This window comes from Cotesia typhae, unplaced genomic scaffold, assembly GCF_013202065.1.
Source record: "Cotesia typhae breed Kobodo isofemale line unplaced genomic scaffold, CoteBio_Ctyphae contig_48, whole genome shotgun sequence".
Classification (NCBI taxonomy): domain Eukaryota; kingdom Metazoa; phylum Arthropoda; class Insecta; order Hymenoptera; family Braconidae; genus Cotesia; species Cotesia typhae.
The window spans coordinates 10,581,047-11,101,058 of NW_027423756.1; the positions used below are offsets into that span (position 1 = coordinate 10,581,047).

At 31.7% G+C, this 520,012-nt stretch overlaps 30 protein-coding genes and 3 long non-coding RNA genes across 55 annotated transcripts; 16 read left to right on the plus strand and 17 right to left on the minus strand.

Annotated features, from left to right (window-relative positions):
- The first annotated feature begins 839 nt into the window (after positions 1-839).
- LOC141529871 (uncharacterized) lies at positions 840-1,988 on the plus strand. Its single transcript, XM_074246597.1, has 2 exons — positions 840-1,584; positions 1,935-1,988. Exon 1 carries the CDS (start codon positions 842-844, stop codon positions 1,580-1,582), a length of 741 nt encoding a protein of 246 aa, XP_074102698.1. The 5' UTR covers positions 840-841; the 3' UTR covers positions 1,583-1,584; positions 1,935-1,988.
- A 9,075-nt stretch (positions 1,989-11,063) lies between these two features.
- Positions 11,064-15,190, plus strand: LOC141529635 (sodium- and chloride-dependent glycine transporter 1-like). Its single transcript, XM_074246274.1, has 12 exons — positions 11,064-11,491; positions 12,144-12,275; positions 12,339-12,493; positions 12,773-12,855; positions 12,932-13,199; positions 13,290-13,393; positions 13,463-13,700; positions 13,782-13,910; positions 13,995-14,094; positions 14,206-14,306; positions 14,493-14,645; positions 14,862-15,190. Exons 1-12 carry the CDS (start codon positions 11,332-11,334, stop codon positions 15,027-15,029), a joined length of 1,791 nt encoding a protein of 596 aa, XP_074102375.1. The 5' UTR covers positions 11,064-11,331; the 3' UTR covers positions 15,030-15,190.
- A 2,182-nt stretch (positions 15,191-17,372) lies between these two features.
- Positions 17,373-26,118, plus strand: LOC141529846 (uncharacterized). Its single transcript, XM_074246564.1, has 6 exons — positions 17,373-17,602; positions 22,625-22,775; positions 24,789-24,929; positions 25,074-25,211; positions 25,343-25,489; positions 25,758-26,118. The coding sequence occupies exons 1-6, from the start codon at positions 17,373-17,375 to the stop codon at positions 25,923-25,925; spliced, it is 975 nt and encodes a 324-aa protein (XP_074102665.1). The 3' UTR covers positions 25,926-26,118.
- A 2,019-nt stretch (positions 26,119-28,137) lies between these two features.
- On the plus strand, positions 28,138-31,597 carry LOC141529639 (uncharacterized). The gene is made up of 4 exons (XM_074246280.1): positions 28,138-28,316; positions 29,392-29,680; positions 30,561-30,783; positions 30,855-31,597. The coding sequence occupies exons 2-4, from the start codon at positions 29,392-29,394 to the stop codon at positions 31,042-31,044; spliced, it is 702 nt and encodes a 233-aa protein (XP_074102381.1). The 5' UTR covers positions 28,138-28,316; the 3' UTR covers positions 31,045-31,597.
- A 140-nt stretch (positions 31,598-31,737) lies between these two features.
- LOC141529633 (uncharacterized) lies at positions 31,738-35,775 on the minus strand. The gene is made up of 2 exons (XM_074246272.1): positions 32,272-35,775; positions 31,738-32,023 (listed from the first exon to the last, which is right to left on the minus strand). Exons 1-2 carry the CDS (start codon positions 34,712-34,714, stop codon positions 31,908-31,910), a joined length of 2,559 nt encoding a protein of 852 aa, XP_074102373.1. The 5' UTR covers positions 34,715-35,775; the 3' UTR covers positions 31,738-31,907.
- A 114-nt stretch (positions 35,776-35,889) lies between these two features.
- LOC141529636 (uricase-like) lies at positions 35,890-38,369 on the minus strand. Its single transcript, XM_074246276.1, has 4 exons — positions 38,029-38,369; positions 37,042-37,457; positions 36,618-36,928; positions 35,890-36,375 (listed from the first exon to the last, which is right to left on the minus strand). Exons 1-4 carry the CDS (start codon positions 38,199-38,201, stop codon positions 36,205-36,207), a joined length of 1,071 nt encoding a protein of 356 aa, XP_074102377.1. The 5' UTR covers positions 38,202-38,369; the 3' UTR covers positions 35,890-36,204.
- A 1,820-nt stretch (positions 38,370-40,189) lies between these two features.
- On the plus strand, positions 40,190-44,029 carry Tfiib (transcription factor IIB). Its single transcript, XM_074246277.1, has 4 exons — positions 40,190-40,242; positions 41,195-41,305; positions 42,284-42,470; positions 42,578-44,029. Exons 1-4 carry the CDS (start codon positions 40,229-40,231, stop codon positions 43,208-43,210), a joined length of 945 nt encoding a protein of 314 aa, XP_074102378.1. The 5' UTR covers positions 40,190-40,228; the 3' UTR covers positions 43,211-44,029.
- LOC141529640 (uncharacterized) lies at positions 42,361-206,319 on the minus strand. 2 transcript variants are annotated; one of them, XR_012479628.1, is made up of 7 exons: positions 206,165-206,318; positions 205,614-206,023; positions 204,972-205,552; positions 164,708-164,885; positions 133,260-133,323; positions 89,359-89,461; positions 42,361-42,494 (listed from the first exon to the last, which is right to left on the minus strand). It is a non-coding gene; the product is annotated as an uncharacterized LOC141529640 (long non-coding RNA). The 2 variants fall into 2 exon arrangements; XR_012479629.1 differs by lacking the exon at positions 42,361-42,494 and adding an exon at positions 47,787-48,007 and having other exon boundaries at positions 206,165-206,319.
- On the plus strand, positions 44,228-46,891 carry LOC141529579 (uncharacterized). Its single transcript, XM_074246191.1, has 2 exons — positions 44,228-44,309; positions 44,535-46,891. The coding sequence occupies exon 2, from the start codon at positions 44,546-44,548 to the stop codon at positions 46,652-46,654; it is 2,109 nt and encodes a 702-aa protein (XP_074102292.1). The 5' UTR covers positions 44,228-44,309; positions 44,535-44,545; the 3' UTR covers positions 46,655-46,891.
- Positions 48,015-52,824, plus strand: Spz5 (spatzle 5 Toll-1 receptor). Of its 2 annotated transcripts, none has more exons than XM_074246279.1 (6): positions 48,015-48,242; positions 49,463-49,629; positions 50,546-50,761; positions 50,847-50,975; positions 51,043-51,273; positions 51,424-51,742. In XM_074246279.1, exons 1-6 carry the CDS (start codon positions 48,213-48,215, stop codon positions 51,458-51,460), a joined length of 810 nt encoding a protein of 269 aa, XP_074102380.1. In that variant the 5' UTR covers positions 48,015-48,212; the 3' UTR covers positions 51,461-51,742. The 2 variants fall into 2 exon arrangements, with proteins under 2 accessions (XP_074102380.1, XP_074102379.1); XM_074246278.1 differs by lacking the exon at positions 51,424-51,742 and adding an exon at positions 51,878-52,824 and having other exon boundaries at positions 48,017-48,242.
- Tet (tet methylcytosine dioxygenase-like) lies at positions 84,772-144,272 on the plus strand. 2 transcript variants are annotated; one of them, XM_074246267.1, is made up of 11 exons: positions 84,772-86,291; positions 117,715-117,792; positions 127,826-128,074; positions 135,012-135,249; positions 135,455-135,693; positions 136,062-138,618; positions 138,987-139,162; positions 139,350-139,703; positions 139,783-140,010; positions 140,128-140,282; positions 140,361-144,272. In XM_074246267.1, exons 1-11 carry the CDS (start codon positions 85,173-85,175, stop codon positions 142,894-142,896), a joined length of 7,929 nt encoding a protein of 2,642 aa, XP_074102368.1. In that variant the 5' UTR covers positions 84,772-85,172; the 3' UTR covers positions 142,897-144,272. The 2 variants fall into 2 exon arrangements, with proteins under 2 accessions (XP_074102368.1, XP_074102369.1); XM_074246268.1 differs by lacking the exons at positions 84,772-86,291; positions 117,715-117,792 and adding an exon at positions 123,162-123,437.
- LOC141529641 (uncharacterized) lies at positions 148,144-191,593 on the plus strand. 2 transcript variants are annotated; one of them, XR_012479631.1, is made up of 3 exons: positions 148,144-148,254; positions 171,333-171,558; positions 191,379-191,593. It is a non-coding gene; the product is annotated as an uncharacterized LOC141529641 (long non-coding RNA). The 2 variants fall into 2 exon arrangements; XR_012479630.1 differs by lacking the exon at positions 148,144-148,254 and adding an exon at positions 168,811-169,021.
- Positions 186,501-190,310, minus strand: LOC141529634 (transcription initiation factor TFIID subunit 4-like). The gene has a single exon (XM_074246273.1). It carries the CDS (start codon positions 189,133-189,135, stop codon positions 186,640-186,642), a length of 2,496 nt encoding a protein of 831 aa, XP_074102374.1. The 5' UTR covers positions 189,136-190,310; the 3' UTR covers positions 186,501-186,639.
- Positions 206,320-207,256: 937 nt separating the features above from the next.
- Positions 207,257-296,909, plus strand: Knockout (Stork-head domain-containing protein knockout). 3 transcript variants are annotated; one of them, XM_074246270.1, is made up of 9 exons: positions 207,257-207,380; positions 207,469-207,552; positions 244,495-244,746; positions 254,914-255,109; positions 289,765-290,217; positions 291,416-291,622; positions 291,898-292,082; positions 292,197-292,829; positions 293,515-296,909. In XM_074246270.1, exons 3-9 carry the CDS (start codon positions 244,546-244,548, stop codon positions 294,736-294,738), a joined length of 3,099 nt encoding a protein of 1,032 aa, XP_074102371.1. In that variant the 5' UTR covers positions 207,257-207,380; positions 207,469-207,552; positions 244,495-244,545; the 3' UTR covers positions 294,739-296,909. The 3 variants fall into 3 exon arrangements, with proteins under 3 accessions (XP_074102371.1, XP_074102370.1, XP_074102372.1); XM_074246269.1 differs by lacking the exons at positions 207,257-207,380; positions 207,469-207,552 and adding an exon at positions 213,069-213,908; XM_074246271.1 differs by lacking the exons at positions 207,257-207,380; positions 207,469-207,552 and adding an exon at positions 213,069-213,908 and having other exon boundaries at positions 291,919-292,082.
- A 13-nt stretch (positions 296,910-296,922) lies between these two features.
- On the minus strand, positions 296,923-311,802 carry LOC141529630 (putative chitinase 10). 2 transcript variants are annotated; one of them, XM_074246265.1, is made up of 20 exons: positions 311,655-311,802; positions 309,356-309,698; positions 308,966-309,222; positions 308,218-308,271; positions 306,884-308,137; positions 306,322-306,812; positions 305,544-305,961; positions 305,185-305,461; positions 304,575-304,831; positions 303,320-303,663; positions 302,552-303,122; positions 301,884-302,432; positions 301,393-301,797; positions 300,911-301,318; positions 300,503-300,714; positions 299,940-300,404; positions 299,576-299,861; positions 299,144-299,505; positions 297,820-298,752; positions 296,923-297,373 (listed from the first exon to the last, which is right to left on the minus strand). In XM_074246265.1, exons 2-20 carry the CDS (start codon positions 309,682-309,684, stop codon positions 297,095-297,097), a joined length of 8,151 nt encoding a protein of 2,716 aa, XP_074102366.1. In that variant the 5' UTR covers positions 309,685-309,698; positions 311,655-311,802; the 3' UTR covers positions 296,923-297,094. The 2 variants fall into 2 exon arrangements, with proteins under 2 accessions (XP_074102366.1, XP_074102365.1); XM_074246264.1 differs by having other exon boundaries at positions 306,884-308,150; positions 308,216-308,271.
- Positions 311,803-314,901: 3,099 nt separating this feature from the next.
- Positions 314,902-316,807, plus strand: Pdf (Pigment-dispersing factor). The gene is made up of 3 exons (XM_074245997.1): positions 314,902-314,946; positions 316,221-316,359; positions 316,493-316,807. Exons 2-3 carry the CDS (start codon positions 316,225-316,227, stop codon positions 316,622-316,624), a joined length of 267 nt encoding a protein of 88 aa, XP_074102098.1. The 5' UTR covers positions 314,902-314,946; positions 316,221-316,224; the 3' UTR covers positions 316,625-316,807.
- A 21-nt stretch (positions 316,808-316,828) lies between these two features.
- Positions 316,829-321,521, minus strand: Pitslre (cyclin dependent kinase 11B pitslre). 2 transcript variants are annotated; one of them, XM_074245999.1, is made up of 6 exons: positions 321,311-321,521; positions 320,799-321,176; positions 319,581-320,078; positions 319,318-319,506; positions 317,568-319,037; positions 316,829-317,300 (listed from the first exon to the last, which is right to left on the minus strand). In XM_074245999.1, coding segments are annotated over exons 1-6 (2,607 nt in total). In that variant the 5' UTR covers positions 321,382-321,521; the 3' UTR covers positions 316,829-317,299. The 2 variants fall into 2 exon arrangements, with proteins under 2 accessions (XP_074102100.1, XP_074102099.1); XM_074245998.1 differs by having other exon boundaries at positions 319,581-320,093; positions 321,311-321,520.
- Positions 321,522-321,720: 199 nt separating this feature from the next.
- Positions 321,721-326,367, minus strand: LOC141529467 (cyclin-dependent kinase 11B-like). Of its 3 annotated transcripts, none has more exons than XM_074246001.1 (6): positions 326,184-326,367; positions 325,362-325,742; positions 324,109-324,549; positions 323,841-324,017; positions 322,269-323,753; positions 321,721-322,205 (listed from the first exon to the last, which is right to left on the minus strand). In XM_074246001.1, coding segments are annotated over exons 1-6 (2,556 nt in total). In that variant the 5' UTR covers positions 326,255-326,367; the 3' UTR covers positions 321,721-322,204. The 3 variants fall into 3 exon arrangements, with proteins under 3 accessions (XP_074102102.1, XP_074102101.1, XP_074102103.1); XM_074246000.1 differs by having other exon boundaries at positions 324,109-324,564; XM_074246002.1 differs by lacking the exon at positions 326,184-326,367 and adding an exon at positions 325,102-325,182 and having other exon boundaries at positions 325,362-325,383.
- A 203-nt stretch (positions 326,368-326,570) lies between these two features.
- Positions 326,571-328,642, minus strand: LOC141529264 (uncharacterized). Its single transcript, XM_074245759.1, has 2 exons — positions 328,485-328,642; positions 326,571-328,395 (listed from the first exon to the last, which is right to left on the minus strand). The coding sequence occupies exon 2, from the start codon at positions 328,321-328,323 to the stop codon at positions 326,785-326,787; it is 1,539 nt and encodes a 512-aa protein (XP_074101860.1). The 5' UTR covers positions 328,324-328,395; positions 328,485-328,642; the 3' UTR covers positions 326,571-326,784.
- Positions 328,643-330,097: 1,455 nt separating this feature from the next.
- On the minus strand, positions 330,098-334,460 carry Pfrx (6-phosphofructo-2-kinase/fructose-2,6-biphosphatase). Of its 3 annotated transcripts, none has more exons than XM_074245993.1 (6): positions 333,808-334,460; positions 332,649-333,076; positions 331,958-332,431; positions 331,647-331,881; positions 331,422-331,549; positions 330,098-330,296 (listed from the first exon to the last, which is right to left on the minus strand). In XM_074245993.1, exons 1-6 carry the CDS (start codon positions 333,893-333,895, stop codon positions 330,240-330,242), a joined length of 1,410 nt encoding a protein of 469 aa, XP_074102094.1. In that variant the 5' UTR covers positions 333,896-334,460; the 3' UTR covers positions 330,098-330,239. The 3 variants fall into 3 exon arrangements, with proteins under 3 accessions (XP_074102094.1, XP_074102093.1, XP_074102095.1); XM_074245992.1 differs by having other exon boundaries at positions 331,422-331,567; XM_074245994.1 differs by having other exon boundaries at positions 331,422-331,567; positions 333,711-333,822.
- A 746-nt stretch (positions 334,461-335,206) lies between these two features.
- On the minus strand, positions 335,207-337,689 carry LOC141529462 (putative serine hydrolase). The gene is made up of 4 exons (XM_074245995.1): positions 337,553-337,689; positions 337,233-337,456; positions 336,865-337,009; positions 335,207-336,380 (listed from the first exon to the last, which is right to left on the minus strand). Exons 2-4 carry the CDS (start codon positions 337,233-337,235, stop codon positions 335,545-335,547), a joined length of 984 nt encoding a protein of 327 aa, XP_074102096.1. The 5' UTR covers positions 337,236-337,456; positions 337,553-337,689; the 3' UTR covers positions 335,207-335,544.
- A 1,704-nt stretch (positions 337,690-339,393) lies between these two features.
- Positions 339,394-340,306, plus strand: LOC141529560 (DNA-directed RNA polymerases I, II, and III subunit RPABC3-like). The gene has a single exon (XM_074246160.1). It carries the CDS (start codon positions 339,523-339,525, stop codon positions 339,976-339,978), a length of 456 nt encoding a protein of 151 aa, XP_074102261.1. The 5' UTR covers positions 339,394-339,522; the 3' UTR covers positions 339,979-340,306.
- Positions 340,307-340,486: 180 nt separating this feature from the next.
- On the plus strand, positions 340,487-343,547 carry Cdc16 (cell division cycle protein 16). Its single transcript, XM_074245763.1, has 10 exons — positions 340,487-340,708; positions 340,777-340,929; positions 341,163-341,327; positions 341,409-341,568; positions 341,650-341,896; positions 341,969-342,048; positions 342,152-342,241; positions 342,308-342,617; positions 342,690-343,045; positions 343,152-343,547. Exons 1-10 carry the CDS (start codon positions 340,598-340,600, stop codon positions 343,436-343,438), a joined length of 1,959 nt encoding a protein of 652 aa, XP_074101864.1. The 5' UTR covers positions 340,487-340,597; the 3' UTR covers positions 343,439-343,547.
- A 397-nt stretch (positions 343,548-343,944) lies between these two features.
- Orb (polyadenylation element binding protein orb) lies at positions 343,945-351,813 on the plus strand. Of its 3 annotated transcripts, none has more exons than XM_074245762.1 (6): positions 343,945-344,300; positions 346,008-346,482; positions 347,096-347,256; positions 348,587-349,763; positions 349,904-350,112; positions 350,186-351,813. In XM_074245762.1, the coding sequence occupies exons 1-6, from the start codon at positions 344,280-344,282 to the stop codon at positions 350,351-350,353; spliced, it is 2,211 nt and encodes a 736-aa protein (XP_074101863.1). In that variant the 5' UTR covers positions 343,945-344,279; the 3' UTR covers positions 350,354-351,813. The 3 variants fall into 3 exon arrangements, with proteins under 3 accessions (XP_074101863.1, XP_074101861.1, XP_074101862.1); XM_074245760.1 differs by lacking the exon at positions 343,945-344,300 and adding an exon at positions 345,733-345,847; XM_074245761.1 differs by lacking the exon at positions 343,945-344,300 and adding an exon at positions 345,733-345,847 and having other exon boundaries at positions 347,099-347,256.
- Pex11c (peroxisomal biogenesis factor 11c) lies at positions 351,471-353,987 on the minus strand. Its single transcript, XM_074245764.1, has 3 exons — positions 353,651-353,987; positions 353,344-353,522; positions 351,471-353,015 (listed from the first exon to the last, which is right to left on the minus strand). The coding sequence occupies exons 1-3, from the start codon at positions 353,873-353,875 to the stop codon at positions 352,742-352,744; spliced, it is 678 nt and encodes a 225-aa protein (XP_074101865.1). The 5' UTR covers positions 353,876-353,987; the 3' UTR covers positions 351,471-352,741.
- A 554-nt stretch (positions 353,988-354,541) lies between these two features.
- Positions 354,542-393,981, plus strand: Scrib (scribble planar cell polarity protein). 8 transcript variants are annotated; one of them, XM_074247110.1, is made up of 32 exons: positions 354,543-354,950; positions 355,566-355,683; positions 373,141-373,219; positions 373,312-373,401; positions 373,518-373,638; positions 374,142-374,680; positions 374,796-374,971; positions 375,087-375,247; positions 376,098-376,208; positions 376,348-376,581; positions 376,913-377,179; positions 378,628-378,712; positions 379,973-380,137; positions 380,352-380,527; positions 380,664-380,801; positions 380,955-381,107; positions 381,180-381,260; positions 381,631-382,503; positions 382,848-382,955; positions 383,036-383,215; positions 383,835-383,993; positions 384,126-384,506; positions 384,792-384,947; positions 388,131-388,682; positions 388,900-389,005; positions 389,079-389,250; positions 390,140-390,245; positions 390,321-390,434; positions 390,546-390,665; positions 390,960-391,160; positions 391,600-391,683; positions 391,989-392,129. In XM_074247110.1, the coding sequence occupies exons 1-31, from the start codon at positions 354,789-354,791 to the stop codon at positions 391,639-391,641; spliced, it is 6,126 nt and encodes a 2,041-aa protein (XP_074103211.1). In that variant the 5' UTR covers positions 354,543-354,788; the 3' UTR covers positions 391,642-391,683; positions 391,989-392,129. The 8 variants fall into 8 exon arrangements, with proteins under 8 accessions (XP_074103208.1, XP_074103209.1, XP_074103211.1 ...); XM_074247107.1 differs by lacking the exon at positions 391,600-391,683 and having other exon boundaries at positions 354,542-354,950; positions 391,989-393,981; XM_074247108.1 differs by lacking the exon at positions 391,600-391,683 and having other exon boundaries at positions 354,542-354,950; positions 390,143-390,245; positions 391,989-393,981.
- Positions 393,928-394,997, minus strand: Dnali1 (Putative inner dynein arm light chain, axonemal Dnali1). Its single transcript, XM_074247115.1, has 4 exons — positions 394,622-394,997; positions 394,408-394,553; positions 394,143-394,340; positions 393,928-394,067 (listed from the first exon to the last, which is right to left on the minus strand). Exons 1-4 carry the CDS (start codon positions 394,995-394,997, stop codon positions 394,032-394,034), a joined length of 756 nt encoding a protein of 251 aa, XP_074103216.1. The 3' UTR covers positions 393,928-394,031.
- Positions 394,998-396,852: 1,855 nt separating this feature from the next.
- LOC141530271 (alpha-2-macroglobulin receptor-associated protein) lies at positions 396,853-398,859 on the minus strand. Its single transcript, XM_074247309.1, has 6 exons — positions 398,573-398,859; positions 398,180-398,492; positions 397,721-397,831; positions 397,520-397,637; positions 397,282-397,438; positions 396,853-397,203 (listed from the first exon to the last, which is right to left on the minus strand). Exons 1-6 carry the CDS (start codon positions 398,792-398,794, stop codon positions 397,003-397,005), a joined length of 1,122 nt encoding a protein of 373 aa, XP_074103410.1. The 5' UTR covers positions 398,795-398,859; the 3' UTR covers positions 396,853-397,002.
- A 6,031-nt stretch (positions 398,860-404,890) lies between these two features.
- On the minus strand, positions 404,891-406,403 carry LOC141529981 (uncharacterized). Of its 2 annotated transcripts, XM_074246792.1 has the most exons (3): positions 405,182-406,403; positions 405,037-405,108; positions 404,891-404,952 (listed from the first exon to the last, which is right to left on the minus strand). In XM_074246792.1, the coding sequence occupies exons 1-2, from the start codon at positions 406,187-406,189 to the stop codon at positions 405,037-405,039; spliced, it is 1,080 nt and encodes a 359-aa protein (XP_074102893.1). In that variant the 5' UTR covers positions 406,190-406,403; the 3' UTR covers positions 404,891-404,952. The 2 variants fall into 2 exon arrangements, with proteins under 2 accessions (XP_074102893.1, XP_074102894.1); XM_074246793.1 differs by having other exon boundaries at positions 404,921-405,108.
- Positions 406,404-406,673: 270 nt separating this feature from the next.
- On the minus strand, positions 406,674-409,484 carry LOC141529781 (uncharacterized). The gene is made up of 3 exons (XM_074246476.1): positions 407,482-409,484; positions 407,313-407,384; positions 406,674-407,235 (listed from the first exon to the last, which is right to left on the minus strand). Exons 1-3 carry the CDS (start codon positions 408,535-408,537, stop codon positions 407,092-407,094), a joined length of 1,272 nt encoding a protein of 423 aa, XP_074102577.1. The 5' UTR covers positions 408,538-409,484; the 3' UTR covers positions 406,674-407,091.
- Positions 409,485-425,482: 15,998 nt separating this feature from the next.
- Vvl (ventral veins lacking) lies at positions 425,483-428,040 on the plus strand. Its single transcript, XM_074247308.1, has one exon. It carries the CDS (start codon positions 426,675-426,677, stop codon positions 428,028-428,030), a length of 1,356 nt encoding a protein of 451 aa, XP_074103409.1. The 5' UTR covers positions 425,483-426,674; the 3' UTR covers positions 428,031-428,040.
- A 48,936-nt stretch (positions 428,041-476,976) lies between these two features.
- On the minus strand, positions 476,977-479,342 carry LOC141529361 (uncharacterized). Its single transcript, XR_012479586.1, has 3 exons — positions 479,328-479,342; positions 478,156-478,363; positions 476,977-477,254 (listed from the first exon to the last, which is right to left on the minus strand). It is a non-coding gene; the product is annotated as an uncharacterized LOC141529361 (long non-coding RNA).
- Positions 479,343-480,221: 879 nt separating this feature from the next.
- On the minus strand, positions 480,222-481,173 carry LOC141529580 (uncharacterized). Its single transcript, XM_074246192.1, has 4 exons — positions 481,025-481,173; positions 480,870-480,966; positions 480,680-480,784; positions 480,222-480,593 (listed from the first exon to the last, which is right to left on the minus strand). Exons 1-4 carry the CDS (start codon positions 481,103-481,105, stop codon positions 480,499-480,501), a joined length of 378 nt encoding a protein of 125 aa, XP_074102293.1. The 5' UTR covers positions 481,106-481,173; the 3' UTR covers positions 480,222-480,498.
- Positions 481,174-520,012: the final 38,839 nt, after the last annotated feature.

Here is a 520,012-nt window from a genome sequence, read left to right on the forward strand (position 1 = left end):
TTGACCCATCTCATGGATATTGTATTTTGCAATTTTTATCAGTTTTTAGTGCAATTAGTAATTTAGTGGTGTGTAAAACCTGTCAAAAAAAAGTTACTTTCAATCAAGCAAGTTCAAGAGGTCTAGGGTTCAAAATTGCTATTATTTGTGAATGTGGCAATTCGTATATTAATTCTGGACCAATGATTAATAACGCATTTGAAATAAATAAACGTATTGTTGCTGTGATGCGTCTATTGGGCATCGGAATAAATGGGATAAATTTTTTCTGTGGATTAATGGATTTAGCATGCAAATTTTACGACCAAACTTTTGCGGGATGTTTTACGAATTTACAGATTGCAGCCGAAACTGTTTGTAAGCTCAGTATGCAGCAAGCTATAAATGAAGAAAAAGAGCTTACATTAAAGAAAGAAAATTCGGAGACAAATTTGACTGTTAGCGGCGATGGTACCTGGAAAAAACGTGGCCATACTTCCCGTTTCGGAGTAGTTACGCTGGCAGGAAAATACAGCAAAAAAATTCTTGATTCATGCGTAAAATCTACATATTGTCAGAGTTGTGTTTTTTGGAAGAAAAAAAAAGATAGCGAACCTGAAGATTATGAGGAATGGCTATCATTACACGATGAAGAATGTGATGCCAATCATAAAGGATCTGCCTCAAAAATGGAAGTGGATAGTGTAAAAGACATGTTTGGTCGTTCCATTAGTAAATATGGTGTCAAATATACCCGCTATATTGGTGATGGTGATAGCGTTACCCACAAAGGACTTATAGATTTGAATCCTTATGATATTCCTGTTGCTAAATTGGAATGCTATCTACATGTGAAAAAAGAATGGGAACACGTTGCCGAAGTGTAAAGAACATTAATAAGAAATTAGGAGGAAAAAGTAAAACATCACAAAAGTTAACTGTAAATTTTATAAATAAACTCCAAAAATATTATGGTTTAGCAATTATGAGGAATCAAGATAATGTAGATGAAATGTATAAAGCAATCTGGGCAACATTTTATCATTTCTGTTCAACTGACAAAAACCCAAATCATAAAAATTGTCCAGAAGGCGCTGAAAGTTGGTGCGCTTATCGCCGCGCGGAAGCTGAAGGAATCACTAGTACATTTAAACACGATTACCTCCCACTGGATCCAGAAGTACAAGAAGCTATAAAACCTATTTATGAAGACTTATCTCGATATGAATTGCTTGATAGATGTAAAGGTAACAATACTCAAAACAACAATGAAAGCTACAACGGTTTACTTTGGCACTTTTCACCCAAGCATCTTCATAATGGCTTCAAAACTATTGAATTGTCAAATAATTTTGCAACTGCAATATTTAATGACGGTTATTCGTCAATTTTGAAGATATTCAATGTAATGGGAGTGATAGTTGGACCTGCAGCAAGAGATTTTGCGGCTCTTAAGGACGACACGAGAATACGAATCGCTGATTATCGCCAAAGGGCTTCTTCAAAAGAAGGTCGATCATCTCGAAGAAAAGCTTCTTCAGCTGAACAAGCCCTTTTCGAAGAAGAAGAAGGTGTATTATATGGCCCTGGAATAGCAGATTAGCTGTAAATATGATTTTAAACCACTTATAACAGTGGAAACGATCATTTTATCTTTAAACGCGTTTTTCTCGAAACAGCATTTTCCGAATTTGCTGCAGTGATTACTCAAAAACAAATGATCCGATCACTATCGAATTTTTTTACATGTTCTATATATAGTTCTCCATACAATGACCTATCGATTTTTTGATCTGATCAAAAATCGAATTTTCGCAGGCCACAAACGACCAAAATTTTAGGTAAAATTCGACTATTTTTTTAAAACGCCGCCATATTGTCAATTTTTGATTTTTTTTTTTATCGTAGGTCATTGTACAGACAATATTATCTAGTTTAACGAGATATTTTTTTAGATTTCATCCACGGAGAAGGCCGGAATCACTGCAGCAGTGAAGGACCTTTTTTTTCGCGCCGTTAGAGATCGACGATAACTTAAAAATATTTAATTTTTTTCTTCAAAAATTTCATTATGTATTCTTAAAACATGTATAAATATATTCTTAAAATTTTAAAATAATTGATAAAGTATTTTTTTTAATAAAAATTCCCAAAAATCACGTTTTTTTTAGGCCGTTACACTAGGTGTGCCCCTTAAACAAAACAAAAAATGAATTTTATTTTTACAAAAAATATTGAAAAAAAAAAAAAAAACACTGAAATTATTTATCTTGTAAATTTTATCAAAAATTTATTGCAATTTTTTAAAATTGATAGAAATTTAAAAAAATTATAATTTTAAATTGACCAAAATAAAATTTCTGTCAGATGAATTGAAATGTTGAAACCGACATTTAAGAGATGAATTTAGTGATTAGTACAGGTGCTGACTAGGACTTTGAAACTTTTAAGAACAGATGACAGAATCTGATGTCGTCGACTCAATGTATGATAAAGACCAATGCGTTTAACGATGCATTGTTTGCCGTGATAGTACGTAGCTGACTGCGCGGTTCACCGACTACAGAGTGACAAGTGAGTCAGCATGCGATAGTTTAAGATGATTGTTGATTTGCTGATGAAATCTAGCCGTCTATTAGCTCGACATTGTTCGATTTGTCTAACCAGAATCTAAATCTCCATCTGAAACTCAAAGCTCCCGATTAATCGACAGATAAAGAATGTCAAGAAGTTTATTACGTGAGAACGATAGAGACTTAACTTTTATTTATGGTGAGTGGTTACAAATCTCAAGGAAAATTACCGGACAAATCTAGATCCTAATGCTCTTGTAATCCTGTGAGATCACTGACAAAAACACCTTCAACTTCTTTATCTTTTTATATAATATGTAATATGTAATAATAATAATAATAATAATAATAATAATAATAATAATAATAATAATAATAATAATAATAATAATAATAATAATAATAATAATAATAATAATAATAATAATAATAATAATAATAATAATAATAATAATAATAATAATAATAATAATAATAATAATAATAATAATAATAATAATAATAATAATAATAATAATAATAATAATAATAATAATAATAATAATAATAATAATAATAATAATAATAATAATAATAATAATAATAATAATAATAATAATAATAATAATAATAATAATAATAATAATAATAATAATAATAATAATAATAATAATAATAATAATAATAATAATAATAATAATAATAATAATAATAATAATAATAATAATAATAATAATAATAATAATAATAATAATAATAATAATAATAATAATAATAATAATAATAATAATAATATAAAATGAACTTAATAAGTAAATCTTCTTTCCTAACTTTATTTATTTATTTCTAAGGTAGTTTTTTTTTTTTTTTTATCAAGACACAAAAATTGTATCTACTAGCTGGCAGTAATTTTTAAAATAAATGGAGATTACAGAAGAGTATTCAATTTGAGCTTTTGAAATAAATTAAATAGACCAGAAAACGAAATGACCAGCGGCAATTCAAACATTTTAAAATTTGAAATTAAATTTACAATTGTACTTGGTATTGCGGGGTGTCTTGGAGAACTGAGTAAAGACACGAAAAAAACCCAATAAAGTGAAATGAAAATAGGGGTTTCCACGAGAGCGAGATCGAGAGAGAAGAAGAAGGTATGTAGTAGTTGTGCAGAGGCAGCCTCGCGGGAACGGTTTATTTAAGCGACCTACGGTTTAACAGGCCGTCGTTCACCCCATGGAGTGGCATAACAACATGCAGATTGGCTCAACGAAATTAGAAAGATAGATGCAAATTCGCAGGCCACCACCCGTTGAGCCGACACTCCCGAGGAGACATCACAATACGCATAAAGATAAATTAAGAATTTAGTCCACTTTCTTTATAGTTTTTTTTTTTTTTTTTTTTTTTAATAATACAAACGAACAATATACACTGCTAGAAAAATTTATTAATTTTTTATATTAAATAGATTATAACAGTCTTATGAAAGATAGCTCTCTGTAAAAATAAAATGGATAGAATAGTTAGTATTGTAATCTCGGTATAGGAAATCAAATTTTATCAAAGTGAACACACAACACTCAGGTTTACACGCGGGAAAAGAGATAGGCATAGAAAACTATTGTGCGAACTTCATGTCGACTGATAAACGAGTCTACTAAATTGAGTCATTCCAACGCCTACACTCTGCTTCGTACATACATCCGCTTTAGGTATTATATTATATAACTCTAGGTATTATATAGTATGCATACACGTATAGTCATGCATGTATGGAAGAATATAGACAGAGAGTGATGTTGGTTATTTTGTCTCGGCTTAATATTTGATTCACTCTTTCTATTTATTATTTTTGTTTTCATTGTTATTTCGTTTTTTTTTTTTTATTTCTATTTACTATTTGATTCATTAGATAGCGAATCATGGCTGGTGTGATTTTATTAAACAATAGAAATGTAAACTTGCTGTGGGAGTATTGGCAGAAAAGAGTTTATGAATGTTCGAACTGGATCGCGGTTGGATTACAGACTCAATATCTTTATCTCCAATTCATCTACGTTATTGAAAAAATTATATTACATTTATTTCAATTAACAGTTTCGTTAATTTATTTTATTGAAAATTGATTTTTATAATAGTGACGTATTCTACAAATATTTTAGACTAGCTAATTTAATTAAAATAATAATAATAATAATAATTTCTTTGATTTCAAAATTAAAACAAATGTTGGTTGATATTTATTTATTTTCTGAATTTATCAGTACTTTACTTTATTCATATTTTTTATGTGTTTATTCCTTGAGTCAGCTATAAAAGAGATACAAATCTCGTTTGCGATAGGCGGAGTATTCGATTGCAAACGGAAATAAGTTGAAAGAAGTGTACACGTTTTAATCCAAGTCTTGAATAACATTAGACGAGGACGAAGATAAAAACTAAAGAGAGAATTCGGTATAGAGATATAAACAACAGCGAAAATCTGGTGCAGCAATTTCAGCTCTGCTCTGTTCTATGTTTCTCTTGAGATAGAAAACGTAGTAAGGCACCGAACCAGTACAGAAGTAGTGAACTGAGCCAGTACAGAAGATCCAGAGGAAAAAGCGAATCCTGGCGTATTCTGTTCTATAGGCAGAGTAGGTTGAATGGAAAGGGGATTGAGAAATAGTCACTAACAATTCGCGAGGTTTATGCGGGACTGACGTTGGAATGAGATTTACAGAGAAGGACAGCCGAGTTGATAGGGGCCACCCTTATTTAGTGCCGAGTGTACACTTGGTGATAAATTACCCGAGCTTTACTCCAAGCCCTCAACCCTCTAGATGAGACTTAAATGGGCCAAGAGATATATATTTATACATAAATATACAACTACTTTTTCTACTTTTTTATTTTTTATTATTTATTGCAAGGACATCGCTCCTATCAAATTTTTACTCTAATTACCATAAGTACTTACTTATTATTTATTTATCTCTTCATTCTAATAATATATTTTATTACAGTGTTATATATTTTTAATATTTAATCTCAACTGTCATCACATTTTTTCTCTAAAATTGACGATAAAAGACAGAAAACAATTTTTATTTTAAATATTTAATTTAAAAAAAAAATAAATAAATAAATATTGAAATAAAAATAAATAAAACGCAATAATAAAAATTTTACCATTGAATTAAGCGAGATTTGCATTATCAGCGTTGGCAATAATAATAAAATAAAATGACATAGTCCAACATATCCATAGAGTAATCAGGGATAGTTTTAGTGTTTTTATTTTAAGGAGCTGCTACCCCTCTAACAGGAAAGCGTACACATATCGAATCCCCATTTGCCAGATGATCACAGCGCATTTATCCGGATAGGTGAAAGCTCCAAACGGGTAATTTTGTCTGTGGAGTAACGGCTCTTGACGTCAGCAAGTCGTCGGATCACGAAAAGTACCGTAAAGTAGTCGTAGTCCTCTTTGGTATCAGAGTAGCAGCAAAAAGTTCAGATATAGAAAGAGCACAGAGCTGAGGAGTAGAAGCACAGTAAGTGTATAAAAGGACCGTTAATACTCGAAATCCGGCGCAGAGAGAATAGAGTAGAGGAAACGCGTGGCACCGGAGCCATAAAAAGGGGTGGAATTTTTTATCTCACTCTCGTTATCTCTCCAATCATCATCACAATCTCTCTCGGCGAGTCGCATTATCCGAGGACTTTTGTTAGTCTTGTCGCGGTTTTTTGGCTTCTCGTTCCAGATAAAAAAAAAAAAATCCGATGTCCTACGCCCTACGTCCTGTGGGGCTGTTTTTTATTTTTTACGTTCACCAGAACGAACGTTTCTTGCAAACGGGCGCAGCGACCACGCCTGTCTTGTGTTCTCCGTCGATAGATTGTCTCATCGGATCATTCCAGATTCGATCTACCAAATCCAGCTAAAAAATACAGATCTTTCGCCCCCTGAGCAATCTACTTGGCTTTTCATTCTTCACTACCATCATTTACGTTGTACTCATGAGACAAATTCTAACCGCTGATTTTATCACTCCGTTTTTTTTCTCCATTCTATATATGAGTTTTATCCACCCCAAGGACTTATAAATGTCTGTCAACATTTTATCATCTATTTTATTTTTATTAAACCTTTGAGTAATCGATCACACTACACTGATACAACAATTTATTGACTCTTAATAAATCCATGTATTAACTCCATAACCTTGCATAATAAAAAATAATTAATATATCTGATCCGATGGAATTTTCTATTAAAGTTATAGGGTAGAGAAAAGTGTCAATTTAAAATTTTTATGTGCACTTTTTAAACAAGGATCGAAACAGATATTGATTAAAAAATGATAAATTATGTTTGATCAATATTTATTAAACTATTTTGAATGTTAAAAAATCACTTGTTGACACTTATTAATTTTTTTTTTTTTTTTTTAATTGGAATAAGTAATAAAATAAAAAAAAATCTTTTGCAAAAAAGTGTTGAAATTCCATAAAAACATAAAACGGTCAAACAAAAATTAGTTTATCAAAATTGATATCAGTATGGTTATTGACGAAAATAAAGCCCGGAAGCTTTGGTTGCCGAAGCTTGCACTGCACACTGAAATCGAATCTATGGCTCGTTGAAATTACGTTTAGAATTGACTTTGTTATACGAGAGTGGGAGGAGTGAGAGGCGCGGATGTGATATGTTTGAACGTGTGATTAACGAGGAAACCGCGATGAAAGCTTGGACAAAATACAGACATCAAAACTGCCGGCTAACGAGCGACAGACGATATCGTTCATCTTTCGCTGCGCTTTAATTATCTTGCACTAATTATTGCAGAGCACAGCCCAGTAATTATGCTTTCTGGGCTCGTGTTATCGGAGACTGTTGTCCTGGGAGATAACAATCATCTCTTGCCATCACAATACCCAGACTATACCGTGTGATATTTAAAACTATCGGAATACATTATTATCAGAGGTGTTAATAATCATCGTTCATTATTAATTACTCATTTTTTCTTTTACATGGTAAAAAATTTTCAAAGTGATCACTGCAGAAATATTTTATTTATATTAGTAATGAAAAAATATCACGAAATCAATGACACTATTTTTTGTAGAGATTTGAAATATCTGTTAAATAATTTCATATAATTTTTTTTTCTTCTCAATATCCCGTCAAAAATCATAGCGTTCAAAATTTATTAGCAAATCATTTATACCTCACCAATACCAAAAAGTTCTCCAATGCATCAGATAATTTTTATCTGGCGTCAGTAATTTGTTCGGGGAGGAGAAGGTTGTTTCAATCAATCAAGCCGGATTGAGGCAGCTTCTCCTCAAAAAGTATAAATGGGTAGTCGCGATCGAGGTAAATTTTTATAAATTTAACGATAAAAACCTGGCAATTAATTAGAACGGTCTTTGGATAATTGCTTTTTCTCCCTCAATATCCTCCGGTGGGGAAGCATCGGGGGAGTAATGCGGGTGTTGGTGATCGACTAGCTTCTGGGGTAAATCAGAGGTCTATGGCATTTCTACCGGGCGGGCATTGTGGGGAAGTCGTGTACGGATATATCAGTAGCGCAAAAAATAAAAAATATGCCCGGGTAAATTGAATGTTGGTTAAATGGATGTACTCCGACGCTAAAAAATCACATGACGAACCAAATTAATTTAGCTGCTGAGATAATAATAATTTTTTAAAATTTATAATTGAGTATAACTTGATTAAATAAAAAATAAAATCTGATTTCTTTTTTTTCTCAGATGTACAGTAAGAGGTTACATTTAAATATTCTATTAATTGATGTAACGAATGAACTCTGTGGCATTTAATTTATAAAATGAATTTATTTCAGTAAAGTAAATGGAGGCTGTGGTAAATCAAAGTTAATTTATAGTTGATTGAATGATATTCAGTAATAGTATTTTCATTGGGAATGATGGAAGTTCAGTTCTATTTATGAAAATAGATATCAATTTTTTATTTAAAGTTAATTTTGTCACGGTATTCTTGGAATTGCTATTATAGTACCAGAGCACTCGATCCACTCGAGTGGTTAAAAAAAATTTAAGCGCTTGCAATTTTAGATTTCATTAAACTTTCACAAGTTAATTCCATTTTTAATACTCAAATATCCGATCAAATCATTCTAGAATATTCAATCGTAAATTTCATTTATTTTTAAGTGATTGAGCTTTTAAACGTGAAATTTATTTTCGATTAATCATAAATATTTCAGCTTTCAAGAGCTAGGATTATAATTTATAAAGAAGAAATTTTTTTTTGTAAATTGTCCTATTAAATATTGTGAAAAATTTTAAATTGATTATTTTATTTTTCGCAAGCAAATGAGCGAATAAAAAATGCAATGAGTAAATTTATAAATAATGACGCGGGATTTTCCGATTAATATAAAATAGCGGAGCCAACGTTAATTGAAAAAGACACTGAAGAATGTCGCGACAGATGATATGTAGGACTCAAATGCATTTCATAATTATGATTCGTGGCCCAATGTGTACACTCATAACTGTAGTCTCTGTCCTACGCAACATGCTCTCGCTGATGTTGATGGATTGTGCTGCGTTAACGTCGTATTTTATCATTACTTATACCAGCATGCGTGACACAAAGCATTTGCTAAATAAATCATGTTCATTTATTACCGGCCACCAAAGTTATTCATTAATATATATATATATAATTATAATTATAATTATTTTTGCTTAGTATGAATTAAATCTCTGCAATGTTAATAATTTAAAATCATTGTTTAATCGTTTAATATTGAAAAATAATTAATAGGATTTGCTGGTAAAAGATTTTGAATTATTATTACTACAGTAATTCTCTATAATAATATTTTTATAAGCTTCAAATCCTTTAATTGCTTTTTAACAAGCTATTTCTAAAGTAATATCAACATAAAATTTTATTTATATATTTATTATAATACAATAAAATCAAGATCATTTTTAAAGTATGTCTTTATTTTTAATGAATACTTGAGAAATAATCAATTTTTTTACAGATGTAATTTTTTTTTTTTTTTTTAATTATTGAACATTGATAGTTTGTAGTTATTAGTATCAATACTTGAAGTTAAGTAGAATCTAATATTTTTAAGATAAATAAGATAAAACTTTATTTTGAAGTTTTTTTTAGAACAAGAAGAAATTTTATTTAAATAAATTTTTATTTAAAATTTTTGGATGGTTAAATTTCAGAAAAAATACTAAAGAATTTTTTATTTAAATTAAAATCGAAATTTTACAATATTTACTCCGAATTCTACTATCATTAATCAACAGATAATAGCTGAATAAATAACAACGTGAATATTAGAATTCTTAAGCTAAATCTCGAATGCGAGCTGTGTTTCAAACATAATCCGGGAATTTTCTGTAGCTGAGACGAAGAGCAGACGTAGTGTATTTCACCCTTACTGATGTTCGAGTGGAGATGCATTAGAGCAATTGCAGAGTGGTCCTGAGAGGATAGCCAATATTAGGTGGCAAAGAGAGAAAGAGATACAACATTAATACATCCCTTATACACTCACTATCCTAGTAAATAGCAGCCGACAGTAATAGTAATAGTAGTAGTAGTAGTCGTAGATAGTAGTGGTAGTACTCTTCTCTGCTTAGACCACTTTGCCATTCCACTTCTTTATTATGTATGTCCTTTTACGGATGAAAGGTCACCTTGCAGAATATTTTAGATTGCTTTTACCTTCCTCATGACAAATGGACAACGATTTATGTCCGCTGTTTCATACATCCAATACATTTTTAAAATATACGTTTTCTTATTTTCAAGTTTCCTATATAATAAACTTCGATTCATAAATATAAAATATGATCATAAGTATTAATAATAACTCGGTGTTATTTTTTTAGACAGAGCTACCATCTCTGACGAAAGTCCGTTCTCTACAATCGCCAAGTTAAATTGAAAATTTCCGAGTTGAGCCACCGTCGATAAGAGCGCAGCAGTCTTATCCAACACAATAAAGTTCCAGCGTCTGATATTCTGGGATTTCCAGGTTTACATTATATCTGCGGAGGATGTTGAAATATCGTATGCCGTCAGTTGTACAAAAGATTCTCTTACCATAGTCACATTTGTCAGTAAATCAAAAAGAGTACTAAGTGCTCAATCTTTGAATTTCCGACTAATTGTGAAATTGCTCTCGGAAGTTTATTTCAAGACTTAAGATTGACTGATTGTGGAAATGGTTAAAGATAAAATCAGAGCGAGTTGAGATTGAAATAAAGACATAAAACTAATCGCAGATTGTCCCCACGTAAAGTTTTTCACCAATTACACTAATCATATCGCATCAATTTATCCATATCAGAATATCTTTCAGCCAGCATAGCAGCAGTAGGGCCTATCAACATAATGACCGTTGTTATTACATCCTATTTGTCTGTTAATTCTCCATACTCTTTATTTAATACCATATACATGTAGTTTGCAGCGTAACGTAGTACGTAGTTGTAACTGGGGACGTGTTTGAGGAACTTACTGTTAGAGATTCATATTACAAAGAGCATTGTCAGTCGTGCCAGTTGACAAGATTCATTTAGCTATTTCTCTTTCGCAGTAATGTCTCAATCTATATTGGTCCTCTGAAAATTTATCTCAGTAATAAAATTACCTTTTTCTTGAAATTATTCGCAAGGATTTTGAAATGACTTCAGTGAATAACAACTTCTTCTTCGCCTTCGATTTCAAACAGTAGTGTAGTTGTATTTTGTAACATACTATTTTCTAAGTCATTGATTTTTAGTGAAAATGGTAAAAGATCACGTTCAAATGCGTGAAGACAACAAGAAGACCCCAAACCGCGGCACGTGGGCGAGTAAAACCGAATTTCTACTCTCGTGTGCTGGATACGCGATTGGTCTAGGAAATGTTTGGAGATTTCCGTATCTCTGTTATCGCAACGGTGGAGGTAAGTCATAATTTTTATTTACAAATAATTTAAACTTGAAATTTTTTCCCCGGGTAAAAAAAAAATTTTTTTTTTATATCTGTCATCGCTGAATTGCAATTATTTAAAATAAATGTTGGAATATTTATACGTTATTATTATGCGAATCATCAGAATTATCCCACACTGTATTTAAATTAATTTGATACTATTTTTAACGACATCAAATTTAATTTATTAAAATTTATTTCACATACAAGAAAATCAACAATAACGAAATTATTTAAATTAAACCATGTCAATTTTTCAATAGAGTCTATATTTATCTTGTCACGTCAAGCTAAATATTAAAATAACAACGTGGTGAAAGTAACGAGTTACCCATTCATAAGATGTATTTATTATTATTATCATTGTTTTCATTACTATTCCCAGAAAATGATTTCCTGTTCAATTGGGGAGATATTATTAGATGTGATTTATTTATTTTATTTAATAATCTACACTGTTTTATTTTTGGTCTCCACTTGAAGTGACAACTCATTGTTTTTTGCTCTACAATAATAACAATAAAAAATACTAGGCAATAATAAAGATAATGTCGTATAAGTATTTTTAGATTTAAAATAGCCCAATTGAGATCAAGGCTGTAATTGATTATAACTCCCCTTAGGTGCCTTTCTTGTGCCCTACTTATTGATGCTCTTTACATGCGGGATACCCCTGTTCTTCATGGAGTCGTCCTTAGGACAATTCGCGGGAACTGGTTGCATCACTGTTTTTCGTATCAGTCCGATTTTTAAAGGTAAAACCGCAACAAAAAAAAATTTATAAATTAATTTTATTAATTTATTTTTTAAAAATACAGGAGCAGGGTTTGCTGTTGTTATTGTTAATGTTATATGCACAATGTACTACAATGTTGTTATAGCCTACCCAATAATGTTTTTGATAATGTCTTTAAGGAGTAAACTGCCTTGGGAAGATTGTGATAATCCTTGGAACACGCCCAATTGCATAAAAGTATTCTTTTAATTTTTTTTATAGACAATAAAGTGATCCTTAAACGCTTCGCGTTTGAGTGAGCTTTGTTTTCTTACTCAATGACTCAAGGACTATAGATCTTTAAATAAAATTTATTTAAAATTTCTGCTTTTGATAAATATTTCAACTTTAAGGATCAAAAACGTGTTTCTTTTTTTTCACGAACAAGTTTTTGGAATATTTTAGTCAAAGATCTATAATCCTGATAAAATTTTTTTGTATTAATTAAACAATTAAATTATAGAAATTTATTTATAGATCAACGATGCTCAGTTTAGGAATACATCAAAAATTACGGGGATATTAAAAAAAGTCAAAACTCCAGCCGAAGAGTTTTTCAAGTAAATTTTTATAAGATTTTTTTCTTGTAATTTATTTTATATGTTAATAAAATATGTAATTTACATTTATTTTTAGCTTACACATACTTCAAATATCATCAGGAGTCCACGAAATGGGTGGAATAGTTTGGCCACTATTTACTGCCAACGCCGTATCTTGGATAATAGTATTCCTCTGCATCTGTAATGGTGTAAAAAGTGTCGGAAAGGTTGTCTATTTTACAGCAACATTTCCTTTTATAATTTTATTCATTCTGCTAGTAAGAGGTGTCACACTACCTGGAGCGATAGATGGAATACTTTTTTACATCATGCCTAAATGGTCGGAGCTGACAAACTTAAGAGTAAAATTAATTCTAATTACACATTTATCGTAAATATTGTCATTTTAAAATTTTAATTTATTGAATACAATAAAAAAAAATTTTTAACAGGTTTGGGCAGATGCTGCAATACAAATATTTTTTTCTCTTGGCCCAGGATGGGGCGGAATTGTCAATATGGCTAGTTACAACAAGTTCAAGAACGACAATCGTTAGTAAGTGAATAATCAACTATTTTCCCAAAAACTAAACGAATTTTCAAAAAAACATTATTGACATTCTAGCGATTCCGTTTGGATCCCGATTTTGAACTGTGGTACGAGTATTTTCGCCGGTTTTGTCGTATTTTCCGTGCTAGGGTTCATGTCTTACAGTACAGGTCTTCCGATCGAAGAAGTCGCTACAGGTGGTCCTTCTCTAGCATTCGAAACTTATCCAGAAGCTTTAACAATGCTGCCGATCCCGCAGTTTTGGTCGATATTGTTTTTCTCGATGTTGTATTTTCTCGGGATGGACAGTTGTGTAAGAAAATAAATTTTTAAAATAATAAATAATGTAATTTTTGTAGACAAAATTAGACTAATAATTTTTCTAAATTTTCAGTTTGTACAAATTGAAGCCATCATATCGAGTATCACAGACGCTTATCCAAAATTCCAAAAACACAAACTTTTAGTTACCATGACATCATTATTTATTTTGTTCCTCGGATCGATTATGTTTGTTACAAATGTAGATTTTTAATTTACATAAACCAAGAAAGTAATAAAATTATTTTATTACTAATTTTTTTTTTTTTACAAATCAATTTTCCAGGGTGGAATGTATCTGCTGCAAGTGTTTGACTGGTATGCAGCGTCAATTTCCGTAATATCTATTTGTCTCGCTGAAGTAATAATTGTCGGTTGGATTTACGGTAATATAAATATATAAATTGATATTTTTTTCCATTTCATAACTTTTTAACAAATGCCGTTTTTTATTACCTTAGTATAAAATAATAATTGAACTTTATTTCCTTTATCAGGCTGCGACAACTTCGTCCGAGATCTCGAATTTATGCTCGGTAAAAAAATACACCTCTGGTGGCCTTTCGCGTGGAAATATGTCACGCCAATAATTTTGTCTGTAAGTTAATATATAATAAAGAAGTATCAATATTAATTCTCCGATTCCCAACTCCAGGCATGTGATCCGACTTATAAGCAAAAATCAATTTAACTTAACCTAGTAATGAAATTTGAGTAATAAACCGAAACGTCACCTGAAACCCTCATTACAAAACAATATCACTGATTTTATTTTTGTTTCTAGTTTATCTTCGCAACGACGATAATATTCAACACCCGAATTACGTACCGCGGTGTCCCGTATCCAGAATGGGCAGTTTATATCGGATGGTGCTCTTGTATGGCCAGCATGCTCTGCATCCCAGGATACGCAATTTATCATTTCATCACCGCCAAGGTATCCATAACTTTTTTATTTATTAATTCACTAGTTTCCGCTAGATCAATTTTCGATGTATGATTTTGTAATTAGTTACAAAATTAGCTCAAACATGCATACATACATAGATTAAATCAATTAAAAAGTTATGAGTTATAAGTTAGTTCGGTACTAGCTTAGATCAAAGTGAATATTTCTGCCGAATGAAACTGGTTAATTATTTCCTGTAATTAGGGAACCTTCAAAGAAAGATTCGAGGCCGGCATAAGTCCGACTCCCGATTGGGGACCTCGAGAAAAGCTTGACTTCGACGAATGGAAAAAATTCATCTCCAGGAGCCAAGATAATCCCTCTCAGCTGGCGGACATCAATGTTAATGTCTATAAAGTCACGAATCTCTAATTTAATTTTTCACCACCCAAAATTTATTAATTTTTTGATCTGTTAATTAATTTAAGCTGCTTCTATTTAAAAAAAAAAAAAAAAAAAAAAAAAACATCTGACACGTCGATTTTTTTATTGTTTATTGTTTCGTTTATTTACAGACCGATCCCATTTTCCTCGGCAATTTATTTGTTTGTTTATTAGATAAATTTCTGTTTAATTAAAAACTTACTCGATATTTTTAAAATTTAAACTTGAAACTTATAACAGTCATTATTGCGTTTTTTACAAAATGTCAGAGCTTGAATTTACAGCGAAGAAAAAAAATAAATCTATATTCAGTTCGAGTGTTGATTTATACGACAGACCTCTGAGGTGGTGGGAGAAAAAACCTATTAAATATGCGTAAGTGAATGAAAAAATGAAAATTAAAAATTATTGTGAGTTACCTTAAAGTTGCATTTAAAGAAGTTATACTTTAAAAATTGAATTTACTTTATTAAGTGATGATGAAGTTAATTGAATTGAAGTATCACTAAAAGTTATGAAAATTATTACAGAGTATTAAAGTTTATCTGGGATTTAAAAATTTATTGTGATTAATTTTTGAACACGCCAATCAGTAGGCAGAAAATTGCTGAGATATCACGGTCACGGAAGGCTTTTATTTATGTATAAGATCTAGATATAGATATGCATGAGAGCTTAAGCTTCAAGTCATACTATTAACTATTAGGAGTTTAATTCTCTCGTGCTGTACTGTGCTACTGGCTGTATTCACGAGTTAAGTGTAAACGATAAATATAGAGTATGAGGCGACTACAACTACGACATCACAGACGAAAACGGAAAGTACGAGTGACGAGGCGCGAGTAGGAGTTAAGCTTGCACGGAATATTATTCATACCTCCACTCTGTGAATCGATGATATCCTACCTATACTCGGATTTTCCCGACATTATTATGTATATATTTATTAAATGCACATTTTTAAGTTTGTTGGCTTTAAATTAATCACGCGAACTTTTTTATTCCAAGGAACTCGCGTTCTTGAGTGCCTTAAGGACTTCCTTAAGTTCTTACGGTTGAGTAATTTAGACTATTTACGTTCATTTAATAAAACACTTGTATGTCAATCACTTTGATTTTATTTCGCATTAATTAATTAATTCGTTTTTTACTCAATAATAAAATTAATAAAAATTTATTTTTTTTTTTTTTACAGAATTTTTTAATCAAGAGACTTTTTTTTATTAAAAGTGGATGCAGCAACTTAATTTTAAATTCTTTCAGCTTCAAAATTTGTCGGAAAATTTTTTTCCTTGATAATATTATTTTATAAAGCTAATTCTTATTATATATTAACAAATTTTTTAATCAGTGCATATAAAAAACAATTACTTCAACGAGGATTCGAATCTTGGACCTCTGAAAATTTTTTATTAACTTAAATACCCAAATATTGAAATTCTAAATACGAAATTTATTAAAATTATTTTAAAATCCTTTTATCAATATGCACAATAATAATAAGTTTTTAATTTTAAGACAAAAAAAAAACAATAAAATATAGTGTATATTGTATTTTTTAAACACTGCTCTTCTATTCAAACTTTTAAAAGCAACCGTGATAAAGAAACATTTGTTATAAAAAAATATTGCTATGGCCCGTCTTGTGGTATCGAAATTTGAAATTTTGCCACGCGATTCTAAACCGACTCGGGTGTTATTTAACCACTTTTATACGAATATAAATCTACGTATATCGATTATACATCTAAATAAGAAAATAGTAATTCACAGCATAGATATATTTGAGCACGCAGAGATTGTGCAAAATGACAAGCAGAATCGCGTGCCGTGATCGGTTGTCATGTCGAGTCTTCTTTGTCTATATCGCATCTATACCATTAGTGATATAGTGACTATTATATCCACCCATCTTCTTATTTATCTACACGTATATGTGCGTGACAATAATAGTAGTAGCTGTAGTTGTAGTGGTAGTTTAGTGACTAGATTGTAGGCTCATTGCTGTGAATTGCCTGTCGAGGGAGTTACCTGTTTCTAAAGTCTCACTTCTGATTGCTTTGTTGTGGGTGTGATTATTTGTGAGTCAGGAGCTTGCTGTTGTAGTGGTAATAGTCGAACCAGTTCAACGAAATTTCAAAACTTGTTGTCTTACTCATAAGCTCACTCTCGTGCTTCTCATTCACTGTACTCGTTATTATTCCCTCTGGAATTGAATTTTAATTTAATTACTCTATTTCGGATCATTTTTATCAGTTCTATGATTATTATTATTGTTTAGTTTTTAAAATGTGATGAAAATTTGAGTGAAATAATGTTTTTGTCGGAAAAATGAATCAAACTTTCGGAGAGGGGTTTTGGGCGACTGTTGAATTACTCGTGAGCGATATAAAAGACAGTGGAACTGTTAGTCCATTTAATGATGACATTGAAGAGTGGTTGGACACGATGGCTCATAAAGTCAAGCAGCAGCGCGAACGCGCCAGAAGAAAACGGGAAAATAAATCGAATTTTAGTGATGATACTAGTAGTCTTGAGTACGGATCTTTGATTGAATGCAGGTAGTTTTTTTTTTTTGATAATAAATTTTTAATTTTTTTTTTAAGATTACAAAAAAATCTACTTTAAAATCAAATTTTTTTTTTTATTAATTTATTTGATGAAAAAAATGTGAAAATTTTTAAATAAATAATTGACAAATTAAATCATTTTTACATGATCAATAAATTAATTTTTTTTATTAAAAAAATTTCTTAATCAATTGTTTACTGATAAAATAATATAATTAATTTATGATAAATATCACAAAGTATCATTGAAGGTACAATAAAAATTTTGGCCGACGAAAAAAAATATTAAGTGGAAACATCGGCTGTTTAGTCAGATATCTACCGCGCAAAAATCTCCCTTACCGAATAGAACTTCCACAAAAAGAGGGCTTCCCTTTCCTTTAGTTATCTTGAGATGACAAATTTATTCAGCTAAATTTATCATTTCCTCTGTTCTGGTGAAACGAGTTGAGTGACTGAGGTCATTGTCTATCGGTGTAGCAAAAAGTAACTAAACACAACTCTGTCTCACGAAATTTTCCATATAAAAACCTTCCTCCGCAGTCAATGACTTTCAAATGAGTAACGATGCACGAAAAATATTCAAACGTACAATATTCATTCATGGAATATTCATACGGAGAATTTAACTCCCGGAAAATTTGTCTCTGTCCTTCCAGGTCATTCACTCTCTGATAATAATTGTAATAATAGAAATTTCATTACAGCTCGACAACCAAAGAAGGGTAAGTATTCGTTTTTGTGTTTTTAATTACGTAAATGAATCTAATCCCGAAATTGATCGATGGATAATTTTCTTTATTGACAAAAATATATCCATAATTTATTATTAATCAAAAATCAAACGTACAAAAAATTTTATGTTAGAAAATTTATTGAAAAAAAAGAAATAAAATAAAATCTGTGGGCTAAATTAAAAGTGACAATTTTCATGACATAAAAAGCATATAATCCAGGTTAATACTAGTAACATGGAAACATAAAATTTTCACGTCTAGTCCGTACAGTGAAAATCCAGTAAATGTCAGCTTGCTTTTTCGGTAAATCGACCTCCTACCCACTCAACTTCGCTTTACGTCTCAGCTTCTCTGGATAGGATCGCAGACGTAATATACATTATCCCCAACAGGCCTATTTTATTGATAAAAAAATACTTCCTTCAAACAGAGGCAATAAATAAATAAATAAATCTTAATTATAACGAGTTCGATAAATTTAGCGGTGAATATTAACATGAAAAGTTGAATTGCTTTTTCAAATCTTAGGATCTACTTTGTCACTTATTATTACTTCATTGATCTTTAATTATTCATAAATCACTGCGCTTCCTTCCTAACCCTAACGGTATTTTTTATGAAGATTACAGAGATAAAAAAAGATTCCTATAGACTTATAGTTAATGCCTTGCGGTATTTATAGTTTACTTTATTATTTTTTTCACCACTGACCATACCACATGCTGTAATATTTTATTTATAGATCAAATGATACAGGCGGGAAAGTTTTAGTTTGCGAGGGTGAATAACTTTGACACCAATGTGACATTTTATCGTGAAATTTTTGACAAATTTTTAACATCGCAATAATTTTATTCTCTCTCGTTTTACCTTTTTATAAAACACATTTTTGGTAAATCCAAATGTGCATGCCTTCCCCTTATATAAAAATAATAATAATGAAACAACTTAAAAGTTATCTCAGTAAATTTTCTTTAAAATTAACTTTTTAATGATGGCTTTAATTTTTCCGCGATATGGATGATTTTGCGAGTTGAACTGCCTCATGAATTGTAAGTTTATTACAAATTACATAAGAAAAAAATTACGCTGTTTAGAAAAAAATTTAATAGTATTGATCTTTAGATGTATATGAACTTGAATATAACAATGATAATAATATTTTCAATGGAATCATTAGAAATTCAAAGGCTAGTATATTTATTTCATATTAAAATAATGTATTTATATCCGTTGAGTGTTTCACTTGTTGAGTGTCATAATAATAATAATAATGTCAGGAATTATAATCTCGAAATATAAACTACGATTTATTCAAAATGTTCTCATTATCATCCATTAAGAGTAAATTTATTTTCGTATAATGTTAAACTGTTTTAAATTTTTTTATAAAAAAAGATAATTGCATCTTGACTTTACAAATCGAATATTCAGTGAACAAAAGTTAAAAAAAAATGTTTATACTTTTTACTTCATATTCAATCGATCTAAAAAAAATCACTTTAAAATTTTCGGATTATTAGGAAAAAAGTTTTGTATAATGATATATAAATATACAAAGTACACAATGCCTGTCGACTTTTCATTGTTCGCGAAGCAGGCAAGTTCTACTAGTCTAATATTTATAAAATAAAGAAAAAAAAAAAGAGAATTTTAACTTGGACTCCCACGTTTTGAAGTCATAAAGCGAACGTAAGGCATGCGAAGAAATGAAATTTGTGACGTACTTTACGAGGAAGATACATAGTACTATGCACATATTCCACAGGTGCCATTCCCTTCCTCATGTAATGTCACTAAATAAAAGTAACTATCGTCATTACTAGGATACGTAGGATACAGCACGTGAATCGATATTCAATTCCCCATGGCACTTACCCTTTATCATACCCCGCAGCTTGTGGCTCTACATCTACACCTATATCCACTTGCCATTTATAGTTTACGGCCGCTATGCACTTTTCACATAAACTAATTTATATAAATTAAGTGCATCCATTTAGTTATTTAGCTTTATAAAAACAACTGTATTTTTTGCATACTTTCTTAACTAATCATTAATCATTAATCGACAGTATCCTTTATTCTATTCAGATATATTTAAAATTTTTCAATCTTTCCAAATTGAATTAAATTTAATTACTTACTAAAATACTTCTCTGGTTATGAAACTTCAACCACTTCACTACAAGTTCAACTGTCTAGTTATCACGAATTTCAAGGAATTTAAATTACATAACTTTTTATATAACATGAACCTTGAATTTAATTTTATTAGTACGTCAAATTTTCAATAATTTGAATTATTATTGATTCAATGTTTTATTGTGTTTAAAAAAAACTTATCTCTCCAAAATGTTATTATACTGTTAGAAAAAAAAAACAATTTTGTAATTTATTGCAACCACTGTTTTAAAATTAATTTTATTTTCTCTATATTTTATGAGAAAATTATTAGTGCATTTGACCGAGTTTGAAGTTTCTATTGAAGTTATTGGGTTACAGAAAGTATTTCTCCAGAGAAGAGAAAATTGCTAATGAAAAGTAAAGAAGAAATAATTAGTTTGAAATTATTAAATTCAAAAATCTTATCAGCTTATATATTTTACAAGTAATCTTAATTTTGTGCGATATAGAAAGTATTAACGTAAAATTCTTACACTCCCTTTTCATTCAAGAATATTATCAAATAATTAGCAAATGATTTATTAAGTATTTCTAAATATTTAATGTCATCTAATATTAAAAAATAATTTATTAACAGTTTATAAGGTTTATTAAACAATGAAAAATTTGATTTTTTTATTAAATCTATTTAAAATAAAATAAATCGTGATCCCATGTCCCCAATTTGATCTTTCTACACAACAACTTGATATCTAAGATCGGTATACATATTTTTGTCTTTTGTGACACTCGCAAAGGAATGCAGTGAGAGACATCGTGCCTCTCCTCAGTTGGTTCCACCTAGTTTACCACCACCACCACCCTCACCCAAACTATTACTACAACTACATCAGAAATCCTACGAATTCTCCGTCTAGTTTTTTCAATTTTTTTTTATTACTTTTGTAAGCCCGATACGACTTTTTCCAGTGAGCATTGTTCTTGCTGCTGTTGTTACTATTGTCATTGCTGATATTTGTCGAGCGGTATTTTGTATGCGGTCTTACATGACTGTCGGGATAAACGCAAATAAAAAATTCAGTTTTACGTAGTTCACGTCAACGTCTGCATCATGGTCGATTTACACGACTTTCTATGTCTGACCTGGTGGTACGCTTTAAATTATCAGTAGTCTTTCTTCTATTTAAAAACAATTAAAATAATCCAATTACTCGATAAATAATTAATTAAAAATAATGGTATAATTTATCCGAAAAAAAAATTTAAAAAAATAAAAAATACGACTATCAAAATATTCCGCGACTCGTTAAAAAATCAATTATTTATTCAATTATAACGTTGAAAAAAAATGTTATTTATTAATTGACGTGAAAATTTATTTTTAAAATTTTTTAATTGAAAAAAATATATTAAGTCCTTGTCCACTCAAATAATTTCTGTCATCGACATGTGATAAATTTTTAACGTCAATTAAACAAACAACCCAGTTCACTATTTTATTGAACGATGAACTTCACCCGACATCCAATCACTAACTTTAATTATCTTTCATACTTGAAAGTTGTTAATCGAAAATTTAAAAAACATAAAACTAACGAATAAAAGTATCATACCCACATGTTTAATCTTATTTGACGTACCCGACGGGTAATTACTTCCTTTAACACAAGTTAATCTCAATAAATTGTTGTCGGAGCGTTTCATTCGCGACTTAAAGCGATTAAACTTTAAAATTAACACTACCGCGATTTATACGTACCACAAAATTTTTTTTTTTCATTAAAAATGTACATTTATTATTTATATTTAAAATTATAAATATAAATTATTGACTCTTGCTCGCTCCAGAAATCCCTTCAAGAAGTTGTGATGTCTTAGTATAAACTGTAACGTCAGTCACGAAACGATGTTTTCGGTGGATTTATATCCGACCCTTATACAATTCAGTCAAGCTCGGTAGTTCATCCGATCAAGACTATTGATAATATAAACATATTATACATAAAATACGTATAATACTCTAGTAATGTGCAGAAAAATGTGTGCTTTGTGTTTTTATATTAATTGTTAATGTTTATTTTTATTTTTATATTTAATTGTTAATCGATTGTTGGATTTTTTTAATTGTTGTTTATTATTTGTTTCATAGCTTCAGCAGCCCGCAAGTTAGGTCTCGCCTGGAGTTGTTGATGGGAAGCAATATTGTCCGTTTGACTGATCATAAGTATATGCTCAGGCTGATGGCTAAATTACGCCAGGATTTTGAAAGCAAACAACTCAATCGCATTGAAGAGAGAAAGGTAAATAAATCTGCTAAATCATTCACAAATAAAAGTTAAGCTTAAAATTTTTGTCTCTCTGACTTTCGTTTTAAAAGTTTTATTGTTATATCAATACTTTAAGAACTTCAATAAAGTTTGTATTTTAGAACAAAAAAATTAAAATAAAATAAGTGTATGAGAGAAATATTTCTTAAGAAAATTATTTTGTTACTGTATCATTGCTCAAAAAATTTTTTAATATTTTATTTTAATTCAGATTTTAAATTTATAAATATTTTTCAATAGCAAAATAAATTATTTAAAGTACTTATAATTTAGAAGAATTAATATTAATTTGAACAGAATTAATTTTTATTGTCAAAATAAAATTAAAAAATTATTGTTGACACTTTTTAGACAATAGATATTTTACAATTAAATCCAACAACTAATTTTCGTTTTGCCATATTTGTTTTTTTAAATTTTAACGTAAACATAATAATCCCTTGTAGTAACAAATATTTTAAAAATTTTTTCAGTTAAATTCAAGAAAAAATTTTCGGCTTTTCCTAAAAAAAAATTTCTGCAAAACGGAAACAGTCAAATATTTTCAAAGGTCAAATAGAAGAATAAATAAAATAAATTATTATTCCTATAAATCGATATCCGGTTATCTAAAAAATAAGCATGCATATAAGAAGCCACTGGATTTGTGGAGCAGTAAGATTTGAATTTAAAAAAAAAAAAAGTAAATAAAAATTTAAATCGCATGAGCTAAGGCCATTTTCTCGCGTTTTGTGCCCCATCAACAAGGCCTTGACTACAACCGTCATTTCGTTACATCGCACAATCTCGCGAGTATGTGGCCACTGCGATGTATATGCAAGCAAAATTGTTCGAAAGCTACTACAAGCACATAGATTAATGCTCTATAATACCGTACGAAGAGTACATAATGTACATAATACAGTACATAATAAACAATTCATTGGAATTAGCAATAAGGTATCTGAATAATCGCATGTCGTTATCAACACGAAGGTTGCGTGAATCGGTCGCGCGACCAAAAATCGACATTTAGCTTGTAGATTGTATTGGAACTCGCGGGTGCAGCTCAACTATCATCTCATGCTTATCAGTTATCAGAAACTCTGGTTTTGTTTATCTACCAATAAATAAATCAACCAACACACACAAGATATAATTCCGTCACCAATTTATCCTATTATCGAGGTACATGTACATGATTATTTTTTATGCACGAATATTACTCAGAACAGTAATAATCTACACGATTGTAATATAATATCTGATGATAGGCGATAATGTAATCACATAGTATCGTTACAAATTTGTTTTAGTGTTCAAACAATTTACGAATTTAATTTCAACATGCAACTGCTGCTTCTTCTAACTTTATACACAAATTTATACAAATGTGTTATATCACCAAATACAGATTTTTTTTTTTTTTTTTTTTTTTTTCAAGGATCTTTTATTTTTTTTTTATACAGTAACTTGACGAGCTGAGTCTCTTGTCTTTAGTATGAAGTAACAATTGATAAAAATAGCCGGTAAATTGCATGAGTAACGCTACTCATTGATCTACGAGTGGATGATTCGTGTTAGAGAAGACAAGTACTTCTTTTACTGTCATTTTATAAGGGATTTATTCAACGTCGCGTCTGACCGGCGCTATTTTTTTTTTAAATTAAAATTGTGACAGATACTATTTGTAGAATTGGCGAGTTAGAATGAAGAAGTACTATTTTTGTATAAAGAAGAGTCTATTGCACAAAAAAATATTGTTTTAGATTTAAAATTTGAATTTTTAAATGTTTAAATTACAGAAAAAAATATTATATCTAAATAAGTACAATTACTTGAAAAGAAAAAACTAATTGTAAGAGAGACAAAAATTTTTAATTTTGAAAAAATTATTCTAATCAAGAATTTCTATTTCTGTGTATTTATTTATTTATTTATTTATTTTTTTTCATTGAATTAAAAATTTTCATTAGCCTAATAAATAAATAAATTTTTTTTACTCAGAATAATGAACTGATGCGAACGAAGATGATGATTCTAAACCGTTTGATATCGGTGAATGAAGCTCCAGCTGAAATACGTCAATATCCACTATTTCAATTGTACCTCTACTGTGATGCTATTGTGGAGCAAAAACGGATCAAGGTATTAACTATTTATATCAAAGATACATTTATCATTTATCATCCGACTGATAAACAGCTAATAAAGATTCATAGCTAGTCTTTAAATACTTTATATATTCTAAATATACTAATAAAATTTCTCATTCCCTAAACCTATTTTCAGCATTCGTACAAAAAACGTAAAATAGCGTCATCCTTGTACCACATTCTCTATCCTGACGCGAAGACCGACAAGAAAACTAGCGATGATAATAAAGAAATCTACATGAAGCGGGTTTACGTTGACGGAGTTCCTGAATTAGTAAGACATTTTTTTATTCTTTCCATCGGGAAAATGTCTTCGCATTTAATTATTATTCCCTTACATAATTAATTGAAAATAATTTTTCTATGTTGAAATAGTTAGTTAAATTTCAATAATTAAATTACAAGGTACCAATGACTGAAGAAGAAATCATAGCAGCAAAACTCGAGTTGGAAACCATTAAAGATATTGAAGAGGGGTACGCACTAACGCAAAAAGAATACGACCGGCTTCATTACGAAACCGATGCAATAAAGGAGCTTCGAAAGACGCAGGTACATTTACGTCACTGCGTACAAAACTATTTGCTGCTTGTAATTCAAATAAATGAGTACTGGCCAGTAATTCAATTAATTAATTTACCACTTGCGTTGGTAGTACTATTAACATTTTGTATGCTTAGTATTGATTTTACAATTTCATATACTTCGTAGTGGTATTTTTTTATTTATATTACATAATTTTATGGATAAAATCAAAAGTTTTGGTCTGAATAAGTAAATATTAGAGTTATCGATATTAATAAAAATTTAATTCTCACAGAAAGTCGAAGAAATGTACGCGAAAGCCCACGATATCCTCGGTATTCTCTACTCGTATGTGGACGACGGTCGATATGATATAGAAGATCAAGTTAATAAGGTGTCAGACTCATCAGCAACGACAAACCAATTAGACGACCTACCAGATGAAGATAAACATCAAGATTAAATTCGCTATTTATTAAATCAAGAAAATGCCGGGAAATATTAGACAGCGCTTTAAAGGGATACATATTTTTTAATTAATTTTATACATGACTTTCTGAGGAACATCAAGCATCAGTTGAGCCAGAATCTCACTAATTTCTTTTTTTTTTTGTAAGAAATTTAGTTGATTAACCCGTCATTTAAATTGTTATTATTTACGTGTAAATAATTGGATTACATTTTTAATTTAAATTTATTAGAAATTTTTTTTAGCTTTTCTTTTAGATGATTTTGTCTTGTTTAGTTCATTTGATTTTCAAAATATAATAATTACACTTACAATAATTATTCTCTGAAAATCTTTGATAAAAAGATATTTATTTTTAAATAATTGATTTGTTTAGACAAAAATATTTGTATTTATTAAAATTTTGGTCTTTTAATTTAAAAAATTAAATTGATTAATCTAATGTACAAACTTATTTCAATAAACACTTAATGTTTGATTTAAAATATTAATTGAACTTATTTCTCAGTATGCTAAAATTTTTTATTCATTCATCAATTAATATTTGAATAAGTTATTTTTAGATCAAGAAAAAAAAAATTAAGTATTAATTTTTATATTTAATTAAAAAATTGCGAGATTGGAATAAATTTAAATGTAAATAAATTTTTTCTAAATAAACAAGATTCTTTGAGCTTGAAAAAATTTATTTATACCTTACAAAATTATAAAGAGAAAAAAAATTGTTACCAGCAAAAATTTTAATGAATAAATAATTTACATTAATTAAATAAAATTTAAAATTTATTCTTGAAGAAAAATGCAAGAGACAATATTATCATACACAATAGATACGAAATCATAATTATCGTAAATTAATTGAAATGTCACTGTTATTGTCGCAAATGGTAATCATACGCTAATTACCGTACAGCAGCGTTGAAATATAATAAGTGAAGTCTCGTAGGTGTAATTGATGTACAGTTTCAACAAATCATATTAACATTTTGTATTGCGTTTAATTTATTCCATGATAATTTTATATTTCATTTTAATTCTAAAAAAGTAACAAATAATTTATATGCAATTGTCATGTTAATTTTGTCGGCAATATATGTAGCCACAAAATAATACCAAATTTGGAATAAAAAAAATTTTTAAAACTTTTACTAATTTTATTTTTAAAAAAGTTATTCCTGATTGTCTAATTAATTATTAATGTTTATGAAATTCTTCACACATGAACTAATTATTTAAACTCGTGAATGATCCTGAAATTATTGTTGCATAACTTCATTGTTATTTGTAATATGTTACGTAAATTATTTAATGATTAATCAGATATTCCTCACAATCGAAAACTGTTGATTGGATAAAATTATTTTAATCCGCTTGGTTAACTTGTAACATAAAATTTCTCGAAAGTAGTTAGTTTGATTTCACAAAAATTTTGTATTGTATTAAATTTTTGTGGTATATTTAATCTTCAATAATTTGATTAATTAGGACGTCAGATTAGTTTAGTATTATTTATATTTACCTAGTATAATTAGCAGGACGATTCCGATGACGTCTTTGTGAGGTCAGCAAAATGCTGTAATTAATTATATTAACGATCGTGAGGTCATGTGATTAATAGATGAGATTTAATTTCAAAATTTCGAGTTTGAGGTATTATTTCTAAGTTTGTGGCCTTTAATTTAATTAATATTTCAAGTGGAAGTAGATTTTTTTTAGCTAAACTTTTTGAATTTTCGTGCAGTCAACTTCACACTATAATTTAAGGGATAAAAATGAAAATTAAAAATTGTAAAAATCTTATCAGCTAGACAGAGAAATTTCTCAAAACTATTTTTTAGTTCAAGATTTTTTTCTCATAAATCAAATTAATTTTTTTATCAATGTAAAAATTACAAATATCAATTTTTGTTTTAAAAAAAAACTTAGTAAGATTTTAATAACTTATCTGGAATTATTTTAATGATTATTTATTCATTTATTATTAGATTATATTTAGATGAAATATTAAAGGGTTGAAAAATGTAAATACAATTTAATGATATACTTCCCAATAATAAAAAAAGTTACATTACGCATGATTTAAGTTTACGTGTTAACCCATGGAATATCTACGGTCTTCTCCCCCAACCCCCACAGAGGGCTGTATAGATACGCTATATAAAGCGTTGCGACGCTGACAGAACGTCAGAAATTCAACATACCTCAACTGAGTCGGTTAATATTTGTGAACAGTCTCTATTTGTACGAAAAAATATCTAACAATTGCTTGCAAAAGTTATTTGATATAAAATATAGTTTCAAAATAATTTGGTGAACTATTTTATTTATAACCAATTTAGTGAGTGTTCCTCAACTATCACTTCTTTGGTTTGATTTTTATTCAAGGTAAATTTAAGTTTGGTATTTGATCACTAAAATTCACTTTCATTGCATATTATTAATATCACATTGCTAATAATCCGCTTAAAGATCGTAAATAACGTCCAGCGATAAATTATGAATGGATATTATATAGTTCTCGAGCAAAAAGTTTCCGATCAGTGTAATAGAAATCCGATAAACGTTTCTGCAAATTGTAGAAGAGTTTGCACTCAATTTATTTATTTTTTTTTTTTTTTAGTTTTCAAATGACATTTTTTTTCTATTTTTCATTATCACTACTTTTTTTCTGCAATTATTTTTATTGTTTGATGGAAAATTAAAACTTATTTTATTTAAATATAATTAAATTTAGGAAAAATTTTAAATTTAGATTTCAAGTGTGAAAAAATCATTGTGAAGATTAAAATTGTAATGACTATTTCCGTGGTTTCTTCAGTTAAAAAAATACAACATTATTTTTTTAATCTGAAATTTTTTTTTGTGTTAAAAATTTTCTATCAAAATTGTTTATTACATTTTAAAAATTTTAGACATTTTAATAATTTTTTAAACGATACTAGCATTTATGTTTATTACTTTTTTAATAATTTTTAATTTCAAAAAATTCTTGAGAAAGTAAAAAAAAAATCCATCGAATTATATTTAGGATTAAAAATTTTCGTTCAATTTTTGAGAAAAAAAAATCAATAAAATTAAATGTAATAATTCTATAAATTTTGCATTTTTCGTGCTAAAATAAAATGACATACATTAAAAAAATACGATCTTAATAAAGTGTAAAAATAATTCAATAAATAATCATACAAAAAAAAAAGCTAGCGACAGAAATTAAAAAACAGTAAACAATGAAATTACAATAGATAGGGAGATAAATCTGGATCAAGGTCTATCAATAGAATCAGATACAGAAGGACATTTGAGTTGGAACAATCAATGGACTATCTTCGCTACCCTCCTCTCGGCAATTGCCAGTCAATCCAGCCGTCGAATCCCACAATCTGACCCTCACACACAATAAATGTCACCAGAAAATTCTCGGAGTTAGTTAAATGTTCAGTAATAAAATTTTGTGTTTCAGATGTGGCTCAGTTTTCCTCTGCTCGCGACTCTTATAAACGTAGGAGTATCGTTAAGTGAATCTGCGGAGTACGAGCAAACCGAGCTGTTATCACCTTCGGTGAATAGAAATCAAAACAATGCGTTCATAAATAATAAAAATGAATTTCCTACAAAACTCAAACAAAGAGCTTTTGAAAACATGAAAGATCATTCAAACTGGGACAAATTTAATTATAAAGTTGATCAAAACCTACGGAGCATCCCTGCTAATACTGAACCACTCGATGACACAATATTTGATTATTTAGGTATGTAATAGTTTACCCCACTCTTGAAGAAAGTTATACTTGTACGAACATCCCACGGAGACTTTTTTTTTTTATTTATTTTTTATTTCCTGTAAAAATAAAGTTGAGGTTAAATGTCAAATATTTCAAAGAAAAATATATTGTGTATTAAACCCAAGCTGCGGGAAAAACGGTAAATCCTGCATCCGCATAATATATAATAACGAACGTCGGGTAGGAACGTTCATTCAAGAGACTTAAAAACACAATACGAGCTTCAAGCCTGATGGTAACCTCATTGACAGAGCTTTAATGGTCCCTTTGATGGGCTTCCATTGATGTAATCTAGAAATATCCTACTTCGCTCTAAATAGCTGAGTACGCACTATCAAAGATGTGTCCTTTATGATAATCAATTAAAATACTTAAATTGCTGGCGATGAATATTTTAATTAAGCCACGTTCTTTTAATGAGAGAAATCCTTTAAAAAAATTAATGAGAAAAAATATACCTTTTTGGTTTTAAGAAAAAAAATTGTGAAAGCCGAAAAGGCGTATATAAAAAAATGATATTTATATTTTTTGACTATCTGCTCAAAAAATTAAACTTCTGATTATAAACTTTTTGAACTTCTGGTTGTAAAATGATTTTCTTTTTTTTTTTTTTTTTAATTTAAATCGGCGTAGCTGAAAAAAATTTTGTTTTTCAAAAAATAAATCAATTTTTCAATCATAAAATCCAGAGATTTGATGTACAGAACAACAGATCTTTTTTTTATTCCTATATTTATTGATATTGAAGAAGTTTTATTTTTTATTTATCTAATTAATCGATTTAATAATATCCACAGAGAAATATTTATAGTACTAATGCATAATTATTTATTTTTCATTACTGCAGATGAATTACAAACAAACGAGCTGGATGAGGCGACATTAAATCAACTGTCAAACTATCTGTCATCACTTCTTTCCCAGCCGATATGGAACACTCCGTTAGTTATCGTTGAGGATCCACTGCTGCTTGACGAGACAGAAGACTCAAGTGAGTTTGACATGATGCCTTCTGTTAACAAGAGATCAAGATATTATCGCCGTTATCCGTGGAAGCGTCAACACTCGAGGTAATTTATTGTTATTACTGAACAAATAAAAAAAATACAATGTCAATGTAAAAAAAAAAAAATTATCATAGACCTGGAAATTCACTTGACTACGAATCATTGCACCTATGTACACCCTCCCGAAACGATGTCTATCAACTGTTGGTAGCTCTTCACCAAGTCCGCAACGGAGAAAAACAAGCGACTGTAAACTTCTGCAAGCGCCGTCGACCTGTTAGCAAAGTCTTCACCAGTATTCGATTCCTCGGACGAAGGAAGTAATTGGTTTATCTATTATCGATTAATTTAATCAGAAGAGTAAACTCTTTAAGCTCGATAATCGCAGCTCAAATTATCTGTTTATTTAACTTTAATGATTTTTTTATTTTTTTTTTTTTACATAAAAATATACCTAACAGCAGAGACAAATCAATTTTATTTATTTTTAATAGTTATTAATTAGTTTAATTTTTTTTTATTTATTATTATTATTATTATACTGTGCAATAACAAATATTTTTGTAAACTTCTACATTAAATTTTGCACTGGATTTTGTCATTGATAAATCTACAGTGTACGCCTGAAATAATTCTATCTAAAATAAAAAAATATCTTCACAGACAATGAAATAATCATTTAAAATGGTTATAATAAAATGATGATATTTAATATAAATAATCCATACCTCTGTAAATGTGCCAATAAATGTTAAGTAATGAAAATATGATAATTGATCGTAATAACTAATTGTTTATTTATATAAGTCTTAAAAAAATAATATAATTATTTAACTTTATGTAATTGAATAATAAATGTTAATGGCATTATTGAATTTTTGATTAGTTTCATTTATTTACTACAATTATAACAATAATTAAATATAAAATAAGTTAAAAAAAAATATGAACTCTTAATGAACTCTTAAAAGCACGGAAAAACGCTTAAAAAATTACAGTTTCAAATGATTTTGTAAGTTTAATTTAATTTTCAAAGTACTTTTTTATTGAAACTAAAACTATTAATTCATGGTTATTAACTTCACTAGGTACTATAATTTTCTCCGCATTTTCTATACTCAGGTTTAATAATATCAATAACGACAGAGTATATATTTAATTATCATGCCAATTAATTGACACATTGATTATCCAAGCGTGCATGAAACTTGTGAGAATGCGATGTTAAAACCTCTTGCTGTCCCATATGAATCCGTGAAGAATCTTACGTCAATTATGTTGTTGCGTGGAAAACTCAGGAGCGCTAAAAATACAATTTTATTAACCATTTTTACTATAATTATTTCGATTGAATTTAATATTAAGGTGGATCGGATATTACGACAATGTAAAAATGAAAAGCTGCATTTCTAATTCATTCGATATTAAATACGTGTGAAATAATTATTAAAAAAAAAAATTTGACGAAGAGTTTTTGAATAATTAATTATTGAAAATTGAACAAAACTGTATGTTGTATCCGAACTACCTTAATTTAATAATATTCCTTACTTTTGCTCCCAGCAACAGATCGTCCGCAATATCTAGTGAATTGGTTCCCAAAAATCACGAAATCTTTGACGCAATTGAGACTGTTCTCCAAATCAAAGTCTAAAATAGACATCTGGAGTCTACAGTGGTTTGGCGCGCGGACAAATCGGTAGCAAACGTTCAAATTATTTTGATAATCCGATGGGTACTGCGGTGACGAAATTATCCCCTCTTTCACACTAACTAGCTTGCAATTTCCAGAAGGGGCTCCTCCATTTCCTGAATTTGGATCATTTGGGACCACTGACACTGGCGGTACGTTGATATTTTCATTATTGTTCGAATAATTTGGTCCTGGGGGCAAATATCCTGGATTTGTCGGTGGATTTATGGGCCCAGGTAAATTGTTCGTCGGTAAACAGTTAATATTCGGGGGCAAACAATTATTTTGTGGCGAGCAATTGTTATTCGGTGGCAAACAATTGTTATTTTGAGGCAAACAATTGTTGTTCGGAGGCAAGCAACCATTATTTCCGTCACTTGAATATAATATCACCCCAGGAAGTCCATTCCCACTGTTCCAAAAACATCTAGCTCCTCGCGCATAAACTTCTTTGCTCGCTACCGTCCAGCTCGCGAAATTTAACGCTAAACAAGCTGCATGAGACACAAACCCGCGGACAACATTGCCTATTTCTCGGTGACTTGATACCCGTTCATTGAAAACAATGTTTGGCTTTGGATAAAAGTATCCTAACTCCCGCTTCGTCCTTCCTATGCTCAAAATTTCTGTTTTCGTCAAATTTTCTGCGGACTTTTTGTTACGTGACAAGTACGGATAGTTATTGTAAGGCCCTGAAGGAAATTCCTGCGTGACTTCAAGGACAAATCCACCAAATTTGGACCTTGGATACCCGCTGTAGCGCACGCGAATAAATTTGGGCAGATAATTAAAGACATTAACCACCAAAGAGAAGTCCGTTTTGCAGCCACAGTATTTTCTCCCGTCAATTTCGACGAATCCATTAGTGCAATAAGCTTCGTCGAGTCCATGGTTGAAATATTTGAAGTTAATTCGCAGTCTACATGCATTAGGTAGAGGGTTAATTGTGTAAATACAATCGTAGTAATTGGACGAGTAGAACAGTGAGGGAAAACCAGGGCTTGTTATCAGAAACTTTGGGGAATTGTACTGGTTGCTGCAGCATTGACGAACTTCTGGCGCGCCCACGATATTTGTTGACGGAATGAAATTGTTATTATTATTATTGATATTAACATTATCATTAAAGTTTGGTCGCGGAGTTATTAAAAATGGGTCACGGAAGCCGTTATCGTTATAATTAATGTCAGTGGGGTTGAACGGGACATTGGCAACCGGTGGTGGCGGAATTGGTGATCCAGGAGCGCCATAAGTTGTCGCGGGATACGAATTTATTCCTGGTGAAACAACATTAGGATAATTGTCATCAAATACGGGTGCATCAAATACTCCAATATTGGGAATATTTACTTTACCATCGCAATCAATATTATCTCTTTCTATTTCCCACACTTCACCCGTCTGAATTTGCGCTGGTGAGAAGCCCGGCAATGGCGCGTAAGGCCTTCCCGCTGGTACACCGTATGAATTGTATGGAACTATTAACTTTTCATTAATTTTTTTGTTATTATTAACACTGCTTTTTGACTTTGCCAACTTGGTTAAGTTCTGTATGTTTGTGTAAGACGCACTTTCTGGCTTTGGAAGCGACTCGAGGGTGGATGGTGTCAATTTTTTGCTCTTGTCAGCGGAATAAAATTCCGGGGCCTCGTAAAAGTAGGCGGTTACTTTTGGCGATGATCCTATATTATTGATTGATTTAACATCTTCCGTACTGAACACGTTGTTTGGTCGGTAAACTGGGTACACTTTTTCGTAATCGATGATTGGGTGGTTGGTAACTGATTCCATAGATTTTGTCGTCGGTTGTCTGGGCGTGACTTTGTGCAGAGAATTTGGAGGTGTTGAACATGGCAATGTCGTAATGAGGAGCTTGAATCCCTTTTCAGAGCCGTTGTCACTGTGGAATCGAAGTTGCAGGGTGTTATTTTTGCTGGAGAAACTTTTCACTCCAATGACACTCCCGCAAAAGATGCTGTGGTCGTCAATGCTGAGATAATCTTGCAGGCAATTTTTGGATGAACGCAGGGTGAAGTTCAAAAACTGCACGTGAAATATTTGATTGCACTTGGCGAAAGGGCTGCCGTGTAACTTGTAAACACAGTCTTGGTTCTCTGAGTAATTATTGGGGTAATTTGGACTTGTTATGGTGTACTGATACCCGTTAAACTCTCCTCCGCAAGTGTCAAAATTTTCTAGTCGTGACAGAATAACTTCGGATGCGTGGGTGTTATTGATTAAGAAAAATAATGAGAGGAATATCAATACTGATAGCTTCGATATTTTTTTCCTCGATAACATTTTTAAGAACACGGTCTGATCACGAGGAACGAAAAAACGGCACTGAACTCAAATGCAGCCGACGCGCTCTTATGTCTTATGCTTATGACATCTCAGTATTTGTGGCAGTCAAATATTTTCAAGTTTCACCTCGGCTTAGACGTGTGATGATGTTTGTAGAGTGATGAGTCGCCGTGTTAAAACGGGCGTGTCAAAGGATGTATGTAGAAATCGGGCATGGACAAAAAACAAATTCCATATGAATTGGGACATAAGGTATAGTATTATGAGTTATAGGTTTTTTTCATTAGGCTTAAGTGATTCATTTTTTTATTTTTCCTGCCGTTATTATTCTAAGCAGAGTATAAGTAACGTTTAATTTATTTGAGTTTACGTTTATCGAGGCTCACAAGTATTAAAATTATTTTTCAAATTACTATTATAGTTTTTATATTAGATAATTAAAATATAATTTTTTATCAAAAGTATTGGTACTCAAAATTTTGCTTTGTTAAAAAAATTCTGATTTATAAAGCTCAATTTTTGATGTAATATTATTAAATAAAGAATTATTGAAAGTAAATTTTATCAATGAAATAATTTTATAAATTAAGCTTCATAATTTATAATACCGGTCAACTTTTATTCTTTTCAGATAAATCGACTTGAATTTAATTGTGCCCAAATTTACCACAAAGTTCTTATCGGTGATTACCGTAATCAGATTTAAATTATCAGTAAAGATTTTTTCTTACTTTACATATGTGATTAATTTTTTTAGAACACAATAAGAAAGTAATAGTCGAGGCTTTATCATACTACCACTGTATTTACATTCTGCTATCTCTAAATAAAAAGTTGTGTTATCAGTAATGAAAATGAAAAAAAATGAAAAACGAAGTGAACAATGTATCTATTTAAATGATAGCGTAGAGATTTATTTACTCGGAAACAGAGATCTAAATAAATCCCAGACTAAAAAATAATCGAACAATCAAATTCATTGCAGATTAAGTTCAACAGATACAATTGTTGAAATGTAATGAGCATGATTTTGATAGTTCCTTGATCTTACATAACGATGTTTCGTAATCAAAGACCGGTCAAATCTCAAAAGGAAGTGATTAAAATATTACAGGCAAGTTATTAACACTAGCCCAATATTAATTATTATCATAAATATTTATTATCACACATAAGTTTAATAATTAAAGTATATTCACACATGATTCAGAAAATACTGCACTTACAACTAAAACAATTTCTATTTTACCACTCTGTCAATACCATAAAAGAGTGTTCAAATATCCGCTGTTACCCAAGAGGTATTTAAATAAAAAAAGTATCGTAGAAAAGTTATAACACTCTTCAAACAGGTATTTCCATGATATGATTCCTCTCTACTCCTTTTCGGAAACGTGGGCTCTCTCACATCTTCTCTTTGTGTTTTATTCTTTTGTTGAAAACTCGATTTTTAATGTTTTACATCACATAACATTAGACTTCACCGATTAGAGCCTTGAGGTAAGATCTTTTCTATTTAGTTGCGCATAAATAATTCCCGAGGGCTTGTCAACTGGCAGATACACTTCTTTGTTCTCTCCGTCCACTAGCTTCGGAAATTTGCTCATGTCAAGATCAAAATAATGCTTATTCGGCATTCGCATTTCAATGCTCTTAATCTGCAAGTATTCAAGTAATCACCTTATTAATAACAGTAGCTTATTAATTTAACAGTAATTAGTGTAAATTAATGCAACAATAGTAATTAATATAAAATAATTATTTAAATTAAAAAATTAACTTTTTTTTTAATTAATTAAAAATTTTATAATCGATTATAAAAAATTGACAGTTAAAACAAACGTATTAATTATTCGATTATATTTACAATTATTTTTAAATCTATTAAAAAAATAATTACCTGATGAACCTTGTCCAAAATAGATCTTTCGGCTAAATAGAGAGTGTTTTGCACACTGGGTGACGAAATTCCCGTCAAAGGAGGTCCAGCGAATTTTTCTAAAATAGAATCCTTAACAGTTGTCCAAACACTGTCAAAATTAACATCTGTAGCAGTCGAAAAATCCCAAGACGCCGTGACAACTGTGCTAAATATCCTGTCATTGGCGTCGGGTAGAGTTCGATAATCATCTTGTATGAAATCAATGAATGAACTCTGTGTTGTTTTCAACACTCGCATGTCTTTTAAGCCACCGCGGATTCTAGGTGACTCTAAATTAAATAATACCACGTTAAAAAGTGAAATCTCGGTCACGAACTATCTTACTATAAAGGAGGAAACAAGGAACCTCAAAAAAGTTACGTAAACAATAAAAGTGTTTTACCATTTCTGAGTTGTGTAACGTGACAATATCTCGTGGCTAAAGGATTGAAAATGAAAGCGTGGTTGTGGGGAACTCCATTAACAGCATGACGCATCCACGGATACTCTTCAATGTTTACGTGAACCTCCTCGACGTGCTTGTAAGTGTAAAGGTAATGGGCGCACAGTAAAATTCCAAACTCTTCTGGGGATTTTATTCCGTATTTTTTCGCGAGTATGTACACAGTATTTTTTTGGCTGTCTGTTGCTATTATGTCGCGATTGTCCCCCTCTAAATAGTCTTTTTGGCTTCCCAGTCGCAGGTGAGTGTCGACTTCATACTCGCGGATCTCATGGCGGTTGGCGTTTTCGCGTTTTACGTACAGTAATTTGACATTGTTTTTTCCGTAACCGTAAGCTCCGATTTCATATTTGTTTCTAAAAAATAAAATTATTCACTAACACTGCATTGATAGAAGGGTTAGTTAAAATTTAATAAGCTGTTATTCACTGTTAGTAAATAATTTTTTAACATTTGACGACTTCATAAATTTTTATTAAAAGTTAATTAGTATTCATTCAGACCGTTAAATGAAAAGTGAGCATAAAAATTTTAATTTAACACTTTTTATAGCCCCATAACTTCATTAGAAGATCAAGAACATTAATTATTTTTTTTTTTTAATGTAAAGAAAATAAAATTAATAATAAAATAATAGTTGTAATAAATTATAGAATTTTTTTATAGTGGAAATTATCAGTACATCATATCTTAAATATAAAAAATTATTTATTCATGAACGATCTTCACAACGCGCTGTAGATAAACAAGACTTATTTACTCCAAAAAAATATTGATTAAATTAAAAAAAAAATGTTATTTTTTGCTTGCTAAATAAATAAATTGTTTCAAGCACAACGAATTTATTAACAATTAATTTCTTTTATTAGTGTGTTAATTTTTATTTAACTTTAAAGAATTTTCAATAACTAAATTTAAAATACTCACAAATTGTCATCATGCTTGGAGACAGGATTCAATTGAACACCGGCCCAAGCATTTGAATTATTTTTAATTTTATTAGAATCGATAACTTTTTTTTTCGAAACAGGGTTACTATAAATCTTGATCCCGTCCATTATCGATAATGAATCGTCGGCTAAAGCTCCCAACTTGCTCATTGTTGTTTAGTTTAATTGACTGCCTATATATTAAACACTTAATATATAAATAATGAGAGAACTTTAATGCGGTACTTTAATTTTATTAGAGTATTTATTGGTATAACAAACGGAGCTCTAGCTGTTAGCTAATTACCTTATAGACAACAAGTTCTTTGGGTAAAACAAGAGGTTGGAATGTATATATAAACGTGTGATTATCCCTTCTTTATATAAATTAATGACCCCAAATAATGACGATAGATTCGATCGAGACGACATGTTGACCCCGGAATGTACTCTTCGTATCTATCGTTTTTATGTAAGAGTTTTTTTCTTACACTTTTTGTCTTATAAGATAGTATTCTCGCAAGTTGCGGCTTTCTGTTGGCTGTAAAAATAGACGATTGATTAGAATTAGATGCCGCAAAAATCTGTTATCAGTTTACTTATATATACTTTGTATAATTGTAACAATTCTAAGTGATAATTTATAATTCATTATTAATAATATATAATCAATAAATATTTTATAAATAATACACGAACAAAGTTCGCATACGCTCGGCACGCGCACACGATAAATTAATCATTGTTTAATAAAGTTAAAAATATGATAGTCTGAGAAATAACTGGTTATTACTTGTTTGTATTTATTTAAACATGCTGATTATTTAATTTAAGTCATATATTTTAAGGAAAGTTATAATAATGTTTACTAATTTTTTTTTTTCATATTTTTACTAACGGAAGTAATTTTATTGTACAATTTGTTTTTGAACAAACGTTGAAATAATTATCTTAAATATCCTGCGGAGTTTTTATTTTGATTAAAAATTTATTTAAAAATAATTATTGCTGTTAGATGAGCTTAGAGTTGTTGCGAAAATAATTAGTTTTGTAGAAAAATAATTTTTACTGTGATAACAAATTAATTTCTTCGAAGTTTATATATAAATAATTTCTCTGTAGATTCAACGTCATAAAAATACACTATTTTATGACGCGATTATTATGTATATAAAGCAAGTAAACAATTCTTGGATATAATTATTTTTATAAGTGACGCACAATTGTGTGTAATTCTTTGAGATAAAAATTTAAAAAATTGTCTAAGACGAAAATGACGTGCTATATGACAATAATAAAAACATTTATCTATCTGTCTATTGATGATAATAAATAATAATTAAGTTATCATGGAACTTTATTCAAATATTTCAATGAATGTTGAAATTTATTTGAGATGTGTGTAAATAAATATTTTTGTTTGTCAATAAATTTTTTTCTAATTAATTTTTTTGTGTTATTTGTTTTCAATACCCGAACAAAAATGGATTGATCAATTATTGATTACTACGTTTAATAATTATTAAATGTTTCATTTGTTTGAAAACGATTTATTAATTCCCATAAAAAAACTGTGAATTTCTAATGTATTGTGTTAAAAATTACTAATTTAAATTAAATTTAATGTCGGTAAAATCAATAAGCTTTTTGGTAGCTTTTAAAGTTAAGACTCTGAATAAATAGTTGTCTTTGTAAAAAAAAAAAAAAATTAAAAAACGATCAAGTGACTGCTAAAAATTCAGTGTCATTTTTAATGAAAATTAATGCAGCAGATATTCAATAATTTTAAGAATTTTTTTAACAAATAAATTATGACAGATAGAAATTATAAAAAAAAAAAAAAAAAATGACATGTAAAAATTAAAAACTTTTTTTTTTTTAATTATTTTTCAAAATAAATTTATTTGTTAGAAAAAAATTAAAAAGTGGTCAAGTGACTGTTAACTTTAAGGTAGTTGTTGCGTGATAAACATTTCAACAAAAATTATGGAATTTTTTAAAAATTTTGAAAATCCCGCTATTAAAACTTATTACCTTCAACAAGTGCGATTGGTACCGTAAATACCCACTGCCAACATTAGGGAGGTCAGTTATCGACCACCCTGAACATCTCAACATACCGTACATTATATACCTGTCTGTATTCACATAATACCACCATTTTCTTACCCAAACTAAAAGTGAATAGTTCGTGAAATATGGCTAGCTCAAGGTAAATAAATAAATGCATGTTTATATTATTATAAACTGTTTTCTCAAATTGAGTGATGATTGAAATAAATTTTCTGAGTGACTCCTCTATTAATTAACCTAAATTATCATACCTACCAATCAATTCAAGGTTCAAGTATTTCATCACTAACCCACTTTAATTAATTTGCCTTTGATACAATTTACTCTCTATAAAACTTGGATAATTTAATTTGTCAATAGAATTAATTTTTAAAAATTCATTATTTTATTTTCCACTTTAATGTCATCCAATTCTTTTAATATTTTTAAATAAATAAATATATCATGGCACATAATTCAATTAATAGGTTATGTTTTGTTTTTATTGTATCTTACACTTGAAATATTTTTTTATTATTTGTCATCTATTATTGATTTGAAACTATCATAATTAATAATAATAGAACGCTCAACAATTAAGTAATTGCTCAATTATTTTTTATTACTTGCAGCCAATGACACATTGTTGACTTCTAATATTTTTTATTTTAAAAATCGCTCAAGATTTTTCATTTCATAATTAATTTATAATTTACAAAAAAAAAAAAAAAACAGCTGTTTATAATTTTATACTTTACAATACTAAAATTAAGCAGACAGCTGATAATTTTTACATTTTATTCATTATCACTAATAAAATTATTTTAAAAGATTTGTATTCATAATTTTTTTGTTTTCAATTTTTTTCTATCAATTAGAAAAAAAACCTTTTTGTAATAATTTATTGATTCAAAAAGTTCTAAAATTTATCAGTCTCTTAATTTTAGTATTATGATATTTTTATTTATGAGCTGTTAAATTAGTAATAGAAATTATTTATTATTATTGTTAAAGAAAAAAAACTATTAAAATAAAAAAAAAAGCGTAATCAATAAAACTAAATTATTTTATTGCCACAATCATTGTGACTAACGGATATAATCTAATTAAAGGAACGAAGCTAATAAAGTTTGCTGCTACGAGCATCCAGATGATCCTCTGATAGAAGATTACCGCGCTGGTGATATGATATGTTCTAAATGCGGACTTGTAGTCGGCGACAGGTAAAAATAAATCCACCAAATTAAAATATATTTTCATATTTTCACAACTTTGAATCAAGACATCCATTCAGCTCTGGAAATACTTTTGGCGAGCATTAATATCCGCTTACTCGTACCCTAAATTCCAGTTTTCCAAAATTCTAGGCTTTAAAATGTCGCTTGTGTAAAGCCGAGTTATATTTTGCAAAGAAGAACGTCACAAACATGTATATTCCAATTATCTTTCACGTTAGGGAAATTATTTTATTTATTTTATTTCAAGTTCACATTCATTTTTTATGTTATTCAAAACCCGAAGTAAATTTACTTGGATCGGGTTTGATTTTAATTAATTAATAAAATATTCACTTACCAAAATGACGAAATTATTTTTACAGAAGCTGAAAATTGAAAAATGTCTTTTCTTAAATAATTACATTTTTTTTTAACAAATAAGTGTTGTAATATCGATATTTCCACAAGTCATAATACAACAATTATTTTTGTTTACTTATCAAAATATTAATTTTAGATGAAATTAATTTCTAAAAAAAAATAAATTTAATTTTTTTGTTTTGTATTATATTTTAAAAACAACATTAGAAATTATTCCGTGTGCCTAGTTTATCTAACAGGTAATTATTTTAAGTATACTGATAAGTAATTGTGATGACTTTAATCATTTATTATCTTAGCAATTGTTATCGCCATTTCATTTATTCAAATCTAAAATTAATTTTTAATAACTTGTAAATAAATGTAATTATTATCTAAAATTTTATAAATTTTATTATATTTTAATTATATTATAATTTAAATTATATTATATTATAATTATATTATAATTTAAATTATATTATAATTTAATAAATTATCTCTATAATTCATAGACATTACTCTAGAAATAGAGTTTGTCATGTAGATACACTGGCCACAAAATTTTGCTTATTCTCTTAATAGTATAGATAATAAATTCACAATATTTTTTATTTTTAATAGAGTAATTGATGTTGGTTCCGAATGGAGGACATTCAGTAACGAAAAATCGGGAGTAGATCCATCTCGTGTTGGTGGTCCCGAAAATCCTCTGCTCAGTGGTTCAGATTTGTCAACAATGATCGGACCTGGAACAGGTGCCGCTTCATTTGATGCGTTTGGATCTCCACGTTATCAAAACAGACGCTCCGTAAGTACAATTGCCTTTAAAATACTAAAAAAAAAAAAAAAAAAAAAAAAAAAAAAAAAAAAAAAGCGATAAAAAAAGTTTCACCGATTAATAAAAAAATTTTACAGATTAGCAGCTCTGATCGCGCACTAATAAACGCCTTCCGTGAGATAAACGGTATGGCGGACCGAATAAACCTGCAGAAGGTGATAGTGGACCGCGCGGAGACTCTCTTCAAGCAAGTCCACGACGGAAAGAACCTGAAAGGTCGCTCAAACGATGCGATCGCCTCTGCCTGCTTGTACATCGCGTGTCGGCAAGCCGGCGTGCCAAGAACCTTCAAAGAAATCTGCGCTGTGAGCAAAATAAGCAAGAAGGAAATCGGCAGATGCTTCAAGCTCATCCTCAAGGCGCTGGAGACCAGCGTCGATCTGATTACCACCGGGGACTTCATGTCGCGATTCTGCGCGAATCTCCAGTTGCCGAACTCGGTCCAGAAAGCCGCAACGTACATCGCTAAGAAAGCCGTCGAACTCGACATTGTTCCCGGGAGGTCTCCGATCTCAGTCGCTGCCGCAGCCATCTATATGGCTTCCCAAGCTTCGGAAGACAAGAAGTCCCAAAAGGAGATTGGCGATATCGCGGGAGTCGCTGATGTTACCATCAGACAATCTTACAAGCTAATGTATCCATACGCGGCAAAACTCTTCCCCGAAGATTTCAAATTTGTGACGCCTATCGATCAGTTACCCCAGATGTAGAGTTATTTACATTTTCAGATTTATCTTAATCATTTTTTTTTTTTTATATACTATTGTAATACTTATTATTATTATTATTCTTTTTATGAGTAAGTTATTCAATCTACTTATTTATTTTTATTTAATTTTAAGATATTCCTTTGAAAATAATTTTTATTTTTGATCACAAAATATTTTAGTCTGTTGAAAAAAAATTATGACACAATTAACCTTGATTTATAATTTTTTACAGAAAATTTTCAATTAAATTCGATTTAAAATTGAAATAAAATCATGTGGAGATGAAAAAAATTTTTTTCAAGGAATAGCTTTAGTATTCATTTTTAAACTGAAAAAATTAATTTAATTCAAGAAAAAAATTTTTAGTTCAAGAATTTTTTCCAGAGTCAAGTTAATTTCTTTTTCTTATTTTTTTTAGTGTATTATTATTTAGTATACGATAAATAACTAGTATTTTTGATTCGTCTCTTGAATAATTTGAAAACAGTAAATTTCATATTATCCAAGGAATAAATTTATTATCGAAATAAAATTCTAAAAAAAATTTTTTGAAGGGATGGATTGAAAAACAATCAATTTATTGTATCTAAATGAACATCAGAAAAAATTTAAGATTTCAATTATGATTAAAAATTATGATTAAAATTTAAGATTTCAACATTCCCGATCGTCATATGGCATTAAGATATAAAATTAATCTAAATTTATCGGGAACGATTTATTAGACTGATAATAAATTGACAGTAACATTACCAAAATTGGTAAAGTGTTACTTTTTAATTGTAACGAAATAAAATATAATTTTTAAATATTAATAAATATATTTATTTTCCCACCAATTTCATTTATTTTCTTCAGCTGGTATTTTATCAACTCAACAGTGAAACAAACAAGGTATTTAAATGTGCGAACAATTAAATCGGATTATATTGATAGACTATAATTAATTTTAAGTATATTTTGAGTCTTATTTTAGTTTACATTTTCAGTTACCTCAATGACGTCGTATTTTTACTTGTCAATATTAGTGAAAATATTTTTTTTGTTATATATTTATTTAAAAAATGTAGTGTTGATTGATTGATTAATTAATTAATACGTAGGTTGTTTAAAATCCATACTTATAGTCTTCAAGTTGTTAATTTTTTTGGCTATAGAATTTTTTACGGTCGAAAAATTAATTTATTTAAAAATTAGTTTTTTTTTACTTTTTTAGTGTATAAGAAATAATTGCTCAAAAAAATTTATTAAATTTTTTTTTTTTACATAAAAAAATACTAATTTTAATATTAAATATTCATTTTCTTCTTTTCAACTCAACAAGACCGAGCAATAATGCCTCCATGCCAAGATATCAAGCGTCAAGACTCTACACAAATTAAAAACTTATATAAAAACAACGATCTTGTGAAAAAAATTGTCACAGTTCCAGAAACTGGAAAATCAAAATGGCTAATCAACCTGACAAGCAAGCAAATCCCTGCAGAAGTCCTAGAACTGGCCAGCCTGGGAAAAAATTTCGGGCTTCCTCACAAAAATAGACAAATTCCACTGGAGCGTCTGATGACTACCCTGGAGCTGAGTATCTTAGACTTACCCCGTGAGGACGAGTTCGCGGTGCGAGCTGCTTATTTAGATGTAATAAATAACTACTTACGACAACCAGAGGCTCCGATTGAGCTGTTGAGAAAGATTCGCACGACCTCTAAATTTGTGAAGCAAAACCCCGACATTATATTTCTGAAAGCTGACAAAGGGAACGTTACTGTGATAGTCAGTCGGGACTTATACATTTCAAAAATGATGAATATACTCAGCGACCCTTACACATACTGCCCTATAAAGTACGACCCGACGAAGCACCTCCAGTGGCGCGTCAACAAGTTGGTAAAGACCTGGTGGGAAATGGAATTTATCCCCGGATGGATCAGAAGACACTTGCATTCAAGAAGCGGAACAATCGCCCGCGCTTATGGCCTTCCAAAAATCCACAAAAAGGACGTTCCTTTTCGCATAATCGTCTCTTTCGTCAATACTCCGACTTACAATTTAGCGAAATACTTGCAAGATATCTTGAAGACGGCTTTGAAACATCCTTCGCCCGGGCTTGACGCTCTTGAGAAGAAAAACTTTCGGAATGTTAAATTCAAGACAGTAAACAGTTTGGAACTGAAGAAAATACTGACGAGCGCGGAGTTACCCAAAGACTATTTGATGATTTCCATGGATGTGGTCTCGTTATTTACAAACGTACCCTTGGACTTGGTGAAACAAGGGATTAGAAAGCGATGGAACGTGATAAAACGCTACACTGACATAGATTTGGAGTCGTTCATCGAAGCGACTGAGCTGTGCTTCACTTCTTCTGCTTTTCTGTTCAACAAGTGTTTCTACCAACAAATATTTGGCGCGGCAATGGGCTCGCCGTTGTCGTCAGTAGCAGCCGACATCGTCATGGAAGATTTAGAGGACGAGTGTCTCGGTAAACTGGCTCCCGATATTTTCTTTTATCTAAGATACGTCGACGACATTTTGGCTTTTCTGCCGAAAAACAAAGTGGAGTCTGCGCTGAGAACTTTCAATAGCTACCACAACAGGCTACGGTTTACTGTAGAGTGTGAGGAAAATTCCCGGATTAATTTTTTGGAGCTTACTTTAATCCGCACTGACACTGGCAGGATTGAGTTTGACTGGTACAGAAAACCTACAGCCTCTGGGAGATACTTGAACTACGAGTCTCATCATCCCTTGGTGCAGAAAGTCAGCGTGATGCGCGGTTTAATTGACAAAGCTGTTTTGCTGGCTGAGGACAAGTTTCATTTAAAAAATTTGGCGTTCGTGAGACAGTCGCTGCTTAACAATAACTACCCGATAAAACTGATCAAGGATGTTATCAACAGGCGGGTCACACAATTGAGATTTCGGTCACGAAATTTGGGAGCTAAGGAAATCGACAATGTCGCTCTTGTCGAAAAAGGTAATTTTGTAAAAGTAGAGAAGAAATCCGTCTGCTTGCCATATGTTAAGTATTTGTCAGAGTCGCTAAAGATAGCGATGTGCAAATTCAATATTTGCCTCAGTTTTAAAAACTCTTATAATTTGTCCTGGCTTTTTAGAGGACACAAAGATTCGCTTCCGGTTTATGAAAAATCCTGCGTTATTTATGCAGTTCCTTGTTCTGAGTGCGATTATATGTTCGTGGGACACACGAAGTACAAGTTGAAAAGTGCTTTGAAGAAACACTGGCACGATTTGAACTATCCGATCGCAATTGTTGATGACGCACTCACTGAACACGCGTTCGGCTGCCAACACTATTTTGATCTGAAAGGAACTAAAATTTTGGACTCTGAGCCAATTTCTTGGGTGAGAGATTATCTAGCCGAGTTTTATCGGGTTAGATTGAACAATTATGATTTTTATGAGTCATACGATCTAAAATAAATGTTCAAAATTTTCTCCATATATTTTTATATTTTTTATAAAAATTTTTTGTTGAAATAATATTTATTATTTATTATTATGAAATAATATTATTTTGAAATTTTTATTTCAATATTTTTATAGCTTATGTTTAAATTTTTGTAAGCATATTTTTTTGATATATTGAAAATATCAATAGATTATAATGAAATTATGGTGTATTTAATTCTTTAAATAAATTAGTAATTTGAATTTCAGTAAATTTGAGTAATTTTTTTTGAAATAATGAAATTTTTATCCAACAAATCATATAAAGTTGAAAAGGTAACATACAATAAAAAAATATTTGCTTAACAAAAATGATTTATATAATATAAATAAATTCTTGCAAGTCGTTTATCAAAGCAAGGTCTATTCATTGCTTGAATGAAAATAAACTAAAGAGATCCGATGAAGATTAATCAGATAGCATTGTACAGTTGTCTTAGATTGCATTTAAATAAATCTGAATGTCAAAGCAACAAGTGACAAACTAAACAGTCCATTTTAACTTGGCTATAATTCCATTCAACTTCGTCTTTATACAAAATAAAAACAATAAATATTCATTAGCTATCATCACCATTATCGTCTACTATTACCGCATAATAATATATATGTAAAAAATATTTTAAAAAATTAAAATGTCACAGAAATTAGCTTCGAATAATTAGTAAAAAAATTGCTTCTTTTTTTTTTTTAACAGCGTACTCACATACAATATTAATAACCCAAACAAAATAAATAATAGCTCCAGGCTACTGGTATCTAGTACATCTGCAGTTGCATACACAGCTGTCATGTACAGATCTGTAATCTGTAACTTGATAATCTAATATTTCAATACATATGTCACTGGGTATTATTCACGTCTGAAATTAATGTTTTTTGTTAAATTTATTCCTTTATGTTTTATTCTTTAACCACTACTGCACATTTAAGTAGATTTTAAATTATATCGAGTTTTTGAAACTACAAACAATTAAATTGAAAATGAAACAAGGTCATGAATCACTTGAGATCTGTAGCGAATTTGAACACAAGGGCATCAATGACTAGTGACTCATTAAATATTTATTTGAGTAATATTGCTACATAATAATAAATAAAAAAATAAAAACATCTTATCTACATTGACCAGTGAAAGTAATATTGTATTATATTCTCGAGCCCCTCCTGGTGTTTATTAAATATATACATGCTCTCTCACACCTCTCGTGTAACTAAACGTTTTGTACATGTCTATGATAGACTCCAAATCGTCCAGTCTCGTCCTCCTCCTCTTAGGCGCGAGTCGAGTCAATCCACATTAAATTCAAACTTCAGACCACGTGTCTTAAATTCAAAAATTTTTAATAAATAATTAAAAGTGAACAATTAATAATAATTATCAAAAATAAATATGCTGATTAATTAATTAATTTTTCATCTCATTTATCTCCCTGTTAATAAAAGTGACAAGTTGCAAAATAATGTGCAATAAATTTATTTTTTCCTTTGTGTGATTTTATAAAATTCAATATTAATTCAAGAAATAACAATGAAAGTTTTGACATTTATATCGACGCTGGTAAGGATTAATTAATTATTACTGTGAGTGATTAGATGGAGAGGCTCTTGGGGTTTGTTGCAGATATAGAGGCAGCGGAGCAGAGCGTTATTACGCATTAGAATTGATGGTTATCAATGTATTTTTTGAAAGTACATGAAAGTCTACTTATGGCTTTGTATTTATCTTTATTTATTATTTTTTTTTTTTGTTATTAAGGCTGTTTATTTGTGAGACGGCTGTACGATAATAGAGCCAGTGATTGTGCTGACTTCTGACGAACGTGTTAATCATTCTATACGCGATTAGATGGATTGCGGGTTTTAAAAAGCCTGCGGTATATTATATATAATACGCAATTTTTTTTTATTTTATTTGGTAGAGAGAGTTTATTTAATTTTTTTTTATTTTAATATTACTCGAGTTTGATACCAATCTCTTGATGAAATTACATTTCAATTATTTCTACATCAATGGAGTTTAGATTTATAATTATGGTTGTAAAGTATGATTGGTGTTATTTATTAAGCAATATTTAATTTTAGTAATTGATATTTTTATAAGGGGATAATGAGTCCTGTTAGTATGAAATGAGAGTAGAAAATTAATTATTTGTGATAAATTAATCTCCTTTTTTATTTTTGTAAAAAAATTATGTGTGTGTGGGATCAATTTGTTGAAATATAATAATTTGAATTATGCAAAAAAATAATTATGAAGTTTGTATATTAAAAATATTTATCTAATTAAAAATAGTCTATTTATTTGAAAAATAACATTTTTCAGAGTAAAAAAAATTATATCTTCAAATTAAAAAAGAAAGACATTAATAAACAAGAAAAAAAAAAGAATCATAACTTCTTAAATTCAACAAATAAAAATTAATACCCAATTGTCTTACAAGCAATTACAATTACACTAATAATGAAAGGGTCCAGTAAGTAGTTGAAGTAATAACAGGTATTGATAATAAAATAGTGCGCTGATGAAACAATAAACATAATCCGATGTAATAGCAGTAATTTAATAGACAACAAACGAAAATAATTTAAACGTAAGTCTTTAATTTGTCGACGGTAATGATCTTAATTCCTCAGCGAAAATTTATGCTCAGCTGAGCACAATCACGCAACTTTTCTCCGGTACTACGTACTCGAACTACCTACTTGTTTTCTTGGATGACTGACTGCTGTATATTTAATAGTAAAGTACTGAACTATCCGTTACATTACGTGTTACAGATGCTGGTGACGAACGTCGCGAGGGGTAATTGGCGGCAACCCTGCGACTCCTACGGGTGTCCCTATCAGCCTCGTTACGAGCCCTTCGTGCCTGCACCGCCTGGGCATACGCCTCGATGCGCCAAGCCTGGACAAACCTTCTGCGAGTCGCTCGATCATTATCCTCAGTAATATAACTTCACTATTTTTATTTATTTTTTCCAACATCTTTATTGTAAAAAATCAGGAGTGAATTTTACTCCCATTTCTTGGAGTGTGAGTTGATGTGGATTTTAAGCAAAAAAAAAAATTCGATTACTCCGTCTGATAATTTTAATTTAACGCAATTAAAATTAAATAATATCCTTAAGTAGGTTAGTGCTAGCACCTGTTCTTCAATTGCCGAAAAAAGTTCTTTAATCGCTGCGAGATGATGTCACAGGTGATTAAGCTCTCAGTTCCCGGCATTTATTATCATTTTTTTTGATTCACTTATTACACTTGACTTATTTTCTTCTAAAAAATTTATATATTCGAGAAACGTAAATTTTATTCATTGTACCAAATGTAATGAGGTAAGCGCATGTATAATAAGAAGAAAGGTAGAATGTTGTGTGTTTTATTACATTTATGTGTTGCGAATAAATAAAAAAAAAACATTTAAATTGGAGGTCATGTCTATTTAGACTAGAAATATATTTACTTTATTTATGCTGATTTAAAAATAAAAGACAAAAACATACTACAGAAGTTGTTAAATGGTATGGTAATATATTAGACCAGTATAGCGGAAGATCTGTGTTTATAAATAACAGTTAACGCGAATTAGAAAACAGGCGTGGATTATGAATTAAACATGTGAATTACGACCTCTTGACGTGATTCTGTCTCCTGAGTGTCCAGAGAAAGTTTGTTTGTAAAGACAAACTCTGTTGCCACTTTTTTATTTTATTTATAAGCTTTTATTCACAATTGCAATGAGTAGTCGTCAGTCATTCAAATTTACCGTACCAATTACCAAGAATTTTTGTCTTAGTTTTTAATAATTCTTTTACAGTATTTTAAAATCAATTTTTCTGTTTTGTACGAAATTTTTTAATACAGGCAACTGATTAAATTTTTGGTCGAAAAATGCACCTACAACTTTGCAACGATACTCAGAGATGAAACGCAGACCGAATTAATTACTAACCAACTGAAGCTTAAGTACAGTGGATACAATTATCCAAAACCAGAAGTCCAACATTTTTACCAACCTGTCACTTTATTAGCACCTCAGTATCCGTTTCCTTCTCAGCCAATCAATTCTTCTGACAAGGGGTGAGTTTCACACTGATAAAAAATTTGATTTGATTAAAAAAAATTTTTTTCAACGTTTTAAACTTCAGGTACATCTTATTTCTAGGTACATATACCCTCGACCTGTACCTCAAACGAACCAATTTGCCGGAGATGCTACTGAGAAAGAGGAAACGGAAAACTCCAGACAACTAAATCCTTACGAATTCAATCAGGAGCCTTGGGTGCCAGTTGGGTAATTTTTGTAACCATTATAAATAATAATAATATTCATTTTATTTTTATTTATTGAATATTTTCAGACAAGATCACCCAAGTGGACGTTCAATTCGCGAAAATTCTTTTTTGGATATCGCTCAAAAAAATTTCAAGAAACGACAAGCGAACCCCAAAGACATAGATCTTTGTCCCACTGAGTCGAATTACATTACACCACGAGCTGGATTGAATAATAAAGGCAATTGGATGTACATCGTAAATCTTCCACATACACGTGACAATTATTCGCAATTGATTAAAAGCGAAATTTGCCGGTAAGTTTTTTATTTGACGATTCAAATTTTATTTGCGTTTTATAGAATATTTAGGAAATTTTGATTGAGATAAAAAAATTAAGTAATTAATCTTAATTCAATTTTTAGTACTTATTTTATAATTTCATTCGTTTTGTTAAATTTTTTCAGTGTAAACATAAATATAATGAAGCAGTTAAGTAACTAAAACCAATAATTAGACAATGACGATACATTATTTTTGTCGGCTCAAATATAATAATATTTGAACAGCAGTAATAGGACAGCTGTACCTAAAAAATTAATTGTATTCTTTTAATATAACGAAACCATAATAATACATGCGTTTAAAAAAGATTGCTAGTAATTATGTTAATAACTTAAAAAAAAAAAAAAAAAAAAAAATTAATTTGTGTTCAATTTTTGATAATTTACTAAAAATGAAGCTTGTGCATTATTTAGTATGAGAAGTTGACATTTTTTATTTAAAATAAAATTATTAACTATAATTAAGTATTAACTATAATTTTTAAAAGAATGCATTGATTAACCTTCCTGAATTCTGTTAAAAAAAATCTATTTTTGACAATCCTGCTACAAATTAACTGTATTTAAAAATTTCCAGAGCAACAATGTGCAATGGAATATGTAGCTTGCCATTAGGATACACCAGCAAGTGTGAGCAAAAGTACGTCCAAAAACGTCTAGTTGCTTTAGAAGGTTCCGGCGATCGCCTTTACACAGACGTCTTCTGGATTCCTCACGGCTGTTCCTGTCTAATTACTCCTAATTTTTAACAATAACTTCACGATTTATTATTACTATAATTGTAAATGTAAATGTAAATTTATTCCCGAAAAGTTGGCGCAGAAATTCCAGAGTCTACAGCCGAGACGCCAGAAAATTTATTCCGTCAAAAAAAAAAGTTAAATTACATAATGACCATTTTTATCGTTCCCTTTTTGTTTTGTTTTTTTAAATGCATTTCCGGCCGAACGTGTTCCTGCAAAGTGTGAGGCAGACAGTGCAATGACTCGCGGATATCTAGGCCCAGGAGAAAGGTGTTGAGCGGAAGATGAATAATACATGAGTGATGACACTGAACCGGTTGCTTTCTTGCAATAAGTCTGCTATTACTTGAATTATTTCAACGTTCGCTCTATTGTTAAAATTTATCTGAGTAATATTCATAATAATTGTTACTATTGTATAATAACAAAAATAGTAATAATAATTCTCGAGCATTAGGCTGACTCGACAATTTTTCGCCAACAAAAACAGTTATAATTTGTATTTATAATGAGTCACTCTACAAGTCAATATCCAAACTGATGTGTCATCAATCATTTTACTTTTATTTTATTCATTATTAATTTTTTTTATGTTTATATTTGTAAGTTAAGTGCTCTGCAAGCATAAATAAATTCAGATGTTACTTTCAGGTCTGAGCAAATAATAATTTTTAATATTGCCATTATAAAAAATGAAAGTTATTTTTTGTTACAGTTTTGTGAGCAAGCTTTTAAAAAATATAAATATTTTACAGTAATAATATTTTTTTTTTTTTGAATGTATAAAACAAATTTTTTGATGTAATAAAATCAATTATTAAGAAAATTTCATTCTTTTAATAATAAATTCCTACATTTTACAATTCTTAAAATTATGACGACTATAAGTCAACCGAAGAATTTTAATCATGTATTGTGTATTTAAAAAAAAAATTTCTGTTTTAAATAGGTAATCAACAATAGCGAATAATTGTAAAATTATACCATCAAAAATAAAAAATTAATTATTAAAATCATAATCTTAATGTTTGAAGTAGAATTTATTATTTATCGTAGTTAACTTTTTCCCGATGGAATTTAAATTCTAAATAATTTATGATCATAAAATATTATCAGATGAGTAATTTTTATTTTTTTATATTTGAGAAACTATATTTTTTTTTTTTTTTTTTTTTTTTAAATAAAAAAGCTCCGTTGAAATATATATATTACTTCTGTTTTATCATAAGCAAAACAAATTCGCATACATTTTTTAATTTAAACCCGACTTGGTAGCGCCATTTAGAACTATCTGATATTTTGCTGGATGGTAAAACTGATTCGGGTGATAGTGATCACAACCTACAGATGGAGTTGAAGTTCCCTTGTAATATTTTCCATCATCTCATTACATAAAATATTTTTTAAAATAATAAAAAAAAAATTTCTACAGCGCAAAAACTGTGACAAAAAACTATTAAAACTTTTTCATAATTACATATAAACATATTTATAAATTGTCTTTTATGTTAATTAACCAATAAATGAATGACTAATATGTGAAAATTTTTTATGCACTGAAATTAAAAATAGAATAGATAAAAAACCGGGTTAAGTTTTCTCGTACGGAAAAACTCGGTGAACGATAAAATTCACTTAGAAGATAGAAAAAGAGGAAACGAGTGACACATAACTTAAACTACATGTTGTTGTTATTATTATTGCTTTTATGGATGTATGTATGTATGTATGTGGCGAGGAAAATGGTGGTGGTGAAAGAACCCCAGCTTGCTTTTATTTATTACGCATCGGTCACCTCCGCGATTCCGTGGTAGAGCTTTACTTTGGCGACCCTCGCCGTTTTCCACTAGATGGGCGCCCGAGCTCGAGAGTCCGGGTCGCAATGATGCCACTTCACTCGCACAATCTTTTTTATCCCGACGTACACGCAACCAAGGACTCTGCATAGCACGTAGTAGAGCCTCTACTCTCTACTGAGTATGAGGCACTGCAGAGAACTGTACAGAATAACAGGGCAGGGGATCACCGCGGAGCTTTCAGAATGAGGTGAACAAACTAATGAGCACCATCATCAAAGGCTTGGAAAATAGGACGATTTATTCTTGAGTTAAAAATACTCAACTCGACTATTACTTTCTTTGTCTTTGCAAATCATTGTTTTTATTGTAATTAATGATAATAAACTTTTCTTCAATTTAATTGAAAATTACTCACTCTTAATTTTTCATACAATTTTTAGAAATTTATGATTTAAATAGTTCTTTTTTAAATTAAAAACAAATTAAAGTTATTTCAAAACATATTCACACATATTCACAATTTACATAATTAAAAAGCACTAAAAATAACAAAAAAAAAAAAGGCCGATAAAGTTTCATAAAATGAAATATTTATCATTAAAATATTTTATTAAAAGAAATAGCTAAAATTAATACGCCGGTAAAACTGTATCCTCATTAAAAAATCATTAATTCTTAGAAAAAGTCTATTTTAATTAAAAAAAAAGAAAAAAAAAAGCATCGAGGGTAGAAACTCGTAAAAAGCTATCGGTTGCAATTGAATGCGTTTTTCCATAAAAGTACTTCAATACTTATACCCGATTCATTTGCACACTTGCTCGTGCAACGTGGATATATTTATGCACTTTTGGTATTAATCAGAAAGCCCTCCCCTTGGTATCCCCCACCTGCCGAAGGGTGGATTCAGTGTGCGAGGGTAAGTACGCATACCGCAGTAAGTGAAAAAACTTGTGACGTACACTGATCATCGTTAGGACAGTGATAGTAATAGCTCGTAATGCACGTGCTCAGTACATATATGCAGTGTATCATGCATATAATATGAAATGTGTGAATATGTATATAGATTGATTTAACAGTGTGCATATGGGTGAATATACCCTAGACGAGGTAAAGGGGTTGGAGGGCAAGGATGCCGGAAGGGCTTCCTTTATATTATATGCGTTCGCGCACCCCTACGCAATACTCCAGAGCACTCTGTAGAGCGAGACCGAGCGAGTCCTGAGATATTTTCCGCTCTGCTCTATCGTGCTAATAGGCTCTACCGGGTTACGCACTTTGTGTACGTATATATTTGTATATATATGTATGTACAATTACGTCCTGCAAGTTCTGTTATGGAGTGTCCCCGCAAGTCGAGAGTAGGAATAAATATACAAATGTAGGATGTAGGACGTGATGTGAGAGGACTTTTGCTTGTTCTTACAGCGTAAGAGCGTATTTTTCGAGGACCCTTGAGCGTGAGCGCGTTCATTTCTACTTCAAGCTCTTGTTTTATAAGTTCCTGGAGCTTTCTCGGATACAAGAACTTTTTTCAGTGAGACTTTAAGTCGCTGCAAGCTCGAGCACTTGTTACAGGCACACCAACAAAGAGTAACTCACGTGAAATTAATTTCTTAAGAATTGTCGAGTTTTATTCTTACTATGGAGATCTGGCAACCTTAGCTTGATTCTTATCCTTTAGTCTTATTCTTACACTTAAAATAAAATTAACTTGACTCAAGATAAAAATTCTTGAATAAAAAAAATTCATCATTTTGATTTAAATAAAAAATTCAATAATTTTTTGTCTTAATTAACAATAAACTCTTCAAAATTATTTTCTTGGTTTAAGAATTTTTAATTTAAATCAAGTTCACTTTATTTTTCAGTGTGCTCATGGCTCACCAATTATTCAATGCTTTTAAATTACCAATTTGAATTGAAAATTTTCATGAATAAGTTATTTTACTACTCATTTATTATTAATTATTGATATAAAAAGAGAGAAGGGGGATGAAGAAAAACAAAGAGGAAAAAAAGATCGATAAATTTTTTAATATTTGTTGTTTCCAGAAGGAAAAATACCGGTAATAAATCCGACAAGTTGTAGGAGAGTGAAAAAGTAAATCGTCGGAGTTAGGAGCAAGATATACAGATGACATTGGCATGGGATGAGCGTTATATGTATTAGGTATATGTATTAGGTGGTTGAATATTTGGGTTAAGCCGTGAATGACAGTGAAACTGCGTCGATCTCTTCTCTCGGAATCCCCGTTCAAGGATATCACGAGAGGATAAGAGAAATGAGAATAGGAAAAAGGCTGTAGCGAGAAAAATTCAACTCAACATCGCGGGAGGGTCAGAAATAAAAGGGAGCATGATGAAATAATATATTGCACTGAATATATTTATTAGGGTGTGCCAAAATGTAACTTCCTTGATGGACCTTTTAAAATTGGAATTTTCAGTTCCGCTTTTGAAATCAGCTGTGTTTAGGCCTTTCCTAAGATATTTTGGGGTAAGACGATAGATTTTATTTTCATAGAATTTTTTAGCAGGAGGTTTAATTGGGCACTTCCGGCGAAAATTTGAATTTTCAGCGGAAGTGCCCTAACTAAGCTCCAGTTAAAAAATTCTATGAAAATCAAATTTATCGTCTTACCCCAAAATATCTTAGGAAAGGCCTAAACACAGCTGATTTCAAAAGCGGAACTGAAAATTCCAATTTTATAAAGTCCATCAAGGAAGTTACATTTTGGCACACCCTAATATTTATATACATTTTTTTACCTACGCAGTTGTTGTTTGTTTACTATTGCGTACTAATATAAATAGTGCTTACGATCGATTGTCTTTATTGAAAATAATTCGAAGTGATAAGGTGAATCATTTTTTGTCTATTTACTAAATTTAGTAACCTCTTGTTTGTTAGATATACTAAAGAGTCATCATGATACAAATAAGATCAATTTTATGAAATAATTAAAATCAACAAAAATTTCTTAGTTCTAGAATTCTTCTGGTTTGATCAGAATTCTTTCTCTTTAATCACGTTAATTCTATTCTGTAAAAATTTTCTCTTGACTTAAAACAATTTTTTGATCAAAAATGAATTCTACCAAAAGCTGAATTTTCGAGCATCTAATTGATACTGATCATCACCAGACCGCTGATTCTCCATCACGTCCAGCAGGCAGGAGTTAGTAAAAAGTTTATTTGTCTTTTGTCCATCATACCAAGCAAACGTCTGGGTTAAGCGTCGATCAGAGCATAATAGAATCGCAGCTTGTATTAACCGTCAGCGTCAGACAACACTAGCAGGGCAAAGGGTTATATTACTCGGGTGTAACTATACTAGTCCCTGTGCTGAGATTAAAAGGAAGTCATCTCCTGCCCCTCGCTCTTTGCCGCCCCTTCCTCTCCTTCCGTCTTTCCATCAATCACAATTATATCCTCTCTTTACCCTACCTACTATCGTTCATAATTACTGCTTGTGACTTTATCACAACTGATGCTGGTGTTTGTTGAGTAGAGAAGAGGAACCACCGATCTTCACCCGGCGCACCAACACGACTACATACTCTCGAGCTGCCCGTTTAAAAAAACCACCAGCAGCTTTACTTGTCGTCTATTAAAATACACCCGGTATTTATATATTAATCAATTGCGGTTGTCGATTGTAGCATGATAAAAATAAACAACCAATTTAGATTTATATTAATAAATTAGAAAACAAACAACTGTTTGTTGTTGACCGATGTTGACCGGAGCCAAAGACAAAAATACCCGAGTTATTTAATTTGATTCCATTTCTCCGAAATTGACACGGAAGCAGGATTAATAAAAGTATGGATTCAATCTATAAATTTTTATTGGCGTCCGTCGATTGTTTACTATCGAGCCCAGCGGCCACAAAATAAAAACACCCTACTGAAAGTCCACGTGGTCTTCTCGGAGTAGAAATTTGCGGAGCATCGATCGCCGTAGTATCAGCGAATTCGGTGCCCACGCGCCCTGTGTCGCCCATGACATTTGTTCTTGACATTCACTCTATTCCCGAAACTGATGCTTGCTCTTTCCTTGCTATATTGTATACTCTACACCCCAATGTCCATCACTAAATGTATACAACGTACATACATATTGCACTCGACAATTTATCAATAAATTCTGACGCACTAATTTTTGTTATATTTACGAAGAGATTCAGTCTATTATTAATTTCGTTCTAAAATAAATCTGCTCAATTTCTTTTTGGACTTAAGGTTAAGAATAGACAGTTTTTGTTGTTTTTGTTTCACAGAGCTTACAATTAAATTTATTTGATTGGACTCTATAACGGAAAATTTGTAAACAAAGTCCTGTATAAATTAAAATGTAAGAAACTGAATAAATTGCTCTTCGATCGATACCCTTTCTGGTTTCTGGTACAATACATTAAACGCATTGCGCCGTGATAATGTCCTGATCTTACTATTATTACGCTGTTCATTGGGAAATTTAGTGGGAAGATAGCTCCGAAATTTTATCTTGACATTAAAATTTAATTTTTGTTAATTTATTTTCTACAAAAAAGCTCTTGTTAATTTTGTGTTTTTTCATTAAAAATTTGTCGTAAGAATTATAGATAAAAAAAAAAATTCATAATATTTTTTTTTTCTGTACAAAATTAATCCCTTAAAAAAATATGATTTGTTGTAATTTTTTTCTCAAATATTGTATCTAAAATTCAAATTTTAAACTCTCAAAAAATAAATTGATTTTAATTAGCACTTAAAAAAATAAAAAATATCATGAGTAAAAATTTTTCTAACATTCACCCGAGTGTAAATCAGTTCTTTGGAAGTACATAGCCAGGACATAGAAATCCAGGGGGATGGTTTCGTGAACTTTGATCTTAAATTCCTGAAGTGCGCGCGCAAGCTTTTAAAACTTGCAATAAACTTAAAAATCCAAGGAACAGGAAGCGGTGGTACAAAGACCGTGCGTTTACTGAGTATTATATCAGAAATTATTCCTACACATATATAGTTCATACGACAAATAAAGCTACATAATATGATATGAAGAGAGACGGCGTGAAGTTTTAGTTGAGGTCGAGAGTAATGTATTTTTTTATTGCGTACACGCATGATGCTGTGCGAGCCGAAACCCGATAGGATATATACGATATAATACGAACGTTTTCTCTTAACTTGGCGCACGACGTTGCGTTACGCGCACGGTTGCCATGGAAACATCGTGGCTACGCATTGATCGCAGAATCCCAGCGCGTTCTGTGACGAACACTAGTAATAGAGAGAGAGAAAGAGGGAGAGAAGAGAGAGACGGAGAGACGAAGAGTGAGCGAAACTTGGCCGTGTATCTACACTACCACAGACTTTAACTGATGAACAGAGAGGAAAGCAACTAAGGGGAGGTATTTTATGTCTGTACATGTATATTTAATATAAGGGTGAAAGAGTACGCACACCAGTTGCAGACTTTCTTTACGCACGTACGATATAGTCAAAATGGCGTGTTCATATGTATGCGTTCAGTTCCGAGGATTTTTTTAAGTTTAAAAAGTTATGAGAGTATGTTATGATATGCAAGATGTGTGGCCTTATATGTATATATATTTTTTTTATGTATATGTATGGATGTTATATATATTTCAATGCGTTGAACGTGACTGACTCCTTTACTTCTTTCACCCCATCGAGAAATTTAGACGAAGATAGAGTAAGTGTTGCGGAGGACGGGGGTGGTTGTGCGGGTGTGCGTACGCCTCGGAAAAAAAAAAAATCATTATGAGTGACTTAGAACTACTTGATTTACTACGCAGTTGCGTCGTTTGCGGAATTTTTTTTTTTTCGACGTAAAATATTGAATGGTTTTTTTTACTTTATGTTTTATAGATACAGATATAGATATATAAAACTTTTTTTTAGAGAAGAAAAGTAAAGCCTGGGTTTCGAGTATTTTACGATATATACGATGGGAATATAATATTTCACGGAAGCTTTCCGTTTATACAGTATTTTCGAATTCATTTACTATCACGGGTATATTTATTATGTAATTTTGTATATGATAATGCCAGTATGTAGATACGGAGACTCAATATGAACCTAAAATATTGAGTGTAAAAGTTGGAAGGGTATAATAATAATAATAATAATAATAATAATAATAATAATAATAATAATAATAATAATAATAATAATAATAATAATAATAATACGAGGTTGCCAATTTCACAGCAGACGAGGACGACTTCCTGATGCAATTTGTTCATAGTCATGAAAATGCGCGGAAGGGGTCGTTCTTGTATAAGGCAGCAATCTACGCGGCAAATACCTTAGGTCTCGGAGAAATAAACGCTCTCATTGAACTCCCGAAAAAGGAGTTCAAGAGCGTCGTCAGGATAGCCGAGGAAAAAAAACTCCTCGGTGAACACATGGACAAGTCCATGCACAGCGTGTATTTCAAACACGTCCGTGACCATGGCTTGTCCACCCAGCTGACATTCTCCTTCTTGAAGTCAGCTGGCCTGATGTCCGAGACCGAAGGATTTATATTTGCCTGCCAAGATGGTGTTATCAACACTCTCGAATACCGTAGCAAGGTGCTCCAGGCGCAGCTTCCGGACACGTCCTGTCGGACGTGTAAACAACATCCGGAGACGCTGATGCACCTTTTGTCGGCATGTCCTGTGCTGGCAAGGGGTGCCTACATACAGCGTCACAATGCTGCCCTGCGAGTACTCTATTATCATCTCAGATATAGCTGCGGTATCGATGAGACACCAGTGCTGCCTTATCTGCCAGGAGATATTCCGCAGGTTGTTGAGAATGACAGTTCCAAAATTTATTGGAACATACCATTCGCAACAACCCGGCGGATTGACCACAACAAACCTGATATTGTGCTCTTTGACAAGGCTACTCGTGACATTTATGTCATTGAGTTTTCGGCCCCAGCCGAATACAATATCTCGGCCAAAGAAGAGCACAAACACCAGATATATCAGGATCTCCTGTTTGAAATTGGCAAACTGTACCCAGGTTACCGTGTCAAGCTCGTCGTTTTGGTTGTCGGCGTCCTTGGAGGGATGAAACAGTCTTTTGTGTCTTCACTTGCGAAGATACCGGCTTGCAGTTCAGCAGCCGTGTCTCTAGCAGTGCGGATGCAAAAGGCTGTCATTTTGGGATCCCTGCGTCTACTTAGGCAAATGAATTTGGCCTGCTGCACTCACTAACCGCCTTGTTGTGTGGAGTGGTGCAGCAGTAATGGATGGCGCTCAGGCTGGGCCCTCGGAGAGTCGGACTCCGGGGAAAACCCCCCTGAGCAATTAATAACAAATAATAATAATAATAATAATAATAATTTTTTGTTTTATTTTTCTGAAGACCGATCTGGGAATTTATTTGAATAATTTTACTCATGAATTTTCATGAGCGTTTTTTAATTTTTAAATTTGTTTACAAATCAGGGATTTTTATGGAAAACTAAGGTGGAATATATTTTTGAAAAGTTTTGTTGAAGAATTATTATCAGGCGTAGAAAAAATTTTAGTTTGAGATCAACAAAAATTATAAACTTTTTGGATTAAAAATCCATTCTTTACTTTGATAAAAAATTGCCAAGTTGAGTACGAAAATCAATTTTCTACTAAAGTATGTTTTATTTACAATTATAATTTAGTATTATTATATATATAATTGAGTAAATAAAAAATTTATAAAGCTTAAATTTTTTAATTCCTAATTTTCCGAATCAAAATTTAATTTTTTATTTTTTAATTTTTACAGCATCTATCTGCCTGAGCTTCAGGGTGTGAAAAACATGGATCGATAATATTTGTCCGTACTTATTATCAGGAGCGATCGATATAAGCCGACAATTCTTTTCAGTTGTACGGCCGCGTTGCAGGAGCGTACCGTAAATATCAAATCCTGGGGCTTTGGTTGCCAAAATAAAGCCTCCTGCGATCAGACATGTTTAAAAGACGAAAGAAGATTTTCGATACTCGATATAATGTTGCTACTAAGTACGAGTATTTACGATTTATACAAAGTAAAAGTAAAAGTCTGACGGATATAAATGAGTAAAAAGTATATGAGATCCTCGGATACCCAGCAGGATACCCCAGAAGTATTATTATATATGTTTACTTCTTACAATAGATATATTCATGCACTTTGGCAGGGATCAGTCTCGGGAAATGATGTCCATTTACTCTGGATGGATGAATCTCAGCATTTCCCAATTGTCAAGCATGAAATGACTCGGCAGCAGATCCCTGTGTCCTCGAGGATACGTTGACCTCCTATTTAAACGTCTAAGCGCTTTATTTCGTGAGAATTTGTAAAAGTGTAAACATTAAAGTCACAGCTGAAAATAATTTTTTCTCATCTCGTGATATTAGGCCTAGAGCAATTTTTTTTTTTTTTTTTTTTTTTTTTTTTCCCAATGAAAACTAGAGCCTGAATAAATATTTAATTTAAAAGATTAAGCATGAAAAAGATTTATTATGAAAATCATCGTAATTAAATGATAAAATTAAATTTTAGTAAATTATATAGAATTTATTATAATAATTAATAATTTCAACTTGAATGTTTATTATTTTTTCAATATTCAATATTGGCTTTAATACTTTTTCACATTATGTTTCTACCCCGGACTCTAAGATCCCATTTAAACACTAAAAAGTAATCAAAATCCGAATAAATTTTACGACTTTGTTTTTTCTGTGTAAAAATATATAATTTCTGTTTGTTTGTATTTACATTTATATAAATGGGTTAATTTCTGCGTAACATAGGTCACTTTCGACCCTCGCACTCTACCCGTACAGGGATCTTCTATGTAACACATACCATCGGCGAGTTGGGAGTTTAATTCCTGTTACCTCACTAAACCGCTAGCTACCGGTCGGTGTGTGCTTGAGTAAGGTAACCTTGAGGAAGAAAAATAGTTGGGTGGAAAGCTCGTGAAAATTCGGACAGCTTGCAAAGCACGGGAGAATAAGTATATAGGTGAGCGGTGTAGGTGGGGCCGTTCGCTGTATATTGCTGTATATAGTATAGATGTGCGGCACGAATAGAAGGAGGAAAACGGTGAGAGAGCAACGTGTGTCCTTGTTGGCGCGGAAAATACGGCACGTGGCACGTGGAACTCGATACCACACTACTATACCGTACTAGGAATTTTTGGCCTTCAGAGATAATTCGAGCTGTCACTGAGCCACCTACGCACTTTCTTCTTTCTTTTACTCATTCCCTTTTCCCGTATAGTGTCCTTTACACGGAGCTCTACGTCAACTGGATCATTTTTTTTTACTTTCTCTGGCAATTTGTTTGTTAGTACATCAGTTCATTTAGTTACACACATATATATTCATTCAATTATGATTGTAAGTAATGATGTAATAAATAACAAAAAAATTTTGTTATGCGGAAATTGTTTGGGATTAAAGCTTCACTACTTTTGGTTATGAAAAATTCAATCTTACTTCAAGCTATTAATGGATTTATAATAAATTTTGACCAAATTTTAAAATACATTTTTTAGATAAGAGAAATTTTGAAAATAATTTTTTTTGTCTTCACACAGAAAAAAATTTCTTGATTCAAAAAAATATTTATGAATTATTAAGAAAATAACTATTTTGGGTGTAATTAAATTTGTGTTCTAAGACTTTTTTGGTCTTCTTAATTTTTTTAGTTCAAGTAAAGACCGGAGTGTAAAATTTTCTAGTTTAAAAATTTAATTTACTTTTTTATATTGATTTATCAAATCACATTCTCAAAACTTTCAAAGACTAAGATTGTAAAAAAATAAAAAATTCTCCATGTCTTAATTTTTCGATGTATTTACTTCCAAAAATAGATTTGAAATTTTTTCTGATAAAAAATTTTGGATTAAATAAACATTAGGGTGGGTCAAAAAAATCGAATAATTTATTTTTGACTTTATACTCTGAAAAATAGGTTCGTAGACACCTAAAAAGAATTCTCTCCAAGTATAAGCTCTTAATTATAACGGGAAGGTCCTCCGCTTTGCGGGTTTCTATTTTTTTCGAATAATCAGATAAAAAAATTTATATCTCGCTTCCAACTGCTTGGAAAAATATTCCGTGGCATAGATTTTGTGAGAAATTGAATGCTTTACAAAAAAGGTCTCTTATGACTTTTTCAAAAACTCAACCGATTAAAAGATATTCATAGTTGAAGTTTGGCTATTTTAAGGAAAATATTCGTTTTTATTATGAATTTTATAAGTCGATGAAAAAAATTATTTCGGATTGCGGAACTCATGATTTTGTAGGAAATTTACTGCTCTACAAAAATGGTCTCTTATGATTTTTTGATTAAGTGAAGCCGTTACGAGATATTCATCGTCAAACATTAACGAATATCAATATTTCCAGTTTTTGATCAATAATTCGATAAATTTTAATTTAAACTATGAGTTTCAGGAAAATTTACATAAATTTGAGTTTCGATCGATAAAGAAATGTTATAAACAATTTTTTAATATTGTTTTCAGTCTTGAGCTTGTTTGATTGCATTAAAACAAGAAATTAGAGCATTTTTTTCGACATATAGCCAATGATAAGTTTAATTTGAAGTGAATGACATATTTATTTGTCAAATTTAATATGAAAAGTATTGAATCAAGTGAGAAACAACCAGTATTTAACTTTTTTATAGATAAATTTTTTATTGAATTATCAATTGCAATATAATTGTCTATATTTTTAACATAACAGTACGCTATTACTATAAATAATTTCTTTTATTACAATTTGGGAATGTTTTTTGATGTTCTTTGACAACTTGCAATAAGTACTGGAATTGTTCTTCATTTTTTGTCAAGCATTGATTATATTCACTGACTAATGCAACAGCTCGCTCTGCTGAATCATTGACAACTTTTAGTTGTTGAAAGTATTCTTTATTTTCGAGTCAAAAATAAATTATTCGATTTTTTTGACCCACCCTAATAAACATGTAACACTTAAAAGTAAATCAATATTACATAAGGTTACATATTTACAGAAAATAGAGCAATAATACGGTAGTTGTAAAGGCGGACAATGATAATGTTAAAGCCCTTAGCATCACCACACTATCCGTGTTACAGGGTGATCATCCCCTATTACCGTCCAGCGCCCTTGGCCTTTGCTTCGAATCAACACCCTCGCAAGACCCAGAGCGAGTGTCTGCTGTAACACACTTCGTCGACCGTCCATTCACAACATAACCCGCCAAGAAAGGACAGACCCAACCGACCCCGTGTCACTACTCTGTCTCCACTCCTGTTGTAGGATCCAAGTCCTTCTTGTCCGTATGTTATATCACGCTGTCCATCGCCCGCCACCGTAAAGGTCGGAGAATCGAACTTTAACTCCTTTCGTCCTCAATCTTAATTGCAATTACGCTGACCGCTGACCTTTTACGCTGCTTTCCCGCAATGGGGAGATCAAAGTCTCATATAAAGTAATTATTATCATTGATATTTTATTACTTCTGTTATGATCTTTATTTTTATTTTTATACACAGAAAAAAAAAATTAATTTCATTCCAAAAACCAAAAAAAAAATTTTTTTTCGGGTTAAATTAAAATTTAAACACTAGATGGCGCGTCAGTAAACAACAGCCGTATTTTTAATTAATTTTATTCGCCAATGTTTTTCGATTAACTGTAAGTCGTAAAATTTCCATCCAAAAGTTGTAATTTTCTTCAATTTAGAGATAAATATTTAGAAACAAGACTAAAATTTTTAAGAAAAATATTTTACTTGAACCAAGTTATTTTTTTTTTTCTATGTACAAATGAAACGGATAATTTTTCGTACTGCTGAGCCATGATAGAGATGGTGATGACGATGACGGTGTAGATGCGATCGATAATAAGAATAAATGAAATGAAATGAAATGAAATGAACGTGTTACAATGTAATGGTTGAAATTCTCGTAACGCTTGAATTTTACCCCCGAGAATACGGCAGATGTTCGGAACGAGCTTCGCCGATACCTTGGAGACTGTCAACAACTAACGTTATAACTATCGATCGCGATAAGTCGATCTTACAACACATAACACCGGTGTAATGTTTCCGAGTACGAGGCACCAGCTAAGTAAGAGAGAACACCCGGAGATGATAACTTCAATTGTGAAAATAAAATAAAAAGATGTCGCCTTTCATTACTTTTATCTTAGAATTTTTATCGAGGCTAACATTATCTCGCTGTTGTTTTCTGTTCTGGTGGTATATTATATTGTATTATGGGTAATGGTAAATCTTTTATATTATGTAATATATTAACGTTACGGAGTAAAAAAATGTAAAGGTGATAGCGTTTGGAGAACAATACATAATAAAAGAAAGTATAGCGCCCAACATGTGTTGAAGAAAAAAATTAAATACGGTCATCTCAGGTCAAAAACACGGAGGTAACAACGCCCTAATTATTTGGATTTTCTAAAAACCCGGCACACTTTATTACTGGTAACAAAAGACCCTGAATTATAGCTACAGATGTTACTTCGGCCCGAGTTTCAAATTTTTATTAAATAAATTATCCATCATCTCAAGTTGTTAAATTTATCTCGTCTGTACGAGTAGTCTGTAGCAGTAACTAACAAATTTATATAAAAGTCAAAATAATAATTATTTTTTAATTGATTTTAGTATTTTTAAGGATTTATAATTGTAAAGATTCTAAATATGTCTTTTTAAGTTAATTTTTTAAAAAATATAAGATACAGTGAATACTACAAAAAAATGTGAATCTTTGATTATTATAAAAAGGAGGGATCAATTTTTTTTTTTAAATATGACCATGTAATTTTTACGTGCCCGTTCCTATAATTTTGGACTAAGGATCGTCCCATCGACTATAATCCTTTTGGGTTTTATTACTTGCAGGAAAAACCAGACTGTAAAAAGACAGCTGTAGGGAAAGTCATGGGTTTGCGAAGTGTTCAAGGATTTTAGAGCAAAACTAATTATACACATGCATATTTTTTTAATTCAACTCGAAGATTTACTACTGGATAAAAGATATAATTTTTATAAAATGTATCTAATAATTAAAGATATCAATTATTAAGTGTATTTTTTTGGAATTATTAAAAAAAATATTAATACACTAATGGATGAATTTATCGACGATTAATAAATATTCATCAAATCATCTACTGTTAAAAAATAATTTATTAACAGTGAATAAAGCTTGTTAAATATTAATAAATCTTTTTATCATTGTATGAATTTATAAGCAAAGAAGAATATCAAGATGCAAAAGCAAAAAGTCAAGAGCCTTGTTCACAATTTAAAATTCTCTTTTTCTCAATTGACGTGTGTATAAAATAAAACATAAACGTCTGTGAGTAGTACAGAGGGTTCTAAAAAGACCAAGAAAAACGTTTTTCAGCACAACCATACCAATAGTAATTGTAATAATAACAATAATAATAGGGGTAATAACAACAGCAGCTCCAGGTGCAATTGAGTGTAGAGTGTAGAGTGCAGACTGAAGACTTCAGACGAATTTACGTGCGTGTGGGCTTTTGCGAATGTGTGCCGAATGAACGATGTACGTGGATGTGGAAGAGGTGAACGATTAGTAGACTAGTACAGTGACGAAATGAAAAGGGGTAACTGTAGTCCACATGGCACCTTGCTTCAGCTCTTGCGTAATCTACATGAGTATAAGGACTTACTATTACGGCATGTCGGTGGTTTAGTCTGTTGTGGGCTCTGGAAAAAGGGTGTGGCATGCTAGCAACAGGCTCGACACTATCTAGTGTAATGTGTAATGTGTATACGGGTCGTATTAGGTCTACTCAGGAGTCAGTGGAACCCTGCGAAGGACCCCTGGGCACGGCGAGGGTGACTCTCCGAGTATCGTGGTACACCGGAAACTCAGCTCCTGCTCTTGCTACTCTAGGTATTCAGACACTACTCTGCCCTGCTCTCAATCGGGGATCGCGCGGCCCCCAATTTTTACACGCGTGCCCTTTTCAATCGAGAGCGACTCAGTCTCTCAATGCCGACACTGTGCCCCATTTTTCTGAGGGGTTGCTCATTTTTATCCTTACTTTTTTTTTCTTTTCGGGCTAATATTTTGGCCACCCACATCTTTAAAAGGGTTTATTGCTCTTCTTTATTAAATTTCAATTTTTTTTATACGAAACTAGCAAACCTTGTCCATTTCGATTTTCATTGACAATTTAATTTTTTTTTAATTAGAAGCAAAATTTAAAAAAATTGGAATTAGACACAGTTTAAATATTTAATAATGTACTTGGATTTTTAAAGTACTATGCATGTCAACCAATTGACAAATTCTGACTAAAAAAAAAAAATTGACTTGATTCAAGAGAAAAATTCTTGAACTGAGAAATTTTTCTTCATTTAATTAAATTGTACTGGATCTTAAATTTTTTGTTTTGAATCAAGTTAATTTTTTTTTTAATACAGACATTATAATTGAAAATTTTTTTTAATTTTAAATCTCTGATTTTGGCTTTAGTGACTTGATACTTGTATTAAATTTCTAAAAAAAAATTGAAATTGACTCTCAATTTTCTGATAGTCGACCCTATTAATTATTTTATCGAAAATCTCCAATCTAATATAACAATAAAAAGAATCGATTAAAAAGAAATCTAATTTCCCCTTGGACAAAAAAAAACTTATATTTTCTCTACGAACTCCCAAACAATAAAAAGTATAAATAAAAAATTGATAGCCGAAGAGTGAGTTGACAAACGGAGAAGATCGATTATACAGGACCCAACAGCAGCCAAGGGGGTCTAATCTCAGGAGCTCTGCAGGCAGCCGCTTCTATTTTTTCATCTTCCCACTTCCAGTGTCCTTTTTGAATGAGCTTTACTTCAACGTATCCCAACTGAAAGCGTATTCGAAAGGACTACCGCCACTTTTTCATTTCCACTCTCCACTTCTATTATTAATTTAAAATCCAGAATGTGGAAACACAAACTCCTATCGATAGGAGCAAAGAACTGAGCATCTCCCAAGCAGTTACTGTTGGATCACTATATTACATACCGTATCTTCGGCAGTGGTACACCAGTACCAGGTGAACGTGCTGGACGATTTTTCATTCGGTTGCCATGAAACTTCGACAATGGACGCGTGTCACGAGACCGATGGTGTGCTACAACAGCAACAGCAGTACTAGTAGCTCCGCAGCTGCTTTATTTGCCACTACACTACGTTTACTTTTGTACACTCACACACATTAACATTGACATCAATATTTATAAATAAATATATAAGTATAGTGTTTGTCGCACACACATGCCGATTATTTTGTGCAAGATCTCGTCACAAGATCAGAGCCTTCCCCAATGCAATGTTAAATGTATGATGGACATACACGACGACGAACTTAAAAGTTGAATCCATTGCCAACACAATATTCACTGATAGATGGATTTAGTAATATTTAACAAGCCTTATTAATCGTGAATAAATATCTATTAACTTTTAATAAATTCTTCTCAGTGTGTGAACAGAAAAAAAAAATATATAAGCTCAAGAAAAATATTTGTTTTAAATTATCAAATCGAATTTTGGACGTTTAAATAAAAATGTCTTTTGGAAAAATTTTTAAATTAAAAAATTTTTAAAGACCAAAATGTTCTTGGTTTGAATTGACATTTTTTCTGTATATATTTAATGTATGTATATAATAATGTATGTTCAATTTATAACGCATACTATTTAATCTACAATAAAATGATTCTTCTTTGAACTAAACTTGCTTATAAAAAAAATTCACTATCTAAAATATCCATCCATACGTTTATGCATTGTTACAATGTTCATGACATATATAGAGTACAGTAACAATAATAAATACATTATTGTGCAAAATAAGGGAAAGAACGGAGGCAAAGGCTATTATAAATGAATAGGAACAGGTGATGGCGAACAGCGAATGGCGAATGGCGACGTGTAACGAGTTTCGCCGAATAATTATTTGCTATCTTCACTATCAATATTTTTTGGCATGTATAATTTAATCATGAAATTAAATGTTTAATGGATATGAAGCAGGTCGAGTTTTGGCCCGCTGTGATTTGCTCTCACTCTGTGTAAGAGTAAGTGAAGTAAAGTGAAGTTTTTTTGGTACGGTCTGAGTCGAGAATTAACGGATAGTATATGTAGATTGTAGATGTATGTGTATAGTAGTACTGGCTAAGTCTGAGAACATGAGATATAGAGCCTGATCCGGATCCTATCCTGTAATCCGCGGGCCAGGCTGTCGATAAATAAAATAGTCTGGGAGTTTTTTTTATAAAAATATTTTTTTCAGGCTGGCAGCTGCATTGTCAACTAGCGGGCCTTTATACACTTGTATTAAATAATCGATATTTCGAAAGGATCTTACGACAGATAAAAATCTCATGGGCTGCCGCCTAGCTATAGTATATATGCTATGATTGTTAGAACAGGCGAGATGTCAGGTATAAATGCCCAAATGTCCGAGAAGGTCAGTTTGTAAGGGACATTAAGGGTTTTTTTGTTAAATTTGAGATTTTTTTGGGATTATGCAATTTTTTGGTGGGTAAATTTGCAAAAAGTATTTTAGTTGTAAAAAAATTAATTTTATGGTTGAAATTTAGAATTCCGATAAAAAAATAATATCACTAATTGTTTAAATTAAAAATATAAATTTTCTAATTTTTTTCAACAAAATATAAAATTTTAAAGCAACAAATTTAAATTGTAATGAGAAAATTGTAGTTTTTGATTTTCTCATTTTTCAATATAAATTTATTCCGCCCCAGGTTTGTCTAAAGTATTTTCCTCAGCTGCACACCCAAATTTTTCGGTGTGCATTTATGATGCAATACATAAATTGCCGCTTAATATAAAAAAAGTTTCTCCAAAACTTTTGTCAGATTAACAATAAATTGTTTGTGAAGAAAGATAGTTTAAATTTAGATAGTTATCCCCAGAAATAGCTTAAGCGATAAGATCACTGTAAACTTTTTCAAGTAAAAGTCACGTACTTTTATCGATTTTATTTTTTCGTTGCAAATAAATATATATATATATGTACGCGTCTATATAAACAAGAGACACACATTTCAATTCAACCTGCAAGAAAGTAATCACCGTTGTGTTTTTTCTCTTTATTTCTATAGTTTACTACACACCACCCACAGTAGGGTAGAAAAGTTTTCTTAGACTCGGCCAATAATTCAATCTCCCTCGTATTTTCCTCTTTCTTTACTCATTTTTTCTCGATCTCCGACTACTTTATACTCCACTATTTCATAACTCGTAATTTCTAAAACAAAAAGTCTGTCCTGCAACTTTATATTCCGACTGTAAATAAAGAAAAAAATGATTTTTTATTTTTTCATATATATTTATTTCACTGCTCTGCCATCCAGTAATTTTTCTATCAGCCGAATTTATTAAATTCCGCAGGGATTTAATTTTTTTCGACAACTGTCTTGTTTGTTAGCTAATAATAATAACAATAATAATAACGTGTATGTTGGGAACCGCTGGTCCCGCGAGTATGTGATATACAATATATACAATAGCATCGAGACACTAGTGTACTGTGGACATAGGTTTCCTTTTTCCTACCTGGTCGCCTCGATAAACTGATTTATTTCAGCATCATTGTATTCCTCACATCTGTCCGGATTTTGCCAGTGAATTTCTATACAACATCAAGCGCAATAAACTCTCCAACGTTTTATATTCTCTCACACTATACATTATCAAAACTCTATACTGTATTTTGCCGAAACCTCGCCCATTAATTGCAACTTTATACCTTTGTACTTATATATTACCTCCATCTGAGGCAATAATTCTTGATATAATCCAGCAATTGACCCGTACAATTAGAAATTATGATTTAATTTGAATTTGAATTTCGTGGAAATGGAAACGAACTAATTGGAAATATTTAAACTTTCTTTCTTTATTTTATTTTATTTTTTTTTTTTTTTAAATTACACTTTCTCATTTATACTTTACTCGAGTATTAAATTTAAAACAACTCACCCTGACTGCGCGAATACATCCAAGTTTCAACCCCTCATTTTCTTATTGCCCTAACAAACTTTCCAAGTAGAGCCCAGTATATTCAACAATAGTCATTTAAAACTTGCGCTGGATTAACAGATTTTAGAGGAACAAATTTTTTTTATAAATTTATTGCTTTTTAAAAAATTTTATCGTTAAGACTAAATTGGACTTAACATTTATTATTTTTCGATAATAAATCTTACTAGACACAAATTATTCAAAATTTTTTTAAATTTATTAAAATCTTGCTCCGCTGGAAAACACCAAAATTTTCAAAAATATTGCAACGAAAAAAAAAAAAAAAACAAACCAAAAAAATTACATAAAAAAACTCAATAGCATTTATTAAATTTTTTATGTCAAATAAAATTTCAACTCCTAAAATTTTCAAACAATATTATTTACCAAAAAAATTAATAAATAAATATTAATCAAACAAAACTTAACAAATTACATCCTATTTCTCGAAAAGAAAATCAATAACATAATTTATATAACACAGCTGGCACAACAAAATAATATTAAATTCCTCAGTAAACACATACCCCCAATACAGGCGTACATGCTTTGAGGTAATATTTCAAAAAATCCTAAATTATTAATGCGTATCCCACAGATAGTTTACAACCGAACTAAGGGGTAACACAAGACACGCATAAGTATAAGTATTATAATGAGAAGATAATCTATAATTGCGATGCATAGGGTGTAAGCGTGACACAAACAGAGTGAGACGGCGTATTACCGACCGAATATCCTATTAATGTCCTGAGATGGCTCAAGGAGCCGGGTCTTATTAGCGTCCGTCGCCAATATTGGCTTGCGATCTCAATTGACAGTTCTCCTGGCAGGCATGTCGATCTGCGATCTCCGATCTCCGATGTGCATGTAGACACGTCGCTTCATTACATCCCGGTCTGCACATATGTATATGTGTGCATGACGACGACATTAACAGGTCTAACGTGATAATATTAATACCTCCTCGAATATTATCATTATCATTATCATCATCATCATTATTATTAGTCCATAAGCTCTAAGCTGTATTATCGCTTAATGCATAATTAAAATTACATAACTCTATTGCGTTAATTATTCTTCATATTAATTGCTAATTACTGTTATATATTAATATCTAATCTATATAGAGAAAAAAAAATTAATTAGATTCAAAAAAAATATTTTTGAACTAAGAATACTCTGATTTTATGATTAAACACGAAAAAAAATCATCTCTAGCTGTAGATAAATTTTAAGACAAAACATCTCTGCAACCAACTGCAGAAATGAATTTAAATATTCATTACTTGTCTTATTATATTATTCGTACTCGTTCTCAGAGCTCACGCGAGTGCTTAACAATTTTTATTTTCGAGATGCGGATCTTTGATCGTAGGATAAGTCGGGACAATTATAAGCATTCGGGCGCAATTAATCCTCAGTTACGTGTGAGCTTGATACAGATAAGCCCCGATACGAGCCCGAAGATGTGAAAGGCGATGGATGACAGAGTGAAAGAGTCCGACATTAAAGAATTACACTTGGACATAAAAAATATCTATATACACAAAGAGAGGATGAAAGACGAGTCTGATGCATCTCCTGTCACTCTCAACAGTGGCAGCAAAGCCGCAACGACGTACGTCAACCCCCTGTTCAAGAATACGTATTAATTTATATCTGCATACGCCGGCATTGTTATGATAATAACAACCAGGGTGTCCGACAACGACAACACACTCACACATGCACACTACAGTGGACCAGATATCTTTCTTTCCTTTATTTTATTTTTTTTTTATTAATTCCTCGTCTCGCTTTAACCTCCGCCGATGCTCATATGCTCATATCAAAAAAACAACTTTCGATGTATTTGTTTGCGTATGTGAATTTATATTATATATTGTATATATATTATATATTTTAAATAAAGATGTATATGCGTGTCTCCTCTCAGAGTGTGCATGCGTGACCGAATGTCGGCCGTTAAAAATATGCGGCCGGGAAAATCTACCTGGGAAAATCGGGCTTCGAGTTTAGCTTTTATTTCTGCCGAGGCGTCCGAGCGCATACATGTGTGCACTCGGTTTACCGAGCATCAACTGAACTACTGCATTGTACTCCAAGAGTCGAGGTTAAGCAATGGAATCTAATTTATATCACACGTAGTTTTTTTCATTTTTTTACTTAAACACTTTTTTTTTACTCTTTATTCCGCGCCAACACACACACACACACACTCTTTTATGTTAAAAACACGTCCGGATGCAAGGTATAATTTTTTTACTTAACGTCGCGTCGCTGTTAATTATTATTGCCAACATATACACGCTCTTTGTATTTATTTTTAAGCTCATTGTACCAAGTAAAAAGTTGTATTAAATAAATATTAATTACGGATATTTCTCCGATATTATTCATTCTATTTATAAATCCTTTCAATGTAAAGTATCATTTTTTTTTATAAAAATTATTATTATTATTTTTTGGAGTCAAATTATTTTTTTAATATAAAGAATTGTAGAAAATAATGGGCGGCAATGCAGAGAAAAAATTAATGAAGGAATTGTGAGATATATCAGGAATTGTCAGGAGCATATGGCGTTTACTAACAAAAATACGTGCATTAATATTTCAAACGTAATACAATAAAAAAAAAATGATGGGGGTATGTCTCTGGTTACAAAAAAATATACACTGTTGAATCTCCGTTGGTACGTCGGCACCTTCGATAATCATCTGTATATACCCTCATAATATAATAATAGTATCCAAAACTTATGTGATGTACCATCTTCACATATATATTTATATACATATGTATACTAAATGTTAAATGTGAACTATAGTATCTTGAATCTCCTGAGATCCAGCATCAGACTCTATCATCTAGTTTTTTTCCGACACATAAATCTCTTATCTAAATTTGTGCGTCAAAAAACAAATCTCAGTAGTTTTCTCATAACGATAAACTCCGTCATTACCATACATCATTAATAACTTTTGTGAATAAGTAAACAAATTTTTTGGCATAAAAAAATTACATCTGAAATTTAGACGGGAGAATTTTATTTTATCGTTGAGAATTTTCTAAGCTTGAGGGTGAATTTTTTTTTCTAATCAATAAATGGGAGATGGAAAGTCATCTGTTATTTATAATTGTTACCAAAAATCAATACATTGTTATCAAGTAAATAGTAAAGCAATAATTTATTATAAAAATTTTGAATAATTTTTGGCAGCAAAATTATTTAAATAAAAGTTGAAAAGTTTCAACTATGAATAAATGCTCAGTAGAAATAATTTAAAAGTGAGATAACGAAAAATAATATGTATCAATATTACACTAAAAAATTGATAAATTATCAGATATTTTTAAAGTTATAAATAGTTTGTAAGTAAAAATTTATCTACAAAAATTTTGTCGGTAAAAATAATTTCAAAATTATAACAATAAATAATAATTTTAACATATTTAAAATTGTTTTCAATTTTCTTTTGGTCATAATATAATTTTAATGAAAATCAAAAAATTAATTTATGAAATAACTGTCCAGAAGAACGAATTTCAAGTCAACAGAATGAAAAATGAAAGAATTTCTTCGAACAAAAAATATGATTATACTGATCAATTAAACCGATAAATGGTATCAAAAACTAAAATATTTTCACAGTAATAAAAAATAATAAAATAAATAGCATATAAAAAGTATATTTTAAAAGCAAGGGTTGCAACAATATGGCGCAGTGCGCTTTGCGCGCGCAGAACATCCCCTCTCAAAATTCATCCACATACACATGCCGTGAGACTATGCGTGTATGGCATAATACATCTATATACATATATGATAACTACCGCTGCGCCTAGGTTTTCATTCCAGCATAGCCATAATAATTTTACTAGCACTATCACCACCCACCACTCGAACCACCACCACTACAGAGCTCTATCCTGGCGTATCCTGGATTCCCGCCACGGTGGTATCGGGATGACACCCGAACCCCAACGAACACCTCCGGAGGTTGCCGAGGAATGAAACGCGGGCAGCTGCGACTCGTCGGACAAAGAATACATTTTGGAGCACACACAGTCACTGCGCGACGAGCACACACAACACGGGCCAGCCCGCACCAAAGGTACACAATTTTATACTCGTGTGTTCGGGCGCATATTTTATAATTATTATTAATTAATTATACATATTAAATATTTAAAAACGTATTAATATTAGTATAAATAATAAATATATTTTTTATCCACAAAATTTAAATTAAAACGAGTCGCCGAAAGTGTTGTAAAAAAACGACTCCGTTTATGTCGGCGACAACGCCGGGTTATATATTTTTTGTTTTTGAAAAATTAATAAAAGTGTGGACTACTGGAGTTAAGTGTGCATTTATTATGTAGTGACAATAGTGAAATTTATAAATATATTTTGACTTCTCGTATTTTAAAATCGTGCGTGTTTATGTATTTTTAATAATATTATTATTACCAATAAATAATAAAATATAATAATAAAAAAATAATACGGTGTAATATCGTGATGCGGGAGACACGCTCTTGTCATAACTGCTGTTACTCGCATGAATTAAACAAGATTATTAAATATGCGTGACAATTATTGCCCGATTATTATGATGATGGTGATTATAATTACGATGACGAGGGATCAATAAATTATTGATAACTAAAACAAGTACGGAGATTTTTACTCATTTACAATTAAATATAATTAATAATAATAATATTAATAATAAGTTTATTAAATTGAAATTATAAAACTTTATAATTCCACCAATTGAAGCTCCAAAATTCAGCAATTTTTTCCCTCCAATAATTCACTCGCAGTTTAATTTTGCACTTATTAATTTTATTTGGTGTTTTCGGTTTAATTTGGGAGCCCTGTGTATCAGTATGTGCTTTTGATCGTGTATTCCTTGTAAACGATTATAGCAAGCACGCGTAGATGCTCTTATTTTATTTTATTTTATTTATTGCTTTTTTTACAACCAATGTGTGCAGCAGTAGTTGTAGTTGTTGAGAATGAAAGTTGTATGGATGAAGAGAGAAAGAATGAGAGTGCACACTCACTCAGTAACTCATTCTCTGGCTCGCTCTCACTCTCGGTACTCTCGTTTTCATTCGCTTTATATTTACATCTTTACTTGGGCTGTATACATATTAAAATGAAATGAATATGCACTCATATATGTACGGTGCAGTCTTTCTCATTTCCATGTGTGTGTGTGTTTTTTCGACTCTTTATTCTCTCATACTTTTTTCAATTTAAATTCGTTCTCTTTATCCCGAGAACGAATATTAATGCCGGGTTACCGTACGTATTTATTTTATTTTTAATTATAACTTTTATTATAAGGGTATATCCGTCTCTTAGTTTAGTTTGTATAGTAAAAATAAAATTATACTGTAATTATAATTAAATAATTATTAAAGTAATACATGGTATTGTAATGCAGTGCAATGTAATGCGAACAGCGAATATTTTGAGTGCTCGAACGGACTTTTATTAACGATCTGGATAAATTTAAACAGTTAACCTGTGACTCACGAGTTGATAACCCCGTAAAACTCTATACTGGGGATTTTAAAAACGTGGAAACGATAAAGTTTGAGTAATTTTTTTTTTTCTCGGCTACGGAAGTTTTGTTTAAAGTTAAGTCAACCTCCGACTCGAAATTTAGCTCCTTGCTTCGGTTTTTATGATGCCTGTAATAAATTTGTTGTTTTTTAATGTAAAACAATGGGCTCGTGATAAAAAAAATCGTAAACCTGGTTTTAAAAAAGGGACACACGAGGAAACTATTAAGAGTGATGTAAAAGGAAAAAAATAAAGAGCGAAATAACGCTCGAGGTCGTATAAAACACGGCTTCCGTTTCGTTATACGACAATTTTTCTGAGAATGGTCCACAGCTAAAAAGCATCCAGAGAAACAGAACCAGCTCGAGAATAGTGTATGTACTGGGTTTTTGGGCACCGCGAAAGGACCGCCACGAGCGGAACTAAGTTTTTTAGTGAAATAAGAAATCGGCAAATTTTTTTTTTCTCCACTTCTAAGTTATTAATATTGTATTATATTTTATTATATTACAGTAAGAGGAAATACGAAGATGTGGATTTAGATCCTGGATCGGGATGTGGTACTCGTAGTGTATAATGTATGATACTATATGAGTATGAGGATGAGGAAACCAGCGCAGGCACCGAAGAGAGTAGAAAGAGAGTAGAGAAACACAAAACGCGAGAACAACGGGCGCCAGGGAGAGATTTACGGGCGCACCGGTCCCTCGAGGTTCCTTTTCGTTTTATATATATATATATATATATATATATATATATATATATATATATATATATATATATATATATTTTTTATTATCGTTTCTTTCTCCTTTTTTATTGCAGTTATCGCCCACCGAGAGGGAATCGGCACGCGGCGACGGGGAAACCGCACCGCGGTTTGCTGAAATCTCATGAGAGAATTCAAAAGCCGAGCCGCGTTCCGATTTTCGAGATCAGTTTTGTGTTTCATTTATTCGTGATTTAGCGTTTTTTGGTTTCGCTTTAACCCCAAATATATCAATTACACTTTTGACATTTATTACGTCTCAATTACATTTTTTTTTGGTCTTTTTTTATGAAAGCCTACTCGAATGATTTTTCTCAGAAGCTCTAGAAAAATTTATTCATTAATATTTTTGTAAATAAATCTCAAGTTTATAAAATTTATCTTCTTAATTAAAAAAAAAAAAAAAAATACTTGAATTAAAATTTAATAAATTATTAAAACACCGAAAGCTTTTACTCCAAAAAATTTTTCATCTATTATTCTGTCCCAAGAAAAACACTTACAGATAATAAACATAAAATTTTTTTTGGAACCCTCGTGTCAATTTAAACTGATTACCCGCGAGAAAAGTATATAAATATAAAAAATTTTCTCGATGAAAAATTAATAATAAAAATCTTAAAGCCGAATGTGTGCTTCGAGGCAACGAGGTAACGACCCTGAATTAACCTAAAGCATTTATTCTTCACACATATCTTTTTGGTATGGATACATAATCACACAAGCAACAGTAAGACTAAACAGAGTACATTAAATCGTCGAAGAGCCTAGAAAAAAAATTTATTTTGATCTATACCAGAAAATTCAAACGTTATATATGTTACATATGCGTTCTTATCGTTGTTTTTTAATCTCTAATACTGAAATAAAATGAAATAAAAAATGTAATGTAAAATTGTCTATGTGATGATTGTGCTAAAAAAAATTTACAATCAGCACACAAGGTAACTTATTTTAAACAAATCCACCCTACGTCAATGGACTATTTATGACACCGATTATATTGCTCTCATTTCCATGCAACGTTCATACATAATAATACAACATGGAAGTTATCTCGAGTATTTCCTAAAATTATCACACAATACCCATAGACTATTTAACTTAAAAGTTGATACCTAAAGTTAAAACGTAATACAAACAGAAATTATCAAATCTTTTTTGTTTATTTATGTTACTTTCCGTAAATCTTGTCAGCTTTTTTATCCAAAATAAATAAAATAAAATAAATAAAGAACAAAGTTGAGAATAAAGCAGCAATATTTTGTTATTTAAATTTTTTTTTTCGAAAACCAGTTATACAAGATAAAGAAGAATCACATGGAGCGATGCAAAGAGCAGAGGCTAATACAAGTTAAGGCAAAAGTACTCGCTGTAGTTCGGGTCCCATTAATCTGTGGTTTAGCGAACCAATTTAAATATCAGCGACGTAGTCAACGCAATTTTATATCATTTCCGATATCTCCAAGGTGTATTGGTGCCAGTTAAAGGGTTTTATACACACACATATACATATCACATATTATGTGAACAGAACGCAAGTACATTAGACGCATGCGCGACTTACGAAACATTATATATTGTGATTGTTCGGCAAACAAGAGGAACTCTTTTCCCCGCAGTCCATCCACTGACATACCAATTTTTCAATTTATTTATTTTACTGATATTTTATTTCCTCATCCCCGATCGAAACGAATAAAATTATAAATATAAATAATAATAATTGTCTGATCGATAAAAAAAATACCCGAAAAGTATCCGTAAATTTAAAACGTGCTTGTGGACCGTATGTACGCATAAATGGGATGATGGTTCATAGTCAGTACCGGCACCAAAACGCACATGTGTGCTTGTAATTTTACTCATAAATTTGTGGTAGTATTTATATTTGTATTTGTATTTGGATTTGATTCGTGTTTGTACGGGCACGGGATAAAGAAGAAGAGAATAAACGCATGCGTATAAGTTCTATCCCGAGTGTATGAACGTACAAAACACGATGTTGATAATGTGTGCGTGAGACCTTGAATCAAGCAGCCTTTGTCGCGAGACTCTACCGCGGCACATCTCACATCACGAGGTCGGCGAAAGTGTACCCAAGAGCTTTCTTGCTTCATCTTTAACCCGTAGTAGCAGTAGTTGTTGTAGTGGTACTTTTTTTAGGAGGATCTGTTTCGACTTTACTCACTCTTACTCTTTACTCTCTTTGCACTAAACTCCTCTACATACATAACATGCAATAAAGCGACCCGAATAGACAACCAAGCTAGCAAATGCATTCATCATGCTTTGTTATTATTTTTGTATGTGAAGATTTCTTGTTAATTTATTTTGACAAGTTCTTTGGATGGAAATCTTTTTTTTTTTTTTTTTTTTATAAATTGGTTCAATTTTTATTTTTTATATTTTTAATTTTAAGAAAAAAATTACAATTAATGATTGTGCTTTCAAAAAAATAAAAAAAAATAATTTTACCGTCTTTTACAAGAAAAAAAGGTTTTTTAACACATAAAACGCCATTTTCATGTACAGTTATAGTGGCAGAATGTTAGTGCTGCTATTTTTCGAAAGTATTTTTGTTTTTCATACAAAAGCAAAACATAATGTTAAAGTATTGATAAAAAAAACAAACAAAAACAACTTCTGAGTCGTAATTCAATAAAATGAAATAAAATAAACGTCAGAGTAGATAAATAATTATAACTCTTTGTTGTCTGGGTTTTATCGTCTAATTAAATTAAATTTTGTGAATAGTTGGGATGCTGAGCTGGGGATTTTACGAACCAGAGGATTTCGCTGGTGTATTGTAGTCAGTGTGTCACGAGGATGTGGAATAAATTCTTGGCGTTTTGTGGAGTAAGGCTGGATCATGTTTCCAGGAAACTCGTCGGACGTATTTGCCGCGGATACGAACATATGTAATGCAAGTTTGTGGATGCTTGCGAATACCGAGTAATATAGAGAGTAGAGAGATTTCTGCTTTGGTTGGTATTATTATTTTACGAGTTTCGACGCATTCGGTACCCTGAACTGAATCTACAAGTCTCGGTGTGCACTATGGTGTACTCTGGAGTATAGTCTGTATTTTGTATGGTACATAAAACATACTATGGGCTACACTATGGACGACTTCTTTCTCTTTTTCTCCTGTTTTTTTATCCTCTTTCTCTCTACTCTACTCCGTCTACTCGCGAGAGGCGGTATTGAATTTTTGTGCGTTCGCTACGGTCGATTCAGCGAAAGTGCAGCGTGGCCCGACTATACACCAAACCAGCTGCTGCTCTCACATCCTCGTACATATCACATATATTATGTCAAAAAAAAACTTGTATGGTTATAGATACCAAATGCTTTTAAATCTTCCTCATGCTTTTTAATTTTTTTATTCTCATCGTCAATTCTTTTCAAATTCGATAAATTATTTTTTCTTTCACCAAATGTCCAATTTTTATCATTAATTTTATTTTTTTTTTCTGAATATTTTATACTTGTCGTGTTATTCATAATTATTGATAGATAATTTTTATTCAGATTTTTTTTTTAACAAATTCTCATTCAAGAAAATAAAGGGTAAGAATTATTTTTTTTATTTATTAAAAACTCTAAGATTTTTTAATGAAGAAATAAAATTGATAATATAAATGAAAGATAACAAAACTGTGTAGTAAAAAAAAAAGTTAAATCTAAAAATAGCTAAAATTAAAATATAAAATTAATGAAGACTGATTATTTTTATTGGACATTTAGTAAATAAAATATATATTATTTTTATACTATCAAAGTCAAAGACTGGCACTTAGCGTATATCTCATCTCACTGGCAAGTTTCGCGACCTTTAAAGACTAAAGTTCGCGGTATTAAGTGTAGCAAAGAAACAATATTACGTAGATTGGTTAAGTTCAATACCCGAGACAGGTCCGTGATCTCGCTGCGTAGAACCGTAATAATTGTTTACGAAAAATGTAACTAAATAATAAATAATAAATAACAATAAGAACAATAAATGTATAAAGAAAATAAAACACGTGTCGTATTGTGTATTACAATATATGGTAATGGGACAGGAGTGAAAGCGACCCGGTGGTTAAATAATAGCAAAAGCTCGAGTTGTAAATTTCTATGGACGTCGGGAGGTGGATAGAGAGTGGGCGGTTATCTACAGCATTAACAATGGGTCGAGGACGAGGACCACAAGCAGAGATAAATTTGAAAGCTAGAGGGAATTATTAGACTATTTTCGCGCTCCTATCCGTAGACTGCAAGCACGGGCAATATTAATGCCTTCAATTGTCGCCTATGTGCGATTAACGTTCATCCCCTTCAGTTATGCCCATACATTTATTAACTATTACCTATTAAATAAATTATACTTGCTTCAGTTCTAATATTTATTTGTTTGTTTATCGAACCTAACTTTATCAATTAATTTTGTTATTTCGTACACTGAAAAAAAAATTAACTTAAATTAAACCAAGAAGAAAAATTTTTAAACTTAAGAATTTTTCTCGAAAATCAAATTGAATTTTTTTTTATATTTATTTTTTTTTTATGTAAATGGAAACAAATAGAAGGGGGTTCTAAAACTTTTGAACTGTCTAGTCATGCAGTTAGGTGTGTAGTATTATATACCAAGGGTTACCCGATCGATATTACGTGGTCCTTGTTACGTGACGCTTGAGCTTGAGTTATTATGGCGTTTCTAGTTTGATGCATTAATAAACTATTTTCATTAGTCAAACATTTCTAATGTACATTATACAATGCGCGTGATAATAAAATTTGGGGTGGATGGTTATAAATAAATATTGATGTTTATACATTATTTTTTTATTTGATAAAAAAACATAAATAAAACCTTTTTTGGAATAATTTTTCCAACTCAAGGTTTTTAAATTATTTTTATTATCGCCATAAAAAAAAAAATAGAAAAATTAATATGTAAGTCTAATGATCTGAAATTAATAAAAGAACTGGAACATTAAAGCAAATAATTTTACCGGGAAAATAAAAACTATTAAGTATTATTATCATTATTATTATTATGATTAATTGTTATGGTTAGTGAATATAAAAAAGCGAAATATTGTGTAGTAAGTAGCGTACGTACTGTATGTAGTAAAAATAATTACACCAGAAGAAGAAGTTGTTATCGTTCGTTGTGTGAATGACGGCAGTGGGATAGTCGTTTACGAATACTAAAGCGTGGGAATAGCTGAGGTGGGCGCGTGTGTAGGGGCAGTAGGACTCGTAATAGTAACCTTGGCAAGTAAAGAGAACGAGAGTAGAGCGCGTGGTCAACGAGCTTCGACTCCTATCCTCATGCCCGCCCGCCAGCTACAACTGAACATCTACATCCATTTCACTCCGGCACGCACTTACGCCGACACCATCTGCATATATGTATTATTAAATCTAAATAAATACAAAATATGTATGATGTACTTGTAATATATGAGGATAAATATAGTTTACTTTACTCCATACTGAGTAAATTTAAAACAATTTTAGCCACTGCATGCTCAACTGGCTTGTGTTTCCCTGCTAAGCAAGACTATTGCAGAAAAAAATCATCTATATAAATGTATATTTAGCTGCTCGAAATAATTGTTATTTTAATTTAAGTTTAAATAATATTAGACAATTAAAGAGAGAAGGATAAATTATTTTTCTATTATTATTATAGTGATTTTTATTTTTGTTATAATAATTATTTCGTATAAAAGCCTTCTCGATACTTTTAATTGACGTTACTTCTATTAATAATTTTTTTTAACGGCCAAGACAAGAATTAAACTTTTACATTAAAAAATATTGTTATAATTATTATTTATTGTTATTAATAAATATATTTTTATTTTTCTGTTTCAGAACGTACAAATCAACAGCCTTCTAAGCTATATTAACCTCAAGTGATTTATATTTTCTTACGAAGTGCGAATAATAAATTTTAGCCTCTATATTGTCTACGTAATTAATTCTCGAGCTTAGGAATAAAAGACTAACCCGTTTATGTATTTTGTTGGATAAATTTAAACAAACAAAACGACTAATTAAGTAACGGAGGAGCAATGTTAAATTTTAAAAATATCTGATACCTACAAAAAAAAAAAAAAAAAAACAAGTCCGCCAGTGCCAAATCCAAGGATTAAATTTTAAATTAAAGTGCATAGAAGTTATTGTTGACGAAAAAAAGTAATACTAATAATAATTAAAAAATTAATATTAATAATAATAGTAATAATAATAAGTAAAATAAATAGTGAGCGGGTGAAAACGGCGTAACGCAAACCGTAAACCAAAGAATCAACCATTTTTCACAAATCAACGAGGTACATAGCGCAAGTACATCAGTACTGACTTCCGTAGACCGTTGCTAAACGACTGGAGATAATAAATAAATAAGTAATTTTAATAATAATAAATTAAATAAAATAACGGAGTATATGAATAATAGTTAAACCTTTTAAGTATTTAACACAAAAATGAAATTTTCGCTCAGGAATCACGTAAATTAATAATTAAATAAATAAATAAAGTTTTAAACGATTACGGGAACCAATCTACTTCAGTTCGTAGCCTAAACCTGTCGAGTACAAAAATAAACGTTTTTAAAATTAATAAACCTTTAAAGACAAGTAAAGATAGCCAACGTTAAGCTCAACGAATGTATAGCGGAAGTTTTAAAACGTATTATTCAGACAAGCCTTGAGAACTCGTGATTACATCATCATCATTGCATCAAAGTACAATAATTTAATAAAATAAATAAAAAAATAAATTTAGTCAATTTTAGACTATTATCGACATTGAGTTTGTTATCATCACTGACAATTATTAAAAAAATAATAGGCGCGGATGAATAACCAAAAGATGCGTCGGAGAAGATGAGCGCAGAAGTCAAAAAGGAGGGTATCGCCCCGGAGAGGGTGAGCCCCCCGAGCGCACTGGCCGTTTCTCCGGGGAACATTGGCCCTGGTGAGCGGAATCATCTCCCGCCGTTCAGCAGCTTCACGGGAGACGTAAACATGGATAGCGGAACAACTCTTACGACTTTGCACAGCCAGGACATAAGCTTGGGCTTGATGTCACCCTGGGACTACTACGAGGGCCTGACGGGCCGGCTGATCGATTCAAGAGGCGAAGTGATCCTCGCGAGTAATTATCGGGAGCAATTATCGCGGCCCTGGGAGTCTAAGCACGGACTTATCGCGCCCAGCAACGAGGGACTGCCGAGTTTCGCGAGCCAATTCGCGCCTCCCAGTGAATCGGAGCCCCAGTTGACGGCTTTGACACCGTTGTCCCCGGCCTCGATTTCACATTCGCCGCCAGTGACTTCCGCGGTCGGGTTGCCGAGTTTTCACACCCTCGGATCGCCTCTACAGCCTGCTCCGCCGCATTCGCATCCGCATTCTAGAGGGACAGTCGGATATCCGTTGGTCCCCGCTCCGGTTCAGGCCAGAGAAGTCCCGGCTTTGCAGCAACAGCTGCTGGATGAGAGACACATTCAGTTATTGGGGTCAAGCCCGGTCCAGAGCTTCGCGGCTCCGCCTGGTCATCCTCATCACACTGTTCTTACGGTGGTGAAGCAGGAGTACCCGCAATTGCATCACACCAATTTCCAGAATCCGATGTCCACGGTACTCGACTCCTCGCCCACCTCTCGCGTGACGGGGGTCGATGGGAGGAAAAAGGAGAGGAGAAAAATAAGGGCCGGTTCTATGGAGAGCGAGGACGGCAGTGGAAATGTTGAGAGTTCCGGGCAAGTCGCGGCTGTTTCCTCCACTGGGAACCGCGGACCTCATGGGCATCTAGGGGGAGGAATCGGCGATACTGATGGAGATAATGGATTGGGGGATAAACCAGCCAAGAAAAAACGCAAGAGGTGTGGAGAGTGTATCGGGTGCCAGAGAAAGGACAATTGTGGAGACTGTGCGCCCTGCAGAAATGACAAGAGTCATCAGATATGCAAAATGAGACGCTGTGAAAAACTTACTGAGAAAAAGGTTTGTGGCATGTTTTTTTGTTATTATTTTTTATTACAAAAATATATAATCTGAATTTTATTTTCTTATTTAAAGAGTTGGTTTAACTGAGCACGAAAAAAATTAATAAACTTGGATAATTTATTTAAAAAAATTCTTATCTAAAAAATAAAGTTTTTTTTTTCTCTAGCTATCAGAAGCGAGTAATTTTGAACAGTATATAGTTAACTTTTAATAAAAAATTTCATGAATAATCAGGTAAAATAGAAACCATAACAAAAATCAATGACTTATTCATAAAGACGTTAAATATTAAAGGAATAAGATTTATAATTTCTCACGCATTTATAAATAAATGATCCACGTGACTTGGTAGCTCATTTAAAATGAAAATTTAACCCAGCGGAATTTTCACAATAGTAGATAGTAGTGTTGTTATCTTTTAGCGATGCATGTGGAGGATAAGAGCGTGTGAACGGGACATAATGTAACCACAGCAATACACTTAATGGAGTACAAGTGTACATACCCGGTAAATTATACTAGTGTAATGGAGGTGTTTATAAATATTTTATGCGGGGAAAACTTTAGCTACACATATATAAGTTTTAATCCAACTCTATCACTACTCGGTGACTTGGACGCTGGAATAGAGAATACAAAATACATAGAAATAGAGTCAGTAGCTTGGTATAGGAGCTAAAACGGTTGTAGAGCTGGAACCTCGACATTGGCCCCGTCGGATTGGACGGTCTACGCTATAGTATATATTCTAGCTATAGCTTGATATAAAATATATAACACGAACATGTGTATACATATATATATTTAGCGTGAACTTGGCCTCGATGTCGGCTGAATGTACCGTCGGGAATAAACAGAGGGAAGCTATGAGGATGTAAAGAAAGAGGTTGAGGTGAAAGAGGATTCCCGGAGGGAAATACAGAAACACAGATAACCGAGCTGGTTTATTATTGTACTGACGTTCAATACCGGGTTTTATTTTTTCAGACCTCGTTCCTCATCTATTGTTACTCCCTATCATAACATTTATTTGCTTTAAATGTTTTATAATTTTTTATTTTAATAATCACCGTGGCTGTCGAATCACCAGCAAATTATTCAACCAACTAAAGTTATCGTAGAGCGCAAGTTCAAGGCCCGACCCGGCTTTTTAATCATGTCAATTTTTTTTTAATTAAAATTTATTTTAATGAACCAATATATTTTTAAATTAAAGCTGTCAATGAAAAATTCTTAGAGAAAAACATTGAACTCTTTTAAAAAATTTGCTTCTAATATATTTTTTAATTAAAATGTGCTTTTATACATCAGTGATTTTTTTTATTCATTTAAAAAATTTTATCACAAGTTAAAAAATTATTCAGTCATAATTTTTTAAGACAAAAATTTTTCTACAATATTTAATTTAAAAAAATTTGGATTAAGTTTATCAAGTAATATTTTTGCATTAAAAATTCAATTAAAATGACATATTTTAAAAATTTAAAATCGAGTTATATATATTTACAAGCAAAGATATATTGAGAAGATTAATAATAAGAGAACTGTAATGTATAAAACGTATTCGGTAGCACACACACCGATAGTGAAAGATTTTCGCAAGCAAACAAATCAATTATATTTCTTGACGTTGTTATTGTTGTACGACGTTTGACTTATGAATCATATGGGCATTGAACGCTCACATACACACACACTTGGAGAGCGTTATTTAACATTGAATAAATCAAAATATTAATATCTCTATTATTTTTCGCTTTAACCGAGATAAATGTGTTATTTTTACAGCGTTCGATTGTCGGAAAATTTTGTTTGTGCTATTGATTCTTATTATACATTAAAATTGAACGCGTATTAATCTGACGACTTGCTCTCTACATCATTTTCAATACAATACAATACAATGTAATACAATATAATCTGAAATAGAAATTGAGAATTGAGACGGCCCTGGCTTTGAAGCCCGCGGACGTAGTCGATATCGAGATGGCTGCGACGAAAATGGAAGAGGTGAAAGGGCTCACCATACTGAGAAAGTTACGTTGTACATTACATTGTACCCTGTACTTGTTCTCTTACTCTGCTCCGAAGCGAGTAAACTTTAAGTTGAGTTTATGTACGACAGAAAATATATTGTCATCTTTCACTATCTCGGGCTTCCGATAATCGATAACGTCATCACTCGTTAACGTTTTTGTGCTTATTCTTAAGTATTATATAATAATATAATATGCACTTAATTACATTACCCAGTCGCCATAACCAGCGTCCTAGCCTTAGTTCGTCTTTACACGAGGTTCTTGTTCACAAGAATAAGTAACTAATCATACGTTAATCTTTCAAAGTAAGCTTCTATTCTTTGAAATTTCTTCACCTTAACTTGCGAAGTTTATAAATATAAAAAAAAAAAAATAATTATTTGCCTCCGGCATTTTTAGGTCAAAGATACAGTTTATTAAAATTAACCGAGTATATATGTATAATAGGGCGTATAAAAAAAAGCCGACTGTGTTTTTTTATTTTACATGAACATGAAATTTTGTCCGAACGTGTCAAAATAAAAATTAAAGCTTTTAATATTGATATTTAAAAGTCGCGAATCAAAATTTTCCACTTTCTATTTAAATAACAGAAAAAATTATTTTTAAACTTTGCAATTTTTTATCTTGTCATACAAGCAATTTCTGAGGTAGTGTGATACTTATTTTGTAGGAAATTAAACACTACAAAAACTGTCTCATTAATTTTTTGATAAATTTAGTGTTTCCAAAATTATTCGAGAAAACTGAAGAAAACGAATGACGATAAATTAACGAAACTATACATTTCATGTTTGTAATACTTCTATATTTACGTATATATAGATGTATGGATATATAGGCATTACAGGTTCACAGTCATAACAACTCACCCTCCGAGAAAAAAAACGCCCTTCATATCCTTGGGGGATAGCTCCCTCATCTTTTTATTTTTTACACTACTTAACTCTACGGACTTTCTCAAACTTGATTTCATGTCATTTATGTATGGATGTATATATGTATTTATATTTATATAGACATACCTGTCCGTGATCTTTTCCGATCACGCAACCTCAACCGACACGAATGCTGGAGATTTTTTCGCCATTTCATTCATAAATCTTGACGATCGATGTTTAGGAAATTCTGCAACAAAAATTAAATATTTTATCTTATAAATTCTTTGCGCTTGAAAGAAATTTTCCATTGAGTAGAAAACTTAAAGAGTAAATTTAACTTTCTGTCACACGCGTTAAAGACCTGACGCCGTTACACGTGTCTTAGGGAATCACCGCGATGCTTTTTAGCTTGACAGTGTTGCCAAATCTATTTTAAATGCGCAAAATATTTTATAAAATTTAAATTAATGATGAAAAACTATAAATCTAAAAAAGTTAAAAATTCCAAAAAATAAAAATAATTTTCTTTTGATCAGTGAATATAAATTAACAGTAAATAATTGAGATATAAATTTTGAAATATTGCAAATAATATATTTAAAAGAAATTAACGTTTTCGGTGAGGATAAAAAGTTTTATGAATATCCGATTATGCCGAAATGTCTCGGGGGGATAATATTTGATGATTTCAAAGGTTGATAATCGGTTAGAAGGATATCTGACAAGAGTTATGTATGAATACAGTAGTAGTATCTGTCCTGGTCGCTCTCTCAGCTATCAGTGTTGGTATAAATACGTAAAATACTGTACGTATTATACACCCATACTGTACATAACTAGGTCGATATAGGTATGTACGTACGTACACTCGAAAGCCCTCGAGTTTGCCGGCGATAAGGGAAATATCGGTAATCCACTTGAAGATTTGATTGTGAGAGGCTCGTTTATCATCGGGATGCCGCAATATAACGTTACTTAAATTATTCTTGGTGAAAAATAAAATATTATATCAGCTTCAATGAGGTACGGGGTAGAGCCGCAATAAATAAAAAAACACCATTTTGTTTACGAGTTTTTAGCTTTTGAGATCGCTCAGAGTTAATGGAAGACGCTTTTCTCATTTCTTGAGGCTCAGACTTGAAGTGATAATACTTTTTGGCTGGGGATAAATATTTAGGGGCTGATACTTACTCTTCCGTGAATTTTGACACTGTCGTGAATTCTCCAGGATTTTAAAATAAGAATTTTATTTATATATACTGCTGTCGCATTCTAATACACAGAAATAGTAAATTGGAAGCCTCTATTTTGGGGTAGGTTAAGAAGAAACCATTTTAGTTTTATTCAGGTTCTTTGGTAGCCCGGGGGAATCGAATTTTCGAAATTGCGAATCAATTTTTCCCCCGAATTTATTTTTATCACCTCAAATCTGCACGAATAAATCTCGGGATTAAGTTATATACATATTCGGAAATAAATTTTTGAGATGAATTTATCTCACTAAAAAAATTTTACTTTACGGAACAAAATATTTTAGGCGATAAATCTGTAGACTATATTGGATTTATTGAAGTAATCAAATCAGAAGAGAATAACTGTTGTATTTTTATATATTTTTCTATGTTATTAAATATTTTTCTTTTGTGTTGATCAGTGAAATAAAAGTTGGCCTTTGCGAGTTTGTTGCCCTGAAGCCAAGATAACCCTGAGGAACTCGGGAATACAACAACTTATCAACCACTTATCGCCTTTAACGGCTAAGACCCGTTGTTTCAGATATTCTAACTTTTGTCTACAGGTTTTATTTCTTTTATGTTATAAATTATTAATTAACACTTTTTATTACTAACAACAGTAACCAATAACTAATTATAATAACACAAAATAATACCGTAGTTGAATTCATGTTACACTTTTTTTTTAGTTGTGAATTTAAGAGCGACGAAAAATTACTAACTGTGTGTTAATTAATTTTATTAATTATTAATTACTAATTTAGATTGTAAGTTTTGTGTTAAACTAATTTGGCATTTACTAACAAAATTAATTAAATAATAAATATATTAACACAAAAAAAAAAATTAACAGTACTAACAAGAGTGATTAAATGACAAAAGGGTGTTGAGAAAATTGTGGAAAAATTACAGGAAATTTTGGACTTATTTGTGTCGATAAATTTGTTATCGAAGATTAACAATATTTTTATCAAAAGCTATATACTGAAATAAAATAGTATTACAAAATTTTTTCATGATAACTAAAAAAAAAAATTGTTTTTCTCATTTAAGTAAATATTAAAAATATTTTGTGTAATTTCACATAATATTTTTTCCATGTTCAAAAATGCTTCAGATTTAAATAATTTTTAATTGCATGAAAAATAAAAATTTAATAATTTAAAGCTGAAGTATTTTTGAATGGCCCCTAACTAACAAAAAATAAAATAACAATCGAGTGAAATAAAGACTAACAACAATTAGCAACAATAATTGAATTCAATTTCCCTGAAAAAATACAAATTATATAAAGCATAAAAAATAGTGTAGATAATAAAATAAGTCCTTTGGTAATTGAATACTCAGTATAGCCGGTAGTGAGGATGGTATCGCAGTGTAAATTTTCCCTTGTCACTTGTAGATCAGCATCGTCTGCCCTTTACGACGTACTACACAACGAGGATATCCTCTTTCTCGTTTTACCTTTCATAGGCTTCCTCGTTTCGATTTATCGAGGAAACCGAAACCGTAAGCCAATGCGATACAATTATTTGCGAAGCACAGTAGCTGAACCGTCGCTTCGATCAAGTCTCGTTAATTTTTATTTTACAACACCTAAACTTAAATACAAAAAAAAAAAAAAAAAAATAGAAACAAGGTAAATAAATAAATGAAAAAAAAAAAAATTATTAGATAAAAATGCATTCTCACATATTGATCTGAGTAAGTGGGGTTTTTGGTTACGGGGATGTTGAGGCAACGAGTAACGGGTGTGTGCCGATACACGATTGACAAAAGTTTTATCCACTAATTTTATACATAAAAAATATATAATTTTAATGAATAAATAGAAATATTATTGTAAAAATTAGTAAATCCAAATATTTATTAATAGCCGATATTTTTTTTTTCAACGTCAGTATTTTTGTATTCCACATGAACTTGTTATGATAAAACTTTTCCACAGTAAACTTTACTTTTGAGATACAGATACTCGATTCATACATGTATAAATAAATATATATCTCTATAAAAGTGAACATTTAAGATGATTTTATAAGAATCCACTTTCTTAAAGTTTCAAGTACGAAAGTCTTCTTTTCTTCCCGAGGGAACTACTCGATTATCTGTTCCCAATAAAATATATATTTATTTTTCTTCAACCCCGTCTTGGGTTTCGGCAACTCCTAAAACACTACCTACCACTTTCTTCACCGTTGAACACACTCATACACATATAAAATTTTTTTTTGCTAATACAGTTTTGGTCATAGGAAATCCAACACCTCTCAGAAAGTGAAAGGGCTTAGAAGTCGTATATAGACTTGATCGCACGTTAGTACCTACATATTTCAGGATTAACTCACCCCTTCTATTTCAAAAGGTTTTTTTGTCTGCGGCGGGCGAGCTAAAATGTGTGAAAACTAAGCTCGATCAATTCGGAATTATCGCCCCGATAAGTAATAAATAATAGCTCTTTAATAAATTGTATATTTTATGCAGCCCCAATAGCATTAATACCTTCTTAATAATTCCATTTAATTCGACATTATTATTCGATATTAATATAACAGTAAAATATAATAAAATACAATACAAGACCAGATGCGATATTAACATACGAGTAACACAAATAATTTAAAAGATTCGTTTATATTTTATAAATCACAATAGTATTGATCGGCAAGTAATTATTCCCTATTGAATTATTTGTGATATAATTAAATAAAGTATTGCTTAAATGAACTCATTAATAATTTATTAAGTAATCCATATCAAATATAACACATCCAACTACAACTAAATCTCATTTAAAATTAATATATCATAGAAAATCAATACTAACAAGGAACAACCGTGTTATTAGATTAAAATTTTAGGTAATATTTAAATAAATAATTTCTAAATTATTTTTGTCCTTATCTTACCAAGGGCAAAAGCGAGTGGATTTGTTAATGAATAAATAAATAAATAATAAATATGTGTGATATAAAAATGTGAAAGGGCTTTACTCGAGAAATGATGTTGGTAACGCGTGTCACGGAGCGTGCTACGCAGTTTCTGACGGTGGTAGGAGTGCTTCCTCGAGTCGATATATCGATCCCCACCCCCACCGTTGCTTCCTGGCCACGGGAATACAGGACTCTCTCCCATAGGATGAGTCACGCAGCCTCCCTAGCACTAATACTACCAAGCTCTTATATTACCACTACTGTGACTTCTACCACTACTTCTTCCAGCATTATGTAGGACCTATGTGTATGTGCAGCACCCCTATTTTGCTTCATCTTTTACATTTTTCTCTTTCACTCGCCACGTACTTGGACTTACACATATCTGAGCTGACATACGCAGAAATATTTATCCGATATGTGCTCCACGTGTGTACGTATGAGTAGAGGCATAAGGTGTATGATCGACTTGTCAAAAGAGTATGAAATGGTGATGGTGAATTTACACTACTTTTACTTTATTTTAGATTTTTTTACGCTTTTTCAGAAGCCCGCTGTTGTTGTTTGCTTTATATTTTTATTTGGAGCCTTCTCGGGCGTTTTTAGTTTTATTTTGCAACACGATAACACGGTACTCCACCACTGTACCTCTTTTAGCGGACTTATGTTGAGTGAAGGAAAATCCACAGTAAATTTTAAAGCTAGTTCTACATTATTCAGCACGTGCCGTATTTTTTTTTTTTCCTTTTTGCGAACAAAATATCCCATGGGGTTTTACCACACTTTTTGCTTAGGAAAGTTTATTTATTTACTTAGGTAATAGATTTTAATTTTGGGTAAATGCTGTTTTATATTCAAATTTCCGTAACTCGTAAATCGAATTTAAGGACTCGGGAATAAAATTGAGTTTTATTTTAAATTTTTAGTTTAGTAGATTTTATTGATAAATAAAATTAACCAATAAATTTTTTTTTTTTTACTTATTTTGTTAAGTTGAAAGATTTTCTTCAATAAGACTTAGGAAATAAAATTTTCAATTCTTTTTTCAAGATACTAAACGTAAAAAGTAATATCGAAAAATGTAGTTCCGTTCCGGGTGCTGGATGACTTTTTTTTTAATCCTGAAAAATCTTCTCTCTGTACTATATATGTAGAGGATGTAATTTGACAGCGATCAAAAAACTTTTGAATTGGATTTTTCGGAAAATTTTTTTAAGTAAAAAAATTTAAAACTAACCATTTATTATTTCTTATCAAAAATTGAGTTAATATTGTATATAAAAACGATTATAAAGTTTGTATATTTTTGTATCTTTTCTGTGAGATTGTACTCACACATAGCGTCACTAAGGATTTTTTATTTGATCTGTATAATACGGCATGGTATGTTTTTAAGTGTAAACCGAGCCTGTGTAAAGTCGAGTAAACTTCCATTGAAAAAAATCAACAGAATTATCTTGAGATAACAAAAATTTAAAAGTTTAGATACCGTATATACAAAACCAAAAAACATGTATATTACCCAAGATTTAAGGCATTTTTTATAATAAATTACGAAAATAAACAAAAAAGAAAAATAATAAAAATCGAGATTAAAAATTACTGGGTAAAAAGTACAGTATAGAATGAGGAATGGCGATGAGACGCAATTAACCCGCGGGCAAATTTCTTCCAGACTTTCGTCGACATTAAAAGTTATACGGCCTTTTCTCCCTAAAATTGATCTCTCTAGGGGCGCGGAATTTTTCGCTGCCACACCTAATCGTCGCTTCATTTTATAAGAAAAAAAAGTAAAAAGCCAACCAGAGGCAGTTCTGAGGGAATGTTAAGCGGAACGGGTTAAAAATCAATCCTTGTATTCCCTCCAAGAGGAATTAAAATTAAGTTGAACTAAAAAATCCAATTCTGAAGAATATAATGAAATATAATATAGCAAAAATACTTAGCATTTTAAATATTTAAGTTGTCATGCACACGTGTGTCCTTACTCACGTGCACCTAATAATATATCGGCAACGTGTCCTTAGCGTGCAATTACCGTTGAAAAATGCAAAAGCACCCCGTACACGTCAATGACATTGCCAGTACGGGTAAAAAAAAAAAAGTGAAACTAATATTTCCAATTCTCATCGACAGACCGAATCTTTTTAAACGCACCCGTGTAATATTTGTCATCGAATCCGAGGGTCAACGCATAAAATGTATAGTCAGAAAAATTATTTGATTCATTGATAAGTTACGGCGAATTTTTATATTTTTAAACCGATCCCCTCAACATAAAAAATAATTACTATTTTTTTTTTTTTAAATATGCTTTATCGCGAGTTAACTTGAACACAAAAGTTTTTTATGTTTATGATTTTTAAAAGTTACGACTCAAATAATTCATAATTGAATTTATTTTCTCCTCGGGAGATATTAAATTTTAAAATTAAATTTAGTCGTGTCTGGAGTTAAGTTGGTAGGAAAAAAATTAAATAAAAAAATTGTCATTTGCAAGTAGAAAGAGATGCCAAAATATTTTTATTCAACAGCTCATTCTATATATTAGCGATTGGATCTCTCCAACCCGTAACTTGCTCGCATAAAAATCAAAAATTACCGCTTGTAGTAGATTTTCTATATTTTTATGAACTGTTTTGAGAATCATCGACTTGGCAAGAAGTTGTGGAGAGCGTAGCATGGAGTCGATGGGGGAGAGCAAAGATGGGGTACACTAGGGGGTGGGAGGGCTACAGGGGATGCAAGCATCACGGGAAGCCTCGTAAGGATATAATCCGGCTAGATTCGCCGTATCGATTTTCGAGGTGCAGCGGGTACGACTGAGCTAAGTGTGCGTATGTGCGTGCTCTTGTGTGAGTAATAGCAATAGTATAGTGATACGTAATGTCTGTATACGTATGGATTAGATGTACATATGTGTGAATGTATACAACTCTGTCCGTATAAATGTGTGTATGTATGTAAGTGCGTGCGTGCGTGATGCTCGAGATATATCGCTCGGCTGCGCGCACGAGGCTCCGTGACTCACTACTTGTCGTTGTCGTTGACTGTATAGTAAACTATTATACATATATACATGTATATATGTACGGTTAAAAAATATACATTATTACTATTACAAATGCTCACTCAACCGATCCATTTAATTTTAACTCTTATTCAAATAATTTCCTTTTTTTAAATGAATTTAAGGCGGACTGAATTTAAAATTACGCTCTGCGTTAGTATAAAATTTTGACCATCTTACCCCACATTTTTAATTAATATCTTCTTGAGTATTTTTACACAGGCGAGTTTGTAAAATTACATGATAAAAAAAATTTTTTTTAAATAAATTTACTAACAGATAAATAGTATTAAAAAAGTACAATTATTGTCACGGAAAATTGTTTTCAATACAATTTAAAAAAAATTCTTCTTTTTTTAACAATATTCTTTTATTTTGCTCGAGACAATATTCACTCCTGAAGCAAAATTACGCCGTTAATTTCACCGTCGAAAATTAACTAGATGAAATTAGACTGAATTTCATCCTACCTGAAATAAAATAAGGGAATAAGGTGAAATAAGAGTACAGCAGGGTTGGTAGTGGAATAAAAATCCCCCAGTACAGTAGAGAGGCAGAAGCTCCCTCTTTAACATAAACAGAAAGTAAACAAATAAAAGTACGCGGTAACCCAAAGAAAAATTCCCTCAAAAAAGAATATTCAATCAATGCACTTGTTCAGACACGGGAGGGAGTCAAGAAGTTCCTTAGGAGCACGTGCTACATGTACACTTGGTATTTCGTCCTTATTCTCCCTTTCCTCACCCTCGAAAAACAAATTTAACCTTTTTACTCTTATATTCGTACATTTTAGTGTAGTCTGCATAGAATAACCCAGTATTATAAAATGTACGTGGTTACTGCGAGGACTACTTTTGTTTTGTGTTGTACATATATATATATATATATATATATATATATATATATATATATATATATATATATATATATATATATATATATATATATATATATATATATATATATATATATATATCCTATCGGATCCTTGTATGCATATGTGGGGATGAATAATCCACACGTACGCACACACTTGAGCACAACAGGTAAAAAAGGGCCTTACAGCTGTCGGACAGCTGCTCCCCTCTGTCCTACATACATAACATTGTCGATTAAGCCACTCGTAGTATATTTCATCCATATCCATCCATACATACATAAATTGATAGAGATAAAGAGTAAGACATGTGGAAAATACATTTATATATTGCAAATGCACGTGGCATTTACGTACACAGTAGAAGCCTTTCTGATACGCTTTTACCCAGTGTAATGTTGATAATTACGACGTGTCCTTTGCGTTAGATAGATTGTTTGCTAATTTTTTTAAGTTTATGATTGAATATGCTTGAAAAATTATGAAATTCATTAAAAATAAAATTACTATGACTGAAATTGTTTATCAATGTATTTAAAAATTCCCAGTAAAATATTTTCTGCCATTAGATTGCAACAATTTTTTAAATAAAACATTGAGTTTGTCATAAAATTAGACAAAAATGTATTATTAAAATTTTTCATCTCTGAATAAATTTAATTAAAAGTTTTACTTCGAAAACAATTCCAATTTTTAATGGAGAATTTTATGAACTTTTTATTAACAAGTGCATGTGGATCCAAACTGAATGCAGGGGATCGGATGTCAAAGAGCTCGATGTCGAGCATTAAGAATTTCAGTCGCCGTTTTTCAATGTCTGCTGTGTACAATATAGTAATGTATGAAACGACAACTGAGCTCGATTAATTCTATTAAATTTTCTTATTATCTTTATTTGTATTATTATGGACGCTCGGTGAGTACTCACGTACATATATATGTAGCGATAATAATAATATGTCTACATAAAATATGATGTGATTGTGGTATTTTATTTAAAGTACATACATATTAAAAATAAAAACTAAATTTGATAGATAAAAATTAGTTGTTTTAAAAAGGATGTGACTCATACAGTTTATTATGATTAATATATTTTAAAAATGTATTTTAGATTATTATATTGTTTAAAGGTATCTCGCGTGTTTTTTTAATTAAAAAAAATATAAAAAATTCCAATTTTAAATTTTATGTAATATAATTGTAGTATAGTACAGTAAAATAATTTTTCAAGCCCGAATTATAAACGTAATTATTGTAGTTAGGGAAACAATAGACCAATAAAGTGTAGGTCAAAGTAAAAGAAAGCTGTGGAGAATAATGTCGACAATCCCCGTTGATTGTGAGTTCATTATGACGTCATAAAAGTGAATCTAATATATTAGTGACACACATGTGTGTATATATATTATATATATATATATATTATATATAATATACGTAGACACACACGAAGATTTTTCTCGGGTATTTGATCTTCTTTTCTATTCAATCTCGAATAATAATTTAGACCTCGACTATTTATAAAACATCAAACGGGATTTGTCTAACGTTTAGACAAAAATACGGTATTTATTTTTGTTTGTAAAATATTAAAATAAATACTACCCGAGTGAGAGTTGAGACTGTTCCACGAATTTCGGGGATCAAGGTCAAGTATAAACGTCGCACGGAGATCTGGATTATCTGAATAATCGGGCATCATGACGGATATAAAAATAAAAGATAAATTGCCGGTGATAGAAATGGTCATTTTTGTCTTTGACTACGGATACGATATATTTATACATATACATGCTTTTATATTTGTCCGAGTTGGTCCTAGTCTAGAGTAAGAAGAGACAATTTATCATATATATTGGATGTATTTTATGGCAGCACATTCGAATAGTCTGCCCGTGTGAATAAAGGGCGAGTGCTATAGTTAACTTAATATATAATATATATAATAAGCTTGAGTGAACTAGAGTAGTATAGAAGCAGAGCATGATTTATTTGCGCCATGGGGCACCACCGTAACGCGTCATATTTCTTTCGGCTGCGCCCAAACGGCTTTCAACTTTAATCGATCTTAAACAATATGGCTCAGTTTTAAGCTACTTTATTTGATTATTATTTTTCATTTTAATTGTTGATAAAAAATTTCCGTCTGGCATTCATTAAAATATTCCTCATATTTACAAGCGAGATTTCAATCTAATTTAACCCAAAAAAAAATTTTATTTCAAATTTGAATTATTTGCTCAGTATCAAAATTTTATAAACATTTAATTAAATTCAAGATAAAAATTTTTTTGAATTTTTGAAATATCCAAAAAAAATCTAAGTGTCTAATTTTAAGGACATAAAAGTAAGCCTTCAAATATCAGAAAAATAAATTTTTTTATTTCCTATTGTAAAGGCAGTACAATATACTCAAAATTTTGTGAAGAAATCATAACTCAACAAATAAAAGAAAAGAAAACAAAAAAAAAAAAAAAAAAAAAGAGGGATGTAAATGAATTAAAAACAGATTTAGTAGGATTGTCATCCCGGGGAGCGAGATAATAAAATTTTTAATATCACGAGTCTTAGAGCGAACGAAACACACGCAATTCGGTTTGGAGTTCACGTACGCCGTCATATATTGTAGACACATGTGCGCACACACGTACCGCGGTTAATTCTAATCCTTATGGCTGACAGCGGCCCTGCTTCTGCTAATCCCAATTACGAGTGGCCATTAGTTTTATTCAGAAGCTAAATAAAAGGAAAATCGTTTCAGTTTGTCGTTTATCCATCTATCTATACACATCTATAAAATTCGCTGTATATAAATAGTCTTATTTGTGTTGGAGTCTTCGGCAGTGCGTGGCTCCCCTTGATCCCCTTCCTTCTACTCCCCCGACTCCGTGTTATGTCCCCTGATCGATCCAGCGAGCCACTACCTTGATTTATGTGCCACGCTAATTACGCTCATTTACATCCAGATAGATCAAGCCGCTCAGATCAATTAAACTCCTCATCCTCGTCCTATCCAGTAAGCACCCTCATATTCACTCGATTTATCCACTTTTATTTGTTTCATTCATTTTGCTGCCAACTTTCATTTTCAAAGTTACTGTTCTCTAGTCTTGCCACTATTTTAGCTCTAAAAATGCTTCGTCACTGATTCTTAGTTAAGTTCCTAGTTTTCATTGCTTGATAACAAGATTCGTTCGGGTGTAATCGTTCATTAACAAACACGATTTATTAAAGTAGATTAGTTAATGTTTACTGGTTGTCAACTAAATAGTACACTGTAAAAAATCGGAAGTAAATTATTACTAAAATTTTTTTTAGACTAAATTTTATTTTTGAAACATTAAAAAAAATATTTTAAGATTTGTTGATAAATCTTAACGAAAAAAATTGAACAATAATAAATTATTAAAATTAACAAATTTAATTAATCAAAATTAATTAAAATAAATAAAATTCTTCACGGAGTAATTTTCAGTTCAGATTTTAAATTAATTAAAAATCTACTCCGCAAATTTTTTACAGAGTAGGTATATTTATTAATATATATGTATATTAATATATATAATACACAGCGAGTATAGTACACGCAGAGGTGCCTATTAGAAACTAGATCCGCGCAACAGCTGCTTGACTCTCGAAACCGGAAGCTGTCAGCCATTTTGTTTGCACAGTTGTCATGGTAACTATGGGAGATTTTTTTGGACATCTAGGCACGTTCGAGAGTCCACTACAGCATAAACCAAAATCCATGTTTAATGTAATATAAATAAGCTTGAGAAAGTTTAAAGATCCTCCTTGCATGTATATGTAGTAGCTAGCAAACGCACAAAATGAAATGGATATGGAAGCAAAGAAAACTGAATGATAAATCGAGAAATCAGACATTGAACTGCTTAGCGGTCTATGTCGAATATTGTCCCGTCGCAAGAGGCTCTATCGGGGGGACTGTGACTAATAGGCTTCATTGTAGTTCGTAAGTTTAAACAGCATTAAATAAAACCAGAGAATTACCATCATTCATGTGCTGATGCCTAATATTCGATTTATAAATTTATCGTACTGCTTTGCGTTTCACGTACTTATGTTCGCTCGACAAACTCATATTCTTCTCGTGGCTCTCTAACGACAGATGGCTTTTTTTTATTAGTACTAATCCAATGTATACACTGAGAGGAGAAAAACGTTGTTCACTAAAGTTAAGTTAAGTTGAGGTATAATGTCTTAATCCAGGGGCTGATTCAATGATCAGCATCATCAATAATTATTTCACGAAGCATCAGTTTTTAAATTATTCATCCACACAATACAATAGACAAGTATGATTGTATACTAAACTGTGCCAAATAAAATTTTTTTTTTCTACGGTCCCACAGGACAATTACAATGTCGGTCACAAAAAAAAAATAATCGATTCATTAAGCACAGTCTTCTGTGTACTACAGTCAGAAATAAATCTTCATATTTAAGTAAATCGAGTAGAGATAGTGTCACAAAATTATTTTTAGATAGATAAATTCACTGCCCGATAGACAAAACTCTATCAGATTAAAACCGTTTACACATTTACACGTTTATCGGAGCTATTAATCTGCTGGAGCCGGAATGAGATATTTAGGAGCTTAAGAGACTTGTTTCCATCTACAATACATTACATTTTTTTTTCTCTTCAATAATAAAAGGAAGAAAAATGCTGCGGTCACTCGAAACGAAAGTTAGATTGTCATCTACACAGCAGAGCTCGTGGAACAAGTAGAAGACAAAACTACAATTGTTGAGACAAACATCTGCCGTCTTGTGCCCTGCCCTGCCCTCGTTAACCAGGTCTCTCCTACAAGAAAATGCACCTTCATTAAATGTTAAACCTGGCACACCAAAGCACACTAATGCTAAAGTAACATTCTGTTAAGTTCATCAGAAAAAAAAATGTGCCCGCCTTAATTTCAAACTCAAAATCGGGCATTTTTTATTTTTTAGGCTCAAATTCAGTTTTACTTCTCCATATCATATACATACTTATATTTATGACTTAAATTTACTTGATCTTGACGCTGCTCTCAAAGTTCGGGCAGATGTTTCAGTAGACTCTTCAGCAGACTCAAGCTATGCTCCAAATGAGGACCACGTGTGGAGGAAATCCATTTCCTTTTACGTTGTCTTTAGGCAACACTTATTCTTACTCTTATTCTCTTTTAGTACCAACTATCTTCTACGTAATGTAGGTACTATAATATAGAAGAGAATCCCGTTTAGTACGAGAAGGACCGACAGCTGCCATCAATATCGATTAGTGCACCTTTGACTTTCTCTTATTTATCTAAGACCAAGACTCTGGGATCTATTCAACAGAAGTGGTTAAAGAGCTTCTTTATTCCTCACATCAACCTTTCTTCAGATTAATCGTAACTGAAGGATCAAATCCACATTCACGTTCTCCCGGACTTCGTTCAAATAATTTAAAAAACTATCAAAGCCAACATTTTTAATTTAATATTTAAAAAAATTATTTGTAGCAGTTACAATATTGTAATCAACGACTCTCACTCTTAAATAGTATTTATTATAGTCCAGTTTTTTCCATGTAGTAATAGTTACATACGACGATACTATTGAAACTATGAAACTCAATTATTTCAATTCACACGCCTAAATTAAGCCTACGAAAATATGGATACCAAACAGCTGGCTGCAATTATCACAAAATCTATCATCGCCGTAATTTTGAGTTCTAAAAAGTTACCTAAACATATTTTGCTTTTTATACTACACGTTATTTTGCTTATTATATTGTATTTCATTATTCTTCCTTTCGCTCAAATACAGCGATTCGGATTTTGATTATCATTCTGATTCCTGATTTTGATTACCATCATCGAGAACCCGGGATTAAAATCGATGATGCGTGAACACAAGTTTTGTTATGTTAAGTACAAATACTTGGATTTATATTTTATATGTGGATACATGTATGTAGCGCTACTTTTATTATATAGGAGCTCATCATTCTTTTATTAAAAATTAGAATGCGTCTACTGGTTTTGAAAGCACAAATAGATTATTTAATGTACTTTTTTTTTTAAGATAGACTAAAAAAAGTCAAATAAATTTCTCATAATCTGTAAGCCTATTACAAATTACCTTGTATACTGTATTCTGTATAAATATATATCAGACATTGGTACAGTATGCGACCGTTACGAATACGCTTGTCGGTGCAACAATGGCCGATATTTTTATAGCGATTTGCTACGGCAGCTACATCAACACCGACCGGTTTTTCAGCGTGGACTGAAACATCTGCCGTTTATTCGTTTCTTCAACATCTCCATATGTCTGTTTCGTTTACAGTATATACTCGAATTTATATATATGTATAGATGTATTTGTATATATAAGGTCAGGAACATTGCACTCTTATTTCACACACACGTGATTATTCTGAAAGAAAAATAATTTTGTCATTGTCAAAAATAAATGACGAATTTTCCCAAGCGACGGATGATTAATTGAAGGCGGACATTGCATAATATATGTTCCTTTTTTTATCAATAAATTAAGTATTAAAAATGATTAATCGCTGGGTGGAGAATTAATAATATTTAGAGATAAATTTCGGGTTATGCGCGATATAGAATAAATAGTAAATGCAATCTGTGCTAGTATATACAGAGAAGGATTGACATGCTAGAGCGAATCATACTTGCGAATTAGTTAATCAATCAATTTCCCGACAAACTATTCTCGCAATGAGATCTCTGCGAATTGCATTAACCTACAGACATATATATGTGCCTGGGTCTGCTGTGAAGACGCGCGCGTGTTTGTGTGCGTGTGTGTGTGTGTGTGTGTGTGTGTGTGTGTGTATGTGTGTGGGTGTGTGTGGAGATATAAAATTACTCTGCTTGGTATGGAGTGTGTCTATCACAAAAGAACTTTGCTTAGGACGCAGTCACTCTCTGTATTACGGATCAGACTATTTGTAATCTTCAATTCTATTATAGTTAACTATTTAATTTTTATGTTAACCCTTATATTCATTTAATTCAATTTCATTATTTTTATAATTAAAATTGATATTAAAAAAATCAGTAATTATAATTTCAAATAAAAAAATGTATTATTTTATTATACAATGAAAAAACAAAGACAAAAAAAAATAAATTGTAAATGTACGTACGTGATATGATATAATCATAAATTAGAGAGTGTGAAATAAAAATTAATATTTATTATTAAAATTTATTTGAAGGCCATAATTTAAAACGTGTACAGTGTAGTGCGGATGTAGCATCTTTGTCAGCATCAGCGGGATTATTTTTCAAATTTCCCAAGAGACTTCCGGCGATGTAGTGATAGTGTACATACTCTCAAAATATCCATGTAAATGTACTAACATTTACAATGTACGTGTAACAGTATAGGCTACGAGACACTCGACACACAGTCACAGAGCTTGATCAAAGTGAGCATAATAACAACCGCGTTAATACTTACACACGTATCATATATTTATAAATCTGTACGTACGTGTACACGTGATTTATTCGTTCGTATATTAATATATAGCGTCCTCCAAAGTTGACAGCGTATGCGTGCTCTCTCAGGGCACTCAGTCTATTATGCAGTAGCACGTTTACAATCAACGTCACGCATACATTCACCAGATCACATACAAGTCAAATCTTGTACATATTACTTGAAATTAAAATATACGCGCATATATAATAATAATAATAATAATAATAATAATAATAATAACAAAAAATCCCTTGTTACCCGGTTTGGAGCAGCTCTACAGATCTAGTCTTGTCTAGAGAGATGCTGAATCTTGTGCAAAAAATTATTAAATTCATACCTTTAATTTACATCCCAACAATAGATATTAATTCTAAGAGCAAGACAAAACTTTGAATTTAAATTTTTGACACTGGAATTTAATGTATTTATAAAGTATAAAACAAAATTTTTTTCAACACCCGGAAGACAATTCAATCAACAAATGCGGGTGATACGGACCAAGTAGATCGTGGGAATAAATAACTAGTGTGTGGATTATACGAGAAAATTTTTCAAGCTAATGTACCCTTATGTACTATCATTAACCTTTTCTACCCTCATATACACATTACCTCCTCGTTTACTCTACGATAAAAACAAAATTTAACCGTTTATGGTTTTTTAGTTCTTTTTTACAAGTTTACTTGTCATTTATCACCTTATTGACACCTTAAATTAATTTATTTTTATTAAAAAACTACACATCGTTTAATTTTAATAAAAAATGTTATCTTTTTAGTTAAATAAAGATTTTCTTCATTTTAAAAAAAAATTAATTAATGTAAAAATGAAAATAATTAAAAAATGATATTCAAAAATTTTTTTACAACACAATGAAGTTCGCAAACTAAATTTAATGAAAAGACTCGAGAGTCAAAAGATTATATATTACCGGTAGGGCTTTTAAAGTCAAAAAATGTATTATTAAGCCTTGATAAAGCAGTCGGGCGACATTCTTAAAGTTATTCGCAATGAAAAGGAACGCAGATAGAAAAGGAAATGGGTTTTTAATTAAAATCCTCAAGATTCCCAGGAATAATATGTGAATAACTGCGCAAAGAATCTCTTTATAAAATCTCTCATCATTTAATTATCTCAGAAGGATATAATATTAAAAATAGACCCAAAAACCGGTGATTAAATTCAAAATTGATGCATCGCGATAATTGTTAATAACACAGAGTGGACAGGTGACTTAATTAAAAAGCTAAAGCTCACATACAATATACATACAATATTCAGATACTGTGAGCGATATAATAATAAATAATTGTCGGTATAATTGATACAGATAAAGCTAAAGAGTGAGAGAGTTGTTATCTTCAGTCGAAAGGGTGAGAACGAAAAAAATGATGAGCAGCTGGCTCTGAAACGCGATAGTGCCGGGACATGCACAATAATCGGTTAACAGGTTTTATGAACCTGTAACGGTGAAGTGTGGACACGATGGAAGCCTTACTCAACTCCATACTGAGCTAGAGCCGTCAGCACTTACACTATACCACCGGGAATTAGCTACTGTACAACCTCATCCAGCATCACTCGGTTAAGTCATCCTATCTCCTTCTCTTCACTCTCAGCTCTGTTCTACAATACACGCTGTGCAATATTTAATATAAATATATTTAGTAGACCGTCACGATAAATTTACTCCTCATTGCTTCAGTGATGATCACCAATTACAATGTTGGTGCGGTAGTATTCGCGGATAGAAAAATCTTGGGAACGAGTAACAGTCCCCGCATTCTCATCAGTGACAGTGTTGGTATTGACAATAAAATTACAGTACATGTTACATGTATGGTACATGTATGGTCGTTGAGTCTGTAGTATGACCAATAAAAATAAAAAAGGATGTCAGATTGCCGCGGCGTAGGAAGTTACGGATTAAGTTAGGAAGTCGACTGTTAGCATGGGATTAAAGAGCAAGGAGAATCAACGAGACGGGTATAAACAGATATTTAAAATTTATATTTAATCGACGGTCATTGTTGCAATAGAAAGTAATTGAAATAAAAAACAATTATTGGCTGAAGTCGAGTTACCATAATACCAGTTCAAAGAATTATGCTCGAAAAAATGGAGCACGTGTAAGGAAATCGCGTGTCCAAGTTTACGGTACGTGTTATCCGTGGTCATCGTACTATACGCTGGGTGGATTGAGTAGTATGTATATGTATATATGTATGTGTATGTCTATACATGAGTTTGCGACTCCGGAGGGTGTGGGTGGTGGATGAGACAGCGAGTATTAGAGTAGCGGGTGGAACCTTGACCTGAAGCTCAACTCAAGCCGGTTTGTTTGGGTTCCGCCTACATCAGACCAATAGCGGATCAAGCGCTGCTCGAAAACTTTTGCACGCGACAATTTATCAACTCCTAATATGTACGAGCGATATAAAGGTGCAATATTTTAATATTACTGAAATTAACAACGTATGGTAACTTTTAGGATTTTTTAACAAACAAATTATTAAATCAATTAAAAATCATCACCGCAAATTTTTTACAGTGTATTAATGACAGTGATATTATTTGTTGATGTATTATAAGAAGTACTGTCACAGTGATGGATCGTAGAGCTTACGAAATAAAATGGATATCAAATATATTCTACCGTAGGTTATATTAATGATTAATTAATGCATGAGAACGCTTGCGCTCGCAAATGCCCGCAACATCTGTTGGTTTTTTTCGAGATATTAGACTGGTTTGAGTGATATTTTGAGCAGGACAAATAAAAACTAACTATGTAATCATCAAAATTCATAAAAAACTGATGGATTAATATGTGAAAAAAATTAAATGAATAAAAACTATCATATCGGGGTGGTTTTTTTTTAAATAAATAAAAGTTCGAGTGAGGAACTTATCAGTTTTCAAAGCACACACGATCTACTAGAGTATCAATATTTCATGGAGTTCCCGAAGTTGGTTCAGCCAAGTTTTGAATCCGGAAAAGTTACTAACCGAACCCGTAACTAGATCTGAGTGGCAAACAGTATTTCAAGTTAAACGCGGTAGTAATGCTGGTGGTGCTCTGGCAGCGAATAGGCCCCACGGGCGTTAAATTCAAAGTTACGAGTGGCCTCCAGAGAGCCCATCTAATATCTGCCCGGTTCGAACCCTTAGGAATAGAAGGAACCTCAACTGCTCTCGCAGGCGGCCGGAGAAATAAACTAAGGAAAGACCCGCCGAATTCTGTTCAATTAAATTATGTGGATGTTGCCCTTTTTAAACGAACCGCGATATTACCGGGTCTCACCCCCAGGCACCCTTTCATTTTCCATTTATATCTTAATGACTTTCGCTAACTATTCCAGTGAATTTTATCATCATCCTCACACTTTATAATTATTATAAAAATTTATAAAAATGATCAATTATCTCGAGTTGAAGTTAAAAATTTTAATCTCATAAAATTTTCTTTATAATAGTTTATCCGTTAAGAAATTACGAAAATTGCCGTATGTCAGTAAAATGTTAATAATTTATAATTTTTTATTTTTCACATTAAAATTTAACGAAAAACAAAATCTCTAGACTTACTTCATACGCAGATTGTTTTATTTTTTTTTCTCTAGTACTTGAAGTAATAGTATTAAAAATACCGAATTTTCCCAGTTTAATGAACCAACTTAAGAGACAAGTATTCTGTGCAGAAAGATTGACGAAAAGACAAAGAGCACAATCATAAGGAAAAGTAAAAGGGTTCGTCATAAAACCTCTATACTCATGCTCATTGGAGGCAGCTGCTTTACGGCTTTAGAGTGCCTTCGCACTGAAAAAGACCCTCTTTAGCAGCGAGTGGAAGAGCATGGTTGTCTTTTTTCTCCTCTCTGTCTCGAAGTGACGACCAGGAGGACAGGAGGAAGCGGAGATGGAGTAAACGAATGAGAGTACAGCTAACCCGAGAACAGAGTGGAGGTATTACATAAACACCCGAATAGGAAACCCGGCGTATAGGTGATGCAAGGGCGTTGACGTTTGTGCCGTTATCGGGGTCAGGGTCGTCGGTCGTGCATACAAGGGTTGGGAAATCCACCAGTGGTTTTCCGACTCGTCACACCGCCCCGCTGGGAATTTGGGTCGTTGATTCTTCGTGTCCTTGGTACACAACAGAGCGATATAAACAGTAGTCCTGTTCTGTCCTCTCTTGACAATATTTGTCCCTAAACCTCAGCTTTACCTTTGCCTTTACCACATTCGTTTGCATTATGTTCGATTTGATTCAATTCCATTGTTTACACGTCTAGTCCATACAGCCCGGACTACCTGAGGCTTGGTACCCGGACTATCAGAGGAAATTCAAGCCAATACAAAGACCCTAATCCCCAATAGCTAATAACCCGTTGCTGGAAGCTGTGGAGCTCGAACGTTCGTCGAAGGAAAGAGCAAAAACCAGATGAAGTAGAAGAGCTCGGGGCGATTCGTGATATGAGAGACCAAGACAAACGTGCCGACAATGCGCGGCGCCTTGCCTCTTTTCACATGTAGTGGCTCGTGCCAAACTCACACATATAATACTCAATACGAGTCACATACAAGCTACCAGTCGGTTCTCGGCCAAATGGGGGAGTACTTTGGATATACAATATACAATATAAAATATAAATAATAAGACCGGGGTATCCCTCACTAGTTCGTAGTCCCTTGGCATTTCGGCAGTGGGTCCCTTCCTTCTTTTCCTGTTATTTACAGACGGTATTAGTTTATAGAGAGCACTGATTTTATAAGGTCAGGGAAAGTAAAGGTAGTTTTAGATGCCCCTGGATAATTATCTGTGGTGTTTGTGTATAAGTTATAAGTCAGTTTCTAGTGTGCGAACGGTTGGGTGTACACCCTCGCATGCTGAACAAAACCCCAGACATTACACCTGGCATGTCTAGACGTCTTCTTAAAGACCGGGTGCTCGTACTATTACGATATAATGAACTGATCTCTATTTTTCTTTTTCTTTTCACTTTATCGGCAGGGCAAGGCCTAGATTTTTAGTTTTATTTATAGGATCGATGATTTTTATTTAATGCCTGGGGTAGATAATGTATCGTAAATTTTGAAGGTTCGGACTAAAAGTGTGACTATTTTAAATTTAGCTATAGCTTTTTTGTTTTTGTCGAAGATTTTTAATATTAATTTTGGTGGAAAAATTATAAATGGACACATCGCCATATCAGGCCATGTATGAAGAGATTTTTACCGTCAATGATACTTTATAGAGTGAAAAAGTGGACATAAATAGAATGAGTTTAGATACATGACATTAGTTGCTGAGTAGATAAAAAAACTGACCTATGACATGGGAACGAGCGTGTGCTAAATAAAAAAGTGGAGGGTAATGGGCCCTCCTACCCCTTGCTATCGTCTTAAGATATCAAATGGCCGAATATCCGAGTAAAGTCCCCTCGGAGACATGTGCCACGACACGAGTTATAGGTCTCAGCGTGAGGCGAAAGACCACCATCACCAGCGTATCAGAAAGGAAAGTTGCTTAACCACCTAGCCACCCTTTTCTAGCGTACTATAGTGATGTAATGTATCGCTGCCCTCGCCCGAGGTAGAGGACCGAGAGTAGAGAATAGTAGTCGAACGAAAACGTGCTGGTACTGAGCGGGTCATGAATGAAATCCCTCCTTGGAGGGTCGAGTGCTGGCTGGATATGCTTGCCGCTGTGGCAGTATAGCTCTGTCGACCCTCTTTACCCATTCCACCTTTATATCTCTGTCGCTGTATACGTACATTTATATCTATATACGTTTATGTATATCGTATATACTATACGTATAACGTGTGCTATTCTCATGTGACTCCACTTTAGCGCTACTCACTCAGTCAGAGAAACGAGGAACAAGTAGTATAGAGGAAAATCCCGCACTCAACAATAACACGTCCACGTGGACATTCACGTGTGAGACACTGGTTGCATCTACTTTTTATTTGTTTTCATTTTTTTACTCACTCGTTTTTTTAAATTCAAACAGCTGAATGATTTTTATTGAATTTAAATCTTAATTTCAATTTTTATTTTAATTTAAACGAAAAATGTTTTACTGGTTTTATTTTCCACTGATAAAAATTTTTTGGTAAAATTTTATTTTGTTACTAAATTTTCAGTTATTTTGAAAATACAAAAATCTATTTGATAATTTTTATTTTTTAGCTAGCATATTCAAATTTTAAATTGTAATTTGTACAAAACAAAAATTTGAATTTTTGATATTTTTTATGATAATCATAAAAACTTTTATTATAGATTTTTTATCCAGCTGATACTTTTTAAAAAAGCCTTTGAATAATGCAATGAATAATAAAAAAAGTATTTTTTACTAAAGTTGGCATGTGTTTTCATTAAAGGATGCGAACTGTAATTTAAAATAAACGTAAAAATAAGGAAGATATTACATATATTAGCAGAAAAAGGCCATGTGGGAACATTTTTACCATCAAGGCTGGTAAATGTCTAATAGATTCAACATAAATGTGTAAACTGTCATCGTCCCTTTGACATTTAATCAACCTTGGTGGTCTACATATGCGTGTATCCAAAAATAACCCAGTATAGATGTAAAAAATTAAATTATTTCCTATCAATAAATACTCATAAACAATAACAAGTACAGTCAATCAAGTCCAATAAAATTTCACCGATATCCATAGCTTAAATAGTAATCTCAAGTTTGTCCATAACTAAAAATATACGAATAGAAATACATATATAAATGAAATAGTTGCGTAGGCCGATGAGAAAGACCGTGGAAAAAGGGAGAAATCCGAGAATGAAGGTCACGATATACATTCGCACTTGGTCTATTTCTGGCGACGAATGCGGAAGAATTTTCTGTTCTATTCGCGGGGGGTTAAACAAATCGCCGGACTTAACTAAATACCTAACTAACCCGGATTGCGTGCTCCGGGTTTCTCTCCCTGTTCACAACACACATTACACCTCCCCACTTGCTTAAACCACCGGCCCGAAGAGTTTAAAACACCAAAATATTTTTATCAATTACCCACATCGGCTTCTCAAACTCACCTCTTGTTAACTTTCTCGTAAACTATATAATTAGCTTCTATTTTTAACCAACCATTATAATTAAAACTTTATTTTCTCTGTTTCTCCTTATTGACTTTTTTTCTTTTTTTTTTTGTTTTATCCTTTACTCATTTATAATTGAAACTTAAATTATTGGGTATAAAGTTCGCAGGTGAAATTTTTTTTTGTAATTAATGTTTGTACTTTAAAAAGTTTTTTTCCTTTTTTAATGATTAACAATTACATCAAAAAGGGTAAAAAATGTTATCAATATTCGATCCTGGTATAAGGTCGGTTAAGCGTAAAAATACAACAAACTTCTATAAATATACATCGCGTAAACATTTAAGTTCCCTTGGTGTGGCGACCGCTCGAATTCAAGGGAAAAAGGCGTGCATCCTGTATATGCGTATATATGAAAATATTAATGTATATATATATATATATATATATATATATATATATATATATATATATATATATATATATATATATATATATATATGGTTTTAAGGGCGTAGCTACAGAACTTGCATACACAAACCCTTACATACATTCGTATGGTATAAATGTATATAGATTGGATGGCAAGCCGCGAATATTGCCGAGAAGGCCAGCTGCAAGGCGCTCGAGCGCGACCGTGCCAAGACTTTTGTATGTGTATGTATACTTGGAAACGTTGTAAAAATAATTATTTAAGTCGTTACCAAAGTATACTTACGCGTATACATGTCCATATATATATATACAAAAATAGTTGATTGGAGTTAGGGTTAAGGTAAAGGCCGCATCCGGGTCGTTCGCGACGTCTTTTGTTGTCTTAAGCCAATTATCAACTTTTGTTCATACGCGATAATCATTTTGGTTGGAGATAGTAATTATTCAATTATATCCGATTGTTACTTTTATTGTTGAGGTTTATGGAATGGTAGTTTTGGTAAAAATATAGATACATTTGATTTATGTATTGTTGAAATTTTTCTATTGTCAGAAGCCCAAAAATGAATGATTTTTTTTTTTGACAAATAAAAGATCTTGAGGACAATAGATTAAAATTGGATCAATTTTGAACTTAATGATTTATGGTTTAATGGTGGGAAGAATATTTTATGAATTGTGGTCGCTGATTAATGGACTGAAATGTTTTTTTTTGTAAATTGAATTTTTTTAGAGAGAGAGAAAGTTTATGGAGGCTATTATACTAGTTATTTGTCACTCTAGGATCGATATTGATTTAATAATAAATAAAAGGTATTAATTTTGTTTTTAGGAAAAAAAAAAATTGAATTTTACATTAAAAGCTAATGGAATATTTTTCGAGAAAATAGCAGAGTATATGTATTGGTTTTTGATCAATGAGTAATGTGATAACTTGATAACGAATGCTGCAGAAATTTGTTAGTGCAATTAGGAGTACACGTATCGGCTATTAACAGGTTTGTGATGATAGTTAATTTAGGTTTTAGTTTATAGTTTGGACGCAAAGTGGAAAGTGGAAAGTATTAGATTAGTTTCATGAGTTTGTACTCGAGAGAGACAGTAATTTTTGATGGGTATGTATGAGTCTGTACGAGACGGCTGTCAATATAAAATTATAATCGGGCTTAAAATGGGTTGGACGTATCATGTGTGTGACGAATTAAGTGAACGTCGTAAATTTAGCCAGGTGATGCGGACATAATGCTAAATTATTATTGTTAGTAAATCGAGCGTAGCGGTGAATTGATCTCGTGGCGAAAATTAAATCGATTCGTTGCAGACTTTATAGTTTTGCAAAAAATAGAAAATTTTTTTCCCTTTCATTTCTATTCGGCACACGACAATAGTCTATTTTCTGGAAATTAACTGTGACATTATAAAATTCTCCTGCTATCAAGAATTTTTTTTTTTTACAAATTCATTATTGTTCAACTTTTTTCCGTGCATACAAGAATCAAACATCAAGTTTTGCGACGAGTTACTCGAGTGGAAACAGTTAAACTTAAATACAAAAAATGGCTTATCTTTACTTGAAGTAAGACATTACGTTCCGATTTTAATAACAAAAATGTAAAAAAAAAAAAATCACCATGCGAGAATTCACGCGCTAATCTTCAAAATCTTGATCCCCAAAAGAACTTGTTAATTTCGTACGTCAAAAAGGAAAGATTAAGATATTTGGAAGCCGCTCTCGGAAGGGTACGGCCACGTCAGCAATCAAAAACGTATAATTTATAAATACTCATAAAAAACAATAAAAAAGTGAAATTTTTTGGTTCGTTGACCTGATTTGAGTGCGAGTTAACAAACTGGAGTCCTCTTCCGGCGAGCAGCGTGTAGCATGCAGCATGTAGCGGGCGGGCCACAACAACCTGTTCTAACCGTCCATCAAGGGTGTTCTAATGAAAGCAACGGCTCTTTCGGGCCGCCGGCCATCTGTCGTAGACACTCAAATGAAATGGTTTTGCCGGAATTAAAGTCAGCTGATAGGCATGCATGCACTCTTACATACTGCAGACTACACCCATACTATGTAATACTATACTACCACGAGCTGCTGCTCGGTGAATAAAACGGGCCAGTCTTAATTCAACTTCTCTTCTCTTATTTTCTTGGCCATTTAGTTTTTATCTCCTTACTTACATTATTACACTTTTTATTTTCACTTTCGCGATCGAAAGTCCAGTCAAGTAAGACTTATAGACCCGAACCGTCAGACAAACACACACTGATCCAACATGACGAATTATCCTTCATGTCTAGCAGCTGCAAACTATTACACACATACATACACACACTCGCATACTTAAAAATATTTTTTTTACTTCGAAATAACCATTGCAACGCTTAAATACTTCCGATCACCATTATTATTTTACTTAAACATATTTTTAAAGGTCAAATTATTATTTATTTTCTTGCCGCCTAAAAATTTTTAAAATAAATACTGATTAAAATCACCAGTCATTTATTTTTACTCACTAACTAAAAATGTCATTTATTTTTATTTTAGAGGAAATCCGGTTTATTTTAAATATAATTTATTACTTTTTGTATTTTTAATTACTCCCTTTGTCTTTTCCTAGTTCTGGTATTTGGAACTAAAACATTTTAAAATATATAAACATAACATACATATTAATATATGTACGACATATTGTAAATTTTTTACGGTAATTATTATTATAACATATGGAACAAATGGTCGGTATATATATTTAATAATAAACAACAAGATCCAACTGTCGTTTCCTACTTCATAATAAATATTTTTTATTGTTAACACATCTATCTAGCCATAGAGCTTTATCAAAATAAATTCCTTGGAGAAGATAATTAGCAACGAGATAGAGAAGACGATACCGGGTTAGGTGAAAAATATTACAGACATTTTTTTATCAATTAGCTTTCATCAGCCAGCAGCAGAATTCGCCGTCCGGCTACTGATGACTCTGATTGTTATTATTTCTTATTTTTATTATCATTATTATTTATTCGAAATATTTTAATTATCTTATCGTTAAATCGTTGACAGCTGCCGCGTGTACGCGCGTGCTTCTAATTGGCTCAGTGTCTTTCGCGTTAGTAATATATAATGCGAAATACGGTATTCATAATACACTTAAATTAAACTACAGTCTTTAAAAATTAAAATTAGCTCCAAATGAATATTTAACATTCTTTATGGACGTCGCGTTCAAAAATTACAATATAAATATGAAGGACAAATAAAATTATTTGAATAATAATTACTTCAGCAATTATTAACTACCTTTCATATTTACTTTTACAGATTAAAAGGTAACTGATAGCTTGAGATTAAAATCAACCAGAAAATAATTAAGGAGATGACCGTAGGCAAAGTGTCGCATGTCAATAAAAAATTGATATAATTAAAATAATATTTTAACTGTGTTTCACTGTATTTATTATATATTTGAGATTTTATTGAAGAGATACCGTCATAACTGACAGTTTTATTTTAAAATGTTCTGTTACTTTCTCAATTAATTTTTTTTTTTTTTTTTTTTTTTTTTTTTTTTTTTAATGATTCACTATACATAAATACATTTTTTAATTGCTGATTATATTTTTGTGTATATGTAATTCATATTTTTTGATAAATACTTTTGATTATACATGAAGACAAATTTCATATGTGAAATCACTAACAAATATACTTCAAAAAATTTATCTCAAATACAAGTTCATAAATATTAAATCTATTAAAAATCGTTCACCTCGCAAAATTTTTACAGTGTATGATTAATATCCAACTCATTAATATTTTTACAACAAAGAATTCAACACTCGACGGATTGATTTATTACAAAAAAATCTATTCTTACATGAAACCCAAAGTAATAATATAAATTTTCCCGCGAGCCCTTAATCCGCTTTATCTCATTAAAACTCGGGCGCACATTTAAAAATTGCTTACGTATTCATTCTTCCATAAGAGGAGACCGGTGGTAATCCCAGCGGGGAATGACCAAACGAGTAAAACCCCGAGGATCCCGTACGTGTAATAGGCGAGAAAATGTGATATCTTTTCCTCTATTAATTACGCTCTGATTCGCGCCCTTTCCGCATCACATCGCCATTGACCATTCCGATCCTTTTTTTTTCTTTCCTGAAAATTCGCCCGATGTAATATTGACATTTGCTGCGTACTGTACGTATGGAGGAAGGCCCTTTAATCCTCCCGTAACATGTGTATAATATACCTGCTGACATAACACCATGATATTGATGCTGCTGATCGTGTGGTGTTAGTGAGAGCCGGGAATGCTGGTGGGGTCTGTCGCATATAATACCAGGATTGCGAGGGAAATCCGTGACGATGGTCAAGGAGGGTGTTGCGTAATGTTATGCAAGGGAAACTAGTGTGTAATGGGTGAAGAAAAGGAAGTAACGATGAAAAAAACACATGAGGTAACCTCTGAGGCACCCCTGTCTTTCGAGCGTACGTTTATTTAACTTAATGGAACACGGATACTTTTGCGAGGTGTGAAAAGATTCTCCTGGGTTATTCCCTAAGTGAAAATATTAAAAAGGTACATTACGTTCATGTGTATCGATCCCGAGTAATTTACCCTTTGGCGATAAAAGTTCCGAGGACTAAGGAATCATTATTCTCGTTTTATTTCTTGCCTTTACTTTAGTTCTTTACTTTTGAATTCCTTTATTATTATTCACTTTAAAGGCAGTAATTACGCTCAGAATTCAATGAAATAGTCACTTCAATGCAGTCCAGTATAATGTAAGGCGTGGAATCGAAAGATTCATTTGCTTTAAAAATTTGAAATGAGATTTTTAATTTATTTTATAATTAGATATTTATTGAGTTTAATTGCAATTTCTGAGGGGATAAAAAGTGTCGGCTTGCTGAATTGGTAATTAAATTTTTAGTTGAGTACCTTTGAAAGGTAATTTAATTTCTTGTGCAATGGCCGAAAAAAATCAATTTTTCTTTGACCGTACAAACTTACGCATGCGTGACAGTAAGTTTAACGGTTTTTGGTTATATTACACATTTTTTCCTGCTGATACGTAACGTAGGTGCTGCAGACATCCTTTTTAGCCGCCGAAGACTTTCACCACCGATACACCAAGCGGTCGGTAAAATGCCTGAACAAAAATAGCAGATAGTGTAGATTTCTTTTGATATTTTTTTCTTTATGATCGCTACCTTATCTACGCTCTGTCAGTTTGTATCAACTGACAATTTTTTTCTGTTTTATAGTCAATATTAATTTGTTTTCTTCTTTTGAAAAAACATTTAAATTTAACAATTTTTTAACTTTTTGTTACAGCATTTATATCACTTGCAAACTGCAGACGGCACTTTTAGAGAACGAGGGAGAGGCCGAGGAAAAGGAGCTGGGACAAGAGTAAGTGATTTTTAAAATCATTATTTATAAATTTTTTATAACGATTTATAAGAAAAAAAAACTTTTAATCAGATAAAAACTTAATTAAAGTAATAAAAAATATTGTAATCTCGGGGAAGCAAACATAAAAGCTCAACGATCATAAGTAATCCCTTTTTATAAAAATTTTTTTAATGAAATATTATCCATGATTAAGCCCGTTTGTGTAAAAATATCAGCACCTTGATCTCATAGAGCTTTGCAGCAGCAAAAAAAGCTTGTATACAATCAAACCCATTTAAAAAGACCGGTGTATAAAAGCTGAAAAATATCCGCGCAAAGGATCCTCTTGTTGCTCAAGAGGGTGTGCCTTCCAGCTGTTTGCTAACAAAAACCAGCCCTGTAAAAAAGGTTAAAAAATCATCGCCTATTCAGCAACTTAAAATTTTTCCTCTGTCAGAGGTTTTTCCGTTTATCCGAAATGCGGGCCACTTTGAAGCCTAGAAGCTAATAACAAAATTCACCGTGCCTGCTATTAAACAAGCCAGATTATTGATCGATTGTGCCTCGGTACTATACGCCTGACTGAGGGAGAGGTACGGCCATGTTTAAAATTTTATCATTTCCAGCCTCTGGCGGTAGCAGCCGAAACTACTCCACACACTCTTATCTTGCACTACACACAACACAACTAACGCTTAACACATTGGAGGTTCAAACCACCATTTTATATACACACAAGCTTTCCTATTTCTTCTTCTTTCAATTTCGTCCTCTCCCACCCGCGGCCCTCTTGTCAACCTTCAACCTCATCTCACCGCTCAATATTTTTTATTGCATTTTCTTTTTTCTCCTTTATTCATTATTATTATCATTATTCTTTTTTTATTATTGCTATATGCCTTTTTTTGTTTTATACCCACGTCAGGCATTTTCAAACTTAAACTCTCGTATTTTCAGATAAATTTCTACTTCCTACGACAAAGGTATTAATTATTGTCAGGGTTACTATTTTTATTTCATTTATTTCTCTGTGCTCTGTAAATTTACACATACATTAAAACTCCAAAATAGAAGTCTCTTTAAATTTTAGCTTTAATTCAAGCTCTTTTTATTATCCTGCTATTTATAGAAAATCATAAAATTCATATTCGCTCAAATATATACATAGAGATCGGTAAAAAATACGACGCGATAAAATTTTAAAGTCCTCGAGCAAACACTTCTATGGGAGAAAATTTTATGAGAAGAAAATTGAGAAGATTGATTTTCTCTACTAAAATAGATACTTCAAAATTGAAGATAAATTTTATCTTCAAACATACTTTCTTTTATAAAAACGTTTACCGACATCAAAAGCTTTTTTAGTTTAATTTTTTCGTCTTCTTGAGTACTCTTAACCGTAAAATTTCTCCATATTAAATAAAATTTAAATAATGCCTATTTACATTTTTATAATAATTATAAATTTATTTAAAAAAAAAATTTATTCTTTACTCTACCGAATTTATTGCGTCTCACTTCACCTTCTCCCTCGCCAATAGCTCCGTACTATATACACACATAAATATGTACCGATGAGTAATGTTATGCTATATCAAATATTTGTACACAATTATTTATATTTACATTATTTAAATTACGCAAATACTCATCAGGTAATATTTACATTCGTAATGTTTATTAGCATTCGCCTGTTTTATAAATAATTCTTTTTTTTTATTTACTTGCAATAAATAAATTAAAAAAAATACCCCTTGAGTTAAACATTTAATTTATATTCTATAGTTTAATTAAAAAAATAATACCCCGAGAAAATATATTGCAAATAATAAAAGTAAAGATAAAATTTACATTTTTAATTATCAAACCAGAATTATTTTCACTGCGAAGGGGATTAGCTTAATAAAACTCGCTCGTAAATAACAAAATAAAAAGTATAGAAAAAAGTTCTATTGAAATAATAATATGCGCGTATATAATTTATTTTATTTATTAGATTAATATAAAAGTACAGATGACTCATTGAAAAGAATCCCTTGTATCAGTATCTTGGGAGAGTATGGACGCACAAAACTAGTTTCATACAATGAATCTGCATCACTAAGTTATGTTATTCGGTGGATGGTATATATAGCACAGTAGTATTATTTATTATATATATGTATATACAGTATATATCGTCACAGTGACTATAACTTAAGCGATGGAGAACAAAGGAAGCTGATACACGTCTGCCGATTCAGATTGCACGTGTCTATTTTAGTTCACGTGCATCGACGTATCATTTTATAAATATATATATCGGAGCATCGATAAGCTTCAATATTTCATCTATTGTTTTTTTATCTCCGACATTTTAATAACATTATAAGAATAAGATAAATAAATTCCTGATAGATAGAATGCATCGAAAAGTGAAATGATAAATGTTGATGGTGTTTAATACTTTTTAAATATTTTAGTTTTTTTTTGTTAATTCACGTTTTGTTTAATCAACGTCCAATTGGTTTTACCAATTTATAATCTCGTAGAGTTTAAATTAATTAAACGAAATGGGCGAAGAGCGTAATAGTATATACATTCATCACGGTTGGGTATAATTTCATTTTGGTGAAGCTCAAGCGAGAGACAGAGACGGTTATATACAAAAACGATCGATTTTTATGTGTACGTAAATCGTGCCCCAAGCTTCTCGGACTATTATTGCATTTGTGATACTCGAAATATATATATGTATTTATATATGAATCCTCCCTACGGCATTAATTTAATGAATGTTAAAACTCTAGGGATTACAATAGTGTAATATACTAAGGCTATTATTTTACTTTTTTTAATGCTTTTTTTTCTTTGACATAGACTAATTTATTTATTATTTTGTTAATTATTATTTAGATTACATTGTAATGTCAAACATTTTCACCGCAAAAAACGGATATTAATAATTTTGGAGACTACGTATTTTTATCTAAAAAATTGGTAAAAATAAATTTCTTTTTTTCTCGGTATAAATATATATCATGATTAATTATCAAAGGAATAATTTTTTTATTTAAAAATAATGAAATGAATTTTTTTAGATAAAAAATTAACTTCATTCTTCATAAATTTAAAAGTTAAAACAGAAAAATAAAATACAATTAGATAATAGTCGATATCGAAGAGATAAAAACCGGAAAAGCAGGGCAAGAAATCACAATAGTTTATAAGGGAAGGCAAAACTATGTAAAACACCCTCGGGATATCGTATCTCAGTGGAAACGCGAGGATCTTCAGACGGGCCATGTAGAGAGAGCTTTTGCGGTATATAGCGTAAGTTGGCGTGTTAACAGCGAGTCTGGTAAGAGTAAGAGTAAGAGTAAGAGTCGAGTCGAGTCGGCGTTTGAGTTTGAGTCGGAGTGGCTAACCGTAGGTCGGGTACACACAACACACAGCCAACCGTACTCGAGACTCGAGATTTCTTGTAGTAGCAGGGATGACGCGGATCGCTTTACACTTTACACCCGCAAGCTCCTACCCGCACCGTACCGGGTCTATCTGGCTCAACAGCTTTCCCGTGCACGGTAAATGCCAAAAGAGCTATCTGCTGGCGAACACCACGGGGATATATCGCTCCTCGTGTGCAATACGAGGGTGGTTATTCACTATTACTAACACGATCTGTGGTACTATACTCATCCACTCATCCACTCATCCACTCTCTCTTTTACTCTCGGGCAACTTGTTGCCGCAATACATATAATACTAAATTTGTTAATACACCGAATCCCTTTTAATTCATCCCGTTCATTCCTCATTACTTATACACCTCTTCATTATCATCATTGTAATTATAATTAAAATATTTCACGCTCATTCCACTATTGAGTAAACAAAATATTCAAAATTCACATACATTTTCGTTTATTGTTCAACTAAAGGTGTTAAATAATTAAATAATGGCGAATTAATACTTCTATTGTTTTTGACTTGAATTCTCAAGAACGTGGGCAACAAAGAAAAATGTTCATTATTTTCTATCAGCTAAAATTTTTTCTGTCAACACTCTGGTAAGATTTTTTTCATTTCCAATTATTGCAAGCTGTACTTCATCCTGCATCTTACGAAAATTTTTTAGAATGATTACACATGTATTTCGAGGAAATCCCTCATACAGAATATCCAGAACAGGATAAGTAAAGTACAAATTAAAGTATCATCTAGAACATCCCGGATGGAGCTTGCAAGGAAGGAATCGGGAATAGGAATAGGAAGAGAGCAACTGAAGCGAAAGAGAAGCATAAAGGAATTGCCGGAAAGACACGAACATTTCCGAGTGGCCGGGTGCGACGCTGTTCTCCTACGGGAGTTCCCGAAGACACGAAGAAACGCACAATTGACGCGCCGCGACTTACAAACCCGATGCAAGTGTAAGTGTGGTACGAGCAATACAAGTATTGCCGGTGAATTTCGTGGGGGTTCGCTGCGCGTACACTCTAAGCAGATGTGTGATAGGTAGACGGAATATTCGCGAGCTCGGGTAGGTGAGCATGTGTGTGTCTGCATGGGGCGCAGTATGGATGAGAGGGATAGGACGAAATAGTGAAAGAGAGAAGCCAGAAAGAGACAGAGAAAGTGGATTCGAGCGAGAGGGTACTTGCAGACGCGGACGGTGAAGTGAGATGTGCACGAGGTTCGGTGTAGAGAGACGGCACGCGCGGAGGATAGTCGCGGTTCCTCTGGCTCATGTACCAGACGCATTATCCCGTGTGCTCCGACAAGTCGCGCGTATTTTTTGAAAGTATTTATAAAATACCTTTTTAATGCTCATTACACGAGTCACTCGCTGATTTTATCATTTTTACTAACAGGTAGATATTTATTTATTTTTTCGTTAATTTTGTTTATTAAAATTTTTTTTTATCAAAGAAATGCATGAGTTTCTTGATAAGATGCACGGGTATTATTATTAAAAAATGTAAAAATTTAATATATTATAAATTATAGGTATATAAAATAATGAAACATAAAATTTAATTAAAAATTAAAGTGGAATGTATATTAATGTCAGTGAGTTGTGATAAGCGCAGGAGCATCGTGGTACGTATACGCCGGAATTTGCAATAGCGAGGAGGAGAGAGAGGCTGGGGGGAGGGAGAGAAAGAGAAAGAGGAGGAGAGAGTGTGTAAGTAGTAGTAGTAGAGTATAGAGAAACGAGTGGAGGACGCGAGTAGTATAGAGGACCCAGTACGAGGAGTCAAAGAGCGCAGAGACGGTAGAGCAAGAGAAAGACGGGGAAGAAGACTCCGAATAAGAAAGAGAGAAAGAGCTGAGTTAAGAGTAAACGGAGGAGAGCCGAGAGGCTCACGAAAAGAGGGAGTAACGAAAGAGACTGGCCAAGGGAGAACACAACCTCTAGCACGAGGGACCTCGAACGTGGACGACCAGTTTAAACTCCGATTTATCGTGATCAGTGATTTTATTATATTATTTCTCGCGGATTAAATTATTTATTTTGTTGCATAGATTCTAATTGCGATTAATTATTGTTAGTGTCTAAGGATAGTTGGTAGTTTTTATTTTTGAGGTGGTTCGAAGGAGTAATTAGAATTTTAATTAAAGTACCGGATTCGCGGACATTGAAGGTTTTTCAGGAAATCGATTCGCTGTTTTTAAAAAATAAGGTGAGCTTCCGTGGTTTATTTTTTTTTAAGAGTCAAATAAGCTTGTAAATTTATAATTTTAATGATAGTAAGTAGGATGTTTATTTAGGGAGAGTATGAATGACAAATGGCATTTTTTTGGTTGTTAAAATCTTAAGTATTTATAATTTACGAACTAATTTTTATTAACTGTCAGCCGGTAGGAGAAAAATAAAATAAATAAAAAAAGGAGAGACGGTTCAGTGAACGCGTCGAGGTCGAATTGTCTCTCTCGCTTAGTGATTTTGCAGCGCGGGAACGAGAGTGAGAGCGTAAGTCGGAAGAGAGTTGAACAAAATTAATTTTAATGATATATATGTATGTACAAGCATAAGTATATGTACAAGTATACGAATCTCCATATACATACATACATACAAGTATATAGATATTTATATTATGTGTATAAAAGTCTGAAAAATTTAATTTATCCGTGAGTTTGCAACTTTGATATTAAAATTAATTTCCTTTTATCTCTGGCTCCGTTGTACTTTTTTATGAAACTTTTGGTATCTATATTTGGATTTTAATTTTTAATTAATTATTTATTATCCCCCGAAGTGCCTCCATATTATATTTTCAACAATAGCCGAAAGTAAGTGGATAATTTTTTGACGTCTACTCGGGCTTTAAGAGCTGAAATTGCTGTTGAGTGCGACTAGTACTTGAAAAATAATTTTTTAAAGATCGCAGTTGTATTTTTTAATTACACTCAAACTAATAAGTCTGAGATTAAAAAAAATTTTTTTTTTTCAAAATTTCCATTTTTGTCATTTGAAATTTTTCGGATTTGACTTAAATAAAAAAAATTTTTTTGTACTGAGCAATTTTTTAGATGATAAAAAAAAAAAAATTCATACGTCTAAAATTTTTTGGTTATAAAATAAACAAATTACAGTTTTGATAAATATAAAATATAAAAGCACGTGGTGTATCCACGTGTTTCTCTATCTTGTCAGTGTCAAAGGGATAGCCCAGTAGTAGATAGAGTAGTCAAGTCAACATAGCTCAAAGCTTCCACTTCTATTCGCTCAGAGGACGAGATAAGTAGCCGTGTTATATGTTACTACCACTCTCGTATCTTTCCATCTCTTATATACTATTGCTCTATCTATCGCTTCACTCGGTATATACTCACACTCAGACAGCCTATAAGACCTGAATCTTAGAAAAGCGAACATCAAGATTCCGAAAAATTAATATCACGATTTACGAATTAATCTTCGGTACTGAGTGCCGAAAATACCTAAACATGAAACGAATAAAAAACATTAAAAAAAATCGAGTTCACAGTCCTCTATTCTCATCATTTTTTACAACCATTTATTCCTCTCGAAATTATGATTGACAGCCGAATGAATTCGTCCATTTATGACAGCTCAATAATTTTGGTCTTTTGTTGTTTTCAATTCTATTATCTTTTTAAAAAAATAATAATGACGGATAAAAAATTGAAAGCGTTTTTTTAAATTTCCGCTAAACGATAACGATTTTACTCATTATTTTTTATTGTAGAAAATTTATTAAAGCGAAAAATACAAGAGCGGTGTATTTATACATATATATATATGTATACGCAGTACAGTGTAGAGCGGATAGAGGATTTATCTTTTGAAATAGGTATAATATTTATATTGTTTGGAGTAGCTTTATTGCAGACATTGTTATTGGATAGCTTTGAGGATTATAAAAAAAAAATGAATTAAAAACTAGTAATAAAATAATAATGATGATTATTATTATAATGGATATAAAATTGATATAGGATTTAATGGGCATGGACACAATAGATTCAAATTGCTCGAGTAAGCCAGATTAACCGTTTGAATTATGATTAGTTTATATTAATAACTCGGTGAGAGAAGCTGTTTGAGCCTACTATGGGATATTCTAGCTTTAGTGGATCCTAATGCTGTAACCTATTGATAAGGTATTCAGATAATTTATTCTGCTGTAATTAAATAGTTGTATTTCAAGTTGTAATTGATAATATTCGAAACCCTTATGATTTGATATTTTAGAAGAATTATTTCAAAAACTTTTTATTCAAGTCTAACGCGTGGAAGAATTATGATTTAAGTTTTTTAATTTATAAATTGAAAAAAAATATACTTTGAAAAAGTTTAAAGTTTTAACTTTTGTTTATTTGCATCTCAATCTTATTTTGTAATGATTGATGATCGAAAATTTATAATTGAGTTTTATTAATATTACAAGAAATTGTAAGAAAATATTTTAAAAGTTTTTAATGAAATGGATAATAAGTAAAATTTATTCTCAACAAATATTATTTTAATGATTAAAAAATAGTCAAGTATTTTAGAAATAATAAAAAAACTTTTGCAATCAAATCAATATTTTTTTAGGCTATTTTAAAATCGTTTTCTTATTTTAAATTAATATAATTCTAAGAAAAATTTCTTCAATAACATTTAAAATACACTCGATAAAATATTCAAGAGAAATAGTTTTGACTAAAACAGCATTTAGTTTACTAACTAAAATGATAATTTTCCCATAATAATAAAATAAAAAACAATTAAGATTTAATTGGCATAAAAAAACATTTACACAGAATTCCGCTAATGGAAAATTTAATTGAAAGCTAAATAAAAATATTTATATTCCATTTAGTTATTTGTTATTTTTAATGCCTCACTTTATTTTCTATTATTTATACTTTTTATTTCACTGAGAACCCGTGAGTGGTTGCCGGATAACAAAAACATAAAGTAAATGTCTGGATTTTTTAATGCCTTTTTTGCAATGCAACCAATGCAACCCGAGCGAAGAAAGAGAACAAGTAAAGATAAGAGTATACTTCCCAACGTCGAGAATTCATTAAGTCAAGTACTTATCAAATGAAGGGACCGGTCTAGCTCTACACAATGCTCCAGCTAATTTACCTCAAAACTAAATTTCAAATAAAAATTCAATAAGCCCAAATTATATACTACCCTAAAAAAAAAATTTTTTTTTTAATCAAGACCAAAGCTTTTTATCAAAATTGCTTTTCTATTCATTTCTATATAATAAAAGATTTTTTTCAAATCTCTCATTTTTGTCTTGACAATTTAAAATTTTTGGTCAAAAAAAAAAATTTGTCCAACTTCTCTCTAAATTTGACAAATAAAAAATTTCTAATTTGATAATAATGAATAATATATTAATTATAAAATTCAAACCAAATTTTACAAACTCTTTTGAAAATATTTATAAATAAAAACTTACATTAAGATTGCCTAAAAAAAAAAGTCAAAATTTACAAGCAGGACTGGGACAAAGACAATAAATAATCCCGTGGAACAATAAATAACAATAGCATTAACAACGTACATAGATAGACCCAATAAATCAAATAATATAAATCAACATATATCTTGGACATATATAACCGAATTCCAGCGGAAGGTCTGATCGTTGGCTTCCGGTTCGGGCGAGCAGCCAAGAGACGAGCTCGCGAATCGTGTGCGAACAATCCGTGATAATACGCAAGATAGAAATATCTCCACTTCCGTCTAATCGATATATCTTTTATTGCCGCTAAAAAGTTGCTCCATTATTTTCCAAAAACTCTCGCGCTGTTGCGTATTTACGAAAATATTTTTGCAAAGACAATCGTCAGATACAAGCCAAGCGACGCAACAGTGACATGAAAACAGAGAGTAAGTTTTCATATAAATGATGTACAAATCATTTGAGTTGAAGTAGAGAAAATAAAACCGAGCGGGTATAACGGAAGTAAACAAACCCACTTTGAACGGGAACTTCAGTCTGGAATTTCTCCTGTTTTAAACTTTGCTTCAACTTCCCTTTTATTTTTCTTTGCTTGCATGTAAAGACTCGAGAGGAGGTCACGCTCTTGAGTATACGAACTGGAAAATACAAGAGTCTCTTTACTAAATTTCCTAGAGAAATAGATGAAATAACCTCCTCGACGAAAGCTCAGCTTAGTTATGTATTTTATATAAATTGTTGAAGTTTTGATCAAGTATACACAGCTCGACGTATTTATATGTCCGTAATATGTGGATATGTATAGTGTATAGTTGCGTACTTTATACGAAAATTTTAAACATATACGGTGCACCAAGAGTATGCTAAACTATGGGAAAACTATTCCGAGCTTTTACTTAGGTCTCATGTGTATAAATTATTTCAAGTTTGTGTAATTGGGTTACTTTGTTTAATATTACAAATTAAATTTTGTCTTTACTTTAATTTTATTTAAATGGTAATTAAATCTTAGTGACTTTAATTAAAACAAAAATCACCATACTTTCGTAAAAAAATTTTTTTTTTAAAATAGGAAAATTTTTAGATTAACGAATGAAATATTTACTTAAAAAAATTTTTTTTTATGATTACAGAGCTACAGAAAAAACATAGCTAGGCAAGTAAGCACTCCAGATAGCGTGCCAGCAGGCTTAAGTCCGCAAGGAGGCATAGGAGGTCTCCAGCAGCACCAGCCTCAGCAACAGCAGCAGCCACAGCAGCCGCCTCAGCAGCAGCCTTTGCATACAGACCCGATGCAGCAAACAAAGGACAATCTAAACTCCGCGAGTCAGCAAGCCGGAGCTCTCAGGAACGGGAACCCTCCACCGCCAGTTGTTTCCATGGTGAGTTTTATTAATTACTTACTCATTTGTTAATTTCATCGAGTACTGCTCGGAGAATTTTTTAATCAACAAAAAAATTCAAATAAACGACCGAACTTTGAACATTCAAACAATTCCGTAAACAAAGTTTAATAATTCTAAAAATCTAATAATTCAAAGATAAAGTTCCGGACTGGTATAGCAGTTGGTAGTATGTGAGGGAAATTAAAAGTTTAAATTTATTCCAGTATAAAATATATAAGTTTTGAGGAACTACGTAATTTAAAATTTAATATTATTCCTTTATTAATAGCATAAAAAAGTTAATTTGAAATATTTCTCAGCTATGCGCTGCTCTTAAAATATATTGCCGTGGATTAAATTAGCGTGAGATCAATAACTCTCACATTACCCTTATATACCCGTCTTCTACTACACACGTTTCCCTGTCCTGATAAAAAAATTTTTAAATATCCGCTTATGTTACTATTATCAGTAACCATTACTAAAAATTGCATTTTGCCTCTAAAGCATATATGTACTGCTTAAATAATATTTTAAAGTGCTCCTTAATCTAATTACGCTGGATAAAGAAATATTAGGAATAAACTATTTTTTCCCGAGCCAGCTAAAAATATCCTTTTAATTTTATCTAAAAATTAATTAAACAAAAAATTAATCTATCCATCCGTCTATCCAGCCATATATAGCAAATTTAATTATTTCCATAAACTTATCATGCATCAACGTCAGTAAGTAAACCCGAATAGAAACCGTATCAACAATATTCTGATAAATTTTCCTCAACTCGTGTATATTTATACCTCCATAAATAACGATATTGTATTTTGAGAGCAAGTTCGTGTTACTCATTTATTCTATATGTAAATTACATCGTGACAGTTCTCAAAACCGAATTGAACGAGTTAATATGGATGAGAGTCCCGAGATTTAATATTTAAATTTTATCAACTGAGAATAATAAATCTCGAAATTTCTCAATGTACCTAAAAACCCTTTAATTTAATTCCGCAAAGTATAAATAAAATTGAAAAGTCCAAATAATAAAAAATAAGATTCCCTGGAATAAATATTTCAGACAATTTCCTTTACTCGGCTCATAGAATAACCCAAACCCTTTTTCTCTTGATTACGTTTGGAATGCATGAACCTTCTAGAACTCTCAATTTCTCCCTACCAGACTCTAATACCTCTCTTTGCTCGTCTCCTCCACTCTGGTGTCGTCATTCCTGGCTTTACTCCTCCACTCTTGCACAGATCTGGTGTCTCGCTCCCTCCTTCGTCGCCTTGATGTTGGTCGTCATCGTCGTCGTCGTCGTCGTCGTCGTAGTAGTTGCCGTTGCTTGGCGGTTCCTGTTCCTGCGGGTATTGATTCGCGTTGGCGGTCGGTCACCGCCCCCACAGCTAGCAGCGTCTGCTGGTGGTCTGCACCCCTTCTTCTTCACTTTAACCCAACTCTACACCATACCACCGTACGACTATACCTATATTTCCTATATACATCCTATGTACATCCACATAAATATACATGCATGCATACATACATATTGCTGTTGTTTTTGCTGTATGTAGTAGCTTACTGTACGACAAACAACAAGGAAGATACCATTTCGCGAGCCGCGACAGTCGATCTGGCTCGTATTTCTAGAGCCCTCTTAAACCTGGTGACTCTTAACATAAAAGCACTCTTTTGCAAGCTCTTGATCACGATCGAGTGCTTGATTCACACTACTATTTGTCACCGTTTTACTTTACTTCTTTTCTATTCTCCAACCCGGAAAACTCACCACCGAGACTTTGTATTTTATTTTTAAGCCGATCGATTTTAAAGACCAAGAACCCCACCCAACTGTTGATTATTCATGGCTTGCTGGATTTTTAGGCAAAATAAAAATCCAGTCTTTCGTATTATATATGAATATAATATTATTCAGCGGTGCGAGAAAAAATTTGAATATTTAAAGACAAGAGTACGTTGTTATTGTAAAAAATAATTTTGAGGGTGCCCATTAATGGATAACTATTGCTATTAGATATGTAAATAGTACGGTGATGTACAGATAATTTTAGGAGTTGAATATAGGAATGGCAGATGGAAACAGAGTGACAATAATTGGGAATATCAAAGGATGAAGGGGGTGTTGTTTCAGGTGCATTCATCGAAACGAGCAATTATGCAGCAAATCGAGAACACGGAATTCCGGTAGTTCGTTGCATTGGTACATACACACGAATTGGCTCTAACCACGGTCGCGGTGGGTTATACGGAGCACATGTGGTTTTCACTTGGATATCCTCATTCGTACTCGGCGATCACTATATTACCGCTACTAACTTATATTTGTCCATGCATTTGTACGATTAGATATCTAGCCACACCTAAAAAGGTATTGTCATACTTTTATTGTCAAAGAGTATTCTGGTTAATTATTTTGATCAAAAACATTTATCGCGATCGAATATTTCGAATATGAATAGTTCGTTGCAATAAATTTTCAGTTGAACAGAATATAATTTTTTAAAACAAAGAAAATAAATTGAACGAAAAAAAAAAAAAAAAAAAAACCGATAATTACAAAATTTGAATACATTTCTGAGTATAAGAAAAAAAATAATAATTAAAACAAACGATTGCGCTTTATAGGGTTTCTAGGCAACGGCGCAACTCGGATGATGCCCTGGGGAGGCGTCAACTCTAGCCTACGACACGGGTCAAAGTAGATGCCTAGCTTACCCATCGGCAAATTTCGGTAGACCGTATGTAGGTGTGTCGAAAATGTACGTAGACTCTACTTGATGTGGATGTATTGGATGTAACGTATCTGTTGAGAGTCAGTTCACTGTTGAGGACAGAGAACAGAGGCGAGTGAAACAAGAGTAGCAACGAATAGGAAGATATAATAGGAAATAGTCCCTTGCGTGAACGTTTAATCGAATATAACCCGTAACCCGTGCAGAGTGGGCCACACGGTTGTTGTACTAGCAGCACGGATGATTGTCTGCGTTAATTTCCCGATAAATTCGTAACTGCGTGTCGAACACCATTTTCCCCTTGTGGCCTCCTGCGGTGGTACTTGTGTGTGCCCAATTGGAAAATGGACACGAGTGTCTGTCTCTGTATTTATCTGTATATCTATATCCACACATATAGAGTTACACATATGCATATATATATATATATATATATATATATATATATATATATATATATATATATATATATATATATAGACATAGACATAGATATCTGCGTATGGTTCGACAAAAGCTCGCGTTGACATTCCCGTCGTTATTTAAACCGCCAATGGCTCTCAATTCCACTCACTGGCCGGCCAACTGCTGCCGCGCCCACTCTATCACCAATCCGCGGGATAAAACACCGCTTATTATTATTGCACATGTGTCTTTCTATCACCAACAATCATATCCACTAGTTATCTTTTATCTTATAAATGATTTATTTCTTATAATCAACCGTCCAGATTAAAAATTTAATAAGCTTACACTTTTTATCCGCTTCCTGGATTTAAGGTAATGCAGTTAAGTTTAATTAAAAAAATAGCGTTAGCACTCGAAATGAAACATTTAATATTAAATATAAAATACCAACTACTAAATGAGAAATTTAAATGGTAAATTTAAATTTAAAACTATAAATTATTTAAAAGTTTTAAATAAAATATAACTTGTACTAAAATTACCACACAATTGAATTATATATTACCTCAGACTTTATCTTTATTTAACTTGAATCTACTCGTTAATATTTATGCTTTACTAAATTTATTACCATGTATTTTAAATTTTAATTCGATACCATTCTGCTATTTAAATTGTTCCGGTTCACTAAAATTATTCGATATATAATGACAAATAAAATAGTATTAAAAAAAAATTAAAAAATTGGGTCGAGGTCGAGTACAGATTCATATATATATAAATATATAAAATTATATATATATATATATATATATATATATATATATATATATATATATATATAAAATACACACATATAGATAGCAGTGAGTTGATCTCCAGGTTTAGCGTGGAGATGTCGTAGGTCATCCCATTTTATCGTCGACAAGTGTCCCGAACCGGGCGTTACTCTAGGTCATGATACCAAACCTACTATTCCTCGCGAATATATCTATATATGTATATATAAAGAGGAAGGAATAGCAAGACAGAGAGAGGAGCATAGAACACAAATGGAATGGATTTCCCACGGACTTTACCCTCTTACCCTTATCGCACGACAGTTCAAGAGGATGAGACGTCACGCGCACACAAGGGGTAGTACTACAGTTGCCAGTTGAGTGAGGCGGATGTTCGCGGCTCGGTTGACTGCACGCCTGTTTACTACCCTCCCAACACCTATCTACTTACTACTACCACTGCTTCTGGTTCTGCTTCTGAATCTGCTAGTACAAGTACAAGTACAAGTGCTACATACAACTCTCATCCTCTTTTGAGCTTTAGCTTCCGCTCCTTGGATGCTATCAGGCTTTACCGCAAACACACCGATCCACGACCACTTGTGGTCTCTCTTGGGTTTACACCGCTTCAAATCTCCGCTGGTGTGCTCTACTACACTTTGTTGTAACTACTGTACCTCCTACACACCGCACGGCATTAGTACTAATACCGGGCTTAAGTAATCGGCTTCCGGGACCTTGAAACCGCAGTACAACCTATCGAGTTTTCGCTTTCGTTGCTTTTTATTAGATTTGGTAAGACCAGAGTTGTCTAATTTATAGCCCCTCGACCGATGTTTTTTATCAGTTCACCGAAGAGACGTGTGCCACGGGCTTCCGGATAATTGACAATCGATTTAGTGTCAGACAAATGTAATATAATTGTTAATTTAAATCAGAAATCCAATTGAACTGGCTGATGAACCAGACGTCGACGTCAGTAAATAAACTCTCTAATTACTAATTAAATCTCTTTTGAGTTTTGTATATATGTATATCCTGAACAGCCGAGATAATATTTTATCCAAGTAACAAGAGTCACGTATTGTTTAATAGAATTCAATTATACAGGGCACCGATTTTAGAAAATAAATTGTTAATTTATTTAGTTTGTAGTAAAAAAAATTTTTTCTTTAAATATTTAAAAAAATTTCATGCTTTGATTGAGATTTTTGGCCAATATAAATGTTTTTTTTTTTTTCACTCACCCACTTTTTTCCATGTTCCGAAATGTCTTATTGCAGATGAAGAATTTTCTTGCTGGTCTGAGAACTGAAAAAAAAAAAAAATATTTTGTAGGAAACTTGAAAACAATATTCATGGGTTTTATTTTTATGAAGTTTTCCGGACAAAATGGTTATACATAGAATTTATTTAAAAAATTGCCAAGTTAAAGTTTAACTAAACCAAGAACGAAACAATGAAAATGCTCGCAGAATTTAAGTTAAAAATTCAGGAGCACAAATTCAATTCATCATTTATTCCATTCGTCTATTTTTGAAATTTATTATTAATATTTAATCAATAAATTTGAATATAAATTCTATTTTTAATAAAATCTAGATCAAAAGATCATTGAATATATTTGAATTTTAAATTCAAATATTTTATTGGTAAATTTTGGTGAATGTGTTCGTATCATTGATATGCATTGAATGTCACGACAGCACCATCCGAGTGGTGTAATCATAATGCAAAACGTGAAACCCGTCGTTATATAGTTATACGAACTAATAAGAAGACGTATATATACATATACAGTTTTACTGGTGCAGCTATATGTACATCATTCTATCGGACTAACTTTAAATCACCCCCAAATTATATCTTTCTTGATGTTTGATATCATATTATGTATCATATAACACTGTTTGATTACTCCAAGTTTCATCATTATTATAATAATTATTTTTATTGTTGTTGTTGTTAATATACTCTTACTCTATTTTCTCAACGAACTATCGGAAACAATTACTAATTAATTTTAAAATTACTATTTAATTCATCCCCATTGTTTACTTTTTGGTAACCACAAATTTCCGGAAACAATTCAGCTAGGATTTCCAGCTTGGTTAAGTGACCCGAGGAAATTTGTTTCCGGCTTTCAGCAGTGACGAGAACTTGATATTACATCCGTAACTTAATTCCGTATAATTTAATAATCTTCTGTTTGGATTGGAGACAAATTAAAATACCAAAAATAAATTTCTACAACAAATGTAGTTTTTATTTTGATAAAAATTTTATCGGAATATTTTTGATTGTAAAAATTAAAAATATGTTCGTAATAAAATATGTAAAAAACTTTAGGCAGTAAGTAAAAAGATAGAAAGACAGCGACGGTTTGTTGAATGCGACGCGAGTATTGTCGCGTTCTTGGCGGCCCTTTACCGCGACCATAAATTCAAGTCTTTCTCTCTCTTAGTCTCAGTGACGGTAAAAAAAATGAAATTGAAAAAAAGCAAAAATAAAGGGAAAAAAAAGCTCGAGCCGAGACTCGCGATATCAAAGCTTAGAAAAAGTTTTTAACGGGATAAACTACTCGAGTATATTCACTTTTTGTTTTTGTTTTATTGTTTTTCGTTTTTATTTCTTTTCGTTTTATTTTATTTAAACTTATTTTTTGTCCGCTTAAGAAAGCGAAAGTGGAAAGCACTCGTGAGGAGAATGGCTTTTCTGCTTTACGGGCTCGAAAGGTACTGAATAAAATATTCATCAAGAGCAAAAACGCCGTATAACTTGTTGAAAAAACTTCAAAGCTCCGAGGCTTATGCTGCTTAAGAAAAATACATAAATATTATAATTTTACGTCGTAAATAACAACTATTATATATTTATAATATCATGTATAATTTAAGTACTCTCCATTGAAATTATCTATCTATTTTTTTTTCTTATTATTAGGAATAAAATAATTTCAACAATAAAAAATAATAACAATTGTTATTTTATTTTTTTAGTCACCTGGAGTAATACCATTTTATGGTGACAGTAGCGCCGGATTCCGGCCAACTGCTGGTTTCAGTAATGCCGTATGGCATCAGGGTGTTACGCCTGTAGGCGCAGTCACCGTGGAAGCAACAACCGCGACATGGCCACCGCAACAATTTATTCAACAGATACCTGCGCCAAATCAACTTGATGAATTAAGGTATCACACACAATACAGCGCTGCGACTCCATACCATCCTCAACCAGGTAATAAACTTGTTCATGATGAAATTTTTTTTTTTTTTTTTCATATAAAATGCACTCAAACGGCTGGAATAAAAAAATTCTCGAGCCAAAAAAAAAAGAGTATTTTTAATAAAAAGCTAACGTATGGAAATAAATCGCGAGAATTTTATTAAATGAAAATGAAAGTGGAGAAAGAGGTAAACAATTGTTTAAATAAATATTCCAGTGGCGTATCAGCAGCAGGCATTCATCGCAACAGATCAATCGGCATTCCAGCGCGCGGGTAGCACGGGACAATATGGAATCCCGGGGCAGCCGTCGCCGCTGGCACCGGTTGCGCTCCAAACGGGGGCTGCTCCTCCCCAACGTGCACTCAACGGCCAATTCATGGATCCCGCGGCAACGCCGGGACAACCGATAGGCTTTGAGACCCGTCAGGAGTACGTCAACGGGTATCAGCAGCAGGTGAGCCATCATCAGTAGCTATCAGACACCGTTTGTATCATTTACACGCGTACGCTTTCACTCTTTTCATCCGTCTATCCACGTCAACTTTATAATAACAATAACTTGTGGTTTTGTTTTATTTTATTAATAAAAGCATGAATTTTCAATCAAGTGTTTTACAATATTTTCAATTCAAATAGATTCATGGTTTACAATAAAACTCTATTTTTTTGACTCTACTACGGTCGGTCGGTATAATTTAAAAAAAAAAAAAAAAAAAAAAAAAAAAAAAAATCGTTAAAATCGCCGTTTATCGACTCTAAACGCGACAATACTGAATACACACGATGGATTTTAAGTTACAGATCGAATGATCCTCTTTTCAGGATGTGACAATGGCTCCGCCGCCCTCGACGACGCCAACAAGTCGCAGTAGCTCTGTCCACATGGACTCTCAACAACAGCAACAGCAACAGCAGCAACAAGCGGCTCAACCTCAGCCGCCTTCAGACACACAAGTAAAGGGGTTTGCAACAATAGCCCCGACAAATGTGTCGGGAAACGAGATGCCTGGGTATCCACTTCAACCGGACCCACAGAGTTCACACAACTCTAACGGATATCCAGGCTACGTGGAAATGGGTCAACCGGCTCAACATGAGCCTGCTCAACAGCCTCAGCAACAAAACCAGTGGCAGCACATGCAGAATGTCCCGCGACAGCCTTCAGTCTCAGATGCGAGCCAAGCTCACTTATGGTCGGACACTAGTTCCAATGCCAAGATCAACAGTGTCAACGACATGACATGGTCAGACACTCGCATTCAGCAGCAACATATTAAAAACGAGCCCAATGTCAATCAAGATATGTCGAGACCCGCGAGTCACATGAGCTGGGACAGCACTCGCGAAGCTCCTCAAACTTGGAACGAAACTGAGAACCAGCAACAGTGGCCCCAGCAGAGCCCAAAGAACCCGAGACTGACGCCCTCTCAGCATCAGCCGCAGCAGTGGCCTCAGCACTCGCCCAAGATTGTCGAGCATCCTAGTCCCGCTCAGCAGAATCCGCGAATGACTCCCGTGTCGAATCAAAATTGGCAAACTAGTCCCGAGCTCCAAGCTCAGAACGGGCATCCCAATCCTCGGCTGACTCCGCAGCATCAACAGCAACAGACTCAGCAGTGGCAACAGCAGACCAAAATTGAAGCCAACCCGCGATTGACGCCGTCGAATCAAATGTCCTGGCCGGACACGCCTACTAGTCAGCCGAATTGGTCCCCGAGCAGCATGAAGAGCGACGGCAGTCAGCAGCAGCCTCAGCAAACTTGGCCCGACTCTCAGCCCAGTCCTAGACGAACTCCAAGTCATCAGCCAGCTTGGCCGAACACTAATCCCAACTCCAATTCTAATTCTAATCCTAATCCCAACTCTAATCAAAATACTAACTCCAATCCTAATCCAAGCTCAAATCAAAATCCACAGGAGAAAATGGACCGTCAAATCGCAAACTGGTCCCCAAACTCGGGCCCCGCTGAGAATCCTGCTTGGACCCAGCAGAACAAGCAAGACATCCAGAATTCTGGGGAGAGAGTCATGTGGAGCAATGACAGATCCAATGGGTTCAATGAAAATCAGGAGTCAAACAGGACTAACAAAGTGAGTGATCGGCTGAAATCGATGCTTTTACATAAGCAGCAACAGCAGATGCAACACCAGATGCATCCAATGGGTCCAAATGGGTCCAACGATTATTCCAGTGACAATCGCGTCAGGGAGTCCCACGAAAACGCGGGTGACACTAAGACACACGAGAAAAGATCTTCAGAATACTCGCAACAGTCTAACATGATTTCCATGCCCCAGAACAACGATGCCATGACCGGTAATTTTTTATTGCATAGCCACCACCACCGGGCCGATAGTTTGCCCGGCGGTGGTGGCTTATGGGAGTGGACTGGAGGAGGAATTCATCACAATATTAATAACAATAATGTTATTAACAGTAGTAACAGTTCTAGTAATAATAACAATATTAATAAAAATAGCGTTAATGATAGTAATAGTAATAACAGTAACAATAATAATAGTAATAATAATAATGATAATAATAATATTAATAATAACAATAATAATAGTAATGTTAATCCGGAGATATTACCAGAAACCGGAATAACAGCTATACAAAATTTTATAAAGTACAATGAGAAAAAAATTCAAGATAAGACGACTAGCGTATGGCACAGTACGATTGGTATCGATAAAAATAGTGATAATAAACTATTCCATCAAAGTCTTGGAATTATTAATGAGAATAGTAGTAAAAGTAACGAAGAAAGCAGAGTAAGTGACAAAAGTAAAAATAACGAGTTCTTTACTTCTTCGAGAAATGTTGAGATGGCTAAAAATTCGGGTAGTAGTGATGAAATTGTCACGGAAGTTAACAATGATAATAGGAACAATCGAATGGAAACAATGAGCAATGTTATGTACAATCCAAGTCAGATAAAACAGGAGATCGTTGATTACTGTCCAAGCGATAACGTAGAAGAGGATCGCAGAAAAGAGAGTCTTCCGATGGTAATAAAGTCTGAGCCGGACGAAGAATCAGTTGATAAGAATGATTACAAGGACTTACAGACCAAAGATGAGATCACCGAGGAGTCAGAGGAAGCCAATAAGGAGCAGAAAGAAGTTAAGGGTGAGGAAAACGGAAAATCTTGCAAAATTTCAACTGGAATCGGAAGTGGAGCTGAAACAACGGTAACCACAACTGAAAGTTTGAGCTCGGTAATAACTGTCACCACTGGAACCGCGACAGCCAGTGTCGGAACTTGCACCAGTGGAAGTGGAAGCGGAAATGGAAAACCGGCGCAAGATGTTGACAAGAGCAAGAACAATATGCGGAGCGAAGTACCTGACTGCGACTGTTTTCCGCCAGATAAATGTGAGTTGTCATTGTGTATTACGCATCACACTAACATAGAGAGAACACACTAACCATCAATATATATCTATATATCTATATCAGCGCGTACACTGTTATATTCTGTAAAATATGTGCGAAACATTTTTTTTAATGCTTAAATATCAATTTATATCCAAGTATACGTAGTAAATAAAGACAAACAAAAAATAAAAAATATTAAAAAGATAATTGGTGGAAACGGGGTTGGATTATTCTAATCGGCTATTATATTATTGGTATTGATTATTGATACATAAGTTACTAAGTAAATCCAACTCGAGTAATTGATATCGGGAGAGGGGTGAGACTGCTCGATTTATGTAAATAAAATCAAGTTCAACCACAAGGTCCACCGGAGCCTGGATCTTATTACACTCATCTGGGGGCCGCAGCCAGTCTTCCGGATCTGAGAAATGATCTCGAACGGAGAACCGGGCTTAAAGGCAATGCGATACGATTTGAGAAGGTAGTTTACACTGGAAAGGAGGGAAAAACTACTCAAGGATGTCCGATGGCTAAATGGGTAAGCTAATTTATTTTGTACTATACTATTTTGTTATAAAAATTAATTTTAATGAAATTTTTTTGATTGAAAAAAATTATTTGACAAATTAATTTATAAAAGCAATTTTCGGTTGGACAACAGCAAGCTATTAATTATTAATTAGGTGTTAAATGATAAAATGGATACTAACGTAAATATTTAACAGATACTGCGGCGGTCAGGGGTGGATGAGAAAATATTGTCAATCGTAAAGCACCGCCAGGGACACAAATGCGCTACAGCGTGGATCGTAGTTGTAATGGTCGCGTGGGAGGGTGTACCGACCCACGAGGCAGATCGCATTTACTCTCTACTCACCCACAAACTGAATCGATTCGGTCTTCCGACGACACGTAGATGCGGAACCAATGAACCGCGAACTTGCGCCTGTCAAGGTCTTGATCCGGACACCTGTGGGGCCAGCTATTCATTCGGGTGCTCCTGGTCTATGTATTACAACGGATGTAAATACGCTCGCAGCAAAACTGTTCGCAAGTTCCGGTTGTCCGTTAAAACTGAGGTAAATATCTTTCGGCAATTTTATATTTTACCTTCCGCCCTTAAACTTCGATAATTAAAACAACTTTTACTCTGCTCAGGAACAAGAAGTTGAAGAAAGAATGCATGTACTGGCGACTCTTTTGTCGCCATTGTATTTGAGCTTAGCGCCCGAGGCCTTTAATAATCAGACGCAGTTCGAACGTGAAGCCAGTGAGTGCCGTCTAGGGTTCAAACCTGGAAGACCTTTCTCTGGAGTCACCGCTTGCATTGATTTCTGCGCTCATTCCCATCGAGATCTTCATGATATGAACAATGGCTGCACTGTCGTACGTATTTTTACCTCACTTTTATTTAATTAAATAAATCTTTTACTTTTATTAATGAACTTCATCAATATGATTGCTAGAAGAGAAATTAATCATAATAACGTTATCGATGAACAGGTGGTTAGTTTGACAAAACATCGAAGCCTCTCAAAATCCGATGATGAACAACTGCACGTATTACCTCTCTACATCATGGATGAAACGGACGAGTTTGGATCCAAAGATGGACAGCAAGAAAAAATCAACTCCGGAGCTATTGAGAGACTTTCCAAGTAAATTTTTTTTTTTCACAATTTACAAAGATAAAAAAATTAAATTGAAACATTTTTTAATTAATAAAATACGTATAGGTACCCATGCGAAGTGCGAGTCCGATCAGTGCCCTTGCAGCCATGCAGACGACACGGAAAAAAGCGCAAGGAAGACGAGCCAGATGTAGCAAATGCAAAAAAAGATGCGGCGAAGGAAAAAGCTGCCGAACGACCGCCTTATCAGGATCCAGCGCGAACGATAAGAGACCCACAACTATCTCTAGAGATGACTCCGATGTTTGACGGCATGGATGCTCAACTCCAGAGTTCTCAAGTGTCGTCGACGGTCTTAGACAGTCCAGTGTCTATGTATCAAGGCTGGGGCTTTCAGGGTGACCAGCAGTGGGCGAGAAATAACTGGCTAGAGCAGCGGAAAAACAACTGGTTAAACCACTGGAGCGAGTATTCTTTCAGTGGAATGGAGCGTGATAACAAAGTAGATCCCGATAGTACCAGTCTGGATGACAATCGACCTCGCAGTACTTATTCACAAGAAGACCATCGTCCAAGATCGCGAAATCTGTCGGATTCGCCGATAAATCGCGGATACAATCAGTCACCTCGTCATCCGATGTCGCCAAGGAACTCCTTACCACCTACGCCTGGAGAAGTTAGTTACGCAAGCCACACACTTTCCCCGAGGGCTCTTTCAACTCCTCATGATCCGAAAATGATGTCACCCAGGAGTTCTGGGTATCCAGCACCGCCTACTCCGCATACCAATGACTCAAACTACAGTTTGCCGTCTCCGTCTTATAGCAAAAATTATCCAGGGTTCAATGATAATAATAATCGCCAGCCTAGTGTGTCACCGCGTGGATATTCAACTCCTCACCCTCAACACCATGACCAACGTTCATCACCAAGAGGACAGCAAACTCCTGGTCCGGAAATTCACAGCCATATTCAACGATTGCCATCTCCGCGAAATGACATTCGCTATCCAAGCAATAACAATAATAATAACAACAATAGTTACGTAGATCTACAACAAAGGCCTGGCTCACCGAAATCGCGCAACCAAGATTATTACGGGTGTTTAAATCAACCAACAAACCAGCCGCAAAATCCGACATACAGAAATGATTATCACGAATTGAATCCCGTTGGAGCAATGCATCAGGCGGCAATGTTTCCATACTCGCAACAGCAATACGATAATTACAATTACACGGAGCAAAAGAAAGAACAATTGCCGACTGCAAACAATTGGAACGCGGTCGATAAATCAGCTCCCGTGTGGCCAGACCAAGCATTGCACTCGGAACAACCGAAGAATCCGTGCATTGAAATGCCGGATCCATCGCCATTTCGCGTCCCAAAGGGCCGTCCGCCGTCCAGAACTACGCCTAATCAGAATCCGTCTGAAGCGAGCTATCAAAATACATTCAATCGAACCTTTCTTAAGCCTCAAATACCCCAGGAACAACCGATCAGAGCCGATTATCATCAAGATCCAAGTGCTCCGCGAACGCCGTCTTATTCGGCAGTTAATAAAGAGGGTTATGAACGTCCTGTTGCCAATCCGATGTGGGCTGAAGAAATGAAGATTCAGGAACTGCACGCGATGTCTAATTTGGGTCACTCGTTTCCCCAGTATCAGGGGTATCCTGGTTACACGGGCTTTGAGAAACCTTATGGCAATACTTGGGATGGCTACAATTATCACCAATATCCTCCGCAACATCCCGTGCATCCGCAACATCCTGTGCACCCTCAACATCCTGTGCACCCTCAACATCCTGTGCACTCTCAACATCCGAGCCATCCAGTTCCGCAACATCCAACGCACCCTGCTCATCCAGAACACCCAGCACATCAGAGTCATCCGACACCAGAGTATCAAGCACAAATTTATCCACCTAAACGGGAGCCTTATCCACCGCAGTATCCTTATCAAAACGTAACACCGCCTTATCAAGGATGGAACAGATGGGAAACTCCTCGCTGGGATATTTATCCTCCGCCGTCATACTTTCCGGTCTTGCCTGAACCGCCACCAAAATCAGAACCTCTTGGCGAAGTCGCGGACTACTCTGACAATGAAGAGTGCTTCAAGGACGCTCAACTAGGCGGCGTTGGCATCGCTCTAGGACACGGCAGTGTTCTGTTTGAGTGTGCGAAACACGAACTGCACTCTACTACTGCGCTGAAAAGGCCCAACAGACTCAACCCAACGCGGATTAGCTTAGTTTTCTATCAACATAGAAACCTAAACAGGCCGAAACACGGTTGGAGTGAGTGGGAGGAAAAGATGCGGCTTAGAAAATTGGGAGTCACGACCACAACTTCCAACACTTCCATGTCTAATAGTATTAATGATACGATTAATGCAGTCGCTGCTGCTGACGGACCTATAGTTGATACTCCACCGACCCCGACCCCGCCAAACACAGACTCCGGGCCCAGTGAGGCTCCTTCCGAGGCTTCCGACAAATCTCTCCATGTTAACACGACGAATTCACAGTTTATGATGCGCTCGCCGACTTATACTACGATGACTTGGACAACTTTGTTCCCGATGCATCCCTGCATGATCACTGGGCCCTACCAAGAGGGCGGTGCCATAGGATGAGTTAACAATAATATCGACTGCAAATTAACGGAAGCACAAATGCGCAATCAATTAAATTATTAAATAACCACGAGGTTTTACTCCACTGCCATGTTTATATTCTATCAAATAAATCGGGCTTTCAGTACAATTAAATTTTTTTTTTTTAATTATTAAAACTGTATGAAGCAGCTCAAATGTCAAGTATTTGATTGAATTGATTTTCAATTAAATGTTTGTTGCAATCAATTTGTTTCAATAATTTTGTTCGATCGAAAATATTTAATTGAAAGTTGATGAATTTTTTAGAGAGACGTAAAAAATTTTTGGAGGGTAAAGCGTGGCCATTATTACTGAATACTTTGATGGAATAAATAAGCAGATGTATAAGAATTATTATTCACTGATAAAAATGTACAATAATGCGTGTAAATCTGTATCTCATTAGCGAGTCGATACAGTAAAGAACTAACACGAATACATATCTCATTGTATATCTATTGCGAATTTTGAAGGTTCAATAATTATAACAATAGTGATTAATAAATAAATAAATTAAGAATAGAAGTGTGTATACAAATGTACCCTTAAGGTGTATGCGTATGCTCTTCCTCATAATAAATAATTAATATATAATAATAAATATTAATAAATAATCTATTGGCTATATATTATGAATATGAGTTATGATATATTTTACGTGTTGGCGTACTTGAAGAGTTAATAAAAATAAAAAAATAATAAAAATTGTAGCAACAAAAATAATGTTGTTGATTAGTTGTTACGGTCACTGCACAATTGATGACGCCCTTTTCATTTTAAATTAACGGGAAATATACATTAATTATTAATTAAAAATTTAATGATTATTATTATTATTGTTATTTTTATTATTATTATTATTATTATTATTATTATTATTATTATTATTATTATTATTATTATTATTATTATTATTATTATTATTATTACTATGATTAATATTACTATTATTGCTCTTATTATTATGAATGATTAATTAATTAAATATGGACACGAAGAAATAATGAAATGATCTCAAGTTTAAAATTAAAAAGTTATTCTTATTATTTAAAAGAAATCTTTGTACATTTTTGCGCTTCTTTGATATTTATTTAATGCACAAGTTTTGCACTTGCCACCGTACTGAGTCTTTATTAATTAATAAATTAATTTAAATTTAATTAACTCTTTTTGTTTTAAACATACTAACCACTCGCCCCGGGCGATTGAGTACAAATTTTATTATTTCTTTTCTAACCGACCTTTTATTTTAAATATTGGCTTTGTTAATTGTAAATTTTTTTTATTTTAATTTTAATTTTAATTTATTATTAACCAAATTTTTTTGTACATACTTTTATCTTTTTATTTTTCTATCCTCGTATATATATATATATATATATATATATATATATATATATATATATATATATATATATATATATATATATATATATATATATATTTTATATTAAATATATATATGTATTATTTCAAATATAAATATATTAATTTGTCATATTGGTGTTTACAGTAGAGTGGATCGACTTATATTTATTTAATAAAACAATTGCATCGATCCTCGATTTAAAAAAAAATTAGCATCATTTTCTTTAGATTAATATTATATTTGAATCATTTATTAATAAAATAATTAATTAATTTAATTAAATTGAATAAAAAAAGAAATAAAACACAAATGTGGCAAAACCGCCATTTTTTCTCCGCGGAGAATTAATTAGTAAGAATCATTAATATATTATTCATATATGATTAATAATTAATTAATTAGTTGATAATTGATGAATATAATCTAATTTAATTTAATTATTTATTAATTAAGTTTTGAATAAGTTAAATGTGTACCACAATTTATTATGATGAGTAATATTATTTAAAGCGGTTGGAGAACGTCGGTACTTTGGTTGATTAAGTAAATAATTGTAAGGTTCAAGTTTAGAAAGCATTGAGTACCGACGGGTGAACCTATTCCAAAATAACTTTTATTTTGAACTTTGTAAGCTAGCAACTTTATGTTTATTAAGATTTTTTCTTTATATTTAATTGTGAATTATGTAAGACGAACAAAGATCCTAGTGAAATACTCGAACAATTGTTTTATTTTTTTTTTTGTATGAAATTTTTTTTTTACTGTGAAATATTTAATAAATGAAATAAAAAAATGTCCAAGAGAATTGTAACGTATCAGTTGTTTTTTTTTTTATTTTTTTGAAAAGCGTAAAACGAATCGTTTCAAAGTCTCACAAATATTTGTAAAAGTAATTTAAAAAATATATTCATTACATTTCTTGATAAATTAACAAAGATATTTTTAGTTAAAAAAGTTAAATAATGGATTGAATTTTATAAAAATAATGAAACGATACGTTTTACCTTTATCTAAATTGTAACTCCTTTATTCCTTAAAAAAATAACATGTAATTTTTTATTATTAATACAATAAATTAATATTTGTTTTGAGTGTAATTTAAACAACAAACAAATGGTAAATAAATGCAGGAATGGAATGAACATTATTGTTAAAAACCAAAATGTATAAAATACTTCCACTGATCTAATAAACTTCTATATAAAAAGTAAAATATCTCAGAACTTTTTATAACAAAAATAAAATAAATTCAAACGATGCCAAAATAGTTGTAATATAAGAGTTAAATCTAATAAAAAGCTATCGAAATTGTTTATCAAAAGTTAATAAAAGAAATAATAAAGGCAATTGACTGTGGTTCAATTTAAAAATAGAAAAAATGAAGCTTATTGAGCGTATTTTTTCTCCAATGCCAAAAAGATGCCATTTTGTTTTATATAAAATATGAAAAAAAATATTTTAAAAAAATCTTCTAATGCAAGTTTATGTAGCGTAGGCTAAGATGTGTAACGATTATTATAAATGATTGATATTGAAGAAAAAAATTGAAAAAAGTAAAAAAAAATTTGTCTTGAAACTTGTCCGCCTTATAAAGCAGTTGAAAAAATGATTGAACGTTTGTAGTTTACAAAAGATAAAAAAAAAGAAACGTTTGAACAATAGTAATAAAACTGGTGTTACAATTGTCCAATTTATTAATATAAATTATAATTATCATTATTATGATTAATACAATTATTATAATTCAATATATAAAAATTTATATATATATAAAACAATAATAAATGAACTGTAATGTTACATGCATATTTAAATCGCATGTACGTATATTTTTTGACAGATACTCAGATGAAGTAAAAATTGATTATTAATTGCAATGAAATTAGTTATTAATGGCTTAATATAACTCAAATTTCATCACCTGTTTCAATAAATAATAAAATAAAAATATTTACAAATCGTTGATTCGAATATTGATAAATAAAAAAAGTTGAGATACCAAATTAAATATATTCATAATTAAATTAAATAGAGAAGAGAAAAATAATAAAAAATTAAAGCACGCGGCATTTCGATTGAGTGTTTTTAAATGATCGAAGCCATTGAACAAATAAGTTGAAGAAAGATAATTTTAATAAAGAAAATAGCGAGGAAATTGATGTTTCATATTAATTAAAAAAAATACTAAAAATAAAAACATTATGTATAGTACGGAGACATATTTCTGGTTGACTTAATGGCAGAACGTTTGTAGGTGTGTTTGTGAAATAAATAAATAATATTATTGATAAATGAAGTAAATAGATATAAAGTGTACGATTATTATCGCAAATAGTTTTTAATGTGTGTGAAATATTGTCTAAGGGATTATTGTAATTGAGTATGAGTTATATATAAATATATATAAATATATATATATATATATATATATATATATATATATATATATATATATATATAAATATTGAATATAATGAATAATGAATAATGATATTGTAATTGATATGTAAGATTAACTATGTTTAGATCACACGACAAATGCATACAAGAAAATTAATTGTGAATATACCAGATAATAGATGATGAAAAATACATTTAAAATCTTTTATGAATAATGTTGTTTTTTTTTTTTTACATCATTGCCTTTTGATTTTTCGAAATTTTTTTCAACCCAACGTGGAAATTCAACGTTAAGAGATTGCTTTGGACTTTTACATACAATTTAATTTATAAATTGTTTGCATTATCTAATTAATTATTTATATCAAAATTAAAATACAATTATGTTGGGAGAAAATGAGTTTTTAATATTGTGTTGTGTTAAAATGCTTCAAGATAAATTTTATGAGAGTAAACATATATTTCAAACGGATATGTGCATAAAAAATGTCAATTTAATAACCGGCAGTTTTACAACCAAGCTCGGTATCAAAAAAGAAGAAATTGTTAATAAATGACAAAGCTGCTACGAGTTACTGAAAAAAATTCCGAGTTGTCTTCAAATAAATTAAAATATTTTTACTCCTCCATAAATTTAAAAGCGTGCATTTTTAAATCTGTTAAAATGCACCTGATACGACGAGTTTTACAATCGCGTGTAGTATAACTTACACACCCGTCATTAGTAAAAAAAATATCAAAACGACGCAACATATCGACACTGTCGTCGTAAAGCTGACAAGACCAGCGTCAGACGATCCTTTGCTCAGTACAGACAGTTAACTTTAACACCAGAAGTTTACGACAGCCCAGAATTATCGCGCGGATTTTGAGTACCACTAAAACCTTGAACCTTAGTATTAGTAAAAATAACCCAGGTTTTTGCAACTAAAAAATTGCTCCCATCCACAAAAAATAAATAATATACTGGTACAGCTTAGCGTCATTTTAACGCTCACATAACTACCTAAACAATAATAATAAAACATGAGTGCTATCGTGAAACAATTTCGAGGAATTAAAATCAGGCACCTGTTTATACTTATAAGAAACCGTTGAATGCATTTTTCCTCAAATTGCACTTAAAATTAAATTTACAAGATTTTCGACCGATGAAAAGTTTTTGTTACGACAAAATTCTCGATAAAAATCTTTAAATCAATACTTGTGTGCGATTGAGGGGATATTTGGTGAATTGTTACCGTGAAATTGGTAAGAATCGGAGTTGGGACTTGTTAGACTTGACCAGACCCAGAACCAGAATTCCGCGGAAGCGATAAATAATGGATGCGCCGAGTGGACAAGAGTTTGCGATGCAATAGCTGCTGGCCTTGGAGCATGTCCATTCGTTTTTGCTTCTCTGTATCAATACACGCGTACACAATGTAGTCTCTCTTTTCGCATCTTTCCGGTCTGCTTTATAATCCAAGAGCACCATCTCGAACTCGCGGATTGCTAATATAATCCTAGTACGAGAGTGAAATCAATAAAATTGTTATTATACATTGAACAGAGGCTTAAATTTATGAGTATGATAAAAATTTTCTCGATTATAATATATTTTCAATAAGTTATGAGGTATTATAAAAAGTGTTAAAATATAATTTTCCTGCTCACTTTTTATTAAAGTGTTTAAAAAAATATTTATCAACAGTTAATATATTATTATTATTAATAAATGATTTAATAACTGTTAATAAATATTTATTAATTTATTCGATAGTAAAAAATTTATTAACAGTTAACAAGGTTCATTAATATTAACAAATCCTTCTATCGGTGCATCACATTAACGGAGCAGAGTTTGATGATAAATTTCGTCTATAAATATAAACTAGTTAAGAGTATAATCTAAAATTTCAATTAAAAATTAAAATATAAAAGTTATCATCAAACTCGGGTCTATTAAATATTAGGGATTATATTAGGGTACTATATTTATCCGTAATCGTGCTTGGGTAACTACGATCTTAAAGTAATTGTCTAACTGTTGGTATATTAGATATAGAGCTAGAGAGAGGCTTTCTTCCCGGTGGGCCTGTTACGTACTGTTCGATGCAGCAATACCGGTCCAGCTCATGCCGTATTATATCGCGGATCGTAGAAATAACTTAAACTGTAACTATAAGTATCACACGAGTAGAGGCATCCAGCTCTTATCTGTCCCCAGGAATCTTCATTGTGAAACTTACAATTAAGAATAATTATCAATTACATAAATCACCGCACTGCAATTGACTTTGCGCTCACAATATATCCCGCTTCACGTTATATTTCCTTTTATGTCTCATTGTCTTGATTAAAAACAATTTCCCGGAAAAAAAGTGTACATCTTATGTATGAGATATTATAAAATATCAATTACTTTCCTTGATTCAATTAAATTTTACCTTTTTACGTCCCCAAGGACAAATCCGAGTAATTCAAGTGTCATAGTCCTTTGATAAATATATACAGATATATATTTATACATTTATGTATATGTGTATAACGTCGGGGAATGTTGTCTGCACCGGTTCAGTTCCTGCAGGACCAGTCTGATCTGGAAGGAAATGGTCATTGGCAGAGGACACATAGAAACAGGTAGTATATCAAAAAATCGGGTTTCTTTTATTTTTATTATTTTAATCACCATTTACCCACAGTTTATGGTATTTATTACTCTAATTACGATCCACTGAAATATTATTTAAACTTTTTTAAATTACGGTTCAATTATCCGAAATTCCTCGGCTAAATTATTTACGTTTATTTGGTTCATTAATTTGCATGCTAATATGTAATTGTCCTGGACAGTATATTCGTGCATAAGCATCAAGAGTCTGGCCCACCATCTTGTAAGAGTAGCTACATAAGGATAATTAGCTGTCCCGAAAAAAATCATCTATCCTCAAAAACTTTCTTTTTCTTAATTACATATATTTTAAGTAATTTCTTTTCCAAGGTAATAAATTCATTACTTTGACTACATAAATGACCAAAAATTTATCATATTTAAATGAAAAACAACCCAAGAATTTATCAGAAGAAAAATATTAAAAAAGTTATATTTTTTCGTGATCAATATTTTTTAAATTATTAGATACGAAAAAAAAAATTTTAATAAAAAATTTCATACCACAAATTGACTAAAATAATCGCGTGAAATTTTTAAATATTATATTTACATTAACTATTATTTACAGAGTAATTTTATTGAATGACTCAGCAAAATTAAACTACTCTTCGAAGGTATTTATTTTAAATTAACACTTCATAAATATACCTTTCGAATAAAACCAATAATAATTATTTTTAAAAATTAATATCAAAGATTACGAGCGCAAGAATTTTTTTGCACTAAAAATTTATTTCTGGAAATAATTGGATGTAAATAAAAGCTGACTTATCAATGCACCATAAAACGGATTGTTACAGGTCACAGATTAAAAATCGTCACATTGTTCTCTTTAATTATCTAAATTACGATAACAATCAGCCATCGTAGCCAACGACTCGGAAGTTCTACTCCCGGCACTGAGAACATATAACAGTTATTACATCGTTCAAAAAAAAAAAAAAATAATAATAATAAAAATTAACAAATAAATAAAATCCGTACGATCCTTAGTGTCGTTAATTCAACCTGTATCATTAATTTGTCTGTAATTAAAATCCAAGCAATCTAATCCGATCTAACACACATATTAAGTGTCTGCGATAATTAAACATGGCATGCCTCTTATATTAAGGTTTGGAGGTGGATACGCCTACACATTTATCCCACGGTACACAGTATCTACCGATTTCGTTCGTTCATCTTAATCATCTTCTCTTTTTCCTTCTCGTTCACCCTCTTTCTCTAAATTACATACATTCATATGTATAATGATGACCTGCACGTCTCACGGCACCAACGTTCGATTGTAAGTTGACCGGCGCGGCACATTGACCGGTCCTAAATCTCACTTATATTCCTACTACTACTACTATATACCATAACCACTTGCACGATAAAATTTTACCTACATTACATCTCGTTTTATATCTGGCTCTCGAGCTCGCACGATACGATACGATATGACTCCCATCGAGCCCATGGGAATGAGTAAAAGCGTGCAAAGCCTGAGGCAGATCACCGAATTTCCATCCCACATACGTGCATATTTTTTCGATAATCGATGCCAATATAAATATCAATATTAATCTTAATTATGTCAACTGTTATTTTTTTAACACATAAGGCCTTAAAGTCAGGTCGATTGAATTAATTTGTCGGTCATTGATTTCTTTTTTTCATCTAATTCCACGGATATTTGAGTAAAAAAAAAAATTGTTCATTAATTCATGAAAAATGATACAATCGATCTGGAGTAGTTTTAAAAAATTAAAAAATATAATTTTCATATGGCTTTTGATAATAAAAAAAATAAAACAATCGGTGTATTTAAAAAAAAAAAATACATTTTCAACGTTTTATTTAGTTATCATTTTCCAATGTCTTTCATTTTAAATAAAAAATAGAAAAAGCACAATTTACATGTTCGATTGTGAGGTATTGAATAGAAGAAGATTAGATCCAATTTTTAAAAATGAATTGAAAGTTAACATCAAAATAATTGTAACCACGACAACAAAAATATAATGATAATTTTTACGTATTGTTTTTTTCATTGGAAACAATGCAGAACAATGGCTCGGCTCGGCTTAGTCTGCAGTGAAAAGAAATCCATAATGAAATTTATAAAAAAGCAATAGTGTATTGAGTAGCAGCCGGGGGGCAGAAGGGCCATACTCGTTTTGCGTAAGTATATAGCTACGTGACAAGCTAAACGGCGATTTAACTAATGCTTTATTATGCGACTGGATACTCAAACGTAAACATACTATTATACATACGTGGACTGCTAAATAACAACAATAATAATCTATTCTTTACCAAGAAAAATAATTGTCGGTAAGAAAAATTCAGTATCGTATCGGTTCCAGGTAGTTTACGATGACGTTTTAATAGACTCGTTTCATTTGCTAAATACCAGCCCTTTGTGCTTTTAAAGCCCACGTCAATCTCCGATCAGGTTCCACATAATGCATACAAATATAATATTGCATTTAAAAATAAATGAGAAATAAATAAAAGGGACAAATAATGATAATGATAAGATGATAAATAAAAATGGATATAAACTTTGATGTTACACTTGAAATATCTGGGGCTTGTAAAAGTGCTTGAAGCATTGCATCGGACACAACCGTTACACAAAATCTCATCTCGTCTGCATAAATATAACTTTGAGAAAAAAATAAAATAAAATGGCGAGGCGCTTTGCTTAACCAAGCAAAAAAAAAGCTCCAGTCAAGTTGGAGCGGGTTGACGTGCCCAGTCTCTGGTCTCTTGCTTTTGGGTCCGTAAGGTAATGTTTTTGCAGCACACATCCACAAAACGTATTTTCCCATGGGATCAATGTAAAGTAAGTTGCTGGCAGGAGGATTTTTTTAACTCTGTGCTCCTTAACCGACGGAATTGGGTCTATAGGTAACATACAAGGCTGGCATCGACCAGAGGTGTTTATACGGTCAGCGCCGAAATCTTAAACCCTGGTACCGGACTTGCTCTACCCGCGCATCTCCTTTGAACATATATTACATACTTGTACTGGGACTTATATATATTGCTCGGAAGAATAAAAGGAACAAGAACAAGGCGACAGAGATAATATCGACAGTAATTGCGGCCGGAATACTTTCCAAAGATTTTATAACAAAAAAACATTCAGCCACTCTTATCCTGGTGATATACTAATTTTTATTTTTGTTCACAGCTAAATTATTTTTCGACATTGTTTTGCTGTAGTTCGACGAGGGACTGACATGATACTTTTCTTTGAACTCTATCTAATCAAATGCTTTTATAATTTAAACATAGTTACTGGCTGAAATATAATGTAAGCAACTTTTCTCGAAGTCAAACGTTTACAAAAGGCCAATAAAACTCCCAATGGCTGTGTATAAACGGAATATATTTGTTTTAGGATGTTTGTGTGCCCGTATATATGAATTGTAAAGGATAGATTTATCTTCAAATATGTATGGCGGTCATGTGAGATTAATAATGATGGTAACTTTGATGATCATTAAAAAATAATTGACTTATTAAAAGGATAGTAAATATAAAACTTTCTCTGGATCCTTGTTACATAAGGTAGTCTTGAACGTGTTATGTGTGTTTTATTTAAATGATCGACGGAAAAAGCGAGCAGTAGTTAGGTTAGTTGAGTTAAATTAAAAAGGTAGTTCGCGATGCTTTCTTAAATTGATTTTATGAGATGCGGTTGCGTAAGTTTGTGTGGGTGTAGCTGAGTGGTAAAGTGAGATTAATGGTAATAACAATGGCAGTGTGACTTCCGCGAGTTTTAGGTGTCAAATGGCTTTTGTGTTTAATGCTGCTTTACGAGAGGATTACTGTTCTCGGTGCAGTATGTTCACTGTGTGAGTATTATCGTTTAGTGAACTTGACGTCGCGTACTAACAGTTTACGAGCTTAATGACCTCACGACTTACCAAGAGCAGAGTTCATTCATGCCAAGTTATTAAGTCTTTTAAAGCTCGTGTTTTAGTCACCACGGAGTTGTCATTTATTTTTATTTGTACGCGTACTTATTACCACTAGACTTGAAAGTATTATTGTATTGAAAGAACTTGTCAACCACAAATAATAGAGAAAAAAATTTTAATGGAATAAAATTTAACTTAATTATAATTTTTTTATCGTATAAAATTATTATATTGCAATCAATAAGCATTTGACAATTATAGACTGTAAATAAATTCCTTATAAAAATGTTTACTCAGATGTTTACATCACATTGAGCATAAGAAAATTTTTACAATGCAGGGAATTTTTTTTAACAAAAAAATTATTAATAAAGTATTTAAAAAATTTTTTTTTATTGCTAGAAAGCCTCATAATTGAAGTTCGTTTTTTTTCTTTGCTTTTCGCAATTGAAAAGCAGAAATTGAAACTCTTTGAGATCACCCCGGAATCAATAGATTTATATTCCCACTAAATTTAATTTAATAAAAAGCAAATAAAATAAAGCTGTTGGCATAAAATATTTATAGATAGAATATGATTGATTATTATGACACGTGGGAATACAAAGCTTCCATTTAGAGGTCATATATCTATTGGCAGATAATAAATACCCACATATTTACACTGACGCATACGTGTCATGTTTTCTGCGTATCACCATCGCGAATTGTGGAATTTGCTCAAAGAGATGGGGATAAGGACGAGGATAAAGATGAAATGATGATGGCTCCGAGGTTGTGGCTATCTCAGAAAACACGCGCGTGTGTATTAAGACGCCTCGTGTTACATTCAGTTATGTCATTACTAGTTATGCCACTTTTATTCCATAGACATATCCATTTATTTTTTATATCATGATGATTATTATGATTATGGCTACATCCACGATAGTATCTTCCACACGTTGCAATTATATAAAGTGTACTTTTTATTTGTTTAATTATTTTTATTTATAATCCCAATAAAAAGACGCAAGTCGCTAAGAAACTTGTAACACATTTGTTGCACAAATTATGTTCTATAAATTGAGATGATTCTCGGCTAGTACTACCGTATATATAATCCTATGTACCGTGTCATTAATATAAAAATTTCAATTAATCACTTTATTTCTTAATTAGCGGAACATTTTTCATCAGGTTCGCTATTTTTCTTCAACATTTAAATCAAGAAATTAAGCCATTAAAACTTTCAGAGTCTATGAGTTATTTTCTTTTTAATTTCATTACATCCATTATCATTTCTTACGATGTTAGATTTCAAAATTTTTCATATTTTAAAAATAATAAAAGTTTTTTTTATAAAATGACTTACTAACAATTACATTTGCGAAGACCAAAAATTAAAACATAAAAAATAATGAACTGAAATAAAAAATTATCCAACAAACTAAAAACCCAAATTTTTATGGTAGTTTTCAATTTTTATTTTACTGCCAATTAAATTTTTATTAAAATATTTGTTAAAAGATTTTTAAACTGTTTATTCTTCAGCAATTATAAAGTGATCATTACCTGACTATGGGAAGTAAATAATAATTCCAACCATGTATTAATACAGGATTTAAACTTTTTCCAATTAAATTATACACGACAAGTAATAAGGAACTGATCAATAGAAACAGCAGCATCTAAGTATTATAATCAAAGACATCGGCAAGCTAATGTTAATATTAATAATACTGACGGTAGATACAAGGATGAATTCCTGAATCTCAATCGACCAGATTCGCCGATTTAATATCATACACAATATACTACTCCTACGCTCGGATATCTCAAACACGACGGGGGACACCCTCTAGACATCATGTGCGTACTAAGTTTATTCACTGATTTAACACACACATTTACGAACTCGTGTACACCTATAACATAATATAAGGTATTATTTAATACCGTAGTTTATTATGGAGTGAGTAGTTAAAAGTCATATCGTGTCAAAGACCCAGACGAAATACCCAGTGCTCAGTTGCGAGTTATGACCATTAAAAATCCCTTTATTGCACTCTCGGCGTTTTAAAGAACCAAAAAATATACACTGCTGTACTGAGATTGTTTAGACGCAGTCATGGCTCTGCATAATACGTAAGAGCTTATTACGGATTGAGAACAAAAGATAAAAAACTATTTAATCTGTGACGAATACCAAAGCTTGAATGTATAATGTAATTCTGCATGGGTTTATTGCACGACAACTTTAATTACCTCTTATCTTAGCCAACGACTCAATTGCTCTTTACTTAATAACAATTATTATGAATTTATTTCTTTGTTTGGTTTGCAGCATTTTTTTATACGATATTGTTTTGATTTGATGTTGAATTTCAAAGCATCAATTTTTATCAAGCATGTGATGATTAATATTAACCACCAAATATTTATTTTCGTTATTGCAATATAATGACATTATCCGAGTCAATATGAAAAGAATATTATTTTTACCGAACGTAATTTATTAATTAATTTATTTATGCGTAAAAAAATATACGGTTTTAAAGTCAAGTGAATCAATGACCCAACTCATCAATGATCATGGACATAAATGTTGAATTGTCAACAAAGAGATGTTTGTTTTCACATAAGAATGAGGAAGAATAGTATATATTTAGCTTGGAACAGGTACATTTTGCTGTTAAGATGAGAAGTTTAGATGAAGGTGGAATTGAATAAGTGTATATGGGCTTAAATGTATGTACAAGATTCACCATTTGATCGAGCTACTGGCAAATACTGGAGACTACAGACTGCAGACTACATTCTACGGACTGCAGACTTACTCGGATCAAATGTCTTGACGATCGAGTCAGCTATAAGATCCTCCTACGACCAACAAGTCACTGTAGAAGAACAAGAAGCTTGAGCCTCCAGCTGAAGAAGCGGTTGAAAAACCTCCTGGTAGAAGAAACACAAGATCTATGACCTCATCTTCATCAGCTCGAACCTTTTTATAGTTTCGTATTTTATTTGCAATCATTTTTTGCTGTTAATAACTTTTAACTCGAGATGAGTTTAAAGCACTCTTTAAGCCCATTCACTCTAGACGAACGTTAAATCTTACATCACCACCTCGTTCTCGTTCAGGATTTAAATGAGGAGTTTACTCGTCCCAACTGAGCAGCAAAGACCACTCTAACTTTGGAGATGTGCCTTAAAGTAGCTTCGGTACCCACGTCATGTGATTCGTTTATGCTTTAAGTATTTGAATAATAGAAAGCATACTGTAATAGAATATTTATGAGTCTCTTGAATCTTGAAATTAGTCTTTTGTTCACGACTTGATTATTCTTTGTTCTAATCTTTTATAAGATACCGACATCATGATTTAAGAGCATATAGTTTAATTTTATTTTTTTATCGTACAATTATAATTGTTTTCACAGAATCCAAATGCGATATAATCACTTTTTAATCAACAAATTGAGTTCATATGATGTCAACATGTCTTAATTTTCATTAAAAAATAATTCAAATCGTTATTACACTTTTAAAAATAATTTAATAATTTTTCTTGGACAGATAAATTTATTTTTGGCTTCTAAGAAATGATTTTTTGTTTTATAACATTAAAATACGATCACAGAGGTCATAATATCGAAAAAAATTATTAAGATGACACTTAAGGGGACAGGTTTGAAGATCATCGAGGTTAATTGTTTTTTAAATATTTTTCAAAGAAGTGATACTAAACTTACGCATCAATTCCAAAAGAATGTTAATTGCAAGAAGATAAAAAATCACCTTTAATAATAATTCACGAGGACATTTAATGTGTTTGAAATGTTATAAAATTAGATCGCGCGATAAAAGTTTACAGACATTAAAAAACAGGTTTTCGGTGAATTAAAATCGAGAGGTCGGATATGTGATATGAGATTGAACTGATAAATAAAAAATAAAATAAATGATCCGAAGAGTTCGGCTTAGTTGGTTAATAGCAAGCCAACTTTAATACAAAGTAGCAATAGAAAGAGGCTGGGCCCTACACTGCGCTACTGAGCTGAAGCTGCTGGTGCATATAGGAGCCAATTAAGGCGCGTGCATGGCATTCCGCGTGAGTACAAGTGTGTCGCCAGGTTATATAAGGTTATACCGGGTTTTATTTAAAATTAAAGTCGACTCGGAGTTTTTAAACAATGTCTATCTCAATCTACGCACTGCACACTTAACTACAATCTGACTAATACAATTCAAAATCGAGCTGTGTTGGGCCTGGCTGGTTAGAGAGAACATTAAGATAATATTATGGGTAATGATTGTTGTTTACAGTAATCAGAGGTGATAATGCAATGAAGTAATTTACTTTTTGTATTTCTTGTACTTTTAAATTATCGAAGGAATAAAATTACCGATTCAGGACACGATTTCTATGGAAAGCTATCTCCAAGTCTTTATATTAGATTATTCTGGAGTATTGGATGTGGATGTGGATCTGAAGTTACTTAAAGATCCAGTCGATGGTTAGCTGCTTCCAGTTGCTACCAACGACTTCATCGCTTCTCACGGTCTCTTAAGGTATCTAATCTTTACGAGCAACTGTCGGTACATTGTATCCTAGTCAAATGACATTGAGGGTAATCCAATAAATTTTTAAAACTTTATGGCTCTATTTAAATTTATTTCGATATTATTAATTGAACATTTACTGTAATAATTTTTATGCATAGTTATTATTACACTGAGAGAAATCCCAACAGTTGCCACAACTACAAAGGGATAACTATTTTTATTTAGTTACAACGATAAAAATTTTCTCATTTAAAAAGTATCAATTGATAACTATCGAAAAATTTAAAATAAAAATAATTAAATAGAAAGTCGGAATAACAGGATTGTTACAATTTAGTTCTATAACAATTTTCCTAGAGCTTACTTAGCACTTTTGATAAATTTATGGGGATGCACTGCGAAACAGTAACATAAAATATATCAAAGACACAGACGCCTGCACTATTTTACCAATAGATATATTCTGCAAGGCAAGCAATCCTGAACTAAAACACTGTACTAGCTCGACTCGTCTGATGGCAATGCACTTTGTGCGTATATTATATATTTATGGTACAAGGATACAAGGCTTGGTGCTGACAGTTTATAATTCACCCTCACGACTGCTAAATAACATTGTCAGTTACAATTTTCTTTGATTTATACTCCTAATTATTTAAAACTCATTACAAGTTATCGATAAAAATTGTATTCAATCAGACTTTCGATATCCATAATAAGAACTACTATTTAAATTTCACGCTTGAGAATTCGAAATCGTTGGATGATAGATTGGATTATTGGCAGCGTTAATAATTATTCTGCAATTAACACTCACTTACAAGCGAAAAGGGCACGGGATCTGTTAGCAAGTCATAGACTGATCATTAGCACCAACTAACATCCAGGATATCGCAAGTTAGTACGGAAATTTTTAAGCTTTGAAGTTTATTACTGGATATTTTTTTCGATGTTTTATAACTTATAAATAACTGCGTTAAGCTGACTCTGATTCTCAATAACTCATCAAAAGTTAAAAAATTTGCGGGGCAATAAAACCGTCAATTTTTAAGAGGATTTTTCATTGGACTAAATATTTACAAGTAACGGTGATCGGCCATAGTTTGTTTGTAAAAACAAAAAACCCGGCAAGGTCGACGAGTATCCGAAAGCAGCATCCATAAACATGTAAGTCCGACTTTTAGTCATACATCTGAGTACGAACCTGCTAGAAAGTTGATCGCGGCTATTTCCGATCGAAACGTGTGTCAATCTACATCCACGTATCCATCCATCGCATGCCTACAATTTGATGCACAAATACGGAAACTCCTATAATTTAGTGTTTTACCAAGATATACATAAGATTTCAGTGACATCAGAAACCACGGATCATCATCATCATTATTATTATTATTATTATAACCCACATATGCAGTTGCAGGTTGCAGGAAGACGAATAGAAGTCTAAAGACCTATTTAGCGATTTTTAAGATTGTTATCTTATGCACAGAATAATCACTTAAATCCCGTCCGAATAGAACGGATTTGGTGGTGACGTGTGATGTGTGTTACCGTCTGTCTGATAAACGGCCGACTGATGCCTTCACCTTGACTTTTATGAGGCTTCTGATGCATCTCGGGTTTCATTGCTCGACATAAAGTCCCGGAAAAATATCTAACACGATTAAACCTCCTTAATTACTAGTGATATATTATTATCTATTTATCATTTGTTATTAATAACAGCTCCTGATAAAATTTATTACCCATAGAAAGCTTGCTATTACTGACGTATTCAATCGTTTGATCTGATAAACATATGTATTTAAATAATTTATTAAACCGTTAAGAAACATGGGGGGGGGGTAAAAATACTGAAATTAATCATGCAAAGTCTCACAAGTGATAAATAACCTAAATATTATTATTTTTAATCAAATTGCTTTAATGTTGATCTTATTGAAGGATTTATGGAAGTTTAATTAGATTTTGTTGATATGTGAGGTATATGGATTAGCTAAGTACAAACAGGCTTGAATAAATATTCATTGACAGTTGTTGATTCGTAAATATCGTACACTGAAAAAAAATTAACTTGACTCAAGCGAAAAATTCTTGAACACAGAAAATAATTTTGAAGAACTTCATCATGTTGATTTAATAAAATAAAATACTGGGAGTAAAAAAGTTTTCCTTGATTCAAGAATATTCTCTTTAATCAAAAAAAAAATTTTTTTTTTCATACTATGAACGTGTAAAGAGAAGCATAAACAATCCAGGGTTACATGTAATAGTTGTCTTGTTCCGATAAATAAAAGGTAAATAAAAGATGATGCGTTAATAGAGGGACATATAGGTGATCAACTTTCACAATTAGCCGCGGGGACAAAACTTGACGCAATTCTCGCCGTAAACAACGTGTTAGTGTCACCGGTTTGGTAATACCCGTTTACAGTTTACATTCGATGACTTTTCGCCGATTCCGTTAACTGATGATGGAGAAATATCCTCTGCGATTTAGTATCGGTAATAACACGCTATATTTATTCAGTAAATCCAATTCGATATCACCCGATCAAAAACAACGCCTTTATTAATATGCTGAATTTTAATGTGCTTTTAATTGTAAGCATGTGACTGTGCGTTATTGTGACAGCTGTTATGAATTGATTGTCACATTTAGGATGTAAGTATCAAACGTATAAAAGAGAATGTGTATCTGTTGTGTGTTATGTATTGATTGAGGATCGGTGATCGGTACGCCGATGTGTACCAACTTGATATGATTTGTGTGACAACCCAATGGAGGAAATTCAAATAGACATTATCGCCCACAGTGGGCGTTTATTCGTCCTTTTACTCGTACAAACTAGAAAGTCCTGTTAGGATTCTGACTCGAGCCGGTGCATCCCATGTATTATACATTTATATATATTACAAATCGATAAACATTTAAATATACCCCGTCATATATTTAGCAATCATGATATTTAGCAAAGTGATTTTATGACCTTTTTATTTAAAAAATTTTAATAAAAAAAAAAAAAATTAAGTTTGATGAAAGATTAAATTTTGCAAAACCTCGTACATAAAACTCAAAAGTTCAAATTTGTCTTGTAAAAATAATTAATTGTCTTTTTGCCACAAGTGGGTTCAATTCCTGAGCAAGATGTTTTTTTTTTTTTTTGTAAAAATTTTAAACATCAAATAAAATCACAATAATAAATAATCCATAAGAACTATAATTATAAAATAACGTAATAATTAATGAAAAAATAAAATACCACTCAACGTAATTTCCTAAAATAATCTTTCCCAGGATCATGTTACTATCAATAACATACTCTGCATGACAACTCCCTGAGGTGATTCTCACTAAACATATATATATATGTATACATGTATATATATAAAAATATAAATATATTTCAGGCCATAGATTAGCATCTGAGCATCACGACCTCAAGAGAGGACAATCGCGTGTCATCTCAATCATCTCGTAGTCATGAAGCCACTCTAATGTATAAGAAAGCACTGCATAGAGGATACTGTACTCAGCGATCTCTTTCACCCGCGTCTTCCTATTATATCTACATGTATACATAGCAATAATAATAACAATAATAAGAGTAAGAGTAAAAATGCAATGTAGTATGCATCCAACCACTTACTCCCAGGTCTTTTAACGAATAGAACGTCATTGGAACTTTGACCCACAGACAATTCTCCTACATACTGCACCGGTACGGTGTCTCATGTGGTTTATGAGTCGCTCGGACCTCGGCTAAAAAGTGTGGGCTCGTGGTGGTGGATAATACTCTATAGAGGATCTATAGAGGATAGATGTTAATGCAGAGGACTTGGCGATGATCATCAGGATGATTGGTGAGAGCCGGTGGTACGACAGGCGAGAATCCTCGCCACGACACAATGTGTGATGATGTACACCGCCGACCCACCGTTCCACACACAATCTAATGTCTTTTACATATATAATATAATATAATATAATACAATCCTGTCTATAGACTCTGGTCTAACGACAGTGTCTATAGACGTCCAAGAATACATTGAGTACATGAACGAGTAAAGGCGAGGAGAAATTTTACAAGCTGGCGTATACAAGTTCTGACCTTCGCGGAAGCAATTACCGACTACTGAGATCGACTATCGTCCAGTATAAGTATTCTTACTGCGGGAGAAGTGAATCCAATATCCAGTACCAGCAGAGGTGCTACTTTACTTTTGTTGTTGGACTCTCTATAGTGCATATCTTTATACTTGTACTTATACTGATGCTCGTTGGCACCCGCACAGTAATCAACTCGAGTATTAACACTTTGACGTCAACATTAACATTGACTGCTGGAACGTGAATCGCGGATTCATATCCAGAGTTTTTATTTTTCCTGAGTAGAAAGTTTTCAAGGATTCACATGTGTTGTATATCACTGCAATTATACTGTACTTGACGTTTATTTATTTAGTGGAATCATTGTTTTAAGCGAGCTTAGAGTTGTATTACAGCTGCTTTGAATGTAGAACTGGGTTTTATTTTTTTGAGTTGTCGTCGACATTGGGATGTCTTGATAAATTGAAGAGAATTTATTTGTCGTCTTGGATTGGGTTACAAATTTTTTAAAAATTTTGTAAATAAATTTTTAAGAAAATCATACTTTTTAAAAATATTCACGCAACATTGAAAAAAAAAAAATATTATCAAGACAATTTTTTGAGAAAAAAATATCAATGTTCTATCTAATATATGCAAAATAAATTAATCTTAAAAGATTATTTCTTTCAATAAATTAACTAAATAAAAAAATCAATGATTTTCACGAATAAATAAATATTATAATTAGCAAAACTAAAAAAAATCACTATTATTTCTATGTTAATAAGACTGTCTAAAAACTTCCTCGTTGGAATAGCCAAGCGTGAAAAAATGACAGACATAATAAGGACTCAATTGAAATTCTTTTCCTCCAAATGACTTATTAAGCATAAGCATAAGCACTTAACATTTAAGCCTGAGTAAATAGAATATAAAAAGTTATGAGACGAGGATTGAAATCCGCGGAATCCAAACTGATGGGACGTCGTGACGGCGAAATTTGCAGTTAAGATTGAACGATCGACGAAGGATATCTTTAAGACTAGAAAGTTTAAAATCTTACTTACTATGCATCTATATCTATTTATCTACATACAAATATATTCACGAGCCGAATAAACAAACTCACAACATTAAGGTAATAACCATTTGAGTCAGCAATGAATACGATAGGCCCAGTTTAGTTCTCCGGTCTTTGTATTATATTATATCGAGACCTCGCTTTTAACTTCGCTCGTTCCATGAATATCTATCAACTTTTATTGTCTCCACGAGAGACTATCAAGTCCGTTTCGTTTCTCAACATAACAGCCAGATTTTGTTTTCATTTTTTGGCCCCCGTATCTCAAGATCATCGCGAATACGTGACGAGGCTGCGTGACGTAACGTTACATATGATATATATATATATATATATATATATATATATATATATATATATATATATATATATATATATATATATATATATATATATATATATATATATATATATATATATATATATATATATATATATATTTTTTTTTTTCAATGTTTTGTGTTGTGTCTCAACTCACATCCGAGTTTTCTATTGTACACATGTTTCTGTGCTATACTATACCGAGAAACGAGGAATTATTTAAAAATGATTTATTGTTTAGTCCAACATATGTATATAGTAACAGTATATATAATTTAATATTAAGTGTAAAAGGCAGAGCTTTATGAGGATCAGGTTACACACAATAAATACTGGGATTGATAGCCTGTGATTTAATATCGTAGGCCGAAGAGTAATGCAAGTTAAATCGGTATGTCGTAGGAGCGAGGCCGCGGGTTAAATCTGTGCTAATTGCCTTAGGTATTATAGTGTTGTTGTCCTCGTACCGCAAGGAGGCTTAGCTAGTATTTTATAAATATCTCTGTATGTACAAATGTTATATTGCTTTATGCTATTAATAAGAACACGGTGATAAGAATAAATAGAATGTTGTTATAAATCAATATATTAGTTGTCTCAGTCTTATACCAGCCAAATCTTATTAAATGTTTTACATCTAATCTGGGTCTTGCAAATCCCAACCGGTTTATTGTATATTCATATATCCAATTTAATTCTTTAAATCTTTGAATACCGATCTTGTCTAGGTCCACGCTAGGCGATTATTACACTTGACGCTTAATATTTATTATTATGCACATTGCAAAGAAATCTAGTTTGAAAAAAAAATATTTTTTTCAATTCAAAAACTTTCTTTTGAAAAAAATTTTTTTTGTTAATTCAAAAGTATTATCGTCAGAATAAATAAATAACTTTTCGAACCTAATTATTGAAAAATTAACTTATTAAAAAAATTTTTGAGCTAAGAAAGTGTTGAAAATAATTATCTAAGTCAAGTTTTTATCTCTTGAACTATCTTAATTTTTTTAACAGTGTGTCTAAAAAAGTCATAAGTGAAAAGTATATTATATTCTAAAACGATTTTCAAAATAAAAATTTACTCAAATCAAATAATTCTCCTGAGCATAGTTGCAGTTAATACGACAATATAATAAAATATAATGATAATAATAATAATAATAAATAGAATCATGACTACATAAACAGATTTTTACATGCGTCTGACACCCGAGGAATGTGTCAGCTGGAATGTTGCAATGAAAAAATAATGTTTTATAAAAGATATTGGCAACGAAATTATTTATGTCAAAAAAATAATTGCGCAGTATTATTAGGTACATTTATCAAGAGAGACAAGTCGGAAATAAAGTGGTTACACAACAAATATATTTCTCCATGCTATATATTTAAATATTCTTACCTCGTTACAATGCATCGCGAAAGTGAGTGTCTTTCTTCTCGCTCTCTTAGGCTCGGGACTTGGACTGGGACAGCTAGAAGTTTTTAAGCCTGAAAATGAGTCTCATCTCAAATCGACTCAGAGTATTGTTCGCATTGTTGTCCAGCCTCCTCATGTCATGTGACCTTTAGAGATTTTTCTGTAACAAAAATTATTATCTAAGTCAACACATATCAATATATATGATACGATTGTGTTCACATATTTATTTCTGTGCAATACAATTGTATTTTTATTGCTCTAATAACATCCTGGAGGTTTTTTTTTCTTTGTAAATATTTTTATTTTTTTTAAACAGACAGAAGAATAAATTTATCCAAAATTAGTGAAAGTCATTGTAAATTTATGGTGCGTCAGAGAATAATTACGATAATGAATAAACCTATTTATAAATTTAAGGGGCGTGTTATTAATCTTATTTGTGTATACATATAGAGGGAGGTCAGTAAGGTCTTGCGGAGAAATGAAGGATGATTCTTGGTGTGCATGGATAGAAGGGCATCCGTAAAAGATCTCTGTAAAACTTGGTACCAGGTCAAACCGCGATCTCGTCCCTCCTATGTTACTTTTACCATAATAGTTGGATGCATGGCGACGCATTGACGGTTAACATAAATTGCAATATAGTAGGTAAGATGAGCAAGAAGAACAAGAAGAAGAAAGAAAAGGAGAAAAGGTGTAGCCGCTAACACCAGGAACTCTAAGAATGAATTTTTATGCCCCTGTGAAAACGGTACGTTTAAGAAGTAATAGTTGATAGACTTGCGTTATCGTACATTGCCACCATGTACTATATAACTCGCGGAATATAAGACGAAGGAAGGAACCTCGTTTATAATCTCGGCTAGTGTTGCTATGTTGCGGGGTTAAGCTCAGGTCCACGAGGAAAAAGATCCCTAATCCGCCCCAACCTGAAAGACGAGTTCATCCTGGATGGTACCGTTACACTTGCATACGTTCAGTAACCAGAGATCCTGGATGATACCCAACAAAGAAGCTTAGAGTGTATGTTATGTTTATATTTACTTATTTATATTATATATAGATATATATTTGCATTATATACTTATAACAACTTAGAACTGAGGAATAACAAGTATCATGAGAATGACCAATGCGAACGCTAATAGTCCTGACACTTTACTAATAGCTTTCCAACGGGCTATTTTGTTGTTGAAAGTTTCTATTATTTGATTATCAATTTGATAAATTTGAATAAACGCTGATGAAAAATGAACTTGAATCAAGAATAAAAATTGTGAACCAAAAAAATCATTTTGAATTTAATTATCTTTAGTAACATAAAATCTTTTACACTGTATCTTCAAATACTTTTTGTTCCGTATAAACTAGAAGGCCCGGTATTTGATACTTGATTAGATTCTCCACTTTGTTAAAAGATAAGTTCACTGTCAAAAATGCTAAAGATATTATAATGGTAGTTTGACGTGAATGTATTTGCTTTTAAGAATACTCGAACAATAAAAGAGTTACTAAAGATCCAGGAATGCATTTACCGTTTAACTTGCCCAGGTGCAATGAGCAATGAAACTTATACAAGTCGCACGTGTATTTGATCTATTGCTTCGTGGTTTTGCACGCGACTTTCCTGCTAGGAGTAAATCCTTTCCGAAGTCGAGGACTAATGGAAACTGTTCTGTTTCCGGAAGTACTATAAAATAATAGTTGAGAATTTGTAAATTTAAATAAACACGAAAACGAACTAAATCTTAGAGGCACTTTCGCACGCTCGAGGATGTTACTTTTCCCTAGAAATTCTTTAATAAGATAGAAAACTGGTCAGGTTATACATTATACTCATCAGCACTTGCTGCGGACGCCGGAATCGCCTGGTAAAAGGGTATCATAAAAAGACGCAAACCACTGGCTCTTTGTCGGTGGTAATGAGTTTTTACTGTCTCATTTTTCGCTCCATTACAATGATATAAGCTTAAAACTGTCTAATAATAACACTGAAAGAAAATAATTATTAGAGATCATGATATCCTAGTATTTAATAGTTAGACAAACAAACGCGGTTGGAATATAATATAATACTCTCGATATTTGACCTAATGTAAAGAATAATTAATTTTAAAAATTACTTGTTAATTTTTTTCTGGCCTTATTTCATCTCTCCAAACAGATTTCGATCCCGTACGAAAAGATTTTTATTGTGTGAAGCATTTTAATGGGATGAAAAATTAAATGTTAACCTAAAGCGGCTCAACCCCGTTTCCACAGAAGGCGGAGAAAATTTCTACCGCGATTAGATGAGAAGATTCACTCGGATGATGGACAAGTTTAATTTCAATCGCGGCTCTTAAAGGTATAAAGGCATAATACGATACGATCTAATGGTCGGTTGTTAAAATATTATATTCAATTAGGTGTTTACGTTTTATCCTCGTAATTGATCTTTTTTATTTTTAATCCTTTTTATAAATAAACATGCATTATTAATATTTATTTATTATCAAAAAGTGTAATTGCCGGTCAATTAAATGCTTCAGATGTTATTTTCTAATCACAATTTCAAATCACTCATTTATTTTAATTTATATTGCTTGTAATTCATTAGAAAACAAGTTTATATAAGGTATCAACTAATTATTTTTTATTTTTTACTAATTTAATCAGTACAGCAAAAACAAATTTTTTTTAATTCACATATTAAATTTAATGGGAGTCTATTTGTGCTCCAGATTTTTTGTTTCCTTCAATTTCGTCAATAAAAATGTATGAAATTGCTCGAATAGCCGCGTACGAGTATGACAAACTCTTAGATCGTCATTCGTCGGAAAAAAAAAAAAAAAAAAAAAAAAATTGCGCGTGCACCGCATTTTGATTCGCCGAGGGCCTTGACCCGAGGTCGAATTTTAAATTTATAAGCTCAGTTACACCACTTTACAATGTTTGTTAAATTTTTAAATTTCTGTAACAATAGCCACAAAATAAATAAAGTAATTCTGCATATCTAAATAGAAATTGCAAATTATTTCGAGTGCTGAGAAGATAACACAAGACACGTCACCCTTATTTGTCACCGCTTGTGATATTGATCCATCAGAAACCCTGTTTATTACCCTCCTCTATTTGCGGATGGTAAATAAAACCAAAGCAAGAGCTAAGAGATGAGCACAGACAAATACTAATAACAGCCATGTTTAATGTTTCAAATATTTTAATTCGAAAAATCTCTAACAAATAATGACGGACATTATCCATCAGCCTGGATAAACAGAGCTGTTTTTAATCAACCATCTGTGTTATGAAGTACCGAGTAATATGATAGTAAATTTCATTATTTAAACACCCATGATGTAAAGCGAGTCACGAATTATAAATATTGTTGCTAACTATTTCTACATTGTATTGAATTACACTTTCATTTTTTTTTAACAATGAATAAATTTGCTAATTAAATATTCAATTATAAACAATTTTATGTATTTCATTATTTTGGAGTAAAAAAAAAATAGAGCGAGATATTATATAATAATTATAAGAGTTTAATAACATTTCCAAAATAAAAATTTTTAATAATTTGTAATAACTATAATAATTTATTCAAAATCTCATTCAATGCAACACCTGCTGAATATTTGAATCTAATATATTCAGTATATCAGCATTAATATCAGTAATTTGTTGTCGAACATCTGCCGTAGTGACCTAGCCGTCTCTAAAGGTTACTAGATACATGCACTCAAAATTTTAGCATACAAAGCTCCGAGAGCAGATTTTATTGAGCGTGGGTTGATTTCATCTTCCATCTTTCATCTTTTATCCGTCCTCTATCCAGAAAAGTTTTATTCCCGCGGTTTTTTACAACAAAATCTCGTCTCTAAATGAATAAATCAAATTGAAAAGATAGTAACACTTTCTACATATTTACTCACAAAGAGTTAGTTGAGTGTTGGAGCTTGAATGGATTAAATCCAGTAGTTAAACTGATGAAGAGACTCGATAGAAGTTGCAGAAGCTCCGTTAATAATTAACGAGCTGAATCTGTCTTGAAAGTGATCGAAGCCGGTGCCGATTAGAATCGTGGCGCCTTCTTTACTTACGACTTACGACCCACGTTGATGTGATGCATCGTTAAATTACATACATTTACATGGTACCAAGCTGGTATAGACACTAGAGATATAGAGTAGAGTACAGAGCACAGAGTAGACTCGATACCTACCAACTATTGAGTGTAGTAGTGTATAGTCACACAATTTACATTAGCTGAGTAGAAAGAAAACAAATTACTCGACAGTGTAACTTGTAAGTACAAACTTGTCTGTTAATACTATTACCGCAAAATGTTTGAGTTTATATGGTAATGCAGTATGTTGTATTTTGTTCGTGGTATATAGAATACACGTGATGCGATAAGTGTATGAGCTGTACTGTAACGTGTTTTTAATCTGTCCTCAAGGAAATGTTTTCGAATGACACTTGACATGGTGTCAACTCGATAAATTTATTCGATCACGGAAATTGTTTCACTGCTGTACTCAATACTCAATACACTTTTATTTACTCCATTTGTTTTTTACAAATAACTTACATCAAATGTAAATGTTAAATAAATAAAAATACGTATTTCTTTGTTATATTACAAGATACTGTTACTTACTCTTATATATTTATAAATAATAAGAGTGTAAAAATTTTGATTAAACCAAGTCCAGTTAATAAATTTTGTTTGTCTTTTTGTTGTATAACCAGAGAAATTTAACTAGTTACGTCGATTTTATATGACGTTCGACACTTGTTATATGAAAAAGTTTGTAGGAAAGATTATAATTTATTATGAAAATGACTTTGATGAAATTTGAAAAATTGTGTAAGAAAAATGTCAATAATAGAAATAATATTAATGAAAACAATAGTAATATTGTAGTGATATGAATATCATTACTGTCACTATTACTATCTCAGACATTACATTTATATCCAGTAAGAATCCAGAAGATATTCGAGGCGAGGCTCATCCAATCCCAAGCTGATGGCTGATGGTATAGAAGCCCTGTACTCCCTATCCCGCGAAACGAGTTTCATTTAGTTTTGTGGTCTGCGCAGTACAGCGCAGGGTACTATTAGGTCTGATGAGCGCTGTGGTTACGTCATCCTCATCATCTGTGATCCTGTCGGCTCTTTCAACTCATCAGTACATAACAGCTCATGCACTAATTTTATTCGTAGACTTTTTCATGAAATCAGCCGGATCTTGGTTTAATTTAAATGCCAAGTTACGTAAAATTATTTCATTTTATTTAATTCGGAGTGGAGAACTGCCGAGTTTAAGAGTTTTAAAAGTAATTAATTAAATTGAAAGAAGTATTTATCTCCAGTATAATGAAATGAGAATAAGTACTGAGAGCGAAGAATTTTGAGGATAGGATTTAAAGCGGTTATCTAAGCCTTGAAGTTGTTCTAGATTTGCCTCCAAGGTCTTATTGGTATGAGTTCTCGCAAGCAATGACACCACGTCGGTGTGCATCGTCAAGCGATTTAATTGAGGCGTAACGAACGTGAAAGCAATCAACTAAGGCTATATATAGAATTATCCTAATTTTACATCAGGCAAACACACCAATTTCATTTACTTTTTAAACTTTAAGGGAATTCTTGCTGATCTGCTCTTGGGCAACAGTCACTCTAATGTTTTATGTACCGATCCATAGATATATACTTTTATATATATTTATATATAATATGTAATATATATGTAAGTCTGTGCTTGTGTTTTGTGCATAAAAGGTAGGTCAGCTGTAATTGTTGCACGACGATTGCTCACGATCAATCTTACTTTAATTCACATTTAATTACGTTCATCTTTTTTCAGTTATTTTTAATATAAATATACTTTTTAAAATATTTTTTTGTCCGCGAAGAGTTATTGTAAATGAGCACAAAAAATTATATTAACATTAAAAAGAAGCATCGTTTTTTTTATCATCTGATTTGGTTTTCGATTTGTCTGAGTTGATTGATTTTTTATCATTTCAATGTTATTAATAACTCTTTAAATTACATGATACTTAAATATTAAACATTTGAAAATTTTTGTGATTTTGTTACTCAAAAATAAATATAAAAGCTTTTCAAGTACTAATTTGTTTTGTTGTTTGTTTGATAATTTATATCTATATTATCAGAAAATAAATAAATAAATATTGATTAACAATTAAAATACAATTACCAATTAAAATTAATTGATAGAAATTATAATTGAATTGACAGTTAAATAACTTTTCACGTCAATGCAAATATATTATTCAATTGTCAATTAAAATGAAAAAATATTTCAATAACCTGTTTTAGATGAATTATTTATATTTTCTACCATAATTACACAAACTGTTTTATTATTAATGTAATAATTTCAAAATCATTAATTCAATTTAATTAATAACTCTAACGGGTTGTTATTATTAATTAAAATTACTCAATAATCAAAATATTATGTAACTGTCAGTAAGAAAATTAGATAATTAAAAACATGTTTCAATTACCGTTTATAACTTATTTCCTAATTTTTAATAAATTTATTAGTCAATTTAAATTTACCATGAGAAATTAATTACAGAGGAAGACGGCTCTTCTTCAAGGGCAAAAATTGAATGGATTCCATTGGAATGAGACAAAAAAGGTGATGCATTGCGGCTCCGGGCTCCAGTACTGAACCTACGCCCAAAAGATCTAACAGAATCGATAGGTGAGCACAGTCTACGGTCTACAGATACACGGAAAAATTTCTACCTATACCAGTCCAACGTGAGATGTGAAGGAAATAAATCTCTCGTAGAACTGAGGTACGTGTGTGCTATCTGCTGGCGATAGCCAAAGGGGCTTCCCGTTTTCTTGCAGACTGCATGTATATAGTACTCGAATAAAATTCAATCGCCGATATTCCTGTCTCCTGCCAGGTACTTGTTGTATGTAGCAATACAGCGTACTGCTGCATTAGTAGACGTTGTACGTTACCAACTATACTTATATTCTTCTTTTTTGCCCCCAATCCTCGATCAAATAAATGTTCCATCCATTTACAAACTCTGGTACAAATAACACAGTATCTTGCATTGCCGATTCTCATACCGATGAGTTACTTCCTCTCTACTGTATAACTGGAAGAAAAACTTTTTATTTCCTTAGAATTATATTTTTGTGGAAATAAAAGTTTATGTTTTTCTGATGTAACACAAACTTTTGGAGTCAATGCACTCTAACATTTATCACAAGCTCACTTCATATAACATTCTGCACTTATACTGTGTACTGTGACCTCTATTGATTTTTAAAGAAATTAATTTATTTTTAACAAATCAATTTAGAAGGTGCTTTGATATAAAGAGTTGAATTGCTTACTCAAGAATCATTATCATTATTGTTTTTACTATCATCATCGTAAACATATTTTTTGACATAGAAACTATAAAGAAAAATTCAAAGAATTTAGGCGATATCATCACATCAAGGAATTTGCTAAGTTGTCTTAAAAATTGCTTTCTCACTGCGTTTTTGATTATTGTTCGTGACACAATTTCTAAAGTTGGAATCGACTGACTAATTTATCGCCAACTCACGCTGCAATGAACAAGGTAAAATTTATTTACATCGATAATGTATTTAATAAAATGTGTTGACCGGGGTAAAACGGTCTGTGGAGAAAATTTTTAACTGATTTTTTTTTGTTTTACTTTTAATTATTAATCAAAAGTCTTTCGGTGGATTAATAGTGTTTTGATAAATTCTTGTCAAGTGTAATTGAAATAAATGATTAATTGCGCAATTACACTTTTTCCTACTCGGAAGACCGCCAAGAGGTCGTTCACCTACCATCTTAACATTTTCGTTTTTGTAGCCAAATTTAAATTTAAATCGTCAAAGCCTGACAAAATATAACTTTTTCCATTAATTTTTCAAAATTACAAGCGAATAAATATTTTATTAATTTTTTCAATTTTTAATTTACAAGGAAAAAAGTGTCATTACATAATCGTCTAAATGTTTCATATCTGTTGTATAATTAATTGCTCGTTCGTCGAAATTATACCACGAAATGAAAAAAATCGATTGCGACATCCATTGAAAAGTCAGTAATTGCCACTGCATATAAACTAATTGTCAGTAATCAAAGTTAATCAAATCACAGTGATCAGTATCCAGCAAAAATTATCATTCTGCAGTGTATTGCATACAAAATAACACTGCACCACAAATTGCGCTTGTACAATTTGATCGCTGATTAACCCAAGTGGCAACAAAGTCCCTCGAAAGCGTACACCGCGATTCGGCTGATGATTTAAGCGATCGTTAAGTACTATAAAAGACTACTACCTCTTATCTCGACGGACATATAATCTGAAAAAGACTGCGTATATTTTGTCTGAGATGTCAGGGTATGACGTACAAATAAAAGAACAGGAACCGTCGCTGCGAAAAATAATGTTCATTAACAACCCGACCGCCATATAGTATATTTATACCCGTATTTTTACAGTTGATCATAAAGTCTCTTTACGGACACAAGTTCGATTCGCAGAGTATCTGACACTGGTATCAAACTACTCGTTACTTGACGTCACCCTTTGAAAAATAAACAAGTTAAGTTAAGTTAAATAAATAAAAGACAGCATAGTGCTAACACGAGGAAGAATAAATAATGAATCGTGTTCTTTTTATTCTTTCTTCATCTTTATCGTCTCTTCTCTCCCTTGAGCCATGATAATATCTTCCGTCCTCGGCTGCTCGGACACTATTATCAAAGACACTCTGAAGATTTCTTTCGTCACCGCTGGCATCAAGGGCCACCCATACCCATCCAACGGTCATCTGCGAAATGGCGCCATACCTAACATGGTTTGACGTATCAAACAAGTTTTAAAAATACACTTGCCGTCTTGTTTCTATACTAGAGTTTACCCGAGTTTGTCTGAGCTTGATTATGAGTATTATTAATTTTATTTACTCATTTACTATTACTATTACTATTACGATCAGGTATTTTACAATTAAATAAAAAGTTACATTTCACTCTCCCTTATCGCGGTAATAACCATACTAATTTCCACGCCAATTCCCTCATTTGTCACCGTACCGATGTAGACGACGACGACGACGACGACTAAGGCCCCAGAAAACCACTTTCATTTAATATGTATCACGACGTTGTCATTTATGTTTCACAATTATCTATTTTTGTCGGAGACCGAGACTGAGATAACGTCATATCAGCTATCTACATTAAATTCGTAATTAGTTTATCAAATAATTAACTTACTTTTTCACATGATTGAATATTCAGAGCAATTACTGCCTACTCTAATTAATCGATAGATAACGAATTCTAACCACTTTGGCTAGTAGGAAATGACCGATTCTCAAAAGTTAGATTATATTATCATATCTATATTATATTATGGAACCATGTCAGTAATTTGTTATATAAAAAATAAACAATAATATTTTTAGAAGAAATGATTGTTAGCCCGACTGATCATATTCCGCGAACGAAGGACCTTAATATGGCAACGATTCTGAAACAAATTTTATAAATATCTTCCCAATGAACTCTCACACGCGATCAGACTGACCAATTGATATTTGGACTTATATATAGATATACCAGGAAGATTTTTTTAGTTTTGGGCGCCAGTCGCGAACGATCCGTGTTGGAGGACTCGATAGCGAACATATACGTGGTCATAATACTTGAATTGTTTTATTTGGCAAAGTTGGACCACAGCTTTATTGGAGCCCGCTGCCAAGAGCAATGAACTCCAAGACCGTTGTTCATTTCCGATAAATAAATAACTTCCACGCTGATACCGAAAAAAATTTTGCACTGTTGGAATTTATTGGGAAAATTTAAGGCTTGTAGAAATTAAATTAAGCAACGTGATTATATTTTAATTGTGAATGAAAAAAAAATGTTTTTGTTAGAAATTCAAGTTAAAATTTTTAATTAATTATTAAAAAAAAAAAAAAAAAGAAACTAGTTTATTAAAATGATTATTAAATTTTTAAGATTAAACTACTCGACTAATTTCTTGAGTTTCTCAATATTTTGCAACGATATCTCGCTCCCTGAAATTGCTCAATAATTTAAAAATAACGAATCTTCTCTAGTCGAGCAGATCTACTTCATTTATTCCTGAGAGTGTATTATCCTGGAGGTGGGATTAATGCTTGAACGAGATTAATGAAAATTATACAGGAGTATTCGCGGCATGTAGCCAAGTAATGCCGAGGATGTTTTGCGAGTACCGCAACTTGTCTTTTGTCTTGTCGCTTTATTATTTTTTACAGTCGCTACCTCGCCTTTGTTTATTATTTATTTTTATTTGCTCACTAAACTTTTTATTATTTTTATTTCAACTTTTATTAGAGTAGAGGGCATTAGCTCGTACTCGAGTCTCGACTGTACGTTGCTAAAAGTTTGTGCATACATGTACTCACCCGTGCGTGGACTTTTCGGCGAGATACCCGAGATTTTGCTCTTACGTATGCGCGACCGCGAGTGATCTCTCTACCCAGGCCGTACGAAGTTACGAGTCGCATTGCGACAAAAAACATTCTGGATAATAACCGTGTACCTAAATAGTATGATATAAATAACATGAAAAAATGACTAAAATAAAGTATAACGAGATAAAGCGTTAGATAAAAACACAAATGCAAAAATAAAAAATCTACGGAATTTTAAATTTATAATATTATTTTATTTCTCACGATTTATTTTTATTAAGAGTATGACCGAGTGTTTTTTGTATGACTTACGGCATTAAAATAACTATTGTGCAATGGATTATATATTTTTCAGAGATCAAACATACAATCTTTGTCGAAGATGAAAAAATGCAAGTCTGTTGATAAAAAATAGCGTGGAAGCAGATAAGGATAGAGTAAAAAATAGTAGACAGAGTAGAGTATCGCAGAAAATATAAAGAAATAAATACGTTGAATAGGATAGAACCGTGTATTCGGAACTCCGTCGTGACATTAGAGTTTTCGCCGACCTTCTAGCATCCGAGGCAACCACCACGGTGTAGTAAGCACACTTGAAGGTATTATTATTCTAAAGAAGCTTACATAAGTAGTTTTGAGTTGCATCTCGTTAGGCAAACCAGCTTGCCGGCTGACTTGAATTACTACCGGATTATTCACTGCCTCAAGCTCTGTCTTTCTTCCCTTTTAAACACTCCGCATTCTGGATTTTACTTATATCTTATATTATTCCATATTATGCTTATTCTTCATCTTTGTATTACTTACAACTAACAACTAACAACAGTTAGTTAAATACTGTACACACTATAAAACACGACACTGATGCTTACCGGAAATAATGTCTCTCAGATTTTACTATATTTGTCTTTGCTATGTGTATTATGCTCATAGTTTGCTCGTGTCCTTCATCTTCACCCTTCCGCGTCTAATATCCTACATACTTTACTTTTATGCTTTTCGATCGTTTTGTTTTTCGTATACTACTTATTTTCATTGCTAATATTAATAAAGAATATTAAAAATTTTCTGTAATCCAAGATATATAATTCACACCCTTAAAAAATAAATTGATCATTATCACCTTACCCAATAAAGTATCTAACAATAAAACGATTAAAAACAAAAACAGTGTAAATTCCATGGACGAGATAATCGTCAATTGTAAATTTAACAAACTTTCAATGATAAATATAGAGAGATATTGTTAAAATAAATTTCCCACGATATTTTATTAAGTATATTGTCACTTGGTCGTACGTTCTTTTATTTTTATTTGAACATAGTGCGTGTGCTTTCGCTGTACGCGTTGCCTTGTACCAGGAGTGCGGAAGAGTGTTTTGTTATATTATATTCTCGGTTAAATAAATATACTCAAAGATACAATACTGATATATTAAATAAAAAACTAAAAATAGCCGCAAATTTAATAGAATTAACCTATCAATGAATTTGCGTTATATTAAGTAATTTTGCTACAATTATTTATTAATATATTTTGGCTTGTATTCTATCTATAATATAAAATTAATAACAAAGTGAAGTTATGAATATATGTATGAAAAGACAGCACAGGTAATGTACACCATATACGAGTGTAGGAGGGTGTAATATTAAAATAGGTGAAGGCAGTTTACAATAGCTTCGAGTTGCAATACAAGTGTTACCTACGCTTGTTGCATTAAGCGTTAACTACTTTGTTGTTCAATAAAATATGTACAAATGTAAGCACGACAATGGACTAAGAATGCAGGTAGGGGTAATACTGATCCATGTTTCACATGGCACATGTCGGTACATAATTTAATTAAATATGATAAGCTAATGGAAGAATTTGTTTGAGTTATTTTTTTTTTTTCATTTTAATCAAATTTTCTGCAAGCTTAATTCACAAAAGCATTTTAATAAATGAAATGATAATCATGAAATTTAGCTACTGACCGCGGTGTCGCGATTCGCAGTCGCTGTTACACGGTGTGAATATTAAACGGCGATGCATTCGCTGAGGAATTGGCACGTCTGTCTATAAAATATAATATATAACTTTCTTTGAATAGTACAGGACCTATAAGGTAATTTAATATAAAATATGATATATTAGTAGTTTTATCGCGATGAAGAATTTGAACGAGTCGCGGTGTGCATGGTGTGGAAAGTGCACCTGAAAGTGCACCGGGGATCAAATGTCTATGGCATTCACTCGTTATATTGCGACTTTCCTTATATTATATTCGATGAAACTTCTCCTTTATGTTCGTACATGCTTATTTATATATATATATATATATATATATATATATATATATATATATATATATATAAACATAAATGAATGAATATATATTATATATGCATGCTTAGAGATAGATAGATGTAGGCAATCTATTATAAAACATACTCGGGAAAATAGTTTGTTATCATACCGAGGAATCCAATTGTAAGAAAAGTAGATGGGCTGGAGAAAGAATTTAGCTTGAGGTAAGGAGCTTAGTGCTCATTTAATATCATGCTTTAATATAATAGATGTGTATTTTCTCAGATAACTTTTAACGGGCAATTAATTTTATGGCCGATCAATTGTAACCTGTAATTTTCTTTGTTAGACGGTTCATCGGGTGTCATCTTGCTCTGCTGTAATTAATGTTTCTTCATCGGTGTTAGTTGAGGTTTTAGTTTTATTTTCATCCGCGATATTTATGATTTAGTAATTAATAATTATTTTTTAAGAATAATTACAGTCATATTAATACCCACGTAAATAAATTTTTAAAATGACGTTGAGTAACCTTTTATTTTATTAATATTTTTTGAGTAGAATTGTACGCCATCTATACACCTATCATTCGATTCGAACTAAAAATATTAGAAATTTTTGAAGGAACTTTTAAAATTATCATTTAAGAAATATGATATCAAGTATTTAAATTAAAAAAAAACATCATAGTCCTGCTGTCTAGCGGTAACCGAAATAGTGAAAACCAAAATCACTTACGATGACTTCAGCAAGATGATTAGTGTATTCTCGATTATCAGCTTTCATCTCCTCGGTCATAAATAAAATAAAAATTTTTTCAATAATCTCTACTTTGTTATATATGTGTGTAGAACTAACGTGTAAAATATATTTGAGTAGTGATATCGAATATCAAATTAATATTATAATATTTTCATTCTTATCCCACGGATGATCCTCAGTATATCCTCTCGCTTGATTACACTGCTGGGATATATTATTTGCTTATATCTTTCTCTATATATTTAATACTTAGTACTCAATATTTGTATGTACGCAGGTGAGTAAAGATGTAGTAGTTGCACGAGCCATACACTTACACCGGGAATAACACACGTCTATGAAATAATAGCCGAAGATAATGAGGAGTATCAACAAATAGGCATCATCTCAGTGTAGAGGAATGCATACAACTCTAGCAACAAACTATAAGAGCAATATAAGTAATGTTAATCAATAATCGTTTATCGTTAATGGGCATGACTGTTATCTCTCTGTAGTGTTTAGTTGTTGTGTACAAATAAAATATAAATATACAAAGTAATATAATATAATATAAAACTCAATGATATATTAATACATTTATGCTTGCGGCCAAGTGTCATGTTTATGATGCAAACGAGAGATGTCCATCATGTGACCTGAAAGCGTTTAGAGCGAGCTATAAGCAAAAAATAACAATCCGGACGCACGATCTCACAATGTTGTACATTGTAAATACAAGACTACGTGCAGCGAGCAATTGTGTCTCGAAAAAGACATAACAAACATTCGTGGGATCGTAATACAATGATTGGACCGTTGGACTGATTTTTATGTCTCTATAATTCTCTGTGCTCGGTTCTTTCTCCGTCCATACTATACTGGCCAGCTTCACTTAGCTCTCGACACTCGCAGTTTTCACTCTTCCTTATCAATTTAATGGCCATCGTCTGAGTCCCGAAACAAGCTCACATTCAACCGAGACCCAACATTTTATTCTTTCGATTGTTTGACACTATCTCAGACATTAAGTGATGGTTCTGTCTCTCTTTAAGTCTAGGGACGGTATATTTTATCACCTTATTAGTCATATTACGTGTAAATTATGAGTAATCGGTAAATTACACCTTTGCTAAAGCTATCTATTTGAATGATACAATACAATTTTCACAAATTATAATATTTGATAAATATCTGTACTCATACATAATAAATTTTTCTAAATAAAAATATTTAGAGATAGACAAAATAACTCATGGCTAAATTGAAGAAAATTTTTAAAATGAAAAAGACCATTCAGATTGCAAAAGTGAAACAAAACAATGAAATAACATATCGAGGCGAAGATTTAATGTAGATCATAAAAATAAATAATAGACGAGACGAGATCGAAGGTTGACCCTAACCGATCAAAAGTTTGTCACGGATTGACTGGTGGCTCGCGGATTCGTCCAGGGTCGGGGACAAAGAGGCTCTGAGATTGAGGACTCAGGGCTTGCGACAGACCTGAGAGTAACAAGTAACAAGCGACAAAGTAGTGCGGGCGATATAATGTAACGTAGTTGGGCCAGTAAACAAGACAACGGGACATTAATAACAACATCCTGCTGAAAAGGTAATTGTGGTGATACTCGAGCTGAACATAGTACATACAACGTGGACCGGGATAGACCGTATTGTAGTGGTGCATGTAATGTGCCAACTATTGACTAGTGATAGTAGTGCCTTTACTAGCCTCCGTTATACTAGACATAGACAGAGGATATAATACGACGACAACTCTAATATAATTTAATATAATAGTGAACCGATACGAGGAGAGGACGCGATGACTTGAATCGTACCGATTTGCCGCACGTTTCTCGATTGTCTTGAATGACTCGTGATTGCATTGATACCTCGATACCGGTGATCGAGCCACGATAGGCTAATAACGGAGCCAACAGATTTTTATTAACCGGTTATTGACGCTGACAACAGGGTGTTCCCTTTGATGCTAAAGACGTAAAACGTCCTCGATTTCCAGAGAGGAGACCGATGCTAATTTTATTTTATTTTAAAAACCTTTAAAGAGGTAATAGCGATAATGGATGAATAGATCGTTGGCAAGCCAACCGGGAAAAATAATAATGATAAGAAGCGAGAGACGGGATTGTTGTTATAAGTTATAACTAATAATAAATGAAAAGAGGTTGCGTCGCACAAAGTCGCGATAAGCCATCGGGGATCAGGGCGAGAGAAGAGCCAGCTCTTTACTCTTTCATGTCTCGATTATTCTTGTTATGTGAATAGCAAAGAGATGGAGCCTGGAAAAATGTAAGGCTCAACTCTGAAGAATGAGAAGATGAGGAGGCTCTCTGAGGGAGAAAGTTCTATTAATCGTATGCGCAGTATTGTAAATGGGAGCTGGGGTCGCAAAAATTTTCATTGCACGACCACGAGAGATAGATACATATATAAATGGCTATATATAATGCATATTCCTGAGAGAACTTCAGACTAGGATACTCTTAGTACGGGAAGACACCACCAACGACAATACACCCGGTACGGGCGAACACTACTAGTTGCTAGACTATTATTATACACGCTAAAAGGAGAATTTTGTAAGATTTGTTGATTAATACTTGACATATGGCTTTATAATAAATATTTATCAACAGTTAGTTGATCAGTTATTCAAAGAAAAAATTTTATTTTCATGTTTAAAGTCGATCAAGTTTTTTGAGTGATTCTCCAGATCTTGCGGACGAACATAATTTGACAATCAAAATTATATGTTTTAGTGTCTTGAAAATTTCTTTAATTGAATTCATAAATTTTCACTAATGAAATTTATAAATAAAAATTATTGATACAAAAACTCAAAAACTATAAATTAAAATTATTTTACGAGTGAAATAACGATAAAACTTTCCATCACTACCATTAATATAATTTTAGTAAAATGATAAAACACGACGATTAGAAATAAAAAATCAAAATAAAAAGATAGTATGAAACAGCGTGTTTCCACGAGGGAATTTTTTTGACACACGAACCACCATCTGCTTCTTGAACTTCATTTGCTTCAACTTCACGCTATCGTAACTCAACAGTTAACATTTTCATGACCCAGGAAGCCATTTCATTATTATACATATTTATTAATTTATCAATTTATTAATGATGATTATTATTATTTTTATTATTATTATAACTCATAACCATCGTTGAGGTTAAAAATAATTAAAAATTAAACTGCTAATTAGATGGATATAATTGAGGATTAAATAAAAAAGAGTGAGGTTTCTGAATGTTGACACGCGATTCCGCGAACTTTGTCCGGGGATTCCTGTGGTCTACTGTCTAACCTACGCGGGTGTTGGAGAACAAAGATTAATAACCTCCATTTCTAATGGCACATGATCAACTTGTATTATAATCCGAGTAACGGAGAGAGTAAACAGAGGAAGAGGTTGAAGCAAACACAAGAGATAATATAGTATAAGAGATGCTCCATGAGAACAAACAATTCAGCACACAGTACACGAGTCTGGTAAATTCACAGAATAAATAATAATGCCGTAGTATATCTCATTCGATGGCCTCGCGATTGGCTAAAATGCTGATAGCTCGGCAGTTATTAATCGACTTGTTTATAATGTCAGCCACTAAGATATAATCCCTACATATATACATAATATGATATTGTTACCAGATATTCCTCGAGTACATTTATCACTAAGTCGGAAGTCCGTTTGATTAATTCCCTATTGCGTCTATCTGTGTACTTAGCTCGAAAATTTAATTATCGGAGCTTTTTAAACGCAAGTGTACTTCCGTATGAGCCTGTAACTTTTATTTGTTATTTATTTATTTTTTTTTATCAATAAAATCACATTGACAAATTTAAAATTTATATATATTTAATAAATTACAAGTGAAAGTTGCTTTGGCTTCGGTGGTAAGTATAATGACTATACAGGGACATAAAGACAAATTTATGAATTCTAATTACTGTGTCAAACAGAGAACAGAGCACACAGTGTAGGCGCACATACATTGACGGTTATATTGTAACTTATTATTGGTTTTATTATTTTTTGGACTCCATTGTGCTTCGTAAAAATAAAGTCAAACAGCTGTGTCGCCCCGAGCAAATTCGTACTCATTAAATTAATACCAAGTACATACTTATATTATCTATACTATTTGTGTGTATAAATTCTGTCCACACTCATATCATATTATACTTAACCATATTGTACTACCATTACACCGCGATAGGTCGGTGTACTTGCACCGAGTGATCTCCTTTTTGTTTGTTATTTAGTGTGATCTTTATTAACACAAGAAGCCAGAGATTTTCACGTAAAAATATTTGCTGTCTTCCTATGATATATTATACATATTATCAAGGTTTGTCGAGTTTTTGTCATCGTGAATTTCTTTAATCTCATGCATGTGCAATATAAACGCCCGAGAATTAAATCCAAACGTCTCAGTACTAGTAGAGCCACATTGTGCAGCATGTACTCAAGTACTCTACCATGAAGATCGGTATTGTGATAATGTTACTATTATTATTATTGTTGTATATATACCGACTTATCGTAACACGGGAATGTGTAAAATAAAGAAAGAATGTTATTATGCTGGTTAATAAGGAAATTTTTTTTTTAAGTTATGTTTTTTTTTTTTTTTTTTTTTTTTTTTATTATTAATGCTCGCTCCATTACTTCCGGATTTTATTTTCTTTATCTGTATGATCAGTTCAATTATATTTGTTATTATGAATTATGATAATATGATACTTGTTATTAAAATAAATTAATTATGTGTGTTGTTAAAAGCTGATAGTTTACTGAGAAATTTATTCCTCAGGGCAACGCGTGAATGGAATTTTTAATATTTAAATTTCATTGTTTTGTTCACATGCTACACAAGCTGAGTGTCAGATGCGATAATTAATAAAATACTGACACGCCTTTTAGAATAGTAGGTAAGTTAAGTTAAAAATTAATTTTTAATTTATTAGTTTTCATCAATCACGATTACTTTCGATCAAAAACATTTTTAAAATTGATGAAATTTAGTTTTAGTCTTACATGATATATTCTTGCGCAGTACAAAGCAGAGCTTGTTAATGTAAACCTGTGATACGTGTGAAAAAGTTTTTGAGATATGATAGAAATTTGTCTTGTATAAAATTATTTCAACGAATTTGCACATTAAGATCGTCGATTAAGTTTCCGAAAACCTTTCTCCTGACTCCTGATGATACGTATCGGGAGAAAAAATGTTCAATAACTTTCAAAATAAGCGTCGAGTCATCGGAAATTAAAAGTCATCACATCGAAAAATTAATAACATATTTTTCAAGGTTATTAAGGTCGAGTTGAAAGTTCGCTAGATGATTTTTAATTAAGACAAATATCGTTTGTCTTATTTTTTGTCTTGGTGCTCATAAGAACGGACATAGAAAGTTTAGATTCTGTACACAGATTTTAGAGTATGGCGCATAGATTATTCGTCGTCGGATTTTTTGGCGTAGATGGTTCGAATAATTGAGATGTGATATGTTTTTTGTGGTACGTGTAAAGTAAACCGCAGCTTTCGTGACAACCGCTAAAAAAATATCATCATCAATCACCTTCCCTTTGTGTCTCGTCTTTACCAAAAAATAAAATACGCCTGTTAACTAAAATTACGAGCCACCACGCCCGTCTATCTTTCGTACGATATAATTTGCTTTTTTTTTTGTTTTTTTTTTTCGGTTTTTGTCTTATTAACTTTGAATTTCTCTTAATTCACGAACCAAATTTATTTTATCATACATTTGAATTTAACTTTTAAATTATGATTTTTATTTTTAATTTTTAACTTCAACCTCAAGTATAATTTTTGAAATGAAGAATGAATTTCTGAGTACTTAATTTTGCAACATGTTTTTTTTCTCTTTCAACTCATTAAAGTATGAAATTTTTTTAAATAATTTATAACTAAATCTTGTTTTAAAAATTAAAAGTTAATTTCAGTCAGTGAGTTGATCATAAAAATAAATATTCAATAGGAAATAATTATTAAATAAAAAGAGTGTAAAAATACTTTAATTCGCGAATAGATAATCTTAGTTAGATTTTAATTGAACTCAACTAAAAAAATTATCGACATAAAACGGAGTTTAATTCCAACATTCCCCAGTTCAACACTGCGACCGAGATAATATTCAAATCCGTCCGGACTAATTTAAAATAATCGTGAGAAATGGATTAAAGCATACTCTACATATCGCACACTATTTATATAAACTTTTAATTTCCAGTATTTTTGCCCCGACTTTTAACATCAAGCTCGCGTTGCGTGAAAACGCGATAGCTGTTTGCCATTTATTCAGAATAGAAGAACTCTGTGCTACTTTGCACCGCGACTTTCCGTTCTCATCGTTAGACCAAAAAAAAACAACTAAATATAAAATATACCCACATATCCATATCTATCTATCTATCTATAAATATGTATAATATAAGCTTATGGATGTGGATACTACACATTATGAACAAACATAAAAATCGAGAGCACTCAGTTGCATAAAACGGACAATTTCAGCAACCCGGCAATTTGTAAATGATAAAATAACACAATAATAACACAATTAAATATTTAAAAGAAAGAGTGAATCATGCTTTTGGTTGCAAAATTTTGTCGGCGATTCAGCGTACCCTCGTGTTATTTACGACTCTACTGCTTGCGATAGCCTGGCTCAAATAAATCTAAATAAAAATGAAAATATAAATAAAATCCAGATACCTTTACGTAAAGGACAAGCGTGTCGAACGACTTTCCCGCCCACGATTCCGGGTATTTGTATATATCTAGGCATATAATTCTCGGCAATAAAAACAGGTGAATATGTACACACCGCATACAAACAATTATTCAAGTATTTAGCTTACGGCTAAAATGTATGAGCACAATAATAAAACATTTAGAATACACATTGCAATAAATTAAAAACACGCTGCTGAGATAGCGAAAATGCTTTATGGAAATTGTTTGCTAGTGCTGCTGAAAGTCTAAAAACTAAAAAAATGAAAAAGTCAATCAACAAATATATAACATTGTGCTGAGATTGTAATAAGAGATAAGGACAATTGGATTTTGATATTATATTGAAATTATTATATGTGAAGCTGTGTTACATTGAGTATTAATATTTGCGAGTACAAGCTAAGTGTTGAAGTATTTAAAATGGATTTTAACAAGATACGAGAGTTATTTTACATGAGAATGTAATAACCGTGTGAGCTTACATTACTTTCTTTAGGAGATATGTATATATACGTACGGATTATAAGCTCAAAGAAAGTGTTGGTACGGGTTGTGTTAGTAAGTTTGTAAAGTAAGCAACGTCCTATCCATTATCGACAGTTAATTAGCGTACCATCTATTTCTCAGTTATTAAACATTAATTGGTCTGGCCTGAGAGTGTGTTTGTTTATAAATAGATCTAGCTTAAGTATAGAACGTACATTATTATAGATGGGGCTTATTATATGGGATGTCCTCATTCTGGTGGCCTACAACATTAAACTCGCGAATAATCCGAGTGCCCGCGATCTCTGATCGGTATTATATGGATAGGAGTAGAGGCGAAAGGTCGGAAAAGCGATCACGCCAGGGGATTCAGAACGTAACTGGTGTTGTTATTTTTTTGATAATAAACTCTGGATTAATTATTAGATTTGATTGCTTTCGATGTGTGAAGATCAGAACAAAGTCTTGTATTATGTTGGATCAGAGAGAAGTTATTATTCGAGATTCTAAATGTGATTAGTGTTGAGGATTAGCGTGTAGGAAAATATCTTTAACGTCTGCCTTTCAGAAGCAAGTCAACGTCGAATTTTTTTTTAGAGATCTTGATCCACTGATTGACTTATTAACCTACGAAAGTTTGTTATAAAATTTTTAGCTAATTGAGAAGTTTTATTTTATTTTAATTGCCTAGCATTATTCAATTAAAATAGTTTTTCTTTTTATGACATTGAAGTCAATAGACATCTGACTAGTTTTTTTTTTTTTTTAATATAAAACTGAAAAAAAAATTTTTTTAATAGTTTGTTCGTAAATTACTAACTTTAGAATTTTTTCATTTCGATTATTTTGCTCAAAAAATTAAAAAAAAATTATGTTAGATGTCTATTAATTTCAGCGCTATTTTTTCTTAGGTTATATTGTAGTAAAAAAAATTGTTCATGTATAATTAATTTTTTTTTATTGTACATAAGAGTAGATTATCAATTATTATTTACACATTTTCTAAACAGACTCGAAACAAATTAATAATTACCACAAAAATACAAGTTGACTATTTACAATTTTTGAAAAAACATTTAACTGCTTCTAACTATTTTTTAATAGATTTTAAATAAATTTTGTACAGAAACTGGCTCCGGCATGAATATTTTTCTTGCTGGAGAACAAATATCAAATCCCTTATGCAGACTCTCTTGATTCTGGGCCTCATAAACCTACGAGTCAACGCAGAATTATTTTCGAGCCTGGGCTTCTTCCTCTGAGGACCTAATGCTTGCAGCGCTGTCAAATTAGTAGCACGAGTCATCCTCTCTTCCATCTCAGCTTTTTGAATTGCCTTGGCCTGCTCCTTTAGCTTAACAAGCTCATCATTCTTCGATTTACTCTTGCTTGCTTTGAGAATTGCCTGACGTTCCTCAGCTTCTCGTTTCTCACGCTGAGCCTTATCAACTTCCTCAAGGAATCTCAGCTGAGCTCTAACATCTTGAGTCGCTTCATACTGTGGGTCAGCTCTGTTGAAATCCACGCGATGTTCAGCAACGACTGCCATTTTCTCCACCAAATCCTTAAGTCTTTGTTCAGTTGCATGAGACACCAAAGCAAGAACATCTTCGTTACATTCTTCAAGTCCGTGCTTCTGCAAAATTTTATTAATTTTTTCTTTCAGGAGTGACGAGATTAAAAACAATTTATCTTCACAGGATCGAATTTCTACACCAATTTTTTCATGCGAACTAAGAATAATTTCTGATTCTTTCTCTATATCAACACCTCCCACTTGCATAATATCTGTGAGATCAGCCACATTAGTCTCTAATGGCACTTCTCGTTCATTATCTTTTGCCAATGCTGAAGTTGTTAATCTTTTTTTATTAACTGGTTGAAGATTATCAATTTTAATTTCATAATTTAAAGATTTTTGAACAGTTGAGCTTGTTGAAACTGACAAATTTTTAACATTTCCATAAGACATAATTGGCAATGATATCCCACTTGCATTAGAAATTGTTGACATTAATGGTACAGTCGTAGTAGAAATTTTTGGAAATGATAATTTATTAATATTAGAAATTACTGTTGATAAGTTTTGATAAGTCTTCAAGCAAGTCACTGCCGGTGATTTTTTAATAATTCTCTTACCACTTACTGAAGTAAAAACTGGTTTGAATTTATCAAGAGCGTTAACTGCTTGAATTGGAGCTTTAGGAGAAATCAGCAAACTTCGACTATTCTTTACTTGAGTAGTATCAACCATAACCGTTGATGAAACCATGCTAGAAGCTGCGGGCATAGTTTTATTTACTACCGATACATTAACAGTCGACGAAGGTATTGTTGCAGGCACAGTGACAGGAGACTTTAAAATTTTCTGAGATTGTGATCCATTGACAGGAAGCAGTATTGATCTTGCACCAGATATTTTAATAAAAATCTGATTATTGGTAGCCGTCATCGGATGAAGTGGAGAAAAGACATTCACTGGTGGAGCTCTGATACCCTCAAGAATCAATTCCCCTAAGTACAGCGCCCTTCTGAGAAGCTGGATATTTAAATTGAGAAAATTAATCAGTCCTGGCTGACTTTCTGAATTTAGAATCACCACAAGGTTGGAAGAAAAATCTTCGGCTCCTATTTCTTTGTCAATGAAACTTTGAATCAAATTTTGCAATTGTTTTTTACCATCAGCAGTGATAGCTTTCGTAGTCTTAAACAACAAGTAGTGAAAAAATTTATAGAGCTTCTGTAGGCCGTTCTTCTGTTCATTCGATTGAGTTGATGCTGCTGGGCTTGTAGATACAACTGAATTTGCTGATATTGTTTTCATTGTAGACGAAGCAGTCGTATTAACAATCACTGAAGGGACTGATGCGGTTATACGAGAAGCCACTGAAGTCTGCGATGATACAACGGGGCTTTGGTTCAAATTTAATTTTCCCTTAGGAGCGATCCGTACGGGTTGAAAATTTTGATCAACATTGTTTAATTCGGAACCGATTGTAACCAGTTGAAAGCCGTTTTTGGTTTTTAAATATATGCTACCTTGTGTTCTTGGCAGTAGACCCTGGATATTGTTCATCGATAAGTTCTGTCCTGGTTTTAGACCAATTACTTTTATAGGCACTGGTTTATTATTATTAACATTATTAGTGGTATTATTAATAATAACATCGTTTTGACCGCTATTATTTACAATGTTACTACCATCGTTGTTATTACTATCAACAACTTCTTGCTTTGTTAAAACTTGGCTGGCCATTAGATTTGGAAAATTTGACGGAGTACTGATAATTTGAGTAGCTGATTGATTGTCACTACCATTAAAAATTTCTTGACTGATTAGAACTTGACTCGCCATTGTGCGTAAAAAACTTGACTGTGTACTCACAGTTTGGTGAACCAATTGTTTGTTATTAGAAACAGTAATTGGAACGCTGGTATTATCACTTGTGAATTGCATTAACTGCTGATATTGATTATTTATACCGTGTAGTCCAAAATTTGTGTTAGATATCGTACTTACAGTCGACATGCCGTTGCTTGGATAGTAATGATAATTTTGAGGTATTACTGATAGACACGGCAACATAATTATTTACAGACTGCGAGTACAATTATCAATAAAAATAAATCACTCAGGCACTTAATTTTCAATTTTAATATCACTTGTAAAATTTTTATAATAAAAATTGTACAGACAAGTTTATTAAATTTTATATTAAATAAACACACGTGATTGTGAATAATGACAAATATTTTTAGGTTAAGTTCGTACAGCCGCTCTGTTACTCGGATGTGTCGAAATAAGCGTGGGAGAGCACTGTGGAGCTGCGCAAACTGCCAAAATCAGTCGCATCCCTACCATATCGAGAAGTTAGGACAGTATCAGTGTTAGAGAAGGAGATGTACCTAGAAATATTCATGCAGTGAATAGGTTACCTTTTAAACCTTAAAAGGACCTTATGCCGTAAATGCGTCATTAAAAACTCATTATCTCATTACTCAGGTATATATAAATTATTTGCAGACACTGCATTAGAATAATCTCTAAACTAAAACTCAAAAGTTTTCTTTGAATTTTAAAATTCTAAAGAATATAATTATAATCCGGTATTATATGATATAATTGCTTATTATTTAAAAAAGCAATAAATTTGGTAATGATTATCCCATGGTTTATTTCTACTGCAATTTAGGTAGTCGGAAACTGTATTGTATCTATCGTACGAGTACAATTGACGCGTGAATAATGACTATAGATACTCGATATGCCAAAACCCATATTGTCGATGGTCTCTCGTATCCCCAACATAACAAACTAATCTGTTGCCGATTGAATGGGCGCATTATACCTCTATTTGGGCAAAGTAATCAGAAAATCCAGTGAATCTGCTAATAAATCTTCCCGACATGTATATTTTATGCCGCGCTGAATGTCGATCGCTAAACGCTGAATTCAGTGAAGTCCATTATAATTTTATCACCCGTTCACTATTCAATTATCGAAGATAAAATGGAATTCAGTGAAAACACAATCAATTAATAGCATAAATTTTAATAATTTTTCAAGCACCATTACAGTCATAAATAATTAATAATTATACTGAAATGTACAGACAGAATATTAGCACAGGCAGGTATAATTTATTATTATAAACCAGTGGATGAGACGAGAAAATATTAGTAAAGTATTTAGTTGTAATTAATGTGTCAACGATGGGTATAATAAATAAGGTACAACTGACGGTTAAGACTTTGGATGCAAATGAATGGACGTTGAGAGTAAACAAAACATTTCTTCGGTTCCAGTGAGTCGTGACTGAGCGTGGAAAGTCGAATAGATCTCCTAGCTTCAGCTTTCGGGCCATACTATATCTAACCAGAAAATAGAAGATGTAAAAACCAAGTCGTCTCTGGTTGTTTTATTTGAATCTCCATCCATACCAGGCACATGCACTCAACTATAGCTACAATAATCCAACCACTACCACCATTATCCACTACCTACAGTTCGTGACACGGGTATTCATTCCGGAAGCCAATGGCGTCGGGTGTTACAACGTACGAGATTAATTGCAAGCATTACCGGGATTTATCGCAGAGTTACTACATCCTGGTCCATTCAAAAGACTGTCCGAGAAAACAAATTATTTCTCTGCATGAGAATTTCCGATTGATGATTCGTTTGATCTTTGGTCTGTCTAAAAGTATCTGAACCTTCCTTTGTCCAATATTTGTCTATTTATTCAGTTATTTGTATCGCTGCTGGATAAGAGAAGAACTTAGATTTTATATGTTGCATAAACTGAAAGCTCTCAAGGTGCGAAAGACGAGAAGAGAAAACATGCTGATAGATAATAAACGGTTAATGCGTCCATTAGTTAGGTGAGAAAACTATTAGCTTGATGCATCGAGCTCCTCAATCATCATCATCGTTTATTCAATAATTTAAGGTATTGATTACGTATTTTTATCCATCATCATTATTATTATTATACATTATACATGTGTGTGGACGTAAAAGGTAGTTTTCGAGAAAACCACTGTTGGCACGAGGACGACCCGGATAAAAAATAATTTAATTAGGTATTTGGAAAACTATTTTTTCCGATGGGTCAAGGGAAAGTTACTTTCTAGTTTTTTTTTATTGGATATTTATTGTTTTGATTGATCGCTGGAAGCCTTACTTTGGAATGAAAGATTAAGAAAGATTTTTTTGGCGGTGAGTTGATGTTCAGAGTTGAGAGTGCAGATCATTGATTCATTTATTATGTAATAAGCGGTAAATCTAAGAAAGCGATAAATTTGAGTCATTTGAAATTTGTTTTGTAGTAAAGCTGCATGGTGACTCCGGATTTGAGCAGATCATAAAGAACCCACCAGACGGATCTCCAGAGACTCATTTACAAAAAGGCGCCCCAGTGTCTCGACATTGTATACTCTTTTCTTATTGCAGCTAAAACTTGAAGAAGTTATTTTTTGGGCAATATCTTTAACTACTGTTTGGTTTCGAACAATTATTATTATGAACTGAAGAATGTTTTTGTTAAATAAATTAAATTAATTAAAAAAATTTCTTTTTCGTCATTAATTATTTCTTTTCTACTGTTTTTTTGACACCCTAAGATGTAATATTTTTTATATTAAATTTAAAAAAAATTTTTTGTTTTTTACATTGAAGACAAACTCTTACTTGCAGGTCTAACAAGGCAGAAAAAAAGAAAGAAAAACGTCCTTGACCACTAATTAACTCAATAAAGTTTAAAGACACCATAAAACTATTTATATAATAATAAACGACAGGTAAACACAAAAAATAAAAGTATCTCGTGGATTTAACAGTATAAAAAAATTTTATGAAATGTTTCTCCCTCGAAAAAAATAAATAAAAGAAGAATAAAAAAAAGATAGGAATTAGATTAGCTCGTTCGACGTCTAGCAGTGTCTCTCCTGCTGTACTAAGAATTGTGGGAAAATGATTCCACCGGAAACTTGTTCGGAAGCAGCGTACCGTAGACCGGCCTTCCTCATCACATCCTTATCCTTATTCTTATTACTATTACAGCTCAACTGCTCCTTATTCTCATTACAACTTCTATCCGGCTTGGACGGCATTTTAACAGGTGTATACATACACACTTTTAAATATTCTCGCCGCTAACTACATAACTACATGGTATGTGCCAAAAACTCACATGATCCACATTCACAAATAACTTAAGCAAATTAAATGACGCGACGCCTTATACATGTACTCAACCCACACAAACACACACACATCTTGAGTCTCTACTTCCTTATTTATTTTTTACACATACCCTACTCTCATAAATATAAAAACTCATAAAAAATTTAAAAAGATCCCAATCATGCGGAAGACGAACGATTATTAAGTTAAACTTTTGAAAAATAATTATTCCACCTGACACACTTTCTGTAAAATCGACAGAATTTTAATTGAAAGGCCGATAAAGAGATGTATTATATATATGCTCCAAGTACTTGAGAATATATATTACACCTGCGTGTGAAGTGTAATAGAAGTAATATTCTTCTCCATCTATACTGTGCTGTATACTCATATGTAATTAAACTGCACAAGTATATAAACCCGATGAGAAAATATTTAAAGAAGAAAATAACTTATTCATTCCGCGCAAGTTGTAAGACACTTTATTGTTCTCTCGGCAGAAATAATTATATATTAATGATAAAGATAAATATATTGTATAAATACTGTTTAGTAGTATTGTTTAATTAATGTGTAAAGTAGGTGTAAGCTATCAAAAGCAAAAAAATATTATATTATATTTGAGAATTTCTGAACGCGGTGTCGATTCTTAGAAGAAGAATATTAAATTAGCATACATGTTTAAAATATTAGCACGTCTTGACATTTTTTATTTAAGCATAATTTCGGAGACTAATGTTAATAACGGTTACAAATTAACGCGGTTATTCTTTGAAGTTAATGTCGTTTTATATTCGATACTCAGAAGACAATTGCTTGGTAGGAAGTATCGGAAGATTATATGAATAATAAACTTAGATTAATCGAGACAGTGGGTGATTGGAGGCTTATACTTGCTAAAATTATTAATCCTTGTATTAATAACTTATCGAGGAGTTGAATATCGATGTGTGGTGAGTGTATAGAAAGTAAATTAACAAATCGTTAGAACTGAAATGAGGGAATAGAATAAACCGCTTTTAAAAATGAATGAGAAGGAAAAGAAATAAAGTAAAGGTATTAGAGGACGGATGATGAGTGGAGTAGTCAGATAATGAAGAAGATGAAAGAGATGACTTTGAAGAGGTGGATCTTTTAGTCTGGTAGACCTTGAACCGACTACTCGCGGTTCTTTTCTCTTTTATTTATTTTTATTCGCTAATACAAGTTGCGTGCGTGTGAGTGAGCTTAGATAGTGTTGGCAGAAAGAAGAAGGCGAAATCCTGTCCGATGGGGGAAAGGGCACTTCATTGAGTAGAGGCTCTGTACGCGATGTTAGTCATGGACTCTGCTGGATACGATAAAACTTTTTGCGGTGATTAGTCTCGGTAAATTCACGAGCAGAATTATTACAACCGTTACCATTTCGCGTCTTCATTATTATACATAAACGGATTTTTAGATGCTTGGATATGCAATATATTTAAAAGGGAAGAAGAGATAAAAAATAGGGACAGGGATCGGGCTCTAAAAATATTTTCATGATTCATTGCTTGGAAATTTTTCCCCCAAGGACACCGAGCGTCTGGAAAAATTTAAGCAAATAATTTGTAATAAATTCTGACAGCTTATACTTCTGTTGCTCGTCAATGTCTTAAGGGTTATGGGGCATAGGCATGGGGTATGTGCTCACCAAATTGATTGCTAGTTACTCTGACTGGTCAAGGATAAGATCCAAGATGTTACTATGTAGCTGCAATAGTCAATAATTTACAACGTATCTCTTTTAATTTATTGGCATCTCCATTTTTTGCAGACTTGAGAATATATAAATTGTTTTAAAAATTTTATTCAGTTGCTTTCACATTCTTGTGGGGCTGGAAAAATTTCACGGTAGCTTCAATTATTTTTTGGATCGTAATATTTAGTTTATGTGTTTATTTTTAATTCACTTTAAAGCTCTGTAAATACTACTTCTAAGTAAAATTTATTATTCGTATTGATAGAATATTTTAATTATGATATTTATGACAGTTCAAATCACTCATGTTTGTCAATAACTGTAAATTAAAATTTCAATATAATTTTAGCAAATTTTTATGAAGAAATCTTCAATACAATATATCTTTTAACTCCAATAAATTAATTTTAATTTTAAAATAATTAAAAAATTATAGAAAAAAATGTATCGATAAGTTATATAATTTAAATAGAAAATTTTTAAAGTCTGCCTTACGTTTATAATTGCAGTAATACCCACAGTCACCCTATTTTCGATCGAAAACTGATAGTTTAATTTAATATAAAAATAATAATAATAATTTTTTAAAAAGGTATAGTTTAAAAGTGATAGGATTAAATATGCAGATGCTGAATTTGATAATGAAATATCTTTGACACGACATCTTAGCCGAACTACTGTAATGGTATATTTTCCTGGTGTAACTGGCTCGAGCAGGAGCAAGAGCAGAAGTATACGGTGACACGATATACATAGTAGAGAAAAGAAGAGAAGAGAAGAGAATGAACAAACGAACGAGATGCATTTGTTTCATCTAAGTAAAGGTAAAGAGTTAAAAGACAAGGTTTTAACCCGACGTATGGCAGTTGTAGTGGCTTGGCTCTTAAGACCATGTCGTGACGTTCGCCTAGGCTAACCACCAGTGTGATAGTATAACATAGGTCACGCCTATATGTACTGCCGCGGGATAATGTCGAACGACCGTAAATTTATGGCGAGAATTTAACGATACGATAACGTGGGAGTCGCGTAACCGTATAGTAAGACGACGATCAACTGACTCGTCCGATAGCTTTAAAACTTTCCCCTGTACTGTCTGCTCACTACACCCAGCCGCTCGTTTTCGTAGTATCTACACATTATTATATTACGATAAACCCAAACTAACTTTATATACATATCCATGTAACATATTTTATCTCGGGTGTGGATTCCTCACCAGTCACCGATATATGTATATACATTGTACAAGCATTTCGATCTTACGCAACTTTTGTATCACTATATAAATACAAATACATTACACATTACACACTATAAATTATTAATAAACGACGGAGATTATTCATATATAATAATCTGAGTTAAATAACACGTACCTTAATAAATAAGATTTCACTTTTTTACTTATACTACTTATACACTGATAATTTATCAATTGGTCGATTTTTCGGCAGAGAACGATAAAAGTAATTTTTTTTCTGAACATATCTTTATATATCTGTAATTAGTTTAAAAATTTATTAAAAAATCTGTTAATTTAAAAGAAAATTAATAATTTTCATTTGCATAATTAATTAATTTTTAAAATTAGTAATTCTAATGAAGGTAATTTTCAATGAAAAATAGAATTGAAATTTTTGTCAACCACTAATTATTTTTGCTCCAATAAAAATTTTACTTGACCCAAGACTATTTTGATCTTCATTAATTTTCTTGATTAAAATAAATCTTTTTTTTCTCCGTGATTTTTATTGTTAATAAAGTAAATCAAATTTAATTAAAAAAATAAAGTCATTGGTGGGTAATTAAAGATTAATTCAAAAGATTGAATTATACTAAAAAAGAAAAATAAAAAATATAATTTGCGAGTAATGAAGAAGAGGTCAAATGAAAAGTGAATGCCCGACATTTCTCAGAGAGCTGTCGATGTAGGTGACCTCGTATCTTAATTACCTTGACTGGAGTTTGATTCTTAGCAGGATTTAACAAACTTTAATATAATACATCAGTATCGACATGTACGACGGCTCTACTCGGTTATACTCGTATTGTATATGGTATAGGAGTAAGGAGAGGAGATAAAAGAGCTTCTATTCAGTTGAAATCAGCGAATCAAGGAATAGAATGAAGAATGAGCGATGCCAGTCTATCTAGATATCTTCATTAGCACCGGATAATCTCGCGTATCCGCGTCCCTAGAAAGTTCCCAGATGATCGTCGTCGATGCTTGCGCTCGATAGTAATTTTATATACCTCCAATACCATCAGCACACATGCATTCACATATATTTATTGGTGCAGTATATATGAATATACCCTTAGGCACGCGTACAGTCATGGTCTTAGATCGGCAAAACCAATGAACCGTCGATTATATTTTCTATCCGATGGCTTATCTTACTGAGGATCCGCGCGAATTGTCCCGGCAAATTTACGCGACAGCCTTCACCTAACGGGTGCTTTTTATTCGTCCTATTTAGAAAATACTGTTCGGATATTTTTATAAGTTTACATTCAATACTGTGTAAATAAATAAATAAATATGTAGATAACTTTAACACCTCAGTAATACGATAGAGGGTACAGGATCAGATCTATACTCGTAAGATGTCTTGACACGATCCCAGTGTGTCCGAGCGATCTGATAACCTTTGATTTCCCCGGCCAAGGCACAAACTTGTATAAATAAATATAGGAGCATGTATATGCGTGAATACAATCGATTAATTTTGTTATCAAACATGCTTGTATCTCTTTCACCTACAATAATATATATGATACATTTACTTTATTACAAATAAAAGTATTATATGTACAATATACATAATTCCTAATATAACGTTATGTGTTTTAGAAAGTGTTTACAACATTCCACATACTTTATTGTTATTTTATTACCCGTTTGTTGTTACTAACTGTCGTTATTTTTAATAAATTTATTTCCTAAAATGAAAGTTAACAGTTTACTCATTTACAATTTTTTTTTTGGCTGAGAAATTTCGCGTACTATCCTCGATCTAACGCTGCTTATATTAGTCTATATCTAATCTAAGAAACTAAGAACTGCGAGAAAGCAGAATTGATATCCATCGTGAGCTGGGCACCATCGCGATTAGTTATTGACAGGAGACAGGAGAATACATCGTGATGAAGACTGTTATAAGCTAACACGATTATTAATAATTATATTTTTTAATGCTTGTGATCAGTCTAACTATTAAAACAATAAAAGTAAAATAATTAAATCATTTATTATTTTTAATTTATTGAGTCAATATATGTTTTGCTAATTAAAATTATAAAATAATAATCACACGAGGAAATAATAAAGTCTAAAATTATTTTGACTAGATAATTCTACTGAAAACTCTTCAACATCCGGATTGTTAAACTTATTTTACTATCATATTAATACTAGCGCAGTAGCAATTTAAGCAGAACTAAAAGAACATTAGCCTTGTTATGTAGCTAGGAGAGTTTAATGCCACACTTCGCGCTTAAAAATCCAAATATGAGATAAATAAGAACGCTCATTCAGTTCATTCACTTGCTATTTTTTTATACTAATTGCTATTTGAATAAATTACATTAATTGTTAGTCATAACCATAATGAATGAGTTAGAAAATGAGTTATAAAAAATAAATGTTTATTAAATAGATCATAAAAGTAGGCAAGCTGCTTTAGGACTTAAACTTTATGTTCCCTGGAGCATTACTGCTTACGTCACTCGGAACATTGACAGACACAGACCAAGACATGTTGCTGCTAAAATTTTTATTATTGTTAAACTTGACCTTGCGCTTTTACAGCTGATTACTCAATGGTATTAATTTACGTAATGGAAGAAAAAAAATGCTTTAAAGGTGATGACAAATTTTTATCGTAAAAAGTTTAGCAATAAATAAAAATAATTTTTTTGTCGATTTAACGAAATGGAGGTCAGAGCCAAAAAAATTAATTGATAATTAGTAGACTGCCTTGGAATGAACTAAATTAATACTGATGTATTGATTTTATAAATTGATTGATTGTTAATGACAATTTAATTTCGCTGAATTATATAAGGATAAAAAATAGCTGTCAGTTCCCCCGTTTTATTGCGAAATGATTTATTTTAAATAAATTTGAATAATAAATACGTATGATGTTATATTGTTCGGCGAAATTGACTGTAATTGGCGTAATTAAATTTGAAAGAAAGCAATCGAGAAAATGGGGGTTTTAAATAAAATGTTAATAAGCACAGACCGAAAATAAAAAGTTAAGAATCGCGTGATACGCGGTCGTTAATATAGTTTTTATATTATATTATTTTGAATTATTTAGTGATGTCTGATGTGTTACTGGTTATTGACGCGGCACTGATGATCAACTTTAAATAAATAAGCTCACGCGAAATTAGTGTAGGTACTTGAGGGTAATAAGTATGCTGTTCTGTTGGTTTTTAGTTAATACTTATTTACATTTTGTTTTTGTTTTAATAAAGAAACTGTCACTTTCACGTAATATTATAATATTATAGTCTTTACTTAACGTATCACGGATCACAGAGACGGACTGACGAATAAGTATCGTTAAGTATCGTGCATGTTATTCTTGTAACCGGAAATGGAGAAACCTTGGCAGATGAGGAATAAGAATAAAAGAAAATAAAAAATCGGCCTACGCAGCAAGAAGAGAAATTATTGGGAAATAAAAACTGATTTTGAGATAACAGATAATACGTCGTTGGTCGTCAGTCTTTGTATCTGTTTAACTTATATATAAATTAAACTTTCATAGAATTATTCATAGACATCGAAATTATGAGATTAATCAACAACTGTTTCAACTATTAAGACATGAGTGATATTTCAATTTTTTTTTTTAATGTTGTCAAAGCTGAGAGTAAAAATTTGTAGCATCTGAATAGAATCCTGAGGTTTGTTATCAGTTTATAGAGCGAATAGCAGACTTGTAGGAGTTTAAGTAAAGAGATATAATTCTAAAAGACACGGTGACATTAGAGAGACGCCGACAAGGCAATTAGCCCGTCTCGGAACCTGGTGGTCTGAAGTGGTCGTCTGCATTTTCCTGTACTCACTCGCACTCGACAGGCTACACTAGACTTAGTATCAGCCGCGGTTATTTCGCAATACAGCTTCGTACCAATGACTTGGAGCTTAGAGTAGCTGTAACATCAAAGTCGACACTTAACTTATATACTAGTCCGCTGCTTGTGCTAATCGACGCTAATGATGAATTAAAATAAAAATTACGTCTCGTCGGTTGTTGACTTACATGCCACACATCCACGTATGTTCATTCGCCTTTACATTACTTTACTTGTGTATATATTTTTATTATAAACACGACTGTTCCCTTTACTTTTATAAAAATATCCTCGATTGTTCTTACTCCAATTACATGTCTTTATTATATTTAATTCACCGTATACCGTTATAATTTGTAAACACTAATATACCAAAACCGTTGTCGTTATGTCATATATATTCTGATATAAATATTACATACTCATCATGATTCCTTAAAGTTTTTTTTTTTTTTTTTTTTTTTTTTTTTTCATTTTATTTTATAATGAAAAAGACGCTGAAATTTATTGTAATGTTAAAAATTATAAAAACTTCTTCAATTTATTTTATTGATCAATAACTTTTAAAGAGCATACTTCATTAAAGAAATATATCAGATTATTTATGACCATCGATTTGTAAGTTTTAAATTGCTCGGGTCAAAGAATACATTTTTTTTTTTTTTTTATTTTGATTCACTAATCCGTTATAAGAAATTGTCATAGAAAGCTGATCATGTAATCGAATTAAAGATGAAAGGTCACTTTAGAAATATTTGATCTGTTACGTCGAAAACGCAACTAAAATTTAATTATTTTTATCCTAGCCGTTAGGCTAATAGATAAGGATCTGAAGCTTTATGGGCAGGGGTTGATGTTTATAATATAAGAAAATGAATTGAATTTAATAAATATATTATAAAATTATCATACAAAGATTTGAATTATTAAAACAAACATAAAAATCTCAATTAAGAACTTACTTAAATGAACACTTATGTAAAGAAACTTGCCGTTTCTTTACATAATTGAAATTTACTTTACTAACAATTGTTTTTTTTTTTTTAATCTGACGCGTGGTTTCATTGAAACTTATAAAAACTTTTTCGATGTTAACACTAGGACGTCAGGACAACGAGAGATATTTTTGTTGAAAAATCGTAAAGGTGTCGAATTTTAGGGCGTTACTTATTTTTACTAAATGGGAGAAATAATGTCCAATTATTTTTCTATTTCCTTGAGCCCTTGCCCTCTCTCTTAGATTTTTCCATAATGTTGCATGAGTCCCCTCTACTTGGGTCAGAGTACAATATCGCTTCTCCTTTACTCTTATGCTCTATTATACATCTATGTGTTTGTGTATACGTAAGCGCATTTATGCATAGACAAAGGCATACATGTGTACTATTTTACATTAAATTATTTACTGTGACCAAATTTTTATATTAAATTAGTTAGATAAAAATTAATTTGTGCATAGATTACAAATTGTCATTAGTTTTTTAGATCTAAATTTTTCTTTTTATTTAAGTCGTTATTTTATTCGAAAATAAAAGAAAACATTTATTTATTATTTTTTTTTGTTTAAACTTAAATTATAGTTATTAAATTTTGTTCCTTAAATTATCAACATATATATATATTTTTTTTTCTTCTGTTGATACTAGAATTATCATAACATTCCTTTTTATTTTTTCTTTTATCATTATTTACTTTTATTTTATTTAAACTATTGTTTATATATACATTTATTTTGTTATCGAAAACTTCTATTTCGGATCTCGACAAAGTTTAAAATTCCATTAGGGTATTTGTTCAAGCTCAAATCCCTTAGTATGGTCAGGCCCAACTAAACTAAATTTTTCAAATAAGTTTCTTTTGAAAATGCTATTGATAAATTTGAAGATAACAAAATTTTAAAAATAAAATAAATGTATGTAATTAGTTGTAAGAACATAAAATTATTTATGAATAATTAAATTCTATTTGTTATAAAATAAAAATGTCGGACGTTGAGTCCGACATAACAGATCTTAAAAATTTTCAAATTTAAATAATTGGACTTGAAAAAAGTACAAACATTTTTTTAGCAATTTTTAATTAAACTACTCATTGAAAATGATAAAAAAAAAAATATTGTTTGTAATTTTTTTATTAACTCTATTTCAGAAAAAAATAATAAAAATTTAACAGTCATACTGACGAGAGTGTAATTACTGAATAGATCATCGAGAATAAAAATGATAACGTTAGATGGAAAAAAATGGCTAGAGATCACAAACACGACAAACAGATTGAAAAAAAAAAAAATAAATAAATAAAATGCTGAGCAGTATAAATATACTTTCACTGAGTATCTGAGTACGTATATCCAAGTGAACTAGATTTATTAACCGAGTCAATGGATCAATCGAGCAGAGTCTATTTAGATCAAGCCAGCTAAACATTTGAGATGTTATATTACGGTACAGTGTATTGCCTGATACTCAGTCTTATTTCATAAATTACTCATTATTCATTAATAATTTCTCTCAACAAATTAAGACATTCACTAAAAATAATATTTACAACTCAATTTGCTGATGTGAACGAGATAATCAACAGTAAACCACTCATGAACCTGTCACTGAAAAAAAATATCGATAAACAATATTGCACGTGAAAAAATAAATAAAAAAAATAAGAACCCGGCGAGGTGAAAGCCACGTGTAATCGCCGGTCCTTTAGCTTCCGCTTTGATACACCACTAACAATAATAAAAAAGTATAAATAAAATAAAAATAAAAATAAAAAACGTTTCGGGAGGTCCTTGGATCATTGAAGCAGGAAATGGCACGAATTTACTCCTTAGGCGATCTACAGTCACAAACCGTGAACGCAACTGAGCTCTCTTAACTTTTAGCTCTCAGCTCTTGCTCTCATACTCAACTCAGTATTATAAATTAACGACGTGATATCTAACTCGTGTAAGAGTACATAAATACTGTATTAAATATATATCACGAGAGCTAATCAAAGTTTCGTTATTGGATGCCCAGGGTCTGTTAATATATTTATACAAACATATATATTGGTATGTATGCATTCAACATCTACCTGCAGTGCTAACCAACAACTTGATATAGAGTCACATCGAGTTGATCAACCGTAAAGCAGTTTATCGGACGAATTATTAAAATTGTTAATTAGATTAACGATTAGGTCTACTATTAACTATTACTTTATAAATCCATATATTTACATATAAATATTATCATTTCGTTCTACTTTTATTTAATTCAATTTATGAGATATTTAGTTGAGATCGATTTTATTTTATTGATTAATTTATTCAATAGAATTGTTTTATTTTCTTTTTTTAATCAATTATTAATTGAATCTAACTAATGACGGTGATTAGAAATTTACAATCCTGTCTATTAAAATCAATTATCGCAGAAGTTTTATGTTGAATTGTTATCGTTAAAATTAAATCCATGTTAAATATTAAAAAAAATCTAATTGTTGTTAAACTTTTGACATTAATACATTGCATTTCAAGAAGAAAGCGAATCATCGTGACAAAGTTTCGTCATAAATATACAATTTAAATCAGAATTAAACAAGTCGGGTCCAAAGGTATCTAGATACCTATATTAAATGTATAGTAATACAGAACAGAGAAATTGTCACCTTGCATACCAAAGTTTGTATCAAGAATAACTAAATATTGCAGACGCTCATGAGAACCTGGTTGACTGGGTGAAGTTATACGACACGTAAAAGACACGAGAGACAAGCAACACACATACCTGGCACTTGGCAACTCAGAACATTACACTCTAAATATAATAACATAATACTACACTAGCTCAAGTCAACTCATTGATTCATTTTAAACACGAGAAAAGACTTTTGCACTCGCACGTGCCTGACATATATAACATTAACAAATATCTAGGTTCAACGTTCAATCAATGGGAAAACAACGACATACTTACACGTTTTTTGACACTTTATAAATCAATTCGATTTTGTTTCGATCGACTGCGAAAAATTCAGTCATTTAACTGATTATTTATCATACAAAATAAGTATTTAACTATTTACATGTATTTTAATAATTAAAACTTATAAAATAGTCGAGGAATACGCCCGTCAATCAGAAATGTATTAAATTTGGTAATTGAAAAATAATAAATTATCTAATCATGAATTATGTTGAGTGTTGAATTAAAAAACATTCAAGATTCATCAATGCAATACGTAATAAATAATTCAGCGGACTATTCACAGAGCTGTGGATGTAAATTATTTATAAAATTAAAATACCTGAGTCTAAAAAGTTGAATATAAACTGATATGATATAAACAGATAAGAGTGTGGGACTAAAACAGCTGGGCATGAATTCGGACTGGAATTGGGACCTGAGAATTTCACTGTGTTGAGCTTAGCGTAACAGCGAAATGCTCGCAAACAAAGTAAAAATGTTTTTATAAATATTGTAATAAATATATACAAGCACGCATAGATATAAATTTATATATCATACGCAGATGTGTAATTTAATAAATATCTTATCAATCTATTAAAATGGGCGCGGATAAATGCTGTTGGGCTCAAGATAGAGCTATGGAAACTTATTTTCACGGCACTTTCTTCGTGTCGTATGCTAATTTCACGCACGTCTCTCGGGTAAGCAATAATCTTTATACCTTTATAACTCATACACACTTTATTTATGTTATATGTATATTTATATTTGTATGGAGTGTATGGAGGATGGAAGTTAGTGTACACCCGATTCATATTCATCTATATTACAAGTATACTAACACGAATATCCTGAGGCTACTGTTTTCACGCCCGCACACGATATGATACGATACGATACGATACGATTACAAGTACGTTATTTTAATAAAATATTTAATGGACATATTGATCCGTCGTTTTCACACTGAATTATGATTTTCATATTCAACTAAGATAAGGAATACTGATCATAATCAATAAATTGTAAGTAAATATTTTTTTATATTTTTAGATATTTATTATTCAATTTTTTTATTATAGAAAAAAATCATCAATGATGACTTGTAGAAATTTAAAACTAAAAATGATTTTATCTATTGTACAGTTGAGAAGAATTTCAAGTGTTGATAATAAATAACATATATTATTCTCACGAAGGGAAAATTTTTGTTTCAATTTTTATTGGTACATAATTACTTTGCTATTTTTTAATAGATGACCAATTAAAATATTAAACTCCGAGATGGCTAATTGATGCTCGAGAAAATAATAAATTTTCCTTGTAGGGATTTTATAGATCCATTAAAAGTATTCAATTATTTTATTAAATAAAATGCAAACGAAGGTATGAGGATTAAAGTATCCTATAAATTTCAACAAATGTTTTTTTTTTTTTTTTTTTTTTTTTTTTTCCGTTTACGTTTTGCAATGACCATCATTACGGTGGTTAATTTTTTATAGCGTAATTTTTATAGGTGAGTTATCATCAGCATTATAGTTTATATTTATGAGCAAAGAAATCATAAATGAAGAATATTTATTTTTCTAATGGAATAAATTAAAATTTTTTTTCAAATTTGAACTGTCAATAAATTTTAGTAAGATTTGATAAATATCATTAATTACTTAAAAAAATTTATTGAAAGTTATTATAAAATTCATTTTAATGACAATTTAATTAATAGTCAACCACCAACTGTTTAAACTGTTGTTAAAAACGTTATATGCAAGTAAAAAGTAATTGAAAATACACATGATATGAAAATTTCAGAAGTTTCTCTGTATGCAATTTTTCAATTGACATTAAGTTTATATTTGTGTGAACTTGGTATATAAAAATTAAAAAATCGTCGACTACTACTTTCACTGTCGTCAATTTGAGGTTATTTTGAGATTCGAATATTGTATTAAAAATTAACTCACCTACTCGACGATCTTGATGAGTTTTTTTTTTTTTTCACTATCACTAAACTTAAATCACGGACTTAAGTCACCAACTTATTCACAAAACTACTTTTAATTATTAAAAAAAAAAGCAGACATGCAATGACTCGTATTTTATAAAAAAAAAAAAAAACGATTCAATTTTTAGATGCTTACTAATTAAAAATTTAAATAATTCATCGAAATACAAAGTTTTTCATTCAAATTTTTTTGTGTATATTTTTTCAAAATGAGAATTTAATAAATTACCATAAAAATCGCTCGTGTGTAAAAATTTAGTTAAATTTGAACAGGGTCAAGATAGCGGCTTTTACTTTTTACAAAACTACCAATATTTTCATCTATTTAAATTTTTCATTTAAAAAAAAAAAAAAAAAAAATTGCCTGTCTGCTATTTTCTGATCACTTTCTATTTAATAATTCATCACTTATACTGAAAATAAATATCTAAATAAACACTTACTCCACATTTCTAGTTAAAAACACTACCACGATCACAGTTAGCACAATTTGAAAACAAATGTCCGAAAATTCGAGAACCCGATATGTCATTCAAGCACCTGTAAATTTAAATAAATTTATTAGATTAAAAAATATAAATGATAATATTGTTTAACTTACATCCTTCTAAAAGTCAGTTCATAAAAAATTTCAACGTATGTATCGAATAGGGATATCGATAGATGTATATCTATTTAGTCTTGAGTATGGTATGAATGTAATATGAAACCTCCAGAGACAACGAAATTCCAGAAACGTTAGCCTGCTATTTCTTCAGCTACCGACACATCGATCGGGCTCTTGACTTCTATTCTATTCATTCAATAGCTTGATAAAAAAATCAAACGGCTGTCACTTGACTTTTTCACTGACATATTTAATTAAAACCGTGTCTGTATCACTATTGTCTTTATCGATAAAATACTTTCTAACGCGACAGTTTATATATTTATTTGTTTATTTGACATTACATCGAACTCGCATACCAAAAAACGACAATCACTCACGCTGATTTCTTACATTCTCCTCGCCTGAAAATTAATTTAACAAATATTTAATAATTTTTAGAAATTTTATTAATAAATAAATTAAGGCAAAAAAATCAGAAAAAAAAATTGATATTTAGAAATTAAAAAACAATAAACAGCTAAATTTAATGTCATTCTCCTCACCTGTGTATCAGCATTTATTCATCGGTATCATTCTTTTTATTTAATAAAAATATTTATTTTTAATATTGATTTAATAATTAAATATTATTAATTATTATTTAAGTCATTGAATAATAAATAACCGGCTAAATTTACAGCAGTGATGTCAATGCGCGAGAAAGAGTAAACCGCGAAGTGCGAAGTGCGAAATCATGAATAGAAACAATAGACGAGCTTTTTTCCAAAGGCTTTGTAACGAGGCTCCTGATTGGTCGAAACTGTTTGAAATGAGCCAATCAAATTGCTTGTTACAAAAACCGTTACAAAAATTGACCAATGAAAAAAAAATATTTAAAAAAGCAACCACAATGCACTCTAGTGACTTTTCGGGTACTAAAAAATGAAAATCCTGAGACAACTGAACGGCTCGACGATATTTCGGGCGGGAAGCAAAGTAAAGTCGGCTCGCGACATTTTGATTATTCGTTTTGCTCGCGATTTTTAGAGTAAATAAAAAAAAAATAAGACAGTTAATTATGTAAATTTTTTAAAAATTATTTTAAATGTAACGTAAAAAAAGTGAAGTGTACTATAGTGAAGTGAGATGTGTTCGTAGTGATTGTGTCTGTGCGTGTTCCCGGTATTTTTGCTTATACGAGTGGGGCTGTCACGGCCATCTTTTATTGACTTACGTTTTAATTTTTTTTATCAAAATTAAGTTAATCGACATCTAAAAATTTTGAGAATTTTTTTTTTAATTTTTTATTTAAAAAATTATTACAAAAAATTAAAAAAAAAAATTCTCATTTGTGAAAAATTTGAAAAAATATGTGCAATTTTTTTAAAAATATTTTTTAGTTCTTATTTAATAAATTAAAAACAATCAAAAAATTAAAAACGTCGGCTAACTTGATTTTTATTTTTTTTCATTAACTAAAAATAATAATTGTTTTAATAATTATAATTAATTGACAAACCCGAGAAATTTATTTAATTGTTAAAAACGTCAATGTGTGATGCTCAACAAATTAGATTTTCAGATATTTGAAATCGTCATATTTATTTTTGAAAATAATATTTTATTAATTTTAAATAAAAATAAAAACTATCCAGCATCTGCCATTTTAGTGATGATAAATATTCAACTCCTGAATTATAAGATACTCTTCGTTGACATGGCCTGTGACATTTATTGTCAGGTCCAACTACTCCAGAAAATTTATTTTCAAAACTTGAGGTAAAAAAATCCTAACAAATTATAAATTTTTTTTTTAGAAGCTTCTATAATTTTGTTTTATTTATTTATTAATTTTTTATTTTTCCAGTGATGAAACTGATGGAGCATTGGTCTTAGTACCTTTCACAGAGTCAATATCGTGAGCGATGGTGATGCTTGGTTGCTGTTCGAAGTGAGTAATATTGATTCTAAAAAATTACTTTTTTTTTTAAGAATTACAAAATGATTGATGATAAAATAAGTGAAAATTAAATAATTGAGTTAGTTTTGGCGTAAAATAAGGTGAAAGGAAAACAAAAGACGGGTGATAGGTATCAATATGTCATATTTGTTGATTCAACATAGTTATTCTATTTTTTTTTTTTTACAATATTTTACAAAATTTATACAATTGTCAAATTTTTTGAAAGTAATTAAATATCGAAAAATAATGATGACTGAAGTTAGCAACAATTTTTTTCAACGAATAAATAAATATTTAGAATTTTTTTTAAATTCAATTTGTAGAAACTTTAAAAATCTGTTTGTGCAAAATTGAAGATTATTTTTTTAATATTCATTTATTCGTTGAATAAAATTTTTCTGATGATTAATATACAATTCTCAACCACCAAACCTCTCTTTAACTTTTCAAATGAAAAATATCATCTAAATTGAATGAAAATTTACTATTTCTCGTGCAAGAAATTGAAATATCTCAATAACACCCCGCAAAATGCAAAAAATAAATTCTTGCATACAAATTATAAGTCGTCTATGCATTATAAAACGTTTAGTAGTCAAAGTGTCGGTATTTACGTGCATGTAATGTTAACCTGATGGCACGGTACTTATGCTAATTCACACCGGTAGTCTCTCACCGTTTCAACAGAATCAGGTGAATAATAAAGCAGCCGCAGAGCGCAACCTCGTTAAGAGACAACCGGTCAACCTACACTGCACACTCACACAAATAATATAGAAGCCAAGAGGAAGATGAATAAGACTCGGATCACTCTGGATAAAAGTCAAAGCCAGCGAATCTGGCGCGGGTGAAACAGATATGGTAAAAACGGGGAAATTGCGTGTAACTGAACTCAGCTATATGTAGCAAAGTCTTCGTCGTATTATATCCGTACATATACGTAGAGCATATATGCAGGGAGTTCAACATATCTTTGATACGAATGGATGCCGTATTATATTATACGTCCAACGTCTGCGATAGTTTATAGTTGGTGTAATCGTAGTAATATCAATAGAAATAGTTTAGTCTAAGTATCAGTAGTATATAGTGTAGCAGCAGTTGCGAGTTCCAAGTGAATAAGAGAGTAAATGAATGGGCTCACGTCCGCAAAACCTATGCATAGCACAAGTGCCGGCTTTATGCGTTTGATACATTTCCTTCCATCTAGTATAGTATTTCTTCTTCTTCTTCTTCTTCGTTCCCCTTTCGCTGCCGCCAATTTATGGAAATCGCAGATTTGTTTTGATCGCGAGAAAATCTGATTAACGATCGCACTACTTTCAATATCCAATTCAATCCTTTTTAACGCAACATTTTTAATATTTATGTATCAATTTCTGTCGATATAAATTTTCTCATTTAATTATGCAATAAATATTTATTTGATTATTATTGATTTTGCGCGCTCATATATAATATATATAATATAATTAGACATAAATTATATAAATATCCTTGTTGCATATAGAAAATCATCACGAAAATATATTTATTGTGAGTCGCGAAGTATTTTTACTTTTCGTATATTATTTACAATTTATAATATATTAAAAGCCTCCAATAGAAATTGTTTAAACAAAGTGAGTTAACGTAATGTAAATGGGTTTGGAATGAATATTAAAAATGAACTTTGATTGAGTTATTGCGTGATCTGTCAACACAGCAATAAATGAAAGAATGGCTATTGCCAAAGACACTTGAGGATGCTAAATAAATTTGATCGAGAGCAATGTAAATAAAGAAATAATTTAAGTACAAAGCTTATAGTGTTTTACAAGAGAGAGAGATAGAGATATATTATATCTTGTAGATTTAAGATACATGACGCGATGATTTCCATCGGTGACTTTAATGAATCCATATGATATCTTTGAATACCTATATTATATTATATGTATCCTTTAAGAGGAGCTCGTTATGATTTTATTACGAGTTATAAACTTTCCATACTCAAATTTCACTTTTAAAGGTGTATTATCAAATAAATCATCCTTAATTCTATATTTAATTTTTCATTTCATCACAGAACGTCTCGCGAAACTTATTGCGTTCGGTAAAAACGCACCACTCAAAGGCTTTTTTATTGCATTGTCTGAGAAGTTGGATGTGTGGTAAAAACAAAATGAAAAAGGTGGCACGTAAATCGAAAATTTAACGTCGTGTCTCAGGACTCTGTTCGCCGTGACCAATGGCGATGGTGTAACTTGTGAACAAAGTATTGCCTCTTCTTGTGCCTACATATATATTATATGCGTATGTGTATATTATGTATACTTAAAAAGATTCTGGGAGTTTACGAGGATACTGGCCCGCAAGGACAGCTCCGATACCAGCCCAAGATGGTGTAACCAGATGGTCATAGCGACTGAGTATCGAGGCACTAAATATTTCCCCAGTGAAAACGATTCTCGTTAGTCTTTACAATGTCTTCATGCACGTGTGATGTAACATCTGATTGTGATGAAGAGAAAAATGAGAAACTAAACCGACAAAAAACACAAATTGTTTCTTATACGTGTCGTTTTTTTTTTTTTATTTCCGTGATTTACCTCAATTGTTTCAGTCCATTATCGTTTCAAATTTTTTTATGCTTTTTTATAATTTATTTTTATTATTATTTGATTCATTAACGTACCCAAATTTTCTCCGCGCAATACTTTCGATTACTCCGATTCCCATCGCGATTACACTTGATATTATAATTTAAGTTTATTTTTACATTCATTCATTCATTCAATGTACGGTTGCATGAATTCCGTGAAATTTTATAATTTTTTTGGGTCAATTTCGAAATCTTGATTGTTCTACCAATAACATATTTCTTTTATTGAAAATTTGACTACTGTACGCACTATAATTTTTGTTTTTTATTGTCAGAATTGTTACTTGCATTTTAATATTTTTATAATTTTTTTTTGAAAAATTATTTTTTGAGCAGACTTTTATAAAATTATTACAAAATTTTCATCTACATCTTACTCTTATTACATAACATATTATTAAATAATTTTTGACTGAAATTTTTATTCATAAACTTACTAACTTAAATAACTCTTTGATCTATCCAATGATTTGATTTATGTCATCATTAAAAACTTTAATATCGATTAAATCGAAAAATCAAACTTTAATAATGTCTTTATACTCATTATAATTACGAATTACATAATTACAATTTTATTTTAATTTGTATATCAGACTTTCCACATGATTTCTTATCAATACTCATTATCTATTCATGTCAAAGAGAATTTAAAGAAATTTTCTTGAGATTATAGTTTGCTGTTTAAATATTTATACCCTGTACAATATTCGCAAGTAAAAATTTCCAAACCCGAATCTCTTGGGGAGCAAAAATTCCCCCATTTTTCCCCAATCAGCAGATCGAATTCCCCGTCTTGTTCATCACCCGCCCGATCAATTTAACCACCCCTACGGAAATATTCTGCCTACACGCATGTCTACACACGGATCCATACATTGGTACGTACAGTACATAAGTACAATCAAACGAAAAAAGCGATTTGGTGGATAGAACTTGAGCCACGACTACGGTTTAGTGAATCGGGCACAAACACTCACATAAATATATCATATGTGTACATATGTGTATATACAAGTTACTCTTTCGAGTTTCGAGGAACAGCTGTCGGCAGCACAGCCAAACTCGGTCTATACTCCCTTTATCCATCATCAAGGATAAACTTGTCCCTTTCCAACAAAACTCTCACCCTCTTCCACTCTCCTTTTCTTCCACGTCCTACGTGTACCCCGACTTTGTTTCTTCTTTTTCTCAGTCCGATCAGATCGCCTCCACACCCACCACCGTCTCCGATGCGTCTCAACCGTAACCAAAAATAATAAAAGACCCTTACCTCCTATTCACTCGTCCTTCTTCTCACATATATATATATATATATATATATATATATATATATATATATATATATATATATATATATATATATATATATATATATATATATGTATATATATATTATTCCATACATGTAGCCCAACACACTCTCAAACAAAGACCAGCCATATAACATAGCCCATAGCGCCACGAGCCACTTTGTGTTTCTCCAGCTGCACTCTTTCGCCATAAAATTATTTTCGTAAAAATATTTCTACTCGTTTTTAATCTTTTTATCTTTATTTCAATTAAATTTATTTACAAATTGAAACGTAAAATAAAAGAATAAACATTTAAACGCCCATCTCAAGGATCAGAGGTCCGGGGTTTAAATTTAGCCGGTCACAAATCATCCAAGGATAAAATATCTCCAATAAAAATCTAGAGCGACAAAAAATACATGGCTAATAACTGTTACAGTATATTATATGACCATGTGTAGTCTTTTATTTATTAAGTTTTTTCTGTGCTGTCCTTACATTACTCTTAAGGACCATGTGTGTAGTAAACTCCCTTTTAACAGATTCTTCTCATCTATGCCGTGAATTTTAGTTGTATTGAAAACGTTCAAGGCTGAAAGATTCTAAAATTAAAATTCAATTCTTTTAATAACTTATTAATTTTTTAAAATCCTTAATTAGACGATGGTTGAAGGGAGAAGTTATTTTAGAACAAACTTGTCAAAACTGGAATTTCATATTATTCAAAAAATTGACTTAAATAATAATACTTAATTTGTATCAACTTTTCTTCTAGTAAAATGAGTTTAATTTTTTAAAGACTTCAACATTGATATTCTAATCGTGTTCTATTGTCTATTTTAAACACGACTATCAACGTGCAATCTCACTTTTAATTACAGCCTGTAGTTATCAATAGATTATTCATATTTTCGATAACATTATTTTATTACTTGCATAGTTTAGATATATTTAAAAGTAACTAAGCGTCGCTCTTGTTGTCTATTATAATAAAATTATTTTTATGACGTTGAGACATAAAAAGTTATAAAACTTCCATTAAATATTTATTCAAACTTTTATAACTTTTTAAATAAGTAATAATCGATTTAAAAATTTTCCAACAAATAATGACATAAATATTTTAAATATCAAATATCAACAATATTTTATACTCGAATTTTAGATTTAACACTCCGTTGAACTCATATGCAGTGTATGGCCTCTTGATCTTAATAAAAGTCTAGCTGCGTTTAAAATCCTCCAGACTAATAAAACGCGTGTAGCAGGTACGCATCCCGATCCCATCCAGTCGCATCGGTCCAGGTCCATGAGTTGAGTCTCGGACTGGATCCCACTACTATTATCTTATAGTTGGGATATATATCGTGCGACCACTGCCTCAATACCTAACCGTTCCACCACTACAGCACCCAACTCCTTACACACTACCGCCACCACGGGCTTGAGTCTTCCAAAGCCAAGAATCGCGGCGTCGACGGGTACTAACTCCTCCGATACGAGCTACGAGCCAGTTACTAGTTACTATACACTGCTCATACTCAGTGTGCTGGTGATCTGCCGGTTACGGTCCTCGGTCCACAGTCTGGTTCAGTACTTTTCTGTCTACCCAAGTGTTCACATGTCATTTCATTGCTTTTATCATGCCGACAAAATTTAAACTTCAAACTAATGAAATTATTTTTTAAGTTTGGAAGACCGGTTGATTTTTTTTATCTGTTAAATTTATTTTATATTTTTTAAATTGCGGACAGTGAATTTGAGTAGTGAATTTTTGACTGAAAAAATTTAAGTGAATTTATTTTATTCAGAAGATAGGATGTAGCCAATCGAGGTTTTAAATATTTTTCTATGACGATCAAGCTAAGCTAAACAATAAAAATAAACAATTGACAGTTTTATTGAGCGACTTTTGGTGAATTCACGGTGAATTTAAGAACTTGTTTGGTGGGTTGTTTTCAAGTGGGAGAAGAAAAAAATAAAAAAAAGGACCTCGGGAGCCGAAGAATTCGTGAACGGGAGAGCAAGGTTCGAACCCTCGACTTTAGTTCAGTTCTCTAGTTTTTTTGCTCTTTAACTTTATGCTTTTGCCTGTTTTGTACTGTGTGTTACTCCCGGCGTTTTAGTAATTATTATTATTACTACAATACATTCCATACATCACTGTTGATCCTCAACACAGCTATAATTTAAATATTATTACTTTTTGGTCTTTTAACCGACGATAAATATTTGAAAGTGCGAGTGTTGTGCTCCATCGGGTGGCGAAAAATGTAAAAAAATAAACTCCATCCAGCTGTTTTATTATTTTTTATTATATTGCTATTTAACTAAGTAACAAAAACATTTATGTGAGAACTTAAACACTGCAAAAAGCTTGGATATTTATTATTTTATCATTTTCGGTAAGTCTACTAGATACTTCATTTATATTTAGTTAATTATTTATTAGTCATTCTCTTTAAGTGAAACCGGCGCTTGGAAGATTTGTATACTTTTATTTCGTAAAGTAACAATTAATTTTAAAAAAATTTATTACGATAATTACCTATAACAGGGACCTTGATAAATAAACGTAAGGTCAAATGTTAACAATAAAATCGATCTCGTAACGGAAGTCCTTGTCTATAGATTTAAATAATTACTCTTGAGTCTGCAGTATTTTTTGTGGCGTTACTCAATTGCTGAATCAATTAACAAGGACTTTAAATACATGTTGTATAATATCGAGAATTAGAGACGAGTTGAATACTTATATAAATAAAATAAAGGAGTTGCGTACAATGTTAAGTTCGCTGGTGTAAGAATTTTACACAATTTTTCTTTATAATAAATTGCGAAAAAAATATAAAGCAATTAGAATTCGTCAATGTTTCACTTTTTCGCTTTTAAATAAAAGTTCTATCTGAAATTTTTAAAAACTGTTTTTATTAAAAATTAAATTTCTTACAAAAAATTTCGGAGTTAAATTAAAAAATTCGTTCCATGAATTTTTAAAATTTTGTAGAAAAAATTGAATTCTAAAATTTATTACCGTTTTGATAATCAAATAATTATTTCTTAAAGCCTATAAGTTTCCGCGATCGGTAGTAAAAATTGCTTCATTGCACTAGTATTTTTCCAGTAACAAGTTAAGGCAACGGTGTTTTAAAATGCATTAGACGTTTAATTTAGCAAGGAGTAACTATTGGAGCGTCTAGGTCTGGTTCTAGCGAGATCGTAACACTGGTGAGGTCAGATAATTTAAATTAACTTACTCTTGGTATTGCTAATCGTGTAATAGCCTGTCAGGTGTGTTTACTTGTTAAATCAGTCAGTCAGGTGAACGTGGCCAAGTGACTGGCATCGTCATTGAAAACTTTCTCGCTTGCCGCTGCTGCTGTTGCTGATGCTCAGCTTCTTCAGCTTTTATGACAAAATCTCATCTTTAAACTTTCATCACCTCATTTTATTTTATTGTTTCTAAACAATTCATTAATAATTATTGTTATTAGCATTATTAATAATAATTATTGCTGTTGTTAAATCTTTAATAACTTAATTTAATTAAAAAATTAAATCAGCGGAAAAAAAATTCTACAAGCGAAATGCGTAAAATTGATGAGCTAATTTTTTGTTTGATTAATTTATGAAGCGAGCATTATTTTCATGGTTTTTAAAATTAATATGTAATGAGTAATAAGTCAGAGTGAGTGCTGGAAGTGCAGGGTAATTTCGGATGGGTTGAAAAATGACGAGTTTAAATTAAAATGAACGTAGACGCGTATTATCCTCGAGCAGAGGATTTTCGTTTGATGATGCCGAGTAGAGGTTTCTTGACAGAGAACATTATGGAGAACTCCATAGTCCATGGGTATAGAGGTAGAGTCACATGCTGTCGGTGTGAGAGGGCAAAAACGCGAGAACTCGAGCGTAAATCCAGGATGTAAACGTTCCTGCGAGGGCACTAAAGTCACAGTCAAGGTAGTCGTCCTTCTATAAATATATTTTTGTCTCCAATCTCTCATCATTTTTTTTTTCTCTTGGACTCTGTGCTTTTGAAAATACCTTCGTCATGAGTCATGACACGTAATAATTTTATGCTTACTTTAATTTTCGACAGTTACTTTTTTCATATATGATTTGATTTTCTTTTATTGGAATAAATTATTGTAGTCTAGAGGTTTTAATATGTACTCTCACTCTTAATTGCTAGACTTATTTTTTCTTTATGTTATTTTGTCAGGATTTTTTATTTGTTGAGCAACTTTATTATCTTATCGAATCTTATCAGAAGTCTATGTATTTAAATTAACGGATTGACGTATAAATTATAAGTTTATTTGTGTGTAAACTTAAACTTGGTAATAGCCATTAATTATTTGAATTTTTAATATGTTTTGTGATTAAAATTTTACCGTTATTGTTATGAAAGAACAGTCTTATCGTTCATAACCGTTCATTTTTTTTAAATAATTTTTTTTATTAAAAATTATTTATTAAAAATAAAATAAAATAATTTATTTATTAAAAATTTTTCACTTTTGAACTTAAAATTTAAATAAAAAAATTTCCCTTATAAATTTTAATTACAATTCCTTACTAATTCATCGATTAAAGAAACAAATAATTAAAAAGCAATTAAATAAAAATTTGAAGAATGAAGATTTTCTTTAAAAAAATTTAATAAAGAAAATAAATATATGAGCGTAATGAGAATGAGAATGAGGATAAACATCTGAAGGCATAAATATTAAAACAATTTAAAGAAGTATTTAGCCAAAGAACTGTTGATATTCCCAGTAAGCTGGCAAAGTTTAAAAAAGGAGTGAAAATAGTGTACGTAGATTAAGAGGATAAATAAGATGAATATACAGCCAGAACAAAGAGAGTAACGGAGAAAGAAAGTTCCTTGTACAATTCGAAATCGAACGAGGCTAATAGGGAAGAGGAACACGCGGTGGTAATTTCACCTACGCTTTAACCAGCATCTATATACACCGAGCGGCCAGCAATGAGACAAGACACACGGCTCACACGACACATCACACATCACACATCCGACATCAGCATCAGACATGATAGATATATACATACTTATATATTTATTTATTTATAAAAAATAAATAAGATGCGGGAAGAGGAACGTGTCGCGATTGCAAGTACACTTCAATCCCGGTGGACATTAAGACCGGTATGAGAGACATTATTGGCCTCTTATGGTCAAGGCAGACTTGAACTGCTAAAGTTAAAACTGAATAAAATAAAATAAAAAGAAACCATACCTCTATTGCGACTGGTAACTACTTCACCACTTAGTCACCATCACCCACTACTTTTAACTTTTTCGATTATTATTATTATTACCTTCGCCATTCTTATTTATATTAATTATGCAATCCATCATTTTTTTAATTGCGTCATGTACTTGTTTTAACATTTTTATTACTTGAGTTATAAAAATCTCCAAAATTGGTATAATTGCAAGTTTGGATTGTGAATTTTGTTTTATTTCCATTAAAAGTAATTAAACATTTTTTTAAATTATTAATTTAATATTTGACATTTGAATAATTTATAAATTACATGTTTATACTTTTAAAAATTAATTTTCATTCCAAAATTTTTCACTATAGTTTAAAAAAAAAGTCTCTAAAGTTTGAACTTTAATATTACATAAGAATAAATTATCTCATCATTGAAAATAAAATTAATGATCAGCAACTACCAAAAAAATTTTGAATAAATCAACAAGGTTTTAGCAGTTTTTTTTTTTTTTTTAGTTTTCTGTGTTCAGATTATTTAACTTGAATAATTACGCGTACCGCATTAATTAAAGTTATTATATAAAATATTGTCGCATTAGATAAAAAAGGATGAATATCTGTTACCCCTGTTATTGCTATCCATAATTTTACTTTCATTATAATATAATGCTCACATTTTTAACCTGACCTAAAGTCATATAACGTTATATATACAGTATAAAAAAAAATAACTTTCATTGTCGAGATGAGAAAATTCATAGAAACCCGTAATTAAACACATGATTTTTTAAACAAAACTGAAATAATTCTCACAATAATTATGTGAGAAAACGGGTATCATACAACGAATAGACAATTAATTAAAATTATTTAATAGTTTCAACTATTAATATTTATTTTATTCTTATTTTTCATTTCAATTCACCGTCGAATCGATTAATGATTTTTTCATAAGTCATTGCATCTTACGACTTGCACTCATCCTAGATCTTGTTCACATTTTATTTAGAAAATAAATACTAACTTCTAACACAATAGCGATGTATAAATATATAATTAAAGTACACGAGTAACATTGCAACGGAAGTTAGTACAGGCTTAAAGAATTTCTAGTGTGTACAGAGTACAATTGAGAATAAAACGCGTAGTGAGTCTACAAGTTGCAGAAATGAAAGGAAAAAAAAATAATCTAGAATCACGACAAGTGTAATTATAATTTATTCGTCTAGGAAATTGTTTAGATATTGCTATTTACGTTTGAGTAAAAAAATGAATTGCGATTAGTAAAATATTATTCAAGGTCTGCTGATGGATGAAAGTATAAATTTTAATTGAAATATATTAAACAAAAGGTAGAAAAAAATATTCCGCGCACTGAGAAAATATAACGATAGCAATAAATGTGAACTGGACAGACTTGTGCTCACACATTTGAATTTCACCGAGATGGATCACGTATTTCATTAAATGTCGCTTGTTGATCCAACTGGCTTGCACTTACACTTAACTTAGTTTACATATAGTACTATTATATGCATGCACTCGCTACATATGTATAGTTGCTTCTGTTCAGTAGCATTACACACCGAGGATCATATGGTTGCATTATATTGTAGGTAGGATCTTGCTAAAATCTTAAGTGGAACAACCTAGTCTCATTTTATTTCTTTAATCTCGTTCTATTATTTTATTCTTACCATACCATACCGTACACGACGTTCTACACTATACGTGTTACTTTTTTCCGCGCCTATATGAATCTTGATGCACGAATCCGCAATGCCGGAAGCTTACTTTACACTGGCTACAATGTACAAATGGACTTGCGTGCTGATTTCATCGCACACTATTTTACAATAATTATTTATTTTGATTTCAAATTAAAAATTTAATCATTAAAAATCGGTTTTAAAATCAGCTAATTGCAAAAAAGTCTAAAAAAATTTCAAAATCATTAAAATATTTAAGTTTTATCTTTTAGACCGTGAAACCTTTACCGAAAATAATTCATTCAATTACAAAATCATTTTCATTACACCTTTAAATTAATTTTGAATTAACATGATAATTTTCTACCTATAAAATTATTAAGCTCTCTTAAAATGAATTTAAAATGATATTTGATAAGAATTAAATCTCTTAATTCAATTTACCTTCAAACATATAATAAGCTAGCAAGATTGCACCATAGAGAACAATAAACAATAGCTGTCCTTGTTTAAGCAACTTCAACAAGACTCGAACTCAACAATAGACTAGATCTTGATCTAGATCTAGATTTAATATCAATCATACAAACATACGTTAAAAGATTATTCCGAGTAGAGATAATTAACCTTTTTCTCACCCCGTATCTCACCTAAAAATAATACAAAACATTTTAAAATTTTTATCACGACATAAATAATTCTTGTCACATGTCAGCTTATCCTATTGTCTCCTGTAATTAATGCAACGTGTGTAGTGTACTTTAGCGAGCAATAATATAAAAGATATAAATAAAAACAGCAAAAAAAGTGAAACGTTCACTTTTTTTACGCCGCTCGATTAAGAAAAGAAAATATTTCCGGTCTCTTATTTTTATTTTATTCAACTCTTGTTCTATCTATGTATTAATTCATCATTTATTATATTAATTATTCTCTTGATAACAAAAAAAAAAAAAAAAAAAAAAATGAGTAAATGAACATACGCACATGTAATTCTTTTTGGGCAAAACTTAAATTTCTCTATTTTAATCGCGCGGTAAATCTGATTCAGATGTTCTATTCACTAACAGCAAATCTGCAAACATAATGCTAAGAACAACAAAAATAAAATCGAGTGAAATCTTAATACAACAGTTGAGATGTTATAATTATAAAAATGATAAAGAATTATTAATGATTTATAAATGATAATTTTTCTAACTTTGTATTGTTTCAATTTAAACTTCCCTGAGTAAATTTTTAATGGTAAAACTTTCATTATTTTCCTAATATACATTTATGTTAACCTTATAGATAAATATAAATATAAATATGAAGTATATTATAGACAACGTTATTTATCTTTTAAAAAGCGAGAGTGAAAGACGGGCATGCACGCGTACGCACACTTTACATTACATGTATTATGTTATGGTGCGGTGTGGATCAGAAAAACTATTTTATATATAACCCGTCCATCCAATCAGCTACTAATTTATCTATTTATCGTTAATTTAATATCATTACATCCAGTGAACGTAAACAGCGTTGTGAACACATTTACCAACAAACGCATTAAATATAACATACAATGTTTATAATAATAATTAAAAACAAACATATAATTATCTGTCGATTTGACTTTCAATATTATTTATCGTAACATGTTATTAATAACAATTTGTTGCTTTTTAATAAATTTTATAATAGAAAAATGATTATTTTAAAGTTAATGATTATGTCGTTTACGTCTAAAGTCTCAAGTCTAGTCGGGTAGAAAGCATTTTGTCCTTTTTACTCAATCTCTATCTATCCTTGGGTTTCTTTCCCTTTCAATCTAGTCTTTTGGTGTTTTTTACGTGTATAAATAACTGTGAGAGTGAGGGATATGATGGGATGATATAAATTACACACGAGTAGGGTCCCACGAGCTAAGAACTCGCAATTATTTTTCATTCACAATGGCGGCGCCGAGCCTCACTCACTCGAGAGATGCTCCAGAGACCATTTGTACTCTCCGCAGGACTTTAAAGAATTTTTTTTACATTTACATATTAGATTTACATTTTTTATCTCACAATTCTTTGAAATTTTTTTTTAATTTATTCGAATACTTAAGCCATATTTTTATTTTTAAGTATCAAGTCCAAAAATATTTTTCAACAAGTTTTTTTTTAAGTATAATTATAATTATATAAAATTTCAATTAGTATTACACAATTTTTAATGACGAAATTTATGGCAGTAATTATTTTTTCCTCAAAAAATTGTTTATTACAAATATTTCCATGATTTTATCTGATGATCATAAATTTTCTTCAAATAATAATAAATAAAATCCCAATCATTGGAATATAACTGTTAAATTTAATTGTTAAAATAGTAAAACACCTCACAGATAATTTATAACCCAGAGAATCGTTATCTAAATGACTTTCAGTGATACCGCGCATAGCACTGTAATGTATACTTTAACTAGTCCCACATGTATATTAGTCCTGGGAGTTTATCTTCCCTTGGCCACTAACATGCTCGTATTTATTAAGTAAACTCAATGACCCAGAGACTGTTTTTTATCTCAATTTCCGGTGGGAACGCTTGTAGAAACTGAAAACACGTGTACTTTTTATACCGCCCTAGCTAATTGTGTTAACAGTTATAACTTTTACCGTAACTTTTTTCTCATTATTCAAAATTTGCATAAATAAAGATACTGAATAAATCTCCACTATAGACATAAAATCATATATACATATTTACATACATGCAAAATAAAAAGAGAAAGAATATTTATTTCCCATAAATTTATAATTATGATTTTAATTTACAAATTTATGAAAAATTATTTTTATCATAATAAATTTATTTATTAAAAAAAGATAAAAAATGAAGTGTCTGCTGATTTGATTGTCATTCTCGCGTCAAGAAATTTTTTTTAATGCTCATGTTATTTTCTTCCACTATCAAAATTTCTCACAATACATATACAATAACACATTATATTACCAAAAAAGCGTTTATTTTTATCCGGGTAGAGTGTAACAAGCTGATGTAATTCACACTTATCGTTTGCACGCGACACAGGATATCCTTGAAGCCCGCTAACGGGGTTCGCCAATACAGAATGCCGCGTCGACGTCGACACTCGAGTGTCTCTTTTATTTCGTCCTCCCCAGGAATTTCAATAGCATATTTTCCCACAGGTATAAGACATCGTTCAACAGTATGCTGTATGCAGTATGATAGTTACTTGTTACTGCTAAAGTATACCCGTATCTATCGTGTGCCCATTACCCCGTTTGGTTTACTCGAGTGCATTCGGTACCCGTGCTCATACAAACCGTACTGTACCTGGCGTATTGGCGTATCTCATACATCGCGACTCCTTAATCCTTAATACTATCCTTTCCTTGATTACGATGCTTATATCAGCCACCAATTTACCGTCAATATAATTCATCTTTTAAATTCTCAACTCTCTCGTTACCTCCTCTGCTTAATTCTTATTGTATATATATATATATATATATATATATATATATATATATATATATATATATATATATCCACTTGATCTAGCTCGTGAATAATCTCCGGAATTCGTGCCGATCGTGCCCGAAATTCACAGACGACATTAATTATTCTCCGATAGACTCTACTAGTATTAGTTTATTCCACACGGCCAAGTCACTTAAGCTCTCATTATTCGGCTTGTATATAGATATAAATATACATATTGACATGTTAAGTCGTTGTATTAGTTACAACAAAAACGAAAGCCAGATTGTTGTTAAGAAAATTCTTAAAAAGCAGATAGCTTCTATCTTTTTATTTATTTTTTCTTCATCTCAAAACAGAGTCACGACGATTGGGTGTCCCACCATATGTACACTGCTGGCACATTATCTTAATGTAAATGTGTCGGGCATGGGTATATTCAGAATCTCAACACAACTTGAGCTCATTATCGGTGTGTGGAAGAGCTCACATGTGTAATCCTATGCATGCGAGCTGTTAATATGTGTTGCAAGCTCACTTCGACACACATGCCACACAATCGTGAGAATGCGATCCGCTTTTATGGGAAGCCATTACGGCCACCGCCAAGACACATACATATGCACTTATTCTTATTCAGCTTCGTCTCAAAGTTATCTCCCCAGTAGCAAATAAAATCTGTACAAGTTTAGTATAAGTAATAAACAAAGAAAGTGGGCCTTGACCTTTTTAATAATTAATTATTAATTTGTTTGTATTTAGGATTATTTTTTTATACTAAATATTAAGTTGTAATTATTTATCACAATTAAAATTACGGCTACCGTGTTAATTACTTATTAAGTAGTCGCTTTGTTTGCTATTGTTATTGTTAAGTATTAAATTGATTCATCTTTATTTCGGTTTTTTGAAGTAATTAAGAGATTTAATCAACAGAGGAATAAAGTAAGCTTAACATTGTAACGAACGTTTTCCGTTTAGTTCGTTGATCTTGGCTGTTGCGCAATCATATTTTAACATACTTATTTGTTAACGGTTTTTTTCCTTTATTTTTTTTGTTGGTGGTATTATTGTAGAGTTTTTTTTTTTTTTTTTTTTTTTTTTTTCGTGACGATGTATGGAAAATAGTGGAATGAATGGATGTCAGTTTGAGTTGGATAACTATAGATAATCATTGCACAAGTTGCTAATTTTCTGAAATTTATTATTATCCTAATAAGAGTATAAATATATACCTTTACATTGACGTTAATGATATGAATGAACAATCATGTATTATGAAAATATGCTATAACGGATTATATTTTTTTTTTTTTTTTTTTTTTTTTTTCCATCGGCGTCATTAATTGTAATAGACTGTGAAAAATTATTAGCATGGAAATAGATTTCAAAAAATTTAATTCGTGAAATTAAAATGAAAAAATTTTTACAGAAAAATAAATTTAAACAAAGTAATTTGTCGCTAAAAATCCGATTAAAAATTCTTTAAAGCAATTTGAAATAATTTTCTCTGCAATTTGCCAAACAAATAGCAATGATTATTTAGAAAATATTAATTTGTGTGCCGACACTCAAAACCTAATTATCAATTTTCGCCTAAATGAGCAACAATTCGGTTTAATTTGAGCAGGAACAAGGTCAGTAATTAGCTAATTAACTAATTAGGAGAGAGAATACGTGCAATTATTTTTTCGAGTGAGAATAAAAAGGAGAAGTAAAAAAAGTATTTAAAAAATAAACAAGTAAATTTAATGAGTTATTGGAAGAAAAAATATAAATAATGTGTAACAGAAATAGCGAGTATTAGAAAAGATTCTCATGTGATTTCTCTCGGCGAAAGAAAGCGCTAATCAATGACGAGATGATCTTGTTGTAGATTGCGATTACCGGAAGCATTTAGCTCGGTATTATATCGAGCAGAGTTGGAGTACTTACAAGCAGAGGCTTTAATTTAGAAGCGGGAGGGAATTAATTGTTTGCATGTAATAGCCCGAGTGTTTAGTTTATATTATACTATATTATATTACAAACAACATACTACAATATAGAATGTATGTTGTTGTGTTTTGTCGATACTGGATAGAGGCGTGCGTGAATGAGCGAGTAAATAAAAGCGAAGGTAAGCACAAGCACCAGATACCTCAATATCTATGTATGTTTGTAAGTTTGTAGTATGAGAGACTCCTAGCGTAGTGTAAATGTAGTGTAGTGATCTGGCACGCCGCAGTCGTCGCGATAAATCGTCGATTAAACGGTGGGTCACGACCTCGCATTAGTTAGCGAGACTTTAAAGCTACTCCACAGTCTGAAGTGCAGTCAAGAGAGTGTAGTCCTCTCTTTTATTAGAAGACTCCCCGATCCTTCCAGGAAGTTGCTCACCGAACTTCTTATTCTCCACTTCTGACCTTCCCCACGCCCTCGTCTTCGATTCTTGTTCCACTTGTTCCTTTTATTTTATTAATTTACCTATTTTTTGTCCCTTGGCACTACAATCACGATTGATTCTGTGAATTATAAACTAAATTTTATTTTTTTCCGTGAGAAATATTTCAATAATTAATTTTCTTAGAATAAATTTAAATGCAATTTATTTTATTTAAAAAATTATCTGTGAATAAATTTTAATTTTTATTACAATTTCTATTATTGACTTAATCAACCAACGAATAAATTGTCACTTTCATTGGAATATTAAGATTTTCCAATTCGAATCAAGGTCACAATTAAATCTTAATCTGTGGCGCAATTACGAAAACCATAAAATAATTTCTAAAAAAAAAAAAATAGAATAATGAGTTTTGAAATGGCATTAGTCGATTAAAAAGTAGCAAATTAAATAAAATAGTAGAAAACAGTTGTACGTATTCGTATTGCTTCCAGCGAGTAAGCGTAATGCAAATTGAATTTCATAAGTTGGGCGTTGGTATTATTGATGTCTCTAGATCAACGTTCGATATTATTATATACCCACGTGTATCGCATTTGTCCATACTCACTGCACACGTGGGTGAGTTCATACACCATAGCGACAGACGTTCCCATTTTTACAATAAACCATTCACTGATCATTCCCTCTTTGTTCGAAAATAATTACAATAATAATTTCATCTAATCACTACCATTCTCTCAAAATGTCAATATAATACCCATACTTGCGGATACTGATCTATTACAATGAAAAATTCACAAGACTCCGATAATAGACTCACTATCTGTAATAAACCCAAATTGACAACCTCAACAATCAATCGTAATTATTACGTGAAGGTAATTGGGTCGTTGAAATCACTGGGATTAAAGTAAAATTAAATAGAAAAAAACACATCAGTATTTTTTTGTCTCAATAATATAAACTTGGACGTCTAGCAAAGAAAAAAAAACCAGCTGGCATTCTTCATCACGACATGATAGCGGAAAAATATTCAGCTATCCGACAATCGATGTCACTGGGAAACTATTAACAATGCTTCCTCATTAAACCTTTTTTATAAATTATAAATTCTCTGTAAAATGGCAAAACTTGTTATGTTCCTTTCTTCTATCTTCTCTAAGCCATTTATCCTTATACATATTTACTTAAGAAACATGTTCTATCAATTTTCTCAGCAAAGAATCCACCGGAATGTAGTGAGACTAAAATTTCAAAGAATTTTATAAATTATTGCTCAAACATATCTGACCCCCCAAGCTATCTTAATATCAAGTCAAATGATTCTTTCATCCTTCTTTTATTTTTTTCCTTTATATTATATTATATTATACAGCCATCAGACTCATCCGCACTTGTCGGTATGTCCATAAATAATCCTCGGCTCATGATGAAAGAGCGTCTTATATAATATAACTAAAAATTTCGAGCAGGAACCATAAAAATAGCCGAGCTGAGTGTAGTTTACAACACAACAGAGATCCTGAGCAATTTGAACAGAGTTTCCGAGAATTATAAGCTGTTGCCAAAGTTATCGTAGATCTGAGTAGAGGTTACCCGAGTGGAGTCTTAGCGACCAATGCGAGTGAGGCGTGGAAGTTCCCTTTTAGCTTTTAGCTTTGTGCATGTAATGGTTACTTCTTTGTATTTAGCATCGATCTATACATTGTACTATACATACACGAATTCCGAACCTATCCTAACGATCGAACCAGGTATAAATCGAGTTACTTGGCTGGTGACTGCAGGTCGAGGTTTAAGTCCCACGAGAAGACTGGTACCAGTCCCAGGAGACTGGTTAGCTGTGACTACATTTGTTATTTTGTGTTTTATCCTCCTTACCTATACCGGCTACTAACTACTGTACTAACTATATCATTCTAAAGTTTACTAGGAACTTGGTTTTTGCAGAAAGTCAACTCCCATTCTTACTGCTCGACGACAAGAGAACCAACACTTGAACTTGGACTCAGCTCCTCGAAAAGGCCAACACATGGCAAAAATTAATCAGCCTGATGCTAGGGTGACCATATAATAGTAATCGACGATAAATAAAATCACAGTTATGTGTTATGTGGATCGAGCAGATGTTGATGGTAGTTCAAGCTAGAGCAACATATCGCATTGTCAATTATTATCAATAGAATAGATAATGCGACATTTGGGTTTTGATCATGTTCGGCTTACATTAATCCTTTTCATTTATATTCTCTGCAAGGGTTGATTTAATGGGTTAACATAAGAATGTGTGTGTAGAAGGGGTCTTGTATGCCCAGTGAGTTGTTGCCACCCAAGAGTCCACTGGTGTTTTCTGTAGAACCTGAATCTCAAAGGTTCTCAACCTCACTGGCGTTATATTAGTATAGCTAACATTGGCTGGCAATTACCAATAAACACACACGCACACGTACTTTTACTAGTATTTGCTAATAAATAATCAGTGCGTGTGTCATGCACGTTTTGCAAATGTGAAACGTGTTTTCCGACTGAATAAAGTTAACCAAGTAAATCTATCACTACACACATTTATATTTAATATTATTATTAAATATACTTATATTAAACTAGTGTCGACCAAGTTGGTGACGATACCATAAGCTATGTACATGTACTTCTTCATTCAAGGGACTGTGAACGCCTTATACGGGCGAGATTGTGCCGGTGTCATGTGTGCAGTTTTGCGTAACACACCAGCGACCAGTGTGTGCTATACGCTTTTGTGTGTGTGTGTGTGTGTGTGTGTGTGTGTGTGTGTGTGTGTGTGTGTGTGTGTGTGTGTGTGTGTGTGTGTGTGTGTGTGTGAATGTCGATGTGTGTAGCAGTTAAGTGCTGGCCTTTTTTGGAACTGAGATGCCGCTACTCTAACAAACGATGCATAATTATTTTTTCCACACTTGCACACTTGCACACTTCTCTCCATTCGTCCAGGCTTCTTTCATCTGCCATTTAACCAATACACCGAACGCCGGTATTAATTTTATAAGATTATTATTAACTGCCGCGAGTGCCCATACAAGCCCCCAAATTTCAATGTTGCATTAATAACGCTGACACTTTAAATAACTCAGGAACTGGTCTGGGGATCGCACTGGGGTCCTCTGGTACTCCCGACTCCCAATAATCAGTTTACCGGTGTAATACGGACGTATCAAGATTCCACACCATCGAGTTAAGGTTACCATACCATCGTATTCATTTTCTTTTTTTTGGATAAAGATTCTCGGATTTTGATTTTAATGTAGGTTAAGGTTGCTAAATTTGTGTTGTATATCAATTGGGAATTTCTCTTTAATTTAGTGATTGATTTTAACGATAATGCGGTAAACGTTTAACCTAGTTCACTGTCCTATTTTTTATTGCACTACAACCGGCTGAGTATACTGCATTTTTCTTGTTAATGATTGTTTATATCACGAGTAAAAAAGGAGGGAAGTTAATTATGCTGAAGATTATTTAATCATTTTTCACACTGATAGAAAAATTAACTTGGTTTAAGAAAAAAAATTTTGAGTCACGCAAAAAATTATTTGAACCAAGAAATCAAGTTAATTTTTCTATCAGATTAAGAAACATATATGTTTTCAAATATTTAAATTAATTGATGTCCTTCTCCATCCCCAAAAATGCTCTTAAGCATTATTAACAGTCTTTATATAATTTTTGGCAATTTAATGTCCCAAGAAAGTAAATATCCATTAAGACAGGATATATCACATTAATGGGTTAATTAACGACAATAAATCTTTAGCCAAGAGTAATGTGATGTAAAGTGAAGCTGATTTAAAAGGCAGGGTTTCTCAAAAAGGCGGTGTATTGAGCGTACTTACAATAATAAATATGAAATGATGAAAATAATTGAATGGCATCGGCCAAATAAATCGCCGGCCTTTCTCGCATTTCCGAGATAAGGCAATTTCTCACCGGTAGACGACAAGAATACGTATTTATATATAATAGCAAAATAAAATATTTATCTAATGTACTTTGGTACATATAAGATAGAGCATAGTATATCTCCCGCTGGTTGCATGGACAGATACTTTCCTTCCTGCATTTAGGCACGTGTCTTCTCTTTAAAAGAGGAGACAGCCGATCATTTGAGGCTCCTGCTCTTAGTTGGGGGTGAAGTGGGAGAAATTCTTTGAGGAGATAGGGGGTCGCGTGTCCGTCGCGACAGATAGAAAGTTTTAAGCCGTTTTTAGTTCTGTTTATGTTTATTTGTTATGTTTGCTCTCTGTACATATTTACTTAACTCTGTTTGTTGGTACTTACAATCACATCATAAATAATAAAAATATTTACGATTGTGTTTTGATAGCGACGTTCGCTCTAATTGCCATACTTGTTTTAATATTTTATTATAGACATTATTTCTAGACTCTAGAGGGTTTTCTCTTCCTCATATCCCTATTTATAGTATAGAACGATGGTGCTTTGATTTAATTACGACAGAGTTATAATTTACAACAATAAGAAATAGTGAAACGGTGACGATCCTCTGGTTAGTTATCTTTACTATACATAGTTATATCTATCTACTAACAGAGCTAGTTCTAGCTCTAGGCTCTGCAAGCATTCCCGTAAATCAATCACAGCCTATTACTTATCGAATTGACAATTTACCTTTTATAGACTCCAATGCTGCAAGTGTTGAAATGATGTACCTCTTCAATTATATTTTTATTTTTTATCTCACCGATTAATTATCTAAAAATATATAAATCCAAAGTGAAAATTTTTTATTTAAATTATTTACAGTCTTGTTTCAGAAAAAACTAAAAATAAAAAGCATTTAACATGCTAAATTATTTATTATCCAATTTAATCCAATTAATAATTTTAAATGTCTCGGAAAAAAACCTTGAAGCTAAATAAAACGGAGGTAGCGCTCAAGGACTTTCTCAAAATCGGTTCCTCTTCCGGCGGTTTGAATTTCGTGCCCGCAGAATTAAATGAGTGCTTCTGTTACTGCTGCTGTCATAGCAAGTAATTGCCAGAGCACTTTGTAGAGTATTGTTAAGAAATTAGCCTTAGAACCGTCACTCGTACTCGTTTAATTGCGGTTTAATTGGGCATTGTTAGAATCCGGTTGGATTTCACGAGATCTTAAGATAAGTCAGAGACTGGATACTGGGTACTGGGTGCGCTACTACCGTTCTGTATCTGGTGGCGTGAAGAAGCTTGAACTTCGACTCTCGCCCGTTATAAGAAGATCAGTATCGTCCTGACATTATCTGCTTGAACGAATCGATCATTCTCTGGTTATTTTGAGGAATAAAACGCTATCCCATTCACAAGAATCTACGCGGTGCCCACGCATCTTAGATTATCATAAGCCAACACTATCAATTCATTTTATCCGGCGAGTATCTTATTAATTATTTATTTTTATCTATCATTATATAGTTACTACGCTAATTAACTCATTTTCATTACCGAGCTTGCCAACGTTTACGTATTAATTAGCGCAGACTTATTAAGCCGTCATATATAATCTTTAAACCTCAATCTCAAGGTCAGTGGTTTGAATTTCACCGTAGAATTTTTTGTCAATTTTTTTTTTTTATATATTTTCGAACTTGATAATTTTTCATTTAATTTTTAAGTGAAAAATTTTTTCGCACCAAAAATAATGAAACTTTTTCCTACGAAAAGTCGTGACACAAAATAATAGTATATCCGGTGGCATTGGCTGAAACGTGACCTTGTCACGCCTACAGATTTCTTCTCAAAGTATTCGCATTGGATGAGAAGCCCATTATAAAAAGCAGAGGATTATGGAGAAATTTAGGCCTAGTGTCCAAGTAGAAAACAGATCAGATCCGACACACACACGTAATTACAGAAACAGAAATAGACACATGTCGTCCACTCTAATGCTATTAATAACCTCCAGGCAGGCATTGACATTGAAAATATATCGACTATTAATTCAGTGAATCAGATTATTGTGCGGCATTAATACAATACACTTAACTCGTATCCTCAAGCTCACTTCGAAAGCCTGTCAAACATATATGACAATCTTTTAAGAAGTAACAATATCACTCTCACATCGACATCCGCTCATGTGCAAGTACTCAAAGTAAATATAAAGAAACGAGTAACAAAGTTAATGCGTAGACTTAGAGCAAATCGATCTCTTCAACAATCCATACGTACATACATACATACATACATAAATACATACTTACACACAAGATATGAAGAGCAAAAATGCATATGTGCCTGGTTGCCGTTACCGGGTGAGTCAATTAACAATAAATAAGAGTTAAGAACACTAGGAGTGACACTAGAAAAGTTGTAACGACGTTAATAAATTTATAAATCATTCACCATTTCCGGTCATGACCGCAGAGTCAATTGATGTGTGAATCAAATATGGCTTGAGATTAATTTGTTACCGAGCTAAGATAGAGTTGAATACACATACATGTGTTTTAATAAATATATTTACAGATGTAATGTGTATATTTAACCATAAATTAACTTTAATGTGTGTCTGCTGGGCCTTATTATATATTTATGTGTTTATAAACAAAGATATGCTGGTAAATGTGTGTAAAAGTGAATTCGAGAGGATGGAAAATAACAATATTAAAAAAAGATAAGACTTTCTCCTTTAACTTTACGTGCTATCCGCAACAACACAATATCACATCACCGGTTAGGTGCTCTACGTATAAGCACAAATAAAGCGCTGCCGCTGGTTAGCTCCTATCCTATTCTATCCCATTCTATCTACTGTTATATGTACTACGTACTTAATGCTATACTGGTTAAGTATTATATCGGTATTATTTGTAAACGGCCGCGGTAATCCTCGTCGGCGTTCCGCGTGACAACCGACGACCTTTGTATTGCAGTTGCGACCTAGAAATGCCCTCCAGCCACCTTTTGCTCTACGCTCCAGCTTAAGCTCTACAATCTATCAGTTTTATTTTGTTCCTGTACTATTTGTATCTGTATCTGCTGCATTCTTGCTTGGTTAGTATTATATAGCCGATAGCCGATAGCCGAACGGTCGATCTATGTAACTTTACTTACCTCGCTCTATGTAATTAATATTGAGATGATATTTATTTAGCTTTTATTTTTCCCTCCAATTTACCAGTTAATTATACCATCAGTCTATCATCACGATGAAACATCTCCTTCCGGTCTGTTACATCAGATTCAGATATCGGACGTTTCACTTTACTTCTCAATTAAAGAGTTTCTGCTAGTTTTTGTTGAATTTACAAATAAATTTATTGTTTTTTACTATAAACCCAGCGGCAAAATCACAATTTCACCGACACAAAATACACTACCAGTGCGAAAAATAACAATCGGAGTAAAAATAGTGATGATCAACGATATATTTTTAACACGGGTCTTGTTTTTTTTTTTTTTTTGGGCGTGACAAACGTCTTTACTTTTACTGGGTCAGCCTCTAATTGAAAGCATCATGCTTTTTATTGACTCGTCTTTCAAACAGATAATCTCCGGCTGGATTGATTGGCTTAAACACAACATCTGAGAACGAAACTAGTGCTGCTGTTACCTATATACACTAGTGTACTTTGTTTTTATGGGTTTTAAATTATTATTGGCCTTTTAAACGGGAATAAACTCGGTAATAATGGCTTTTGTTAGTGCATGAAAAATACTCTCAATGTCTACATTAAATTTTATTAATAAAAATAAGACATTAAATTACTGCAATAGACTTTTGAATTTATGAGTACGCGGTTAAAATATTTTTGCATGGAATTTTCTCAGCATATTATAAACGATTTTATGTTTTAAAATTGCATAATTATACATTTTTTAAATTTCTAGTTATAATTTTTTATCTAAAGAATTTATTTTAAATTTTTTTATAAAAAAAAATTTTTTTAACCAAAATTTTATAATTTATTTATCTTTTATTTTATTACTCAAAAAAATTTTTTATTATAATTTTTACTATCTTAAAATCACGAAATCGGTCATTTTTCTAGCGTGAAAGGCATTGAAAAAAAATTTTTTCTTAAAACAACATAGCACTTTTATTTACACCAAAGATAAGCTAGTGAATAATAGAGTTGAAAGTTTTACAAGTAACGATATACATACTAATACAGAAAGCAAAGAGATAACCGTTGAGATGTATCATCGGTTTAAAGCTTAAGACACAAAAGTAAAGTTTTGTCAGTAACTCGGATAAAAGTTTGTTCGTCGAATAGCAATCGGTCGGGTTGAGTCTGTCACGCCGTAGACAGAACACAGTAGACAGTAACAGCAGAGAAACCGTGTAAATCCATTTTACTCCATTGAGAAAGTAAAGCAAAGTGAAGTTAAGGATACTTAATACTTACTGGTATCGAGAAATTCCCGGATCGAAAAAAGCGACACCAGTACACTGAGTACGAGGGAAGAGACGACAAGTTCCACTTAACGATACGTATATATATGTATTACAGTAGAGTACAGCCAAAGTAAAGCCAAAGGCAGTTGATAGGAGGCTGACGCCTTGGCTCTTGCTTCAACTCAGCTCTACTCGGTAGGAGGTAAAACGCATCTTGCCTTCGGGCTTTCATTTGATCTCGATAAACCATCTCCACTTGCCCTTACTTACTCTGTACCCTTTTCGACTGCTATCTGCCGCATATCTACCACACCCTCGCCTTCAACGTTTAATCTCTATTTATTCCGCAATTTTATTCCGCCAGTACAATAATCCGCTCGAAATCTCGATAAATAAGTATTTTTAACCTCGTACGTATTTTATATTGTATTTTAAATATTTTCACTTTGTATTGCGGGCAATTGTCACAAGATGAACGCACCGCGTATGTCAGTTCTGTGGTTTAGCAGCAGCTAGGATAAATATATATATATATATATATATATATATATATATATATATATATATATATATATATATATATATATATATATATATATATATATATAATATAATACAACGAAAGGAAGTCAGCGGATATAAAACAGATAGTCAAATAAAATAGAAATCACTCTGTTAAATAGAAAACCATTCACTAAATCTTTCACAATTACAATAACTATTTAAATAAATTAAATGGACAATTCATTTCTAGACAGTGAAATTAAAATAACAAATAAATAAAAAAATAACCAAGCAAGCTGATTTACATAAATATAAAAGTTTTCTTGTTGTATGATTACAATTATTATCAGAAATGTTATAAATTACATCTGAACAGCGGCAATATTGTAAACATCTTAAAATGTCGCGAAAGTCCTCCGGCTTTGAAAAAATAAGTCAGGAGTTTTCTTGGTAACACTAGAGTGCCGGAAGTAGATACTCGAGGAGGTGAAACTACAGAATAGAACAACGCTTGTGAATTAACGGTTGAGAGTTAATAAAGACGAGTCTCGCGATCTTTTGCTCCTCTCTTCTTATCTGTAAACATATTATACTTCCGATGTTATTCTTCAGCTCACTTGCTGTTACTCTTATTATTATTATTATTATTATTATCATCATTATTATTATTATTATAAATGAAAAAAATTTTTGCCATTTGATAGACATTAAAAATATTTTTTATCAATTTCAAAGACAGTAGAGTATAAATTCCCATAATATCGATATTGCACCTCTCTCTCTCTCTCTCTCTCTCTCTCTCTCTCTCTCTCTCTCTCTCTCTCTCTCTCTCTTTCTCTCTCCAGATCATTTACTACAAGAGCTTTTAGTCAGTTTGATGTAATTTTCTCACTTACACAAAAGTTATCCTCGAACCGATATTCACTTACTTAGTTACTCATGTACTCGACTTGCACCGGTTGCCCCGAACATAAACAGAGTTGTAGTTAAGTTGAAGTTACCTTTACAAAGACTCACCGAGAGAAAGGCTTCCGGGGTTGTCCTTGAGCATCCGCAAATGAAAAGAGTTTCCTGAGGATAATGATAATCATGATGTACTTACAGACAATGTTAGCCATTTGCATACTTATTTTATGTTAAGTATCAGGTAAAAAAAGCAGAGTCGCTGTTTTGTCGAGTTGTTTAGATAAAATAACCCATAATCATATCGTTAGATACATATATTTTTACATTTATTTTATTTTATTCTATACATTTATGTATCTTGTTGTTGTCTTATAGTTACGATACTTTTAACACTTTCATTTTATATATATTTATATATTTATATATTTATATATAATGTAATATAATACTGTAGAGACAAGACATGAACAGTTAAGTCAGTGAGGGATAGAATAGGAGCTTTCATCGGTGATTCGCGAGTTGTTAATATAGAAGGCCGTTGATATTGCGGGTCACGATCGACGTTGGACCAATTCAACCTCACCTGGTGAACAAGTAAAACTGCTAGAGGACTTTCGTTTCTGTTCTTACTCCAGTATAAGCGGTATTATATTGTACTGTATATATAGGATAGGATTGATCGGACAAGCTTGATACTTGATACCCGATACCCGGGTTGTCCGCAGATGGTGTGCATGCCGATGCTGAAATGCCCGACAGTAACAGTACAGGGAACAAAAACGCGCTCGATAATGAGAATTATTTTCGTCAGATAACCCGATGAAAGTAAAAATAATTATCAGCACGAGCATGTAGGCGACTCGCATCTCGGATCTCGGATCTCGCATCAAGGATCAAAAATGAGATGTTATGTTATGTCGGATCGAGATGGTAAGAGCCTTCGGTAATTATTGTTGTGACTGGCAATTAGGTCGGACGTTGTTCATTACTCATTACTTACCGTATTGGTAAGCATACGAAATCGTAATGACGTGCAATCAACGGACGACTCACAATAAAAATTAATGTTTGTAGTTTTATACATATATTGTACGGTGTGCCGTGCATTGAAAACGAGTGACGCCGTGACGCGGCATCTGCATGGCTCTAATTATTTTTTAGCTTATATGGATTGTTTTTTTTTTCAATATTTTTTTTTTTTTAATCCAAGAGAGAAAAGTGAGGACTGACTTGCAGCTTGTGAGTTGTAAATGAAACAAGAAATATAAATATTTAAAAAATAATGTGGATTAATTTTGACCCGGAAATATACGGGCAATTGTGGGCAGAAACTTTCCCTGTGAATTTCAACCAGACAATTGGGCAAGGGCTTTGCAAGGTTGGATGCTCTCTTTTTTTTAAATTACTGGGTATTTTTTGCATTTGTACGATATATGTAACTACAGTTGCGCAAAAAAGAGAGGTCGCAACTTATATTACTTATTGCTACGAATATAATGATATAGAGTCTCTGATGATTTATGTAAGAAAAATTGATTGTAATGATAATGATAATAATGATAATGAAGGATAATTTATCAATTGGTTGTCGATAAAAAACGTGAGAGGGTTATTGATTATTTTATTATTGTTTTTTAATCACGTGGGAAATTTATATTTTTATTTGAGAGTTTGTAATTGACATATTTATAAACAAATTTTTTTTTAATATAAGCGCTCAATTGAATATTTTGTTTGAGTTAAAAATTTTTTGTCCATTTTTTTTTATTAAAAAAAAAAAAAAACTATAATAATTCAATTCAAAAATTCATAAAACAAAACTTTTACAATTTAATTTTCTCACACTTAACATGACAATGAAAAGTCAGTCACGTTTCATCTTTGAATGATATTTTATGACGTGACACGATCTTTGACGAAGCCCGTTCAGCACACCAGTTATGAGAACAAAATCTAATCAAATAGTTCTCTCGCGTATTTTCTTCATTCTTCCTCATCTTTTTCTTCTTATTATATACTGTAATAAAAATATTGGAAAAATAATTTATTGGCAATGCATGAAGTTGAATAAAATGAAATTACCCGTTGACATTGTGGCGGTTAATATTCATGACTTAATAATGCACGAGTCTGAACACGTTGAGCGCTGAAATATCTTACAGATGCAAGCAAGTACATAAATAAAGTACAATGAAATGAAAATAAAATATATCCGGGTAAGCAGTGAAGTGGCGCTAACCTTAAAGTACATCTTAATTTGTTTCTGCCACCCACAGCATCCCACTCTCTATTCCCGCCAGATAGAAGTTCGCAGCTTGTAGACTACACTCTCGACAAGCTATATATGTTCAAGAACAAATTTAATTTTCGAATGACACGTATCCCGGAGAAAATAATTAATTATACACAAAATCATGTAATTATTATTTTATATTATTATTTTTAGATGAAAACATAATTGATTGACGTGGTATGAAGAATATTCAATTAATTTTATTAGATGGGAATAAAAAATATATTATGAATTATAAATAATGATTTGTCAGGGGTTTAGCGGTTGTAAATTTGAATATAGGTGATTAATCTGAGCAGGCGGTCTGCAAAAAATAACTATGAGTATGATGGTCAACCTTGTTGATAGAAGAATGGCATTGCTCTCTGAGCCCACCTTAGTAACGTGTAATTCTAGGTGGTCCCCCTACTACGCCCGGTACGCGCTATACCAGTACGGTCTTCGAGTACTCGGTTTATATGCTTAAGGCAGTATATTCATAATGTATCCGCACTATGCAGAAAATAATATGCCAGACGATCCATTATATCTCGAGGAGCGTACCTGAGGATCGTATTATTGCTCCAGGCGATATTAAGAATACGACTCAGCTTCTAAGATTTTTCAATTCTAACACCCGCCTTTGTCAACCAATAAATCTGATATTTATTTTATTATATTAATACATATTATTATTAGCTTGCAAAAATTTTTAAACAATGATCCTTTTATTTTTATTATCATTACTATTATTATTATAATATCAGCTTAATCTTAATGTCCGATTTTAGTTTTTATTTAATTACTATACACTGGGACTATATAATACAAACAAATCTATTCTTTTAACGCTGACTGTATTTATATTATTCATATGTGACAAAAGTAACTTTCTGTTCTTTTCAAAATATTGTTTAAAAAGTCAATTCGACTTTATAACTTTATTTATTGATTCATTTTTTTGAAAGTAATACAGGAAATTTCGGGTATGCTTATTTACAAAAACAGTCTGACGTTTAACTTTTAAGAATTTTTTTTTTTTTTCAATATTTCATTGAGTTGAAAAATTATAATTAATTTACTTCAGTAAATAAGTAATGGTTCTTTTCTAAATATAAGACAATTTTTTTTATTTTAAACATATGCAAACTGTCTCAGTTACGTTCAAATAACTGAAATCGAAGAAATTAACATTTGTAATTTTTTTATCACTCGTCAAATATTTTATTGATGATTAAAAAAAATAATTAGAATTTTTTAAACAATATTTTTTAGTAATATTTAAAAAAAAATACAGAGCCCGAATATTTATGTTTAATTTATTTTTTTAATACATCAATTGACAAATTTCATCAACAATGTATTCTTTAGAGATGATAAAAAATTTTCACTCAATTAGAAGCTTAGTTAATTACTCATAAAAAGAAAAATAATAAAAATTAGTCTCAATATAAACTTAAAGTGCAACACAATATTTTAATCCACAATAAGTCATCCAAAAACAAAATAAAAAAAAAAAAACTTGGAACAGTTTTCAAACTAGCGACCTTCCGGTTGCTCAGTGATAGATAACACCGCCACGTAAAATCCAAATAAATATTAAAAAGTGTGTCACAGATAAACTGCCATCACCTGTTAACTAAAATAAACACATTTACTATTAAAACTTTGAATAAAAGCCTCTCACGTAATGGAAAACCCAAACCGAGCGGTGGTATTAACAATTTAAAAAAGAAATTCAGATTGTACCGGTCATTCCACCGTCCTTGTATCGATACAAGGCCTCTCTTTCTCTACCTGTTGAATTTATTACCGACGAATGTCCCCGGGAAATTTGCGGAGTTACTCAAGCGGATAATGCATCATCGAACTGGAGCCCGGTGTATAGTTAAACCAGGCACAGATAATACAACTAAAACTGCAGCCCGAGCTTGCATAAAGACGCGGGCGTGCGTGTGACGGTGGTAATCGGTAGTTTCTCAGTTATAATTCGCGGTGTCCAACGTAAACACTCAACTTCTACAGTATATTCATATCCAGCTAATAAATATGTGCGTGCATCGGTTACGAGACAGCTCGGCACTGTCAATCGCCACTCGATTGTGGTGAATGAGTGAAAAATGATAAAAAGTCATACATATACAGAGGCGCAATAGCGTGACGGGAAACGATCCAGGACGATCTTGACGACTTAATCGATATACTCATGGGACTGTGACGGAAGTCAAGCCCCCCGCGGAGATATTTAATTTTATATTATCTCTATCTGAAACTCTATTTCCCGCGTAATTTGTAGTTTTTATGCAATCCCGATGGATAATTAACAATCGATGCTCAATAAACAGTTATACAGATTTACAATTTGCATTACGTAGATATCAGACGGTAATAACACGCCATACACTCCGAGTTTACCGTAAAATTAATAGTGTGTATCATATCATATCCTCACTGATGTGATATGAAGAGCCTAAGCATATATTTGTTTATTATTATACACAGATTGGATTGCATTTGTGAATTACATGTATGTATATGCATGTAGTAGCACAGATCTATTCAAGCGAAACAATAAACGTGAGAACACTTATTCGTAACCCGGATGTAACCAGTAATCGCACAATCTCAAGGATCTAATCGACACGTCCGACGGTTACGTCTAATTTCTTGGTACTTTTTTACCGTGTAGACAGTATATTTATATCGGTGTAAATGAGTATGAGTAAGATGAAAGTATACAGATGAGAATATTTTCAGGTCATGTTAAATAAAACTACAAGACTGACGAGCATAGCTCTCCTATTTTAACTAATCTAATGTAATAGACACACACATTAAACCTAATATTTATTATTACATTATATGTTATATGTTATACGTTATGGTTATTATCAAAACTATCATTCTCGAGATACCTATTAAACTCAAAACTTACACCAGAAGGGATCCTCAAATCAGCCAGTCTAATTACAGATCCGTTAGGAGCAAAAACAAGGCAAACAAGAAATTAAATCTCGATTCGGTGGGAAAAAAAAAAAAAAAAAAAAAAAAAAAAAAAACAGGGTTCTTCATTTTCAAACACATCTTTCTGCTCTGAAAATTTCTATTTGCTCTTGTATTGAGTTTAAAAAGTTTAAACAAACTTGTTTTCAGGAAATTTAGAAAAATTTCCAAATTAAATTCCAAGTACCTCGAACTCGGTTAGGTATTTACATTGTCGAGATCTCTTTTCATGTCTGCGTGATGAATAGTAGCACTCGAACGGTTGCAGTTATAGAAAGTATCCCAAACAGAATAGAATAAAATAAAATAGATTTTTCAATGACAAACTTTATTCATGATTTACTTTTTGAAAAGTCTTTTATATCGAGATTTTATTGAACGCTGGCATGGGTCAAAGACCGTTAGCTTTTGTCGTGACCTCGTCCATCGTAAACGAATTTTTACCTATCATTTATTTACATACATACACATTTGTACATTTCAATACATCGGTGTATAATATATACGAGTAAAGTACAGAAAAGTGTGCGTAATTATAAGTGGAACGAAAACATTTGATATGATACTATTACTGTGCATTGTCAACGTGGTCCATGATCGTTGTTTATATACATCATATACATTACACATATGATATATGTATGTTTGAAGGGATTACCGTTAGGTGAATCCGGTAACAAAACAAATAAAAACAAACCAAACAAAAAGAGCTTAGCTCAACTACACTTGGGCTCGAACTCGGGTCTATTGGTTATAAGGACAAGCTTATTGCTCCGCGGTGACTCTGTTCACTAAATTGACCCTGAATGTTTGTTGTCGTTAATCTCTGAGAAATAGTTGCTCTTTAAACTTGTTGCTGTAAGCATGACTCGCCGGTTTTCATCCATTTTGATCATTCGATTGCTTCCTTATGTATGTTATACTGTATGTGTACTCTTCAGGAAAAAAAAGTTTTGAAAACTCACAAATGTTCATTAAACTTCTGTCCTTTAAGAAATTTATAATCACATTTTTTTCCACGATTTTATAATATTTAAAAGCCAGGTAATAGATTAAAGAGTTCTCTTTATAACTTAATACTTAATGTATTTAATAGGATATCAGAGCATTAACAAAACATAAACGATCTCAGATAAGTTATATCCCATGTTCTTCATTTGGCGATAAAGCACAAGCTCTTAGAGGCGTGAACTAGTTATCGGAACTGTTCAGTGCGAATCAATTCTATCTTTACCTTTACAATATAGCTTTATCTACGAATAGAGTTATAAATTTCATTGACTGCTTCTCTGTTATTTAAACATTAAACACATTTTCCAAGCTAATCGTCAAATTAAACAGAATTAGTACTAAACGACCGCTGATTGCTAATAATTGATAAATTAATGGGAAAGCCACTTTGTTGAAATAACTTTCGATAGTAATCTGTGAACCAATTAATCAATCCACCTCTGTTGAGCCTTTACTCACAAGCAGACTCTATATAACAATCATAATAATAATAATACTATCTACAGGTTATAAATCATAAATAATATTTAAGTCTAAAAAGCATGTTTTATGTGAACGTTATCATATTTGATAGTTGCTTGAAATTTCTATTATAAAATTTTGTTAATGCCATATTGATTATGATTGTACGTGTTACTTTCTATGTCGTTTATAAAATATCATGAGTATCATGATCATGAGTGAAAGCCTCTGTATATATATAAATATATATGTATATTTATATTTATATTAACTGTTAAATAAAGTGGACTGAAATGGTAGTGATTGTATTTTATACTTTATATTTTATATTTATAAGTAATATCAGTGGAGTTTGCTCTAAAAGAGTGTGGAAAATTAATAGAATTGAAATGTCGGAGATTGCTCAGTGATAGATGTTGATAGAGGCTAGGAAGTGAATATGATCTAGTCGAGTCTAGTCTACTTGAGTTGAATTTTTATAATATATTGTATTATATTATATTATTATATATCCGCAAACTTGAAATGATACCACACACGATCGTGTTATTATTAACAAGCTGTACCATTTATCTAAGTGAGCTTTGTTATTACGTCGACTCGTTTTTCAAGTGCAACTTACTTGAAATCGACACGATAATTTACCATTTCATTGCCATTACATACCATACAATACGTCCCTTAGAGTTTTTCCAGCCGCTAAAATAGTTATTGAAAAATCCCAACCCGACCAAAGTTTTAAAAAAATCCAATGCATTTAAATCGTGCGTTTACTTTTATTTCTCTGTCTAAAGTACATTTCTTAAACAGAGCCATCAATATCAAGCGTTGACAACCTGAGCTTAAAATCCGCGAGATCAGATTCTCGTTTGAAAGCTTTCTAAATAAAAGGACGAGATGAACGGACCTTAACTTAAAGCTGTCAGATCTCACGCAGCTCGTGCGGGTAATCCTCGAGGATTTTATCTCCAGCTCGACTTCCCTTGATCTCAAGTTTTAGTGATGCCTTTTTCTAACGCCTGCGGCCAAGTAGAACTCGTTCCCTTCCCATTTAGTCACCCTCCAAGTAAAGTTTGTCTTTGAGGTTACTAGAGAATTGGGAACAAAGCACCCGAGGAGAGGAAACAAAGATTATTTTATTCAACATCCTGATAGCATGGTAAATTTATTTTATTTTACTATAATGCTACTATACGTAGTCAGTAGCTTTCTGTGCCAACTGGGACATTGAACTTCCGTGGAGGAACAAAACTTATTTTTATTGATCACTTAAATTTTACAGCTCCCAAAAATCCAACTTATTTTCTCCTATTCCGGCGTTAAAAATAAAATAAAACAGTAAATCATCGAAATTACAATTTTTCACTGCCATTAACATCCTCTACATGACCTTAATTACGTCCAATAAAATGTTAATCTACTACCAGTATCTGGTACAGCACAGTATAGAGACTAGTACTAATAAATACTAACATACATACGCACAGTAAATATTAATGTTGGAAAAAAAAAATTTTTTCAAAATAAAACAATGGATACTCTATCGCTTGACTAATATTTCTCAAACTAATTTCCATCTTACGGTTGTTAAATATTAGCATTAAAGCCACCTGACTAAACTTTTGTTAAAAGTTATCAAACGTGTAATCTAAAATTGATGGTACTTATTATTTGAATATTGGAATTCCCCGAATTTACAGCCAAAGGAAAAAGATGAATAATTAAAGTAACAAGTCTAGTGTCTGGCAGTTTAACTTGAGTATTTGGACTGGTTCCAACTTCAAAATTCAACAATATCACTCACATTCTGCTCTAAATACTTTCCTCGGAATTCGGGATTCCGTTTCAAGAATATTCCAAGGGCGAAAAATCTTGTCAACTCTTCTGGTGTCTTATTGTCTTGATGAGATTAAATATCTGAGCTGAAAGCAGAGTAAGAGGGTCAGGAAAAAAGTCCGGCGTGCAATTCAATTTATTTAATTTAGCTGTGTCGGTAATTGGGTTTTGTAACTAACAACGAGATTAAGTCCGTGAATCCATCAGCGTGACAGCAGAATGAGCATTATTTGGGGCGTTAGTATAATGGTAATGAACATGTAGGTATATTAGTTTTGGGCAGCTCATTTAGAGGCAGCGGTGTTCGCGGACAAGCAAGAAGTAATTGTCGGTGATAGAGTCTCGTATGAAAACGGTTCGCTGGTTTGTTCGGTATCGGAATCGGTATCGGTGGACTAATTTGCTCAAGGCAATGACGGAATGACGAATGGAGATTGTCTAACTGACACACCCTTACGAATTGTAACATTTGTTACTGTTCATCAATGTGGCGTTTCCGTTAGATTCATTATGCCGAGCGCTGTACGGAGCTTGTACCGTCTTGGTACTTGGTACTTCGTATCAATGCTGAATTCATCTAAGTAAATAGAAACTCAGTCAAGTAATTGTATAGATTAATGGCTCTCAATGTTTACTCTGAGATTATTCATGTTATCGTTTGTTGATTTCATTAGTTATTTTGTTGCCTTGTTATATAACTGATATCGGCAATTAAAACTTCCTTTCTTTGCTTATAAATAGGATTTAATTATTATATATATAAATATTAAAAATTTTTATGATACTTCAATTTAAGGCACAAAACAATTTTTTGATTAAATTTATCTCAATGTCCCATTTTGTTTCGGATGTTATTGAATATCTGTGACATTTGCCCATATGTCTATCGATTGAAATTTGATTTTATCCTGACATATGGCCTAAGAGTAAACCAATTACTGAAAAATATTTTTAACCGCAAATTAAATTTGTGACCAATGATAACATGATCCAATTTAAATTTATGTTGATAGTTGAGTTTTCTCGTGAAAATTAATTTTACTAGAATTGTTTTTTCTGTAATTTTTGATACTTATAGCAAAAAAAAAAATAGGAACAATATTTCTATTTCATTAAAAATTTATGAGCATAATGGAACATATATTATTCAGGGAAAATAGCGATAATTCCTATCATCGAAACCTCATTATCCATTATACATTACGAGAAATACATATTAATAAAATGTTATATAGTATTGTTTTTTAGAAAGGTCGTGCAATCCGCTGCGAACCTCTGAAGCATTTAATGATATGCTTCTGCTTCGATAACTCCGAAAAAAAATCCATAAGCATTTTGTGAATTAATTATTAATAATGTAACAGAAAAAAAAAACTAAACGCAAATTCCCGATGGTAAATAATTAAATGAATAATAACTGCATACATTATTATTATTGAAATCTCAATAACGTTAAAAATTGAGCACATACAATCGGAATAATTGTGATGATCATAGAAATGCGAATTATTCTTCAGAAACATACAATTAAGAAGCCATATATCCTGCTTTCACTCGTCAATGTCCAAAGCCAGTGCAACAAAGTCTCACTAAATGTACGGTGAATTTGTTTCCGCGTTTATTTCTCCATAAAAACAATGAGACGTGTTAATCTTTGTGATTTCTTAAATTATCCCGCGATCTAAGATCTTAATTTTAATTTTAATCGTTGACAATTAAGTAGACAAAACAAACAATCAAATCATTGCATAACTGAAAAATTAGGAATTTAATTAAATTTAAACGATAAATTTTGAATTTTTCAGATTTTAAAATGCCGCCACCTGATCCCCAGCGTTAAGTCAGGCCTCCAAAAAATGGCCTCGATTCTGGGCGACGGCACGGGTCCCGGCGGGCCCGGATCCACGAGGTGCCTGCTCCTGTTGCAGCGGTCTCTGGCCATTCAACTGAGCCGCGGACCTCCGCCAATGATTCTCGCCACCAGTCAACACGAGACCATCAAGGAACACCCGGCTGACGAGATGTGGATGTATGACAAGGGCTACAATCTCTTCCAGGTAAGTCTCATTACTTTTTATTCGTGTTCTTTTTTTCTTTTAAGTACTATCTATATAATTAAGAGGAAAAACATTAAGCCAAAGTTCTTTTATTTAAAATAGTTAGAAAATAAAATTCAAAAATTAAAAATCAATAGTCGTCATGCCGGTTACATAGTGACATAACTCTAGCAATAGTTTTATGACAATCATGTCCCGTTAAGTTAAAAATAAACTCGTTGCTGATTGGGCTCACCGTTATGCGTGGGAATAAAGTACAAAGGAGTAGTCCGTAATTTCATAAAATGTATAACCTGACGCAACAATTATTGCTAAGACAATACCGGATACTTATTATTTGTCTTAAAGACCTTTTTTTAATTTATTTAGCAAATACCCTGACCGCTAAAATCATCACTACCACTACTATGTACTTTTATACTTACATTACGAGTTACATTGAAGTAGCTGTGCATTTACAAACAATGTGATGACTACGCTATGCTGTCTTGCTCATTTTAATTCGTCAAATAAAACAATAACCGTAATTGTTATTATCATCATCGTGGATTTGATTTAAGAGTCAGCATTTATATTAATGAAATTCTTCTTGTGAAACGTAAATATTTTAACGAAACAGCTGACAATTTTATTATGCAAACAATTTTTTTTTCCTATTGCTACCTCTGCAGTTTTAGTCTTTATTATAAAACGCCCTGGATTTATTTATAACAACACTATTGTCATTTTTTTAATACTTGACATACATTTAAAAGTACTCTTGAAAAAAATAATGTACTAATGAAATTGGCACGTCTTATTGGCTTTGACCGAAAAAAGTGCTGAGTCATTATTAATTAGACAAAAGCTCCAACCCGAGTCTGAGCTTATCGCGCTTTTTGTAAAAAGATCGACCTACAATTTTTGTTTGATTCAATAATTAAGTACAAAAATTCCTTTATTTTACCAAAAATTCTGGGATGGACTGAAGCTCAAAAAATAGTCAAAAGTTAAAATTAAATTTCATTTTATTTTAAATTACAAATAAATTATATTATTGTAAGATTTAAAAGTTGAGACTTGATTTTTGTCCCAATAGAACACTGAAATTATCATAAAAAAATTAAAACGCTCTAATAAGTGTATATATAATAATAACGTTATTATTTATGATACTATTAAGGCAAGAAGAACATAAATCTTCTAGCAAATAGAATATTACTTCCCAGTGTCACGCGAATCGATAAATTTGTCCAGTGTTTTTTATCAACAATAATTCAAAACGATATTAATCTACATAATGGCCTTGAATAGTGATTAATTACTCCGTAACTTCACCTTAATATTCAGCAATATAAATGAAAATATTCCTAACCGCTAATGCACAAAATAATTCAACAGCAACAAGAGCAATAAAAGTTGGTACCAGTAGTAAATAATAATTAATTACAAAATAACAGTACGTGATACTTACAGTCGGTGTATTTATAATTTGAATGAAATTATTTTTTAGTAGTTTATTGAATATTTAAATATATATATTTACTAGGCAATAAAGTGTAATACTTCTTAGTGGTATTTACCGTTTTCTTTTTATGTATACACAGTAAATATCGGTGTGGATGTAGAGTATTATGTATAGATAACGATATGAATTCAAGTAAGTAAATATCTCTCTCCTCTTTAACATCAATATGCAGTCATGGTTGATGTAACATACCAGATAAAAAATAATAATATTCAATAAATTAACGACCTTGTCTGTGTTATTATTCAACTACACAACTACAGATTATTAAATAGAAATAAAAAAAATAGTAATCATCTTTGTTTTTTCTTTAAGCAGTAATTTAATAATTACTTTTATAACAACGAGGAAAATTAATATTTATTACAGAAAAAATCCCAGGTCAATGAATCGTTGAATAAATAAAATATTTAATATAATAATATCGCGGCTCTAGTATATTAAAAGCATTAGATTTAGTAACTAAAAATTTGCATGTAAGTTATTTTCTAATTGCTTCAAATGAAACAAACTAATTAGAAAAAAATAAAAAAGGCGTCGAACATCAATTTAAATAACATATTTTCTTTTTACATGATCTATTTACTAAGTTAAAAATTCCAGTCACACATTTTAACAAGTTAAAATAATTATAACCACTACTATTCAGTATTCATTTTTCTTTGAGTAATGGAAGGCCATTAATATCAATAAATGCTCACCGGTGAACTAAGTATCATCATACAGACTACCTGAATAATTATGAAAACATTTTTTTATTGGTTGCCCTTTTTTTAGTAGACATGATTAATAAGTGAAATTAATTCTTGAAGATCTTATCTTGGATCATTTTTTTTTACTTTAAATTCAGATAAATTTCTTAGGTATCTAAACAAGTATAAAATTAATTTTATTGCTCCTTTATTCTACCGTTTAAAAAATTACTCTTTTTTTTATCAATACAAACTATTTATTAACAATTAAAAATTATTTTATAGCTCGATTTTGTAATTTAGTCAATATCATTCAAATTAATTCCACAAAAACGCATTTTTTACGATAAAATTAAACACGCAATTTAAAATTTCATATTTATTTACATCACATTCTTAAATGTTGAAATGACATAAAATAAAATTTAAATTTAAACAAGAGAAACTACAAAAATTTTAAAAACAATTTATGATTTTCGACAGTATTTTTATATCATTGACTTTCATAAATTTTTTATCATTTTTATCTTTAAAAAAAAAAATTACCCCCAACAAAAAAACAGCATTATTTTATCCGACCTAATAGAGTAGAATTTTATCGAGTGCTTAAAAATTTCAGTCGTTTGCAATTCAACATTGATTCCGGCATGAGCAGAATTTCCCCGGAGAAAGTGACTCTTAAAATCCACCCTCAGCTTCTCTTCCCTCTACCCTAAACTCGTAATCACTCGGACTATGATATATACAAAACATGAGGATGACTAGCCGAATAGAGACACTTGCACACTCACGTCGCGAGAGAACATCCCACCCACGGACATTAATCGCTGAAATATCGATTTTCCATTGGTCGCATCGGGCTGAGCGAACTAAAACGAGACATTGTATCAAATAAAAGTGACATTGTTCGTAAGAGATTCCAGTGAATCATCTCCAGACCTGTGACTTATAATTTATTGATGATATTTTTTGAATATCAGAATGGAATATAGCACAGCTTTCGTATTGTATCATCGATGCAGATATTTATATATTAATATTAATATTTATAAAGATCAAGCTGATGTGTTCCGGGCTGTAGTTATTCACGTATAGTAGGATCGTACATCTGAGATGAAAGCTGAATTATATTAAATAAACAAAGAATATAATAAGAGGCATAGTCTTGCAGTGAATTTTGCATCGGTGTGTATATTCGATCGATCTTGGAATATAGTTTATTCCCGGAAAAGCAACCTCGAAGAGGGCATTGGCTCGGTAACTTGCTCACGCACGGTTAGATTTGTTGAGTGTGCTGTTGTATATCGTAGACTAAGAAATAGAAGAAGTCCAACCGTAAGAACAAGAACAAGAATAAGAATATATAATATAAGTATATATAAGAAGAAGGCAAAGTTGATGTGCGCACAATATTATACCGAGTCCTAGTCAGTTTTGTTGAGGTGAGTTGAGTCTAAACTCTTGAATCCTAGACTGGATTACTATACGTGCTGACTTGGAATGGAGTATCGAGTATGGAGTTGTACTTGTACTTACATTATATTATAGAATAGGTAATGTGTAATGGTGTTTGATTCTGTTGAAAACGCAGGTTATGCTGGTACATGCTGGCGAACCGAGTTTACTAGCCGGACTTAAAACCGCCCGTCGAGTATGCATAAAGATAAGAGAGGCGTCTCCTCTGGGGCACCCAGGAATTCCCTTTACTTACTTATACCAGGCAACAGTGAATTACTAAGTCGAGACGGCCTTCGGCGACAAGATTCTATTTATTTCCGCGGCAATAATAACATTTTAGTTTTTTATTGAGGTAGATAAGGATGGGAATGATGAAAATATCGTTTGATCCTACTCGGAAGTTATTAAATTTTTGCTTCGTGAAAAAGTTTGGAAAATTCAAAACAGTAAGACTTAGTGCTTGTTTATTTTTTTTTTTTTTTTATTAGATCATTCTTTACTTTTAAAATTTTTGAGCTAAATAAATATATGCCATGTGTATGTTTAAGAAAAAAAAATTTATTACTCACAAAAAAAATAACAAAGTATAAAAAAATCAAAGTACTTAAAACATTTCAGAACAAAAATGAATTTTTGTTGAAAAAATAAAAATAAAAGTTAATTAACAGATTTACAGAAAGGTTCAGTTAGGATGGCTATCAGGGTAGTTCTAAACGAGAAAGTTTAATCTTTTGTCGATAAGGAAGGATTTTTATTCTGCAGCCGTATTGATTGTAAAAAGATTTTTCCCTGTGGATGAGAATCAAAGATAAAAATAATAATCCACATATATGACTTTTATAACGACAGCTTTCGATTCGGTGATATGCGGACACGAGGTAAACCAAAACCACTTGGTGAACTGCAGTAAGTACTTTCGCCCAGACCGAGTGTCTAGAATTATCATACATTTATTATTACACTTTATATGTACTCCTTCAGCAAGTGTCTCGTATTTGTGCATACATGTTTCCATTTGTATACATGAATACAAATATATTATTCTGAATAGAACGCGAGGGGTATAAAACCACGTCGCGGTTTTCGTTGACCACTTCTGACCGTGGTAACTTGTCACACTTTCACTCAGCCCTCGTACTTTTATGGAAATTTATTAATTTTACTAAAAAGTCACTTTATATAATTGTCTGGATGCAGTTTGTTCCTTGTAGAATGGAAGATGTTTTGTTAAATCCCCGAGGAGGCGCATCAGTAAATGGGGAACAATTGATGCGCTTACGAACATTAAAGTTTTCCATAAAACGTTTAGCACCATCGGTTATTAATTTAATTAGTTAATAACACAACGTGTGGTTTTTCTTACTTTTCATTTGGCTTAATGAACCATTACGTTGCTTTATGTGTTCTCATTTCAATTTTAATTACACTCTATCTTTAGAATCTCTATCACTGCTCACTGCTCCCAGCAAAACCTCTACTCGGTAAGATTTAATTAATAAAATCCTTTTTAAATTTCTGCATAATACAATATTAGTAAATCGTTTTTTAAACAGTAGAAATGAAAGTTATTACTTAGTCAATTGTTTACGGCTTCTTTTGACTTGGATATTTACAAAAATATAATCATTTTACTTCATTGAAGAACTTTTCTGCGTCCTTTAAGGTAGAAAAATTTTTTAAAATGTTTTTTTAGTCAGAATTTTTTTTTAATTATTATTTTTATTGCTGCAAAAATCCATATTGCTATTATTTTTTTTGTACATTGAAAAAAAAAAATATTATTTTAAAAATTTTATTATTGCTTCGAAATATTTAATTAAATATTCAAAAAAAATTAACTTTAAAAAAAAACTATTACTAATTCCCAGACCTTCTCTTCTCTTCCTTGTTGATTTAACAGAAATAAAAAAATAAAAAAGTCTTGCAACTACCGTAAGGTGCACTGCAAGAATTACAAGCTATCGGTGCTTTACCCCATAATTTAAACAAAACAAAATAAAATAAAATAAAAATAATAGATCTGAGAAATGGCACTTATCACGTCCGTCATTACCAATCGGCAGCCTCGAGGGCCCTCTAAAACAAAACGCGCAGTCTCTAGAGTACTCAAGTGTAGTTGAAGTTATATTCCGCGGTACGTCTGTGCCATTCTACGTTCTATTGTCAAGTGCTCGATGCGCAGAGCTGAACGTTTAATCAACAACCCCTTGCTTACGTTCAATCGATCGTACCCATAATACACACGTACTGATTGTGAGTGTATGCATATAAAAACATTAAAAAATGGGAGTACACACTGGGTATGTTATAGTCCGCAGACCCAAGATTTAACTTCTGCCTCGAGCATAAATCACGATAGCATAATTTATATGCTAATACCAAAAGAGCCTAGCAGTACTTGGGTTTGCGTACACGCGGTATCCCGGACGTGGGTAGCATATGCGTCTTTTCTTAACCGTACACATACACCATCCATCCATGTATTTATTATTATCTTATACATGTACTTACTTTTACGGACTTGACAAGTACGTCCGTATCAACTTGTACTCTCATGCAACATTCCTAGTTGAGGATATTACGGATTGTAACCTTGTCCCCGTTTTCATAAATATTATTATTTTTTTTTATTTTTATCTGTTTTTTAGCATTAGTCTCTAATTTTTTAATTCGTTGTTGTTATCATTATTTTATTATATTTTCAAATATTAATGACCGCGGTTAATTTAATACCACGATAAAATAATTTTCTATAATAATTAATATTAATATGAACATCGGTAAAAAAGCTCCGGTGCTCTCGTTAACTTTCTCCGTGGGCTGTGATCACGCCATGATTTAATATTAAGCGCATTAAACCTGGAGAAAGACTGCTCTTTTGCCGATCTACATGGATAACATGCTCGATCATGAGATTTAGCTTGACGTAAGATTCATGCTCAAGTAGTGTACTGTCACCCATCAGTGGTTTTATCTGCTTTAATGCTTCTCTATGCTTAAATTATTATGAGATTTTACTGATTTATTAATAATAATCCACAATTCGTTGACAACTATTATAAAGTATTCTATTAATTATTTTAACGATGACAAGTGACGACGTTTCTGAAACATAAGAAAATATTTACTGTCTTATTGAACTTAATTTGTCGGATTTCCATTTGTTGATTTTATGTCAGGGAGAAGTTTTATTGTCGAGATAATATCAAATGAAGAAAATTTATTATATTGGATTTTTTTTTAATCATTTATTATGATTTATTTATTTAAATCATTATTCATTTTAATGAAAATCTTAATTAAATTATCAAAATGTAAGTGTGAAATTAAACAAAATAATAAAATCATTTAAATGGTAAAAATAAATAATAAATACCAGTGGTGATTGCAATTAAAGTTAATAAGTTAATTAATTCATAGTGAGTACCATTTAAATAAACTAAAGAGCAATTACGTCGTAATAAAAGTAAATAGAGATATAATTAAGAGGAAAAAAAATCTAGTAAAGTGTTAACTTTACGAATGAAATTAGAGGTTTATACGTATTTAGCAGAAATAACATTTCACCGCCTCTTGCGATATTAACTAACAACTACGTACTACTGTAGACTGTAGATGCTATGCTGTCTGATGGACGCTAAAGGGTAATCGTGCGCGTGAGAGAACGTCGAGTTATTGCATAATAATTAGTAGCTGAGCAATAACTATCGTGTAACCAGTACCAGATACCAGTGTAGAGTCTACATTCAGCATTTTACATTGCCGCAGATACCACGGTAGTGAAAAGTTAATAAAAATACAACTATGAATATAAATAAATACCCAACCCTAAGTACAGTTTACTATGTAATAATCCACCAAGTTCATTGCCAGCCGTGCTTAAGCTTTAACAACTTATATTCCCGCAATATTTATTCCTATAAGAAAATCACTCAAGGTATAAGTAAATTATGAAGTGAATAATCGAGCTACGAACAGTGATATACTATCCTTGCCGTACTTTTTATAGACTTTAAGTTTTTCTCCTCGGAAAATAATGACTTTATCAGCTCGGCATAGCAGCTGGAGATAAAGACACTGAATGCCTTTCTCATGGTAATTCCAATGCTATTCTCCCTTCCCCTATTATGTGGAGTAGAGTAGAGGACTCAACGAGGAATTCTACTATCCTCACCCTTCGAAGAAATAAAACGGGCGAGTCGTCCTATCCTAGGATACTTCAATGACTTTGAACGAGCTCTAAATCACCGCACCAGTCGAGATTTCTTCCAGAGGATCGAATAAATATGATAAAAGATTGGAGAATCCAAAAGTAAAAGCTTCAAACGATCGTTTGCTGACGAAACATTAAAACATTAGAACTATTTAATTTTGTAATCGAAAATTTTATAAAAATTTCAATCAACCAAAAGATTTATGAGTATGTTTCCATGAATTTTTCACCTTCCAAGTTTTTTTAGTAAATAATAAACCTTTCTTCTGTTATTTATTAAGAAATCGAGTGTACAAAAATTTAATCTAAGATATAAATAAAAATTTTTGAACTAAAGTATAAAGTACAAGTTATTTCTTCCCTATAATTGAGGACTCGAGATATTAAGTATTTTTAGATCGATTTGTTTTGTCTCAGAACACTTTGTCTTACGCATGTGCAGAGTGGGTGTAGACTTTGTTCCTTAAAGACGTTGGCGTATCGATTCTTCCCGCTCGCCGAGCCCCGTATTCCTGCTGCTGACACCTTTGAATTACGCTTGATTCTACTATTATTTTTCGACTCTTACCACCTTGTCGTTGAATGTAAATAATGTCTTACGGTTTTTGCTCAATGAAGACGTTATAAGATAACTCACTATACCACACTAACTTACTACTGGATTTATTTAATCTCTTTAATGTGAGTACGTCTAGAGAATTGAATTCATTCACGGTCTATCGAATGGCTTTTTACAATATTTCTTTTTTTTTATTTTTTGAAGCTTTTATTACTGCCTAATGGAATTTTTTATCGCAAAATTTTTTATAAACGAGCTTTTGAATCCCACATAGAAATTCTTTGAGAGTTTGCATTGTAGAGATCCAGTGAATTACTTTAGGTATTGAATTTTTTTATAAAAAAATGAATTGAATTTTTTTTTTTTTTTTGTAAAAATTTATAAAATATTTTTACAAAAAAAAATTTTTTCATCAAATTTCTTTGTACATTTTTCCCATTAAACAATAAACAAAAAACTAGGCAATAAAACTGATACATATTTATTTAAAAATCAATTGACAGGCAGCGAAGTGAGTAAAGGCATTGCCCGAGTACATATAGAGTGCGAATACAAATATAAATCAATACAACAGATAAATAATATTTTCTAAGCACTTAAGCCTATATCGATCAATGCTAATTCAAGTGGATTTAAAATAAAAAATTAGGGAGATATATCTTTCGATAGAGCAATAGCAACAATCCAGAATAGAATCAGTAAAATTATTTTCACCTGAGGTATCAACTAGGCATAAGCACACCCATTTTCCCTTGTGTTGATATAACTCATACGAATAACTGATATGAGAATTAGTCTTAGCCATAATCCACGAGCACGTCCGTCATGGCGATATGATTTCGCATGTATGTTGACGCCGGTGAGCTTAACACACTCTACTCTAGCTGATACAAATTAACCCTATTATTGCCGGTCGGTAAATGCAACGAGCTGGCTATAAATTTTCATCAGCCAGCTCTGAATCTGCTATTATCTTTATAGGCCTTGATATATTAGTTCTGGCTTTAGAGTTTCACTCGTTTAAATTATCGCACGTCAAAACAATCTAAATAAATTCTCACCCCTTTTAGCGGTCGGTCATTGAATACTGTCAATATAAATATAAAAATAAAATAGTAGAAATAAATAAATAAATAGAATAAAGAGCCGCTATTACTTACAAATCTGAAGCATCCACAACTCTTATTTACGATCGTACTAACTAATTCTCCTTATGTCCTCGGCAATTCTGCTGGTACAGTAAATGGAGGGTTGAAATGACTGAGTAGGGAAGTAAAGAGGGCGAACCAGCTTTTTTTTCCGAACAGCTTCTAAATGGTCCTTGTTGCAGTAAACACTCAATGGTACTGCAGTATTTCATCCGTTTGACGTAAGTCAGAGGGTCTTAAGTGGACATAGTAAACACTTGGACTTGGTACTGACAATTGTTTTATTTGATTTAAAACAATATTCGCTTATTTTTTTATTTTACGCGGAAGTTTATCGATATTTATTTTTCTATGTAATTTTATTTACGATGACTTGATAATTAAATTAGAGTTTATTGGTATTTAAATTCCCCAGATAATAACCTTTAGTAATTATTGGGCAATTAATCAAAATAAAGTTTAAGTATGTAAAAAAATTTTCACAAATAAGCTTAATACTATTTTCAATTTTTAATAATTTTATATCAATTGTTGATGAAAAAATTAATATAGTTTGCATTAATTAATATAATTTTTTGAATTAATTGCAGAGCTTCTTGGAGGCAAATTCCAAGTGTTGGTGGAATGCAGCATTAGTGGACGCAACTCGTCAACTACGATACAAAGGACATGTATCACCGGGTGTTTTGATGGTAGGTGGACCTCCTTGTGCCTTGGAAGTGCTGAGAGCAGCCTGGTCTCGTAATGTTTTAAGACCACCGGCTGATCATGCCATCACGTGTCTCGGTAAGTTATTTTATCATGTCTCTATTATTATAAATTAAAGTTACTATTAAAACGATTTTAAAAATACGATAGTGCCTCGGTAATTTATAGTGAGATTGCGTAACATAAAATAAGGAACAGGATTTTTTTCGGATAAATATGACAACGGGAAAAATATGAGTTGATATCTCAGTACAATATTCAACAGAGCATATAAATTACCGTGCGTTATTTTATCTCATTTTATCTTCGCACATAACACTAGAGTCTTGCTTTTTTATATTATATTATACTACATTACTGTATAATATGCCGAGCGGGAGTGAAATAGCTCGGAAAATATATTCGGAAGATGCGTGTCTTTACTCGTCTTTGTTGTAAAGTATACAAAGCCTGAGAGTGCTGTTGTACATGAAAAAATGTTATCAGGTAGCGAGAATTTATACAAGCGACAAGTCATTGTCGTACATGTTCTCGGATACAAATATATTTTCTTAAGCTCCCACACATGCGATTATTCATTCAATAGCATATACACCAGTCTTCAAGGATATAATACAACATATTATTTTTTGTCATTTAAACCAGAGACATTGAACGCGACACTCGCAAAACCTAATGCAATTACACGGAAAAAGCTGTCCGTTATATTAGTATGAATTTAAATTAAATGTTGCCGCGTACGCAGTAGATGATACACATTTGCCTGCCAGCGTATTTGTAATGTATTTTATCTGTACTCATATATAGTATAGATACGTATGGTATATCTGTTTACAAACCGAACCGATGCATTACATATAGAAACTCTATAATTACTCCTAGTTACTTTTATGTCTCTTTATCGGTGAGTATAAATTACTTTTATACATCATACTTTCTACTTTATTCAAATCAAATCCCTCAAGACAAATTTCTTTATACCATTTATATTTATATTTATTTAATTATTTATTTGTACATCAATAAATACATATCCGGACTTTTATATTTTATATGAATTTATGTGATTGTCATTTTTCTTTTTTTATGTGTCCGCTTTGCAGCTGGTTATTTTTACTTTTTATTTCATGTTATCAACTATCATTTATCATCATTTTTTTATTACTCGGTAGATTTTTTATTAGTATGATCAGGAATACTGAATGTCTTGAGGAGAAAAATTTATAAAGTCATTTTGCAATTTAATGTGAATAAATTATTCAAGGTTCCAAATAGTTTATATTTTTATATAACACCTAGAGGTGGAATTTAATTTTTCAGTACAAGAATTATTTTAAAAAGTGATATCATCTTTAATCAAATCGAAAAATTCTCAAACTAAAATCTTGTTCTTGGCTTAATTTTACTTGATTTAAAAATTTTTATTTTGGATTCAAGTTTATCCAATTGTCAAGGGAATAATCTAATCTAGAGTAACAAAATTCCCCTATGAATAATTCTCTTGCATTAAGTTAATTTTTTTTTATTATTTCACAGAAAAAAGCTGATGTCTTTTCGAAAAAGTTTGAGACGTTAAAAAATATTTATTTAAAATTTAATATTGTCATAGATCATTAGAACTAAACTATTTTACAAGCGTTCTATTATAAACCAAAAAAAGAAATAACAGAAACTTCGATCAATCTTTGGAATGTGTCACGCATGATTTATTTATCAGATCAGGTATAACTGGCATTATATACAGGGGTAGTAGAATTCCGAGGACATTTATATGCTAAAATATACGATTGCATCTGAATAAAATATGCGTCGGAAATAATTAAAATAAAATATTATATCCACTTAAACATAGCAATTTGTAAAAATAAAACTCTATAATAGATCTATCAGCAAAATTTTCTAAGCACGACGGATCGACGTAGCTCACGTCTGTTATCTCACATTTATTTGTTTTAGGGTAGATAAATTTTTCACTGGAAGATTAATGATCTGAGAATAGGCAGGAAGTGTCGCGATGATAAATAGAATGATTAAAGTTTTATAAAATCAGAAGTAGCCAATAAAAAATATGTGGGTATGTATTCATATCTACGGTACGAATGGATGCCGGATAAGCCTAGACCAAGCCGAGAGAAAAGTTAAATAAATAAATTGTTCGGATGAGTGCTCACGGGTAATAGTAACATAAAGACAGCAGGCCAATTACGCAAGGAAACTTTTAGTACGTGGACTCTTAATACGCACGTTTTATTTCGTTTAACTTGTTTACGTGTGTATTAGCATAGGAATTTAATGATCCTCACGGCACGTAGGCGTCTTGATACCGGGACAAGACGTAATCACAAGTGCGATGATACCAGTTCATATAACAGTCGGGATATTTTATAACTTAACATATTTGTTTGCTGAGGTTTATTTATGTTAAATTCCGTTAAATATATTGTTTATATCGCACTTTCTAGGGAATTTTTCCTTGAATGACATCGTTATAAAAATCTTTTTGTTTTTATAAGATGTTTTTTTTTATTTTTAGTGTAATTTATTGATAATTATCTTTTATTCAATAATTCAAATTATTAATCAATTTTTATAAAATTTAACTCTAATAGTATTTAATAAAAATTCAAATCACAAGTATCTACTTCATTTCTTTTTAGTCACCAAAATTATTCAAATGATATTTCGTATCATATTGCGAAGCATTGGAGAGTGCTCCAATTTTTTTCCCTTTTTCGCATATTATTAAAATTATTCCCATAATTTATTTTTATATAATGTACATTTATAATTTTTTTTTTCACTGATTTGATTTTATAATTTATTTTCTGATAAAAAATTTCACAATTTTCAATATTAAAATATAAAACGTTAAAATTTCTCTGCACATATGCATTAAAAATAAAAAATCAAGTATTTCTTTCCTGAAAGATGAAATTTATTAAACTTTCCTTCATGTCTCTCCAGAATTCTCTAAAATAAATAACGAAAAAGCTTAGACTTTAATAAGCTGATAACAAAATACCAGAAACATTAAAATAAAAATAAAATAGCTAGGTGAATTACGTAGTCACTAAAAATAAAAACAAAATAAGCCTTGAGGGTTCTGCAAAGTCGATAGGTAAATTCTTGGATGAATCGAGGCGCAATAAGAGTTTTATATACACGTTACGTATCCTTATGTACGTGGGGATCGGAGGTAGAGGTAAAGCAAAAATAAAGAAACGGCTGGCCTGGCCTGGGGATAAAGGCGCTGTCTCTTCATAAAGATCGGGAGCCTTTAAAGACCACGATGCTCGTAAAGATAGGTGGTTAACTCAAGACCAAGAAGCTCGGCTTACTTGTGTTGTATTTTTTTGTGTTTTGCCGCGTACCAGCAGAATCTGTGCCTGTGCCTATCGAAAGACGCCCGCAGGCTCGCTAGGAAAACACCCGCTGTTTTACGTGCTGGTCCTATTCAAGTGTTTTTAGGCCGCCGTAAAAATACGTGACCTTTTACGAAAGTTAACCATTACGAAAGTTTTTTTTTTTTTTTTTTTTTATGAAACAAGAACACGTGACAAAAAAAGGCAACAAAGTTTCGTTAAAAGTAATAAATTTAAAGCAACATAACATATCACCGTTAGTTCTTTCATCGATGTCAAACAATATCGGAGATTCTATCTCGTTATCGACGGCTCTAAACCTTCTAACGATAGTACAGTCTATAGCTACAGTAATAGTAATGAGAGTAAAGCTGCACTGGCAGATGAAACCGGGTGTCTAAATCATAGCTAAATATTTTAAAAAATTGAGTTTATATCTGTAAACACGATTATACGATGCCGGTCTTCACTATGTAGTCTCTAGTGTGTGTGCAGAGTGTCAAAGATAAATTTACGAGATGTGAAAAGTATCCGACGTAACTTTATTCTTTAAATGATCGAACGATACGCGTACGCTTTAAATTTATCTGCCTTTTATTTTACCTTTCACTTAAACGTGTAAAATTAAATGCATCTGATTTCAAACGCGGTTGAAATATCTCACAAGTCTTGAGATTTTCTATTAAAGTTGCTAGAATATATTTGTTTTTTATTCACTGTACGTGATCTGAATATAAATAGTCTTGTACACTAAAAAAAATTTGCGGGATGATTTTAATTAGTTTAAATCCTCCGGAGTGAAGGATTTTATTTATGTTGTTGATGAAAAAAATCAGCGGAGTGAATTCTTTTTTTTTCTATTAAAAAATAATAATTATTATTTTTTTAAGAGTAAATTTACTCGGATGTTTTTTTGGATTAAATTATATTTTGTACAGTGTAATTCGGTTAACAGGATTTTTTTTTATTATAAAAATTTTATTGTTATATTCAAACAAAATAAAAAAAGTAGGTGTGTTATGGATATGAGTATCAGCACATAACGTATCGTGTGTAATACTGATACTATTTAAAAAAGTGAAGTAAGTTAGACGAGAAAGATCCCGTGGAGTCTGATGTCGCCGCCTGAGGCCGAGGTCTTGTCCTCGAAAGGAGTATCTCACGGTGGTACGTTGACAGGCTACGATTTCCATCTGCGCAGCAAGCACTAGCCTTTGGGAAATTATCCATTTATTGTCCAGGGTTTTTCGTCATCTTTCATTTAGCCTTACATGCCTCTAGCCTGAGGTTACCACGCGTAGAGGCTTGCTCTTGCATTCGCCGTGTGAATTCGTCTGCGAAACGAAATAAGACGGAGAGATCACGGCTTAATAACTATTTAATATCTCACGGTCCAGCCCTTACCTCGCGGGCACTCGGATATCGCTGACCCCGGCTCAGTTAGAGGGCAAACTAACCTTTGTCATCATCATCACCATCACCATCAGCATCTACTTCGTGAGTTATTGATCACTCCTTAAGCTTGCTAGTAATTAAATTCAAAGTTATACTCACTCTCATAAATAATTGATCACTTTCTGCATAAGACTCATCTATTTGCCAGAGCACGAGCCGGAGGGTCACATGGATTTTTACGCAGTGAAAATTAATTATTAAAACAACAAAATGTTATATGTTCCTTCAGTGATTAAATTTTGAATTGTATTAAGTTTCTTTTTTTTTTTTTTTAATTAATTAAAAAAAATTTTCAGATTATTATTTTTTTAAAATATGAATTTTTTAAATCAAAAGTTTTGTCTACTTACGACAATGAAATTAAAAAAAAATTTAATTTTTTATCTCGGGGATATTTTTTTTTTTTTTTTTTGATATTTTGTCAGAGGATCAAGACGCCTGATACCTAAAAATCAGTTCTATCACTTGATGTCATTGTATGCAACTGTCCGTCTTTATTTGAAAAAAAAAAAATTAAATTAAATTAATTAGCGATATTAATTTAAGAATAAGTATAATTACGACGACCGGTAGCGAGATATGGTCGGATGTAATGCAGTAGCGAGTGGTAACGCTAAACCCACAACAGTATTAACCACCAGATACATATGAGATACTATTATATGAACAGCGAATTAGTTGAGTAGAGCCTGGATATTATACATTATACATTATAACATTATACATTATACTGGCTACCTAACCAGCCACCAGCCTAAGTCTGCGTCCTAGGTATATAATAGTAAGTAAAGCGTATCGGTGTCTTTACCTCTCTCAGATCTAGCAATAGTTCGTACTCGCTCTCAACACTCTTTAATATTACGTGCAGTATAAGTACACTAGATACATATTGAGTAACGGATAATTGCCACGCGGCTAATAAATAAATCGTGGACCTCCCTCGGTCACGCCCACGGTTCGAATAATAAGTTAAGGAGCTAAGTCTAATCGTTCTCAGCTCGTGTCGCCTCGTGGTGTTTGGCTGGAGAGACTCCAAGTCACTCTATTCTGTACTGCTTTACTTCTGCTCCTGTCCCGCGGATCCATTAACGACCAGGCACCCGGTAATGAGACTGGGACCACTTCTCGCCGTACCGGGTATTAACTGCTCCATCTTACCCGCTAAATCGTTACTCTTTTTAAATTCCCTCAAGCAGTATTGCGCACAACGTTTAAATTATTTGTTTTAACAAATTGCGAGATCTTTTTTTCCAACCTTTCTCTTTTTTTTTATTTTTTTGGCTTATATTTTTATCGCAAATTAATTAATTTAAAAAAGTTAAAAAATACCATTTTTTTTCACTATTTTTTGAGTATTCAAAAATAATTATATGTAAAGTAATTTTAAAACTAATAATAATAAATTTTTCATTGATTTCTGATCAATAAAATTTTCAATAATTCCAATAAAATTATTCTCAAAATTTCACCGCAATCTCTTCTCACAAACTCATCATTAAAAAAAAAAAAAAAAAAAAAAAAAAAAAAAAAAAAAAATTATAAAAAGTGAAAAGATAAATTCCAAATCGTGTGTAAAAGACATCTCACGTTCAAAGAAATTAATGTCACGATTATCTTCCTACTAGAGGGTGAGAAACACAAGAAACAATGTTATATAAAATTTGTATATATTTTAATATATAATAATAGTTATAACAATAACATGATAAAGTAATAACTTGATGAGGCAAATAAACGATTTAAGAAATTTAAGATTGCAGGGTCGTGTTAACGCACTATGTAACGATGAGTGATCGACATTCTCTGGATACTATGGGTATTGTACTAAGCCCAATAAATGGATATTAATATAAACGACACACGATATGAGTACCGAGGATTCTTAACTTTATATAATGCAGCGTTTAAAAACGTTTAAGATGATGATAATAACAATAATAACGGTACGTTTAGCCAGGCAAGAATCTTCGGCACATGAGAATTTTCTCGTTTAGTTTTCTGTTTTCTGTTCACGAGGAATAGAAACGAAACGCCCGACAAACGTTTCCACACTTATACATGATACTTAAATATTATACTATACTACATTATATTGCTATTGCTATTGCTGTTACTGTTGCATCGGTACACCTATTACACACCGGCTTATAATGCAAGATGATCCGCGGTCCACTCACTTGCTCGCTCACTCGCTCCAAGTTATCCTTTGGGTAACAACCGCGAAGGTAAGAATAAACTTGGGAACTTGGGAATAAGTTTAAGAGTAACTTTATAGTTGCCGCTCGTAAGCAAGCGAGCCCATTTATCCTTATCTTAACGAGAATCGGCAATTTTCTGGCCGACTTCGTCGCACGAGGTACTTCTTTTAGCATCACGACAAGCTGTAGTTATACATACACATATATCATATATATTTACACGTATATATAAATACTAAACCTGTGAGAATAGATCTCAGGCGGATCTCAACACTGCTTTTGAGTAATTGCCAGTGAAAGTATTACCCTATCGAAATGTTACACTTTTTTCATTTTCACCCCGCGAATTAATATTCCGCGGGCGATAATATTTCTAGGGTGAAAGCTCGATTATTTTTTCATATTTTTATTTATATTATTTCTTGAATTCAAACAATAAATTTTTAAAATTAAAAATGTTTTTTTTTTTTTTAATTTAAATAAAAAATTGTAAAATTTCAATTTTTTAATTTTCACTAAAAAAAATTATTATTAAGAGAATTTTATTCTTACATTGTTTTTTTTTTTTTTTTTTTTTATATTATAAATTTAATACTTTACATGCCATCATAAATTTTTTTTAATCCCCAAATTAAAATAAAAATTCACACAAAAGAGTCCGAAATCCATGACGCAATAATTATTCAAATGAAATCAATAAAAAGCGTCTGAACATTTATATTTACCGGAGATCTGAGCAGATAATTATGAAAATAAATAAATTAGTTCTCAGTTGAATGATTATGTTCCTTATAAAAACCAGTAATTAATCACAAGATTAAATCGAGTCAGTAATTAAAGATACAAAAATAAATAATTCAAAATGATCATCACGTTTATGAATAACAAATATTTATAATATACCTTTCCGTATAACTAGACTCTTGATATATTAAATAAAGTATCATGGATAAATATATTGTCTGTGATAAATGAACACACATGTGAGTTATCTAGTGGCGAGCAAAGCAAGCGAGTCGTGTATAAACATATTGCCCGGTCATGGGAACTGGACCGTTCCAAATAACGCCTCAGTCTTATTCTTAGTCTGTACTCCTACTCAGGATCAGAGTCTTAACAGATAAATAGATAGATGTACATGCATGTATGAGTATGGAGGATCTAACTTTACCTCCTCTACACCCTTTCTCTTGTCTCTAAACTCTGGTTATGCCCGTTAAAGCGTTAAACGGCGTACTACATGCATACACCCATCTCTCATTCGCCATGGACCTCGGACTCCTACGCATCTTCATAAACTCTGTTCCGCGGATTAACCCAGCTAGTATTATATCAGGTATAACACTTTTGAATTTTATTTATATTTAGTTTTTAACAAAATAGTCTCGGGGTTTATCATTGAGGATAATAATAAAATAATAAAATAAAATAAAATAAAATAAAATAAAAATTACTGGCACGTCGTAGAGTGCTGGTAAGGAATGGATGGAGATTAAATGCACGCCCGTCACTTAAAAGTGTGCAAGCCTACCCGAGAATCATGTCAACAGCGTTTCCCATCTACCTTTCAATCAACCTATCTACTCATATCACACTTGTGTTGAATTGTTGTATATTCCAGATGCAATATATTATCTTGTTAACTTGACTATTTTTAACATTTCACGGGAGAAATGTCAGCAGACGGTCTCATAGTCGAACCCCTTTTAATAGAATTATTTTTTAGAGGCTCGTGTCTTGTGAATTGATATTTCTAAATCACTCAAATCATTTTTGACATATTGAATAATAATATTTATGTACACACGTTTTATTCTGAAAAGGGCAATGAGGATGTTAAGACAAGACTTTTGTAATTTCAACTATGATACATTTTTTTTTATTTATAAGTATGATGGATTATAAACTTTATGAAATAGAATGAATGGATTTTTTTTTATGTAACATAAAGTAATTAATTCTTAAAATTGATTGATTTTATAAAATTGTATTGAAATGTTGAAACTCATGGATGATAATCGTAAAAAATGACATAAAACAAGAGTATTACAAAATATGTATATAAAATGACAGCCGCGTAACACAAGCTTGTAAATGATAAAACAGACTTGATACTTACGGGGATTTAAATATTTTGACCAGGGATTTGATCGGATGAATATTTAATGATGAATAATTATCTATATGAAAAAAGCAGGAGTCGACAGTGTCGGGAATTCGCGACAAGCTACCGCGAGCATAAATGCTGACCGCGAAAGCATAGATCACGGAATCTCATTCGTGGATCTGCCGGCGCATAATCGCGAGTCGCGAGGGTATATTCGCCGCAGTACACTATTACATACACCATATACTATATACATATAAGACTAGTGTAGATTACATTATCTCTCATAGCTTATGGCAATGCTACGTGCGCAGTCAGCAGCCGGCTGAGAATAGGTAAGGATAAAAAGATAAATAATACCTAACTAGTGGATTCAGTAACACATCCGGTGGTCGTGGTTGGATCGAGTATCCGCTCATGCAGAATTATTCTTCAAGGAAATAAAACCCGTATTGTTGTTGTTATTTTCAAATTTACTGCATGCGTAATCTTATTTTATCCTGTTTATTTCACTAAAATTGTTTTCCCTTAAATTTTATTTTTAAATTTTCTACACTAAAAAAAAAATTAATTTAATTCAAGAGAAATATTTGAGTAAAGTAAAATTCAAGAATTTTTCTAATCGAGTCAAACTATTTTTTCAGTGAATAAATTATTTTCTTAAAAATTTTTCTGTAAACAACAATAGAAGCTCGTAATAATTTTCGATTGCGCAATATTAATTTAATCGGCAAACAATTCAATGATTTAATCCAAATGAGTCACTCAGAGATCTATGAACTTATTTATATGTAATTACTTAATGCGATCGAATGGCAAATAAAATATTTTACTCATTCGCTGTGAGCAATAAAAAATAAAAAGTAAGAAACTCGATTGAAGCCAGGCAGAGTGAATCGACAGACATACACCTCCTTGTATACCTGCCGCTCGTCGATCAAAGAAAACCGATACATATATATGTATCAAGTATACCTTCCATACTTGATACATACATATAAATAAATATATCTTTATGGATTTAAGTAGTTGTATTGAGAGTTATTCTCTGCTCGTTTGCCTTCCGCTCACTTTACTTGCAAGTACGTTGCTTGCGGTCGATCATCACAACTGGTGCTTATGTTCAAACCTCTATACATGTACACGTACATATAATATGTATGAGTATGAGTTAAGTATCGGTATCAGTATCAGTCTGAAATAAATAAAAATAAAAAGACAAGTTAAGTCGTGAGATGCCGATTCAACCAACAGGTGACTATCGATGTCTACGGTTCGTTAGTCAACAATTCAACAGGCGGATTGGCCTTTTATTTAATAAATTAACAAATCGGCTGTCTTTATTTTCAATCTCGTATCAGGTATCGCGTTATATCATTGAATAAGAATTGTAAGAAGAATTATTATTTACTATTTACTATTTTTAGTTTTGTTTTATTGCTTTTATTACTCTAACTCGGTTTATTTACGATCACGAGTTACCTGTGATTAAATACCTGGAGGTTTCAATTTTAACAACAACCCATAAATATTGTTTCATTATGTTCTCTATTCTCTGTTCTCTGTTCTCTTCAGTGTATAATACCAACATAACACTTAACTGTGTAGTGGAGGCTAGGAAAAAAAGACCGTTATCCTGGGACTGAGACTAATATAAGTCTGGAATTGATATTGATATCAATGCGAATTGAGTGCCGTTGTTATTACTAGTGTCTAATGTAAGAGAGCAATAAGTGAGAGTTGGACTCTCGATCTCTCTGTGCTACCCACGGAGACAAGGACGTCTATCGTTGGAAGGACGACAACGACTTTGACCGGTTTAGCACCTTTGCAAGTCGTTTACTTTACTCAGCTGCCTACTAAGGCCAAAAACTAGAAAATATTTTTATTTTTTATTTTTTATAAAATTATAGTCAATCATTTTTATGACTGATACAAATTTTGGACAATGTTAATTTTATTGAACCATCAAATTCATTATCTATAAGTCAATAAATTTCATCACCGTGTATATAAACCATTTTATCTCAAGAATTAAACTCTCAGCTTTAAATTTTAATTATAATAAAAAAACCCATGACACATTTAAGCAAATCCATCGAAGGTATCAATGCTTAGCAGAGGAATTTCGGGTCTTTAGAATAGAAGTCGCTGACACAAATCTTGAATAAAGACTTGACCACACCTCGCGGCATTCAACGGCCTCTGTGACGCCTTTTTTACCGCGTAGGTGTATTTACGACTATTTTACCACCAACTAATGCTGTCTAAAGGTCAAATTTTCTTATAAATTTTGATTGTCGTCTCCAGGACTTTTAAATCCAAAGATAATGACTAATACAAGACTCAAGATTGGTTGTCAAAAATCCAATTTAAAAAATAAACGAGAAGATTTGATCAATGCAATATAATAGTAATAAAATAATAATAATAACCGCAATTCTTAAGTCATTGTCCCGCCTAGGCGACAATTAGCCTCACTCCAAGGACAGAGTGTAATTATTACCACGCATACTCGCGTAACCCGGCTCCGTACATCCGTTTTAAAATGTTAGGTGTGACTTGTATTGAGTGAAAAGCAAGCAAAAATAAAAATAAAAAAAATAAACAAGCCGAGACAATGTAACATCTAATAAAAATAAATATGCAATAGCTTAGCAATAACATAAAATATAAATACATAAGTACAAATACAAATGTTCAAACGTGTTGACCTATCATGGATCTACAGAACGGCAACATGTAGGCTAATGTTAATAAAGCATGACGACTTGCAAACATACTCCAGACTTGCTAGTTGAGTCTGCAATCTTGAGTCCTGAGTCTTGAGTTAAGTTAATATAAGTCCCAGTCTGTACAGATAGACGTAAAGAGTACATAGTAAGTACGAAGTATGACTATGGGCTGATGCATACTGCACACGGAGTCCCGTATAATGCCTATATGCTGTACTAACCGTGGTGTGCTGTGCTGTGCACCTTCTGATTGATGACACGCGTCGTCACTTTGTCAGCACGTATATTTATGCGTAGGGGCATCGCTTTCATCGTGGATAGAACTCTGTGTGGTATATTGTAATATAATAATGCTATACCATACGAATGTATAATAGGTATGAATATAATGACTGCACTAACAAATTATCGCTAACAATTTATGTCAGTTGCACGTGAGAGTAATAAGATGCAATTATTTACCATCCAACTTATTTTTATTATTATTATTTTTAATATTGAATGTTTCAAAATTTATACGGAAGATATTTATTGGTCATTTTTTATCGTATACTAAAAACAAATAATAATAATTAACATTTTCAGGATTTTTTAGGCAAAATAATTATTCGCTATTTAGGCAAAGAACTGTGAAAAAAAAATACACAAGCAAAAATTGTGAATTAAAATTTTTAATTCACAATTTTTTTGTACTACTTCATTTCGGTAGCAATCATAATAATAATAATAAATTTTTTTTTTAATGTCTACCAAATAAAATTTATAGTTGCAAAAAAAAATTTCTCACAAACTAATCATTTCACAAAAAGTAATATTTATAATAATAAAAATTATTATTATGAGTTGATTTTTTAAAAAAATGTTTTGGCTTTTAATCTCTAAGTAACGCCTACATAAGTGATAATAAGCGATTGATCTATAGTCGATTTTCTCTGGCATCACGCGTAACAAATCGATAATTTATCGATTTGGAACTTAACCGGAATAATATTTTTTATTGGATTATTTTCTCGTTACATATATTACGCGTGTGTGTACGAGCAATAATAAAAATATCGACATAATGATAATGATAATAATGAGAAGAAAAAACTGGGCAGTGGATCTTAGCTTGAAGCCGAACAAGATTAAGTTCGCTTGCATAAACCTATTTCACCCTTGGTCGATTTAAATCGATTGCTGCCGATTCAAAAGCTGCCACTCAGGTACCACATATTCGTTGACGTGTCACGCAACCGTTCAATTGTGAACGTTAAAATATAATCTATGGTTTATGCACATTTCTCCATACCATAGCTATACCACTTTAATTAGTCCATTATATTTTATCTTAGACTTTTAACAGATTGATAACGATACATCGGATTTTATTCTATAAACATCATGATATTTTAATCAAGTCCCGTCGTTAAATTTTACTTATCCGCTTTTTGCATTAAGACATTAATTTTTTATGTAATAATTTTTTTTTTGAAATTTTCTAATAGATCTTAGTAAAAAATTTTTTATGCCTTTAATTGAATTTTTTTAACAGCCATTATTTAAATTATAAAAGCTCTCAAAGTAATAAAGTAGTTTCTGCATATAATTATGATAGTAATCTTAATTATATTTAATGTTCGATAACCGTACCAGTTGCTTTCAATAAAAAGTTTTTAATTTTTCTAACAAAAGACTGAAAATAAATAAATTGCATAATAGTAAATATAAATTTTTTTTTTATTAAACAAAGCTTTTACACTCAACTATAAATTTTTATTATCTTGAAAAAATAGTTAAGATTTTTTTTAATAATTAGAATAAGAAAATTATCTATTTAATTAGCAATTTTTTTCATAAAAAAAAAAGACATTTGACATAAAACAGTTGTTACAATTTATGAATACAAACTAAACAAAAGTTAAAAAATTAATGTAAAGCGTATAATCATTGAATTATAAATGATTATATTGATTATAATCATTGATAAATGATGTTTTGAGATTACTGTGATTAACCAATCGTATCTACCGATCAATCTACTTAACTCTACTCTACTTCAGTTTATATATTACATACAATATTATTTTATTGTAGATCGATCATATATTTAGTATACAAACGACCACCCTTGATAATCAATGTTATTTGTTAAAAATATATTTGAGTGAATTATCATTAATTAAGTTAAGTATACTATTACTCAGCAAACAGTTAGTTATTTATCACTAATAACAATCATCGCTCGAATCAATATAAATATTAAAATTAAAATAACAATAATTTAAATAAAATAGTTTATCATAATCGTAAATCAGGAGTAGTAAAGTTGTAATAATAATACGAAATAGACACCCGGATCGGTCGGAGTGATGCTATCAAAGAGAGACAGGTATGCAGATTGATTATCGATACGTTCAATCGATATCCCAACAGCAACAGCTGAACAGGTTTAACTTCTTCAGTACATTACATATATATATATACCGGTTGCTGGTTTCTGTGATGCTGGACTCATTCTCGACTTAAAATCCCTTTCCGTGACACATAATACACATCAACCAATAAGATACATATCAACTTGCTTAACTTTATTATTTTTAATGCACTTTATTTATTTATTTAGTTTTTAATTTTTTGCATTAAGAAAACGAGTTTTCTCAGCCGACTACAAGCTGCCTTGTATACGCTACCTTCACGGCAACACTCTAACAATCTATTGATTTATTTTAAAGATTTATCGTGTGATTAATTAATCACGCGGTAACGAGACAGTTGAACGACATGTCTGATAAGAAGAAATTCGGTTAGTAGGCAAATATATATAGATATAATTTTTTTTTATATTGTTATTTATTATCGGCAAGTTGTTTGCGACAATTGTTATTTCAATTTTAATGATCAAGCAGGCATTTTTTTTACAATCAATTTATTTTAACAGTATAGTAATTTATGTATTGTAAAAAAATTTTTTTAATTTATAATTATTTAACAACAATTATTATTATAAAAAAAAAATTAACCCATGTTGGAAAAATTGCATAACAGTTTTTTAATTTCAGAAAAAATTGAAACTACAAAAATATTTTAAAATAAAGTGCACAACTTATATTTTCTCCACATTTTCACATGTGTAATTTTTCACAAATTTTCTCAATAATGATTTATTTGTTTAAAAATTTTTCTTAGAAAAAAAAAAATTCAAAAGTGAATTAAAAAATATCTCAATGATAGCACCGTGTGTAAATAGCAACAAACCGTGAAGATATTGCTGCAAATTCAATTATACAATTGGAAATGCAAAATCATCTGACAACGAAGAGCCGTAACACGCCCACGGCAATCCTTTTATTTTAATTCCATTTGCTTCATTCCACAAGAGCTGTACATTACACACGACACATCCATACCATACCATACTGACGCGGCGTACACTTCAGGAAAGTACCAGCATAAACAGTAGAGAGTCGAGTGGAGATGAGAATAGAGTAGAGAGTGAGTAAATGAGAAAGAGTTTCCACTATCCTCTATTCACTATCCACTGTTTGACCGGATCCAACGGACACACGCGACCCCGTGTAAACGTGAGACCCGCAACTACTCCCGCGAGCTTATAAGCCCACCTCCGTCATCGTGAGAAATAGACTTAACTCCTTTAGTTGCTTATTCGACTAACATACACATAGATCGTAACACACTTGTATTATTTTAAAAATTAAACATAAAACATTACACACTAATATTTTATTTATTTGAGGGTGTGGAAATAGCAGACAAGACTCGTGATGCAACGACACATTAAATAAATAAATCATATCTCTATTACTTCACTCATATAAAATTGATAAATAATTCAAGATTGAGTTCACACCTTTGTTATATAAATTAAAATGTAATCATCCGCATAAGCTACTTTAATTAGCCGGTTTATGTCTTTGAAAATATAAAATAAATGATAAGTAGTCGGTTGAATTTAATTCCGAAAAAAGTCAGTAAAATAAATCGGTAAATTTATTTAATTCTCGGAAATAACTACACAAATTCCCACGTAAACTGGCTTCCAGTAATGCGCACTAATGTATGTAAATCTCTTGTACCCTAGTATCTAGTATTTTCTTAAATTCATTGCATTCAATATTACTACGTTTAGTTAGATTACATTTTACATTTTACATATTACATTACATTAGATTAAGTCGATTGGTGCACTCCTTTTTCTCGGTAGTGTGTCTGGTGCCGCGACCTCGCTATCGAATTCGATCGATCGTGATCAGGGATCAGGAATTGAATCGGATCGCGAGAGACTACTCCCTTTCTTTTATTTTCTTACCTGCTAACCCTTTTGCCGATATTTTAATCTTGGGAATTTATTTTCTCGAGAAATAACTTTAAATATTTACATACGATACCTTTACAAGAATTCCAACAAATAAAATACAACATTTCTTTCAAGAACAACTGATTTTTATAATTTAATTAGCCTTGACTTTTTTAATTAAAAAACATCTTAAATTAAATCGTGAATTTAAATTAAAAAAATTTTTTTTATGGAAATAAATCTTTTATTTTTTTATTTTTAAAATACGGTCATTAAAAAAAAATTTTAAATATTAACTTTAAGTCGATTACATTGAAAATTATATGAACTTTAATTTAAAATTTTATTTACATTGAATATGATCATATATGTAATTTAAAAAATTATTTCTCTTATAACTACTCTACCTCAGATCTAATTAAATGGAAAAAAAAAAATAAATACCCGGCCTGTTACAAAACATCAACAATAGGCCGGTATCGACACAATCAATAAAATAAATATAACTATATACCTTTAATTGGGATGTAAAATGCTGAATATCACGATAAAGTAGCTTGCGACAGATGAAATTGCTCTAGAAATATAATATAAAACAATTTTACTCATGAGTCAGTCACGAGTTTTAAATAAATCAACAATCAAAAGCATTTCCCTTATTACAGTTAACTCCCATCGAGTAAAAAACCGGGCAATTTATAAATAAATAAATAAATAAATATTTATAAACAAACAAAGCAACAAACTGATCGGCTCATTAGCGTCAGTGACATCTTACCTCGTTCTCACCGAGCCCTCTCGTATCGGTAGAACATTGGATCGAGCATATAACATGGAACATATCGATTATTCAGTAATTGCAGAGTGCAATTACTGGTTTTTATTATTTTTAATTTATCCTCTTAACTTTTATTTGAACTGCTAAGGCGAGAAAAACCTTCTCTTCTCGTCCTGGCTTCCAAGCTATATCATTAGGATCATCACGATTGCTCCGGATCAGCATCCACTTTGGATATAATACAGCAACGCAACACGAGAGTTATCGTATCGTAAACTACCTGCTTAGTTTAGTTGTGCTCTGTACTGCCTCTACTGGGTATCAATACCTTCTCACTCTTTACTCTTTATATTACACACTGGCAACAGCTTTGTTGCATGACCTAAACAATTTTTTTATTTTATTTTATTTCATTACATTTAATATAAAGGCGATACGATAAAAAATAAGTTTGCCGTGTAATGATGAGGATGGCCTGTTTGGAAACCTACACACTCTCACGATCTTTAAATCAGGCTGCAAATTTATCTTTCACATTATTATGTGTTATGTGTAATGATAAATTGGCAAATACACTTTATGCATGAATAAAAAGAGAATCAAGTGCGTTATTTTTCATGCAAGTATACAGATCGTATAACATAATACAATACAATAAATATATATATGTATTTTTAAGTAACGGAATTTTATTATAAATAATCTCTTCAATCATATCACTGAAAGATCTTCGGTACAATCAAAATAATTTAAATTTTTATTTTAAATTAAAATATCAAAAATTTTCTTCAACATTTTTAAAAGTTTTTTCTTTCAAGTTTTGAATTAAATTTCCTCCATAAAAAAAGTTGTCTTGCAATTTTCACTTATATTAAATATGTATTTTCCTTGGAATAAAAATTTTAAACTTTCATAAAGATTTTTCCGGCATAAAATCCGACAAGTCATTAGAACATTGCACAAGTATTTGAATAAAATGTGAAGTGAAAATATTCTGATTGATAGAGAACCCAATGACCCAGTGACACATACACTTATATTGCTATCATACATGAACATATGTATTAGGGTGGGTCAAAAAAATCGAATAATTTATTTTTGACTTTATACTCTGAAAAATAGGTTCGTAGACACCTAAAAAGAATTCTCTCCAAGTATAAGCTCTTAATTATAACGGGAAGGTCCTCCGCTTTGCGGGTTTCTATTTTTTTCGAATAATCAGATAAAAAAATTTATATCTCGCTTCCAACTGCTTGGAAAAATATTCCGTGGCATAGATTTTGTGAGAAATTGAATGCTTTACAAAAAAGGTCTCTTATGACTTTTTCAAAAACTCAACCGATTAAAAGATATTCATAGTTGAAGTTTGGCTATTTTAAGGAAAATATTCGTTTTTATTATGAATTTTATAAGTCGATGAAAAAAATTATTTCGGATTGCGGAACTCATGATTTTGTAGGAAATTTACTGCTCTACAAAAATGGTCTCTTATGATTTTTTGATTAAGTGAAGCCGTTACGAGATATTCATCGTCAAACATTAACGAATATCAATATTTCCAGTTTTTGATCAATAATTCGATAAATTTTAATTTAAACTATGAGTTTCAGGAAAATTTACATAAATTTGAGTTTCGATCGATAAAGAAATGTTATAAACAATTTTTTTAATATTGTTTTCAGTCTTGAGCTTGTTTGATTGCATTAAAACAAGAAATTAGAGCATTTTTTTCGACATATAGCCAATGATTAGTTTAATTTGAAGTGAATGACATATTTCTTTGTCAAATTTAATATGAAAAGTATTGAATCAAGTGAGAAACAACCAGTATTTAACTTTTTTATAGATAAATTTTTTATTGAATTATCAATTGCAATATAATTGTCTATATTTTTAACATAACAGTACGCTATTACTATAAATAATTTCTTTTATTACAATTTGGGAATGTTTTTGATGTTCTTTGACAACTTGCAATAAGTACTGGAATTGTTCTTCATTTTTGTCAAGCATTGATTATATTCACTGACTAATGCAACAGCTCGCTCTGCTGAATCATTGACAACTTTTAGTTGTTGAAAGTATTCTTTATTTTCGAGATAACTCTCATTAGTAGGCCATAATTCAACATCGACATCAAGAAAGTCATACGGTAGATCGAAGATTTTGAAAAGATTTAATGACTTTTTAGACACAAAGTCACTCAGAGTTCTCTGCGCCAATGAATTCAAATCTTTTTAGCAATTACAAATCTTTTAGCTTTAGAATCTGTACCTTCACGAGTATTAACAGCTTCAACAATACTTTTTTTTACTTCTAATGGAACGCCATCGTCAAACAGTGATAAAATGGCAAGTTCATCGCTCAAATACCATAAGTGCGAAATCATTTTTTCACACGTAGCTGAAGAAATCAAAGGATTGATATGTTTGTACTCCAATAAATTTTTCATAAACTGCAAGTCATGATAAGCAGCAGTTGTTGCAGAAGTTGATGAAAACCAAGCTTTTAAATACAATGTGACTATAAAAATACAGAAATGACGAAGACCATGCAATTCTTTCTGAGAGAGTTTGAATTCATCTCTGAATAGATACATTTTCAAACTATAAATGGCCTTAGCCATCCATCTAGCATGATGAACAGCACCAGGACGTTTGAAAGAAATCTTTTCTTGAGGCATTTCTCCAAGGAAAATCAATGATAATTCCAATAATTCTTTATCTAACTTATTATAACATTTCTTTATCGATCGAAACTAAAATTTATGTAAATTTTCCTGAAACTCATAGTTTAAATTAAAATTTATCGAATTATTGATCAAAAACTGGAAATATTGATATTCGTTAATGTTTGACGATGAATATCTCGTAACGGCTTCACTTAATCAAAAATCATAAGAGACCATTTTTGTAGAGCAGTAAATTTCCTACAAAATCATGAGTTCCGCAATCCGAAATAATTTTTTTCATCGACTTATAAAATTCATAATAAAAACGAATATTTTCCTTAAAATAGCCAAACTTCAACTATGAATATCTTTTAATCGGTTGAGTTTTTGAAAAAGTCATAAGAGACCTTTTTTGTAAAGCATTCAATTTCTCACAAAATCTATGCCACGGAATATTTTTCCAAGCAGTTGGAAGCGAGATATAAATTTTTTTATCTGATTATTCGAAAAAAATAGAAACCCGCAAAGCGGAGGACCTTCCCGTTATAATTAAGAGCTTATACTTGGAGAGAATTCTTTTTAGGTGTCTACGAACCTATTTTTCAGAGTATAAAATCAAAAATAAATTATTCGATTTTTTTGACCCACCCTAATATGTATATATTTATATATTTTATAATAAGAATAATAATAATGTAATGATACAACGCCCATGTATCTGAAATTAAATAATTCAGTATTATTAAAATCCCGAGGTGATTTTATTATTACCTTTACTTATTCGATATAATACATTCGTAAATACATATAATATTTATAGGCGTGTAAATTTGTGAGTAGAATGCAACACAAGTAAAATGAATGAGGATAATTTCATTTGGATTCCCACGGTGCTAATAATTTAAATCCTCAAAATGAGCTGGTAATTTGTTTTAAATTTATTGAAGCCTTCCAAGAGTTTCAATCGATTGATACATTAGTTATTTTTACGGAATTAAGTGTACTTTCTCGTTTACTTCCATGCATTCAATTAATTCGCTAATTCAATGTTTCCGCAGTATAACTTGCAGTTATAAATACGACTGGTAGTGTATAGAGTTATTAGATATTGTGTGGGATTTTTAAATTTCTTTAGAGTTTGAGTTACTTATTCGATGCCGTGATGGAATGAAAGTATCAATTTTCGATTATCGTTATCAGGGAGATCTGGGCAGCTAATAAAATAAATATGGTTATGTGTTGTTTTGTTAGGACTGATACGGGTGTTAAGTATTAAATATCGCGAATTAAATAGTTGATACCGAAGATAAATGTTATTTTCACTTTATTAGTATAGATTCCGATATACATATAATATAATATAAAGCATTGCGGCGTACATCTGTCTTATTCTTACTTTACCGCCCACTTGGATGATATATCTATCAGTTTGTTATTTATTTGAGCTTATTTTCATTAATACAAGTTAAGGCCGGAAATCATTCATATCAATTTTATAATTTCCTACTCGAGATCTTGTGGGACTTGCCACTTGTCTTTGAGTCACCAGGTGCACGATATATTCATCGCCTTTTTTTTTATTATTATTTATTTATTTTATTTATTGATCGCTTTAAATCAAATGCTTTTTTTTATGTATTTCCATCTTTGGAAAATTAATCTGTACTGTAATTTATTCCACGGTTTTTTTGTCTTTCAATTTTTAACATTACATATTAATAATCCATTAAAATATTTAAAATATTAATTATCTATATTATTTAGAGATAAAATGTTTATTAAAAGCTCGAAATATGCAATTTTTTTAAAACGATTTAAAAAAAATCTTTCATCTGAAAATGTAAATTAAAATAGAATTAAAAAAAATTTTATTAAAGTCTGACGTAATGTGATGATAATTTACTAAAATAATTTCACTTTTAGCTAATTCATTATTGCACTGATATATATTTTTTTGTCGATTAAAAAAATGGATAACATAAGTACTGTCTCAATATCCTGATATCTTAGTTAAAAAAAATCGAATAAATTATTCTTAATAGTATTTATTAAAACTAATTTAACCGGGGAAATAATTTCCATACATCGTAATTAAAATAATAAACCAACCGCGAAAATAAAAAGGATCTAGTGTATAATAGAATAGAAAGTAATGATCATGCCCATACAAAGCATCTCGAAAACCTGAGCAAGTTTCAATAAACAAACCACCAAAAAAAAAAAAATTTAATTACTAATTAGTAATTACAAATACGTGATTAATAAACTCCGGTATGCGATTCCCCATGCAGAGATCATGCTAGGCACACATGCAATCGTCCAGTGTTGAGCTTAAAAATAACTAAACAAGGAAATAAAATTAAAAACAACAATCGTTCATTCATTCTCTTTGCCTGCTTAATATCAAACCGAACTCTATCTTACGTCTATTCGGGAACCCACGCAGGCTAATAAATAGTCGTTAAACTTAACACATTTTATTTAACACACTACTTCAGAGTGGAGTGATAGTTGTCCGGCTAAATAAAACCGCCATTAACACGTACTTTTTTTTAAACAACTTTTAAAACTATTCAACTCACGCACACTCTTCCTGTATTATAAGTACACTATTATATACTTTATATATGCTATACTTATAATACCCGCTTCCCGTCACAATCACCGTAAATAATTTGTCACATTCATTCATCCAAAAATGTCTTTTAGTTCATTAATTCTGCAAAGATTCATCCATTTTTATTTGGTCGCAACTTTTTAGCCTAGAAATTGAGATATAAATTCTAATAAACAATTTTTTAAACTTTATATAATTTTTTTTTAAGTATTGACAATTTTTTTTTTTTTATAAAATATCTTATATAATTTTTTTTTTCGACATTTGATGTAAAATTATTAAAAATGGAAAATAATATTAAGTTTATTAATGAAAAATTGTCTCAAATTTTTTTTCTGTAAATACTTATCAGATGCTATTTAAATCAGGCGATTTATTTACAAAAAAAAATAAATAATTAAACGACTGTAAATAATTGTTCCGAGTATTAATGAGAACCAATAAATAAATACCCTATTTAAAGGATAATTTCGTTAGCAATAACTAAAAAAGCAACATAACATAAAACTACTGGATCGAGTATCGTCATAAAGTAGGTTACTGCCCGTTTTCTCCTGAGCAAGGCGATTTCATCGAGCGCCACTGTCTCTGAGTAAACTCAAGTAAATAAACAGCACGGTTAACGGAGCAAGAGCAAATCAAAAGGCAAACTTTTATTATTTTTACAATGATAATAATAATTACCATCAATATTCAATAATCGGTTGGCTTTGAATATAAATGACTGTTAATTTTTACCGTGAATAATTCTCAAGATCGGGCTTAACTTTGTATCGTAATCAAGATCGTTAGTTATTCATTAATTTAATGAGTAATGATAATGATGAATGAGGATAATTAGATAAAAATAAAGAGTGCGCGGTTAGTATAGGTGGTCCCGCCTCGTTTGAAGACCCGGTGACTTAGACCAAGAGCAAGACTAAGACTAAGTCCAAGACGAGAACGACCCGGATCCCATCGAATAATCACGATCTCTTATAAGTCAGCGAGGAACAGTGAGCGAATAAAAATAAAGAGTAAATAAAAAATGTGAGTCTAAAGTCACTTCGTCGCTCAAAGGTTACCCACAAAACCAATACCACACAACCCGGTACAGAGTTACTGAGACTGAGACCGATATATATCGAGTCAGTAGAGCCAGTAGAGACAGTTCACTTAAGAATAAGTCAGTGCGGTGCTCGGCACTGCAGATGAGGAGAGAATAGAATAGAATACACGTATATAAGTATACAAACACGATCAACTGTTACTGAGAGTTAGATTTACATGAAATTTACATTCTGGCAATGACTCCCGTACGATATCTAATGTAATGTAAGTCTAAGTCTGCCTGAATACACTCCACAGATATGTATATGTATATGTACATGTACATAGAGATACAGATGTTGAGATATTTAGTTTGTGGTGAGATGAAAGAGGCGGAATTTTATTTTTACTTTTTGCGGGACTGGGATGAAAAAGAGGAGCTCTCGGTCTTTATTGGTGTGCTTGTTTAACCTCATACTCATAGAATGCAAGTCGGTTGAGCATTTTGGAGTGAGTATCAAGTAGCGTAAAAAGAGGCAATGTCGTGCAGCAGCATCCCTTTGGCTGAAAGCAGCACCCACTTGGTAGGATGCTAGGATGATGATACACGGTGACCCACTGGTGGAATAAACTACTAGGAAATTACCTTCGTTCACGTGGGAATCAGATTAGTACACACAAATAACTAAACAACGTGACTTTACTTTGTGAATAGCCTTTTTGTTTATTTACTTTTTGACGTTGACATACAATCCGATCCGGAGATAACGAGCTCATTTTATTTGCTCCAGCATTATTTTAACATCATTAATTTTTTTTTTTTTTAATTTTTTAGACACTCACTCTGCTGACAATTCAGTTAATAAGCTTATATTTTTCAAGACTCTTTCGGGATTACATTTTTAATTGGCTTAAATGTGATAGCATTAATTATTTATAGTATTTAAATATTCACCATCTATTTTAGTAATTTTAAACTTGTACAAAGTTTTATGGTAAAAAACAAGTTACATAACATAAAAAAAATATATTTCAATAGAATCGCATAAATTTTTTCTGTTTGTACTTCACAAGACTATTTGCCTTTAACTTAAATTTTTTTTTTTGCTGTGAGAAACTGCAATGTGTTATACAATCTTCCATGATTGTTTAGTTCTCAACAATTGATATATTGCACAAATGATATTTCTAAGTCGATTAGTTTATTAGCGTACAGTATAGGTGTAAATTTAAAAACTGAGTTTTAAATAGTATGGCTAACGGGCTATTGGTTACACGAGCAAGGTAAAATGGATAGCGTGTACACGAGACAAAATAACTATTTTTACTTGTTTGTTTGCGAACCACACCTTTTCCACAGCAAAAAGCAACTCAACTTAAAAAGAAAAAAATCGAGTGTCTCAGTCTCAGTATTCAATTTGACTAGACCAGTTTAAGTTAATGATCACACGTTGAGCAATATTTCTACTGTACATGTTCACTTTTTCCGAATAAAATATAAAACTACTCTAGCTAGATCCAATTGGCAAGCGTGAAACTTTTATCAATTTGTAATTTATCATAAATTTTTTCGATTACGCGTAAAAAATTAACTTTTTTCTAAATGTTTATTTTCCGCGGAGCAGTTGAGTTTGAAAGTAAAAAAGGTTGCGTAATTAATGAGTAATAAGAAAGTATTTTTTTCACGTTCAAGGCCGCAGCAATAAAAGTAATTTTTTTTGTTGAATTTTTTGTCGGTTGGATTATTGATTCTCGGCTATAAAGCTGTAGGTCATGGACCAGTGAGTATCAGAATCATTGAGCGTGTCAGTGGCAAAACACGTGGATCACCCACTCACTCTTTATACTCTCTACTCTGTCCAACTCATCCAGTTGCTCTTATTCACTACTCACTATTATATCTAATCATTATCATTATCGTTGATATTTGAATCTCGGTATATTATATACATTACCCGTAATCGCGAATCGGATCATTGCCTTAAGAATTTTCTTACACTCTTAATTACTCCTGACAATTGAATTGAAGACATTATGCTGTACTTACCGCCAAGAACAAACATATCTGATTTTATATTCAAACTCCAGATCCATATTTATAGCCCTACTTTTCAAATTTATTTCTCAGTCTACTAATCCAAAAAATTGGCTCTTCAATTTTATGATTTTTTTATTTTTTTATAATAAAAATCTTGAAAGTTTAAGTAAAATTAAAAATTTTTGTTCTTTGCCCAGAAGAGGAGGGACGTGGGAGGATTAAAAATTATAAAAACACCTGGCTGATGAGTTCTTCATTGTCTTACAACCATAAGAAATTCCCATTATCTTGGAATTTATTTTTCCTTCATTCATGTGATATTTTCATTGACTATAAATATTATCAATTATCATTATTTGTATACAAACTGTTCTCTCTTCCTAATTGACTTGGACAATAAATTGGCACTTGAGGATGTATGAGCATAAGCAGGAGGGACGGAAATAATCACGTGACTTTTAGTGTTTATCCGTCAAACAATTTTTTTTCTCCAAAATATGTACTTTCTTAATTTATATAAATTCAAATTCTTGAAAAAATAAAAAATAAAAATTCGAAAAATGTTGCAAAATTAACATTTTTTATAAAATTCTGTATTTCTTACTTTCTAGTTGTTGTAAAAATTTTTTTAAAAAATCAACTTCATTTCAGTTAATTAAAAATAATTATTCTTAACAATAAAAATTTTAATCCATTCAATTTATGTAAAATAAATATGGATATTTCGACTCAGGTAACCGGAATGTCCTAGAAAAAGGAAAAAAATGAAAAATAGCATAAAAAGTTGTCTTAGAAACTCACCCACGCGGATCTGGGCGTTTGATACAGACAGAGCATATAAAAGATACGAAAAACAAGAAGAATATTTAAGACATTTATAGTATGTAGACTCTTTCACTAGACTAGCACCAGTACACAACAAACGCATGTACTTTGGTAGGTTTTTAAGCCGTCAACAGAAGAATTTCACTAAGGCGCGAAAGTAGATTGTTATCGACGTGACCAATCGTGCGAAAGCCGGTGTTTATCGTCGCGAACAATCGGATCGTCGTCTTAAGCTGCTCATAGAGTAAGTTACTTGCACGTATGTGCCCAGTTTTATAAAATAAATAAATATACATTTATAAAATGATATTGGTAATGAAATAACAATAATCGGAGGAGATCGGGCTGGATTGTTCGACCTTCTAGATCGTGGGTAGAAGGCACGTTAGCGGTTAGTGTACTATTCTAGTTAACAGTTGATAGTTGGTAGTTGGTAGTTACCGGTCTTGTGGAATTGGCTGGCATACTGTCTCTTCCGGTCTCTTTCAGGTGCTTTATATGCAAAATACATTAGCGGGCGTTCTTGTCGTTACTCTTGTCGGCGTTTTATATAGAAGAATAAATAAATAAAAGAATAGTCAGTATAGCAAGAACTAAGCCGAGAACGAGAGATCTGCTTACGTCCCCATGACGACGACGGCTCTGTATTTACGCGCGAAAGTCGAAGGCGAGAGATAAGTCGGCTTATCGTCGTGATCCATCGTGTCGGGTACGCTCGACCTACGCCCGCGGTTTATAGTTTGTCCATGGGAAATGCCAGCGTACACACACCAAACGCCAAATCAGGGAATCACCCTCTTGTTAAGACTATTCAGGACGACCTTTTCACCATTACATTGAAATTTCGCTACAAGTCAAACGCCGAGCACTGTGTACTCTTAATTGTCTTAACTGGCTAACTTTTTACCGAGTCTTTTTTAATTTATTTTATTTGTATAAATTAACATTTCATCCTTTTTTATTTACATTATGAACAGTCATTGTTTCTAGTCAAGATTTTTATGCTTTACTCGAGATAAATTGTTTTTTTATTTTATTTTAGTTTTATAATTATTAAAATATTGAAAAAAAAAAATTTAAGCTTTTATTTAATATTAAAAATTAATAAATTATAAATTTAAAGATTTAGAAAAAAATTTTTCTTGTGATTTTTACTGTAAAATGACGTCAATTATTTTTATCAGATAATTATAAAAAAAAAATTTTAGTTAAATTTCATAACATAAAATAAGAGTTGTAAATGTCTTTGAACTCAAGCAATATCAACATAACTCGGACTTATTATTTACAAATCAAAGGTGGTATATAATTTAAGTTAAAAAACCCTCACTTTCAATTTAGTAACCTCCCTCTTCCGGTAGTAAAATATCACTTACGATTTCCATTTACCAACATGCATAAAATAAGACGAGGAACGAGCTGAACTGTAGCTGTAACATAAAGAGTCAAGTAGAGTGTGCAAAGGATCTCGGATGTGAGGAGACCAGATAGACTAGACGTCAATTTAACTGTTAAATTAACACTTTCCCAGCGGATAGTTACTAGGATGGAAGTACTAGTTGGCAACCTCAGTATGCTCTTCATATCACGGTAGTTGGTGTCGGAGAAGATGTCAGGTATTATCAGGATAGGAAGAATTCTCTTCCTTACCGCTATCTAAATCCATTTGCCGTGTGTGTTTAAGTGCTTTCGCATAAATGTGAATAGAATATATAAATGAAATTCATAATGCATAATACTCGCCGTCCCAATGTGCAAAGGTTAACATCTCAACTCTGCTTGCGAGCTCAAGAACCAGCTTCACCACCTCTCACGTTTTATCTACACTTTAAATTTCTTACTTTGTTCTGTTCTCTTCTCTACTCTGCGATAATGCTATGTTATGTTATGTGTAGTGACAGATTTCGATTCTCTACTTTCTCACTTTCAATATTTACTAAAACCCCCAGTGAGTTGTAGACACTCGACAAGATCAACTTGTCGTACATTTTAAGTATTATACACCTTTTCTACAAAATCCAATTATGCATATCTTAACATAAGTAACCTCGGAATTCATATAAAGTCAATTAAATATAATATTTAATTACTACATCAAAGTCTATTAATTTACCATTTTATTTTTATTACAGTTAAAATATTTTTTTTCGTCGAATATTAATTGAAAGAAATTGAAAGAAAATTTCTAGTTTAATTAATAATATTATTTGATTAAGTTCAAAGGATATAATTCATTTAATGTATTTTCATTTAAAAAAATTTTTTTAGCATATTTATAAAAGCAAAAAAATCACAATCAATTTTAATGATAAAAAAATAAATAACAAAAACTGTTTTTGTTTAATAAATTTAGTGGTTTCATCCATGTCCATACTTGTGAAACTGTGAATTAAAATCCACTTGAAAAAACAATTTCATTGAAACATTGACCAAAAAAGTCCTCAATTTCCGCTTCTGTTACGTTAATAAAAATATCAAAAGCACCATATTGAGTTAATGAAAGTCTTAAAAGGATTTTCCCATAAAAATGAAGAATTTAGTGCTCTGAAATCGCAATAACACTATAAAAGACAACAAAATAATGAACGTCTGTGTGGATATCCTCTGAAGAGCATCATTAAATTAAAAGACGTCTAGTCAACATGACGACATAGCATACAGCGAATAGTACTGAGGATAGAGGAGCATAAACTGTTTAAATTGAGAGCAGCAAGGCGTGGTCTGATGGCTCCTTTCCCTCGTTGCATTTAAGATCTCTTTAAATTGTGCAACTTCTCCTATACCCCTCAGTCTCTTTTCCATCTTACGTTTCTTAATCCAGAATTTAAGAAAAAAAAAAAAAAAAAAGAAGTCGTGTAAAAACAGATCCAGATCATGAGCATTGCTATCGAAATGAATTCTCCCACGCGATTCACTCGCTAATTTTTAAATATTATAATGTTTAAATAATTTATCAAAAAAGGTGTGGTTGTCTCTAGCTATTTAAATAAAAAGCCTTTAGTGTAAAATGTAAAATGAAAAAGATCAGCAAACAATCTCCAGATGAAAATCTTGGTAATAAATTTTCTAACTTGGTGTTAAAAATTTTTACAGAAAATAAATAACCAAAGATCACGGCCTCGACTATTTACTTACTAAACTCCCACACGTTACATGGGTGATGTTCGGTCCCCGGTCCCCGGAATACTCTCGTTTTGACCCATTTAACTATTTACCACAAATGATTGGACATGTTTACGTTATTAACTGCCGTGTACACTCAAGAACGTGCCAGTTAATATTATACGCTAAACATACAATAAAACCCAGCAGTGCTTGCTCTTGCTTAAAGTTATATTACTCGACTAACTATAATATAATTTAATATTACTTGAGATCCAGCCTCTGGAACGGATCTTGTCCTCCGAAAGGGTTGACAGTCTCTAACTGCTACGGTCTTTACTTATACATACTACCTCTACTCTAATGTTGGCATTTAACTTTCACGCGTACAATAGACACTAAGATCTGGCTGCAATTATCCGTTAAATGCATAAATATATATTATAGTTTTTTTTTTTTTTTTTTTTTTTTTTTAAATTTTAAATAGTTATCCTCCAGTGGTTTCGTATGTATTAAATCTTGCTAATATAATATAGTATGATTAACCTGGTATACAAAAATTTTTTAAAATGATCTATATATCTATGAAAGGAGTAGGTGGAGTGTCCTTATCATTGTGGCCTTTTAATTCCGCGGAAATCAGCGCACTGACATTATTCACCGTGCCAGGAAAGTTTAAACAGCTATTCCGTGAGGCTAATTTGTTTAGCTCGTAATACTATAATGTCGCGGCTAGTCAGGTTAGTGTCACTGGACATAAAGTACGTCGCCGCCTTTCGCGATTAATTGTTACGTAATCCGCGGATATTTTATCAGGACAGACGGTAAATTGTTGGGACAACTTTTAATCGCGGAAATATATATTTTTTTGTTGTTTCTTTCAGAATTTATTACATTAGTTTCGCAGAGAAATTTGTTCAAGAATTTGATTCGGAATTTTGAGTAAATTATTAGAGATACGGAAAAGTTGTAAGAGAATTGTTTTTTTATAGAAAATTTAATTCTTGATAAAAAAAATTTTTATAAATTTTGTCGAATCTTTTATTTAAAAAAAAAATTTGAAGTCTAATTTTTTGAATTTGTAAAAATTTGAAATCCGTTTTATGGCTAAAATATTGAAGATACAAAAAAAAATCAATTGATAACTTTTTTGGAGAAAATTTAGCTATCTAAAAAATTTAAATAATTATTAATGGTACTGGAAATTTTCCGCAAAAATGAAAAGCAAAGCAATTATTTATAATTTTCAACGATTATTATCACGTAAAATTTTTATAATGACATTAAATAAAATTGACTTTACACCAAAGTTGCGCAATATTTGAATTCTAAATACTTACATACTCATTTTTCCGCATAAAAATAATTGAAGATTCAATATTTGATGTAATAATTGATGCATTATTTATTTAATTGTATGACTTACGCACCTGTTGATTTAATGCAACACAAACAGATATTACATGTAGAAAGACAGAAGGAGCTGTCGGACAATACAGGCGTAGACATTTAGTATTTTCTCTCTTAATAAATAAAACATTTAAATTGAAATAATTAAAAACTACCGTTCGTAGGTGGACCACTCCCGTGTTGGTTACGCATGAGCCACGACACGTGCAACATTTGTACATATTTAGATTTTTAATCTATAAATCTTGAGAGCGATAATACAAGATTTCAATCAGCTTCTACTGTGGTTTGTAAATAAATACTTTAAGTAGATCTCGAGCAATTTATGTACTTTTGAATGGCAGTCCCATTTTTGTTTTCCTTTTATTAAATTCCAAAGTTAACACTAGTGTATGCTTATGTTTATATTACATTAAATATAACCGTGCTTGTATGGAGGGATAATATTAAAGTTATGTTTCTTGAGCAAAGTATGAAGATATTTCGCTAAAAGTGTCACGTTATCTTGTCACAAACACCTCGTTTAGGCTTCTACTTGAGCAGCTTCATGTTATTTATGTCCTTCTTTAATCTTTCTTTATTACATTACCCGTGTTATTATCATCTTCGGGCTATAGTGTTATATAAATGTAATCTCCCATATTTTTTTTTTTTTATTACAAAAATATTTTCTTCATTTTATTTTATTACCACTTACGGTGTTTTGATCCTTTCTACAGTTATTATTAAAATTTGTCTAGACGGATTCTTTATTTTATTGAGATTTTAAGACAGATTTATATTTTTTTAATTTTTAAAAAATTTTTTCATTCCTTAATTCTGTTAAAAAGCTTCCGTTCGATATTTTTTAGCAATTCCAGTGATATTATTAGAAAAAATTCACAATAATTATTTAGATTTAGAAATTTTTTTTAAGTTCTAAATTTATAATTTTTAAAAATATCTTTCTTTATTTTAAATTGGTTAGAAAAAAAATTTTTAAATCACTAATTTAAAAAAATAAAAATGTCAACTAATAACTCCAAAATTCAAACTCTTGTAAGCCAACAAAATAATTTTTTTTTCTAATTTCTAAACGATAAATCAAACCCAGCTTTAAAGATTAAAAACATCTGCAAATTATCAATTTTTCCTCTCGATTAATCTTAAGCTCACCACCGGATAAATAATTAATTGAATAAATCAAATCAAATCCATGCAACGGCGCCAAAATCAATCATCGATGTAAGCCATTCATTGATGCTAAGAATATTTCCATTTTCCTATCGTCACGTTCGCACATATATATTTATAGAACATAATATAAAACATATCAAGTATAAAGTAATGTGCAGTCAATTGTGCGTAGAAATTGTATCGTTAAGAAGATCCGGATGTTGTTTATCTACCAGCCGTCGTGCTCTTCAATTAATGCTGCTTTTTCTATTTCCTAATAATAAAATACAAGGCGACAAATATTAAAAACAACACACACGTCTTATAAATTTTCGATAATAAATAAATATAAACATTTCTTCATACTAAATTAAATTTAAATTTAAATTTAAATAGATTAATTATTAATTGTAATTATTGAATTATTCAATTACAATAATACATAAAAAGGTCTCTATGATGAGTATATGTTAATGAATAATGTATGTAAGTGCATAATTACGATACCTTGACCCTAACAGAGTCGCGGCTCTATTTTCGATTGAACATATTGATTACGAATTAATTATAAATTGTAATTCATTATTACAACTTGATAATATTATATTATGCTCACAATTAATTACCAGTCAACTGTAGGGACATTAATTATAACCTGGACATATAATTATACATCATATAGAATCATGATCAATACAGCAAATCATTTTAGTCCTTCGTCTAGAAGACGTCCAATCCCGAGGGTCAATTTAACAGTAATAGTAATAGTAATAGCAGCCCGAAATCTGATTGATAGCTCAATAGTTTCTTCAAGTCGATAGATCTCATGCTTTTTAATCTAATAGATAATAGGTAATTCTAATTCTTATAATATAATAAAGTAATTTACTCAGTTTATAAGGTAAAGGCCAACATCAAAGCTCCGACTTATTGATCTGACGTTTTTTTTAATTTGGTATTCAGCGTACGTACCAAAGACCAGGAACATCCATTGAATTTCTAGAACACCCTTCCTGCCTGCCGCTGAGTTTTCGAATAATCTATACTCTTTATATTGCCTGCCGGTCTCAAATGTAAGGGAAAAAACGCCTTAGCTTACAAGCTTCTGAGACCACGTCCTTGGATATGTGCTTGGAATTAGTTGTTTCTTTGGTTTTAGTGATACACTTTCTTTATTCTTGGACTAGAAGGTTACACATTCTCACGTTTTCCGTAAATTGCTTAATTTAATTTATTTTCCTGTTTATTTCGGGGGTGTTATTAATGTCTGTGGTTTATTTTTATGGAAGAATAATTATTTGAAATTCATTGCTAAGCCAATTAATGATCAAAGATTTTTAATTAATTTTTTTCACGCATAAGAATAATTTTTTTAATTTTTTTTTTTTTTTTTTTTTTTTTTTTTTAATAATTTTTCATCATCGTAAATTTTTAAATGGTCAATTTATTGATAACTTGTAAAAATATTATTTTTAAGATCAATAAAAATGTTTCAAAATTATTTTTTTTTTTGGTTTAAAATTTTAGTTCTTTATTTATTTATTTATCAGAAATTAAAATTTTTACTAATGTTCTATATAAAAAAAAAAATTAATGTCAGTCAGGAATAACAAAAAAAATAATGCGCATTAAATGTAATTTGAATATCTCTTCTTTTATTTCTATATAGTCAACTTATTATTCCACAAATATTTATAAGCAAAGCAAAATACTTGAAGACATCTAAAGTTATTTTTTTACGATTAAATTCCAAAGAAAACGAGTGTAATACATTCTTAAGCGTATCTCACGCATAACTCTACGTACGGGTATCAATTTAAGCTATTTCGGTCACTAGTTTTTGCCGTAAAAAATCGTATCAGGTGGTCTCCGGTAAAAAAGATGAATCAAAAATAAAATTAAATTCGTAAATTAAAAATAAAAATTTTATTGGCTATAAAAACAAAAGTTTAACTACCAATTAAGAAGCTGATGAGCTTACAAAGTTATTAATTCCTTAACAAGGTTTAGTTGTTTAATTGTCAAAGTAATAGGTGCGTTGGGTTATACGAGTATAAATAAGCAGTAACGGTAAAAGTTTGTTTATGGCATAAAAACGCAAAATGTGGATTGAGTTTCTAGTTGATTGCATGCAACAGGTGGTTAAAAATGTAGTTTACAATGAGATTATAAGATGATGCCTCAAAGTTGGTTTTATAGCGCCGTAACTTACAATCTCGCAAATAATCCCGCGGTAGTGCCCTCTGGGCTGAAACTTGTACGATTAAGGTGCGAACGTTTCACTGTCTTGGTAAAATGAGGAAGAGTACATAATAAACTTAATGTTGCTTTTATTCCTCGATGCGCTCCAATATAATATAATATAATATATTAATAATAAAATATATATCTATAAGTATCTTTGACGAAATTCGGGTTTATATTAGAAAGGCATTACTTTTACTTGTTACTAAATAATGTAATGTGGTTAATTTATATATTTAATGTAAGGTTATTATGTAAAAATTAATTGACTATGCATTCAACGTTATTACCATAATTATTATTCTAATTATATAATTTTAGCCGTCTATTATTCTGATGTTACTAAACTATGGACCTTTTGGATTCGTGTAAAGTAATAGAGCTATTAAATGTCGAAGAAATTATTTAATTGGAAATATTTTTAAGGATTTGAAAAATCGAATTTTAAAATTTTTTACGAAAAAAAAAAGTATTTAATTTTTTTTTTTTTTTTTTAGTTTTTGAAGCTTAAAAAAAATTTTTTTTTTTTTTTAATTTTAATAGAAAATTTTAAACAATTTAATTTTTTACCAAAAAAATATTTAAAATTTTGATCGTGGTAATTTTATTAAAATTTTAAAAATGAAAATCAATTTTCAAAAATTAAAAAAAAATAAATATTCTTAATAATTTGAATAAAAAATAAAAATATAAATATTATATTGTTTCAGGCGACATTGAAGACTGTTTAGTAGCCCCGGTGTCTCAAGGGCAATTTACACCACTTCCAGAAGCACTTTGTTGGGCAATACTGGAGTTAACATCCCAGCGACAGGCCGCGACACTAGACACGCTGCGTTCAGCGCTGAGAAATGCGTTTCCCACAATGCAGCGACCGAACCGTGAACTGGTGTACGACGCGCTCGCAAAATTAATGCAAGAGCGTAAAATCTACCATACATCGCAGGGGTACTTCGTGGTGACACCCGAGACCAAGAGATTGAGACGGGATTCCAGCGATTCCAGGAGAAATTCGCGCGAGGTCTCGAGCTGTCGCGGGCAGGGTATGCTCATGAGCAATGACGAAGCAATGGCACTTGTACACGGTGAGATGCTCACCCTCAGGGATGGTAATGTGACGCATCAAGCCGTACAAACTAATTTAGCTGACGTTATTTGTGGAGGTAAACTAGTTATTTTTATTTTTATAAAATTTCTTTCCTTTCTTCCCTCTGTCTCTTAATTTAACTTTAATTTAACTCGTTAGTATTCTAAATATCAGCCGATAAAATAACTAGTCGGCTTATAATGCCGCCGAGTTTATCGATAACTTTTATAAAAATTAACAAGTTAAGTTAAATATATATTTATATTTAAAACGAGAAAGTAGTAATAACATTATATTGTAAGGGAAGCTCGTTTATACCTGTCGTCCTTGACAAGTTTGTACGCGATGTCTGGAGCATTTGCAAAAAATAAAAACTACTTAACTCAACTTTATATTAAAAGAATAATTTTATCGAGAATTTATTGTAATTAAATTAGATGGCAAGCAAAATAAGGAATAAGGAATAAGGAATAAAATAATAATAGTAAAAATAGGGTCAACAACTTATTCAGTATCCACTTTTGTCATTTTGTAAGCGGTGAAAGATGGATTCACGTAGATCTTAAACTTGGAACGTGATCACTCTTTATATACCGCATATCTAACGGTCTCTTTTCCAATTGCACGTTCTTTTATTGCCTTTACAACCGATACTCTACGTAAAAATATAATAATCACCTCATAAAAAAACGGTATTACCGATATATCTACGATCTAGACTAATGCCAATAATTTTCAGGCAGTAAAAAAATTTTAAACAACGTACTATCAAATAATTTACATGTCATTTATCTCATCATCCATCACTCGAAAAACGGGACGAGCTATTTGTTCTCATATACGCTTAAAAAACAAAAAAAAAAAAATATTTAACGTGATTCAAATCGATGAAATTCTTAAAAGTTTATTTTTTTGGTTCAAGAATTTTTTAATTAAGTTAATTTTTGTTTATGTCAAATACCTGCAAGTTTAATTTTCAAGCTTGTTAATTGAAAAATTTTGCATTAAAATTTATAAAAATGATTCTTATATTATATTTTATCAAAAAAATGTTTAATTAGTAAACAAAAAAAAATTCTAAGATTGTTTTAAAATAATATTATTAAAAAAAAAAAATTAGTTCGTGTTTTCGTCAATAGATGTCTCATTAAATTTTTTTTCTCGCAAGTAGTGAGTTAAAAAACAAAAATCTCAACATTGTTGTCCTTAACTAATTAAAAAAAAAAAGCAAAATGACAAGACTGACAATAACAATAATTATTTTTAACCTTCAGGAAATCCGAATGATAAAATTTTATTCGCACGATGTCGTTCAGTGCCCGGTCGCTTAGAACGAAGGCATTCGTTGCGACTGTGGGGTTCAGCTCGTCGACTTCACAGGAGCGGAAGTTCACGATCACTGCCACGAAGACCGGAAAGAAGTGACACCTCGTCAAGCGCCGAGTATGCGAGCACCGATAGCGCGCCTCACAGTCCCACTAGTGAGTATATTATTTGGCGACATCTATTTTTAATAATTATATGGAATGGGTTGTGGTGACGGGTGTTATTAACTCCATTGCTAATTCGCCACTAACACTGCTGTCATTAATCATAATCATTAATTTTAAATTATAAATTACAAGCCATAAGTCACGCAACTTAGTAATAATTCACGGCTTGAACGTGCGATGTATGCAGCGAGTCACCCTTAGCTGGCAATCCATTCCCGACATTCCTTGCAGAGCGTAATGAGCGTTACACTTTTAATAATCAGGTCTGTCTGGGCTGTTTACAGAGAAGATAGGCTTACTATCAAGGCTCTTTCGGCGTAGCAGTCGGAGGAAGGGTGCACCGTTGATGGGCACTTTTAGTGCTCAGTATCCGCCAACCGAGTGGTTCAACCCGAGGGTGGTTCATCTTCACAGCGTGGCAACGCAAACCAGAGCAGTTAGTCCATCGGTAATTTTTTTATTCATTTATTTATTTATTTAGTGATTAAATTAAAACATTTAATCAAAAAAAATTTTGCGTCGAATTATAACGAGCAAAAAAATTAACAAAAATTGTTTGCAGATGATGGAAGGGTTAGACCAATCCCAGGCCAGTTTTCAAGTATGGGACGACTCAAGCTCCGTACGGTCAGCGACGTTACCCCGGCGGCATCGCCGTCAACCGAGCGGAGATTCTACCAGTCTGCTTGCGAATTCAACCCCACGAAGCTCGCGACGTCACCGCTCCCCGTGCTCGACTTTGCCGCGGTCAAAGTGCTCGAGTTTGAGTCGCTGCACGTCTCGCGCCTCCGTCCTGCCTCCTTCCACCGCCATAAACCCCGAGTCGTATCACCAATCACGTCCGCAGCTGCCCACCGGGAAACACTCGAGCAACTCATCTCCGAGCCGCAGCGGCGGGAGTTCTGGATCCGTCCGCGTGACCACCATTAACACCTCCACAAACAATAGCAATAGTCAAAATAGCCACACCAGCAATAATAATAGTAATAGTAATAATAGTAGTAATAGTAATAGCAATAATAACAGCCACCACCACCACCACCTTCATAATAACAGCAATAGCCATAGCAATAGTCCAAGCCCAGCCAAGACTGCAACACTGGGAAGGTCAAGCACTCGGCATAGCTCCAGAAGACCAAGTCACGACTCTACTGGTAGCGGCACCAAGTCTTCGAATAGTTCACCCCAACATAAGGTCAGATTAACAATTCAAATTATTACCACACACATAAAACATTTATGCACTCATACTTACTTACAAACTCAATTTTTTTTTTTATGTATATTTACATTAATTTTTTTATAATTATTGAAGTTTTTTTTTTTTTTTTTTTTTTTTTATTGTGCTAAGAAATTTTGAACCTTGAAAAATTTTTCTCAAACTCATTCATTTTTTAACTATTAAGCAGTGAATCATAAAAACATGTTATTTTACTTAAAATACAAGTCTTTTAGTTTATACAATGTAACATTCCATCGAAAATATTGTTATGCACTGCGAGGAGTGTGTCATAAAAAAAAGCGAGTCCTTTATGACTGACCCACGTACCAGTCATAAACCCCGTTTATACTGACTTACTTCTCCTTGAAAAAACACATATTGGAACATCCAATAAATTATTTTTAATTAGGTTAAACTTTTCTTGATTATAAAATTCGCTCGAAAATGAAATTTATTTCTGAATAATAAATAAAACATTTAAAAGTGTCGGAAGATTAAATTAAAATGATATAAAAATATTTGCGAGTCAATTAAATCTCGTAGCTCATTACACATACAGCGATCAAAGCTCACTCCATAATCACTGATCACTGACACATTACCATAGCTAACAGAGTAAAAAGATAAAAAAAAGTAACTGGCTTAATTATTTAAATAGATACTGCAGAAAGCCTCGTCGATGCACTCATCAACTCACCTAACGGCGAAGTCGGTGTCCAGTGGTAAATTATCATCAGCGTCATTATCATCATCCCCACTGAAGACATCAATTACCGCGTCTGCCAAGTCATCGCCGCTAAAGGTTATCCAGCAGGGGTCATTAACGCCGCTGCAAGAAGCCCAGAATTCAATAACCTTGCAAGTATCAACGAACCTGAGTCCGGTGAGTCCGCCTCAGGACCGCGGGAGCATTTCGAGCAGCGTGACTCTCGCCTCAAACGCCTCGAGCACCACCACCATCAGCGGCTCTCCGGGTACTAAAATTTACGTCCATCAAAACAACTCGCCGATGCGGTCAGTTATCACCTTCGAGAACGGCACGACCAAGAGCTGCCTCGAGGAGAAGATCTTGAAGGAGGAAAAGCAGGAGCTTCTCTGCAAGGAGAAGCAGGAGCTCGTCAGCGAGAAGGTCCACAAGGCGATGATCATCGAAAAGGAAAAGCTCCTGTCCTGCAAGGAGGGTGACAAACTCCTCACCATGAAGAAGGTCAACGACGACGACTGGAAGCTCATGAAGATCGAGAGACCTTCCTCGCTGTACACCAACGGCAAGGACGGAAAGTCCGAGTCCGACAAGGAGAACAAGCCCAAAGTAGAGGAAGAAATCCCCAACAAGCTCAAGCTGACCAACCGTCTGAACAACAGCCAGGTTCACCTTATCGATGGCTCCACCAACAACATCGACAAGTGCAATTCTGATATCTCAACTGTCACTGGGTCCACCATCAAGAACACCAACGACGCAATGAATAACTCCAGGAAGCTCAGTCTCTCTTTGTCCAAGGACGCGCTCAGCTTCAGGAACCTCTTGCATCCTGGCTCCAAAAATAATATCGCCTCGAACCCTCCCTCTCCCACTAAATCTTTTGACGGCTTCGGTGGCTCATACAACAATGTTTACATCGAGAATCTTGACACTTTAAAGTCGAGGCGCGCTCCTCAGGGCTCTGAGCCCAATTTGGACAAAAGCTTGAGTCGCGCTGATCTTTACTCCTATCCGAGCCTCAGCGACATGCAGGTCCAGTTCACGAGCTTGGCTGCCCAGAAAATCCTCAAAGGCTGTCCGATTAACAGCGTTGACACTCTAGTTGAGGTCAATATGGCCGCTGATAAGCCCAACAATCGAGATGTTACCGTTCATACTGATTTTGGTCTTGTTTGAATTGATATTTTGATCCGAAATGCAGATTTATCATGCAGAAATTTTTATTGAGTTGTTTTTTAGATAAAATTATGATGCAGTTTTTGTAAAAAATAAATTATTTTTATTAGAAATGAAATGGAAAAAAAAATTTTGTAACTTGTTCTTTTTTATGAAAATTTTTTAATTCATTTCATATTTACTTTGAGAATAGTTAAGGTAGTTATCGTGGTACAATATTGTCAAAAAATTAGAAATTATTAGCAATACTAAAAAAAATCAGGTATAAAATTTTTGCAGTTACTGTGTTTTAAAATTGGGCAGCCATATAGGTAGTCAATCGACTTCAAATTTTAAGGATAATTGTATCATCATATCCTTAATAAGTATACAAAAATTTATAATTTTCTGACGCTATGCCTTAATCACGACAATTATCTCAATTAAAATTGAAGGATTTAAATATCAATATAAAAATAGTAACGAATGAAATTCAACCAAAATGAGGAAAAATATTGTTTATATTAATGTTTTTTATAAGTCAGTAAGCAACATGAGCTTAGTAGATAGTAAAACGTCTCATCTTAATAAAAAGTAACTTAAGGATCAAAATAATTAGGCAGTGATTACAACGAAGAATAAGTAAAGTAAAAATAAAATAAAATAAAATATGAGTATTTACTAGTGTAACTAATTAATGGCCTGTAATATATTTTATACATAGCGATCGAGTTAAATAGTGTGTCACGTAACGATAACCGGCCCGTATATCAAATAAATATGACGACGTTATTTGTAACGAAAAAAAAAAAAAAAAATAATAAAATACGTAATTGCCATTACCACTAATTTCGATATTATTCGGCTAATTAAATTGATTTATATTTAATGTATATTTAATTTGCGAAATAAAATTTTACATAGAAGTTTAAATAAATAATTGTTAAATAATTTACTGTAGATAAAAAAAAAACAACTCTGCTTGTTACTGGATAAGTAGCGGAGACATTTGAATCATCGAGCTTCCTCGCAGTTAATCAAGGCCTCTCGGGGCTCACTCTATTATAAATTATGGATAAAACATTTAAAAAACTCTTGAATAATACTACTAATAATTAATTAACAAATACTAGTATCATTATCTAAATTATAAATATTAATTATTTTTTTTTTCCTTTTGTTTTTTTAAAAAATAAATTTATAAAAGACTGTTCGCAGCTTTGCATCGCTTTACCGTGTTAAAACGATTTGCTAAAGCAAATTTATTTATTTTATGGCATTTAAATGATAAAGATAATAATAATTATAATTATAATAAATAAATAATTATCTGAGAGTCTCGTTAGGCCTTGAAGATAAATAAATTAACGGTAAAGCGTGTACTGTAAAAAAGCAACGAGTTTCTGTTAACAATTTAATTATCAAAATTTATTTCAATAAAATTATTTTTAATTAAAATTTAATAAAGTAAGAGTAGACAAAAAAAAAAAAAAAAAAAAAAAAAAAAAAAAAAAAAAAAACGTACTAATTTTAGTGCAATTATTATAATAATATTTTTAAAAAATCCAAGTGCCAAAACAGTAGAAATTAATTCGATCGCCTTAAAAAAAACGGCTAGCGCATCGAGAATCTTTATATAAATTTTTAATAAAAAAAATACCAAACATTTAAACTGATATTGATATCGTTGCTGCTACCGTATTTTTTATTTTATGTATATGACTGTTCTTCTCTTGTAAACTGATGAGACAAAAGTTATAACTTGCTGTAATAACATTAACCGCATTATTAAAAACAATAATGACATGATTAAATATATTATAGTTAATAATTTTAGTTAAAAATTAAAAAAATTTATAATTAGGCACTTTGTAAATTTTTACCTCGCATTTTATAGAATTTATATATTAATAATTAATAATAATTAGTGGTAGTAAGACTTATTGATTTTTCGTAATTCACGTAATGTATCGCAAGGTGACTAATTATTTGTAAAGCCACTGCGTCATTAATTAATTACTATACTGATTGATTAATTAATTAATTATATTTTTCACTTACAATACGACTTATTTTTAAACTCTCAACTAACTTGTAGAATTTTTCTCCAATGTATAATCAATTTGTCACATAAAAATATAATTAATTATTAATTACCATAATCTAAATATATAGATACATTAAAACCCAAATGACAAGCATTAATTTAATTTATTTATCATTTTTATTCTTGTTTCATCAATCTTCGCAGGTGACGGAAAAAGAAATCGTCACCCGGAAAAGTTTAAACAAGGATTAATTACAATTAATTTACTCTATACTTAATAAATTGTTGCACTTAAAAAAACAATATTATTTAAAATTTCAAGCCAAATTACTACGTGCAGTCTTTTCCGTGTGCAGATCCTCCTAAGCCGCGATTTAACGCGCTAAGAAGCGGATACTTTCCACACCCGCATTTACCTTTGAAGTCGTCAAGATCCAGCGCCCAAATCATTCCACCCGCGAGGTTCAATTCGCGGATGAAGGATGCCTTCGTTAGGACATTTGATACATCATCGTAACTTACCCACTGGTCGTTACGGATTGCATAGGGACCGATACGTTTTAAAGGATCTTTCATTATTTTCCAGCCGCTTTTGACTTTTTCGCAAATCTACAATATTAAAAAAAATTATTACATTTTTAATATTGAATTACTAGTAACTTTGTAGTCACTGTGTGACTGCCATGACTTGTGACTTTTTATAAATAAATAAATTTTGCTTTATTGAATAATGACTTTTGATAAATTGTACTATACTTTCTTAATTATTGACTTTTTTTTAGATATAAACTCATTTCGATGTTCCACTCATCGAGACCTTTCATTTGAGTACCCACATGACATTTTTTTATATATTTTATATATATATATGGTATTTGTGAAATATATAAATATATAAAATATATGAAAAATTGATGTGGGTACTCAAATGAAAGGTCTCGATGAGTGTAACATCGGAATAAGCTTATATCTTTAAAAATATCAATAGTTCACGAGATACAAGGTCATTTCTTAATTATATGAAATTTTGAAAATTAAAAAAAAATGAAAATTACCTCATAGAAAGCTAAAAATCCAGCACTTCTCGTAAAAGTACCAGCATGTCCTGGTCTTGGAGCTGATGCTTGCAAACCAGAGTCATAACTACTGGACAGTGTGAAACTTTGCCCGTAAAGAGGAACACCCATGACCAATTTCGAAGGCGCAGCTCCTTTTTCAATCCAGTATCTCATCGAGAAGTTGGCGTTGAAGTAATCGTACTCATCACCTGGATAATAGTACAGCGGCGCTACATGTCCTGTTTTCTTTTCCCAATGCCCGTGGAAGTCATAAGTCATCACCGCGATCCAATCCAAGTACTTGTTAAGCATAGGAACATCATAGCCGTGATCAATGACCCTTTTACTAGGAGACACAGCTGCAGAAACTAGCCACCTGCGGGGCTTAAATTCCTGACTCAGTTCTTTGACCAGCAATGCAAAAGCTTTCTTGTCTGAAGCTGGACCGCTTTCGCACTTAACTTGCCAACAAACTGGGTACTCCCAGTCCAAATCCAACCCATCGAAGTTGTACTTCTCGACAAACTGGACCGCGTGTTTGACGAACCGTGCTCTGGCAGTCGGGTTGTTGACTAGACGACTGTACTTGTCGCCTGTGGAGTCGTTCCATCCTCCCAAGGCGACCAGGACTTTTATACCCTTGGATTTGTAAGCGGTCACTCGCTCGTAAAATTTGTTGTCTACGTCTGCCCACATGTCGTGCATTTTTATGGTCAGCATGTCGTAGTCCAGCACTGTGAATCCGTAAACGATGTGCGTGCATAAGTTTGGATTTATGTCTTCTGGAAGATACTTTCCGCTTTCTGGCCGATACCATGCCCAGTTTGTAAAGTAGCAGATAACTTTTTTCTCACCGCGGTTTATTTCCTCAACTTCGTGGATTTGGGATGGCAATCCCATTGGCATGTCTGATTGAGAGATTGCGTTATTCTGGAATTAAAATATATTAGTAAGAATTATTAGCAAAAATTTTATTGGTAATTTTATTATTTTGCTTTATTAAATAATTAATTTTGTTAAATATTGATGTTTTTAAAGAAATAAGCTAATCCCGATGTTACGCTCATCAAGAGGTTTCATTTGAGTACCCACATGCATTTTTATATATTTTTCATTTATAAATATATATAATATATGAAATATATGAAAAATTGATGTGGGTACTTAAATGAAAGGTCTTGATGAGTGTAACATCAAGACGAGCTTATATCTTTAAAAATGTCAATAGTTCTCAAGATACAAAGTCGTTTCTTAATTATGTATCTAGAGATACTTAAACTTATTTTCTGAATTATATAAATAAAAAATAAAAAAAAATAACCTCTTCAATTTTATCAGCTTTTTTCTTACACTGAGCATTCTCAGGCCAATCACAGTGATCTTTGTTCCAATGTAAACCTGAAGGACAAATCATCACCGACAACTGTCCAAAGTTACACAACACATACTTGGAACAGTCTTCAGCATGAGCAATAAATTGTTTATCATCACACTCTCCTATGGGCAACATCGTCGGAGGTGGACCTCCAGCGATAACTTCTATAGAGTCATCCGGGTCTACTGGCATAGGCTTGTGGGTTGTCGAAACCGTCCATTGGTTCCAAGGTGTCGTTTGTTCCCAAGACGGCTTCTGGCTCATCGGCTCAGTTGTACTTATTGGCGCTACTTCAGGAGCTTTTGACCCTGTTGAATTTTAAAAGTGAAATTTAATTTTTTAAAATTAAAATAAAGTACCAAGAAGAATATTAGGCACCTGTAACTTTGCAAGTGGGACCAGCTGGATAGTTTCTCAACACACGATTCATGGTCTTCAACAGTGGACTGGCCTCGCAGCCACATCGGTTTTCAAAATCATCAAGATCTAAAGCCCAAATCATTCCTCCACCGAGTCCAAGCTTTTTGATGAATTCCGACTTGAGTCTTATTTGTTCCGCGTCGTCAAAACTGACCCACTGGTCGCCTTGGTACGCGTAGGGCCCAATACGTCGTTCGGGGTCTTGCACAACGGTCCAACCCCTCTTCAATGTTCTTTCGCAAATCTAATTAAAATTCCAACCAAATTTTACACAAAATTTTTTTCTTATTCTCTTAATAATATAGATTAAAATTAAATGTACTTCATAGTAAGCCAAAAATCCACGAGCGCGAGTCGAATCCCCAGCTTCTCCACCTCCGTAAGTTTGAGCATTCAAATCATGTTGATTCCTCTCAGCGAGGCTGAAAGACTGTCCATAAAGCGGAGCTCCCATAACAAGCTTCTTTGCTGGTGCACCTTGCTCCATCCAGTAGTGAATCGAGAAGTTTGCGTTGAAAGTCATCTCCCAGTCGTCTGGACGCACGTACAATGGAGCAACATGTCCTGTTTTCTTGTCCCACTGTCCGTGGAAGTCATAGGTCATTACGGAAATCCAGTCCAAGTATTTTGCAAGAGCAGCTACGTCGTAGCCGTGACTGATCACTCGCTTGCTGGGAGATACTGCTGATGACAGCAATAGACCCTTGGGCTTGAATGTGTCGCTTAGTTCTTTTACTAATGCTGTGAAGCCTTCTTTGTCTGAAGCTGGACCTTTTGTACAATCAACCTAAATTTATCGAACAAATTGAACGAATTTTTCTTAGTTTAAGAATAAGTCCTTTATTAATTAAACTAGTTGTATTATTTATTTTATTATTGATATACCTGCCAGCAAACTGGATACTCCCAATCTAAATCAAGACCATCGAAGCTATACTTCTCAATGAACTGTGTTACGTGGGTAATAAATCTTGTTCTTGAAGATGGAGAGTTAACTAAACGACTGTATTTATCGCCTGCTGAATCGTTCCATCCTCCAATTGCTATCAGGACTTTTATTCCTTTGGCTTTTAGAGCTACTACTCGTTCATAAAATTCTATAAAAAAATTTTTAAGTAATTAAGTGTGTAGGGTAAAGTTATAATGGACCAAGTTTAATTTTTAACATCGTTTAAATTAAAAATAAAATTTTCAAAAATTAATTAACGAGTAAATCGACTTTCAACTAAATTAAAATTAATATTTTATGAAAAATTAATTCTGCTAATGATTTAAAAAAAAATGTTTTCTTACTGTTGTCAATATCTGCCCAAGAATCATGAGGTTTAATAGTTAATGAAGTGCCATCTAACACAGCAAATCCATAAATAACGTGAGTACACAAATCACTGTCAATATTTTCAGGTAAAAATTTGCCACCTTCTTGACGGTACCATGCCCAGTTTGTGAAGTAACATACAACTTTGAATTCTTCAGGTCCATGTTTCATATCATGGCCATCATTATTACCATGATTATTGTGATTATTGTTATTGTTGTGATTATTATTATGATTATTGTTATTATTGTGATTATTATTATGATTATTGTTATGATTGTTGTTGTTGTTATTATTGTGATTATTATGAGGTGTCATAGATTCAATAGGCTTGCTAGGATTATTCCACTCCAATTCTTGACCAACTGCTGGAGGTTTTATGGCTGAAAAATTAATTTCTTCATTCAATAAATAACAAATTACAAAATATTTCTATTTACCTTAGAATGATACTTACGATGATCGTGTTTATTAGGAGGCTCAGACAAAACAAGTTGCAAAGTTTGCATCAGCGGATGTCGACCTTCACCGCACCTTCCTCGGAAATCATCAAGATCCAGCGCCCAGACCATACCACCCCCCAGATTCATGTCTCTGACAAACTGCGCTTTTTGGCGAATCATGTCAGAGTCATCGAAACTTACCCACTGGTTACCTTTGTACGCGTAAGGTCCCATACGGCGTTCAGGGTCCTGGAAGACTTTCCACCCGCGGTTACGAATTCGGTCGCAGATTTCGTAGTAAGCCAAGAATCCAGCTGCTTGAGTGAATTCACCAGCTACTCCAGCACTTGCTGGGGCGTTTAGTCCAGTTCCAGCTTTCGGATCATGGATTGAAAATGATTGACCGTATAATGGCATTCCTAAATTGCAAAAGTTCATTAAAAATATTAAAAATGATTTATAAACAGTATGATTAAGCGATTCAATAAATAAATAAATAAATTACCCATAACAATTTTTCTCGGCGACGCGCCTTTAACGATCCAGTAATTAACCGTGTAATTACCATTAAAGAAGAAGACCTCATCTTGATCATGATAATAAAGCGGAGCAACATGCCCCGTTTTCTTGTCCCACTGTCCGTGGTAGTCATAAGCCATAACCGCGATCCAGTCGAGATATTTATTCAAAGCGGGTACATCATACCCTTTGTCAATGACCGTTTTGCTGGGAGACACTGCGGAGGACAACAACCACCCGCGGGGTTTGAACTCAGCGCTCAACTCGCGTAACAAAGCCGCGAAACCTTCTTTGTCAGACTTGGGTCCTTTGCTGCAGTCGACTTGCCAACAGACTGGGTACTCCCAGTCGAGGTCCAGCCCATCAAAGTTGTACTTTTCGATAAATTTGATTGTATGCTCAATAAATTTTCGCCTAGAAGCCGGTGAGTTAACTAAGCGACTGTACTTGTCACCCGCGGAATCGTTCCAGCCTCCGAGGGCCAGAGACACTTTAACGCCGCGTTTTTTGTAAGCTACCACACGTTCGTAAAATCCTGGAATTTATAAATAAAAATGAATATATGTATTGCATTATTGAGATTGAGCTACAAAAAATGAATAATTAATTAATTGGACTTGACCGTGACTAGTAGCGGTAATTAATCAAACTTACGATTATCATAATCAGCCCATGAGTCATGCGCGCGAATGGTAAGCTCGGAATAATCGAGTACCGCGAATCCATAAATAATGTGAGTACATAATGTATGATCGATGTGTTCCGGCAGGTATTTTCCGATTCCTCGGCGGTACCATGCCCAATTTGTAAAGTAGCAGACCACTTTGAAGTATCCAGAGAGTGGAGATACTTTTGTTGGATCTACTTCTGCAGATGGAAGCGGTTTTGGAGCTGCTGCTGCTGCTGTTGTTGTTGTTGTTGTTGTTGTTGGTGGTGGTGTCCATGGAGTCTGTGTTGTCGTCGTTGAAGGAGAAGAAGAAACAGTCCACCAGTGCTGAGTAGTCGGCTTGTGCGTTGATTTCATGGTGGTGGTAGTTATTTCATTGTGGCTAGTTGGAACATTTTCTTCGCAGTTTGCGCGGTGTGGCCAGTCACAGATGTTAGATTCTCTGTTGAAGTGTAGACCTGGAGCGCATGCGAATTTTTCATGGCGACCCCATAAACATGCATGGTAACTCTTACAATCCCCAGGAACACCGCTGTAACTTCCTGAAGTACAAGGTTCCTAAAAAAAAATTTTTTTTTAAGTTTATTTGATAAATAGCTAATTTTTAAGTAATCTTTAAGTTTTTATGAATTTTGTACTTGTAATTAATTTTAAATTAATGCAAATAATTTTTAAAGTGGAGACAACCCTATTTTGGGCCATAACTAGGTAAAAAATTAACATTTAAAAATTTTTTCATACAAATCATGATTTACATTCAAAGAATCCATTTCCTTCATCATCAGAGCAGAAGTTTTTTTCGGCGCATCTTTACAAGGATTCATAAAAGCCCAGTCGCACATTTTTTTCGCGTCGTTCCAATTAAGACCGGGACCACATTGCTGTTTTACGAGGTTGTCATTAACGCAGATTAAAAATTGCGTGCACGAATCAGGTACGGCGTAATATTGTCCATGTGAACAAGGTTTGCCTGTTGTTGTTGTTGTTATTGTTGTTGTTGTGGTAGTAATTGTTGTTGGACGCTTTGTGGTCGTTGTAGTAGTTGTGACGGGTCTTTGCACAGGTTTTTGGGTCCAAGGTTTGTCAAAATTTTGATTAACTGCAAAAAATAATTTTTATACCATTTATAAATAATATTTGTTGCAATTGTTAGTAAATATAAAAAATATAAAAAAATTGATTTAGCAAAATAAAAACTTATAAAAAAAAATGACAATACCTAGAAAGACATTTTGAAAATTTTTATCGCCAAATACTGCGAGAGAGTTTAAATTATTCTTTTTAAATGCTAATAAAGAAGATGACAAAATAAATAGGACAGTAAATACAATGCTGTAGATGTACATGGCACATTGAGTTGACTTAAAAACCACTCGTTTAAATTAAACACTTAACAAAAGTAAGAAGAAATACAGAAAATACCGTTTATATTTAAAGTAAACGTCTAGTCTATACTACTCCGTACCGGCGAATATAATATAATAGAAGACAATAACACTCTGTGACTACAGCTACGACTATGCGACACTTGTAAAGTACGAGTCTTTAAAAACAACTGAAGAAGCGTAAGAAGAAAAGTCTAACATTATTCCGCTTAATTCACCAGTGACAATTTAAATGAACAACTGGTTTTTACGGTTACAATATATATTAAATATTGCATACATATTTTAAAATTCCACATTCAGTTTATTGCTCAAAGAATTATTTAATACATAAATAATAAACAGTCTGAGTAATTACAGAATCCGATTATATTTAAATTTGCTTTTTAATCGCAGAATTAATTTCTGTCAACTTGCTAACTTCATGACTATTAATTAATAGATAAATTATTTATTTAATTAACACTTTTAATTACAAATTATATGAAAAAAGTACTTATCAATTTTTATTAATTTTTTTTTTCAGCTTAATTGAATCATCATTTTTTTAATTCCATTAAAAATTCATTTTTATTTATTTTGTGGGTGTCTTAAAAAGATTAAAAAAATTATATTAATTAAATACCTCCTTGGTGACACCTGGCAGTAGCAGGCCAGTCACAGCGATTGTGAGCCTTGTCCCAGTGTAATCCCAGCGTACAACTTCCACGTCTGAATTCTCCAAGGACGCATCGGAAGTACAGGCGACAGTCATTAGGATCAGGAACATATTCCCCTGAATTACAGGAGTCTCCGGTCGAGGGTGATCCTGTTGAAACTGATTGGGTTGTCAGTTTTTGAGTTGTCGATTTTTGGGTCGTCCATTCAGTCCACGCCGGTGCTCTGGATAAAATTTATTAATAAATTAAAAATTACTATAAAATAAACGAATGAAAATAAAAGATAAAATGTAATAATAAAATAATTAATAATTGACCTTTGATCATGCTTATCCTATAAAAGAGAAAATTTCTTTTAACCTTTAGAAACACTTGCTAATAATCCTGGGATCATAAAGAGTCGCTGTAATACTTTTTAGCTCGAGATTGTTGCAAAATCCATTTTAAATTTACAATTTATCATTTTATGAAATTTTAATTAACTGTTCAAAAATTTTTCTCTCGATTCAAGTCAATTTTTTTTTTTTCTGTGATATCACAGAATTGACAAAAATAATTATATAATATTTATATTACTTAATTGTTGTAGAAGTGGTCGTAGAGGATGTAGGGTACCAAGTACTCCAAGTCCAAGTTTGCCAATTGACAGTAGTAGAACTAGGTTTTTTCGTTGGTTTTTCGGTCCAAGTAGGCCATGTAGTAGCTTTTGTAGTTGAAGTAGAACTCGGGCGGGTAGGTCGCGGAACACCGTCGTTTGCATCGCTGTGAGTCGTCAGCGTGGGCGCCGGCGGAGTTACTGGCTTGGAGGGTCGCTGACAGTTTTCTCCTTGTGGTGTCGGATCCAGAAGCCGTCCTAGACATTATATATTACGATTAACAATTTACGTAATAAAATAATTGAAGTAATAAAAGTAAGGAATAAAATCTTAATTTACCCAGAGCACGATTCAAACTGCGCAACAGAGGGAAGGGTTCTTTGCAGCACCTGTTCAGAAAATCGTCGAGATCGACGGTCCATGCCATTGCTCCGCCAAACCCGTTGTCTTTTATCCAGGCTCCTTTTTCCGCGACACTTTTCGCGTCATCGTAAGCCACAAATTGGTCGTGGAAATAAGCGCTAGGACCAGAGCCAGTTTTCCACCCGCGGTATTTTATCCTTTCGCAAATTTCGTAGTATCCCAGCATGCCAGGCTGACCTGTAAATTCTCCAGGAGTTCCAGGTCCTGTCGCGGGATCTCCTAAATTAGAACGTTCTGGCTGGGAAAGACGGTACGCTTGACCGTAGAATGGAATTCCGACTACTAATTTTGATTTTTCGATTCCTTTGGCAATTAAATAATTAACTGTCCAGTTCTAAGAAAAAAAAATTTTTTTAAGATCATGTAAAGAGAAAAAGTTTATTACCAATTTTATTTAAAATATTATTGATACCCAAAAAAAAAAAAAAAAAAAAAAAAAACATTTAAATTTATTTTTTGTGCTGATATTAGTAATATCAGATATTCGTTCAGATTTTAATAAAAATTTAATCAATGAGAGGAATTAACATACTGAATATTTTGCATAATTGAAAGTAGAAATTCAAGGCATGTGATGATAGGAATTAATGAATGACTTTCAAGACTGATCTCTGTCTCTCAACTTTGCTTAGATCTAATTTACATACTTAATCCTACTAAAATGAATGACTAAATAAAAACAACATTTACTCACAACATTGTAATAAGGATAATCATCTTGCGGATGAGCGTACAGTGGAGCCAGATGACCAGTTTTAGATTCCCAGGCCCCATGGTAGTCATAAGTCATAACAGAAATGAAATCTGCAGCTTCTGAAATCTCTTGAACATCATAAGCTCTGTCTATAACTTCTTTGTACCCTGAAAGAGTGACTGCTAACTCCAAAGAAGGCGTCGCTGCATTAAAAGCACGGCTCATTTCTTTAATAAACTTGGTGAAATTCGGACGATCTGAATCTGGACCTTTTTTGCAGTCGCTTTGCCAACATTTCGGGTAGTTCCATTCGAAAGACAGTCCGTCAAAATTGTGAGCATGTAAGAAATTTATCGCGCTCTCAATAAATTTTTTTCTTGAGCTTTCGCTGTTGACCAAACGCGAGTACTTATCTCCAGTACTGTCTGTCCAGCCCCCAATTGCCAGCAAAACTCTTGCGTCTCTTGAAGAAGTGATTCTCTCATAAAGACCTTTAAAAAAAAAAAAAAATTATTTTACATCCATTTCTTCATCTTGAAATGATTAAGAAAAATAAATTTACCATGCTCAATATCTGCCCAAGGATCAAACGGTTGTAGGAGCAAAGTATCAGGATTCAACCCCGCAAAGGCATAAATAACGTCAGTGCACAACCTTGTGTCCAAGTGCTCCGGCACAAATGTCCCTTCATCCTTCCTGTACAACGCCCAGGATGTGATATAACAAACAACTCTAGGTCCTGATCCTCTCTGTAATTTTAGCTGCTGACTGCGCTGTTTTTCCTTCAAGGCCGCTAAATAATCCACTTGCTCCGTGTACCGTCCCAAGTGTCCAGGATTACACATCTCAGGATCTGCCTTAACGCACCTTTTCTCTCTAGAATCAAAGAACTGGTCGTCTTTGCACTGTCCGTGGTAAAGATTTCCCCGCTGGCAAACGAAAAATCCCGCGCAGTTCTCCCTGTCGCTGTAGGTCTCTTCCGCATTGCATTTATCAACCGGAGAGTCATACAAACCGAGACCTCTGGCGGCGACTTTCAATATCGGCCAGGGATCCCCACAAATTCCTACAAAATCATCAAAGTCCAGCGAGCTCAGCGAAACACCGCCAAGATTCGTGGACTTAATGTAAGCGACTTTGATTTTTATTGAAACAGGGTCGTCATACGCGACCCATTGGTCGCCAAAATTTATGTAAGGTCCGTCTCTATCCCTTCCGTGGTCCCAAAGGCCCTCCAACTTACTGCAGGTCTCGTAGTAGGACATAATTCCGCGTTGTTTCGTGTAAGAGCCTTCGATTCCTGGCCCCAGGCTGGGCGAAGAAACTTCGCTTGAGTTTTTGTACTTCAAGGTGTAGCTTTTGCCAAACAGCGGCAGGTCGATGATTATTTTCTGCGGACTGACGTCTGCTTCCAGCCATCTCTGCGAAAATGATGACAGAGAACGGAGAGATGCGAGGTGGGAGGTCTTCTGGTAATTCAAGTGCCAGGGTCTCAGGATTATTAAGTCAGAAGTTTTTGCTAGCTCTGGGTCCACCAAATCGTGTGGTCGCAGTACTATGGCCAGAGTGTAGCCTCGGGAAGACAGTGAGCTATAGAGCGACCGCAGTAATGATTTTAATTGGTAATTTGAGGCTAATCGCCATTCGATCTGCACGCCGTCGAATTTGTTCTCTTCGAGGAACTTGAGGGTGGATTGAATGAACTGCTGGCTGCAACGGTTGCAGTTTATCAGCTCGTTGTAGGTTTTCGTGTGGTTTGATGATGTTATCGATGTCAGGATTTCCAGCGATGGGTTCTTTTCACGCAATCCTGTTACTGCTTTATACCCACCGATTTATTTCAGTATATTTATTTAGAATTTGTGATTGAGGCTTTTATTTTTTTAAAGGACTTACCTCTTTCTACGTTGTATTCTGGATCACGTGGTTTTATGGTATATGTGTTTGAATCTGTACAAAAAAATTATTTTATTCAAATTTAAATATAAATTTATTTATTGGATACCATAAATTTAAATCCCATTTCGTTTGGGCCTATACTGCCAGTTAGTACTTGTATTGAAAATTTACGGCGTGGTGTTATTTTAATGCTTATTTATTAATAAAACGTCTGTCATACAATTGCAATAAATTTATTCTACTGAAAAAATAATCTTTGAACATTCTAAGAGAAAATCCCTACAAGCCCTTAATTTATTTTTTTTATATTTCATCCAATAATTTTATATGGCGATGAACTTGAAATTTCTTATTATTTTATTTATATAAAAGAATTATAAATAATTCACGAAGATTAATATGCAATACGATAAAATATTTAAATAAATATCATCGAATTTTGTTATGTTTGTATTGTAGTATCATCATTTAAGGTAAATTGTAGATTTAAAAAAAAAAAAAAAAAAAACTTTTGAAAAAAATCATCGATAAAGTTTAAATAGTAATTACTCTTAAATTCACAAAAAATTAATTTTATCAATGTCATCTTCATTGAGATAAAGGAAAATTATTCTTTAAACAAAGATTTCTTGGGTAAAAAATTTAATTAATTTTTTTTGGGTATTTAAATCAATTCTTCAGACACGCAAATATTTTTTAAAAATTTTGAAAAGCATTTAATTGATTAATGTACTTATAAGATTACCTATAGTCGCAGCATTGTAAATCAAATGAGTACAATGTCTAGCAGGAATCTCCTGAGGATGCAACGCGAATGGATCATCACGATAGACAGCATCAGCATTATAATAGCAAATAACTTTCGGGGGGCCTTGATTGCGCCTAATAATTGGCGGCGAGAGCTGTTCAAGCCAGATAGACTCGTGCTCAACAAGATTAGTTCCCAGAGGAGGAGGCGGCCGTCTTTCCACGGCTTCTCGCTGCAGTGTTCCCTGAGTTAATCTGTGTACAACAGTTTATTTCAATTTTTCCACCACATCCAATTTATTTACAATTATTACGTAAAATTTTGCTACTTATTACTTAGCATGCCAATTTACCACAATAAAAATAAACAGAGCCAATAAATACAAACCGCTCGGCAGTCAGCTCAAGGTCTCCTTGCGAAGCCGTGGATTTCATCCCGCCGGCGTTGCGGATTCGCGGAGACGCCTCCACTGCATCGCGCAGCGGCAAACTCGTAGATCCAAATTCAAGTTCATTGTTGATGTTGGAGGATCCCAAGGCTAGGGGAAGGCCTTCGACAGAATTTCTCTGAAACGTTGGAGCATCCGAGGGTGGAATGTGCTTCTGCAGTGGCGGCAACAGCCGGTAGTCTGGCAGGTGATAGGATGCCACTAAAGTCAAGGTCGACAGACTCAAAGTCAGCCTCAACAAGGCCGATCCGCGGATTGCCCAGCCCATCTCTGAACTGCTCGCTAATTTACATAAATCCACATTATCTAATTAACATACGGATAAACCTATTTTTTATTTGTCGTCATTATTTTTAAAGTAATAATAAAAAAACTCGTTTATTTTTATTTAAATGCATCGCAATCACGCACGCGGGTGTCCGAAATTATGCAAATTTTCTTCTCTGCATTTGGAAGAAAAAATATTATCAGCGTATATGGCTTTGCAAATGAGTTTTATCTTACAAATATATTTATGGTGGATGCAGTAAAGGATTTTTTTTTTTTATTATTTTATTAAACTCTAGTATCTGTATCGTGTTATTGTTTTTTACTTGCATCCGCATCTTAGTGCTTTTTCTTTCTTCTGTTGACTCGTATCTCGTAATGTACCTGGAATCACGCACGATAAAATAACACGAACTGGTGGTAAGGAGTTTAAGTGTAAGAATAAAACTCAACCGACAAGTTGTCAAGCTGCTGAAGAAAGAGATTTTATTTTTACAATAACTGATTTTATTTTTATTATTTTTTTTATTCTCAGGCGACTAAGTGATAAATTGCATTTTATTGAGTTACATTTCTTTGTTTTGGTTTTTTTAATTTTTATTTTGTTAAAGTTTGCTGGAGATAATAAATTATACTCTAGTTAATCAATTTTATTAAATTTGTTCTATTGAATTTTTAATTTAGGTAATTACAATTAATATAGGGATTACATTTTTAGTAAGAAGGAAAATAAAGAAGACTTTAATTTTTATAAATTAAATAATTGTTATTTTTTTTGTTACTTTGGATGAAAAAAAAATTTCTTTGGTAGAAATTAATTAATTAATTAATCAAAGGACTAATAATAATTTTTTTATCAGTCAACAATTAATTTTTACTCGATTTTTACCAATAAGGAAATTTTTTTGCAGAATATATTTTTTACAAATAAGGAAACTATTTTTTTTTTTCAACGAAAAAAAATAATTCGCGTAATAAATTAACATTTAACTATGTTTAATTTATGGTTTGATTGTTGTGACCTTAAAGAGAATCGAAGAACGTTTTTATACGCGATAATTTCATGGTGATGGTTGTAATATCATCAGTCCGAAGAAAAGTAACTTTTCTTCTTTGATTCTTTTATTAAAAATTAAAGTTTTACAGATGACAAGCATTATTAAATAATTATCAGCGTGTTCGTGTGAATTTTCTAGATTCTTTATTTTATCAGCAAATCAACAAGCGTGTAAAGCTTATAAAATTCATAAGATATAAATTTGAAAATTACTTACAAAAATTTAATAAAAACAAAACTCATGGTGAGAATAAATCATAAAAACATTTATTTAATTAATTGTTATTTTTGTTTTAAAAAATATTTAAAATTTTTGTTGTAACAAAATAAACAAAATTTCTACAGTAAAATAATGACTGAAAAAAAAATTTGTTACTCCTGTAAAAAACTGATTAAAAAATAAATAAATTTAATATTAAAAACACTTTTTCTTTCTTAAAAAAAAATTCTTATTCTCTCATCGGATATTTAATCGCGTCACCAAAAAAAGTGACAGAGAAGTCACCAATAATAGTAGTATAGACATGAAACATTAATCGATATTATTAAAAAATACGTAACAAACTTTTATTGAGTCATTATAAACCCGTTATCATTTTAAAAGTAATCCGCTTGAGAATCGAAAGTAGATAACTCAAACAATTATTAACTAAATATTTTGATTTTTTATTATATATATATATCTTATGGTTTATCAATATAGTAAATAAAACGTTCGGATGATTCTACATCAGATTGAAGCGCACAAAGAAGATTGATTAATTCATGTCTCGCGCGCAAATTCAATAACTCGGCGGCCCTGGCGATTTCAATCACCCTCGAATATTAAATAAATAATCTTCGTTGAATACAAAATGAACTATGATTAAAAATTAAATGTAAAATTAATTGACATAAGAAAATTAGAGGAATACCTTGGCGAAAATGTCTGCGAAAAAATCACTCACAAAAATAACTTGAAATGTAAAATTAAAAATCATCAAATAACTAATCACAGAGAATCACTCAACACAGTTGTGCAGTAGTTTAAGAAATGCAACCGAGTATCGGAGGTGCCGGCTCCGTTACTACGTGATTAAAGAGGGTCCGGACAACCTTGCTTGGTAGGGCAAAATCGTGAATGTGGTATTCCGGACGCGTATAAGGCCCATATATACTCCGCGCGAGTCCCCGTAGAGACGAGCTCACTACACACCACACACATGACGAGGATTCAAAGATGTCGATGTCGATGTTTATGCCAAAGCCAAAGCCTCGCCCTTGTGTGTCGACTTTTGTTGTTAATTCTTTAGCTGTTAAATTATCGGAGTTTTAAACGCTCGGTTTGCAAGTAATTTTAATTTTTCAATCAGGATTTTTCAGAGAAAGCTGGATATTTTTTTATAATTTAAATTTCTGTCAAAATTGTGTTTTTAAATCATTTTTGTACTGATAAAAAATTAATTTGATTGAAGAAAAAAATTTCATCAAGCTGAAAAATTCTTGTTAAATAATTTTTTTACTTGAATTATTTTAAATAAATTTTTGCTTAGTTATAATAATGGAAATTTTTTAAAACAATTTAAAGAAGAAACAAAGAAATTTATATTGACAAAATTTTACATGAAAAAATTAATTTAATTCTTTAGAATTGCTTTATTTTGATTAGAAAAATTTTTAATTAAATGAAATGATTTTTTTTTATCAATTTTTTACCTATTAAAAAATTTTTATTGACCTATCAATGAATATTTTCACAGAAAAAAAAATTGCTTGAACCAAGAAAAATTACAAGGAAGAATGAAGTTGTTTTGGAGCAAGAAGAAATTTTCTTGGCTTAAAAAAATTAAATTTCGTTCAAAAAATTTTAACTTCATCCAAGAAATTTTCAGTCTTCCTTAAGATTTTTTTGATTTAAGAAAATTTACCCTCGACTCAAGACTTTTTTTCTTTCTGTGTACTTCTAAATAAATAAATAAATAATAATAATATTTATTAGGATTTAATAGAATATTTGTACAAATTCTTAATTAAAATTGACCAGGAGATTTAAACATATTTAATTTTTATTTAAAGAAAAATTAAATAATATTACGGTCTTAAAAACATGACTTACATGACAAAAAAAAATTGTATAATCAGATAAGTACTTGGTATAATTTTTACAAGATAAATATTTTATTATTTCCCACTAAATCATTAGACCACACCGAAGTCGTAATTTTCCCGTATCTTATAAAATTTACAATAATCTCAATAGTAATAATAATAATAACAACAAACTACCAAGGATCTGAAGATACTATGACTGAACCTTCTCACCTCATGATTCATTTGTTAAACGAGATAAACACCTGATGTTTACAATATATAACGTAGAATTACCAGGAAAAACCAAATATAAAAATTAGCCACCTAAAATTTCGACGATAAATAATTTAATTTATTCTATCACACCAAATCCGTTTATTCAAATGAATTTATACGTAGCATTGGATGTATTGAAACCCCAGGTGATTTATTGAGACGTTGAAATAATTTCGGTGACACGTTAAGTAATTATGAATCCATAAATATATATCAGTCGATAAGAAGAGATGAGATGAGAATAAAGATTTGAATTGAATGATCTGAAAATTTATTTATTATAATGGTCGCCGTAAATCGAAGGTCGGGTCGTTGCCACTAAAGTGTCTCTACTCGGTTATATTAATCACAATCTTGTTAGGCTGTGCATATTTTTTTTTTTTTTTGTGATTTATTTTATTTTCTTTGAGGAACAAGAACCGAGTGGCTTATTTTATATTAATATCGGGATTAACTTGAGAGGATTCGAGAAGAGGGAATCACTCGAGAACAAACACTGGAGTTATGTAAATCTCTGACACATCTTTTTTAAAATAATAATTATTTACATAAGTGCTTTTATTTGGGTAATCTAAATGGATTCTATGCTCGGACATTTAGGTACTTAGTGATAGGGAATATATCTATGCTCATAAGCCTTTCGGGTACTTTCGCAAAACATTAAGTGGTTGAAAGATACTTTTAACTTTTAAGACTTGTGTAATATTTTTATTAGAATATTATTAATACAATTGTACTTGAGAAATTTGGAAATTTTTTAATATTCGCTCGTTAGGACAGCTATCGAAAAATACGTCATACAAATGGACATGAGAAAGCTATTAACGCGGTAATCCCCGCTAATTTATCATAAAGTACTGATAAAAAAATACCTCGAATAAACGCTCAATTTATTTCGCCCGCAAAACTACACGATTAATTGTTTTTTGTTACATCATCTTCTATAGATTAATTTTTTTTTTTTGGTAAAGTATTATGTTGAGAAGTATTATGTCCGGTAAACATTAATTTTCATGTCGATTTTAGGTCCAGGGGCAAGAAGGGCCCAGCTAAAAATAATTTGATTTATTACGTCTTTAGTTACAATATTAATATCATTTTAGATTAATATCAAGGTAAGAAAAAATCAAAATTTCTGTGACTAAAAAATGAAAAAATCTCAACATATTTATTTTAAGAAAAAGTAAAAAAATTTTATACTACATTAATATTTTTATTTTTTTTTTCTTCTAGAATTTTATACTAATAAAAAATTAAAAAAATTGATCAACTCAATGATATTTGAATATGTATAAAATATTTATTATTACAATTTCCTGTCGAGTATAAATACTAATCAGGACCTTGATGTTATTGTTATTTACAATTAGGATTGTTTACATGTCAATGATTTTATTTAAATATTTATTGCTGTAATAAAATTATTTCAATGTCAGTGTGCGATTACTTAGTTAGGCGCACTTAATTAAAGGATGATACTTTGTAATTTTTTTTAGTTATCTTTTTTGACGTTTTTATAGGTTTAAAAATATTGACATTTTTAAAGATATAACCTCATCCCGATGTTACACTCATCAAGACCTTTCATTTGAGTACTCACATCGATTTTTCATATATTTTATATATTATATATATGTATATATGAAAAATATATGAAAAATTGATGTGGGTACTCAAACGAAAGCTCTTGATGAGTGTAACATCGGGATGAGCTTAAATCTTTAAAAACGTCAAGGGTTAAAAAAGTACAGTGCAATTTAACAAAAGTTATTATTTAATCAAGTAAAATTTTATTTATTTACAGTTCACAAATCACGGCAGTCAGATAGTGACTACAAGGTTCCTAGTTTTAGTTATTAAGTATGTTTATTTATTTATTGTAAATTAGTGTAACAGAAGTTTCCGACAGATTAGAAATTAATTCTATTTATAATATAAAATTTAAAATTCTAATTTTATGTTAATTTTTAAGAATTATGACCAAAGGGTCAGTCAGAGTACTTTTATTTTTATTAAGTGATTGATTAAAGAGTTTTTGGTTCATAAAATTGAAATTAGAGATATGAATGAATGTTATGAATAATAAATCAGCGATGAGAATTAAAAAAAGGTTGACGTGTAAGCGAAACCGGGTTGATTGACTAGAAAAAAGAGTGAGAGTTGACAATCCCTCGGAGGACCAGAATATCAGTCTAAAATTGTATAGTAAAAGTTGGTTCAAGGCCCAGTCAGGTCAAACTGGAGCAGGTTTTTTTCTTTTGGTTTTTATTTTGTTCCCCGGTTTTAAATTTGGTACTTAAATTTAATGGTATAAAGATCCGCTGGCTCTAAAAAAGGCCTTAAATTATTTGTCATTAGATATCTCGATCTGTTATCGAGAGTGTTCAAAATCTCCAGAGGCTCAGTTTAACGTCCGATGCAAACCGGTGACATCTCGGCTAAATTAGTGACATCCCGGGCCAGGGAACCCGAACCGGATAGCTTGGTTTGTTTGTGTCAAATCAGGTTTTGGGACTCCTAGTGACCTGCACCGGGGCCATAAGTGCTGAATAAGAAAAAATATTCCCTTGAGTTGTCGTCTTGATAGAATTTTTTTACAATCCATGAATTTTATTAATTGAAAAAATTTTTTTCCTTAAAACTGTTCATTTTTATTTTTATTAAAATTCTTGATTAATAACAAAAAAAAATTTTTTTTTCAAAATTTTTAATAATTTTGAACACTATTTAAAAAATAAAAGATTCAAACAAATAGAACGTATTTAAAAAATATCAAGCGATACTTCTTGAAAATGTCTTTTGCAGATTTCATAAAAGTCGAGTGTCTTTGACAGATTTTGTGACGTTAGCGGGTAGTATAAAATCCAAGACAATTTATGGGAAATCCCAAGTTGTCTTTGAGCTTTCTAAGCATCAAGTTCTCTATTTAAATTCAGTTATTATTTTTTACTTATGTTTTAATAATTAATAACAAAAAGTTAATAATTTATAATCTTTACTTGCCTCTTTTAAAATTTTTGACTCGGCGTATAAAAAAAATTAAAAACCAAGTTAAATTTTCAAGTAAAACAAAATATTTAAAGATTATTTATAAATAACAGTCAATTAATTTGACAATAATTTTTTTATTGCAGAAAAATGATTCACGCAAGTAAAATAACAGCTAATATTTTAATATTAATTGTGTTTTTGTTAATTATTAACTCTACTGACGCGACAATTGAAGAAATGGATCGAGAAATAGCGGCTAATTTTCCGTATGGGCGAGGAATGGTAATTACTTTTTTTTTTTTTTTTTTTTAAACAAAAATCACATTAAATTCTTAATTTACTAGAAAATCGACAGATTTATTAAAAGCGACAATTAAAACACCACATCAACTTTTTAATAAAAGATTATTTACAGGATAGTGATCAAGTGCAATTAGCCAGACTATTGCTATCATATCCACGAGGTATGTGTCACCCAAAACGCAACTCGGAGTTGATAAATTCACTGCTTGGATTGCCAAAGAATATGAACAACGCTGGTAAATAATTAACCTACCTTCTGTAATGATTGATGATGACAAATGATTAACAAATTTGCAAATATGTTAAGTATGTAATCCAAATATATTTACTACTGTAGTTAATTGATAAATAAATTGAAATATTCTACTGTATAACAAACAAAAAAAAAAAAAAAAACAGATATACGAGGTGAGATAGGATTGTATCAATGAATAAATAAGAATGTGAATTACATTAAAGTAGTCTTTATTTTTCATTTATATTTTTTATAAGTATATAAATCCTTGCTTTTATTTTTTAACTTTAATTCTGTACACGATACACTCATTTATTACACATATAACTGCAACATACGATACTTTTATTAAAAGTATCTTACAGGTTATTTATTTGATCGATTTATCAGTCAATCAATCAATTTATAAACTAATTATATTTACATTATTATATTTTTTACCTTTGCATCGATATATATGTATTTTTTTTTTTCTATTTTATAGTGGCGAAATAATTAAAAAGTATAAAATAAAGTACGAAATAAATTCGAGTAGACGTCAATAGATTCATTATTCTGTTACATTACTTTTTTCGTTTTAAAATTTTAAATAATAATCCGATCATAAGAATTTTATATTAATAAATTATATTAGCGTGTTTCTATTCCATTGAAATTGGAATGTCGATGTACTACCACACGGAATCTAAACAATTATTAAAATTATGTTATTATTTTTGATAAATATTAATTATAATAAAATTAAAGATTGATAATTAATTAATTAAGTCATTGAGATCGTTCATACATGAGAAACTATTAAAAAAAAATTATTAAATGAAAAAAAAAAAAAAAAAAAAATCGAAGCGAGTTTAATAAAAATAGTAAAACAATTTATTATAAAACTCCCGTATAATAAATCATCACATATGAACGATGTTAATGACAGTAAAAAATAAAATAAAAAATTTACCAAAACTTGAGATGAAAACCACCACCGACAGGCGCTGCCCCACGGCCGCTTTCCATAAGACCCATATGAAATCCACCAGAAGCATTGATCTCAGCATCGTCATTGTCCCCAAGCTGTTTGTACTCTTTACCCCCACTGGGTGGTTTGGGAGAAGCATTAGTAGTCGCGCGGATGCCAAGCTCTGACTTGGCAGGCCAGGTAGGGAACATCGCGGGGTCTATTGGCAGCGGAGTCTCCGTGAAGTAAGGATGCTGAAGAGTGTCTTCAGCAGTCATACGTTGCGCCGGGTCGTAGGTCAGCATTTTGTTCAGCAGTTCAATTCCGTTGTCAGATAACTTTAGACTGAATCGCTGTTTTAAATTGTTAACCGGATAAGATTGTGCGAAAGGTATCTTGGAGACGACTGGCAGCTTTGAGTAACCGGGCCAAATACGATCGCTGGGAGTGCCCAGTTCTTTGAAGATTTTTTGCAGTTGATCAATCTCGGATTTCCCGGGAAAAAGAGCTTCCATGCGTATCAGCTCCGCAAATATGCATCCTACAGACCACATGTCGATAGGCGTGCTGTATTCTTTGCCATTTAGCAACAATTCGGGCGCGCGGTACCACAGAGTCACCACGACTGGAGTGTATTGGCGCAGAGGTGATCCATATTCTCTCGCCAATCCAAAATCACCGACCTTGAGAATCCCCCTGTGGCTCAGCAGCAGGTTTGAGGTTTTTAAATCGCGATGGAGGATCCAATTGTCGTGTAAATGCGCTACTGCTTTCAACAATTGCTGCATAAGACACTTTACTTCGCTGGGTAAAAAGTTTTGCTTTTTCTGCTTCATCGTTTCCATCAGAGACTTCAAGTCGTGCTCCACGTAGTCCATCACGATGAATATCTTGTCCATGTTGCTGCCGACGACAATCTCGCGGACGGTAACAATGTTCGGATGCTGCGCTTTCAACAACGTATTTATTTCCCTTAAACTAGTAATCGGAAACCCTTCCTTTTCCTTCTCCATCTTCAATCTTTTCAACGCGACTATTTCTTCAGTGCGTTTATCACGTGCCCGATATACGACACCGTAAGTACCTTCTTCAATTCGGTTCAGACACTGAAACTCTTCTACGCTACGGCATCCTTGGATGGCAGGTAAGTATGGAGGTAGCTCGGGCTCTTTTTCTTCCTTTGCTAAAATTTTGACCTCTTCGGGTTCTTTGGTAGTGCCATTTGACTCGATATGTCCTGGAGAACCTCCATCCGAGTGGTCTGACTTGGTGAGTCGCTCGACAGATAGTGGACTAGGGTTGTTGTAATAGTCAGACCCGTCATTTGAGTCGTCGTTGGACCCCTTGTTCGAGTCATTCGAGTCATCGTCATCGTCATTGTCGCTACTAGTGTCTGACGAGTCTGATGTATGTCTATCCGACGATTTGTCTCGACCGCTGTGACGGTCTTCTGACGAATGCCTTCCTTGAGATCTGCAATTCAATTTAGTTTTTTTTATTGACTATTATCATCTAAATAATTTTATTTAAAGTTAATAAATTAATTCACTACATGTGAAAAGAAAATTATCAGGCTATCAAACACCACCTTTAAGGTTGGTCTCAAGATTAAAAGTACACATAAGAATTTTTTAATTATTTTTCTTTCAAATTTTTTCGATGAAAATTTTTCGAATCTTCAGTATCTTTTATAAATATTACAATTTATTTTACTAATGTGTACTAAATAGGTACTCATAAAAATAAAACATACTTTGGAGATTTTGACTGGTCATCATCTGATTGTACAGGACTAAGACTATCGTCAGTCAACTCAACAATTTGATCATGATTATGATCTGGACTATGTGGACGTTTTTCCCCTCTCTTTAATCTCCTTGCTTGTAATTCTAATCTAGAAACTTCCTTCCTCCTGACCATTTCCCGATCAGCTTCCAGTAGTCTGTCAAAAATAAAAATAATCTCAAATAAATTGTAATTACTTAAAAATTTTTTAAATTATAAAAATTAACATACTTAAGGTACCTCTCCTTGCGCATTTCCTGCTCGTTAAGTTCCTTAATGTCTTTGGGCTGCAGCGGCAAGTCATTGAGATTCAATTCTTCTATATCATGGATCTGTATACCCTCCATCATTGATTCGCGCATCTGTTTATCGCGGTGTTCGCGTTCGCGATCATTTTTATCTCTATCCCGATCGCGCACTCTGTCGTACTTGTGATTTCGCTTATGCCGCTTCTCTCTATTCGAGCGCTCCTCCATCAACTCATTTTCAGGATACGGATCATCGATACTCTGTAGATGACGCCGGTCGTCCATTCGTCCGCCTCCTCCGCGGCCGTCATCCATCATCATCCTCGCGTCACCCCGTCTGTCGCGCGTATCCTCCATTCTCATATCTCGGCGGTCTCGAGGTTCGCGCGCCTCTTCCAAACGCAACTCCCGACGCGATTCCGGTTTATATTCACGTAAATCCCTTGAATCATCTCGTCTTTCACGTCTTTTGTCAAGTAATCTTGAAACGAAGTTCCTTTATTCAGTATATTAGTAAAAAAATTGTACAAAAATAATAAATAAGTTTGTTTAAATAAAGTAAATAACTTAATAATTAAAATGTATTTTTAAGAAAAAATAAAAGCAATCAATAATGGAAAAATTTTTAATTATTTTTTTAATAAAAAAATATTAATTAATTTAAATCGGGATGTTGTTATTTATCAATATTAACTAAAAAATAATAGACGAATTTTTGAAAATATTGTTGACGAGGTTTTTAATATATTTAATTAGATGTGGTTCATTTTATTTATTACAGACTCTAAATATAAAAATAAAAACAATTTTTGTATATGAAAAAAATGTCATGCGCAGTAATTTTTTGTAAATTAAGGACTCTGTGTTTTTATATTGTAAAATTTTAAGGTGCCTGATGATGTCAGAAAAACATAACATCATTTTGATCTACAACATCCTGATTTAAATTAATTATAGAAAAATTTAGACCTGATTAGAACAATAACATAGAAAAATATTTACTATAGACAAATTTAGTGATTAAACAGTTTATGCTAAGAATGCAAATAACATAAATTTTGTACTTCATTAAAAAAAAAAAAAAAAAAAAAAAAAAAAAAATTCTGACTTGTATAATTTTTTCCAAAATTTATAAATGTCAATTTAAAAAAAAAAAAAAAAAAAAAAAAAAAAAAAAAAAAATGAAAAAAAAATAATTTACCTAGTACGTAAATCTTCAAGAACACGATCACCAGTGTTCCTATCCTTCCTTTCATGCCTGGATGACTCTCTGTCACTGGTAGCAGCACTACGAGAGTGAGAATCGAGTCTCTCAGAGCGTTCTAATCTGTCACGATCTCTCTTAGACCCGTCAGACGCTGATTCCAAACCGTGTCTACGATGCCTGTGTTTATTTTCTCTGCGCCGATCTTCCCGGTCGTGATGCCTCGACTTGCGATCTTTGTCATCGCGCCTATCACGTCTCTCTCCATGTTTATCTCGTCTTCTCGAGGACGTCGATTTACGTAAACGTAGAGCTGCCTGTGGTGGTTTGATATCCAACGAATCAGCAGTATCACCTGCTTCCTCCTCTGAGAAACTGTTATTAATTTTATTATTTTTACAAACCGTCTATCAACCAAAGAACGTCAATTAATATCAAATAAAATTCAAAATTTAATTTAAATTCATGGATTAATAAATAAATAACTAAATAACCTTAAAATAGCTCACCTAAAATCATCGATATCTTTCATTGGACTTTTTTTTATTTCACCGTCCTCACTCTGATTGTCTATGTCCATTTTTTTACAGTTTTTACTAATCACATTTGTGTATCTTCATTTAGACAATTTAATTAATAAAAAAACGTAATTATTACGTTATTATTAAATATATATTAATATAAATGTTTTTATAATTTTATTTGTTGGTTACAGCATTGTTTCGGATGAACGCCGCTCAGTGGCGCACTCATTCATATACATGATACTGAAGTTAGCTGACAGCTGTCGATTTTCTTAAGTCCCCATAACAAATCGATTACAGTAATAAAATTACTTTTGATTAATTTTTTAATTTTCTTCAACAAATAAATTATTAGAAAAAATCAATGATTAAATGCAAGAAATAATACCAAGTGCTCTATTGAAGTAGTCATTTATTTTTAATCATTATAATACAAATATATAAATTCAATAATTTTACCTAGTCTGATTTGTTTCAGAGTTATCTTAAACTTGTGAACAATATCAATAAACTTTAGATATTACATAATTATAACAATAAATGATACTTTAATATAAAGTATCTTACAAATTACTTCGTTAACTGTTAACCTCATTACATGCGTTTTGTGGTTGAGTATTCAATTGATTAACCATTTGTACAATACTTAGATTTAAATATTTAAACTAGCCGTAGAAAAATAATTGGCGTGTAAAAAACATACCATGATGTTATTTAACAAATTTTAATTGAAATTTGTTGTATTTTTTAAATCTTAAAAAAATTATTTATTTACTACTAAATAAAAATAAAAGCTACTTTAATCTTTAATGTATTTTGTTAACGCGCTTTATGTAGCAGAGTCGAATAGTCATTCGAATCATGTACATCCATCGGAGATCTAAAGAATTATAATTAATAATTAGTATTATCAAGTATTAATTTAAAATAGTAAGAATATTACCAAAATTTAAGATGAAAACCACCGCCAGCAGGAACAGTTCTACGCCGACCGCTTTCCATAAGACCCATATGAAATCCATCAACAGCAGGACCTAATTCAGCTTCATCGTATTCGCCTAACTGCTTGTACTCTTTACCACCACTAGGAGGTTTCGGAGAGGCATTAACTTTCATGGCTGACCTGTCTTTGGCCTCTGACTTGGCAGGCCAGGTTGGAAACATTGAGGGATCAATCGGCAGCGGTGACTCGGTGAAATAAGGATGCTGCAGAGCGTCCTCAGCGGTGATACGCTGAGCTGGATCATAAGTCAACATTTTACAGAGCAACTCCATTCCGTTGTCAGACAGCTTGAGCCGGAATCGCTGGTGTAAATTATTTACCGGATAAGATTGAGCGAAAGGTATTTTAGATACCAATGGCAAGTTGGAGTAACCTGGCCAAATACGATCATTAGGTGAGCCCAACTCTTTAAAGATTTTTTGAATTTGATCAATCTCAGATTTCCCGGGAAAAAGAGCTTCCATGCGTATCAGCTCCGCGAAAATGCATCCTACAGACCACATGTCGATAGGCGTGCTGTATTCTTTGCAATTTAGCAATAATTCTGGCGCACGGTACCAAAGAGTCACCACGATTTGAGTATATCTGCCCAGAGGTGATCCATATTCTCTCGCCAATCCAAAATCACCGACCTTGAGAATCCCCCTGTGGCTCAGCAGCAGGTTTGAGGTTTTTAAATCGCGATGGAGGATCCAATTGTCGTGTAAATGCGCTACTGCTTTCAACAACTGCTGCATAAGACACTTTACTTCGCTGGGCAAAAAGTTTTGCTTTTTCTGCTTCATTGTTTCCATCAGAGACTTCAAGTCGTGCTCCACGTAGTCCATCACGATGTATATCTTGTCCATGTTGCTGCCGACGACAATCTCACGGACGGTAACAATGTTCGGATGCTGCGCTTTTAACAACGTATTTATCTCTCTTAAACTAGTGATAGGAAACCCTTCCTTTTCCCTGTCCATTTTCAATTTTTTCAGCGCTACAATGTCTCCTGTGCGTTTATCACGTGCTCGATATACGACACCGTAAGTACCTTCTTCGATGCGATTCAAGCTGACAAATTCGTCTACATAGCGGCAGCCCTGAATAGCCGGTAGATATGGAGGTAACTCTGGTTCTTCCTCTTCTCCTTTTACTTCTTCCATTACTTCTTCGGGTTCTTTGGCAGCTCCGTTTGATACGATGCGACCGGGAGAACCCCCGTCAGAGTGATCTGACTTGACCAGGCGGTCGACGGATATGGGGCTGGGATTACTGTAATCAGAACCGTCGTTTGATTCATCATTGGAACCTTTGTTCGACTCTGTTGAGTCGTCGTCATCGTCTTCTTCTTCTTCGCTACTCGAATTCGATGAATCAGACGTTTGTTTTTCAGATGACTTATCTTTGCTACTATGGCGGTCTTCTGATGATTGTCTTTGAGATCTGTAAATGTAAAATTAAATAAATAAAATGGGTTTTTATGGGATAAAATTTATATGATAAAATGGGTATTTCAAATTAAAAATTTACTTGGAAGATTTTGATTGATCATCGTCAGATTGTATAGGACTGAGGTCATCGTCACTTAGTCTATAAACTGGAGCAGGACTGTGCGGACGTTTTTCTCCTCTCTTAAGTCTTCTTGCTTGTAATTCTGCTTTAGAAGCTTCTTTCCTCCATTCTAATTCTCGCTCTGCATCAAGCAACCTTAAAAAAAATAAAGAACATCAATAAATAAATAAATTAATTCTAATTTCTTAAAAAAAGTACATAACTAATAGCAAAAAAAGAAAAATACCTCTTTTTACGTAACTCTTGCTCCGCGAGTTCTTTTGGGTCTTTAACCGGCATCGACAAGAGACTCGGCTCGTCATCTTCATCTTCAACAACCTCCATGGTTTGTTCGCGCTGTTTTTCACGGTACTCGCGCTCGCGCTCGCGATCTCTGTCACGTTCTCTGTCATGCTTGTGACTCCGTTTATATCTTTTCTCCCGATTAGGTCGTTCTTGCTCCAACTCGCTGTTGTTGTAGGGTGAGTCTTCGATACGTACTTGGCGACGTTCTTCCGAGCGAACTTCATCCCGCTTATCACGTGTGTCTTCAATCCTTGATTCTCTTATTTCTCGACGTTCCCATGGTTCACGTGTTTCTTCCAAACGCAACTCTCGATGGGATTCCGATTTATAGTCACGCATATCCCTTGGGTCATCTCGTCGCTCTCGTCTTTTATCCAATAATCTTAAAGAGAAATTCCTTTTTCATTAAATTCATTAAAAAATCATCAATTTAAAAATGGTTAACTATTTTTTAATTTAAAACAAAACATTAATGGTTTTTTTATTCCATATAGAATAAAACTATTATTAAATTAAAATATTAATTTAATTGAAGTTTATAAAAACTAATCTAAAATCTATTTTGTTTTAACATTGTATTGCATATACAATTTTTTTTTAATTACAGATTTTTATAGAAAATTAAATTCTTTGCAACAAAAATTTGATTTTATTTCTTCGTAATTTCAACGACTAAAAAGTTGTATCTTAAAATTTTAACAATAAATTAATTAAATTATTATTATTACATATCATTCATTCATTTTTTTTTGTTATGTTTTTTATTGGTAATAAGTATTATTATTGTTATTATTATATACTTAACAATCGATTAAAGCGCAATATTCAACATTTTTTTTAAGAAATGATTAAATTTAATTTTCACTAATCGCAGTGAAAAAATTTACGAGGTACATAAGCATATCCATTGTAATACAAAAAACTTGATACTTACGAATGATAAAACCTTTATAACTATTTATGCGTTGAGATTACGAAGAAACTACACCATAGCTTTTTTGTAGAGTGAAATTTCCTTTAAAAACACGTATTTTTAAATTAGAATAAAAACTAAAATAATTTGATAAAAAGCAAACAAAAAGTTTGACTACAACGGAGGAAAAAATAAAAAAAAAGTTATCTGAAAATCAACTGAATGCTAACTGATAATAAATATTTGCTTCGTTAAATCAACAACTAATAAAAATAATTTACCTGGTGCGTAAATCCTCAAGGACACGATCTTCATTGATTCCTCCTTTCCTTTCATGTCTAGAAAATTCTCGTTCGCTGTTGACGACACTGCGAGAGTAATTATCTAACCTTTCACTGCGGTCAAATCTTTCGCGCTCCCTCTTGGACACGCTAGTATCAGATCCTGACTCTAAGCCGTGTCTGCGGTGTTTGTGTTTGTTTTCTCTCCGTCGATCTTCACGATCGTAGTGCCTCGACTTGCGATCTCTATCATCAAGTCTATCTGAATAACTGGAATGCTTATCACGCCTTCTCGAAGAATTTAATTTGTATGAACGCTGAGATGCCTGCGGTGGCTTTATTTCCAACGAGTCCGTGGTGTCTTCTCCGTCTTCTGAGAAGCTGTTGATTTTATTTTTTTGTTATTAAATATCTATCTGTTAAAGAATATCAATTACTATCTAAATTTAATTTATGACACTAAAGTTGACAGATATAACATTTTTTTAGATATTTATAGCAATTAAATTATTATAAAAAAATTAAATTAAAAAGTTATGACACTGAAGTTGGCAGACATTAAAAATTATTTTAAAATTTTATAATAGTTCAATTATTACAAAAAAAAAAAATTAATTAAAAAGTTTTACATGTGAAAATTAATAAAAATTACAAGTGAAAATTTTTAGAAGCACTTTTTTTATTGTTATTGATTTATTAAAAAAAATTTTTTTAATTAACAGCTGATTGCAAATTTCAGTATTATTTTAATTTAAGCAATTTTTTTTAATTACATCTAAAACAATGTTGAGAAAATAAATATATAACCTTAAAATTTCTTACCTGAAATCTTCTGTGTCTTTTAATGGGCTGTGCCTCATTTTTCCATCATCACTTCGGCTGTCAATTTCCATTTTATTGTAAGTTTTTTTTTTTTTTTTGTTTGCGATTGTTAAAAATATAAATATTATTTATTTAAATTCTATTTTACAAATATGATTCGTTGGCAAAAGTAGACTAACGTTGATGAACGTTTGTATTATGGAGGGTAGAGGTACCTCACCTCTATCCTCCATAGTTTGTATAAGCGAATTATTTTTTTTTTTATAAACTACCATCAGATGGCGTAACTGTTGCCATTTTTCCGGGAAGTTTAAAATATTAAATGAAAATTAATAGAGCAGATTTTTGGTAATTTCAATAATTTCAGTATCAAATAAATATTTGCAATTTACATTAAAAACTTTTATTTAATTATTGCTTAAAAAAATATTATCCATACATTTTTAATAGAAAATATCTAAAAAAAGTATTTTCTAAGCCTTTAAATCTTCACCTAATAAAAAAAAAATACATTAGAACCTTACAGAAATTAAATATAACTTAAAGGATATTTTTACGACAGTATAAAATTACAAATTAAAGATAAATTATAGTATTAAAATTACTTCTTGTGATTGTGAGCCCAGGTCGCGGGACTCTGGGGTACAGTGAGAGCTTTGGATGATTTAATAGGCACGGGCGCCTTGAACTCCGGCATGGGATGTGCTTTGGGCTCCATAGTTCTTCTCAACGCTAGCTCTTCAAGCTTTTCCTTCTCACGTTGCTTTTCTTCCCACATCATTTTCAGTCTATCGATCTCCAGTTGCTTCTGTCGTATCTGAACATCAAACTCATGTCTCTCCTTGGCTCTCTTATCAGTATGCAGCTTTGGCGGTCCTGAAATTCCGCTCGGTTTCGGAGCAACTTGAATTTTCGGTTTAGGAATAACATTTGGCGTTTTATTCTCTTGATTAATTTTCGCGCTAATTTTTGCATTACCCAAAGACTTGGTAACCTGTAACGATTTAGTCGTATTTAAAACACTTGGCCTCTTGATTGTCTTGTCCATTATTCTAGACGGTACGTTTGAAATTCTTTTGGCAGTCAGTGTCTTATTAACTAATTTATCAGACTCGTTGCCTAATGTTTTATTCATCGTCTTACCAGTTATACCACTGATTGTTTTATTCATTACTTTACTGCCAGTAGCATTCAATGTTTTGTTAGCAACTTTATCAGAAGTTTTATTGGTGATACTGGTACTTTTTCCTCGTGCTAAAAAGTTAAACGGTTGAGCCTCAATGTGTTTTTTTCTTCCGGAAATTACTGGAATACCAAAATGATTAATTTTTTCTTCTTTGAGATGTACGCCATCGGAAGCATCAGTAATTGTTTTAACAACATGCTTGGCTGCTGGCTTTGTAACTTTTGACACCGATTGATCCAATGATGAATCAATATTTCGAGGCTTTGGTTTAGGAAGTAAAGAAGGTGAAGCGGGTTTACTTTTTTTAGTTGACTGGTTTAAAACTGCACTCTTATTAATATTAACATTCAAATTTTTCTGATCAACGTCCGAAATAGATTTACTGTCACTGTTTATCGGAATGTCATTTTTTACGTCTTGTGTAGTGTTTTTTTGTTCTCCAGTATTGTCAAAAGTAATCTGAAATTCAGAAACACATTCTTGATGCTCGTTTGTTGGAGTATCAATTACTTGGCTACAAGATTTATCTTTTTTCGGGGTATCAGTCTCTGCTGTATAATTATTTTGTGTCACTTCTAGATTTTCACTTGTTGGAATGTCACTAGTTTGGTCACCGGTTAATTTTTTATCAGTCTCTGCAGAGTGTGACGGATCATAAATCACGGTATTGTTGATCGAAAGGTCAATCTGCGTGTTCGACGACAAATCCTGGCAGTCCTCATAAGAACTATCTAGATTTGGGTCGGACCGGGAAGATCTTCGCGGTTTTCCGGCAGACTCAAGGCTCAAATTATTCAGAGCATTCAGGAGCCCTTCTTCAGAGGTGAAGCTTGAATTTTCATCCTTCTGAGTGCTGGAAGACAAAAACGATGAGTTTATCGTTGACGCTATCGAGTCATCTAGACCAAATTCTGAATTTGCGTCTTGAGACCGCCACTCTGTGCTGTTCATCATTTTTTTTTTATCGGGTAGATTGTTTTTAAACTCAACAGCTGTTTATTTAGTTATTATAAAGCTGTACCTCACCTAAAATATAAAAATAACACACTTAGTATTTTACCGGTAATAACAATAAAACACAACCTTAAATTAAATCAGAGAAAAGAAATACTTACTAGTGCGGTAATTATTTATAAAACAAATATTTAATTTTCTTGGGAAAATTTTTGTTTTTTAAGTGTATTATTTATTGAATTTATTTCCTTTATTGTGTTTTTGTTGAGTTAAATGTGGTGAACACTATAAACAAAACGGTTACGACGCTAAATTTAAAAAATATACCAAACTGTACTTTGACACATAACTATACCTTTTTATCAATAATAGTGAAGTTAGCCGTCAGCTGTCAGTGTTAAAAATTTTAATAACAAATCAATTACAATAAAAAAATGCTTCTAAAAATTTCCATTTATCATTTTTATTAATTTGCACATGTGAAATTTTTTAATTGAATTTTTTTCATAATATTTCAATTATTATAAAATTCTAAAATAATTTTTAATGTCTGCCAACTTTTAAAACTTTGAATCTGACATTTAAAAATTTTAATAATTTATTTTATTGAAAAATTACTTTAAAAAAATTAAAAGAAAAAAATTCACACGTAAAAAATTTTAAAAATTACCCATGCAATTTAAAAAAATTTTTTTTTTGTTATAATTTAAAAAATAAAAAAACTTAAAAACGTCAGCTAACTTTAGCATTGTAAATTTTTTACTGCATAATAATAAAATAAAAAAAAAAATTAGCATAAAATGTAATGACCATGAATTTTTATTAAATATTTTATTGTTTACATCAACTTGATGTTTATATATTAAAAAATATAATATATTTATTTTTATTACCATTGCCATGACAATATTATAATTTAATTTTAGTCATAAGACTTTTTAACGAGCAATAATAATAAATAAAAAATAAATATATTATATTTGTACAATGATTGTTTTTGTATAAGTAAGATGACCTATTACTTTTATTTTTTATTTTTAATACAGTCCAATTTATAATACAAGAGAGAAAAGGTTTGTAATAGTATATGTATATATATATATATATATATATATATATATATATATATATATATATATATATATATATATATATATATATTATAAGATAAAATGTACTGATAAAAATGTATATATTTAATTTTTTTAGTTTATTTTTATTCTTAATAAGTATAATTTATTGTAAATATATCTATAGGTTTTTTGTCATCATGAATCTTGATGACATTTTTTTTTGTTGAAAGATTTTAAAAATTTTCCGCCTCTATTTTTTAAAATTTTATTTATCATTTTATTTAGAAGGAAGTATTAGCTGTTTATTAAAGACGGTTAGTAAAAGTAAATTTATCAATATAGAACACATTTATGATTTTTGATAATCAAAAAAAAAAAAAAAATATTTATACTAATGTAATTATAATCACCAATTAAATATTCACACACTGCCTTAAGCATTTTTATCACATTATCATTAAGCATCAAAAATAAAATGATTAAATGCCCGCGTATTTTTTTTTTTGTTTTGTTCAATTCAAAATATAAAACACTAGAATTATTTAAACTATTCGTATACATCAATTATCAATGATCAAGAATAATTAATAACATAATAATTAAATAGAAAATAATTTGGCACTACATGAAGCTCTGACGTGGCAGCCTGCTGCCTCAAAAAATGCTGCTAATCATCAACAAAATCAGGTAGACAAACAGGATGGAAAATAATAATTATAATATTATAAAGAACCATAATCATACTGATGTGAATTTAAATTGGCAATAGTAATAGTAATAATTAAAATAATAATATTGATAAAATTAAATTGAATTTAATTAAATATTATTAAATGATAGCTATCAGGTGTGTTGATTTTCCCCTTTGGATCTGAATCTCTCCTCCAAATATCCGGGGATCTGAAATTAATTTTATCTTGATATATGTTTTATATACTGCAATAACTTTATACAATTAATTTATAGTCAACAAATGGGGTCAGTACAGATTGTTGCATATTACGTTACAGATGTCATAAAGACGTATAATAAAAATTTTATCATTTTTTCTAAGTCCAAACAAAATTTTTAGTTTAATGAAAAAAAATTTTTTTTGAGAACCGACGTTTTTTTGTATGAAACGTGTAAAAATTAAAAAAAAAAATTTCTCTCCTAAGAAAAATTTTTTTGGACTTAGAAAAAAATATAATTTTTGTTATACGCCCTTATGACTTTTCACGGGGACCTTTTGCCGGTATACGTCCTTATGATATCTGGAACGCGATATAATTTTAATAACTCTAAATAAAAAAATATAAAAAAAAAAAAAAAATAATGAATAGTAATAAATAGGCAAATGAAACCAAGCATCTAGCAATAATATTAATTCAACAATAAAGTACTCTGTAGAACGATAGATATTTTTATAGTACATTAAACACACATACATATGCACATATTAACTTTTCTTAAGTTATTAATCAATACCCGGCTAGTCACTTGGTTAAGAAAAAAAAATAAAAAGTAGATAAAGAAGAATGATTTATTCAATTATAAACAAAAAAGTTAAAATATTATTAATTTGCATTCCCAATTAATATTTATAAATATATATAGTAATTGATTAATAAGTCATTATTATGAGTGGAATGATAAATGAAAAAGTAAAAAAATTAATTGGTAAAAATAAAATGAAAATGAAAGTATTAGGAAAGCAATGAGTAACAAGAAAGGAATAAAAATAAGAAAGGAAAGAAAACAAAATGAATCAGATCATTTTCTATTTAAAATGACAATTAATTAAAAAATAGACAATTAATGAGGACTATTTAGATACAAGCTAAAGGTCAGGTAATTTTATTAGCAATGGTTAAAAAAAAAATTTATTAATTCATGATGATAAGCTGGAAGTAAGTACGTCGCTTAATGTTTTTCTTTCCTTCCTTGGTCATGGAGTACGGTGACATACTCATTACTGTACACATAGCAAACCTAATCTACTGAATTATCATTGGTTTTAACAATTTCATAAGAATTAGCTTCTACCTTTGGTTTTGGTCGATGGGTATCCACTGCATCTATCGGTAACCGAATCCGCTCTACTTTGCAACCATATGCAACTGGTGTTAATTTTAATATCGTATGCAAAGGTACTTGTAAGTATGGCAACTCATCTAAAAGAAATATATTTTCTGAATATATTACGGAAATTAATTAATAAATGTTATTATCTGTAATAGTAATTATTGAAGATAATTTATTATTACTTACCAGAGTTTTTGTCAAGAAAATAAGCAAGTAAACAACGTAGAACAGCTTGGTGAGTAACAACTAAAACATTTCCTTGTCTCTCGAGTTCCATTATCACCGGTTCAAGGCGAGCTACTAAATCTTCATAACTCTCACCTCTTGGATAACGGTATGAAAATTTATTTTGGTCCCGTGCAGCAAAATCTGTTGGGTATTTACTAGATATTTCTTCATAAGTCATTTCTTCACATATTCCCTGGAAAGTAAAATTTAAATTATTTTCTCTAAAATAAAATACTAAATAATAATTTAAATAAAGATAAAAATCTTACAGCATCAATTTCGTTTAACGCTTTCCACCTTTCCTGTGGAGCATTAACGTCAGCAGCTGTTTGAATAGTTCTCTTCAACCAGCTAGTCCATACACGTAAATTCTGTATGTCCTGTTCGTCAATATATTCAGCAAGTGCTTTGACGTATTGTCGTCCTCGATCGCTGAGATCGGGATCACCTCCGATTCTCCCCTCCAAATTCATCATACTCTCACCGTGCCTCGTTAAATAAATAGTGCGCGGTACGATGTGAATATTCATCAAATAATAAACTATTCTACTTTGTATATGACCCTCATGTTTATACACCAGCACCTTTTCTCCAGTATTGTATATCTTCATAAATGACAAATTAGGTTCTTTACTCTCGTCTAATGCCTCGTATTTTTCCTGATAATGTTCAATTCTTAGCATAAAATCCTCTAGTACTTCTTCTTTATTCATATTCGCATAATCTGGACTGCTTACCTTTACCTTTAGCATAATAAAAAATGAAAATCAATCATCAATCGTTACCTCAATATTATATCGATACTGGCATTCTAATATTTCGTAAGGGATTTATTTGATTTTTAGAGAAATTTTAAACAAGAGCTTTGTTTGGGCATTACCGCTAAAATTTCAAAATTTGGCCAGAAGTATCCCAACAAAGCTACTGTAAAAAATTAAATAAATCAATAATAATACGAACCTCCATAATATTCTGTTCAACAATTTCCGGATCGTCACAAATAGACTCTACAAAAAACAATTTAAATCCCATTTTTTCAACAACAATATCATGTATCATTTGTCTCCTTTCGGTTGTCGAATTGGTGGCGTCAAAAACAGCAACTTCGCCGTCACCACTCTCCAGCCATTGACAAACATCATTAAGTGCATCAACAGCGCACTGGGTTCTTATAGCCATCGCTTTTATATTATCAGGACGAAAAAAATCATGACATTTGTATGCTGTGGTAGCATGTCGTCGATATTCACCTAAATTGAAGACCTTCGTGTTTATACCAATCCAGTTTAAGTATCTACATAATTTTTTTGATATATATGTTTTTCCACGTGCTGGTAAGCCGACCATTGCTATTACATGAGGCTTATTTACAAAATTTTCTCGTTCACCTGAAAGGATTACATTCATTATTATTAAAATATATAAATTATTTAAAAATATATATATTTTTATTTTATCAATTAAAAAAAAGATTATTGGATGATAAATTTATGATGAATTGACTCGTTCAATGTCCATATGTAGGTGATAAGATTGAGTTAATGATACCAATAAAAACTTAAATATAAATTTACTACAGCACACCATATTGTATTTAGTCAATAAAAAAAAATTTTTTTTAATTTGTAAGCAGTTTGTATAATATATATATATATATATATATATATATATATATATATATATATATATATATATATATATATATATATATATATATATATATATACATTTTTTTTTATTAATATTTGTCCTCGATATGATATCTCGAATGAGCATGGAGGCTAGAGGTTAGTGACAAATATCAGTGATACAAAAAATGTGTAATAATAATAATAATTAAAATGCATATGGCTATGTATTACGCAGAGAATTTTTACTATTGTTTGTCAATTGACGTAAGCGATAATTTAAAAAAATATATGCAATGACTAGTTATCTATTACTCAAATAATTGCTCAATATAGCAAGCAACAGTGTCAACAATAACTCGAGTTATATTAATTATTGATTTACTCTACGTACCATTTTACCTGTTAATATAATTACATTTTAGTAAAAATACATCTTAATAATCCATAATAATAATAATATTAATTAATTAATTAATTAATAAATATACCTCGAATGGGAAATGGCTTTGTTTGAATAGTATCTGAGGTCGGCGGTGTATAATGCCCCTCGGTTTTTCGATCAGTCATCTTGCTCATTGGTAATTTTATTTATAAAAATACCCACTTGTAATTTAAAAGTAAACTATCACAAAGATACTTTTTTTTAATTTATAAAACAACTAAATATTCAACAACATAAAAATTTATAAGATCACAGACAAAAGTTTAAATTTTCTAACCCTCAAATTTTAAAAAATATTACAGAAGACTCTTGAAGTCTTATTTTCTGGTCAAGGACAAGATTTAGTAATATTATTCATAATTATTATTATTTTTATAAATAAATAAACTTTTGCACTTTTTTTTATTTTATAATTATAACTAATTAATAATAAGCGAAACTGTTGCAGTGATCACTGATAACCAGTAACTGGTCCGGTGGTAAAGTGATAGCTGATGATATCAGATCAGAGCTGAGAGTGCGTGGTGTCTTTCAATTGCAAGCTTTCGAATGTTTAAACGCACGCGCACTTTAATAATAATTATAACACTGAAGTTTACAGATATAAAAAAATTTTTTAGAATTTTATAGCAATTAAATTATTAAAAAGTTTCACAAAAAAATTTACAAGTGAAAATTTTTAGAAGCATTTTTTTTAATGTAATTAATTTGTTAGAAAAATTTTTAAAATTGATAGCTGACCGCTAACTTCAGTATTATTAATAATTATTACTACATACACAATTGACAAGAGCGCAGTAATGTATATATAAATAAAAAAAAAAAATATTATTTTAATTAACTGTCAAATTTTTAATTTATACACATGCAATTAAATTATTATTATTTTTTCAGTTTATTTTACTGAAAAATTGCACTCGATTTTGGCCAGACTTTAACTGGATCAACAATTGTATCAAATGAAACCCAGCAAGTTTTATTTGACCGTGAAATCCAACTATTTCAAGATCACCAATGTTTAGACTATCAAAATTTATATCAATGTCACTGCTTTATTAATTTTAATTTCTATATACAGTGATATAAAGATAGTAGAAGGAGAAGATTTAGTTTTGTGAGAAATATCAAGACTAAACTGACGTTAACCAGCAGATTTTTAAGTTTAACTGGCCGCAGAAGTCGAAGCCCCACTGCTATTACTTAAAATCACGCGACTCGAGTACTCGCCAGTCACCAGTACTCGCATCTTTCAAGTTCATATATACTACGTACATATATGTGAACTTACGTCACAATCACGTACGTTGACTAGCTCTTTTTCTTCCGGTTTGGCGCCACAGATAATATATATAGCGTTTTTTTTTTATCCTTACTCCAATTATTCATGCTTAAAAAAATTACGTTGATTCACATTGTTAGGTTTCATTCTGATAAATGCTCATGCATTTATTTATTTATTTATTTATTTTTTTTTTTTTTTTTTTTTCAAGTTATCAAAATAATTTAATTAATTTAATAAATTACTTTATAAATTAGTCTAATTGTGGATCTATGTCAAAATTTCCGATATCAAAATCACAGCACCAAAATATTAAGTATAAAAAAACAGCTAATAATAACTTTTATAATTTTCTTTTATTATAACTAATAAATTTTTTATCGAAAAGTGACAACAATGAAAACATCAAATCAATTGTTTAATAAAGGATTATTTTGGTGATGATAAAAATTTTATCGTGATTATTTTTGACAGATCCTCTAGTCAATATAAAATAAAATTTAATTAAGCGTATTTAGAGATAAAAGGATTCATAATCTCCGAAACAGTGGCAGCATTGCTCATGTGAAAATGATGAGTCCCAGGTACAGTGTGAAAGCGAAAGTCATCAGAGACTTCTTTCAATTCTTCAAGTACGTCATAATAAAATTCCTTGGGCTCGTTGTGTTTGGAATTTTCACCTTTTATTATCATGTAGGGGCAGTGAATTTGACGGGCGAGTAATTTAAGATGATCGTGCGTGTATCCTGTGTCCGTCAAAAATAATTTGACTCGTGGATCGCGGTGAAAGTACAGAGTACCGTCTTCTCTTTTAGTAACACCGCGCTCCATCAATATTTTACATAATTCAACGTCCAGGGAGTTCTTGGAGGCTTTTATCCATCGTGTTATCGCTTCCTCCTCGGCATAGCTTGGAACAGGCGTTGTAAATTTTTCATAGCTGAAAAACTGATTCCATTCTCTGGCGAATAACGGTAGATGTTTTACGGCGTTGAGTGATGGGTACTTGAAGTAATCAAAGGCTACTACAAATTTAACGTTGTCAGGAAATAATGACGTATAATTGAAAGTTACCATGCCGCCTAAGGAGTGGCCCATCAGTCCAAATTTTTCCATTCCAAAGTATTCTTTTATGCGATGAATTGTTTGGACGTACAGCAGAGTATTGTACATGAGCCCTTTGGGGATCCAGCTGGAGAATCCGTGACCAGGAAGGTCTATGGCTAGCAGAGATATATTTGATGGTAAATTTACTGCGAGGGGATCGAAAGAACATGAATTGTCCTGCCAACCATGCAAAGCTATTATTGGCGGTGCATCTGTTGGTCCCCAATGTTTACCTGTAATTATTTTTAATTTTAGTAATCAAACGGTTCATAAAATAATTACTGTAATATTTTGGATCTCAAATGAAAATTAAGTTAGCTGACATTTAGAAACTTTTTGATTTTTTTTTTATTGAAAAAATTGTTACAAAAAAAAAAAATAAGTATTATCAACAAATAATATTTCTAAATATTTATACGAGTAAAAAAATGCTGAAAATGATTAGTAGTTATTACATATTTAAAAGTTACTCATTAATATCTATCTAATATTTATTTAATGAAAATTAATTTGACAGAAAAAAATAAAATTTCACTTGTAAAAAAACTTGAAAAGCTTTAAGTACAATTTTTAAAAAATAATTTAATAAATGAAAAAAAAATCAAAAACGTCAGCTAACTTTGTTATTATTATTTTGTAATGTACAATTATAAAATAATAATTTTTTTTCAATATTTTTTTGTATATAAAAAAAAAAATGATTTCTTTTTTACTTACCAGCTAATTTACCCCACGGTACTTTAATTTCAACTTCCTTAAATTTTTTTCCAGATGAAAAGTTCCGTTGTTGAAATTGAACTGTCAATTTAGAAGACTGGTTTTTTAATACTCTATTGCAAGTGCGTGCGAGCATGTTGACTGACTGCGGAAAACAAATACAAGTTGATTAAATTAATGAAAGAGTGACACTCAGTGATTGTTAGAAAAATAAGGTGGAGGTGGTTATTATAGTGGACTTTGAACTTGCACATAAGAAGCGTGAGTAACTGAGCCGTGTAATGAAACACGAGTAATGAGTTAATTATCAGCTGTATCATTTTATTAAATTAATGTAAGCAAACAAGTTAATATAATAGATAACAAACCATTGCGTGATGAGTGTGCAGAAAAATAATTTAACGGCACTGTCAATCGCTGATACTCTGAGATGAAATTTAAATAATTGAGTACAGAGGGATTCAATCCAGCTAGAAAATCTAATCTATTAACGTCTCAGGGTTATGACGCAACTTCACGCATTCTGATGAATTTTTGTTTCTTAGGAGTGTGTGTGTGTTCTTCTTCAAACGTGACAGGTAGAATAGATCAACTACAAAGATAATAATAATGAATATTCAATTTTCATTATTTGTTTTTCAGAAAAATATATTTAAATTTATATATTTTTATAAATTATATACATTACCTATAAATGCTTTCGGTCCTCAAAAAATACATTAATTGAAATTGCATATTTTTTTGTTTTAATAGTCTGTAATAATTTGTATTTATGCTTAAGTATATGTTAAGTATTATAAACAAAGTTATCTTTATCTTATTATTATTATTTATTTATTTTTTTTTCTTAAAACATCCAAGAGTTAAGATTGGAAGATGATAAAATATATTTCCTTTTTATCGATATTGATAAACTTGTAATTGATCCAGAAAATTGAAAAAATTTTTCTATCAACAATTTTGTTAAAAAAATTGTTTTAATTAAAAATTAAATCCAGAGTCTTTGGATTCTTCAAGACCTTGAACTTAGAGAAGCCTTGAAACCAAAATCTACAAATATTCTTAATACTAAAGTTAGCCGACGTTTTTAATTTTTTAGGATTTTTTTCATTTAAAAAATTATTAAAAAAAAAAAAAAGAAAAATTCCACATGTAGAAAATTTGAAAAACTATAAATGAAACTATTTAAAAATATTTTTTTTAAGTTCTTATTTAATTAATAAAAAGAATTAAAAATTTTTTAAACGTCGTAAAGTAAATAAAAATTTTTTATAAGTTGTAAAAGTAATTAAATGAATGGAATTCTTTGACACGTGTCATTAATACAAAAAACATGAAATATCAGGTGATTTTTAAACGGTTCCACCGGATTTTTAATTGGGTTTAAAAAGCGATTTACCAGCTAATAATGAAACTATTATTGTCATATTTCGCCATAGAACGATTTTATTTCTTTAAAGTTGAATTAGTCATCAGACGTGTTATTCCATTATTTTTAATCTGTTAATCTGTTAATTTAAAATCTTCAAAAATGAATACTAAGACTATTTTATTCGTCTTTTCAATCGCTACCCTAAGCTGGATATTACAAGTAAGTAAAATTGCATATTTACATTATTTTGAAGTTATTAAATTGTGTAATTATTTAGATTTCAATAACAATAAGTTATTGAGAGAAAATATTGAATTTGCAATATAATAAATTTACGTAAACTTAATGAACTTGTACATTTAAAATTGTTTAATAATAATTTCTGTAATCTTCTGAAATTTTCTGTTATTATTAATGTAATTACAATATTACAGTTTTAAAGTAGTTTATCAAGTTTACGCGTAATAGAATATTATTACAAGCTTAGCTCGGCAGAAAATTAACTTTCTAAAATAAAATTTAAGTTTTTACAGTTTAAAAAAAATAATTGCAATCTAAATATATAATTTTTTTGTAATTTTTTAACAGAGCTCGGCATCATTGCCTCCAAAAACAGAAAGCCCAATGACTAGTTTTGAAGCGCAATTTTGAAATATAGTTGCCAACATCAGTTCAAAGGTTGATCGAGATTTTGATAAATTCAATAATTTAATTCGCGAAAGAGTGCAGTTTTTCGAAATGGAGCTTGATAATGCAATGAAGGGTTCTAATTAAATATCAAGTATTATACTTGACACCATATGGCACTAAAAAGGATGTACTGTGTCATTTATAAAATAAATTTGGATTGAATTAATATATATTGTTCTTTTTATTTTTATTTTCTTATCAAAAATCAATCCACAAACCTGGACAATGTTTTTTTAACGATAATTTTTTTCTTATTTTATTTTCAGAAATTTGAAGCGATAAATATGTAAACTGTTTCATTATAAATAAAATGTATAACTAAATATGAATTATGATTTATTGTAATTGATTTGTTAAAAAAATTATAAAAAAAAATTCAAATTTTTAGCGCGCTAAAAATAAACAAGTAGCGACTCACTCCCGTCATAGATGCACTTCGCTCTGTATTGTAATTGGTTATGTTTATTCAAGCGTTTGAATTGAACACATGGTATAGCTTAATTAACCTATACTTCAGTATTTATGTTTATATTTTTTTATTAAAAAAAAATTCTTTTAAATAAAAATAAAAAATAAAAAAGTGAGAGTAAATAAAAATGGCGGGTGTATTATTTGAAGATATTTTCAACGTAAAAGACATTGATGCTGAAGGCAAAAAATTCGACCGTGTAAGTCGTTTGCATTGTGAATCCGAGTCCTTTAAAATGGACTTGATACTGGACATCAACAGTTGGCTTTACCCCATGGAACTTGGTGATAAATTCCGTCTAGTCCTTGCCACCACGCTCAGAGAAGACGGATACCCCGACGGAGGAGACTGGACAGCTATCGAGCAAGAGGGAGGATCAAGGGCGGACAGTTTCGAGTACGTAATGTCTGGCAAAGTTTATCGCATGGAAGGTGATGAGTCCACCAATGAACCAGGAAGCCGTCTTTCTGCTTACGTTTCTTTCGGAGGACTTCTGATGAGACTTCAAGGCGACGCAAACAATCTTCATGGGTTTGAAATCGACCAGCACATGTATTTGTTGATGAAAAGACTTGCTTTTTAATTTATTTATATAATTTATGCACTTAAAACCATTATCTAGATAATGTATGATAATTTATGACATTAAAGTCAGCTGTCACTTGAAAATTTTTTAATTTTTAATTTTCTTTAACAAAAAAATTTGTTCTAAAAAATTATTTTAAAAAAATTGCATTTTTAGTTTATTAAAATTTCTACGAGCCCATTTTTTAAATAATTTTTTATTGCTATAATTTATTAGTTAAAGAAAATTACAAAAATTGTGAAGTGACAGCTAAATTTAACGTCATTGATAATTTTTATATTGTTACTCAATAATAAACCAATAGTTCTTCACAAATTAAAAAATTATTACAAATAAATAAATAAATAAACAATTGTTAATTATAATTCCTTTGACTCTTTATTTACTAAGTTAACTCCTTAATTATTTACAATTAAAAAAAATAATTTGTAGATAAAGTAGATCCCGACTTTACATATTTACTTGTTTAGTTTTCAGTTACCGGTTCATAACCTTAAAAATAAAATGTATATTTATGTTTTTCTATTTATTTTTATTGGTAATCACAGTAACTTGTATAAATAATTATTTAATATTAAAAAAGTAGACATTTGTTGTAGGATTTATTAATTTAAAAATGTCACGACTAGAGTCTGATATTGATTGCAATGGAATGCAGAATTTAAGTGACTCTAAAAATATTAATTTAGACAATTTTAGGAAGCTAGTCAAATCTTATATTGATGCGGTAAGTCAAAAAATTATTAGAAAAATTTTTTTTAACAAAAAAATTGATAAAAAATATTTTTTATCCAGCACCTGTACAGTGCAGCATTATTTTGGGCTGATAAGGTGGTTTCTTTGGGCAACGAGGAACCCAGGGATATCTGTACCCTTGGACAATGTATGTATTTGATGAAACAATATCACAGAGCTGCTCATTTAATTAAAAGCCGAGGCTTAGAGAAGGTAATCAATGATTTATTAATTTGTTGTAAATTTTAGTATTTTTTTTTTTTTAACGACACTTGCGTAAGCAGACATTTGGTGATTTTTTAATTTTTCTTCTAAAATAAATTTGGTATAAAAAATTGCATTTATAATTTTTTAAAGCTTCCAAAGATAAACTTTTTTTTATTTAATTTTTTCTTGCTATAATTTACTTGTTGAAAAAACTAAAAAAATTATTTATTTGTGTACAGACGGATCCTATGTGTCATTATTTGACAATTAGAAGTTTACTTGAAGCCAAAGAGTTCACAGAAGCTCTTCAAATAATAAATGAAACGGAATTATGTACGAGTATCTCGCAAACGGGTGTTAGCTTTATGGATCACACAAATTTTATGCAAGATGCACCGAAAAATGTAAGTAAAATAATTAATAATTATTATTTTTTATTTAATTATTCAAAATAAATTTTTATAATAATATTATTAATGAAACAGGTCCAGAGCGCGATATTTTACGTTAAAGGACGAGTACACGAAGCTACTGACAACAGGTCAGTTGCAGCGGATTGTTACAAACAAGCTCTACTTTGCGATGTATATTCCTACCAAGCATTCGAAGCTTTAGTACAAAATCAAATGCTCTCTGCAGCAGAAGGTAGTCTAATGATTAAATTGTTAATTTAATTATTAAATTTACTATCAAACTTGGAATAATTTTTTTAAATTATCTTTACAGAAAAAGAATTATTAGATACTCTGCCTTTCAACGTGCAGTGTTCAGAAGCAGATCGTGAGCTTCTTAAAATGTTATATGAGAGTAAATTAAAAAAATATCAAGCGCCATTGGAAGATTTGTCGATAACTTGTGCTAAAGGTGTTTTGGTAACTGATAGGCTTCAGAAAAATTTAGATATGCAAGTTGCTAAGGCTGAAAGATTGTATTATAATTGTGATTATCAACAATGTTTTTCATTAACTGAAGTGTAAGTATAAAAACTACCATTAAACAAATTTAATTAAAGTCATTAATTATTATATTAAATTTTTTTTTTCAGGATTTTAAAGAAAGATCCATATCACAGTTGCTGCCTACCAGTTCACATTGCCTGTTTAGTGGAATTGAAAAAAACTAATGGTCAGTTGATAAAATTAATAAATAAATAAATAAATATTTAATAAATTAATAATTAATAAATTTTATAAAATGAATGTTAATTACTATTTAAAATAAATTACAGCGTTATTCTACTTAGCCCACAAGCTAGTAGATTTGTATCCTGACATGGCATTAGCATGGTTCGCAGTTGGTTGTTATTATTTCGCAATTGGTAATTTTTAAATAAATTACTTACTACAAATTGATAAAAGTGTTTGATTAATTAAAAATATTATAGGAAAGAGTGATCACGCAAGAAGATACTTAGCTAAATCAACAGCGTTAGATCGACTATTCGGACCAGCCTGGCTGGCGTACGGTCACTCCTTTGCTGTTGAAAATGAGCATGATCAAGCAATGGCTGCCTATTTCAAAGCATCACAACTAATGAAAGGCTGTCATCTTCCTCTACTGTACATTGGGCTTGAATGCGGATTGACTAATAATTTAAAACTAGCTGATAAGTTTTTCCAGCAAGCTCAGAGCATTGCGCCGAATGATCCGTTTGTCATTCACGAGACTGGAGTTATTTCTTTTTCTAATTTAGAGTAAAGTATTTTAATTTTTTAATTTATATTTCTTTCACAAGATCCATCAAATTAATTGGTTGTTTATTTTAGTTACAAGACAGCAGAGCGACAATTTAAAGAAGCATTGAGCAAAATTCAGATTGGAGGAAAAAATATCGTTTTACCTAGCAAATGGGAACCGCTTCTCAATAATTTAGGGCACACGTGTAGAAAACTGAAAAAATATGACGAAGCTTTGAATTACCATCAGCAAGCTCTCGTACTGAATCCTCTTAATCCATCAACTTACTCGGCTATTGGATTTATTCATGCACTAATTGGCAATACCCAAGAAGCTGTTGACGCTTTTCATAGAGCACTTGGTCTGAGGAGAGACGATACTTTTACCACAACTATGCTAGGATATGTTTTAGAACAGTTGATCGATGAAAGTCCTCCTTTTCCAGGTGATTCAATCGATGATATAATTTATCTAAAATTTTTAATTATTCAATCTATATTATTAAATAATCTAATTATTATTGGTTGTTATTATTATTATTATTATTATAGATGCACCAGCGGAAATGCCGAAGTACAAATTTCCAGAAGCACCTCTGACAACAGAACCAACTGAATCGACTGACAACTCGGCAGATGGAACTGCAAGCGCTCAAGAACAAGAAATTGAAAAATTACGTGTTAACTTATTTTCATCCTGGGGTGATGATAACACCGGAAAATCCGAAGAAAATCCACCTCGTCCAACAGAACGTCCTAGTGATGTTAATTACTCGTCCGGGGAAATGGACTCCGAGATCGAGATGCTGGACTCTCCGACAGCTCACATTGAATATTAATTAAGTTAATATGATTCTGTTTTTTTTTTTTTTAATTATAATTTTTTTAAGTATAAATTATTATCAACTATTTTCTTTTATTTAATTTCACTTGGTCATATATTTAAAAAAAAAAAAATAATTTTTTATAAAAATTTTAAATAAATTAAATTTTAACATTCTTAAAGAAGTACTCAGGTAAGTTTTATTAGATTGACATCCTGAAAAAGAATTTTACCGAAATTTTTTAATTGAATAATTTTTAAAAAATTTCAAATATTATTTTTAATAATTTTTGAAGCTATTAAATTTAATTCGCCTAATTAATTGATACTGTCAAGGAATTTTTTAAAGATAACAAAATCGCGCATGCGTTAAAAGGGAAAATTAAAATTGCGCGCGTGATCAAAAGTAGACGAGCCGTTTGATTCAGTTAGCCGAGCGCGACGACATGGTCAAGAATTTGTACTTTTTACTCCCATAAGCTCGTATAGTATATAATCGCACATCAAGTATATATCAACTTTATTTTACAGTAGAGTCGTGTCAGTCGTCCTTACAACAGGACGGAGACAACAGCTCATTAATAAATTTTCTTCAAATAATTAAATTTAACATAAAAAATAAATCTTATTTTCACGACCAATTAAAAATAAAAAAAATATATTTATCGTGTTGTATGTAATTGTTTCTTCACATTATTTTCACTAATGTCTTTCTGAGTTGTTTAAATATAATAATTATTCGTTGGTAAATTTTGTGCGACGTAAACACAACACAAGACCACCGTCGAGGATATCAAGATTAAATCGCACTTGTTGACGGTGTTCTTTTCTTTCTAACGAACAAAGAAACAACTGAAATGCCGAGTCTTCTTCAGCAGGTACAATTTTATTTTTTATTCTAATACTGTTTCTTTTTAAATAATTCTATAATAACAGATTAAAAATAATTAATTACCGATATTTATTTTTTAGTATTTAGTGATGACACTGAAGTTAGCAGGCGTCTCAAAATTTTTGATTTTTTTTGTTAATTAAATTTAAATTAAAAAGATATTTATAAAAAATTGCACTCATAGTTTTTCAAGTTTTTTACAAGTGCAATTTTTTTTTTTAATTGTTTAAGTGAAATTTTTTCCAAAAAAAAATTTCTAAAAATTTTGAAATTCGGGGTTGGCCGACTTCATTTTAATTATTTAGTGTAATATTAAGTAGTCTTGCGTCTTTGTCTAGTCCTTTGTTTGAGCCTGTAACAGACAGATATACCAACGCCGGATAACTTAAAACCAAAGATCGGCATCATATTTATGTTGAGTAAACTAAAAACATCAACACTAAATTTATAATATTATATTTTACTTGCAAGTTAATTTTTTTTTGTTGCTATTTATTTTACAAGTTTCATGTTCTTCACTTCTGGGAACTTAATACTGGGATTAGTGATTTAACAAGTTATTTATATTCTCTTTGTTAAAAAGGATCCGTCTACTGAAATTGAAACGCAATTATTATAAATATTATAATATTTTGGACAACTGTACGTGTGTTATTTCTATAAATATTTTTAATTATTGAGTAAATTAGAAATACTTGAATATTTTTAAAAAAGTACTATTAATTAAATCTTTATGACACTGAAGTTGACAGACAAAAATTTTTTTAGATATGTATAGCAATTAAATTATTACAAAAAAATAAAATTAAAAAGTTTCACTTGTAAAAATTAATAAAAATTACAAGTGAAAAATTTTTTATTATAATTAATTTATTAAAAAAATTTTTTAAATTAACAGCTAATTGCTAACTTCAATATTATAAATTTTCTTTTATACAACAGGTTCACTAAATTCAAAATTAATTAAAATCAAGATAAAAAGACGTATCTTCATTAAAATCGATAAAAAAAAATTTTAACAATTTTTATTTATCAATAATTTAAATTTTCTAAAAAACAAAAAATAATTAATTAGTTTTTTTTATCAATTTGTGTGCATATGTACTGTAAGAAAATGCTTTGTTCATAAATTTTTAGATCGTATATCAAAAGATCGTATTCTGAGAAGACGTGAAACTTTTGCTCGATAATTAAGGGGCGGTAAGTTTACTAGCGGCCTCTTATCATACACAGGCTTGTAAGCTCTTTTTTTTTTTTTTCTTTATGTACTAATTCGTGGAAAGTAATAGCTCAAACTAAATACCCACACCACTGACTGTAATATTCCCACATTTTATCTATTACCCGGCACCTAGACTTCCCTCTCTCTTATCACGAATTTTCTTTTTGCTATTATTCTATTTCATTGTGTTTTTCCTTCTTCGATTGCTACCAGTGGATCATACCTTCCGGAGTCTTTGAACAGTCATGTTCGAAAACGATTTATGGGAGAGTGATAATACCGAGAATTCGTTTGATTTTCATTTTCCCACGGTTCGTTTTAATACAAACAATATAATCTTTTATTTATTATTAATATTAAAAATACACAATAAAAATGATTTATTTAATAACTTTATTGAAGAGTTTGTTAATAATTAAATATAAATAAAATTTAATAACCAGTGACTAATAATTTTTTTTAAAATTACAGCTGGCCATGTCCTTCGAGGCTGAAAATAACAACGCAACCGATGGATTACGAGGATCCGAGTCGTCGTGCGAGCCACCGAAAAATCACCAATTGCAACATGATCAGTACGATCGTGAGTACCTGCAGCCACAGCAGCAACAACGTGACTACGAGGGGATTCAACTTCCTTCAGTAGATTTTCAACGTCAGCAGCACGACGCTCAGATACGAGAATACGAAAGAGAACAGAGCTCAATTTACCAAATTCCTGCCCCTCAGAGAGAGTCGTTATTCCAGCGGCGTGAACGGGAACGAGACTCGTTTCAATTGCATCACCAGCCGGAGAGATCTGAATCACGGATCGATCAGTACCGGGATAAGCTTCACCAACCGCTCAAAACTCTGGGAAGTCTTTTGCTGGATGTACCAACTCCCACGGTACCTTTTCATCCTCACAAAGACACCTCTTATGATCAGACTGACTCAAACCTTGAAGGTATGCTTCGTTTATTTATTTTATTTTTATTTACACTTGTTCATATTAATACATAAGTATTTTTAAAATAATTTCCCTACTAGCAACCTTGCAGTCACTATGTGACTGCCGTGAGTTGTGAATTATAAATAAATAAAATTTTGCTTTATTAAATAATGACTTTTGTTAAATTGCACTGTAATTTTTTAACTGTTGAAGTTTTTAAAGATATAAGCTCATCCCGATGTTACACTCATCGAGAGCTTTCATTTGAATACCCACATCAAATTTTCATATATTTATATATTTCACAAATGCCATACACTGGCCCCAAAATTTTGCTTATTCTCATAATAATATAGATAATCAGCGATCTGTTTTTGTTTAAATTTATTTATATTTATATTTTAAAATGAATACACTAGATAATGATGAGTTAATTTCAGGCTGGACTTAATGATTAGTCGTTTGTTATTGATGATTTAAAGCAGTAATTTTTCAAGTCTATAAATAATTAAAATTAAAAAAAAAAAAACTGAAAATAGTTTTGTGTCATTTGCAGTACAGATTATATTTTTAATCATAATATTTATATCTAATAAATTTACTAAAGCTAATAATTTGATTTGGACAGAAGACATGTCTATTTCCGATTTGTTTGGACTCGGATTACCTAGAGGATCGTTGATGGGCAGCCAATCGTCAATAAACTCGCCGGGATATCGACATCACCAGCAACAGCAAACTCAAAATCATGGACAGAGTAATGTCTCACGGCCTTACAATAAATATCAGGTCAGTATTGTTATCTATCTTTTTTATTTTTAAGAAAAAATATCTATGCTATTGGTTAATGCATTGTTTAAATTTTAATTCTATTTAAATAATTTATAAAATGAATTAAAAAACTTTTTGTTTACGACATTTTCTATGACAACGCTACTATGAAAGCAACAGTTTTCTTCATTTGTTCTCGGTACAAACTAAAGAATGTTAATATGTAAAAGCTTACGGTCTCATTGTATAAGCCTCATTTTTAGAGCGTATGTCTGGAAACCTTTTAATGCTAAACTTTTTTGCGTGTTACAATAGACAATATAATTTAAATAAGAAAAGAGATGCAGTTTTTAAAATTAAAATACTTTCTTCATTTTTTTTAATGATATAAATAATAAAATAATTATATAAAAATTATTTTTTTTTTATTTGCAAAAAAAAAAAAAACTAAATTTATATATCTGTGTATAACTTTGTAAATTTTTATTTCTACTATTTTCAAGTCTTACCGTGTAAATAGATGATTGAGAAACTTCTAAGAATCGCATCTGCACGTGACGTTTCAATATAAATTCTATATACACTAGGGCTATAGGTACTTGGGATTGCCGTTGTCAATATTGTAACCCAATGCCCAATGCCAGATAGCTTATTACTTATTACATTTAGATTCACTTATCGAATTTATCTATATATAATTTTTTTTTTTTTTTAATTTTTTTTTTTCCACAAAAGCACAAAAATTACTAATCAAGTTCCTCCAATATAATTATTATTTTATCGTTTTTTCATTAATTTAATCGAGACAGCACTAAATTTATCATAAAAGAGATTAACTCAATAAAATTCTTTGTGTAGACAAAATTATAACGATCGAATGCGTTTCATACGTGAGCATTGTGTACACATATGTATTTTTATGTCGAGAACATTTAAGTACATGACATTAGGATAGTAAAGCGAAGTACAATGGAGATTGGATGAAATAATAAATTATCGTAAAACGACACGTTAGGACGACCCGATTTTAAGATCCGAGCCAAGACTTATGTATTTTCAGGCCTGATGTGAGCCAAACATCTTTATTGCTACTCTTCATTTCTTCATTCTCATACAGTTATTCCTATAACTATTATTATTAGTATACAATATCAAAGGATGAGATCTCGTGATAGTTTGTCGGATGGACATTACGCGGGATATTATCTTGGAAGTCGTCCAAAGATAGTGCTGGAAGGCTAATTCACCGACAGCAAACGCATTTAATATTATTTATTGTATTCTTTATTCGGTAGTATATAAAAATCTCTTGCAACATAAAAAAAATGTCTTTTTTATTTCTTTTTAGAACTTCGAGGAAGATCGTGGATATTTCACATCATCTCCGAGTATCGACATGCCGGGGACACCAAATTCAGTGGCAACTCCAGGGAGTCCAGGTACTCCAAGCAGTCTCTACTCGGGTGCTTACAGTTATTTAACAAGTGGTACCAACAGTTCGCAGTTGACATCATCGCCTGCGTCGGCACGTTCGGGCTACCAGTCCTATGTAGGGTCGCCTACGTCATCGACTAACTCGCCGCCCTACTACGGGAGACCTATTCGTGGATCCTCACCGTACAGCGACTGTAGTAGTCCTTCGATGGAGTACCCACCTGTTATCAGCTGCAATGGATCGCGATCTACCTCGCCGTCAGACTCAGATCTCAGCGGTATCAACAGTATGGAAGGCTCGCTGTCAGACATAATGGCTTGTTTGTCATTAAACTCACCTGTCACACACTCGTGTCACTCACACGGCTCAGTAAACTCTGACTTCGCTGATATTTGTCCGAATAACCGCGCCGCAGCTCTACAATGCATGGCGATGAAGAAGTATCTTGCTTCTACGTACCATGACCAGTCATTCCGTCATCACCACTGCTGCAATAGCAATGGCAACCACGTGGTACCCGCCAGTCCGTCTGTTGGATTCAACGAGCCGTATATTTCTTTGGATCGCGCTGCCAGACTCCAACGCAACGCTGCCTCCCTTCACAAAGCGAGTCACACTTGGAGCGGCACTCTTCCTGCGCGTACGTTGAAGCCCACTGGCTTCTCTTCGAAAGTCTTCCTCGGCGGGCTACCTTGGGACGTCACCGAGTCTGCTTTGATCGCAACGTTCAAGCACATTGGCCCGATAAAAGTCGAGTGGCCGAAAAAAGAACATCCCAATGCACCTGACCCTAAAGGATTTGGGTACATTATTTTTGAGTCAGAGAAAGAAGTAAGAACTCTGCTGTCCTACTGTGTCCCTTGTTTCAAGAACAAAAATCGGTTACTTTATAAAGTATCCTCGAAGCGCATCAAAGATAAAGATGTCCAGGTGATTCCGTGGGGTCTGAATGACAGCAACTACTCAAAATCGTCCTCACAAAAATTAGATCCGGGTAAAACTGTATTTGTTGGTGCGCTTCATGGTATGGTAACTGCTGAAGGTCTTGCCAAGATAATGAACGACTTGTTTGATGAAGTTATCTATGTTGGTAAGCATTATTAGATATAAAACAGTTTATAAAAAATTAAAATTTTTGTAATCATAAAAACCCATTTTATCGTATGAATCCACTGGCCACAAAATTTTGCTTATTCTCTTAATAATATAGATAATTTTTTTGTTAATTAGGTATCGACACGGATAAACACAAGTATCCAATTGGATCAGCTCGTCTTACGTTTAGTAGCAAACGTTCTTACAGAAAAGCCGTCGCTGCAGCTTTCATTGAAATAAAGACGGCTAAATTTTCAAAAGTCGTTCAAATTGATCCGTATCTTGAAGACTCAGTTTGCTCTGTCTGTTACGTGCAACAAGGACCTTACTTCTGTCGCGAACAGGTAAAATATTCAAATAATTTAAAACTATATTTATTTATTTAAAATAAAATTTTGATAATTAATTTGGTTATAGGTCTGCTTTAGATACTTCTGTCGTAATTGCTGGCTCTGGCAGCACTCGATGGATTCGATGCGTTTGCACAAACCCTTGACACGCATTTCAAAGACCAATCAAGTTGTTGGACTGACTCCCGGCATAGGAATGCCCCCAGCGTCTCGTACATCTGGTTCCGTTATTTAAATTTTTTCGTAACGAAAAAAAAATTGCTCTCACCACTAGATTCGTGTTTAATCGTTATCTAATTATAGTTAATAGTGTCGTAAACACTTTGTTCTATTATATTTTTATTTTTTTTTCTTTTTTCAACTGAGGCCTGATACCGACGTTGGTCAGCTTTAAGACGGCATCAAGTATTTTGGCAGATTCAACGATAGTGTCTTTATAAACATAGTTATAGTTGGGCAATCGTGACGGAAAGATTTAAAACTATGATAATTAGTTTAAATCATGTTGAGTAGTTAACGTAACTATACAGTGCATTGAATAATGCCGATCATAAAAATGTTTTATTATTTATTTATGGTTTTTAAGAGACTGGATCTCTTATCATTCGAAACTGTTTTTTTTTTCCTTTTTTTTACACCGCGGCAAATCAGATCAGCATCCGTTTATAATGATAATGTTTAAAAATAAGTAATAATTAATGATTAATGATAGTAATTTAATATTTAAAGGATCAGGTTTAAAAAGTAATGGTACTTAATTCATTGATCATTGAATAATATGGCTAACGTTTGTGTACACTAAAAGTCACATTAGCAATTGGATAATTCTCGTTAAGAATTGTAAAGATCAAAGCCATTATATACAGCAAAAAAATTTTGTGTTATTAAGTCGAAAAATTTTGTGTTAAAAATATTTAACGTAAAAATTTTTTGACGTAATGAAGCAAAATTTTTTACTGTGTAATCTTGTATTTGATATAATTTTTTTTGTTCTTACGCCGTTGCGTAATATTCTATAAGCGTATTAAATATCCGATAAAAAATAGATTTTTTAAAAGCAGATGATCTAATGGCTGAATTACTGTTATTTATTATTTTATAAGATTTGTGCCATAATTACTTGAGAAAATAATCTTTAATATTTTCGTAATTGCAATATTATAATCTATAATCACGCCAAAGCGTTTAGAGATTGTTATTAATATTATTATTATTATTATTAATTTATTAAGTTAAGTACTTTTTTTCAATCGGAAATAATTACCGTAGTAATTAAACCCGCGGGTGAATTTCAATCGTGATAATATCTAACTAGTTTTACGTTTCATTTCTTAGGTATAGCGAGATTGAGCCAAATATAGAGTTAGAGTAGTGTAAAAGAGTTGGTGGCTATTGATTATGATGATAAGAATAATTGTAAAATTATGCATTGAGAAAAGAGTGAACGCGACTCGCGACTTGGCTCAGAGTTTCTTCATAAGTGTCTTTATTATCATTTAATATTTCTATTTCAAATTATGTTATTATTATTATTTTTAACATTTTTTGTTGTTAAATTTAATTAATCTTTTGATATCAAAAGAAATAAGCGTAAAATTATTCAGGCTGAATTTAAATAAAAAAAAGAAAAAAATGTTCTTTAACTTTTGATATAATTTTGTTGATCAATAAATTAAAATCACAGTTTTGCATATATATTTTTTTTTATTTTTAGTTATTTATCCTTTGTGTTTACTTTCCTATTTATTTATAAATCCTCTTTCATTTATTTATGCTAGAAAACTTTTTATCTACGTAAAATTTGTTTTAATTATAATACTACTTAAATTTAACTATTTAATATGGTAATGCTACTGAAGCTTTAACTAATTAATAAATAAAATTAAATTAAAGCTTTTTACTTAAAATAAAAATTATAAAACAAAGTTGAAGTCAACTTCTTGGCAGGAAATTAAAAGTAGTTATAAAGTACATTAAATTTCACAGTATTAATCTTATTATTGGTATTTTAGAGAAGAAAAAAAAAATAAATTAATGAGCTAGCTTTTATTGTGACGATAGGAACAAAAAAATTTTAAAACGCCTCTTTTATCTAAATCATCTGATTTAAAAATATAAATTTTAATAAGTCCGTGCCTTTTAATGATACAATAACGTGAATTTTATTATAAAAAATTGTTAAAGGATTAAAAAAAAATGAAATTATTTTTTAATTAAAATAAATGTGATGATAATGATTGTTGGAGCGCACAATTTGAAGCTTTTAATAATTATTTAATTTGTTAATAAATTATAAGTATTTTCAAACGAAAGTACAAATATAATTTTATTTATTATTTATGTGCGTTTATACTGAAATTATTTTACAAATAAATTATTTTCTTAACGACTGCTCCCCTATTCAGGAGCTCGACTATTGTATTTCCTTAGCTTTAATTGATTTATAAAATACAATTGATAAAAAGCTTTGTACGCTTTGAAAACTTCAATGTAATCGTTACAATGTTTTATTCATGACAATAAATAAATGTTCTCTTAAAAGTTTAATAATTATTAATGTAATTAAAAAAAAAAAAAAAAAAAAAAAAAAAAAAAAAAAACTTTAAATATTTAATCTGATACTTCAATTGGCACGTTTTATGAGTGATTGATAGAGCCCTATGAGTGATGATACAGTTCCAAGTGCTCCAACTTGCCAAGTAGACAGTTTGCCGCCCCAGAGAGTACCATTAGGAAGATAACTCACTGCATAACTCATGTCTAGCAGCATACGGGAACAAACTAATGTTTCATTGTACATTTTATGCCTTAAAGCTTTCTCCTCGTCTTTATTACCAGATTTGTTTTTTGAAGTCATCTCTCTTTGCTTCAATAGGAGTTTATATTTCCGCAAGGATCTAGGCAATTTAATGTAGCAATTAATATAAATTTACAAATATTTAAATAAATTAATTTTGGGAATTTCACAGTAAAAAATTTCTATTTTTTTTTTAAATTCAATTAACAATAAAAAAATATTTTTAAAAAATTGCACATACAGTATTTAAAATTTTTTACATGTGGAATTTTTTCTTTAAATTTTTTTGTAATAATTTTATTAAAAAAAAAATTCTAAAAGTTTAGATGTCGGCTAACTTAATTTTCATAAATTTACAAATAGCTTGAGCTATAAAAATATTACAAATAACATATTCTAGATCCAATGGTCCAAGAATTTACACTTACTTCATCAAAGAAATATAGAGAGAGGTGATCCAGAACCACGTGGACAGAGTATCCCATTTGTCAACGTCTACATTAACCAACTGATGTTCTCCTGCCCAGCAGAGGGTCTCGATAGGAGAGTAAATTACATCCACTATAATTTCTATCATCTCCAGCCATTTGATGAATGAATCAGCTGCCTGTTACATCGAACACGTCAATTAGACATCTAAAAAAATTTAATACATCATCACGAGTCTACCGACTCATAAATAATTATATTTATTTATTATAAACATAAATATTCTATGTATACTTATTTTATTACTTTGTTCGTCCAATTATATGTCAAAGCATAATTGAGTGTAGGAATGTCATCAAGTAGCCGAAGGATAACTCGGCAATTACTCATCTGGCTTCCAAATATTTTAAACTTTTTTTTATTTTCCTCAGATCGCGGTATCACAGTTGCTAATTTTGCTGCGTAAGATAATACTCTCAATAATTTATCTCTGCCTTCATAACTTTCTAAATAATTCGACATTAATTCCATGTTTGTTTATTTATTTTAGAATTTTTTTCGAGGTTATGCCAACTAATTCTCTTCTTGCCTGTCATGTGACAGGTGAAGACTGAAAAAAGTCTGGATATTTTGATATTTTATAAATTTTTGTTTTAAAATTAATTAAAACTAAAAAGTATAATTAAAATTATATATTACTTTAGTTATATTTAATGTTTACTGTAAAAAATTTATTTATTTGCTAAATAACGCATAAAAAATTGGTTTGTGTCATCCTCATTAATTTTATCAACAATTATCTAAGTTGTCATACTTGAGTCATTGAAAAAAAATGTTCTAATTATTTTTAAAACATCTTTTAAAAAAGTCTGAGTCACTAAACGTAAAAAATAAATAATAGTTATTTTTAACACGCTGTAATTTTTTTAATTAATTTTTAAACTGTTTAAAAAATTTTTTTAATTTGTTTATTAATTTTTTTTAATAATTACATACTTAAAATTTTCTTGTAAAATAAAAAAAATTTCTGACGCGCCAAAAAAAAATTTGAAAATTAGGCGCGCAAAAAGTTCTAAGTTTAGCCGCCAGGGGCGGTAGTTTCTTGATGTCGCCTTGGAGAAGCCACAGTGGTGACGTCAGACATCTAGAGGCAGAAGCGAGCGCGTTTGAAGCCGAGTAGGGCGTGATAGTGTGTGTCGTGCCGCCCGCAACTTTTAGCTGTCTTTAGTATTCTCTTAATCAGGACCTACACACAGTAAAATAAGTAAATCTGGTCGAAAATCCATAAACAAATTAGCAAAAATATGCCCGAATAAAAAATAAATCACTCTTAGTACCGGTTAAAATAAATCTAGTGTGGTTATAATACGTGTGACAATAATGCTTGGTGTTGCGAATAACAGTGTTGTGTGATAAACGTTGTGTGTTGAGTTTAGTATATACCATGTTCCGCTGCATTCCAATCTTTAAAGGGTGTAACAGGCAGGTGGAATACGTTGACAAGCGTCACTGCTCACTGCCAAGCGTGCCCGAGGATATCCTCAGGTACTCTAGAAGTTTAGAGGAACTCCTTCTGGACGCCAATCATATCAGGGATTTACCTAAGGTACAACCAGAACACATACCAACATTCCAACTTTTTTAACCACATTATATATTTTATTTATACACACATACCTTCAACGTATACTTAAATATATATCTATATATTTATATAGTATAATCACAATCACCTAGTGTAATCATGATCATCAAGGACAGTGTTAACAACTCGTTATTAATTTTGCTATCCCCTTCACCTTAACACACACACTCGATTCTCCTCCAATTCCCGTAACATCACATGAGCTCGTGGATCTCCTGCCTAACTTGTCACGTTTCATTTTTTTTTTTACCTTTCTTCATTTTCAGTCTACGAGTTTATCGTATTTTTAAAAACGCGCACTTGATAAAACACTGAAGTTGACAGACATTAACAATTTTTTAGCAATTAAATTAATAAAAAAAAAACTTTCACATGTGAAAATTAATAAAAATTACAAGTGAAAATTGGTTAAAAAATTTTTTTAAATTGACAGCTGACCGCTAACTTCAGTATTATCACTTGATCCTTATCTATAATCATAATAAATATTTTATTTACATAAATAAATAAAGTAGGTTGTTTTTTAATATTTAAAATTTTTTAAATAAATTATTAACATTCATTTATTTATTTCAGAATTTTTTTCGACTCCAAAGGCTACGAAAACTTGGACTGAGTGACAATGAAATTCGTCGATTACCGCCAGATATTCAAAACTTTGAAAACCTCGTCGAATTCGATATCTCAAGAAATGGTGAGTTTTTAATGATAAATTCTGAAAATAATTTTTCTTGTTCTTGTCTTAATAACAATAATAATTTTTAAAGATTTCGGAATATAAATATATCGCTCCGAACTCTTTTTTTTTGTCTCTCACTCAAAATTCTCTTGTGACACATTTACTTACTATTATAATTATTATTATTATGATCACTGTCATGCTGAATGCAAAAGTAGATGAATGACAAAAGTTTAAATGGATAGTGGATTTTATTTTTGGTTGCAGACATTTTTAGAGAGAGAGTTTATTGAGCCCGAGTTTGAGTCGACAAACTAAAGTTTTATTATATTTATATAAATACATATATATGTATACATAGAGTATATATACTTCCGTTTAGTTGTGTTAGTATCGGACAATTTCATTGCACCGAGTTGACGATTATTGCGGAACGACTTTGATAATATAATGAATTGTAGCACATGGTCACGCCGGCATTGACGCGTCGACTACGAGCCCGAGCGTCACAAACTTGTCAGACATGTGGCGAGAAAGTAAAGACCCGAGGTGTATGTACACAGTCTTACATTATTTTACTCTACTCTACTCTACAATACAATACAATACAATACAATACAGAATATAATAAAATACAGTACCATACTTCCAAGCATTACGTGTATGTAAAATAAATGTACATATGTGCTCTGAATGTGTACATAGATTTATGTAAAGATGTGTTTATATGTTCGAGTGTTTATTGAATTTTTTTATTATATTCTTGGCCTCTATTTATTATATTATTATATATTGTAACACAGATTATTGTTATCGATAAATTTCAGAGGTATTCCGGATAAACATAAATTATGCAACCAGTTATGAATAATATAATAACAATAAATAATAATAGATTGCATTGTATTGTACTGTATTGTTATAATTGCAGATATTAATGAGTTGAGCTGAATTGAATTGAATTAAAATAACAGATCGTTCGACTGGATGTTGAATAAAGTGGCTGAAATTTTTTGTCAGAAAATTAATACCGTAACGGTAAATTTCCTGGTTTACGTTCCTCTACAGTCGGTGGTTTCTCTACAGGCATCCTTATAGAAAATATATATATATATATATATATATATATATATATATATATATATATATATATATATATATATATATATATATATATATACATAGTATACAGTAACAATAATGATAAATAATGATAGAAGTAGACGAAGTAAAAGACCAAGACCAAGACGATTACACTTGATGTAAATCTCCGCGGTCTTAAGTGCCAGTAAAGCGCCGTTATACTCTCTTCACTTGCTACAATTTTACTCTTCTATTAAAACTACTGCTGAGTAACATTTAGATATCCAGTTGACTTTGAAAGATAGGTTCCCGTTTCTCCAACGATTAGATTTAAAATGTTGCTCACGATTTAAATAAATAAACCCTGAGCTTTCTGGGCAATCTGACTTGTATTTACAATAAAATTATATTTAACACGTGGTGAAAAATTTTTAATGATTTATCTCCAGGGGATGATTATAAATATTTTTAATTTAAAAAATGACAAGTATTGAAACGGGATTTATTCGGTGAAATTTTTCTATTATAAAATAAAATTACAGACTTTTAGTTGCATCGTGCTCGTTGTCGACTACTTCAACTTGATTATTTCACTTTTATTCTCCTTTTCATGACTACGACCACGACTACGACGACACGGTACCGGAGTAGACAAGTTGTCCCAGATCACTGAGAGTGGATTTACTCAGAGCTTCTTCTTATACCTATTTTTTCTCTTTATACCTTAAGCTCGTTTTTTTTTTTTTTTTAATTTTTTTATATTCTCTTTATTTCTTTAGAGTTACTTATTCGTTTTCACAAAGTCACTTTGCGGTAGAAAACCGAGTCTTTATTCCGTTCCATCAGTCTTCGTAACTAAATTGAACTATTTTTTGCAATTTCAAATTTTTTACCTCAATATGGTATTCATATTATTTTTTTCTTACACTTCCTTTGTAACAATCTTTTACATATTTGAACTCGCATGTGTATTAAATGAAAGGTGATAATTTTTTCTGATTTATCGAGCATTACAATGACGATAATTTATTTATTTTGTATTCAGTATTGTAAATAAAAATAATAAAAAATTAGTTATGCTGAAAAACTTTCACTAAGACTGAGATGTTTTTACAATCGACCAACCAATTGGTATTTCCGCTTCACTCGTGTCGCATCATGATGAGTAGTTTTTTTATGCGATGAGCATACGCTATTTCTATAAGCTGTAATGATGACATTATTCTTCGTCTTGTCGATTTGTCATTAACTATTTTTAAAATACAAAATAAAAAGAAAAAAAAAATAACTATATAGATTATTAATCATCTGGGCGGAGTAAAAGCATTTTTTCATCATTTTTAAATGCCAGTCAGAAAATATTTATTAAACTGATGAGTAATTTATTTATCAAACAAGTTTCTTTTGATTAAAAAAAAAAAAATATTTTAAAATTTAATTTAAAGCTCTTAATTTTAGTCCTTCGTTAAAAAAAAAATTACTATCATTATTTACTTCTCATCAATAAATATTTACAGTAGAATGTAGAGACAGATTAACTTTAACAAAAACTTTTGGTCATTAATTTTATATTAAATTTTTTTGTTTCCATCCGCTGTCAAAGTAAAGAATTATTTTTTGAGTACTCGAGTAAAAAATTATACAGCACTGGCGTCAAATTCAAAGCTCCTTATCTAACTTTTTTCATAAATGTTTTTGTTTAAAAGCTCTCAAGATAGATGGTTACTTTTTCTTGCTTCACTTATATCAATAGATTAATCATTTCTCAAAATATTTTCAAATTTAGATCCATCGTTAGCCTATCAAAATAAATAAAGTAGAAAATAAAAATAGTTTGCATGAGTTGATTTAATTTTGTAAAATTTTTAAAATATAATTTAAAGAAAAAACAATTAAATTAATATAACTATGAAAAAAAAATGAAATATTACAACAATAAACTCGACATTTATAGGCTCTTTTCAATGAAAATAATTAAAAAATTTTCAATGGTACTTAAAACTATTCGGCACCTGTAAAGTGCAATAAAATAAATCAATCATGTTCTTTCATTACACCCAAACGTTTTTATAACCTATTAAACCAAGTCTTTAATCAAACGCCTTTTAGTTTTTAAAAATGCATTCTGATAATAAGAATAGTTTATTTTAAATGTCAAACAGTTACAGTTTTTTTTACATTATAATAAAGAAATATATTTTATAAAAAGAGATATATTTTATAAAAATACCTGTTTTATATAAAAAATATTTATGTAACCTACATATATTAAGAAAAAACCAGTTGTATAAAGAGCCTATTTATTTAATCGTATTTATATTTATTTATCATTCAAACATTTGTTGTATTCATTCATCCACAGTATAAACATCGAGTTTAAAATATGAAAAGCCGTTTTATTTTTTTATTTTCATTCAAAATACTCTGGGTTGATTCGCGGATGAGTTAAACCGTGTAATAACCGTCGTAATATCCCCCGGTACATTATACGGTAGCTAATTTTTTTTTTTTCATAGAGTGTAGAAATGCAGTAAAGGACTGGGTAATTGATTCAATGGCATAAAGTATTTCGTAGGTATGCGGCACAGGTGAATTAATATATTGTGGAGAACGCCACTGAATTATTTTATTAATTACGCTAGCAAGATATTATAATTTCATTTGTACTCAGCTTCTGTGTGTAATTATCCTCCAGTTTTACAATTAATAGGTCGAGCTACTCTATTGTTGATAATAATTGTTAATACATTTATTGTAATTAGTCTTACAGTACTATTCATTCAATAGACAACGAGAAGTATTTTTTTTTTTTTTTTTTTTTTATATTTAAAACGAAAGAATAAAAACATGAGATTTTTTATGAAACAAAGTTGTTTAGAATTACTCGATACAATTACAAGCTTGTAATAAAAAAGTTATTAACGATTGTGTGTTTTTGAATCAGTGTTCATTAATTTATAGTAAAATGATTTTTTTTTTATTTCTATGCATTTTACGAAAAAAAATTTCTCAGATGGAAAAATTACAGATTAAACATTATATAAATTTTTTTAACTTGTTAAGTTATTAGAGTATTTATCATTGTAATTATATTTACATAAAATTTTATAAAAGATTTAGTGTGTATATTAATTAAACATAATTGAAAGTAAAAAATGTACAATCGATTAATCTTAAAAATGTTTCGCTACGAAGTCACTGAGAAAAGAGAGAAAACAAATAATTAATTAAAATAAAAATCAGGTCGTACAGCATTAATCAAGATAAATTTAACACAGTTGTTGTATGCATGTGTCTACTTATATATACATTTATATATATACCGCGTAGCGGTCGTTTATTGCTAGCATAACGTCAACATAAAACACATTTACTCCATATATAACGTACTAGTTATTAAATGGTAGTACATTCTACTTTAGAGGACGATACTGAGAGCAACACAGTGTAGGATTTGTTTTTAAGTAGGCCAGCGGCGTTACATTTAACGTGACATTTAATACACATTTAAATAATTATTATTCTCCAAAGGTCTTTCAAATTAATTTTTAAAAATAATCTTTGGTCTACAGAGCAGAAAAAATAAGGCGTCATGTGTCACCCATTGAACTTTCAGACCTATATATATTATTCACCAAACCAACGGAGAATATTTGAACAATTATTGAAATCCAATTAGTAGGTTAAATTGCAAACAGTAATTACGGGAAAAATAATTTAATGTAAATTTTTTAACCTAGTTTGTGACTTTTTGCTTTATAGATTTTCGATATTTAATATTTATTTTTTTAATTGACTTTATGTTTATATTTTTGCATAACTTTTGGCTGATACGGGAAATATTGTATCGGAAGAATTTATATTTATTTTTTAAATTTAAAAATACCGAGTTTGAGATTGAGTATAGCATAAGAATGAGCATCGTTGATGTTCATGATGAGATCGAGTAAATAAAACGGGAATAATGTAATTATAGTATTAACCTCAGTATTATTAGCCTTGTGCAGCCTTTCATTTAACTTTTAAACTCAACGACCTCGATATTAACCCCTTAGGGATAATTGGGCGGGTGTGGTTCTGCACCTCATTTTTTTTGCCTAAAACCTTTTTATTTTTTCACATTAATATTAATATTCTATTCAAATTACGGTGACAAACTCCATCAGAGCTTAATCTCATATTTCATGAGGCTTTTTTAATATACTGACATAATTTTGGTATTTTATTACTCCTAAAATTAACAATAACAATTATTGAATTATTTTTAATTTAAATTTAGCGATTTATATTTGATTAATAAATGCAATTTTAATATATGATATCTACATCGTTAAATATTGAGTTAAAATCATCCTCTATATTATATTTTACATATAGATATTTATATAAATAGAGTAGGCTGAAGAACATGAGGATTAGAGACAAAAAAAAATTTTCAATCATCTACTTTACTTATTCAACAATAACTTTTTTAATTAACGGGCACGACTTCTTTGTTGAATTTTACTCGCATAATGTAATAAAAATTAAAAAAAAAAAAAAAAGTTTAGTTAATTTTTAATGAATAGCTTACAGATATACTTAGAACGGAGTTAATTAAAAAAGTCTGTAAATTAAAGTTTCAAGCCTGTTGTACAGTTTTTTCAGTAAACATATTTTTAGTTTACTAATTTATAATTTTACAGGCGCTTAATACCACCATAAAATCACATTAATTAAATTTATATAGAATAAAAACCGATTGAATTTTTTTAAAATAGTTCTCCTTGCCACTTTTTCATGAATGGAATTATTTTTAAGCGTTCAGCATAAGTACGCTCATCTCCTGATATTTTTCACACGTCGTAGAAACTGATAGCCCTTAAGAGAAAAAACAGGCGCCTCTATATCTAGGTTTATTCAAAGTTGAACCAACAAAAAGTAACCCATTTTTCTCAGCTACCTTTTATTCTGCTCTACCTTTGTATAAAACCTTTACTTATTTGTATACGTCTGTAAAGATTGCAAAAGAAGCCTTGGCCCTTCTGGACGACGGAAGTTGGTACACATGGCTGGGCTCCATGAGCCTTGAACGTTTCTTCTATCTGTTCATTCTATTAAGCATCAATTTTTTTACTTCGTAATAACAATGGATACTTCACCGTTCAATGATTTATCTAAGACACAAGATTCTGGATGAAAATAAAAAAAAATTAAATTTTCTTTATCTTAAAATTGAATTATTACGCTTTAGCTTCTTCTTTGTATTTAAGTAATAACAATAACGTTTATCCACAGACTGTAATCTATCGGAAAAAAAGTAAGATGGAGTAAAAAATAGCTTGAGAAAACGATTAGACGTTAAATAGAGGTGTGCCGGCACTTATAGACTCTTTTTCTTTTTCTATAAGAACAATAATAATAATAATAATGATACTGCTTATACTGTGCCTTGATTCCACCAATAGGCAAGAATAATGATTGTTCCAGAAAATTTTTTTATTCTTAAGAATATCGACGATAAATATTTTAATATCTCAGCAGTTAATATAACTCTGCATTAAATCGTTAAAAATCATTACTAATGTCTATTTTTATTTTTTGATACTTTTAGAGACTGTCATCATCAAATAAGAGTTTCTCGTGAATTTGTACTGGAAAAAAATTGACTTGATTCAAGAAAAAAATTTTTTAATCAAATAAAATTAATTTAAACCAAACGAAATTTATCATTTAAAGAATTTTAAGATGATAAAGCTTTCAAAAATGATTTTATTGGTTCAAAAATAAAATATAATTTTTTTTTTCAGTGTACACTACAAAGCGCCTCAAAAAACCGAAACAAAGCCCATAACCTGTAGAACAAAATATAAATTGATAGCATTGAAACTTGCCCACCAGCACAACTCGTAAAAGAGGCTAGTATATTTATACATCTCAGACACTTTGACGGATTCTATTGTTGGGCTATTACTAGTAAGCAAGCGTTAAACTCTTTTTTAAGTCGCGCGATTAATCTTGAGCGTGGGTAGTCCATCGACAACAAGCATTACATCGCGAGCATTCTTCCCTTCTTTTTATATTCTCATTCTTATTTATTGCTTCTCTTCTTGTTTAACTTACTCATAACATCCATGGCTTCACCCAGCTCCACCCAGTCATCTCAGAATTTATCTCGATAGTAATCAATTTATTCAATTGAATGCACTTTATCATTTTTATAAACTTCCAATGTAATGTTATTTTCTTATTATTATCCCTAAACAGTATCATTATCGTTACTTTTAAGTCTTATCCATATCCTGAGTCATTCTGACGTACTTTAGACACGCGAGAATGTAACTTTTAAAATTTTAAATTTATAAAAAATTAATAAACTAATTTTTTAGCGATTTATCGAGAGTTTTAAAGCTTACAGTTATTTTTAGCTCATTCGATTAATGACCTAATAAAAAGTATATTTAAATAACGAATCTTAATTTTTAATTCACTTGTATTACAAATGTACCAGCTGTCTACGAAAATAGACCACCACTCGACAGTTTTAGTCGCGTTTCAACTCCCCCAACGCCCAAAATAATCAATGATTATTTAATGTTACCTATACGTGTTATTTTAGTATATTTAACCTGAATATCAAAAGTTTCCCAGCAAGCCAGATCCCTTTAACTCAATAACGATAGTGATAACATAAATATAAATTAAAAATATATAGATCGCATAAATTAATAGAAAAATTCATTCATTGTAATTAAATAATTTTTTTGATTTAATAATTTTAAAAAATTATTTTTTAACTTTTGATGAATATTTTTTGAAGAATAACAAATCTTTTTATCAGCGTAGTAGAGGGTAAGCAAACTATAGAGACGTTTAAACTTGTACCGAGTTGAATATTAGTACGGGAGATTACTCGTACTAGTAAATAAGTTTGATAATTATTCTACTTAAAGTATCAAATCTAGTTGACATTTGAGCTATCTAGTTGGTGAGGATTAGTCAGTACTGCGGGCTTTGTACCCATGTTGAGCACTTGTCGTTCAATATCGTTTGCTTCGAATCATATTAATCGTCTACGTCAACTGGTTTGTGCTATTGTCTCGCAATATTCTCCCCGATATTCCATCCCTTTCTTCACCCCAAAATCTATTGTTTGTTGATTACGGAGCAAGTGGAGTAGAATATTCGATGCTCATGTACTATACGACAATGTATTGAATGAAGTTAGACGTTATCAGAACTGTTGGTTAAGTGTTTCTGCAATTCAATTTAATCGTCTTGTTGTCATTGGCTATTGGAGCATCTAGTTAAATTAATTTAATTTCTTTACTTTGGAGAAATATAAGGCCGATAGATTTGTGAGTGAGAGGGTGGAATGATATTTCCTCGGCTGATTGATCACCAGTAGATTCAGTTGACGAACTACGGATGAGGGTAAAGAGACTAAGAAATTAAATATAATCTACGAAATTATATCATTTCCGTTTTATTTATTATTTCTGTGTCGTTATTAGTGTTAGAATTTATTATAATTATTTTTATTATTATTTATTTGTATGGGTGGGAAATAAAATGTAAAATATTTGTTTAGGGTGGAAGAAAAATAATATTTAGAGTTTGAAATTTTATCATTCAAAGATTTTTGCTGGATAATATAGAGCAAAGAAAATGAGATCAGAGAAAATAGTTTGAAGAAGGTTATATAGACATTGGGGAATAAATAGAGTCCATTGGTCTTCTTATAGTACACCGGAGGACATTGAAAAGCGATCGAAGAAGACGAGAGTGTTGGTGTGTCGGTGCCCGATGACAGACGGGGGGTGAGCTGAGTAAACTGGGGCGCGTGGAGAAGTTGTCGAAGCCGTAACAAATAGTCTCTTTTACTTGCGATAATAATAATAATTATTATTGTTATTATTATTATTCCAACAACAATAATAATAATTATTATTATTGTAATAATAGTCATAGCGATAATGACAGCTTCAAGTATGTGTCGATTTTTTTTTCTCAATTATTTCTCGTTTCTCCTTTTGATTAAAATATCAATCTTCGAGATTTTCTCGAAGTAAAACTTTTTCTTTGACAGTCGGGAGTTTGATATATTTTGATTTTATTTATAGAAAAGTAACTTATTGATATTTTTCGATAGAATTATCATTAGACTTGAGAAAATAAAATACTGGTTTGATAAAATAAGTTTTTTGATTTTGAAAATTGAAAAATTTTTTCTAAAAATTTAAATTAATTTTAATTGCTGTTGAAGAATTTCTTCACTAAACAGTCAATGTAAATGATTTTTCTATAATAACTGTTTTAAGTCGTAAATAATTTATTATTGAAAATACTGATGAATACTGAAGAAAAGTAAGTTGAAACAAAGTTAACAGTACGATGAAACATGATATGAATAATAATTAGTTACCCGAGGAAACTAAATAAGGTTCTGTCCAATTGGATTGCGTTAGTTCTTCCCCATTCGTGCTTCCCGGACGTTTTCAGTTACATTTAGTGCTCTATCTTGAATAATATACTATACTGTACAGTAAATACTATATAAATAAGTAAATAAAGCAACTTACACTTCTTACTATTCTATAGACTCTGGCTGACTCAAAGGGAAGTCGATGTCTTACGTCCGATTATTTTTCATCGTGAGAAAATTTATCCTTGACTTTATAGCTCTTGCATCAATACACGTGAAGATCAAGAGAAATAGAGATAAAAAATTTAATAAAATATAACGGGAAAAAGTGTTACAAAAAATGCTGACAGGAAAATCATTTTGATAAAATTGATGTAAATCTAATACATATATACGGTCGGTAATGTAATAAAAATGGTAACACGCTGTGAGTTAATGGACTAATTGTGTCATTTCCATTTTATTTTCAATGTATTTTTACTTTTGCCAAGATTCTTACAATCATATCATGTCAAATTAAGTTTTATTCTTAACAATTATCGCCGTGATAATAAAATTAATTTTTTATAATATCCTTCAGACTCGAGATGCTTTTATCCGCTTTATTTATTAAATTAAATGTCTGATTTGTTATCTACAGTATACAATATATAAACAACGAGTAAAGGTTTCTTTCTTTTCGAGTATTTTTGGCATTTATTTTGGAGTTAATGCTTTTATCGCTAATCCGATTTTATTAAAAAATAAAGATACTAATTCATTCTTTTATTAAATTTCCTTTGTCCGTATTTTTATAATAAAATTCAATATTGCCCGACGTTCTCTCATTCTTTTCAATATTAAATATAATGCTCGTCATTTAATATCGAGAATGCCCATGTAATTTTTAATTAATACATATCGAATGCAATGTAATAGAACATGAATTTTAATTTAAAAACTTTACTAGATAATAATAAAAAAAGATGTTATCGAATAATGGATGCATGTAAAGGAATTTCTTTCTTATATTGCAAATCATTAAAAAATACCCACGGTATTCCAGGTCTTGCAGTACTGTTATTATTTCTCAACGTTATTTCTCGATAAAATTTCATCTTCCACATTGCCGATAAAACTGTTTAGTTATGTATACATATACATATAGATATTTTATTGTTTGGAATAGACACTCGGAATGTCAGATTAAAGTCGTGTTTCCTATTGATGGTGTGAACTAGTTTGTGACTGTATTTTTATTTTTGTTATCTGACAGATATTTAACCGTATGGATCCAGCCAAATAAATGTATTATATAAAATCCTATTTATATCCTACGTACATAAAAATATCTATGCATTTCATTTGTGTTTGTATAACTTTTTAAGTTGAAAAAGCTTTTAAATTGATAACAAAAGCTTTCAACTTTTAATCTCAAAATATTTATGATTCAAAGTAAAAAAAAAAAATCATTGAACGCACCTCAATAAAACGATTTTAAGAGTACTGCATTGTATGGGCGAAAAAGGTCAACCGTAGGAATTTTAATTTAAAGGTTTAATTTTTTTTTTCATTCCTATCCTCATTATCTGGAAATTGGAAAAAAAAATTTAATCAAAGTAACGTTATGATAGAATTTTTACGTAAAAAAGTATTTACAAATATTAACAAAAAATATCGATCGATAATTGTTACTCTAGTTCATATCAAGCTACAAGGAAATTAAAATCACGCTTCAGTGCTTCTGAAAATTTGTTTTCTTTTAAAATTATTATACAATTTTTTTTTTTTTTTATATCGTAAAAAATTGTATCACCGTATAAACATTAGTAAATTACACATGAATACAAATTGCTGTATCTGGGATTTTATACCAAAGACTTCGTATTTTTCATTTGATATTTTTAATTTACAAGTCAAATATTTTCCTTTCTTTTAAAATTCTTTTTATCTTATCTCGTATAACATTTTAAAAATATTTCGAACATCTCGTATGTTAATTTAATCTTTTCTAAAGTACAACACCATTTTCAACAAAAAAATTATTAAAACAGCCCATTTAGACCACAAACTGTTAAATGAAATCAATAAACTATTAATTAAGTGTATCGAGGCTTTTGAAAATTCTCTAACCTTTAAAAAGCCCCTCTAACAAAATTATCGAGTCCTCTTTAAATCGATATCAAAAATGATTTTTTCCTTCTGACAAAATTAAAGCGATGGTAGAAGTACCTCTTCTATTTCCAGAGTATAAATATTTATACTTACATATTTATAGTTCTGAATTATTGATTGATCATTATAATCATCAGCAAACAACATGACGTTGCATGTTGAAGCTTAAAACTTTCTCAAGAGCACATAGAGGAAGTAAAGACTTAACCTATAGGTGCCTAACGTTCCCTATATTTATAAACTGATTGACTACATAATTCAAGTTTGCTTGTTGAAAATTCGTCAGCAAAATCGTGTGGGGAATTCTTCAATGTTTCCCCGATATAGCTTCTATATTTATCGATCCCGTTATTATATTCACCCCAAACTACTCGGTATATGTATACATGTTCGTGGAATTTCAAGTATATATGTCCTTGCATCTGTTATCGTACGCCTGTTGCATCAAAATTAGATTGACATGTAACGTCAAGCCCTATTTTCCAATTATCCTTTAAAATCTACGCCCACGCTTTGGATAACAGCTACTATTACAGCTGATATTGCTTTAAAACTAAACTGTTGAACATTTTCGCTGATTTAATGACTTTTTGAAACAATTTTTTAATAAATTTATTATCAGACATAATATTAAAAAAATCAAATTCAAATAATAATAACGTTCCTGCAATAGCATCAATTTATTTCATTGAAAATGAAATTTTGCATATCTGCTAATCTTCGTACCATCAAATCAAAACACTCTTTCATAATAAATTAATGATTCCACTTGTTGATGAAAATCGCAGACCAGCATCTCATCTATTCCGCTTTTAATGAAAAATAAATAATTATTTTTAGTTTTGTTTATGATTAACCAACTTTTATATAAATGAAGAAAAAGTAAATAAATATAAAACATACATACATACATTAACACTGAGTAACGCTATTTATAAAACGACGATTTGTTGTAAAATTGAGGTTTTGCCCAGAAAAATATATCTATATAATTTCCGTGATGCTCTACTTCAGAGCTTTTCCAAGAAGTATTCAATGCATTAAACAAAGTGGCCTCAATTGGTACGTCATACCGGGGTGTGTTTTTAAATTCCATTAAAAGCATATTGTATACAACTTCAAACAATTTAATTGCATTGCTCTCCGTTTAAAAGTTTATTACATTTTTATATAACAATAAACTTTTAATTGCATCAAATTCATCGTCTAATTTAAACAATATTTTCTTATTTCGCCCCATGACACAAATATTATTGTTTATTGAGTTAATAACTAACAAACATTCCTTTAATTTGACTCCAATAAATTCATTAAAAGTTTATAACTCATTCAGTATCTTAGCAAAGTAAATAGCAGTATTAAGTTTGCCCCCAAAGTTGTAGCGTTTGATACAAAACAAAGTATATATTAATAACAAAGTACTGAATTCTGCCTATAGAGTTTGTTGGTCTGTTCGTTATAAGTTGTAATATAATATAATGAAAGTTTACGTGGGCTCGTGAATACACAAACATTTCTCCCAACTGTGTTTCTATCCACCAATGCAGTAGAATCTGTACTGTATGTCTGTCGTACAGCTACAATGGATACTAGAACAGCATCACCGTACACCCGTACATATACAAGCGTACCACAAATCTCATATCATCTCATCTTATTAAAAAGATCTCTGCTCGCAGCCAGAGAGGAACTCGTTAAATGACGTTTTATCATGTATCTACTTGCTCATGCTCTCAACTTTTATTATCATTATTTTACTTGCATTTACATAGACAAGAGATAAAAGCTTTGAGGGACAACAGTGGCAACAGGTTTGCCCTCATCAAACATCAACAAACTCGAGCTTTTATTAAAACTTTATTCTCGTTGCTAGAACTTTTTGCCGCATATATATCTATAATTTTAATTTGCATCTAATCCATAACTAGCGTATATGATAATTGCAATTCGTAAGCTGTCATTTAAATTCACACTGACAAAAAATTGAAATTATTTTCAGACAATATCTAGGTGAAAAATCAACATTTTTTTATTTTTTTTATGACTTTGCTTATTTTTACGGCGCGTTCATAATAAAAAATCTCGTGAAAGAAAAAAATAAAGATTTCGATAGCTTTTTTGCCTTCAAAAGTTGGAAAAAATTTTGGCTCATGTTTTTGGATAAAATTTATATTTTATTATTTTTTGATTAAAAAAAAAAAATTGAATATCGCAATTTTCTAAAAATTTATAAATTTTTTTGAAAATTATGATAATCAACATCTTTATTTTTAAACTGTTCATTTTTTTAATGTATTTAAAAAAAAAAAAATCAAATAGAAATTTTGTTCAAAAAAATGAAAATTAAAATCGTTTACTCCATTTGTAAATATTTACCAAAGATTTTTGGCCTCAAAAATTGAATAAACATCTTGGTATATTAATTTTTTAACCAAAAAATATTTATGGATATTTTTTATTTTAATAAGCAAATTAAAAATTATTTTAATCGACATTTATATAAAAATTTGCACTTTAATCTGTGCTCTCTGCATAAACATATCATACAAATCTAATATTATCTGATGTTATGTATTATAATACTACATTACGTACATTACGTGTACACATTACCTCAACACAAATTGAATTGAGTAAAGTCTGCGATTGCCGCCTGCAGTGTAGTATTATAAAGTATTCAGCTATTTTCCTCAACTTGGAGTATCTCACTTTTATGTGTGATATATCTACATTTACATACCACACAACATCGGACAAAACACATAAAATTATAATAATAATAGTAATAGTAATAGTAATAAAGATACATAATAGTAGTAACATTTCTAACGATTTATGTATCGTGTAGCTGCATCGATTGCAACAGGTACCACATTCACTGCTGACTAGTAAGCGTACTTCCCAGCCAAGGCTACTGTTTTCATTTCAATTTAAAATTTTTACTATGTACGTTGTTCGTAAAAATTATTTTTTTGCAGTACTTGCATTTAGACGGCCATAAAAACTAAAAGCCGCTCGTAGACACTCTAATTATACGCTCGTTTTACTTAATGAGCATGAAAAAAGAGTTTTTTTAGTTTTTAAACTCTTGAATTGAACAATCTTTAGCTAGATGAATTAAATAAAAGAATTTTCCGCTCAACTCTATTGAATTTATGTTCCACAATTTTATTTATAGTAATTAATGCAGAATTTATTTATTGATGGTTAATTTATTTATAATTATAATTAACACTGTTTGCGTGTTATTGTCTCGATTATAAAGCGTACTTCCGACATGACAAGTCCCTTCACAAATACCGGTGTAATTTAGATTCAAAGGATACGGTGTTAAGAACTACCCAGTTTATTTAAATTTTAATTAGTACGACTGCATTTTTAATTTTCTTACGACAAATTATTTATTATTATTACTCTGAAAAAAAATTAACTTGATTCAAGAGAATTGCTTTATTATAAAATAAATAAATGTCCAGTTTAAAAAAATTCTGACATATTGCTTCAATAAGTATCCATTTATTTAGTACTTAGTACTCAGTACTCCGTTATTATGGTGAGGTAATATAAAGGTATTGATGAATACATACAGGTACACATACAGTGGCTAAAGCTCTTCATCAACCACTTAAGCTATATCGTACCTGGGAGATGTTCTTCAACGTAATATCTCTGACATAATTGAGTCAGTGAGATGAAAGGTGACGTGATATAGGGGAAAGCAGCCTTGATGACTCGATGAGAGCAGACCATACAAGTAAAGAGACTCTACTCTCTCGCAGATTCCACTTATGTTGCTCCGACGTAGTTTCTTGTGGAATTACGCTTTGCTGTTATGTATGAAATGGTAATCGTCTCATAAATGATTCCTTATCAAATTATGATATAATCTATATTTTTAATTTGACTTGTCCATGCATTAAATCTAATTATTATTCATTAAATAAAAATATTTATGAGTGGGTTGATGTTATTTAAATTCATTGCAGTTCTCTATAAAATGTATTTATATTTTTAGTCAGTAGGTTGAATAAATGGGCGCCTATTTATAGTTTTTTTTTTCGGTTCATTCTAAATTGTACGGGGAAGTAAAAATGTGAGACGTTAAAAAATTAGTGTCGACTCGTGGCATAATCTCGTTGTTGTCATTGTACGGTTTGGTTTTGGGTTTAAGTTTAAGCCGTTGTTATCGTTTATTTATTCTTTTGATCCACGAGTATAGTAGTCGAGGATATGTACAATTTATTTTTGGTCTCTGGTCGTGAGAGCACGCAGCAGTCGTGGCAACGATCTGACCCGCGGCGAACTTAGAAAGTCGGGTGGAATTCAAGGCGAAGGTTGGCTGTCTCGCGTGAGCGAGAAGATACCAGCAAAAACTAAACAGTATACAAGAGACAGTAACACGCCAGCCAGGAAACTTGTCCAGGTTCCTCTTAGCCTATTTTTTACTCTTTTATTTATTTACTTACTTACGTACTTATTTCATTTTTTATTGACGTATCTATCCGTGGATTTGTTTGTTTATTTATTTATTTATAAATAAAGAAGAATGGTCGCCAAGGGAGATTAATTACCCTATTGTCTTGCGGAAAACACACGCCAGGCGGGCGAAACTTTGTACTAAAAAGGTTTTAATCAAGACAAATGATAGATTCTGGGAGTTTTAATTACTGATCGCCGGTTGAATGCCTTGATTTATTAGCTTAAGTTTGTTAAGTAATATAAAGAAGGAAAGGGTAGATTATTTCAGGACTTTATTTTTTTTTTATTACTTTTCTTTTAATTATTCCTTGGTTTAAATTAAAAAAAAAAAAAAAAAAAAAAAAAACATTATGGTAAAACCCACGCTGGTAATTACAAGCCGGGTTTGTTTTATAGACACCCAACAAACTCTTGGTACGTTTAAGCTGATCGAAAGAAAGTATCTCACTTATAAGGTGCGATCGAGGATGTTGTGATGCTTAAATGGCAAAACAACATTCAATTTCAGTCAATATGGTTGCTATTGTTTTACTGAATTTACGAAAACATTCTCAATACCAATTACTCGGCTTATTTTTAAATTCTCGTGGATAAATATTTTTTTTTTTGTAAAAAATATTTTACTAAAGTTGAATTTTTTTTTTTTTACAATACTTATCGATTATAAATTAATTTTGACGTTTTATTATCTAACACAAAATAATGACATTGACATTAAATCTTATTTTTTTCTATTCAAACATTGATAATAATATTTACGTACACTTGCATTACTATAAACTGTAATTATAATAATTACAATTTAATATTTTGATAACAAATTTTTATTAATTGTAGCTGTAATTATAATTGAATATAAGCAAGTCCCTCGAATCAAAATGATAATATCTAATCAACAACGTATCTAATGTCAAATATTATTTTTATCAAAAAAGTGGCGCCTTATTTTATTTTTAACACAATAAAAATGTGTTAATCTGTATCACTAATGTTTTTTTTAGTAAAAAAATAATCATCTCAATCTTTATTACAAATGTATACTGATTTATTGTTGTAGATAGTGGTTACATTTCTTGTTACAGATTGTAATATTTAATAAAAATAATATTATGTTTATAGCTACCTTTGTTTTGTAAATATTTAAATAAACATATTAGTTGATAATTTTTGTCACTACTCTAAGAACTTTAAAATATCCGCGTTGTTACGATAAATGAAGGCAAAACGTTTGCCAGTGAATTGTTTGTTCGCTGATTGCACAATTTTCCAGGTGTTTGGCTCTATGTCGACTTGTAAAAAACCTCGGGATTAATAATAATAATAACAATATGACCTTGATTTTATTGTTATAGATATATCGGACATTCCTGACAACATCAGAAATTTACGAGCTCTACAGGTGGCGGATTTCAGCAGCAATCCGATACCTCGGTTCGTATTTTATTATAAATTAGATAATAGTTTATTTGTTTGTATTTATTCTACGCTAAAGTACTTACATAATAATTTTATTTTTCGTACAGACTTCCCGCGGGTTTGGTGAAGCTGAGAAACCTTACAGTACTTGGCCTCAATGATATGTCACTTACTAGTTTACCGCCAGATTTTGGAAGGTAATAAATCACTCTTAATGTTTTTTCAGTCAATAACTAATGATTTATGGCAAAAAAGTTTCTTATGCGATAATCCTGTCATTTTGATAGCTTAATGAATTTTTTTTTATTTTTAGCTTGGAAGCTTTACAGTCTCTTGAATTGAGAGAGAATTTACTTAAAAATTTGCCCGAGTCTCTTTCGCAGTTGAGTAAACTTGAAAGATTAGATTTGGGTGACAATGAAATTGAAGAATTAGTGAGTATTTTTGTTTGTTTTATTTTTTTTTTTTTTTTTACTACCGGAAATTATAAATTTTCAGAGTTTGAATACAAAACAGTAAATTAAATTATAAAGCGCTTTGTACAATTTATTATTTTAATACAATTCAATTTTACTTTGGCAGTAAATTATTTTATAGATAACTCTGTCGTGTATATTATTTTCATTAAATTATAGTTATCTGATTAATAATTTTGTTGGTAGTTTACTTTTGTTAGCCGTTATCTTTGACCCGCTAATTGTTCAACCTAAGCAGACCGCGCATCAGCTAAAGTAATTAAAGTTCGGTAGTAATTAATAATTATAATTATCTATGACTATAATTTACCAGCCGATAAAGTTAATTATGATTATCATTGAAGATAATTTCTATAATAAATTTTAATTTAATTGACTTTTTTATCACAACTACAAGATAATACAAGGAAAAAAAAAAAAAACTTATTATTTTATTTATTAAATTATTTTAAATATTCAAGCCACCGTATCTGGGAAAACTACCGGCACTTCAAGAATTATGGTTGGACCAAAATCAATTACAACACTTGCCACCAGAAATTGGTCAATTGAAAACTCTCGCGTGCCTTGACGTTTCGGAAAACCGTTTAGAAGATCTGCCTGAAGAAATAAGTGGCCTTGAGTCATTAACTGATTTGCATTTGTCACAAAATGTTATTGAAAATCTGCCCGACGGTATTGGGGAGCTTAAAAAATTGACGATTTTAAAAGTCGACCAAAATAGATTGACAAGCCTGAATTCAAATATTGGAAAATGCGAGAGTTTACAGGAGCTAATATTGACCGAAAATTTTCTATATAGTTTGCCATCTTCAATTGGCAACCTTCATAATTTAAATAATATAAATGTCGATCGTAATAGCTTGCAGTACTTGCCAGCAGAAATTGGAAACCTTAAGAATTTAGGTGTATTATCACTTCGTGAAAATAAACTACAGTATTTACCTAATGAAGTTGGACAGTGTACAGCTCTGCACGTACTAGATGTATCGAAAAATAGGTAAATAATTTAAGTACACGGAAAGAACAAAATAACACTGTATATCCTCGCATATTATACTATAACTTTTTTTTGAAATAATCAATCTAATATACAATACGAATAAATTTTTTAGATTGCAGTTCTTGCCGTACTCGTTGATTTATTTGAATTTAAAAGCAGTTTGGTTGAGTGAAAATCAAGCCCAGCCAATGTTGACTTTCCAAACAGACATTGATGAGGATACTGGCCAGGAAGTGCTTACTTGTTTCCTTTTGCCTCAGCTTGAAAACAATGCCGGAGGCTTACAAGGTAATAAATATATTAATTTAATCAATAAAAATAAATTTCCATTAAATAATATTACATTTAATTTGATAAATTGATGGAATAGAAGGATAATAAATTTTTTGTATTTTATTTTTAGACGGAGGACCCCTAAATATGATAGCAGGAATGAGAAATGCGGTTCAAAATAATGAGATGAGGGAGTTAGCCAGCAGTGACGATGAAAATTGGCAAGAAAAGGAAGCGTCGAGGACACACTCGGTTAAATTCACTGATGACGGCCCAGAGGCCAACAAGGAGGTGAGCATGGTGCTCATAACCAAGCACTCAGCCTCTGCACATTCTAAATTAGCTCATTTTTTCCGGCACTTATGTTGCATGAATACCACTGACTCATTTGAGTCTATTAATTCTAATGTTGAACTATACAAATTTATTAATTTATCAACTTAGATTCCACGATACCTTTGTTTTAACAACTGTATCTATATAACAAGCAGTATTTTAAATGTATTCACATTTATTTGAATATTTTTTGCATGTAATGCATGGTAGTTTTAACATTTCTTTTATTTTAATTATTAATATAGAACTTAACCTGTTTTATTTTTAAAATATATTTTATTTTTTTTCTTTTATTATTAATTTATATATATATTTTTTTTATTAATTTATAAACCTGGTATTAGTTAATTAATTGGGTCTCAATTTGCATGTCAATGAAGACGTAAGTATGCTTTACTTTTAAAATATATATATTTGTGTATATATTATATTGTTTTTCAATTTATCTCTTTACTAGTAATCTAATTAATTAAATCTAATAACAAAAATTATCTTGTGCGCTATTATATCACTAATGACGACTCTAAAGATTAGTTTAAATATGAGTTCAAGGGCTTTTTCATATTTCTTATAAATTCTACTATTTTCTTCTTCTTCTTCTTCTTCAAAAAAAAAAAAAAAAATACAAATAAAATTAGTTATTATTTAATTTATTTAATGAGTATAATCATAACACGCATGCTTATCAATCTAGTCTATAATTATCTAATAAAAAAACATGAGAATGGGTTACGAGTAATTAATTAACTAATTACTTGATAATATAATCTAATTAATAATAAATGACGAGATAAATTTATTTCAGACACCATTTGTACGGCAAAATACTCCTCACCCGAAGGAATTAAAAGCTAAAGCTCACAAGCTTTTTAGCAAGGGCAAAAATGACAGTAGATCGGGCTCGACAGACGAGCAGGTAAAATTTAATATCGAAAAATTTATAAAATTAAATAACTTTCAATCAGATTTAATGAAATCAGAGATTAATCAAGTACTTGTCTTGTCTTTATTACCAAGCGTCTTAATTTAACGCTAAACGAAATCTGATTGCTTAGGATGTCTCTCAAACATTTGGCCTCGACAAAACCGATGTAGACGCGTCTCACCCTAATGAAGAAGAGCAAGAAGCTTCGCAACCTGTCACAACCACTAGTACCACCGCAGAACTTGATGAGAGTGCACTATCGAATCAAGTTAAAGCTGCTGCGTCAGAGCCGGCAAACGATAACTCTGTTACTCAAATTAATGAACGTGAAATCCATCATCAATCATCCGAACAATTATCTCCGGTAAGTTTATTGATTAATAATTTATTTACCAATAATAACTATAACAATAATAATATTTAGCAATACATATGTATATCAATCCAGGAATATTTATCAATCCATTGTTGATTATTATTGTAAATATTTACTAAATACAATTTTGAATTTAGTTAAACCGCCAGGCGTATGCGTTCAGTGCGAATATTCTATTGACTTAATTTTTTATTGATTAATAGGCAAATAATGAAACAATGGGGATGTAAATAATATAAAATAATGCAGTATAATATAAGGATAAATAGTTAACTGGTTGTGTGAGTGGTGTGTTGTGAGAATGGGGCTCCTGTTGCAGGATGCTGTTGATGTCGAGGTTTCGGTGTCAGAAGTATCGGCTAAGGGTAGGCAGGAGGGTGGTGAGGATGAGTTCTCCGAGGGTGATGATGATGATATGTCACAGAGACGTGTTGAATTTACAATATCGGAAGACCCGGATTATGAGGGTGGGGTTAATACGGGAAAGCCAAACAGGCTGCACCGACGTGATACCCCGCATCATCTGAAAAACAAGCGAATACACCCCACGATTGACAAAGATAAAGTCGCTTCCATCATCGCACAGGTCAGCATTTGATAACACTTCAGTCACATTTATTTTTTTAATTTGATTTTTATTTTAGTTTATTTTATTTCAACGTCATCATTCTCAATTAATGCACCGCCTGCACTCGTGCTCACAAGGACAGCACGACTGTGTTATTATATATTGATAATAATTATATTTAATAATAATAATGATGTTACTGTTACTAATATAATGCTTTTTAGGTTTTAATTAACGCTAAAAATAACTTTACTGTGAATGTCGTAGTGAATGTTTTTTTTAAAGGAGATTTCTGTTTAATTTTTTATTAATCGTTAGTTATATTTATCAAGGAATTTTCATTGTACTTGTCATATTTTTTTCATGGTTGTCGTTATGTGGTGTCTATTTGACTGCTTTTGCATTCGTTTTTTTCATTTATTTGGTAAAGGTCTACAAGTTTGGAAAATTCAAAAGTGCACGTCCTATAATCTCATTTTTCATAATAAAATTGATTAAAATAATTATTGTTTTACAAGTGCGATAGAAAATAAATAGAGACAATTTTAGTTCAAGAAATCGCTTAATTTTTAAATTTATCAAGTACAATACAATACTTGAGTACGATAAGTTAATTTAAAATTAAAAATAATATAATCTATTTTATTAAAATAGTCACGCCAAATTTTAGACCATTATCATTTCTTCTTCCATTTTAAATTGATAACCAATTGGGTTCGTTGGATGTATTTTTTGTCTTTCGTCAATTTTATTCTTAACTCTCACTTGTTTGTTTGTTTATTACTTATATGTACTATATTTAATATATAAAATATAATAACATATTATTGGGTGCTGATTAGAATTACCAGATCGATGCGTTGTAATCATAACGTCACAACTATTAAATAAAATTGCTTTTGTATGTATTGGAGTACTTTATTGCAGGGTCGACTTATAAATATTTTAAAAACTTTTTAAGCAAAACAATAAAAGCTACTTACACAAAATTTATTTTTATCCAGCACTTACTATGAAATAAAGCGCTCTAATATATAAACTTAAATATAATTTCAGAAGTTTAAGAATATAATTATTAATTATAAAACCATCAAGCATTTGCTTTGTTCGCACTGAACGTTTCACTGTCTCCATTCAGCTTTATTAATTAACATTTATTTGAATTTGAATTCTATTATTTACTCATTCCATGTTTCTATTATTAATTGTCATTGTTATAATAATTATTATGATAAATATTTTATTCAGAAACAAGCGTTAAGTCGACGTATTTATTATAAATGTTGTGAAATGAGGTAGCACATAATTTAGGTATCGCGTGTAGAATTATTATTTTTTATTTATAGTTAGCGTATAACTTACTGTTATTGTAAACCGCTGGCACAACTGGAATGGTTAACCGCAGTACTTAAATTTTAAAAATCTGGATTATATTTAATATTATTACTTTTCTTTTTTTCTCTAAGGCTATGATGAAGAAAAGCGATGAGACGTCCGTATCAACAAGTCTTCCAACCGAGTCTGCCGACAATTACGACATTCATAGTCAAGGTAAATTTTTTATATTAATTTTCAATCAAGCTACAGATACCGCTATCGAGTTTTTCATTTATATTATCGCTTTTAACGTCATAATTATATCCAATAAAAATTAATAAATAAATGTATCAATGATATAATGATTTTAAAAAAGGTATATTAAAATAGATTATCTTACCGTACCATAAAAAAACCTTGTTCTAATTTTACTCGACGTATATACTTTTTGAAACAAGTAAAGTCTCCAGGATAATTTGAGTACCGTCAGTAAAGATGATAAGATACGATTAAATTACTCACGTCTTATCGCTGATACACTATCTCTATCTCCGATGATACGGTTGTTGATGTAGACGTAAAATTATATCGTAGTATCCCGCGTAGTTTACGTATGTATTATTTATGAATGTGTATGTACGTGAGTTTGTGTGCTGTATCTGTACAGTGTACAGCAACATAACAACAGTACCTAAACGGAAATAGCGATTAACTGTGAGGTAGATTGTTGTGTGAATCATAATTGGAATTCTAGTCCACGATTAAATTGTTTTGGGCTTCGATAGCCAATGAATGGTTTAGTGAATAAAAATAATTTTTTTAATATGCCAAAACGTTACCGTATGTTTATTAAAACTCGTCGCTTTAAAGGTGAATGTTATTTAAGGAATTTATTTATTTGTTTTCATTAAAATTAAAAAAAAAAATAACTAGAAACCTTGCAGTCACTGTGTGACTGCCGTGACTTGTGAACTACAAATAAATAAAATTTTGTTTGATTAAATAATAAGTTTTGTTAAATTGCACTGTACTTTCTTAACTATTGATATTTTTAAAGATATAAGCGCATCCCGGTGCTACACTCATCAAGAGCTTTCATTTGAGTACCTACATGACATTTTTTATATATTTTATACATATGGTATTTGTAAAATATATAAATATATGAAAAATTGATGTGGGTATTTAAATGAAAGGTCTCGATGAGTGTAACATCGGGATGAGCTTATATCCTTAAAAATGACAATAGTTCACAAGATACAAGGCCATTTCCTAATTATATGTCTAGAGATAATAAATACTTATCATAATAAATTGACTATCGGTGAAAATTATATGAAAACTTAAAAAGGTACAAATTTAAGTGGAGATAAAATTTTTCTTATTCTTTTAATAATTTAATAATGATAATAATAATAATGATGATTCATTTTAATATATTTTAAAATACATCAATAATAATAATAACACAACATGAAATAATTGATGTTTCAGGAGCAACGTCAGACGCGGAACCGACGTTAGAAGTACGAGAGGAGCAGTATGAGATTCATATTGAGAGAACAACAGCCGGTCTGGGTTTGTCGATTGCAGGTGGTATTGGTTCGATACCATTCAAAGGAGAGGATGAGGGGATATTCATTTCCAGAGTAACTGAAGGTTCATTTGCTTTACAATATTACTATATATATATACATAAATGAATATTATTAAATACAATATGTTTTACTATCTTATGTATACATATATAAATCTATTTTAAATAAAAGCAAACAGAAGTACTATTACATTCTGAAGGCTTCAGTAGTAACAGATATTTTTTTTTTTTTTTTTTTTTTATTATTATTATTAATTGGGTCTATTTGATCAATAGGCGGTCCAGCCGATCTGGCCGGGTTGAAGGTTGGAGACAAAGTTATTTCGGTAAATGGGGTTTCAATGGTCAACGTGGATCATTACGACGCAGTTGAAGTTCTAAAAGCTTGTGGAAGAGTCCTTGTACTTGTTATTGTAAGAGAGGTCACGCGAATAGTACCACCATCTGAACAGGTTAATATAATAACTCAATAATAATTGCTAGCTCTATTTATTTCGCTTCTCTTTTATGCTGTCATTATTACCGGTAGCACTGTTAGTGGGTTAGTAGTGCGTGAGTGGGAAAAGCAATTATTATTTTTAATTTCAGCTGTCAACGCGAAAAGATTCAGTCTGCTCGAGTCTGAGTACCAGTCGTGCTCCAAGTGCTACATCCTACGTATCGTCGACTGCACTATCCCATAATCTCGAAAACGGGGATACCAGTTTACCCCGTGATTACGTCAAAGTAAGAAATATATCCACCTATTTATTGATTTAAAATTATTTATAAATTATAACTATCATTGTTTTTTTTTTTTTTTTTTTTTTTTTTTTTATATCATATTAATATTTATAAATAAATGATAATAAACAATTCTTTTATATGATTTTTTTGCAGACAAAGAAAATTCCCGAGCCTTTGCCGACAATGAGCAATGATGAGACATTAGTACCGGTGCTTGTACACACAACATTAATACGAGATCAAAATGGTCTTGGGTTCAGTATCGCGGGTGGAAAAGGTTCAGCGCCTTTCAAAGACAATACCGATGTAAGTGTATTTAATACTGCTACAAGGATAAATAATCTTTATTGACGTATAATTTATTTTATATTTGTGTAGGCTATATTTATCTCGAAAATAACTGACGGCGGTGTTGCGCAGAAAGACGGTAAATTATTAATTGGCGATAGAGTTGTATCGGTAAGTAATAGCAAACTTTAAAATAGCAATAATAAAATTAAAATTTTCTTTTATTAAATAATGACTTATTAATTTGCACTGTATTTTCTTAAATATTAACGTTTTTAAAGATATAAGGTCATTCCGATGTTACACTAATCGAGACCTTTCATTTGAGTACCCACATCAATTTTTCATATATTTTATATATTTATATATATCAAGATGAATATATGAAAAATATATGAAAATACATATGGGTATTCAAATGAAAGCTCTTGATGAGTGTAATGTCGGGATGAGCTTATATCTTAAAAAATATCAATATTTCACAAGATTAAAAAAAGTGTAAGTAATTTTTTGATCTTGTGTCACTTAATAAATTTTTCAGATCAATGGGGTTGAAATGACCGAAGCTAAACACGAGCAAGCTGTAACATTGCTAACCGGTCTTGATAGGTTTGTGAGGCTGGTGGTCGAACGAGAGATACCTCGTTCCCAGGCGAGCTCACTGATGCAAGTAACCCCTTCGGAAAAATCTCCGCGATTGATCGGCGCATCTACGCCGCGTCCCTACACGGGGCTTTATAATGCAAATAGTTACATGGCAAATCGACCTGGTTACGCCGGCTACCGACGTTCTATCGACGCAGATAAAACACTCTCCCCAAGTCCAACGGCGAGAACACCGCCTCCTCCGCCGCCGGCGCCACTCGCGTTGGCTAAAGAACAACAACAACAACCTGTCAACGGCATTGCCAAGATGAACGGCGTAAGCGACAGTTCTGCGGCTGAAAAAGTTATCAGTCCAAGTGCCGTGAATCCACCGCAGCCTGCGCCGCGACAAACTCTATCGACTTCATCGTCGCAGCCTCAACAAGTCCAACCTCAGCAGCAGCAGCAGCAACAGCAACCAAATCGGCAGTCTGGTACTACAACTCCGAGTCAGCCGGAACCAACTGGACCGACATCGCCTCAGGAAGACATACAGGTACCGAAGCCAATCACCAACGAGGAATTTCAGGCCATGATTCCCGCTCACTTCCTACGACCTCCGACTTCCTCGCCCTCGCCAGACTCCCAGCAGGGTCCAGTCGTTACAGTGACTATCAAGCAGCCTGATAACTTACCTGGAGACGTTAACTTCCCTCCGGCGCCCACTACACTTGGTAAAGTTACCGAGACCATCACTAAGAGTACACTCACCGAGACAGTCGTAACACGTGTCACCGACAATCATCTGGTCCAGCCAGTAATTATTGAGGTATGCTCGTAGCTTCACGCATGACACTTTAACGTCAATAATAATTATTATTTTTATTATTATCATTGCTATCACTTTCTGTTACTGTTTCTTTCTTTTGTTGTACATAAATATGTATTGAGACACATACATCACATTACCATAAATTTCCAACGCACACTCTATGTATTAATTATTTATAGAATAAATTCATTAGCTAGACTAGACGCTACAACTCACCAATTCCAGTCCTCTCTATTAATCCTCCATCGTTGGCCATCTCGTCCTCAGTATCTGGATTTAACTCAAGTGATTTTTATTCATTTAATTATTATTATTACTAATATTTGTTGATTGTTATTCAGGACGTCGTACTGATGAAGGAAGGATCTCTCGGCTTTAGTATCATCGGTGGTACTGATCATTCCTGCACGCCATTTGGCGCTAAAGAGCCTGGTATTTTTATATCACACGTATGTATAGCTTATTAATATTAATAAATTAATTGTAAATATTTTTAATTATTGTTAATAATTTGTGGAATTTAAAATAGGTTGTACCTGGAGGAATAGCTGCTAAATCTGGTAAACTTCGAATGGGTGACAGGATATTAAAAGTTAATGGTACCGATGTAACTAAAGCCACGCATCAGGAAGCTGTTATGGAATTATTAAGGCCTGGTGAATCAATTGTTTTGACAGTCCAGCATGACCCATTGCCAGAAAATTATCAGGTATTTTAATATCTTAATTTTTAATGGCTTAATACGTAATATTTATCAGCAGCTTTCACGATTAGTTGCTTCGCTAAATGCATATTCGCACGCGTTTACGGTCAATAATTATAATTATTATTTTTTATTTATATAATTAATCTTAAATCGTGGGATAATGTAAATATTTTCAAATATTTATTTTATTTTCAATAATCTAAAAATTTTTATCGGTTTCACGGTGAGGTTTATTTATTAATCGCCTATCTATCTTAATTAAATAACTTGATGTTTGACAAGCTGGTCGAAATAGAGTACATTCCAGTAACAGTAAGTAATCGATCTGATGAATATATATCTTCATTACATCCCTTGATTATTTCATTTTATTTTTTTTTTAATTTTTTTCTATACTTAACTTTCCTCTACTATACAATATTATTACATAATCAATAAAAAATTTTAACACGGCTTTTTTACTGCTTGGAGCTATTAATGTGATGCTTATCTACGTGCTCACTTGTACTTTTTTTTAGCAATACAGTCACGTTCCTTTTCTTTTTAAATTATAATTTTTATATTACTTAATAGCCAATAAAATTCTAGAACGATATTATTAAATTTATTTATTTAATTTTAGGAACTTGTGATAGTAAAAGAGCCTGGTGAAAAATTAGGCATGCATATAAAAGGTGGACTCCGTGGTCAGCGTGGAAATCCACTAGACCATACAGACGAAGGTGTATTTATTTCAAAAATAAATTCCGGCGGTGCAGCTAAGCGTGACGGAAGATTGAAGGTCAGTTATTTTATACAGTTTAAATAATTCAGTTAGAGTGACTTTAATTAACTTTAATTAATGTCGATTTAATAAATTAATTCAATGATTAGTAATAATTGTTATAAATTTTTTTTTTTAATTTATATTTAGGTGGGAATGAGATTACTGGAAGTAAATGGTACGTCATTACTGGGAGCTACCCACCAAGAAGCGGTTAATATTCTTCGCTGCTCTGGAAATACGATAACTCTTGTTGTATGCAAGGGTTACGACAAAAACGAAGTCGACCACTTGTTGACGCTCTCCGGAAGAGAGTCTAAAGAATCACGAAGATCTCAAGATCTAAAAGATACATCCCCTACTGAGGGATTAAAGTCTTTGTCTCAGAGCGTCTCGAGTTTGGATCGCGATGACGAGGAGGCCGCAACATTGAGACAAGAACAGGAAATGAAAGAAGAGCTTGTCGCTTGGGAACAAGAGGAACGCGAACGAGCGTTAATTGAGCACAGAGAAAAATCAACTCCTGAAAAAGTACGTTTTTTTTTTTTAGTTGTACAATTATTCTAGCGCTGGCTTATATGCATGAATTTTTTGTTTTAATTTATTGCTAGATTTAATTAAAAATTTTATTTAAAATTTTGGGTTATTAAATATTGACATTTATAAAGATATAAGCTCATCCCGATGATACACTCATCAAGAGCTTTCATTTTTTAAAGGGCCTCAAAATTTGGCTTATTTTCTTAATAATATAATAATTAGCATATAATAGAGCGAGTAGATTATTAGACATAGAAAAAATATTTTTTTGCATAGGTAATGGATGTAGTAAGAGCGGCTGAATCGTTAGTTAATAAACCAAATAGTCCAGTTGACACACATGTGCCACCAAAATCACCTGGTGGAACAAAAGATCTCAAAACCACTACTATTGTCATGAGTAAACACACATTGGCACCGCAGAATCCCACTGTAAGTATTCATAGTATTTAATAAAAGCTAGTTATCCTAGATTTATTATTATTAGATTGATAGCTTGTGTATAAATAATTATATTATATTTTTCTGAACTTATTATGCATGATTGATGCATGTATAAATAACTACTCTCATCTTTATTAAAACTATCTCATCATAAATAATTAATCGTCAACGTTATGAGTGTTGCACTTATAGCTTTTCCAGTAAATAAAAGCACTTTAAAAGACAGTTGAAATTATAAATTAATTAGTTATATATTTATGTATAATTATAATACTAAATCATTTGCACAAATTCAAATTGGAGCACTTTATACCGATTTATTCAAATAGTTCAATGTTTGTCAAGAGAAATTCAATGTCTAGATGATATTTCATTACTATTACTATTACTATTATTATTATTACCATTGTTATTATTATTATTATCATCATTATCGTAGTTTAATTTTTAATATTTCGTTGAAACCAAACACTTGACAATTTATAAGGTCCTTACATTCATTATTGCGTACCCGTGATTATTTAGATGTTTAAATAGATGTTTTTAAGCTACTCAGTGACTTCTAGCATGCAAACATTGCACACTGGTATATATATTTTATTTATAAAATAATTTTTAAGTTGTTTAGGAGACCCACGAGTACACCCACATGTGCCTAATTTTTTTAATTGTAAGGAATTCATGTCATATGCACTCAGACATTAACTTTTCTTGATTCAAGATTAATTTGCTAATTATAGTCGAGAAATACAAAAAAAAAATTTTCTTCAAACTAAAAATTTTTTTGGACTTAAAAAAAAAAAGAATTTTTACTATACGTCCTTATGGCATCTGTAACGCAATATTAAAAAATTTATAAATTTATAAAAAAAAAAATTATTTGATATCGTAGAAAAATTATGAAAAAATAAAAAAAGTTATCCTGAATCAAGAACAATCAATCAAAAATATTTTATTTTTTTTTTCTGAGTGTTGCTATTCATTTTCCGTCAATCATCGTATTTATTATTCGTTCATTGTTGAAAAAAATAAAAAAAAAAAATCATACTTCATTGTATTTTCAATAAAAATTGTATATCCCATGATCAATGGCGCATGGATCGTGTTACTGTCATATCAGTGTTTATAGTGACGCATGCTCTGGTTTATAAGAGCCAAAAAAGAGACATGTTTCACGTGTTTACAGACGATGGACGGTGACAGTACCACCCTGGCCGCCCTCTGACAGGAGTGAGTTGTTCAGTCCTATCATTTATCTCTGTATCTGCGTACACGTCTACCCAGGACACTGTACTGCGGTTTATTTGTCTTTTAACTAAAGTTAAAGCAAATGAGCTAAATAAAGCAACCAACCAAAAACAAATTTCAATTAAAACCAAAATGTATTTAATTAAAATATCTATATATTAATATAAAAATAATAAAAAAAAAAGAATTTATTGTGCTGTCCCGTACGTATAAATGTTATTAATCATACAATTTAATATAAATACATATTGAGTATATATTGTTACTCAGTTTGTTACTGCCATCAAGATTAAGACTCAAATCTTGCAATTTCCATCGGCCAGTATATTATTTTATTTACTTTAAATAAATAATTATAAAAGTCTTTTAATGACTACGGTTAAATATATTTACTGAGGTTGTAAATAATATATATGAAATTTTATTTAAAATGAATATTTGGCCGATGGTTAGGGATATTTCTGTGATAGGGTATAAACAAAATTTTAAATATTATTTCGAGAGTTTTTTATTTATATTTTATATACATTACGCATTTAAGTCTAAATCATGACATATAAGTCTATAAAATAATTCTTCTCAGAAGAAATTGAGCTTATTTTAACTCTCAATTTAATAATTAGTTAACTGTAACGTAAAATGCTGCTAGATTTGATTTTTTTCCTTTTTTGCATTCTATTTTTAGGCTACAAAGTATTTTTATTAAATTCAATCTGTAATTGGCTTTGAATAATAATTACATAATTGCTGTAGCAAGATTATTTAAATAAGTAAGCGCTTAAAGCTTGTACTGTATAAAATAATTCCTACAGAATATGAATATTGTGTCGTCCAATCTTAACGTTAATGGGATAATTATAATATAATAATAGTAATAATAATAATAATAATAATAATAATAATAATAATAATAATAATAATAATAATAATCTTCAATGCTAGTACTGTACAAATGTATGTATTGTCTTTTGATATTTACTATAAATTATTTTGATTTATTTTTTGAAAAATGATAAATTATTATTTTATTTATTATTAAGTTTAAAAAATCACCGAGGTTGTGAAAAAAAAATTGTAATATATTAATTTACTGTGTTACAAAAAAATGTCCAAAGTATTTATTCTATATAAATAATTAACATATGAAGCATATATCATTCGTACGTAAGAAAGACAAAATATAAAATCAAATATTTATAAAACCAAAAAAAGTGATTTTTTGAAAAGAAAAAAAAATAATATTTATACATATAGAAGTATATAATATTTATGTTTGTGAAAAATTATTATGCAATCACTGTTACGCAAGCCCATACTACTGACAAGATTGAAAAATCTTTGTTATGCCGATATATAAAAAAAAAAAAAATAAAAAAATAAAATTTTCTATCAATGTTATATGTTATATATAACTTTATTAATGGACCAGATTTATATATTATTACAAAATATAAATAAAACGTTAACGTTGAAAATTAAAAATATATATCAATGCTTGGATTGTTAATTATTAATTTTAATTTCACGATTTTAAATTATAAATTATATTAATTATCCATCGAGACAGAAATTTCTCTTGGCAATAAAAAAATTTATTTTAATTAATTACTTATAAATTTGTATCAAAAGTTTATTTTATATTAATAACTCTTTGTGACATATTAATGAATAATTATTAAGTTTTAAACGAAATAATAAAACCTGAGCTTTTAAATGAAGGCTAAATGTTTTTTACCAGTTACTTTTTGAAGTAATCGAAATAAGTGTTACAAAGAGCTAAAAGTATGAATAATGTAAAAAAAGTAAACGAAAAAAAAAAAATATATATATATATATATACAGCTAAAAAAAAAAAATACTACGTACCATAAATAATTAAAGCCCTGTTTCCTAAAATGAACTAAAGAATCTAATGTACTTTAGGCATTACAGTCAAAATTAAAAGAAGAATACGGTACATCTGTGGATGATCCTGTAGGAACATCAATAGACCAACCAGTAACTACTTGTACTTCTACTACTACTACTGCCTCTACCAAGTCACTACCCCATGCATCAACGACCAATTTAGACCATCATTCACAATCAAAATTTCAATCTCAATCCCATACACTTCCTCCTAAAAAGAATCAGCAAAACGCTAAAAAAAGTATTACCTTCGCGACTCTACCCTCTCCTTACAAATCAACTCAGTGTATAACAACTCCTATTGTTAACTCAATGCCTGCCAAAGATAACCGTCCAATTTCAATGCACGAAATATCTAGTTACTATCCAGCCACTGATTTTTATAAAAAAAATATATCTAACGTTGATAATGATAGCAACATTAAATCACCGCGCTTTCAACTTCCTCCGACGCCACTGACAACTCCTGTGGCTCGTTTTAAGGATTATGGGTCTAAGAGTATCACCACCTCACTTAACGACTTACAGATTGCACGTTCTGTTGATGGAAAAAATTATAAGGTTGAGGTGAGGTCTTCTTGGCATGTTTAATAACTAAACTAATACTTTATTAACTTTATTTATTTACTTTTCAGGGCTTTTATCTTTAAATTTTATCTTTATCACACGCGTTTTTATTACGTTACTTCGTGATCATTTTTGACACTTTTTATTTTATACATTTATTTCTTTCTACTGTTTAATTTGTCGTTTATTAATTTTATATTTTTTTACAATTGTTTAGCCTTCACCAACACCTTCACCAACACCAGCTAAAATGTCTGTAAGTGATCGGAAAAGATTATTTGAGTCTGCTGTTGAAGAACATCTTAAACCATCTCCTAAACCAGGTATTTTATAACTTTAATAAAGTTTATTTTTTTATTTTTACACAAAGAAATATTAATTATTTTTTTCTTACAGATAAAGTGTTCACTTTCCTCAGTCAAGATGAGGTAGAAAAATTGAAACAAGAAGAGGAGAGAAAAATTGCAACTCTCACACGAGATGAGTTAAAATCATGGGCTCAGATGGACATGGAAGGTATGGAAGAGCCTGAAGAAATAATCGAAGAACAGGATAATAGAAGACCTAAGTAAGCGAGTATCTATTTTTTCAACTATAAAAAAAATGCATCGCTAACTCTTCAATTGAGCACTGTAAAAGTATTTTATTTATTATTTTTATTTGCACCATCGAGGAAGACTGTCTCTACACGAGGTGTACTTTTTTTTTTTATACTTTAGCCAGCTGCAATTTATCATTTTAATTTGTTAGTTTTTATTAAATATTATATGTACATTTTAAATTCTCTATGTACATATGTAACTACGTTTATTTTTTTATAAAAAAAAAAAAAAAAAAAAAAATAGAAAAATCTTTTTTAACTAGATTTATATAAAATACACGCAAAGTTATCAATTTTTAAAGTTAGTAAATAATTTTAAAGGATCAAGTATTTTATAATGTACTTAATTACAAATAGTTGATTAGTATAAAATCTACGAATTCTACGTGTATGAGAAATGACTGCATGCTTTTATTTTGCTTCTTTATGCTTTTCTTAAACATCTTTGAAAAGTTATTTATGTTTTTATGACGCTTTTTTGTGCTTAAGAATAATGAAATAAAAGTAATTTAGTTTTTTTACTTCATCTTTTTAAGCGTAAAACAATTAAGGTGAAAGGATAATTATATTATTTCATAAAGGGAACAATTGTACTGTAGTGACGTTTTTATAATTGAATTTTAAATTATGTACGCTAAAAGAAATTTATAAAATGTAACAACCAACAAAACACTTTTTTTTTTAATTTTTTTTTTAACCCTGTGCAGTATTTTAGTGAGTGTGTGTGAGAGTTATAAAATTGCTTCTACTTTAAGAGTAAAAGCTTTTGTATCTATTTTTTTACTGAAATAAATTAACTGCAATTGATATATTAAAAATAAGGAGCTTTTTAGTACGCTAATTGATTACCTTACAGTAGCCGATTGAGCTCGCGAAGCTCGTTACCTTCCCTTCAAGGGTATCCGAGTGTCGTAAGAACAGCCAAGGCTGAACGTCGTTTGAAAGAAAAGTTGAAAGAGGAAGTAAGAAATTTTTAATTTTGTATTTGTTTTCTCATTTAAATTAAACTTTTATGTGAAATTATTTTTCTGTAATAGGGATTGATCTCAGATGAAGATGAAGAAAGTCATTTAAGTCCTGCAGAACAACGTGCGCTGCGTGCGGAAAAAAGAGCTGCTTGGAGACATGCTCGTCTTAAATCTTTAGAACAAGTAAATAATATTTATTTAATTTTTTTCTAGTCGGTCATTTTAAAAAAGCACTAATTCAAGTCAAGATCTTTGCAATGACACTAAATTTTCCTAAAAATTAATTATTAACAGGATGCATTACAAGCACAAATGGTGATAAAAAAAATGAGTGAAATGGTGGATAGTTCTACAAAAACCGAAGTAATGAATTCAAGTCAAGTGGATTCACATCAACCAGAAAAAATAGCTGAGGTATTTTAAATAAATAATTTAACTTAAAATTTACAAAATCAAACATTTTTTTTTTTTTTTTTTTTTTTTTTTTCCTATAAACTATGAATGATAATTAACTAATAATTGTGTTAAACATCTCACGTTAACACACTTACTAATAGCTCGTTTTAAAATGATTTATTTAATCAATTGATAAACTCTAACTTCCATAAGTGTGGAGATTAATTTATTAATAAATAATAATAAAAAAATAATGGAATGCTGAGAGGTGATAACAAATGGGTTGTCGTTTATTTTCTCACAATCATATAGTTTGGTACATTAAGGCCGTCTAGCGCGGATTTTCCAAAACTTGCCGTACGCAGCAAGGTGGGTCCGCCGAAAGCCGTCCGCGAATCTGAAAAAATAGTGGATGAAAAGGTAACTCGGCGTACTGAGGAGTATGTGGACGAAGTCACTGGTGAGCGTCGCGTCCGAACAGTCGAATACGTCGAGAAGCTCATTGAGCGCGAGGTAGTAAATCATCAACAACAACATCATCAAAAACCACAAAGTCACTTAAATTAATATTATCACAACACATTTTGTTTTTTGAGAACGATCATGCACCATTTTATTTGTCATTTTTTTTTTTCATTGCATTATTTACCCGCTGTATATTTTTTATCATGTCGTACGCCAAAGAGTGCTGGCAAGCTCGTTAAAAATATTTTTTAGCTGTCCACAAATAAATTTTATTTTCACTAGTCAATATTTTTAATTTTTTTTTTTTTTTTTTTTAAATAAATAAAATTAACAAATGATAGGCCAGATTCTTCGGGACGACGGATTGCTCATTGCACAACGGCTTTTATTTTTTTGCATGCTGCATTTAATAACTAACAACTAATAATTATTATTATTAATATTAATAATTATATTATTTTTACACACTGATACTTATTGTTACAAGATACCAACACATGCACCAGGAATGCAACTCACAATGCACTGACTCAGCACCGTTTCATAATTATTTTATTCTTCACTTCTATCGGTATGGTTTTTCAATTCTGGTCATTTCTCTTCTCTCTTTCTTTCGCTCTGATAAAATAAAAAAAAAACTTAATTAATACTAATAATTATTACTTGGTAAAAAAAAAAAATTACCTTGTAATTATTATTTTTAGTCATTTAATTAAATTAAAACTAACAAAAGTTGAAAAAATAAATTAGTCTATGGATCAATCAGTAATTAGATTTATCATAGAATTTTGAAGTGTATTGATTTTAGTTTTTTAAGCAATTTAAAAATTTATTTTATTAACTGATTTATTAAATTGGAATTTTATTTTTAAACAGGTCGAAACACTGAGAGAAAAAATCATATCGCTGGAGTTGAGCAACGCAGAGGAAGAAGTGGATACCGGGAAACTTGGAAGAGACAGTGAACCAGAAAGCGAGAGTGAAGATTTTACTGGACAAGATCTTTCAACAAGTGTCGCAGTCGAGAGTTCAGACTCGTTTATTTGTACGAGCCCGACGATGGAAACAGTACCGAGTATCGGGAAAAATGCGGGTCCAAATAATTCATCTGTAGCAAAAAAGAAGAAACGAAAGCGCTCGAAAAAAGGACGAAATTAATTTAGTCTGGTGCGATTATATTAATATTTAATATTGTATAGTATATATACAATTTTAGATAGGGTTTTAGGCACTAAAGATCAAATTTTTATAATAAAAATGGATTATTTAAATTTATAAATAATATATAAATGTAGTTATTGATGAAAATGAAATCAAGTAACTTAAAAGTGTTGTAATAACTATAAAACAATATTATTGCAATTGACGTATGAAATTGTGTATTTATATATTTTTTAAATATTTTTATTGAGCAACAATCGATAGAGAATGATTTTTAAAATAACTTTGAGTTTTTTTTAATTTTATTTTACTCCGAAATTTTATCCGAATTTTATACATATATTTTTATGACAAGCCTTTGGGATAGATTTTCAACTAGCACAGTTTATACTTATCATCTGATAGTATCAACTAATTAATTAATTAATTAATTTAATATGACATTAATACACACATTCCTAGTATCTATTTTGTAACAATAGACATCACATATTAAATAAATTAATAAAATTGCAGCATTAACTTTTTGTAACTTAAGCTGCTGATCTTGCCCCCCAGTGACTATGTTAGATTAAACTTTTTAAGGATAAAATAAAAGAGAACTTAATGTATGGACTTGAGTGAAATAATTATTGGTTTTTGTTATAAACAATAAGTTATAAATATGAAGAATAGCTTCAGAATTTATTTTGCTGTATTATGGGTGCAAATGATTTTTTTTTATTACTACTACTATTATTATTATTATAACTATAAAGATTTTTTAATTAATTTTTACATTGATTTATTATTTACAAAAAATGTTATTAACCAAAATTTAAATTAAAATCTTAGGCATTAAAAAATAAAATTTTTGGCCTTATGATTGTTTGAGATAAAAATTTTATTTTAAAAATAATTTTTTATGCTGAAGATTTTAAATTTAAATATTATGATTTGATGTTTGTTACTTATGCAACTAAATAAGTGACAGGGCCTTATTATGAATAGTATTATGTTTGTAACGAATGTTTACAATATTTTCATATGTCGTTGCACATGTTGTTGATCGATACATATATGTTATAGTAAATAATGTATAAAAAAAAACAAATAATAATTATGTTAAAAACTAATAATTACTATATGAGTGCTTGAGAGTTGAAACATCTACCCGTGCGGCTGTAGCTACAAGAGTTCGTTGAGCGAGGGACCAAGAATTTATAAATAAATAAATCAATCGCCAACGTCTCTATCATTAATTAAATTAAACTACATAAATCCAATTTTTCCGACGCTTGTGGCTTAGTATTTTTTTTTTTTTATTTTCATTATTAAATTGACAAATGTAAGTTAATAATTGAAAAAATAAAGCAAAATACGGCGTATTATTACTTATGAGTCAATTGCACTGTTATATCCATCGTTAAAAATTATTATTTTAATTATTACTTCAATAATTGTGAAGAGTAAAGTTGATATTATTTAAAAAATGGACAAATGGGTTTTAAGTGCGACGTTAGAATTAATTATTGGACTTTAATTAAAAAAAAAGTATTTAATATTTTAGATTGAAAGTATATATTATATAAATATATTTATTACTGTCAACTATATGTCTTTATTAAGCAATATTTATACATTTTGTAATGCTGAATCCGTATATTTGTAAACAAAAATATCATGCATATAAATAATCACTGAAATTAAAAAGATACTGAACAATTTATATTATAATATTTATTGTAAAAAATACTCAGTCTTTTTTTTGCTAAATTATTATTTTTTCGGAGCAATTATTCCCTCCAGTTGAGTCTGTAAATTATAATTAATGTTATTTTTATCACAAAAAAAAAATTACTTGTAAAAAAATTATTATTTAATTTAAACCTTAAGTTGCTGATTAGTTTTCTTTAAAAATTGTATTTCTTCATTGTGCTTTTTTTCTTCAGCTTCGCGCAATTCTGCGGACCGTCTTTCGGCTTGGTCAAATTTTTGCCGCAATTCGGCTACTGTTTTTTCCAACTCGGCTTTTTGAAGCCGTAATTCTTCCGCTGTTGCTATTAAATCTTCCTTACCTTCTTCGGCCTAATAATTATTTTTTAAATTAATCAATAGTCTTTTATTACAGAAAATAAATTATAAAAAACAGTACCTGCAATGCTTTGCGTATTCCAAATGCAATACTACTTTGATAAAGTGTTTGATAAGCAGCCATCGTCATTTTTATTTCATCGCGAACTCGTAGTAATAATAACCCACGCTCTGCGCAATTTACTGTCACTTGCCTGATTATTTCATCTGTTACAAATTATAAAATTTAGAATTTTAATTACTTAAACAAATTTTAAATTAAATAAAATATTTACCGAAACATTGAGAATAAAGTTCACGGCGAACTGGACAAATTCCAGTTTCTCGGGCTTGTCTCTGCTGCAGTCTCATGTCTAATTGTTCTTGCAAATTTATAACATCCAGTCTAGTTGCAGGAGTACTTGAAACAAACTGGGTCCAAATTTGTCCATCTTCCTCCCATTCTTTCGGAGGCAAAATTCCATTCAGTATTTCAGCGGTTTCGCGTTTTATATCAGCAGTCACCGGCGAAGATTGACCTTTACATGCCGATTTCTTTCCTGATTTTTCTTTAGGAGTTTTTTCCGGATGCTTTGTGACCAACACGGGGTTGTCGTATTTCACCAATGTATTTGTCGATGGAATTATACGTTCTTGTGCAACCGTAGCCATTTTTTTGAAAATAATATTAGTTATCAGTTCGTTAAAGATTAAATGTCAAGTTTACTGCACGTCTTTAGTAAATTTGGCGTTGCTATGACAATATTGATCAATTGTTTTTGTTGTTTGGATTAAATTTATATCTACATTATTAATTATCGTTATTAATAATTAAATAATTAATTTTTATTTAACAAATTATATTATTTGCATTTAAATTATTTACAACAAAATTAAATTTTATTTTAAATTATATTTAAATTTTAAATTTTGCACGGTGCGCGCGCGCTTCTCGATTTGACCAATAAGGAATCGGCAACCATATTTCCGATATTTTGATACTTATTTTAGAAAATTATTAAATTCAAGTTAATTTATTGATTAATAATATTAAAATTAAAATATAATTTACAATATAACAATCATCTTTATTTTAATTATTTTATCGTAAATTAAAGTATTAAAAATTTCGAAATGATTCGACCAATCGCAGGCCTGAAATTCAAAATGTTACTGCGCATCCATTTTGCGTCACTTTTAGCCGTTACACATTTATTCGGCTCCCATGGACAAAGAACAAAGAAATGCAATTTAGCTCTGACATTAAGGTGATTATTTATTGTTTTTACTGATCTTTTTTGATTAATTTAAGTTTTTTTGTACATAATTAATTAACCGGAAACTATAGATATAAAAATTTCAATAAATAATTTCGTATAAATAATTTAATTTGTCTGTCAATGTAAACGCACTTATATGTTCGAGATATTTGAACCACTAGTCCATAAAATAGCATACATTTTTATTGTTTAAAGATTTTTATCAACCTACTTTTGCTCAAAAAGATTATAATTGAATATTTAGATAATAAATTTTAAATAGTAAATTATAAATTTAACTAACAAATGTTCTGTCAGATACATTGCTATTTTAGTTGGATCATGTCAGTGGGAGATAATAATAAAGTTAGCCGACATTTTTAATTTTTTTGATTTTTTTTTTTTTTTTAATAATTAAATAAGAACAAAAAAATATTTTTAAAAAAATTTCATGTGTAATTTTTAAAATTTTCTACATGTGAAATTTTTTTTTTAATTTTTTTAAAATAATTTTTTAATCAAAAAAAAATTCTAAAAATTTGTAGATGTCGGCTAACTTAATTTTTATCAGTGGGAGCTGATATCTTGTGAGTTTTTAAAATATCTAGAAGTTTCTTGACTAGCAAAAATATACTTCTGTCGATTTTTTTATAAAAAATTTTTGAATAAAATTCTAGAAATTGACAGACTGCTTTTGTCTGCTTCAGAATCATTAAATATAAAACTCGAATAGTCACGCGGCGCAGATTTATTAAGACTTGAACGTTTGAATAATTATTGAGTCATTTAATAAAGTCAAAAAAAATTTTGTTCAGTTAATTTTGCTTTTATTCTGGTGAATATAAAAATAGATTTGAGTCATGATAATTACACAGTATAATGCAAATAGTGAAGTAGTGAGTTCTTAAAGTGAAGTGAAGTTGTGAATTTTTTAAGTGAAGTAAAGTAGTGAGTTCTTAAAATGAAGTGAAGTTGTGAATTTGTTTAGTGAAGTAGTGATGTAAGTGAAGTAGTAATTTAAATGATTAGTGGTTAAAACAAGCTGGTCCAGATCAACAACTCCTGATGCTGAGTCTTACTGATGAATCTTCCACCAAGGTTAGTCAAATAAAAATCCAAATTTATTAATTACATAAAATTTTATATTCATTAAACTAATGTGAAATTTTTTTTTGTTTCACGAAAACCAGATAAGTAATGACCTAACGTGTTCCGAGCTTTTCTTGGTGTGGTGAGTGACAAAACTTGTTTTTGCATGAATGACCAAATTTTATAAGATTATTTCATTTATTTATTTAAAAATATTTTATTTATGATTTATGATACAAAAAATTATTTTAATGATATCTTAAACTTTGTTCAATCTGACAATTTAAGTCACTGAGGACATTAGCAGCTAGTGCGTGTAAAATAAAAATTTACAACTCAGAATGTCGTTCTAAGATTCGGGATTCGAGATTTGCGTGGAGTTTTTCAACAGTACGGGCGTGCTTTTTAATATTTTCTCTAGTAGTATTATCTGGGTCGTAGGTTTTCCCATTCTGAGCAGCGTCCAAAGCTGCCTGATTGTGCATATGACGCAATTTTAATAATCTCGTTTGATAATGGTGAAGTTCTTCCTATAAATTTTAAACAAAAAAATAAATTAATAATTTTGTTAAATTATTGGACAAATTATTTTTATAAACAATGCTTACTTTTAAAGACTCAAGCTCATTTTTAGTAAATTGCGCAGCTTTGGCTATTCTCCACAATCCCTGGACTTTTGGTTCAACAAATTCTTGATGGTCTGGACCTTCAGCAGTCTTTTTATCTAACTGATCGTATCCACTCTTTATTTGATGATGTTTTTCTCTAGAATGTTTCAGAAAGTTACAAATGAGATGACAATCAAATTAAATTTTTTGCAAAATAGAATTTATTGTCGAATTTTACCGTAATAAATTAGCTTTGGAAACATAATCTTTTTTAGTAGGAATCGCGTTAGAATCTTCATCAAACTCTTCTTTTTCGTCAATTTCATTCCAGCTAGGATGATCTTCTTCAATACTGTCTAAGACATTGAAATGAAATAGTTAAAATAATAAATCATTGACAAAAATAATCGTATAAATAAATAATGACAATAAAAATTACTTTTGTACGCTTCAGGATCTCCATTTTCGACCTCCGATAAAATACTCATGTATTCATCAATTTTGTCTTGATGATGAGAGAACTCTTGCTTTAGAGCTTCTAATTCTTCGGCTGTTTATATAAATATATCAAATATTAATAATTTAAAAAACAACCAGACAGAATTTTTTTTTTTTAATAGTTTCAGTTATTAAAAATATTGCCATTTTAATTGAAGCATTAAAATCCGTTTTAGCTTTACTACAATGATAATAAAATATCTGTTTTGTTTTATAATTATTCAGAAGATAAGATAAGCAGGGAAATAAATTAAATATCAACCAAAAGTAGAGAAAATAATTTTGCAATTCAATTGTGGGTTTTGACAAATTACTCTAGAAGCTCCCAGAAAATTATAAAATAATAAATGTTAAATTATTTTTATCAAACTAATCATAAAAAAAATTAATCATTATTTACCAGTAAAGCCAGCATTTTCTGCTTTTGCCCACAATTTATTGAGTTTTTTGTCTTTGAACAAATCTTTGGCTACATAATTGCTGCCATCATTGAGAGGCTTATGACGTTTCAGCAATTCTGGGTCATCAGTCTCTGCGAAATGTTCTAATAACCCATAAGTACTCATTATTCCGATCAATTTCTTCCTCAATCTTGCTGCTTTCAAGCCATCTACATCTTTTCCTTCTTCTTTGTAGTGTTTGTAAGCCAGTTCTTCTTTGTCATGCATCTTCAAATCGCTGAACAATGATTGCAGTTTCACATCTGTTAGTCTCTAAAATTAATCAATCAATAAAAAAAAAAAAAAAAACATAAGTATATTAATAATGAATAGGTGAAATAATTCTAACTCACATGCTTCGCTTTAGTCCAGACTAAATTTAACTTAGCCATGCGATAGGGTTTCTCAAGCTCCCTAATAGAAACAGGTACTGGAATTTCTTTGGAGTCATCATTTTTTTTATCAGTCGCTTTATTCGCGGTCGCGGAATATTTGTTGAGCCCCTCGCACTCGTCAATTATAAATATTGCACTTAAGCTTAAAATAAAAAACACCGAGACCAATTTCGACACCATTTTAATGTTTTACTTTAAACATAAACACACGTGCGTTCTTATCAGCTGACAAGATGCCAATGGAATTAAATGCCAGTCAGTACCAGTCGTTTCCTTTGTTTACGTCATCATTAAAAATAAATGTTTTGATAGAACAGAAAATTTTCTTACCTTCAAGTCGGTCAAATCACAAAAAACTACTATAAAATATCTCAAGTCGGTAAGAAAATTTTTTAGAAACTTCTTTTGTTTGCTCAGAGATGACACTCAAAAAAATGATTTTAAAATAAAATTTTTGAAAAAAAATATTTAATTTTCTGTTAAAAAGAAAAATTTTATAAATTTGATTATTTTTAGTTCAATTTACAGAAATTTAATTTTCAATAGATTATTTTAAATTCTAAATAGCGATTGATTTTACATTGAATTTGATCTATTTTTTAAAAGAAAAAAAAAATTATATAACATGCAACTATAAAAATTTTAAGTTCACATAATTTTGACAAATTTTTTCTTGATGATTTAATAAGAATCATTTAGTAAAAAAAAGAAATAAGATTATTGAATGTAGCGCCAGGGTAAAAAAAATAAATATATAGAATTTGCACCCTGCTGGGCCGCCTAATTGCCTCGGCTCGTTGGTTAGCTCAAAACGTTACTCGAAAAACCCACGAGGTCTACTCAGGTTGCCCTTGAACTCTTGTAAATTCTCGGCACTCGCATGCCTCGCGTTTATTAATATGAGACTTAGACTCTTCTTCTATTATATTATAATTTATTAACATATATATAATACTTTTGTCTTAAACTCAATGCCTAACATACTACTCATACCTTCACAACCATCACTACTGATACATTTAATATATTTATCTGTCTACTTATATATAGTAATAATATTAGTTGGTTGGCCTCCGCCCCTCGACCCACTAAACAAGCAACGTCATCTATCACCACGCGAAACGATATATTTGTTTTTCGTAGACCTATCTAATTATTTACGAGCCCCAGTCAGGTCCCAAGAGACTCGAGATCAGTGAGGACATAACGAGAAGATGAAGAACCATCAGACATCCAACTAAATATTTTCCCCAAGGAAAATTAATTTTTCCATTTTTAGCCTGGAGAAGAAAAAAAAACAATAAGAAAACGTAAATAGATAATTATTTCTAAATAGCCGGTTAATTTCGATGATCAAGAGGAGGAAAACAGAAATAAGTGAAGACTTTACTGAAACATGTAATTATAAAAATGACGGGCGTTGCTTTGGCTCAATGGTGTGTCCACCTGATACACCTTGCGTGAAACCAAGAGTCTTTACACGGTCTTCTATCGTACATGGCATGGCGCCCCCTCAGGCTCTTCAAGCCCATTACTCTGCCCCTCGAACCCTGGGAATGATAAATTACGGTTGAGATATCGGCACCTCTTCCGTGAGTAAGTGCATCGGCAAAAACAGTACCATCAACAGTCACTTCGGTTTACCTTTTTTTTTCGAATTATTTTTCTTCTCAATCTTCCTCCGAGCGCTTCGCTAGCTAAGCTTTTGTGCATCCAGCAAAAGCAAACTCTGTGCCAGTTAAAAGAACACGCAGCATCAATCTTTTTGCGTAAGCAAATCCAGTCCAGATACTCTGATGCTGACTGAGTACTTGATGCTTAGCCATTCCTCGAGATTAGCTGTCTCTCCGACTCCTTTCAAAGTCAATCCGAGTGTCGAGATATGTCTCGCAACTTGTTTCCGTGTTTGCTGCCCATTTTTTCATCGTCATTATCATTATCTCCTTTCTGGATAGTGAGAACTTTATTTTCTTCAATGATTTGTTTAGCTGGTCTTAGTTAGATGCTGCGTCGAAGTACAACAGCTTGTTTGCAATTAGAAAGCAATTTAATTGATAAAAAAAAAAAAAAAAACTTGTGTTTTATGATATCTGATGGAAACAATTAAGAGTTTTGCAGCAGCTAATTGTGAGATTGAATGATAATGAGCTGAAAACAATGCGTGTAAATTGTAAATACATAGTTCACCCGAAAGTTGTTAGTGGTCTGAGGATAATTATTGACAGATACGAGGCATCTTTAGATAGAAAAATTCGTTACGACTTATGAGTTACAAGTGTGTGTTTTCTTGTTGTTTGTATCATATATAGTTAAAATATTAACATACATAGTTAAAAATCTTTTGTTGTTTAATTTTTTTGGTTTGTTCTTCTTGGGATCCGCAAATATTCCTCGGGGAATCAGACTCGGTATGGACTCGACTCGAGGGACGATGAAAACAATGAAGGACTGATGAGAGAAACAATGGAGAACGGTGGAAGAAAAAACAATGGATTCTATTAGCATCTATACCTGAATCTTGTGTGCTCTTTTATTGAGGAAAAAATTGAATAATAAGATTTAAATAGTTTTGTTTGCTTTTTTTCACCCGTTCTTATCCTGCTTTATGTCCATATAAATATGTTTAGTTTATAAACTATTTTTTATTTGTTATACTTTATTTTTTGATTGTGTGTGGAGACGGGATATATATTTGGGTACGAGGTACAAATGTCATGACAGTGAAATATTATTTTCAAAGATTAGGCTACGGGGCACCTTATTGTTTTACAGAATTTCTCCAAATGTATCTGTGTAGTATACTTTACAGTTGCTGTGTCTTTAGGCGTTTATTCTTCCGTGTCTGTTTCAAACATACTTATAATTTTGCTTACGTACACACAGACTTTTGACGCCTGAGTTGTTTGAAATTTTCACGCTCAATATTATATAGTCTTTTGGAAGTTATAAATTATTTACGTGGTTTTTCAATTTTCCACGTCTTTTTGGTAGGATAATTTTTTTTTAAATTGTCTATTGTCTTCTTGTTCAAACTTTAGACTAAAAAGTCTGCTGTTGAAATGTTTGTTTTATTTTTTTGGAGATAAAAAATTTGCTATCGCCAATCGTCGATTCTGAAACTTATGTACACAATTTTTCGCTTCGACGAGGCAAAACAAGACAGGTTAATATATGTAATAATGTAATTACTTGTTGATTGTTCAAGAGGAGTGAAAAAAAAATTTACGAACCGTGATCGACATTCTTTTAGGAGTAAGATATGTAACTGAAGAATTCTCGATTGTTATGCTGAAGTGTTATTTGAATTCGTTTAATACTTTTGTTTTTTGACTTCCTGCTTGAAAATTTCTTTTAAAAAAGGATGAAATATCAATTAAATCAATTTTTTTTTTACATTTTAAAAATAACAATTAATTTTTTGAATGATAATTCTACTCAGATTTTTTAGCGAAATGTAATTTCTTTTTAAAAGTAAAATAACTGACAATGGATCGTAAACACAAATGACCATTAGATAACTTTTTTTTTTTTAATCATTTAAGTTTTAATTTAAAATATAAAATTAGTAGGATTATAAATGATATTTAGTAACATGCTGAGAGAGGCGTGAATCAAGTAGACATACTTAATATTGTTGCTAGCACTAAATCGCACAATTCATGACACGAGACATGTCGCGCCCCATTCTATAAAGATCGTTTTTCTCTCCCCAGGACGCTAAACGTTTTTCATCTTGAAATATTTTCGTCTAAGTGTCGAATCATGACAAGCTTTTTTCTGGTTAATCTGTCGTCACTCTCAGCCAGCCAAGCGTTTTTTCTATAATAATTTTTCCGAGCGGACAAAGTCAAACAAGAAGACCTCAGACGAGTTACGAAGAAAGTTACGTGATTAATACATAAAAACAAAAGTCAGATCTTGAAAGATTATCTTTCTCTGAAAGGTGTCTACAATACGTGTCGGACAATTGTTTAAGATAAAGTTAACAAACGAGCGTTCTAAAATTAAGAAAACTCAGAATTAAAAATAGTGTCGGCTGTATTTTCGGTGGCACGAGCCAAGGGATTTTGTCAGCTTTACAGTAAACAATAATAGTCTTTTTTGATGATTCTCATGCGATAACACCTTGTGGAATACAGAAAGACAGAAAACATGGAGTATGTAATGGTAGTCGTGACTAGATAGCTTATACACAATCTAAATAAAACCTCAAAGTATACTCATACAGTATACATATAGTATTCTACACCGTTTGCATATTTTATTTTCTTAGTTTTCTCTGTTTTTAAAATTTTTTTCAATTCTCGACTGGATGTACTCTACAGGCGATGAGTTTACACATAACGATGATCAGATAATCTAAAAAACGTCCTCGTTGACTTCACTGATCATCAGCTATTCCTAGTACTACACAGGTTCCGACAAGCAACCTCGGTTTTTAACATGATCACTAGACTTGCTTTTTTACCAAAAAAATGCCGCAAGAGATTAAGAGAAAAAAAAATGTTTTCAGGTACGGTACACCTCTTACTTATTTCTGACATGTCGTTTTGCTTTTTGAGAAATGCATTTTCCTCTTCATTCTTTATCTACTCCATTTGTCTCAATTTACTATAAGATGAGTAGCTTAGATTTTCTGTTTTTATCATTTAAGTTGTTTTTGCTTTCGTAAACAATTCATTCTAAGATTTATTTATTTCAGTAAATTTTTTTTATTTTTTTATTACTTTGCTGATGATCACTGATCGATCGATTAGTTGTTGCGTCTGGCTGAAATTTGGTTTTCAAATTATATAAATTTGTATTTAGTTTATACACGTAACTGTTTGTGTGATCGGTATCTATTTTAGTTATGCCGGTGTTGAGTTTAAGCTGCTGTATAGTGAAGTGTGTGTCTTTTTAAACAGGTCGCACTGGAGGTCAGATTGGATTCATCATTCTTCTATTTTTCCGAGACGATCATCATCATCATCATCAGAATTATTATCCTCAATTCTCGATCCTCGTAATCGTGTAGTCGTCTGGTATCGATCGCAAAGATACATAAATCCATTTCTAAATTATATTTACAGCAGAATCGTTTTGCCGCAACATTTTATATTTTATTTTAAACCTTTTATCAATGTCTACCGGGGTTTTATATCTGTCACTAAAGTTTACAAAAACAGTGTGACTGACACGTCGTTTTTTATTTTTTCATTTTTTCTCCTTCCATGCTCGTGGTACGATTTTTTTGAAAACCTTTTTGAAAATGGTCTCAATAAAGTGCAAAAATGCCTCCATTATTCACGTAAGCTTTATACGTGATGTTGCTTAACGCAGTGACGAGACGCTAATCACGATACAATGTACGGAATACACACACAGTAGTGGATGTGGCTTATCGGTATACCCTATCAGTAAAGATACTTTTACGTAAAGCCGGTTACTTACACGTGTCAACATTAGAAATAGACATTGAATATTTTTATTTTTAGTACTATCGTAAGAGCTACTTTGCATTTAGTTCGCGGATACGTCCTGTCGACAATTGTCTTGATAAGAGTTTTGTAAATATAAATGAGTTGATTTCAAAAATCTTTTTATTTTTAATAAAAAAAATATAGTAATATTTTTGAGCAAAAATTTTATCTGACACTGGGAACATTTAAAACATGAATGGTTTTTTTTTTTACTTGAAAGAGAAATGAAAAAGAATTTTTTTTCAAAAAATCACCCAATTCATTTTAAATAAATAAAATTATCAGATTTTTAAAGTATGGTAGGACAGTCAGGTATCGTAATTACAATAATTTTTTTATTGCGGTAATTTAAAAAAAAAAAAAAAATCATAAAATGATTGTAATGTAACACGTAAGTGGTCACAATTGAAAACATCTGAAACCTGTTGGAATATAATCGATTCAGAAGACCTAGTTTCCTCTCTTAAATAGTTGCTTATCTTTATTTATTTAAACCGTGAATCAATAAGTACGTACTCAAAACTCACCAGTACTCAATGCTAATAATTAGGGTATTTGACAAAAATTATAGTTACACACTTTGAAAACTTGAAGTATATTTAATATTGACTTCACAACCACAAAAAATCACATCATCTAATTGATATAAGGTGACAAATTTATGCGAATTAGTATTATTATTACGAGGTAGGCCGTAATTGTGGAACAAATCTACAAAATTAAAAAGTAAAAATCAACAACTTTTAATACAATTTAAAGAGTTGTATTATTTCAAATATTACTCACATTGACTAAAAGTGTTTGATCGAGTGGTACCATATCACATGCTGTGAATTTGACTTTGAAATGTGAAATAATGCTCGAGAATTGAACTAACTGTTTAAAAAAATCGGCTATTAATTCACTTCAATTTATCAGTAAATAAATATATTATTAAAGTTAAAAATTTTTTGTGTGTACTTATTTTTTAATTTCCTGATTTGCAGATGGTCGAAGCATGAGTAAATTAATAATTTTAATAGTTTCATGACTCTATAAAAAATAATAAATTAATATAGAAAATCGAATTGTAAATTTAGATAATTATTTTATTAAATAACATTACTTGGTTAATTGTTTTTGTGACATTAGATGTCAATACTATAAGTAAAAATATGTTCCGTAATGACATGAATACCATCTGAATTGTTTCTCTAGCATCTTCTTGCATGTAACGAATCGAATTCCAAATTGTGAAGTACAACATACATAAAGTTTTAACGCTGAGATTCAAAATATCAATCAAAATTGGCAGTCCATAAAATTTTTTCAGACTGTCACATATTTTGTATAAGTCCACATAAGCATTTACACTATCACTGTCAATAATATGAAGATCTGGTGCTGGTACTGATACTGCCATATTTATTACATATGATGGATGCACTTGTGCTGTATTGATTTTCACATTATCTACATCTGAAATGCTTGAATTAATAGCTTCAAAATGTTTAGTGATGATGTTTAAAAATATTACAAATTGAATTATCATTCCACCTTCAAAAAAACATTCCAATATTAACTGCACTATCATTGTTACTGAGAAATTATAACGACTTTTAACTAGCATTATGCTACTGATTATTAAAAAATCCGTCACTAATGTTAAATAAATTGTACGGTGTAATTCTTTTTTGAAGTGGTCACACTGTTCAATTTTTTTTGTAACGAACTTTATTTGATGAATTATACTTATTAGAGATCTCTGCCGGAAAATGAATATCAACATCATTAAAATTAAACTATGTGATAAAATTAAACAAAGCTTTTCGTATAATTCTAATGACAACACTTGCTCACTGTCGGGATTAGAATCTAATGAATAAACGATATAATTGAAGTATACCGTTGAAACATAGATGATAATGATTAAAATGCTATAGAATGTTCCGATATATGAAAAATAACAGATATTTTTTTCATCTCTGCTAGGTGGAGTATTCAATGCCCACGGAGATAGTCCAATTATTTTGAACCAACAATATTGAATAATCATAAAATATCGGTAACACACTGAGTTCCACTGATTGTAATTTAATTTTGTCTTTAAATTGCTTAAATTTAATCCCATCATTATTCAATTATTTTTTTTGAAATATTTTTAATATATGATTTTTATAACTAAGGTTTTCACTTGTTAGTCGTCCAATGATAACTGATAAAAATAGTGACACAAGAATGTTTTTTAGCGAAACGCGAAGGCTTAGTTTTATTTTGTTATTTTTTCCCTATGTATTGATAGTTTCCACTGATAATTTGATAAATAAATAATATGACGTGAGTGCAACCGTCAGCTAATTAACCGATCGATGATAATCTATGGTATTTTTTCTTTTATAGAATATTATGTGGCAGTTCAATTATATTTCTAGTGAATTTAATGAAAAAAAATATAATTTGATAACTTTTCATTTAGATTTTATAACTCTTTTATCAAAGATAAAATAATTTATCCAAAATTTCTCCAGATTTTTTTAAATGGAAATTGAAAAATAAACAAATTATTTTTTAGACTTTAATCATAAAAAAATATATCTAATTTTTTTGTTGTTGAAGTCTGTTATAAATTGTTATAAATCTCTTATTCATGATAACGTTCGCTCGTTTTCTACGCCAATCGATATTTATGTATAATTTGCTCTCACGAGATATGATTTTAAACTAATATACTCCGACAATTATTTACAGAGGTCATCATTTAAAAAAAAAAAGTGTAGATGTAATTTTTTATTGATTTTTTTTTATTTATCAGCAATACAAATACTTATTCACTTGTGCATTAGAAAATTTTTCACTCTTAAGACTATCGATTTTCCTGACGGTGTTCTCAGTTAAAATCTTCAATTTGATTAAAATTTTATAAAATTCATCAATGAATTATTCGGAAGTCGAATTGATCTTAAATTGTATAGCTATAGCAATGTATGATATAATCGCAGATGCAGTCTAAAAAATGGGAAGGAAAAATAAAATGTGTTAATATATTTTAGTAGTATTAGCTTTGATATTTGTAAAGTCAGTTATACTTACCATCGCTAAAAGTGTCCGATTTAGTGGTATCATTTCGCAAGCAGTAAAGTCGATCTTTGCGATGGTCAAGAAACTCGAAAAATTAATTAACTGTGAATTTGAAATTAATCATGCTTTGATAATCATTATTAATTCATTGCAATAGAAAAAAAATATTAATAATTTACCTTCTCTTTGAGTTGTTGGTCAGCATAATATCGTATCAGAAGTAAATCGACGAGTTTCGCCATTTTTTTACTCTACAAAAATTGAACGTGTTGATATAAACAAATTAGTAAAATGCGGGTGTTTATCGTTAGAGTCAATAGAAATTATGAGATAATTTAAAACTTATACCTGATTTACGGCTTTCGTGACACGAGAAGTTAGAACTATTAGTAAAAAAATGCACCATAATAGAAGTAATATGTAACCATAAATTCCTTGCTTCATTTGTAATGAACCAAAAAAACAAACCAGAAATGCAAGGTATATATGAAATGTATTCTTAATACCGAGAGTTACAGCGCTGATCAAAATAGAAAATCCATAAATATCTTGAAGATCTTCGCATATTTCACACAAGTCAACGTATGCAGATATTATATTGTTTAAATCACGATGGAGGATTAAATCAGAAGATATTGATGATTGTATCGTTGATATTGTAGATAATGAGTGCGCTTGATTTGCAATAATTTTTGTATTGAGAAGTTTTGAAAGAGCTGAATTAATCTTCTCGAATCGTTTAATAATCATAGTCAAAAATATTGTGTATTGCATTATGAGACCACTTGTAACAAAGTCAACAACTATTTGATTTATTATCATCGTTATAAATTCAAAATATCTTACTATTTCTGTTTCTGCACTGATTCCAAGAACAAAAAAATTAAAAATGAACTGACAACACAGTGTAAAATCAAATTCTGGTTCATAGCTATGACTAGAGCCATTCAGTAGTCTCAATTTCTTATTCATATTTTCAAATTTATTTATTATCTTTATAAAGGATTTTTGATACATGGTCAAAACAATAATGTTTAAACTAGAAATTAGTGACGAACAAATTTGTAAAAGTCGGGGTAGTACTAATGGTAATAGCTGCGAGCCAATATCCAATGGAGGAGATTTTTTCATGAAAATAAAGTTGCAGTTAAATGCAAAACAGATAATGACCAATATAATATTATAACATGATCCAATACACGAATAACTGCAAATAGCACGACCACAAAAACGAACCTTTTGATTTTTGTTTAATATTTTCGACATGTTCATTGTCCATGGTGCTAATCCGAGTATTTTAAAACAAATGTATTGAGTACAGATAAAATATCGGTAACAGATGGAATTCCATCGACTAGAATCGAATTTTTTTTTATTTCGATTGATGAATCTTGCTGGTTCCATTATTTCTGATTCGTCAAAAATAGTTATTCTTCTGTGCTTGCTTTGCAATAGTACAATTGAGACTGATTAATACTACAATTTGTAGTAAAATGACTACAGTAAAGATGAAAGATATGAGTAAAGAGGACAGTAATTAGTTGATTTCAGATATAATAACTCTCTTGTATTTTTTATTTTTTGAATAATTTATTAGTATTGATGTGCAGGTACCTTTTTAAATTTATTTAACCTTGTCATTTGTAATTAAATGGGTTAATTTTTATTTATCGACAAAGACATACCAACAAAAGGTTAAAAAGAGACACTGAATTGTATAATAATAATCAAATAAGATGTGATTGTAGAACAAATCTAAGAAAACGAAGAATTTTTTTTTTTATTTGAGTAGTTTGACTTTTGATAATTGAAAATGATACTACTATAATACTTACAATTACTAAAAGCTTGCGATCAAGTGGAACCAATTCGTAAGCAATAAATTCAAGCTTTGAATTTATGTGAGCTCTCAGAAAATTTGTTATCTATAATTAATAAATAAAATTTAGTTAGTCACACATGAATATCATCAGAAAGGAAGATTGATTTACCAGTTCTTTGACTTTTTGGTTGAGAGAACATTGCAAAATAAGTAAATTCATTAGCTTCAAAGTTTTTTTACTCTGAAATAAATGTAAGAATTATACATTTTAAAAAACTTTTTAGATCAAATTGATTTTATCGAAAATATATACCTTTTTTATAACTTTTGTGACATTCAAAGTCAATACAATAAGTGAGAAAACCGCCCATGATGTAAGTATTATATTTAATGACATTATTTTTGTAGAAATTTCCAAAGCTTTCAGCAATGATAAAATTATCACATACAAATGAAGCAAATTTGCGATGCCAAAATAAAGAGTGATGATCAAAAGAGGTAATCCATAGAAATATTGTAAATCTTCACACATTTCACATATTTCAAGGTAAGAAAATATGATATTATCAAAATCGTGAAGAACTAGTTCTGATGATACTAATATTCGTACAACAAGAGAGTTTTGAGCTCGATTTTTTCGGATTTTCATATGATAATATTTCATTATAGTTGAATTAATTATATCAAATCGCTTAGAAATCATATTTAGATTGATTATGAACTGATTTATCATTCCATTAGTAATAAAGTAAGAAATTATTTGATTAAACATCGATAGCCCCGAGTAATTATCTATATGGGTTATTATTAAACTTCCAAATACAAAAAAACTGAAGATAAATATTAAATAAACGGTTAAATCAAATTCTATTTTGTAATCACTAAATAGTTTCAATTTTCGATCCACATTACCAAATCGATTGTATACACTTATTATTAATTTTTGGTGCACAAGCACAATTATTGGTATCATAATTACCAGAAGCGAAAGAAAAATCAAAACATGTCTTCTTAATATTCTGATTGTTGTTACAGATGGTTCTACCAAATCAAAATTTCTCAAAAATAGATAATTAAAGTTCAAGAAAACACTCGTAATAAACCATAAAATATTAAAACAGTTCCCAGCGCATGAGTAACTGCATACGTTAAATGTTTTGAAACTAGATTTTCCATCTTCGTCAAGTATTTCAGAAGTATTTAAGGTCCACGGTGATAGTCCAATTATTTTGAAACAAACGTGTTGGATTAAAATAAAAAATTTGAAACAGGTTGAACTCCATCGGTTAAAATTCAATTGTTCTTTCATATTATTGAAATCTTTTAAATACATTATGAAATTTATATTTTATTCGAAGACTTATGTCCAACTTATAACTGATACTTTCGAAACTGAGTACTACTACAATAATATTATGCACAATAACAAAATAATGCAAGCTTAACTTTAGTGCGTGATAGATGTTTCATCTGCTCTATTAGAGTGCATTATCAATCACAGATATAAATAATTAGCTGATTGGTGATAATATATCTTCTCTAATTATTTCTTTGTTATAAATAATTAAGTCATTTTTATTTGAAATGGTAATTTTTTTATTTTGTTCTGAAAAAACCTTGAGCTTATTAATTTTTTTAACTTTTAACCGAAGAAAAAAAATTAATTACTATAAAAATGATATCGTTAGTTGAAAATATTAGTTATCAAGAAGTAAAGCGATAATTTTATACAAGTTCAAAATTAATTTTGATTTTGTGCAAATATTGATTTAATTCTAATCAATTATTGCTTCATAATATTTTTTTAATGGTTCTGACCGAAAATTTATCATTTTTACAATTAAAAAAGGAATTCAAAGACTTGACAGAGAATAGAAAAAATCAAAATTTTTGTTTTACATGTAGATTACACAGCTTCAGAAGTTAAACCAAAATTTAAAGCATAATCCGATGTATATTAGTTGTCTTTCGTTTTTTTTTTTTCGGAGTGTCGTATCTTGATAACTTTTCTTAACGTGTATCTCACCCACAATCTTAAGTGCTCGCAACCCTTGGACATTAGAAAAGAGACACTTAATCCTCACCGTGAAAAAAACATCTGTGAAGACGTTTTTATCGTTTTACACCTGAACAAAAAAATCAAAATCCATTCCCACCGTTAATAAAAAGAAAAAAAAAAACGAAACGAAGCCACACGTTTTGAAATATATTGAAAAGTAAAATATTATAAATTGAACCTGTTATAGTTTATTGTTACAAATATTGAATTCTCCGAGATTCCGAGTCTGTTCATCTAGAAGAAACCACCTTACAAGTGGCTTGTATAATAGACTATTATGATTTATTCTTGTCAACAATCATAAACTGATGCGCGAACGAGGACTGAAGAGAGAAAAAATATGTTCACAGTTGGAAAATAGAAAGTGTGTCGAAATAATAAAAGCGTCATTAGCTGAATTACAATAGCCATAGTCATAACACTCATAGATATTCTATTCTATTATATTATTATATATATCTGTAAAGTTCGAGTGGATTTCCGAGGATCCAAAAACTTGCGTCGACTTTTCGACTGTAACACCATCCGAGAGATGGAAAAAATATCATCTATATAATATAATAGTTACATAGATATAAAAAAAAAAATGCACGCATGAATTCACTTGGTGAGGGTGAACTTGGATAGAAAAAATATAAAAAGTAAAGCGGAGATCCCGGGTCATAAATTGTCGAGTTTTAGGTATTTAAGCGATAGATCATATTTTTAAACAAAAGTCCGTGTTAGATTGGTGGACAAGAGAAGAGCCAACGGTGAGTGCGACAGCGTCATACAGAAGGGCATGAGATAGTAAAAAATAAAAAATGTGTACTAGGTTTACGGCACGCCCTCTTTTACACACACCGGGAAACCCCATAAATCCTTCAAACTGCGGACTATGTTATACTATTTTCTAATATTTTGATTTATGTCGCTTTCACTAGTCTAATTTGGAGACCCAGTCCAGTGTAGCTCTGTTACCGCATCAACAAAAACCAGGCAGCTATCGTGTGGAGTACCGCTGACCACCCTAAAGAACATTTTCATCTTTTATTTGCGCATTTAGGGATAAAATTTTTTCTCCAGGACAAAAGAAGTTTGTGTTGCGGCATAGGTACCTCTCGAGTTTTTGTCAAAAAACGTTTGGTTACACAATGAGGTATCGGTGTCATTTGTGGCTTTTAAGATAAAATTTACTGCAACTAAACATACTCATAATATTTTTGTGACTTGCGTTTTTCTAGTTCTGGTTCTATTCCTCAAATATAAGAGGATGTTTTAACTTCATACCAAACCAAAATATTAAATATAGAAAAAAGACGTCTCGAGGTTTTCTTTTTGAGTCACATCGTCATTTGACCTAATAGCAACAATAAAAGGTCTTTTAAATTACAACACAAAGCTCGTGTTGATTACTTTTATCTTGAAAAAAAAAAAAAAAAAAAAAAAAATATTCAAATATATTCAGATTTTTTCAATTTTTTCACTCCGGCGCCTAGAGTTGAATTTGTAACAATAGCTAATGGCTTATTATAAAAATAAATAACACCGTAATAACTGAGTGTTATAAATATTTAAAATAAGTTTGTTTTGGTTTATTTTACAATAGTGTTTACGAAAATTGCCGGTCGCCGCTAATATATTACGTCGAAGCATGAAGAAGCTATTTGTAAGTGATGGGTCATGGTTATTTGTATTGTCAAAGATTTAAGAGGGAGTTTTATTATTTTTGTTGGATTTAGATATCAAATATTTTTTTCTTGTGCTCGAGTGTATACGCGACGTCAAAAGACAGATTAAGTTGCCGAAGGGGCTGCGATGCGAGATAAATAAAAAAACGAATCACTTCCTCGCAAAACTTCCGGCGGCGGGGTTAGTCCGCGTGTGCTTATATCGCCCATTGTCCTCGAGTACGTCTAATGATTCGTTCTGATCCGGTGCCTGGCTGAATAAGGGGATAGGACTACTACAGAGCGGCATTCCGTACATTTTGGCTTCCTGACAGACCAGTGTCTCTTCGTCTTCTCTCTTGTTGTCGGTTGGTGGTTGTTATTGCTGCTGTTGTTCAGTAAAATGTCCTCATTGACTGTAGTCTGATATACCTTCATGTATAGAGGAGCATACAATACATGCATGCAGAACTGAGGGATGTAGAAGAGCTTGAGAGAGCACGTTGTCGTGCTAGACGGATAGATTTAGCACAACGGAAGGGGGTAATGGCTTAGTAATACGTCGAGGGTAACACACGTCCAGCGGAAACGACTCAATCTCTATATACCTACTCAGTAGCGCAAGCGTATAGATTCACCACCATTCACCCTTATTTATTATCATCAGCATGACCAAGCTATATGTATCTATTATCTATTACTTTTGCTAATTCACCGACATTAATAAATATCTAAATATAGTAGATCTATAAACACATACACATATACTGAAAAAAAAAAAATTTACTTGATTCAAGAGAAAAATTCTTGAAGTAAAAAAAAAAATTTTGGAGAGTTTAATTATTTTGAAATTTATCAGTTAAATCAATTTTTTGGAACACTATAACATACATAAATGTCTCAAATATCTTACCCAAAGTCTTTTGTATTTATATTGTACGGTAAAAAATATTATTGTTGAGGTAAACCAAAGTATTTAGTGACTGTGATGGGTCGAGAATCGTATCGCCTCCGGGAGTGCTTAAATTCAATTCTCAATCATGCCAATTGTCAACCGTTCAATTGTTTAGATGTCACCTCAGGCTATCACTCGACATCTGCTCAATTACTTTTCCAGCTTGCTCGAAAAAATGTTTTAAAAATTCAATTTGGAATTTGAAATGATAATAAATAGAGATTGAGAAGGAAAAAAATTAATATAACGGGAAAAAATAGTGTTCAACTATCATTAACAAATCATAAATATTTTTGGTCATAAATATTTTGAATACCAAACACATAACACATTTATTCTCGTTAGACAGCCGTGTCTAAAAAATGATGATCCACCGGTCAAATTAATAAAAAATTTAATGTCTACTTTTTCAATCATACCCATCAATTTGAGACTTAACTAGCGTAATAAATTATTTAATTAGAGAAGGTATTTAACAATGCTTTCGTGCATTCTTTAGGTTCACAGTAATAAAAATCCATACGGAGATATTGTTTATAATAAATTGTGTATCAGTTTAGTTAAGACTTAATATTAGAAGAAGCAATGTGAAGAAGAGAAAGCTTTAGAATGATATTTGAGGAAGAAGGTGTATGATAAAAAGTATAATACGAGTAGAAGGGAAGATAATGCATTGGGGTTTCGGTCAGGCCTTGTTTATAATGGGTTGAACAAGGGTGCTAGAAGCCAGTGGGGGCTCGGGCCCCCCTAAGGCGTGGGTCTTATAGGGCACTGTGAGCCGTGGCAGTGTTAACCCACGGGTTGCCTCGCTGTGTGTGCTCTCTAGTGTTTACTAGTAAGCCGCGCTTGGTATTTAGGGATAACAAGAAGGCCACTTCATCATATACATCGGTATATATGATAAAAATATATTTATAAAGACGAAAAATGCTTGTTATAAACAAGCCTAATCTTTCTTACTCATTATTTTCTGTCATAACCCGCCTATTTTTTTTAAAACTCTCGTGAAATTTTTAAGAATTTTTAAAACTCTGTCTGAGTAATATGTTATTTATAATATTTATAACCCATTGCGTAATTTTAAAAGCAAATATCGACATGAACATTTTACTGTAATTAATTAACAATAAAATATTTTTTATTACTATTTAATTTTATATGAATATTCATTTGAAAAATGTGTGGTATAAATTTAAAATTCGGCTTGGTGAGTTCAAAAGTTAAGACCGACTATGCAAGAAAATTATAAAATCCAGAAAACCCGGTAGTTTGTTATTTTTTATCGCAAACTTGATGAAGGAATATGCATGTAATTTAAGAAAAAAGTAATAAAACGTCCAAGTCATAATGTTGCGGCGTTTTGATCCTTTTGTGTGAATTCAAAGTATCGATAATTGTTGGGGCGTTTTTGTGACTGATTTCGATCGAGGCTTCATGTTAATGTAATAAAATGGGTAAAAAATTGGTTGACTGAATGTCAGGTAGCAAGCGACGAAAGGTCAAACGATTGATCGAGACTCTAGATCGAACGGATTTTAAATGTACGCATTATCAAGTCAAATGAATGTGAGTGTAGAGTTGAGAAAACATGAATCGTGTTCAGTAGTCGCGCATCCGACTGATAACGATCTTGAGATTGCTTTTTTGAATAATATATATAAATATATCGACCATATTTTTTCTTTCCGTATCATATACATTCTATACATATATACATGTATTACAATATAGCTGAGATTGAGGAAATAATTCACATCATTTTTTTTAAACTGCACCACATTTTATGTTTAATGTATTCCTTTTTTCAAATTTACAAGCGACATGGCAGGTATAAGCTATCCGAAAACGTTTATACAAATGTCCTCACAGATTAATAGATAAATATATATATGTCGACCAGCTTGGTGGGTATTAATATAAAAATCTGTGTGACTTATTGCTCGTCAGTAAAATCAGTGTACGTATTTTTTATTTTTAGTTTTTTAGAGTTTGCTCGATTTTTCCCCATCCGCTGACATAAACACGGGAATCAATTCACGTAGATTATCTTTATCGATTGTAAGGATATCGTAGGGTCGCGTCTGAATGATACATGATGGATGGCTAGGAAATATTTAATGTAGTTAAGAGTTTCCGCTTCATATTTAGCATCGAGACGACATTTCGTTGTGACATACTATACGTCCTCTGTTTTTTCTTCTACAAGATTTTCAAATATTTTTTAACTTTCTGCAGACTAAATTAAAAAAAACTTTACATAATTATTTTTACCTGGTAAAAATTACTTTTTGACCGAGTGACTGAAATAAATAAATTTATTGGGAATGAAATAAAAATAAATGAAGAAATCTAATTACGAAAAAAAATAATAAAACAAAAGAACCAGCGGAAGTGTGTGTGAAGGGGTCACGAGTATCATATTGACAGCGTCGTCTTTTCCTGTTGGTATCATCACGAGGTCAAAATCTTGTACATTGTTAATTTATGTGTGTATGAAGACGTAGAGCCGATTATTGTGTGAGTTTGCGAATACAACCAAGGCAAGAGTTCGTTCGACGCGAACTCGTTGCATATGGAAGCAGGAAACATGGGAATGGCGCGAGCCGAACCCGATATGATACTCTGAGTAAAGACTGGATTGATGTTGGTTTGTCAAAGAACGAGCAGCGCTGAGTGCTCAGAGGTTATCTCGATGTCTGTAGTGGTTCAAACTACGACCAGCCGAGTTAAGAGTTAAGTTCTAAGCTGTAAGTTGCACAGTAGTTGGTGAAGTAAAGAGAAAACCAACTGTACTGATGTTAAGTATCAGTATCTTCTTGCGAAGACGAAAAGGAAAATAATAAAATAAAATAAATTTGTGTCCAGCTGGTGGCGGTTCTGTATCTAAGCCATATCCAAATGAAATTCAATCTTTGACTCGTGGAATTTGCATACTTTCCCCGGGCCCGGCTCGGAAGCGATCCGACTGTCAACGCATAAACATGGCATTTGCATAAAAGGACTCTGTTGAGTTTTGTAGGCGAGAGAATCGATCCACCGGGTTTATATAGGTGTCGACAGTGAGACAACTCCGAGAATTCAAGACTAAGACTAAGACTCTATAAGATTTAAGACTCAAGACTTTGTTCAAGACATGAAGAATACTGGCGAGCTCCCGAGATCAAGGGATGGCGCCCCACTTTCAATTTTCTTTCCTTTTTGTAATTTATTTATGCTATTTCGTATTTTTCGTGCTCTAAAAATTTGACAATAGCGGTTTTCAAAAGTCCTCAAGTTTCAGATAGTAAACTCATCTTCGTTTTATTAATTCTGACAAGGATGACGAACACAAAACATAAAACTGATAGCTGATAATTGATAAGTTCAAAATAACTGATTCCATCTATAAATTTCCGACTTCAGTTTTTTGAAGTAGCTTAGACTGTTGTTATGTGTATTTTCGACGAAAAAAAACCCCAAGTCACTGTTATGAGTTTGTATATAAAGGTACATCGGAATGTTACCAACTACAGCCGCATGCGGTAAACTCTTAACCCAGTATCTCAGCATCGATCTAGATTTTGAAAAGCAAAGTTGACGTCTACGAGGTCAAAAAATGTTTACTTGACTTTTGTAAATATTTTCAAGCAAATTTATCATTTGTGTTGTTGTGTTGTGAAAAAAAAACATCAACTTTGTAGGAAGATTATTTTTTAGTGAGAAAAACGTGGCCGTGCTCGTGATATCCCGAAGGCTCGTAGGAGACTGACGCATCATCAGCAGGAACAAGGATAATAACCAATTATTTTCGAGCATATAATTAGAAAATTACTGAGTGAGGTACCAACCTACCGAGCGGATCCTCTATACTCTATATATGTATATATACTAGCGCAACTAAACGAAAAATAAAAAAAAAAAAAAAAAAAAATAAAGAAGCTCTGGGTCTCGTGCTTGAACGTGTTCTACATTCCCTTCCTGGTGCTCAATACTATACGGTGTTCTATACTTAGTACATACTCTTAATAATTTTTGAATTATAATTTATAAATTTATTTTTATCAATGGCATAATTAAAATAGTCGATTGAATAACTGGTATTAAAATCTTAACTTTGTCAGCAATCTGTATTTATTTTCCGTAAATTAGTATAATTGTTGAGAATAAATAAATGAGAATAGAATTATAATGTGCAATGCAATAAATTTATAGCAGGATATTGACTGAGTAAACTATTAATTACATGTGAACGACGACAGTTTATTAGATTGTTTCGTAATGAAAAACAATTGATTGAAAAACATATGCGGGTATGTTGGCTCTGAAATAAACCACTGTCGAACCAATTACCTTACATCTACTCCAAATGTATTAACTTTATACTAATTTTTTATTATTTTTAGTAAATTTTTTCGGTTGCTTATTTTATTTGTCATTAATAAATGATTAGGTGGGTTTACCTTGTCAGTCACTTCTTGACAGTCTAAAGTATTAGTCGCAGAAAATAAAAAATACATAATAATGATACGTAAATTAATAGGTGTGTACGTTTAAGTCGGTTATTATGTAAGTATGAATAATTTCTAATGCCCGTTGACGATGACATTGTAATACTTTGTCAGTGATTTGTACGTGTAATGTTCGAAACATTTCTCTGCTTATTTTTATTCACTTTAACTCTTTTTCTTCAAAAGAAAAAAAATTTTAATATTTAATTAAATAAATCAATCAAATATACTCTCAGCTGTCACTTGGCGGTATTTTATGAAGAATTTCGGTAAATAATCGGAAGTCCCAGCAGTGTACCAGCCAAGAAACGTTTACAATGTTTAACCTCCGGAATTAACGTAGAGTCTGGGATTTTTCGTTGGCGTTGGGGCCCAAAAGAAAAACAACGGCTAAAAATATAAATATATATATCGGGTTTTGTTTTTGAGGAAGTAAGATGAGAGTGGATACGATAGAGGGAGAGTTTGGGCCCCGAAAACTCCTCGTACGTGCGTGACGTCAATATGTCGGGAGTAATAAGATGGCCGGCGATAAAGTGGTGGGTGTAGATACAAGATAACAATCAGGCTGCAGTAGCTCCTGGCAATCTCGTGATTACAGGCTTAGCCCCACGAGTATCCTTATACACCCTCCGTTACTCTCCTCATCAGTCCTTGCTGTGCAGTCTTTATCCTTATACTCTTTCTCATCGCATCGCCGTCTTTTACGATATATATATTTATTATATTATATATACATGTATACTTTTCTGTACTAACTGACTCAACTCGGTCCTCAGTCACCAAAAAAACTAAAAGAATGATGAATTATTTTTTTTACTTATTCTTATTTCATTTAGTCCCCCCACGATTTTGGTGCTGCATATATATGTATACATGATATGATACTATGTATGGTTATGCTCGATATCGTGGGCTACGTTCAGGGATGAAAGGGTAGGGCCAGTAAGTTTGGGTTATAGAGTATCGTGAGTTGGTGGATGGGTGCCTCTTAATAATAATTTTGATCGGCAAATTGGCGTTGTGCATATTTCGGGATCGATCGTTATCTCGCGGAACTTTCAGGCCTTCTTGTAGTACTCGTTTGTGGCAATAGACAGAGATGAGGGTATGTTGAGGCATCAGTCTGAGAAAGAAGCAATAAGCGCATGAGGTGGAGGTGGAGGTGAAGGAGGAGGTAGAAGAAGCTTGAGGAAAGTGAGAGACTAAGAAGTAGTAAGATAGCGACGGCTGCTGAAACTACTCTGTTGCGGTTCCCGAGGCTACATTGTTTCTTCTCTCGTTCATGGATACACAATATACATATATATAGAACTACCTCTCAACGCGTATGCAGTTTATATTATCGTCTGGAGAATGTTGCGGTGGATGATGAAATATTTTTTTTTAGTTTAGTTTATAAATTTAATGAAATTATTTACGGTTGAAAAATAATTGATAAATATTTTTTTTAATCGCAAAAAAAGTATAGAAATATTTTGAATCAACCAATTATTTTTCGTTTAATTTTATGAATTTATTATTTCTAATTAAATTCGAATAAATTTTTAGATACTTATTGCTTTTTAGAATTGAATTGAATCATAAATAATTATTGAAAGATATTTATAGCTTCCAAAATGTACGAAAGTAGTTTTAATATTATTTAATGGTGTATATTTTCGGGTATAAAATTGAATTGTGATAACCGCGGCCAGACGACAAAGTTATATTATCATCGTGAGATACGCATTGCTGCACAGAGGGTTAAATAATTTTAGTTTCCTCTCTATCTTGATACTGTATTATCTATATACATAGATAGACAAAGTGCTAAACTGTCAGCGTTAACCAATTGCCAGTTGTAGGTGTTGCGAGCGATTTTCAAGTCAAATTTAATGCACAGCCGGAATATCAGCTGAGTAGTTTCGAGCTCTCTTCCATTACATTCCGCGATTACGGTGCCAGAAGTTAGTGTCGAGTCCACCACACCAGTGTAATCCGTCCTCATTACTCGTGTCGAGGTAGTTGGATCCAACTGTTCCTGTTTCCTAATATTATTCCCTCCGGGCCTCATGGTCTACTACTACTCGAGCCACCGTAATTGTTATTTCCCTAATCGAGTGTATCAACATCTTACTCCTGAATAGTTTTTAAAAATCGCTTATTTAATTTAACGCTTAATTGCTCCGAAATATAAAGAAAGGTTTCTTTTGAATTTTAAATACTGTTTACATTTATTTTTACTTTTGTTTCTATCAATGTTATTCTATATTCAGCAAATACAATTTTGAATTCAAGCACAACTTATAAAATTAGTTATTGTTATAAAAAGATATTACATTATAACATTGACAAAATATTTTATGTTTGGACAAATAATTTTTAAATTTCTAATGAGAAATATTTGAATTTAAATTTAATTCAGTGGAAATTTACTAATAATTCATTAAATAAAGATAATTTCTAAAAATAGTACCACACAAAACACACACATTAGGCGATAACAGTTCGAAGTAAATATTGTGATGATAAGAAATATATACTTTAAATTTTCAAAAAAAAGACTCGAGCTAGACCAGATCTTTATCAAAATGTTACAGTTGAGCGTATTATTACTTCGCGAGACAATATATGTGTATAAATGGATGTACAGATGTTCATGTTTTGAATGTATGTGTATTTATAATAATAATAATACAATAACAGTATAAAGACGTTGAAGAATCGCAGTCCCGACTTGGTCCACTGACAATAAAATTTCAAGTCACGTAAACTACGATAGTAAATAAACCACTGTCGTTCGTCCTTCTCTCGAGTTGAATTATACGTGTCCTCTCACCTTCACGTCGGGGTCATTGATTCTAAATGAGATATAACACTAAATAAAATTGTCAAACATATTTTTTCATCATACACATTTATATAATATAAGGAAAAAAGTTTAAGAAAAAACTTCTCAATGGAAAATATTTTTATCTGATCATCGTAAATTTTCTTAAATTTTACGCACCTCTATTTTTGGGTTACATTAATTTATAAAATACACAAACAATAAATTTTAGCCTAATAATTTTTGTTGAATTGAGAGGCGCCAAAAAAGTGCCTATAAATTTTAGAGAACGAAAAAAAAGTCTTATTTTTGTCTTTTAATCTAGACATTTTTTTCTTACGATCTAATCAAGATATCTTTTTACTCTGATTTTCTCGGGATTAAAATAGTAACCGCAACATTTTTTTTTTTTTTTTATTCCAGAACGACAAATTTAAACCACCAAAAATAAAGAAAACTATTTTTAATCCCTGTAAATATTTTTTGTAGAAACAAAAGTTTGATTAATTTGATCAATTATTTTAATTTTTAATTTCCGATATTATTAAAAATATATAAAATAAAAAATTCTTGACGTTACTTGCGAGTTGAACTAACAGATGGCACCAGTATATTTGGAAGTAGTCATAGTCAATATTAATCCCTGAAAACGACGACAAAACTTTAGCTTCGTAACATTCTCAGCCGTTTACTGCTGGCATCTGGCGGACAACCTCAACACTATTCCCTTCCACTCTAATAACTTATCATCCTATCCCAACTACTACCCGCCAACTCACCATCATATTCCCTCTGTTCTCAAAAATGAAATCCCCTCTTTTATCCCTCATATTTCATCCCCACTGTCTTAATCATAAAACACACGTCCATCTACTATAAACTACAACCGTTGAGCGCAGAGCGTCTCGGTGATGAGCCAAGGGACATTTACAGCACACTCCTTATCCTCGAATACTATCGTATCATCCCTTGTCTGTACACCAGCTCTAGCGCTGAGCTATAAAATATAAAACCTAGGAATAGAATAAAAAATTATTAAAGAAGAGAGTAAGAGAATAGAAGAGGAGCTTTTCGTTGATCGCACAATAGGGAAGCAAGCGACGTAAAATCCTTCATAGTATATTTTGTATTAAAATATTAAAATATTCATTCACTACGATAAAAGCGGTCAAATTACGACGGTTAACTCCCCATTCACGTACAAGCGTGCGTATACTCTGATCGTTTTTTAGTTTTTCTTTTGCTCCTTTTTTTTATTTTATTCTTTCATCTACTTTTTTATGTGGACTCTAGGTAATACATAAAGTTTTTTTTTTATATGTAAAACCTTATGTTTTCCGACCTACCGCACGCTTAAAAATATTAAAAATCAATCAAACAAAACCCTTTATATAATAAACTAAATTTTTTCTCATTCCACGTCACTTGATTACATTTGATGATACAACTTTTGTTTACTTTTTTAAATGTAACGTATTCATTTTAATACATAATTAAATATCTTCTTTATTGTGATTATAATTACCATTACAAATTGTAAATTGAATCATACTGGATTGTGGCATTTAAATAATTATGAATGAATGAAATTTAATTGAATTATTTATAAACATATTAAAATTTTTTAAAGAAAGATTTAAAAACAAATTTACATGAGATCTTTTAAATCTTAATTGGTCATAATGCCTTTAGCAAATAGGTGTTTATAGAGATAAAGGCTACTATTTATTCACCAAAATCTCTGGCTCTTAGTCCAAACGGTAAATAAAAAATAATAGAGATTATACATAATAACAATATGTAAAAGAGATAATCTATGGTGCTTAGTATATTCAGTACGAGTGACCTGCCAGACACTCGGATGTTTATAGCAAATATTTTTGCACCCTCTTGAGCGCTAACTAAACCAACTGAGACTATATGCCAGAAGTATAGAGTAGACCACCATTGAGCTGGTCCACAGTAGTCAGGATTTGTAAGTTCAGGAGCCAAAACCAGCTCACGAGGGTTCCACATACCACTTATATACATTAGGTGTTCTGTAATGCTCAGTAAGAATATATGAGGGGACAAAATCGCTCGTAAAACACGGCTTGTGTCCATTATAAAGTATATGCACAGTTATAGTCCTTCAGGTAGTCACCCGTTAGCTCTTTCAGAATAGTTACAAAAATTACAAACCAAATTATTGAAATAATTTTATTTTTCTAACGCACAGTGAATAATTATAAACATAGATACGCGTGTGAAGGTCAAGATTATGTGTGTGTGATAATACAGAATGATGTTGGAAGCCCGTCGGCAGTACCTGTCGGTCCTAAGCAAATATTTCACGCGCTGTTCAATCCAATTTGACACAATGGGCTACGAGAAATCGAATGAAAGGTGCATTACGGTTGAGGAATAGACTTGAAAGCCGATCGATTGTAGCTTTGCGTTGCGCCATACTCACATTTGTAAAATACAGTGATGCATACACTATTATATAGAGCTTTTTTTAGTTAACAAAATTGATTCTTTTTTTTTAAATATTGATTGCTATTTATTATCAAAAAGTGTTTTAAAAATTTTCTTTTGAAGTTTAAAATTAAAATTTTATTTATCCTGTTACTAAATTATTTATCAGAAAAATTTCAAACATCTTTTTTATCGATCGGTTTTATTAATTCAATTGATATCAATAAGCAATAGAGAATGAAAGATTGCGGATTAAAAGGATTTGTGTATTGGCTTGCAACAAGCATTCATTTAATTTTTATAATACAACTGTTGATTCTGTATGTAGAAAAAAAGTTGGCTTTAAGAATATTTCTTCGAGCGAAAGGTCTCGTAAAATTTAGCAGCATTATCCCCTTCGAAATATATAACCCACCTCTGTGAATGCATTATATTACACATTTCAGCATCCAAACATTCATCTCCAGGCAGTCTGCCACGACATGCACACCAACATAAAAATATATATAAATACAAATAAAAATACGAATATATATATATATATATATACAATAAACTTATTTTCTAGGACTCTATAATACAAAGTGTCGCTTTTAGCGGTATAAAAAAATTCGCGTACGTGAATTTATGTGTACAGTCTGTCTTACTGGCGCCATGTACTAACCATTATTATCATTCTTCAAACAATCTACCAAAGAAAAGAAACATCCGCGAAGGCGCGTGTGGTAATACTCATATTTAACATACTTAGATTTATTACTTGTATATATTATACTAGAAAATAGTATTTAAAAAAATTATTAGCTTATTGTATACCTACAAACATAGATATGTAGATATATACACCATTGTACAGAGTGTATACTCCAAAATGAGAAGACTAAAAATAAAAAGTAAATTATTAGTATGTTAAAAAGTTTAGTATAACAGAAGTCTCTTAACCTGTTGCACGACTTTAACATTATTATATTCATCCGTATAATCAAATCGTAACAATCCCATTGCGATAAAATATGAAAATTCACTCTAACGATATACCATTATGGATATTCAACGAGTTCGAGTAGTGTGAGGTATAATACATAATAATAAGTAATATAAAGACAACCTTGTGCTCTCTCTAGCTCTAGTCTTCTTCCTCTATATATCACACTCTGCATGTATATACCTACATAATACTGTATATATAGATATACAAATATGGGTATTATACTCACAGCTGATCGCTAGACACTGGATTACAAGTTCTAGCGACATCATCATCCAGTGTCTCAGTCTTAGTCTATATCTCAGTGTCTTGCTACCCCGGATTTTTTAAATTTATTCTTTTTTTCTTTCTCACTTTCTTGCTCTACTCCCTTAGTTATTGCCCCTCTTCTTTCTTATTCAACTATTCATCATAAAATTTACAATTCTGCATGCATTAAATAATTATGTTACCTGTTGCGTCAATTAAAAAACGACATGCATTAATATGTCCAAAGTTTTTGGTAAGAAGCACAAGATTTTTTTTATATTAATTATTAAGTAATTAAAGAGATATTTATTATAAATATTAATAAACGAAGCATGTGAGTAGTAAAAATAGTTTGTGTGGTTTAATTTCTGGCTCTCTGGGGTTAATATCATCTAGAACTAGGAGCAGCAGTAGTAGAGCAAAGTTACAGAGCTACAGAGTCGGAAGTAAACTCGGATACAGAGTATAAGTATAGAAGTAGAAAGCAAAGCAAAGCAGAGTAGAGTAGAGCGTTAGAGTTTGCTATTGTGAATAAGGCTGCTGGTGGCTGCAAGCATGCATGCATGCAGTTAGGTTGGCAGGGAAAAGCGCTTGAGGGGTAAAAAGAAGCTACAGAACCTGATAGTCGGGGGGTTGACAGGCGGTACTGGTAACCTGGCGCCGCCCAATAGTGACGTAGTGCCGACGGCCACCTTGCCCGACGGACGAATGAACGGCTGAAAGTTTAGTGGTGGGGGGATCGACAGAAGGGTCGCGCGCATGACGTGAACGAGCTGGAACCTCGGGAACCTCGAACGAGCTGCGAGGCGAGGCAGTCAGTCGCTCTCAGCTACGACATGCATAACGCATGAGAGCCAACAAGATATCTTTCTCTCCCGTATTATTATTATATATTATTATTATTTCTTTTTTATATATCTTTCTCTCTCGTTGGTGTCCTCGTGTGTACAGTCGCAGTCGTTGTCCCGCGAGTCGAGTTCAGTTGAGCAAGTTAAGTAGTAAAGTTTTAATAGTTACACACTTTGTTGTTAACTCGTACGGGTGTTTTACTAAAAACTGTGCAAGATACCGTCGACGGTTAAGTCTTGCACCAAGTCCAGTTTTATACGATAAATCTCGTTAATTTTGTGAAATCGGCAGCATCTCCTTGGTTATTTTTTTATTTTGTCTAATTTATTTAAAAGACAACAAAAAAAAAACGGAGCAGCCGTCTTTTAAAATTAAAAAATTTTTTTAAATACAAATAAAAAAAAATTCATTGAATTAGTGTGACGATTTATTATTTATCTGGGACTAAGTCCCAATAAATCACATCAATGAGTTTATTAATTTGTTCGGGACTTTGATAAGTGATAGTGCGTGACTTTAACACAACACACGGGACCACACTTGTCACTTCAAAATAAGTGACACAATTGTTTTATTATTATTTAAAGCTAAATAAATAAAAATCGGTGTGAATAAAGTGAGATATTTAAATAATAAATATTTAAAATGCGTAAGAACTCAGAAAGAGATGTAGTGAAAATAGTAAGATCGTGTAATCCACCGCCGAACATTGGCAGTGAATGAAAATATTTAAAATTATTTAAAAAAATAGTAGTAATAATAAAACATAAAAAATAAATAAATAATATAATACAATATAATATACGAACAATATAATACGGACAAGTTTTATTGAACATTATTTGACTATTATATAGTAATATAATAATAGTAATTGTGGTAACCCTTGAATTCGGTGAATAAAATCGAATCCCACGGTTGTAGCAACTTTTCTGTATACCTAGACCTAGACCCTTAGAACCCAATCTCGGCAAGTGCTTTAATCGATCAATTGGATTGCCGACAGGTTGGCACAAACACATCAAATTACTGCTCAAAAAAGTGTGTAATAATAATTATAATATCAAAATAAAAAAAAAGGGTAGTGTCAAGTGTGTTGGAGTGTAATTTGAGAAGCCGAAAAGTGGTATCCTGCTACAATCTAGTGGGTACCGCTCCGACTTGTAAATAATTACGAGGGCGGACAGTCTTCGCGTTGACTGGGCAAGGAGTAGATGGCAGCTACCACGTACATGCCGATTAGTAGCGCAGTATCGGCCGACCTGGACGGTGGTTCGGGTACAGCTATCGGGATGAATATTTCCGTAAGTGGATACTCATCGGGCTCGCCTCGCAGCGCTGCCGATGCTAGTGAAATGAAATATTTATCAGCACCCCAGCATCACCATCACCACCACCACCATCACCAGGTGTCCTCGTCGCCGTCGCCTAATGGACTCTCGCATCCCGCGAGCCTGTCCTCGGCGAACCCTTGGGTCAGCTTACAGCCAGGAAATGATCCTTGGGCGGCCTCCATGGGAATGCACCACACGACTCACCATCCCCATCACCATCCACACCAAGGAAATTCCAGTTTAGATGTTAAGCCTCTCACCGCCGCGGCGACGGCTACGGATTCCGTTCAGGGTATGCATCATCGGGGTCCGCATCAATCGCCCGGCATGGGTTCGCCCCATTCTTGGCACGCACCGGTTGTTCCGTCGGCACATTACAACCCGAACGGCGGTGCGGCCTCGCCAACTACCTTGCAGCAGTATCACGCCGCGATGAACGGAATGCTGCATCAGCATCCGCATCAGCACCCTCATCAGCTGCACAACCACCAAACGGGACTTCCCCATCACCTCAGAGAGGCCCACAACCACAGTCCACCCTCGGGACATCCTCTGCATCCCGGACACCCGCTCGATCGGGATCACAGTGCCGGCGAAGAAGATACTCCTACGTCTGATGACCTCGAAGCGTTCGCCAAGCAATTTAAACAGCGACGGATCAAGCTGGGTTTTACTCAAGCAGACGTTGGTCTTGCGCTCGGTACGCTCTACGGCAATGTATTTTCTCAAACTACGATATGCAGGTTTGAGGCGCTACAGTTGAGCTTTAAAAATATGTGTAAGCTCAAACCTCTGCTACAAAAATGGCTCGAAGAGGCTGACTCGACGACGGGCTCGCCGACGAGCATTGACAAAATCGCGGCTCAAGGCAGGAAGAGAAAAAAGCGCACTTCTATTGAAGTTTCGGTAAAGGGTGCTCTCGAACAGCACTTTCACAAGCAGCCAAAACCTTCCGCGCAAGAAATAACTTCTTTGGCAGACAGTCTGCAGCTGGAGAAAGAAGTTGTGAGGGTGTGGTTCTGCAACCGTCGGCAAAAAGAAAAGAGGATGACACCTCCGAATACGCTGGGCGACGGAATGATGGAGGGCATGCCACCAGGACACCAAGGCCAAGGCGGTATCCACCAGGGTTACCATCCACAAGACCATCTCCATGGATCGCCTATGGGCCACAGCCATAGCCCACCAATGTTGAGCCCTCAGGGTATTACGGCACATTCGCTTGCGGCTCACTAGCGTTCGCCAGGGCCTCCCCCGCTGGGCCTCGCTATAACCAGCTCGCAGTCGAACCCAACCAGCCCTGAAGGGTTACCGCCCTTCTATCATCACTACCTCCAGGCGCGAACCACCGGATATGGTGCTTCGTAGCTGCAGTGGCAGCCGCAACATCACTATCATCAGCCAAATCATCAGCATCAACGGGAGTTTCTCCGCGACATGCAAACATCGAGCGGTGTTGCTGCTGCTGACGAAGATGATGACAACGATCAGCTGCCATCAGAAGAGGAAATTATTGCGTTCGATTATGTGAGACGGAGCGAGGCCTCGTCGGAGCACCGGGGAGGCCGTCGGCCGTACGTCCAGCTCGATAACTTCGCGCTGCGACAATACGAATTACCGCGAGTTTAATTTTTGTTGATAAATAATAAAAAAAAAAAAAAAACAAACACAAATATATTATTACATACATAAATAAACTCTTTTTGTTAAATTCGCGGCAACGAAATACTAATAATAATAATAATTTAAAGTTAATATAGAAATAAAATAAATGGAAATAATAAATATAAATTAATGTACATTGTGTCTCGCCGAAGAAGAGGACGTTTATTAATAAAATTATTAAATTAAGGACTGGCAGAAAAAAAAATAATGACAGTTTTAAGGACAATCTATTGTAACAAATATATATATAAATATATAAATATAGTTATTAATATCATTATTATTATTATGATTACAATTATAATTATTATTAATATAATTACGGACCTCACTCTTCGTCGTGCCGACGTTGTTGTTACTAAATTGTTATTTGTTTGTTCTGTGACGTGTGTCTCTCTCGACAAAGTGGCGTTCGCGTAGTGACTCGCCGTCGGACAGATTGGTTATGTCCTGACACCTTTACTATCATGATAAACGTAACAATAATTAAAGCAAAAGTTGAAAAAAAAAATTATTAAATTTTTCACGGTTTAAATGTACTGGAAAAAGTGTATCGTAGTTAATACATCCGTTCGCCCTTTGTTGTTCGTACTCATATCCGCGGGTGTGTTGTCCAAATAAAAGCGCGAGTAGTTTATATTTAAATTCATTTAACATCTTTCGCGTACGGATCACATCATCAAGAGACAAACCGACCGCACAGACACATCTTAATATGATAATAATAATAGTTATAATACAGCTAAAACTACAACTACTACTACTCAAAAAACTTAATACTACTACCTTCTACCTTCTACTACTCACGTACATCCCAACCAGAAAATAGAGAAGAACGAAAAATGTAACTTCTTCTTCTTCTACTTCTTCTTCAAGCGCTCCCGAGAACTGGCTCTCGTTCCAGTGAGAGTGAGTACTGCATACTCAAAAAAAAAAAATATAAATACTACCTACCTACCCTACGACGGCATTTGCTAAGCTTGTATTTTTATTTTCTGACGGTAGTAGCACGAAATTATTTATTTTGTGTTTTTTTTTTCTTTGATTTTTTTTATTGCAACTTGTAAAGTAAATTATGTTGCAATTAAAATCGCGACGCGGTATCAGTTTTTTAGAAAATTATTTTATCATTTTTAAAAGGACACACACCAAGATAGAATTTATGAAATTATCCGTAATTTTACAGTTAGCAATACCTAGGTGAAAAATTTAATATATTTCCGATGTAGAGACGCACTAATGAGAGAGAGACGACGCTCATTGGCAAAGTTTACTATTACTATTACCTATGTATGTATGTATTTATATTTATGTATCGATATGTACCTACATAGGGGAGTGCTTTGCGACCGTGTGGAATTTGTCCTGTGCAAATCCATCGGGTGATGTAATATAAGTAAATATGAACTGTAAATAATCTATCAGATAAATATCGTAAGTTAAGTATGTAAGCATTCTGCGTCGCGCGTCACCGGCGTAATTATTCTACGGCCCACCCCTTTTTTCTAAAAATTAACAATTATACATTATTAAATAATATATATACATGTGTATATATTATTTCAAAAAATTGTATGTTATGTGAAATGAGCATGGACTGTGTGAAATTTTTATTTTTTAAAAAACATGTATTTTAATTTTTTATTTGAACAAAATTTTTTTTTATTGTTTACCTAAATTTTTTCCGATTATGATTAATTACTTAATTAGTAAGTATGAATGCGAAAATGAAAAAAAATCGACATGTAATATAAAGTTTAACTGATAAATTATATTATTTTATTGAAAAAAGTTCAAAATTGTTTTCCAAACAAATATAATAATTCAAAATGTTTTTTATTTATCATTTCTTAAGTTAGCTAATAATTGTAAAATGCTCGCGGCCAGATGTTTAACGAGTGAAATTTTATCAGTCTGACTGTTTTTAAAAATAAAAGATTTTTTTTAAAGTTGACAAAGATTATTTTATTTTTGTCGAATCGAAAAAAAAAAAAAAAAAGAAAGAAAATAAATTGTAATTGATTAAAAATAACTTCGGTTCTTTAGGGATGGGCTGTCACGAATGTTTTTAATTCCAGGGTATTTAATAATTATAAACAGAAAAACAGAATACAATAATATGTGTCTAACTAAATATTTATATATAAATCTAATAATAATAAAATAATATAATAATGATAAATAATAATAAAACCCGGCATATGAACGCGCTCGCTGTGCAACTGGCCCGAGAATAAAACAAAGCGTATTATCATCGTCATGTATATAGATATTTATTATATACTTTTGTGTAATACTAGTATTACTTGCATTGTTCCTACGTACTCTAAGTCTTGGGTTTATTATTATTATTATTATTATTATTATTATTATTAATATTATTACTATTAATGTATACACGCGCTTGCAGTGGATTTAGCCCGAAAGTTAAAATTCTGTTCTGTAAATATAATACTAGGATCTAAAATACCCAAGTGACTAGGTCTTAAAGTGACCATAAAGTTTGTTTAAATGTACGAAGAGAGTTTTTAATTCGAAATTTTAATACTTAGCCAAATACATATGCGATTAGATTATTTTGTGAGAAAAAGAGTTTTGAACAAAAAAATTTTTTTAAAAGAATATTGTTAATTAAAATTATTAAATGCGTAAGTCGCGTTGACGCGGTACTGTAATATTTTAAAAAATAAAAAATAAAAGCGGATTTATTTATAAAATAAAATTTAAAGTTATTACTATCATTGCAAATCCACTTTTTCATTCCGACGATCTGATAATAACGTTACAACAATTGCGCTTTCTGTAGATTTTTTTTTTTTTAATATTAAATGTATTTTGTAATATTTTTTTTTTTTTGGTATTTTTTTGTATAAAAATAGATAAATTATTTTACGCATGAATTTTTATTTAAACGAGAAAAAAATAAATCGGATTTTCTGGTGATACATATGATATAAAAATTATTGTAAGCTATTATTACTATTATTATAACTACTTACTATACTTATTACTTTTATTAGTTATTATTATCATTATTATTATTATTTTTATTGTAATTAAACAATTGTTGTCAATGTTATTACCCATCGATTATTATTTTTCTCGTAAACGCGTGTGTAAAATTTGTTGATTTTTTATTTTTATAACATTAAAATCGAGTAAAGAAAATAAAAATGCGTTGTAAAAATATTTCGATATTACGTTGATAAAATAACATGTAGTAAGATAATGAAAGCGCAATTATTGTGAGGGTAAATGATCGCTCTGTCGTTCGTTAATTACTTGATATTTTGGTTTTTGTTATTTTAATGAATTAATTGATTGATTAAGTAAATAAATGTATGTACAGTGAAATGAGAGTAAAGAGAATTTAAAGAAATTATGTGACGTTGTGATTGGAGAAGAGTGAGGCTAATTATATAAATAATAATAATATTTTTTTTTTAATTAGTAATGAGTTAATTTATGAATAATTAATGGTAAATATTTACAGCAAAAATGAAAAGTTAGCCAATAGGAGTCGTATTCTCTTTGTACATATTACCTGAAAACCGTACACAAGTTAAGGATTACTCTGAGAGACAAGTGCGATATGTATGTAAGTGAATAGTATGTGAGATATGTGCAAAAAAGAAAGATAATAAAAATGTTAGGTCACTTGCGAGAAATCCATTCCAATTCCCTTGTATATTATTATTATTTTTATTATTATCATGATTATAATTATTATTATGATTATTATTCTATTATTATTATTATTATTATTATTATTATTATTATTATTATTATTATTATTATTATTATTATTATTAAATATTATTATTATGATTATTAATTATTATTATTAACGTAAAATAATATTAAAGATGATTAAATAATATCTGCAGGCGAGTGGTAACACGTTTTGTTAGAATGGCAGAAAATTACTACTGAATTTTAATTAATAAACGAGATGAAAGTATACAATAATTCATTGACTACGGTTTTATTTATATTTCCTCAATTCCATTATTACCTTACTCTCCAATTTATTCATAATTATTTATTAATCATTAGGTCATTAATCTTAATTGTAAGAATTAAATTTAATTGACTTTATAAATTGACTTAATTATCGAGTCTTATTTAGAAAATAATTGCATGCTACTGTATTTAATATTTTAGAGGTTTATTTATACAACTAAAAAAAAGTTTCAATAATAATTACTATTATGATTAGTGTTACTGTAAAAATTAATAAGTCGTTGACGTGACTTGAGACATAGCAAACGTCCTTGTATGATATCTCATAATTACGTACAAAGTAGTGTTATATGTATATATCTGCTCATTAAAAAAAAAATAAATTACCATAAGATTGATTTATACAAGTGACAAGTGATTTTGGAAATAGATATAGATATCACGCAGATGGTTTACCAGACATCGGTGAATACTTTCACTCTGTCACATGATTAACAGCAAATCTTTTTCTATTATTTTTTTATCTTTATCTTAATAAAGAAATTAAATTTTAAGAATCCCCGGCCTAGAGCTCCAGACTTGTTTCATTAAATAGAATAAACCACAATAAAAACGATATCAGCATTTATTCAATCAGCGGATATTTTAATTTATACCGACATAAAAAAAAAAAAAGAGAAATGACCCACTATTATTTATTAATCGTCACGTTCTGTCACAGACTTGTTTTCACTCCTTATTTTCTACCGTTAAATCCGTACGTCACTTTAGTATTGTCGTTCTTTACGGAGCGTAATAATTGTCATAAACATAATTAATTAAAAAAAAAAAAAATTATTTTTTCAATAGTAAAAACAAGTTTTTTAAAAAATATTTCATTTTTTCATCGATTAAAAAACGTCTGTCGTATAGAAATTGCAACAAAAAAAAATAATATTTTAATCCTTCTATTCTCTCAAAATATCTTTTAAACTATAACAATAAAATTTTTGAAGGGTAGTTTCAGATTTAAAAAATTTGAATAGGATCATTTCGCCTCTTTCCCCCTATTAAAAAAAAATAATAATGACGTACATAAAAGTAAAGATTGTAGCGATGATGATGCATCTAGATTGCGTGCTAGCTTGAGATTAATTTAGAGTAGAAATGCAACTAGTGGAGTGTGTTTATGCGTTTCCACACGATAAAATATGAATATAGTGTATATATAATATATAATACAGAATAACAGGAGCCACCATCAGCGTATAAGTACTTATAAATGTACAAGTAGCATGTAAATATGCTCGAGCGGTTGATTGAATGAAATCGAGTTGTTTAATTGTAACACTTGATATGAGCGCGACATCATCGGTCTTGTTTATCTACCACACGACGTTTAGCTACCAACTCGGTATCATACTGATGGATATAATTATTATTGGTTTTTAAATTCTGCCGCGTGTGTAGTGCTGGGTCGGATACTCTACTCTGTTCGTATTAATATCTCCTTATATAAATACATCTATAATGTCTAATATAATATAAAATATAGTGTATAGTATAAAGATATAGGTATAGGTAAAGGTAAATATATATTATTATATATGAGTTAAGTGAATAAGAAGTAAAGCGGCTGCTGGTTCGAGAAGATATTAGTTATGACCACACAACTTATGACCATGTGGTCTCATGTCTCGATAGCCTCAGTTGCAACTACTTGCGTATTATACAGTAGGTACAGTAATATATAATAAAGTATGCTAGTATAAGTAATATAATCCCCGGGTTTTAAACGACAATAAACCAGTAACCATGCATAGCACTCGTTTACTCTCTGATATCACTTTGACGATGCTTGCATACCTTTTTGTACTGATCATCTTTTCAATTCTATTAGTAGTATAGTTTTATCGCGAAAAATATTTATTCTTTTCCTTCTATACTTTTGTTTTTTATTTTTCACTCCAAAAGTATGTGGGTGTAAGTATGTGATTTCATAGTAATTGTAAAAAAATCTTCAAACAAATCAGTGTATAAACGGAGATTGTTTTTACACAACTAGGGGCCCGATGTTGCAGGAAAATGAGTAAAAATAACATAAAAATAAAATGACAACCCGAGCGGTAATAACCGAGTGTGAGATAGGACGATGCACAAGGGGAGAGTTTAGAGTGCATGAGTATGAGTTATTATTGTGTGTAAAAAAATGTATAGCAAACTTAAAAAAAAAAAAAAAAAAAAAAAAAAAAGGAAGCGACTGGAACCAGGTGCCATCAGGAAATCGTCGGACGGTTTCCCCGCAGGACGCGTGACACGCGCAAACAATGAGCGTACATCGCTAAAAGGGTGACCGGGACGTGCAGGGATGAAAAGAAATCAGAGTGACGTGTTCACGGGGGCACAACTAACTGAGAAAATCTGTATCGATGTCTTTAAAAGTGTATATTGTTATAAAATAACAAAAAAAAATAATATGCAATGCTTCAGTCATTAACTCGTTAAGATAAATATTTAATTTTATTATCAATTTTTACGGATTACAAGTGATAAATTATTAATTTTTAATAATTAATTGATTGATAGATTGTACAGAGGCACCTCGGTAGAGATGAGAAAAAAGTAGGGATGATATGAAGTAAATCGACGCTTGCGCTGATTATTTCTGTTATAATTTTCCCGGACACATGCGCTTTAGACTTAACTTATCATTTCGTCTTTCTCGCTCAGTCTGGTGTCCTCCTCCACCCACACTCGAGCTCTCGTATACATATTGTAAGGCTTACACGTGTGCGATATCTCAAATACGAAAATGTTAACACCTACCGAAATAATCGGCGCTTGCGTGCGCAATAAAATGTCGACGTTTAATAATTAAAATGGAAGAACAATGACAACACAATGAAGGATGCGGATATGTATGTGAGTAGGTGTATGCGCGCGCGCACGCGCGCGCGCGTGTCTGTGTGTGTGTGTGTGTGTGTGTAGATGATAGAGCCTAATCGAAATTGAAACGGATGTTTGTTTGATCAATTATTATTTTAAAATAATATTGGAAATATATAACAAAACGGTTGCGCGTAAATATACCATTTTGGTGGTATTTTATATATTAAATGTGCTCATATAAGCACACGTCCGTGTGAGAGGTATATGACCCTCGATTAAAGACCGATTAAGATAGTTTGTATATAATATTAAATCGCGAATCATTGGCTACCGCGCTTAGTTGAGTAGACTTGCTCGTTGTTTGATATCAGGTAGATTGATATTTCTGTAAATTGACACCTTTGTACATTATACACACATTACATTAATATTTTATACTTTAGATCAATAATACAAGTCCAATAGGTTGATTGAATATATTTTTTTATTATTACATAGATATATATCTATCATTTAATGACAGGTTTTATTCTATTAATTATTATCGTGAATTGTGTTTAGATATTAAATTAACTACTGAATTTTTATTGGAATAATTTTTATCTGATCTTTCATAAATTTTAAATTCGTTCTATTAACATGCGTGAATGTTTATTATTTTATAATCATTATAATAAAATAAGTAAAGACTTAAGTGAAAAAAATTTTTTTTTCTCGATTAAAATTAAAATATTTTTTTTAAAATACAAAAAAAAATTTGTTTAATTTTAGTTTTTAAATTAAAAATTTTTTTTATTTTTTCAAAGAGCCCAAATGTTTTTTACCAATAAAAGAATTTTTTCACTCATGAAATTGATAAATTTTTATCACAAATTCTCTTCTTTCTTTAACCGAATAAATTCAAAAAACAAATTAAATAAGGAAGTAACTTCCGGTGCATCACGGAGGCGCGAAGAGTTTGAACACTTGCGCGCATTGATTTAATAGCCGATGCCCACACTTGGTGGCAAACTTATATCACATAGGTATTTATATAGATACCTACATAGATATATACGCACACGTATATATGTTTAACAACGACAATGATGACGACGAGCACATCCGCGCGGACATAAAACGTGTACGTGGCGTGTGCGGAGGAAACAATTGCGGCTGCTGTCTTTATTGCCACTAGTTTTACTCTCATCTCCTTATCTCACTTTTATTAAATTTATATCTCTCGCTCGCTTTATCCACCAGTCAAATATAAGCTTAATAAGTGCTGCTACCTACATTTCATTTCCGGTCAAGTTTACGTCACTACCTCTTCTGGTAAGGGAGTAGTGCTTTTTCAACTCCAATCCAACTGATGGGATAACTTTTCAACGATAGTAATTGCAGTAATCAAATCTTAGATCCATTTTCTATTTTATTTTTATTTTTTATTATCTAGTAATTAAAATAACAAATGAATCTTCTCTCATTAATCACGTTGAATACTTTGGTACACAGTAATTAAGCACTATGTATTAAAATTTATCAGCTAAGAATTTTTTTTCTTATTTTTTAATAAATGTGTTGGTTTGTATGCCAGACAAGTCAAGGTTTTTCCTTCTTATTTAAACTTTTGACGAGCTTCAGCGCTGGAAAAATAACTACATGAGGAAAATAGTTATTAATTCCGGGCGGCGATGTCACCGTCGTCTTGAAAATTCCATTCCACCTGAATAAAATCCAAGTAATCGATAAATTAACTCCGATAAACAAAATTTTTATTTCTCTCTATCGATTGACTATTTTCATAAAAAGTATTATTTTTTCCACAATTCTGGTCATATCACATGAACACATGTACCAATGAATACATACATATATGAGTATATAGACTCAAGTTTGCCGGCATTTTTTCTCTACAACTTCGCACCTCCGTATTGCGCAGTCGTGGCACGACCAATCGTGGCTGTCTCTAACCAGGTAGGCCTTGAACGACTCGCGGAGACCCACGCGTTATTCCTCTCCTTCTCTCTTTCTTCTCTTCTTGTACATATTTAAAGTTACTGTTTTTTGTCTCTCACATCAACATGTTGTGTGTAATACTGAGAGCCCGAGCAAGTAAATGAGAGAGCAGAGTGAGTATAGTAGATGAGAGTGAGGTCTATTGATGTGTAGATATGTGTATTGATGGAGCCATGAGCAACAATACACTGGGCTACTAACTATGTAGATATGACTACTATCTACATACATATATATGTACAGTCGCGGTATATTATGGATGTTTATTAAATGTGTGTATAACCGCATGTGCGCTGCCGGGCAAAAGACAGATAAATAACTCAGGTATGGCGTTGGCTGAGTAAACGATCTGAGCACGTGTGTGAAACTTACTGAGTCTACATCATCACACATGTACTGTATCCTCCTCATATACTTTGCCTCTGTTTCTTATTATTTACTTATTTTTTGGATATTATTATAATCATTACTCGTTACACTTTAATATTACGTTTACATTTTCAATTAATTATCCATAAGCTTCAAATAATAAAATTATTTTATCATTTAGTATTGATTTTTTGTTTACACTTTCATTGTGAAATTTTTTTACTTTTTTTTTTGTTTAATATGTATATTAGCTTCGAGATATGATTTATTAATTTCAATTGATATAACAGATTAATTTTAACCGTCTAATGTGTGTAGATCTGGATAAAAATATTATTTGAAATAAATTATAATCTATGAATTGAAAATTGTAAATGCATTAAATATTATTTTATTTATTTATTTATTTTTATTACACTTATCTTGAATTAAAATAATAACAATTTATTTTATTTAATTGATAATTGGTTAATTAGCGCACGTAAGTGAGCTGAGTGTTGGGTGTAAATCTTAAAAACTCTATTAAGAAAGCTTTACTTAGCAGTATCTTACATTATACCGATATATATATATATATATATATATATATATATATATATATATATATATATATATATATATATATATATATACATACTCAGATAAATTAATCGATCGAATGTTAAAATCTCAGAAGGAATTTCAGCTCGTCACGCGATTGCACTGTCACCAGAATCAAAGTCTTTAAATGTATGCACGTACCAAGTTTATAATGTGCGAAAGAGTTTTATCAAGGGCGCACGTTCCAATAAATACATCGCCGTGATAAATATATATTTAAGTGTCTTTTATTTTAAGAGACTCCGAAAGAATAATAATAAACTATAAGTAAGAGAAAGACTTAATGTGAGTAATTATCCGGTGTGCAAAATTACTGTCTATCTTACGGATTAATCGAACATTAACTTACGTAAACTCTTAATCGGCATTACGCTCTTAACTATCGCAGTTTATGTGTTTATCTCTAATTGTTCTAACAGCTGCTCAATAATCTTCTCGTTTTACCGGGATTTTTACAATGATATAAAAAGTGAATAATTAATATTTAAAAATAAATGCATAATTATTATTTTTAAGTAATTAAATACATTTTGAAAAATGATATAAATAAGGTCAGTAGCATTAATTAAAATTTTTTGAGAACCACAAACTGATCGATCGATCTAATCGATACAGTTATGAGCGTATAGGACCCGCGGGACAAGATATTGGATCGCGTTCTTTTCTGTCATATCAAGTTCAGTATCATAATCAGTATAACGATGACGCCGATCTTTCTCTTGGTATAAATGTCTTATTGTGACACGTATACCAACATTCACTTTACTCTCTCGCTGTCTACTTGTCCCTACTAAGATTCTTTGATTATGGAACGTACAACTTAGGGTGGGTCAAAAAAATCGAATAATTTATTTTTGACTTTATACTCTGAAAAATAGGTTCGTAGACACCTAAAAAGAATTCTCTCCAAGTATAAGCTCTTAATTATAACGGGAAGGTCCTCCGCTTTGCGGGTTTCTATTTTTTTCGAATAATCAGATAAAAAAATTTATATCTCGCTTCCAACTGCTTGGAAAAATATTCCGTGGCATAGATTTTGTGAGAAATTGAATGCTTTACAAAAAAGGTCTCTTATGACTTTTTCAAAAACTCAACCGATTAAAAGATATTCATAGTTGAAGTTTGGCTATTTTAAGGAAAATATTCGTTTTTATTATGAATTTTATAAGTCGATGAAAAAAAATTATTTCGGATTGCGGAACTCATGATTTTGTAGGAAATTTACTGCTCTACAAAAATGGTCTCTTATGATTTTTTGATTAAGTGAAGCCGTTACGAGATATTCATCGTCAAACATTAACGAATATCAATATTTCCAGTTTTTGATCAATAATTCGATAAATTTTAATTTAAACTATGAGTTTCAGGAAAATTTACATAAATTTGAGTTTCGATCGATAAAGAAATGTTATAAACAATTTTTTTAATATTGTTTTCAGTCTTGAGCTTGTTTGATTGCATTAAAACAAGAAATTAGAGCATTTTTTTCGACATATAGCCAATGATTAGTTTAATTTGAAGTGAATGACATATTTCTTTGTCAAATTTAATATGAAAAGTATTGAATCAAGTGAGAAACAACCAGTATTTAACTTTTTTATAGATAAATTTTTATTGAATTATCAATTGCAATATAATTGTCTATATTTTTTAACATAACAGTACGCTATTACTATAAATAATTTCTTTTATTACAATTTGGGAATGTTTTTGATGTTCTTTGACAACTTGCAATAAGTACTGGAATTGTTCTTCATTTTTGTCAAGCATTGATTATATTCACTGACTAATGCAACAGCTCGCTCTGCTGAATCATTGACAACTTTTAGTTGTTGAAAGTATTCTTTATTTTCGAGATAACTCTCATTAGTAGGCCATAATTCAACATCGACATCAAGAAAGTCATACGGTAGATCGAAGATTTTGAAAAGATTTAATGACTTTTTAGACACAAAGTCACTCAGAGTTCTCTGCGCCAATGAATTCAAATCTTTTTAGCAATTACAAATCTTTTAGCTTTAGAATCTGTACCTTCACGAGTATTAACAGCTTCAACAATACTTTTTTACTTCTAATGGAACGCCATCGTCAAACAGTGATAAAATGGCAAGTTCATCGCTCAAATACCATAAGTGCGAAATCATTTTTTCACATGTAGCTGAAGAAATCAAAGGATTGATATGTTTGTACTCCAATGAATTTTTCATAAACTGCAAGTCATGATAAGCAGCAGTTGTTGCAGAAGTTGATGAAAACCAAGCTTTTAAATACAATGTGACTATAAAAATACAGAAATGACGAAGACCATGCAATTCTTTCTGAGAGAGTTTGAATTCATCTCTGAATAGATACATTTTCAAACTATAAATGGCCTTAGCCATCCATCTAGCATGATGAACAGCACCAGGACGTTTGAAAGAAATCTTTTCTTGAGGCATTTCTCCAAGGAAAATCAATGATAATTCCAATAATTCTTTATCTAACTTATTATAACATTTCTTTATCGATCGAAACTCAAATTTATGTAAATTTTCCTGAAACTCATAGTTTAAATTAAAATTTATCGAATTATTGATCAAAAACTGGAAATATTGATATTCGTTAATGTTTGACGATGAATATCTCGTAACGGCTTCACTTAATCAAAAACTCATAAGAGACCATTTTTGTAGAGCAGTAAATTTCCTACAAAATCATGAGTTCCGCAATCCGAAATAATTTTTTTTCATCGACTTATAAAATTCATAATAAAAACGAATATTTTCCTTAAAATAGCCAAACTTCAACTATGAATATCTTTTAATCGGTTGAGTTTTTGAAAAAGTCATAAGAGACCTTTTTTGTAAAGCATTCAATTTCTCACAAAATCTATGCCACGGAATATTTTTCCAAGCAGTTGGAAGCGAGATATAAATTTTTTTATCTGATTATTCGAAAAAAATAGAAACCCGCAAAGCGGAGGACCTTCCCGTTATAATTAAGAGCTTATACTTGGAGAGAATTCTTTTTAGGTGTCTACGAACCTATTTTTCAGAGTATAAAGTCAAAAATAAATTATTCGATTTTTTTGACCCACCCTAGTACAACTGTAACCTGTACGACGGATAAGAAAAATATAAATGATATATAATCCATAAAACGCCTCGCTATGTCTACAGATCGAGCAGGTGCAAATGCCTATACACACTCCTCATTAAGTGATCATCATTAGTAGCGTTCCATTGGGACACATGTCTGTTATGAGAACGATTCATGAAATACATATACATTGATAGATATGTAGGTTTAAGCACATATACATGTATTATATATTTGTAACAATCTATATGCAGCATCTCTCGTTTCTTGTTCACGAGATTTGGCACTTGTAGTCAATGAAAGACATTACATTGCACAGAGAGCACGAGTGATCTTTAAGAACAACGGGCGCACACGCCTTCTTACTCACTTATAAAGTTAATTGAGGGCAAACGTCCACTATCAATGTAAATGCTATTGTCTCGTCCGAAAACATTAGTCTATGTTAGTGAAGCTTTTAAAACCTTGGACTATTCAAATCAAACGAAACTTTCATCTTCATCCATCCTCATTTTTCATTCTTTACAATTCTTCTTGCTAGCCTAAAAAAATTATAATGATTAACGATCTTCAAACAAAATATCATTCAGTTTATTAATTTAATATAAACACGTTGTTTAATGATATTTATTATCCAACATTAATTTTTCGAGTTAAATTAATAAAATACAATTTATTTTTAATATTAATCATAACAACATACTAAACAAAACATATAAAAATGTACAATGAAAACTTGATAAAAAAACAATTATCATTCTCACGTAAAACTTTTACTTTTATCCACACAATAATCGACAGCAATTACGCTCTCGATCTTGAACCTCACGTAAGATCATTTAGACAAGCCCAACGATTATTATTGTCCCTATTAGGCGAACTTGAGTAATAATATTACTTTTTTTATTCTACTTGTGGTGTATAATCATAATCATAATCATACACGGCCGAGTCATTTATATCATATCGTTTCATATTATATATTATATATTATACCTTTATTCATGGCATTAAAAAAAGTATATAGCCTGCTATGTAGACAATTAATTTATTGAATGTCCGCGATTATAATTACAATAATTATAAAAATGTTCTACAACGATACGGTACGAGGCTAGTATGGTAAAATAAAATAAAAAAGCATGAGTGATTTGATGAAAGTACAGAGAGCGGTCAGTGGTTAAGAAGCTGCAGAGAGTAGCAGCAGCATCTTGGGTCAGATGAACCTGCAGGATCGTTGCACGTGCCGCGTCGCGTGCGTGTCAAGTTGTTTCGCGCATACATACATCCAGACAGGGCATATATTCACAAGGATGTACAAAATAAATATGTATTGTGTAAATAAAACATCCAACATTAAAACAGAAGTTTGTGAGTGTAATATATATGCAGACTGCTACAGACACAAAGCACGCAAGAAACGTCCCTCTGTATTATACAGTGTTATGTATCTGTAACGTGTCTCGTGCCGCATGCACATTCCGCATGCCGCGAGAGGGCGATAAAACGTATGCAGATTAAAACATTTTATTTGAATGATAATATAACACTTGTTGATGCAAGCGCGTTGGCCTAGGTTAGCATAATAAACGTTATGTAGATCTCCACTGTACTGCAGGCTACACTCTATCTGCTGTACTCTGTTATGTTATATTTATGTTTTCTGCGCGCGCACTTGTGTACTCATCATGTGCTACTATAAAAGTCCTTATTATAAATTAAATACTATTAAATCCAAAGTCAGTCCGGTACAAGTTATATGAACAGAAAAAAAAATTTGAATTTTGTGATAGTGTCAACAATTTATAAATATAAAAATCTTTAAATAATTTATTAAAAATTTTACGTATTGTGGTCATTAAATGAACGCTATCACAAAATTCTCACTTTGTATTAGTTCAAAATTGTTAGTTTATTTATAATAAATGTATTAGATGATTAGATTCGAGGCGTAGGCGGCTCAAAATATCGTACTTAAATAGTACTTGAATAGTGTGATTGCAGATTACTATTTACTCTAAAAACTCTCACGTGGCTTTTCACATTCACGAGACGCTCATTCATTCATTCATTAAAAGACCCCGGATCCAGCCGACTGTGCATTCTCAATTTTATCGATAGTTCCCATCGACGCAGTCGCGATGCAATCTCGTACTTGCTGCACGTGCCAACTTGTACTTTACTACTGTTGTGTTATTATATTAGTTATTATGTTCTACAGCTTGCTATTTAATATTTTCAAGGGCAAATTCTACTTTTTTTTTTGTTTTATTAATTGATTTATAAATATTTTTGCATGTAATTTTAATTACTCTGACGTAAAAAGGACAAATAAATTATAAATTTTGTTGAAGTAAAAATTTGCACTGTTGAAAATTATTTATTAATGATTAAAAAATAAAATAAGTGAATTAGAAATTTTTAAAATTATTATCATAATAGAAAAAAATCAAGCATACTGTTTTTTATTTTTTAATTGTTAAAAATTTTAATTGTACTCCAATAATGAAGTCTATAATAAGTCTTAAGTAATAGGAGTAAAAATCTAAAATATATTATAGATGAAAGCTTAAGTAGTGGCGCCTTGGCTTGCAAATTTCTCAGTTAATTGGTTGACGTTAAGGTGAGCGAGAAACGGCAGAGTATGCCTAATTGGATTGTCGCTCGTTCGCGATTAGAAGAACGTATTCTCCTCTTATACGCTATTATCCACACTATAAATACATGCCGGTGTTGTGCGCAAACAAACTCTGGTTTATCAACTTTTTTTAACCCATCCTTCAGCTACAACAGCAACAGCTACAGCTAATACAGTAATTAACGCGAGCGCGTTAACTATTGATCTAAGCTCTCTTTATCGTTAAGATAACCTGAGCAAAAAATAACCGCTCACTTATGGCCGTAAAACATAATGTGATATTATTTCTTGATTTCTTCATTACGACTTACAAAACATCAATTCGTTTTTACTTATTTTTATATTACAACTGTGCCAGTACTAGTAGTTGTGTTCATTTATCTCATTAAATTGAATTGCATTATATGTTTAGTATGTATACATACAAAGTCTCAAGTAGCTCCGAAAGTTTAACAAAAAAATAATTATTCGAATTTACATATTTACCAAGATATACATAAAATAATCCAGATTGAATGTCCAGATAAGCACGTACAGTTAATTCAATGTTGGGCTTGTGTCTAAATATACAAATCAATGGAGCGCAAAGTTTTTATCTGTCTTTATACTCTCGCGCGATCGTTATCACTGCCTGTCTGACAGCAACTGGACTACCGTTGAGCTACTCTCTACTCTCTTTATACAAATAAAAACAACAATAATAATAATAAATACATACTCACACTTGACCATAAAGTACGTGGACACATTTCATTAGTAACTGGAGAAAAAAAAATACCACGTGAAAATAATTTAAAAGTAGAACAAATAAATAATTCGTTTTTTCGACGTGAAAAAAATAACGTAAGGAAAAATAATTTTTTTTTCTGTGGGTTGTTGTGAAGAAAAAATAAAAAAATAGCACAAAGAACAAAAAATGAGTAGTTTGTATGTCATTAGCCTGTCGGAGCAGAAAAGAAGCCGAGTATTCCCCGAAGACTTCGAAGGTCAAGGTCTTTGAATAATTCAAGTCGTGACGTGAATTTTTTTTTCATCAGCCTTTACTTTGGATATGTATGTTTTGGTTAGAGATCATGTTGGTATCTTTGCTCTGCTGCTCCTTGCATGCTACGTTTTTTCTTTATACTTGCTTTCCTTGTTCTCTCCTCTACTCTGCTCTGCTCTGATATGACGGCAAGGTGGAATAGGTGTCTTGACACACGGATAAGCAGACAGATGAGATGATGATGATGACATGATGCTAAAGAATTACAATAATAGTAATAATAATAGAAGTAACAAGGTAAATGGAACAAGTGAGTTAATAACATTAAGTGAAATAAAAGTTAAAAATATAGCGGTTAATTTTTTATTATGGTCCTGACCTTCACACCCTCGAGCACGAATTTTTTTTACGGTGAATTGCTCTCGCTCGACATTACTCATTTTAATGTTTTATTATCTCGCGCTGGTAGATGTACACACGATAATTTATCTATACATTTGTGGGAGTGTGTGCTATGTATTGAGTACATACATAAATGGTGTACTTGGGCTGGCGACGACAATCGGATGTTAATGCCATGCAAATGTCTAAGGAGAAAAGAGAGCGGGGTTAGTGGTGTTGAGTAAGTTTGAATGAGACGTCGAGAGCAAGTTAGACTCGTAAAAATAAGATTACTGATTATTTAATTGATATTATTTTAAGCTCAACTGTTTTTGCATTTTTTACCCCGAAAATATTTTTTTTATCGTCTCTTCAGATAAAAAAATTCCACCACTGTAAAGTGGATTTAAAAAAGTATTTATCAAATTACGTAAAGAAAATTTATTGCATAATTGTTGTAGAAAATTGATAAATATAAGAATGATTCACGGCTTGAATGACGAGTCAGATGATGAAAATAAAAATATAAATAATATATAAAAAAAAAACATCGGCGAGTATTACTAGTTACTACTAACCAAGGTTACAACAAAGATTTAAAACATGAGACGCATTTTTATTTGGCCTCTTGGACACTCCTATTATAAACTATGTATACAATAATCACGCCTACGTACTCACGTGTTAATTTTTTTTCTTTCCGGTATTTCCATTTGTGCAAAGCACTCCGTACCAACGGGACATGGTGTCCTATTTAGAACTCGCGAGTTTCATCGATATAACTACAACCATACACTGACATCAATGTTTACGTGTGTGTATTTCTGGTGTGCAAAAATTAAGTGTAAAAATATAAAAAAAGCATTGTTGTATGTATCCACTTCCTGAAATTCAATTCCAGCCTCGGGGACACGGCGAGCCTCGGGGTTGCGGAGTCGGCAGAAAAAAGCAAGGGAGTGTTATGTTGAAAAAAAATAAGTAAAGAGAATTAGCGGTAGGACGCGTGCAATGTGGACGTGGTTGTATTGTTGCTGCGTCGCATTAGCGACTTTTGTGTCGAGGGGATGAAATCAGTGCCCTAAAATTTTTTTATGTTTTTTTTGTTTGCACTCAGTCTGTAACGCGTATAGTGGCTGAGGGACATGGTTGACGTTCTTTTATTTTATGGATTTTTTGTTTCGAGTTTTAGTTTTTTATTTGAGGTGAACTTTTATTTATTGAGTTTGGTGTCAATTATTTTTATAATAGAGTTTCTAAATTTTTTACTTTTAAAAAAATTTTTATTTTTAAATATTTTGATAATTAAATCGATGGACAAAACATTTACGTGGAAAAATTGGACTTTTCTTGTGTTTAAATAACAAAAATCGATTCATGATTGTTATTTGTAACATTTATAATAATATTTGCTTGTCAGTGTCGTAAAAAGATCCGTCAAAACGTGTCATTTGTATAGATAGAGACCGATGGAGCTTGTGCCTGGCTTTTGTTCATCCCTAGTTGGCTTTGTACGTACTTTTACTTGCACGTTTCACTCTTCCTCAGTTGCAGCTTAGGCATTGCAGAGTAAAGCGTTTACAAATAAATATAACACAGTGTAGAATAATAATGATACACGATATAATAAAAGTAATACAAAGTACAGGAGGATTGAGTACCAGCGGCATCCCGTGGGGGTCGGAAAGCCAGCTGGCCACGAGCTATTTTATGATCTATCTCGTATTATAGATTTTTACTCTATACTGTGTTATAACTAAGTAGTATAAGGGACAGACGTTTCGCATTTCCTACATAGGTAGCAGCATCATGGGGGATTTTCCGAACATATTGGCCGGCTTATTTCAGGTCACGAGGTCAGATAGGACGATTAATTTTTTCCCTAATATCTTTTTTGAAAAAAACGGTGGAGGAAGTATAGATACATATAAAATGATAAATTTGAAACAAAATTTATAATCATGATCCCTTTGTAAATAAATTTGCTGATGATTTTGTTGTAGACTAATCCGAAAAGTAGTAGATCGTTACATTAGTTCAGGCAAGCAGATTTTATTAAATCTAGGTGATGGCTGCTGAGAGCTTTAGCTTTTAAAAAATCCACGGATATGCTTCAGCGAAAATAGAAGATGCCTCGCTCAGCGGGAGGCCGTGTATATATGTTATATGTCGATACAAAGTGCCTTTACCTTCAATATTACGTATTATATAGGAGCATAGGTAGATATATATGTATATAATACATAATATGAAAGTATGTACATGAGTATATGTGTTAGCTTAGACCAACAACGCTAATACCAAATAAGAAGCAGCTTATAATCCGTAGAAGTTAAGATCACACGACAATGGAACCTGCGGAGCGTAATAAGGGGAACTGCTTACAGGATTACGTTTACGTATATGCTGTTGTTGTTGAGTTACTATACACGTAAAGTTTACCCTCATCGTGTGAATTTATACTTTGCTCTGATAAAATAACCCTTTTTAAAATTTTCATTTTTTTACACTATTTCATAATTAATAAATAATAGATGACAATCTATTAAAACAGTTTTAAAAAATTATTTTTAAATGCAATTTTATTCAAACGAATTATTCTTGAAGATCTAAAGTGGTTATCGTTTACTGATTTTAGAAAAATAAATGAATATTAAAGTCACATTTGAATTTTTTACCTCAATAAAGTATTAGTATCGCGTATTAGTGGTTAATATATCAAGTAAAAATAAATTGATTTGAATAACTTTTAACAAGTGAACAGTACCTCTGCTAATTTTGAGATTATTTTTTTTTCTCTTGAGTTTTATTTACATGTCACAGAATTTAATGTAAGCTGCATAAAATTTTTTTAAATTAATACCTCATATTCAGGAACTTTTCAAGCTTGGAACAAAAATAATTACACAAATATTTTCACTAAAAAACAATTTCAAATAACTTTTTTTTATTGAAAGTAAAGATGTAGTTTATTCAATTTTTTTTTTTTTTTTTGTATTAACAAAGTCTATTCTAATTTAAATGTTTTAATTAATTGATTAAAGCATACAGCAGAATAAACTCATTCATTTTAAAATTGATGTTTAGCAGTGACACAACCTTTTTAATGATTAAAAATTTAATTACTTCAATGGATGTGTAATAAAATTTTCCTTATTTTTTATACTTGAAAGATTGACGTATAAAAATGTGAGATATTTATGTAGTATTTTTTTTTTTCAACATTAAGTATATTGAAATTGTTTTTGTAGAATTGATTCTTTTAATAGACCGGTAATGGTATAGAGTTGTACACATTTATATCTCTATACATCTATATAGATGTTTATAGATAGTGGTACAGTGATTCTTGTAGGTTCGATTAGTAAGCAAGGATCGTTTAGCCGTTAAATACGACGTTTGCTGACGGTAATAGCGGTAATTATCGCGTTAGTCTGCGGTGTTTCCGAAGGCATCCATATATACCCGTCGATACGATTCCCCTGTGCAATTATGTCTCATTACGATCCCACGGAAGCCACCTAACCATTCGATTGCTCTATTGCAGCTCGGATTTATCATTTTTTGCGGTGATATAATTCTACAAAGGTTTTATTTACTGGCACTGGTGTAGCACAGCGATGCCCATTGGACGATCCTCGGTACTACAACAATATCGACATCGTGATTTATTTCCATGAATGAGAAAAACAACTCGAAATAATAAAAATATATAAATACGTACGATGGTAATAACAACAATAATTGTACTACAAGTAATAAAAGTTTAAGGAGACGAGGACCAAAAAATAAGAGTTGATGTACACATTCTTGTCATGAGATGACAATCATTAAAGCGTTTTTCGTCTCGTGCCAAAGTGGAACGTCGTCACTTATTCCTCGTGAATCGAATACATATAAGACGGGTAGAAAAAAAAACAAGACTCGTTCATCTTGATGGCCTTATAAAATTCGTTTTTTCAGTAAAAAATAATTTTGCATTCTTAAAAGTGTGACCAAACTTTAAAATTGGCTTTATGTCCTCAAGATCACGTATTTTTGTTTTGTATTAAATTTAAAAAAAAAAACCGAGTCTCTACTCCCGGATCGCTCTTTTCATACCGAGTTACAGTTCAGTTTTGAATATCCGGATGACGCGAAAGAACTAATATATATAAATGGAGTTTAATAAAAGAGACCAACACCTGAAGCGAGGTCATGGGGGAAACGTAATCCTTCGACTCCGTTGCCTGGCACGGATTCTTTTTGGATGCTCTCAGAATTTTATATATATATGTCTTGTCTATATATGTATAAATACATCTACTGTATATATATTTGGTTGTATCCGCTTTAAAACCTTTACTTAAAAAGTGATCGTGGAATTTCGAGACGCAGTCAAGTTAGTCTACGGTAAAACTTTCTCGAGCGGCGTTTTTTCTTTATTTTATTTTATTTTTTATATTCTTTTCTATGGATTTCTATTAGTCACAGTGTCACACCAGATTCAAATAAATTTAAAAATGATAAATATTATTTAACATACTAAAGTCATTAAGAAAATTTAATTTAAAATAATTGAAGGAATCGTAAGCTGTATGCACGAAAATATAAAAATTATTTCGAATGTCAGTAATTATCAAAATGAAAAATGATGTATAAATCAGTAGCAGAGACCATTTATCAATCATGCGCGTGTGTATTATATTATTATAGAAATAATAATCAATAAAGAGACTACTTGTATCATGCACGGAAGAAAATTATTACAATAATGATGACTGATCGATCATGACATACGATCGATCTTGGGGGAACGAGTGGGTCACCGAGGGTCACCGGACAGCGGGCACAACACCAGTGGCTTGCTTTTTGAATAAAACTTTTATTATTAGGATAAAGACCTCCGAAAGAGAGCGTATACAGTAGAAACGGTGAACAATACGTCATTTTTGTGCTTTTGGACTTGGCCTCATGCCCACTGTCTGCTGTAATAATATTATATCTTATATCTTATATTTATTTCGGCTGATTAGATGGTTTGTTTATTTAAAGTATATGAGTTTGCTAACTTAATTGTCATCAATTGAAAATGACCATATATCATAACTCAAGACACGTCGGGTAGGGAGATAGGACACACGCATCGAGATAAAGACGAAGAACCATCAAATCAGTCAAGTCCAATTTAATTAATCAAATCGAACAGTTGGCCTCGTTTGACCTCACTACATTTCAATCTTCGAAATTGACCTCTCATTCGCAGATCGCGATCCATTACATTCGAAGAGTAGAGAGAAAAATAATAAATAAAAAAACTGCAGGATGATTAAAAAATCAGGTAATTACCGGGCCAAGATATCCATTAAAATTCTCGGGTTGGTTTGTAGTCTCTCGGGTTTTTTCGACTTGAGACAAGAGATCAGGAGAGGAAGTTATAGAGTGTAGATGAGAGATCTGAAAATAAAAATAAGAGAGCTCGACTGTGTATTTTCGATCCTCGAGAGTAAGGACGAGTGAGCAAGAGAGTGAGATAACGCGGTGAGAGCAGAAGGTAAAAGAGAGTCTCAACGTATCTAGTCGACGCCCGGTCAGCGGGTGCTCTCGATCCGACTCGACCGGTTTTGCCGCAAAATTCCCTAGGAGTCTCTAGCCTTCGAGACGCTACTCCTTGCTCCTTACTCTTTACTCCTTACTCCTTTTGCTAGCTCACTGTATACATATTACAAAAACATTCTGCTCGGCTCAAACTCTTTTTGACCTTGACTGCTACCTAAGAGCAATCGTTCATTATTTTTAGTTAAATATTTTTCGCTTAAAAATCAATCATAAAATTTCACAAAAAATCTCTCAACTTTTTGCTAGACTAAAAAAATTAAATAAATAAAATTTCCTCAGTTTCCTGACACCTCTCGAACGGGATCGAAAATCCAGTTTTGAAATCGAGTTCTCTCTCGACCCCGATGTCGTGTACGTCTACGAGCCGGTGGTTATTTCTCCGTATATATTTATATCTATATATAATATGAGCTAGCAACAGCTTCAGAAAACGGTCCAAGTTGATGGCGGTTTAAACCGAGCGCGCGAGTTTTAGTTGGGAGTTGCAACTTGGGAACTCTCCTAGTCTTCCAGATGCTGATCTGTGTAGTATAGTGTTATGATTATTACATATTTGCTGCAAGCTACACACATAAAAACATCCATACTTCCTCAATACAGATACTTTTACATGGCATGCAGCATATACGCACTAACGGTCAAACGTTTTGTGTCCGCCTGTCAAACTACCCAACACCTGAGCTCGTCGATTGTTGCTAGAAAAGACAAGGGGGTCTGGTTATTCGCTCATATGTATTACTTTTATATATATATACACCCTTGTGGGAATATTTTTATTAATACTTCACGTTTTTTATAATTAGATTTATATTTATCTTAGCTTTGATTGGAGCTTTAAAAATTTATTGACGGCGAGTAAATTAAGTGCGTAGTTAAGTTGTAAATGAGAAAGCACTGAGATAAACATATGTACATACGCGAGGGACGATACCTTCCATTCATTTGGAGCGATCCAGTCATCAAGAGTGACAAGAAGTGCCATTAACGTTGACGTTAATCGTTGTAGGAAGCGGACTTGCTCTTGATTCATCGGGAGGCGTAACTAAACCCGGCAAAGCAAAGAAGTTTAAAAGATGATCGGAGTTATATTTACTGGATAAAAAGTATTGTAGCGACACCGAGCTCTATTTTACATCCTACGTCTTACATAGATATTTATAAATACACATCCATCGTTCTATCGACGCAGTGATCCGGGATGAGAAAAAAAAAACTTGACTCAAGGAACAAAATTATACAAGAGCGTAAAAAAAAAAAACAATAATTTTTGTAATAATGCCACTTACTGAATTTTAATACTTTGGAAGTAATATTTAATTTACTTGCTACTTTATTACGGTGTGTGGAATTGTAATTACCCGAATGTTGTTTTTGGCGCTACAATGTATGAAATTACAGTAGAGCTAGTATGCTGTTGCTGCTGCTGCTGAGATTATTATTGTTGTTAAAATAATGTAAGTGGAGAGATTATTATTATCATTTTCACGTCTCGCGTCTTACGTGCTCGAAAATTACTTAAATTTACTTATTCGGCTTGTCGGGATAAGAAATATTTGAAAATTTAAAAATATCGCCGATATATTTCAAAGACGCACAGAAAATATTCAGAGATACACTTTTGCATCGCGTGATCTGCGTGTCGTTCGCCGAAAGGGTTGCTGCATTTTTTTCAAAAAATTCACGAATAACGATAACGTGTAGAATAAAAAATATTATTATTATTTTGGTTGTATGTAGAATAAAAATTGGATGTTTCGGAGACACATGCGAGCAATTGAAGTTGGTAAAATTGTTGGTGATTGTCCCCATTGAACATATCAAGTGTCGCGATCATTATTATTATTTTTAATAGTTTAATGGTTTAATAATATTAAATTGGGTGTTTAAATTTAAAAAATTCTACGAGCTCGTTTTCTCTTTTTATTTATTTTTGGTTGTTGAATAAAAAGTGTGTGGATATATTTTAATTGCGGTTGAGGATAAAAATATTTTTATTTGAATGCCTGTGTGTATTTATTTTCTTTTTAGTTTATTTTTAATTATTTAGAAAGTATTTTTAATAAAATAATCGAGCGTATCGAGATTTTTAGGCAGGTAGAGTTTTAAAAGTGAGCACTCGAGAGACTAAGACGCCGGCTCAAATTCCTCCCGTGCATGAACCAAAGGTATTTTTTAGATATATACAATGTATACTATATGCACATGTATGAATACACCACACATGAAAGAGGAGAGAGTACTGATGTGAAGCATCTGAGGAATATCGTGAAGAGTGAACAACGTTTAATGATATTAATCAGGGCGGCGCGTTCGGCTTCCTTAAAATTGCCGGCAGGCTCAATTTCTCACTTAAAATCTAATTAGACCTTCCCTCAAAAGAAGACCCTAAGAGCTCGAGAACTCTGAGTACCAGACCCACTCGATTCGCCTTTTCTTATTCTCTTTTGCTCATATTCATCATTCGCGGATGATGCCCGTCCATTTTTTTAAGGTCCATGCCACCCTCCCGGGTCTTTTGCTGCCAATACTTGACCCTAAAATTAAAGACTAAATAAAAAATAAATAAAAAGGCCTTCAAAAATAAAAGGCCCTCAATTTACCAAATTGCAGTTTGCTGAGTTTCAAACGTACACATTCCCCCGTGCCCCAATGAATCAATTTTATCAATTCACAAGCTGTCTTAATTAAATTTATAAGCTTTATTTTCGTTAATCACACAATATAAAAAAATTTTAATAGAAATTTTTCCACAAATATTTATTATTTTCTATCTCATGTCCAATATGTATTTTTATAATTTCGCTTTGATACTCGTATTAATAATATATAAAAGCAACAAAGAAAATAAATTTTAAACACGGGAAAAATAAAATAACATGACGGGCCGATCGTTAGTAAAGTACAAATTTCGGCGTTTGCCGCAATAAACCTTAAGAGTTGGCTTGTAACTTCTTAAGACAAGGGAGAAGGCATCATGAGTAATCGCCTTGTTAGCCCTTACGGCCCATGGCGCTCATACTTGGTGTCTGTCGTCCTTTTTTGAGTACCGCCGAGCTTAAAATCTTCTCTTGTTCTTTTCTCTTACTATATTACTACACACTATACACTATATACTACACAGAGAAGAATTTTAAGATAAATAATACCAAGAATTATTGACAATGAAATTACACTTTGGCCTTTACTATAAAATTATTTCATCAAAATTTGCTTGCATCGATAAATCAATTTTTGAGAGACTAAATCTTTAAAGAAAAATAAATAAATCAAAATTATTCCGTATAATATAAATTAATGTTAGATTATATATTTCATTATTGCAACAATAATTTCCCATTCGAATTTTTTTTTACATTACAATTTTTATTTATACAATCCCTCACACCACTCGAATGAGAGACGCGGTGTAAACCATAGGCAAGATACAAACAACAACAACATACCACAACATACAACATACATCGAAATACAAGACACAAGAACGCAGATCTCGGCATTATATCCACGCATCCTTTGGATCTGTTTGCATATGAGGCCCACACACTTTTCAATAAAAGTACATATTATATCGGCCGGTGTACGACGTACATGTGCATGGATATTTGTAGGGTGGTGTGGCGATGCCAATAAATAAGCTTCGTTAAAAAAGTTAAACTTACACGGCCGAGGTAATATGTGTACACAAGAAATCGGTACGCGTGCAGGATATTTCCGGCCATCTTTCCTCTTCCCTCTACACATCTCTAATCTTGTACCGGATGGTCTGAGCCCAGTGCAAGGATATTTCTGCCATTATATATATGAGCACATGTGAGTGTGAGTGGAGCTAATATAAGGAGGATGTACCTTAGAAATTCTTCAGGGATTCTCGCGGCAACACGCACGCAAATGCGTTTACGTTTAGCACGAACGCAGCCCGGCGTAATATAAGGAGTACATACATGTATGTAAAACCGAACCTATAGAGTAGGAGGTGGGTGAGAGGGCGAAGGGATAGAGTGCAACAGACAAGTCGCGTGGCCCCATATCTCCGAGAAGAACCAGGGGGTCTACATGACGACACTCTCTCCGTACAGACCAACACCGTTTTATCGTGTAACCAATTAATAATCTTTCCCTTTTCTCTCTTTTATTACGTGCCATTGTAGACTTTTTTGTACTAAGACTACTGCTACATTTCGGCTATGAAATTCTGTACTTAAAAATTTTATTGCATACTTCAGAAGGTAAAAAGTTTTTTTTTTATTTTGTAACACATTTTTTTTTTTTTTTTTTTTTTTAATGGTTGGGTAATTAAAATGTTGAGAAAAAGTTGATTAAATCTTTAAAAATAAATTAGTAGCGTTACATAATTATTGAAAAAAGATTTAGTCATTAATATGATGACTTAATTAAATAAAAAAAAATAAAAATATTCTCAAATGATGTTTATTTTTAAAAATCATCTAATCTTAGTGAAAGCTAGGCCATGAATAGGAGTCACGATGATTAATAATCTATGGATAGAAGTATCGGTGATTTGCGAAAGTGATATTGCCAGGTATACAGAAAAAAATAAGAAAAAAAAAACTAAACAGCGCAAGTGGTCTAGTAGAGGCCACGGGGGGCCGGGGCGCCGTTCGTTAACGGATCGAGGATGATACGCGCAGTGTCTGCTGTCGAAGATCGATGGACGATTAATCTCTCTCAATCTTCTTTGTCTGTCGTTTAATCACTTCTCGTCTTGCTTGTTACAGGTAAAGCACTCATCATTCGTAATACTATGCAGGCGGCAGTACACGCTGGAGACGGCCGGGGTCCGAGTTCCGACGCCTTGTCATAAGCAAGTGGACGACCATTCACGCCACACGCGAATTAAATAAACGGCCGGAGTACAACTGTTTATAAGTAATAACAAATAACAAGACAACTTGTGGCCACGTATATGACGACTTGTCTTTCAAGACCAAGTATACCCGCTACTGCTGTTTGCTGTTTATTATAAATGTCTTTTTGACTTTGTACTCGTTGCATAGAGTAAGGAGACAAAATTTAAATTAAAGTTTAAAATGAAAGAGCCGTTTTTTGAATAACAAAAATTATTATTAATTAAGTAAGTAAGATATTGTGAGTCGTTAGCTGTACATCATCTTGTCATATAAATACTGAGTACGAAATAAGTAGATATAATGTAATGTAAACTATATATATATATATATATATATATATATATATATATATATATATATATATATATATATATATATATATATATATATATATATATATATATATATATATTATATATATATTATACATAAAAAATATATATATATATATATATATATATATATATATATATATATATATATATATATATATATATATATATATATATATATATATATATTATATATACATTATACATAAAAATATATATATAAATATATTATGTCGAAATTTTAAAAATTGCTGTAAGGAAATGGGACATCTTAATAAAAATGTTATTTTACCTAATAATTATTTTTAATTTCAATTGATTAATTAACTTGTGAAAATTTAACGGGGAGTTATGAAATAATTATCAGCAGTATATCAAAGAAAAAAAAAATTTAGCAAGGGTTTGACGTTATGAATTGTTGAAAAATGTCTAATAAGGAGGTAAGTAAAGAGAAAAATAAATTAAAAGTAATATTAAACATCTGTGATTCAGTAATTAACAAAAGGGTTCATGAGATTTTTTTTTCGCCAGACATTTTTCTTCGGTACTTAAATCCCAGGGTCTTGAGTTTAAATACCGTCGACTGTAGTCGATGACAGTGCATTTGATTTACACCGAAAAGTTTCACTAGGAGCAAGTATGTTTTTTTTATTTAATTTTTTTATTTTATAGCAGTAAAATATTCTAAAGATTTTATAACTTAATTCTAGATAGTTATAAACTATAAAATATGAATCGAGAGTTTGTTTTAGGAATCGAGAAGACAAACAGCTGTAAGTTGAGATAAATTATCGTATCTTCAGTAGGACGATAGTGAGAGAAGGGGTTAGGAGGTTTAAATGCAGGACGATTTTTCATCAGAAGCAGAGATAATTTAGTGAAACATTTATCGGACCACCAAGCGGCTTTTCTAAGGGCTGAAAGCACACGTGTATACATATATCGCGGCTTGACTTTGGGCTTTGTGAGGCCAGAGAGAGAAGTTTCGACTGTATAGCGGGTAAGGGAAAGGGGAGCGACGTCATGGGACTGGTTGATGCACGCTTAATTCGGGATTTGGGACTAGGGGCTAGTTAACCCCCTCAGATGGGTTATGAAATGACTTTATGGCTGATCAGAGGGTATAGGTGTAGGCATCGCGTTGCAAGACTTACTTGCCACCCTCGATTATGGTCGCGGGGGTGTCACGGAACTTCAGCCCTTTAGCCGTCCCTTCACAATGAGGGTGACAACGAGTTTCTCCATGCATCTGGATCCTATTATATCTTATATGTGTACTGTAGACACTACAGAACGTATTATACACTTTTTATCTTGATTTATAAAATAATATTTAGCAGCGCTTAATTAAAAATTCACGGTGAAAAAATTTAATCGGGAATCAGAGATAAATTTCTCTGTAATTAAATTTTTTATTCGCAAAAAATAAACGACAGGAGATAGCCTCCTGTCGGTGGTATTATAAAGTAAATATATGTATATGGATATTCTTGTTCTCAGCGACAACTACTAACTACTATTTTACTATACATACCATTATACCACTCGGTTAATCAAAAGAGATTCGCAAAAAGATTCGGGTATTTACAAATGTAAAATAAATAATTCGAAAATACATCTTTGGTATCCGGAGAGTACCGTTACGTTTTACGACGCAGTCACACGATTTATTTTTGATCATACGAGATATCGCTGACCTTTACGATCGACTATATGCTCCGGGTTTCTCTCTATACCCGTAAATACCACGCGTCAACTTCTCTCCATCTAAATTCACTTATGGCTTAGCATTTTTGTCCAATACGACACCAGCAAGCCCACAGCCTATTTAATTAAACACAAAAATAAAAATAAAAAAAATATAAAATATTATTATAGGCTAAAAAAAAATAAAACGAACGGAATGATTTCGCAAAATAAAAAAAATAAAATAAAAGAGAGATCGAGTTTGGTGGCTCGCCGGTAGCGATTGTTGGGTGTTTGAGCACCTCTTGGCAATTTCACTCGGATCCACATTTCCACCTTTCTTCCCCAGTGGGGTGGCTGGCATCAGTGGAGAGCTGACGCAGTGGGGTAGGTGGTCGCGGTATGCCCGGTAGCCAATTGCCAGCTCTGGGCTCGACTCGCCGGGTCCATTCATCGCGGAGCACTACGTGACCAGTTTGCCAATCTCGTGTTCTTTCTCTCGGCTACACACCACGCGATCAGTTGCTCTGCTCTCTCCTCTCTTCTCTCTGCTTCTCTTCCGCTAATCTCGTCCTCCGTCTCTCTCTGTCACGTACTCCAAGGCACACACCGCTCCCTCCCGCCCAACAACATATATGTATATATACTTCTATATAATATATATCTCTCTATACCTATGTGTACGTCCGCCAAACAACCCTCTCGTCTCTCACGCCCCTCAGTCCCTTGCAGTTCCACGGAATTTCATGCTCTTGCTATCGACCGTCAGCCTCGCTACTCATATCTCTGTTATTCAATGCCAAATTCAAAATTTATCTCTGACACAGGGCAAAAATTTTATTTCTTATTTTTGGAATGAGAAAGTCGGGAAAATTTTCTATTTATTTGTGGGAATTTAAAATTTATCAGTTCTCAGTGTTATTAATTTTTTTTTAAGTTTTCTGCTGAGTTTTTACACAAATCAAAAAATTCAATTGATTAAAAAAAATCATTTTGATTTTTTTATTCATAATTTTTCATTTTAAGCTAACTAAATTTTTTTTGTAGTTTAAATTCAAGTTCATCAATATAAAATAATCTTTTTTTACTAAGAAATTAAAAAAATTCTAATTTATTAATTTTATAGTAAATATTATGCAAAACGTGTGAAGTAATTTTAATAAATATCAAAAATGATTAAATACATAACACATGAATCGATAAATAAAATTACGAGTTGATTAAGAGCAAGTATAATAATTATTATCATAATCATTATCAGTATAAATTATTTAAAAAAATGATGATTAATAATGTGAAAGTATAGTCTTATTAATTGAACATTTAGCCAGGAGCGAAAATATTGAATTGAGATGTTGAATTGATAAATTACAAGTTCAAGTGCAAGAGCTCTCGGAGTCATGTTCGATAACATGTTAATTTATGAGCATGCATGACGTGATATTGTACCTATATAATAGACATCTCCTTGAATAACGTGTGCAATATTCCATACATCGAGTGCTTGATGATCGAGTAGTTATTGTAGGAGCCTGGTGTGTATTATATTATTATATTGTATGGGGATTAGTGTTGAGGTGCGGATGAGTACGAGAGAAAAGACACGAGGTGGACTGGTGTAGTCACAGCGATACAATATCATGTTATATACATATATACATGTAGTAGAAGGAGCTAACTCCTTCCATTCCTTATTCCTTGAGTAATAACCGAGCTTATACTTATAACTTATAACTTAATACTTATCTTGCATTAACTCAACGCGATAGCACGAGCTATGAGGAATTAATAAAGGAAGAATTTGTTAGACACGGGTTTCGCGAGTGAGGAACGAGGTGAGAGGTGTTCGATGAGGTCCTCTCGGGTGACGACCAGTCATTGTCGCCCTGCCTTCTTCATCTGCATACAATGCTCCAAGACAGTACAGACCCATAGACTCAGACACATTGACTCTTCTAATAAAACGCTCAGACCAGACTCTCTAGAGACTCACCAACTCTATAACCGTCCATCAAAGCCCATTTTTATAAAAATATCCGTTCATTGAAATATTGTAATTTTTATGTACCTTCGATTGAATTAATAATAGAAGAGAAAACTTACTTGCATTATGCCAGATTTTATTTCGCGTTGAAACTCGTAAAGTTTGTATTTAAATTAATATTTATTTTTATTGCTGATAATTAATTTATATTTGCATTTAGAATTTTATTTGATCATAATTTAATATTAACATCCTGATCTAAGAAGATGAAGATTTTCTTTTTTGTAAGAATATTTTGATTTTTTTTGTTCATGTCATTTAAAAGTATAATTATGAAATTTAATAATTTTTTTAAACTTTAAAATAATAAATGACCTTAAATAATACTTAAAAAATCATTTATATAAATGATTGTTGATCAAAATTTTTGTTTTTTATGAAAATTAAAAATTTATGATAAGGATTTTTGAATAATTCAATAACTTTTTAATATTTTATTAAGTTTTAAAGGTTATAACAGTTCATTAGACCCTTGTAATTTCTGAAATATCATTTTAAAATAACTTTTTTCATGCAATTATCGATTCGAAAGCATAAGGGTTGTTAACTAATTAGAGAAAATTTTCATATTTAAAATTGAAACAAGAAGTAAAGGTAAAAGATAATTTTAATTTATGTAATTGTGGAATATTTTGGTCAGTAATTATCTAAAGGTTAAACATTTGCAATGCATAATCATTTAGACTAAAATGAAAATGACGAAGCTAAAAAAAATATTTTTAAATTTGGTCTTACTTAAAAAAAATTAAATTTTCACGATTATGGGCTGTATTGGATTAAAAATCAATATCAATAAATTATATTGAAATAAATGAAATAAAAGGGAAGATAAATATGAGGGCTAAAAATAATTATTTTTATAAAACAATTATTTAGAAGCAGTTTGGTTAAATGTCTTTCGTATGGTTTTATGGCGTTAAAGGACTGCGATCCATCAGAGTTCGGAGAAGATTGAGCATTCAGAAGGGCAATGTAATGAAAGAGATGAGATATGTAGCATTATAGCTGGCCAAAGTACCTCATATACGTTTAGCCACGCACCGCGGATCATAACTGTTAGTGCTGGCCCATTTCAAACTGAATAGAGGCAACAGTTGCGGTTTATGAAATTAAATCGGCCGAGGCGACCGAAACGAACGACTAGCGTTTGTCCCCCGGTGCTCGCTCTCTCTCTCTCTCTCTCTCTCTCTCTCTCTCTCTCTCTCTCTCTCTCTCTTCGGTTTGCTGGGGAGAGGATGTGTAGGCGGTTTCAAAAAATTTTCAGACACTGCCGTAAAGTTTTAGTACACATTCATATTGGAAAAATTTAATTTAATAAAAATAGAAAGAAGAATGTGAAATTTAATAAATATCGGATTTATTTTCGGCGATTTATTAAAAGATAGATGATAAAGATAATTGGGTAATGAAGTGAATTAAATGGTACAGATACATCTTTCTGGAAAGTCTCACCCTCGGTTTATAATAGAGGGCTGTAGCAATTTGTTTTGAGTTCTCTTCTATTATTATTATCACTGAATTTCTTGTATCTCTTTTTGGACTATTACAACTGACGTCTGGCCACGTGTATTAATATATCTCACTATTATATTGGTTGTAGTAGTAGTAGTAGTAGTAAAAGACTATAGAGCCAAGAGTGAGACGGAGTGTGACTTTTATCTCTTCTATTAGCCCCCACTGAGGTAATTAAATTAAATGATCCTCGGGCCCTCAATCATCTCTTTACCATCATGTTGAGCCAAGTGTAAGTATTCAAACTTTTTTATACCTCTCTTTTATATTAATTTTTACTGTACCGAGAGAAAATAACTATTGTGGGGCTAATATTTTATTCATACAACAAACGTAATCAATTAATTCAAAGATTTAAGAATTTAAGATTTATTTGAATAAAAATCTTAAATTTTGTCCAGACAAGGATTTTTTGACTCAAAAAATTTTTTTAATTTACAAATAGATAGTAAAAAATTTTTTTGATTCAATAGAATATTCATGAAGACATTAATTACCTTAAGCGAAATGAAATTTTCTTGAATGGAAGTTTTTGCTTTAAGAAAATTTTCTCAGTTTAAAAAATTATAAACTTTTTACATTAAATATATTCAAAGAATTTCAGGACGAAAGAAATTTTCAACAGCAATGCTGGTTAATAAATAATGGAATAAATTTAGCTCGAGCGTGATTTATGGTTGAAGTCCAATAAAATACAAAATAATATAAACAAATCTGTAAAACACGTAGTTGAAATAATGGCCCGGAAATTTTATCGAGAATCGAATAAAATTTGTGAAAAGTAGTACAGCGGATAAGACGGGGTGCAGCTGGGACAAGAGTGCGAATGGAAGATCTGTTCTATTCGGGAAAGTTAGTACTCGTTGGCAGTATATCAGACGCCAGAATCCCTTTGCATTTGCACTACTGTGACTGGTATTACTCTGATGTAGTTTTTCACATAAATATATCTGTATCTCTGCAGAACGATATATAAATAAATGTATACATATACGGCGTTGTTAAAGCCCTAGTACAGTAGGTCTTTGTGTTTATATATATATCTATATATGTACATGTTCTTATACTCACCCTCGATGTGATCCAGGAGCATCAGGATGATACTAGCTCTCTCACGGGGCTGGGGGCTGGCGGCTGGTTTTGTGTGGCTCCTCATTCGGGCATTGCGCACGTGTTAGATGGAGTCAGTAGACTGAGGAGCTCCCGAGAGAGCTACGTACCATTTTGCATAAATCGCGAGACACCCCGTGCCGTACTCGCAGCAGAACCTCGGGGAGATTCCGGAATAGCTTTAACCTATAGTATACTGGCATAATACTCGCGCACACTCGCCGATCTTGCCGAGAGGATAAAAAAGAATAGCTTCAGCCGAGCAGAGCGAGGGAGCTCAATTTTTTCTTTATTTATTTTATTTAACTTTTTTGTCGGATACGCTGGAAAAATTTCACTGAGATGTGCTTTAGATTGTCTGCTGGTTTAATATAAATTATTATTAGTTTTTACATACTTGGGTATTTTTTTATCTTACATGTGGTGATTAATTAGTTTTTGTTTTCATTTTTTGGGAAAATATGTGTGATAAAAATAAAAAAAAAAAAAATTTCCTACTTAAAAATTTGTATATATATAATTTTATTAAAACTTTTTAGTTTATTTGGTTAATACAAAGTTGTATTGTTAGATTGCCAGCAAAACAATAAGTTTAAATTCTACTAGCTCATCCTCATTGCCAGGATTTACATGAGGGAGAAGTTATAAATGGAACGTATAACAATAGCTCTGGGTGTTGTTTTAATACCCGTGACAATATTTCAGATTACATTTCATTTTAAAAACAGCCTCAAATAGCAATAAACCAAAAATCTCCGTTACTCATACCTGTCCGACATATATATATATATATATATATATATATATATATATATATATATATATATATATATACCGTTCCCAAAGTTAATCTGACATATATTTTAAATTAAACTTCTACATATTATATATAAAAGATATTTTGCGCAATTAGTCAGCCGCTGAGAAAACGATAATCAATAAAGGCATATTGTCAATTAAAAATGATTTATATGACACCAACTATCGAAGAGTAGAAGTAAAATACATCTCAATGCCAGTGGCTGAGAGTTGTCGTGAGATGTAAGACGAATCGGTATCGCACAGAAATCGATCCAAGAAACACAATCTCGATCTTTTCGATCTTCCATCATCTCTTTTTCTATGACGGACAGGACTTTGACCCACTTTTATTTTTTTCTCTCCGTCTCCTTCTGATCCGAGTGCACTCAAGAAGAAGACGATGATGTTTTAGCCGCTGTCGATACTGATGATGATGATTGTGATTATGATGACGAAAAAACGGACTTGGGAACTGAACTGAACTCATGGCTCCGGGCTCTCTTTCCCCTCGTGTCTTACGTAACTCTCTGGATCTATATGTCAAGATTAGCCTTGCTTCACAACTCTAGAATAAAAAACGGTTTATTTCATAAAAAAGCTGTTACTTTAGCTGTTTAAAAAATTTTATCAAAATTTTTTTGGATCCCGCTTATCGTTGGCGATCTGAAAGGGCTATCGAACGAGTTTTTAAAGCCTGTCAGCCTGTGGAGCGAGTGTGTATAGAGGACATAAGCAAAGCGGGTTGTAGGCATTATAAAATATCAAGCCAATATAAGTAAAAGGTGTAAACGAATAAACGAGGATGCAATATATCCGAGTGGGAGGTTAAACTCACCATTTTATGTGCATTCCGACACTAAGGATCCTCCTCGTCCTGGCTTACGGTCACACTTGTTAAAACGTTCAACTAAACACTAAAAATATATATACTTATGCTTATGCTTCTACACTGATCAAAAAAATTAATTTGAATCGAGAAAAAAATTTTTTTTTGGTTTGCGTAAATTTTATTTGATTCAGAAATTTTTCTTTTTTTTTTATTGTATATTTATACAAACAAAACGATAGAATATTTTCTTCTCTTCAGTACAAACTAATCCTAAATCGGCTCCCCCGGGCCTTTGGGCGAGCCCACTGTTATTTCTCAGTCAAGTCCGGCGAATGAGAATGGAAATCAGGTTTTGGATCTCTCATCGAATCTTCGGTACTAAAACTTTCGTACGATACTCTAACTTAAACTTTAAGTTAGTCTTGCTATCTCTAAAAATTTTTCATCAGTTAGAGCCTTTGCTCCAAAAAATCAGCTCTCGGTTAGATTATTATACAGAAAAATAAATGTCATATATGTATCGTGTGTTTATCTACCCTTAACATCTAAACCAAAAATCACTTGCACGTCAGGTTAAATTAATACGTTTAGGAAAAGAAAAAAGTTGTGATTGATGGATTTAATATTATAAAGTTATAAAATTCCATGACTTATATAAGTGTTTGAAGGCTTTAAAGATATAGCTGCCGATATATAAATATATTAAGTAAACTATCTGTCTGTATAAGGAGCAGAAAGTCTCGTTAAAGTGACCGAGACCGAGGATCTTTTGGTAATTTATTTATCGCACAAAGTAGTTTAGACAAGATTGCAGTGAATAAAAAATATATATATATATATATATATATATATATATATATATATATATATATATATATATATATATATTACTTGGGTGTATATTGTATAGTTATATGTTACTTGGTAAAATATCTGCACCGGCAGTATAAATATAGTATCATGTAGTATAGTGGGACCAGCATATGTGGCATCCGGTTACCGAGGAAGCACACCGGTGATTGATAGTGATTTGGTAGATAGCGATCGAAGACATCCAAGACTGAGATTCTGTGATGCTATAAAGCGTCAGATCATGAAAGTGGATGCACCTGACTGAGGTGACAGTATTTTTCACTTTTATTTCAATTTAGATTTTTTATCCCACTCGATTTATCGTAACCATGTTATGTCCATCTATCGGCACCAGGCGATTAAAAATAAAAAAATTCAACTTCAAGATTCGCAGACTCTCGTCTAAATTACTGTTATTTGAGAGACGTTCATAAAATAATAGACATTGGGTTTGTTTAAGGCTCGTAAATATTTGTTTGACTTGTAAGGGTATTTGACACGTAAATTTCAGTCTTCAGGCATTGCGTAGCAGAAAAAAAATTACACTGAGAGGATAAGAGTTAGAAAATTTCTAGTGTGTGGATAGGGAAGAGAAAAGAAGTATCTGATACCTTATATTATATATAAGTAGGTCTCGAGGGTGTGCGATAAGGTCCAGAGTGAGTGAGTGGGCATTTGCCACCGACGAAAACCGTCCGGGAAACCATTATCCGACTAAGACGCCGGGTATCGGGAACCGGCGATCTCTGTTTCGTGTGGGAGTCCCAGTGTAAGTGGTTTTATCCGTGAATAAGAGCGCATGAGTCGTCGGGAGATCAACTGAACTAAACTGAACCGAAGAAGACTGAATAAGAGTGGATATAGTCCTGCTTACAGTAAGAACAGACAGCAAGGACAGGACCTGAGGCCGAGGATAAGATACAAGGATAGATGGATAGATGGACAGATATATCGCCACCCCGTAGGGAGACGCCGCCCCCGTTTATATTGCTCTGATCTACACTAGACACCTTCTTAGACACCCTTTCAATTTCCTATATTATCTGATAATCATCTTCAATACTCTACCGGATGGTTTGAATTTTGCTGTTGTTATTGCTGCTATCTTAAAGATAGCAGCTATCTTAAAGATCTTAAAGAGCTCCAGCCTTGCAGCCCGAACAATATTTCACTGACTATAAGAAATGTTATTATTATTTTATTTAAAAGAAAATTTTTTGGGAATAAAAAATAAGCGATGAATGATGCATGATTAATTCAACGACTAGCATCTGCCGGTAGCTCATATGTGTATAATGTAATATAATATAAATGAAAATGTTTGAAATAAGTTTCTTTAGCAGCTTGTCACCAGCAATGGCCTTTTTATTGTTTCCCCGGTGGCACGTTCGTAATCTATAGCCTTCAAATTTTGTAAAGTCTCCAATCACCCAGGCATTTTCATGCAAAAGCAAATCGTCTCACCGCGGTTGTCGTCTCTTTTTCTTCTCTTATTCTTCATAATACACTTTTTACACACAACTAAGCTCTCCTCTTTTCGTCTCTTAAAACTCAAATGTATACATGTTATATACGTTACAATAACATCACCCGTAGGGTACGAATCTACGCGCTCAAATAAACTTTCCGTGCATATTATTAACGTAGTAGTTCCCCGTGAGAGTCACGCAGCAGCCTTGCCTGTTCTCTCTGGACCCGTGGATACCTGGCACCCCATAAGGGCGTCCCATCAGGCCCAATTCCTCCTCGTCACTCGAGAAAACTTGCATACAGGCTCACAAATAAAATCCAAAACGTGTTTCGAGTGCCAAAAATTTAAACAAATTATTAAGTATATTTGTTATTCACCTTCAGATCACCGTTTTAACAAGTACTATCGACTTCCGTTATATTTATTTGTGAATTAATGCCATGCCATATCACGTCTATTTTTATGTATTTGTAAAACGTATTTTGATGCTAAATATTTTTATGAATAATTTTTAATCAACCAGAGGCACCAATGGAGCCTGGTAATACTAAACTGATCGCGATATTAATTTCAAACGTGTATCCTTTACTCGTTCTCACGAGAAAAAATCTTTTTATATTACATATTACATACTAAATATTTTAATTTACAATAAGCCGATACGCATAAATGACGTGCCGTGTAAACTGTCTAGTAAGTAAGGCCCCAAAATACGAGCTTCATGTTTAGTTTCATGTCTTCAGCCGTTTCCCACTCCCGTTATTTTTTTATTTCTTCGTACAGTAATTTATATGTGAAGATAAACACATACACACGGAACACAGTATCTGTATTTCGGAGGAATATACAGACTGAGGTCCTTAAAATGCATCATCAGACATAAGGCATACGCCGGCGACTACCCGGACCATAAAGAATAAAACACAGAGACAAGAATAAACCCGAGTTATATTATATTATAAGCAGTTGACTTATTTCAAGCGGCCGGTGCAAAATGCAAGCCCGAGGGGCCCGACGAGATAGCCCAAGGCTCTCCGAGGGGACTCGCCGATACGAGAATTTTTTCGGCCCCTCGGGGGCAGCTGAGGAACAAGATACATACTCTCCTCTCCTCTTTCTCTTTTTTCCTCGGCTCTGTTCTCTGCTTGGTCCACACAGAAGCAATAACAGCAGCCGCAGCTCCTACAGTAGTGCTCCAATCGTGCAATATTGGCTCGACCTTTGTGATCCGCGATACACAGAGCTTGCCCGCACACGTTGATTTATGAGTGCTGTGCGTAAACGTACCATTCGCGGTGTAATTATCTTAATAACTCTGAAGACGTTTATGCGTCTTACGGACATACACTGGTAGCTCAAATTTTACGCTGTGTTCCATCAAATCATATATTTTATATTACTTTTTTATTATTATGTGTGTTTTATTTATTACATTCATTTATTTAGTTATTATTATCGATCCAGAGTATTTATGAGGGTTTTTTGAGTTAGAAGTGAAAGGTTGGGCTTACTTTACTTTATGTCTTGTCCATATTTATTAAAATATTTGTAATTATTTATTTTTTTTTAAATTATAAAATGTAATGCTGTAGAGATCGTAGATCCTGTGAGTTATTTACTCTTTCATTATAGAGATGTAGAGATATTAGTTGGTAAGCAGTTGAAATCAATAACTTAAACTTTTATCAGATGATAATAATGCTGTTGAGTAGAGGAGAAAATTAATTACGAATAATTGCTACTGATTAACAATCTATTAATTCAATCTTTTTAATTGTTACTGCATTAATAAATTGTTATTTTTATTTTAATCCTTGTTCGGTAATTTTTATTATTATTGATCAACATTATAAAGTTGAAGTTTAAGTAAACTTTGAATTTAAGATGATTTTAAAATTATTTTTCGGTAAAACACCAGTAAAAATTAATTAAAACCTCGGATTTTTTGTTTCATAACACAGCATGGAGGTAAAAAAGTGAATATTTATAATATATAGTATAATGTTTGTATGTAACGTACTAGACACTTATTTTTAGCAAGCGAGTCATGTCAACCGGTCTACCATAAAGTTGGAACCAGTATATATAATACTTGTCACGACAACTCGAGAGAGTTTCATTGAATTTCGGCACGATTGACACTACTTGTTTCTTTATAAATACGTATACACATTTTATTTTACATACATATTATATTATTTACGCAAAAGACTTGGCAAATATTATTTACTGGTTGTCAAAAAAATACGATACGTTAAATAAAACATATTTATAATTTATAATATTTCATATGTAATATCATAGTCACATCACTAGATTTATCAAAGTCACTGGTTTCATTGTTTGTAATTATGTACCTCTGACAGGTTTCTCATCTACGATATATAATAGACACATATATATGTATGTACACTTATATTTATATACATATATGTTATTCATTATCTATCGTATACATTGACGGTAAAGCGTAAATTAAATCATTGAGGCTCATTACAAAAAAAATACTAATAATTTTTTTTTTTAATTTTCAAATATAAAAAAAACAGACGTGTGAAAAAAGGTCGATGATGAGCGTGAAGGTACTGCGAGCTACACACTACACAGAATCCTTTATTCAGAAGCAGAAATATTTATCAATGCAATATTTGCACATAAAATGTTAACGCGTGGTTTCATCTTGTAAATTTGTCCATATATTTAGACATTACGTTGACTCATTTTTATTTGCCCTCTCATTTAACACGGTAATTTTTTACACACTATTTTTTCTCATTCAACTACACACGCTGAGATTTTAAATGTGAATAACATAAGAGCACTTGTTTGTAAAAAAAAAAAAAATTGTGCAAACACTGAACGCAAATATACTCAAATTATATTTTTTATTTTTAAATAAATTTTATTTTTCGTAAATGCATCAGCTGTTCGTCTGTTGTCTGTTCGCGTATAGAGTGTATTATATTTTTTTTTTCATTTTTCTTCTAACTTCAATAAAATTTTTAATAACTATTAATCATTATCCAATAACAAGTTTGACAGTTTTCTTAGTTATAGTCTCTGTCAAGTGTACGCAACATACATAGGAATAATAAATATTTTTAATAGCAGATAGTAACGTGCAATTAAACGGTAGATAAAGCAGAAATTTCTCATGAAATATTAATCAAGTGATTAGGATTTAATTAAATTAAAAAAAAAATTATTAAACTCTAAAAATGGTAGTTATTAATTTTTTTAGATTTTATTCCAATTGACATATTTTGTTACATGATCATTGAAGGTGTGCACACCGAGTTTCCAGCATAACATATATATATATAATATCCAGATTTAAATTTTTATTAATGAAAAAGATTTTTCATTAACGTCAGATTGATGATTAGCAATGTATATTTATTATGACTGATTGGGTATCACTGAGTTGACCAGTATTTGTTTTTAAAGGCATGTTATGTGTATACGGTTATTAATATTAGAGATAAATATCTCAACAGGTTTGTAGCAAGTATATAACAGGCAAAACCTGGTAACCCAATTGCAATCATGACTGTATCAATCTATTCACCAGTTCACTGGGTAATAACTAATAAGTACATAAATAAGTGAGCAATAAGTGAGTGAGCAGAAAACTACGGGCGAAATACAACCAGTATGGAATGTGTGTAGTTTATAAATATATAAATCTAAATGTATAAATGCGTATGTGTGCATGTATTTAATTTCTTTCCTAGCATATACATGCTGTCGATTATCAGCAAAGACTTCACGCCCCGACGCAAACGAGAGCGACGAGTTTTGCGAGAGATCACTACACGTCGTTGTCATTAAAAAACTGAAAGTCATACAAGCTTATACTCCTTACACTTGATATGCACATACATTCGAAGGCTAACCTGGTGTCTTTGGTGTGCCAGGTGGAATATGAAAGGACATGTTTAATAAGTTGGTTAAGCTACTGGCATTATGGAATTTAGTTGGCTAAAAAATGAAGAAAAAAAAAAACAGAACTGAGGATTAAAAATAAATAAATCACGGTACTCAAGTGGTCTATTAATTTCACTTGTAATGCGAAAATAATGAGTCTTTACACGGTTTGAAATGTCTATGGACAAAAAACGGCTCAGCGTTTCATTTGGAGTTATGTGTGTAATATAAAGATGAGCAGATATGATGAGATGAAAAAATAAAATATTAAAAATAAATGAGCGAGTAAGTCTGCGAGACTGTTTCTAGATTTTTGCCGTGGGCTACAGACGAAAGTAGATATGGTTATGATTATGATTGTGATTATAATGATGATGATGATGATGATGATGATGATGATGATGATGATGATGATGATGATGATGATGATGATGATGATGATAATCGGCGTAGTGACCCATGGTATTGGGATACACGCAAGACAAAACTGAAAACAACTCGCCTCCTTATCCAGTTGACCCAACCCGATTCTTTTTCTTATTTTGAGGAAGATGGCTCGTCATTATATCACTAATGCCTCGCCTTTTATCTATACTAGTTTTATTAGTGAAGGCACCTGCAACGCTCAGTCGGTCACGTGTGCGTTTTTGTGGAACATCTTCAAAATTATATGGTGACTCGTCGATAAATTCCAAGATCCATTGGAAGATAGATAGGCAAGAGACAGGCAGACATAAGTATCTCTTTCTGGATCCTCGTTTCTAAAATAATGGAAAGGAGGACTGTAATTTAACGGGGCAATTGGACACACGCGACGTGAAAGTATTCAATGATTTTTAAAAGCCTGTATTAAAGCCCGTAATCGTATCCAATACCACCAATAACTGGAAGAAACCACAAGATTTTTTTTTTAGCTTTGGACTTTTAATAAAAATACACTGCTTAAATATTTTGACGTTAGACAGCTGGTTAGAAAATTATCCCATTTGCGGATTGGCACGCGACTAATAATACGGAAATTTATTTTTGCACGCCACTTTGCATTGAAAATTTATTCCCGAATATTATTTCAGTGAAAGGTATATATAATAGATAATTATTTTTTTGGAATGTTGTAATTATTGTTGTTCTTTTAAAAGTGTTGGGATGCATGTAGAAGAAAAAAGTGAGCACACGACTAACGTTGTTGTTTTTGAGGATTTTAATGTTATGCGGGATTCCTCTTATGAATGAATGAACAAGACTGTATAATCAAACGTGCATATATATGTATAAAAAATCGTATATATAATAATACACATAACTTGTGTAAATAAGCAGTGTCTGACGGCTTAGGAAGTAGCTGGCCCACTTGATATCGCAGTATACTAATGAGAATGAGGATGAAAATGAGATGACTGCATTTATTACAATTTCATCAGGTGTTCTATAATATACTGTGAGCACCTGCAGAGCCGAGTGTAACTGAGCGACGTAATATAACGAGCTGTACGGTATTTAGTGAGCAATAATAAATATATGTACATATTACTTATAATGAGCAACTGAGAAAGAGAAAGAGAAAGAAAAATAAAAAAGCTAGACTAATTTTTTTATCGCACATTATTTATTATGATTGTCTACTATTAGAGTTTTTTTGGTAACTAATGGGTGTGAGAACCGTTCGTTAGAGTGTATAATGTATAATGTGGACTCATATATGTAGTCACGTATATAATCATATGATTTTGGTAATTTTTTTTAGTCCGTGGCGCCAAGCTGGCTAATAAAGATGAAAATGAGATGAGTAAGTTTATTTAAATTTTACGAGGTGCCGACGCGGTGGTTCTCTGTGGCTGATGATAATTAGGCACGAGCACGTGTGCCACGTCATACTCAAAGATTTTGCTGTGTTTCATTCATGATTATTCTCTTTCCCTCGAGTACTCCCAAGTAGTATATATTAGTATGAATTAAAATTTTTTTTTCTTATTCATTTTTTTCCTCCACTATTTTTTATTCTCTTTTCATTATTTATATTACGGAATGAGTAATTCTCCGGCCAGCTTTTTAAGGAACCTATCAATTTATGTCAAGTTATATTTGCATAACACGTCGATATAAATCCACTCTGATTTACTCTCCGTGTTTTATTAATTACGCTAATAAACATTGCTGTAAAAACAATAAATAATTTTTATTTCAATAACCTTAATACTATCAAAAAAAAAAAAAAAAATAATAAAATATTAATAATCAAGTTTTAAAAAATTTCTAAAGAGAAATTTTTTTTTTTTTTTTCAATCAATATTTTTTGCCATCAACGGTCGTTTTTTACGACAATTGCGACCGGTAACGTGCATCCGAGATGAACCAGCTCTTACACCCAAGCCCAGAATAAGACAGTCAGTAAAATAATGATGCAAAAAACGGTTGAACATAAAAAATGTACTCGCGCGTATACACAGTGACGGTTGGTTGTTTCGCGTAACAATAGGATCCGTGAGCTCAGCTTACTCGCGGTCGTCTTGTCTCCGTCTGATCAATGGAATACGACTGGCAATACATGAGAATAGTCTTGGAGACACGGACCGGATTTTTTTGGCATACATTAATAAGTTATAAAGAACAAGTCGTGTAAGAGCGGTGGATGCAGAATAGGTAGGACGGGGATGCTTTGGATCACCTTGGAGGTTCGACAGGATCAACCATCAAGCTCCAAGCATCCTCTAATCAGAGATACACACAATGAAGAAAGTGAAAATATAACCCAAGAGCATTGCGTGGTTATTGCGTAAAGGGTTACCGAATAAGCAATAGGATCCACCAGGGTATATCTCTGGGGTGTGATCTTTTTTCCCCCACCACTCACCGGATGAGTCTTTGACTATGCACGGAGCAACATAACATAACATATTCTAGTGTACGGGGTCACAATGGTTTGCATATATTTTCCCATGAGGATGACACCGGCTGGCGGACCTCTACCTGGACCTTTAAACGCGGGAGAGCGTGGTAAAAAAGTACACAAGAGGAAGCCAATGGGTATACCGGCATAGAAAACCGGGGACATACTCATAACATATGGAGATCTATGCAAAATCGCGGGCTTCAGGTAGAGCCTCGAAGGAAGGAAGGTGAAAGAGAGAGAGAGAGAGAGAGAGAGAGAGAGAGAGAGAGAGAGAGAAAGGCGAGGAAAAGGGTTTCGGGCCTGTGTATTTATTTAGTGAGCAGCTCCTGAGGTGAGAAGGGGAGAGAGATAGTGCGCTGGGAAGGGGACGGGGGTAAGTAAGCGAGTTGGGTCCACGGGCCCAGTCCTTCCTACGACTTCACCCCTCATATTCGACTCGCTAGTCCATTGTTCCAGATCGTACGTATGAACGAGGAAGGAAGGAAGGTTTAAGGTATAAGGGTTGCCGAGGATCCCCGTAGCGGGTCCACCATCCATCCCCCCGAATTTAAATATATGCAACGACCGGCCGTCGAAGGACCAGCATCCACCAGGTATATTCAAATGCGCTGTACACATTACCTGAGCTCTTCCTATTGAAACACCCTGTCCTCCCCTCCCCGCCTCCAGTGTTCGATCATCTGAGATTTATAATAGACCGGCAAGGTGGCACCTTTAGCTTTCTTTCGCATATATTATGTTTTATATATTATATATTATATATTATACTTACGGTAGAAGGTACACACATGCCACGCAATAACCACCAGCAAACTGTGGGAAAATAATCGGAATCGCTTCCGTCCAAACCCAAACCAACAGCAACTGTTTTGCCTATCAGGCATAACCAATTCATGCTTCAGAGTTACTCACTTGGGATGCTGTTTGGTACTGGAGTATATAACGGTTAACGGCGGCTTCGGTGTAACTGAAACAAACTTGATGTTTAATTTAAAGCTTAACGATTTTATAAAAATTTTTACAATATTTTTGAGAGGAATTCGTTTTGGCTGAAATAGTTTATCGGATTAATGGTGTCGCAGGAAATAATAATGAGAATTTTAAATTAATGAAATGCAGCTTTAATAAGAAACCGAACAACCTCGGGGACTGCCTAAATAGCTGGGTAAAGTCGTGAACCAGACGTAGTAATATGCAAATAGGATGGACGAGTGGCGCACGCCAAGATACCATGAGGAAACGGCCAAGTGTGGCCAAAAAGAATTGCATGCATAATCATAACATTATTAGTTATAAAATCTGAGTGTGAATGTGTGTCACTTGTTTATTTGTATGAATAAAATTTTTTGTTTACATGCCATGCTGTTTTTTCCCCTGCATCATGTTGTGGGCTACTATTCACTTGCAGTATTATGTTGTAGTTTTTAATCCATTATTAATATTTTTTTTTTGCTCGAGTTAGGTTTTTTATACTTGACTCACGAGTTAGATAAATAATTCATTGGGTGCTCATAATTATGCTAATTGACGAACCTGTTCAGATCGTCACCTGTTTACTGGGTCGCTGTGTTTTTTTCAATTTGAATTTCAGAATTAATCTGGCTAGACTCATCCGATGATAGTCTCGAGAGTCAGAGAGCTGTAAACAGTAAATAAATATACATACATGTGTTTTGTTGTGTCTATAAAATTGATGATTATAATAATGCTACTACATAATAAATAATACGATTTAACATTAAGAGTTATAACTAGATATACATAAGATGACCATTTTTATCATCATCTGGACTATAATAAGTATGAGTTGCAATGAGGGCAATGACCACTGATAATTTTCTAGTTTCAAGATTTTTAAAGTGAGCAAGAGCAACTTGACAAGTGGGCCCACGCTCTTCTTCTTCTGCTGGTACGCAACGTACTTCTGCTTATGATATTGACGGTTTACTTAGTCGCTACAGGTGCGGGATTATTCTCTTTTTCGAAATACGAGAAATCCCAGTAGTCCGTCCCCTTATTTCAGGGCAATGTCCTCATTTCTTTCATTTCCTTTCACGTTTTCTCTCCTCTCTTCTCTTCGTAGTACTATACGCTGCTTCGTTCACACGTATCTTCTCTTTGTATATATTGGTCCGTGTAATACCGAACATCTTAAACGTACTCGTGGTCCTTTTCAATAAAAAATAAAATTTATTTATCTAGTAATAGTCACAGAAAATAGAAAAGTGTTTTCTAAAAAAAGATTTAGTGGATTTTATTCTTAAAAGATTTCTCTATTTTACAATTTTGTTTCGGCATTTTCAACGAGTTAATAAATCTGGATGTTAATAAAAAAAAAAAACTTTCACATTTTACTCAATACCTTAAACTTAACACTCAACATTTTATTAGGCTAATAAAGTCCCAGGCTCGCGTTTCATAATACACGTCACTTCATAGGAAAATTAAATTAGGAAATACTTAACCATTAAGTTAAATATTATACATATGTGTATATATTATAGTATGTATTAAAAAATATAATTTATTATTACTTTGCTATTACATTTGGTTGTTTTTTTTTTTTTATTTTTTTATTGTAAATGTCATTGGGAGTAATAAATTGATCCCACGCGGGTAGTGATCCTCGAGAAACTGCCAAGACCCGGAAACAAGGAGGTCGACGGGACTCTTATCGGGTCTTCTCCGGTGGCATTTATACGTATTTTATATAAAGAATAAAGAGTGGAGTAAAATAAAAATATAAAAAGATTAAAGCAGAAGAAGGAGAAAAAAGATAATAAAAAAGAACCGTGGTGGCGGGCCAGCGGGCGTTATTAGCATTGGCTGTTATCCCAGGCTATCTAATAAATTGTTCAAGGGGCGTAAGTGCGTGTGTGCGTTAACTGTTAGAGCCTCGAGCTACGATACCATACTCCTTGCTCCTTACTCTTTACTCCTTACTCCTTATATCCTACGAGCTTAGAGCTGAGAGTATCCTCCGTTTTATACCTCACCTATCTATCTATACACTCAGGAATGTTGACACTCGCATGCCTATTACTTAAGGCCGCTTAGACGACAACCGCGGTACCTACTATGGCTCTGAGCTCTAGTGCCCGCTGGATGACACTCCAAAGAACCGTTGCATTTAAAACAATATTTTTTAGTGGCTTCGTAATGGAACTCTGGTTAGATCGGTCGTTTGTCCGTTTATGTTCGATAAACTTTCAATTTACTAGACCATTTAGTTTGAAATATACTGTACAGAGAGAAGAGATAAAGTAAAAGAACCTTTTTTTTGGTAAAACGTTGTGTAAAGCACTAAGTAGTGTGAAGGAAATTTTGGTTAGTAAATTATTCAGTAAAATCAATTTTTAAAAAATAATTATATAGTTAGTTGTTTTTTACTGTGCTGAAAGTATCGATTATTTTAATTGTGAAATTTGAAAAAGAATGAAGAATAATTTTATGAAAAATTTTATTGACAAATATTTTTTAAAGAATAAAAATATAAAGATAGGAAAAAAATATTTAACAAAGCTTAGAGAAATAATGTAATGTATTATTACAGAAATTTTATTAAATTCTTGTTTGAAGAATCGCCGGTAAAAATTTCCATGGTAATTTTATCAAGAATGTTTTGAAAATTGATAAGCAAAACATTTAACCAAAATTCAAATCGGGTATTTAAATAATACAAAACTTAGGGTGTAGAATTTACATATAAAGATTGTAAGATTAATTTTACCCCTTCTTTATTTTGTAAAGCAATTGTAATTTTACAAAAATTTTTATAAGTGAATGGACTACCAGTGGAAAATTCTTCTGATACTAGACCAAGATCTCTCGCGTGAATAAGATGAATCACCCGAACTCCCATATTCTATCGATGATCCTGACGATGATGATGATCCTGGTGATACTGAAAATACTGACGATCCTGAAAATACTCCCGATCCTGATGATCCTGGGCTTCCACTTCCAAAATGTTGGGAAAAAAAGGTGGGAAGAAGCGCCTGAAAAATAAATTTATTATGACTTTATAGTGTAGAAAAAAATATTAAACAAATTTAAAAAATATCATCCGTCATTTGTCACATCATATTATTCTATTTTTCAATTAAGCTGAAAAATTTTGTTGATAAATAGATAAGTACTAAGGAATAAAAATATAGAGGTAAAAAAAAATATAACGAAATTAAGAGAAACAATGTAATGCGTTATTATTGAAATTTGATTCAATCTCTGTTTGAAGAATCGCTGGTAATAATTTCCATGGTAATTTTACAAAACGTGCAATACTTAAGGTGTCAGGTTAAAAAAAATTACTGATATAGAATTATGATTTTAGGTTGGCATATATTTTTAACTTTCCGCTAAAAAATTGAACATTTTCAAAAATCGGGAAGTTATTGGTTTTACCCCGTTTTTCAAAAATCGAGTTTTCATTGGAATTTTTTTTTATTTTACTCATTTTTCTTTTTTTTTTGTGAAACGAATGTTATTTTACAAATATTTTTGGCAATGAATGGACTCAAAACATCAAAATGTGCGATGTGTTTCGATATGAGTAGAGGTGCCCTCGCTGACTCTGTTCGAATAAACTCGTCTCCAAAAAAAAGGACCGAAACTTCCAGATGTTGCTGATGGATCTGATGATCCAGCTGCAAACAATGCATGAAAACAATCTGGAAGAAGCGCCTAAAAAATAAATTCATTATGACTTACACTATCAAAGAAAATCTTAAATCAATTTAAAAAATATTATGCATCATTTGTCACATAAAACTAAATTATTCTATTTTTCAATTAAGCTTAAAAAATAACTACGCTTTGTAGAAAGTATTTTATAATTTTTTTTCCGATCACCCTGCATGTAATTTTGCTAAATAGTTAAAAATAAACAAATATACTTACATCGACTTTTCCAAAAAATGGCGATGAAAGAAGTATAACACTTATAATCACAGTTAAAAACAAAAATTTATGCAGTTGCATACTGTTTTAGTTTTGTAAAATTTGCAATATATAATCCTCTTGAACAAATTTAATGATGTGATGCAATTAGGCAGAGTTTCCCCGGTCTTATATACCGTCAGCGTGTTATCAAAAATCGGAGTCCGTGCTGAAATGAAAAATAAATGACAAATGAACATACCTTCAAACAAAATTTTTTATTACTCATATGAATACAATTTAAAATTATAAAAAATACAATCGATAACATTCCATAGTTTTTGCCTTGAATTCTTTATTTTTATTCTTCTCAATCTCTTCAAAAAATTATTTTTTATTCAAAAAAATTTCAAACAAATTATTGTAAAACACCAATAATTCCTGATAAAATCTGAAAGTTCGAAATAAAAAAAAAAGTTAAAAGATTAATTGAAAGATAAAGGTTTTTCTCCATGTGACCACATGTACTCTTCACATAAATCTCTATCACTATCTAACTATCCACTAATTTATGACTTGATCTCTCGATTTAAATTCCCCGAATAGAATAAAAAGAACCAAAATTTAAAATCCAAAAGTAGGACACAATAAAACAAGAAATAAGATCTAGGTCACTTGTCTCCACAGTACCCCATATACCAGTTGCTCCACATAGAGCACAATCAGATGAGCAGAGTAGTCAACGACAGATACTTGATTCTATTATTCCCATCAATACCATCCGATCATTGGAATTCTACCGATACAAATATGAATACACATATCTCTTTATACCCCTTTGATAGATTTTTAGTTGACAACTGAGAAGGGAGAAGGGCGCAGGGAAGAGTTTCCATCGGCTTATGGGTATATATTATCTAAAAAAATGTGTACACAGAATAGGAAAGCCTGCAGTAGGCCGTGGGGTCCGTGACACCGATCTAACAGGTACGAGGTTCACTGAGCAGGTAGAGGCATTGGGGCATCAGCCCTTGCACTTCATAGGAGCGCAACCCTCTTCAAGCCCCCGCCACAAAACACCGTGTACTTAAATAATGTATTCCGTCACTGTAACCATCATATTCACCCCGTTGTTATGCGTATATGCTAAAGATTATAAGGGAAAGTAAAAGTATTAGAAAAAAAAAAAGCACCTTGACGGTCTCTGTCCCGGCTCAATCCACAGTCACTGTTCAATGTAAACCATCAGTCTTACTTCACTCTTACTTTATCGAGTATAGTAATTTAAAATTTAAACGCCGTCGAAGAGCTGTCGTGCGTTAATGCGTTTCTTTTATTATGCAATATATATTTATTCGTGAATATAAATAACATAATAGCGTAGCGATATGACCTGCAACAGGAACCGTTTAGGGAAATAATTTTTCTAGTGTTATGTAAACGAGGTAACCGACAAAAAAATATTTAAAATAAAAAAGAAGCACCAACCAAACCATACGAAAAAAAAGGCGTAAAAAACGGCTGTAAGATGACGACGTGAGGCAGCACGCGATAATAAAACATATGCATATCGATCATCATTTTTCGATCCTTCAAATAAGTACATAATATACATCCTGATAGAGCTTAGCGTGGAGAATAAATTTTTTCGGCGAAGGATCTGATGGCACAGCTTTAGCCAGGAAGGACCAACGGTTTTACACTTCACGGTAGTCTACTCGTATCGGTTCACGGGAGAGAAAAAGAAGAGTAGCTTTGGCACATGGTAGGTTCACATACCGGAAGACGATCTTGGCCGTGGCTAACTGAGAAACCTGCGGTAGCAGCATCAGCAACAACAACAGTAGCAGTAGCTGCGAAAGTTGCCTGTTCAGATCGATGCCTCGGATAAACGAGGATCGGGTGTGCATATTTTATTAACCCGTTGACGGACGATGCAACGGAAATTTGATTAAGAGAAAATAAAAAACGAGTTGTTATTTGCTATCACAAATTTATCAATTTAAATTATTTCATCAATTGCATGAAGAAATGTTTTATTAATGATTCAAGGAAGTAATATATGGTTAAATAAAAATTAATGTCTATAATTTTCAATATCGTTTTTATTAATATGAGTTTTATTGAATACATAAAATCATTTTGATCGTTTAGCTGAAAAAATTTATAAGGGTTTGACGGAGAATTATGATATTATTATGTTTTACATCGAATTTTATAATATTATATTTTTTTCTGAAAAGTATATCTATCGACTACTAATATTAATCCTATAATAAAATTAAGATGAAAAAAAGAAAGTGTTGCAAACTATTCGTAACGTGATTGGTCAAGTATATCATAGGCATTAAAATATATGCAAACTCAATTATGAACAAAATGATACTCAACGTTGGTTTCGCAAACGTATGTATAACTCAACCAACCATCATAAACTACTTTACAGTTTGCTCCCAATGCTGAAAAAATGAAAAATATCACGTCATTAGAATAAATAATTTAATTTAAATAATTATACTTGAAAGTTAACAAAATAAATTTTTACATTTGCAGTCTACTGAATCTGTTGATCGTCTGAGACAAAGTTGATTAACTGAACACTTCTTCTTACATAGGTCTATGAAGTTATTGCTCTTCGGCTGGCACGTGTCTGAAATAAAGTCAAAAACAAAATGGTTTATTCAATATTATAACTACACAACAGCACTGTTTGTAGGTTTCGAGAGTGTCCTTACTTGATTGACACCAATAACCATTCCGACAATCATAATTACTATTACATGACGTTAAATACCAGGATGTCATTCCTCTCCAACAATCTGGATTAAACGCCTGAAATTCATAGATCATTGTTATTTTAGCAATAGTCTTTCGTTTAATTAATACTCACGTCAACTTTTCCGGATGATGATGATGAGAGTAGTATAATAGCTACTATTGTAGTCAAAAGAATCAGATTCACTATCTTCATAATGGTTTTTATAGTAAAATCTCTCAGACGTAATTAATTTGAAGGAGCTTTAATATTTGACGATGTTGCATTTGGTTTACGTTCTTTAAATACTAACGATGTGTTATCAAAAACGTGAGTCCGTGCGAAAATAAAAAGCCAGTGACAATGAACATACCTTCGAACAATGAAATTCTTTTTTACAAAAATCATAAGATTAAAAGAAATTAAAAACAAGTTGATGTTTGCTCTAAAAAATTTATCAATTTAAATTATTCCGTCAATTGCATAAATGAAATGTCTGATTATTTCACTTTTAATCAACAGAGCCGCTGACGTTATTAAACGTTACTTTCAGTAAAATAAAGTAGCATAATTTTTATCAGAAAATTATTTTTCACCTAAAATTGTAAAATTTTAGCGTAAAACAATTTCTATGAAATAATTAAATTATAGTGTTATTTAAACACATAATAAAATGAGTTTACACAGCTTAATTTGTCATTGTCAGAGCATTAATTGAAACACGTATAAATACAAGCAAATGATGAGCAACATTGCGTCAGTCGAATAAGTACATTCATGAACCGAGTGAAGTATACACAGTTGAGTAGTAGGTAGCGTGGTATCAGATTGTAGGATTTGACAGTAGTGTGTAACTGGCTCTTGTGTGAATGAGGATATCTAGTGCGAGCAGTCTGCCGGCTGTGTTGTGTTTTGTTTGAGAAGTAAATTACAATAATTGAATAGACCACTAATTTGGCCCTTGAAACCTTGGAGGAGAGTCTGCGAGCACGCATGGAGATGCTTCCGGTTAACCACCAGACTGTACTCACGCCTCTGGCTTTTGTTCACGACACAAACACCCATTTCTATACCAACGCACACACACACACACACGCACACATCTGCTCATCCCTTTACCTCTGTCCTTATTTGTGTGTGTGTGTTTTTATATACAATACATGCTTTGAGTTCAGGAGCTCTCTATAGTCGTCATCGTAGCCACGTGCACACGTGCCTCACGATTAATTTAATCCAGCAAAATATCATAGCCTTTTTAGAAACAATTCATCATAATACGTCCGTCTTAAAGAGCTTATTCTTTGTAGAAAACGCCGCTAGAGCTCTATATTTCCGTTCACATTTTATTATATATTATTCCTATGGATGAGAGTTTAATCCTTTAAACTTTAAGCTGTACCTTCATATGATAGTTATTTATCCAAGGTGTGCCCAAAAATGCCTAAAGTATAGTCCAAGCCAGAAAAAAAAAAAAAAAAAAAAAAAAAAAAAAAAAACAACTAAAACATTTAACCATAACTTCTTTGTTTGCAAATACAGATAAATTATTTTATTTTATTACAACTTTCTTTATATCGGATACTTTATTTCTAAAAAATAAAAAAATATATTTATATAATAGATAGTTTTTAGCTAGAGTTGATCGAGAAGAAAAAATAATAAAAATCGTGAAAGAAACTGAAGAGCAAAGTAAGCGGCTCGTCTTTAACTTTTAACTTTTCTGGTCTCTGGTCTGCGAGTCGGCGGGCAAGAATACTCTACAGAGTCCCCCAGGAGTGTAAGGGACTGGCGATTATAAAGAACGGAGTGAAAAAGAACCGAGGAGAATGGATGAGGACGAGAGTGTAGTGATGGTTCTGCTGGCAAGTCGCGGCTAAAAAACCAGTTGTGAGACCCGCGAAAGAGCCAACTACGACGAGGATATACACCGGCTCATTGTGGGCCTGTGTGGTTGAGGCACAAGCACGTGGGCCGCACGGGCCCTCTACTCTGAGGACGACGCCGTGCTATGGAGCTAAAAGCCAAAACGACGACCAGGGACCGACCGAGTAATATAAAGAGAGAAAGACTGCAGAAAAGCAACAACATCTGAGACGTACTCAACAACTAAAAAAATAAAATTAAACAAAAATGAAAAAAATATTTCTCTCATTCTCGACATCAGGCCCAGGGGATCGTTCAACTGACTGCTCGTTCAACTTGCTGATTGGCTCGGTGATGTGTTCTCCTAAAAAATTCCTCTTCAATTGAAAATAAAATTATTGATAGCAAATCAGTGAATTTTAAATAATTATTTTCATTTTTTATTTTTTATTTATTATTACTATTATTATTACATTTTTTTTTTTGATTTTGAGATAAAAAGTCGAAAACGTTCGAGATAAGATTATCTGAATATACATATACGATAAAACTGTACACCACTGCGGGCTAAATTAAATTCCATAATGACATATAACGGGATTATATTGTTCGGTAACAAAGAGTGAATAGTATGGAGTGAAAAAAAAGGATTGTCATTGCTTAAGATCAAGACCAGAAGCTGACTACTCGTTTGGTGTGTGTCTCGCCCACGGAATTTCATTTTGAATCCTTAGGCCATTAGTGACGTCATCACAGAAGCAGTATGTTTTGTACGTGGCTGTGTATGTGTGTTTTGTAATATAATAATACCTATGAATGTATGCCTGTATTTGTGTATTATATATTTATGTGTGTGAGTGTGTATGTAGTTCTTGAGCCACGGAAAAGGATTACGGGACGCGCTAGTGCAATGAAAAATTATGCAAATACCATGCAAATCCAGGGTTGAGCGGTGACGCTAATCCGCGTCACAATATTGGAGGTAATTGCCCGGATCCAAAAGGCCATGCTTGTTCCTATTTCTTATTATTGTATTTAGATTCTTTGTACTTTTCTTCTGTACGGTTAACTTTGAATTTTCTCTGGATGGTACATGCATATAGTTCCTTTCTGGAGCCTAAATCTAAAATCTAAACACCGGAAGTTTTTTAACCGTTACTTTATATACATGGAGAGAATTTTGTGGTAGCGTCAACGATTTTTTTGTATTGTAGTTTTTACAATTTATGTGATGGTAATTCTAATCAGATATTGTTAAATCTAGCATTGATAGATTATAAATTATTATACAATAATTCTAAATTATAAAAATTAAATTCTTTCGATTAAACACTGGAAATTGAATTGTAAGATCCATTTTTACTTGAAATAATTTATTTATGACGAATCTGATGAGAATGATAAGAATTACAATCACATAAATTGTAAAAATTACAATACAAGAATCGCTGAAGCTACCACAAAATTCTCTTCATATATTAGTCAATATAAGTGTCAAAATGTGTTCCAAATATAGCATAGAAAAATTATTGGCAGCTTGAATAATTAACGTATGTAAAAAAAATGTTATTATAGTGGCCAGAAAAAAAAGTAAAAGTAAAAGTTAAAAAGGCAGATGAGAGTTTAGTTTGAAGATGGGAGATGATGAATGACAAGCGGGCAACTGTACGGTTAAAGTTATCAGTGTAATCTGATAGTGCGGTGACGGCGGTCGTTTTCGTCCCGAATTTTTATTGCATTTCGCTGCAAGGGCGAGGTCAGGAGACGCGGGATAATCTTAAAGACTGGGTCAAGTTGGTTGCATCAGAGACCTACTGCCGCTGTGGATCTTTCCAAGCATACATACATACATATAAGACCACAATACAATACACATATGTCCATATAATGAAAATAAAACTAAAAGCCATTGAGTTCGGCTTCGAGTAGGTGTCTTGAATTGGTGGCGGGCTTAAGACGCTGTACCGTGAATTAACGCGATTGTTCTCGATGACTGCACGGAGTCCTTGGCTCGATGACCCTGCTCATCACGTTACTCAATTGTTACGCAAGTTATTTTAAGCTGAGATGAGTAGCGACGTCTGTAGTCTAGAGTCTGGAGCGAGATAAACGATGAGTCTCCACGGATGTCTGTCTGCGAGTTGTAAAACCTCACGAGGAATTAATAAAAAATTACCAGCATCCTTGTACTTACAGTGACATCTGTGATGATTTCGAGTTAGAAAAAAAATTATATCTTAGATACGGATGCTTAGCCGGGGATACATGCGACGAGGTGCCCGGTTCGATATGAAATGGGGCGAGATGCTGCTAATAAAAAGGCTTACGATCCAACAAAGAAAGCTAGATCCAGATGTTCTCATCGACAGTGTACCCCTCTAAGGGTAACGACGGGCCCCAAACCCAACTCTTTTTTAACTAAAATAACATTTATAGCTACCGAGTAGGAAGTTTTGATTGTTAATATTTTATAGGGTATTACAGGATGCTGTTACGTATTCGATTTTTATTTCTTATGTCACGGTAACGCAGGTTTCTGCATAATTTATTTATTCATATTTATGTATGAGATGATTTAGTGACTATGCGACCTCTATTGGAAATTTTCAAAACTAAATTTGGTCGAAAAGTTACATATGATCATATCAGGCTTAATAAAGATATATTGAATCATTCTAGGTCATTTAGTTATCCATGGCCTTATATGACCAATTTTTATGTCAAATTATACATTAACATATCAAATTTTGTGAATAAATAAATATCAGAATTTTTCCACAATCAATGAAAAAAGCGCGGTTAATTTTAATCGAAATTAGGAGTATAAATATAAGGTTTTATTTAAAAACTCGTGATCTTCGTCGTGACCGCGTATACCGGCACCGGCTTTTGCCTTTTGGAAAAGGTCAGACAGGTTCTCTTTGGGGCCTACAACTACTATGCTCGTGGCTGTGTGTTATAACCCGACGACGAGGCCGGACCCGGTCGTTGGGCATCGGATTTAGATTTTAAGCTGATTATAAAACCGCGAGACCGGTTCGTTAGAGATATCTCTCGTTACGGGAAAACAATGCCAAGGTCTATATGTAGACACACATACATTTATACATACACATATACTCTTATTTGATCTTATGTGTAGCAAACAACAATTCCAGTACAACACAGTAGACACGCAGACATATTTATATAAATATAAATAAATCTCTTACGAAATGTTATTGTTATAAATATAAATGTAGATTTTTAACCAGCCGTCATAGTCAGTAATATTAATAAGATATGATCTACATGCACACACGCCAAGTGTTTATGAAGTTAAATAAATTTAAATAGTACATAAAAATAAATCTGGTGCTGCTCAAGCTCAAAACCCAGTCAAGGCAATAATCCAATAAATTTATTATATTATTTAATTTTATTTAATAAAATAATATAAATTTTAAATAAATATCTTTAACATGGTCTGGTTTCTTGATTCACGATACGAGCACCATCTCTGCATCGCTTTAAACCATTCATTGGGCCTCGATGAATGAATACGAATGGTTGATGGCAATACATATACACATATGTTCGCGGTTCTGACGCTCACTGGTTGCTCGTCTGCATCAGCGGCCAAGGTATAATATTGTATCTATGTATCAAACGTAGTTTGCTTGTGAGCATGTTTAGAAAGAGAGAAAGACGAATTATGTACGAGGTTGGGATAGGTGTAAGTGAGGGTTGATGCTGCTGAATGCATCTCAGATCTTAGGTGAGTAAGAGTTAGGATCTTTTTACTCTTCACGGTCTTTCGTTTCCAATGAATATAATCTTGTTGGCGCGTGTGAGTTGTATTCACATTGCACTGCACTCCAGGTTATTCACTATAGGACACCTATGCAACACACATATGTATATATTGCACCGTCATTATTCAATGGCGATAGAGTAATTGATCTCACGCCTTCAGTAAGTTGTATCGACTATTTTTATAGTCTCTATTTTATTCTACTCAATTTCTCGATCGATCGACTGGACTTAACTGTTCGACTGCTGTAATCTAAGAGCTGAGATATTGTTTATACCGTATGTATTTTATTGCCTCCTTAACTTTCTATAAGCTCTATAAATTCAATGGCTAAGCATTAAGATTGTGTTTGAAACAAATATTTTAATTGCACTTAGTGAATAGATCCATAAAAATCAAGCTCTTTAGTTTATCAAGAAGAAGTATGTAAATTACAATTAAATTTAAAGTTGCAATTGCAATTTATTTTAAATATTTTTATTCTATAAATGTAAGTTAACAGTCTTGACAACTCGAGTGTGAATAATCCAATAAATCGTGACACTCTCGTGTGGTTTGTGGTTTTAGACCTAACAGCGGATGTGGTATTTGACTGCAATGAATACCTTGCTTATCAATTTTAACATATTTATATTTATAAAGAAGACCCATTGCTCATCGTTTTCTATATAATAAAAACTGGCGCCGTATCACTTCGTACCTGCGGTGAAGAGTTACCCCAACAATCCCACAAAATATAAAACGACATAGTCAAAGTTAAAAGTTTATTTCCGTAAGATATCGCACTGTTAATTTTACTTTTTATTACAACCATTAAACGAGTAATTTATCTCTGCTATCGATGCAGATGAAATTGGCATACAATCTGGCGTCTGAAGCTTATTTTCATCCTCCGTTATAATGAGAGAAAGAGAGCGAGAGAAAGATAAAAATGAAGATAAAGATAAAGAGTAGTAGTCTAGGGTACCGACTTATTTTTCTTTTTGGAATCTTAAAATTCCAGAGCATCAACCATATCTATAGAACCTATACCTGAAGAACACATACGTAGGCAAGGATAAACGAAATAAGATGATGAGGACAAGCGATCAGCCGTTCCGGCGTGTATCGGTGAACCGAAGTTTTTTTAAAATCATCAAGATCAGTTTTCGATGCTTCTTATTCTCGACTGAGAGTTCTAGCGTCTGGCCGGAGGCTTCTATGTCATATCCTATCCGGAGTTTCATAATACCACTAATAGCGATTCTTAGCCTCATACTCGTACTCACTTACACTGTATCCACTGCTATGTATAATCTACAATATCCAGTTCTACTTGGACTAGAGCGAGAGAGACGGCAACAGGATCGAGAGCAGCCAGCAAACATGCCCTGAAACCCCGGGCTTCAATATTTACAGTCATGTTAATGTAATACACACACCAAAGTATTAATTAATTATTTTTATTTATCGCATATCGCATTATCATACATATACGTCGTATGAGTATATAAACATGTATATATAATATACAATATGTAATAAAAACCAATTGGGCAATTAAAATATCCAGCAAAGTATAAATACGATTATTGTGATACGCACTTGTCAGTTGAGCAGCAAGCATCATCACCCCCTCTGCGTATTATGTCCTCACTCTCATCTCCCAATGTTGTTCATTATACCTACACACACATACACACCCTGAGCTTTACTATATCGCGCTCAATATACGTGTGTGCCTGTATAATATTCCCAAGTCTGTTGTTTGTATGCACATGTAAATCGACGGGTATTGTGTTTGCCGATTCCATCATCAGAACCTCCATATATACCATATCGAGCTGGTACCTATATACAAATCCACTACTCACTGCTCAGTATGTATCTATCGTGAGCAAGCGCATCTACATACACCTACAACTCTTATTGTGCATATCGCACACTACACCAAAACCCACATGACACATATGAACAAGTCAAAATGTCTGATGTTGTACCCACTCTTCATATTCACGTCCTTCGTTTTGTTTGCTTTCTATATCGTAATCCACACTTCACCTACTTTTTGGACCTCAATAAAAAAAATCTTCAGCGCCACTGAAACCCGACACCCAAAAATCTTTTTTTTTTTTTTTTGGTTTACGACGGTCGTATTTGCCTATTACATAGGTTAGCTTTTTTATTAATTATAAATCTTTATCTGTTAACGAGCGTAGACAAGATATTGGTCAAAGATTGGTGCGTACATAAAATAACGGACCCGAGAAAAACGAGTAGTTATACCCAAAACGAGACGGAGTTTTAATGCATCCCAAAAATCTTGAGCTACAAAACGGAATCAGCGTCACAGGAATGTGATGGTGTGCATGTGTGTAGTATGTTTAAATTGTGAGATGATGCCGAGAGAAATAGAACTATGTAGGATAAAGATGTAAGAAAAGAAAGCTACGCAAGATACTCGAGGTGTGTATGTGAGTGTGTGTGTATGTGTTTGGGTAGGACGTAAGAAGGTATCTTGGACCCACAGCATCACCTGTCTTCTTCCTCCCTCTCTTCTCTGAAGTCTGATGGGCCCACTACACGGAGTTCTATCTACTGGCGTCCCTACACACTCAGCACGACAAACCCAAACACACACCATGCACGAAAGGAGCTCCTCGACGCTCAACTTTTTCTCTCTTTTCTCAGCGTGTATATTTATTTCTTTAATTTCTTTCTGTAGACTGTAGACTAAAGCCCATGGAGGAGCACATACTAAGGAGCTAGATCGTGAAACTTGACTGTCTCCTACACTAAACACCAAACACAAATCTAAATCTATAGGTTAGGTTTTAACGCCTTGTTTGGCTGGTCCACTTTCCTTTTTCAGGGCTCACGGACCCCCGTCACCGCGGCTACGGTTGTATGCTTTGTGGTTTGCGATTAGACAAATGAATATGACGGCTTTAAAAATTGATCCCTATTTATCAAAATGACTTTCTGTAAGATTAGCTTTTAAGATTGATTTTTAAAATTATTTTTAACTGAAAAGACCTGTTGTTAGTTCGGTGTCAGTGATACCATCATATCACGGAACCTGTTTATTTTTTTTCATATACATACGTCTATATATATATATATATATATATATATATATATATATATATATATATATATATATATACCTGCACATATTTTTTTTGGCCTCTGTCGGACGTATTGCTAAACTCCACGTACCAAATATTCTCATTTAAATACAAAACAGCATCGCTTTTATTTATTTTTCAGCGGTTTATTTGTTAAGCACATCTCGGATCTTGAATTCATCTTGAGTATAGAATGGCGTGTGCCGCCACCGGCACTTATATTCCAAGAAGTTGATCACGTTCCATATAAAATAAAGCATCTACCAGCATCAAAACTGTTTTAGCAAAACAGTTCGCGTGCCGATAACAGTCAGTGCTAAATTATAACGTTTGTGTCACGCTTAGAGGTGCAGTGGAAGAGGATGATAAAATTAAGGATAAAATAAAAAAAAAAAAAGAGTTGAAAAAAGAACTAGACAAATTAACATTATCATTATTTATAGTATAGGTGAAGGTAGGAGCACGTGTCTAACGTCCAAGTAGTTTGATGGTTGATGTTTGATGGCTGACGCAGTAATACGACTTAACTAATTTGACGCGCGCCAAGGGATGTATCCTCGCGATCTGAAACACGCAGACCACCAGACACAAAAGATTATCATCTCGCCTCTATTTTGTTTCCTCCTGACACCACAAAAAATTCAATTACTGTAATCAGTTAGCAGGATAAATTAATTGCATCGTTTTGACTGATAACATGATGGCGCTTCTATTCGGATCTTTTTAATTTAATTGTGTATTATAAAAATAAAAACGTAATATTATAAATTTTAGTAGCAGGCTTTTGAAATAACAGTTATTGCTTAGCTCACTTGAAACCAACATCAGTGAATGATATTTTTAAGTCATCTTAGAACACCACTCTGAAGCACTAAAAAACATAAACTTATTCAAGGCTGTAAGGCTTCCGAGCGTGAGGTAGTGAGCGTTAAATGGTTTGCGGTTCGCGGTTTTCTCTTCACGGATTTTACTGAAATTCTTGTACTTATGCTTCATCTAGCAACACCAATAATACTGATAATAATAATAATAATATTGAAATAGTGAGCAAGTATTAGATGCAATAACAACAGCTACAGCAGTAGCAGCATCAGCATCATCTTGTACTATAATCAGCGATGATATTCTCTCGGTACATTGTCATGGTGTAATACTTCTTGCATTACGCGACACGCGCTCGTTTGCACGTACACACGATGGGGTAAAGAAGGCGTGTACACGCATTTACAATGACGCAAGATAACCAGTACACCACAAGTACAGGTATGCCGTATAATATTCAACATTAATAGCGCCACTTTGGCCATTTTCAAGTGCTACAAAACCGGTAAGTAATCTTGATATTTTACTGGTCTAGTGTAATACGTGTAATTTTAAATTATTTTCCTGGAAGAGTCATCATTGTGACACAATCTTAATGCCCAACGGAACCTGTTTTTTTTTTTTTCTATAAAAATATTTCGTAACCACTTTTTTATTTAGTTGTTTTTCTAGACATTTTATTTTTCGACGCAACGGTGTTTTTGAAATTTAAACTTGAATTTTTCTGTTAATAATTAATCTTTAAATTTCTGGCGACTGAATTTAATTTCTCAATATACTTTTTAGTACTTTGTCTCGATATGGTTCCAGTCTAAAATATTTGTATTCCAATTTTTGTTTCTATATAATATTAATATTATTATTAGAAGAAAAAAAATTTATAATTAAAAATTATAAGCCATCATATATACTCCTCATAAATATATTTTATTTGATCAAAAAAAAAAAAAAAACTGATTTATTTGGTGCAAGGATGAATGGGCTATTTTTAAAAAGCGAAATTAAATAAAATAAAAGCTTCAAATTTATATAAGAGACTAAAAGTGAGTGTCTTCTATTTGTTGAATCGAAATACAGAAGAAGAGCGGCATTGAGGGCACCGAAAAGAACTAAACCTTCTTCAATCGCTGCGGACACATGAAAGCCAAAAGCCGAACTCTAAAATAAAAGCTGTCGTTGATCTAGTGCCCCAGAGTGTTGTTAACTAGGTCCGAATCCGCGGCGAGGTTCCAATCCGGCTCAACAAGTAAGAGCAAGGGTTCCAGGACATGAGACTTTTATAGCTCGGACTATAGACGCATCGACAGTCGCTGATCCTTTGCAAAGCCCTTTATTTATGTGGCCATACAAAATTCTCGAGAATGCGCATGCTACTCTGAGCTCTGCTCCACGAGAAGAGTATCAAAATCTGTCTTTTTAGTTTATACAAATTGTTTATAACAATTTTTTATCCTATTAAAAAAAATAAAAAAAAAATTGTAGGTGTATTTAGGTAAGACTTGGCAGCGTGCCGATATTCGAAGGATCGTGTTGCAATGTTCTTCCTCAAGGTTCCGGGGGCCGGCGTATAGAGGCGTCCCGTAGGCGTCGCGAGCCGTTAAACGCATTCCTCCATAGAGGTTACGTTGCGAAACTTGCATATATACACACTCTACATTGCTACTGCCACTTCTATATTATATGACATACATATATGTTTAGATATATAGATATAGACCCATACATATATATAAATGTACACATGTCTAGTTAGTCGCGATTCTCTCTCGTGTGTCCTTGTCTCAAGTTCGTGTTGGTCCCGTTCCAATGCTCTCTCGAGCACGCGCAATAGCTCTAATGACTATCATTTGCTAATCCATTGATCTGATATATATGTATATCATTATTATACATATCAAACTACCATAATATTGTTAGCACAGTTGTTAAATGATTAAACAATTCTAAAACCTCCAGAACAAAATTGATATATCTTAACTCAGAAGAAATAAAGTCTTTCATTTATATTTTAATTCAAAATGAAATTATTTCGATCCGAGCTTTTGAATTAGATTTAAATAAATTTTTTAAAAATTTATTTATTAAATATATAATTAAATATGTATATAAGTAAGTGTATAAAGACCGATCGTCGCAATCTTCATGGAAAGGATATTACACATAATATTATGACTCAGAGACGAGGAAAATTGTGATTTTAAATTGTTGGGAAAATCACACGTCGTGTGAATTGAATGTGCATTAAAAAAAAAAAATAGCTAATCTGTCCTGTCTAAACATTTATGTCCTTTCGCGCAGCAGTCACGGGCAATCGGCTCGAAAGCACACTGCAGCGTCAGTAGACAAGCTATATAGTATGCGTACGAGTGAAGTTGAAGTATGAGCTGGTAAAATAACAGAGAAAAGAGATAGAGATAGTCAGCTCAGTATCGTAGAGTGTACTCTAGACTAGCCGAAGGCGAGCGAACAACTTGGACTGATTGCGTAATTCCGCAACGCGACGAAGGCGAGCGGGATCGCGGTCCAGTCCATTTATACACGTGATAGGTAGTTAGATTATACGTCCTATACGTTTTTTTTATTTGTAGATTTTTAAACTTTTAACTCACTCATATCATTACCGATAGGTATAAGCGGTTATCTCTGGAGTTTAATTTTAAAAAACAATAACATATTGTATCGATATCTACTTTTTAGAGCCCGAGTTAAGCTCGATCAGTTTAGTATCTTATTTATAAAACGCAGCAATAGATTTCCGATCGACGTGACTCTCGACTGGTTCGTGTGGCTTTTTAGAGATTTATACAATCGATAATGTCCCTTGGACGTTGAGCTGACTCGTGTATATATATATATATATATATATATATATATATATATATATATATATATATATATATATATATATTTATATATAAGTAAGTATTATATACTCTGGAGAGTATTAAACCGCTGGCTCTTTAAACGCTCTACTCGTGGAAATTTCCAAAGTCCAATAAGAGATAGGATAGGATTGTGGTAGTTGGTAGTTGATAGTTGATAGTGGACGACTAATGCGGTACGCTGAGTCTCTGAGACTTGAGACTTAAGACTTGCGTATCTCTCATTGCTGTCTCAAGAGCTTACGGAATAGAATATAAGCTCAGGCAGCACAACAGCAATACGCTTTGTCCACTTACACTTTACGCTGACAGTACACCTGTTTTCCTTCCATGATATTCCTATCAACTCGAGTCACAATAAATATAAATATCTTTAATATAAAATTGTTCAAAATACTAATTAAATAATACTATTTAAATAAAAATTATTAAATTTAATTGACATAAAAATTCAGAGAAAATTAAAAAATAATTTTTTTACTTTTATATCATAAATTTTTCACGGATAAAATTTAATAAAAAATATTTCCATCGTGATGGATTTTTTTTTATTAAAACAATTTTTTGAAGTAAAATAAAAAATCAATACAAAGCACTTTGTAATATGATGTGATGTGATGATCCATTGCGTGAGCTGGTACTCGAGAGTATGACGTCACGAGAAGGCTAAAGGGCGAAAGACAGCGTAAGCATACGGCGAGTAGAGGTAAGGTGTGAGAGCCTTAGCCTTACTCCTATCCGTTCGTGTAGTATGTAAAAGCCTCGAAGGTTGCCAAGCATTAATAAAACAAACACAATCTTTGACGCAACTCTTCTCTTATCGGCTTATTGTGTGTTGAGAGAACACTGCCATGCCTAAGATTAAAAATTTTAAATAAAAGCTTATTTTCTTTTTTTTTTTTTTTTTTTTTTTTTTCGAAGCAGGTAGAATTTAGGTTTATTTTTGGATTTTATTTATCGGTGTATTAATTTGAGATACTTTGTCGTAAAAGGCCATAAAATTATTTGGCTGTACATATAACTACTGCCCAACATCGAGTGGGCTGAACGGTGGAATTACGATGATAACGATGACGACAATCATGATCATGATCGTGATCAAGAGGATGATATGATGATGATGGTGATAATGATGATAGGCTGCTCATTATGGATACCGAGTAGTCTATACTAGAGGCTTGCCAGCGCTGACGTCGCCAAATGTAAGTTGCGACACACGAGACTTAGGCAGGCAACGCGTTGCTCGCACAAACCCGATCATCCTTGACTACTGCTGGCTGTATGTCTCGCGCAAGCACTTAAGAGAGCTGTTATATTGGATTTCTCGTCGATTTCTCAACCTCTGTCTATAGAACGTCAGCTAAGAAAATATTAATATAAAAAAAAGGTTCCGTATTATAATGTGTATTTAGAAAAAAAAATTTTTTATCATATACGCCATGCCATAAAACGTGATATAATTTATTATACTTATTTACAATATAAAATTAAAAAACAAATTATAACAAAGAAAAAAACTAATACGGAAAGATGAAAATTGCATGATTTATTAAATTATAGGAGTGATAAACGGCGATTTGATTTTTTTACACCACGAGATAATTAATGACAACGAAAAATTATCGACCAGTAAGACGATGATATACTTGTATGTTTATCATACATCATATTGTTGACAAACAGCAGTAAAGAGCTGCTTATGATGTGATTGATGCACATGCGTGGTAGATCAAACCCCGCGTTAAGAATCGCGCATGCGTGCGTGCTTAACATACCTGCGAATTTTATGCAAATGGATGTGAGTTGAGGTTAAGGTTTAAATTAAACTAATAAGAGTAATGTAAGAACTTGTACGTTGTAAATTGTAAATTGTAGTTTATAGGATTGTGCACGGCAGGAGTAAAGGTAGAGGTGAAGCCGATATTGATATTGATGCTGACAAACAGCGATATAATTCGCGTTGGACCTAACCTGGGTGTGCCCCGCGTACCAGAGCGCAATTCACTTTACTTATATTATGTTAACTGTTATGTGTTATGTGGTATGTGCTGTGCTGATAATGATAGCCATCACATCTGCATTCAATACGTGGGGACACGACTAATGTCGTGGGCAACCGTGGATGATTGGTGTATTTCACTCATCACACGTCAAGTTACGTTATTAATATTTCATATTTGTTATTATATCTTTTTACTTTTGTAATCTTTAGATACTTTTTATTTCAATTACCTTTGTTCATCTTTATTGATGATATAAAAAATAATACGTCGGAAAATTTTTCAAGCTTTATACAGCATTCAAGCGTTTGACTAGAAGTTTTCTAGAAAGTCGGTTAATTTACATTTTGAAGAGAAATTTTCACTAGAATTACAACTGAATTTTCTATCAGCGTTGATCTGTCGAATATTATATTCATTGAATAAAAAAATAAGTCAAGGCTAGAATCAAAAATTGACGATTGGAGGTTAAAATCCTAAAAGCTGTAAATATATAAACAGATACACATCGCGAGTCCCTTGACTCCATTGCACAGGGCGATTATTCGCGATCAAGGAGAGGGAAGTAAACATGCCGCGTAACACAGGAATATGCAGATTGTATGGTAATCCTGTAAGATAGGTGGTACGTTTGTTGTTCAGTCGTTTGCCGAAAATATTGTCAGTTCAGGATTTTCGAATCACGACAAAGGCTTTTGTTGTTTAAACTTTGTGCATCACACGAGAAAAACGCTGTTGTAAAAGTCTAAAAAAAAATAAATTTTTTGCTGTAGTATAAATATAAATTTCACTCAAAAAAATTTTTGGTGGTGAAAAAAAACTGTTCCCAAATACTTGTTGCATGTATCATTTATTGATAGCAGTCCAACGTACAAGCGTTTAATAAGAAAATTAAAAAAAATTATACTGTAATATTGGGCTACCATTTATACCTTTTTTAATACATCATAATAATCAGGAATGTTTTTCTAAGAAGGCATATTTGTTTCGTAGATGCCTGAATACAAGTGTCCAGAGACTTTAGCTCGGGTACCGTTTCACGCTTAAACTTCACAAACCTACCTGGCAGCGTCTGTTCGCGTCGTCAAACTGGTTTATTTGCCGCCACATAATATAATGTATATATATATATATATATATATATATATATATATATATATATATATATATATATATATATATATATATATATATACATAGACATATATATTGTGTCGTATCTCGCAGTCTTCACAACAATAATAGTACATTGAAGCCGTAGCAGCGAATGCCGAAACGCGTTAACATTTGCGTTTTATTTTCGCCTATTTTTCCGCAAAGTAGCTCTTTTCACTCATCCACTTCACCGCCATACTATAAACGTCACCATTTTAAGTCTCAGCGTGGACTCGAGTCCTGTTAAGCGAGTATAAACGGCATCTATCAACAATAATAACTCCAGGAGAGTCTGAAATTCCGGATTTTCTAGATCTCATGTAAATAGTCTCATATCTTTCATTAATTTAAAAAAATATTTAAATAGCAGTGGTCGTAAGGTGAGTCTAAGTTGTCTTCTTCTCTCCTCTATTCTCATCATTACCTGGACATGGTGATCAGGAGTAGCACCATAAGAGGCAAGAGGCTAACCAGCAGCAACCCGGTGATGAGCCGAGTAGAGGCTGAGGACAAAGATCAGAAGCCATTGACTTGTGAAAAAGACACTTTTCTTCCAGCTAAAATATCTCCCTTGCTCTCGTCACGATCTGGTCACGAGTTTAAAAGTAGCAGCTTAATCGCAAGTGGTGGTTGCTGCTGTTCCTGGGCACTAAGAACCTCTGCCGAGACGCTAAGATCATCCAGATAGAGAGATCCATCCAGGAGCCAAGACCGCTGCCAGCGGGCTTATAGTCACGGCTTAATCGACAAATTAATTATTTATGAGGCGTGTTTCATTCATTAAAAGTATATATGTGCATGCTTCCACTCTGTGGTAGATCATTATGACGTGATAATGTCTTAATTAACGATGGTTAATGAATCCCTATCGTGGGATGATGATCATCGAGTTCGAATAAGAGCATGCCTGCTATACATTTATCTGTATTCTTCTCTCGGATGAGATCCAGCAGGCTCAACTCTGCTGAAGATACGAAAACTCGAGACTCCAGAGTCCAGAGGAGCAGTCAAGCCTTGCTTGTCTAAATTGCGAATTAACCTGCCGTTAATAAACGATCCGGTGTCAGCATGTGCTCTCGTGACCGCCTCGTATTGCCGAGTCCAGGATACGAAGCAGCTTTAGCTTTGTTGCCATCCACTTCACCTTATAAACCTTGATCGAGCTCCTCCTTGTCTGTTCCTTCGGATTAAGCGATTATTCGCATCCCGGTTGAGACCACTCACGTCCTCGACTTCCACCCGCACGTTGATCGTTACTGTTGCTCGGCCCGAGGCTTTTTTTCACTCTTCACTGGTAATGTCTTCATTTTGCTGTTGGCTTTAATACTAGTCTTTAAGATTTTTTCAGACCTTGACTCCTTGATAATATGGGAATAAATTGTACAGAAAATTCTGGAATAATAATCACGCAGAGAGATAAGACAGTAAGTAATTGGATATTAGATATATTTCATTGATTTTATTGGATCAATTATTGTCGTTATGTGTTTTTTAACGCTAATTAATTGATTTTATATGATTTAATTGCATTATATATGGTTTAATGTACAATTAAACGATCACTTAGGGCTCGACGGTGTGTGCCGAGTCACGACGTCTTATTAAGTCTCGATCCACCGAATCATTCAAGCGCGTCGGTACGTATACGATTCCATGCCAACGGGAATATCGAAAGAGAGAGGAAAGTCATACTCGAGGAGGAGTCTGATCCAGCTGATACAAGTATATACGAGTATGTGGATAAAAAATTCATTAAACGACCAAAATAAGGTTGATGCTTTAATGAGATCACTGATACGACGCTCCTGATTAGCGATTATGATCAAGATTGCGATCGTCATCATGATTAGTCATATGTTAATTTACATATATGAAATGAAAATAAATAAAAATTAGTTGGAATATATGAAAAGGTGTTGGACTAGTTGTCTTAATGGCAGGTGTAGGGAGATTAAATTGAGTATTTATTGATGCATAAAGTCATAATAAATACCGCGAGTACGCGATTGTAATTATTGGGCAAAATAATTACCGACGCCTTTTAGCGATTCATTTTTTTTATTTGATTTTTTTTTTATTGCGTTGCCATTAACATCCACTGGCTAAAGGAGTGTTAATTAGCTATTTCGATTTTATTCACGATAAAGTTCATCACGGGTATATTTTACTCGTTAACAAGTGTGTACCTGATATACTCCCGTATAAAGTCTCAAGTCTACTCCGTCCCGGTGGTAAATTGTTAAGTGATTATTTTCAAACATTCATAAAAGCTACCGGATGAAATTATTATTACATACTACTTATTAATTTTATTTTCAGTACTTCAAATGTTTAATTAAAATTTTTATTTCATCCAATTGTAGCTTGTAGGGGCTACTAAATTATTGGGATTAATTAATAATAATATACGAAAAGTATAATTATTAATATTTAAGTTAAATAATAAATATAAATATTGAGGCTAACATCGAGCTTCGATTATTTACGAGTTAGGAATCTTGTAATTTTTAATTTGATAAAAATTTTATAACGAACACAAAACACGGATGTTAAAGCAAAGTAGACTGCAATGTTAATTTTTTCTGGGAATTATTTACTGCGAAAAAAATTTTTTTTAATCTAAAAATAAAACAATAAATATTTTATTATAAAAAAAAAATTTAGATTTACATAAAATGAAGCCACGATGATTTACGGGGTTGTGATTTTGTATTCGTTAATTTGACGAGAATTATAAGAGAACGTGGAAGTGTGTGAAAACAAACTGAAACAGGACGAATGAGCGAGTGAAAATAAGGACATCAGTAGAGCTGGTAACTGAAGGTGTGCACATAGCAGCAGTGTGAGGGCTGTAGTAGTGGCTGAGCATCGAGTGAGAGACAAGTGGGAACGAGACAGCAAGGGTGGCTATCCCCGATTTCCATTTTAATTGAACTCAGCGCAACATCATACTTAATGCCAGCGAGATCGGTGATTGTGCTTCAATTAAATGCCAGCGCTGTTTCACTTTATCACTAGTGCATAGTAGTCTGCAGACTCTGGCTTTGCTATATAGTATTATCGTATATCGTATATTTTTATGTATTGTATATTGCGCACGAGCATTGGATTGTGGAGCCATCAACAGCAACGCACTATCGATTATATTACTTACAAACGGTGGAATTTATCGAAGGACGATCACAAGGCATTTTAATCAGCGACACGTCCTTTGATAAAGTGTCCCCAGAGTTTCAGTCATCTAGATTTATGTCTACTATGTAGCCTGCTGGTGGCTATACAATGTACAATAATACGCACAGTAGTTTGCACCAAGTACATAAACGCATATCGAGAAAAGTAAAAGAGAGTGGCGTAAAAGTCGCGATAATGCGCGGAATTATTCATGCATGACGTCCTCATGCCCATGTATTTATATTTTAAGTAATCAGTAATCAGCAATTACTGATATCAGGACCAGTATGCTTACTCGAAGACATCTGAGTCCTCTACTCAGGTTAAGGCCTAACGAAAGGTCCAGGTCTAGCGTAATTAATTATAAAATACAAATAAAATTTTATCGATAAAATTATTTTTTATTACATTATAATCACAAGATTAAAATCAAACATTTATTAATAATGCACCACTTAATTGAATAAGTCGCCAATTAATCATCCAATATGTCAAGTGGAAAAATAAATACATAAATATTAATTCTGATAAAAATTTTTACCACAGCTTAATATTAAATATTTTTCCTCTGTAATAAATACTAAGTGTTTTTGTGAGATTCACGTAAATTGTTGAGAACTTGTGTATGATTACAAGGAAGCAGGGAGCGGCGGCGGTGACATAGTCATGCAGTGAAGTAGAGAGTCCGCAGAAATGCCGAGGCCGCCTCTACTCCCTATCCCCCGTGTGTGGACCGACTTGATTTATTGACAGGAAAATCTAGTCGCCGTCCAGCGAAGTATAAGCACTGGGATCGGTTTACCTCACCTACACTTAACTCTAAGTCTACCTGTATCTCCGTTCAGCTATACGTACTGTACTATTTTAATCGTCTTAGTTTCGCTGCACCAAGTCTGTATATTTCCTACGACGTCCTTCGACTTGGACGTCGTGCTATATACGTAACGCCACCATCACTTCGGTCGGAGTTTTATATATTAAGTAAGCCAGCGTCAGATATAAGCTCTCTTGTTTATCTATTTTACAAATATAAATAATAAAATAAAACGTGTTGTAATTAACATACTGATAAATAACCTTTTAATATCTATCTAGTATTTATTTATTTTTTTCGAGCAGAGTTTTATTATTATACTATATTATATTTTTAAAAAAATATATATATTGACTGGTCATTAAATTCTGGTACTAATTTATATTGGAAGTTAGTCGATCTCGAGACCGGAGACTGGAGACTGGAGACTCGAGACTCGAGACGATGAGTAAATGTTACGTCAGTGTTTAGAATATTCAAAAATTTTCGGAGACAGAATTATTGCGTAGAAATAAAAAAATAATGGATAAAAAAATGGAATAAAATAAAATAGGAAGTCTAAGAAGAAGACGAAGAGGTAGTAGGTGCGATAACCTTGGTTGACCTGTCTGGAGAGTAGAAACGGTTCCTCGAGGTCAGACACGAGGCCAGGAGAGACCATGTCACTACAGAAGAGACAGTCAATGAGTTTTAGTAGTTTTTTATTTTTATTTTTTAGTTTTATTTACCAACTGCTGGCTATTTCGGTTTCTGCTGGTGGACTAAACTCCAGCACGACCGAAACAACACGCTATTTCCTTAATTTAATTCTTTGTAATCCGTTTAAGCCACCCATTAACGCATCCTCAATCGTTTTCCAATTGGCTCTATCCACGATATTTAAACCCTCCCAATGTTCTGTTTTACTTTTTCTCTTATTATTATTTACATATTTTTATTACACAAGATCTATTTTGAAATCAATTGCATTCACTTGCGTGGATTAACAGCGACTATGAAAGCTTTGGTAATAAAAACAGCCAGAGAAATAATAATATTTAACTTATTGGTTCTAATAATAATAATAATTATTATTATTATTAGTGCATGCAACGATAACTACAGCTGAGTCAAAACAGATTGACTGGGAAGACTCCGGGCATTTAGATGAGGTACGACGTCCTCGAATCCTTGGAATGCGCCTCGACCGTCACCTACCCGCATTCCACCGCCTCTAATCATCTGTGTAGTTTATATTAAGTATCCGCGAATTTCCAGCCTAAGCCCAATCATCAACAGGATTATTCACGAAGGAATTCATAATAATGTTTAAACATTCCCTCCCGATTAATTATCAGATAATTCGAGCTACTGGTGTTACTGAAAGCTTTTAATAAAGATCAGTTGAAAGTAAAAATTGGAGGGAATAATAATTATTGAGGAAGATTAAAATTAAAATGGAAATAAAAATAATAAAACTGGAGATGGTGACTTGTTTTGAATTTATTAGAGATTGATTATCCCGAATAATAAATGGATAATGGCTAGTGATTTAGCCCGTGAATAAGTCCGGGGACTCTTAAATTCAACTTCGGCCCTATAGACTATTGGACCACGAATGAGGAGGAAGGCATTGAGATGCAGAGAGCGTGGTGCTACCGTGCGATGGTCCCGATACCGCCTAATGGACCGTCCCGCCCTCTTTCCTCTTTTCTCTTTTCCCTTCGCCATCGAAACTCATGGATCCTCACTTTCTCGCGTCCTCCGGCACCTTCCAGTTCTTCTTCTACTGGTTCTTTATCCAGCCAGGGCCCGATCTCCAGCTCCAATTCCAACTTCAATTCCAACTCCAACTCTGCTCCAGCACATCAGCTTCTGCTACTTCTGATACTCATCCTTCTTTGCTCCACATTCATATATATATATATATATATATATATATATATATATATATATATATATATATATATATATATATATATATATATATATACAGACGGTAGAGCCACACCAACCCGGCTCGATTAAACGGAAACTACTCGACTCGCGCCTGCTCTCGAATTCGGTTCCTTTTCCCAGCTACTGCCTGGTCACCGTCATCACGTATCGGCTGCTAGCTCTCTGGTCCTTTATCCACTCCTTTTTTATTCTTTGACTTTTTTTTACTTAACTCCTCTTCCTCTCAGTTGCCCCAACACCGATTGCCTATGGGCATGAGATAAAAGGGGGTAAAGAATTGGCCAGCGAGGCCGTACCAACCAAACTCGATCGAACACCCGTACCCGAACGATAACGATCGATCTTCTGAGGAATGAAATAAATAACTTGCTACTCTCTTTTAGTTATATATGTTATATGTTATATATACCTATACATTCCTTAGCGTATTCAGAGACAATGAAAAGTTTCAAGCGCATCGACAATCTTATACATAAATTACTTGTCTGATTTTTTATGATCAATTTTGTCAAATAATTCTTTTTTGTTTTTTTGTTGTTTTAATTTATTACTCAATTCAATCGAAATAATAAATTCACATGAACACAATGGACTTGGGTTTGTGAAAATAAATAATATACTAGAAAAATTATTTTTCGACTTGAGAGCTATTTTATTTTTTAAATATTTTTCAACACTGTTTTTATTTATTTTTCTGTAAATCCATTAAATTTAGTATAAGCTTAATATTTTATCGGTAAGTAAATTTATTTTTAATGTGATAAGTAATTTTGTTATAGATACAATAAAATTTTAGTGAAAAAGAGGCAGACAATATTACATAGAGATGCATTACGCCAATCAAGATCCATCGTACTGACAATATTTCACAGTTATGGGCTAGATAAACCATGATTCTCAGTACTGGATGTATTATACCGTCGTCCTGGGAATAGGGTTGCATCAATGATGCAATGTCTAGTGTAGTCGATGGCGTCGAACAGGCGTTTGTCTTCCTTAGACCTTTACGGACCGGATATTCCAGGCAGGATCCAATGCTACGTTTTATACTTTACGATTTTAACAAAGATTTATCGCCCTTGATTCCCTCACATGTACTCCAGCCGTTTAATTTTTTCAGCATAAATAAATTTGAATAATAAACTAGAGCATGATTTTGTGGTGGTGAAAAATCTTTGAGCTTTTATATTCAAAGCACAGCTGGAGAATCTTCAGCAACTTTTAGGCCGTGAGATTGAACTGTATGAGTAAGGGAAAAATATATAAAGTTTGAGGGAATCCTTGGTTTTTTGCTGATCCACGAGAAATCCCCGGTTTCAAGTTGACACAAGGGTTGCCGCAGCCCAACAGCATTTCGAGTGCTATGTGTCGGTACAGGGAAGCACCGAAGGATAGGAAAGGACGGACGGGATAAGATAGCAGTCTACACGACCCTGCCAATGGTCCAACTAAAGAAAACGATGCTTTAAACCGCAGCGATATCTCTCAGTTTTATAAGATATAATAAGCCAAACCGATCATCCCTCGCATACTGCTGCAAACCGAAACTCAAGTCCGGGTTCCCTGAGGGATCGTCAGCGCCACACGCCACTTGATCGGGGACCCGGAGATACATTCTAGGTTGGCCCACTTGCGGGGTTACCGTTAAATTGGAAAGGGGTTTTTTTTATTCCTTGTTATATGTGGAGAAAGAAATTTATTTTTGTGGATTGGGAAGGAATGACACTGATGGTCCTCATAAAAAAAAAAAAATCTATGATATTTATTTTATAATAATATGTTATACTTTAAATTTTATCTCTTCAGTTGATCACCAACGATTTTTTCAAAGTTTTTAACTCCAATTGTGAATATGTAGTCAACTAATATTCCATTTAAAAAATAATTGGCTAAAAAATTATTAAAATTTTATTTAAAAAAGTCAATTTTAATTTTAATAAAAATTTTTAACAGAAAAATTTGACATTTTTCTACCATAAAATATTAATTCACACATTTCTTTTCGAATCGTAATGATGGGGAATATTTTTTAAAGGAATAAAAACTTTATTTATATGAAAAAAAAAAAAAAAATGATGTAGTAAAATATAAAATTCCATCAAAGTGTAATATATAACTGGGCAATATAAATTTTCCCTTTTTTTCTTATACTGATTTTTTGTTACGCTCACTTTGATTCGCGGGCAAGCTTTAGTATCCACGTATGTATATAAATATAAGTATAAATATAAATATAAACGTGTATACCAGTGGGGTGGACGTGATGTAGAGAGTTAAAGTTGTAGTTGGCTTTTATATATTTGGGGTTTTGGATCTTATTAATGATTGATCGGGGGATATCGACATCGCCCCTTTCTGACGCGAGACTGATATATATTAAACTTACTACGGTAGTGCCTCTACACGTGACGCTATAAAAACACTTGTGTCTTTTTCTTAAATATTCTCGCTGCAGCAGCGGTTGTTGCCGTGAGTGTCACTGGATTTCTATCACTGATAAGTGCCTCTGATTCCTGATAACATGACTGAGCTTTGAATTTATGTTCAACTATTTTATCATAAGAATCCCTCACACATGCAATCGTTATGCTTTATTATAAGTTATAAGTTATAATTCATGTATAATGTACCTTTGTATAATTTTAAAATTATCTCGAAATTGTTTTTATGGGAAAAATTTACTTTACGTTGATACTCGGGTTAAGTATCGTATCAAGATTATCGGGAGAAATAGACTGGAGGTATCGGATGGAGGTAATCCCGAGGGTGGCATTAATCCTACCCTTGAGTTAGTTCGCGAGAAATATGTGTTCTTCTTAAACAACAAAGACCAAATAAAAGTAATCATATTTTCCTTCGCTTCCCAGAGGCACAATTAATGTCTATATGAATCAGTTATAATATAATAATTTAATAACAACTATAACAATATTTATTACGTTTTAGTTTTTATATACTCTAATAATTCTCGATCTGAAAATAATTTTTTTCTTAAATATTTTTTTAACTTTGACTTGAAAAATTATATTGAAGAGATCAAAATTACACAACTTTCCATTTTATTTGATTATACAAAATTTTAACATTTTACTTAACATTTACCATAAAAAAAAAAATAAATACTGAAAGTTAAGTTATTGCCAAGTAATCAGTATCTGATTTTAGTAAACACGTTTTCAAGTGAAAATAATTTTATCCAATCATGAACATATTCTTATTTACTATCAAATATATTACATACATTTAATGTAAGAAAATTTTGAAACAAAAAAAAAAACAAATAGGAGATTTTTCCAAATTTTTACCCAAAAAACTAACTAAACTATTTTTACATAAAAATTTAATTAGTTTAGTTTACATTTGAATTTAAATGAAGCAAAAAAAAATGTTCTGTAAGAATAAAAAACATTGTACTATTATTGAACTCTAAAAAAATAAATAGGGATTTTTAAAAGTAAAAATAGGAAGCAAACTTTATTTAAAAATTCTAAAAATTTCCAATATTTCTATAAAGGGCTTGAAATATAATTTAAAAACTACCAAAAATCCTGGCTAAATGTTTTTAGGGTTAAACGTTGAAGCAAAAAGTTGAGCTAAGAGGTAGACGGTAAGAAGATGATAGTCTTCAAGGGTAGTTGAAGTTAGTAACTCCCCAGCGAGTAATATAATCCACGGGGTCCTTTTTTTAGCCTACACAGCTCGAGAACCTGGAATTCATCGAGCCTTTTTTTCGGCTCTCATACTTTCGCCCTTCATCATTACTCCTCCCGGCTTTTCACCTATACCTCTATCTCTACCTTTGCCTCACCCCCCAACCTCTCGGTTCCCGGAGCACCTCCATCACCGGGTCTCATTCCTTCACACCCACCAGGTTAATTTTTTCCTCGAAATTTTCATTCCCGTCACGTATGTAGCGAGAAAAATTGCAGTCGAGCGCTTTACCCGGTTCGTGTTCTGCACGCTTGGCTCGCAACTCGTACTCTCTACTCGCTTTCCTCGACACCGTCACACGACGCCTAGACCTAAAATCCTCCTGTAAGTACATACCTATACTATACTATACGATATACCTAATACAAAAAATCATACACTAATACACTGCTACTAATACTGATACATACTTTCTGTCAATATTTTTGATATCCATCCAACCATGACCATTTTTATATTTATACCTAATAAAAATTATTTTCGTTCTTTCAATCTAAAAAAACGAAAATGAATAGAGTCATTTAATCGATTTGCCGATGATTTAAACCGCGGTAGCTTGCATTCGGTAGCTGGTAGCTCGCGATCCATTACCTCGATAATAATAAAAGGGTACACAATTTCTGCCTAACGAGATCGCATAAAATAAAAATCACGGAGGCTTGCCTGGCCCAAGTTGTAATTACTAAAGTGCGGAGGACGATTACCTGGACAAGAAAAAAAAATATATACTAAAAAAAAATTATTTCTTCAAGTCTACTTTATAATAAAAAATATATAAATATAATAGTGCAGCAACCTGACCGGTAGTGTCGTGCTCAAGTCCTCTTTCACTCGCTGTAATAATGTAATTACGATGAAATGAGTCTTGAAGTCGTGGCAAAGGCCTCGCGAATCCTCCTCAATACTTAACCTCACAGCAGAGTACCTTTGACAGTATGTTTCAGATTAATTAGAGCTTCAATAAATTTATTTAAAGTCTCTTCTTGACCTGACACTTTTTTAATTTAAAAAAAATAATTAATTTTTCATTAATTAGTCAATTTTACATCGCAAATCGTTGTCATAAAATGTAACGAGATTTGTACACCTTGATTATTTAATTAATAGTTCATGTTAGCAAAGCTCTGAGGAACAAAACTAAAAACTAATAACAATTATAAATATTCTCAGTAGTATTCAATAATATCGTGTAATTAACCGTTTTACTAAATTATACCCAGTGCAAAATTAATCAACTGACATTATGTGTATTTATCCGATAGCCATATATTTTTATTTCATTTACGCATGTATGTTTTCATTTTCTCAATAATTGATGGACATGTCAGCGCTGGCGATTAATATGCGAACACAAAATGACCGCTAATAAAAAGTCAATATTTAGTGGGATTATTTTTATTTTTATTTCTATAGTACAATTTCCAAATTAATAATTAATTGTCAAAAAAAAATTTTCCAATAATTTTATAAGTATTGATTAAAACGGTGTAATAATTTATGTAAAAGAGCTATATAGCTTAACTAAATTTAACCTTTCAATTATATTTACCAATTTCATTTATGAAAAAAAATTGATAAATTTTTTAATTATTGTATTTCTGTCTGCAGCTCTTGATAACTTCTTAAGAAAGGCAAAACGTCTAAAGATAACAAATTAATCATTAAAAAGAATTTAGTTACTGTCCAAATTTACCTGTGAACCATTGGATTGAATAATTTCCAAAGTAACCGGAAATGAGAAGATTTGTTTCTTTTTTTTTTTTTTTTTTTTTTTTATTTATATTACAGCATTGAAATAGTTGAGATGGTAAAAGGGAAGACACGCGCATCCTGCACAGGTCGTGACAACATGCGTACCCGAGACTCTGTCTTCGTTCTTGTCCATTACATACATGTGTGTATTGTGTATATTGAAGACCATATAGGCAGAGTTGATTGAAATCTCTGAAAGTGGTGGCCGTCTTTGGGATAAGATCAAAAGCACTTGAGAAGATGGTATCACTTGGATGGTGCATGATATTATGTGGAGGATTTCCTTGAAGCTGATACGCGGTCACCACGACAATAATTGTTTCTTACGACTGTAGAACGGATTGGAGAAACGAGTGAAGCTCATACCTGTCGATGTCGATGCCAAGTTCCATCCAGTGGATTCGCGAGTGTCGGGTATGCAAATTGCCACCGGTTACTTGTCTGTCAGTCGCTCGATCTCCTCGATGCGAGTCCATGGAACTAACCCGAGGTTGTACCAGCGAAGCGTAAGGACTTCGTGGAATCCCAACTCCAATCTCGTATTTTATTTCTTATCCCCATTTTTATCTGTGAAATAATTGTTTAACTGTATGGGTGAATTTAATTTACGCGGTTTTTAGCCGATGGATCTATGCATGCTGGGATTTGTCACAACAGCTGGAAGTGTCACGTGGTAGCCACGCGGTCGATAGAGTGTAGAAATGTGTAGGACGTGGCATAAATATGTAAGAGCTGCTCCGTGTTGAGCGTACCGAGGTACTCACTAGCATCCCCTAGTCTTCCTCATATCAGCATTCTCTTTCTATTCGCTGGATTGGATCCTACTGCGCCTGAGTAAATTCAAGTTAACCACTGTTCATGTTATGCATCAACAAAAAATTATTCCTCGTAAACATAACATTCAAAGTGTCGATAGAAAAATTTCAACCTGATCTAATCTATCACCTGAAAATATCCTCTTATTTCTCTGTCTATCCTTGTTCTTTATCGATAAAAAATTTATTCCCGCTTTTATTTTTAGTGCTCTTGTAATGGAGAACTTACAATACAAGATCGCTTCGATTTTTGATTTCATTCTGTCTTTCAATAAATGTTTTATGCATTTTTTATGCTTCTAGTAAATTATGCTAAATTTGACAAATAATTGGATTTTAGTTTTTTAAGGCAATTAAAACCAATTAACTAAGATAATATCTTTAAAATATTGCAATCATAGAGTTTATATTTTTTAAATAAAAAAAATTTTTTTTTGTAATTTATTGGATGAAAAAATTCTAAAAATTATTATTCATATGTCAATTTTTTATCATTTTAATTCAATAATCAAAAAATTAGTAACCTTGCTCTAATAAAAAAATTAACTTGATTCAAGAAAAAAATTCTTCACTCAAGACTACAATGATATTTTATTATCTTAAATTATAAATTTAAATTCAACTCAATCATGAATTTTATTTTGTAGAATTAATTTAAAAGATCCTTCAATTCAAAAGTTGTTCTTAATTTTTTTTTTGACTCAAGTCAATAAAATCTTCAAAAATTTATTCTCAGACCAAGATTTTCTCTTTTAAATCAATTTAATTTTCCCATCAGTATTAAAATAAAACAGAAGTGAAAAAATTGAATTGACCGGGGAGAAAACAATAATAACAGCTTCTATAAATGTAGGACGAAATGAGGCTAAGATATGCTCATTGTGATGAAGCATGAGTCTGACCCAGTGGGCCACTGGAGCAGGTCGTAGCACCAGCGGATGATACATACATATTTATGTCGCGCACTGTTCAACTACCACTATAAAACCACCACCGACGCACCAATACCAGACCATAGCCGGCATTGCTCGCCCGAGATAGAGAGAACTACAACAATGTTTCCGTACACGTTTCAACCCCCGGATACGGAGTCTACTTTCTACGTTGGCTTGTGTAAGGCCAGCCAGGGTGCCATTGGCCTTCGCACGGCTCACGGTTTCAGCTTGGGGTGCGATGCTAATCAGGAGCCCCCCGAACGCCGTCGAGGAAGGTGCGCATCCCGAGCACGCGCTCTGCTCCCAGCTCATGGTAATGCGCGCCCCACAAAAGGACTAGACACGTGAGACGAAAGCGTTAATGCCGTTGTTGCTTCATTGACTAGTTTTTTTTCATCTGTAGTTGAATGTCGTGACCTTTACGACTGCTTACGCTCTTTAGCTCTCACCTGTACTTGTTAGACTTTAATTTGCAGTGCTAATCATAATGCCGATATTACACTGTGCATTTATAATGTTAAAATTATAATTATAATTAGATTATGATGTATGTCAATAAACGTTATCCCTGAGACTGGTCAAAGAGGGATGATGTCTTGATTAGCTGCGAGACACGGCTTCATCAACTTGAAATTAATTCTTTATACTTAATTGCATTTAACGATTATATAAATTCCGGATCATCATTCACCTATGCATATATGTGTGTAATAATCGTGTATTATATTAAAGTACCGTTAGATGATAGTCGTCATCAGGTTGATGTTTATTTTTCTCATCCATATTTAAATATAAATGACAAGTTAATGTTGCAATAACAACTTACATAGTATTCAAGTAAAAAATATAATTGAAAAAAAGATTGACGTATGTAGAAAAAATGTTAAATGTTTGTAGCTTATAATGATGCAAAAAATTGATGACAGTTTCTTATGACTTCGATCGGAGAATTACCTTTTTGTTTCAAGGGAAAATTTCTACTTTTATTCAAACTGATACTGAGTATGTAATAATAATAATAAAAAAGATAAGCAAAGCGATGCTTTAAAAATTCTTAATGATAAAAATTTATGATAAAAAAATTTTTTAAATGAAAATTTGTCTCAAAAATAGTAAAATTAAAATTTATTTTAAGAATTTACTTGAGGTCGAAGAAAAGGACATTCGGTATTATTATTGGTAATTTAGTAAGAGTGTTACAAGATATTCGCGAGTATGGAGTACAGTGATCCACGATAGACGTCGTCGTTAAAAAATATAGAACTTGATAGGTAAACTCGCGAGGCTAGGACTTCGGTACGCGCACGGATTTATTGAACGATAATATTCTTGCGTAAAGTGTATGTTTATGTACTTGGATGCGCCATTAATATCGCGTTTACTGGTGGCTTTTCGACAGGCTACTGAATACGATAAGCTAAATCCGCTGGTGGTTCTTCACCAAGAAGAAGCAAGCGTAAGGCTGCTTCGTAGGTTTATGCATGCGAGAATGCGTTAATAAAATTCAGAACCCCGACTGCGCGTTATTTTTTTTTTTGATGGATTCAATTACACTACTGTTACACGATTTATAAGATTACGCTGATGTTTAATGACAATATTCAATATTTATGTCCTGGGATTTTTTTCAGTTATTTATTCATGACCCGTCGGAAAAACATTTAAGCGACTCTATTTTTTTTTTTAATTTAAATAAATTACATATTCTCGTATTTCTACTTTTTCTCAATTGTTTGTTAATTGGATAAATATTTCCTAATACGTTAAATTTCTAAGATAAATTTCTAAGGTGAAGTATTTTGTAAAATAATATGAAAAATTTTACAGTCAATATAAATTCAATGTAAATAATAATAATAATGCCAATATTTGTTTATCGCTAACTTTATCGATCTTTCACCCACGTAATATTGTAAATAATAATAAAATGTATAAGATCCTGTCTGCATTTATCCAACTTATACCGTCAGAAATCGACATCATCGATTCCCTTCCGAGCATTTGATTTTCCGGGCGCAATTGCATTCGATAAATTATTACACTCTTTCCTTTAAAATTACCCTCACTTCGAATAACAACATCTAAAAAGCCAGTCAACTCTCAAGATCTCCTGTCGTTTTTTTTTTTTTTTTTTTTTTTCATGATAAAAAATATTAAAATGAAATTCAAATTTAAAACAGTTTAATTGGTATAATAATTATTAAATAAATAAATACAGAAATCGAATGAAATTACAATAAATAAATAAATTATTGTTATTACAGGTGTTAAAAGCTGGTGCTGTATACATATTTTAATTATAATTATTTATAAATTTAAATTAATAAGTATACATTAAATAAGTGACACATGATATCGATCATGAGCCGAAAATTCGACAGTGAATTAGTGCCTTGCGCATAAACAATCATTTGTTCAGACAATACTGCTATAGATAATAGCAATTAATACGATTGTATCGTTAAATGTTTGGTATCGTCAATAATTTGGATCCCGGGATAATTATCTGGAGGATTTATTGTACGAGTAATTAATGAGTAACCAACAAACATTAACATTTAGTTAAACTATGTCCATTGTCATTTTCAATTGTTTTCAATTAATCATTTATTTATCAGATAAATATCCGGTACATGTAATAGATTTAATTATTTTATTGTTTGTTCCCTTATTTGCCTGGCTCCGCTCGGGTTTTTATATAAATTTATTTAGTGTTCTATAGATACAATATGTTGGTTGTACTCTTGTATCACGGATTATACTATAGCGGGAGGATACTTGTACTCGAGTAGATAGCTTGTTACACGTACGAGGACATATCTTGGCACTTTGCTCTCAAACTGTTTTGCCGCCGCGACAACGACAAAACCGCCACGACGCGACTAGATGTCCTTGCATCTTAAATAAATGCAAAATCCAATTTATATATATACAGGCTACGTGTGTGATATTATATTATTGTTTCACTGAAATATTTCATGGAGTGTGACAAATTTATAAATGGTTTTGTTAAATGTTTTTTATTTTTGGTAAGTACACTGACAAAAATATAGACTTGGTTCAAATGGAAAAATTTTACGCCTAGATTACTTTTAAAAATTTTATTTTTTTAAATTAAGCGAATAAATTCTTGAACGAAATATTTTTTTTTAGTCTTAAAAATGGAATTTCTAAATTAATATTTAATAGCATTATTTTTTATTATCAATAATCATCATAAAAAAATTAATTACATATTTTTTTATGCTTAATTTAATACTATTTGAACTTTACAATAAATATCATCCCAATAATTTTAAATTAAGATTAAAAGTTTAATTGAAACAAAATTACAAAAAATGAATATTAATAAACAGACAAATCTATTATTTGAAGAAACTTTAAGATAAAAAATTTTATCCACGTTTGTTTGGCAAATGTCAAAATAAAAAAAATAAAATGCTGTATACGTAATAAATAAAAAAGAAATTAAAAGAGATGAAAATAATTTGTTTAAGTCATAGCATATATGGTAAAGTGCTGACCTAACTCATGTCCACTTATAATTGAAACGCCGGGTTTGTTGTCGAAAAAAAACAAAACCGAGGATTGACGCCGGTGAATGGCGACTGTTGAAGAAAATTGTAAAGGATATAGAGGAAGACTTAGCTTGTGAGTGTGGAGAAAAAGTGCAAAAAGCGTAGTGGACACTTTGGACGATGACCACGATCGGTCGGAGGAAGAATGAGATATGAAAAAAAATATACATACATAGAAGTGAGAGTAAAAAAAAAGGTGCGTTTTCAAAGAGAATCCCGAAGGAACGGCCCGAGGCGACCCGATCGCTACACCCCAATTTTAATCAGGACTGGAAGTATGCAAGTAGGATAAATGCCTGCGAGCCTCCAGCCCCCTCGTCGCCACCCTCTGTCGCTCCTTATTCCTCTCCGACTCCTCTTACTGCCGAGCGTTACGATGCATGTAATTTATTTTTATTGCCGCCAATTTTTTTTCGACCCTCGATCACTGGCTCTCTCTCTCTTCCTCTTGCTCTTTATCTTTTTTCCCGTCTTGCGTTTAACTGTGTACCTATAAAATACGTACCTATACCTCACTTGCTCTTACTCTTACACTGGTATTGTGTACTACTAATTTCGAGCTTGAGAGAAACGACTGTTGAGGATAAATGTGTAGTTGGTACTCTAACGCGAGTAAATGGCCCCGCGGCATGTATATAAGGGTGTATGCTTCTGTAACATTCTTCTTTTCGCTCACTCGGTCTCTTCTTTCTTCTCCTCACCCTCAACCCACCCAGTCCCACTACACTCACAGGATCAGCTGCTGCAAGGCTGCACCGAGTTCTTACGACGATTTATACGCGATCATTTGATTGTCAGGGCTCTGATGTCAAATAAAAAGTCTAAATAAATTTATTTTAAGCTTTTGACATTTTTTTTATTCCCGGTCTGTCTAAAATCCAATATAAAAAATATAAATAAATAGCTATTAGCTCTGCTACTCTCTATATATTCTTCCTTTAAAAAAAAAAATTGCCAATTACAAGTCAGGAGACTTTTAAGATCACAAAATCCACCGGATTAACAAGAATCTCTTGAGCCCACGTGGTATTGAGTATGTTTAGAATGAAATCTCTTAAAAACACAGCGTAAATTTTTAAATTTATTTTTATGTATAAATATTGGAACCTGCGGTTGGAAGGTTGAGATGATATAATATATAGGATTTATTTGGAAAAAATATTGTTGCAATTTATTGACTTTATTAATAATAAACTACTCTAAGATACACAAACAAATACTTTAAAGATTTTATACAGTGTAGGTACTCGATAATATTATAATACAAAGGTGGACCAATTGTCACGGAAGTTCAGTTGACACTAACTCTGACCGCTGGCAACCCAAAAGTACCGACGGTACCTCAGGTCATAAAATTGACCCTTCTCTGCATCCAAGTATAATGTGTCCTGGTATCACTGCATCTACAGTATCGTTGCTATTTTCAACAATAAATACTCTCAAAATTTACTTAGGAGTACATTTTTTTCCACACTATTATATCATTCTCTGTAAATATCACGGAAAAAATTGAATAGTAAAAATTATTATCTATTCTTACATATAATTTATTATAAAATCTTTTAGTTAATAATTATTAATCCCAATATTTAAATTAAAAAAATTATAAAGCTATTTATTTTAACTCTAGAAAATTCTACTATCGAGATAATTAAAAAAAAAAATTTCGTATTGTAGATGAAACAATTAAATTATCTTTTTGAATGGAAAGGACTACTTTAAAAGCTGTACTGGGGAAGTCATCGGATTAAATGGTCCGACGACGTTAGTTTCGTGGTTGCGCTTTTTATTTTAAAGGTGCTTGAAGATTTATTGTCGAGCACCAAGAGACTCGGGGGTGTGTTGTGAGTTGGTGGTACTGTAAAAGAGCTACAGAAAGGCAAGCTCCGCGATATTCAAGGGTAACAGCGAGAAAAAGAGAGAATGAGACAGTTAGTACATATATATATATATATATATATATATATATATATATATATATATATATATATATATATATATATATATATATATAAAGTAAGTGGATAGAGTAGAAAGTAAAGTGGAGCGTTGGGTTTTTGAGTTTGAGCCGCGGGGTTATTGCAGTAAGCCTTCTCTTGGGGGTTCAAGATTACATACTACCTATACCTATGCCTTATACCCAGAGCCTAGAACCCAGAACCCAGAGTAGAGCCGAGAGACTCTCTGTATATGTCTATCTGAGTCTCTCTGGTTCGTTCTCTTCCTTTATTTGCTCCCTCGGATTTCGCTTACACTATTTTTTCTCCCTTATTCCTAGCCCACACTGACAACACACAACACCCATCGCTGGGAGTCTTTTTATTACGAGAATGAGAAAGAGAAATAGCCTACGCTTATTTTCTCGCCCTCACGATCATCATATACGGACCGGATTTTTTATATTTTTTAAAGGCGCCCCACTTAAAAGAAACACGGTTTACGTTTATGGGCACTCATTCGACGGCACGGTACGTGAGCCAGCGCAGCCGTTGCGCAATTCCACGGGGTGCTGGCCCTGATCGGAGCCGAGGGGTGCTGGTTTTTTTAGTGTGATAAGCAGTTACAAAAACACCAGAGAATGAGTGTGGCTAAGAGGTTTGGGGAGTTGACTGAACGTGCCGTATGCTTTTCAATACTTTTTTTTAGTGTGTAATCAAAAGTCCCTTATTCGGCCAATAATCTCTTTTCTTATTACTTCGGGCTTAATCGCCTTAAAAAGACGAGAAGCTTTTTAATTCTAAAACTCGAAAATTCCCTAAAGTTGAGGAAGAAAAATTCTTGAGCAATTAAATTAAAGAAAGCATTTATTTTATAACTTTTATTGAAGTTCCGTAGGGAAAATTGATGTTGGAGAAAGAACAAAAATGACTCGGTCGCGCCTCATGATTTTCTCGCACTCTCCGGGGGCCTGTAGACTAAAAAATACTCGAGGAAGAAAAAAAATTACTCAAGTATCTAATTAAACGTAAGCTCCAGAGTCATTATTTTCTTATTCTTAATCTCATGAGACTTTGGGGTGTTACATATTTATTTATATATGTAATAGTATTAAATTTATTAAATAAAAAAAATAATATTAATAAAATGATATATTAGCTAACAAATTAGTAAAATAAATTAAAACCCGTGAAATAATAAAATTTACTATTAAAATGATCCCTGTAATTTTGTTAAACCTCGACAAGTAAATATTAAAGTGTAATTTTGATAAGGTAAACAGGAAAGTGGATCACTCAGAGGACTTAAGTTAGTGACTTGAACTGAAGCACGACAGTATAGCAGCAGTTTAGTATTTTGTAGTGAAGCTTCTTATAGTCTATACTTATACATATACTGAACGGGGGATGAAATAAAGTGAAAGTGAAAGGCGAGGGGATGTAGGAAACGTAAAATGAGGAGCACCAGACTCGCGGGAACGATTAAAGTTTAAAGTGCTAGCTGATCTTACACTCGACATTTCGGCTTAGTCTCGCTTTATTTAACGCGTGTTTAAAACTAATAAAATTCAGAACCAGCTTCTGAGGCGTTTAAAATCCTCTCGAGGAATACGCAATCAGCGGCGAAAAATAAAGGCGTTATTTTAAAGACACAGACACATGTCGGCATCAGAATTGTCAGAATTTTGGGTGTTCACTTTTAGTAAACTTTATTTAAAAGTTACTTATAACTGTGATTTTTATTCGGTTTAAATTTTCGACTATTTTCAGGGGAATGACATGACTATAAACTTTTGGACAACGCATTAAAAGTTTTGATGCTCAGATACACAATAAAATAATGTACTTGAAGTTGTAAGTTGTACCCGGGTAATACTATGGGAATTTAATACTTAGGACAACTGCTGTAGTTGTATTTATTGTGTTTGAGTATTGTATTTAGCTGGGAAAAACCAGCAAGAAAATATTTGACAGCCATATACTTAAGCTGAGACTAAACCAAGAGTCTTAAGATTATAAAAATGAAATCCTTGAGCTTTGGAAGGGATGTAATATAAACAAACGACGGAAGAACCAAAGTTGTGCTACATTGTCTATTGATCTCAAGGCAAATAACTGCACGGGCCGCTGTGAGTATTGATGAATATGTCGACAAGATCTGCTTGCTTGGTTGGTTAGTTACTTCCAACTACTGGTGGTACATTTACTTGTACATCAGCAGGTAGTTTGACGCTTACTCAGCACCACTGACTCAGGCTGGACCCTAGATACTGGGAGAGCGAGAGAGCTCCCCCCGAGGGAAAAAGACAACCACCCTCACCTTTCTTGTATTTATAAACGCTTGTAAGATGTTTTTGACAAGGTACTATTTTATTATGCACACTTTGTTTGGTACTTGAGGAAGATGTTATGGGCATTAGTGTCATTACTTTCACTGATTCTCAGATTGTAAATCATTGCCGGGGAATACCCCAGATTTTTCAGACAAACCTGCTGGTACTGGACGCCATGTTCCGGGTAGACGTGGGAAATTCTTCCTGATTTTTGGTTTCGCAACTACAATACCCAATTGTAAAATTTAATAACTGGGATTTTTCTTCTATTTTATTTTATTGTGAGAAAATTATGAGCTTGATTTATTGAACCCTTATATTAGACTGGGATTTTTTATTTTATACATTTTTTTTAGGACTTATTATTATTTTTTTTTTTTTTATAAAAATTATGATCAAATATTATTAACAAATTGAATTTTTTTTTACAATAAAATTTTTTTGATTTAAACAATGAAATTAAATATTTTATTTAAAATAATATTTTTTATAACAAAAATTTTAGCTAAAAATTATTAACAAATTAAATTTTTAAGGAGCAATTTTTCCATTTTATTTAAAAAATTTTTCATGTAAAATAAAACATTAAAAAAAAAAACAAACTACTCCAGGATAAAAGAATAAATATATAAATTATTTATGTGCAAGTTTAAAAAAAAATAATGATTCTAAAAATTTGTCACATTGAAAATAAATGTCAGTTTAGTCTATTGAACAGGTCTTTGTCGAAAAGACAAAACGAACCTGCTGGTCAATAAAGCGATTTAAGTAACTGGGATTTTCCCGCGGACTTTCCCACGTTTTCTGGTACCAGTCGAAATAACAAGTAACAAGTGTTTCTCATAGTTATATATGCAGTACAGGTTTGGTCTCTGTGAAATTTAAAGGCAAGTGTACCTCAATTTATGTGTGATTTTACCAACAAACCTGTACACAGACAAAGCAATGAAATGTGTGGACATCTACGAAGCTTGTGTACCCCTGAAATTCACTTGCGCGCTCGGACGGGACAGTCATCTACATCTAAAATGCTGTTGGTAAAATAGTAGGCGGTTAATAGCCGACGAATATTTTCTCAAGGTCCAACATACAAACAAACCTCCGTATCCAGGAATCCTCAGTTGACACTGAGAATTAGTTTACGCACCTGAGGGACCACGTGTCGACCAGATGTGAGCACCTTCTTGCTATTCGTCTCCCATCCCGTCTAGTCTACCGCCTTCCATTTACTTCTCTCGCGTCTTTAAATTTTCACCCGAGAGTGAAGATCATAAATTGACAGGTAGCGTTGTATTCTGCAGGTACCGATTCTTAATTTCAGGAATTTTGTTTATTGCACACAGATGCCTTCTCCGAAGCTGTATAATTTATTTCTAACATGCGAAATATAATTTCAGGTGTGTCATTTATTCTGCCGGAGATCGCGTGGGAAATTCACACTCGTGTGTCACCAACTCTGAGACAATTTACCAGAGACCTGCAGAGCAACAGCAGGTTGTGCAATGGTTTACTGCCGAATTTTCCGAAAAACTTTAAACATATTCTATTCTTTTGAACAAACACACACACTGGGTACCCTTCTGACGTACCGCTGCAAGTGCAGGTTCATGAATTTTTCAAATTTTTTTTTTTTTTATCTTTTAGCTCTCAATATTCTTAAAAAATTTGTCAAGGTCTTAAATTATTATCGCTTAAACTTTCCCAGCAAATAAATATGTACATACATACATATTTATTTAGTTCTTTTTTTTATTCCAAAAAAATTTGCTTTTCTTTCCATGGAAAAAATTCTTGAGCAGTGACGTGTAAAAAAATCGTAAAGATCGGTGAGAAATAAAAACGACTGGAAAATTCCCGGATGGAAAATTTATTGAATGCTTAAGGTGTGTAATTTTTTATTTTGTTACTTCTTCGAATCTCAGCTGAGTGTTTTCGGTAATGAAAAGAGAGTCACAGTTGAGACTGTAAGACATGAAAGCAATTTTCTTATTCGGCGTCTAAATAAAATCGAGGTTGGACCGGTCGGGTGAGAGGAGAGTTGAGTTTGCTGGCATGTCCGCGCCTCTCGGATTCATTAAAACCAAGTTAAACGCCCCTGACGGACGGCTTTACGAGTCGAGCGTGTTCCTCGGCTTAAATTATTACGTTATAACGCCGCCGGCGAGGAAGATCCCGAGATCCTGAGATAGGAATCCTCGGGCGCGAGCCGTCCGCCATCAGACGCAACACTGACTGGCTACTTGCAGCATCACATGTGTGTAGAAGAAATAAGAATAAACTAAGGGCCCCTCCGGTGGACCCGAGCACGCATACCAACCTGTCGCTCTCTTTCAATCTACCAGCGAATGGACATCAGCCCGCTCGACAATCAACCGTCCAAAAAAATCTAAACTCTTTAATTTAACCCGCGAAACTCTCTCCGGCCTTTCTACCCCCTCTATATTATCTTATTTCATATATTACATATTAAATTTACATCTACATCTCCTAAAATCCGTCGGTTTATATGTATCT

What these genes read in the sequence shown, in the direction of transcription:
- Spz5 (XM_074246278.1), top strand. Translation starts at nt 48,213, where the DNA reads ATGAAAGTTTTGACATTTATATCGACGCTG. An exon ending in GAGCCTTGGGTGCCAGTTGG is followed by an intron (nt 50,976 to 51,042) that starts GTAATTTTTGTA and finishes GAATATTTTCAG; the next exon opens with ACAAGATCACCCAAGTGGAC. An exon ending in ATTAAAAGCGAAATTTGCCG is followed by an intron (nt 51,274 to 51,877) that starts GTAAGTTTTTTA and finishes AAAAATTTCCAG; the next exon opens with AGCAACAATGTGCAATGGAA.
- Pdf (XM_074245997.1), top strand. Translation starts at nt 316,225, where the DNA reads ATGATTCACGCAAGTAAAATAACAGCTAATATTTTAATATTAATTGTG. An exon ending in TTCCGTATGGGCGAGGAATG is followed by an intron (nt 316,360 to 316,492) that starts GTAATTACTTTT and finishes GATTATTTACAG; the next exon opens with GATAGTGATCAAGTGCAATT.
- Pitslre (XM_074245998.1), bottom strand. Translation starts at nt 321,381, where the DNA reads ATGGACATAGACAATCAGAGTGAGGACGGTGAAATAAAAAAAAGTCCA. An exon ending in AAAGATATCGATGATTTTAG is followed by an intron (nt 321,177 to 321,310) that starts GTGAGCTATTTT and finishes AATTAATAACAG; the next exon opens with TTTCTCAGAGGAGGAAGCAG. An exon ending in CGCAAGGAGAGGTACCTTAA is followed by an intron (nt 319,507 to 319,580) that starts GTATGTTAATTT and finishes TATTTTTGACAG; the next exon opens with ACTACTGGAAGCTGATCGGG.
- LOC141529580 (XM_074246192.1), bottom strand. Translation starts at nt 481,105, where the DNA reads ATGAAGATAGTGAATCTGATTCTTTTGACTACAATAGTAGCTATTATA. An exon ending in TGGTTATTGGTGTCAATCAA is followed by an intron (nt 480,785 to 480,869) that starts GTAAGGACACTC and finishes ACTTTATTTCAG; the next exon opens with ACACGTGCCAGCCGAAGAGC. An exon ending in AGATTCAGTAGACTGCAAAT is followed by an intron (nt 480,594 to 480,679) that starts GTAAAAATTTAT and finishes TCATTTTTTCAG; the next exon opens with CATTGGGAGCAAACTGTAAA.
- LOC141529635 (XM_074246274.1), top strand. Translation starts at nt 11,332, where the DNA reads ATGGTAAAAGATCACGTTCAAATGCGTGAAGACAACAAGAAGACCCCA. An exon ending in CCAGCCGAAGAGTTTTTCAA is followed by an intron (nt 12,856 to 12,931) that starts GTAAATTTTTAT and finishes ATTTATTTTTAG; the next exon opens with CTTACACATACTTCAAATAT. An exon ending in TTCAAGAACGACAATCGTTA is followed by an intron (nt 13,394 to 13,462) that starts GTAAGTGAATAA and finishes TTGACATTCTAG; the next exon opens with CGATTCCGTTTGGATCCCGA.
- Tfiib (XM_074246277.1), top strand. An exon ending in GGACTTGTAGTCGGCGACAG is followed by an intron (nt 41,306 to 42,283) that starts GTAAAAATAAAT and finishes TATTTTTAATAG; the next exon opens with AGTAATTGATGTTGGTTCCG. An exon ending in GTTATCAAAACAGACGCTCC is followed by an intron (nt 42,471 to 42,577) that starts GTAAGTACAATT and finishes AAAATTTTACAG; the next exon opens with ATTAGCAGCTCTGATCGCGC.
- Dnali1 (XM_074247115.1), bottom strand. Translation starts at nt 394,997, where the DNA reads ATGGCTACGGTTGCACAAGAACGTATAATTCCATCGACAAATACATTG. An exon ending in ACTTTATTCTCAATGTTTCG is followed by an intron (nt 394,554 to 394,621) that starts GTAAATATTTTA and finishes AATTTGTAACAG; the next exon opens with ATGAAATAATCAGGCAAGTG. An exon ending in GAATACGCAAAGCATTGCAG is followed by an intron (nt 394,341 to 394,407) that starts GTACTGTTTTTT and finishes AATAATTATTAG; the next exon opens with GCCGAAGAAGGTAAGGAAGA.
- LOC141530271 (XM_074247309.1), bottom strand. Translation starts at nt 398,794, where the DNA reads ATGGTGTCGAAATTGGTCTCGGTGTTTTTTATTTTAAGCTTAAGTGCA. An exon ending in TCTGGACTAAAGCGAAGCAT is followed by an intron (nt 398,493 to 398,572) that starts GTGAGTTAGAAT and finishes GATTAATTTTAG; the next exon opens with AGACTAACAGATGTGAAACT. An exon ending in TCCAAAGCTAATTTATTACG is followed by an intron (nt 397,439 to 397,519) that starts GTAAAATTCGAC and finishes GAAACATTCTAG; the next exon opens with AGAAAAACATCATCAAATAA.
- LOC141529633 (XM_074246272.1), bottom strand. Translation starts at nt 34,714, where the DNA reads ATGTTATCGAGGAAAAAAATATCGAAGCTATCAGTATTGATATTCCTC. An exon ending in ATCTGTTGCTGGGAGCAAAA is followed by an intron (nt 32,024 to 32,271) that starts GTAAGGAATATT and finishes TTGTATTTTTAG; the next exon opens with CGCTCCTGAGTTTTCCACGC.
- Cdc16 (XM_074245763.1), top strand. Translation starts at nt 340,598, where the DNA reads ATGTCACGACTAGAGTCTGATATTGATTGCAATGGAATGCAGAATTTA. An exon ending in AATGCTCTCTGCAGCAGAAG is followed by an intron (nt 341,569 to 341,649) that starts GTAGTCTAATGA and finishes TTATCTTTACAG; the next exon opens with AAAAAGAATTATTAGATACT. An exon ending in GGAATTGAAAAAAACTAATG is followed by an intron (nt 342,049 to 342,151) that starts GTCAGTTGATAA and finishes AATAAATTACAG; the next exon opens with CGTTATTCTACTTAGCCCAC.
- Pex11c (XM_074245764.1), bottom strand. Translation starts at nt 353,875, where the DNA reads ATGGAATTAATGTCGAATTATTTAGAAAGTTATGAAGGCAGAGATAAA. An exon ending in CATATAATTGGACGAACAAA is followed by an intron (nt 353,523 to 353,650) that starts GTAATAAAATAA and finishes TCGATGTAACAG; the next exon opens with GCAGCTGATTCATTCATCAA. An exon ending in CTCTATATTTCTTTGATGAA is followed by an intron (nt 353,016 to 353,343) that starts GTAAGTGTAAAT and finishes TAAATTGCCTAG; the next exon opens with ATCCTTGCGGAAATATAAAC.
- LOC141529579 (XM_074246191.1), top strand. Translation starts at nt 44,546, where the DNA reads ATGCCTCCATGCCAAGATATCAAGCGTCAAGACTCTACACAAATTAAA.
- LOC141529467 (XM_074246000.1), bottom strand. Translation starts at nt 326,254, where the DNA reads ATGGAAATTGACAGCCGAAGTGATGATGGAAAAATGAGGCACAGCCCA. An exon ending in AAAGACACAGAAGATTTCAG is followed by an intron (nt 325,743 to 326,183) that starts GTAAGAAATTTT and finishes TAAAATCAACAG; the next exon opens with CTTCTCAGAAGACGGAGAAG. An exon ending in CAAGAGTTACGTAAAAAGAG is followed by an intron (nt 324,018 to 324,108) that starts GTATTTTTCTTT and finishes ATTTTTTTTAAG; the next exon opens with GTTGCTTGATGCAGAGCGAG.
- Tet (XM_074246267.1), top strand. Translation starts at nt 85,173, where the DNA reads ATGAGCGCAGAAGTCAAAAAGGAGGGTATCGCCCCGGAGAGGGTGAGC. An exon ending in AAAAACTTACTGAGAAAAAG is followed by an intron (nt 86,292 to 117,714) that starts GTTTGTGGCATG and finishes TTTTTGTTACAG; the next exon opens with CATTTATATCACTTGCAAAC. An exon ending in TCAACGGGTATCAGCAGCAG is followed by an intron (nt 135,694 to 136,061) that starts GTGAGCCATCAT and finishes TCCTCTTTTCAG; the next exon opens with GATGTGACAATGGCTCCGCC.
- LOC141529871 (XM_074246597.1), top strand. Translation starts at nt 842, where the DNA reads ATGGGAACACGTTGCCGAAGTGTAAAGAACATTAATAAGAAATTAGGA.
- LOC141529462 (XM_074245995.1), bottom strand. An exon ending in ACCGTGGGGTAAATTAGCTG is followed by an intron (nt 336,381 to 336,864) that starts GTAAGTAAAAAA and finishes AAATAATTACAG; the next exon opens with GTAAACATTGGGGACCAACA.
- LOC141529634 (XM_074246273.1), bottom strand. Translation starts at nt 189,135, where the DNA reads ATGTTGCCGTGTCTATCAGTAATACCTCAAAATTATCATTACTATCCA.
- Orb (XM_074245760.1), top strand. Translation starts at nt 345,782, where the DNA reads ATGTTCGAAAACGATTTATGGGAGAGTGATAATACCGAGAATTCGTTT. An exon ending in TTGATTTTCATTTTCCCACG is followed by an intron (nt 345,848 to 346,007) that starts GTTCGTTTTAAT and finishes TTAAAATTACAG; the next exon opens with CTGGCCATGTCCTTCGAGGC. An exon ending in TGATGAAGTTATCTATGTTG is followed by an intron (nt 349,764 to 349,903) that starts GTAAGCATTATT and finishes TTTGTTAATTAG; the next exon opens with GTATCGACACGGATAAACAC.
- LOC141529781 (XM_074246476.1), bottom strand. Translation starts at nt 408,537, where the DNA reads ATGGAACCAGCAAGATTCATCAATCGAAATAAAAAAAAATTCGATTCT. An exon ending in TCACGAAAGCCGTAAATCAG is followed by an intron (nt 407,385 to 407,481) that starts GTATAAGTTTTA and finishes CAATTTTTGTAG; the next exon opens with AGTAAAAAAATGGCGAAACT. An exon ending in ACCAACAACTCAAAGAGAAG is followed by an intron (nt 407,236 to 407,312) that starts GTAAATTATTAA and finishes TCAAATTCACAG; the next exon opens with TTAATTAATTTTTCGAGTTT.
- Pfrx (XM_074245992.1), bottom strand. Translation starts at nt 333,895, where the DNA reads ATGAGCAAGATGACTGATCGAAAAACCGAGGGGCATTATACACCGCCG. An exon ending in CGTTAAACGAAATTGATGCT is followed by an intron (nt 331,882 to 331,957) that starts GTAAGATTTTTA and finishes TTTACTTTCCAG; the next exon opens with GGAATATGTGAAGAAATGAC. An exon ending in TTTTCTTGACAAAAACTCTG is followed by an intron (nt 331,568 to 331,646) that starts GTAAGTAATAAT and finishes TAATATATTCAG; the next exon opens with AAAATATATTTCTTTTAGAT.
- LOC141529846 (XM_074246564.1), top strand. Translation starts at nt 17,373, where the DNA reads ATGAATCAAACTTTCGGAGAGGGGTTTTGGGCGACTGTTGAATTACTC. An exon ending in GGATCTTTGATTGAATGCAG is followed by an intron (nt 17,603 to 22,624) that starts GTAGTTTTTTTT and finishes TTTGTTTCATAG; the next exon opens with CTTCAGCAGCCCGCAAGTTA. An exon ending in TGGAGCAAAAACGGATCAAG is followed by an intron (nt 24,930 to 25,073) that starts GTATTAACTATT and finishes ACCTATTTTCAG; the next exon opens with CATTCGTACAAAAAACGTAA.
- LOC141529636 (XM_074246276.1), bottom strand. Translation starts at nt 38,201, where the DNA reads ATGAGCAAGTTGGGAGCTTTAGCCGACGATTCATTATCGATAATGGAC. An exon ending in CGTTACACAACTCAGAAATG is followed by an intron (nt 36,929 to 37,041) that starts GTAAAACACTTT and finishes TATTTAATTTAG; the next exon opens with AGTCACCTAGAATCCGCGGT. An exon ending in TTTTGGACAAGGTTCATCAG is followed by an intron (nt 36,376 to 36,617) that starts GTAATTATTTTT and finishes GAATACTTGCAG; the next exon opens with ATTAAGAGCATTGAAATGCG.
- LOC141529981 (XM_074246792.1), bottom strand. Translation starts at nt 406,189, where the DNA reads ATGATGGGATTAAATTTAAGCAATTTAAAGACAAAATTAAATTACAAT. An exon ending in TCACAAAAACAATTAACCAA is followed by an intron (nt 405,109 to 405,181) that starts GTAATGTTATTT and finishes TATTTTTTATAG; the next exon opens with AGTCATGAAACTATTAAAAT.
- LOC141529264 (XM_074245759.1), bottom strand. Translation starts at nt 328,323, where the DNA reads ATGATGAACAGCACAGAGTGGCGGTCTCAAGACGCAAATTCAGAATTT.
- Vvl (XM_074247308.1), top strand. Translation starts at nt 426,675, where the DNA reads ATGGCAGCTACCACGTACATGCCGATTAGTAGCGCAGTATCGGCCGAC.
- LOC141529630 (XM_074246264.1), bottom strand. Translation starts at nt 309,684, where the DNA reads ATGGGCTGGGCAATCCGCGGATCGGCCTTGTTGAGGCTGACTTTGAGT. An exon ending in TTGGGCAGATATTGAGCATG is followed by an intron (nt 306,813 to 306,883) that starts GTAAATTTATTT and finishes TTTTTTTTAAAG; the next exon opens with GTCTTTATGAGAGAATCACT. An exon ending in CAGTTTGAATCGTGCTCTGG is followed by an intron (nt 305,462 to 305,543) that starts GTAAATTAAGAT and finishes TATAATGTCTAG; the next exon opens with GACGGCTTCTGGATCCGACA.
- LOC141529639 (XM_074246280.1), top strand. Translation starts at nt 29,392, where the DNA reads ATGTGGCTCAGTTTTCCTCTGCTCGCGACTCTTATAAACGTAGGAGTA. An exon ending in CACAATATTTGATTATTTAG is followed by an intron (nt 29,681 to 30,560) that starts GTATGTAATAGT and finishes TCATTACTGCAG; the next exon opens with ATGAATTACAAACAAACGAG. An exon ending in TGGAAGCGTCAACACTCGAG is followed by an intron (nt 30,784 to 30,854) that starts GTAATTTATTGT and finishes AAATTATCATAG; the next exon opens with ACCTGGAAATTCACTTGACT.
- Scrib (XM_074247107.1), top strand. Translation starts at nt 354,789, where the DNA reads ATGTTCCGCTGCATTCCAATCTTTAAAGGGTGTAACAGGCAGGTGGAA. An exon ending in TCCAGCCAGTAATTATTGAG is followed by an intron (nt 382,504 to 382,847) that starts GTATGCTCGTAG and finishes ATTGTTATTCAG; the next exon opens with GACGTCGTACTGATGAAGGA. An exon ending in AGAAGCTCATTGAGCGCGAG is followed by an intron (nt 391,161 to 391,988) that starts GTAGTAAATCAT and finishes ATTTTTAAACAG; the next exon opens with GTCGAAACACTGAGAGAAAA.
- Knockout (XM_074246270.1), top strand. Translation starts at nt 244,546, where the DNA reads ATGGCCTCGATTCTGGGCGACGGCACGGGTCCCGGCGGGCCCGGATCC. An exon ending in AGGGCTACAATCTCTTCCAG is followed by an intron (nt 244,747 to 254,913) that starts GTAAGTCTCATT and finishes AATTAATTGCAG; the next exon opens with AGCTTCTTGGAGGCAAATTC. An exon ending in TCATGCCATCACGTGTCTCG is followed by an intron (nt 255,110 to 289,764) that starts GTAAGTTATTTT and finishes ATATTGTTTCAG; the next exon opens with GCGACATTGAAGACTGTTTA.
- LOC141529560 (XM_074246160.1), top strand. Translation starts at nt 339,523, where the DNA reads ATGGCGGGTGTATTATTTGAAGATATTTTCAACGTAAAAGACATTGAT.